The sequence below is a fragment of the Onychomys torridus genome, chromosome 1 (genome assembly GCF_903995425.1).
Source record: "Onychomys torridus chromosome 1, mOncTor1.1, whole genome shotgun sequence".
NCBI classification, from domain to species: Eukaryota; Metazoa; Chordata; class Mammalia; order Rodentia; family Cricetidae; genus Onychomys; species Onychomys torridus.
In genome coordinates, this window is record NC_050443.1 from 165,250,316 (window position 1) to 165,747,621 (window position 497,306).

Here is a 497,306-nt window from a genome sequence, read left to right on the forward strand (position 1 = left end):
TCCTGCAATTCCCCTAACTCAGTTTGGAAGGAGCTTGCAGCCGCCCTTAGGGGGTCGCTGTTTGCCACCCCAACATGCTGGAAATAAATGCTCCTGCTAAATTGCGTACATGACCGTTGGTCTTTCTTGGGGGCTTCTCTCGGACCCTAACAAGTACAACAAATCTCACAAAAGAGATTGGTTGGGAAAAACCCAGGGAGGTTGCCGCCTCTACCGTGGTGAGAAGCAGCAGAGAACTGGGCAGAATACACGGGGTTTCTTTGGGGGAGAGGGGGGCTTCCCAGGATGGCCTGGGACTGAGGGACTGTGTGGCCTGATTTGGGGGCAAGCTCAGGCATTGGTGAGGTTGTTTCTTGTAGGGTGGGGCCTGGTCACTCTGCCACTATAGGAGGGAAAGGAGGGGCAAGGGTGGGTGTGTGCCTCTGGCCACCTGCGTGCCTTGAGAGCTTATAAAATTTACAAAGGGAGATTTCCTTGCCACTTGAGTTGGCATGAATACTCAACACTAATATCCTGGTAAGCCCCACTTCCGAAGTTATTATAAGCAGGGTTTTAATTAAAAGGCTAGTTAGTCATCGATAAAAATTACTATCGATTAAAGTTATTAGTGATGTTGACATTTTTTTTCAATTTAGTAAATTTGAATTTATTTTTCTTTGCACTGTCTGTGTCCTTTGACAATTTTAATGAAATGTCTGTAAGAATTGAAGGAAATCTCTACTTTATTATAGATTTATTTATATAAATTTTATTTATATTTATTTATAGGTCTCATGTATCTCAGTCTGGCTTCAACTTGCCTAATAGCCAAGGATGACCTTGAACTTCTGACCCTTCTGCCCCCATCTAGTTCATGCAGCGCTGTCTGTAACACAGATGAGGGACGTAAGATCCCGGGGTTGACTAATTTTCAGCCTCACCACTGCTTAAATGGCAGAATTAAATGGGTTGGAATCCAGCTTTTCTGACTCTAAACTATAGGTCCACCTAAGTTTTATTCCATCCGCTCCAGGGTGGCTTGCTTAGACCTTGTCTTCCATTCTCATCAACTGAGCATTTTAAATCATTTTGGTAAGCCGCTTGAGCTAAGCGCATGCGGCCCTTCCTCTCGGCAGGATTGGACGCTTTGCATCTCTTTTGGCCCCCGGGGCTCGCCGTCGTCCGGCGGAGGTGTTCGCTGGTTGGGACGATGGCGACTGGGACGCCGGATTCGCAAGCACGATTTGGTCAGTCGGTGAAGGGGCTTCTCACCGAGAAGGTGAACACCTGCGGGACCGACGTGATCGCGCTCACCAAGCAGGTGCTGAAAGGCTCGCGGAGCTCGGAGGTGAGCGGGGCGTGGACCGGGCCCGCGGCCCGCGTCCGCTCCGGGAGGGGCGGCGCATTGCATCCTGGGAGTGTGGGCTGCTGGCCGCGCGGCCGTGGCGTTCTGGTCGCGTCCCTTCAGTTTAGGGTGAGCGGGTAGGGCTGGGAGAGGCGACGTGACGGGAACCCGTGTTCCAGAAGGAGGAGAGGCACAGGCTGAGCCGCCGCTCCTGCCCGGTGCCCGTCTGTTCTCAGTCCCCTTTCGAAACTCGGCTTGCTCTCAACTTCCCAGATTCCTGTCACCCCTTTGCCTGTGGGTTTATTCTTTATATTTCTGACCACGATCTTCATTATTTCTTAGAGTAGCCTTTTTCCATTGCCCTATTCTCCTTCCCCTTCCTCCATGGAATTCTATGAATGGAATGATTTGATGACATGTACACTCTGCATGTTGAAGTAGCTAGCTATTCTAGAGAAAGTGTGTGCCCACACAAAGACATGTGCATGTCCATAGCACTTTTCTTCATGAAACATGCTTGTGGGCAGGTAAACGACATGCGATGACCTCACAATTGCATTGGTATGTATTTACTAAAGGGGAACCAAACGTATGGGGGGGTACCTATATCTGAGCTCTCAGGAGGCTAATGCAAGAGGCTGGAATACATAAGGGACTGTTTAAAAAACTCAAAACTGCCTGGGCAGTGGTGACTAACGGCAGGAAGAAAGGGTTCTAACTGACCCTACTTTGTCCACTCATTCATTCATTCATTCATTCATCCATTCATTCAGCAAATACTAAATGCTTATTAACAGCTGGTACTCCGAACAAAAGTAATAATGGAGCAGGGGGTAGTGGCTCATGCTGAGGCAGGCGGAGTTCAAGACCAGCCCTAGTTCCAGGATGGCCAAGGCTGTTACACAGTGAACCCCTGTCTTGAAAACAAAACAAAACAAACAAAAAAACAAACCAAAAGAAATGAAGCGTGTGTCCATTTTGTTAGATTAAACCATCCATACATAGCTAAGACTTCTAGTTTTGTCTTTCTTAAAATGGAAGCCTAGAATACATATGTAAAACAGAGCTCAGGATCTTTTTAGATTTCCATGAATTTTCCCTGCAGACTGGTTAACTTCTTCTTCCTTAATTTAGTAACACTTGGTCTTCAGCAAGTGGTTACAGTTTCAGCTTAGCTTTCATAGAATAGCAAGCCTCTCTTTTTCCACATACCTGTTTTCCTATGTAGTTGTGGTAACTGAGCAGTATGTTCTCAGGTCTTGGGGTTTGTGTAGGAATGTTCACATTAGTTATGATAACCTGTTGTGTAGCTAGCTTTTACTGACTGGTCCAAAACCAAACAGAAATCCCATCTGTACAAGAAGTATGTGTCCTCACTATGTTACAGAACTGTTGAGTCCCTGACCTGCTGTTCTCTGCTGATGGGCTTTGTGTGGTCCCATCGGACATGCTGTTTTTAGGATTCAGTGTCAGAGAAAGCTTGAAGAATTTAAAGAATTGTTATATTGCGTTTTCCAAATATAAATTATGCAAATCATGGTTTCACCTTGTGACATTGGATCATGGATGCACAGAATTCCTGGGTCAGTTTTGTTGGCAATCATGTTGGCTTTTCTTTTTCATGATTTATAGATTCTGTTTATTTTGTAGGAAATGCATGTGCATGCAAAATATCCCACACATCATGTAATTGCACACACACATTTCCTTCCTAGATAAACAAATTGTTGAAGACATGGTATAAATATGTTTAAACTTCAAAGAAGTGGGTTTTGGGCCAGTGAGGTGGCTCAGCAAGTAAAGGTGCTTGTCACTAAGCTGGCCTGTCTGAGTTCCATCCCAGCCTGGGGCCCATATAGTGGAAGGAGAGAACCAACTTCCAAAAATTATTGTCTAACTTCCACAAATGTGCTATGGCACACATGTCCCTCTCTCCTCTACAGAATAAATAAATACATGCAATTAAACATTTTTAAAGATGACTATAGTAGCACATGCTTTTAATCTCACATTTGGGAAGCAGAAGCAGGCAGATCTCTGTGAATTCAAGGACAGCCTAGTTTACATAGTGAGTTCTTGCCCAGCAAGGACTACATAGCAAGTTCTAGCTTAGACGGGGCTTCATAGTATGACCCTGTACCCCTATTTTTTTAAAAAGATGGATTTATATTTAACTACTAGTGTATATTGAACATCATAAATTTACCTTTACATGGCATTAATTGGATAAGCTAACAGAAATCACTTCGACATTGGTTGCCTCTAGCCTGCTCCTTCTCATTCCTCATCTTTATGTATCTCTTACCTGAGTGTTTTCTTCTGTAGGAGGGTCTGAGTATGACCCCATTAAGCAGTGTGGATTAAATCAAGCTGAAGTTAACCTGGTTTCTGGACAGGATTGACATATAATTTCACAATTCTCCAGCCTTTGTCTTTACTGAATTCCTTCCATAGCATGGATAGCACATTGCCTCTGCCATTTCCTTCATGAGTTTATAATGTGGTTGGGGTATCATAGTGACTTTTTGTTTGTTTGTTTGTTTGTTTGTTTGTTTTGTTTTGTTTTTTGAGACAGGGTTTCTCTGTGTAGCTTTGTGCCTTTCCTGGAACTCACTTGGTAGCCCAGGCTGGCCTCGAACTCACAGAGATCCACCTGCCTCTGCCTCCCGAGTGCTGGGATTACAGGTGTGCGCCACCACCGCCCGGCCCTCAAGTTTGTTTTTAGAGAACCAGAGGTGGTCCAGCCAGAGCAGTCCTGCTGACTTCTGCCAGCATCCGATGAACAGGCTGTCTGGAGAGCTCGGCATTCTGGAGCTCTGATTCTGGAGGAGGCTGTAGGTGTGGAGTCTGTCAGAATGGCCACTGTGCCAGGGAAATGGATTTTCTTTCTCTGTGCTGGGGATTGAACCAGACCTACCAAGCTAAATCACCGTCCATTTTTGTATTTTCTTACTTTGAGACAGGGTCACTAAATTAGCCAACCTTACTTACTCTGTAATCCAGCAGGCCTTCAACTTGCCTCAACTTCCCTAGCATCTGGGATTACAAGCCTACACTGCCAGGCCAGTCTCAGAGTTGGGAATTTTGATCATTACTGGTTTTTTTTTGTCTTCCAGCTGCTGGGTCAGGCAGCTCGAAACATGGTTCTACAGGAAGATGCCATCTTGCACTCAGAAGATGTAAGAAACTTTCTTTCATTGTGTGTGTGTGTGTGTGTGTGTATGTGTGTGTGTGTATGTTATATGGCCATAGGGATAGGGAAGTGGACTATTCTGTTTCTCTCTCTGTTATGCAGAGTTTAAGGAAAATGGCAATAATAACAACACATCTTCAGTACCAGTGAGTATGCCCTAACCGGCAGTCACCAACTGTGGCATCCTCAGCCTCAGCCTGTGGTCATAACTTCCCATGGAGGCGGGGTTGCCGGGGAGGCGGGTAGGGTTGATCGTGGGGAAAGACACCAAGGCTTCAGGGAAAGTTGAGGTGTGGGAGAGTGGGAGCTGGGACCACTTGTTTTGAACCTCCCTGTGTTAACTGGGAGCTCTACAAAGGAAGAACCCATGGGGGCAGAGCTTGCCGGGATCCACGTGCTACCAATGTGTGGCACCTGAGAGACACTTGATCAGTATCTGTCCACTCTGTGCCCAGTGTCTTTCCTCCCCTGGAGATGGAGTGTGATGGTGACTGGTATTCCTATACATAATACAGCAACATAGAAATCGTTTAGGTTTTGAAATACACGGACAGCAGCGCCTTCATTGTAATTTTGATAAAAACTACAACTGAATTTGCCATGTGTTGTAGTTTCTCTTGTCTTGTATTTTCTGTGGTGAAGATGCTTGCATACCCTATTGGGATTGTATGGCTGAGAATTCAAGTCCCGATAGCTAATGTTTTTCAGTGTGTAGATACGTGGTTATTTATCCCCACGTGATTAGTATAATACTAAATTTAACCAGGTGGATTCTGCCTGCCTGTGTGATCTGTCCACAATGACTTCTCTTGGCTCACCGGGTCCCCCTGTTTCTTTCCTTTTTCCCCTCCCCACTTAGGCAAGAAGCTATTCAGAAGAAGTAAGTGACCTCAGAGGTGGTAGGTGGGGCCGACTGGAGCATGCTGGGAGTGGCACCTCAGAGGTGGTGGGTGGGGCCGACTGGAGCATGCTAGGAGTGAACTGCTGGGCCCAGGATCTGTGGAGAACTGGTTGACATGTGCCTTTAAATGACCATGCTCTGGTTAGCCTGTTTAAAATTTGAAGAACACAGTGTATTTTAAAGGTGTGCAGGAACTGGATTCACTGCCTGTTGCGTTCTATAAGTTACAGGGTATAGAGGCCACCTTTAGGAATAGACATCCATTTATATTGGTAATATTCATAAATAGAGCAAACATACCAAAGTTATTAAACAGTCTCATTTTATTAACTGTATTAAGTTTTTGTAAGCTTTTTTCTTTTTGATTTAAGGCCTCTCACCATGTAGCTCAGGCTAACCTGAACTCACAGTCCTGCCTCTGCTTCCTGAGTGGTGCGTTACAGGTGTGTGCCACCATGCCCATCTGTACAAACCCTTCCTCATGGGTTCCTTTTCTCTCACCTTGAGCTGGAGTCTTACTGTGTTTCCATGGTGGCCTCAAACTCGGGTTCAAGTGACCCTCCTCTGCCTTAGCCGCCCAAGTAACTGGGACAGACAGTTGTGCCGCAGTGCCAGACTCAGTTTAAACACTTCTGAGGCCCACGTGGACCGAGGTCAGTTTTGACTTAGGTGTAACAAGAGTGATGTGTTAAAGCATAGATCATACCAAGAAATATCTTTCCTGCTCACTTCAGACAACCCTTTACTCTGTTTGATTTCCAGTGTTGAACAGTCTCCTGACCTGCAGGACCAGCTGAGTCATTTATTGAAGTAGTGTGTCACAAAGCGCTTGACTCCTTTGTCTGAGGAGGAGGAGGCTGTGGGCTTGGATCCATTTTCATCTCCAAAAATTCATCTAGAAAAGATTTGTGAAAAGAAGCCAGGTGACTGAACTTGGAATCACTTCTTTTGGTTTTTTGAGACAAGGTGTCTCTGTATAGCCCCTGCCCATCCTGGAACTCACTCTGTAGCCCAGGCTGGTCTCAGAGATCTGCCTGCCTCTGCCTCCTGAGTGCTGGGATTAAAGGTGTGTACCACCACTGCATGGCCTTGGAATCACTTCTTAAACTAAATTAACCCATATTCTTATCAGATATTTAAGTTGTGTTGAATTTTATATTAAAATAAATAGGTTCAATCATTAGCACTGAAAATAAAAGATAGCTTGTTAAAAGCTGTATTACTGTATTGTTTAACGTGACCCTTAAGCACACTGCTGCTTTTTTTTTTCTTTTTGAGGCAGTGTGCCCTGTGTAGCCTGCTGGATTTGAACTAACAATCCTGCTGCTGCAGCCTCTCAAGTGCTGGGATTACAAATCACTACACCTGGGCACTGAGTAACAGTGTCAGATACTTGGGAGGCTGAGACAGGAGAATCACTTGAGCCTAGGAAGTTGAGACCATTCAGGACAATACAGTCTTCCTGTCTCCAAGAAGGGGCGGAGGGAGGGGCTTCTATTGTGAACTCATGAGACTGATTTGTATTTTAAAAAACGTTTAATCATTCATTCAAGAATTTTTACTTAATGGACACAGAACATGGATAATGGTTGTTGTTTCTTTCTTAGTCACAGCAAATTCTCAAGTGAAAATCAGCCCAACGATGGCCTCTCTGGCCAGCTGCAGCCTCTTGCCTTGACCTTTGTTACTGGCTCCTTTCTTCCTGTGACTCTTGATTAAGTGACCTTGGTTTGTTTTGTAATCATTTATAGCCATTCCATTCCCGTCATATTTGGGAGTAACGTCACACAAGTGGATGTGCTGATAATTAAGTTACCAAATGATCTACATAAAGAGACTCCATCTCAAACAAAACACAAAGTCTAAATACAGAAACCAGAAAGCAGTTACAGCGTCATACTTCAGTGTACTTCAGTCATTAACATATAAGTTAATAAATGTATCACTGACTATGACATGTATAAAATGAATTAGATTTGAAAAGAGTTCTCTCTCGGCCTACTGCTAAAAATTTGGTGAATGTGAAAATGTCTGGCTCCTTATAAGGATATGACATTACAAAACTAATATTTGAAAGACTGTATCCAGATCAATATGAGGAGGGCTCCACAGTGTGCTAAGGGAGCAGCAGTTAACATGGCATTTGCTTGTGGTACCATTTCCCTGCCTTCCACAGCTGCTGAAGAACAGACAGACCCCTTCCATATACTCCAAGCATGTAAAACATGGCCATTCAAAGCTAGTGAGATGGTTCAGAGGTTCAAAACACTTGCTGCTTTTGGAGAGGGCCCAGGTTCAGTTCCCAGCACCCACTTGAGATAGCTCACAACTATCTATAAGTATAGCTCCAAGGTACCTAATGTCCTCTTCTGGACTCCTCAGACACCTGCAGTCACATATACATGCCTGAACACACACAGACATATAGATATACATAATAAAAAGTGAATATTTAAAAAATCATTAAAACAATCTGTTTGCTAAAGAAAATGTGATTTTCATCTAAAAATAAAAAGCAAGATTATGTAACAACATTTATGGATATTGATATTTAAATTTATTTTTTATGTGTATAGATGTCTTGCCTGAATGTATGTCTACATACCACATACCACATATAGTGCCTGAGGAGACCAGAAGTGTTGGATCTCCTGGAGCTGGAGTTACAGACAGTTGTGAGCCATGATGTTCTGGGAATGGAACTCAGGTCCTCTGAAAGATCAGCAAGTGCCCTTAACTGCTGAACCATCTTAGCCCTTGAGGACTCTTACGGAGGCTACTTTTTGTAGCTGGAGTTTTTCTGTTCCTGCCTGGCCCACAGTCAGGACAAATCTCTCTTACCCGCCAGTCTCGCAGCTGCTTAGACCCAACCAAGTAAACACACAGAGACTTATATTACTTATAAACTGTATGGCCATGGCGGGCTTCTTGCTAACTGTTTTTATATCTTAAATTAACCCATTTCTATTAGTCTATCAGTTGCCACATGGTTCATGGCTCACTGGTACCTTACATCTCACTTTTCATGGTGGTAGCTGGCAGCGTCTCTCTGCCTCAGCCTTCCACTTCCTAGAATTCTCCTCTCTGCTTGTCCCGCCTATACTTCCTGCCTGGCTACTGGCCAGTCAGTGTTTTATTTATTAACCAATCAGAGCAACACATCTGACATACAGAACATCCCACAGCAACTTTTGAAAGCTCTACTTTCTTTTTCTAATTACAGAAAAGTTCAGGGTAGCCAGGGCTATGTCGTGAAACATTATCTCAGTTTTTCTCTTCTATTTCTTGGTTGTGTATGGGACGGGACACATGTGGAGGTTAGAGCAGCAACGTAAGAAAATCAGTTCTCTCCTTCCATAACGAGGCTCCTGGTGGACAAACTCAGGTCATCAGCCATGGCTGCAAGGGCCCTTACCTGCTGAGCCATCTTGCCAGACAACAGCTTTGTATCTTGAAACATGGCTCTGGACACTTACCCAAAATCTGCCTTCCTGGTCTGTCCTATACAATTGCTGGCCCAGTAGTTTTCCAAACAAGTGTGTGGCAGTCTTCTCAAGACTACCCTTGGAAATAAGGGAAGAAAACAGGAAGTTTTCTATATATGGTCTTCCTTTTGAATCTTAAAAAATCAAGATGGAAGTGGTAGTGCACACCTGTAATCCTGGCACCTGAGGGCAAGAGGACCTGTAGGTCAAGGCTGGCCTCAGCTACAGTGAGTTTGAGACCAGCCTGGACTAAAGATCCTTTCTCAGTTTTCTACCTCCTTAAAAAATTAATTTTGCTAATGTTTGCTGCAGCTTGCCTAAAGAGCTCAAACAGAACGCCTGCTTTCAGCAGAGATGACACACAGCACAGAAGCTGTGTGTGTGGCGCAGTGGTGGTTCCCTTGCACACATGAGACCCAGGAATCAACCTGAACATTAGGAGACATCCCCAAAGCCAGAATACAACAAACTGGCAGCAGAGGCCTTGACTGATCAGAATGATTGCTGGTCACCATCCGACCCCAAATCAGCCCAGTGTACCAGACACCATGAGCAGAGAGGGGCGGGAGTTAAAGCTTTGAGTGGCTTGCTCCTTGTGGTTCATCTGGGTGTGGTTGTCAAGTGACTCTTGTGGCTAAACCAGTCAGGTAGCAGTAGGAGTGAAGGTGAACACATCCTCTCCCTGAGACATAGCTGTCATCAGAACAAGGAGAAAGTAACTGCTTGGTTCAAAGAGCTCATTTTATGGGGAGAATGTTTTGTTTTTCTGAAAAGTGATGTTCAGTAGAGCTTTGTTACATAAGTGCTAAAAAGTACATGATGCTATTAAAGTGGTCATTTTTTTACACACTCAATAGTTAGAAATGTCCCAATCTAAAAGTATTCCAACAAGGATTGCCTGTGGGTTTGTTAATGATTTATTTTTAAAAAAATATTTACCTTTATATTTTTAAAGAGTCGACCATCCTCCAGGCAGTGTTGTGGTCTGAGGAAACACTTTGGAGTGGTTAATAATTAGCTCTGCAACCTTTCGCAATAACCGAGGAGGGTCGGAGCAGGAGCTCAAGGCAGGAGTTTGAAGTTCAAATCGTGGAAGGACACTGCTTCTTGTCTTCTCTTCTGCTCATGCCCAGCAGGTTTTCTTGAACAACTGCCCAGGGGACGCCCTTAATGATTGATTTTTATTTTATGTGCATTGATGTTTTGCTTACATGTGTATCTGTGAAGGTGTTGGGTCCCCTGGAGTTACAGACTGTTGAGAGCTGCCATGTGTTGCTGGGAAATGAACCCAGGTCCTCTCGAGGAGCAGCCAGTGCTCTTAACCACTGAGCCACCACTCCAGCCCTGAGTTTGTCTTTAAACATTTAAAAGAATTTATTATTATTATTTCTTTTCCAGACAAGAAAAGGTTTCTCTGTGTAGCCTTGGCTGTCCAGGAACTCACTCTGTAGCCCAGGCTCGTCTCGAACTCACAGAGATCCACCTGCCTCTGCCTCCTGAGTGCTGGGACTAAAGGCGTGCGCCACCATGGCCCATCAACTTTACATTTATTTGTGCATGTATGTATACATGCTATGGCCTCCATGTGGCAATCGGAGGACAACCTGCGGGAGTTGGTTCTCATGTGCATTATAGGGATGGAAATGTGGTCCTTAGTCTTGGTGGCAGGCACCCTTAACCCTGAGCCATCTCACTGTCACCCTATTAACTTATTATTTTATACATAATTGTTATATAATAACAATTGACAGCAGGGAATTTGTAAACTTACTAGATGGACTTCAACATTTATTTTTGAAATGACATGGGATTGAAAACAGGAAGATGAATTTCCTAAGAGTCCACTTTCCTATCTAGACATCCTTTCATTTCTCTTGCTACATCGCCTTATCTTGATGCATGGCAATTTTTGATTCAACCACAAAGCAAGTAAGACATACAAACAAATGTAGGGGGATTGAGATGGTGTGTAACACAAATCTTAAAGAGTCTTATTAATAAAAACAAACCTGGGCTGGGTATTGGGGTGAACACTGGAAGATCAGAGAGACAGAACAAGCCACAGCTATCTCACCTTGCCAGTTCCTCAGCTGGTCTTGTTTCCTCAGACTGGAAGCTTCTGAGTCCTCATCCAAATGGATCTCAGCTGAACTGTGCTGCTCAAAGCCTAAAAGCTTAACCAGCCAAATGCTTCTAGTTTCTGGTCCTCATGCCTTATATATCTTTCTGCTTTCTGCCATCACTCCCTGGGATTAAAGGCGTGAGTCACCATGCTTGGCTGTATCCAGTGAGGCCTTGAACTCACAGAGATCCACAGGGATTTCTGTCTCTGGAATGCTGGGATTAAAGGCGTGTGCTACCACTGCCTATCCTCATGTTTAATATTGTGGTTGTCCTGTTCTCTGACCCCAGATAAGTTTATTAGCCTGCACAATTTTTCGGGGAACACAGTACCACAATGGTGTAGCTGTAAAAGCTAAAAGCATTTGCCACACAAGCCTGATGCTGGATCCCTGGAACCCATTGTGGAAGGAGAGAACTAACTTGTGAAAGTCACCTGCCTCCCTCCATACATGGGCTGTGGTGCTCATGCACGCATGCACACACCAAATAATATAAAAAGACTTACAGAAGTAACGGTGGGATGGCTCAGGGGTTAAGAGCACCGACTGCTCTTCCAGAGGTCCCGAGTTCAATTCCCAGCAACCACATGGTAGCTCACAACCATCTGTCATGAGATCTGGCGCCCTCTTCTGTATACATAATAAATAAACAAACAAACAAACAAATAAATAAATCTTTAAAAAAAAGAAGTAGTAATGGTGGGAACAGAAACACTTAAAAAATGCATCCTGCTGGCTAGGTGGCTTAGCAGGTAAAGGCACTTGCTGGCAGGCCCTATGACAGAGTTCTATCCCTGGTGCCCGTGTGGAAGCAGAGAACCAACTTCCTAAAAGCCCCTTGGCTGCACACGTACCAGGGTACCCCCACCCCATAGATACATCAGATGTAATGTAAACAAAAACAGTCTGAGAAGTGGCAGTGCATGGAAATACATACAGACTGGGGAGTTACTGCATTAGTGATTTCCTGCATACAACCGAACAGCACAGCGGCTACAGGGTTCTCCTGTAATACATCCCAGAAAAGGCAAAGCTGCAGGAGGAGAGAACCAAGTCTCTGTGTTTGCCGCGGTGCGGGGTGTGGAAGGAATTTCCTACCAAGGGGCACACATAAGCTTTCTGAACTAGAGAACCACTTTTATCTGTGTGGATGTGTGTGGTGGTGGTTGAGACAGGGTTTCCCTGTGTAGCTCTGGCTGTTCTGGAACTAGCTTTGTAGATCAGGCTGGCCTCAAACTCAGAGATCTGCCAGCTTCTTCCTCCACTCTCTGTCTCTTGAGTGCTGGAATTAAAGACAGAGCACCACGCCTGATACCTGCAAAATTCGGAGAGTTGTGCGCTAAGAAAGGTGAATGTTATAGATGTAAATGTATAGATGACATCTCAATGGACGACTTAATGAACCGGGTGGAGGAAAAGGGATTTCTTTCCGCAAGGAGGAAAATAGATATGGGTGTTCATTTAAGGCACACACAGAATTTAGAAACGGAACTTTGGATCAGTAAAGAAAGATGTTAGCTAATAAAACCATTATACGGGATGCAAGGACTCCAACGTGACAATGAGGCTCAGCAGTGTGTAGGGCTAGGCGGCTGCGGGAGGGTTTTGCACTGCTGCGGGGTTGCGAGTTAGCCAGGAGGCGTGGCTTCGGCGCGCTGCTCCCAAGCAAAGGAAGTAGGTCTAGGAACATGGAGATCGTGAGTCAGTGAGTACCTGTCCCTCCTGCCTTCTGTCCAGTCCCCTTCTGACCTCTGCCTCCCTACAGGCCCACAGCGCCCCCCACCCTGCTCCCACCTCTGGGCAGGGGCTGCCTGTGCGTCTCTAAAGGCCTCAGTTCCCGTCCACTCCGCCCTGTGGGCTGCTGTCCTCCATCGTGCCCGCAGCCGGGTCCCTCTCAGTGTGGTCACCCCGTTTAGCCTCTGTTCTCCCTTTTGTCAGTGGCCGCTCCCCGAGACGCTGAGATCCACAAGGACGTTCAGGTGAGGGTCCAGGCTGGCGTGAGATCGCTGGTCTACTGGAGTCTTGCGGGTATGCAGCTTCTGCTCGCAGAGCGCTCTGTGGGAGAGCAGGCCGGGACGTGGGGTTAGCATTGAGCAAAGGTCGGTGGGCTGGAATTAAGCTGTAATTGTGAGTGTGGCAGAGGCCTCGAGCTCTGCAGGCAACAACTCCAGTCTATTTTCTCCTGGCTTCTCCTCCTTGCCTGTTGAGCCAGAACTACTACGGGAATGTACTGAAGACGTCTGCAGACCTCCAGACTAATGCTTGTGTCACCCCAGTCACTTTGGTCCCCAAGTACATCCGGGAAACTCTGAAGAATGTACATGAGGACGTTACCTCGAGGTAGAGTGTATATGCTGTTTCCAAGAAGCCTCCAGACTGCAATTTTTCCATACTGGTCACTAGGGAATCTAGCCATCTCTGTTGGCCATCCTGCTTCCCATATCTACGTGAAACCCCCAAAGCTGGCCACTGAGCTTCTTGTGCCTCAGCTGAAGACCCCTCAAAGATGCTCTCCATCTCTTCCCATTTTAGGAGACATTCAAGCTCCTTGAACCTTGAGAGACATTCAAGTTTTTAATATATTAGCTCACACTTTCTAAACAGTCATGGCTCCTGATCTTGCCTTTCCCTGGCATTATATTGCCCACCCAGAGAGCAGTTATCAAAGAGGGTACCTTACCTGCCTCTCCATCACCTCAGTGAAGCCCTCCTGGGGTCATGAAGCCTTCTTCCCCCAGCCGATACAGCACCCACTCCCAGTGGCACTCACTGTCAGTCAGCCGGGGGAAAGGTTTTCCATACTGTTGTTTTTACCTTTCAAGTTATAGTGTGTGCACCTGGGAGGCAGAATTCTTTCCTTGTTCAGCAGCCAGTGCCTTAGATGTATTTGTTCAACAAATATTTTAGATGGTTTTCTTGAGTCTTGCCACCTTGCACAGTGCCGGTCCACACGGCTATGGCAGACGTGGTTCCGGTTTAGTGGGAGAGACAAAATAGTAATGTAAGTGGGTGATGGAGGAACAGAGGGAGGAAGTAGAGCTTTACTACTGCAGAACTTGCTAGTCTGCTTTTAAAACACGTCTTTTCCATTTCTCAGGTATTATGGCTGTGGTCTGGTTGTCCCTGAGCTTCTGGAAAACTGCCAGATTTTGGATCTGGGTTGCGGAAGTGGCAGAGACTGCTATGTGCTTAGCCAGCTAGTTGGCGAGAAGGGACATGTCACTGGAATAGACATGACTGAGGTCCAGGTAACGCAGAGATTTGGAGGAAAAGGAGGAGAGGTTTCTCCAGGTCATCTTTGAGGCCTGAAACTGCTACCCGCCTTTCTTCATGGTATTTAAGAAGGCTGGGGGATTGTCGCTGCCTCTCCTGACCTAGAGGTTGAAACTGTGGTCAGTGGCTGTCCTGGAGAAGTCAGTCAGAGGTTTAACCCAGTGGCACTTCCTCTTCTCCTTTCTTTGTCCTTCTAGCCAGGAAGATCTGTCATTGGATAAGGGATTACCTCAGGCGAGACTCACCTAGTTGGGAACTTCTGTCCCAGGCTCTTGCATATCTTACATGGCTCATGAATCTTGTATATCTATCCAAAATAACCCAGGGCAGGGGGAGCATATGGCATTAGTAATAGGACAGTTTATAGGGAAAAAAATATTTACTTTTTAATAGTGTTGATTACCAAATCTGTATTTTTCTTTCCCTAGGTGGAAGTGGCTAAAACCTATCTTGAGTACCACATGGAAAAATTTGGTTTCCAGGCACCCAATGTGACTTTCATTCACGGCTGCATTGAGAAGTTGGCAGAGGCTGGGCTGCAGAAGGAGAGCTACGATATCGTTGTGTAGGGCTACAGCCTTTCCGCTACGAGGAAAGCCCAGCTCAGCCTGAGCAGCACATGCTGCCACTCTTTGAAGAATTCAACTAGGGCTGGAGAGATGGCTCAGTGGTTCAGAGCACTGACTGCTCTTCCAGAGGACCTGGGTTCAATTCCCAGCACCCCCATGGCGGCTGGGATCCCACCCCCTCACATAGACATACCTGCAGAAGAAACAACAATGCACATATAGTAAAAATAAATATTTTTAAAAGTTTAAAAAAGAAAAAGGAATTAACTGAACTTAGCAAGACTTCATAAAGGCAGGAAGCTGTAATGAGCTCTCCTCTATAGTCCACTAGCAACAAAACACAGCTGCCTGAGAGAGAATTTAAAGTTGCCAGGCATGTTTAGCCTCTGGCACAACCATGTGGTCAAGGATAGCTAGGTATAGAACCCAACACTAAAGCAAAAACTTAAACTATTATGGGTTTGGGTTTTTTGTCCCTCAATTGGGCATTTGGTGGTAAGTTAGGAGAAGACAAAGTCATGTTGCAATGTCAACACATCTGCCCACCAACCTAAAGCCAGTGAGCTCCCCAGACCAGCCAGACCACTCACTCTTATCTGGAGTGTAACGGTTGGTGGTGTCCGAAGAACTTTGTTTGGAGCGTTTCCCAATTGTGTGCACATCAGCGTGTACTCACCCAGACTTTGATGATAGAGCCCACTGCACACTTAGGCTGTGTGGTGTACACCATAGAGCCAGCCTGTTGATACCAGGGCCCAACGAACAGAGCAGTCCAGACACAAGAGGTGATGCTATCCAGGGTTGTGGTGGCCGCTCAAGACGTGCGAGGTTGCTATTGAAAGCCTAGCAGACTGTTTTACAGCGTGTTTTCTTATAAGCAGAGTAAATTCACCATAAAATAATGATAAAAGCATTGTAAACAAAGGCCAGGAGCATCATTGTTTGTATGATACAGCAGTACTTTTCTACAGCCGGCAGTCAGTAAGGTGTGGACGCCAGGCGCCAGCCTCCTCACAAACACTTGGCTAATGTACTATATGGCCTTGTTCTGGGTGTTGCTCTACTAGACAATTACAGGCTTTATTGTAATTTTATAAGGCTACCATCATCTATGTGGTATTCTTTTTTGTTCTGTTTGTTTTGAGACAGGGTCTCACTATGTAGTTATGGCTGGACTGGAACTTGCTGTGTAGACCAGGCTGACCTTGAATGCACAGAGATCTGCTTGCCTTTGCTTCCTGATTAAAGGCATGCACCACCACATTTAGCCACGACTGCATTTTTTTTTTTCCTTTTTAGTCAGAGCTGAGGACGGAACCCAGTACCTTGTGCTTGCTAGGCAAGCGCTCTACCACTGAGCTAAATCCCCAACCTTGCATTTTTTTCTCAAGGCAAATTATGGTGTTTTGTGTTTCTCCTTTTCCTGAGTCATTGTTAAATCATGCCCAAGTGACAGGATTGGGCTTTTTTTTTTTTTTATGCTGGGGACTGAACCCTAAAGAAGCATTTAACCATTGAGTTACACACCTAGCCTCAAATGAAAATACTGGGAAAGCTGCCTTAGAGGGATTTGAATACCTGGCATGATAGGCATTGAGTCCTAGTGAACATCAGGTCAAAACAAGAACCACACGTCATATTCCTGCACTTTGTACTCACTATTTGCTTACAGATATGTTTTAAACAACTTGCCTAGCTCCCTTATCTTGGGAAAAGTTGAGTATGGGGAAGAAAGGACAGTCAGGAAAAAGCAGGCAGCTTTGCTGGTAAGATGGAAGCCCCTTCTGGGCCTTCAAGGATTTGAGTCCTTCAACATCTGCTCCTTTTTTTCCCCTTACTGTTTTTTAGATCCAATTGTGTTATCAACCTTGTCCCCGATAAAGGACAAGTGCTTCGGGAGGTGTATCACGTGCTCAAGGTGAGAGCTGAAGGGAAGACATAATCTTTTGACACCAGAGAGGGCTGACAGGACCACATTCTCTTCTGGAACTAAGAATTCAAACTCTTGATTTATGCAGCAAGTTAAGAGGGAGCCAAGTTGGTCATGGTGGAGTTCAAGGCCAACTAATTGAGATGCCATTTCAAAAAACAAACAAAAAACTACACAAAAGTCGGGGTGGGATGGCATGGGGTGAGAGTGATGCCCTAGACAGGGCTTATTTTCCTCTCAGGATGCTGGTCATTGACCGTTAGAACATTGACCTTCTTTCCTGTTGCTCCTGGCTACTATCGATTTTGGCTCTTAGATAACACCTGTGGAGTCACCAGAACCTGTTGACTTACTGAAAAGTTTCTATGAATTTGCCTTTTCTAGAACAGACCCTGTTTCTCAATGATAACTATTTCTGATGCCAAGATATCTTATCTTTGTAAAATCTAAGATGGAAGTTTTATGTGATGCATTTTAAAAAAGGGAAACTTCTAGGAGCTTCCTGCCTATGAAAGGATTTGTTTCTTGGTGCTAGAAAACATAGCATTCTGGGATTTGGAGGGCTGATGGTGTAGTTCAGTGGCAGATGTATGTGTGATTAGCATACACAAGGCTCAATCCCTGCACTCTGAAAATAAATTCTGGGATTTTTGGCTTACGGAGCTATTACATCTCTCAAATAGAAGTATCTATAAAGGGCCCGGGTGGGGGTTCAGTGGTTAAGAGTACTGGCTGCTCTCTCAGAGGACCCAGGTTTGATTCCCAGCACCTACATGGTGGCTTACAACCATCTGTAATTCCAGTTCTAGGGGCTTGATGCCCTCTTCTGACCCCTGAGGGTACCAGGACACAGACATACATGTAGGCAAACACTTACACACCTAAGATAATAAAATCAAAAATTAAAAGTATCTGTGTAGGAATGATCTCACGTTATTTCAAGGATGCCATTTGTATACCATCTCATGGTCTTCACTGAGATCAACTAAGAGAAGCTAAACATTACTATAGAATATAGGCATCCACATTTTTGAAACTAGCTAAATAACACTTTCAATCTCTGCTGACTCCTTTGACCTAGATGTTAAAGATATATAAAAAAAAAATAATGTGTAATAATACCACTAATTTTCCTTCATTCCTTCTTTCCTTTTTTTTTTTTTTTTTTTTTTTTTTTTTTTTTTGTTGTTGTTGTTGTTGGTTGGTTGGTTTGTTTGAGACAGGGTTTCTTTGTGAAAGCTCTGGCTATTCTGGAACTCATGATTTCGACCAGGCTGGCCTCAAACTCAGAAATCCACCTGTCCCTGCTTCCTGAGTGCTGAGATTAAAGGCTGCCTGCCTTCATTACTGTAATTTCCTTCCTCTTTCCCTCTCTCCCTCTCTTCTCTCTCTCTCTGTCTGTCTCTCTCTCTCTATCTCTTTCTGAGACAGGGTTTCTCTGTGCTGTCCTAGATCTCTCTCTGTAGACCAGGCTGGCCTCGAACTCACAGAGATCCACCTGCCTCCGCCTCCCGAGTGCTGGGATTAAAGTTGTGCGCCACCACCGCCTGGCTCAATTACTCTAATTTTCACAGGATAAGACTGTTAATTCTATGGCTGTGTCTGTTTGTTTTCTAGATACCTAGGCCTGTGTTGTTTGGATTCACTAAAGATTTAGGCAACTTGAATGTATTTAGAAGAGACACTCATTTTTTCCCTCCTGTGTTCTTGTTTATTTAAAAACTTTAAAAAAAACTTCAAAAAAAGATTTACTTATTTTATATGCATGAATGTTTTGCCTATATGCATACATGTGCACCACATGTGTGTCTGGTACTCAAAGAGATCAGAACTGGACTTACAGGTGGTTGTGATCAACTGTATGGGTATTGGAAACTGAACTTTGTTCTTCTTATTATTCTTTTTTTAATAGAACAGAATAATGTTTTCATCTGCATGTTTTAAAAAAAGATTTATTTATTATGTATACAATGTTCTGCCTGCATATATGCATGTAGGCCAGAAGAGGGCACCAGATCTCATTATAGGTGGGTGTGAGCCACAATGTGGTTGTCTAGACTTGAACTCAGAACCTCTGGAAGAGCAGCATGAGCCCTTAACCTCTGAGTTATCTTTCCAGCCCCATGAACTTGGTTCTTCTACATCAGATGTGGGTGGTGACCTCTTTGTGGGTTGCATATCAGATATCCTGAAAATCAGATATTTACATTACCATTCATAACAGTAGCAAAATTACAGTTATGAAGTAGCAACCAAGTATTTTATGGTTGGGTCACCACAGCATGAGGAACTGTGTCGCAGCATTAGGAAGGTTGAGAACCACTGTTCTAATCTATTTGAACCCTCACATTTTGTTCTTTTTTAAAGAATCTTCCTGATAAGACAAGTCTTTTATGTTACTTTATTTTGTTATTATTATTTTTGACATGTGGTTTCTTACTGAACCAAGTTGGGTGGAACTGACAGCTGATCAGCTCCAGGGACTTAGCTCTGGGCCCCATCAGAGCTGGGGTTGTAGATGCGAGCCACCCCTGGTTTGGGTGGATGCTGGGGACCAGAACTCAGCAGGTTCTCACACAGTAAGCACTTTGCCCAGCAACCCATCTCTGCAGCCCCTTACACTGTTCCTATGTGTGCAAACAGTGCACACAGATGACACCCTCCCCTCATCCTCTCATGCTTCCCCACTTCTGCTGACCCCCTCCTTTCTGAGTCTTAGAGAGCAACATTATGTTGGATAGGACACTGGAGAGTTAAACACCTCGGGCCTTGTGTGTTGATTTTAATGATGAAGGCAGCTGTTACTTGTTCAAGGGTCAGCTTGGTCAGTATCAGCTCAAATACTGGAATTTTGAAGTTGCTTTCCTAAAAATCAATTGTTTTTGTTATCTGGAATGAATGTAATCTTTAACCTTGCTGGGACGCGTGTTGCTCTTTTTCAGTACGGTGGGGAGCTGTATTTCAGTGACGTCTATGCTAGCCTTGAAGTACCAGAAGACATCCAGTCACACAAGGTTCTATGGGGTATGCATTCTTGCTTTATTTACATCAGCGACTATTGACTAGTGTAGCGCTCCATCCTGCAAGTACACTGGGGTGAGACCTCTGGCTGGGAGAACAAATGGCGTAAGGCCAGAAGGTCCGATTCCTTGTCTACCACCCAGAAACAATAAGGGCCGGTGAGATGGCTCAGTGGGAAAAGGCGCTTGCGGTTCAAGGCTGGCAATCTGAGCTTAATCCCTGGAACGCCTGTAAAGGTGGAAGGAGAGAATGGATTCCACAGAGCTGACCTCTATCCTGCACATGTGCACTGTGGCACAAATGCCCATGTGCCCCCACCACCACCACTATAAATAAACTTTTTTTAAAAAGTGACATAATCTCAGGCAACTTAATTAACCTGTTATTGCTTCTCTAAACTGTAAAATGAAAATAATAACAGACTACTTTAAAAAGCTATTATGAAGAATAAATGAGATAGAGTTATTCCTTTATCGTTACTTAAGAGTCCCTAAAACGTTAAGGTGATAAATGCATGCTCATGATCAGCTTTTGCATTAAGCTGGTGGTGGTGGTACATTCCTGTGACCTCAGCTCTTTGGAGATGAAGCAAGAGGAATAGCGTTCACTCAAGGCTAGCGCAGGCTGCACGATGAGACATAGTCTAAAAAAATATCTCAATTTTAAATAGATCGTGTTAACATTTTTCTTATTATACAGTAATATAAATGAGTAATGTTTAAAGCAGGAAAACAGGGCCTATGAGGTGACTCAATTGGTAAATCACTTTCCTTCCATGCCGGATGAGCTGAATTTGATCCCCAGAACCCATATAAAAAGGTGCATGGAGAGAGTAGATCTCTGATCTCCATATGTGCCCTATGGCATTTGTGCCTCACCCAAGAAGATGTGTGTACACACACAACGCACACACGCGCACGCACACACGGAAGAGATGGCTCAGTAGGTAAAGACACTTAATGGCCAAGTCTGACAGCCTGAGTGTAATTCCTAGAATCCCCATGGTAGAGAGGACTAACTCTGGAGAACTGTCATCTGGCCTCCACATGTGCACTGTGGCATGTACTGTCTCTCATACACACAGAAGACAAACAAACAAACACAGATACATACATTTATACATACATACATACATACATGCATACACATAAGCCAAATATTGTTTTACACCTTTAATTCTCTCACTTGGGAGGCAGAGGCAGGCAGATCTCTATAAGTTCAAGGCCTAGCATACATAGAAAGTTCCAGGCCAGCCAGGGCTACATAGTGAGAGCCTATCTCCAAAAAAAATCAAGGTAGTAAATAAGCAAAATAATTAAAATAAAACATTCTAAAAAATACAAAAAATAAATTTCCTAAGTCCTAACATTTAAAAAAATTTTCTTATGTGGGTATTTTGGACATTTTTAAAAATTTTCTATGTGGGTATTTTGATTGCATGTAGGTCTGGTACCTGTGGAGGCCATATGAGGGTGTCCGATCTTCTAGATCTGGAGTTAGAGACAATTGTGAGCTGCTATGTGGGTTCTGGGAATCAAACCTGGGTCCTCTAGAAGAGCAGCCAGTGGTCTTAACTTCAGAGCTATCTCTCCAGCTCTGGTCTAAACATGTATAAACAATATTATACAGCTGTGTTGTTCAGCTTGAAGTGTTTGTTTACTGGTGACAGTTAAGTGTATCTCCAACTTATTGATGAAACACATAAAACTTGTAGGAGCCGGGAGGTGGCGCACGCCTGTCATCCCAGCGCTCGGGAGGCAGAGGCAGGTGGATCTGTGAGTTCGAGACCAGCCTGGTCTACAGAACTAGTCCAGGACAGGCTCCAAAGCTACAGAGAAACCCTGTCTCAAAAAACAAAAACAACAACAACAACAATAAAAACTTGTATGAATATTTTCGCACTGAAAAAAATCTGTAAAAATGTCTTGTGAACATTGGTAGCAGTTATTGTTCTAGATCATTATGGGATTCATCTGGAGTTAAGAGGCAGAGTTTATGCCATTTTATTCCAGCACCTTTCAGAGTATGGCTTAACACACACAAGTATTGTGATTGTGTCTTAGTAGAACCGACACATCATGACTGTCCTGAAAACGATTCTCAGAGACCATTAGCTAACAAATTCTGGGTTTGGTCATCACTCTCTAGGCCTTGTGAATGCTTCCAGGCCCTACTTCTAGGCCCTGTTTTTTGTTTAAAGTTTACTATAATCATGTTTTTCCTTTTTCAGTTTTTTGAGAGAGATGGGGTTTCTCTGTGTAGTCTTGGATGTCCTGGAACTTGCTTTGTAGACCTGACAGGCCTCGAATTCATAGAGATCTGACTGCCTCTGTTCCCTAGTACTGGGATTAAAGGTGTATACCACCATGCCCAGCTATTATCTTCATTATTACTATTACTTTTTTATTTTGAGACAAGGTCTCATGTAGCCCAGGCTGGCTTTGAACTCTTCACTCTACCTCCCAAGTGCTGGCATTACAGATATATACCACCCCATTTGCTTTTATGCATTTGCTTTTATGTGGTGCTGGAGATGCAATCTAGGACTTGGAGCATGCTAAGTAAGCCCTCTATCAACTAAGCTACATCTGTGGTGATATATTGTATATCAAATAAAGCTTTCCTGAGAATCAGAGGACAACAGAGCCAGCCACTATATTAAACATAGAGGCCAGGCCAGGCAGTGGTGGCACACACCTTAATTTTTTTTTTTTTTTTTTTTTTTTTTTTGGTGGAGCTGAGGATCGAACCCAGGGCCTTGTGCTTGCTAGGCAAGTGCTCTACCACTGAGCTAAATCCCCAACTCCATTTTTTTTTTTTTTTTTGAGACAGGGTTTCTCTATGTAGTTTTGGTGCCTGTCCTGGATCTTGTTGCTCTGTAGACCAGGCTGGCCTCGAACTCACAGAGATCTGCCTGGCTCTGCCTCCGAAGTCTGGGATTAAAGGCGTGCACCTCCCCCAGCTGGCACACACCTTTAATTCCAGCACTCGGAAGGCAGAGATCCATCTGGATCTCTGTGAGTTCAAAGCCACCCTGGACTACATGAGATTGATTCAGTCTAGGAGAGAAACAGCCAGGCAGTGGTGGCACACACTTTTAATCCCAGTACTTAGGAGCCACACACCTTTAATTCCAGCACTTGAGATCTCAAGCCTCTGCTACCAGTATTTGGGAAGCACACACGCCTTTAATCCCACCACTAGGAAGGAAGTGATATGGCTGGGCGGAGAAAGGTACATAAGGCTTGAGGAGACAGGAACTGGGCCCTTTCGGCTGAGGACTCAGAGGCTTTCAGTCAGAGGATTGGTGGAGATAGGATTGCTTCTTCCTTTGTCTCTGATCTTTCAGCATTTACCCCAATATCTGGCTTTGGGTTTTTTTTTTGAGCTGAGGATCGAACCCAGAGCCTCGCGCTTGCTAGGCAATCGCTCTACCACTGAGCTAAATCCCCAACCCTGGCTTTGGGTTTTTATTGTAAGACTATTTAGGAATTTGTGCAACATACGTCCTTTGCTCTTGTGGTTTTGTTTTATTAGGAGTCTTGCACTCACCTGGGGTCATTATCTTCCTCTATCTTCCACATGCTGGGGTTCCAGGTGGGCGCTTCCATGGCCAGTTAGGTCCTATATCTTAATACGATGTCCTAGTTAATTGTACAGCTTATAAATTTCCATAATGCTGCTCTAAGTACTGATTGCTCTGTAATTTTTCTCTGAAGGTGAATGCCTGGGTGGTGCTTTGTACTGGAAGGATCTTGCCATCATTGCCCAAAAAATTGGTTTCTGTCCTCCGCGCTTGGTCTCTGCCAGTCTCATTACAGTTCAAAACAAGGAACTAGAACGTGTTATTGGTAAGAAACCAGAAACAACAGCAGAGACCCTGTGGCTGCTGTGGGGATGGTTTCCGTTCAGTGGTTAGTTCAAGGAGCAATTATTTTTTTAAATGAGCATTAGTGTTTGTCTGCATGTATGTCTGTGTGAGGGCATCAGATCCCCTGGAACTGGAGTTACAGACAGTTGTGAGCTGCCTTGTGGGTGCTGAGAATTGAAACCTGGTCCTCTGGAAGAGCAGTCAGTGCTCTTAATCCCTGAGTCACCTCTCCAGTCCCCTTATTGAGTGATTCTTACCGAGGGAAACTGTGTCATCTGAAAGTGTCCTCTGTCTCCTGAAAATTCCAGCTCCTCCCTCAGAGGGATACTTAATAAAGTATTTTATTTCATGAAATAGACTGAAGTGCCCAGAAAGAGAATTGATGGTGTGCAGTAAAGAAATTCACCTTTACAGTATGCTCCATCCTCATTTGTGGAATGCTGCCGAGGTGCAGGAAGTGAGCCTGTGGGTCTGCTTTCTTTCAGGGGACTGTCGCTTTGTGTCTGCCACGTTTCGGCTCTTCAAACTCCCTAAGACAGAACCAGCTAACAGATGCCGAGTTGTTTACAAAGGAGGAATCACAGGGCATGAAAGAGAACTAATCTTCGATGCAAATTTCACATTCAAGGTAAAAAAGTGCCCATGGGGATGGCAGTATGGCTCAGTGGTAGAGCACTTGCCCGTATGCGCAAGGCCCCGTGTTCCATCCTCAGCTTTTTGGGGTGGGCACGGCTGGTACTGTTATTCCTGCAGCATTCTTTCTATTCTTACCCCTGTGCCTCTCCACCCCCACCCCAGTCACAGCACCTTTCCTCGATCTTCAATTTGACCTTAAATTGCTTCTCATTATTCTGATGTTGGCTGGTTTGTGTGTAATTTTGTTTTTCCCTTAGTCGAAGTCTTCATTTTGCTTACAATAGAGTAATAAACTTTTTATACTTTCTTTTGACCAGTGATTCAAAGGCATAGAAATGAACAGACCCTTTTAATTAGTTTAAAATATTTTAGGTTTATAAGTGCTTCAGGTTTGGAATTCCTAACAAGAACATATCATCTGAATGAATACCCAGTGGTGCACCCTGTGAGAGATGCTGGTATAGAGGGCAGGGATTGTCTTCAGAGCACCTCAGCTCTCGAGAGGAGGGCAGAGACACTCTGCTGTGTATTTCTATGACATCTATTAGATGTCTGGTTGATTTTCCTTCTGTGAGGACTTTGTCAAATGTCCATTACGTGAGGTCTACAGCGTTTGGAATATTTTCTCATTCTGGGCTACATCCTGGCAGGCCACTTTTTAAGATTCTGCACGGCTGTCAGACCCTCCGGATAATTAATGGCATCCCTGCCATTCCAGCGATGCACTCCTATTCCATCTGTTCCTTCAGAAAACTTACTAAGCTCCCCAGAAGGCCCCTGGGGAGCCTTTTTGGGTCCCCTCTGTCTTTTGGCCTCTTTCTCCCTCTGTGCTGTCTCCTGTGCTTCTCCAACCTTCTCGAGCCTTCCTCTCCTTTCTTTAGCCTCGCTTTTCATATTCAATGTTCTGCAGTTTTCTAGGCATCCGCTGAATTTCTTTCAGTCTTCATCATAATCCAGTTTACAGGCAAAGATGAGATGCCAGGCTCTCCTCTCCGGTGCTCTAAGAGTCTGCATGCGTGGCTTTTATTTCAGTGGCTCTGTCATTGTCTTGAATGGAGGCATTTGGCTTTTGTGAGATGATAAGGACGCTGATTTCCTTGACGCACTGAATGACTATCATTTAGGGCCTTGGTGGCGGTGTCTTTCTTTTCATTTACCTCATGGTCCTTGGGTATTTCCATTCCATCTTTCTCTGGAGTTTTCCCTCAAGTTAGGGTCTTACTATATATAGCTCTTGGTGGCCTAGAACTCACTGTGCTGACCAGGCCGCACTTGAACTCAGAAAAAGTCTGTCTGCATCTCTATCCCGAGTGCTGGGATTGAAGGTTTGTGCTGCCACAGCTGCCCTCATCCTTACTTCCTGAGGGTCTTGGCAGCTGGGCCTTCATTTTCAGTTTTTAAATCCCTCTTGTCTCGATGGGCCGGGCCGTATGTCTTTGTTTGGATCCCCTGGAACTAGACCTGCAGGTACTCATGAACCACCTGACTGGGTGCTAGGAACCCAACTCAGGTTGTCTAGAAGAGCAGCAAGCACTCTCCACCACTTTTCAGTTCCACCTCTTATCTAGTATTACCTGTGTGTGTTTATGTGTGTGTACACATGTATGTTTACACATGTGTGGAGGCTGACTTTGTCTTCTTGGTCGTTCTTCATCCTTCTTATTGAGGTTCCTTGAACCTAAAGCTTGCTGATTTGACTAGTCTAGCTACCAGCGTGCTTCAAGGATTTCCTTTTTTTAAAACTCCTGAGACAGGGTTTCTCGGTATAGCCCTGGTTATTCTAGAACTCACTCTATAGACCAGGCTGGCTTTGAACTCAGAGATCCACCTGCCTCTGCTTCTCACGTGCTGGGGTTAAAGGCGTGGGCCACCACTGCCCGGCTGTTTCAGGGATTCCTTTTGTCTAGATTCCAGCAGTAGGGTTCCAGGCAGGCCGCCATGCCCACATGGCATTTATGTGGGTGTTGAAAATTCGAACTCTACTCCTCATGCACACGAGTGCTTTCCCTCCTGGGCCATCTCCACAGCTCCAAGCATCCTTAAACAAAGGAAAAAGACTTACTTCTGTGTGTGTTTTGTCTGCATATGTGTGTGCGCCACGTCAAGCCTAGTGCCCATAAAGGCCAGAAGAGGTCATTTGATCCCCTGGAACTGGAGTTAACGGACGCTTGTAAGCCACCATGTGGGGCCTAGAAACTGAACCTGGGTTCTCTGCAAGAACCGCACCTCAAATATATATGCTCTTACATAAAAAGAAATTCACAGGGCTTGCTGTATGCTGTCTGTCTCGTCAGCAGCCTCGCACTTTGAATTGACTGTGTCTGATCTTTCCTCTTTAGCTTGATTTAACCTTGTGTTATTTTGTTTATTGTGGCCACAGGAGCGATGGGTTGTACTAGATACACAATGTATAGCCTAGGTGTAGACAAGGCTATAACATCTAAGTTGTGTAAGTATAAATTTATGGTGTTTACATAGTGACAAAATAGTGTAATGGCAGGCATACTTCTTTTAAAACACACATACCCCTGATATACATATGTAAATTATGGACATGAGGATTCCTGCCTTAAATATTTCAGCCTGCATCTCATACAAATGAAATATTTTTCTAATTACAATACTATTATCACATCTAAGAACTTGGATAAAGCTTCATTCAGACATTCTATTGAAAGACCAGTGAACATATGGAAAAGCAGTATGGCACAGCAGTGTCATGTAATCAAGCCGTTTGTAAACAGAGGGCTTTATTTTCTCAGTGTAGAAAAGTGCAGTCTTTGGAATCAAACACCCAGGCTCATATTCTAGCTCTGAGAAAAGTAGGATGTTATTGATGCAAAAATGAAGTCCTCACCTCAAAGAGATAAGAGCTGGTTTATTTTGGAATCAAATATGATAACCCTAGTCCAAGGAGCAGAGGTCCAGATTTCCTCAAACAGCACATTACACTATGGGAAAGGTTCCAGAACAAAGACATTGTATATAAAGATGATTTAAATGCCAGTTAAAGCAGATTCATACTTAAAATGTAAGGTTGGCTCTCACACAAGGTCATTCCCAGGTACGCAGCAATTTCAAGGCCAGCATAAAAGATACTGTCCTAAAAGAAAGAAAGAGAGAAAGAGAGAAAGAAAGAAAGAAAGAAAGAGAGAAAAAAGAAAGAAAGAAAGAGAGAAAGAAAGAAAAAGACAGAGAGACAGAGAGGGAGGGAGAGGGAGAGAGGGAAGGAGGAAGGAAGGAGGAAGGAGGAAGGAGGAAGGGGAAGGAGAAGGAGAAGGAGAAGGAAATCGTACTGGAAATGCTGTATTGGGTATAGTGGTACCCGTTTGCAGTCTGAGCATGTGTGAAGTTTTAGGAGGAATTGCAGGTTCAAGGCCAGCTTGGGATACATCATTGGATTTTGTCTTTAAAAATAAAATTTAGTGGGGAGGGGTTGGGCTCTCCTTCAACTTGGTGTGCCAGACTTTGTTGACTACCATGGGAGGCCTTACCCACTCTGAGGAGTGGATGGGGGTAGAGTGGGAGGGAGGTGAGGAGGCGGGAGAAGGGGAGGGAGGGGGAACTGGGGTTGGTATGTAAAATGAAAAAATTTTTTTTAAAGATTTATTTATTTATTATGTGTACAGCATGTATGCCTGCAGGCCAGAAGAGGGCACCAGATCTCATTACAGGTGGTTATGAGCCACCATGTGGTTGCTGGGAATTGAACTCAGGACCTCTGGAAGAGCAGTCAGTGCTCTTAACCTCTGAGCCATCTCTCCAGCCCAAAATGAAAAAAAATTTAATAAATAAATATATTTAAAAAATAAAATAAAATTTAGAAGGGGGATCAGAGAGATGGTCCAGTGCTTGCTATATGACTGTGAGGACCAGAGTTCAGATCCCAGCACCACGTGCCAAGCCAGCTGTCCTGTATACATAGATCATGCCAGCGGAAAGTGAGGCAGATACAGGACGGTTGCTGGGGCTCGCTGGCTGCCAACCCAGCTGAGAAAATGTGAATGCCATGCTCGGGGGAGACTGCCTGAAGGATTAGACAGATAGTAATGGGAGGCATTACCCAGTACTTTCTTCTGACCTCTACCTGTGCTTAGGCAGCATGCCTTCAAACTTGTGACTACATGGATACAAAAATGCTTTTTAAAAAGTTTAAAAATTAAGAAAAGAGAAAATACTTACTGATAACATACATTGCTTTACAGCAGTGGTTCTCAACCTTCCTAACGCTGAGACCCTTTAATACAGTTCATGTTGTGGTGACCCCAATCATAAAATTACTTTGTTGCTACGTCATAACTGTAATTTTGCTACTGTAATGAATCATAATGTAAATATTTGTTTTTTTTCTGATGGTCTTAGGTGACCTCTGTGAAAGGGTCGTTAGACTCCAAAGGGTCATTGTAACCCACATGTTGAGAGACACCGCTTTATATAACTCACTTCCCAAGCATCTTGGGAGTCAGAGAAATATACGTCAGAAACAACTGGTCCAAAGTTCCCATTTAGCTGATGAAGTAAAGTTCAGGGTGAGATGGTTTCCCTAGCTATCTCTGGAAATACATTAAATATTGAAGCAGTGTCACCTAAGAAAAATGACCTGATACTGCTCAGTTGACCATGTGCAATTAGACACGACATTAGTAGAGAGTCTGAAGATGAGAAAGTAGCACATTAGGGGTTGGTGTGGTCCTTTCCCCCGAAATGCCACACTTAGTAAACTCCTGGATATTTTCTAATAAATTCCAAGTGCTGGGCTGACAGGATGGCTCAGCAGGTAAGGGTGCTTGCCTGGAGAAGCCTGGCAACCTGAGTCTGATTCCTGGACTGAGAAGTACTAAAGTGACGCTTTTGACACTCACTTTTTACTGCCCTTTAGGAAGGCGAAGCTGTTGACGTGGATGGAGAGACCGCAGCTGTCCTGAAGAACTCACGCTTTGCTCAAGATTTTCTCTTCACCCCTGTTGGAGCCATGCTGCTGGCCGCCCAGGGCTGTTCTGGATTAGAAACGAAGGTTTGCTTGACTTTCAGTTCCCTACTTCAAACAGGGCCCTTAAGACAGCCACAAACTACAGGCTCTGCTGAGACAATAGTTTTTGCCGCTGGCTACCACAACTAATACATATCAATAATTTGATTCGATTTGACAAATTCTTTTTATTTAAAGATTTATTTTTATTTTATGTGTATGGTGTTTTACCTGCATGTATGTCTGTGTACTGTGAATCCCCTGGAACTGGAGTTACAGACAGTTGTGAGCTGCCATGTGGGTGCTGGGGATCAAAGCTAGATCCTCTGGAAAAGAAGACAGTGCCCTTAACCCCTGAGCCATCTCTCCAACCCCTAAATTCTTTTTCCCCCGTAATTCTTAGCAAGTCAATAATCATCCCTGAGTTTTGGGAATACCTGTGAGTTAACTGAATGGAAGGTATCTGTAAGTCCTCTACAATTGTGTTTGTACGTATACTTTCTGGGAAACTGTTGAAAGGGTCCAGATACAAAGATTCAGAGTTACCACACAAACACCCTGGACCCAGTACCACATATCCATAACTGTGCTGACTAAGAAGAGGGGGAGCATTGCTTGAATCCAGGAGTTCAAAACCAATGTGGGAAACAAAGGAAGACCTTGTCTCAAAAACAAAACAAAACAAACCCTAATGCCAGGTGAACATTATAAACGGCCTATATTTCCTTCTGGTAATTGCCAATGCTAAGATACAATTAAATAATTCTTACCAATTTAACCACTTAGAAACTTAAAAAGAGTTTAAAAACTATTATTATTTGATTTTATTTTGTCTACATGTCTTTCTGTCTGTGCACCACATTTGTGCCTGGAGCCTGCAGAGGCCAGAAGAGGGCATCCAGTTCCCGTGGGACTGGAGTTACAGACAGTTACGAGCTGCCATGTGGGTGCTGGGAATTGAACCTGGGTCCTCTGGAGGTGCGGCCAGTGCTGAGCATCTCTCCAGCACTAAAAATGGTTTTTAACATTTTAAATTAATTAATTAATATGTTTATTGGTTTGTGAGTTTTTAACATTTTTAATTAATTAATTTATATGTGTGTGTGTGTGTTTTGGTGTGCAGAGGTGAGAGGATGGCTTGTGGGAATTGGTTCTCTTTTTCTTTCTTTCTTTTTTTTTTTTTTTTAAGAGCTGAGGATCGAACCCAGGGCCTTGTGCTTGCTAGGCAAGTGCTCTACCACTGAGCTAAATCCCCAACCCCTCTTTTGCTATCACATGGGGTTTAAAGATTTGAACTCAGGTCAACAGCTTTGACAGCGAGTACCTTTACCTGCTGAGCCCTTTCACTGGCTCCCCATTTTACACTGTTTGTTGTTGTTGTTCTCGAGACAGGGTTTCTCTGTGCAGCTTTGGAGCCTGTCCTGGATCTGGCTCTGTAGTCCAGGCTGGCCTCGAACTCACAGAGATCTGTCTGGCTCTGCCTCCCGAGTGCTGGGATTAAAGGCGTGAGCCACCACCGCCCAGCAATTTACGCTTTTGGAAATAATAACTTGGTGGCATTTATTTCACTCACAAGGTCGTACAGCCATCAACACTCTCTGCTTCCAAAACTTTCGCCACTTCACACCCATTGAGCAGCAATTTCCAGCCCCCCTCTCACTGGCTCTCAGCAGTGGCCCATTGGCTTCGACTCCGGTTCTGTCTCTTTTGGACATTTCATACGGCCAAACTCATACACACATGGCCTTCTGTATCCGACTTTTTCCACCTGTCTTTCCAAGGCTGCTTCTCCAATGGGATCGTGCATCAGAGCTTCACTCCTGGGGCAGAGCTAGGGCACATTTGTGTATCTGTCCTCTACCTGATGCGTCGTCTTGCTTCCTGGAGACTATAAATAGTGCTATCAGGAACCTGGATGTGCAAATACTTGCTTGAGTTTCTGCTTTCAAAGAGTTTGCATCTATACCTAGGAACGAAATTGTTTTGTCTTCATTTCTAACTTTTGGTGGCTTTTGATGTTGTTTGTTTCTTTAGTTTTGAGACAGGATCTCACTGTGTAGCCCTGGCCAGCCTGGAACTCAGTATGCAGAGCCTTGAACTCACAGAGATCCACTTGTTCCTGCCTCAAGAGTACTTAGATTAAAAGGAATGTGCTACCACATCTGGGCATATTCCTAGCGTGTAAAGAACCACCAAGCTGTTTCCCACAGTAGCTGTACCACGTTGTATCCCTAGCACTGTCACCGGGACACAGCAGCCCTGTTGCCGGTCACCACATGTGGCAAGAGCAGGGACAATTGGATCTCTATGTTGTGCTTCTGCAGAAGGCAGGTGATCTGAGAAGGCCATGGCCGGATACCCTGAAAACTGCCTGCCCTTATCTACAGCCAGCAGCCTCAGCAGAGCAGGGAGAGCAAAGGCGATCAGCCCTAGCATTCTCTCCCTCTTGTCAGGTGGCCAGCCTTGTCCCTGAGATCTGTGATGTCAGTACCTCCGTCCTTATCATCCCTTAACCTCTTCCCTTGTCCTCGGAACAGCTGGGCCAAGTCTAGGCACTTTCTTCCTTTATTGCCTTGTCTCCTCCAGGGCCATCTGGCCCAGGGAAGTAACTTGGAACAAACAAGCCACTAGCAAGAACGGGTCCATGCACGCTCCTTTCTGTCACACAAGGTACAGATGTGCCCTCAGAATGTAGAATCTAAAGGCGTTCTCTTCCATCTCTCGGGTCCCATTGTGAGTAGTAAGCCCTGTAAGTCTGTACTGATGGACAGTAGCTCTCTGCTGCTGTGCAGCTAGGAGTTGGCATGGCTTCTCACCAGTATGGGAACTTTCCAGAATAAATACATATACACCAGTGCCCACCCTGTGCAACAGCAAGCAGTTGATCAGTATGGGAGCTTTCCAGAATAAATACATATACATCAGTGCCCACCCTGTGCAACAGCAAGCAGTTGATCAGTATGGGAGCTTTCCAGAATAAAGCTGTTATACACCAGTGCCCACCCTGTGCAACAGCAAGCAGTTGTGCTAAGAAAGTTGTGTTTTAAGAAAGGAAAGCTAGGAAAGCTTCCCAGATACTGGAAAGTTCCAGAGCCAGAAGGCAAGAAAAGACAGATGGGAACTGGGAATTGAAGAAATTGGCCTCCTTACATTACATCAGAGATGATTTCATGAATCATCTTAACCTGTTGTTAGGCCTATTTTATTCATTTGGCTTTTTAAATTTTATTTATTCATTTTTTTGAGACACGGTTTCTCTATGTAACAGTCCTGTCCTGGATCTCACTCTGTAGACCAGGCTGGCCTCAAACTCACAGAGACCTGCCTGCCTTTGCCTCTGGAGTGTTGGGATTAAAGGTGTGTACCTGACTTATTCATTAGTTTTTTAGTGTTAGATTTTTTTTTTTTTTTGAGCTGAGGATCGAACCCAGGGCCTTGCACTTGCTAGGCAAATGCTTTACCACTGAGCTAAGTCCCCAACCCTAGATTTTTTTTTAAATTTTATTTTTTTGTGTATGAATGTTTTGCCTGTATGTACGTTTGTGTACCACATATGTGCCTGGTGCCCGCAGAGGTCAGAAGAGGGCATCTGGACCCCTGGGACTAGAGTTAAGATGGTTATGTGGGTGCTGGCAATGGAGCATGGGGGGCAAGTTGTATGGCTTTGATCTGAGTTTCTTTCTAGCTGGGTTGAACCTTTCTCTGTGCTTAGCGCCTGTTTGCATATCTTCTTTGAGGAAATGCCTCATTAAGTCTTGGCCCATTTTTAAATTGTGTTGGTTGTCTGTTACTATTAAGTTGTAAGAGTTCTTTTAAAAAAATGTTTGTATTCTGACTGTTTTGTTTTATGGTGCTGGTGTTAAACCCGGGACCTTACACACTGCAGGCAAGCTCTGACCACTGACCTACACCCCAGACTTGTGCATATGTGTTCTGAATACCAGGCCTTGTCAGATATATAGCTCGCCACTGTCTTGATAGTATCCCTGGTTGCACAAAAGGTCTTCAAGTTTGGTTTTGAGTAACTCATTTGGTTTTTCCTTAGTTGTTGGTACTTCCTGGATCATGTCTAAGAATCTATCGTCAAATCTGTTATAAAGATTCTCTTCCTCTTTTTTTATGGCTTGGCTTTCACATCTTGGAATTTAGTTTAGCATAAATATTGTGATAGGGTGGTGGTATATGTAGCCTGTTGCTTGAGTGGGTTGCCCCGAGGCGCCTTGGAGACAACCTTTTCCCTGTGAAATTCGTGTATTTGATCTTATGACCATTCTGTCAGGGTTGCAGGCAAGGATGCAAGGTGCCTTTAGGAAGTCCTTGAGCACAGTGGGCAAAAGTTTGCTATGGCCAGATCATTACATCCATTTGTGCCAAGCTGCAGAGCATGGAACATGTGATGGAGGTCCTATGAGGGACCAAATTCAAGTTCTCAGACCACCAGAAGATCCATCTCTTAGAGAAGTGGGGCTTTTTCAATTCAATGAGACTGAGTCTGAAAACATGTCTGAAGACTGGCTCATGGCCAACCGCTGCGGGGTCACACATGATTTCCTAGACACCTGTGATGGGCATTCATTTAGGCAGGCTTCCACGGGGCTGTCCTTCCTCAAACATGTTCACTAGTAAATACTGCATTCTAGTCATAAATAAAAAGATTTGTTATTTATTTTATTTTATGTGTATGAGTGTTTTGCCTGCATGTATGAGGTCTGTGCACCACGTGTGTGCCTGGTGCTTATGGTGGTTAGAAGACAGTGTTGCATCCCTTGGAACTGGTGTCACAGATGGTTGGGACCCACCATGTAGGTGCTGAGAACGGAATCTACCTAAAGCAAAAATGTAAAATAGAAGTGTGACACCCCTCTTTTTCTTTTGAGACAGTTTTATGTTGCCCAGATGACATGAACTCCTGACCATCCTGTCTCTATCTCCCAAGTTCTGGATTACAGACATGGACCACCATGCTAGGTTCAAAGTGGCTATTTGTGGTTGGTTGGGGAAGGAGGGGGCCCCCAAGGGCTAAGAAGAGAAAAGTCCAGGAAACAGTCACATGGGCTGGTGGGTGTCTGTGTGTGCACATGTGGGGTGGTCAGTAGCTCCCTGTCTATGGGTACAGACTGACCGCATCTCCCCTTACCTCCTTCTATCCTATCTCATTCTTGCAGCTATTTCCCAGTGACTTAAAGCATCCAATGAAAATGTATATGGCCATACATGGGAGACAAGCCAAAAATATATAAAAGCCTCAACCTTGAAACATTTGGGGACTCTTGTACTTGGATAATAATTCCCTAGAAGCCTGAGGACATAATGAACAATTTTCTGGTAGAAGAAACTTTGGGGTCCTGTTTCTGAACTATAGAGCCCATAACATTTCATTCCAAATATCAGCTAGTCCAAATATCAACTAGTCCAAGTTTTACTTTGTTTATTAAATAACCATCATTTCTTCACTATTTTGAAATGTTGAAAGTTGCTTTGTATCAAATATATATATATATTGAGACAGGGTTTCTCTTTGTAGCCTTGGCAGTCCTGGAAGTTGCTTGGTAGCCCAGGCTGGCCTCGAACTCACATAGATGCACCTGGCTCTGCCTCCCAAGTGCTGGGATTACAGATGTGCGCCACCACTGCCCGGCTTCTTTTCAGAATTCTGTAATTGCTCTCCCATGTACCCTATACTCTGGTCTCAGAAATTATCTTTACCCAAAACTTTCTCCTTTTCTGTTGTTTGTATTTTATTATGGTTTACACAGTGAGCATACACTGGTATACAGGTAGGCCTTGTGGTATTTCCCCGTCACATTCGTTAAGAGAATCCGATACATTAGAGACCTACTGTGAGACCACCGAGTCCTAGTGTGTGAGGACTGATGTGAGACGCTGAGGAGAGCAGACAGATCCAGGTCTACACACAGTACACTTAACTGATGGTCTGCTGACAGAAGTGTGGTCCTAGGCAGCAGCAATATAGGTAGGAGCCTTAAAATGAGGGCCAGAAAGAGGAGTATCTGTGGAAATGCCAGACTGACTTTACTGTAGCTGGGATGTGCCTGTTTTATCTTAGGAGTTTATCAAAGTGGCTGGTGCATCTTGGAGCTGGGCACTGATGCTCTATGCTGCTCTGATGGAGCTGGGCACTGATGCTGTCTATGCTCTGATGGAGCTGGACACTGATGCTCTCTGCTGCTCTGATGGAGCTGGGCACTGATGCTGTCTGCTCTGATGGAGCTGGGCACTGATGCTCCATGCTCTGATGGAGCTGGGCACTGATGCTCTATGCTCTGATGGAGCTGGGCACTGATGCTGTCTATGCTCTGATGGAGCTGGGCACTGATGCTCTATGCTCTGATGGAGCTGGGCTCTGATGCTCTATGCTGCTCTGATGGTTTTCATCTGTTATCATTTTGAAAAGCTGCAGGCAATGCTGATTCTTAGGCTACTTTGGGTTAATAACCATGGTAGTTACAGCTGAAGATGGTTGCAGTCATACCAAGGTCAGTCTTTTTGTTGTTGTTGTTTGAGACAGGATCCACTATGTAGACCCAGGCTGGCCTTGAGCTCCCAGAGATCCACCTGCCTCTGTCCCCTAGTGCTGGGATTAAAGGCAGGTGCCACCACTGCCCGGCTCAGAGACCAATCACAACATTCCTTATAATTCTTTCTATTTCACGTGCCTTCTTCTGCCACAGTACACTCTGATCCTGCAAGGGGTGTTAGTACTGTGCTGGCAGCGTGCTATGAGGCCATTTGTTCGACTTGTAAAGAAAGTCCCCAGCAGCCGTAGGAGCGCTATATGAGAAGAGGCCAGACACCTATGCAAATGACAGTAATGGGGATCAAGACATAATCCACCCTTTCTGTCGGAGTCACTGGAGCAATATTGACAGTTTAGCATCTCTCCTACAAAAGGATAAGAAACTGGCTAGGCATGAATTTAGGTTTGCTAATAGCCCCACTTCCAGGACACACACACACACACACACACACACACACACACACACACACAAACTAGCCAAAAAAACAACTAAAGACTACAATGATGAAAGGAAGCCTGAATGCAAATTTCTAGCCAAATGGAGGCTACAAGGGTCTAATGAGATTAATAAGGACCAAGTTAGAAGAGCTGGAGACACCTAATACTGGAGGAAGAACAGCTAGCCTACCAGGGGAACAAGCCACCTCAAACTACCATATTGTTCCCCATCTCTGCATTTATTTATTATTTATTTAGATCTTTTTTGATGTGGGCTTGCCTTGTAGCCCAATCTTGTCTTGAACTTACCATTCTCCTCCTTCTACTTTACCGGGTGCTGAGGTTACAGGTGTGAGTAATGGATTTAATGCTTACAGTGAATGAAATAGCAGGGCAGTCTGTCTTTGTATTGACTCCATAGAATCTATATGCAGAGCTTGGAAGTGGATGGTCTTTGGGGCAGGACTCAGAGCCCCCAAGTACTCCTAAGGATCAGACATGGCAGTAAGAGGTGTTTTAAATTATTAATGTTCTCTAGGGACTTCAGCTTAAGCCACAGATATGAGCCTCGCAGAGTCTGAACCTGTTGCTTTCACGAACTTTTCTTTCTCCTTTGTAGGCAGGGTTTCCATCTAGACCTCCAATCATCTCTGTCCTGCTAGCCACTCCCCAAATAACCACACAGAGACTTACTATTAATTATAAATGCTTGGTCAATAGTTTAGGCTCGTTTTTAGCTAGCTCTTATAATTTAACTCATTTCTACTAATCTATGTGCTGCCCTGAGGCTCATTTACCTCATGCATGTACTTTCTCCCATCCTGCTCGCTCTGCGTCTCATGGAGTCTCCTCTGACTCCACCCTTCTTCTTCTCAGCATTCTTAGTCTGGTTCTCCCGCCTAACCTTATTCTGCCCAGTCATTGGCCAGTCAGCTCTTTATTAGCCGATAAGAGCAATGCATATTTACAGTACAAAGATTGTTCCACAGCACTCCAGCTGTGTAAGGGTTCTGTGGCAGACAAAAATGTCCCAATGTGTTTGGGTACTACCCTAACAGCATGTCCTGGAGGTGGCTGCTCCTGGAATTGTCAGTCTGGCACAGGTTCTCAAGACTTTGGTGATCTTCCTAAGAGGAAAGACTTGGTGAAGCCCGTAAGGTGATTGTATTGCTTGCTACTGTGCCATCCATGACGTGTGTTCTCTGTATACTGCCTAGTCATGAGCGCACTTGACCGTCAGTCATGCCCACACGCTGGCAACCATACCACCCAGAATTTTGCCCATTGACTGCCCCGATTTTCTCCTGTCTGGAAAGCTAGATGGTGTCAGTGGCAGGTTGTGCTGCAATGTAGACACTTTGGTTTCCAGCCGACCTATCTGCATGCTTCACATTTCCAGTGTAAGTTAAACCCCATCCAGCACTATACCCTGGGGTGGGGAGGCGGCTTTGTAAGTAAGTGGGTTCCATACCTTCCCCTGCCTAGATCTAGTGGGGGGTCTGCCCTCTGACTTTCTAGTAGGCCAGTATGCATGGTGACCAGTGAAGATTGTGTCTGTTCTCTATGTTCGTACATTGTACATGGCGTGAAATTGATGTCTATCCAGTTTCAGCTCCCTCCAGAGCTTAGAGCAAGGTACCACATGTTCTTGCAGGAGAGCCCAGCTCATGCCATCTGTTGTACAGGTGACACCTAGCTGCTTTGGCAAACCTAGTAGAGGAGTGCCCCGAATCTGCACCTTGGCCATCCCTATACATGTCTGTATATCGTTTACCATGCAGGAGGTGTGGGGGCACAGGGGGCACAGGGGGCACAGGAAACTCTCAAGCTTGTGTTTTATCTCCTGCTCTGCCTGGAAACAAATGGGTCTTATCTGATCTGGCTACCCCTAGGAACCTCAAGGGTGGCCTGGGGCCTTGGATCTTGCTGGAGTCAGTGACCTATCTCCTCTGTCAGAAGAGATACACCTTCATCCTGCTGTGTTCTGCAAGAGACTGTAACCTTCCTCTTTTCCCAGGTTACTTTTACAAGAATGGGACCAGATAATATCAGCTTGGAATGGGGCCCTGAGTCACTCCGCTGTCCCGAGAAAGAGCCAAGTGAGGGCACAGAAGCCGCTCAGTCTTGGGAGTCTAGTGCTGTAGGATTGCTGAGAAAGGTTCACACACACTAGGGGGGAATGTGTCTTTTTTCCCTGGGTCCCTGGGTAACATAGGCACCTCAGCATAGATACTAGGTCTTACCTTATTGACTCCCTATACTCCACAGTCATTCTCTAAGTTTTACATGGCTTGTTGGAGACTCTGTGGACAAGCAGTGACATCCCAACCCACTCTGAATCTTTCGTTGTCTCTCTGATCTCAGTATGTCAGTCTGATAGCTTGGTCTTCTTCCTCCCTCCCTTCCTCCCTCCCTTCCTTCCTTTCTTTTTTTTTTTTTTTTTTTTCAAGACAGGGCTTCTCTGTGTAGTTTTGGAGCCTGTCCTGGATCTCACTCTGTAGCCCAGGCTGGCCTCGAATTCACAGAGATCTGCCTGGCTCTGCCTCCCGAGTGCTGGGATTAAAGGCGTGCGCCACCACCGCTCGGCTAGTTCTGCTTTCTGCTTCTCTCCATCTAGGGGCAGATAGGTGAGCAGGTCCCGGTTTGCTTCCCATCCCACTCCCACCTTGGCTTCCCAAATCTTGATTCTGATTCCCCCACAGGACTCCTCATATCTTTCCTAACAAAACAGCCATCTCTTAGTACCCTCCAGAATTGGGGTGCCTCCCAGTAGTCAGTACCGCAGTTCATGGTTCTGTCTTACAAACTTCTGTAGCTGTCCCCAACCCTACAGAACGTTCTTGCTTTGGGGTCGTATACTTTCAGTGCCCACATACCTTTGTCTTTGAGAACCAGTCAGCTCTGTGTGAGCCCCAGTCATTCTCTATAACTCTTGCTATGAGGCACCTCTGACCCTAGTCCTAGCCCCAGGGAGTTGGTGGATCCATCTTGTTTTGCTGTTAATGCTGGATTATAGAACTTGCTCACTTTCCTAGGAAATGCTGTTCCTCTTGTGGAGGTTTACGGTCCTTCCCAAAGCCTCATGAGACTCCAGGAGCTTGTAGGTCTGTCTCCCCAGGAGAGCTGCCCAAAGCAAGTCATATCACATCTGCTTTCTTCTTGTCTCAACCTGCCCTCTATTTCTTTTTCTCACTTTTTTTTTTTTTCTGGAGCTGAGGACCGAACCCAGGGCCTTGCACTTGCTAGGCAAGCGCTCTACCACTGAGCCAAGTCCCCAACCCTTTTTCTCACTTTGATTTGTCCCTTTTCCTATCAGACTTGGTGACAAATCACACGCCATCCTGGCCATCTTGGGACATCCGTCTGTCCCAAGTTGGCAATAGCCTGACCTGTATCAGAAGCATTCTGTAGAATGAGGAGGTGAGGAGAAGGACCATGGTGTTCTCAAGGAGTGTTTTCGACAGCCTGTTTTCTGTTCTGTACATGAACATGCCTTCACAGATCCTGCAATGCTGGGTGTGGGTGGTTTGTTGCTGCTCAGTTCGGGCAGTGTCCTGGGCTTCCTCAGGGCTTCCGGGGTACTTTTGTCCTGGCAGGCCCCCCCACAAATTTGACCATGTCTCTCTCGTGCCCCAGTGATCCAGTCTGAACTGCAATGATTTCTTTGGTTGTGGTGGGCACTATCCAGATGCTGCCTAAGGGCCACATGAATTGACACTGTTATTAATTTTCTCAGCAGAGAAATGTCACAGCCTCCATGTTCCAGGCTCTCACTTTTCAGATTCAATGTGACATGCCTTGTACATCAATACAGTACCGAGTGTGTGGTTCCTTGAGTGGACAGCCTTCCCACACTGGCGCACGCTCTGCCTTTCTGCTGGCCTCTTGACTCCCATAAGGCCAACTAAAAAGGCAAGGCTCATAGGCGAAGAAGAGTCACCAACCTCTATCAGCAGCCTCAGTTTCTCCCTCAAGCCTCTCTTCCCTGGTATTCTAGCCTTCCACGTCCATTCTCACTGCAAGATAACAGCTTGGACCTATTTCTTATCTTACTCTTTGCCTCCGGCCCACCCAGCAGCAAGCTAGGACCTTACTCGGTAGCATGTGTTCCCAGTTTCAGAGTAAGGTTAGAGGCGTAGAAAGAGGTGGACACACACTATATCTCTCAAGTTATCACTCTTCCAGTGTTTGCAGCCAGCCGGGCATCAGGATGAAACAGCTGTGTGACCTAGAGACACAGCCTTGCACTCCCTTGGAGGAGGAGATAGTCAACATTTTTATGGAAAAATTTGATGATAAACCCTGCTGTACTGAGCCTGTAGGAAACTGTATTTGTCCTCCAGCAGCTGCCTGGAGACGTGGATGATGCTGGTTTCTGAATGATGCTCATTTGCTACTGATTGGCTAGTGGAAGACTTGAGACCTCCTCCTCTTCCTCCTCTGTTCCCTCTTCCTCTCTGTATTCTCTCTCTCTCTCTCTCTCTCTCTCTCTCTCTCTCTCTCTCTCTCTCTCTCTCTTCCATGGTTGGGAATTGAACTCATGATGTTGTGCCCACGGGGCAAGCACACTCCCATTGAGCTACCTCTCTAACCCTGTTTCTCTTTTTAAATCCTTGACAAGTAAAGTATAGTTTAGCTATTTCAAAAGTTACATTGTTGCATGTGCCTGGAGTGAGAGACAGAGGCAGGAAGATCAGGAGTTCAAGGCCACCTTCAGCTACATATTCAAGGCCAGCCTGGATTATAGGAGACCTTGTATCAAATCAGAGAGTTACAAGGTTAAGACAAGGCAGCATCTGAAATGATGCAAGCCGGTTTGTGCCGGAATGTCTTGCTGCAGCCAGTAGGAATGGTGGTGAGATCATGAGCAGGTGGAACAACTTAGCAGTGCTAAGATTTATGGGACAGTCACGTGTTCAAGGTGCTGTGTAGTCCTCACAATGACCTTTGTGATGCTCCTCCTACCGATGAAGAAGCTGAGATGCAGGGAGATGAACTTCCTCATTCAAGACCACACAGCTAGAAATTAGAACACACATCTGCTTCTAGAGTGGGCACTTCAGCCAGCGTGCTGCACCCCTGCATCCTTTCTACAGAACCACAGGGGCTTGTTCTGCAAGGGGTGCTTGTTCAGATGCACCCAACTCCCATTTCATTCTAGTCGTTCAGGACCCAGAAACACACATTTGGAAATGATGTTGATATGTTCCTATTAGTAGATAGAACACCGAAAGGGAATAAGGGTATGAAAAATCATTTTTGTGTATGTTTGTGTGGTGTGTGCATATGTGTGCATGTGTGTATATATATGCACACACAGGTGGACATGCATGTGTGTGCGTGTGCAGAGAGTACAGGTAAACATCTGGTATCTGTCTCTATCACTCCCGGCCCTGTTTTTGGGGCACAGGCTCATACACTGAACTTGCAGCTCATTGTTTCAGCTAGACTGGATGACCAGTGAGCTCCAGGGATCCTGTCTCCAACCTGTTCAGTGCTGGAGTTGCAGGCCTGTGCAGCCATGTCTGGCCTTTTATGTAGATGCTAATATTGGAACTTAGGCCCTCATGCTTCTGCGGTGAACACTTTTCCTACTGAGCCTTCTCCTGGCCTCTGGAGATGATTTTTATGAGTCAGAGAGAACAGTGGCTAACTCTACTTACCATGAACCATCAGTGCCCCAAAGGGAAAGGCGTGCCCTGGAGAAGGGCCCCCAGTGCCCCAAAGAGAAAGGTGTGCCATGGAGGTAAGGGCTCAGTGGCAGCAGGAACAGCAGCTCTGCTGTTCTGCTGGATACAAAGCCCAGGTCCAGGATGACCTTTTGACATTAGAAAGGTGGAAATAGGATGGACAGACAGATGGCTCACTAATTAAGAGCACTTGTTTCTTTTGCAGAGGACCTAGGTTTGATTCCTAGCACCCACATGGCAGCTCACAACCTTCTGTGACTCCAGTTCTGGGGGATCTGACTTCTGGCTCCCACAGGCATTGCACACTTGGGGTGCACAGACATCCATTCAAGGAAAACACCCATACTTGTAAAATAAGAATAAGTAAACCCTTAACATAAACGAAAAGTGGAAACTGAGGACAAGCGAGGGTGTGACCACTGTTCGAACGAGGCTGTCAGTCTCTCTAACGGCCTCCGTACATGCTCCTGTTGGGATGCCCATCAGTCATAGCAGAAGTGGGAACTTAGCAGCTTATCTTCCTTAAGGAGGCTTGTTCGTGCCCCTGGTTCCTTATCTTCGGCCCCAGTTGGCTCCTGGTCCGCTGGGGCTACTATAAGAAGCAGCTCATTTGGAGGTAAAAGGAAAAGCTAAAGACAACTGTGTCTCCTTAGAGAACTGTACTCTGTGCTCCAAGGTCAGAGTGACTGTGGATGGCCATCTCTAATCTGGACATCCATGGGTGTACTGGTACCTCCAACTTAACTTCTTGTCTTATGTACATATTTCCGGAGGCTAAGGCATAAGCAGGGAAGTTTTAGCATTTCAGAATTTTAGTTCCAAAGGTAAAAAGGCACACCCTTATGAGAATCTCACAGAGCAGAATCAGTTGGGTGAAATGAACTGCCCTGGCCCAGCAGAAACTACTTTTAAACAGGGTATGGTAGCTTCAACACTTAGGATACTGAGGCAGGAGGATCACCAAGAGTTCCGGGTAAACCTGGGCTACAGTGTAAGCCTGTCTCAACACAACAACGATAAAGCCCCGTTGGGACTGGAGATCTAGTTCAGTTGGTAGAGTGATTGCACACACAGAGCCCTGGGTTCAACCCCAGTACAACGTAAGTTAGTAGTGGCATATGTATGTAATCTCAGTAATCCCTTAGTATCTTAGAGAGTTGGAGGCCAGCCTGAGCTACATTGGAACTCTGTCTCCAAAACAAAAACAAACAGGAATTAATCCCCTCTGCCTTGAACAGTCTTTAGAGTAAAATTTACCCTGGAGGAGTGAATCTGAAAAGGCCATCTTTGGTTCCTTAGTTTGTAGCCCAGGCTGGCCTCCAACTCACTGCCTTAAATAAAGTCCTTATCCTTCTGCAGTCTAAAGACTGTTCAAGGTAGGGGGATTAATTCCTGTTTGGTCCCATTGCTGGAAGCAGGGGTAGAATTATGTGCCACCAGACTTATCTTTAAAGGTCATCTTAATTCTAGAGTGACGGTGCTCCTCCAAGGTCTGGATGGTACTGTAACGTTTTATCTCCCTCCTTGGGAAATCAGCCCAAATCAGACAGAAATATCAGTGTTTGGGTACATCAAAACCGCTTTGTCCTTTCATTCTGGTTTGCCTCTTGACAGGATATAATCAGAGATCCATTCAAGCTTGCAGAGGAATCTGACAAGGTGAAGCCCAGACATGCACGTGACGGCGCGGGAGCCTGCTGCGGCAGAAAGAAACCCTGCTAGATCGAAGGCCAGCACCGAGCTCAGCGGGAGCGGGCGGCGGAAGAACGGCTCACACAGGCTTTTAAACCCGCTCTTCCCCCGTGCAGAGATTACGGGAGGATGGCAAAGGCGCCACAATCTAGATTACTTCGAAGTGTGCGTTTTAGAAGGTATTAATCTGAGGTTCACAGCAAATCACTCGTTTTTCTATTTCACTACTTCAGAGTTCTGGTGCCACCTAGTGGTCAGAAGTAGAGCACTGTGTCAAAAGATTGTCAAGTCAAATTTGGTAGGAATACTCTTCATGTACCTGTCTTCAAACTTTTTTCTTTCTTTCTGTAATTGAATGAAGAATAAAATGAATAATAAATTTGACCTCAGTTCACCCTGATGATTGACATCACAGTGACTCTCCTGGTCTGTCTTAACTGGTGTTTTTTTTTTTTTTTTTTTAAGCAGAACTAAGAGATGTGAATAGGCCTCCTCCTCCTTTATAAAAGGCAATCTGATTAAACTTTTAGGGAAATGCTGCATTTGTTTCTAGGTCTCATATTAAAGAAGTTATGAACATTAAAGGAAGGACCAATGACAGTAAGTTGAAGGGACACAGAAATCTTGGTCCTTCTAATCAGGAGCTGATAATTCAGACTTTCAACAAGCCTGGGGCTGGAGATGGAGCTGGTCAAATCCTTGCCAGGCATGCAGGGAGATCTGGATTTGTTCTCTGGTTTGGGCAACAGGGGAAGAGATGAGGTTAGCATGGTCCATGAAATTTCAATTAGGAATTTAAGAATGTTTAGGCCTATAAAACACTGAGATGAATTCTAAGGGCAGATTCATCTTTTAAAAGAAATCTCACTGGGCAGTGGTGGTACACACCTTTAATCCCAGCACCTGGGAGGCAGAGCGGAGGCAGGTGGATCTCTATGAGTTCAAAGAAAGTCTAGGAAAGTCTCAGAATTCTGAGTGAGTTCAGCTCTTATCCTTGACTTTGACAGACAGTTTCTTTTGCCTCAGTAACCTTGAGTTGGCTCTAGGGTTCCTTATGTGCCCAATTATAACCTCCTGCCGTGTGAGACCAGTGTGGTTGAAGCTCCCTGAGTGCAGGATGGTCCTTCTAGAGGGACACAATAAAGAGAAAAGGTTGCTTAGACCTACCTTTCATCCTTTTCTTTTTCTTTCTTTCTTTCTTTCTTTCTTTCTTTCTTTCTTTCTTTCTTTCTTTTTGTTTATTGAGACAGGGTTTCTCTGTGTAGTTTTGGTGCCTGTCTTGGATCTTGTTCTGTAGACCAGACTGGCTGGCCCTGAACTCACAGAGATCCACCTGGCTCTGCCTCCAAGTGCTGGGATTAAAGGCGTGTGCCACCGCCGTCTGGTTTATTTCTTTATTTTTACTTAAACTAACACATTTGTTGCAGGCTGGGGGTGTCTGAAAGGGCAGCTTCTGCTGGTCTTTTAGCTCCATTGGTTCTTGGTGGCAGACTTGATTGTGACAGCAGAAGTGACGTTACAGGTCCTGAGCATCACACCACCGTTCGCATGTGCAACCACAGTGCCCGACGCCCACTGCCCGTCTCCTCGTCTTGGTCTTGACACAGAAGGAGCCAGTGTACTTGGCATGCTGGTTGATCTCAGTTTTCTTCCCCCGTTCCGAGGGAGGCACCGCAGTGGTCTAATGTTTACTGACGATCTCAGCTTTCTTGGTGTATTTAACCCTGTCACTGTGACCGGGGCCTGAGCCCAGAGAGGTATTAGTTTGTCTAAACTAAGGAGGGGGAGAAATGAACCTTTCATGGGCCATTCTTATGTACTTTTAAGATCTTATGTGTGTGTGTGAGTGTATGCTCTGTGTGTCCAGAGATGGCATCAGATCCCTTGATATGGGTGCTGGAAAGCAAACTTTGCAAGAGCAGCAAGTGCTCTTAACTGCTGAGCCATCTCTCCAGCTCATTATTCTTCATTCAAAAAGGTATTTGTTGGTTTTTGTTTATTTGTATGCATATGTAACGCACTTGTGTGCTTGTGGAAGCCGGAGGAGGGTGCCCTGTTCTATCTCTGTTTTATTCCTTGTGACAGGGTCTCTCACTGAACCCAAAGCTTGCTGTTTCACCAGGCAGCTAGCCAGCGGCAGCAAGCAGCTGGGGCTATAGAAACCTGTGACACTGTGCCCCAGCTTTTATGTGAGTATTAGAGATTCAAACTAGGGTCCTCGTGCTGGGGTGGGTAACAAGTTCTTGACTTACTGAGCCCCAGTCCCAGCCCAGACCAAGAAGAATAAAACAACTCAGTGTGATTCTAAACACTGTGGTCACATGTCTTGACTCATATGAGTAATTAAATGTCTTCAAGTATCCACCACAACTTGGGTTGTAAAAGGGTTCTTTTGTAGATTTTGTTCTAGGATCCAGTAGAGAGCTTTCATTGAACTCTGTGTATGTGGAGGTGTCTTGGGTGTCTGCCTTGGGTATCATTCCTCAGGCACTGTCCAGCTTCATTTCTTTGAGACAGAGTCTCTAACTGATCTGGAGCTTGCTGAGTAAGCTAGACTTGCTAGCTAGTGAGCTCCTGGGATCTGCCTCTCTCTACCTCAGTGCTGAGATTGTAGGCGAAGCCACCATGCCCAGCTTTAACACACACACACACACACACACACACACACACACACACACACACACACACACACACACACACACACACAATTTATTTACTTTATCTGGGTGTCAGAGATCTAACTCAGACCTTCATATTTGTGTGGCAAGCAGTCTACTCACTGAGTTATCTCCCCAGCTCCCAGACTGAACTCATTTGCAAATGTGAAGCTGGAATTATACAACCCTAATGATAACCTGTGACATATCTTTAATTCATTACAAGCAGCAGCCAAGCAGCTTGTGGAGCGTGGCAGGGAGGCTCACAGGAGGACACCGGAGGACTGAGCGAGCTGCTTATGGTAATTTGACATATAGCTCAGAGCCTTACTGTGTCAGGTGACCTGGCCTGGACAGTGTAGCCTCCGTCCCCAGAGTTAACAAGCGTCTCCCACATAGCTCCCTTTGTGAATGTTAAATGAGCTTCCTTTAGAATGCAACACCTCAAATGTCAAGTGCTGGGGAGGGAAGATATGCACAGTAAGCGCAGGATGACTGGTGTGGCTTCTGGGCCTCCCCATTCATCTTTTATTAACTCTCCTTACTTCCTTTTTATCAATTAACCTTATTATTCCTTTCAACTGGATCTACCTACGGAAGCACCATGAAGGAGATATCTTAGATATCTTTATTCGTCCTTTTAAATAATGTAGCAGAAACTCACGGAGTCAATGCCACCTGTTAAAAGTGGTGCTTTTTTTCAAGACAGGGTTTCTTTGTGTAGTTTTGGTGCCTGTCCTGGATCTCACTCTGTAGACCAGGCTGGCCTCGAACTCACAGAGATCTGCCTGCCTTTGCCTCCCAAATGCTGGGATTAAAGGTGTGTGCCACCATCGCCCGGCTTAGAGATTCTTCATTCTGCATGGATCAACCATGCCACATGACCAGAGCATGTCTTTCCCAAGAACCAGCTCCCCTACTTCCCCTTCTCGGTGCTGCCTTTTCAAATTTTGTGGAAGGAAAAGTTGAGTCTGTGAATATGGAAATTATCCGAATGGTGGGTGGGGCTGTACACAGAGATACCCTGTCTCAAATGGGGGCAGATATAACTCAATATATTATGCTATTATGCTTCTTTCCTTCATTTATTTATTTGGTTTTTTGAGACAGGATTTCTTTGTGTAGCTCTGGCCATCCTGGTACTCACTCTGTAGACCAGGTTGGCCTTGAACTCAGAGATCTGCCCGCTTCTGTCTCCAAAGTGCTGGGATTAAAGGCATGCGCCACCATTGCCTGGTTTTGGGGTGATTTTTCAACATTTGTACATTTTTACATGTATGAGTGTTTTGTCAGTGTGTATGCAGAAACACCATGTGTGCCTGGTGTCTGTGGAGGCCAGAAGAGGGCATTGGATCCTCTGGGGCTAGAGTTACTGATGGCTGTGAGCCATCATGTGAGTGCTGGGAACCAAACCTGGGTCCTTTGCAAGTGCTCTAAACCCCCCCCCCCCCGAGTCATCCTTCCAGCCCCCATTTTGTTTTTTGAGACAGGCTATGTGAGATGATCTTCCTGTCTCAGTCTCCCTAGTGTAGGGACTATGGGTATAACACCTCAGCTTAAATATTTTTAAGAGTTAAATGGAATATATCAGGAACCCTGGCCTATGATCAGGAGTCTAGGCAAACCTGGGAGGCTGCATGCTTGTTCTGAAATTCCTAATTCCTATTGGGACTCTGGGGACAGCAGCTTGTGATCAGGTATGGACTTCCTGAATGGAAGCTATGGTGTCCCATCCTAGTCTCTCGGGGACTCTTGTGGCATGCAATACTGATCTTTGTTCCTGTCCTATCTGTGGCTGGAGAAGGGGCATGTTCTAACTGTGAGGGGCAATTTAAAGTAATAGAGCTTTGTACCCTAAAGTGACAGTTTGCTCAAGGATGTGCTAGACATGATGGTGGCCCCTTGAGATTAAAGTAGAGATGGGCTAGAGAGATGGCTTAGCACCAGATTCTCCTCCAGAGGATCTGGGTGAGGTGCTTAGCACCCAAATCAGGTGACTCACAAATGCCTGTAACTCCATTTCCTGGTGATCATATGTCCTCTGGTCTCTGAGGGAACCTGTAAGCATGTGATGCATACAGATTCACACGGGCACACACATATACACACACACTCAAAAAGACTATAATGTGGAGCTGGACGATTCCCATTGCTTAGTAACCCATGTCAAATATCATAGGACAGCACACCACTCACATGTTTGTGACACTGCAGGAATAAGCTAACCTGCCCCTGCCATGGAGCAGTGGAGTATACACAGTTCCATGTAGTACATGACACCTGATAATGGGAATGAATAACTATGCTCCTGGCTTTATTGACCTCACATATATATTTGAAGCAGGCTCTGGCTTTGTGATCCAAGCTGGCCTAGAATTTATCATTCTTTTGTCTCAGCTTCTTGAGTGCCACCATGCCTAGCTTTTTAGTATACTTTTTTGTTGTTATTTTGAGGTGTATTCCTTTTACTTATTAAAAAAAAAAAAAAGCCTACTGGAAGAGAGTATGCTCCATGAGCCTGGTAGAGCCTTACACCTCAAATCTGCCACGAGAGGCCACATGGAGTGACTGACCTGCAGCATCTAGGTCAGTGGAAGTGACTTGACACTTACATAGTGACAAAATTCCCCAGTGACTCATTACTCAGAATGTCTCCACCTCCTTAAGTGACACAGTACTGTATATGAGAAAGTGCTTTGTAAGCTGTGAAGATGGTCCCTGTTCAATGGCAGGAGTTCCTCAAATTTGGACTTGCAGATGCTCAGTCAGTAAAGTGCTTGCCCACAAGTATGAGGACCTGAGTTCAGATCACCAGCACCTCTGTAAAAGTCAGGTGTGGTGGAGCTTGTCAGTAACCCCAGTGCTGGGCATGCAGAGACAGCTGGATCCCTGGAGCTTGTTGGTCAGGCAACCTTGTTGAATTAGTGAGCTTTAGTTTAGTGGAGTGATAGAGGAAAACACCCAGTGTTGACCTCTGGCCTTTAAATGCGTACATATTCCCTAGTCATATGTGCATACCCCTGCATAAATATGTACATCAAATGCATGCACACACATACACACACAGGAATAAACAAAAAGTGGAGTTCCCTAAATTCCTAAACCATTGGCCTTGATGCCACTGTCTTGGTACCCGCCAGTCCAATCTTCTATAAAACAGTTCTTTGAGAACTTCTCATGACTCCCAACTCCTATACAGTAAAACTGCAGCTCTAAAACTTGGTATCCATGACAGACCAACCCCAACAATTCCCAACAATCCCATTGTTCCTTTTCATGGGCTACAGAACTGACTTCCCAACTGTTCTAAAGTTAGTGATGCCTCCCCAGCCTTACCCCTACTTTCCCATTGGCTTTTCATCTTTCTCTCTGTCCCTTCAATAGGTATTTATATTTATGTCACTCCTGCTGTGGGACAGTCTTTCTGCATGCTATGAATATGTGTTGCTCTCATTGGTTGATAAATAAAGCTGTTTTGGCTAGTAGTCAAAATAGAACAATCTAACTGGAGATGAAGAAGGGTGGAGTTGGGGTAGACACGGAGGAAGCAAAACCTGTAGAAAATGAGGTAACAAACCATGAACCATATGGCAAAGCATAGATAAGAAATACGGGCTAATTAAAATGTAAGAGCTAACTAGTAATAAGCATGAGCCATTGGCCAAACATTTATAATTAATATAAGCCTCTGAGTGATTATTTGGAAGTGGCTGTGGGACAGGGTGGGACAGAGAATAGCCTCAGTTTACAACTCCCCTTTTTAATATGGCTATATTTTAAAAATGTACACTCTAACCAGATGTAGTAGCACATGCTTGTAATCCCAGCACTTGGGAGGCTGAGGCAGGAAGACTGAGAGTTTGAAGCCAGCTTGAGGTACATAGTACAACTCCTTCTCAAAACCAAACCATCAAAAAAAGAAGAGGAAGAGAAAGCAAAGGAGGCTGAGGAGGAGAGAGAAGAAGAGAGAGAAAGGAGGAAGGGAGGGAGGAACTTTTTTTCTTTTTTTTGATTTTTTCAAGACAAGGTTTCTCTGTGTAGTCCTGGCTATCCTGGAACTCACTCTGTAGACCAGGCTGGCCTTGAACTCAGCAAGATCCACCTGCCTCTGAGTTCGGGTGCCGGAATTAAAGATATGTGCCACCACTGCCTGGTAAGGAGAATTTTCTAATGAAGTAAATAAAGGTTAATAAATTATAAGGATTGGATCCTGACTCAGTGGATTAGTGTCCTTGTAAGAGAGGGTGCCAGAGAGCTGGCTCCCTCCACAGTGTCAGAGGACGGGTATGTGAGGACTAAGTGTTTCCAAGCTGAGAAGAAAATCTCATCAGAAACCCACCCTGCTTGATCTAGGATATCAAGCCTTCAGGATAGTAAGAAGGTGATTCTCTGTTGGTGAAGCCAGCTAGTCCCTGATACCTAGTTAAGGTATCATATGTACCCTAAGCAAGTGACCCTTTCTTAGAATAACTCTTATGTTACAGATCTAAAACCTGTGTGTGTGTGTGTGTGTGTGTGTGTGTGTGTGTGTGAAAGAGAGAGAGAGAGAGAGAGAGAGAGAGAGAGAGAGAAAGAGAGAGAGAGAACTGTAAAGAGGACAACTTCAGGTGTTTGTTGTTTCTTAGAGGCCATCCACCTGCTCTCTTTATTAATTAATTAATTAATTAATTAATTAATTATTGAGATAAGGCCTATCTATGGCCTGGAACTCACCAAGTAGGCTAGGCTGGCTGGCCAATCAAGTTCCATCCTTCTACCTGTCTTCATCTCTCCAGGGTTGGAGTGGCAAGCACACAACACTATCCCTGGCTTTTAACACGTGGGGTCTAGAGGTTTAGCGTGTGTGTGTGTGTGTGTGTGTGTGTGTGTGTGTGTGTGTGTGTGTTCCTGCTTACAGGGTAAGTCCTTTACTGACTGACCTCTTCCTTCCCTCTTTCTTCTGAGACCAAAATGCTCTTGAATTTGTGATCCTTCTGTCTCAGCTCCCAAGTGCTGAGGTTACAGAGGCCTCTGCTACACCTGATCTAAAATCCCTACTGGTCAAAGAGCAACTTGAAAACCACGATGCTCTCCTCAGCTTTTAAAACAATTTCAAATCTTTTTTTTTTTTTTTTTTTTTTAATGTGTATATGTCTGTGTGAACGTGAGTATCTGCGGAGGTCGGAAGGAGACACTGTGAGTGTCTGTGGAGGTCGGAAGGAGTTGGGTCCCTGGAGCTGAGTTACAGGTAGTTGTGAGCTCCCTATGTGGCTTCTGGGAACTGAATTTGGGATGATTTGGAAGGGCAGTAAGGGCTCTTCAGCCATCTCTCAAGCCTGCCTCAATTTATTTGTATCTTCCTTGTTTTTTGAGACAAGGTCCCTGTTGACTAAACTGGCACTGAACTCTGGGTCCTCCGGCCTCAGCCTCCTTGGTAGCTGGGCATCCTTTAAGATGATGGTCTGTCCTTTATTATGTAGCTATTTGTTGCTAGTTTCCTTACTGGCAAGCTTTTGTTTTTTAATTTGGTAGGGGTAAGATTTGGTAGAGTTTTACCATTAGCCCAGGATGGCCCCAAACTTTCAAACTTGGGATCTTCTTGCCTCAGCCTCCTGAGTGCTAGGATTACAGATGTGTATCAGCATATTCATCTTGGGGCAACTGCCGATTCAATATTGTAGCTCTCCAGTGCCTGGGACTATGCTTAGAACTCATTAGAGAAGCAATAACCACAAACAGGTAGATCTATCAATAAATGAGAAAAAAGAAATGGGGTAATAAATATAACACTTTTAATTTAAAAAATTTAAGAAGCAGGGCCTGAGGAATGTAGTTCAACTGATGGAATGCTTGCCTAGTATACAATACAAGAAGTCCTGGATTTTATCACCAGCAACACGTACATGGGTATGGTTATGCATGCCAGTAATTCCAGCCCTCAGAAGGTAGAGATGTAAAGATTAGGAGTTCAAGGTCATCTTCAGCTACAGAGCAGGTTCAAAAGCAGCCTGAGGTACGCCGAGACCCTGGGGTACATGTCTCAAATGAATAAATACGGAAATAAGAAAATAAAATGGAAGGCCAAGGAGATGGCTTAGTGGGTAAAGTTACTGTGCAAGTACGACACAGTGACACCTATGTCTGTAATCCCAGTGTTTCTCCTAGGACCTGGAAGGTGAAGCCAGGAGAATCCCTGAAGCTCGCACACCAGCTAGCCTGGTGTCTACGGTGGAAAAAACAAGCAAACCAACCAACCCTCAAGAAGCCTTGTCTGAAACAAGGTGGAAAGGTAAGGACTGACACCAGAGGCTGTCATGTGACTGCCACACACGTGGTGGCCTAGACATGCTGACATCCACACACACATACACAGAGACAAAAAGAGATGTAAGGAAGCAAATGATTTGAGAGAGAGAGAAGAAATAAGTTAAACCTTCAGCTTAGTAATCGTTAAAAAGTGCGGGTGCTTTAGAGGAATTGGAGAGAGCAGCGGAATTTTGTGCTTGCATTCTGTGAGCGTTTCTGTCTATGCCTGTGGTGGACTGTCTAGTGTATTTTAGCTTCCTCCTCAGAAAACGGGACTCAAAGCCTGTGGGAGCGGACTTAGCTAGCACGAGAGAAACACGGGTTCCTGCTCTGCTGTCGGGGGCACACAGCTGTGGTTCTCCTGGCGGGCTCAGAGTCATATGGTTAGCCCTGGTTCTTCTTCCGTCCATTCCAACCCTATCTCTTCCCTATCTACCCTCACCCCACTAAATGTAGGCTGGGGAACAAACTCTTGAAGCAGCCCAGGCTGGCCTTGCTATGTAACTGATGATGACCTTGAACTTCTGATCCTTCTGCCTCTATCTTCCAATGTTAGGTCAAGCCTGGCTTTATGGGGTGCTGGGAACTGAACCTAGGGATTCACAGATATTAGGAAAACACCCTACCTCACAACCATCTGTAATAAGATCTGGCTCCCTCTTCTGGCTTACAGGGATACATGCAAACAGAACACTGTATACATGATAAATAAATAAATCTTTAAAAAAAAGGGGGGGGGGCTGGAAAACACCTACCAATTGAGCTACATCCCCACCTCCTGGAAATGTAATTTTAAAAAGTGTTGAGTACTGTTCATCTGCCAAGTCCTTACTGTAGATGGACTCAAACCAGAGTAAGTGGGAGGTAGGAGGAAGGAGAGGGTAGCTGAGGACCAGATTTTAACAAAGAAGTCAGATCCTTTTCAAAGGAGAGATCTTTTCTCACAACTGCCAAAAAGCCACATTTCCCTTTTTCTTCCTAGTAACAAGGCCGGAAAACATCTAGAAGAAGGAGGGAAATGGGAAAGTCCTAAGCAAAAGCCTGCAAGGCCTCTTGAGATAGTAAGTATGTGCAGATTTTATTTTAACTGAGTATTGTCATTAACTTGTGAAAAATTCTCATTTTTGCCTAAAAGGGTCCTGTGTTTTTAAGCAAGTACAGAGTTTTGCTTCTGAGAAATCCCTCTGGGCCAAAAGATTGGATTCTAGGGCAAGTTCATGTAATTCTAGTGTTTTCTTAGTTCGTGGTTTTCCTCTGAAGACTTTGTGTTCTGGTGGCATTCAGATGTCACTCTTGGCTGGAGTGTAGCTTAGCAACAGAGCATATACTTAAATGTTCAGGGCCTTGGGGTCTACCTCCCAACCACCAAATCCCATTTAGAGCATTAACTTTGAATGCTTTTTACAAACCCACAAACTTCAGAACAAAAATATTCTCTATTAATTAGACATTATGTTGACAAAATGTATAGAGAACCATTTTTATTTTTCTTGCATCTTTTAGAAAATCCCATGCCTCAACTTTGGAGAGACATTTGGGTCTGGCTACAGAACCAATTCCCGAAACTGCAGACCTGGGAGTTTTCCTTCTGCACAGAAGGAAATTGAACTGTTATTCTTCTCCCTTATTTTCTAGTGAAGAATTCTGGGAAGGGAAGTTTAGCTAGGGAAGGTGTTTGCAGGGAGGTTTGACTTCACTTGAATGACATATTCAAGGTCAGGCAAAGTCAAAATGAAGCAAGAGTTGGACACTCATGGCCACCCTTTAAGAATCTCAGTCCTTCAGTAGCTTTTTTATGGAGGTAAAATGTGGTCAGAAGTTAGGGGTCTGTGGTGTTGTTTTTCCCTCCAAGTTTCAGAAAAGACACTCTATAGCATCACTGACCTTGCCTTTTACCCCTAGAGTGACAGGTCGGGACACCCCCTATCCCAACTGGAGCTACTTCCAGCACTTTTCTCTAAGGAAAAGCACGTCGCTGGGCTTCGAAAGCCTGCAACCCGAAGGACGGCTCTCACAGAAGGAAAAGCTGCTGGCTCGGCTCTCTACACTCTTTTTTGTGTCTTGAGTATTCACAAGGGGTCCTAGCCTGTGCCCATCACCGAGGACATAAATCACTCAGCAATCCCCCCCTGAGAATCAGAGAGTGTTTTGTTTTGTGGTGTTCTGCTGGGCAGGTCCTTGTCTGTTTTTCTCAAGTCTTGAACTTCTCACTAGCTTGAACTAGCTCACTAGGCTGCTAAGACCACACTTTGCTGGTTGTTGCTTTCTCTGCACGCACAGGAAATGTCTGTAGGTCTGGCAAACACTTCTTCCTCTCTCCACACTCCCATTCCAAACTGTGCATTCAATATTCCAGAACCTTTAACCGCCTTCTCTCTTAGCCTGGAACACACTCGGGGTCACATTTTCTATTAAGTTAAAAATACTCCATTTTCAATCAGCTACCTTAGAAGGACTGTGTTTGTCCTTAACATCCCTACAAATCCCAACTTATAAACTATAATGCCCTCTTTTTTTCCCGTTGTTTCTTTGGTTGTTGTTTGTTTTTTTGAGACAGGGTTTCTCTGTGTAGCCCTGGTTGTCCTGGAACTCACTATGTAGACCAGGCTGGCCTCAAACACAGACACACACACCCCCCCCCACACACAATTGCTGGGACTAAAGGTGCATGCCATCACCACTCAGCTTAAATGCCACTCTTGTAAACACATAAGAAACCTAAGAATCATTTTTTTTTCATCTGAACTAATTTTTTCAGTATAGCAATATGGAAGTAGGAAGTAGGAGAAAAACATCAGAAATCAGGGAGCTAGAACAGTGAAATATTTATTTAAAATAATTAAAGTTCCTTTATTTAACCCCTTTCACATGATGTTGTGACTATGGTTGTCCTAGACTGTGGTGATATAGTCATGCACAATGCAGACACAGTTCTTGAGAAAAGGACAGATTCTTAACCAAATGAATACTTTACCTATAATACTAGTAAGAGATCTTTGCTTTGAAGAAAAATAAAGGAGAGACGAAGTATGGTGGCCTTTGAGCGAAGCCTTGAAAGGGTACTATGTTGGCATCTGGAAGAAGTTGAGTCCCACCCACAGGAAACAGACAGCAAGCACCAAGACCCTGGGGAGAATCCCCCTGCAGTGACTGAGAAATAACCAGGAGAAAGCTTGCCAGGGCAGAGGTAGGGGTGGGGGCAGAGCTTGGGGCACTTTGTCAGCACTCTGGGTACTTGGGCGTTTTCCACAGGGGGCGAGGGTTCAGGGGGAGTGTTCAAACAAGGGAGCAACTGGCTCTCATTTGACAAGTCACTAGCTGCAAGGCCAGGGGAAGGAAGGTAAGGGGACAGGCACAAAAGAGGAGCGGTTGGTAAGGAGCCATTGAAATGAGCCCAGGAATTAATTGTCCTAGGAATTATATATATATATATATATATATGCACTGGGTGGAAAATACTACTGTGATTACAGAATACAAAGTAAGAATGGGAAACATTTTTAAAAAATGCTTAAGTTGTGAGGCAAAAGGTTCAATTTGGCAACCACTGTGCTACAGCATTTATTTTCGATGCAATGGACTCGAGGGTCTTGGTGACCCATGCTCCAGAGTCTATGTCCACCAATACACAGAGTGGCACGCCTTTAGTTCCAGCACTCGGGAGGCAGAGGCAGGTGAATCTCTGAGCCCGGTCTACAGAACGAGTTCCAGGACAGCCAGAGCTACACAGAGAAACCCTGTCTCGAAAAACAAAAACAAACACAAACACAAAACCAAAACCAGCTTTTATGAGCTTTCTCCTCTTCCTATTTCCCAAAATTGCTTGGGGCCTGTGGAAAACAAAACAAAAACAACAACAACAAAAAGCCAACCAGGCCCCATCTCATTGTGTGATTATAGCACGGCTGCATGATTAAAGTTTGGGAAGCTGCCCGCTAACTTCCCCACGCTTTACTTGGGCGCACTTTGGGGAGTTTGCTGAGGTCTAGAAAACATTACAGGACATCCGTGAGGGCCGGCAGGTGGCGCCACGGGATCGTGAGCAGCTGAGGGCACGCAGGCCTGCAGACAGCGGGTCCACAGCGTTGCTAGGGCTACCCTGTCACCTCGAATCTCCCAGGGAGCGATGTGCAGGAGTAGTGGGCTGGGGGCTTGACCAGTATCCCGATTTGATGTAGGTTACACGCACCCTCAGCCGGCTCCAGTCGGCTCTGATGCTCCCAGGGCAGGAGGGCTCAGCCCTTTCTGCACCGACACGGAGCCCTGCGGAGCCCACGAGGCCCCGCAGCGAGGACCCGCCGCCTCGCGCCTCAGGGCAGTACTGCAGGGCTGCCAAGCCACGCGCGCGGGGATCTACTACAGAGACCCCACAGGGAGCGCCGCACCCGCGGACCGCTCCTTTTCATTGGCCGCCTGGAGGAAGACCACGCCCCTTTACCTACAGCGCTCATCTTTGACTGGCTCTTGGGTCCGGGATGGCCACGCCTCCTCCCCTCGCATACACAAGAGTCACGCGCCTTTCAGTTGGAAACTTGGCATGCCGAGGAGGACAGTGGCCCTCGTCTCCCCGCCCACCTCCCGTGCCATTGGTGCGGCACGCCGACTGCGACCACGCCCCCATTCCAGCCCCCTGGCTGGGAAGGCGGGCACCCGCTCTTGATTGGCTGGCCGACCTGCCTCTCGCGGGAGCGGCTAGCGCTCCCCTCCCTCCTCTCCCTCCTCCCGCGAGCCAGGGGTTCCTCAGCTGGCTCGGTCCGAGTCAGTGTCATTCAAAGAGGCGGACTGCTGAGTGCTGGGCGCGGGCGCGCGGTTGCAGTCCTGCTCGGGCGCCGGTGCCTGCGCTCGCGCCGCCGGGTGGGAAGGATGAAGCCTCAGCTGGAGCAGCCACCCTATGATTGGCTGTGGCGCTTGTGAACCCGAAGTAAAGATGGCGGGCGGGCAGGCAGCCGCCGCACTGCCCACTTGGAAGATGGCGGCTCGCCGCAGTCTCAGTGCCCGCGGTCGGGGGGTCCTGCAGGCAGCTGCGGGCCGGCTGCTGCCGCTGCTACTGCTGAGCTGCTGCTGCGGCGCGGGCGGCTGCACAGCGGCCGGCGAGAACGAGGAGACCGTGATCATCGGGCTGCGGCTGGAGGACACGAACGACGTGTCGTTCATGGAAGGGGGTGCGCTGCGGGTGAGCGAGCGGACCCGGGTCAAGCTGCGGGTGTACGGGCAGAACATCAACAACGAGACATGGTCCCGCATCGCCTTCACTGAGCACGAGCGGCGCCGGCACACACCCGGCGAGCGCGGGCTGGGGGGCCCCGCGCCTCCGGAGCCGGACAGCGGCCCCCAGCGCTGCGGCATCCGCACCTCAGACATCATCATCTTGCCGCACATCATTCTCAATCGCCGCACATCGGGCATCATCGAGATCGAGATCAAACCGCTGCGCAAGATGGAGAAGAGCAAGTCTTATTACCTGTGCACGTCTCTCTCCACGCCCGCGCTGGGCGCCGGCGGCTCCGGGTCCACGAGTGGCGCCGTCGGGGGCAAGAGTGGCGCGGGGGTGGCGGGACTCCCGCCTCCCCCATGGGCCGAGACCACCTGGATTTACCACGACGGCGAGGACACCAAGATGATCGTGGGCGAGGAGAAGAAGTTCCTGCTGCCCTTCTGGCTGCAAGTGATTTTCATCTCGCTGCTGCTGTGCCTGTCAGGCATGTTCAGCGGCCTCAACCTGGGGCTCATGGCCCTGGACCCGATGGAGCTGCGCATCGTGCAAAACTGCGGCACGGAGAAAGAGAAGAATTACGCCAAGCGCATCGAGCCGGTGCGCAGGCAGGGCAACTACCTGCTGTGCTCGCTGCTGCTGGGCAACGTGCTGGTCAACACCACGCTCACCATCCTGCTCGACGACATTGCGGGCTCAGGCCTTGTGGCGGTGGTGGTCTCCACCATTGGCATCGTCATCTTCGGGGAAATCGTGCCCCAAGCCATCTGCTCCCGACACGGCCTGGCAGTAGGGGCCAACACCATCTTCCTCACCAAGTTTTTCATGATGATGACCTTCCCTGCTTCTTACCCGGTTAGCAAACTGCTGGACTGCGTCCTGGGCCAGGAGATAGGCACTGTCTATAACCGGGAAAAACTGCTGGAGATGCTCCGCGTCACTGACCCCTATAACGACCTCGTTAAGGAGGAGCTGAACATCATCCAAGGGGCGCTGGAGCTCCGCACCAAGACTGTAGAGGACGTGATGACTCCCCTCCGGGACTGCTTCATGATCACCGGCGAGGCTATCCTGGACTTCAACACCATGTCCGAGATCATGGAGAGTGGCTACACTCGAATCCCAGTGTTCGAAGGAGAGCGTTCCAACATCGTGGACCTGCTCTTCGTCAAAGACTTGGCCTTCGTGGACCCAGATGACTGCACTCCCTTGAAAACCATCACCAGATTTTACAACCACCCCTTGCACTTTGTTTTCAACGACACCAAGTTGGACGCCATGCTGGAAGAATTTAAGAAAGGTGGGAAATTTTGCTCCTTTTTTAAATTGGCTTTTCTCTTTCTGTCTCCATCCTCCTCCCTCCTTGAGTCCTCTACCTCCAGACCAACCCCCCAAGGAGAGTTGACCGGAATCTCTCCTTCCCTTAATTGCGAAGTTGAAAGGGTGGCATGGACTTGGGGACGGATTGAACTAGTAAGCACTTCGAGGTTTAAAAGCCCCAGGCTGTCGTTACTTTTCCCACATCTTCAAAAAATAGGCTTTGTAATTTCAGTGCATGCAACTTGACCCCCTTAGGGCCTCTCTTGAGGGATCTGCTTCATTCATTGTCTGGGTTCCGGATAGGTAGGCTGGGTGAAAGTACAGGCTGGCTCCCGAGATGGAGACATTTGGAAAATACTTCAGCAGCCTTGAAAACCCGAGTGTAATCCTTTTCCTCTTCCTTAGACATCCACGTTGACATTCAAAGATTGCAAGCATATCTTTGGTGGATTTTTGTTCTTGGCTATCTGGCATCCTGCAGGGGAGACTGGGGTCTTTGAGGGTGGAGCAAGGGTAAAGAAAGTACCGTTTAAAACCCCCCTTTATTTGGGTGTGACTTCTCTAGCTGGAAAAGAGGGGTTTGGTTTTGTTTAAAGCAAACTTAGTTATTAACATGTCACTTGGAAAGACTAGAGGTAAGTTAACTTGTGTGCGGCTGGCTCTGTCCTTTCTTCACTGTTTGTGTTTATTGACAGCAGTACAATTTCCTAAAGCAAATGTGGTTTGGTAGAAAGCTTGACCTGTGACAGTGATGTGAACACCATTCTAAATGATGACTTACGTCTTGATGTTTCTTCAGTTTAAAAATGTTCTTTTAATCTCAATCCCTGGATACATTAACATGAAGTACATGTCCAAATCAACTCTCCGGGTTCTAGGGTATTAACGGGGAAGAGGCCCAGGGTCTGGTGTTTGAGCGCTCACAGCACATCATTTCTCGAATTGTAGTGTTGTTTGTCTTGTTTTGTCCTAAATAGGTGAATAGCAACCGGTACTATTATTACTGAGACTTTGAAAGTTTCCAGGAAGAAGCTGGTGTTTTTAAAACCAAGGGATGCTGAGTTTCGTCATTGTTGCTTGGCATGCACCAGCATTGCAATGTGTGTGCAACCTTGCATGACCCGAAAACTAAATTCTTATTCTTTACATGGAATTTTGATCACGAATGGGGTCGCTACCCTGACAAAAGCCATGTGTACCTGGTGACAGCTCACTGGATGAGGTCATTTGAACATACAGTGTGTGTGCTTGTCCTCACTCCCTTTTCTTGGATGAATGGTGTCCTCTCTGGAACAAGACCACACTGCAGTAATTTTCATATAAAAAAAATAGAGCAGAATGTGCTTCGGGGCTTAGTAATTTGCATTTCAAAGCAGGAGGAGAAAAAGAAAATGTCCAGTATCTCTAGCTGCATTTGGGGTACCCATTCCCTGCCAAGCTGTTTATTAGAGCTCGTGCTTTCCTTCACTCTGCAGCACAGGAAGCCGTCTTGAATGCTTTAGGATGCCCCTGAACTCCCAGTGCTGGCACAGTTCTGTCCTTTTGTTGTTGTTGTTGTTGTTTAAAGTTTTTACAAATTACCTTATAGATTTGTAATACTAGACTGAGTCAGGCATGATGATGTGAACCTGTGGTTCCGGCTACATGGGAGGCTGAGGCTGAGGCAGGAGGATTGCTGGAGACTAGAGTTCCACATAGGCCTAGTTCTTTAGACCCAGCCAAACCCGAGCCAACAACCACTGGTTTGCACTGCTGCTAGAGGCTTCTTTACTGCTCTATCTTTTTTCTATTAGATCTCGGTTGTTTACTTCCTACTCCTACTCAAAGCTTAACAATTTTATATTATTTTGAAATTTGTTATTGGTTGGTTGTGCTTGAACCACTTTTCTGTGGCTGATTAAATTTTTTTATTTTAATTTTGGGAGGAGCTGTTTTCCCTCAGAATCGCCTCTTACTGGTCCCCTCTCGTCAGGGTCTGGCTGAGACGTTCCCATGTAACTGACCATCATAACCTCCTGAGTTAGTCTTCGGACTCTTGGGGTCCCAGGTGCTCACCACGCAGCCTGGCTCTCAGTTCCTTTTGAAATGTGTTCTTCAAATGATAGCATTGTTCTAGAATATTAACACCTTGTACTTTACTTTACTTCTTATCCAAGGAGCTGTGCAGTGTTTGGTTAAGAAGTAGAGCAAATGCTGGGCGGCGGTGGCGCACGCCTTTAATCCCAGCACTTGGGAGGCAGAGGCAGGTGAATCTCTGTGAGCTTGAGGCCAGCCTGGTATACAGAGTGAGTTCCAGGAAAGGCACGAAGCTACACAGAGAAACCCTGTCTCAAAAAACCAAAAAAAAAAAAAAAAAAAAAACAAAACAAAAGTAGAGCCAATGGAAGAGACATTCAGTCTAGTTACTGATTCTGAAAAGCAAAGACGGTTGGTGGCAAATTGGAGATTTAAGCCATATTTTTGAAAGGACAGAATGGCTGCTTGATACTTAAACAGTTCCCCTTGGTTTTTTAAATGAATTTGGTCAATTTAACTTTATAGTCACTTACATTAGTTCTGTTTTTTTAATTAAAATTATTTATTTAATTTTATGTGTTTGTGTATGTGTCTGAATGTGTGTATGTGTATATGCAACAAATACTTGCAGAGGTCAGAGCTGTCAGATCCCCTAGAACTGGAGTTGTCAGCCAGCTGCCGTGTGGTTGCTGGGAACCCAACTCAGGTCCTCTGCATGAACAGTACTGCTTGACTACTGAGCCGTCATCTCTTTAGCTGTTTTTTTCTTTTATGAAACCACATTCAACTCTCAAGCTCTCTCTCAAAAAAAAAAAAAAAAAAAAGAAAGAAAGAAAGAAAGAAAGAAAGAGAAAAGAAAAGAAAAAACCCACAGAAATTGAAACAAGGACATTTATATTTTGATAGCAATATATTTTGACAAATTAAAAAATATTTTGTATTGGTTTCACCAATTCACAACACTCCTTTATATTAGAATAATATAAACATTTATATACTATAAATGATGCTATAGTTGGCATACTAACAGAAAGTTGTATTAAATTTACAGGTACTTTTAAAAGCAGGTATTAGTTCTTTTTAATGTATGAGAAATAGTTTACCTGATTCTCTAATTCAGATATAACTGTTTTTCTAATGTATTGGGGATTGAACTCATGGCCTCCATGGTAGGCAAGCCCACTGGTAATAATTAAAATTTTTTAAAGTTTATTTATTTATTTATGTGTGTGTGTGTGTGTGTGTGTGTTGTGTGTGTGTGTGTGTGTGTGTGTAGAGATCAGAGGACAACTTGTGGGAGTTGGTTCTTGTTGGGGAATATTATTGTAAGGTGTGTTACTTTTGTTGATGTTGCATTTGTTTAACTCTGTGAAGCTGTGTTACTGTGCCTGCCTAAGACACCTGGTGATCTAATAGAGAGCTGAACAGCCAATAGCAAGTCAGGAGAAAGAATAGGCGGGGCTGGCAGACAGAAGAAATAGAAGGAGAAAATCTGGGAGGAGGAAAGGAGTGAGAGAAGGAGGAAGACGTAAGAGGCCAGCAACAGAGTAAGAAAGAAAGACATATAGAAGTAGAAAAAGGTAAAGCCTAAAGGTAAAAGGTAGACAGAATAATTTAAAGTTAAGAAAAGCTGGCAAGAAACAAACCAAGCTAAGGCCAGGCATTTATAATTAAGAATAAGCCTCCATGTGTTATTTATTTGGAAGCTGGGTAGTGGGCCTCCAAAAGAGCAAAAACTACCAACAACATTTTGGCGCCCCACATAGGGTGCCAATTGTCCTTTTTTAAAACTGTTGCTGCCTTTCAAGCCATGGCTGTCCTAATCAGCAACTGCAACTCTGCCACTACCAGCAGCAGTTCGGCTGCAAAGGCCAGGCTGAGAGGATTCTGTCCCCTCAGGCATCGACTCTTTCAAAGCTACCAAGGGACCTTAGCTAAATCTCTGTCCCTCTAAAGAACTCAAGATTCAAAGGTTGAGGTGGAATTCTGCTCCTTAGAGAGGCTGAATAGCAGGTCACTCACCTCCTCTCTTTGCTCGATTCTCACAAAAAGCCCTTGTCCTTCTCCTCACCCCCACTTAAAAGCCATTCTCCACCTGGCTTCTCCCTACCACTTCCTGCCAGCTAGTTGCTGACTCAGCCTCCTGACTGCAGGTGAATTTTATTTAATCAAACAAAGGTAACACACCTCACATCATTAAACATGTTCCAGAGCATAAACAAAGTAACACACCTTAAAATAATATTCTACAACAGGTTCTCTCCTTTCATTCCAGAGATCAAACTCAGGGGTCAGGCTTGGCAGCAAGCACCTCACCAGCTCCTTCTATCATTTGTGATAAAAAATGCATGGTGTGGGATGCTCTGAAAACTTTCTCCCTCTTCCTTTCCCCTCATCTCTACTTCTAAAAAACAGAAAGAGAACAAAACAAACACTCCACAATCCCCCTGTAACCTCAAACTGGTTAGATCATTAACCCAAATTTCATTGGAAATTCCCTGCATAATTGAGCTGGTCTCTGTTGAAGCTTTTCTTGTCAATGTTGATAATCAGTCTGGTTTAGTCTTCACCAAGGTGGTTTGGGAATTGGAGAGATGCTCCCTTTATGTAAGCATCTTGAGTGTCTCCTTTCTAGTGGCCAGGACTTTTGGTTTTTCTCGAGACAGGGTTTCTCTGTGTAGTTTTGTGCCTTTCCTGGAACTCACTCTGTAGCCCAGGCTGGCCTCGAACTCACAGAGATCCGCCTGGCTCTGCCTCCGGAGTGCTGGGATTAAAGGCGTGTGCCACCACCACCCCTGCTGTAGCCAGGGTTTTAAAACTCTGTCTGCAGGTAACATGTAGTTTTTGCTTGAGAGAGGAAGGTAGTAATGGTACTAATGTTATAGTTTGATCATCATGGTGGTGATAAAGATGGTTTTGTGCATAGGGCTGAAGGCTTCTGTGGAGAACCCTGTTGAAATCTCATGTCTGAATGCAGTGTTATTGCTCTGTTACCAATGACCACAATTGAGGCTTGGATTGAATGATCTGTTCGAGGTCACATAGTAATTCACTGGTTTGGGGTTTTAACTTATGTCATGTCACATCAGAATTAGCTGTTTTTGTTTTTGTTTGCTTGTTTATTCCATGTGCTGAGCTACACCTCTAGCCCCAGAACTCACTCTGTTAATCATTCTCTTATACTTGTTCCAAATACTGATATTTGCGTTATTTTAAATTTATTTATTTTTATTTTATGTATGAGTATGTATGGGCACTATGCTTATACCTGGTGCCTGTGGAAGTCAGAAGTGGGCATCAGATACCCTAGAAATGGAGTTAAGGATGGTTGTGAACCACCACGTGGGTGCTGGGAACTGAACCTGGATCTTCTACAAGAGCAGCAAGTGCCCCTAAGCCCTGAGCCATCTCTTCAGCCCCCGTATTTCTGTTTTAATGAGTGTGAGATTGATTTGGGCTTTTATCAAAACATTGCCTCAGAGCTTTTTGGGCAATAGGCCTCTACATGTGTTTATATGAAATGTGTTTTTGTTGCTTTTAGAGCCAATGCTTTGGTGATAGTGGGTAGAGAGAGGTTGGTGCCCTCTTTTTAAATATTGTAATATGCCCAAGCTTTTGCTTGTATGACCCTAATACCAAGAAATTGTTTTTTGAGACAGTTACACATGCAGCACTGGGATTCCTTTGTGGCTGTTTCGCAGTGACATTGTACTGCTCTAGTGTGCTGGTTTACAGCTGCTTTATTTGTATTGTTTTGTGTATATGAGTGGTTTGTTGTTGTTGTTGTTTTGTTTTTTGAGACAGGGTTTCTTGTGTAGTTTTGGTGCCTTTCCTGTATATGAGTGTTTTGTCTGCATGTAGGTCTGTGCGCCACATGCATGCCTGGTGCCCACAGAGGTGGTGAGCCACCAGGTGGGTGCTGGGATCTAACCTGGGTCCTTCAAAACAAGTACTCTTAACCATGGAGCCAACCCTCCACCCCTACAACTGTTTTCTAATGGTTAAGTTATATAACCGCATTTCCTTCCCTGTTTCCTTACCTGCTTCCTTACTGTTTGCCTTCTGAGTCACACAATAATTTGTCAACCCAGTTTTCTGTTTCAGCCTTGATTTTCTCTTCATTATTTTTTTTTTTTCCCTAGAGCTGAGGACCGAACCCAGGGCCTTGCACTTGCTAAGCAAGCGCTCTACCACTGAGCTAAATCCCCAACCCCCTCTTCATTTTTGTTGTGGCTACCATATGAATACTTGGTTGCTAATGGCCATCCTTTTCAAGCCCGCTCCTCATAGCTCCACAGGTCATTAGTTTTGTAGTTGCTGATAAATCCACATAAGAAAAGAAGCTCAGTAAGTCACAACAGAAGATAATGAGAACGCAAGAAAACTGTCTAAACCAAACAATGTAGTGGAAAGAAAGACTCAATAAACAGCTGCTTGTTTGGTGTACAGAAAGCATGTCAGGCCTCTCCTTTCCTGTTATCACCTTCTCATGAGAGACTGTGGACTCCACTCACCCAGTTATCTACACCGAGATGACCTGAATAATTAGTAATCAGTTATTGGTTTTTTCCCTTCCTTTTTCCTCTCCTTTGTAACAGTTAAATCCCAGTATTGCAGGACTCATGGTTTATAGCTGTTTAGGACTTACTTGGTGGGGTTCTCATCTGCCTATGATTTAGTTAGAACAGGTGGACATCTAGTTCTCTTCAGAGCAAGGATGCATCTGTAATTTCCACTTAAAACATTGGTGTGGACTGTGGAGGTAGCTCAGTTGCTACAGCGCTCAACTGGCATGTACAAAAACCCTGGTTTCAAACCTAGCACCACGTAAATTGGGCATGGTGGCACATATTTGTCATCTTAGCACTTGGGAGGTGGAGCAGAAGGGTCAGGAGTTCAAGGTCATCCTTAGCTATGACATAGTAAGTTTGAGTCCAATCTGAGGTTTGTGGAACTCTATCTCAAAACAAAAACCCAAAAAACCCCAGTAGGTACATAATTCTCTGTTTCTGTAACTCAGTAAGTCCTTCCCTATGACTATGCTAAGCGCTTAATATGGAAATATTTTTCCCCTCACCAAATTTGATGTTCTGCTTGTCTAGAATGTAGGAGAATGTTTTTAAAAAGGCATGAATGGTATCAAAGGGAGTGGATCTGTATATTTCTACGATCTAATTTTGTGTGTGTGCAGTAGCATACATTAAGCTATCGTAATTTTGCATGCTTTCCTAATGTAACTGAGAAGTGAAAGAGTATAGAACCCGAGTGAGAAAGTGTGCAGCCTGAAGGCTCTCTAGTCCAGTGTTTGCCCATGTTTTCACCAGGTGACAAGACTCATTTGGGTCACTTATAAGATCCTAGGTGTCACGCAGAGACTTCGTGACAGTAGGCTCTGGGGAAAGGCTGTGGGATCCACCATTGTTAAGCTACCCTGAGGATGTTCATAGGGGAAGGCCTCAGTGGCAAACAGTTCCTCAGCGCCTGAACAAGGAAAGTAACCCCTGGAAAGGAGGGACGTGTTTGGGGCCACACCCTACTACCTTGGCACATCCACTGGACCAGAACTCATGCCCCTGACTTCTAGACTGGCATTCTTTCCATGCGAAGGGACCGACCCTCCCTTCCCCAATTCAGAGTTAAAGGTTAGCCACATCACTGAGAAATGGAGTTTTCAGGTTTGCATTGGTTTTTACCTTGCGACTTTGATGTCAGTATTTTAGATATCTCGCGCCCAAACAATCGTCAACTGGCATTTTGTTACGTAGGTGATAGGTCTGATTGTGTAATCGGATTTTATGTTGTGTTTTACTTTAGCTTAGTTGATAATTGAGGTTTTATTATGATCAGAGTGGGAGTGTATTTGGGGATGTGGGTATTGCTTTGTAGATTGCTCAAAGCCTTCAGTTGTTAAATACAAGTACATCTTTTGATTTAGTGACGTATTTTCTCGTTTCTCCTTAGCTGACTTTCCTTTTAGAGTGGTGAATGTTGGTTTGGGTCTGTGGGGTAGCAGTTCTTTGACTCTTTTCTGCCTACAGACATTTCTGTTGAGATGCTCATCAGGGCTGGGGTGTCCCACAGTGGCAGAGCATGTCCCTGAGTGCATTGAAGCTCGCTCTTCTTCATGATTATTGTATGCACTTTACTTCACCCCTTGCCCCCTTTTTTTGAGACAGGGTTTCTCTGTAGCTTAGGAGGCTGTCCTGGAACTTGCTCTGTAGTCCAGGCTGGCCTTGAACTCACAGAGATCTGCCTGCCTCTGCCTCCCGAGTGCTGGGATTAAAGGTGTGCACCACCACTGCCGACTTCCTTTGAATTTTTGAAATGCACAATATAAGCCAAATTCTGATAGAAGAGAAAAGACAGCAGCAGCAGTGAAGGGTAAGGTTTTCAGCTCTCAGCTATTGCTCTGATCTCTTGGCTATTAACTCTGTATTTGGCTCTGTGTTTCTTATTTAACAAGACGGTTACATCTACAGAAATCATCCTTGATTTTTGGAAGTTTTTGTGTAAATAGTGCCTAGCATTGGACGGTGGCTCTGACTGGGTACAGCCTGGATAAATCGGGCAAGGACCTTGTCAGGCCTTTTTTCTTGGGTTTTGTGGGGTTTCCATATAGTGCTGGCCCCTCCCCGCAAAGGGCCTCAGAGTCATTCAGGTCCTGAAACACTCCATACTCTTGTGAGGGCCAGTTAATTTTAATGGTTAGGAAATTTAGGTACAGTTAAAATAGCATTACCCAAGAAACCTCACAGAACACACTGAGGCAACATCATATTTTACGTTTTTATTTGCTGTTGAATTGTTTTAAAATTGTTTTAAATTTATTTTTATTTTATGTTCATTAGTGTTTTGCCTGCATGCATGAGGGTGTCAGATGCCCTGGAACTGGAGTTATAGACAAGCATGAGCTGCCATGTGGGTGCTGGGAATTGAAACTGGAAGGGCAGCCAGTGAGTGCTCTTAACTGCTGAGCCATCTCTTCATCCCCAAATTATTTAAAAATTTTAAGAACAATTAGATGTTTACTATAGTTTTAAATAAAGTAGCATCAATATAAAAATGTTAATATGTAATAAAACAATGTAAAATATGTTTTTATATTGTATATTATTGGTATTGAACTTTAATTCTATTAAGACTTGTTTGGCATAGAAGGAATATTTATCAAACTTAAATACATAGGAAGGGATCACTGAGATTGTCTACAATTGAATTAAATAGACGGAATACTGCCAGTTACTTATTTTTGCTCTTCTTGAGATGGTGTCTTCTGACTATGCAACCCAGGCTGACCTTGAACTTGAAATCCTGCCTTAGCTGCCTCAGTTCTGGGATTATAGATGTGCACCACCATGTCCAGCTGCACACAATTTAGTTTAGTATTTGTTTTCATCCCCCTTTGCTTAGAACACTCAAACAGGAAACTCCAAATGCTATGAGACTGAAGGAGAGCCACCAAGAAGTTCTTTTGTTTGACATCACATGTATTGATAATTCTCGAACATCTACACTGAAGGAAATTCGGGGGTGGCTGGCTTGGGAACAGGGAGGTGGGGGGCTAACAGAAAGTGACCTTTGTAGAATATATGCTGTTAGGCCAGATTAGGTGGAAATGGATAATGGCGGGGTCAACCACTTCCCCTGTTTTGATTTTATTTACTTACCTATTTATTTTCAGACTTGATGTGAGATTTATTAGTAAACATGACTGATGGGGTATACAAGCCATCAGGAGTACAGGGTCTGCCCTTGTCCAGGGCCACAGCTGGGGATGTATTTAACCCTATGTGAGCTGCTTCTCAGCTCCCATGTCCTCAAATTCATCTGTATTTAATAGTGAAGCCCTACTTCTCTGAGCTGTGGATCTTCTGGTGGCCAGGGACCTTGCACTTGGCTTTCCACAGAACCTCAACCACATGTTCCTTACTCCACAGCTTGGTGTAGATGGACCTGATGACCTTGTCAAGTCACATGCCCTGGGGCTTTCCAGTGGCACCCACATACCTGTCTGGAGTCTAGGTTGGGCAGAGCATTGAGGTCAGATACATGCACATCCAGCAGAAAACTCTCCATGGTTCCTTGGGAAACCAGTGCAAGCAACAGGATGCATATCCTACCAAGGAGGCTGCAGTTTGCAGCCTTTGCACACTGTCCCATCCCCCCATGTGAGGAAAGAAACCCTGTTGGCTTAACTGCCTGCAGCCTTTCCCTGTTTCGTATCAGTGCTTCCACGGATCATAAATACTGTACTGACTGGGGTCTTCATCTCTCACACTTGGTGTCTTTGTGCTGATGCACTGTCAGATCTGGCCAGAATGATTTTTTTGACTTTGCATGCTGTTGGAAGGAAGGATGTGCCTGGTTAACATAGTTAAGAAAAGTAGGCTTCCCTTGGATCTGCTTTGGATAGTAACTTGCTTCTTTGATCCTAGTAGAAAATGGAGATAGTTTATAATTCATATAACATGCAGTAAGAACTAATGTGACCCAGGCAGGGTGGTGCACACCTGTAATCCTAGTGCTTGGGAGGCTGAGGCAGGAGGATGGTGATTTCAAAGCCAACTTGGGAAACATAACAAGAACTTGTCTTAGAAAAAGAAAAAAAAATGAAAATAAATACAAACATGTTCCTAACAGAACTTAGAAAGTTAATGCCTAGTTAGTTATTTTTATATTCGAACTACTTTATTGATAATTGCATATAGTGGCAAGAACAGATTAAGGTCATACTACTGTAATAAATTCCAGACACTGGGTAATTTGTACATAAGAGGAACATGTTTTCCCCAGTCTAGAGGCTGGGAAGTTCAAGATTGGGGATTTGGTGCCTAGTAAAGGCTTTCTTACCTTGTCCTCATATGAGAGAAAGTGACAGATCAAAAAGAGCCTTAGGCCGGTTCCCTCCAGCCTGGCGATAAGGGACTGAGTCATTTTTGAGGCCACCCTCATGACCTGGCCTGCCCTGAGGGCCCCAGCTCTTAGTACCCCCATGGTAGGGATTAAGTTTCAACATGAATTTTTCATGGGCCAGTTCACAGTAGCAGTTCTCAGTCCAGACTGGAGATTGACAGTCAGAGGCTTACCATGGTTGTAAATGTTAGAATCTTGTAAGAGACTAATTAGTGTGGTCTCCCCCACCCCCATTGTTTTTTATAAAACAGTTTTTCTTTATTTGTTATCATTACTGGTATGTGCATATGTGTGCCCTGGTGTATGTGGCAGTCAGAAAAGCTGGTCTTCTCCTTCCACCACGTGGGTACTTGGAATTGAAGTGGGATCACTTGGTGGCAAGCCCCTCCATCCACTGGCTGTCTCTCCAGCCCTCTTCAGAGTGGTTGAATTCTGGGCCTGCCCTTTCCCTGTCTGCTGACTTGACAACCTGACTACAATTGATTACGTGTTCTAATTTCTCTGAAGTACAAGTGCGAGGATTACAAGATCACTTTGTAACTATAGACCACAGGAAGGGACAACAAGGATGAAAATGTCTACAGCAAGTTTGCATGGATTTTGAAAGCCCTTGAATGCCCCAGGATTGAATACAAAAGGAAATTCTCAGATTACTCTGATAAAATGGTTTCAGCATTGATTATATCAGAAGTATAAAAACAGTGATGTTAATATAGCAAGTTTTGTGTCACTTAGAGCTGTGTGGTTGTGACACTTTTGAGAGGCATTCAGGACTCCTAAAACTGTCCTTAGGGTTAGCGGTTTCCCCGAAATCTTGATTCAGAGATTCAAGGAAAGAAAAGGGTCGTGTTGGCCTTCACATTCATGTATGTTGTAACATTACCTATGAATGATGAAATAGCACATGAAGATAGAGCACAGAGGAGAACGTTAAGGGAATTAGAGTTGTCAGCTAATTACCATCATTTAATGATAATTTTGAAGGCTGTTTGGGAAATGTAGGGTGATTATTTGTAAGGATTATAGACTTGTAAAACTACTCACATGCCTCGACTAGACGGGAATGTGAAAAAGTACAAGTAGTTGGTGGGTATGGGTGGGGTGACCACAGCTGACCTTTGCAGAAATCAACTTGTTAACTTTGTACAATGATACACTTGGAAAAAATTCAGATCTGCTAAGAACGTTATGTGTCCTGATCTTGGAAAAACTCACCTTTGCTCATGCTAGGAACTCAGTATTACTTCATTTCCCCTGGGAGGATTTTATTGCTGACTCAAATAGTTTTTGTTTTGTTTTGTTTTTTACAAATTTTAAAAATAGGGATGCAGTTTAGCCCCTTAAAGCACATGGGTGGTGAATTTAGTGTATTCTCAAGGTTGTACAACCATGACTACTGTAATGGTTTTCATCCCCCCCCCCAAAAGCCCTTCCACCTGGAAGCAGTCACTCCCCATTTCCTGCTCCCACAGTCTCTGCTCCCTCTATCTGTTTTCTGCCTATCTCTGGGTGATCCTATTCTGGACATTACATCTGGATGAAATGCAGCCTCAGGGCTGGCTCCTTTTTCTCAGCAGAACTGTATTTATGGTTCATAAACAATACAGAGTGAATCAGCACCTCACTCTTTTTGATAGCCAAATATCTCATCTCGAGGATTTTGTTTTGTTGTTTTTTATGTTTTGAGACAGGGTTTCTCTGTGCAGTCTTGGCAGTCCTGGAACTTGCTCTGTAGACCAAGCTGGCCTTGAACTCACAGAGATCCTCCTGCTTCTGCCTTCTGAGGGTTGAGATTAAAGACATGGGTCACCATGGCTCAGTTCATCTCAAGGATTTAACACATCTCGTTCATGCATTTACCTGTGGATAGATATCTGTGTTATTTGCGTTTTTTTGCCTTTTGAATAATGTTGATGTGAATGTTGGTGCACAGGTTTTTGTGTGGAAATAGGTTTTCAGTTCTCTTAGGTAACTATGTAGGAGTCACATGGTTACTCAGCTGTTAACTTTCTGAGAAATTTCTAAGTTCTTTTCCAAAGTGACTGTACCATTTTATATTCTTACCAGCCGTGTATGAGGTTCCAGTTTCTTCCTATACACATACACACATACACACACACACACACACACACACATACTCACACACCCTTTATAGACATGCTAGACAATATTTCTGTGAGATATTTCCTGTGGCTTTGATTTGCATTTTTGCAGTTGTAAAGATGTTGAACATCTCTTCTTGTGTTTATGGCCACCACTGTATGTTGGGGGATGTCTGTATAGTTCCTTTGCCCATTTCTTTATTTATATATTTAAATTGTATGATAATATATGTGTACATCTGTGTGTTGGTGTGTATATGTGAATGCAGGTGCTCACAGGGGTCAGCATCAGACCCCTGGAGCCGCAATAACTGGTATTATGATCTGCTTGACATGGGTGCTGGAAACTGAACTCCAGCCCTCTGCAAGAGCAGTATGTGCTCTTAACTGCTGAGCCATCTCCTTTTGAATTTTAAGAGTTCTTTTTATATGTGGAATGCTAGTCAGTTTTCAGATACATACTGTGTAAATATAATTCCATTCTGTGAGTTGTCTTTTTGCCTTGAAAAGGGAATGTTAGTAAAGCCAATTTGTCATTTTTCTTTGGTCATGTCTAAAGCACAATTGCCAGGTCCACAGTCATGAAGATTTATGCTGTGTCTTTGTCTTAGAGTTTTACAGTTTTAGTTCTTACACTCAGGTACACTCAGGTCTTTAATCCAGTCGGAGCTAATGTACACAGCGTTAGGTAGGGCCCAGTGTCATTCTCTTGAGTGTGACTGTTCAGTTGTCACAGTACATTTGTTGAAGAAGAGCTTCTTTCTCTATTGCATTGTCTTGACATCCTGTCAAAGATCAGTGGGCCATAAAAATGAAGGCTTATTTCTGATCCTTAAATTCCTCTTGATGTTCTTAGGCTGATGCCACACTTTCTTGGTTCATGTAGCTTTGTAATAAGTTTTTAAATTGGGAAGTATGCACTTTTCAGTTTTCATGGATCAACTTGGACATTTCTATAAGTGGTAGGGACTCAGCGCATCTTTAGGTCTCTTTGGAGAGTGTTGTAACATTGATAATAGCAAGTCTTCCATTAGTAGGGTTGTCCTCTTTCTTGGTTAGGTCTTTCTTCTCCTACAGTGCATTGTTGGTAGTTTCCTTTTGTTGAGTTTATTCCTAAGTATTTAATTTGTTTTTTTATACCACAGTAATGGAATTCCTTTATTAATTTTGTTTTCCAATTGTTCATAGCTAATGTATAGAGATACAAGTAGTTTTTGTACATTGATCTTATGTTCTGCAACCTTTGAACTTATTAGATAACAAATGGTTCTTAAAATAGAAAAATGTTTTTAAAAACACATGAACTTTTGAAGCCAGCTTGGTGTACAGAGAAAGTTCTAGGACAGCCAGGGCTACACAGAGAAACCCTGTCTTGAAAAACCAAGAAAAAACCAAAAAACAAAACAATCATATGAACTTCTTGGTCTAGAGATATGGCTCAGTGGTTAAGAGTATTTGCTGTTCTTACAGAGGATCTGGGTTTGGTTCCTAGCTCCTGTTTGGAGGCTCACAGGCTAACTTACTCTAACTCTAGTTCTAAGGCATCTGGTGTTGTCTTCTGGTCTCCTTGGGCACCAGGCATGTATATACATAGATGCAGGCAAACCTTTATACACATAAAAATAAAACCTTTAAAGTATTTTTGAAAGCCAGGTGGTGGTGGTGCACACCTTTAATCCTAGCACTTGGGAGGCAGAGATAGGCAGATCTCTCTGAGTTTGAGGCCAGCCTGGGCTACAAAGGGACTTCCAAGACAGCCAGCACTGTTACACAGAAAAACCTTATCTTGAAAAACCAAAAAAAAAAAAAAAAAAAATTGAAAAACATCTGTATTCCTTGGGATTATTTTATTTACTTGTTTCATTAGATTACAGTAGATTTTGTATTTTTCAGTAAAACTTTAGCCATGGGGGAGCTGGGAATGCTGCATAGGTGCTAGAGTAGTTAACATACATGAAATCTTGGGTTAGCTCTCCAGCAGTGTGTAAAACAGGTGTGGTGGTCATTCCTGTAATTCTGTACTCAGAGGTCCAGGCAAGAGGATCAGAAGTTCAAAGTCATCCGTAGCTTCATAGCAGTTTTGAGGCCAGCATGGGCTATGTGACTGGCTGGAATTTGGATAGTTATTATGGTATTGTAGCAGAGCAGGGGTATGTGATGAGTTCAGAAAGCAATCCAGCTAATATCTAAAGTGTTTGACAGTGCCTTCCTCAGAAGATCACTCCCCAAGGGTTTTCTTTGCAGAGGCTAGAGGAGGCCTGGCTTTTAGTTAGCACCTTCAGAGTACCACCATCAGTTTCCAGATCACTAGAAGAGAATGGATCTCTGCATTCCTGAATGGAATCTAGGCCTCTTGTACACCAGGCCAGTGTTCTCGGAGCTACATCCCAGGCTTCTCTTCCTTCCTTCCTTCCTTCCTTCCCTCCTTCCTTCCTTCCTTCCTTCCTTCCTTCCCTCCCTCCCTCCCTCCCTCCCTCCCTCCCTCCCTCCCTCCCTCCCTCCCTTCATTTTAAATACTGGTGTGTGCAGAGTGGTAATCTGAGAGGATCACTGTTCTCCTTGCAGCTAAGACAGCTGAGGGCATCTTGTGATCTTTACCGGAGTATGCAAAGCCTCAGTTTTTCCGTTTGCCCGTCTGATCCTAAAAGCAATGTGCTGACTGGACTCGGAGCCTCCATAGAGTGGCATTTGGGGTTTAGATAGTCCTGAGACTCAGGCAAGACTCAGGACTATTTGAGTGGCCTTGATGGCTAAAAATTAGAAAGACAGCAAAACGCGCTCTGCCATCTCTTCTAAAGTGCGCTTCCTTTTGTTACTCATGGCTGTCCTTGATTTAAAGCTTGTCAAGAATAACATCTCTGTAGAATTGATTCCTGAGCAGAGACCTCAGCTTCCCATTGCCTCTGCGTTGTATGCTGTCACCATCATTATGGCCTTGAAGACTTAGGGTTCTGAGAAACCAGAGAAATACAGTGAAGCCTCCTGCTCTTTGTGTATATGAAATAAAGGTACTTGGGGCTTAGGGGTTCAATTTGATTTCAAAACATGTTCTCTGATGAGCATGTTCCAGTATTTGGAGTTGTTGGTAGCCTGCGGGAATACAGCTTTTTGATACAATAGCTCTGATGAAATGAGAGATCAGCGAAGGGGTTCAGTTCTAGCTAGATGTGTACTTTAAGCACAAAGCTGCGGTCCTGAAGGAGACAGTTGAGACTCTGGGCACTGGTGCTTCCATGTGTCTGTAGTAATGGCCACTGCAAACCCAATCCAGACTGCCGAAAGGAGACAGAAGAATAAAAGCTGGAACCCTGTACTTGAAGTGTACTTAGAAGTTTCTAGACTGTCTTATGCTGATTACTAAAATAAGAGGACTTTTTAACTTTGGTAAAGATCAGGTATTAGTTTAGTTCTATAAATTTTTTTATTATTTTTTAAAATTTTATAATTTAATTTAATTTTACATATCAGCCACGGATTCCCCTGTCCTCCCTCCTCCTGCTCCCCTCCACCCTCTCCCCAATTCACCCCCCAATCCCATCTCCTCCAGGGCAATCCCCTGGGGATTCAGCTCAGCCTGGTAGATTCAGTCCAGGCAGGTCCAGTCCCCTCCTCCCTTCACCCAGGCTGAGTGTCCCAGCATAGGCCCCAGGCTCCAAAAAGTCAGCTCATACACCAAGGACAGGTCCCAGTCCCACTGCCTGGGGGCCTCCCAAACAGTTCAAGCTAATTGACTGTCTCACTTATCCAGAGGGCGTGATCCAGTTGAGGGCTCCTCAGCTATTGGTTCATAGTTCATTTGTTTCCACTAGTTTGGCTATTTGTCCCTGTGCTTTTTCCAATCATGGTCTCAACATCTCTTGCTCATACAATCCCTCCTCTTTCTCACTGATTGGACTCACACACACACAGACACTGAGAGAAACAATCAGAATGGCTAAGATCAAAAACACTGAAGACAGCTTATGCTGGAGAGGATGTGGAGCAAGGGGAACTCTCCTCCACTGCTGGTGGGAATGCAAGCTTGTACAGCCACTTTGGAAATCAATATGGCGCTTCCTTAGAAAATTGGGAATCAATCTCCCCCAAGACCCAGATGTAGCACTCTTGGGCATATACCCAAGGAATGCTCAATCATACCACAAGGACATTTGCTCAGCTATGTTCATATCAGCATTGTTTGTAATAGCCAGAACCTGGAAACAACCTAGATGCCCTTCCACTGAAGAATGAATAAAGAAAATATGGTACATATACACAATGGAGTACTACTCAACAGAGAAAAACAATGACATCATGAGGTTGGCAGGCAAATGGATGGATCTAGAAAAAATCATCCTGAGTGAGGTAACCCAGACTCAGAAAGACAAACATGGTATGTACTCACTCATAAGTGGATACTAGATATAAAACAAAGATGACTAGACTGCTACTCACAACTCCAGGGAGGCTACCTAGAAAATAGGACCCTAAGAAAGACACAGGGATCACCCAGACAGAGAAATGGATGAGATCTACATGAGCAAACTGGACGTGAGGGTGGGGGGTAATGGAGGGGAAGGGTTGGGGCAAAGTTCTATAAAATTTTTAGTGGCCTCAGATAAACAACGTGACTTTTTTCTGACTCATAAGAAACACTCTAACAATTGCAGTCACACCACGTAAGACATTTTGGTGAGTGTTAAACAACACAGGATGGTGGCCCCATTGGACTATGGTGGAGCAGAAAACCTCCTGTTGCTGCTTAGGCTGTGATGTTGGAGTGCAATGCACTAGTTGTTTGTGGCGATGGTGGAACTGCACTGCCATCCATAGGAAAGTATGGCACATGAAACATATAGTGCCTGTTGATAATGAATGACTATGGCATTGACTTATGTATTTATTATATTTCACTCTTTTATTATATATTATTATATACCACTCATTTAGAGTGTATCCCCCCCCCCCCCCAAGGCAGTGTTTCTCTGTGTAGCCCTGGCTGTTGCAGAACTCAATTTGTAGACCAGGCTGGGCTTGAACTCAGAAGTCTGCCTCTGCTGGGATTAGTGCGTGTGCACCGCTCAGCTACGATAGCGTACTCTTCCTTGGGAAACGAGGTACCATCAAGCCTTCTGCCCTGTGGTCACAGCCACTCTCGGCTCTGATTTCCTCTTTCTCTAGACTGTGGTATGCTTTCTTCGTAACTTTGATCACACTTGTTCTTTGTCAGAGTCACACATGGATACCATCCCGTTGCAGTGGCTGTCGCTCCCACCCTCTTGCTCCCCGCCCTTCTTTCAAGTCCCCTTTTCTCATGTAGGTCTTTTTATTTTATTTTGTGACCCGCTTTTATTATTTTAGCCAGGGCCATCTGTGTGACAGACAATGGGCTTGAAGCTTTTCATTGGAGCCTAGTGTCTTCATCAGTGGCACTCAACTGAACACAATGGTTGTCCTTCCCCAAATCCATCAGCAGCCAATAGTTTAGCAAGGTTTGATTTAATTTTGCTTGTTCATGACCCAAAAAGCAATAGGATATACTCTGTGTGTGTGTGTGTGTGTGTGTGTGTGTGTGTGTGTGTGTGTGTGCATGTGTGTGTACACATACCCTGTTGTGTGCTATTCAGGATGTTTGCATAATGACAAAGTCACCTAAGGATGTGCTTTTTTAGGATCTGTCTCTGTCTTAAACTAACACAAGATGATGACAAATAGACTTTGTGTCTATTCTGTTCACTAACTTCGGGAAAACAAGCATTTTGGAAGAGAAATTGATGTTTGCTTTGCTGACAGACAGCATTGTGTCAAGTGTGTTGCACAAACATTATTTACTCTGTTCCTGGGTATTTAAAAGTGTCTACTGGGTTTGACCTGATTACTGAATGGTGAAGCCCACCAGTTAGTGCAGACCGCTGGCAGCGTCTTTGTGCCTCCCTCTGAAGCAGGGACAGGCTGTAATTTCTCTTGATGCTTGAGGATGTGTAACATGCTGGCGGAAGAACCTTAATTGGTTTAAGCTGGCTTAGCTCCCATTAGCTAAATATCCAACAAGTCAGCGGGGTCATGCTTTCGCTGTGACCTCGGAAGGCCCCTCTCCAAGGTTGATGTTAGAAAAGGTGTGAAGGTTTGCTGTCCTTTTCACAAATGGCAGCAATGTCCCTTTCCTGCAGTCATTCACCCAGCCTGGTAGCTTGAGGCCCTAGCCCTACTGGATGTTATAAATATTTCCCGTCACCCGTTCAAAGGTAAATGGAGGTATTTCTGGCAGAGTTTTGGATTGTGGGCAATCATTACCCATTCTTCCGTTCTTTTTTCACTGCAAGATCTCTTCGGAAAAATAGTGACTTCCTTTCGCTGAATCTTCAGCTTGAGATCTCAGCAGTCTGACTTCAGTCTTAGCCAGTGACGTCACTGACATCTTCCCGGCTGTTGGGCTCCTTGGCTGAGGTTGGCAGTGGCTGAGGACCACTCTCCCTCCAGCCTGCCTCTCACCGAGTGCCTCTGCTGTCCTCTAGCCTCGCTCTCTCTCTTTCCCTCTCCTCCTGAATTTCTCTTCATTTCTAGTCAGCCTTCCTGAGACTTCTGTCTTGAGCTTTCTCCCTCTTCAGAAAGCTTTCTTTGATTCCTTTGTCCATAAGCGTTCTTAGTGTTCTAATAAGAAACTGTGGGTGACACAAAGTTCAGTTGGACCTGTTTCTGTAAAGTGGTATACATATGAATTGGTACTGTTTTTCTCTTTGTGTCTTGTTAGTGATTTGCTTAAAATGCCCCTTCCGGGTTTTGTTTTTGTTTTCATTCCCCCTGCCATCACCTAGACCCTCAGAGTTCTTTTATTTCTGCCTGCTACCTTCTGTATGCTCCACAAGGACGTTTTATTTTCAAATTAAATTAGTGTGGCTTTTTTCCTTCTGTATTATGTTACAAAGGCTTGCAGTGTAGCTTAGGCTGATCTTGAACTAGTGATGTCCTTGCCTCTGTCACCCAAAGGCTAGGATTATAGGTGTGTGTCTATATGCTCAGCTCATTAGTCTGTTTAAAACGAATTAATAAGGCTCGCTCTCTCTCTCTCTCTCTCTCTCTCTCTTCTCTCTCTTCTCTTTCTCTCCCCGCCCCTCCCTCTCTCTCTCCCTCCCTCCCCCTTCACTATTGTATAACTTCTAAGATGGTCTTCTTCACTTTGTTTCATGAAACATACCTTAGCCAGGATGAACATCCTTGAATGTAGTGTTGTACCAGTGAAAATCCTCCTCTCTTTATAGTAATATGACAATATAGTGATATTTTATTTGTACTGAAATGTGATTTTATTTGTATATTAATAAAGTTGCCTTGGGGTCAGAGCAAGCCAGAGCAGAAGCTGGGCAGTGGTGGTGCACGCCTTTAATCCAATCCTAGCACTTGGGAGGCAGAGCTAGGTAGATCTCTGTGTGTTCAAGGATACAGCCAGCATGGCGACACACGCCTTTAATCTCAATACCAGCCATAGAAGACCTGGAGGTCTGTACAGACAGGCAGTAACGAGGAGGTCATGTGGCTGGGTTTACAACCAATGAGAAGGCAGAACAGAAAGTCTATATAAAAGACAGGACACAGGAAGTAGGCCTCTTGTGGAGAGGAACGACAGAGCAGCAGTGAAGGGTAAAGCTCTCAGCTATTGCTCTGACCTCTTGGCTTTTGACTCTGCAATTGGCTCTGTGTTTCTTCTTTAACAAGATGGTGACATCTACATCACAGAACCCTTCTTTTAATCTCAAAACAACCAAGACAGAGAGGAGTAATGCAGAGTTGTGGGCCCATGGGGTGCAGACCCTCTGGCTCCATCTTTCCTTTTGCATCTGACTCATGGCTCCTGCACCTGGGCCCTCCTGCGTTCTGGCCACCACTGCAGATACTCCAGCATGCTCCTGTGGCCTAGTGACCACTGCTCACTTTCCCTGGAATGTCCTTGCCTGCGAGAACATTGTGCCTGTCCCCCTTTCCTAGGTCAGGTTTTATGCAGAGGCCACTTTAATAAGGCTGTGACATTCCCATCTAAAATTCCAGTCCCTTCCCCAAACACTTATCTGTCACTGTCCTTTTTATTTTGTCTCTTTTTCACATGAGGACCTGGCATAAAGGGAAGGAGTTGTCGAGGGAATATTATTGACATGTGGTGTGATTCGAGAGCTCTTTGTAATACCAAGGCTAGTGATATAATCGTCCCAGAAGGTAATGGCCATATGTTTAGGAACCAGAGCCTTTCCCTATTGGCTGCACCCCAGATATCTGTGATCTCAGGAACCAGTTACAACTGAAAACACAGTGTTCATCCAAAAATTTTCTAAAAATTTTAATTATTTAAAAAATTATGGTGAACTATCCATAACATGAAGTTTTCCATTTTAGATGTGCAAGTCAGGAATGTTATGGGCTTTTTACAAGGCTTTTTGAATCGTTCCATGTACCAACTGCAAATCCATTGAATGCTGTGTTGCTGTGCCATGTGATTGCTCCTCACAGCCCCTGAAAACCACTGTTCTACTTTCAGTGGTCTTTGTTTTTGGATTTTTTTTTTTTTTTTTTTTGAGAGAAAGTCTTACTATATAGATTTGGCTAGCCTGGAACTTGCTATGTAGTCCAGGCTAGCCTAGACCCACCTGTCTCTGTCTGGGATTAAATGCATGTTCCCTACACCCAGTCCTACCATCTGTCTCCGACTGTAACCATTCTAGGGATCTTAGAAGTGGCACTATCTAGTATCTGTCCTTCTGTATTTGACTTATTCTACGTGCCTTCATGTCCTTGAAGCTCATCTGTGTTATGGCATGTGTCAAAATTAACTGAATATATTTTGTTTCATGTGTATGACACCTTTGTTGTGTCTGCTTGTCTTTCAATGGACCTCTGCTAAGTACATGAACATGAGTGTTCAAGTATCTGAACCTCTGCTCTCAGCTCTTTGAGATACACATCCAGATGTGACACACACACACACACACACACACACACACACACACACACACACACACACACACACACAGTTTCACCATGTAACTCTGCCTGGCCTGGAACTGGCTATATAGATCAGGCTGGTAATCCCTGTAATCAAACTCAAAGAGATTGAGGACTGAACCCAGGGCCTTGTACTTGCTAGGCAAGTGCTCTACCACTGAGCTAAAATCCCCAACCCTTAAATATATATTTCAAATTGATTAATTTACTATGTGTGAGGCACAAGTGGAGGTCAGTGGACAACTCAAGGGAGTCTATTATTTCTTCTACCCTAAGGATCTTGGGCATCAAATGCAGGATGTCAAGTTTGGCAGCAAGCACCTTTACCCAATGAGCCATCTTGCTGTCCCTGGATTTTTTAGAAAAAGATTTGTTTGTTTATCTATCTATCTATCTATCTATTTATCTATCATCTATTTATTTATTTAATGTGTAAGTGTGTTTACCTTTGTGAGTTTATGTATACCACATGTGTGCAAGAGCCCTTGGAGGCCAGGAGAAGAGGGTAGATCCCTAGGAACTAGAGTTACATGTGGTTGTGAACCTGGGTCCTCTGCAAAAGCATTAGGCACTTTTAGTGGCTGAGCCATATCACCAGCCTCACTAAATATTTTAATAGCTCTGTGTGTGCGTGTGCGCGCATGTGTGAGTGTGCATGTGTGTGCGTGCGTGCGTGCGTGTGTGTGTGGTGTGTGTGTGTGTGTGTGTGTGTGTGTGTGTGTAAAATAGGAACTGGAGAGATGGCTCCGTAGTTGAGAACTTTAGTCTAAAAGTCAGCATTGAAGACTGGTTCAGCATCTCTGAGTTCATATACACGATAGAACAACTTTAGTTAAACTTACAAGACTTTTAAAAGTATGGAAGAATTACTACTTTGAGTGAAAAGAAAAATTTAATTTCAGCTTGTTTTAAAGTTTCCTAAGGCGGCTTGCATCTGTGGTCCCAGCTACTCAGGAGGCCAAAGCACGAGGATTTCTTGAGCTCACTTTGGGCACCAGAGAGAGACCCTGTGTTTTATTAAAGAAGGAGGAGAAGAGGGGTCAGAGTCAGAGTCAGAGAGATGGCTCCGTGGGTAAAAGTGCTTGCTGTCAAGTCTGAAGTCTGAGTTCCATCCCAGGACTTACATGGTGGAAGCAGAGAATTGATTCCTGTAACTTGTTTTTTGGCCTCCACACGTGCACTCCCACAATAAATAAATACATATTTTTAAATGAAAAAAAATTCTAAAATATTCTGAAATGTTACAAACGAGATGGTTGTTTGCTGGCTGGTTCTATGTCATCTTGACACAAGCTGGGGTCATCTGAGAGGAGGAACCTCACTGAGAAAATGTCTTCGTAAGATCAGCTGTAAGGCATTTCCTTAATGAGTGATTGATGGAAGGGCCCAGCCCAACTGTGGGTGGTGCTACCTCCGGGCTGGCAGACCTGGGTTCTGTAAGAGAGCAGGCTGAGCAAGCCATGAGGAGCAAGTCAGTAAGCAGCTCCCCTCCATGGCCTCTGCTTCAGCTCCCACCTTCAGGTTCTTGCCTTGAGTGCATGCCCTGATTTCCCTCAATGATGGAATACTAACTATAAAATGAAAGAATCCCTTTCCTTCCCAAGCTGCTTTTGGTCATGGTCTTTTATTACAGCAATAGACACCTTAACTGTGACAGTCATTAAATTCATTGTATGCTTGTCTGTGCTCCCTAAATTAATCAAGCATTTCTTTGATTATTTGGAAGAAAATTAGTAAATATTTTTAGCATTTCTATCATTTCCTGTGTAGAATCTAGATGCTGCTGAGAAATTTAAAGAGTTTCTCACTCTCTGGCTCCAGCCCCTGCCTTTATCTGCTGGCCAGAGCAGTTACTCCATGCCCGTATGGTACATAAGTGTCAGTACCCACACATCTGGCTGACACCTGCTCATGTTCCTGTCCATCTGAAACTGCTCAGCCTTTAATTTCTTGTTAAAATTTCCTTTTCCCTGTGGCAGCAGAGAAAAACAATGACAGCATGAAATTTGCAGGCAAATGGATGGATCTAGAAAAAAATCATCCTGAGTGAGGTAACCCAAACCCAGAAGGACAAACATAGTATGTACTCACTCATAAGTGTATACTAGATGTAAAGCAAAGAACAATCAGACTGCAACCCACAGAACCAGGGAGGCTATATAGCAAGGGGGACTCTAGGATGACTGTGCCTTATAATAAGTTTTGGATTTACTCAATCACTGGGCAAGCCTCAGTGAAACATTTGACTATTAGGATAAGAATTTGTACTGTATCAAGCTGATAATAGAAAAATAAATAAAATGGAAAAAATTCCTTTTCCCCTGAAATGATCCTGGAACTTAAAACAAAACTTTGTATTTCTTAATTTTCTTCAGTCTTTAAAGTCTTCCTGTTTTCAAAACTATTATATTTACCTGAAAGATTCCTTTGCATTTATTCTCTTATTCTCCTCTGCAACCAAAGTTTAATAATAGAGTGAATTCCTATAAACCATTCACCTAGATTCACCACTTGTTAAGATTTTGTCAGGTGTCTCCATATATGTGTGTGTATGCAAATACATGTATCTTTTTCTTCCAAACCACGGTCATTTAAAAGTAGATTGTAGACATTAGGATACCTAAATACTTTAGCATGTATTTTCAGTAAGTGGAAGGACAGGGCTGACGGCTTAGGCGGTAAGAGCATTTGCTGCCAACAGGGTAGAAGGAGAGAACTGAGTCCTGTGTGTTGTTCTGACATGTACACACACACGCACACACTGAATAAATAAGTGTAAAATAAAAACTTTAAGTCTAAGAGGTTCTCCAGTATTGTTACACAACCAACAAATTTAACATCAATATATGCATATTATCTAATATTCAGCCCATATTCCTTTAATTGTCGTGTCTCTTTGATGGCTTTTGTTTTGTTTTGATTTGTTTGTTTGTTTGTTTGTTTTTGAGACAGGGTTTCTCTGTGTAGTTTTGGAGCCTGTCCTCGATCTCACTCTGTAGACCAGGTTGGTCTTGAACTCACAGAGATCCACCTGGCTCTGCCTCCCCAGTGCTGGGATTAAAGGCGTGCACCACCACCGCTGGCTCTTGGATGGCTTTTTAATCTAGAAAAGTTCCTTGCCTTTTTTTCCTTTTTTTAACTACATTCTTCCCTTTACCTCCCCCCCCCCATCTGTCTGTCTGTCTTGTGGTGGTAGGGGTGGCACTGGCATCCTGATTTGTAGAGTCCAGGCTAGTTAATTTGTATAAGGTTCTGCAGTCTGGAGTTGTGACTGTTTTCTTACGGTTAGAATTAAGGTTTTTTGTTTGTTTGTTTGTTTCTAGGAATACCACATTATACAGTACCTGCTCTCTTAAAAAATTATTACATTTAGTGTGTGTATGTGTGTGCACGCCCATGAATTTGGAGGTCAGGTTCTCTCCCACCATATGGGATTGAACTCAGCTTTGGGGGCAAGTGCCTTTACCTCTCACTAGCCCCTTCTTCCTAAGTCAATAATTTTGGGATGACAGTTTGAGATTGAACACAACCCCACAAACTTTTAGCCAGTGATTTGGGCATCTTTTTCTCTGTAAAAAGTGCCGCTTCGTTAAGTCTTCCTTCTCTGCCCTTATCTAAATGAACTCGGTGGGGAAGGGAGGAAGGAAGAGAATGTGGTGGATGCGATCCATGCATCTCGTTTTCCAGGTGAGCATTCGTGCCCAGGAGGAATTGTGTCCTTAGTGACAAAGTTAGTACTGGGCGCTGTGTTTTCTGATTTTTTGAAGGGGGGGCAGGGGCAGTGTTGGGGATGGAGCCTTGGGCCTTATGTATGGTAGGCAAGTACTCTGCTGCTGAGCTCCATCACCATGCCAGCTGCCTCTTATTGAGGGTAACTTTTCTTCTATCCAGGAGAGCTCAGCGGCTCCCTCCCTAGCCTCACACCTGTGCTTCAGACTCTGGTCACACTGGTGTGGGGTTCCTGGTGCTTCTCTCTCCTGCCTTCTTATGTGCTGTTTTCTCGGCTGCTTACACTCTTCTGTCCTCTTCTTGTTCTTTTTCCTGACTATTACATGAGCTCACAGTGGAAGTCTTTTCCACCAACCTTCGGGCTGAGTTTGTCCCGTCTTTGGTGTGGCAACAGGACCCTGCTCATACCTTAGATAGCACGGTGTAGATCTGTCATTTTTTCCTGTGGGCAACCGTTGTTTTCATTGGTATCCTCTTCTACTGGATTGTCAACTCAGGCAGGAATCTTGTCTAGCTCACCTCAGGGCTTGCCACTGGGGCTTCTTGATAAATGCCTGCTGGATCAGCTCAACCATGCCAGCTCTGTGGTCATCCATTGCTTTCCCAGACTGACAAGGCTGAGTCCCAGGCCTCCGAGTCTTTCCAGGTCTGACAGCTTCCATAGATATCTGGCCCAGAGCACATACAGTAGTGTAGACAATGGCAAACTTTTCTACCTGTTGTGCAAGACCTCAAGGAGCGGAGGGAAAAGTCCTTGTAGTGGTTATGAAAAGCAGGATGAGTTCATTGGTGCTAGAGGGAATATTCCGCAGGGCATTAGCCATGGAGCAGGGAGGTGTCCTCAGGACAGTCCTCAAGGAGGGCAAAGGCTGTGCTGGGGTCAGGGCATCTCAGCAGGAGGGAGCGATACTGCGGCAGGCAGCGTGGGGACTGTGTTAGGGAATCCTTGTTCTCTATGTAATGGGCACATCTGGCCGTCTTTGTATATTGATTGTTGTCCAGAGCTGTTTTGCTTTTCTGGGTATCTGAAAGCATGCAGTGAAACTAGTTGGACATCCGCATTGACAGAGAAGTCTCTTGTAGGCCTAGGCCACTCACTGCAGAAGACTTTCTAAAGCTCTGCATTTGCCATTGTCCTAACAAAAGTATGCTTTTTTAATGTCTGTTCACCCCAGCCTATGCTGCTCCACTGAGCCTGAGTTCTTGCCAGATGTGCTAGATGGGTTAAGTCTTAGGGGAGTGCATTAATAATTGAACACCCAGGAGGCATTGTGGCTTCAGCTCTGCACTTCAGGGTTTTCTGTAGCCTGCAGGACTCACTTAACTACTTTGATTTATAACTGGAGCTGGGACTTTAAGCACTATTGGGAAAGGGTTGGGGACTTTGACATAGTTCTTATTTGCCATATATTTACTTTTTACACAAAGAGAAAAACACTACAACATGCTAATACAGGTACCAACGTGAAGAAAACAGGATTGTCTTCTGAGAAAGAAATGGACATATGTCACATTTAATATATAAAAATCTCTCTTTTTCTTTAAAATACTAGTGAATATATATACATATACACATATGTGCATAAATATGTACACACACACACACACACACACACACACACACACACACACAGACTTCTTCACCAAATGCCAGAACTTTTTGCTCACAGTAAGTGTTGGTAGGGTGGGAAATGTCTCCAAGCACTAAGGAGCTGATTTTCTTTCCTGGCTACTGGCTTGCTCTGCTGCATCTCATAACTCACAGCCATGAGTTCAGTCTATGTTTTGTAATCCCTCCTCTGGCATACATTTTAATCTTTTTCTTACTGCTCCATAGATGCTGTGATCCTTTTATAGTTCCTTGGATTTTAAAATAACTAGAAAGGGCTCAGTTCTATATTTAAAGCCACAGTTCAGGTTGCTGTAGGTTCAGGCAAAGCTGTTGATTTAGAATGCCCTTGTTTCTATGCCTTCGAAAAATGCATCGGTCTCTAGTGTTCTTTCACCAGGATGCTTTTAAATTTTCACCTGAGTTTTAAAAAATGAATGAAAAAAAATCTTATAAAGTAATGAAACACACACACACACACACACACACACACACACACACACACACAGAGCTAAAACCATTGGTTTTTCATAGTTTTCTATGACTCAGCTTCAGAGTCATTTCTTTTTGAAAACAGGTGATTCTTTTTGTTGAGCACAGTTGTTTTCAGGGCACATGTGGTTTGGGGGTAGGATGGGATGATGAGATAGACACTAAGCAAATATCACACAGGTAAACAGCACCTGCGTGGGTGTGCCTTGCAAGCTCTAGTAGGTGAGATGGGGGAAGGGAGGAGGGAAGCAGTATTTGGGTGACTTGGGGTCTGACAGTTAAGTAGGGTGTTAACTAGGGGAGTTAGGGTGTGGGAAATAAACAGTTACAGGGAGATGGGATAAAGTGAGAAGTGTCATTGTATGTGCCAGGAACATTAGTGTGATGGCTGGGCACAGTATTGGGAGGTAGGGTGTGGACATGATCCAGTGTGTCAGGAGAGCTGGGAGGGCTGGAGTAGAGAAGCCTCTTGAGGCAGTGCTAAGGGTCCCAGTATTTCTCCTAAGAGCAGCAAAGAGTTGTTTGGAAGTTTTGGAGGGTCTGTGAACGTGGGATGACTAATTTACCTTTTGGAAAAGTCTATTTTCCTCTTGTGGAAAATCTACTGAAGAGAAGGGATGCAAGAGACAAGTCTGCCGAAGTCAGCCGAGAGCTGTTTTGGCGTGATTTGGAGAGGTGGGCTGACTCTGAACACTGACACAGACCCTCTGCTGATCCCGAACTCTCTAGAACTCGGCTGCAAGAGTTAGTGCTCATGGCACTGGTGTGCAGATGCGGGGCACTGGTGTGCAGATGCGGGGCACTGGTGTGCAGATGCGGGGCACTGGTGTGCAGACACAGGGCACTGGTGTGCAGATGCGGGGCACTGGTATGCAGATGCGGGGCACTGGTGTGCAGACACAGGGCACTGGTGTGCAGATATGTGGAACTAGTGTACAGGTGTATATCATAAGTGTGCAGGTGTATGGCACTAATGTGTGGATATATGACAGTATTGTGCACCTGTATGGCACACCATCTTTCTAGGAGCTAGGGTGTCAGTCTGGAGAACTCAGTTAACTGACTGCTGACTGCCTACCAACTAGAGTGCTCAGCTCTTTGCATTAAAGCTGAACAGAGACAAGCTATGTCCTATCTAACAATGAACATGCCTTATCAGGGTCCTGTAACATGAATTGCTAAATGGTCTTATTAATAAAAACAAAACCTAGAGCCAGATATTGGGGCGAAAGCTGAGGAATAGAACAAGCCACAGCCAACCTCACCTTACCAACTCCTCAGCTGATCCTGTTTCCACGAGTTCTCAGACTGAATGCCTCTGAATCCTCACCCCAAAGTGTCTCAGCTGAACTGCTGCTAAAAGCCTGAAAGCTTAACAGCCTCTAGTTCCTGGTCCTCACGCCTTATATACCTTTCTGCTTCCTGCCATCACTTCCTGGGATTAAAGGCATGTGTTTTTCCCAAGCAAAGACATGAGATCTCAAGTTCTGGGATTAAAGATGTGTGCCACCACTGCCTGACTCTGTTCCCAGTGTGGCCTTGAACTCAGAGATCCAAGTGATAGGACTAAAGGCCTGTGTGCCACCATTTCCTGGCCTCTGTGTCTAATATAGTGGCTGCTCTGTTCTCTGACCCCAGATAAGTTTTATTAATTAGGGTACACAATATATTGGGGGCATTATATCATCACCACAGGCTCCCTAGCTGTCACTTTAGTTACTGATGTCTCCATCCCATTTGTCTGAGGATAGGTCTGTGAGGAAGGTCCCAGTTGACCAGTCTGCTTGTAGTGGTGAAGCTGAGCATATCCTGTCCAGTCAGTGTCTTAGTGCCAGAGGTGCCTGAATTGTGGCCATGTGGAACTCACTGTCTCATAGAGCATACAGTCTGGAGACACTTACAGTGGTGACTTTGGTGGGGAAGGTACCTGCAGGATGCTGGGAGAGTCCTGAGGGAGAGCTTTAGGCTGTCAGTTCTAAGTAGACAGTGGCCATTTCACTCATTATGTGGTGATATTTTATGAATAAGGGGACTATAGATGTTGCTAGGCAAAAGTGTCTAGAATGCACTCAGTTGTTCACTAATCTGGTAGGAGGAAAACAGTAAGGTAAGAATGAAAAATTCATAAGTATCGATGTTTCCAGTTGATAAATCAGCTCAGTTGCCTCAAGCACCGCCTCCCAGAAACCATTTAAACCAGCTCCGCCCTCCTCAGCTGGGTACTTGTCTTTTATGTTAGCACCATGTAATTATTTGGTATGCTATTGATATTTGTCAGAAAGCTAGTGTGTTCTTTTGAAAGCAATTTGGGAAACTCAACTCTAATGCAAAGGAGATGTTTGTTGTTGGTTTTTCCAGCCCAACCAATTATAACTCAGGCATTATATCAGACATGTCACATCTCAGTCCTTTTTTTCACAGAAACTCATTAGAATATACCTTTTAGTGCCGTGTGCTGTGTGCCTTTTCTCTTCTGCAGTATTCTTACCAGTTTTTCTTGGGGCAGTGGCGTTGTTATGCTCTGTAGTTATTTATCCAAACTCCTTATAAATAAATTTTAATATTTTTTTTAATGTTCAATGGGCTCCTTTTCAATAGGCCTCTGGGATTCACTGGTGTATCACTGGGGAACATGAATGCTGGTTACCCAAGGGACCGTGTCTAAAGTGACATAGTATGTGTGGCCTCTGGCAGGAGCCCCTGGGATGTGTTATATAGTCTCTAGTCAGTAGACTGTGACTAAGAGGTCATTCTGCACTTGAACAGGAGCTCTGCTGGAAGTCTGAAGTTTGCCAGTAGGGGCTGGTAATAGGATGGTGATGCCATGGCCAAGTTGGTAGCTATATTACATGGGAACAACTGGAAATTATACTTGGAGCCATTGACTACTGATATCGTGCAAATGAGAAAATACAACGTGGTATGTGTAGAGTTACCCATGTGTCCTGAGGAAATTGGCTGAATTTTAAAATGTCACTCTTCCACCTACCATGTATGGGCTGAGGCATGAGATTTTTCGGTGAAGAATTTTGGGAAATAGAAGCCTACAAAACAATACTGGTTTCAGGTACTGCTTCGATTATCACTTATAACTTTTAACCTGGTGAAAGGGAAGAGTTTTAGGTACTAAGCTCCTTGGATGCATTTTTACCTGCCGTTTCATTTGACTTGACAGAAGTCCCATGACGTGGTCACTGCTAGTCCTGACTGCAGTCAGGAAATCGAAGCTTACAAAGGCCAAGTCACCCACTCGGGGTAACTCAGCATCGAGGTGCATCGTTAGAAATGGCCCTTCTGCAGTTCTGTAGATAAAAGTGTATTATTATTTGTTGTTGATGATGTCAAGATAGGGTCTTACTATGTAGCCCTGGCTGTCCTGGAACTTGCCATGTAGACCAGGCTGGTCTTGAACTCACAGAGCTCTCCTTACCTCTGCCTATGATTGCAGACATGCAGCACACCACCCCCAGTTTAAAACAGAATTTCAGTCATCTTCAGTGAATGTGTTTTTGTAAGTTTGTGGATCCATTAACAAAACCCTGTAAGATAGCAAGGGACCTGATGTGGCTTCCTCCTCAGTTTGTGCAGCAGCACTGTTCCGAGGCCCCTGCTCAGCTGCTGTGTGCGGTGGGCCGCTGCGCTGAGAGACATGTGGATGATGCAGAGACAAGGAAGCTCTGGTGCCCTGTGTGCTCCAGGATCTGGCAGCATGGTCTTCGTTTGTAGGGAGAAAGAGCCTGCCAGTTTTTACTGTCTAAAATGATATTCTGAGACAGAGAACCCTGTGGGGATTATACAGTTTCTGAGGAGGGCCTCGAAGGATGAACAAGGCTTCTGCTGGTGATAAAGCTTCGGTTTCCCTTCTTCTGAAATGAGTGAGCAAAGCCAAAGTAGTGAGAGAATTTGGAGAAGACCAGAAAGCCAGACAAATCTACAAAGGCGAGGTTTTAGTGCTAGGGCCTGTAGTTTGAACTTTGACCTTTGTGATATTTTTCCATTAACACTTGCATGGCACCAGTAGGCAATGACTCCGACTGGATCATGTTCAGTTACATTTTTATAGCATATCAGCAAACAATTGTTTTGAGAATTGTGTGGCTTTTTTTCTCACCAATATTAGTTCTTGCTAGCCTCCTTTGCCTATACATCTACACTAATCAAAGAAACCCATCTTTTTAAGACACTAATTTCTGTGTTGATTTTGGTACAATTTAAGGTGCTACATGGAGCATTATAGGTTGGCTATCCATTATCCAAAATGCTTGGGACCAGAAGGGGTTCAGGTTTTGGAGTTTCTCAGATTTTTGAAATATTTCCATAGATTTTACTGGTTGAGCATTACTGAAATCCAAAAATCCAAACATGAAACTTCACATGTTTTTATTACATTATTTACTTATTTATTAGTTTATTGATTTAGTGGGTGCATGTGTGTGTGCTTGTTTGTGTGTCTCTCTCTGTGTGTAACAATGTTCTGTGAAAATATCTTTATATTGTAGAGTAAGTGTTAAGAGCAAGTAAAATGGGATGAAGACTGAGCAGTACCAAAAGAAGAAACTTTTAAAAGAGGGCTGGAGGTTAAGAGCACTGGTTGCTCTTGCAGAGGACCTGGGTTCGATTCTTAGTACTCACAGGGCAGCTCACACCTGTCTGTAACTCCAGCTCCAGGGAATCCAGCACTTGCCTCTGGCCTCTGTGGGCACCAGGCATGCATGTGGTGCACTTGTACAAGTGCAGCTGAAACACCCATACACATAAAATAAGAAAATGTTTTTTAAAGGAGGGGGAGAGCACGTGTCCCCCCCCCCCGCAGTTGCACCCCCCCACCCCCTCTGGAATGTCAGCAACATTGTGATCCCTTCCCCTTCAACCAGTTATCAGTCCAGACCCAGATAGCCGTCTACTGGAAAGTAGACTCTTTAAGACCGGCTTTCCTCTAGACATCCAATATCGTGTTTGTTCAGTTGGCTTGTCCAAACAATTTTTCTGTGTTTTCACCGGAGCAGTATCAACTTAGCGTGAGGATTGAAGCTGTCCTCCATCTGCTTTATCTGCCGTTCTTAATTAGAACCTGATGACAGAAGTCAACTTTGATTCGAGGCTGATTGTGGCTGGAGAATCTTATTCTTATTGCAGACATTTGTGTTTATTTCTTTTATTTTTTTTTTTAATTATCCAAATGGATTTTGAGCATCTGTGTGGCAGAAATGCAGGGAAAAGAGGTCATTTTTATCAGACATTCTGTGGAGGCTATACTGGATGCTAAGGAGCATATTGAAGTTCCTTTATTCCTTTATGTCATATAGCACACACGAAAAGGTTTAACTACACACGCTTCCAGGGACGCTGACAAGTGTGGGAACTCAGAGGACCAGCTATTTCTGTTCTTGGAGTTGTCTCTTATAAATTCAATAAATAGGCCCTTACTTTACTTTGCTTTCAATGACAGAAAAAGACAAATATTTATCAATCTTTCCTGCAAGTAGTGAATGTCAAACTCCCAATTTTTAAAACAGTATTCTGCAAGTGTTTGTTGAGTCTGCCCCAAGGCCTTTACAGTTTGCCAACTTTAATGAAGGGTAATTTTGTAAGCAACATAATGTTACATTAAAATTACTTGACATAGCCAGTTAATTAGGGCTAATTAGATGTTAATTGAGAAATGACAGTAGTCTTTTGCCAGGTGTCCTGTAATTGGCCATTTGCTGGGGCTAGTTAATTTGACAGACTCAGCCTAGGAGATGTAAACTGGTAGAATTACCAAGTTTGTCTGTAAATAGTTCCGAGCCAGGTTAAGTTGACTTTCTTTTCCATTCTTAGTCTCCCACTTTTTTACATGCCTAGGAGGATTCTTGTTAGATTAAATGAGTTGTTATGTGTTGCCAGGGTTTAGATATGCCGCCTTCAAAGTTCAGGCAATGAAACAGAAAGGTTGGTCCTGAGAATATTAAGAGGTGGTGCCCTTAAGGGGTCATTAGTCACAGGGTTTGCTTGTGGGATGCGGGTTCTTATAAGGGGCCTTCCCCAGCTGCCACCTGTCTGCCCTTCTGCCACGTGAGGCCCAGCCCTCCTCTCTCTGGGATGCATTGACTTCCTCAAAGTGGAGACTGGCTTTTGCTGGATTGGGACCATGCTGCTATCTTGAGCATGGACACCATGGCTTCTAGAACCACGGGTGTAAGTTTTTGTTCTTTCCAAATTGCCAGCTATTCCGTTACAGTAGCACAGACCAAGATGTGTGCAGAGCATCTGATGTGCAGTTCTCAGCTACGGAGGTGTCTGTCCTGCCATGCTCCAGCCCTCCTCCTCCCGCCCACCCCCACGAGCAGCTGTTAAAAAACAAAAGCTGGCCTGGAATAACTGATGGAAGTGGATGCAGAGATCCTCAGCCAGGCCCCAGGTGGAGCCCCAGGTGTCCAATTGTCAAGAAAGAGGAGGGACTGTAAGAGCATGAATTGTTGAATCCAAGATTGGAAAAGCACAGGGACAAATAGCCAAACGAATGGAAGCACATGAATTATGAACCAAGGGCTGTGGAGCCCCCAGCTGGATCAGGCCCTCTGGATAAGTGAGATAATTGAATAGCTTGCACTGTTTGGGAGGCATCCAGGTGGTGGGACCTGGACCTGTCCTTAGTGCATGAGCTGGCTGTCTGGAACCTTGGGCTTACACAGGGACACTTTGCTCAGCCTGAAAAGTGGGGACTGGAGCTGCCTGTACTGAATCTACCAGGTTTAAATGAATCCCCAGGGGAGTCTTGGCCCTGGAGGAGATGGGAATGGAGGGGAGGGTTGGGGGGAAGGTGGAGGCGGGAGGGGGGAGGACAGGGGAACCCATGACTGATGTGTAAAATTAAAACACAAATATAATAATAAAAACAAAACAAAACAAACAAACCAAAAACCAAAAGCACAGCACCTCTTCTTCTTTAGGGTGGCCCTCTTTCTCTTAAGTTGAGCAGGTTTATATATAATAAAATTATAGACATTTTGTATTATCTATTTTTGGAAGTCTAAATCAGAAGAAAGAAGAGTGGTACTCCTGTATTTGTGTGCCCCCCATTTTTTTTTTTTTTTTTGAGACAGGGTTTCTCTGTAGCTTTGGAACCTGTCCTGGATCTCACTTTGTAGACCAGGCTGGCCTCGAACTCACAAAGATCCACCTGCCTCTGCCTCCCAAGTGCTGGGATTACAGGCGTGAGCCACCACCGCCCGGTCCATTGTTTTAATAATACCTGCTGTCCCCCTCAACCGAGTTTGTTAATCTCAGTGTCTGCTTCGTTAGAGATGGCATCAAATTCCCTATAGCATTGGCACAGTTGTCCTGAAGCTTGTTTTCCTAAAGTGACGAGTTGGCAGTTTTATGGCGAGCCTTGATATGTTCTATCTCTGAGTCATTTTTGCTTGAAGATAAATTGCAGTTTTCTTTGAAAATAAGAACAGTAGCTTCCGGGCTGGAGAGATGGTTTAGAGGTTAAGAGCACTGACTGCTCTTCCAGAGGTCCTGAGTTCAATTCCCAGCAACCACGTGGTGGCTCACAACCACTTGTAATGAGACCTGGCGCCCTCTTCTGTATACATAACAAATAAATAAATAAATAAGTAAGTAAGTAAGTAAGTAAGTAAGTAAGTAAGTAAATAAATAAATAAATAAATAATCTTTTATAAAAAAGTAGATTCAATAATCTTTAAAAAAAAAAAAGAACAGTAACTTCCAGGAGTTATTTAAGAAGCAAGAAAGTAATGTCCACAGTTTGAGGGTGCTGAGTTTCTCGAGCATTTCCTAAGCCTGTAGTCTATGCTGTCTCTGTTATGGAAGATCAACAGGTACCACAGTCACAGCAGAAGGCTTCATTCCAAACTGAGTGTCCCCAGAAAGCCTGCTTAGGATAATATTTCTAGGTGGGGGTTTGTGTTAGTTTAAATTAGGAATTGGATTGAAATATGTGGAACTGTATGTTCTCATGTCTCATTAAGTCCCAGCAGCTTAAAGAGTTCTTATTCACATGTCAAATGTTTGTGTTTAGCATTAAAATACGGTATGTGACATCTGTACATGCATGCTTAAATTGAAGGAAACTCCTGGAATTAATAAGCTAAAATGTTTTCTGAAAAATTGTAAGGGAATTAATAATTATTTAGATGAGAGGATGGTAGGGAAGAAGGACTTACATTTTTAAAAATTACATTTCATTTTGTATGTGCATATATGCGTGTGGGTCAAGGACAACTCGAGGCAGCCAGTCTTTCCTGTGGGACCTGGGGATTGAACTTGGGTCTTCAAGCTTCACAGATGCCTCTGTCATCTTGTTGGCCCTGGGAATTTTAAAAGTATGCATTTTTGCCATTGTTCCTATTAACATGGAATTGAATCTTGTTTAAATGGTGCCTTTCTGTATAGTTTTTGTGACTCAGTATTTGTGCTGGCTAGTTTTATGTCAAGTTGACCCAAGGAATAGTTATCTGAGAGGAAGGAACCTTGATTGAGAAAATGCCTCTCTAAGATCGGGCTGTAGGCAAGCCCATAGAGCATTTTCTTAATCAGTGACTGATGTGCAAGGGCCCACCCATTGTGGGTGGTGCCATCCCTGGGCTGGTGACCACAGGTTCTATAAGAAAGCAGGTGGAGCCAAGTCATGAGGAGCAAGCAGCAGTCTGCCTTCAGGTTCCTGTCCTGACTTCCTTTGATGCTGAACAGTGCTGAGGAGGTGTAAGCTCAATAAACCCTCCCAACTTGCTTTTGGTCACTGTTTCATGACAGCGATAGAAACCCTGGTGAAATTTTACAGTATTACAATGGTTTTGCATGTGGGGTGTAGTAAAGAAGAGACTGATAAGGAATTCATCAGACTAATCAGGGTAGGAGGAAAGGAGACCAAAATACCTATACACGCAGTCCTGGACACTTCAGAGCTAGGCACCATTACCTTGAGAGGCCAGGAAGTAGAACCAGCTAGGCCAGGAAGTAGAACCAGCTAGGCCAGGAAGTAGAACCAGCTATGCCCGGGGAGGTTCTAGGAGGTGATTGGCCAAGGAAGTTGTCTTCTCAGAGTGATGAGACAAGGTTCCAGAATCAAGGAAGTGCCTGAAGAATACAGGGAATTGCCCAGCCCTGGAGTCCCCCTCCTCTCTTGAAATTGAAGTGATATTTATGTACCATAAAACCCACCCCTTTCCATTCTCCAATTTATGGTAAATTATAGAGTTGTGCGACTGTGCCACCAACCCTGCATGGGAGCATTTGCTGTGTTCCTGGAAGTCTCTTCTCTTGGTTTATAGCCAAACCGCTTGCATCTCCAGCCCCAAGCAATCATTGGCCAGCTGTTGCTGTAGACTCAGTTAGCTAGAAGCTTCCTGTAAATACAGTCTTTTCTATCTGGCTCTCTGCACTGGGTGCAGCGGTTTGGGGCTAAGGTATGTTTAAGAAGTACCAGTGGTTAGTTATTCCTTTCCCTGGTTAGCTCTGTCCTATAGATCAGGCACTTTCCATTTATTTACCCATTTGCTAGTTGATGGGGTTTGTGTTGGTTCCAGGTTGGGAGCTGTTTTGAAGAATGCTCCTGTGGACATCTGCATTAACGTTGGGGTAGATACGTCTTCTCTCTCTTGGGAAGGTGTCTAGGAGTAAAAGTGTAGGTCTTACAGTATGTCTGTAGTTCAGGTTGTTGGGAAGCAAGCTGTTCTAAGTGGCTGTACCATTTTACAAGCTGGCAGTGCTGCAGAGCTCTGGTTTTTGCTCCCCCTTGCCCACAACTCACTTATTGCCAACTTTTACATTTGACCATTCCGATGGGAGTATAGGGCTGTCGCAGTTTCACTGTCTCTCTGTGACTGGGAACCCCTGCCTGTCCCCAGTCCTGGAGCTTGAATCCAGGGTTTCTTAATGCTAAGCAGGTGCTGTGCCACCAAGCCACACACTCAGCACCTGGGGATCCATTTGAATATTGTAAAATCCTTTTTTTCCCCCTTTGAGCTAGGGTCTCAAGTAGCCCAGACTGGATTCAAACTCACTGTGTAGCCACAGATGACCTTGAGCCCTTTCTCTGACCTCCACCTCCCAAGTGCTGCAATTAGTGTTGTGAGTTTTATGAGCTGTTTCAGAGAAAGCCCCTCTGTAATAGTTACATTGCTGCTGTGGCTGACTAGCGTCAAAGCATTTAAAGTTTTTGTAAAAGTATTCTATTAGACTTTGTTTCCTTATTTTTATACCTTTAAAAAGTTAACTTCCAGTGGAAACTGCCTGAGATCTACCACCTGCTTTTATTTTTCTTAGCTTAAATTTATTTCTAGTTAGCTTACCAACTAATAGACTTTATTATAATGTATTTACTTAGTTATTGAAGCAGGGTCTCAATATGTAACCCTTGCTGGCCTGTAACTTATTGTGTTGACCAGGCTGGGCTTAAATTTGGAGATCCACCTGCCTCTGCCTCTAGAGTGCTGGGATTAAAGGCAGGTGCCACCACTCCTGGATATGACATTTTTACACGTATCAGTGTCCTTTACTCATATTCACATCCTGGCTACCTTTTCCTACTGCTTCATTGTCCAGACCAAGAAGGGCATGGCTGGTTCTTGGTGTTCGCTGCTGTGTTCTTATGCAGATGGAGAGAGTTGGAGAGATGTGGTGTAGTTGGTCAGGAAACTGCTGTGTTTTGTGTCCCCAAAACAACCAAGTGTCTGGTTTGGAGTTGTGTTAAACTCAAGGTTGCTGCAAAGTTTTGTTGATTGTCAGTGACACCTCTGTCTGTGGAACTGAGATGCTAGCCCTGGTTTATTTGGCAACCTTCTGAGTGCCTTAGTGGTAGTGGTTCATCTTGTCATCTTGGACAGATGTGGATAATTTGCTCCTCACTTTTGTGTCTTGAGTATCTCAGCACAAAGAAAGAAAAAGGCCTTTATGGTCCTGAGTGCGCTTCTCTCTGTTTCCCTGTCCAGCTTTATTTCTGTGTGATGCCGGATTAATCTTCCAAATAGTGGGGTGGTTGGTTGGTTGGTTGGTTGGTTGGTTGGTTTTTCGAGACAGGGTTTCTTTGTGTGGCTTTGCACCTTTCCTGGAACTCACTTGGTAGCCCAGGCTGGCCTTGAACTCACAGAGATCCTCCTGCCTCTGCCTCCCAAGTGCTGGAATTAAAGGTGTGCACCACCAGTGCTGGGCCCCAAATAGTGTTTTTGATTAAGTCTCTGTGAGATAACTTTTAAAAATCATTTTAAAGGTTTATTATTTTATTTGGTATGTATGAGTGTTTTGCCTGCATGTATGTTTGTGCATCATGTTCGTGCCTACTTCCCATGGAGATCAGAAGAGGGTGTTGGATCCCCTGGAACTGGAGTTATAGGGCGTTGTGAGCTGCCTCATTATTGTTGCTTTAGAGAAGAACTGAATTCTAGAGGGATATGTGTTCAATGGTTTTCTGACTTGAATAGAGGAGTTGGAATGTGTGGTAGTGTTTGTGGCCTCACACAGAAAGCCTGACTAGGCTTTTACCCTGGCTGCAGGGTGGAGTGTGTGTGTGTGTGTGTGTGTGTGTGTGTGAGAGAGAGAGAGAGAGAGAGAGAGAGAGAGAGAGAGAGATGAAGCTGAGACCTAGAGGGCAGCTCCATGTCTAAACTGGAACTCAGCTGTATTTTGGTCAAACCAAAATGATGGACTAGTTACTATAAAATGAGTTTTAATTAATGGTATGAATGTAGGTTCTATTTTCATCATAGAACCTATTGCATAAGTAAGCACTAGATGCTGCTGCTGGGTATGTGGCTTAGAAGTAGCATTTGGGGGTGTTGGTCCCCAACCAAATGTGAGACATCACTAATGTGTCAACAAAAAAAAGGATATCTCATTGCATCTGGAATTGGAAGGGCCAGTAGTCCTGTGCCTTTCCACACTGAAGTGGAACAGCTGGGGGAGTGGGGCTGCTTCTAGGAGGGTTGCCATGTGTCTGGAGGCAGTGAAAGGACAGAAGCCACCTGGGGGAAAACAAAGTGGCTTGCTGTGGAGAGCCTGGTCGTGAGTGAGGATAGAAGCGAGTCGTCAAGGAAGATTTGTGCCTTGTGGATGGAAGCCACCGTGTGTGTGTGTGTGTGTGTGTGTGTGTGTGTGTGTGTGTGTGTGTGTGTGTGTGTGTGTGTGTGTGTGTGTGTGTGTGTGTGTGTGTATGTGTGTGTGTGTATGTGGGTGTGGGGGTGTGGGGGTGTGTGTTAAGACATAGTTGACCATGGAAGTCTTATGACAGCATGAAAGATGCTAATTCTCTGCCGCTGGAAGTGTGCAGCCCTTAACTAAACACACAATGGGTAGTCATGGGGAGGGGACTAATAACTGTCTATCAAAACTCTTTAGATTGGCTCTCAAATTTTAACACGCTATATTGACAGGGACATGCTGTCTGTCGAGTTTGCCATTGTGCAGCTGAGCCTAGTGTAGATGCGCTTCAGCCGTGCTTGGAGTTGAACTGGACAGATGGGTGATTATGAACTTGCAGTGTTTGCCCCAATGGACTCCGTGAGCTGGAATTAAACAGACAGGCCCTTCACAGAGTGACAGCACAGTGATTGACACATGCAAAAACACAAGCACGTGGAAAACAGGAGGAGCTCTCTGCTAGTCTTCTTGAATTGACTTAACTCTTCAGCACACAAAATCTGAGTGTCTTGTATCAGCACTTTCTGGATCACGTCTGCAAACCACTGCACCAAATGACTAATCTGCAAGGATTCTTTCCAACTGTCAAGGTCTTTGGTATGTCATCTTGTAAGAAATAGCAGGCTGTAGTTTAGGGTTATGGAGTGAGAGAGGCAAAGTACGGCCAGTTAAAATGATGAGAACATCTAGTGGATTATAATTGGTCCCCCTGGAATTTAGCCACTGCTTTGAGGATCATAATTATGACTAAGCTACCAGTTTGCAATATATCTTCACCGTGGGAGAGAAGAGACTCCTGGCATCTCTCCGGAGGCACCCTGGGCCATTTTCAGCCTTAAATTCCACTCCTTTTGAAAGAAGCCCTCTGAAATATTGACATTCTCGAGAGGAGGGAAGTTCAGAATGGTGTACACAGTCATTCGCAGATTGAGGCTTTAGGGGCGGAGAAGGATATTGGAGCAATCTGATCCCCAAATAGGCTAAAACATGCTGCAAAGTCATCAGAAAGACTGTGGATTTAAGGCGGGGCGGGGGAGGGGGGCAAAGTAAAAAGAAGCTTGAGATCAGCGAAAGAACTTTGTAGATCCATGCAGAACTGAAGGTGGGCAGATTCCTACAAACCCTCAAGTGTGCGTTAGGTGCCCACCTTGGGACCCTGCTACAGTGTGGGTTTCAGTGTTAGTGGTGGTGGTTTTCAAGCCCTCTACTGTAAGCTGCAAGGAGGCAGGGACCATGTTCGTCTCTTTGAGTCAGTGTTAGAAGTATACTAAGGATTTATCAAAAAACTAAATGGGAAGCCCTGACCTCCTCTTCCATTGTGTTACTTTTGTGTTTGGGCATTTTGAGATGTTGTTGGGACCCTTATCTTACAACTTGCCAGGGCTATTAATTAAAATTTCACTTAAAACAAAAAACAAAAAACAGGGCTGGAGAGATGGCTCAGAGGTTAAGAGCACTGGCTGCTCTTCCAAAGGTCCTGAGTTCAATTCCCAGCAACCACATAGTGGCTCACAACCATCTATAATGAGATCTGGCACCCTCTTCTGTATACATAATAAATAAATAAATCTTAAAAAAAGAGAAATAGATAGTTTTTTAAAAAACAAAAACAAAAACAAAAAACCAAAAACCAACCAGCCTCATATATGCTCTTGTGTTTCAGATTGGCCTTGAGCTTAGTATGTAGCCGAGGTTGACTGCAAACTCCTGATTCTCCTACCTCTATCTCCAGAATGCTGGGATTCCAGGCATGCACCATCACACGTGGTTTCTGCTGTACTGGGGATTGAATCTGGGGCTTCATGCATCCTAGGCAGTGGTTCTCAACCCTCCTAATGCTGTGACCCCACCCATGAAATCATGTCATAGCTACTTCATGACTGTAATTTTGCTACTGTTATGAACTATGACCCACAGGTTGAGAACCACTAGGCAGGCCCTCTATTGACTGAGCTAAATGTATGCTTTTGATTGGTTGTCTTTGGATTTGGGGTAAAAGGAGGCTCTTGTACTATTCTCCATACTAAGAAGATTAAGAAGCAAGGGCTGTGAACTCCATCCACAGGTCCCCGAGGAGCTGTTCCCATCTGATTAGCATGTAGAGCATCAGATGGCTGAAGTATGCCCAGCTTCCATTAGCTTCTCTCTTGTGGATATTAGTATGTCAACTGGGCATAGTTTGTCCTCAGACTGTAGCTCTGTGGTGGTTTGGTGACTTCCTCTGAGGATCTTTGAGTTTCCTTGTGAAGAATTAAATTAAATTGTGCTCATCTCAGTAATCTTGCAATATTAATACAACTATAACATACATGATTGCAGGCCACAGAGGCTGCCATTTGGGTCAGTGGCAGGCACACTCGTGATTGTTGTGTTAATGAAAATCGGACTTAGTAAGCTGTTGTCTTTGTACCTGAAGACTTACTTCAAAGACAAGTCCAGTGGGGCCTTTACAATCACTGGACTAGAACAGAGTGCTCATGGGAACAGTGACAGCTGTCTGCTTCTGATCTCACTAAGTGGAGTACTGTTCACTTCAGTTTCCCATTTGTGTTTTAAAGGGTCTGGTGTGTTTGCTCGTCTTAACTTTGGGGATTTTCTTTTGCTCCTTACAAAAAAGTTGACTTTGTTGCAGTGGTGACATATGCAACTACTCCCAGCTAGAAGCAGGAGGATCAAGGGTCCAGGCCTCTTTGGCTTTATACTGTGCACTACACCTCACTGAAGCTCATACATAACTCAAGCCTGTGGCTGGAGGTCAGCAGAGTGCATTCTGGAGTCAGTCCTCTCCTCCTACTGCGCTTTTGAGGAGGCATCTCTCTTATTGCTTCCGCCAGTGTGCTGGGGTTACAGATAGTAACACCGCATCTGGCTTTTTGTAATGAAATTTATTTTCTCACCCCCATGTGTGTGATATGTTTATGTGAGTGCATAAGCACACATGCCATGTGTATGGAAGTTAGAGGCCAACTTTGGGAAGGAACTTCTCTCATTCCAACATTCTGGGCATCGAACCAGGTTGTTTGGCTTGTGTGACAAATGCCCCTCCCCTTGGAGCCATCTTGCTGGTTCATGTTTGGTTCCCATCATTGCATTAGTCCTACACACTTTGCCAGAATTCCACGATCAACGTCAGGTTGTGTGTGTTCTCCAGGCTGCTGTTCGGGAAGCAGTTTCTAGAACTGTACCCTGTCTGGCCTCTGCACTGCTCTTGTTGGGATTGTACCATCAGAAGGCCTACTTTTCCGTGGAATCCTTCTGTTTGGAACCCTGTCATTTGTTGCTTCTCTGTTGTTCTTGGATGACATATGCTCCTGTACTTCCTGGAGAAACTGAGCAGAAGGTGTACTTTTTCAAACACTTGTGTGCTGGTCGGTCACCCATCAGACATTGCACTTCCGTATCAGAGAAACCTTGGTTGCACATTATGCGTGTTTATTGGTCACATGTCTGGGGTGGTGAGCTGGGGGCTCTGCTGATCTTGGTTGGAGGGTGGTTGCCTGTTGGTTGATCTAGGATGGGATGACCGAGGTGACCTGGCTTTGCTTTGTCTCAGGGGCAGCCTCATTGTGAGGGTAAAGGGCAAGTGGAAATACATGTTTTTCTTACATTAAACATGCCAGCTACATACTAAGAAACATCCCATTTTGGAACTGTTTTCAACCTATTTGACCACAAATCAATTAGCTGTGCAAATGTACAGGAAAAAGGGAAAACCCACCGGGCGGTGGTGGCGCACGCCTTTAATCCCAGCACTCGGGAGGTAGAGCCAGGCGGATCTCTGTGAGTTCGAGGCCAGCCTGGTCTACCAAGTGAGTTCCAGGAAAGGTGCAAAGCTACACAGAGAAACCCTGTCTTGAAAAACCAAAAAAAAAAAAAAAAAAAGGGAAAACCCTTCAGCGTTGCAGTGTTCTTTATCTGTCCCTGTAGATGCCACCACCCCAGGTCCTTTGCTGTGGCAGGCCTTCCCGAGTCTCAGCTGTTAGCAGCCTGTTGCTCTTCTCTCCTAGTGCACTGGTGGTGGTTGTTTATTGGTCCTTCTCACTAGACTGTGAGTTCACAGAAGACAAGGACCATGTGTGTCCCTGGGGTTAGCCTGAAGCCTGCCATAGTAATCACACAATAAATGCTTGTCACAGGATGACTGTGATGATTCCATCTCCAGAAGATGAAGGATTTTTTATTGGGCTTTGTTTAGCAAGCAAATCCCCGTAAAGATGTGGTGGAGAGGAAAAGCACAGACCACTGCCAGTTTTCAGGAGGGGAGCAGCTCCCCTGAGCTCCGGGAGGCCTGTCTGTGTTCTGCTGCGCTGGTGCCAGTACTAAAGCTTGGGTTAGGAGCTGGTTGTCTGGCTTCAGGGCTTGCTAGCCAGCTGTTTTCATCAGTATATTGATTTTGACTCTGAGACGTTTGAGCAGCTGGAAATAAGAATTCTTGTGTGCGTGAACATTTGTATTCAGAGCTAGATGGTAGCACTTGCAGTGTTTAGGGAATCAGATCACGCTCACTCCTACACTGGAGTATAATTTTGTGACTTGAATTTACGTTCAGTAAATTTATATTACAGAGTAAACCTTGGGATGTATAGAAAATTAACATTAATGAAGTTAATAAATAAGTCTTTAGAAAAACACCAAAAGAAAGAACTGGGATAGAACTAGATTTCTCTCCCTTGTTTAGATTTAATTAATTAATTATTAATTTTGTTTTTTTAAGACAGGGTTTCTCTGTGTAGCCCCAGCTGTCCTGGAACTCATTCTGTAGTCCAGGCTGGCCTCAAACTCAGAGATCTGCCTGCCTCTGCCTCCCAAGCGCATTAAAGGTATGTGCCACCACCACTCAGCTATTATTTATTTTATGTGTGTGAGTGTTTTCCCTGTGTGTATGTCTGTTCTCCACATGTGTACCTGGTTCTTATGGAGATCAGGAGAGGCCTCGGATCCCCAGGAGCTGGAATTACAGATGGTTGTGAGCCTCCATGTGGGTGCTAGGAACCTGTGTAAGGGCAACAGACAGCTCTCCAGCATGGAGGGCCTTCTGAGTCTTCCAGCCAGAGAGCAAACAGGTCCTGCCACCTGTGGGGCCCTCCTGATGGTGGGTACACTCAGGCTCTGAGTATTGGAGGTCAGCCTAGAGACCACAGTCCTTTGTAGATACCTTCTCTCCATGTGTCTTACCGATAGACAGCAGCCTCTCATGGCCTGACACGCCAATGCAGTGTCAGCTCACAGGGAGAACAGGCTTGTCCCGATGGTCACACCAATAAGGTCTCCCAGAGTACAAAGACTAGTGCATTGTTTAGCCTTCAGTATGGGCGGGCTTGGGGCACTTTGTGGACCCCCCTCCCCCACCAGCAGTCAACTCAACTACTGTAGAAGTTAGTGAGAACTCAATTTCAACAACGTAAGCATTGTCCGCAGTGGGTAGAAAGTGATTTGGTAGAAGCTGGTCAAGAAATTAGTGATTTTGTGTAGATATTGAAAGGGGAATAGGGAGCTGGAGAGATGGTTCAGTAGTTAAAGGCACTGACTGCTCTTCCAGAGGTCCTGAGTTCAAATCCCAGCACCCACATCACAGCTCACACCTGTCTGTAACTCCAGTTACATCTAAGAAAGGGGAATAGGGTTGGCTCCATGTATACACAACAAAAAGCTTTTTAAATCCCATGTAAAATGTCTAGTAATTGTAGACAGAGAAAACTATGACCAAACACCTGTCTTAAGCAACTTACGGGAGGAAGACTTGATTTGGGTTCAGAGTTGGAAGGTTTTTATTATCTTGGTGGGAAAGTCATAGCAGGCAGTTTTAGAGCAAGGTTTTGGGAGAATGTGGCCGAGACTGTTCACATGGCAGCGGCCCAGAAGGCACAGCACAGCCGTTAGCAGAGGTGGCTCTAACCTTGAAAGACCTAGTCAGAGAGGTCCACCCCTAAAGGCTGCACGGCCACAACAGTGCCAGCCGGGGGACAAGCATTCAGAGCACAAGCTTGTGGGGGACCTTCAGACCAACCAGCACAGAGCATGAGTATGTGGGATTTCGGGTGAGGTCAGACAGTGACGCAATGAGAGTTAGTGCTAAGGCAGAGTGGACACCTAAGGCAGAGTGGACACCTAAGAGCAGAGTGGACACCTAAGAGCAGAGTGGACACCTAAGAGCAGAGTGGACACCTAAGGCAGAGTGGACACCTAAGGCAGAGTGGACACCTAAGGCAGAGTGGACACCTAAGGCAGAGTGGACACCTAAGGCAGAGTGGACACCTAAGGCAGAGTGGACACCTAAGGCAGAGTGGACACCTAAGGCAGAGTGGACACCTAAGGCAGAGTGGACACCTAAGAGCAGAGTGGACACCTAAGAGCAGAGTGGACACCTAAGAGCAGAGTGGACACCTAAGGCAGAGTGGACACCTAAGAGCAGAGTGGACACCTAAGGCAGAGTGGACACCTAAGAGCAGAGTGGACACCTAAGAGCAGAGTGGACACCTAAGGCAGAGTGGACAGACACCTAAGAGCAGAGTGGACACCTAAGAGCAGAGTGGACACCTAAGGGCAGAGTGGACACCTAAGAGCAGAGTGGACACCTAAGGCAGAGTGGACACCTAAGAGCAGAGTGGACACCTAAGAGCAGAGTGGACACCTAAGAGCAGAGTGGACACCTAAGAGCAGAGTGGACACCTAAGAGCAGAGTGGACACCTAAGGCAGAGTGGACAGACACCTAAGAGCAGAGTGGACACCTAAGGCAGAGTGGACACCTAAGGCAGAGTGGACACCTAAGAGCAGAGTGGACACCTAAGAGCAGAGTGGACACCTAAGAGCAGAGTGGACACCTAAGAGCAGAGTGGACACCTAAGAGCAGAGTGGACACCTAAGAGCAGAGTGGACACCTAAGAGCAGAGTGGACACCTAAGAGCAGAGTGGACACCTAAGAGCAGAGTGGACACCTAAGAGCAGAGTGGACACCTAAGGCAGAGTGGACACCTAAGAGCAGAGTGGACACCTAAGAGCAGAGTGGACACCTAAGGCAGAGTGGACACCTAAGGCAGAGTGGACACCTAAGAGCAGAGTGGACACCTAAGAGCAGAGTGGACACCTAAGAGCAGAGTGGACACCTAAGAGCAGAGTGGACACCTAAGGCAGAGTGGACACCTAAGAGCAGAGTAGACACCTAAGAGCAGAGTGGACACCTAAGAGCAGAGTGGACACCTAAGAGCAGAGTGGACACCTAAGAGCAGAGTGGACACCTAAGAGCAGAGTGGACACCTAAGAGCAGAGTGGACACCTAAGGCAGAGTGGACACCTAAGAGCAGAGTGGACACCTAAGGCAGAGTGGACACCTAAGGGTAGAGTGGACACCTAAGGCAGAGTGGACACCTAAGGCAGAGTGGACACCTAAGGCAGAGTGGTAAGTGTGAAAGTCATGTGTAAAGATGGGAGCAGGAAGTAGACCTGCTGGAAAAGGTTCCAAGGAGAAAATCAGGGTAGTTTAGAGACCCAGTGGCCAGGAGAGGAGTCAGGGTGGCAGAGAGTCCCCAAGGAAGTTGTACATGCAGCTAACCACTGAGAGGCAGCAGGGTTCACAAATGGCCATATAGATACACGATACAACATTCGTTTGTGTGTGTGTTTCATGATGACACCTGTGTTCAGTATGAGCACTTGTACACATAGACAAAAATGGCTTGAGACTTATTCTAAAAACACTCTGGTCTTCTGTACTTAGACTGGATATTTACTTCTGCCTAACCATAATGGATTAACAAAAGCTGTATCTTTTTCTTTTCTTCTTTTTTTTTTTATGTTTTGAGACAGGGTTTCTCTGTGTAGCTTTAGAGCCCATCCTATAACTCACTCTGTAGACCAGGCTGGCCTCGAACTCACAGAGATCCGCCTGCCTCTGCCTCCCAAGTGCTGAGATTAAAGGTGTGCGCCACCACCGCCCGGCTAAAAGCAATATCTTCAAGTGTAGCTGTGCCCACAGGTGTCCCAGCATAGCTGTGAATGTGGCCAATCACACACATCGTAGATGACACCATCATATCACAGTGTCCAAAGGCTGGATATCTCTGCCTAAATCTGGATTTATAGAAAAGTTTGTTTCCATGTAATTAAATTTTTATTATTTTATGTATATATGTATATTTATTTTATATGTATATTTATATCTTTTTATGTATATTTATGTATATATGTATATGTATCTTTCCTGTATGTAGTCTGCATCCCACATTTGAGCAGAGTAGTGCCTGCGGAGGCCAGAAGCCAGAGCTGCATCTCTAGGAACTGGAGTTGCAGACAGTTGTGAGCTGCCGTGTAGGTGCTGGGAATCGAACCTGGATCCTTTGGAAGAGCTGCCAGCTCTTAACCACTGAGCCATCTTTCTAGCCCCCTTCATTTACATATTATTTTGAGAATCTTAAACAAAACATGTGCTTTTCCTTGGAAAAATCTTGTGTGCACACAGAGACATACACATTAGCTACAGTTTAGGGACTAACCAGGTTCTGCAGCACAGGCATCATCTGGTAGACTCAGCTCGTGATTTGTAACTTTACCGAAGTGAATTGGATTAAAACACTCTTTCATAAATGCACTTTTTCTCTTCGCAGTTACTATACTAACTAACTTAAACATTTAGCTAACGTTAAATAAATCCATCCATAATCAGTTTGGAAGCCACGTTGGTGTGTTGGTCAGTGAACTTGATTTCCAGGAATCAAGACTTAGTAACATTGGCCACCAGCTTTCCCCTCAACTGCTCCAGAAGTCACCCGTGAATGGGTATTTTCAAAAGGGAAGGTTTTGAGTTCTAAAGAAAGTAAGCAGATCAGGGTGTGAGCTATAAAATGCAAAGTGAGCACCTAATGCCGACTCTAGGTGTCAGATAACACTGGCTTTGGTAGTAAGATACTGTCTGTTTTTTCTTGTTTTCTTGGCTTCCTGAGTGTACAAGACAGGATACCATGTTCCACTGGGTGGATAGGAGCAAGTCTGCCTTCACTAGCAGCTTCTGCCTATCTAGGTAAGCAGGCTTCTGCTCTCATGCCCTGGCAGGGAGGCCAGGAGGAGCAGGGGAACCTCCCATCACCTTCTTGGCTAGTTCTAAATAGTTCAGATGGCATTGTCTTTGAGCTAGAACTAGTAAAGTCTTGATTACTCTTTGGCAAGGAACTGTGGTCTTTTCTAAACACTTAAATGTGGTTGTCTTTCTTTTTGTCCTTTTTTGGGGGGTGGGGATTGGTGAGGTGGGAGGAGAGAATTACTTCAGTAAATAAAGGGTTTGTTTTTTTTTTTTTTTTTTTTTGGTCTTGCTTTGTAAGTTAGAGAAAATACTTGATTTATATAGGTTCTTGGAGTGAATTATGACTAACTCTGCTTAAACAATAGTTAAGTATTGGGGTTAAAAATTGTTTGGGTGTGTGTGTGCCTCAGTATAATGGGTATATGTATGTGCACCGTATGCATGCAGAAGCCTGTTTGCACTGGAGAAGGGCATCAGATCCCCTGGAGCTAAAGTTACAAGCCATTGAAAGCTGCCATGTGGGTGCTGGAAATTGAGCATGGGTCCTCTGCAACAGCAGTAACTGCTTTTAACCTCTGAGCCATGTCTCCAGTCCAAAGTGTTGCCTTTTAATGTTCTTGTCACCCATTTCATTATAGTTTCTGGTGCTTCATGGTGACTAGTGACCACAGGACCAGTGTCCTTTCATGGACAATCCTGACAGCACCTTCTATTTCCACTAAACTTTCAAGTAGACAGGGCACTTGGCCAGTGCAAGGGATGGGAGAGGACAATTTTGATACAAGTACTTGAGGCTACTTAGAAAAGTTCTTTATTATTATTATTATTGTTGTTGTTATTATTAATTAATTTTTTCTTGAGACAGGGTTTCTCTGTGTAGACCTGGTTGTCTTAGAACTCACTTTATAGACCAGGCCGGCTTTAAATGCAGAGATATGCCCTACCTTTGCCTCCCGATTACTGGGATTTAAGGCATGTGCCACCACTGCATAGCTAGAAAAAGTTCTTAGCTGTTTAGCTGGTGGTATGCTCTTCTGTAGGTAGACGTTTCTGTCCCACAAGCCACTCCTAAGTAACCACACAGAGACTTAATATTAATTATAAATGCTCAGCCAATAGCTCACGCTTGTTACTAGCTAACTCTTACATCTAAATTAACCCATATTTCTTATCTATGCTTTGCCACATGGCTTGCTACCTTTTCCCAGTATAGCATGCCCATCTTGCTTCTCTCTGCATCTGCTGGCAGCTCCTGATTTTGCCCTTCTTCCTCCCAGCATTCTCTCTGTGTCAGGCTATCTCACCCAGTCTCTTCCTGACCAGCTATCAGCCAATCAACTTTTTTTTATTAACAATGAGAACAATACATATTTACAGTGTACAAAGATTATTCCATAGCATTTCTCCCTTTTTGTCCAATTAAAAAGGCAGATTTTAATTTTAACATAGCTGTTTTTGTTGTATATAATTTTACTATCAAGTATGAATCACAGTCATAATATCTAGTCCATTTGCACTTGGCAAAATCAGAGAAAACATTCCATTATCTATCCTATCTTTCTGAGTCAAAAGTTTTATACCTAATTTGGTTTCTACCATAACTAAGGAAAACTGTTAAGTTTTAACTATTTAGTCTTTAACTCCATCAAAGACCCCAGAAAGAAGATGTTACCTAATGATAGAGACATCAGGCTGCCTGGACAGTCACCTAAAGTTCCTCTGCAGTGTTTGGGCATCCAACTCTGGTCTACAGGCCTAGCATATCTGACAGACTTTCCTGTGAAGCAGGGAATTTTGAAGGACTGTCCTATCTTGTCTTGGCAAAATTCATCAGTTGACTTTCTTGTGTCCTGTTGGTCCAGTTTAGATGGTATACTGTCAGCCCAGTGGCTAGATTTTGACATAAAGAAAGCAAACTCCATATAGAGGTTCTTTGATGCCCATCATCTTCCTTTGAAGTAAATTGGTGCTGCCAGGAACAGACGTGTCTCACTGTTATGAAAAGCCTTAGCTTATCAAACACATTAAATGCCATATTCTGTAGGTCTTTAAAGTGTTTGAAGATCATCTATCTATCTAAATATATTGTGTATGACCTTGAAAACATACCTAACATGACTAGAAGTCTGACTATTGTAGATGACTATTAATCTGTATTTCTTAATTATGTATTACATTTTTAAATGAGCTGTACTTTCCCCAACTTTCTTAGAGAGGGTATCATCATGTTTGCTGTCTCAACTCTGGACCCTCTCTCCTTAGCCTCCTGATGTTAGGGTGTAAGCATCTGCCACCACAGATGGCATTGGTAACTCTTAATTTTAAAGTGATGATTGAACTCTGTTATTAGCAAACCATTTTCTCCATAGATTAAAGATAAATTTAACTCAACTTTCCTCTCCCCATGAATGTATAAGTATACTACTGTTATTTCTGCTGTACACACATATTTACTTGTGCATCTATAGCATAATTCCTGAGCAAATGCTGTGGGCAGTTTGTGTCTAAAGCAGATGAAGCTTTTAGAGGGCAGAAATTTCCTTCTTGGGCATTCTTTCTTTGCTCCCAAAGTAAATACATTTGCTAAAGATTGCTCAGGTGCTGTACCTCTTGGGGTGTGGGGGTGGTGCATCAACCTTTTCCTGGGAGCTACAATTCTGCTGAAAGGTTGAGCTGTGTGTGCCTGCCTGCCTGCCTGCCTGCCTGTGAGTGGGAATGTGATTCCATGGCCGTCACCAATTCTGCAGCCTGTCATGTGTGTACCTCAGCCTGTAAAAGCCCTGGGAATTGAGCTTTGGCTCTATCATTCCACAGCTGTGAGTAAATCAAGTTAATCTCTCCCAGCTTTATGTTCCTCCAGAAAATGGGGCCATAATTACAGCTTCACCAGGGTCAGCATGCACCAGGAGGTACATGGGTTCTTGCCTGACAGCATGGGTAGACAGGTGACTTTGTTCTTCTCCCATGGGTCTTTCCGAGCAGAGCCCTTTGGCCAAGAGAGTACCATACCATACAGAGAGTTTCCTCACTCTGTTGTAGTCTCTTGTCCCTGTTGCTCTTATCTTGTAGATCTTGATGCTCAGGAAGCCTTCGTGAAGGAGTGGCTGGTGCATCTCTGCTTTGAGATAGTAGCATTAGGTTTTCTCGGAGTATGGTGTCTGGTACATATCCAGTGTTCCCAGTGCATTATTGATCTGGTTTGGCTGCTGAGTGTTTCCAGACTTCCTTGCATTGCTCTCTGATTTTCTGAATGTGACTTTTCTGGGAAAAAGCTTAACACCTTGGTTTTTAGTTATACATTAGCACGGTTGGTTGATCCCATTTCAATCTTTAATTGTTCAGGCGTTTGGGGGCTGCCATAGCTTTTCTTCAACTTTCTTCCAAAAGAGTTCTGCTACCTGGTAACTCTGGAGTTTCATTTCTTTGTTTTGTCCATTGCATTTGCTTATAGTGAATTCTGCCTCCTATTGCTGTGGTCTGGGTTCCAGAACTGCTCCCTTCCCCACACACCCTGTCCTTAGAGGAGCTTCATCTCTGGGATCCCCATGTTTTCCCTGTCACTCTGAGTTTGAGAATCATGCCCATGTTGGTCCACACTGATGTCATTCCCCACACATCTTGATATAGAGCTAGTTCCTAGGTGCTGTATAGTGCACTCAGGATTCTGCAGGAGCATCAGATGTCATGACTGTGCCCATCTGCCCAAGCAGCAGAAGCTGGCCTTTGATTTCATTCATACCACAGAAATACATGGGATTGGTGGGTCTAACCACACCAAAAATTTTAGCTCTTAGCTGCAGAAAGCTGGGAAATGGAACTTCTGTGTATGTATGTAGGTGTGGGCACATATGTGTGCACAGGCGTACATATGTAGATGTCCATGTGGAAGGTGGGGACAGTCCTGGGTGTTATTCTTCAGGTTCCATCTACTTTAAATTTTTTTTTTTTTTTTTTTTTTTTAATTTTGGGACAGGATCTTTCCCTGGCCTGGAATTCACCACATAGCTAGGCTGGCTGGCCAGCAAGCTCCAGGGATATGAGCGTCTCTGCCTTCACAGTACTGGGATTACAAGTGTGCCACCACATCCACTCAGCCTTCTCCCCACCCCATGGGTCCTGGGACTTGACTTCATATGTTTAAGGCAAGCACCTTATAGACTCAGTTGTCTCCTAGCCCCCAAATACCGCTTTTGACTTCCCAGCCTCTGAAGGGCAGAGCAGGGCTCCCCACACCATGTTTTCTTCCTTATTCTTTGTTTAACTCTCTGTAGTGGGTGAGGATCTCACTTAGCTCTGAAAAGGCTGAGCACACCTGTCTCTGCTTCTCTGGACCCAGATTTCCTCCTTTTTGCTGATGTAACTTAGAGTAGTGTTGAAACTATTTTAATTTACTTTCATTTTGTTTTGTTTTGTTTGAGACAGGGTCTCTTGCCCATCCTGACTTTCAGTTTCTGATCCTCCTGCCTCCTCTTCCCACATGCTGGGATTACAGGCGTGGACTGTCACTTCTGGCTGGCTTCCATACAGACTTACAATTTCAGGGCATGTAGACCATATCCTGTCAGATTTGGATGTCTCTAGTTTGCAACTTCTTCTTCTTCTCCCCCCCCCCCCCCCCAGAGCTGAGGACCGAACCTGGGGCCTTGCACTTGCTAGGCAAGCGCTCTACCACTAAGCTAAATCCCCAACCCTTTTTTTTGTTTTTTTTGAGATAGGGTTTCTCTGTGTAGCTTTGGTGGCTTTCCTGGATCTCACTCTGTAGCCCAGGCTGGCCTCAAACTCACAGAGATCGCCTGGCTCTGCATCCTGAGTGCTGGGATTAAAGGTGTGTGCCACCACTGCCTGGCAGTTTGCAGCTTCTTAATGAACTATATCATTTTCCTTAGCTTGTTAGAAGTGTGTTACACCTGCTGGGTTGGGGAACTGGAGTAATGGTAGTCATTATACTGACTTCAGGTTTTTAGAATATACTTTTGTGTACTGACTCTTTCGGACAGCATGCTCCAGTGATGGACTATAGAAGGAATGTAATTTATTTATTTAACACGCAGTGAAACTGACTTTATTTGCTACACTATGAATGTTTTGGTGGTGTTGTTTTATTTTGTTTGTTAGAGACAGGGTCTCACTATATAGCCCTGGCTGTCCTGGAACTCACTCTGTCGACCAGGTTGTCCTCAGACTCAGAGATCCACCTGCCTCTGCCTCTTGAGTGCTGGGATTAAAGGTATGCAGCACTAGCTTGGCTTTTTTGTACTCGCTAAGTAGCTCTGGATGTCTCAGACTCACAGAGATCTCTGACCACCATGCTGGGCCCGGTCCCCTAGGTTATGAATTAAACAGAGTTACAGATATGACTAATGGCTCTCAAGATCAGGGTACAGATGTTTAGCACTGCCTCTGGCTGTTCCTTGCAGTCAGTTTACCCACTATAGTCTGTTCTGCTTGTATTATAGATTCTCTGTAGATAGTGATGTTCTTCTGCATAGGGACAGTTGGTTTTGTCCTTCCAAGCTGCGTGTTTTTTGTTTTTTGTTTTCTTTTTCTTACTGACTTGGAAGAAATTCTTCAGCAATAAGCAAGAGGTATTGGTGAACACCTTTGCTGTCTTCCCAGTCTTGAGGTGAAGCATTCAGTCACCTGAAATTGGACGTCACTTAGAAGATTTTATCAATATCTGAGGGGCGGGGGAGCAATTTCTTCTCAGTTGGCTACAGCTTTTTTCTTTTTAATGTTAATGTTTGGGATTTGGCCGGCTATTTCAGCATCTATTAATACAATCACGTGGGGTTTCTCTGGACTGTTGACATCATGGGACTCTTGAACAAGACTTGTATTCTTGGGGTCAATTCCACCGAGTCACGGTATGTTGTCTGCACATATTACTACCTTTGTTTGCTAATGCCTGTGTTGAGGTATTGTGTGCACGCATTGATCGGCACGACTAGGCTGTGGTTTTGCTTCCTCATTTTGATCTGCAGTTTTCTTACGTTCTGTCTGGCTAGTATCAGGTTAGTGCTGACCCCACGGGTTGGGAACCTTCTGTTTCCTAGAGAGATTGTTTGATGTTAGTTCTTTAAAAACGTTGGTGAATGGGCATGGTGGCACACGCCTTTAATCGCAGCACTCTGGAGGGAAGCAGGCAGATTTCTGGGTTCCAGGCCAGCCTGTTCTACATACAAGCTTCAGGACAACCTGGGCTACATAGACCCTGTCTGATTAATAAAAAAATTAAAACACTTGGTAAAATTTACCAGTGTAACCATCTGGGCCTGGAACTTTGCCCCCTGAAATGGCATTTAACTTCAGTTAAATTATTATTACTATAGTTCATGTTGCAAATTTCATCCGTCTCAGATGCGTTCTGACACACCCCTTCTTTACACACCAACCACCTGGGCCTGGTGGTTCACACCTGTAATCCCCGCAGAGTAGAGAGAGCTGAGAGTCACTGTAGGTCTGAGGCCTGCCTGGGCAACAAACGCACCAAAATAAAAAAGCCAGAGTCCTTCAAAACAATTGTCTGGCTTGAATTTGTGTGTATAGAATTGTTCGTGTGCCGTCTGTCCTTTCCGGTGTTTGGGATCTGTTGTTACGCCTCCTGTGTTCTTGATAGTATAATTTGTATTATGTCTCTTTTTGTTAGTCTTTCTAGAGACTTTTCAACTTGACATTTTTTAGAGATCCAAAGTTTAGCTTCATTTATTCTTAGCTTTTGAAAAGCAAATCAGAGAGGAAAAAAGAGTAGTTCCTCTACTGTTTTGGGTTCTAATGGGGACACTGCTACTTGTACACTTCTGTGTAGCAAGACTTTCTCTGTCCCGCCAGCTCCCAGGTAGTGACTCGGAGACTTACCATTAATTATGAAAGCTTGGCCTTAGCTTAGGCTTGTCCCACTAGCTCTATAACTTAAATTCACTCATTTATTTTGATCTATGTTCTGTCACGTGGCTCATTACCTCCTCTCTCCATCCTGCTCATGCTGCTTTCTCTGCGCCTGGCTGGTGATGCCACCTTTCTTCCTCTCCGAGTCCTCTCTGTCCGCAGAAAACCCCCCACACCCTCTTCCTGCCTGGCTATTGGCCATGCAGCTCTTTATTAAACCAATCACAGTGACACATCTTCACGCAGTGTGAAGGAATATTCTGCCACCCTTCAGATAGAAGAACAATGGAAGAACAGCCCCCAGGTCGGAATGTTGCCGTCTGACACTCAGCTCTGACAGGAATGTGTGTGGAGCATCACCAACCAGGGTACCACCATCAGTTAAATCCGCCTGACACTCTGGTGACAGAGGGCTCAGCCAGAGGACCCTTGATCCTTTATGCTTATTTCATGTCTCCTCTTTCTTTCCCGGGGCTTTTTAAAAATGATGAGAGTTGATCAAACTTTATTCTGTAATTTACTGTGGTTAAGACTTCTTTGCTTTGTGTAAAGATTGAACATACCAGTTGAAAACCACTTATATTGTTGTATATATATAAATGTTCACTTCAAATGGGGCCTAGGAGCACACACGTGCATACCAGAGAGATACTCAGGAAGCCTACAAGTTCAAGGCCCAGGGCTGCAGCATGAATTGGAGGCAGTGCCATCGACTTAATGAGAACCTGTCTCAAAATTAAAAAATAAAATTGACTACATGTCCTTTCTTACATAGCATTTTCCCAATTGCCTCCTTCCTGAAGTATTTACATTTTTATGTCCTTAATTGCTTTGGTATGCTCTACTGTATTAGAACATAGTCTACCCTCAAATCCCCCCCCCCCAGCTAAGGGCTGAACCCAGGGCCTTATGCTTGCTAGGCAAGCACTCTACCACTGAGCTAAATCCCCAACACCCCCCCCCCCAACTTGCTTCTGTTTCACACTGGCCTGCCTTCTCCACAGCCCCTTTCCAGAGCCATCGTCATGCAGCTTCCAATGGTGGTCTTCCTGGACTGTCTTTTGGCTCCCAGGTCCTCTCCTTTCTTCAGAGACCCTGTGGATTTGATGGAACATAGCCTTAAGGACCACCCTAAGGAAAGATGTAGAGAAAACAGAAAGAATCCTCTCTCCTTTCCTTTCAGCCTGGTCTCACTGTTGAAGACTTGCCAGTGTGTCTTGAGGACTCTTAACTTTGTTGGTGGTTAGAAAGCAGTTGTAGCTGGGAGATAATGTCTCCGGTCCCCATACCACTCTGATGAGTCTCCTTTTCTCATTCTGGAACTCATGATGGCTGTTGGAACTCTGCCATAATTATTGATTCCTGTGTAACAATATACCCCCAAAGTTAGTAGTTTATAAACATCCATTTTGCTGGATGATTGATTCCATGTACTTAAAACAGGGCACCCATAGATGGTTTGTTCCATATCTTGAAGTCTCGGGACTCAGCTAAGAAAACCTGAAGAGCTGGGAGGAGCCAAGCAACTGGGGATGGGATCTGGAGACTTCTTGTTACAAGTGACTGGGCTGGGGGTCTAGAATGCTGGACTCAACCTGTGACTCATCAGGGGACCTCCATGAAGGCTCTGCATATAACTTGGGCACCTACAGCACATTGGTAACTTGGGCATCTACAGCAAATTGGTAACTTGGGCACCTATAGCACATTGGCTGGGGGTGGAGGGTGGGGGGATGCTAGGCAAAGCTTTTGGAGCTTGAACACCCAAAGGTCAGTGGACTGAGAGCCAAGGTGGAGGTGCTGCATCATCGCTGCCATTGTGCTGGCTGCCAGCAAAGCCATTAGGGTGAGCTCAGACTGTAGGGAAGGACTAGACTCTTCTCCATGATGGGGAGAAGCACGCGCTGGTTTGGACCTTGCCTCCTGACACTTTTCCTCTACTGCTGCTGGTGTGCACCTGTGATCTAAGCACCTGGGAGATGAGAGCAGGAGGATCAAGAGTCTGAGATCATCCTTGGCTGCACAGAGAGTTTGAGCTAGCCTCAGCTACATGAGGCCCTCTTTCAAATACCACCCTCCCCCCCAAATTCCACCCCGTTCCCTCAGCATTGGAACACTTAGATTTCATGACCTGTGGAGCAAGTCCCGGTTCCTGAGCAGTTTCTTATCCTGGGGGCCTGCTTGTGGAAGAGGGGAAGGATGTAAACACAGTGTGAACAGATGGATCACTTTAAAAAGATTTATTTTTGTTTTATGTGTATGAGTGTTTGCATGCATGTATGTGTACCATGTAAATACCTGCATATTTAAAATGTATAAGAAACACAGATGCTGAGACACACACATTTGCACACACAGAAAACCAATAAAAACAAATAAGGAAAAGAAGTATCTTAGTCAATGTTCTATTGCTATGAAGGGACACCTTAACCAAAGCAACTCTTATAAAAGAGAACATTTAACTGGGGGCTTGCCTACATACAGTTTTAGAGGTTTAGTCTGTGATCATCATGGTGGAGAGCATGGCGGCCTACAGGCAGACACTGGAACAGTAGCTGAGAGTTACATCCTGATTCAGAAGCAGAGAGAAGGAGAGACACTGGGCCTGGCTTGGGCTTCTGAGACCTCAGGACCCACCTCCAGTGAGTGACACACTTTCCTCTAACAAGGCCACACCTCTTAGTCCTTCTAATCCTACCAAAGAGTTCTACTCCCTGTGACTAAACATTCAAATGTATGAGCCCATGGGGGTCATTCTTACTCAAACCACCATAATAAGCCAAAGATCTGTAAGGTAAAAAACAAAACAAAACAAAACCAAAAAACCACTAGGAGGCAAAAAATACTATTGAATTCATTGTGTGTTGGTCATCTCCTGCTGGGCATGGGACCTACTTTCAAACGTGGTTTGTGTGCCCAATGAGACTGTTAGAGAAAACTAAGTTTTCCTTTGCAAGCCATTATCGGTTGGAGATGGCTTCTGGGCTAGGGATGGGGTGTGTCTGCTTTCCCTGTCAATACTGGGGCTCAGCTGGCTTGACCTGTGTCGGCCCTGAGCATGCTGCCTCAGTCTTTGTGCGCTCAAATGTGCTGTCAGTGTCACTATGTAAATATGCATAAACAAATGTGCTGCCTGGCTTCTTGGTTTCAGTATTTAGAGCATTTGTCTAAAATGTAGAGGCCACATGCTGTAAACTATTTAAATCTGAGGTGTTTGTAAAGTCTATTTTTCAGGAAATGGAGGTTTTGAGCTTAGAAGGTTAAAGGTGTCTGCCGCCGAGCCTGGTAAACCATCATGGTGGAAGGAGAGAACCAACTCCCACACCAAAAATGGCTGCGTTGACCTGGATACACTCCATCGCCACCCTTAGTCCACATTCAGACATTTTCATCTGCTGCTAAAGTCAGGCTGTAAAATCTGTTCTGACGTCACATGATGTTTCCCCTACCCAGGGAGGCAGTTCTAGAAAGTTTTCATGGGCACTTGTATCTCTGTCGGTAAAAGCAGGATTAGCCCTGCAGATTCCCCAAGCCTTGTTTGTGGTTATTCCCATGTAATTAGGACTTGAAGCAGTTGGGTGGCTCAGTGCTCACTCCTTTCATTTGCCAGCCAGTCTCCTGCATCTGGGGCCAGGAAGTCCCTCTGGGCTTTGTTGGAGATGGCAAAGAAAGTTAGAATGGCCTAGCTGACCGCATCACTATGTATAATTGAGTGGCTACTCAATACTTGAAAGATCAGTACTTTTCCACTTTGCTCAGCCATCACATGCGTGGACCGCCATGTGAGGTTGGACTGTAAAGCATTATCTCTGGCTATTGTTCTGTTACAGATCCTTCATGTGTGCATGCTGTCTGAGTTTGTTTAGGTTTGTTAACTTAAGAGACTTGAGAAACATTGGCTTGCCTCCGAGCTGTGTGGTTTTTGACGTTGTTGGTGTGGCTGTAGTAGAGTGAATAATGCATAGCTCTTAAAGGAAAAAACACCCGTACTGGAAAGGAAGCCGTAAAAACTATCCTTGCTTCGAGACACCATGATCTTATATATGGAAAATGCTAAGGACCTGAGTGAAAAATGACTAGAAGGAATAAAGAGTCAGTAGGAAGCAGATACATGAGGAATATGCAGAAATCACTGGTGTTCTTATATTTGCAGTAAACTGTTTGACATTGGAATGAAGACCTTTCTTTAAAATATTTATTTATTCTGTGACAGGTTCATGCATGTACACAGTGCATCTTTATCCCCTCCCAAATCTCTTCTCACTCCCCCGATTCCCACACCAAGTCCCCCTCACACCTTCAAGTCCTTTTTTTTAAAAAGTAATCAGTTGGTGCTGCCAGCATATACATGGGTGTAGGACCTTCCACCATAGCATGAGCCACCTACCTTAAAAAAAATCCCAACCATACACATAAATACATAAAAGTAAGAAAAATACATAAAAGTAAAAACAAAACAAAACTGTCTTTTGGTTAGTGGAATTAAATGTGATTTTTGTTTTCATTAGGTTTCATGGCTTTTTTTGTTTTTTGTTTTGTTTTTGTTTTTTTTAATTAAGTGATAAGCCTATATCCTTGTTCTTGATGAGAGAAACTAGTCATCTACTATATGACCTTTTGGTAGTCACATAGATTGTAATGGAGAGTAACAGTCCCTGCTGTCTTGTGACATTGCACCTGTCTGTCATCTATTGTACAATGTGTCACTTGCATAGGATAATGCTGGCATGAGCAAACTTCATCACACCAATGTAAAAATATATCGTATGCAGTTACTTCACCCGATAATAAGGGACTTACTGGTTCGCGTATTACTTTAAAAAAAAAAAAAGATTTACTTATTATGTATACAGTGTTCTACCTGTATGCCAGAAGAGGGCACCTGATCTCATTATAGATGGTTGTGAGCCACTATGCGGTTGCTGGGAATTGAACTCAGGACCTCTGCAAGAACAGCCAGTGCTTTTAACCTCTGAGCCACCTCTCCAGCCCATCACATATTATTTTTATCATTACAATATATTCCTACTTGCAGGAATTAAACTGTGAACAGTATACCCTGCTGCCCCAGAGTCATAGGTCTTGTGCCAACCATTTGCAGCAAGGCTGTGTAGAAATAAATTAGGAAAGTCAGAAACACCAGATAGAAACTTTAAAAATGTTTTTCTTTTTCATATGCAGTATTTTCAGTGTGAGAAGGTTGTTTCTCTGCTATGAAATAATCCTTTTGTACACTATGAATATGCACTACTCTTATTGGCTAATAAGTGTTGATTGGCCAATAGCCAGGAGGGTGATCAAAGTGAAGACACAGAGAGAGAAGGGTGGAGTCAGGAGTTGAGAAGAGATGAGGAGAAGCCAGGTGAATGCGCCGAGCCAATAAAGATACCAGCACATGGCAGAGTGTAAATAAGGAGTATGGGTAAATTAAAATGTAGGAGCTAGTTAGTAATAAGGCTGAGCTATTGGCTGAGTATCTATAATTAATATAAGCCTCTGTGTGGTAATTTGGAAGTGGCTCTCAGGATGGGAAAACTGCCTACATTTCTCTTTTTTAAAAAATTTTTTAAATTATATTTGTGTTTTAATTTTACACATCAGCCATGGGTTCCCCTGTCCTCCCCCTTCCCCTCTGCCCCCACCTTCTCCCCATCCCCTCCCCTCCATTCCCATCTCCTCCAGGGCCAAGACTCCCCTGGGGATTCATTTAAACCTGGTGGATTCAGTACAGGCAGGTCCAGTCCCCTCCTTCCAGGCTGAGTAAAGTGTCCCTGTGTAAGCCCAAGGTTCCAAACAGCCAGCTTATGCACTAAGGACAGGTCCTGGTCCCACAGCCTGGGTGCCTCCCAAACAGTTCAAGCTATTCAATTGTCTCACTTATCCAAAGGGCCTGATCCAGCTGGGGGCTCCACAGCCCTTGGTTCATAATTCATGTGCTTCCATTCATTTGGCTATTTGTCCCTGTGCTTTTCCAATCTTGGGCTCAACAATTCACGCTCTTGCAGTCCCTCCTCTTTCTCAACAATTGGACTCCTGGAGCTCCACCTGGGGCCTGGCTGAGGATCTCTGCATCCACTTCCATCAGTTATTGGATGAGAGTTCCAGCATGACTGTTAGGGTGTTTGGCCATCTGATCACCAGACTAGGTCAGATCAGGCTTTCTCTCGACCATTGCCAGCAGTCTACAGAGGATGTATCATTGTGGATTTCTGGGGACCTCTCCAGCACTCTGCCTATTCCTGTTCTCATGTGGTCTTCATTTATCATGGTCTGTTATTCCTCATTCTCCCTTTCTGTTCTTGATCCAGCTGGGATCTCCTGCTCCCCTAAGCTTTCTTTCCCTCAAATCTTGCCCTTCATTACTCCCACTGTCGTCCACGTTGTTCATGTAGATCTCATCCATTTCTCTGTCATTGGGCGATCCCTGTGTCTTTCCTGGGGTCCCGTTTTCTAGGTAGCTTCCCTGGAGTTGTGTAGCAGTCTAGTCATCTTTGTTTTAACATTTCTCTTTTTGAGACAGGGTCTCTCACTCTGTAACTTGGGCTGCCTGAGTTAACCAGGCTGGTCTTGAACTTGAAATCTTCCTACCTCTGGTTTTCCAGCAGTAGGAAAATAGTAATGTACCACTATACCTGACTTTGTACAATTTTTTTTGAGAATATAGAAGGATTTATAGTGAAGATTCTTGCCCATTCAGCACTCTAATCCTGGATGAAAACATGTTACTAATTCTTGTACATCCTTAGGAGAGCAATAATGAATTTATATGTAATTACCATTTCCTTTCCTTCATTGTATATGCCATTTCTTAAATTCCTTAATTTGTGTGTGTGTGTGTGTGTGTGTGTGTGTGTGTGTGATATGGGTGTAAATGTGAGAGTACATGAGCTTTGCTGCCCATGTGGAGGTCAGAACAATTTTCAAGAGTCATTCTCGCCTACCTACCACCTTGTCTCTTGTTTCTGCTGCTGAATGTTCTAGGCTGGCTTCCTGTGAGTGTGCAGGAAGTACTGCTCCACCGCCGTGCCGTAGGAGTGCTGGGCTTGGGAGTGTTCCCCCTTGCATCTTGCTTTCTGGATTCTGGGGGTAAAACTCAGGTCCGTGGACTGGTACAGCAGGCACTCTTCCTGGCTGAGCCATCTCCTGGCCCCGTCATTTTCAGAACATAGTTTTAAGTTCTCATAGAAAGTAAAGAGTGTCTTTATAGCATTTTCATGCACATGCCATTGTATTTTGTTCTAATTTGTGCACCTCCCTACTGTTCTTCATGTGTATATAATACATCTCTGTGCCTTCACCACCTCCACACACACAGCTTTTGAGAGAGTTTATTTTCTTATGTGCATTGTTGTTTCGTCTGCATGGATGTCTGTATGAAAGTGTTGGGTCTCCTGTAGCTGGAGCTACTGCAGACAGCTGTGAGCTACTATGCTGGAATTGAACCCCGGTCCTCTGGAAAAGCAACCAGGCTCTTAACTGCTGAGCCATAGAGATAACTGCTTACTGGACTATAAAAGAGCAGCTTCATTTGTATTCTTCATTGTGGCTGCTTAGTGTTTTAGTATGGCTATATTAGCATCAACTTAACTACTCTTGGAATAGTTACATTGTTTCCAAACTACTTATACTATAACAATATAGCAAATAATTTCCTTGTTCAGAAATTCTTTTTATATTTGTGCTATCTGACCTCCACGTGAGTGTCATGACATGCATGTGCTCACTCACATGCACAGTCACACACACACACATACACACTAAAAAGGGACAGTAACAAACCTGTCTGGCTTTTAAAAACTGTGCTGCTGGGGATTGAACCCAGGGCCTTGTACATGCATGACCAGCACTCTATCACTGCTCTATATTCTCTGGCCTCACTTCATATTCTGCCACCTCCTGATAATGACACGTTAAAGATGAACCCTCTAACACATGAACCTTTGTGGAGCATTCCAGATCTAAGCCTATATCAGCAACTTGTTAGATTGAGTCAAATTGCCCTTCAATAATGTTATGGTAACTAGCATTCCCACCAGCAATATATACAAGTTATAATTTCTGAGATATGATTGGTAATCATTTAACCACCATGTCTACATAACCAATGGGCACCATTGTGGACAAGAATAAAGAGTATACTTGTGTCTAAGGTTTATTGTAATTTGGTGATAGAAATCCTGGATATTGTGAAGAAGGAACAGGGAAGCCTGACAATATGCCTTGCCTTAGAATCTTTATATCATTGTGGCGATTTGAATAACAATGCCCCCCATAGGCTCATAGATTTGAATGCTTGGTCACCAGGGAGTGGTACTGTTTGTATGTATTAGGAGGTGTGGCCTTATTGAAAGAAATGTAACACTGGGGGTGGGCTTTGAGGTCTCAAAAGCCCATGCCAGGCCCAGTGTCTCTCTTCCTGCTGGCTATGGATCTGGATGTAGAACTCAGCTTCATGTCTGCCTTCATGCTGCCATGCTCTCTGCCATGAGGACAGTGGACTAAACCTCTGAAACTGTAAGCCAGCCCCAATTAAATGATTTCTTTTATCAGAGTTGCCTTGGTCATGGTGTCTCTTCTCAGCAATAGAACACTGTCCAAGACAGTTGTTGTATCTGAAAAGCTAGTATTTGCTATGCATGTGTAATATGGGGTGGGGGGAGAAGATGATAGGATAGGTAAATGACAATTTAAAACATTCGAAGGGCCAGGTGGTGGTGGCGCATGCCTTTAATCCCAGCACTTGGGAGGCAGAGGCAGGCGGATCTTTGTGAGTTTGAGGCCAGCCTGGTCTACAGAGCGAGATCCAGGAAAGGCGCAAAGCTACACTGTCTCGAAAAACCAAAAAAACAAAAAAACAAAAACAAACCCCCACATTCGAAGGATGACTTGGACTAAAATGTTAGTTTCCTTTTGGAAAGACAAATGAAAATTTAGGAGGGTGAAACAACCAAGTTTATAAAATCATTTGTACCACACGTGAGCTTTCTTATGAAAAGATAGATCATCTTAAGAGTTTTAGAACATAGGGCTACATGGAACATTCAAAAGAACAGGTGGCCACTTATACTGGAGTGAAACCCAGATGGATCATTTGTAGGAGAATATATTACTATTATCCCAATTGGGAAGAATAAAAACTCATTATTCATGAAAGGGAAGAGCGGCAGGTTTGGCTGTAATCCATAAGCTATGTGAAGAGGCAACCACATGTCAGAATCAATATTTGCAAAACAAATGGTAGCACAGAGTCTTTAATTTATAAAGAACTTGTAAATGAAATATCTTTCAAACGCACATCAGGAAAGATCCAAGATATAAATAAAGGAGGAAGCACCAGTGGCTACTAAAGGTGAGACTGTTAAATCTCCTTGATAACTGGAGGCATGCCAGTAAAACAGTATTTCATATTTCATACACCCCTTTAAATGTGAAGATGGGTGAAACTAGCGAGTGTTGAAGTCACAGAAAAATATGCCTGGATTTGTACTTACTCTGCAAAGCAGGTACAAGGCACGTTCAGCTATAGTGACAACTATTTTCAGTGGTCTTCAACAGATTTGTGGTAGGTTTATTTTTGCAATTCTCAATAAATTATTTACTTAGTAAAATAAATTCATCCCAGTTATTTCCTGTATTAGGGAGGAATGTGCTTCTACCATTAGGGCATGAGTGGGACTTAATTTCATATCATTCTAAGCTGTAAATTAGATGGTTATATACTTTTTAATATAAGGTTAAAATGTATAGTTCAAGCTTCAAGTAAGGAATACTTAATACAATTTTTAGTTGATATGGTTTGGTGAACTTGAGATTTTGATTTCTGAATATATGAATGTTCCTTGTGTTTTAAACCAAAGCCTTTTTTAAAAAATTAAGAGGCAGGTAGAGACGCCATCATTAAGAAATAGTCTGGGGCCAGCTGGTGGTGGCACATACCTTTAATTCCAACACTTGGGAGGCAGAAGCAGGTGGATCTCTGAGTATGAGGCCAACTTGGTCTACAGAGTGAGTTCCTGGACAGTCAGGGCTATACAGAGAAATCCTGTTTGGGCTGGGGGGGAGAACCTGGGGGGCTGGAGAGATGGCTCTTACAGAGGACCTAGGTTCAATTCACAACACTCCTGTGGTGGCTGGCTTATGAGTCTCTCAACTCTAGTCCCAGGGTGTCTGTGCCCTCTTTTGGCCTTCAAGGGCATTGCACAGATGTGGTACATAGACATAGAAGCAGGTAAATAAATACTCAGACAGAAAATAAAAATAAGGTGAAAATAAAAATAAAAATAAAATAATCTGGTATAAATGCATCTCTTTAAAGTGAGTGAAACTGAGCATTGGATACTAGGTTTAAATATGAAAATAATTCTTACTACTGAGAATTATAGAATGAACATCTGTAAAGATGAGTGAAATTTCATTGATTGAAACTAAGCTGAGTACCTGGTGTGGTGGAGCATGCTATAGGCCCAGCCTCTCAGGAAGCTGAGGCAGGAAGGTTGCTTGAGCCCAGGAGTTTAGGGCCAGCCTCAGCAACATAGATCTCATCTCAAAATACATTCTGAGTGGGGCAGAGCTCAGTGCAGTGTATGTAGCAGAGTAATCTGTGGGAACTGGCTCCAAGAAAAAATGACATGACATGTATACTTTTTTTAAAACCTTGGATTGGAAAAGAAAAGGCTGGAATTACTCACTGGCAATAAATTTTCAAAGCACTAGAGAATCTTCTAGGAAAGATTCAGTACTTAACTCATAGTTCATTGTGACTGGACAGTTTGAAGGTGCAGTCTGTTGAGAAAAGAAATGTAAGGCCTTTTGGAGAGACAGTTTGCCTTGGCTTTTCTGTCTTCTCTTACTTTTTCTTAGCTACCTTCAAACATCAACCAAGAAGTACAATATGAAACGGAGCCTCTCAAACATGTTTTTCTTTAGTCAAGAGTGGAAGGGGGGTTCAGTGAAAAGCCTCATTAAATGTCTAACTAGAACAGTCAAACGAAGCAATGGTGTTAGGAATCGCCTGAATTCTAATTCTGTTTACTTCTTAGCCATATACTCCTTGTGTGTGTGTGTGTGTGTGTGTGTGTGTGTGTGTGTGTGTGTGTGTGTGTGTGGGCATGTGTGAGAGCATGTAAGAGAGAGGGAGAGAGTTGCTGAGGATAGAACTTTGGACATCAAGCATGATCGGCCTATATAGCTTAGCTATACCCTTTCCCCCTGATTTTATAAAGTATGGAAATTGCAGAACTTTATTTTATATGAAGAAACTATTATGTCTGATTTGTTAGAGTCCTTTGAAGAAAGGAAGAGAAGAGAAACCCAGGAATGTTAGTTACCTTTAAAAATGTCAATATTCTGACTAATAAAATGGGATTAGTGATAGTCTTTTCATGGCAAGGTTCTAGGAATAATTATATGTGTACAGAGCATCCCCAATAATTGTGCATTTTATTACTGTTCTTGCGGTCACCGGAGGGTGAAGGAAGTGGAGCCTGTAGGGACTTCATTGGACTCAGAGGAAAGGCAAAGCCCTGACCTGGTGGGCTGCAGAAAGCACTCTGCTTTGAAAGGTCATTAGAAGGCATGTACCCTGTGCACTCGCTGAGGTGTGACAAGGGGGTGCCAAGAAAAATGGGGTTTGAAGTAACAGCCCCTTTATCCAACCAGAGAGCAGGGCCTGACGCAAGCAGCGCTTTCTAAATGGCCGGGGGTGGAAAAGTGTGCAGGAAAGTTTCCATCTGGAGGCATAATTACCCCGGATGGGACACACTGCTGGGAATTGCAAAAGCAGTGGAAGATAGGAAGGCGGCCTGCAGTGAACGAGTTAAGGCTGTCTCACTTGTTTAGTGCTTGGAAAAAGTTAATTAATTCTGGTGTAAAGTGCATGATGAAATGTATGGGGGGACATCTCAAATTTCATATTAAATCTGTAATTCTAGATCAAGGGTTGAGATTAGATCCACTGTTACCTCAGAAAGCCAACAAATTCCCCGGTGCAAGGTGTCCACTAAGAGCCTGTCCTTATAAAGCCATTGAAGGAGCAGGTTTGGCTGCTGTAAAATTGTGGGGGCTTTTTTCTCTTTCTCTTCTTTTTTTTCTCATTGACCCATGTATCTCCACCTCTGCTGATTATCTTGTTCATTCTCTTTATATATTGTAACTTGAAACCTGTTTTAGTTGAGAGTAGGCTGTTAAATTCAGGCAATACTTTCTGGATAACAGGCAGTATGCTAACTGTTGGGAACACAGGCAAGACATGCTTCTTGTCCTCAAGGTATTTGTAGCCTTGACAGATGGCATGGATCAATAACAATGCTAAAGATAATCATAGGTACCAATCATAGAGCATTTATAATTTTCTCTGTAGCTGACCCGGTGGTTTTTCTATGTACGAACTCAATCAATCCTCATCAGAACTTTGGTGGAGGGGCAGCAGATACTATTATTCTGTATTATAGGTGGTATGATGTTATGAATGTGTATTGTCCTCAAGAATTCTTGGTCCTCACTGGTGGTACTTTCTTGTCCCCTTCTGTCTGTTTCCCAGTGGCCCTGAAGTGAGCAGCCATGCTTCACTACACAGCTCCACTATGATGTTCTGCCTCAGCACAGACCTGAGTTGATAGGGGCAAGCAGCCATAGCAAGAAACCATCAGAGCTGTGAGCCAAAAGAAATGTTTTCAAGGGGTGTGTGTGTGTGCATGTGTGCCTGCATGCCTGCCGAGTGTATGCATGTGTGTGCTTGTCCATGTGATGGCCCTTCCTGTCACTCTCTGCCTATTCCTTTGAGGCAAGGTCTCCCCAAACCTAGGTCTCATGTTTTCTCATGTACATTAAAATGCCACAATGAACCCAGTACTTTGGATATTTAGAAAAATATCAGTGCTTTTTATTCATTTAGGGTCACAGCGTTGTTAAGCTCACCAAGGCGTGAACAATGTTAACATTTAGCACTGGGGCACTGTGCCAGCATTTTGTCTCTAAGTGTTTTTTCAAAGTTCCTGCCTTATTTGTTTTTTAATCTTACTCACTCAACTTTATGAGTACATGTGTCTGTGCACATACATAGGATGAAGTTCCTACCACATGCTAGTCAGTGCTCAGTGAATAGGGTCAAGTCTAACTAAGGTCATGCCTCTTCTTTTGTGGATTCTATTTTTTCTTTTTTTAAAGATTATTTATTTATTTATTTATTTATTTATTTATTTATTTATTTATTTATTATGTATACAGCATTATGACTACAGGCCAGAAGAGGGCACCAGATCTCATTACAGATGGTTGTGAGCCACCATGTGGTTGCTTGGAATTGAATTCAGGACCTCTGGAAGAGCAGTCAGTGCTCTTAACCTCTGAGCCATCTCCCCAGCCCCCTTTGTGTATTCTGTATCGAAGCATAGACCAGACTAAGTAAATGCAGGATACATTGTCATGCTGGGTGTGGTAGTACACATCTTTATTCCCAGCACTCAGGAGGCAGAGGCAAGCAGATCTCTGAGTTTAAGGCCAGCCTGGTCTACGTAGTAAGTTCCAGGTCAGTCAGGGTTATGTAGTGAGACCTTGCCTCACAATCAATCAATCAAACAAACAAACAAATAAATAAATAAATAAATAAGTAAAGTAAGTAAATAAGTAAGTAAGTAAGTAAATAAATAAATAAATAAATAAATAAATAAATAAGTCAGGTACTGTCATGCAGTGTATGTGGCCCAGCAAAAGGCATAAATGGCAGGGGATCAGAGGCGCTCTTCCAGCTAGCATGGTCAGTGAAGGCCTCAGAGAGGATCTTAAGCAGAAACCTGGATGAAGTAGGGGAGTAGAGAAGAGAGATCCACAAATGTGGGACAGGGAGAGCAGAGTATGTTTGTTGTATTTAAGGAACAGCAAGAAGTATCTGCAAATAACTGAGTGAGGCCAGGAGTGGTAGGAGATGGTGTCACCGTGAACAGAGACCAGCGAGCTCTTACCGGTGGTGGTGGTGGTGGTGGTGGTGGTGTGTGCACATCTGTTGTTTGGTTTTTGCAGTACCTGGGATCTATCCATTGACCTTTAGTGTGCTAGATAAATAATCTTTGACATCCAACCATTCCCAGCCTCGTCCCCGGCTGTCACTTGTAGTTCAGGTATTGTGAGGAGATCCTTATAACCACTGAGGGTTTCTGAAAAACCAAGTGGCAAACCTAGTTAGCTTTAGACAGGGTTGTTCCGTTCTCTAGAGAATTCATTGTAGAGAGCAAAAGTGAGGCAGGGGTCAGTGTGTAATCAGCTGTGGTGACTCAGGGAAGGAGTGCTGACTTGGGTCAAGGAAGCAGTGTTGGGGGTGGCAAGAAACAAAATTTTGGGGTTGAAAAAAGAAAAGTTTAAAATGAGATGTAGGTGGGTGAATGTGGGTGCATCTGCCCCCATCTCCAGGAGGAGAGACAGATTTCACACAAAAATAAGGTTTACTATGCATGGTAAAAAGCCTGGTAGAGATGTTCGGCAGGCAGGGGTTAGTTAACTATGAACTTGGGAGAGCATCCTGGATGGTGACATGAACAGAGATGGATCATGAGCAGATAGAAGATCCCAAGGGAGTAAGTGTAATAGGGGAGAGAATCGGAGGAAGGGACGAAGAGAACTCTCCTTTCTGAAGTCGGGTATGAGAAGAACCAGCAAAGGCGACCAAGATAGAGTGGTCAGTAAGGAGAAAAAGACCCTGAGAGTATGACAGAATCAAAGTTGACTTAGAAGACAGCCATGTGAGATGAGGGCAGGGATGGGTCGTGGTGGCCAAGTGAGCGGTCCCTGGAGGTCTTCACCAGTGCTTTCCTTCGGCAGGACTGCGGAGAAGTGGGTGTGGGAGGAGGGCTCTTTGTAGGTTTGGGCTGTGAGAGAAGTGTTAGCAGAGCCAGAGCGAGTTCTGGAGATGGTTCCTGTTTACAAAGAAGGCAGTAGCTTAGTCTCTTTGTACACGTCCTGGAATCACTTGTCTGAAAAACGGCCTCGAGAGGGCGGGTAGCTTGCCCTCTTATCCCTCTGTGGTACTCTCTTGGACTACTGTGCAACCACTAAAAGTCATCGAAAGGGAGCTGGCGTGGTGGTGTGCACACAGTCTCAACTACTAGGAAGGCTGAAGCCAGAAAATCGCTTTGGACCCAGGAAATTGAAGCCCGTCTGTACAACATGGTAAGACACGCATCTCAGAACAAGTCATTATAAGGTTCCATGTTGGCTGATAATGGAAACATTTTTAAGACTTAGAGAAAAAGCATTTTTGTAAGCTGGGCATCAGTGGTGTGTGCCTATTTTCCCACCACTTGAAAGGTAGGGGCAAGCAGACCAGAAGTTCATCCTTGCTTATACAGCAAGTTCTGGGCTAGCCTGGACTGCCTGAGGTTCTGGCTCAATAAGTAAGTAAGGAGAGAGAGAGAGAGAGAGAGAGAGAGAGAGAGAGAGAGAGAGAGAGAGAGAGAATATGAACGAATGAATGCATTATGCATTTTCTCCTTTAAAGCAATCCCTTCTTCTGCATGGGGTGGTCAGTAGTTCTGGACATGCTGGTCACTTTCTCTCTGAGTATTTTCATCTGAGTTCTTTCTTTGAGCATTAGGGTTTTATTAACCCACCCAACACATATCTGACGAGTGTCTTCCATGTAGTGGGAGCTTTTTTAGATATGGAGAAGTAGTCAGCACAGTGACGGGAACTCCTGTCCCCATGGAGTGTCTGTTCTAGAGAGACATGATACAGTAGGATAAAAATAGAAAACATGTACTCTTTCTTAGGAGAGTTGTGGTCCATGGCCCAGATTTATTCTTTCCTAAAATGACTAGAAAACTGCAAAACCTTAAAGCCAGTCTGTACAGACAGGAGACAGCAGGTAGTGTGGGAGAGAAGGCCATCTTGGGAGAAGGTGTTCCCCGCGAGCCGCCAGCCTGCTGCTCAGGTCCTGTGTGGGGAGAGGCAGCTGAGATGTCATGAAGCGGGCAGAGTTGAGGATTCAGGAAGGCCAGCACTGCCAGAGTTCATAGAACACTGGAAGAGAGCTGAGCTCTTGAGACCCTCTGGCTTCTGACTTCTGGCTTCGTAAGGCATGTGTGTGGAGAAGCCACAGGCTGCTGCTGGGGAAGCCAGGAACAGAGCTCACAGTGCTGGGCTTCTGGATGGTGAAGAGATGGGGTTAGCCTTGCTGGCTGCAAGGCAGACAGTGGCAGAGACTGGGTGTGAAGGGGAGGCACAGGAGTGGTCTTGCCAAGTCTGGGCTCCACTGGACTTGGATGATGGATGAGACCTGCAGGGGAGAGTCCTCCTCCACCGTCATCACCCTTGATCTCCGCTACTTGACTGGACTCCCGCTGCTGGGGCAGAGTCCTGCAGGGACTTGACTCATCATTGTTAATCATCTAAGCATCATTGCTGGTGACATCCCTCCTCTAATGGGATTTCTTCTACCCCCGAAGAATGCTGCTCTAATTCATGAGTTCCAAATGGGATCCATGTAAGAAAATAGTCTTGAGCAAAAATGTGAGAAAATGCAACTACTTTTAAGAGTAACTGGTGCACATGTGTGTTAACGTTCATTTCAACCTGAAAAATGTTGTCCCTATCCCCTGAACACTTGACAAAGGCCAAGTTGCAAGTCTTTAAGATTGTCTTCCTGTGCTACTGGAAGTGACCCTCTCTCATGAACTGGCTGCTGGGGTGTGTTGGAACTGGCTTCTGCTGGCCCATCCTTCCTGACTGTTAGTTAGGTGATGTGATAGCTAGGGCTTAGCTATGGTAGGAACATTTACACCATGGCAGTTGTCCTGTGCTACAGACCAAGGCTTTTTCCCTGAGAGCCTGATGGGTCATCAATGCCCAGCACACCACTGTCGGGACTTTTCCCTCTGACTCTTAGTAAACAGACAAGTTAGCCAAAGTATGGAAACACGAAAAATGATATATATCTCAAATAGTACAGTGGGATAAAACAGATTTCCATTTATGTGACAAACTTAAAAGGCTTTGGTTATGAAAATATTAAATATTAAAAAGTGCAAACTTAGTCAACTATATTTTTTTGGTTTTTCGAGACAGGGTTTCTCTGTGTAGCTTTGTGTCTGTCCTGGAACTCGCTTTGGAGACCAGGCTGGCCTTGAACTCACAGAGATCCACCTGCCTCTGCCTCCTGAGCACTGGGATTAAAGGCAGGCGTGCGCCACCACCGCCCAGCAATTTAGTCAAAGTTTGTTTCCAAAAGTTGATCTCATTCAGTGTGTGATTTTTGTTGTTGTTGTTTTAATTTTTAAAAATACTCAGTTATTTATTTTATGTATATGGGTGTTTTGTCTATACACCAGAAGATGGCATCGGATCTATGGGACTTCAGTTATAGACAATTGTGAGCTGACTTTTGGGTGCTGGGAACTGAACCAGGGTCCTCCAGAAGAACATCCACTGCTCTTAACCACTGAGCCATCTCTCCAACCCTGAGGGTTTTTTGGGGGGGTAGAAGGTTTCATATATCCTAGGATGACCTTAACTGGTCCTCCTGCCTCTGTTTCCCAAGAGCTAGGATTACAGGTGTGCACCTGCGGACTTTTTAAGATATCTTTTCAAGTGATAAGTAACACAACCTCTTTCTAGAGCAAGGCATATTCTTCGTAGATTTTCCGTTTTCATAGTTCTTCTATCCCTCACTCTTTGTCTTGTACTTGTGTCCTTCTCCAAGTCTTTGTAGAGGATGTGCCTGTAGAGAAACAACTTCTTACTCTAACGTGTCTGTAACATTACCTGGGAGCAGCGTCAGGTACATGTCGTCGTCATAAGGAGGTGGGGATGGCAAGAATCACCGATGCTGAGAAAGTACTTGGTTTCCTCTAGGGGAGTGCTGTGTGGTCCTCTGCCACCCTAGAGGTGACTAGGTGCTCTGTGGGTGGCTGGATCCCCAGCTGGGCTGTTGCCAGGAAAGGTGGAGAATGTCCTTAATCTACTGGTTGTTTCACAGAAGCAGTTGAGGGTGCCGCTCACAGGAGATGTGAAGCCCTTCCTTCGTCTCTGTTCTAGAATTTAGCCAACTGGACCAGAGTCTTCTGTTTCTTCACAGAAGAGCCATGACAAAGACACAGGTCCTTCATGGCCACCCTCCCCCTGCCTCATCCAGTAAGTGAGAGTAACCACTTCTGGAGGTGAGAAGCGGGGAGACACCCTCCATAGCCCCTGGGGTCCACCTAGCTGCAGAGTTGTGGTGCTGAGAAAATGAACGATTTATGGAGTTGCTAGCCGAGACAGCCTCAGAAACACTTTCCTTGGACTGAAGGAATGCTTGGGTGGTCTCAATGATGGCCTTGGATTGAAGCTTGTCATTTAGATGTCTAAAGAAGCTACTTGAGGCTGAATAATCCAACCCAATGTCATGTTTCTAAAGATACTGGTAAGGTGTCGTGGACATTCGAGGTGACCTTTAGCTTTGGGACCCTGAAAGAGTCTATCAGTATTCTAATCATTCATCATTTGTGGAGCTCTCCTGTGTGCCAGGCACTCTGTCAAATCCTCAGTTTCCAGAGTCAGTGTGGGACTTATCTCCATTCCACAGATGACTGGAGTGAGAGGTCGTGGAGGGTGAATGACTTCTCCGGATCCACACCCAGCCCTGTCTAATTTTCGAGTTTGAGCTTGTCATCATAGATGGTGTTCTCTGGGGGCCTGTCACACAGAGTTGAACTCTAAAAACTGTGACTTTTTTGGTGTGGGATCAGTGACGAACAGCATCCTTGATCTCCTGGATGGTAGCCCAGGAACCAGGGTGATTGTTGTCCTGGTGCCTGCTTCCCTGTGGCTTGTGGAAGGTGGTGGTTTTGAGGGAGGCCAATCATTTTTCAAGGATCTTTATGAAAGCAAATGAATACTGAGTTCTCTTGACCATTCACTTGTTCCTTTGCACATTCATTGGTGAAGTAAATGCACATCTTTCCTATTTCTTGACAGCCTGTCTTATTTGAGTAGTAGAATCTTGAAGTCCAGGCCGAATTCATGTTGTGTATTTAAGAAGACAATGAAATTCTTTGAAGCTATTCTCAGCCTCAACAGGAAGGAGCCCACGGTTTGATTTCTACCTGTTTTCCAAACTGCCTCCATCCGGGGACAGATGCTATTGTAACTTGTCTAGAATTTGGTGCCAGTAGGAGTTAAGATGACAAAACCATACAATTAAATTAGGAAATAAATGCCTGTTTATGTACAAAACCTTAGAGTAGGCAACAATTGGTCAGTCTTCTGGGAAACAGTTGCTAAAATTATCGGCATTGCACTCCAGGAAGAAAAGGTCTGTTCTTATGACAAGGTCTTACAAAAGTGAATGCCACCTTTCCTTTGAAGCTTGATAACACCTTCCATTTCTAGACAATGAATTGAACTAGTCATTCACCATGTATTGAGACAATGTGCCAGGCACTCTACTAGTCTCTGAGATGTGAGCCATGAAAGCGAACCCTGTCCATAGTGTAAATCTCAGAGGCTTGAGAGAGATTCCTCCAGAGGAGAGAGGTGACTGTGCAGGGTAAGAAATGCTGTGGAAAGAAAGCTGCTGCACCCCACTGGTGGTGTGGGTGAGGTTAGGGAGCCACCCAGGAGGACAAGATAGATGAACTGTGTCTTTGAGGAAGACTGAGGTGTAAAGGAGCCAAGGGGAGGCCCAGTTTGAGTTTCGGGAGTTGCCAGAAGTGTGCCTTGGGGTGGAATGAGAAGATTCTAAGACGTGTGGCCAGCGAAGCCTCTTGTTGTGACAGGTGTTGTAGGTCCCATGAGGCACTGGGATCCTGAGTGGAATGGGCAGCCATGGTAGAGTAGCAGGGAATAATAGTTATTCTTCTTTTCAGAAGGATTACTGTGGCAGCGGAGAGATGGCTTTGAGGGGGTGACCTGAAGTTTGAAAGGTTACTCAAAAGGACCGTGGCAACTTAGGGGAGGAGGGTGTGGCGTCTCAGAACCAGAGCAGGCTGCTTCTCAGAAAGGGGACTGTGAAGTCAGATGTACACTGAAGACAGGTACCTTAAATTCAGAACATAGCACAGTGTGTAGGGCAGTAGGTTATAGCAGAATAAAGCCGGTGGGAGGGTGGAATTAAACTGAGTAGCCCCGACTCACACGTGACTCAGAGTGATGGACTGTAAGTGGAGGAATGGATGTGGTAAAGATGGTAGATTTGTTTTGAACATGTTGGGCTTAGGATTCTCATGAGGCAATTAAAGATGGCTGAGCATAAAGATTTTTTTTTCCAATCTATTCATTTTGGGGGTAGGACTTTCCTAGGTAGCCTAGACTGGCCCCAAGTGCTAGGATTATAGGCATAAGCCACCGTGCCTGGCTAGATGGATTGAGTGTAGGGTACATGTATCCCAGGCTGGCCTTGAATTTAATATGTAGCTGAGGATAACCTTGAACTCCTGACCCTCCTGCCTTCATCTGCCGAGTGCTGGAACTACAAGCATGTATCACTGCACCAGGTTTGCAGATGGAATGTTTTTGTGCCTGAAGTTTGGAAATGATGTCCAGATCTCAGAGTTTCTAGTCTGTGCTGTGTCTACCTTATTCAGCTATTTGATTAGTTCATAATCAGAAGCGTATTCACTAGGAAATACAGGGAGCTCACGTGACACTTAGTGACTTGAGCCACTCTAGGGCCTGGGGAAGTGCTCTGGGGAAGTCAGATGTGTTTATGTGGTTGTGTCTTTACAGAACCCAAAAGCCTAGATGCTTTAACAGGTGGTCACCACTGTCCTTCTCACCCTGAGTTTCCCTTTTTGTCCTTTTGTGCGTCTTGAGGGATTTCAGGCATTCTGAGGATCCAGCTATAAGGCAAATTAAGCTGGGGTGCACCTGGGGGCTAAATGCAGTCTGTCCCTGTCTGCAGCCACCCCAGATGTATAGGTGTTGCTAGTCATGTCAGAATAGGAATGACATCTGAAAGTGGGCCTGCCACTGAGCCATCCCACGTGGTGTGTGACATAAAGGAGCAGGACCCGTCTTTGGTTGGAACGTGGGTGTATCCCAGGCCTCTGGTATTGGAATCATTCAAGAAGAAAAGCGAAACAAATGTGAAGCCAAGAAGAAGAAACTTTAACTCGGCTTGAAGTCAGCTCAAACATCAGCCTGACAGAAAGGCGTATGCAGAGCTCTTCCTGTGAAACACAATCCCGGAGAGCTGGGAAGCAAAGTGACAGGCAGAGGAAGACTCCCAAGACAACCGACGGTGCCTTGGTTCCTGGCAACAGGTGTGCAGCTTGCCCGGAGGCTGGCGATGCTCTGGGAACTGCCTCTTCAGTACTGGGTGGGGGCGGGGGGAGTGTTCCTCCCACAGATGTTAGTTCTGCCCTATTTCTGGGCTCAAATGCATAAATGCAGAGATTCAAGAGAAATCCCAAGGCAGGAGGTGGGAGGCACACTGAGCTGTCTGTCACAACTGAGTTGATGTCTACTTGTGGGGTTTGATGAGTGCAGAGCAAGTCCATGCCCAAGTGCAGTGTGTGCAGTGTGCACAGTGTGCGCTGTGTGTGCAGTATGCGCAGTGTGCGCTGTGTGTGCAGTGTGAGCAGTGTGAGCAGTGTGCGCTGTGTGAGCAGTGTGAGCAGTGTGAGCAGTGTGCGCAATGTGCGCAGTGTGAGCAGCCAGGGAGGGGCAGAGCTGAGAGCACTGAAGGGATTCCTTATGGGGCATTACCTGACTCGCCAGGCATGGTGGCACATGTTTGTAATCCCAGCACTTGGGAAGTGGAGGCAGGTGTTCAAGGTTACACAGCAGGTCAGAGACCACTGGACTACCTGTCTCAAGAAGCATTCTTTCCATGACTGACAGGGGATTCGGTTCACAGTGATTCCAGAAAATAAGCTCCTTGTCATTTATGATTGCCTACAATAGTGTATAGAACTGAAATCTCCATGTTCTCCTGGGAATCACAAATGCACTGTATCAGAATCACTCTGAAGGACACAACTTGTCAATTTAAATCAGAATGTCATTGTTTTTTCTATAGTTTTTCTAAGGATGTACAAATAATACAGATGGGATCATCCTCTGAATAGTGTAGATTTTTCTTATTGCATGTAGAGAGTTTCCATAGCCACTTATTGTTTACTGTTTTGCTCTTTAAGAGTTAAAGCTCTCCCATTATGTAAGTCTGGCCTACATTTAGGCCAGGCTTCTATTGATGAACATGTAGGTGGTTTTTTTAAATAAAATTTTGAGAACACATAACATATAATTTCCCCTTCCCTTTCCTCCCCCTAAGCCTTTTCATGCACCTCTCCCCACTCCTTTCAAATCCATAGCCTCTATTCCTTTAATTGTCATTACATGTGTTGTGTACCTGTATGTGTGTGCGTGTGTACATGTATGCACATTAAATACAACCTGTTCAATCTGTACAATGTTGCTTGTACGTATGTGTTTTCAGGGCTGACAGTTTGGTGTTGCATAACCAACTGGTGTTCTTCCATAGGGAAGACTGCTTCTCCCACTATTAGAATTCCTTAGTTCCTGTAGTTCTCTGTCTAGGGTTGGGGCCTTGTGACCTTTCCCTCTTGTGCTAGCATGTCTCTTGGTGGCATCCAAGTTCAGATCATGTTAAGCCAAGCATGTTGGTGAGACTTCCTGGTCTGACATTTCTAGAGACATAGTCTCACAGCAGACATGGTCCTCTGACTCATGCAGGCTTGCCCGCCCTCTTCCTCACTGATCCCGAGCCTTAGGTGCAGGGTTGTGTGGAGATGCTCGGTTGAGACTGGGCTCCACAACTCTGCATTTTGAACTGTCATGGTTTCTGTAATGGTCTCCATCTGTTGCAAAGAGAAGTTTCCTTGGTGAGGGGTGAAGACTATACTCTAGGTTGTCTTCTGACCTCAACATATATACTGTAGCATGCACTCATGCACATGAACACACACACAGGCACATATGACACGTAAGCAAAGATTTAATTTTTTTAAAAATGGAGTTGGCTGAGGAAATGGCTCAGCTGGCAAAAGTACTTCCATTCACCTGACAGCCTGGGGAGGACAGTCTGAGGAGGACGGCCTGGGACTGAGAGAGCTGACTCCTACTGTGGCAGAACTGAGAAAATCCACTTGGAACAGGAAAGGTTTTCTGTGGTTCCTGGTTTAGGGTCTCAGCCTGGGGTTACTTGGCTCTTGCCTCTGTGCTTCTAGAACATAGCTCACCTCATTATCAACAGGAAGCACAGAGAGCAAGAGGAAAGGGGTAAGGATGAGATGTCGTTTAAGGAGTACAAACTCTTGGGGTTGGGAATATGCCAGTGGTTAAGAGTGCTTTCTGTTCATTCAGAGGACCTGAATTTGATTTCCAGCACTTACATTGGGTAGCTCAAGACCACATGTAACTCCAGCTCCAAGGACTCTGACCCACTTTCCTGGCTTCAAGGAAACTTGAATACATAGGGAATTTCAGGCCAGCCAGAGTTACACATGAGAACCCATCTGTGTGTGTGTGTGTGTGTGTGTGTGTGTGTGTGTGTGTGTGTGTGTGTGTGTGTGTACTCTTTAAGTAGGATCCATGTCCTGTTTCCATCAATTCTCAATAACTCATCAAAATTGTGGACTCACTAGTGGATTGGCCCATCAGTGAGATCACCATGCTCATGACCCAGTCACTTCCCCAAAGCCTGTCTCTGCATATTGCTGCAGCAGGGGCCACACCTTCAACACACAACCTTTTAGGGACATTTCAGATCCCAACAATTATTTTAGGTGCATTTTAAGAGATAGTGGAGGAAAAATGGGCAGGATGGGGGGACGGGGGGGACGGGATGGTAAAGAGTAGAAAACGTTAAGTTTTAAAAGTCATCAGCTTACATTTTTTTCTCTTCTGTAACGATGAAGTGTTTGGTGTTTCTGGGGACAGGAAACAGAAGAGTAGAATGCCAGGATTTATTTTAATCACACAATGAAGGAAATCTTGAAGTGTCTTTATGCTCTGTGGTTTTCAGGTGTCAAAAGAGGTGGCTACCCTGGATAAGAATTTGAACTTGAGATTTTCTTCCAAGTCCTGTGCTCAGTGACGTTTTCAAATCCGCTGATAGCTCTTTTCCTTTGTACTATACAACTGTAAACAACAGCACATTATGTAATAGACAATAACAGCACATTAATGTGTAATAGACAAATAGTTTCAGCATTGCTGCAAACTACATTCACCTAGAAGGACTTCTTAAAAAGGGAAGACTCCAGTCAGGAAAGTGCTGGGCTTGTAGGTAAACACAAGTGCTGCTGGATTTTTGTGTGGGTGCTGGGGTTCCAAAGTCAGGTCGTCATACTTGGTGACAAACCCTCTTACACAGTAAGACATTTTCCCAGCCCGATAAGATTTTTCTTATAATAAAACTCACACTTAATTTCTCCTTTGAGCAGATTTTGTTGTTGTTGTTGTTGGTGGTGGTGGTGGTTTTATTTTTCTTTTTTCCTGTGCCAAGGATCATGCCAGTGTCTGGCATGTACAGGCAAGTGCCATACCACTAAGCTGGGGGTGACCCTCCCTGTTAAACCAATTTAAAAAGAAATAATGACTTCCTTTCCTAAAATTTCCACTCTTAGGCACATGTATGGTACAGTTTGATATAAAGTATTCTTTTGGTTTTTATTTAAGCTCATTGAACCTAGGACCTCATGTATACTAGGCAAGCACACTACTACTTAGCCACAGTCCCAGCCCTGGGGTACAGTATTTGTGAGCATAGTGTCTATGCTTAGCTCATTTTGATCCACTGTGAATTATCACAGAAAAATCCATTTTTATGCATGACGGCATAATTGCATGTCTTACTTTTACTGTAGAAATCACCCAAAAGGTGAGGTTAGCTGATATAAAAATGTGTAGCTTACAAAGTTCTAAATGATTGTCACCCTGCAAATGAAAACTCAAGGCAGTATTGAGAGGCATAAGATGGAAGCCAGCAGAAGTTTGTTCTTTCTGAATAGCAGCTATTAGCTGTGCTGGCCTGTCACTGGCCTGTAGGACACTTAGCTAACTAGTGTACCCAGTTCTCATCCATCACCTTGACCAGAGCTATGAGTCTACAGGAAAGATGGAAATAGACTCCTCGGCTTTAAAATGAGCCATCAGTTCTATAGAAGAGGCACCTGTCTCTTGGGAAAGATGAGAAGGCTCCCATCACCCCAGCCCAAGGGCCATCTTTTGTCTTTAGCCATATTTTCCATTGCTGATCATTTACTAGGAAAACATTCCAGTGCGTGCTACAGACCACCAAAAAAGATGAAGTGGAGATGCCCGACATGCCTCACTATTTATAAGAACATATTTCCTCAAAAGATGGGAAAATCCAAGTCTCTAAATACTCAGAGAGAGGGGAAAATAATGGAAAAACTCTTCAGTCTCTGTCCTAGTGGTTCATGAGACCTTCTCACAAATCATTTGGGTGGACCATCAAGCGAGTCACATAATGACTGGAATTTTCTATTAATTCCTCCACTTTGGCTCTGGCCACAAGACTGAAGAACAAGCAAGACAGAGACTGAGCTGCTGGTGGTTTGGGAATGTGAGCCCATCTCTGGTTCATGGTCGGAGCTCTACCGAGAGGGAGGCTAAAGGCTGACACTAATGGAATAGTAGTGAGCGACATGGCCGCTTGTCTTTGGAACGTAACTACAGTGTTAACCGCTAGGTTAACCTTTTGTTCTAAAAGGTGGTGGTGGTTGAAACTAGTTCTGTCTCCTGTCTCCACCCGGAAGTTCACTGAGCGGCTTGTCTCACGTGGCCCTCACACATTCACTTGTCTGTACGGGTGACCTGTGGTCCATTGTCTTGGCTTTGGACATGAGTACTTAGGCTAAATCTGCTTTGACTTTTGACATCTGCTTGCTCCATCTCTGTGGTGCACACCCCAAATCTATCTATCAATCAAGGTTAAGCCAGAGAAATGGAACCAGCAAGAGATGCACGGGCACCACAATAGAGCCAACCCCATTGGCGGAGGCGTGGGTGAGTAATGGAAGAACTGTCCCCATTACTCATCTGTCATGTGGCGGCATGGGCCTGGGAGAGATGCTCCCCCCGACACACACACACACTCCCATCAATGCCTGAGGTAGGTGGGAGAGCTGGCCCTGAGGTCATTAGAGCCAGAGAGACGTCTCTGCCCCTCATTCAGCTGCAGCACTTGGGAGAGTGGCCCTACACCTGCCTGGGCAACACAGTAGAGCTGGCCCTGAAGGTGTAGATGTGAGAGATCCTACCCTGAGGCCATGAAAGCAGGAGAACTGGCCCCGCCCCCTTGCTCATTGCAGCAAGGGATCCACCTCATCTGTGATCTACTGGAGCACTCTACAACACAGGACAACAGCAGGATAATCAAGTGGCATTCCAGTGAGGGCCCAGCATCAATGGTGTAGCAGAAGCCAGAGGCCTCGAACCAGACCAATGACTCTTGGCAGTGAACACTTGCAAATAAAGATATGTGGACAAAGGAGTTTAACTGTGTGACTCACTGTGTCACACTGAAGCTTCCATGATGAGATTGAGTTTTCCTTTTGTTTTTTTTCCCTAGCTTTTAAGACCTTCTGTCTGATTGAACCAGGTCCACCCAAGATACTCTCTTAAAATCTGTACAGCAGGGTCTTAGATTGACATCTGCAAAGCCCTTCACAGCATCACCTAGGTTGGTGTTTAGATGATTTGCTGGGGGCCCTTAAATTTATCTCACCGGGAGAAGCCATGGAGAAGCTGTCTGGAAAATTAATGCTGGCACAGAAGTGCCTCTGCAGACACTGCGGGATCAAGGCTCAGGACTCTGCTGCTCTCTAAAGCATCTTTCTAAACGTGGTGCTATACCACTTCTGTGTGCTTCAGCTAGGGAACAGGATTGCCTAATCTTGTCCTGTTCTGGGGTTTTTCATAAGTTGCATGTAGACAGGTACATCTGCAATTCCAGATACTCAGAAAGCTGAGGGGACTAACTTGGGCAACATAATGAAACCCCAGTTCAAAAATAAGGTTCAAATGTCACAAATTCTTTTGATTAAAAGATGTCCTATTGATAACCTTTTTTTTTTTTTCTTAAAAGCTGAAGGTTAAAAGCCACTGCCAATAGATGCTAAGTGTTTATTTCATCAAAGAAAATGTTACATTTCTCTTGGAGCCAGACATGATGGCATACACCTGTAGTCATAGCACTGGGGAGACCGAGGAAGAAGGATTAGCATGAGTTTGGGGCCAACCTGAGTCACAATGTGAGACTGTTTCAAAACAACAAAGGCAAAGGCAAAATGCACTGGAGGGATTCCTGTGACCAGCATGTTCTGCAGGGGACCCTGCTGGCATCCTGATTATTATGTCCTCCTAGTGTTGCAATATCTTATGACTAGAGAAAAAGGGTTAAGTCACATGGGACCATGAACAAAAGTATAGGGAATTTTATTTCTCATAACTGTTTGTGAATATGCGGTTATCTTGAAATTAAAGATTTATTGAAATGTTGCAAAGTCTGGGGTGAAGCACAGTTGATAGAATGCTTGTCTAGCATACATGACACCCTGGGTTTGATCCCCAGCATGACTAAGACCAGACATGCTGGCGCATGCCTGTAACCCTTGGATGGGAAGCAGGAGTTCAAGGTTGTCCTTGGCTGTATGGAGAAGTCAAGGCTAGCCTGGGGTAAATGAGAGTTAGTCTTCAAAAGAAGAAAATTCTATCAAAATATGAACACTGACTTTCTAGCTTTTCTTTAAAAAAAAAATTCGTATTTTTCTTGCTGGGTATGGTAGCAAGAAATCCCAGCACTTAAGAGATGGAGGTGGGAAGGCCAAGAGTTTAAGGTCATCCTTGGTTATTGTGGTTTGAGAGAAAATGGTCCCCAGAGAGAGTGGCACTTTTAGGAGGTGTGGCCTTGTTGGAGAAAGTGTGTCACTGTGGAGGCAACCTTTGAGGTCTCATATATGCTCAAGCCATGCCCAGTGGGACAATTCATTTCCTGTTGTCTTTGGCTTATGATGTAGAATTCTGCAGCACCATGTCTGCCTGCAGGCCACCATACTCCTAGATGCCATGCTCCTTGCCAGAATGATAATTGACTGAGTCTCTGAAACTGTAAGCTGTCACCTCAATTAAATGTTTTCCTTTATAAGAGTTGCCATGGCCATGGTGTCTCTTCACAACAATAAATACCCTAACTAAGACAGTTATATATCAAATTCGGGGTTAGCCTGTACTATATGAGACCTTGTCTCTTAAAAAACTTTGTGTTTTCTTGAGGAGCTAGACATCTACCTATAGCTAGCCCTGTAAACCAAGTCTGTCAGGCAAAATGAAAGGAATATATGTAAAAGGAAGCCCCAGACGATAGTCAGGCCCCTCCAGTACTCACTCATTTGCCCTGCTATCTTTGTTTGTTTGTTTGTTTGTTTTGTTTTTGAGACAGGGTTTCTCTCTGTAGCTTTGCGCCTTTCCTGGAATTCGCTTTGTAGACCAGGCTGGCCTCGAACTCACAGAGATCCACCTGCCTCTGCCTCCCGAGTGCCACCACCGCCCGGCCGGCCTGCTATCTTTGACAGCATACTTGTTTCTGATCTGTACCATCACTTCAACTTTGATTAAAGTTTTCTTGCAGCTTTGTACATCTGGATACACTTATTTCAATTATTTGAGTAAGACACATGAACCTAGAAACATAGAGCAATAACATGGCACACAACTGTCATCCCAGGGCTCGGAAGGTACAGACAGGAGGGTCAGGAATTCAGGGTCATCCTTGGCAACATAGTAAGTGTGAGGGTAGGTAGAGTTATGATTCTATGTCAAAATGGCTCCCCTCAAAACAACTGTTCAAGAGATCTAAGTAAATTTGTAATTTGTAGAGTTACTGACACACTGAGTATTGCATGCGTGTATGTGTGCCAGGCAGTATGTGAGATTCTGGTGTATTTCAGGGACAGTCCTAGGAAAATGCTGACATCCTTGCTGGAGTAGCACCTCCCCCAAATCTCTGCTGATAGAATTGTGACCTTTGCTAACCATGCATCTTAGTTTTTCTCAACGTACAATACTGATGATCTTACTATGTAGAGCTTTTTGTGGAGAAGTGAAATTCAACTATGCATTTTGAGAACATTTTTCAAAATCTACAAACAATTCTTTTAAATGTTGTCTTACCAGGCATCTCAGGCCTGGGGGTGGAGTTCCATGGCAGAGTACTTGCTCGGCGTGAGTGAGCCTGGTTCCAGCCCTGGCACCACACATTCACGGAAAAGATTCAGATTGAATGGCATTTCCCATTTCCCCAGTAATTTTAGGGCCATAGATTCTAGGCTGAAGAATGAAGGAGGAGTTCATCTCCACTTCAGGGTTAAGAAATAGGTTCTTAGGGAAAGTGGATGAACTTTGAGACCATTGGAGAGGCTGCTCAAGGCAGCAGTGTGGGGGAGCGAGGTCGCTGGCAAGGAGGCCAAGACCTTCAACTTCACCTAAGACTGCTCCGCCACTGGGGGAAGAGGCTTCTCGACTGTTTCTCTTTGCTTTTTTTCTCTGTCTGTTTTCTCAGAAGGTGCTAGAGATTCAATTCAGAGTGTGCACTGCTGATGAGGCCCAGCCTCTGCCTCCAAACACGTACGTGTATCCCACAGGGCATGATCACCCAGTCAGTAGCCACTGCCCTGACCTCAGGGTTGCTCCAGCAGCTAAAGAGTAGGAGTAAGCCAACCATTGAAAACCCAACCACCCTACCCCTGCATTAGTATAATTCAGATTTTGAACAACGGCATGGGCTTATCGAGAGGTAATATCTGCATCACATAAACATCTCCTCAGGCTCAGGCCACACTGGGTGTACGTCACTTCGGCTTGTGTGGAGGCCCCGCCCCATGAGAGGCCCACGCCACTTACTCATCAGCCTTTGGGATTTTTGGAAATAGTAATGCTTTTGGTAAAGGGGACTTTTGTGTCCTAGAATAGCGGCAGCTATCATCATTTAGACCCAGTGACTTCTATATACAGCAAGTGCTTCTATATATACACACGCACGCATTGTTTATGGAGCACTATTTTAAGATCTGTGTCACATTTTTCTGGTTACTTTATGGTGGGAAAATTCAGTTGGAAAAAATGTAGTTAGCCTAGTGGGGACAGTTAGGTAAAATAAGCCCTTAAGAGAAAAACAAAACAAAACATGAAGTTTGCTGTTTTCTTTTTACTTCGGGCTTTGAGGAGTACAGAAATAGTTAGGTGCTAACTCCCTAAATGAAATCCAGTCATGTTACTTCTCCTTTGGCAAGCTAAGCCCCTGTAGCTCTTACTGCAATATCAGATCAATCACCATAGCAGACAGTAGATCCACACGCATGTAAGCATGCATCTGTGTATTGCTAGAAAAATCCATGAAAAAGTTGCTTTTCATATGAGTTGTGTGACCTGTAAGGAAGGTTTCCTCTGGGTTTCTGTTTCTGTTGTTTGAGGGGGAAATGGGTGAGCAAAGGGCCCATTTCTATCTCCTATCAAGAACGACACCTCTTGAGAGCCAAGGCATCCCAGAGCCCAGGTGGCTGTGGTGGGACAAGCTTTTATGAAGGAGGCAACGAGTGAGGAGTTGGAGTCCTGTGATTGCTGGCCTCTTCTCTCCTGTCGTGTGCAGAGAATGAACTGTAGGTGAGGTCAATGGTTCTCAACCTGTGGGTTACCACCCTCTGGGTCCTTTCACGGGGATCACCTGAGACCATTTGCATCATGATCACAACAGCAAAATGACAGTTATGAAGCAGGAACAAAAATAATTTTATGGTTTGGAGTGACCACAGCAGGAAAACCTGTGTTGAAGGGTCGCAGCCTCGGGGAGGTTGAGAACCACTGGGCTAGGTGCTGTAGGAGAATGGTGGGAAGTGAGGACCTAGCACAGGAGAAGAAAAGGACCTCAGTGTAAGGTGGAGCGGGACAGGTGCTTTGGGAGAATTTAGACAATTCGGTCTCAGAGTTGAGAATTGCAAGTTTCCACCTGAGGGGAAATGGAAAAGCTGCCTAGAACACTTCGTACCGTTGGTAAAGTTATAAGTTAAGGGAGGTGTTAAGGTATTAAGAGCCCAGGAAGGCTCAAACACTGGTCTCTATCAAGAGCCTACCTTTCTGAGGTGTCATGTGTGATGGGAGACGATGCTTACCTCCCTGCCCACCGATTCGGTGCTATTCTGAACTGGTACTGTCTGTATGGAAACCGCTGTGTCTTCACCACCCAAGTGTCAGTGGGCCTCCTACCGAGCCTGCCTTCCCACCCAGGAGTGGAGCCCACTGACTCAGCCAGCAGCTATGAATTCTCTGTGGCCCTGTTAAGGCTACTGTGAAACTTTCCCATCAGTCAGTGCGGCATCCACCCCGTCTGCCACCTCTTTCCTGCATTTGGAGTTAGAGTTGTGAGTTGTAACTGGTACGTGCTGTCTTCTGACCCACACTCCGGAGACCTCTGTCTCTGGGATCATCTTCCCTCTATCAGTGGTTGTGCCAGGAACCTAGGGTGTTGTTCCTTGTGTGGCTGGCCCCCTGTCCCTTGTATTGCCCCTGTCCCTTGGAGACTTCTACCCTCCAGCTGCTCATTTTAGGTCCCTTTGATGTGAACCTTGGTGTTTTTAGCTGCTCCAGAGATGTTCCAGGTTGTCTGGCCTTGAGGTCAAGTTGGGGTGACTGGTACAGGGTTGCTCCCTGAATGGCCCGGCCCTGCTTTTCGACATGGCAGTTTCTGTCAGTAGTAATGATCCCATTGCTGAATCCTGTGGTCATTGCACTATGGAAAACTATACACCCCTCATAGTCTTCCATGGTGTCTGCCACTCTTTTGTGACAGGTCCTGGTGTTCTCTAGATGTTCCCTACCTCTTGACGTGGGAGACTCTTTGGACGTCCCTCTCTTCTTCGTATTGGTTTTTCTGGGCCTGACACAAGCCAGTGGTATCCTGCAAAGCCTTGAGTGGGTCTCTACCCAGCTCCACTTGGCCCATTTTATTTAGGCTGTCACTGGGAGGCTGCCAGCCTTTCCTTCGAATTCTCTGAGTCTCCACCTGACTTGTCTTTGGGCAGAACCTGGACAGGACCCTACAACCCTCCCCCATTACATTCAGGGAACTGGTGAGCTTCTGTTAAAATGGCAGTCAACAGGTTGGTTCTGAGCTGACCCTGAAGTAGTGGGTCAGGAGGTGTGGGGGCCATCAGAGAACTGAAAATGAAATTTCTTTCTTTCTTTCTTTTTTTTTTTTTTTTTTTTTAACTGAGGATCAAACCCAGGGCCTTGCGCTTGCTAGGTAAGCGCTCCTACCACTGAGCTAAATCTCCAACCCAAAATTATTTCTTTTTAATGATCCTTAAATTTTTTTGTTTGTTTGTTTGTTTTGGTTTTGGTTTTTTGAGACAGGGTTTCTCTGTGTAGCCCTGGCTGTCCTGGAACTCACTCTGTAGCCCAGGCTGGGCTTGAACTCACAGAGATCCACCTGACTCTGCCTTCCGAGTGCTGGGATTAAAGTTGTGTGCCACCGCCACCCGGCTTCCAGCTACTTATTGTTATAGTAGTAATACACACACAGTAGAAACCAAAAAGACAAATACACAATACATTAAAAAAAATTACGTTGGGCAGCAGTGGTACACGCCTTTAATCCCAGCACTCAGGAGGCAGAGGCAGGTGTATCTCTGTGAGTTCAAGGCCAGCCTGGTCTACAGAGTGAGATCCAGGACAGGCACCAAAACTTACATGGAGAAACCCTGTCTCAAAAAACAAAACAAAACAAACAAACAAACAACAAAAAAAAAACAACCAGAAAAAAATTACGGGCTGGAGAGATGGCTCAGCAGTTAAGAACACTGACTGCTCTTCCAGAGGTCCTGAGTTCAATTCCCAGCACCCACATGGTGGCTCATAACCATCTGTAATAAGATCTGGCTCCCTCTTCAGTATACATAATAAATAAATAAATCTTTAAAAAAATTACATTTGTGTGTGTGTGTGTGTGTGTGTGTGTGTGTGTGTGTGCATGCAAGTGATGTAGCGCAAATGTGGAGGTTAGAGGACAGCTTGTGTGTATTGGTTCTTCGCTTCTCCTGTGTGAGTCTAGGGACCAAACCCAGGTTTTTAGGCTTGGCCACATGTGCCTCCTCCCCCGCATGTCTGCACCCTTAAATTCATGAATACATCGTGAAGGCTGAAGATGTTGAGCAAAGGGAGGGGGTGCTGCTGCAGTCAGTCAAGTCTCTGGCCATTCTGTGAACAGTCGAAAAGAATATCCACCCAAGCCTGCACCTGCCGTTACCACCAACCTGTCCACACCACCATTCTCTCTCTCTCAGAATATGAAGTGTCTTCCTCTCTGGCCTCGCTGCTTCCACCCTGCCCTATGCTCTTTTTCACCAGCTGCTCAGGATTGTCAACACAGCAGCCAGGATGAACTCTTAAAATGCCACATAGGTCACACCTCTGTTCTGCTCAGAACCTTCCAGTGACTCGCCATCCCAGAGTAAACGCTAGCTTTTCTCACCTCTGCTTCCAGATACCTGACAAAATACAACTTAGGAAGAAGGCTTTGCTTTGGTTCATGGTTTGAGGGTCCCTCCTGTCAGGGAAGGCATGCCAGTGGAGTGTGAGGTGGCAGGTCACACTGTGTTTACATTGCAGACATAGAGCAATGAGTGCTGGTAATCCGCATACACATCCCCCCCCCCCCCCCCACACACACACACACACACTCTCCAGCTGGTGGAATGGTCCTCCCTCCATCAGTGAAACCTCTCTGGAAACTGTCACAGACAAGCCTATGTGATTGGCGGGGGGGGGGGGGCAGGGGGTGGTTCAAGACAGGGTTTCCTCTGTGTAACAGCCCTGGCTGTGTTGGAACTTTGTAGACCAGGCTGGCCTTGAACTCACAAGAGGTCCACCTGCCTCTGCCTCCCAAGGGCTGGGACTAAAGGTGTGCACCACCACCTCCTGACTGGTGTATCTAGGTGATTCTAAGTCAGTCCAGTGGACTGTGAAGGTAGCCATCTGACTTTTTCATGGACTGCGTTGCCCCAGCTCTGCCCATTAACTCCTTCCTCTGCTGGTTCTGTTCCAACCACGCTGGCCTTGTCTCTGTTCCTTCAGTACGTGAAGTATTCCTCTGTCAGGGACTCTGCCGTTCCTCTTCCCACAGACTACCCAGCATGTCTACTTCCTCCAGTCATGCCATATTAAGTGTGACCCCCCACCTTTTCCCTCCTCACAGCACGGCAAGCACAATCCCTTGTGCCTTTCTGTCTGTTTCCCTTAGTGTCTGCCTTCCTGCTAGAATGTTCCTTGACAGCCAAAGCTTTGTTCTGTTTCCTGTGGAGTGAGCTTGGGCATTTAGTACACATCTGTTGAATGAATAAGTGAACTCATGTGACTGTTGAGTTCTTGATACTTACAGAGTGAGGATTTTATGACCTACGTGTGATGTTCTAGGCAGATCTCACCTAATCACTCCGTTCATTTAAGTCGGATTAAACCCAATTCTCATGACATTTAAAGTGTGTTGGCTTCCTTCCTTGACCAACACGGTCTAGTCATTAAATTGTGTCTCCCATCTCAGGTTAGTAGTGATTTGGGGCCAGAGCTCAGGCTTGGCGAACACTCATTTCTCTCTCCATGAGTACCATGGAGCAGCCTCTTGGGAGCTCTACTGATTCCTGTTTATTGAGTTCCTACTGTAGCTTTGTTAGGAGGCCTGCCAAGCATTTCATTTGCTCTGTCCTTCGTGGGTGAGGGAGTGACGTCCCTCTCGAAGTGCCCCCTGGAGCTGCGCAGCGCAGCAGTAATGGCGAACCTGACATGCCAGCTTGTTTCTCTTTACAGGATTGCCTATTTCTTTACTTCCTGCCCTGAGTCATGTCTGAAGACTCCACAGGCTCCCCTCGCCTTGTGCTCACATCATTAGGTCTTTTGACTACTGGATGTCACTTTTTATTAGCACAGCTGTGTGTGCTTGTTCTTAATTTGGTTTCTTCATCCACCCCCTTGGCTCTCCTCCCCAGCTGTTTCAGTTTGTCTGATGCTGAACTTCCCGTCACTTCCTGCCAGCAAGGAAGGCGAGCAAAGGCGCCTGTCTTTTCATCAGGCGGTGACACACACTCTTTTCAGCCTGATCCTGTTGGGTATTGAGATCAGCTGATAATCAAAACACAGATGGTATCTGACGCTGAATATTTGAGCCCAACTGTTGTGGGATATTTGTGCACTGTGAAGATGTATTGCTGTGATTGGTTTAATAGAGAACTGAATGGCAATAGCTAGGCAGGAGGTATAGGCAGAACTTCCGGCAGAGAGAGGAAGTAGGAGGAGATAATGGAGGTACAGGAGAGAGGCCAATGAGACTGGGAGGGAGTCGGACATACAGAATGAAAGAAAGGTAAAAAGCCACATGGTAAAATGTAGGTTAATAAAAGCAGGTTATTTTAAGTTATAAGAGCTAGTGGGACAAGCCCACACTAAGGCTGAGCTTTCATAATTAGTAAGTCTCCATGTCATTATTTGGGAGCTCGCTGGCGAGCCAGAGAAAGATTCTTACACCTGGCCGCATGCTGAAGTAGTGACCCCTTAGCATTCTGGCCTGGCCTACCAGCCGCAGAGAAGACACAAATAAGGAACTCTGACACACAGGGCATGGAGAAACTTGACCTTCACTCTACTCTGCATGTGTTACCTGGTCTAGCTCACAGTCAAGACTTGGTTCTTAAGTGCCACCTGTGCAGGGCTTTGCCTTGAGTACACGCAGTAGGAGACCACCTGGCTGATGACTTACATAATCATGTCACAGTTTGGAACCCAGCAGAGGTAGAGCCAGAGCCCTGCACCCTAAAATTAGATTTTTCTCTTTTGCCCTACTTTGTGGTCCCATTTAAGGACCCAACTAGGAAGCCAGAGGTTACAGGTTTAAATACAGAAGAGTTAAAAGTCACTAATACTGTAACACCTTATAGCTGGGCCAAAGAACGCCCTTTCCAAGCCTCATGCTGGTGATAGGGTTTCATGTAGCTCAGGCTAGCCTGAGGCTCTCTGTGTAACAGAGGATGGTCTTGAACTTGTGACCATCTTGCCTCCACCTCCTGAGTGTTGGGACTATGGTGTGTACCACCACATTCTGTTCTGTGTTGTGTCAGAGTCTGAAGCTGGGGCCCCTGTGTGCCAGTCAGGCATTCTACCAACTAAGCCTTATCCCTGGCCCCGTGCTTTGCTTTATAAATCATTCAAAGTCTTGGCATTTTCTGATACATAAAATTACACATTTTGTTGACGTCTGTATTTTTTATTTTTTTGCTTATTGTGGAGGGGACATTGAGTATATGTCAGGATTGGTGGTGAGTGCCTTTCCCCACTGAGCCTGCTCACCTGCCCTGTACTTTTGTTCTTTAGAAGTGAGAACCGATCCATGTTTAATCTTTTTCTCATGTTTGGGTTATTACTTTTTGAGACATGGTCCCATGTGGTTGAAGCTGGTGAAGAACTTGACCTCAGCTCCCTAGCCTCTCGCCTCCGCCTCCAGGTGCTGGCCTCAGAGCCTTGAACCACCGCACATCCAGTTTGCAGACCTTTATGTGCCTCTAAATGGCTTTTCTGCTTTCCATTCAACTTTCCATCCAACCGTGCAGCCAAGAGAGTTCCTATTCTGGCTGAGACAGGAGGATTGCTGTGAGTTTGAAGCCGGTCTTTGCTGTGGAAGGAGACCCTCTCTCAGATCAAAAGATAAAGTTCACTTTTACCATTTTCTTTCTGAGAAAGTTGTTTGCATTTTTCTTTTATCTCCAGGTGAAGCCTAAAGACTCAGGTTCCTACAGTGAGTGGCTAGTGGGGCAGGTGCCTGGAATCATGGTCCCCAGAGGCACCCCCAAACATCCCCTTGAGCTGCACACCAGGAAGTGGGTTCAGGAAATAGGAATTCCAGAACCAAGAGAATGTGGCTCTGGGGCAGTGCAAAAGCTTCAAGTTAGAGGTGAGGGTATGAGTGGTTGTCAGGGGCTTGGAGGAAAGCTTCATTTCAGTCCAAGAAGCCTAATTCACAAAAATGGCTTCCCCCAGAGTAAGGCCCTTCACAGATCTGTGGTGCTTTGGAGCTGGTATTTCAAGTATGTCCATATGCATGTAAACGAGTCGCTCCGAGACAATCTGATTATGCAGTAGTTACTTTGGTGAGCGAAGCGCCTCAGTGGAATGGAAACTTCATTTTGAGTCTAATATTAGACCTTGCTTTGGAAAATTCCTTTTAAATGATCACAAGCTGGGAATAGCAAAAGAATTTAACTTTCTCGACAGACAGCATTCACCAAGAATTTTTAACTGCTTATGCTGGGTCCTTGGGAAGGCAGATGTGAGAAACCCACTGCCCTAATGGCTAGGCCAGAGCAGACTTGACTTCCTGTATGGTTTGTATCTGTGGCTCCTAAGTTTCCCCCAAGTCTCCTTTGCTCAAAATATTTCTGTCCTTTGAATGTGAGCTTGCTAGGGATGAAAACTATTAGGATACCTAATTGTTGAACAACCCACATTTCTAGACTTGCAAACATTGTCACCTCAGTGGCAATTAGCAGGATAGAAGCATAGATTTGTGGGTGCAGCAGGGCCAGCCATCCTGCAGAACCAGGGCCACTTCTGAGTACTAGGAGCCTGAGCCAGCTAGTCTCCTGAGAATATTTGAAGTTTGGCTGGCCGGTTTAGTTTAGCTGAACTTGCCCACTTCAGGTTACCTAGCCTTATATTTAAAGCACTCCTTGTATGCCCTGTCATTTTTTAAAAGTTATACGAATATTAACTGATTTTGAAGTTTCTGTATCATATTTCTATTCACTTCCTTTATAGTTTTATTTTAGATGCTTTGAGAAAACCAATACTATGTTTGAGAGATGTCTTTTTGTGTTTTAAAAGACTATTCTGAAATTGAAACCTGTCTCGAAATCACTGTATATATTTAACTTAGATTCTCTTCTTCCCGTTAAGCTGGTTATAAGTTGTTGGTACCTTAGACCAATATGAGTTACCATAACAATGAGTTACTCCTTATTGATCACGCCGTGAACTGTGGGCACCTCTCTGTTGGGTATCAGCCTTCCTACCAACCTAGTGCAGGAGCGGTTACCACAGCCTGTTTTTTGAGATAAGGAGACTGGAGCTCAGAAATCCTCCTGTTTGGTGATCAACTCCTGATGCTGGAGTGGGGGCAGGCAGTTGCTAGAGTTCACAACCAAGACTGTTCAACTCGGGAGCCCAATTCTTCCTTGACCCTCATGCATCCCCTAACGCAGCAACACAGAGCATTGTCACATGGTCCTTTTAATTTGTTAAATTTAACAGATCTTTTAGATTCATAAAAATTATTGACAGGGCCAGAGAGATGACTCAGCAGCTAAAGGCACTTGCTGGAAAGCCTGCCTTCCTGAGGGCAGTTCCCGGAACCCACCTGAAGGTAGAACCTGACCTCATTCCACAAAGGTTGTTTCCTGACCCCCACAGAGCACACACACAATAATGACTAACTAAAAAAAAAACCCATTAAACTTCTGTTATATGGATTACAACTTTTGATATTTACTGTATATGAATTGAAAACCATGAAACTTAAAACATATTTTCCTATCAAGCCATTTTAAAGGCCGGTTGTGTGTTGACTAAATAGCATTTTTATTCCATCTAGCTGTTTTCAAAAACAGAAAGCCGCGTGTAGATGTTCTTACGTCTGTGTTGTCCTGGATCTGTGGCAGCTGGACTCACACCCACTCCTGCCTTCACTCTGCAGTGTGGGTTTGTTGGAGCAGATGAGCAAAGCCTGTCCTCACAGGCAGACACTGGAAAAGGGAGGTTTATACTGTCCTGACATCTGACATTACCCCCAGCTCCCCTTTGTTGAATGGTGTGTGTGAGTGCAGTACTACTTGTTAGTGTAAGACTGTGGATTCGCCCGTGTGGAGGCCAGAGGTAGACTTTAGGTCTCTTTCTTCGGTCATTTACGTTTTATTTTTTGAGACAGTCTCATGGTCCTGAAGCTCATCAGTTCAGCCAGACAAGTAGGCTAATGAGTGCCACAGGTCTGCCTGTCTGTGCTGCCCCCAAACTGGTGTTGCTGACATGTGCACTGTGCTTGGCTTTTGACATGGGTTCTGGAGATCCACACTCTGGGCCTGGTGCTTGTGAGGTAAGCCCTTCATTCCCTAGCCCAGGAGATATTTTGTTTCTTTTCTTTTGAGACAAGGTCTCTTTGTACAGCCTTAGCTGCCCTAAAACTTGCTGTGTGGACCAGACTGGCCTTAAACTCACAAAGATCCACCCGAGTGCTGGGATTAAAGGTGTGTGCACCACACCCCACCCAGTAGAAGTTTATTACAGGTTGTCTACACTGTAGACTGAAGTCCTGCCGATGGGCGTTGGGGACTCAATCCTGAAAACACTCTTTTACTTGAAATCTTTGCAGAAGAACTTTGAGGAATATAATGTATGAGTAATACCCCTCTGCAGCCTATCCACACAGAACCATGTTCTCTCCTTCCTTGGGAGGTAGCAGAGGGTTGGTGACTGGAAGGGACCTGAGCAGCACACCTCAAGATGATCAAAGTCATGAAACACAGACTAAGCAGCTGCTGTAGGCCATAGGAGACTGGGGAGACATGCAGCTGGACAGTGGGGTGCTGGACAAGGAAGCAGGAAAAAATGTTTTTTGGAAAAATCAGTGAAGTCCAAACAAAGTGTCTGGAGTTGAGACTAATGTATCGATGGCATGACACTTTGACAGTGTCATGACAATGAAAGGTGTAATGATGGAGTCCCTGGTGAAGATGCTTTCCTTTTTTGGTTTTGGTTTGTTTAAATTTTATTTGTTACTTGCATATGTGTGCAGGGAAAAAGCACAGGTGTGTATATGCAAAGGTGCATGTGTGGAGGTCAGAGAACAACTTTTTGGGGTTTTTTGTTTTTGTTTGTTTGCTTGTTTGTTTTGTTTTTGTTTTTGTTTCGAGACAGGGATTCTTTGTGTAGCTTTGTGTCTTTCCTGGATCTCACTCTGTAGTCCAGGCTGGCCTCGAACTCACAGAGATGCTCCTGCCTCTGCCTCCCGAGTGCTGGGATTAAAGGCGTGCGCCACCACCGCCCGGCTGCCAGTTTTCTTTCTACCACAGGATCCAGGGATCAAACTTAGGTTATCTGCTCCATCTGTTTGGCAAACTTCTGTAGCTGCTGAGCTAGGTCGCTGGCCCTTAGGTTGCTTTTTTCTTTTTTCTTTGAAACACTGTCTCTGTAGCCTAGGCTAGCCTAGAACTTTTGAAACACTGTCTCTGTAGCCTAGGCTGGCCTGGAACACATGGCATTCTACCTGCCTTGGTCCCTACTCACCTGTTCATGTTTCTTTTTAAAGTCTGCTGTGGGGATGGGAAGATGATGGTTCAATAGTTAAGAGCACATGATGTTCTTCCAGAGGATTCTAGTTCAGTTCCCAGCACCCTTGTTGGGCTGCACAGACCGCCTGTAAGTCTAGTTCTAGGGGTTTGGATGACTCCTTCTGGCCTCCACAGGCACCTACCTGCACCCACATGCATAGGCCCACTTAAAAACATACTCATATACAAATGATTTAAAATAAATAATAAAAAAAAAACTTTTTAAAAGGCCCATACTCGGGATTATTTTATCCATGCATAATTCTCACATTATTGCCATAGTTGAAAAAATTAGCAGGGCTGGAGAGACGGTTCAGCAGTTAAGAGCACTGGCTGCTCTTCCAGAGGACCTACCTGGGGTCATTCAATTTCTATGTTGGTGGCTTACAACACCAGTCCCAGAGGTCCAGCATTCCTTATCTGACCTGCATGGGTACCAGGCATATATGTGGTACACAGACATACATGTAGGCAAAACTTCCAGCACATAAAATAAAAACATAAGTCTCAAAAGAATTTGCTCACTCAATTTTGTAGCTCTTTAAAAGGTGGAGGCACCAGAATGCTCACTATTTTAATGGTTGCATTCATTACTATGACCACCCATCTCTTCAAAGAAGCCGTTACTGAGGGCTGGGAAATGGCTTGCTGTGAACTGATGAAGCCCTGAGCTTGGATCCTCCAGCACTCAGAAGAAGCGGGGCATGGCAGCACATGCCTGTAAGGCCAGCCCTGCTCTGAGGGCTGACAGGCCGGCAGTCCAGCCAGTCGGTGACCTTTAGGTCCAGTGAGACGCCTTGTCTCAAACAGTAGGAGAGTATCAATGGAGAAGGCACACTTGGCCTCCACAGGCACACTCATGTCTCTCGTGTACACACACACACACACACACACACACACACACACACACATATATACTCATTGCACACAAAAGCCTTTACTAAGAATGTATCAGAACCATGATATTGGAGTGAGTTCCTTAGAATTATAATTTTCTACTGAAATTACAATCTTTTTCTTTATTTTTAAATATTTATTTATTATGTATACAGTGTTCTGCCTGCATGCCAGAAGAGGGCACCAGATCTCATTACAGATGGTTGTGAGCCACCATGTGGTTGCTGAGAATTCAGGACCTCTGGAAGAACAGCCAGTGCTCTTAACTGCTGAGCTGTCTCTCCAGCCCGAAATTACAATTTTTTAATCATTAACATCAAATTCTGCCCATGTTTTTGACAAAATAAGCTCACTTGTTGATTCCCGTCCAAATGTCTGTCTACCAGATACCCATGTCTAAACCACGCTTTGTCATGTGGTCATTCTGTTTTGTGACATCAGCTTGGCCTGGGTGGATGTATGCTCATTGGTAAAGTCTTCACCTGGCATATCTGAGGTTCTAGGTTCCTTTCCCAGGGCCATAAAAAGTAAAGGGTGTTGAAGGCAACTCACAGCCAGGCCACATAAGTGTCTTTTTCTCAAGACAACCATTGTTACATTAGACTGTGTTGTGTGTCTCAGGTCATCAAGTGGAATGTTTAAAGATGCCCATTTGGTGTAAGGATCTAATTGTATTACTATAGTGAAGATGTTCTTAGAGACGGGGGCTCTCCCTTCCTACTGTGGGTATGTGCTGGTGGGTAGTGATGACTGCTGTTTATTTCCAGGATGGCATTCTGGGACAATCAAGGGATCTTTGCACTGTGGTCCAGGATCAGCACAGTGGAGAAGGCCAGTAACATTTTAGGACTTGGGGGGACATGGCACTGCCTCAAAGGTCTTGGACTTCCCTGGAGATCTGTGGAGTTCTCTCTCCTTTTGAGAGAACTGTTAATGTCTCACGGAGGAAAGAGCCGAATGCCATGTCCATTAAGAAGTAAAGAGCTAGGTACAGGGCAGCCTGTGGACAATGGTGCTCCTCAGTATCCCTGCCTTAATGGCTCAGGAAGCCTCATCATTTGGTTGTGGAATTGTTAACACTTAAAAATGCTGAAACATAGACTTTAATGACTCACTATCTAATTTTGCTGAAAAAAAAAAAATGCTGCCTGTGCTGTCGAAGATTGCTTTATCAGTAAAGTGCTTTGCTACACAAATGTCTGAGTTTGAATCCCCAGCACCCATGTAAAAAAGCAAGGCAGGAGGGCCAGGGAGATGGCTCAGTAGACAGTGTTTGCCACATAATCATGAAGACTAAAGTTCAGATCCTCAACGCTTGTATAAAAGTTGGGCAGGTATGGTGGCCTCCAGAGGCAGAGACAGGACCCTGGGGTAGATTAGCCAGTTTCTGTGAGCTCTAGGTTTAGTGAGAGACCTTGCCACAAAAGTGAAGAGTGATGGAGGAGGCTACCTAATGTCAGCTTCAGGGCTTCACATGCAAGTGAAAGATAATGCCAGGTACAGCAATGTGTGCTTTTTAACCCTAGTACTGGGAAGGTGGAGACAGGAGGAAGGATCCAGGGCTCCTCACTGGCCCGCCATCCTGGAGAATCAGCTAGAGCCTGTCTCAAAAATAATGTGGAGAGTGATTAGGCGGGCCAAAGCTTGACCTGGCAGAGTGATAGAAGGAACAAGGCCCAGTTTGCCCCCCATACAGAAAGAGAGAAGAAGCATCTGTGGCTGTTCATAAGGCACCTAAGGAGCCTGCTAGGAGCCTGGGAAATGACCTCTGCCTTTGTCTTCTGTCTCTGAAGGTAAATCTCACCTGGCCATTGTGCAGCGTGTGAACAATGAGGGTGAAGGGGACCCGTTTTATGAAGTCCTGGGGATTGTCACCTTGGAAGACGTGATTGAAGAAATCATCAAGTCTGAGATCTTGGATGAGACAGACCTGTACAGTAAGTACCAGTGTCTGTGTGTGTCCAGACCTTTGCTGCTGCCCAGCCTGCCATGTAAACACTGCTCCCCGGTGTTGGGCTCTCTGCTATAATCACACGGTGTGTGTGCAGGCTCTGTGCTGCCTCGCAGGGCTGCCTGGTGCCTTACCGAAGCAGAAGAAGAGGCAGATTCAGTGACGTTGAGTCCAGCTGCTCTAACATAGGCAGCTTCTCTTGGCCATGAGTCCACACCCAAGACAGGAAACTCTGCTCTCGGTTTTTCAGTTTTACACCCTTCTGTGCTGGTTTATGCTACACAGCTAGGCAAAGTGTTTTCAAATAAGTTTGTTTCCCCTTGAGTTTATAATTCACATATTTAACAAGAGAATTTGTTTAGTGAAATTGATAGGTGACAGCTGATTACATTTCCTTGTTCCAGAACCTATGGGTCAGGGGTAGATGAACTGAGCAAGGATAGTTGAAATGCCGGGTGTGCACAGTAAGAATAGCAGAGCTGTGGAGATGCTCAGGTGGCAGGATGTTTGGGTTCCTAGTATCCACATGAAAGCTGGGGGTGGTGTTGTGTGACAGTGATTCCAGTGCTGGGAGGCAGAGATTCGAAAATAGTGTTGGGGGTGGGGGGCGTTGTGACTCCTCAGGCCAGTTGGTGAGCTCTAGGCTCAACAAGATATCCTTTCCCAGATAACAAACAAAGAAAGAGATAGATAAAGAAATGAAGTAGGTAGGCAGCAATAGACGAGCACATTCAAATGTTGACCTCTGCCCTCCACAGATGCATGAACAGGTACATAATTCACCATGCGCACAGAGAATGTAGTTCTCTTGTCTGCCTCACGGCCTTCTTTTGAAGGGCAGATGGGAATGGTGAGTATTTAGATCAGGCAGTCCCAGGCTCAGTGAACTTGCCCCCTGAGTACTGGACCTGCAGCTTGTTTCATTGGCGTGCACCACCCACTCCCTGCACCAGGGAGCTTCGGCTTCTACCCTCAGCCCCACCTTGTCATGTGAGGATCTTTCTTTTTAAAATTTGTTTATTTTGTGCATGGGTATTTTGCCTGCATACATGCATCACATGAGTGTAGTATCCGAGAGTGCCAGAAGAGGGTAGTAGATCCTCTGGGACTGGAGTTACAGGTGGTTGTGAGCTGCCATGTGGGTGCTGGGAATTAAACCTGGGTCCTCTGGAAGAGCAGCCACTGAACCACTGAAGCATCTCTCCAGCCCCATATGAAGCTCTTTGAAAAGTTAATCATGCCAAGGAGGCCAAGGCTCCTGGGAGTTGGGCGGGAACAGAGCCTCTGAACTCTGTTAATCCTCTCAGCTTTGAAACAGAGCCCCTGGGACTTGGGCTATCCCAGTGCCCTGTGGCATTCCAGGAAGAGCTTGCCTTGTTCAGAAGGAGAGTGATTTTATCCAGTCTTTTGTTTGTTTGTTTGTTTATTTGTTTGTTTGTTTGGAGCTGAGGACCCAACCCAGGGCCTTGCACTTTCTAGGCAAGCACTCTACCAATGAACTAAATCCCTAACCCCTTTATCCAGTCTTTTTACAAGGGAATGTTATATATTTTAAAATCTCCAGTTTTGTAGCACCCAACGAAAGAAAAACTTCTAAATTGCCAAGAATTATCTTTAAAAAGGGTGTCCTTGTTTACCTTACATCTGTATACATTCTTGGCTGTTTTATGCTTTTTACATTTGGAAGGTAGTCAGATAAAGCAAGAAATCTTCGGAGTCTGTTTAAAGGGCAAAGAATTTATTAAGGGGAAAAACTCACTGTACAGAACAGATTTGACACAGGTTCTGGAATGCTGTTCCAGCTGCCTGGATCAGTACCGAATTCAAGTCCACGAGGGAGCAAAGAGAGTGATACCTATGTGTGTCTCAGGTCTTAAGGGTCCTAAGAGGCCAGGCCCCAGGGGCATGTACTTCAAGGTCATAGGCAGGTGGAGCAGTTCCTGCTGCATCTCTGGGGGTGGTGCTTCAAGGTCATAGACAGAACAGCTCCCCACTACAGTCGGAGGCTTCCTAGTAGAGAATGTTGTTTGACATGCTCTTCCCATCCTTTTATGATCCTGTCCGATGTAGTGAGCCCCCATGTGCAGTGCATTTGTGGAGGTAAGCAGAGAGCCTGGGTGTGGAGTGCCTTTCTCCCCCTGCCTTATGGGGGTTCCAAGCTCAGACTCTGGTTACTTCCCCACTGAGCCATGTCCCCAGTCCCTCTTCATTCAGATGGAATCTATGCCTGTCTGTTTCTGTTTTCCCTGGGGTAGCACTTGCCACTGGGGGGACAATATAAATGTTTATGAAATCTTAAATACTTTTTTATGGAAATGTTACTAAATGTTACTAAACCCCCAGTGAGGGGATTCAGTTCATGGTGAAGTGTTGCATGGCGTGACCTCTTGGTGCGAAATGCTGAACTTGTGACTTCCGGGTTATCTCAATCTAGGTGAGAAGTCAGCCATGATTACAGCTAGTTGCCATCAGAGAACTTATTTACGTTTCATATTGACTTACAGGTTCCGATTTTCAAAATACTTGGGAGAGACGTGTAGAAGTCTCACAGAAGGCCTAGTCACTGACATTTGAGCCTGGACAAGAGACAGTAATTCAGACCCTGAGGGCAGAGACAGCACTGGGTCCTAGTCCTTAGTTTCTTTTTCTTTCTTTCTTTCTTTTGAGGTTGTAATGTTTGAGATGGAGTTTCACATGTAGCCTAGGCTAGCCATGTCATTCACCTTCCTCAGCCTTCTAGGTTCTGGAATTACAAGTCTACACCACTGTACACAGCTGGGGTCACGTTGGGTTTTTCTTCATCAGCACTTTATGTTAAAAAATGGCTTTGGAGGCGATCCCTTCTAGATCAAGGTTGGCAAACCATAGCCAGGGGTGTTTGCCACCTGACGTCATGTGTCCTAACAAGGCAAGAATGGCTTTTCATGATGTTTAATGACTGAGAAAAATCAACAGAATAATTACTTTGTGACATGTAGAACTGAAACAAAAAGTGAAGTTTCCACAAAGCATGGCTGTCTGGAGTCGGCAACGAAAGCCGGACTGAGGACTTCCTTGGCCTCTTCCAGAGGATGCTGGTTCATTCCTCCAGGATCGCCCCATGTTTGCCTGACCTTGACCATCTGATAGTCTGGGCAGGAATGAAGCCTGGAGGATGAGCAGGGAATTCCCGGAAGGAGCCTGGTTCTGGAGGAATCTCCTTTGTCTGTCACCTGAGGCCAGAGGCCCTCTAGGAGGCACAGACAGCTTCCTCGGGTGGAGCCTGTGGCTGTTCCTCCCCTGCAGTGGTTGGGAGCACTTGAGGTGGTCTGCTGCTCTGTGATTCTGTATGCTCCTTGAGGGGTTGCATCCTGTCTGTGGGGCTCTCTAAGACAGTTTCCTGCTGTGGCTTACTGCCCACGAGGAGCGGCTGTGCTCCCAGCCCAGTCCACCGTCCCTGGAGAGGTCAAACCGGTGTTTCGTCCATGAAGAGCCTGATCTGTTTTCTTTCTTTCAACCCCTCAGCTGATAACAGAACAAAAAAGAAGGTGGCCCACCGTGAGAGAAAGCAAGACTTCTCTGCCTTTAAGCAGACAGACAGCGAGATGAAGGTTAAAATATCACCGCAGCTTCTCCTGGCCATGCACCGTTTCCTAGCAACAGGCAAGTGTGCTTATCACAGTGTGAAATCTGCAGGCCCTGGAGCCTTCCTCACCATGCTGACTGGGGGGCTGGGGGTGGAGGCTGGGAAATGGGGTGACAAGTAATGCCACTTTGTGTTTTGTTTTTTGTTTTTGTTCTGTTTTGTTCTCTTTAAATTCTCTCCTCTCCTGTGTTCAGTGTCGGCATGAACCCTCTGAGACATTTACCAGGGGTGGACCAGTAACTTAAAATTGGTCTGAAAGGTAAGGATGAATGTCAGTGCCACACTGCATGTGTACGGTAGGCCAGGTCATCTACTTCCAGCTAAGCCCATTGGGAGCCAGCTGGTGGTGTAGGCTGACAGTGCAAGCCAGGCACCACCTCGTTTGATTGGACAGTTGAGTAATTCTCTCTTCAGCTTGCCTTGGAAGAACACTTGGACACCAGTGGTAATGCAGGTGCTAAACCTCACAAAGAAGAAAAGCAGACATGCAGAATTAAATCCTTATCTTTTGCGGTTTTGATGAAATGAAAGATTATATGAGTTTGGCCTGGATTTCTTGGTGGCTTCTTCAAGTCAGATTGTTAACTTGGGCCCTATCCAGAGGCAAATGCTCACATGGTTAAAGCCACCAGCCCAGCCAGCACTGACTACTTCCAAGTGGTCATGGTTGAAAGACCTAAGAGACTGACCAATCCCCTCACATCCCCAAGTGGCCCTCTAAGATGAAGGGTGAGCTCTGTTGGCCAGGGGAAGTGGGAGAAAAATCTGGAAGCTCCAAGAGGCTTGCAGAAGATACCTGTTTCCAAGATGGGCCAGTAGGTTTCAACCACATACAATGTGTTTATACAAGTGCCCTGAAAGGTCAGCAGGAACACGTTGTAGACTATCACCTACTGTCAGGTCCATGGATGTGCTCACTGTTCACATTTATGACATGGGAAAATATCCATGACTTCCTGGATATCGGAGTATGTGTATACCAAGACCACACTGTGGTTCTGTGTGTACTCATACACACAAGTACACAGGCACACATGCCTAGGCAAAGCACTGGAAAGAAATACTCACCAAATTGTTTCTGAATGACTCTAAGCAGTCAGCTTACAGATGATTTTTATTTTCTTTATTTTTCTGTATTTTCCAAATGCCCTGCAATGTACTGTCTTACTATGAAAAAGTCACAGATGTGAATCCAGAATTTGTAGCTTTTGTATATAACATCTAATTAAAAAATAAGTTAGACAATATTTTGCTATTATTCTCTTCCTGTTCTGGTACTGTTGTTGCTCATTGTGGAAGAACCACACTTACAACTCAGTGGTACCCTACTCTACCTCTGAGAGACCATGAAGTCCACATTTACAATGGCACCTGGGAGTCAGCAGCTTTGAGTTTTCTGTTACTTGAAACGAAGTGACTGTCTTTGTCAGTGCTGACTACCATTTCCTTCTTCATTGGCAAGTCGGAGTGCATGTTGATGTGTGCACGGCCTTGCTTTTATTCTGAATTTCTCCCTGAGTGGTCCCTGGAATTCCTCAGGAGAGCATTGTGGGAGAGCAGGAGGTGGAGCCCGGTCAATGCACAGGCACTAACCACCCCCCACCCCCCCCCCCCAGTGGTTCCTCCCTTGGCTGTGGGCAAACGGTCATGCTGTTGTGGCTTGTGTTGAAGGGTGTCCTGGACTCAAGCAGGGAGTCTGCTGATGGTGGGTTTTCATTTCCATCAATCAGAGGTACAGGGCACTCATTTGAGACAGAAACCAAGGGCAGGCTGAACAGGAAAGATTGAAAAGGACCAGACATGTGTATGCCACTCTTGTGATTTCTCCAGGTAATCTGACCCCAGGGGGTCACAAACGGAAGTCTGGTTCATCTGTGTGCATCCTTGTGTTCTGAGCTCCTCAGTCACCCTTCTTTGAAGTGTAATGTCAAGCTGTGTTTATGTCTCTAGAAGTAGAAGCATTTAGCCCATCCCAGATGTCAGAGAAGATCCTCCTCAGGCTGCTAAAGCACCCCAATGTCATCCAGGAGCTGAAGTATGATGAGAAGAAGAAGAAAGCCCCTGAGAGCTTCCTCTACCAGAGAAACAAACCTGTAGACTACTTCGTCCTCATTCTGCAGGTCAGGAGTCAACGACGCTCGCTCACCCTCACTGAGCGCCCGTCTTCTCTGCTCTGAGGAGGCCTGCTGTAGGCAAGGGGCTTTGCCTACTTAACTTACGTATGTGTGTTTATAGGGGGCCTTGGATCTCTGCTTGCATAGCTGGGTGATGATTCTGATATGAGGCAGGGCCACTCATTTCGTGTCTAATAACACAAGGTGCTTCATGCTTTGCTGCTGAGCCAAGCCAAGTGAAGACTGCCATTACTGACTTCTGAAGTGTTGGTAATGTGCCTGTCCCTGGCCAGATCTTGGTGGGCATTTGAAATGTATTGTTCTGGGTTCCTTGGATTCCCTTTCTGGCCTCTTTTCTTTTGTGCATTCTCTTCAGGACGTGGTCTTTTATAGTGACCAAGACACTGTCTTCTGTTATCACCATATCTTAATATCTGTCCTAGTAACACCATGAACCTCATCCATTTATTGTTTATGATGCTGGTTCCTAACCAGACTGTTTGCTAGGAGCTGATGGAATAATGATGATCCCCTAAAGTCGTGGTGACCAACGCCTTCTCACTAATGTGACACACACACCCCCAAATGTGGTGGGAAGGCCATTGCTCCCAGCCCATTTGGAGGACTTGTGATATTTCAGTGCCTATGGCAGACACTGCCTTGGCCATCCTGAGTAAAACCCTAATTCAGGAACTTCTGTGCCTCTGCAGGAGAAGTCACTTTTTCATGAAGCCTAGGCTCCTTAGTGTCTAGGACACTAACTGTTAAGCGGCCTCAGTTTTGTAGGTGCTTCCTGCATGCAGGCATCGGAAGAGCATAATTAGTACTTGGCAGACCCTAAAATTTACATGAGTCGAGCAAGACCTCAGTTATTTCAGTGGGCGAAGTTGCTCTCTTCTGTGTAGACGTCAGGAACTCAGGCAGGTGTGTGGTCACGTGACTCTGCTTGTGTCTGGAAACGGGACAGGAAGAAAGACCCCTAGGATATTTGCTTACAGCCACTGCCTCAGAGGCTGTCTCAGAAACCTTTCCAAGCAATCCCAGCAACTCGGGAGGCAGAGGCAGGCGGATCTCTGTGAGTTCGAGGCTAGCCTGGGCTACAGAGCAAAATCCTGGACAGGCATCAAAACTACACAGAGAAACCCTGTCTCGAAAAACAAACAACAACAAAAAACCCACCTTTCAAAGATTTATTTTTGTTTTGTGTTTTGCCTTTATGTATATCTGTGTACCGCATGTGTGCCTGATGCCCACAGAAGCCAAAAGAAGGCATCATCAGATCTCTTGGAACTGGAGTAACAGAGCTTGTGAACTACCATGTAGGTGCTGGGAATTGAACTCAGGTCCTCTGAAAGAGCAGTATCTGCTCTTAACCACTGAGTCATCTTTCCAGATCCAGTTAGTATTTCTTAAAGATTTTAAAAAATGTATGTGTTTGTTTCAGTTCTTTAAAAAATTACTGTTGCCCGGCAGTGGTGGCACATACTTCTAATCCCAGCATTCAGGAGGCAGAGGCAGGCAGATCTCTGAGTTCGAGGCTAGCCTGGTCTACAGAGTGATTTCCAGGTCAGCTAGGGCTATACAGGGAAATCCTGTCTCAATCCCCACCCCACCCCCAGAGAAATGATTGTGTATGTGTACATTAGTGATGAGGGAGGGGCTTGTGTGGAGGTCGAGTATAACTTTTGGAGAAGGTCTTCCTTCCATTTTTACATGAGTTCCAAGGGATTGAACTCAGGTAACCAGACTTACTCAGCAAGTGCCTTTACACACTGACTCATCTCGTAAGCCCCAAACCATGAATTATTAAAATAAGCTTTATAGGAATTTAGGGGCTGGAGAGATGACTCAGTGGTTTCAAACACTTGCCGCTGGTTCAGTTCCCAGCACCCACATAGTGGCTCCCAAACATTTGTAATTCCAGTTCCTGGGGATTCAGTGCCTTCTTCTGATCTCTTCAGGCATTAGGCATGCATGTGGTGGTACATGCATGTTCACAGAGACAAAACATTCATATACATAAAATAAGTACATCTTTTAAAATTTTTATGGAGGATCTGGGGATGTGGCTCAGTGGCTAGAGTGTACAAGACCCTGAGTTTAATCCCCAGCAGCACATAAACCAGGCGTGGTGGCATATAAATGTCAGCAGCAGGGAGGTGGGGCAAAGGGCAGCAAGTTAAAGGTCATCCTGAGTCACATAGCAAGTTGAAGACCAACCTGGAATGCAGGAGATCCTGTCTCAAACAAATAGATACATAAATATTTTTTGGAAAAGAGATATTATAGTCCCTTTTTATTTATAAGAAAGTCATTTAGAACATGTTTGATTGGTCATTTAGACACATCTATCTGTCTGAATACAGCTGCATGTTAGAGACTGTGGCTTGTTGAGCTGATGTCATGGGTTTTATAAGTAGCATGTGTGGTTGATAAACAGGCCTATGGGGGTACTTAAGTTGCAGACATTGGCAAAAGCCGTGTTCTTGCAAACTAGCCAATTATCCGAGGTACCAGAGAGTAAGAGGACAAAATATCGTGCCACCCTCGGTCAATCTGGCATAGCAGTCTTCTTTTGCCAAGAAAATTCCACCCTAAAATACTGCCACCCTGCACAATTCATGCCAGGTTATGGAGCATGCTCTCTGCATTTCATGCAGCCAGAGGAAAGCAGCAGCGCCTTCCTTCTCTGCTTGCCTGGGTGCAGCGAGATTTTCTTCTGCAACTCCAGAAAAACTCCTTAAGTAATTGTTTTGGAAACTAGAATTACATTGTAGAAACGTATCATTTTAATATTATTTGGAACAGGCTTTTGTGTAGCCTAGGTTGGCTTCAGACTTCCTATGTAACTGAAGGTGACCTTGACCTTTTTTCCAATGTGTATACGGTATGCACATTTTCGCATGTGTTTGGGCATATGTACACATGTTAATGTGCTTGTAGAGGCCCCAGGTTCATATTGGGGATCATCTTCTATTGCTCTTCTACCTTATTCATTGAAGCAGGGACTCTTGCACATATGGCTAGTCTTGCTGGCCAGCTGGCTTCCTTCTGAAGCTAGAATTAGAGGTGAGCCACTACACCCAGCTGGCATAGATGTGGGTTTCTGGGGTCTTTATGGTTGGCATGAAGTGTTCAACTTTCAAGGTGTCTCCCACCCTGAGCTTGTGTAGGCAGATGTTTCTCTCCTGCCCGCCAGCTCCCGAATAACTGACACAGAGGCTTAATATTACTTATAAATTATCGGCCAATAGCTCAGGCTTGTTACTAGCTAACTCTTACACTTGAATTAACCCATATTTCCTATCTATGCTTTGTGATTCATGGCTTGTTAACTTCATTTTTCTACATGTCCTACTTCCTTAGCAGCTGGCTGGCATCTCCTGACTCTGCCCTTCTTCCTCCCAGAGTCCTCTGTGTCTGGCTGTCCCACTTATACTTCTTGCCTGGCTATCGGCCTGTCAGCTTTTTATTAACCAGTGAGAGTAATACATATTCACAGTGTACAGGAGGATTATTCCACAGCAAACTTGAACTTCTGATCCTTTTGTCTTTGCAGTCCTGGGATGATATGTTTATGTCACCGTACCTGGTTCACATGGTTCTGAAGCCAAACCCAGGGCTTGGTGCATGCTTGGCAAGCACTCTGCCAACTGAACTGCTTCTCTTTGCCCATCATTTAAATTTTTTAGTTTAAGTCCCATATTAAATGAAGTTCAGCTTATTCAAAGAAATGATTTAAGTGAACCTAATTAAAGAATATTTTGTCACATATAACAAAATATAAGCTATATATGAATAAAAACAAAACTTCAAGTTTTATTTTAAAAAGTAGACTTTTAAAATGTAAATGTATTTTAATAAATGAGATGAAAATAGCATGATACCACAATGAAATATGTATTGGTTCTTCATGTTTTAAATAACTTCTGGAAACATGTATCTAAAAGTAGGAATGTGGCAGGGGCCATAGCTCACTAGGTAGAGTACTTGCCTAGTGAGTGAGGACCTGAGTGCCTCCTCAGAACCCAAGAAAAGAGTTGAGCACATGGCGATGAGTCTGTAATCCCAGCACTGGAGAGGTGGACACAGCTGGGTCCAGACAGCCTAGTCTAATCTGTGAGCCCCAGACCAATGAGAGACCTCATCTAAAACACAAGCGGGGGTGGGGGGGGGGACGGGGGACGACATAGCTTAAAGCACATACATAAAGGACATAACACATACATGTGTGCATGCCATGGTGAGCATATAGACGTCAGAAGATAGCCCGTGGGGGTCTGTTCTCTTCTTCCACCATGTTGGTTTCAGAATCCAACTATAGTCCTTGGGAGTGATGGCAGGTGCCTTTACCTCTGAGCTATTTTTCAGGCCCCCAAGGCATAATTACAATGGCAGTGTTTTCCCACCAGCATACTAAGAACACTTGGACAGTAATTTAAAATTATATAACCAGTAAAATAAAATTAAGATTTAGAGATAGTCAAACATAAAAGCCAGAGAAATACTCTTTTTGGAGGGATAGTTTTGCTTTTCTGGGATAGGATATTATATTCTGTCAGGCTGGCCTCATACTTGCTGTGTAGGCGAGGATGACCTTGAACTCTTAACCCTCCTGTCTTTACCACTCAAGTACTGGGAATACAGACGTGAACAATGAATGCAGTTTATATGTGGTTCATAAAAAGGAGTGGTACTGTGTCCCAGTGTTTATTACAGTAAATATAAAAATACAAGTTTCATAAAACTACCTAGGTTGATCATGATGAAATTAGGAATGTTTACACAGTGGTGTGCTGGGGGTGTACCCCATTGCGGGAGTGATTGCCTTCCTGCAACCTAGCACCGTAAATGAGTGTGGTGCACACCTGTAATGTCGGCACTGAGGAGACAGAGGCAGGAGTCCCAGGGCATCCTGGGCTACACATTGAGTTTGAGGCCAGCCTGAACCATGTGAGCCCCTGCCTCTTTAAAAGACAGAAAAGTCCTTGAAATATGTAATTAAGCTTTTAGTTTCCAACTTGAAGTAGCATTATATACCTTAGTGTATACAGTTATGTAATAAATACATAATTGGAAAGATCAGTGAATATGATATATTCTCGTTTGTGTAGAAGAAAATAAAATTTCACTGTTCCACAGAAACTTACACAGAGCTCTGGGGATCCACCGCTGTACTGTGGCTACAGATGTTTACAGCTGCCCCTGGCTTTTATTGGGTTTAGGGATCAAATCCAGGTCCACAGGCTGGCATGCACTTTATCCACTGAGCCATTTTCCCAGCTTCTTTCTTTATTTTTTATTACAAGTTGTTGTCTGAAATTATTTGTACAGACTGATGGCTCTCAGAACATTTCTGTTTGTGACTGTGTATGTTTTGACCATTTCCATCTTCAGGGAATCCTCTCCAGCCTCTCCTACCCCTCTGTTCTCCTCTTTTCATATTGTGTGTTGTTTGCTTTTGCATATGAGAGGAAACACTTCCCCCAAATAACTACATACATAATGCAATTTTTTGTTTCGTTTTTCAAGACAGAGTGTCTCTGTGTAGCCTTGGCTGTCCTGGAACTTACTCTGTAGACCAGGCTGACCTTGAACTCAGAGATCCGTGTGTCTCTATCTCCTGCATGCTGGGATTAAAGGCATGTGCCACCACTGCCCAGCAACTAATGTAATTTTTAAAATAAAGAACAAATGATAAATAGACAGAAAAGGTGCTTATAAACAGACTATATTCCCTAAATTAACAGTCTCATATATAAACCATTGTTTTCCAGTACTATCCATGAAAACATACAGCAAATCCATTATAAAGAGTAGAAATTGCCCACATGACTAGGAGCTGGTCAAGTTTGAGATGACAGCATGAGAGAGCATTATGTAGAGAAGTGGGAAGTAAGTTCGAGCTGGAGAGCTGGCTCAGCAGTTAGAGCACCCAGGTTTGGCTCAACACCCGCATGGTAGCTCACAAACACCCATAATCCAGTTCCAGGGGATCCAGCGCCCTCTTCTGGCCTCTGTGGGCATGCACGTGGTGCACATACAGGCAGACTATCCATGCACATAACAGAAATAAATCTAACAAGTTGATTGTGTATGCACAGTAATTGTAACTGCTAGACATGTTTTTCCTTCTCGAAGGCAAGATGTGCTATATCACTGTCATTTACCGTTGGCGTTTTGTAGTAAAGTGCCGTTGGCCCTCTGAGGAGTGCACTGCCTTTCCCAGCACTTGTGGGGCGTGGCCAGTCTCAAGCCGTGCACAGAAGGCCCAGCCCTTTGCCAGTCTTTGCTGGGTGTTCAGTGGACAAGAACTTTCCCTGGCATTAATCTTCTTGCTCATTTCATGTGCTCTCTTTTTTTTTCTTTTTCAACTGTCCCATTCATACTTTTTCAAAAGCTTCTGGTACAGATTTCAAAGACACTTTTGCTCTAAAATAGGTTTACTCTTTTTCAGATTAGTATTTAGTACTAAGTGTGTGATCAGCTCCACTTGTCCAGTATGGTGGCCTGCTTTGCCTTAAGCACACCTGAGCCTCTGGTCCTGGGTGACTGACCTCTCTAGTCCTTGGCTGCGTTTGAGCGACCCTGAATGTTTGTTCGCACAGTACATGCTGCTGTTTAACCTGCAGTGGCCTGCCTGAACTGTCCCTGTGAGGTCCCTCCCTCCCATTCTCTCCTGCTCAGGCTCAGACTCCTGGGCCTGGATCGTGCAGACCCCCATGTGCTTCATGTCTGACACGCTCCCTACAGGTGCAGAAGGGAGGCCTAGCCACTGCCATTTGAGCCATGCAGCTTGGCACCACTGTGGTGTAAGCACCCAGGCTAAGGGTCCAAGAGAGGATGAAGATGTGTATAAACTAATATTTGGCCACCAATGTTGTAAAAGTATATATTATGAAGTGAGCTTGCAGAATTCCAAGCTTCCATGTGCAGCCACCAGATAGAAAGCCATGAACAGAGAGCATGCAAGTTCCAGAGTCACACAAGGAACACACAGCATCTCTGAGTGACATGGCCAAGAAACACCCCGTGTTTGTGCTCTTAGCAAGTTACCCTTGCTTTCTTTCCATTGCACTCCCCCTTTTCCCTTTCACAAGATCTCATACAGCCCAAGCTGGCCTTGAACATGTTACATAGTTGATTATGACTGTGAACGGCCTATGCCTCCTAAGTGCTGGGTTTACAGGCATGTGCCAGGCTTTCTGAGAATCAAACTCAGGGCTTTGTACACATCAGACAAGCAACCTACCAGCTGAATTACATCCTTTCTGATGGCGGGCCCCACCGGTCGTTTTGTGTTGGCAACCTAAACCGGACGGGCATAGCAAGCATCTAGCCTGGAAGTGAGGCGGAGGTCTTCAGCCAGCCTCAATCGGCCACACTAACCACCCAAGGTTATCTACCATGTGGGTTACTGGGCCATGCGGACCTGGGTAGTGTCACAACTGACTATGTGGCCGCTAATACTTCATGCAGGAAGGTGGTGGTGGGGGATCCTGTGCCTGAATTCGTGCTCAGACAGCCATCCTTACTTGACACTATTACACCTCCTCCCAGAGCCTTTTAAAAACTATTAAGAATTGTTTTTAGACAGGGCCTTGCTATGTAGCCCTGGCTGACCTTGAACTTGTGATCTGGAGTATTTGGATTATAGTGATATGCTACCATATCTGGCTAGGCCTCCTTCCCAACCTGTCAGCTACAAACATCCCTGGCTCCCTGAGAAAGCCTGGAGTCCATCATGTCCTGTCCTGATTTTTTTTTTTAATTTTATAGAATAAGTTTATGAATATTTCAAAAGTAAAGTCAATAATGTAGGTCCTTTTCCTTGTGGAAAAGTTGTATGCAAAGACACCTACTTGATTCTAAGCCATTTCCTGTAGGATGGCTCTGATCTCATACTACTGTGGTTATTTGAAATGATCTTTTTGAAACTACTGACAGTTAAATGAGCAGATGTCCTTAAACCTGTCTGTCAGAAAAGCTTTCCTCTTCGGAGGGTGGCCTGAGCTGGGGAGGGTGGCCTGGACCGGGGAGGGTGGCCTGGGTGGGGCAGGTTTAAACTCTAGCACATGGAGAATTGTCAGCTCCTGGGGCCATAGGAATCCTGTAAATTGTTGTGATTTTGATTGTTTTAGATTTATTATTTTATGTGTATGAGTGCTTTGCCTACATTAGATTTATTTTATGTGTATGAGTGCTTTGCCTGCGTGCCTCCCTGTGCAGTGTGTGTGTGCTCGGTGCCCTTGGAGGTCAGAAGGGGGCATCAGATGCCCTGACACTGGAGTTATACATAATGATGAGCTGCCTTGTCGGGGCTGGGAAACAAACCTGGGTCCTCTGCAAGAGCTTCAAATGCTCCAAACTGCTGACCTGTCGTCTGTAGACCTCTGTTGTGTTTTTATTTTCATCTGTTACTTTCTTTTTGTTTGTCTGTTTGTTTGAGACAGTGTTTCTCTGTGTAGCCCTGGAACTCACTTGGTAGCCCAGGCTGGCCTTGAACTCACAGAGGTCCGCCTGCCTCTGCCTCCGGAGTGCTGGGATTAAAGGTGTGTGCCACCACTGCCCAGCCTCATGTGTTACGTTCTATAACTTGGGCACTATTTGTTTTTTCTGCCCAAACGGTGCCGCAGCATGTGTTGGGGATCAGAACACACCCCACAGGAGTCAGTTCTCACCCTCCATTGTGGATCCTGGGGATCAAACTTGGGTGGTCAGGCGTGGCCACAGCCACCTTTACCTACTGAGCCATCTTGCCAGCCCCATTTTCTTTTTATGTATTTATTTGTTGGGAATTTCAGTGTACGCACTGTATTTTAGTTATGCTCACACACTCCTGACTCCTCCAGAGTCCCATCTCCCACTTTCTATCGTACTTTTTAATCTGTTGTAATTTTGTAAGTGGCCCCTGAACACGGCTGTGACATTGTCACCAGTAGGAGGAAAGATGGGACAAGATTGGTTACAGGACATTTTTCACAGAGCAATTCATGTTCAGTTTGAAGGCATGTTTGTTGAAACTACATTTTCTAAAGTGGAGGGGCAGTTAAAATTGTGGTCTTTTCTGAAACAATGGTAACAATAGATAAAGAAATAAAAATGTGGTGGCTCTTATCTGCTGCCAGTTCTCAGAGCCCGAACACATGGGCATGTGGAGCCACTGGCCTAGCATGATCACAGTAGCTGATGGTTGAGACTTCGGCATCCAAGAGGGGAGTAGGTAGCAGGCCCTACCCTGCCTGCCCTGAGGATTTAGGGGATGGCTGTGGTCTCCACTGTGGGTATGGAATCTCTGTAGCCATCCTTGATTAGTAAGGAGATGACCCAACCCCGTGCCTTTGTGGTAGTATTGGAGACCAGAAAACAATTTCCAGATCTGGGGCTATTGCCCACAAACAGCCAGTACATGAGACTCCAAACCTCACATGTTCCTGAAGTTACCTGAAGAGATTCGGTTTCTCCTACACCTCATACTGATGAGCCCAGAACACCTGGAAGTGGGAACTGGGGCCGGCCTTTGGACCCTGTTCTTTTGAAGTTACCAAGTGAAGCTCCCAGTCAGCACAGGGTCCTGTCAGTCTCTACCTCCTTCCTGAGAAGCTGGCCCCGGGCTTGTTTCCAGTAGGGGGACTACTACCCTTTTGGTTCCAATGGTTGATCACAAAATGGGAACTCATATCCACTTGCAGAGACACAGAACACACAGACTGTGTGGTTTGTGAAGCAACCCAGAAGCCCTGGAGGAAGAAGTCTGTGAGGCTTTGGTTTGACTCTGTGCAGTTCAGTAGAGGTGTGAGCTGCAGCATCCCTGAGCAGTTCAGTAGAGGTGTGTGTGTCTCACCATCCCTGAGTAGTTCAGTAGAGGTGTGTGTGTGTCACCATCCCTGAGCAGTTCAGTAGAGGTGTGTGTGTGTGTGTGTCACCATCCTGAGTAGTTCAGTAGAGGTGTGTGTGTGTGTGTGTGTGTGTGTCACCATCCTGAGTAGTTCAGTAGAGGTGTGTGTGTGTGTGTCACCATCCCTGAGTAGTTCAGTAGAGGTGTGAGGTGCAGCATCCCTGAGTAGTTCATTAGAGGTGTGTGTCACCATCCTGAGTAGTTCAGTAGAGGTGTGTGTGTGTCACCATCCCTGAGTAGTTCAGTAGAGGTGTGTGTGTGTCACCATCCTGAGTAGTTCAGTAGAGGTGTGTGTGTGTCACCATCCTGAGTAGTTCAGTAGAGGTGTGTGTGTATGTCACCATCCCTGAGTAGTTCAGTAGAGGTGTGTGTCACCATCCTGAGTAGTTCAGTAGAGGTGTGTGTCACCATCCTGAGTAGTTCAGTAGAGGTGTGTGTGTCACCATCCTGAGTAGTTCAGTAGAGGTGTGTGTCACCATCCCTGAGTAGTTCAGTAGAGGTGTGTGTGTGTCACCATCCTGAGCAGTTCAGTAGAGGTGTGTGTGTGTCACCATCCCTGAGTAGTGTGCACCAGTGCTATGCAAACCAAGGCTCTTCGGGATAACAGTCATGGTGCCTATGTCTCTGAGTGCTCCCAGCTTCACTTTCTCTAAATTCATCTCTGTCCCTGTGGTCACCTCCTTCTCTTTCTCTTGGAAGGGTTACCCTTCAAAGAACCTGCCCTGGCACCCACTGTGCCTAGCACCCTATTCTCTCCGCATCTTTTCCACACCAACTTTGAAATAGCCCCTGTGGCTTTTCTCAGTACAGACACACTAATGTGGACTGGGCTATCTTCCTGAACCCCTGTTCCTCTGCAAAAGCTGCCCTCAGCCTCGTCCCAGGAGCTCTGTGGTCTTGCCTGTCTGAGCAGGCTTGGAAGCCTGGCTGCTGTCACCTGCCTTAGACCTTCCTTCATACTATGGCTCAGCCAGATCTGCTATCCTTAGGCTTCCTGCAGAAAGCATGTCTTCATGCTAGATCAGGAAGTACATGTGTCTCTCGGAACTTTGCTTGTGTGTGTATGCGCTTGTGCGTATGTGCATGCATGTGCTTATGGGCATGCATGCATGGTGGTGCATGTGGAGGCCAGAGATAGTTTCCATTATTGCATTCCATCGTATCTTTTGAGGCAGGATCTCTCACTGAACCCAGAGCTCATTGATTGGCTAAAATGATTGGCCAGGGAGCTCCAAAGATGCACCTCTGTCAATCCCCACCAAGCACTAGGGTTTCAGATGTGATTGGCGCTTGTCTCTTACATGGTTGCTAGAGATCCAAACTTAGGTCCTCATGCTTGTTTGGCAAGCATTTTACCAACTAAGCCATCTCTTCAGCCCCCACTTCCGGGAGTATTTTCCAGCTAGGGTCTGCTCTGTAGCCCAGCTTGGCCTAGAACTTTGGCTGCGTAGACCTACCAAGCTAGCTTCGAACTTAAACCCTCCTGCCTCTGCCTCTTGAGTGCTAGGCCTGGTCATGACTCTACATTTTTGTCTCTTCTTCAGGGTGTGTTTATTTGAGGCCTTCTGTAACTAATTTTCTGGGCGGTGCCCCCCCCCCCCTAACCCCCCCCCCCCCACCCCCCGCTGGACTATAGTCAGGGAATGAGAGCTGGCTCCTCAGGGCTCATGGCACCTCCTTGCAGGCCTAGCTGCATGGCTGGGAAGCTTTTACACTTTGCAGATTGATTTGAAATTATGGGTTAAAGGGCTGAGCACCGCTGGGCAGTGGAGTACTTGCCTGGCATGCACAAGGGGCAGGGTTGGAGCTGCAGGCACCTCACCAACAAAAATGATCTGGATTTGAAGTTCCTTCCTTATGCCAAGAGTTGGTTGGCACTGGGTGAGCTAGGGTTTCCATGGGGTGAAGGGAACCTAAAGAGAGGCATGGGTGGGTTTCTGGAGATGTGCGCTGCAAAAGGAGGGTCTCCCCAAATCCAGAATTTAATGCACTCTAGTAGGAAGTAGGTGTTGAGAGCTTGTTCCGTTTCCTGCCTTTCCCAGCTCCGCCTTCCCAGTTTGTAAGAGGGACCAGCCGTGTCTGCCTCCTAGCGCTGCCCTGAGCATTAGTGAGTTAGAAAATGTGGTGCAGTGTTAGCTCGTGCCTGCTGCCTCCTCTTCCTCCCTCCTCCTCTCCCCCTCCTCCCTCTCTTTTGACAATCTCATATAGTCCAGGAGGGTCTTGGATTCCTCATCCCCTGCCTTGACTTTCCAAGTCCTGGGATTACAGGCATGTGCCACCATGCCTGGTTTAATGGTTCCTCTTTAGCAAGTGGTAGCTTGCTGGCTTGTCCCTTGCACAGGATGTTCTGGGGTGGTAATATGGGTGATGTGAACACGCTGCTCTAGCCCTTTGCTGGGAAATATTTCTGTAGCCTGGAACAGGCTGCTGAGCACCTCTGAAGGCTGATGGTCACCCCTAAGGCTGCAAGGATGGGAAAGGTGATGGAGGAGGAGAGGCTCAGGCATGCTAGAGCACGCAGAGTGGCAGCTCAGAGGAGTTTCTTCTGATCGAGGGAGACTTCCTCAGGCTTCTTTCCCCAGCAGTGCCCTCAGGGAGCCTGGCAAGGTGTCTGCTCGGATGCCCAGAGCCATGGGCTTGGGGAAGAAAACAGGTCCCTGGAACCAGTTCATACTTCTCTGTTCCATGGACACATAGCATGCTGACCCTTGACCCTGCTGCTCCCCAGCTCCAGCTCCTCCTGGAGCAGCCAGGAGAGTCTCCTCAGCATTGTCTCCCCAGTTCTTTGTGTTCCTGAGGCCCTTGAAGAGCTGGGGACATGGGGGAAACGTTAGGTGGGTGCACAGATACTGGCCTTTTTCCTGTCACCTCTAGACGTTCAGTCAAATCGGTTTTCTAGTTGGAAGGAGTATTATACCTCCCCTTTATTTTCCAAAGCCTGTCTTCTGGGGATTGTGGGAGAGGGGTTTGGGTAAACCCGGGAAGAACTAGCTTTATGTGCCAATCGAACTGAAAGCCCCCCTTTCTTCCCACAGGGGAAAGTGGAAGTGGAAGCTGGGAAGGAAGGCATGAAGTTTGAAGCAAGTGCTTTCTCATACTATGGTGTGATGGCCCTCACGGCCTCTCCAGGTGAGTGCCTCCAGCCTCCCAGCACAGGACACCCCGCATCAATCCCCCCGGCGCCCCCTGACCTGGCTTACTTTAACTTCTCACTGATGAGCATCCTAGAGACAGAAGCCGCCCACACCTCAAGTACATACCTTCGTAGGTTTCCACCTACACCAAACAGCTCTGCAGACCCTCCTGTGTCACGGTCCCCGCTTCCTCTCCGAACTTTGTATAAATGGACCTACAGGGAATGTAGCAGGTTGGGTGTGGTGCCCCGGGCCAGTGCCGCGGCCATCTGTGCCCTGTGGCTGCACTTCACCCCTCCTCCCGCGTGAACGAACATGGAGCACCACACTTAGCTCTCCCGCTGCCAGTCAGTGCCAGGGCAGTGTGGCACCACTTACCTTACTGTTGTGACAAAATCCCTGGCGAAGGCCGCTTCCGGAAGGAAGGTTTGTACCAGGTGATGGTATCTGGTGGTGGTTGGAGACCGTCATCGTGGCCAGGGGACTACAGTGGCGGGACCCTGAGGCAGCCTGTGGTGGTTCCACCGGAAGCAGAAAGGGGTGAACACTGTGCCCAGCCCACTCTTGTTCAGTCCAGGGCCCCAGCCTGTGGATGGCATCCCCACACTCTTCTCATCCAGCCGCACCTCCCTGGAAATACCCTCATAGAGGTACCAGAAGTGTGTTTCCATGGTGATTGTAAACCCAGGGAGTTGACACTTAGATTAGCCATCACAGGCTGTTACCTGTGAAAACGCCATGTCTTCTGGTGGGTGTGCACGCTTGGTTCTGTTGAGTTGCTGGTCAGCTCTAGTACTTCCTAGAAGTCTAGTACTTCCCACAGTGTTCTCCTGCCTGGCGTGGGAAGTGTCCCTATCTCCACCCAAAGTCTGAGCTGTGCATCATAGCTGCTCTGGGGGATTTTCCACGGCATCTTCCTGAGGATGAAGGAGTTGACTGTTTATCTAGAGAGTGGGCTGTTTTGGGTGGGTGGGTATGCCATGGGGAATTGAGCACATTCTCTGAGATTATGAGGTACCTGAAAGGTAACCTGTTCCAGCAGGGGTGTCTGCACCCAACTCTGCCTTGCTCCCAACCCCTGGGGCTCTAGCTGTTCCATGGCTTGCCTTCTCTGGCAAGGAGCAGGTTGGGCAGGTAAACGGAGGTGCTGGAGTGCCACCTTGTGGCCAAAATATAAAGAACATTCTGTACCAGGAAACCTTCACAAAGCCCAAAGCTAACCCTAACCCACCTTAAAGGAAGACTGTCAACTGAAACAAAAATAAACAGAAATCTTAACAGGGATGGGGAATGGGGACCTTCAGGCAAGTTTATCTTTGTGACACTGGTCTTCCCCTACTGTCCCACCCAGCAGTGGGACAGACATGAGGATGTTACCATGAGGAACTGTCAAGATTCCTCACTGTCCTGGGCAGGTGTCACAGTCCCAAGGGCACACTGCCCCCATTGCCACCACGTATGAATGTAGGTGGTCTTTGTTGTAAACTGGAGGTGGCCTTCATTTCCTCTGCTTGGGGACACTGGAGAGGGCTCTGTGACTGCGCATGGAAAGACCTGGGTCACAGCCCAAGATGCAGGTTGTATGACATTGAGAAAAGAGAGAGAGAGAGCTGAATGGGGCGCTGTGTATACAGTGTGTTGTGACCCTAAAATAGAAAGTATCCCAGGAGGTAGAGGCTGGAGGATTGCTGCAAGTTCAGGGTCAGTGTTGTCTACTTTGTGAGCTTTAAACCAGCTGGGTCTGCAGAGCAAGCCCTTGTCTCACGTGTCAGAACAAACGACAAGAAACACAACAAAACCACAGGAGGAAATATTGCATCCTGAAAGGTGTTTTCGTTGTCTCGGGACTGCGTACCTCGTTAGCCCAGGTTAGCAGACCCATACCTACAAGGTAGCTCTAAAAAGAAATGAGCAGCACATCTTTGCTGGTTGCTGGTTATTTAAACCCCAACACTAGCCCAGCACACATTGAACCGTAGTATAAGGAAAACCCCACTGAGAAAGTCAGCAAAAAGGCTGGGGTGGGGGCCACGTCTCTAGAGTCAGCATGAGGGACAGGAGGTGGGAGGGCCAGGAGTTTTAGGCTAGCCTGAGCTATGCAGTGAGTTTGAGGCCAGCCCTAGACTACAGGACACCTTTCAAACCAATCTAAACAATAACAATGAAAGCCTGCAGAGAGATGACTCCTCACCAGAAAGCCCTCATCTCAAAGGCTGCGGTTTACTGACCCTCGTGACTACGGCCTGGGGGCCATGTATTCACTGAGATGTACCATCAGCACAGCTGTTGCCACATTAGGACCTGCCTGTGTCTGTTCACATTAGCTGTGGGCCTGGAGAAGTGGCGTCAGCAGGTAAAGGTGTTTGCCGCCAAGCCTCCGACATGAGTTCAAGTCCTGGGATTCACATGGTGGAAAGAAAGAACCCACAAGCTTCCCTCTGTTCTCCATATATGTGCCATGGCACCTGCACACACACGAAAAGTCACCTGTTCTCCAGGAAAACAGGAGCAGAAAGATGTGGGTTCAAGGCCAGCCTGGCCTGCGTAGCAAATTCCAGGCCAGCCAGGGCTACCTGTTAAGACCTTGCCCAAAACAAAGAGGTAAAATGAAGCCAGCAATCTGGGCAAAGCCTACAGTCCTTGGTTCTCAGGACATGTGGGAAGGCATGCCCCCAGACCCCATGGCTTGCCCTTGGAGATTTCCCTGTGGGGGGCTAGTCTCCCATCTAAGAGAGGCAGTCTGAGCATGGCCTTCTACACATTTGCCTCTGTTTTGAAATCCTCAATCATCCCAAGCAATTCAAAACATCAGGCCAAGATTATGAAACCAAGACAGCAGTGAGTTGGGCACTAAGGGCTTGCTAGGTTGCATGGTGAGCGCTGGAATGTGGCTTCGGCCTGTTTGTAGAGCCCACACCATGCGCCGCCAGCTGTATGTGGCTAATTGTGAATTGGGCCTTGAGAAAAGCTTTTGGGGGGCTGTGGACCCCATTTGGGTATTGGGGGTTCAAGAACTTTCCAGAAAAGAGCACAGAGTGAGACAGGTGGTACACCCCCTGCCTTGCTCTTCTGGAACGTCGTTTGTGTCCTTCTGTCAGTAACACGTAACACCGCGTGGGCTCTGCCACTCTGGCCGCAGTGTTAGCGAGACATTGTCTGTCCCGTCCCTTGGATGTGACGATCTCTCTGACCCGATACCATCTCACCCTGCTTTTCTCCGTTTCAGTTCCTTTGTCCCTGTCTCGGACCTTTGTCGTCAGCAGGACAGAGGTGTTAGCGGCAGGCTCTCCAGGTAATTCTGCATGCTTCCTTTTCATAACCCCTGGGAAAGCCTGGCCACCAGGGCTGCACACTCTATTTCCACAACGCTGTTCCTGTTTCCTGCCAGCCCTAAAACTCGAAGGTTGCTGACTAAGAGGGAGCTGTCCAGGAAAACATAAGCCACAGAGGGCTTGGAAAGGAACTCTGGCCTAGGAACTGTGGGGACCAGGGATAGGAAGTGTCACTGTGGTGCCTGGCCAGTACTTAGTGCCTGTCCTGCCTGCACTGGCCTGGAACACCCAGGTCTGCCCACAGTCTTCCTCCATCTCCAGCATATTATAGGATATGGAGTCTGCAGAGACCTGAGGGTCTAACCCAAGTCTAGATTGTTCTCATTTCTCAGAGAATCCGTTTGGACAAAATCTTGGGGAGTATGGACTTTTCTTGGCAAGTGAGAAAAGGACTTGGCTCATCCTGATTTAGGACACTCTTTCCCTGTAAGCTGGCTGGTACATGTCTGCCTTCCTCAGGCAGATGGGCCTGCTGCTTTGGGGGTCTCACTTTGGGTTAGGAATTAGTGCCTTGCACATTCCTAACCAGCTGTGGATTATCTCCCCGCAGGAGATTGTGGCCATGCCTAACATGCCCAGCCACTAAAAAGAAAAATTAATCTTTCTTTAATTAAAATTGCTTAGCCTTCATTGAGTTTGTTGTGGTGCACCTGTAATGCCAGCACACAGAAGTCTGAGGCAGGAGAGTCAAGGGTTTAAGACCAGCATGAGCTACATAAATAGGAAGACCGTGTCTCAAAGAAAGAAAGATTGTTGAACATCTGTGTTGGTTAATGCAACTTTTCTGTATCGCTTTTTCCCCATGGTTTTGTAATTTTTAACCTGATGAAATTTACATACAGTCCCAACTTCAGTCAAACTATAATTCTGGTGCTTGAGGAGGCAGTGCTTATCTTAGAAGGAAATTAGTTAACATTCCCTTTGGTCTGCTGTCAGCCAGGTGCGGTGGGCCACACGCCTCATCTGTGTTCAGAAGGCTGAAGCACACAGATTGCCACATTTCAAAGGCCAGCCTGGGCTACACAGTGAGTTTGTAGTCAGAATGACTTCAGAGTAAAACTCTGGCTTCCAAAAACCCAAAATAGGGCTTCAGAGATAGCTCAGTTGCTGAGGAGTTTGCTGTAAGAAAATGAAGACCAGATTTCCAGCTCCCACAGGCCAAGCCTAGTCTGTTTAATCCCAACACTGGGGAGGTGGACACAGCAGGACCCCCGGGCTCACTGGCCAGCCGGCTGAGCCAAATCAGTGAGTCCCAGGTCCCAGTGAGTGACACTATCTAAAAAAAAGTGGACAGCACCTGAGGGACACCCAAGGTTGACCCCTGGCCTCCACACACACATATACACACCATACATGAGGACACATCCCCTCAAACGCACGCACGCACGCACTCTTTGGTCTTAGAGTTTGACATCAGATATTCTGAGCATAAGAATTCCTAGAGTTAGCTGACTCAGGCCAGCCAACAGCGTCCCCATGTGCACTCACAAGCATTTGTGCTTTTCTCCCATTTTATTTGCTCACGTTTCCTGTTTGTTTAAAAAGTTGCAGGGATACTGAAGTTGATGACTCTTGGCCAAAGCCCGTTAACATTTGAATTTTACTTTCTCTGTAGAATTTGAGTTTGCTTTGCTTTGCCTGCTCCATCTGGTCAGGAATAAACAGCCCTGCCTTGAAGGTCCTGGCCACAGGCCTGCTGACATTTATCAGAGCTACCTCATGAGTGGCCGTTACACCAACCAGTGCTATCTAGCCCCTTCCAGAAGGTGCCTATGGTTGCAAAGAAGGCATGTTTCATTATTGTGTCTGCTAGTTTGCTGCCTAAAGAAAGGATTTCTGGGTAGGATGGATAAAATAAACTGAATCAAACGGCCAGAAAAACAAAGTAAACTGTGTTGGAAGCATTTATTCGCTTGTTTGGTTTTCAGATAGGGTCTTAGTCCTGGATGCCCTGGAACTCACTATGTGGACCAGGGAGACCTCAAACTCACAGGAATCCACCTGCCTCTACCTTCTGAGTGCTAGGACTAAAAGGGATACGCAACCATGCCCAGCTTGAAAAGGTCTTGATTTTGTTTTTGTTTTGTCTTGGTTTTGGGATGAGGTCTCTTGTAGCCCAGGCTAGCCTCAGACTTGAAATTGCTATATAACTGAGGATGGCCTTGAACTCAGGATCTCCCTGTCTTTATCTCCCAAGTGCCCCCATGCCCAGATAAAATTGAAGTCTTATGTATATTACTGTCATAAAACCTTGACATATAACCCCAACTTGGGTGGAGCAGGTGCTCCTGCCCCTCTCCATGCGTTCGGCTCTCCTGAGCCTCACTGTCGCCCAGTTTGAATTGCTGCTCTAGCATTGCAGAACAGGGCTTGTGGTGTGGAATGCACACATGGACCAATTTACATGAGGACATGTAGCCCTTTATCTCAAGGATTTCAGATAAAGGGTGCCAATTTGTGTTATTCCTTTTTTTAAATTAAGCAAATTTATTGGAGGCGACCTTGTGGCACAGAAGGACGTTTCAATAGATCAAAGCCCAGTATGAACTTGGGGAAAGTGGTAGAGGCAGCATTTCACCCCCCCTGGCCCATGAGGGTGGGTGACTATTCATTAGTCATGAGAATTCTTTCTTCTGTTAGGGAGTAGAAAATCAGCCCCCCCAATCTCACCATATCTACTAGGCTGTGTTCCGAACCCGAGTCCACTTGAAGCCTCGGGTCTCAGAGCAGTTGAGGCATGCTCTTTATGGCCCCAGACCGACAGAGCTGAAGCAAAGCTTTCAGTGAACGTCCCATCTTCAGTGTGCATCAAAACAGTGTTCGAATGCCTGCTTTCAAGCCAAGGAGACTCAGGGTTTAGAAACACTGGGGGAAAGGAGAGGGTTTAATTCATAAACACGAAAGAAACAAAACATCCCGGCCTCAGTCTAGAATTACCAAGAAAATACTGAGGACAAGAAATAGAAACTTCTGTCGACCAATTCTGCCCTCAGCTGCCCAAAACCACAGCATGCAAACCCAGCTAACAATGCCAACTCGGAAAGCCTATATTTCTAGTCTGTCCCTACTAAATAAGTTCAAAATATTGCATTACATTTTCTCCATTTGTGCCTTTTGGTCCATGTCCATTTGAGTAACTTTCATAGTCCTCATTTTGGGCATTGTTTGATCATGTGACTGCCATGGTGAAAGGAAGACCATGTGGGGACAGGTGAAGTCAGGACAGCTCATACACATCACAGAAACATAGAGCTTTGAAGACAAGATGGAGACACCACAGATTCTGCTTTGAACCAGGGTTCAGCAGACACCATTGATGTAGATTGCTGGTAATGACTGCTGAGAGTCAGTTAACACATGGTCCAAAGTGACTGGGTTTACTGAGCCCAAGATGTTTATGATACCTCTCCCTGCCCATGCAGTATAAAATTCCTCTCTGTGGGGTCAGAGAGATGGCTGAATATTTAAGAGCATTTGCTGCTCTTGCAGAGGACCTGAGTTTGGTTCCCAGCACACACACACACACCTTGTGCATGGTTCACAATTGCCTATAACTCTGGCTGCAGGGATCTGAGGTAAACGCATGCTGGGTGTAGTTGCTGTTGAGTGCATTGTTCCTGGTCTCCATGGCACCAGCTGCATCTCCATCCACTAGTTCCTTGTGGGCGTCCCTGCTGCTCATCCCTGGAGACCTTTAATCTTTTTCATTGTGAAACATTATGTTTTGTTGTTTATCTTCCAAATAAGCTCATACTGATAAAAAGGAGAGCCACACCCCCTTAAGTGCCTCTACAAAGCTAAGGTGTGACTGTGCAGTTCTGTAGCTGGTAACTGGACCAGGGAGACACCGTAGCGATGGAAGGAACAGGAAAGGAGAACAGGCCTGAAAACAGTAAGGCACATAGCCAATAACCAAGGTTACTTTCTTAAGACTCAGCTTACAGAAGAACAACTGGTATTGTGAAAACCAGCTGTGCAGGGTAGAGATCAGTTAATAACACAAGTCAGGAACATGTTCTAGAAATGGAGGTAACTGAAATTCTGACCGCAGTTGAACAGAACAGTCCCAGGTGGCTAGCTGAGGCGCCAGCTGAGGTTGGAAGCCTCCATCTGGAAATGGGGGTGGGAAACTTGCAGAAATGCTACTCTGCACACAAGCCAGGTATCAGTGTTTGGCAAGTATTGGAAAGTCTCTCACAGAAGTTTCAGCTGCATGTGCTTCCAATTCCCCAGCAAAAGCGGCTCAGGAAACCCAGACACAGAGTTCACGCAGCCATCTAACACCTTGACGTAGTGACGTGCACCCTCCAGAGTCATTGCTGCTATTAGCCCATGTCCTGGTGCGACTACACGCTGGCACAGTCTCCAATGTAGGCATCAGAAGAGCCGCCGCCACCTCTTCTGTGACTTTGCTTTTTGTATTTTTTCTTTAGTTCTCTTAATAAGCTACTATTCCTCCTGCTTGACAAAGCTGCATCCCTGAACACAGCACTCTAGCAACCATAGTCTCTAAACCTTTAGTTTGTGCCCAAGAGATGGTTCAGTGAGGAACGACCTCTGATGCTGAGCCTGATGCCTGGGACAACATGGAAAGGAACAAACGTCCTTCACAGCGTGTCCCCTGACAGCCTACTCCAAATCAAAGGATGTATGTTTGTTTGTTTGTTTTTTAAAGATTTATTTATTTATTATGTATATATACAGAAGAGGGCACCAGATCTCATCACAGATGGTTGTGAGCCATCATGTGGGTGCTGGGACTTGAACTCAGGACCTCTGAAAGAGCAGTCAGTGCTCTTAACCTCTGAGCCATCTCTCCAGCCCCCAGGATGTTTGTTTTTTAACTCAAACACTTGTCTTCTGGGTGGAAGGAAGAAGTGTGTGACATTTAGAATAAGCAAGGAGGTCACAGATTTTCCTGGCCTGGAGACTTTTACAGGCCTGGCTTTAGCTTACTTCAAAGATGGCATATGAAAATTCTGGTTCTGAGCCAGGTGGTGGTGGCACATGCCTTTAATCCCAGCACTTGGGAGGCAAAGACAAAATGATCTCTGAGTTCAAGGCCAGCCTGTTCTACAGAGTGAGTTCTAGGACAGCCAGAGCTACACAGAGAAACTCCGTCTTGAAAAACAAAAAGGAAAATTGTGTTTCTGGAGAGATGAGCATGTTCTATCCAGTTTCATCCCACTCATTGATTAGCCACAGGGATGTGGACGGACCCCATGTCAAGTCACAGATTCCACTCTGACGAGTGACCGCATTGTAGCTTGTCTTCTAGGCACCAGTGGGCCAGGGCTGCTGGGTCAGGCTCACTCACAAGAAATCCCAGGTTAGATCTGGCCAACTGACTGTCCCACTCTCTGAGAAATCTAAACTATACAAGTAGCAACAGTCAGAATTCAGATGGCCTATATGGCATGATGCTCTATTTGGGACAGTGCATTTGGAGGCTATTCCTGAAAGTTCCAGGGTGGACACCACTGTAGAGAAGGCTTCGTTAAATTCTTAGAATTGAAAGTAACTGTGAGGGCCGGGCAGTGATGGCACACTCCTTTAATTCCAGCACTAGGAAGGCAGAGGTAGGCAGATCTCTGTGAGTTCAAGGCCAGCCTGGTCTACAGAGCAAATTCCAGGTCAGCCAGGGCTGCGCAGGGGTCTGCAACTGTGACCTGAGACCCCCAGTCATCCCTATCGAGCCCGACAGGAGAAGCAGTGCTCTCAGCGAGGGTGGTCAGGACCAGAATGAAATGCATCGTGGAGGCAAACACGCCCTCGCTGAGTGGACAAGCCGTGTGTCTTTGGTCATACTTATGACTGAATACCGCGAGTCCTTCAGATGGTCATCCCACTGAGATCTTGGAATAGTTCGAGGATCCCCGGATCCTGCTTAGGTCAGAGCATTGTCTGCAGGACAGACTCCCAGCAGCTTCTTGAGAAAACTGCAGTTTCCACCAGAGGAGCAAACAACCAACAACCACAGAGATCCAGTTAACTCTCTGCCTGATGCCTCAACCCTGCCCTGTCACCAGAGTCCAGCTCTCCCCTCTTCTTACAATAATTCTGTAATGACTTTTAAAATGATTAAACTTTGCTGGAGACACCTTGTGAGCAAGAGTTGAATGTGAGTCTGCTGGAAACGGAGGCAGGTAGAGTTGTTTCTCAAGGCCTGCTGCCTTCGTGTTGAGGAGGATTTAGCCAGTGTCACTGGCCGCATGGTGGGAGATTATTGCTGTTGCTGTTAAGATTTTAATACTGTCTGTGAGATGCTGAGCACTGTATTACAGCCATGAGGTATGTTCCCAGACAATCGTGTCAGGCCCATGGCCCTCTGTAGAAGAGGTACAGAGAAATGGCCACCCATTCTCCAGGCTGAGCCACGATCACAGGCAAAGCAAGGGGTCCACGCTCACACATAACCAGGCAGCAGTGCACACTAACAGGGAGCCCAGAAGAATCCAGACCGTGCCTTCCACCTGGAGGTCTGGCTAAGAAGCAGTGAGCCTGCCAGGTACTTTGCCTTTAATACCCTGAAACCGTAGAAGTGAGCTCTGTTTCAAAAATACATGTGGGAACATGTGATTGTAGCTGAAACCCAGAGGTACAGCCACAGAATTCCTTGTTCAAAGGAACTTAAAGGTCGTGACAGGTGATGTCATCATTGTGTGGTAAGGCTTGGTCCTGAGGCAGGAGCATGGTGGCGAGGTCTGGGAGAAGCTAACAGGAAAGAACAGACATGTCTGTGTGGTACATTCATCTGGTGCTCACTGGATGTCATGCTGTTCTCAGCACTTTATATCTCCCTTTGACCCCTCAGACCTATGAGCTGGGGAGCACTGTGCACATTTTACAGATAAGGATTTTGAAGCTTAGCGGAGTTGGGTTGCCTGTTCAAAGTTCTCTGCCAAGTCTGGTGACTACGATGCCATTCTCTCAGGAGGTGGAAGGGGCAGTAGGGGGCGCTGCTGAGTCAACCGCAGTGGGAGCCAGAGCTGTGAGCTGTGACAGGAAAACAGGATGGTAGATTCAGAGCCCGTGGCCTGGGAGTCCTGGTGTACTGACGGTCCCTGTCCTGAGGGGACGTTTACCAAATGGAGTTGGTGATGAGGGTGGTCTGAGGGGTTGGTACCGCTGTGAGGGGAGGGAAGGCTCTGGGGAACGCAGTGCTTTGGGTTCTTCAGGGCCCTTGCAAGTTCCTCAGTGGCACTGCGTAAGCCTGTCACTTGAGGTAGGAGGTAGACTGTGACCATGGTGAGAGACTTTCCCACAGTTGAGGGGCAGACTAGCCACAGGCTGGCTCTTCTGTGGGGGCATCTGTTAAGGACATTGGACCATAGGTAAGTGGGTCTCCTCTACTCCTGTGGCATTCTGTGATTCAGAGTACTAGAGTCGCCTCCAGCAGAGGAAAAGCAGCCTCCTTGGCCTGTGAAGTGAGGGGTGTTTGTTTATTTACTTACTTAGGTTTTTTGAGACAGGGTTCTCTTGTAACCCCAGCTGCCCTGGAACTTCCTCTGTAGACAAGGCTGGCCTCAAACTCAAAGATGCATCTACTCTGTCCTTGAGTGCCGGGATTAAAGGCATGTGCCACCACATACAGCTAGAGTTTTATTTTTAACACAATTCATCTCTAAAGCTCCAGGGGATGGGGGGCTGGAGAGATGGCTCTGGTTAAGGGCACTTGTTGCTTTTCCAGAGGACCTAGGTTCAATTCTTTGTACCACATGGCAACTAAAAATTGTACCTTCAGTTCTGGGGGATCCAACCTCCTCTGGCCTCCATGGGCACTGTGTGTGGTGCACAGACTTGCACATTTAAAAAAAAAAAACCTATGAGGAATGTTCTCTGACCGCAGGAACACTTAGGTCTCCTGCTTCCCCCCCCCCCCCCCCCCCCCCCCCGGCTCTCTGAACACTTGCTCCAAAGAGCTCACTCCTGGAACCCTTAGCACCAAGGCACCTTTCACAGGGTTGCCGTCACCTCCAGGCATCCTTGAGCTGGCTGGTGGCAAAAAGGCAAAGAGACATACAGAGGGACTTTGAAAATTAGTTTTGGTTTCTAGAAAAATAATGAAGAGCCTTTTTGGCTCTTGTCTCGGGCAGCTTCCATGTCCTGGACCTTGTCCCGGCCCCACCTGTGCATCTAGTGATGTTCCCCTGTAAGACGGGTTCTCCTCCCATGAGCCTCTGCCTTTCTACCCAGACTGGGTCTGTCACAGCTGAGACCCATGTTGCCTGCGGGAGAGACATGGTGTGTGCCTGTGTAATCACTGTTCACTTGGAGTAGTCACTCCCCATTGGCTTTATCCACAGTGCTTTCAAAGTTGTCTCTTCTCCCTTTTCTAGGTGAAAATAAGTCACCTCCTCGCCCCTGTGGCCTGAACCACTCAGATTCTCTCAGTCGAAGCGACCGGATTGATGCCATGACACCAACCTTGGGGAGCAGCAACAATCAGCTCAATTCCTCATTCCTCCAGGTCTACATCCCGGATTACTCAGTCCGAGCCCTCTCTGACCTACAGTTCGTCAAGGTGAGTGGGGGAGGGCTGGCTGCTAGGTATCACTTCCCTCCCGGCTTGTCCACTCCCCACAGGCTTCCCTTTTGCTGTCAGAGCACCCCACCTCCCTCTTCTGGGCCAAGCACACAGGCAGAAAAACACATTGATCCCAGTTCCATGCTGTGAGCAGCCGCGAGCAGCCACAGCAGATGTGGTCTTGGCGGGGGACAGGAACTGGAGATGAGGGAAAAGAGCGGTTCTCAGAACTCTCTGGAGCCTGTAGCTGCTGACTCTGGTTGGCCTGGAAAGCACTGAGGCTGCCGTCTGCCCTGGAGACATGTTCTTCTCTTAGTCTGAAATAGACATCTTTTGGAGACCAACGCGGCTTTAATTATGGCAGTTGCTGTCCACTTCTCTGGTCTCTGAACACACGGGCCGAAGGCAGCAATGGTTCTAGTGCGGAGAACTGACTGGATGGCTGGAGCCAGCCTGAACTTCTGAGCTGCCCAGTTTCTACTCAAGGATGATTTCCTCCCAGAGCTCTGGGCCTTTGGGGGTGTTCAGTGTGTGTTTGGGGGCGTTAAGTGTGTGATGCAGAGAACCTAAAAGTCAGTACTGTCTCCATCTGTTTTCTGTGTCCTCTTCCGGCCCCCAGATCTCCAGACAGCAGTACCAAAACGCCTTGATGGCATCCCGGATGGACAAAACCCCTCAGTCTTCAGACAGTGAAAACACTAAAATCGAATTGACTCTTACGGAGCTTCATGATGGGTTGCCAGACGAGACGGCCAACTTACTCAATGAACAGAACTGTGTGTCGCACAACAAGGCCAACCACAGCCTGCACAGTGAAGGCGCCATTTAGGGCTGCTCAGGCCTCCTCGTCCGGCCTCCTGGCCTGTCTGACCATGACTTCCCACAGTGTGAGCTTGTCTGCCATGCTGCGTCCTACAGCATTGAGACCAAAGACTTTGTCCCTTTCCCTGGAGGCCGCAGAGGACAGCAAGCTGAGGACGGCATGGGGCAGGGTGGAGACCAGACTCGCGACGTCGTCGACAGCTGGGGCATGGCTTTCAAGAATTCGGAGACAGACTTCTTCCGCCCAAATAGAATCATGTTTATTTTTTCAGTACCTTTTATCATTTCTTTCCTCCCTCAATTTGCATGAATTTAAAAATTGTTTCGTTTATTTTTTTCAAAAGATCATGTTTTTGTTTTTAAGTGTCTTTTGCAGAGTTTTAAGTTGGTCTGTCTGAACTAACTCTGCTGTGATCCCATGATGTAACCCTAACAGGATGGACTTGCCTGAGTGGCCTTCCTCGGCTGTCCCCAGGAAGGATACCTTTCCTCTGTGTGCCGGTGGGTGTCACTGTCGAACTCGATGGATGAATGACGAAAACCATGTCACTGAGGAACGTGCCAAGTCTGTCGTCACTGTGGGTGTTGGCAGCAGCTGCAGACGCCCCTCTACACATAGTGTTGTTTCGAAAATGTTTAACTGTGTCCCTTTCCCTCAGGAAGGGTTAACGTTTGTTTGGGAATGTGATTTTGCTCCCACCCTAAGGAATTTTTATCACCAAAATGAATGTTAATGAATTTTAAACCCATGGTTTATCATTGGCAAGAGGCAAGTTGACTTCATCCACATTCCTGTAACCTGGGGTGGTCTGGGGCATCAGCTGAGCCACCCTGCACCTTCTGGGCCCTCACTCTTGCTAACCCAAGCTGCTGCTCCAGGTGCCAAATGGAAACCTTCCATGGGGCTTCTGAATGAACATGTGGCGTGCAGCTCCATGAGTGCCTCTTCCCACCAGGATTTGTGTGTTATCAGAATGAGGTGGGGTGGGGTGGCCTATGTACTTGGGCATTTCTAGACCCATGTTTTTAGTGGAAGGACAAGGGATAGCTTGTCCCGGCCCTCCTTCCAGAGCCAAGTGCCCCCTCCCATCTTGTCCCTGAGCTGTAGGGCCCACAAGTGGCAGTGGCCCTGCTCACAGGTGCCTCCTGCTTCACATGTGGCCAGTGCCAGAGAGGCTGCCCGTACAGCAGTTTGACCCCAAATGGATTTAGAAACCAAATGTGTGTTTTGACTGTCTCATGTGTGTGTCTGTCTTATTTTAATACCAAATTTACCATGTGTTGTGAAATTCATGCCAGCGGGTACTGTTTGGGTGACTGAATCCTTAACTAGCTTGTTTGTTTGAAGTGGTTACCTGTTTTTGCTGGCAACACTCATACACTGAAATGAACTCCTGACCATAGTGTTCAATAGGATTCTTACTACCCAGGTCACTGCTGGAGAAGAGAGCCTTCCTGTGCCCGGGCTTCCTGCCCAGGGAACCCTAAGGCTCGACATCAGCCGCCTCCCTCAGGTAGGAGGTCTGTGAACCCCAGGTTGGGCTCTGGGAGGGTGACATGTTGGGTTGGTCTCCTGGTAGATAGTTGGTGACTCTGGAAACGTGTGTGTGTGTGTGTGTGTGTGTGTGTGTGTGTGTGTGTGTGTGTGTGCGCGTGTGTGCGCGCGCGCTAGGAATGGACCCAGAGCACCCTACTGCACCTGGGTTTGGGCCTCTGGTGCCATGTCCACTATCAGTGTTAACTCTGGGTAGTGGTCCTGGAGTGTTCTCAGAAGGTACTGTGCCTGACAGAGAAGGGCTGGCTTCACTTAGTGGAGGGTCACAGAGAGAGAGGCCTACTCCTGGTACCTAGCCTGTTACATTGGGATGGAGTTCCTACCATATGGATCCTTATACTGTGAGTACCGTCTTTTCAAACGCATCCATTTACCAAGGAGCATAATGGAGTATAATGTGTGCAGATGTTAACTTTCAGTTGGGCTAGGGCCGGGGCCTCTCCAACAAGCTTCCACCTGGGCACCTCCCTGAGGCCTGAGGAGCCAGGAGCCCAGCAAGGCTATCATGGTGAGTGCTTCACTCTGCCAGCCTCAGGCACTGTGCACACCTGCCTCAGGCAGCCTTGCTGCTGGAAGGGGCCTCTGGGAGAGAAGCATGCTTGGTCCCTTTTCAAGCTTTGCTGTTTGTAGATCCTAGAGATGTGTGGAGAGTGTCAGTCACCGCCTAGTGTGGCCGCTAACTGCAGTCTCTTACAAAGGAGCTGGGGAGTGGGGTTCTCAAAGATTGAGATTGCAGCCAGCCAGCTTTGCGTGCATGTCCTGTTAATGATCTAATTACCTTCGAGTACTCAGTTCTAAAAACCAGGAATTCAGAATAGTTCCTACCTTGATCCCGAGTGCACCAAGGTGAACTGGCTATGGTTGAGTTGCTCTGCGGAGTCCTTAACCTTCAAACAGGGCTTGCGTCTGAGTGACCAGTTCTTCAGCTCTCCCCTTTCCCAGACTCCTTAGCCAGCTGAAGGAAAGGCACTGGCTCTCTGCCCCTCTGGGCCAGCAGCATCGTCTTGGCTAGGAAGGGCACATAGCACCTGTGGCCTGACCCCATGAGCTTCCACAAGAAAGACTGGCAGGCAATGGAATGGCCACGCACAGGGCTCCTTCCTTGTAGGTCTGGCCTGTAGTCCTCCCAGGCTGCTGCACCATCAAACATGGAGGGAGGAGGGGTAAGGCAGGCAGGCCAGACTCGGGTTGCTGTGGGTCTCCTCCCTGCCCCACAGTGGTGTCTAGAGCCGCTGCTGCCAGCCAGAGGACAGGGCAGCCTTGTGTGCAGCTGTGGCCAGGACATTCACTGTAAATGAGGGTTCTTCCTCTGCTGCTCACTGTCCATCAGGCAGGCCCCAACTCTGGTAACTCAACTCTTGGGAAAACAGAATCCTGAAATTTCTCCATGAGTACTGGGGTGCTAGTCTACTAGATTAAACTTTGGTTCTTAATTTGAAGGTGCCTCCTCTTTCAAACTCTCTATGGGCGTGGTTGACCTCGCATGAAGGGAGCTGAGCCACACACCACTTTCTCATGTCATTCCAGGAAATGTGTGCAGGTGTTCGGGGCAGAACTTCACACTGACAGGAACACTGTCAGAAGTCACCTTGCCATCCCCAGCTCTGTACAGCTGAAGGACTAGCTTTTCCAAGTCTAGGAAAACATGGCAGGTCCAAACGCATTTCCCTTAAGAAATGAAGCAACAGCACTTGAAGTTAAACAGGGACCACGGACTTCTGCCCCCAAGTTACTTGGGTTAAGGAGCAAGCCAAGTAGGTGCTGAGTGACTGAGCCTGTGTCCTGGCTAGTTAAACCACACGCAGGCACCTGTCCTTCTCTGAAGGCTGCCAGGGATCCGTGCCAGTCCCTGTGCCTGGAGCAGGGGATGAGGTCTCCCAGGGGTGAGCAGGCAGGTTAACTGGTGCAGCGGACACACCTTGCTCCCTGGACTAAAGAGCAGGCCTGAGAGGGCTGACTTCTTACAACGCACCGTGTAGCCTAAACTCCATGGGAGCTTGGCATAACTCCCTCCTTGCTCTGACCCAAGATGTGCTTTTCTTGTGAGGTGGCTGGTCGAGGCACTGGAAGTACCAGTGTGCCCTTTCTTACTGGGGGATCAGGCTGTTTGCTCCCATTCTGGGCCTAAGCTTGTGGTGCTTGTGTGCTCAAGGACAACTGGGTAAGTTGTAGGCTAGCCCAGAATTAGGAGGAATGTAGAGATGTAGAGGGGAGTGATTGGGGGGGGGGTGGGATTTGGAGTTTTCCTCATACAAATTTATCAATGAGCAACCTACTCAGTGGATTTTTATACCTCAGGGCCATTTACTTTTGTGTTTGAGTGGCTGATGGGAAAGATGAACTCACTGGGGTTCGCTTGCTTCTATGTGAGGGATGAGTAGTGTTAGAAGGCTGAGCCTGCTGTTAGCTGGTCTCAAGCCTGGGATGAGCAGGCCTTCCTCCAGCAGAGTCGACGATATTTCACCGATTTTCCTTCTGGGGAGTCCTATTTCCCTTCCCCCAGGCCCACCCCAGTCAGGCAGAGAGAACAGCAAGCAGCTGGGGACCTTTGTTTCTTGGTTCCCTGTGACTGACATAGCAATCCTTTTAAACTAGAGCCATTGAGACATCTCAACTGTGATTGTTTTAAATGCCTTTTGATGGGGAATGCCAGGCGGTACTTGAAGCAATATCAAAATGGCAGGAGTCAGGTTCCAGGTGTTTGTATGTACACAGCTGTTAACACATGCAGCAGGAGAGCTGTGGGTCAACAATGACTTCAGATAAGGATGGCTCAGGTACTGTCTGGCCTCATTTGGAAAGGCAACAGATTCTCATGTTGCTCACATCTGATCCACATGGATTTGCTTAGGGGGTTGGATTCTTCCTGAATCACCCTGAAGAGAACTATCAGAGGGGCCTAACATACCTGAGTGCCTGCTCTTCCCCGAGACTCAGGTTTCTTACATACAAACAGCTGGGTCCCAGGCCCCTAGAACAGAGGAAGTAGGGAAGAGCGAGTCTTTGGACTCATTCCCTAGACAGCCCCTGCCTAGCTTCTGATTCACTACTATCCATGTCTGGTCTACTGTGAAGTCTACCAATCCATTGACTTATTTTTGCAGTCCTTTAAATCCACAAATGTATATGCTTTATTTTATATTATTTATTATGTACATATGTCTCTTCTGTTAGTATATCATCTATGACTAAGACACTGTTTTGAAGCCCCTCATCCATGGAGCCTAGGGTTCTGTGGTCCCTTATTGGGTGAGAGGATAGTGGTATTTTTTTTTTTTTTAAAGGAAAAAAAAAAAACTGTATTGCTGCTCTTCCTCCAAGCTTCTTTCATTGCCCTACCCCCAACTCATTCCTGATGGCCAGTATTTGAGAGGTAGGTGGCAGCAATTTTCTCAAGTCTTCATGAGTTACTGCAGAAGTGGCCCTGTGTGGTGGTAGCATGTGGCTCCTTCCTCATCACTACCCAAGCCAGATCAGTTTCCTGGTCCCTAAATGATGGCCTCTACTTCTCACCTACCATTGCAGAACCTATCTATCATGGAAGCAGCCTGCCTGTCTAGGCTCTAAACATGCCTCTTCCTGGTGTCATGGCCCAGTTACCAACATTGCCTTGGGCCTAAAGCAAGCCCTGCTTTGCCTGGTGTTTCTACCCTCCTTAGCTGTACCTGCTGTATCATGGTGTCCATGTCGTGCATTTGAGCATAAATGGGAAGCTGAACCAGCACAGGCGGCACAAGCTGACTGTCACTATGGATGCGTTTATAACTCAAATGTTGTAGATTTACAATACCTATTTATTTTGTACCAATTTATTTGTAAATCTTGTGATTGTTTTTAAAAGGTTTTGTTTATTTCTATTATTCTATTTAGATAAATGATTTTCTGTTCACCCTTCTAGCAGATGTGTGTTCCCTCTTTCCTCTATGTAACACCAACCATTTTGTTTTGTTCAGCCTTGGTCCCCTCCCCAATCACATGGCTTCACTAGTAGGAAAGCCTGGACTGGATCACTTCAGGGCATCTCCCTTGGACAGACACTGCAAAGTCTGAAATACAAGTTGAGTGCCTCCAAGTTGCAGCCTGGTACAGCTGGTTCTGGGAGTGTTCTCCTTCCAAGGAGCAAGGTCTGCCCCATCAGCCACCCCCTGGAAAAAGGTAGAAGTAGCCACCCAGCTTGCTGCAGATCCTAGCCACCCTACTGACACCCAGCAGCTAGGCGCATGGAAGAGCTAGGTTGTCCTTGGAAATGGCCTCTCAACTGGCTCTAAAGATGAGAACTGCTATGTAGGCCCTCTAATCAGAGAGGATGGGTGGCTCATGGGTGTGTGACCCTCAAGTGACACAAGGTATGGGAGGCGTATCAGATGCACTTCAAGAATGGCCCTCGACTTTTGCTGTCACCGCAGACCTCTTCCTTTGGTCTCTCTCTACTGTTGACAAGACCCACACCACCTTCTGGCTGAAGTTCAAGGTGCTTGGTGACCCACTATTTGGCTGCCACTTTGTTTTTGTTTTGATTTTCTGTATTTCCCATTCCAAACAAGCCCATGCTCTGAGAATCAAGCCTCAAGTGGCCCCTCAAGAGTCCCTAATGTGCCTGATCATGACGGTCAGTTGTAACACGTGTCCTGTGTGAGAACATTTCAGAGGAGTACTCACAAGACCGACTTTAAACCTCTCTCTGACCATGAACATTTCCTGAAGGGGAAAGAATGCACCTGTGGCCCAGAATCTGGCTCCTTTTCCCTAGACTCAGCACAAAGTAGTAGCGAAGGAAGATGGCCACTGCACACTCCCCGCCGGCTGCCTGCTGTGGGTGGATTTTCATCAGCTGAGTGCTGAGATGGGTGGAAACGCCCAAGGAGAGGCAGTTGTGTGGCGACCCTGTGCAGCCCCATCATGCCCGTGCCAGTTCCTTTCTGAGCTTCACTGGGCTCAGAGCTTCCAGGAAACAGGTAACCAGCAGGAGGGAGACACTGGAGAAGTGGCGGTGCTAACTTCCCTGAGCCTGGCACTGACCTCTGGCAACTTCACTTTTTGCTTTTTTGTGGTACCCAGGGCCCTTGACATGCAAGGCAAGTGTCCTACCACTGGGCTACATCCCCACCTATGTTTACATATCCTGAAGACAATGAAATCTAATGAGACATACTCCTCACTAGAGCCTAAAAAGTTCTCTCTATTGGACTGCTGACAGGCTCTTTTGCTATGGGATTGTCGTTTTCCTCCGAGGCCTCACATCTGGACTCGTATTTCTAGGTACAAATGATTGGGAAGCCCTAGGATAAAGGAATTGTTATGTGGCCCTTGTCATCTGTCCTGGCAGGTGACCAGATGAGGGACACGTTTCTGGAGAAGGGATGCTGGGCTTTGGTGAAAGGCTTCCCGCTGTTGTGTTAGTGATTCTGAGGGCTGAAAAGCCAGGGCACACCAGGCAGGTGCTGAGACTCAGCCATTTCTCCTTGGAAATGAAGAACCCCACACCCACAAGTCCAAAGTTAACTCTACCGAGAACCTCTCAGTAAGGAATGGCCATTTATTACAATGTTCAATGCTGGGAAGATGTGCTTGGCAAACTCTGAGGAACTTGAGACTTGAAGGACTGTCACTGTCTCCATGGGGACAACATGTTCATGGCACACAGCTCATTACCTCCGTCTAGTCTCCCATGTCATCTACAGCTCCTTGGGAAGAGTTTGGTGCGAAACAGCTCCCTGTTCGTCTGTTTGGGACCCTTACCCTGTGTGAAGAAACATCAAGTGGCCAGGCTCAAAACTGGGAATTTCAAGTTGGAAAATCCTGACTTAGACATGTCGTGTACAAGTATGCATGTCTGTGATGGTGCTCAGACTTAAGTCAGATGTGATTTGATGTTGTGGCTCTAAGAGGAACTTCATGCATCATTTTAGTGGGGATGTGTGCTGAGAAATGTGTCATTAGGCAACCTCATGGGAACAGCATAGCATGTACTTTCACAAGCCTGACAGTTACATCAGCATATAAACTTACGGGGCCACTGTGATAGCCATGGTCTGTTGTTGACTGACATGCTGGGGTGGCATGTGGCTACATCTTATTTCTTGCAATTACAGTGTTTTCTCAGACGTCTTCATCACACTGTTGTTGCCATATGTTGAGAAACCAGGGAAAGTGAGGAGGAAAAAAACTGACTTTTGTAAATGAATATTCTTTCTAAATGATCTGCTTTCTGCTATTTCTGGACAGCAGTGGGGTAGTAAAGTTTTATTTTCCTGTTAGTGGAGGTGTGTGGCAGTGTGGCTCTGCAGTCTCCAGGCTCTGTTTTTTGGCTGTTGTACATGTGTATGTCATTTATGGGCCTCACTATCAGGGCACACTTTTGTTTCATCTTTGATAAGGATTGTAGCCTCAGGCATCCTCAGATGTATGGTGAGAAATTGTTCCCTCTGAGGAAAAGCTGTAACAAGAAGGAACGCCATGAGAAACTGGGTACTGAGGCCCTAACTCTCAAGCCTCACAGGAACAGGGCTGCTGACGGGATGGCGATGACTTCTGCATGTCATTTTCCCACCATCAGAAAGAGGTTAAATAGTTTCCATAACATGGAATGTGAGCCAAGTTCCTGTCCTAATACAGACTTAAACATGCAGTTGTTTATCTCAGGCTATTCGTGGTGAATAAGCAGAGTATTTTAAAATGCCCAAGAAGCCTCGGAAAAATTGCAGGACTTTAAAGTTCTTAAACAAGTAAGTGCAATTTAGAAATATCTAAACATAGGCAAGCTACTTTTAAATCTGAGATGTAACTACATAAAGCTTTTGTAAGTAGCTTTCTAAAGACAATGTGACTTAGGGTTTTGTAGCTCAGTTATTCTGTTTAAAACAAAATTTAAAAAGCATCTTGGAGTAGCTTGAAGGGGGTGGTGATGGCTCACTTTATCTCAGCAGAGCTATGCTTACGGCAGAAGAAAATCTTGGCCATAAAACAAACACTGAACTTTCTCTGCTTCAAATGGATTCTAAGACGCTCATGGAGAAGTGTGTATGGTCAACTCTCTAGCTATGGGACCCTGCACAGGAGACACCGAGATAGTGCCACAGGCCTGGAGTTCAGTCTAGCACTGAAGAAGGGACTTTTGAATTCTGATGTTCTATAAAGCCTGAAAATGAAGGAGTGTGTACAAAATCCCTTAAAAAGGTTCTCAAGAAAGATGGAAAGTCTGCCATTGTTGTGATCTAAATTATTCAGGTTTAAGAAAACAATGAAGCTGGGCAGTGGTGGCACACACCTTTAATCCCAGGCAGAGGCAGGCGGATCTCTGAGTTCGAGGCCAGCCTGGTCTACAGAGTGAGCTCCAGGACAGCCAGAGCTTTCACATTTTATATTTTGAAATGTCAGTCACCTGCCATGCAGACTGCCAGCACATATTGAGCAGGGGATCATCTACTGCTCCCTCGTGGAGCCCTAGCTCGTTAGCAGCCCCCTCTGATGATCCTGAGGAAACTGTGCACTCTCCATGCAGTGTCCCCAAGTCATCTGGAGCCAACTGTTAGAGAAATACAACACAAAGTAGAGAAGGCAGAGCACAGCAGTGTCCACCTCAGCTCTGAAGGGAACGAAGGAGTGTACGCACTGCTATCAGCAAGGTGGCTGTAGCTGTCACGTGCCACAGAGATGATCTGGGCCTGAGAAGACTTAACACTGTAACATCAGCCTGAATGAGAACAGTTAGTAACTAGCATGGCTATCAGAGTCTCTACATTTTAAAAACAGATCTAACTGTCCACTTTCCAGAGATACCAGGCAGATGCGTGTTACTTAGTATGACTTACTCTAAAGCCACAGCTAGTGGAGTTGTGCAGGCCTTGGCTAAGTTGCTGAGCTGTGTTCCATACCTCTCAAATGATTACTTTAAAACAAGCCAGCTGTGGTAGAACACGCCTTTATCCCAGCACCCAGGAGGCAGAGGCAGACACATCTCTGTGAGTTCAAGGCCAGTCTTTCTACATAAGGGTTCCAGGACAGCCAGGACTATATAGGTAAACTTGGTCTTTAAAAAAAAAAAAAAAAAGCCAAAAACCTTGGTGAAAAAATCTTTATACCTATGAAACACATGTTCTTTAACTAAAAGTAATACAGATATAGTTAGCAATTTTGAGAATGTCATTTCCCTTAGCCAACCCTAAAGCCACCTGAGGCCCAACAACGGCTGTGGCAGTTGTCCCTCACACGGGCAGATGTCAGCATTAGACATACACTTCCCTGAGCTCTAGAGCAGCCAGTACCCTAGTGACCAGGGCCAAGGATGGAAGAAAAGAGCTGAGAGTTAAAAGCAGACTCTATAAAACCCTTCCAAGTGTGGGCACCTCCCTGCACTGGCAGGGTAGTCATGTGCCTTCATATTCACAGGCTCTTGCTGTATTCCGAGCAGGAAGTCATTTCCCGCACGCAGGATTCTCCAGGGAACAGATTCTGACTGTACCTTTGCTATAGCGCCCCTTCCGATCTGTGTGGGCGGGAGCAGGGCACTCCTGCAGCCCATGCTGATGGCGGCAGAGCTGCCAAAAGCAGCAGCTGCTGTTCTCTGGGAACCTTTCTGTCCTCACCTACATTCCCCAAAAGGATTGTTTTTACCTAACAAAAAGCATTGTGCTACCAATCTTTAAAAATGTAGCAAGGAGGACTTGTCTCAAATTCAACCCTCCAGTCTAGTCGAGAACCACTTTCCAGACAGAAACCCACAAAGGCACCACACAGCAGCAGCCTGGCCAGGGCCACAGAAGAAACCCAGAAGCTGACGGAAGGAAACTTGACCTGACAGAGGACTACACTTGATAATGAACACAAGGTATCTCTCCACTGATGGACAGCACTGTATAACACTGGAAAAGTGGGGTTTGTAGGAATGCGGCACTGAGGCTCACCTTTTCCCACCAGGCTCCCGGCTCTGCAACCCTTTCCTACCCCTAGTGTATGCAGATGACACACCGATGAGGAAGACACTATCACAACCACAGGGGTGCCATCTGCATGCAGCTCCACCTGACTTTGGACCTGTTCTTCCTACAGTTCTGCACAATCTGCAGGAGTACAGATACACAAAACTGAAGTGAGTAGCTATGATTAGAATTATTTAAAGCCTTCAGAAACTTTCCAAATGTACTTTGATGAGGTCCTCCCACCCTCCCTAATAGAATCCAAACAAGGCCACCCTTGTCCCGTGCGTGAGTCCTGCCAGACTTGTGGACTGGTGCTAAGGCTTTCAGTTTGCCTCCTTATTCTTCCTCTTCCTCCTCCTCTTCATCATCATCTTCATCATGGCAGTGTGTAATCTCCTGGGGAGCCAGTGGAAAGAGGTTGGGGGGCTTAATCTCACTAATGGACCTTGTAAGCTGGTGTCGCTTGTAGTCGGTGTCTTTGAAATCCACGGACGTGCGGTTCCGGGTGGCGAGAGGAGATTCCATCTCATTGATATCCACATGTGTGTGCTCCACTGTTGACTCATGAGGCATCTAGAACAAAGCAAAGGCTCAGGCACAGCAAAGACAAGTGCCACCCGAATCCTAACTTTGTGCGTCTCCAGTGTCTGTAAGAGTGATATCTACAACAGCAGGGGCAGAAGCACCTAAGCTGCCTGGGTTGTTTCCTACAGATGAGAACGAATAAAACAGAAAAATCTTACTTTCTATTTTTATACTCCCTAAACCGGTCCTGAAACAGAGCAGTTTCGGGACGACATATGAAAACATTTCTTTCAGTCAGTACTAACAAAGGAGTCTCTCAATGTAGTCCTAACTCAAGACCGCTCGCTTCACCTTCCAGCACTGAGACTACAAGCATGCACCACCACACCTGGCTCTTTTTTAAACACAGGTCTCCTGGGGTTGAAGATGGCCTTGAACTCCCAATCTTCCTGCCTATATCTCCCACTAAAGCTGAGATTATAGGTGTAAGCCAACACACCCTACTTGGAGGAGGCAAGTCTTCCCTGTACCGTGTGACTTCAGAGAGTTTCTATCTTGGTCTGTTTCCTTACTAACCACATAAGGCATGCAGTTCTCACACAAATGTCTCTGTGTCACTGCACAGCACTGTTGCAGCTGGGACCTGTGACAGCAGCTTCACTCACCAGGACATGGGCAGCTCTGAAGAGGTAGCTGAAGGGGTAGTACAGCAGGTTGATGAAAGACGCCGCGTAGAGATCAGCATACCGCATCACCTGACTGGCAAAGAGTGTCTGCCGGGAGCCACTGCGGAACAGGCTTCCCATCATCCCATAGCACATGTCCATGTCATGAGTTACTTTCTAAAAAAAAAAAAAAAACTAGTTCTCAGCTTATTCAACTATTTGTTACCAGCTACACACAAGTCCCTGCATAAATCAGAAACGTGGAAATGATTTAGACAACTGATTTTCCACATTTTATCCCAAATCCCATCTGGATACCTTAATCCGTCTCTGGATGGAACTAATGTCTGGACGCTCATTGCTACTGCTGTCGAGGTGCCTGGGGACAAAAAGAAGCACGGTGAAACTCTCTAAAGGAACACACTGTATTCCTATGTCATTTGTTCTCGAAAAGGCAGGTGGGCTTCAGAACTGAGAAACTTACTTGTAGAGTTCAGCCAAGAAAATATCCAAGCTCTGAAGTTCTTCAAAAAGTGCTAGTTAAAGTTTGGGAAAGAAAGGAAAACGTTTTACATAAATCAAGCAAAAGCCCCTGGCTTTTAAGTGACTCTTCTTCAGATATGACAGAGACCACAGCCTGGACTTAACATGGGAGGCAGGCGTTATCAATCACCTGTGTCTCCTTGGAAGCTTGCTGACACCCACGTGGATGCTGCCAGCAGCAGACTACCACGGTCCCCTTTTCAACCGTCTCCCTACCTGAGAGCCACTGACCGCAACTCCCCCTTTCAGGCACGTCTGACCTGGGCCTTCCGAAGTACTAACTTCTCCTTTGTGGGCAGGCACCAAAGCAACTATTGATAGTTTGACTTGTAAAAAAACGTAGGTATTTGTGTGTGGATGTGTGGGCTTGCACGTGCCACAGTGTGTGAGAGAGACAGTTCTCACCATGTGGATTCTGGGAACTGAGCTCAGGGGAAGCTCAGCAGCAAGGACCTCCACCCACTGAGACATCCAGCCAGCCCCATTTTTAGAAAGCAGGACAAAGACTCATGTGACTTGTACAGCGTGGCAGAGCAAGCAGGACTCCTAAAACCTCACAGGAGGGAAGCTCAAACTGTGTGTACAACTGGGCAGCAACAGTCGGCATCAACTGTGTGCTTCTGAGTTCCCCAGAGAACCAGGCCCTGGCTTATCTACTACACAGAACATGGTTTCTTCCATCATCTCAACGGTCAAGAAGAGTCATTCAAATTAGGTTCTGTCACCGAGAAGACAGCCTTCGTTTCTACTTTACTTGTATGTGTACTACATCAACTGAGACTCACCAGCTTGGAGACAGATCTTACTGTTATTCCCATTTTCCTTTGTGAGAAAATAAGGCTTAAGGTCCACACAGGTTTTGAGTAGAGGAGCCAGTTCCCATCAATGTAGGCCAAAGTGGCAGAGTTGGTAACTATTACCATAGTGAGGGTGATACACTAGGACATACAGATGGAGAACTTGCATATCCAACCTTTATGTAGCTACCTGTAGCCCAACTGAAAAGGTGTGCACCATACTGCACACTGTGTGGCTCAGTTTAAGAATGGAATTTGGCTTCCGTCTTCATGAATAGCGGTGATTAGCATTCAGAGCCATTACTGCCCCAGAATCACAGCCCAGGAGTGTCAGAGAGACTGAGACTACTGGATGTGGTTGGAGAAACATGGACTGCAGACCAAAGTGGAGTCGCAGTTCATAAACTCTTATGCACACATATATACATGAGCAAGATGTGTACGTGTGTATACACAAATTCTAGAGTTGTGTGGAATGACAGACTATATTAATTGCAAGGGGTGTCCACTTGATGTCTTGTATACAAAGTGATGGTTTATCTAAGAGAACTGAGTCAAAGTTGTCATGTAAGATAGACACTAGTTGTGGCAAAGATTTGAAAGTATAAGAGTGACAGTTCCTTACAACTCTTGTCAGTCCAGACATGGAGCTCTTGTGCAAGCTCAGGAATCACCAAGAAAGTTCTCCACCCCTGCCGTTTCTTTGACTTCAAAATGTCTCCAAAAATGTGATCTCCAATGTACAAAATGTCTTTCCCCTTGGCTCCCAACAGGTCACAGATTGTATCAGAGGAACCTAAAAGGATTGAATGAGAAAAAACGTTTCCATATTAAAGCATTCCGAGCAGCACACTATATACTACAGAAATTATTTATGGGAAAGAGGAGCCTTTCTTAGAGACAAAAGTTCACTATTCTTTGTACAGCCTAGTCAAGGCTTTAAGCCCTCCTCTGCGGACCAGAGTTCTCAGTAAAAAGTCTAGTCAGGCAGTGGTGGCACACAACCTTAATCCCAGCACTTGGGAGACAGAGGCAGGTGGATCTCTGAGTTCAAGGCCAACATGGTCTACAAAGTAGGTTTCAGGACAGCCAAGACTACACAGAGAAACCCTGTCTTGAAAAGACAACAAAGTATAAGAAGAACACCATTAAAATACCACAGCTGGGCTGGAGAGAGAGTCCAGTGGTACAGTGGTTGTTTAGCATGTAAGAGGCCTAGGTCAATCCTCAGAACCACCAAAGGTATCATAACCATTTTCCATCACAGATCTCTCATTAAGTTGGCTTTATTCAACTATTTCTGACTCTTGACATTAAATGCATCCACATGGGCTTCTTGAAAGTCCTTTGAGCAGAAAGACACTCAAATACTTCCAGAACACCGCAACAAGCCCGCAAAGGAGGACAGAAGGATCTTCTTCCTCAGTAACAATAAAACCCAACCCCTTGACTTTGATCAGCAGGGGACTGTTGACTCTCAGAAGATGACTTTTCTGGTCCTGAAGAACTACGTGGCACTATGTTCAAAGACCACGGAACTGTCCACAGTCAAGTCTTAAGGAGCACGTTAGTGAAGACAGCACTCACTGTGCAGACGTGTCTAGACACAGGGAAACCTACAGCTCACCTCCTGAGTAGACGATGCCGTGCTGCAGGGGGCCTGTATAGGTACCAATTTTCAGTTTTCCAGTTTTCTGAGTAAAGAGAATAAAAACTGTGAAATGCTCTGTCATTTGATCACACTGTCTACCCATGTTGCTACTTGACCCAGGCACTGGGTTAATTAGCACTTTGTTGGGATACTTCAGTTAAGATCAAAACATCTAACTTTAAGAAGAGAAATTATGGCCATTAAGATAAGGAGAGGGAAGCAGGCAAAGAGAGAACACAAAGGTTAGTGTCTTAGAACATATCACCTCAACTTACAGTATCCACCTGACGTAGTACTGTGCCTTCTCCAAAAAAGAGCGGTTTCCGTGCATCCACTAAAATCAGATCAAAGTAAGACTGCCATGGCCGATGGGAGCTCCCAGGCTGGGGACAGAGTCAACCAGAGTCAGCCGTCACCGCACACCAAATCTTCATCTCACTCACACACAGGCATTTAAAAATAATTAAGCTTTTTCAAAACTGACAAGTATAAACAATAAATAGCTTTGATAAACAACAGTTTAAATTATTCTCTGGAGTATAGTAACTTATTTCCTAGTACTTTCAAACACAAAATATGAAAAAAAAACTAGGCAGAGACAAGCTACAATTCAAGGGACAGAGTAAGAGGGTCCCGTCAGCATCAGAATTAAAATACAGGAAGCAGCACTGGGAAAAATCCCACTGCTGTTAGAACACTGGCTCTGGGTAGCCATGGCTTCAGCACATTGCAAAGAAGACACTGTGTTAACACTGTGTTCTGAAATGGTGTTAGCCAGCATGAAGAGCACCACACACTGTAATTTTGGCATTTACTGAAGCTTATTTATGAAGTCTAGGCTTAAAATTCTCAAGTGTGCGATAAAGTTGCAATGTTTGTTCTTTTAGCCTGAGCATAGTCCTACTACAGAAAGACTTCTCAAGACCCAGGTGAACTGCCTTCTTGGGCTAACACTCATCAGTAACTAATCTAGAAATTGCCAAGAACATTCACATTGAAATTCTCTTTCTGTTTAACTAGTATCACCCTCAATCTACAATTCTACACAACACAAACAACAATTCTGCTTAAGAACTTATTTTGATACTATTCATACAGACCACATAAATGTTCATTTTATTTCTAGCTAATAAATATTCAGATTACCAGAGATTTTTAATTCTGATAGCCCCGGATTACTTCCTTTAATGCTGATTAATGGGCCGTCTAAGACTAGGACTTTTCTAGGTGGATCCTGGCCATTTCCTTCCTTTTCTAAAATATTCTAAAATGATTAAACGTATTCATTATTGGTTAACAAAGTACATATTAAATTACTGTAATACCTTGGGTCCATGTGGGAAATCAAACAGGTAAGTCATGATTTTCTGGGGGGAAAAAGAAAGGTCCATATATGACTTTTGAACAAGATGTATACAAGCTTTTTTTTTTTCAACATAAGATTCACCACATTCTTGTTTTCTCTATAGCTTATGAAATCATGGCAGGGGAAGTTAAAAACTGATAATTCATCAGTCAAAAAGGTGGCTGGCTTCTCAGGAAGAATCTGAACTTCTAGGTACTTATGCATGTAGTCCCTCAGATGCCCCTCTCCAGTTCTCCTGGAAAACATGTAGAGGTAAGGAACACTGAAGAAAGGGCTCAGAGAAAACCAATGACTCACATGAGATACTACACTGCTACTTCACTAGCAGACAACTGGGTTAGGGCAAAACTTCTTGCTAGAATACTAACCTATAACTGCATCAGCAAAAGTAAGGTGTTTAAATTTGGTCTGTGTGGTTTTTTTCCTGTATCCTTTAGTTATAAATTTTTTTAATTATTAAAAATAAGAGATGGTAAATTTTGATATCTAAGATTCAAAACCTTGTCATATCACCTCTCACTACAGGACTACCAATATCAAGGGGTATAATGGAAAGGGTGTGATTTCTCAGATCTAGATAAATAATGTTCTAAAAAGGCAGAGAAGCCATTCTATCAGCACAAATGTATTAAATAACTCTCCAAATTAAAATCTTTAAATAGCCACCATGAAAGTAAACAATGAATGCTTAGGAAATTACAGGACTTGCAGCATGTCCTGACCCCACATACTCAGAAGCCCCAGTGGCGTCTCAGTTCTTTAGGTCAATGCCCTTTCCTGTGTAAGCAAAGGAAGGTTTTAAGTACTTACATCTGTGTATTTATAGTCACTGTTAGTGGCAAGAAACACTTTCCCTACTTCCTTCATCCGGCTCAGAAGCAATGGCAATTTCCCCTGAAACGGTGACAAGACACTTCAGTGTTGTGTGTTTACAGTTTAGTCAGACTGGGAGTCTGCTCAAATATAAATAGCGTAATAAGTCTTTTAAGGATTAGTTGGTTCATTTCAGAATCCTGTGTTTAAAAGGCCACATTATTAGGTTTTTAAAGTATTACTATATATAGTATATACTTTACATAGCTCATAGTAAGTACATGGTCACTAACAATAGATCTTTACCATCCTCACATCTGCTTCTGGGAAGTTTAAATTACTGTGATACCTCAAGTATAGGATTTAAGTATACTAAAGATCAGAAGTTGATTTTAAACTGTACCAAAATTCTATACAGAGATTATGAGATATTCCACTGCACACACTGTGGCTTTAGAAAGCACTTTGCAGAATAAAGTGATGGGTGCAGGTGCTACCTAGAAACACCCACACGCAACTGAAGACATGAGCGAAGTGTAACAACTGATGTGCCTAGCAATAAAACACCCCTTCCCCCTTTCACAAACTGTTCGACTGTTCAGTGTTCCTTCCTGAAGCAATAAGGGAACGAGAGGTTGACACAGGGGACAGGACAGGGACACAAACCCTGAGACATTATCACTGCATTCTGCTCAACTCTATAGGAAAGTAAGTTATTGCATCTTGGGACTCTGTATGTGTATAGATGGGGTTTTTTTCTTAATTAATTTTTAATTATGTATCTGTGTATGGTAGCTGCCAGAGGCATCAGGTCTACCAGGAGCTGGAGTTGCAGGCAGTTGTGAGTCATGTGATATGGGTGCTACGACTTGAACTCAGGTCTTCTGAAAGAACAGAAAATGCTCTTAACCACTGAGCTAACTCTCCAGCCTATGGGTAAAAAATTAAAAGAAAAAAAAAAAAAAACAACAGTTCTGGGGCTCATACCTAAGACCTTGCACACACTAGTGCTCTACCACTGAGCTACACAACTAGTCCATTACTTTGTTTTAAACAATTTTAGCCTCACAGAAAAGTTGTGATTACACACACACACACACACACACACACCATGCATTCCTTATAGTAACATTAACACTGTAACATAATTATAAAAAATTTAAAAACATTAGTGAAATGCTATGAACTAGAGCTATTTTCAAAGTATCCACTAATCTCTAATGTCTCTTAAATCTGTGCTTTGCTAACAGGGTAAAAACACTTTAAGTAACAAGTCATGACCATGAATGTTTTTAATGGATCAATTGCAGTGCTTAAGATCTGAGTGTGAGTCTTGGCTAACTATTTACTAACTCTGTGGCCTTCCACATGGTGTTTAAGTATTTCTTTATTCCAAAGTGTCTGCATCTATAAAAGAAGTAACAACAGAGTCTAACATATAGTTCTATAAGGACTAGATAGTATAAAGCATCAATCACACCATGGCGACATGCACACAGTGATCCTCAAGCTGCTATCATTAGAGCTAAAAGCACAACTAAACACTGTGTCTTCTTGCTTCTCCACAAATGGAAATTAGTAAAACTACACACTGGTAGAGATCTTTGTGATTCTGCTACACAGATACATAGTACACATATACCATGCTACAAGTATCTTTCCTTGTCTACCTCACACAGACTACGCATCACTCACTTCACCCTGCAGATTTATTCCCCCTCAGTACTCACATCTTTGACTACATACTTCTCAAGATTCTCAACTGTCTTTTCCTTAAGGGAGCCCTGGAAGAAAGGAAAAGAACTAAGAAAAGAGGTTTCATTTACTTAAAAACAAAAAACAAAAAAAAGGGAGCGGGGTAAGTTCTTGCTCTGTAGCCCAAGCTGGTCTTGGACTCATGACCTCCTGTCCCAGCCTCCCAAGTGCTGAGATTACAGATGTAAGATATCATGCCCACCTCACAAACTGAGGTTCTTTCTCTGAAACAAAGCCTCATTTTGTAATCCAGGCTGACCTTGAACTTGTACAGTGTCTGGATTGTGGGTGTGCCACCACACCCAACCTATGAATCTGTTTTTAACTTTCACTAGAAAACTTGTGCTCACTATCAAACAAACAAATCTGTGTTCATCACAGTGAAAACTTAAAGGACAAAAAAAGACTTCAAATATAAAATTATTCATATTTTAAATTAGAAATTAAGAGATATTTCCTAGTATAGTTTATAGTAAATATCAACCAAGTACTAACTAGCTGATGTTATTAGGCAAGTAGGAGTTATTTGGACAACATTTAAATGAGCTGTCATCCACAAAAGACGTAACTATAATTTCATATACTAAAAGCCTTCTAAATAAGTTTCAGAAATTCAAACAATAAAATCTAGAGCTGAGCCTCAGGACTGAGAAAGACTGTCAGCACGGTCAGACCAGAGTAGGAGGCAAACCTCTCTGAACCCCTTTTTAAGATTTTAAGAATAATTTATTTCTCTGTTAATGTGCATGAGTGTTTGGCCTGCATGCATGTCTGTGCACCACATGAGTGCTGGGTGCCTGGAGAGACCAGAAGAGGGCATCAGATCCCCTGGCACTGGAGTTACAAATGGTTGTGAGCGGCCATGTGGTGCTGGGAACTGAACTGGGGTCCTCTGCAAGAGCAGCCAGTGCTCCTAACTTCTAAACCATCTCTCCAGCCCCTCTCCACTTTCTTTTTAAAAAGGAGGAACATTCTGTTCTATTTCTGCTTAAAGTTTGTATCAGACCATAAATTTGTGCCAGAGAAAGGCACGTAAGGCAGCAGCTTCTAAGTACCTTGTAATGGACCCAGTCAACTGCATCCCTCACATCTTGGAACATGCTCCGGTAGGACATAAAGAGGTCCCCATCTTTAAATCCTGTGTCACAACTACAGAAAAATGAAAAGAACATGACAGGGAATCCAAAAGAGAGTAAATGCAATGAGTGTCCAAACTGACCAAGGGACCAACAAAGGTTCCACATCACATGGTACAGGCGGTGTGGTTAACTAGGAACTGCCCCTAATCAAAATCCATCTGAGCATTATAAATGCCCAGAGTATTGTACAGACGGAATAGAATAATTGTGAGCAAATACGAGGGAACAGAAAAATATACTGGATGGAAACTAAAAGGCCACGGTCCCCAAATATTGGTAAGTTTGTCACTTATGAACAGGATCTCACTGAGCAGACATTTAGAACAGAGGTTCTTCTACCCCAATCTTTCTGGCATTGTCCCCAGGTACAAAGATGCTGTTCACTTCTATCTGTGACTCAGTTTTCCACCAAGTTTAGTGCTCTGAGTGGGTGGCCTCAGGGAAGAAGTTAGCAAACTCTAGCACAGAAGGCTGTTGTTCCACATCAAGCAATGGCAACATAACTCCCCCAAAAGGAAACGCTAACCTGTGCAAGACTTAGTCAAAACTCTGCTTTAAGAAAAATAAACAGTATTCATTCCTTGATGAAATCTTGCTGGGCCTGGGAATGAAACTAAATGCCCATCCCTGAATGGCTCCTGGGTAGCTGCTGTGAAATGAGTTGGGGGTTTTAGTGTAACTCTGCTTGGACAGATAATCACCACACAAACCTCCCACTCAGTTGTCACAATTAGCACCTCTGCTGGCCGTCTTCACTCCCAGGAGAAGCCAATCAGAAGTGGTCCCTTCCAAACATGGCTGCAGCACACTGGCAAGAAGAGGGGCCGTGTGGGAGGTGAGAGCCTGCATGGAGCTGCTGCTGCTGTCCATCTCTCAGGCTGGCAATGTAGCATCTCTCACTAGCACTAAATTCACTTTAGAAAAGCAGAAAAGACCTACAATGGCCAGTTCTCTAAAACCCTGTTCATTAATTTAAAATCAACTGGATAAAGAAAATTGTAGTATAAACATACCTGGTATATCTTGGACAATTAGTAAAAAAATCTACTAGGCAGGCCAACAGGTAGGTCTCTGAAAAATGAAGAACGGATATTAATAAGCTATAAGTAAATAATCAAGTTGATTTAATTAGCTCCCTTGAGTAACAACAAGTGTCCTGGGTGGAAGGACAGCATGTAGAGTAAGCAGAGAGTGCTCTACCTGGAAGATTGAACAGTGTGTTCAGAATGTAAAACCGTTCGGTGTCATCTCGTTGGATAAATTTATTTGGATACTGCTCTCTAGTTTCTGGTCTGCAAGACAATTTTAAGAATTAATTGACATACAAAAAATTAACATGTTAATGCTAGGAAATAGTCATTATTCAAATTTTTATTAAAACATTTTGATGGCTATGTGCAAGAGTGTTCAGATATTAAATCTGTGCAGCTATGAAGATGACCAGGCTCAGGGGAGCCCTTAAAGAGCCAGCCCTCTTCACAGACAACACTCAGGTTCTCACTGTGCCAGGGGAGGCACATCAAGAACATACAACCCAACTACTGCAATAAAGCTGTGAGGAACTGTAAGACTAAAGGGAAACTATCCAACTTAAGGTTTAAGGACAACCACTCCTAACAGCTCCTAACAACAGGCTCACCCTGGACTCCCAGGACCGACAGCCTGGTCAACACAGGAGCTCCAGGCCATGCAGCGCGCCACAGTGAAACCCTGTCTCAGAATAAGTAAGTCAATAAATGAAATAAAGAAATAAATAGATTTAAAGTAGCAGGAAGTGAAATGTGGAGAGAGTGGCAAGGAAGATCCAGAAAGGATCCGTGTAGGGGTATACTGACTTCTGTGCCAACACTTAGTGGACATCGAATGGAGTTTAGAACAAAAAGCATGTTTTCCTTAGCCCATCTGAGCTGTATTTTTCTCTGTTCCTCTTTACTGAAAGCAGGCCAGCTTCTGAACTGACCTACTTAGCTTGCAAGGCCCAGTTCATATCAGTAAAGTGCTTGTCACCCAAACATGAGAAACTTGTGTTAAGAACCGAATACCCACGTAAATGCCAAGCATTGCGGTATGTGCATGTAACCCTAACAACAAGGAAAGAAGGGTAGAGACAGAGGCTACTCATTCCAGACAGAACAGTGAGCTCCAGAGACACTCTACCTCACAAAATAAGATGGAGTGACTGAGAAAGACACCCGCCACCAACCACTGGCCTGCATGCACATACATATCCCGCCAAAGAAGCTTGGAGAGTGAAATGAAACTCTAGATAAAGGAAGGCATTAATAAAAAGAATCCAAGAGTAAAAAGTCTAAACTACATAAAACATACTTCTCATGGTAAAAGAAAACCAAGTTTAAAGCTTATACTTCGTGACACAAATGACAAGGCCGCATGGGCACGCTCTCCCCCAGCCTCACCCCCACTGCTCTTCAGAACCACTTCCTCCACATCTGTCCCCTTCCCTGAGACCTTGTCCTCTTGACTCTAAGGACTGTATCATGCTAAGCTTGAATGGATCTGCATTACTCACAAATTACTTATTTCAGAAATACTATCAGAAGTATTTCCAAAGGAGCGGCTTTGAATTTTATAGGGGAACATAGCAGGTTGATGGATCTTGTTATTGGTTTGAGATAATGTCTTATGTAGCCAAAACTGGCCTATGTAGCCATGGCTGCTTGAACCCCTAATCCTCCTGCTATGATTACAGATGTGGACCACTACGCCTAGCTTAGGCTTGAACATCTTGAATTAGTAAGTTTGGTCATAAAACAAATTTATTCATTTTTTTCCCTTCTACCTTCTTTTCAATTAACAACCACAGCAATGAAATACTTTTCAAACGAATAACAATGACAGTGTCTGACCATGAATGAGCTTCATGTCACCATTTTCCTTCTGAATCCTGCTTCCTTAGACAAAGTCACCCTTTAAAGCGACAGAAGGTCCACACACAGCCCTCCTGGCCTGCTCAGAGAGGTCAGGGGGAATGTGACTATCACTTCACTCTCACAAGCACACTGAGACATCGTGGAGCCTGTGTCATGTGATAAAGCTTGTTGACCAGCACTGTATCAGGTGCTCCAACTCTAAGTGGGACCAGCTATGACTTCAAATCAGAGGATGTTCTGACACAATTTCAGTTATTTATGCCTCTTACAAGAGAAAGTATTTGCCAAAAACATTGTCTTTTTAATTATCCCAATATGACTGATGACTTTACCACTTTACCATTAAGAATAAGTAATTCAGAAAAATTACACGGAAGCATAATGTTTTCATTTCAAGTTGCAGCTATGACTCTAATACAGTTTCAAATTGTAATATATATATATATATATATATATATATATATATATATATATATATATATATATAAAAATATATATAATTTTTTTCTTTTTTTTGTGGAGCTGAGGATTGAACCCAGGGCCTAGTGCTTGGTAGGCAAGCATTCTACCACTGAGCTAAATCCCCAACCCCGTTTTTAAAAACTATATATATATATATATATATATATATATATATATATATATATATATATACACACACATACATACACACACATGAATGTTCCACCTGCATGTACATATGTACATGCATCATGTGTATGCTGGGTGCCTGTGGAAGCCAAAGAAGGGCATCAGAACCCTTGGACCTGGAGTTACAAACGGTTGTGAACCATAGTGTGGGAGCTGGAAACTGAACCCAGATCTTTTGCAAGTGCAGCAAGTGCCCTTACTCACTGAACCTTCTCTCCACCCCCAAACTGTGTTTTGTTTTATTTTTATTTTTTATTTTTTTGAGACAGGTCTCTCTATTATGTAGCCCTGGCTGTCCTGGAACTCATTCTATAGACCAGGCTGGCCTCCAACTCACAGAGGCCCATGCCCATCTGCCTCTGACTCCTGATTGCTGGGATTAAAGGTGTGCAGCACCACCACCTGGCAACTGTGGTTTATTTTAAATAAAAAACTTGGGATGTTTCACCAAAAAAAAAAAAAAAACCCAGAAAACAAAAACAAACAAACAAAAAAATCATAAGTAGATACTATGTTTCTTACTAGGGAAGAAACTCCCAAATTAGTAGGCCAGTGGAAATATTATAAAACCATGTCTATTTAAACCATGTTGGTTTAAAATGAGTACCCTTCCTCTTCTCACTTTGCCTTCTTCTTCCTTTTGTGGATCAAACTCAGACATCCTTACATTCTGAGTAAATGCTCTACAATCCAATTGTCCTCTACCACCCCATTTTCCTATCTTTACTTATGTATTTATTTATTTATTTACTCTTTTGAGAGAGGGTTTCTCTGCATAGCCCAGGCTGTCCTGGAATTCACTATGTCTGGCTCCCTTTGTCTCACAGTGCTGACATTTAAAGCATACACCACCACACCCAGCCTTTCTCCCCATCTTTTCTGATTCCTGAAATGGGTCTTGTTATATTACCCAGGCACTGGCATAGACTGAATTCAAGAATCCTATCTCAGCTTTCAGAGTAGTTAGTGCCATGGGCAAGTGTTCTTGTGCCCAGCACTACCTTGTATTTAGGGTCTCTTGTATTCCTTTTCTTTTCTTTCCTTTGTTTTTTAGCTGAGGATCGAACCCAGGGCCTTGCATTTGCTAGGCAAGCGCTCTACCACTGAGCTAAATCCCCAACCCAGTCTCTTGTATTTTTAACCCTGTGTTTTAAAATGTTTTCATTATATAAATGTCTGGAGATATTCATTCAAAGATTAAAATGTACTAGCTAATTAAAATCTCAGTTATTTAAATTGTTCAAAAAACTTCAAATGACTTTTATATGAATATCTCTTCTCTATTAAAAAGGAAAAATGAAAATCTTAGAACTTGGGCTGGAGAGATGGCTCAGTAGTTAAGAGCACTGGCTGTTCTTCCAGAGGACCTGGGTTCAATTCCTAGCACCCACATGGCAGCTCACGACTGTCTGTAACTCCAGTTCCAGGGGATCTGACACCCTCATGCAGGCAAAACACCAATGCACATAAATTAAAAAAAAAAATCTTAGAACTTGATGAAGTATGTGCCTGTAAGATGGATTGCTAAGTGGTCTTATTAATAAGAAACCCAGAGCCAAATACTGGGGTTAAAACTGAGAGATCAGAGGAATAGGACAAGTCATAGCCAACCTTATCTCATTGACACCTCGGTCTCCAAAAGGAGCTACGTCTTGCATACCCATGCCTATATGCCTTTCTGTTCTGCATCTCACTTCCTCTCTCCACCCAGCTACATCACTTCCTGTCTGTCTGTACAGACCTCCAGACCTTTATGATTAACTAGTGCAGGGATTAAAGACTTGTGCCACCATGCCTGGCTCTGTTCCCAGTGTGGCCTTGAACTCACAGAGATCCGGATCTTGAATGCGAGGATTAAAGGTGTGTATGCTACCGTTGTCTGGTCTCTATGTCTAATCTAGTGGCTATTCTGTTCTCTGACCCCAGATAGGTTTTATTGGGGGATACAACATATCATCACATGTGCCAAGGGGCATAAGGACCTAAAATCAAGTCTGAGAGCCTACATATTAAAACAAAGGGTACAGAGGCACATACCTGCAATCCCAGCTCTGGGATGGTAGACACTGCTAAATTCTCAGGCTCCATGACCAGCTATCCTAGCCTACTTGCCCCAAACCCTGAGACGCTGTCTCAAAGAACAAGGTAGAAAGGGCCTAATGTAAGAACTTACTGAGCAAACCTACTACTACATTCAACCCTTGGAAGGAACCGACAGTGGAAGGGAAGAACTAACTTCTAAAAGTTGTCCTACTAACTGTGACATGTGTGCACACTCACACATACATGCATACATTAATAATAAAGTAAGATGGACAATTCCTGGTGAACAACACTCTAGGTTGTCCTAGAGCACACGTGTGTAATACATGCACACACACACACACACACACACACACACACACACACACACTAAAAAGAGGCTAAGGGTTCTTAGTACTTACCCTCTTATGAAGTTAAATCCATGTGCACAAACCAAGAGGTTTCCATAGGCATCAACTTTCAAAAGATTTCCATAGAGTGTGTCAAAGACAAGTCCTCTACATAAAAATGAAGACAGTGATAGTGCAAGGTGATACATGCAGCAATCTTATGCACTCAATCACCACACAAGAATTTCAGTTATGTCCTCCAAACAAAATAACCATATATGTTAAGTGAAAGAATGTATTTAAAAAGATACATCACATTACTGGAGACACAACACAGCTCAGTTGTACTACATAGGCAAGTGTACATCCCTCCCAGCACTTGTAGAGGCAGATGGACGGTCAGAGGGAGATGGATCCCAGAGCAACTGATACTTCCTCCACATGTGTAATAATCACAACTGTTTTGTGTAAGGGTTCAATCAAACAAGCGTAACTACACTTCTCTTAAGACAGCTGCTATGTCTCTACAATAGTCCTTGAATTTCTTGGGACATTGACCTGCTTGCATGTCCCTGTACTGAATGTTGCACATTGGGCAACTGTGATGATATTTCAAACAAATGTCTTTCATAATCTTAACTCCTCCTATCAAAGCCAGAAAAGCAGAGTGCCAAAAGGTTCTTCCTATCAAGTTAAATGCATTAGCAGAACATACAGCTGCACTCCAGAAGTCAAGAGGGCAGACAGGACACCTGTAGTCATCTTCAGCCATAACAGCCCCTTTCTTACCCATTAGTGGGGCATCAGGAGCACAAGGGGCTGAGGGTCTGATGCAGGAGGAGCGAGTCTGAGGCCAGCCTAGGATACAAACATGTTGAGAGAGAAGAGGGAGAAGGAGGAGTACGGGATGAGGAAAAGAGGGGAGGGGAAGGGAAGAGAGGAGGGAGGAAGGAGGGCAGAGAAAGAAGAGAGAACACAGAAGAGATAGGTGTGTGATGACTGATCAAATGCATGAAAAGTTCTGGCAATTTTTAAATCAATTACTTATTGTTGCAGGGACAGGGATAAGTTTGGAATTCATAATTTTGGGACAGGGGAAGTAATTCTTAATCCAAAATATCTTGAAAATTTACCTGGTAGGGAATGTAGAATCATATGCAAAACTGAGCAGCTCCTGAGGATAGCCAATGGAAACTAGTCTCTCCACAGTAAGCTCAAAGCCAAGGGATTCGTACTCCGGAGATTTGTACACTGCACCAAGAGGAGGAGGTTCATTAGTCAGCAAATGAACAAATGAACTTGTCTCTCTACTCTCCCAACTCCTCTTTCCTTCTCCCTCAGCTTTTCTGAAGTATACCCAGTAATTAAGGAAATTCAACCATTAGCAGAAACAGGTTCTATCAGAACAGTTATAACGTGCTGTAAACATTTCCCTGTATCTACTCTTTGACTCCCACAATTTAGTGCTGGGGGGACCTAACTGTACACAGCTATGACATTAACTATGGGACTGATAAATAGCAAACTAGGTAAGAGAGGTGTATATTTGTTGAAGGCGCTAACTATAACTGATGCAGCAATATTCAGAACGAGCTTTTCCCCCTTATCTTTATACTTTAATTTTAGCTTGTTCTGGTAGTTGCTCTGTGGTCTTCTAATCAGTATCTGTGCTCTACCTGCCAAATGTTATCAGCCCAAACAACTGTTAGGCTTAACACTGCTGCAACCTTCAAAACTGTACTTGACAAGTATCATTGCAAACAAACCATAAGAAAACATACCTAAGACAATGAGGAAAATCTAGTTTGTGAACCAGAAATTAGACATTAAATTTTACTCATCAGACATGTTGAGTGACCATGTTACTATGGTCACAGCAGGCAGATAATGCAAGTGTGTGTGTAAAGTTACTTATTTCTCCTAACCTGCTTCAGAAACATACTGTTTATTACAAGCCAAATAACATGTGTTTTGGGCCATGGGGTTTCCTTTTACTATGTCTACAATTTTACACGATGGAAAAACTTGAATGTTATTACTGCAGCTCAACAATAAAATGTGACTCCTTCAAATATGCTTTTTCCAAATCAAATACCTAGGTTAGCAACCTTTCTCATCTCTAGGAACAGGTAAATTGCACTATAAATACCAATAAAATAAAAGACTTGTTATTTCCTAAATGCCAGCTAAGACAAAGATATCCACCCAGTTGTTAGTCTTAAAAAACTAGTCCCAACTATTGTTACTATATTGTTATGTTAAGCCCATATTCACACCGGATTGTGCCATATGTAAACTGGTACTGTTAGGTCTGAAATCTAACTGCTAACTGAGGTGCCTATAACAGGTCAAAGTGGACTCTGGTGGCCAGTCTCCCTCAGTCCCCCACTGCTACAGAGTCCTCCTGGCTGGCATACCCCACCCCCTACCCTGAACTCTCCAGCCCAGGGACTAAGTTAGCCCCTTCCCCAGCTGCTCTTCTCCATACACTATATAACACAGCCATTTTGGCTACTCCAACTTTTTTTTTTTTCCCCCCTTTTGGTCTCTGGTCTTCTGGTCTCCTAGCCTCCTTTCTCTTCCTCTCCCTTCTCATCACATGGCCTGAACCAGCTGACTGCTCATGTTCACTCTAGACTCTTCCTGTGCTCCCCCTGTATCTATGATAAACCTTCACCTCAATCCCGTAGGAGCAGCCATGTCCTTTTATTTCTTTTTTTCATTCAGATACTAACACTTTAAAGAGCAAAACTCTGGGTTGGGGATTTAGCTCAGTGGTAGAGCGCTTGCCTAGCAAGCACAAGGCCCTGGGTTCGATCCTCAGCTCAAAAACAAAAAGAGTAAAACTCATCTTTCTTCTTGCAAAAATGATCTTTTAGAGAGCATTTTCTGGAAATACATAAAAGAAACTAATATCGGTTGTCTCCAAAGCCAGGAACTGAATGGCTAAGACAAGAAAGGCAGGAAATATCCACATGCCTCTGTACCTTTAAAACACACGGTATAATGGTCTATTCTTCTATTTTCAACGGTCAAATGGAAAAACAGTTTTAAAGCTGGCCTTTCAAAATCCTTTGGTACACTTTGCCGTGCTACAAGATGCTACAAACTCTGAGGAGATTGCTGCGCTGTGCTCGTCAGAGCCACACAGGCAGCCTGTGCCACTGCAGCCCCAGAGGGAAGAATGATGGAATGCTAACACTAACTCTGGACAGTTTTAAAAGCAGCTAGACCTCTTTCCTCTCGTAATGTCTACCTTATTCTCCCTCTACTATGCCCCTCAAAGCCTTCAATGTATAATTCCAGATCTGAATGATGTACCCCGGAGCTAAGGAAGTACTACATGTTCACATGTATCACAGAATAAGAGCTGGTGACCAGTAAGGCCTGGTGCTTCTGATGCTGACTGATTAACACAGAGAAAAACAACAGCAAAACCCAGCATTTCTCACCTGTCTTCCCCAGCCGTGATGGCACCCCAAATCACTTTGCCATTCTAATGAAAATCTTACTTACTTCAAAAACTATTTAAGGAAACAAAATTCCAGTACAGCTGACCTTTTGTCTTCTAGGATTTGGCCCATGTGAAATATTTTTCAATTATTAATATTTCAAGAAGGATGATTTGCTGAATATGCCATCAAATTAAAGATTAAAACTAAACTTTATTATTTCCCCACTCTCCCAAACTCATCCCTAAACTGACAGTTTTCTGTGGTCAGTGAGTTATGATGGATTAATTTGTCACTGAAAATTATGTCCATGAGATAATTTGAACTGAAGGTCAAATTAATTTAACATTTTAATTTTTGTTATTAAATTTTTTAAATTAAAATGTAATTATATAATTTCCCCTACCTGTCCTCCCTCCAAACTCTCCATGTTTCCTCCCCACCTCCTCCAAAACTGATGGCCTCTTTACTTTTGTTGTTGCATATATATATATATATATATATACACACAAATACAGAAATACATAAATTCAACCTACTGAGTCTGTTCAGTACGGCTTGTGTGAATATGATTTCAAGGCTGATACTTTCTTTGTATTGGATAATCATTTAGGGGGCTACCCCTGGGAGAGGGTAATTCTCTACCAGGAGTCATTAGCTGCCTGTAGTTCTTTGTCTTAAGGTGGGGCCGTAATGTATCCCCCCGCTGGCTGACCTGAGCTGGAATTCAGGTGCACCAGGTCTGAGAAACTCTGTGTTGGCGTCTGTATCTATTGCTATGAACGTCTAGATTCTGCAGGCCGCCAAAATGTACGCCTGGATGCTAGAGCATGCTCTACTCTTCTAATTTCTCCCAACTGGGCCAGAACAGACAGGCCGCCTAGTCTCGGGCAGAAATGGATTCATCAGAGTCAAGCTCCTCTCTAACAAGACTGACTATTCACCAAGCTCTGTGTTAATCAGCAAGACAGGCAAGCTACTGACATCTCCTCACAAGCTTCTTGGGTCATCACTTCAGAGTGCATACTCCCAGGTCACTACTCATCTGCAGAGAGCTCCCTAACACAGGCCCAGCTGTAGAAGCACAACTGTAATGCAGAGTAGGGCTTTAGAGGGTCTTCTAAGTGCCCCTTGGGAGTAAACTCATATATTCTGATCTGGTTGCAAAATGTCCTGAAGCATATGCAGTGCTACCTTCCTCTAAAGATAAAGAAGCACTCAAGGCAGAGGCAGGCACACCTCCATGAGTTCAAGGCTAGCCTGCTCTACATAGTAAGCTCTAGGTCACCCGAGGCTGCTTAATGAGACCCTGTCTCAAAAAAAAAAAAAAAAAAAAAAAAAAAGGTTAAAAAAGTAATTAAAAAAAAAAAAAAAAAAACCCAATGCATCCCCCCAATCCACCAGCAGGCCCTTTAAACTGGCCACAGATACCTGCAGAGACCAATCTATCCCCTCAGACTGCGCAGTTCTATCTACGCCTTCCCATAGCTGCAAAAGGTCTAACTTCAGCGTAATGATCTCACATTAACTGCTCACTTATTCTCTGAGGAAATTCTGTGGCCTAGCCCAATTTACCCAAAATCTGAAAGCAGAAAGAAACTGTTTTAAGGGCCAGAGTTCAAAAGAAACAGGAAAAACAAAACAAACAAACAAACAACCCCCCCTTCAGCCACTAGGACAGCACACAGTGTTCTCAGGTTATGTAACAAGATTATAAAGAGAACAGGCAAAGCTTTGAAAGTTGAAGCTGCTGAGCGCATTTAAAGATATTCTTCACTCAATAATCTGCAAGGAAAAACAGCTCTTCAAAAATATCTGCACGCTGTGGGGATGAAGCTGTGGTCTGCGGAGTAGGAGCTGTTCACCCAACCAAAGCAGAGTTGATGTCAGTGGACGATGCTCCTTGACTAAGCAAAGTTTCTGCCAGGAGTTTGGAATGCTTATGCATCTTTTACCACCGTCACCAACACACACTGTGTAGTAGCTTACAGATTTCAGAAAAATAAAGGGCAGACCTCTGTAGAGAGGTTCTAGCCCAGCGGGGGACTGCTGCCAAAAGGAGAACTCACATGAGGCAGACGCAGGTAGTATGTGCCACTCCAGTCTTGAAGGAGTTACACTGGCTCTCCTGTTAAAAACAAAACAAAGCAACACAACAAAACAAAACAAAAACAAAAGCTGGTTTTAAAACTGTTGTGAGGAGCTGGAATGGAGAGACAACATTTGGAAATTGGTATTTATAGGAGTTACCACTGCCCTCCAATCTAGAATCCTCCAACCATCACTAAAATGAACTCTAATTGGCTATAAGAAAAACACAGCGTTGAAAATAAGAGTAAGTATTGTGTATTATTTCTTTCTGTGGCACCCTGAGTTAGGAACAACTCCTGATAATAAAATTTTAAGCCAAAACAGTCTTTTTGTTGTTGTTGTTTTTCTTTTGGCTTTTAGAGACAGGATTTCTTTGTAACAGTTCTAGCTGTCCAGGAACTAGCTCTGTAGACCAGGCTGACTTTGAACTCCCAGAGATCCGTCTGCCTCTGCCTTCTGAGTGCTGGGATTAAAGGGTGTACTCCACCACCGCTCAGCCTCATTTTCTTTAGCAGCTTTCAAGTTACTATTATAGAAACTGACCGATAAATGGTACTTAAATTGGACTACATCACATAAGACTACTTTAAGTAAAGTAAACAAAAACCAAAACAACCCCATCTTGCTTTCAAGTACCCACTTATGCTGAATCTCCCTGTACCAATCATCTACCTTTCAACACCTAACTCTGTCCTCTGGATACGCACCACATTAACTGCATGCTGCTAAAAATCTAACAATGTCTACATCTGGAATAAAAGAAAAATTTTAAAAACTTTTCATTTTGTCAATGTGTATTTTCTGCTCAGTAAGCAGAATTATAATACTGGATTTCATGGTTAAACAAACATCCCAAAAGAACTGAGTTGAGTACACATGTGTATATCCTTATGTCTCACTTTTATGGGTAGTCCTTGTCCCCAGACTCCTCTAAGTCCTGGGTTGTAGGTTTTTGTTTGCTTTTTATGTAAAAAGGAGATGGTAATCATAGGAATAGCATAAATGATTGAACGTAGTACCTAAAAATACTAAAGACTTTGCAACTAGGAGAAACCATTACTACCAGACAATATGAAATGCAATAATGCAGCCTGACCACCCAAGAAGAGTCATTTGCCTTTAGACTGTACGTGAAATCAACATTAACATTCTTTCTATTTAGTTATTAGGTTATATGGCATCAGTCCTCTGTAATTATAACTAGAAAACACACTGACGAGCGTTTCTGAAAGAGGAAATGTCCACATAGGCAGTTCTCAGAGGACCTTTTCTACTATACAGGACTACCCAAGCAACTGTTGTAGTTGTTGTAACCCAGTAACAGACACAGGCAACAATTTTTCTCTAACCCCAGAAATTACAAGCAATCTAAAAAGTTGGAAGTTTCTTTAAACTACTTCAGTTTCAATTTGCATATAAAAATAAAGAAGCTAGATACCATGGGACACATTTAGTAATCCAACCTACTAAATATGTAAGTAAATAAGTGGGCTTTAAAATACTGCCAATATTTCCGTTCTTGAAAATCAAAATTAAATGGTAATTAAGGGACTTATTTGCCTAAAAGTACCAAGCCAGGGAGCAGGGGAAATGGTCCAGCAATTAAAAGCACTTCTTGCTCTTCCAGAGAGCCCTAAGTTGAGGTCCTGGTACCCACATCACCGTAACTCTAGCTCCAGGACCTCCAACACCTCTTCCCCTTCCCCTCTGTTTCCCATATAAGAAGCATTCACACAGGCACATGCATACATATTTTAAAATGTATTAAGCCAGACACGATGTCACATACATGTACTGGTAGTACGTGAGAAGCTGAAGCAGGACTGTCTTAAGTTCAAAGCCAGCCAAGTCTATACAGTGAGCACTGGCCAGGTAGGGATACTAATAAAACTTTAACAAACATAAGGCACGCAAGCAAGCAAACATACAAACAGGAGTTTAAAAGAACGCTTATTTTAAAAAAAAAGGAAAAAGAATAACTTAAGGTTTTTTTTTTCCTCAGAGAATCTACACAAGTCTCAGGACGTTGTATCTTCAGTACTGTTTTTAATTGATATTTTTCAAATCAATGCATTTTTTCCAAAAACAAATAGCCTTTAGTCTGAAGGCACTCACAGCTCATGCTATACTACAAGGATACACATACAGGTGTTTTTAAGTTTCAGAAGATAACATGTCTTTAAAAGTATAGACAGGGCAGAAAAGAAGTCAATTAACTCATTAACTCAGCCCAGGAAACTGTCCCTTTAAAACTACATATCCTTCAGGCTGGTGAAGGTAACTGATTCTGACATAGCTCACCTGACAACATCCCTGACATTCAGACTCGGCTAACATCTCCCCACCTCTGTCACAGGAAGAGAATGAACATGAGCCTGTGAAGTGATGGGGTGGGCGTGTCTTGCCTGGATGAAGAAGTGCTAGTCAGCTAGTGCTGACTTGTTTGAGAGAACAAAAAGCGGCTACTGCCAACTTAGCTTTCAAATCTCTCATCTTTCAGTTTTAAAACATAACCCAATTAAACACACATTCTTTGAGCCAGCCTGTGGTCTGCCAGCTGAAGCAGGTCCATGCAGTATAATGTGCTAGCTTATATTTGAGGTGACAGCTTCTAAGCATAGCTTTTGACCATCTGCAGTTGTATAACTGGATGTGAGGCTAGAAAAACTTGGCAACACTAAAGGTTTCTGAATTCACAATGATCAAATGTCAATCGAAAGTCAACTGTGATGCACCTGAGGTATATTAGTCAGTGGCCACCCATACTGCATAAGAAGACTTCACCACATACGTGTTCTAAACACATGGCATGTGCACTTTCCATGTGCATGCTGTTACACCACACAGCACACTGCTATGAGACTATATACACTTTAAGTTCGTGTTTTTACTGTACACACAAAGTTTTCTGTTCTTTTAGAAATTTTAACTATAGAAATAAAGACTTTTTTTTTTTTTTTAATTTTCTGGAGCTGAGGACAGAACCCAGGGCCTTATGCTTGCTAGGTAAGCACTCTACCACTGAGCTAAATCCCCAACCCCAAAATAAAGACTTTTAATATGTTCCTACCATAGTTTCTCAGCATGTACATATCGAATGTTCGATGGCTTTAGTTAGAATTTTTATTTTAAAATTCTTTTGCTGACTTGATCTTAAAATGTTATTTTGACTTGAGATTAGGACAGACTTTCCAACAATTTCTGAAACTGTCCTAAACATACTTCTGCCACTTTGTACTATGTACTTATGTGAAGCAGTGTTCTCAGCATTGATGATTATTAAATCAAAATATCCATCAATATGAAAAACACTGAATATGCTCTACATATTACAGTGTTAAATATTCAGCCAAGGCAAATAGGGTATATGCTTTTAACCCCAATACCAAGAATGCAGAGGCAGGCAGATCTCTGAGTTTCAAGGCTAGCCTGGTCTATATAAGAGGTTCCAGGCCAGCAAGGGCTACAGTGTGAGACCACCTCAAACAAACAAATACATAATGAATGAATGAATGAATATTCAGCCACATCTCTCTTACAAGCAATACAAATTTGCCTGCCTTCAATAAATTTATACAAATAAGTATTTTAAAATCATTTTCATTACTTATTGTCAGTAAATTATTTGTATCCCAATATTTGAGATCTATGTATCCAATATCATGTTTAAAACTCTCAGGTACAAAGGAGAAGTGAATAAAAAATTTAAGAAGTACTGATTCCATCAAGTAATCCTATTTTTTGAAATGTTTTTATTATCTCCTTCAAAGAGTCTTAAGTAAATAAAACTCAGGTACTTAAGCTGAAAATACAGATGGAAGTAAGTTCACTCTTCAGAAACCACAAAGTATCCTGGAAGTTTTAGAAATAAACGGGTGCGGTCATTGCAATACAGTAACAATCATTTTCCTCTAACCCTGATCCCTCCATGAGGCTGTGGGCACAACATTCTGAGTGACAGAGGAGCCTGCTGTTTCAAGACCGGGCGGAGGCAGGGGACCAGAAGTTCAAGGTCATCCATCCTTGGCCACATAAGGAGTTTGAGGCTGGCTGTGGAAGAGACCCCATCACTGTCTCCTCACAACAACAACAAAGTTTAGAAATACTAAAATTTATGTATTAATACCAGAAAGGGGAGAAAAGCACTGTGACTTGAGACATCTGTAGGGCAGCATGCCGCCTCTCCTTCTGATTGTTTTCCTCTCAACTGCCGTGAGTCTGGTGAGGATAGACAATTGCTGACAGAAACATGATGGGTGCCCTGGACTCCAGTCCAAGTAAACAAGCATGAAAAAATGTTCATTAAATGTCAAGAAAGTTGAGTCCATTCCAGTAACAATAAAATGAAATCAGAGTGTATCTAGTTTGTATTTATTAGAGGCTAATGATCAACAGTCCTGAGATGCTTCGGCTAGCAGCAGGATTATCAGGGGTTGGCTTTTCTTAATTTCTTCCCTGGTACTCTTTAATAGCTTTATTTTGATGCTTTTACAGTACTTAGGTTTGAGATAATTGGATTTCATCCATAGCAACTTACTGATACAGGCATATAAATAGACAAGGGCAGTAGCTCAAATATATTTTCTACGTGTGGTGGTCTGAATAAGAATGGACCCATAGGCTCATATATTTGAATGCTTAGTCTCTAGGGAGCAACACTGTTTGAAAGGATTAAAAGCACTAGGGGTGTGGCCTTGTTGGAGTAGGTGTGGCCTTACTGAAGAAGTGTGTCACTGGGGGTGGACTTTGAAGTTTCGAAAGCCTATGCCAGGCCCAGGTGCTCACTGGCTCTCTCTCCCCATCCCTCCCTCTTCTCTCTCTCTGCCTATGGATCAAGATGTAGCTCTCAGCTACTGTTCCACTGTCTGCCTGTAGGCTGCCATGCTCCTCATCATGATGATAACGGACCAAACCTCTGAAACTGTAAGCAAGTCTACAATTAAATGCTTTCTTTCATAAGACTTGCCTTGGTCACTATGTCTCTTCACAGTAATAAAACAATGACTAAGACACTAGTCTCTCCCGGAGATTTTTTTTTAATTGAGAAAATGCACACAATTTTATGTTAGTTCTTAAACTACTTGAACTAAGGTATATAGTGAGACACTTCATTAAAGATTATTTCTAAGTAGAAATTGATTAGTCAACATTCTAGCATGTAGAAGGTGGGCTCACTAGCCCCCAACCTGTGAAGCTACTGACAGTTAATGGTTTCTGGATAGGGAGAGTCAATTTTCTTTAATAGTGTGGCCCTTGACAGGTCAACCACACTCTAGTAGATGGCTTCATACTTATGACTATGAGGGCAGCACAGACTGGACTCACTGGGCTATTTTTTTTTTTTTATAAAGAAGTAGGAAGGTGAATGTTGGAGATAAAGCTAGAAGAGTTAAGAGAAGTTGTGGGGTGGGTATGATCAAAATACAGTATATTAAATTCCCAAAGAATTAATAAATGTGTGTATCTTAAAGGAAGTTAAACTATTTGGGCTGACTACTCCCCACAGACCCATAAACTAACAAAGCCCCCATAATAGTTAGGAGAAACCTCCTTTTAAATAAATGGTTGGTCGGAGTAGTCCAAATGATTCTCAAAGCAATAGAGAGTATTAATGCCTTGCTTGCCTCTCAGGGGTTGAGGGTGGGCCCTATTGCTGAAGACATTGAACATGTAAAATACAAGACTCTGGGCTGGAGAGGTGGCTCAGAGGTTAAGAGCACTGACTGCTCTTCCAGAGGTTCTGAGTTCAATTCCCAGCAACCACACGGTGGCTCACAACCATCTGTAATAAGGTCTGGTGCCCTCTTCTGGTCATACATGCTGTATACATATTGAAATAAATAAATCTTAAAAAAACAAAAACAAAAAACAAGACTCAAATTCAAGCTGGATCTGATATGAAAACCTCTTTTGTCACAAGCTACCAAAGGAGAGAAGCAACTGAACAGTCCTACCCAGTGGCCACACCCGTGAGCTCTGGCAATTAGCAGCGTGACTAGGTATCTGCCAAGTGCAGCCTCTGTCACGCATGTGTCAGGGGTAACCAGATGCTGTCTAACTGGATGTAAGGCCCATTCAACACTAGGAAAATCACAAGCCATCTTCCCAGGGCTGGTGAAGTCATCAACATCAGAAAAGGCTCTGATACCACCACTTTGCTAGACCAGCATAAATTCCTTACTATACTCTAAAGGTGAGCCTTATACCTAGAGCCAAGTATAGCTGCCACCCCTCATCAAAGAAGCTTCTCTTTACAGCAAATGGAGACCATCACAGGAAAACCCCAACGAGACAATGCAGAGATCAACAGATCATGAGGAGTCCAGCCCCAAAGAATACATCTACATCACAGCTTCTGTGTCTATATCTCATCAAACATAGAGGAAGAGGGAGCAGAAGACTTTTAAGAGCCGGAAGACCAGGAAGTCTACAGTCAGTCTCTTCTAGAAATGGCTGCATAAACAAACCTGGAACAGCGGCAGTATCAGTGAGTATCTTAACAAGGAAGTGGGAATTTCTGTGGGGTCTACCCTAGACCAAGAACTACAGGCGACTAATGACTGCTGGGGAAGGAGAATTAGCTTCAGGCGTCCAACGCAGAGTCATCAGCCCTAAAACCATACACTCAACAACACAGACAGGCTTAGCAGGCTGTATTTATGTATCTGTGCACACACAGACACACACATGTGTATACTGTATTTAATGATAATAAAGGAAAAAGAGTCAATCAACTTGAAAATGAGGGTGACACACGGGGAGTGGGGGAAGGTGAGGGTTGAGGTAGCTGGGAAGAGCTGGAGGGGGAAAGTTATGTAATTCTATTTCAATTAAAATCATTTTTTAAAAATGTGCTAGGACTAAATGGGACTAAAAATAAGCTAAGTGATAGAACACTTAACTAACACAAATATATCCCTGGGTGTGTACACACACACACACACACACACACACACACACACACACACACACACACGTAAGTGCAAGGAAAAGACAAACCACCAACACTAGCTACATTCTAAGGAAAGGACTATAATTCAAAGGTGGGGAAAGAGCATTCTTGTTCCAAGCAAGATTTTCATTTGGAGACCCTAAATCAAAACCTAGAAAACAGGAGGTTGATGGTTTGTTGTTTGCTGTTCAGGTTTCTGTTTTGTTTTGCATCTCTTATTGATATCTAGAGACTGCTGGACAATTTTCATTGTCTTGAAATTTTAGACCACATGAAAAATGGAAACCGATCTAGGTTTAAATTCTCTCTATGAGTTTTAAAAGTCAGTGCCAACCAAGTGTGGTGGCACAAGTTTATAATCCCAACACTTAGGAGGCTAATGCAGGGTCTCATCTTCTGTGGAAACAATAGCATCCACATCCCACAGCCGCTTGGTCCCAAGCAAACACACAGAGGCTTATTATTATTTACAAACTATATGTCCTATGGGTCAGGCTTCTTGTTAGCTAGCTCTTATAAATTAACTCAACCCATTTCTATTAATCTATTTGTTGCCATGTGACTGTGGCCATGGCGTTATCAATCTGCTGGCATCTTATTGCTCCTTGAGTGGTGGGCTGGTGTCTCCCTACTCTACTTTCTCCTTTAATGATCTCTCTTGGATTGTCCTGCCTGGCTCCATCCTGCCTTGCCATAGGCCAATGCAGCTTTATTTATTAGTCAATGGGGGTAACACATATTCCCAGGGTACAGAAAGACAGCACTCTCAGGTCCTCAGGCTTGCACTGAGACCACTATACTGACCTAAGCCATCCACACAGTGGTTCCTTTAATGGAGGGGTTTTGTTGTGGTGCTTTGATTTGTTTTAATAATTCATATAGTAACATAAAGGATTTGTCTTATCAGAAAAATTCTAAAATAAGAACAAAATATGAGGGTTCAAACAGACTAGATCAGTGGTTCTCAACCTTCCTAATGCTGCAACCCTTAATATTGTTCCTCCTGTTGTGCTGACCCCCAACCATAAAATTTCATTGCTACTTCATAACTGTAATTTTGCTACTGTTATGAACTGTAATGTTAATATCTGCTATGCTGCCCCCAATGGAGTTATGACCCACAGGTTAACAAAGAATCACTTGACTAGAGAACAGACTAGAACACATGCATTCAAAGTTAGTATTTATTTAGCAGGTACCATATAACACATTTTATACTAAATATAAATATAGAAAAGGAAAACCCTTGCCCTTGAGACACTTACAAGCCAATAAATATACAGATTATCCAAAGCTACAACTAAGATTGGTCTGGTAGCACTTGTAATCCCAGCACTCAGGAGGCAGAGGCAGAGGCAGGGGGTTTGCAACAAGTCCAAGTCCAGCTCCAACTGCACACAAAGCTGCAGGCTAATGACTTCTCAGTGTACTAAGTTCTAGGATACACAGGAAGACCCTGTCTTAAAAGCATACAAACAAACAAGCCCTGCAACTATATTACAAAATGCTCTGGGGAGGAGGATATGCTAGGGTGACTCAGAGGTTACAGAGGGTAAGAGCACTTGCTGCTCTTCCAGAGGGACCGAGTTTGATTTCTAGCAGCCACATCAAAGCTCACAACAGTCTATTAACTCTTGTTCCAGGCAATCCAATTCCCTCCTCTGGCCTCCCTGTACACCAGGCACACATGTACAGAGACATACATGCAGGCAAAAACACCCATAAACATAAGCAAAATTTTTAATGCCGTGAGGGAATTTACCAGGTGTCAGAACCATACAAAAAATGATTCATAAAGAATATAGATTCACACCAAGTAGGCCAGCCCTGAGAGGGCTGAGGAAAGATAAATTCAAGGCCAGCCAGGCCAGATAGCAAGACCCATCCTGTCATACACACATATATACATACTAAAAGTATTTACCCAAACACTCAAATTTTAAAGACAAACACAAACAAACACATACCTCTTTTATTTTATCACTGTATTTCACGGAACAATTTTCTAATGAAAAGTCTTCTAACTTCAAATATGTGCGTTTTTGTTTTGCTTTTATGTGTATTAACAGTGTCAAAAGTTACTCAGTTACTTTTAATGACAATCATTCAGGGAAGCAACTTTTACATTTTAAAGTTTTGTATATTTAACTTTTTTTAAAAGAGGGATCTCATAGGACTACCCCTGCCTGTGATGGTCTCAAACTTCTGGATTCAACAAATCCTTCAGCCTTGGCTTCCTTAGTGCTGAGGCTCCAAGAGCACACTGCCACATCTAAAGACAATTTTTTAAAAGAAAATTTGGAAGATTTTTTTCTCTGAATATCATAACTATACCTGTAAGTGTTAGGCACATAAAGGTACTCAACCTGATCTCTCAAACCTACTACTTTTTTTTGTTTTTTGGTTTTTTGAGATAGGGTTTCTCTGTGTAGTTTTGGTGCCTGTCCTAGATCTTGCTCTGTAGACCAGGCTGGCCTCGGACTCACAGAGATCCACCTGGTTCTGCTTCCTGAGTGCTAAGATTAAAGGTGTGCACCACCACCACCCGGCACCAGGTCACTTTTTAAGTTAAAGGATATCCTGACAAGCTGTCAATATTTTAAATTCTGAGGAGATATAACATTTCAACTATATCTCAGAGACAGAAGGGAAGAAAGGACACAATGTTAGTTAGTCTTTAAGGAGACTGTAACACTGAGCAAGGCTCATTCAACCATTTTGATGGGAAATGAACACACATCCTATCTGTCTAAGAATAAACTACTCATGGGCTAGAGAAATGGACAAATGGGTAAGAGTGTGCACTGCTCTTTGTAAGGACCTGAATTCAGTTTCCACCACCCAAAGCAGGAAGGGGGCTCACAACCACAGTAACTCCAGGCCTAGGTCATCTGATGACCTCTTCTGGCCTTGGTGGTCACCTGCTTCCATGTGCATCCCACCCCAAACACATATACGTACTTTTAACTAAAACTAAAACAAATCTTCTCTTTAAAAAAGAGCAAACCTGAAGCTGGAGTCTTGCAGCATTTGCCCACAATGACCCAGGCGCTAGGTCTGATCACTAGCACCACAATCAAACCCACATGGAAATGGAGTTTTTAAAAACTGTTGCTGGGTGTGGTGATGCATGCTTACAACCCCCACTCTGATCCGTAATAGTAAAATATTTAAAACTTTAATAAATAACTTTATGGCAGAGTGAGGAACCCCAAAATTTATCTTTAAAGCTGGGCAATGACACAAGCCTTTAATCCCAGCACTTGGAAGCTGATGCAAAAGATCCATGCAAGTTCCAGGCCAGCCTGCATGAGTTCCAGGCCAGATTGGAGTATAGTGTAATACTTGTCTCAAACATTTTTTCTACTTTTGAAGAACAGCTTAAAAGAATAAGAGCCAAAAAATGCCCAGATACACACATTAATGTGCTCATTAACCTATAATTTTACCAAAAAGTTGTTTTTTTTTTTTTTTTTTTTTTTTTTTTTTTTTTTACGAGTTTTAAAGTAACATTAGGACTTTTTCTAACTATCTATATAAGCTCAGGAACCGACTTTCAAGAATACTGGGTAACTTCAGTGTTCACGTATCTCAATGGAAAGACAATCTGACAAATAAATCATTACATGAACAAGTGATTACTGAACTGCCCATGGACCCACTATGTTGTACCAAAACCAGCAATTCTTAAAAAATCAAAAATTAGTACTCACCAGCAAGGGTATAATCCATATCAAAACCAAAACACTTTATTTTTTCCATGGCTAAACTTCGGTTCACAAACACCCTATGCAAGAGAATAAGAAAATTGCATCTGGATTAACACTGAAGTTCAATGAAGTTATTTTCTGCTGACTTGACACTATGGTATGGACTTAAGGGCTTTAACATGGTGACTTGATGTTACATATACACAGTGACTACTGGTGTCTGACAACTTAAACATACCCTATGATTAGTTCCCTCCTCTCTCCTCTGCCCCTCTAGTACACCAGACCTTTCCCCGTGCTCACAGTGAACATACAGATCCTAGACAAATGCCTCCTAGGTAACTGGAGTTACAGATCCCACTCCCAACCACTAGTTTACTCTCTATATCATCTATTTGCATATTTTTCTTCAATTTCACATGTAAGTGATAATCATGCAGTATTTCTACCTGTATTTGGTGTATTCACTCAGCACAGTGTCATTGACGTTCATCTAGGAAGCTGCACACAGTAGAATCTCCTTTTCAAAGCTAAATAATATGTGTATACAGAGTTCATATTCACCCTACATCTATGGATGAATACTGTGGTTGTTTGAATACTGTGGTTGTTTCTCTATCTTGATTATTTGAATAATGATGCAATGAACACTGGAGGGCATCTTTACAGGGTAGGTGATCTCATTTTCTTTAAGGTACCACTGGTTTATAAGGTACTTGGATTACTTTAATTTCTTTGGGAAACTTAGTGCTATTTTCCACTGTGGATATAACAACTTATGCAACACCCTTGTATGTCTAATTAATTTGAACCTTCTTGTTTAGATGATCTGTGATTTTGAATACTTTTTCATGTATCTGTTGGCAATTTATGTATCTTCCTGAGAGAAAAGTCTATTCAGGTTCTTTGCCTATTTTTCAACTGGGTTTTCTTTTCTGCTATTTATCTGTTTCCATTTAGATAAAAGGGGTAGGAGGAGATTTCTAACAGTATGGCCCAGCGGTGAGGCAGGCCCAGCGGTAAGGCAGGCCCAGTGGTCAAGTAATCAAAAGGTCTTAGAGTAGCACTGGAGCCCAGGAATTCAAAGCCAGACTGGAAAACATAACAAAAAATAAATAGCTGGATATACTGATGCATTCCTGTAACCCCAGGAGGGCAGAGTCTAAGGCAATCACATATTCCTGGCTAACCTGAGCTACATATAGACCCTGTCTCAAAAACAACAACAACAACAACAACAAAACCAACAAAAAACAAAAACCGAAAGCCCAAGTAAATAAACAAATAAAAAGAAAGTAAGCCATGTGTGAAGGAGCATTTAGAAGTCTGAGGCAGGCCAATCTCAAGTTCAAGTCAGTCTGGGATATATGGTGTCACCCTGTCTAAAATTAAAACAAAACAAAAATCCTCCAAGCACAACAACCTGGGTTCAATCCCCAGCAGTACATAAAACCAGGCATGATAGCACACACCTGTAATCCCAGGTGGAAGCAGGATAAGCAGAAGTTTAAGGTCATTCTCAACTATGTAATGAGTTCAAGGCCAGCCTAGACTACATATGACTACGTCTCAAACACACAAACACACACACACACACACACACACACACACACTTTCAAAGACTTCTTCACAAACATATTCTTTGTTACAAATTATAGTAAAATGGACAGCTTTAAAGAAGGACAAGTTTTCAAAGATTTGCTTAAAATAATTCAATTGAAGACTTAAATGCAAAACTGTATTTTCCTGAAAAACATGAAAATCATTTGCATCTCATGGACATAACTGCTACCACACATAAGTTAGTTTAATAAATCTGTTAATTTCTGACAGAAGTGTTACATAAAAAACTTAGACTTTCCCTAAGAAAATCTAGTATCTTTGGGGGGTGGTAGCAGGTATGTTGGCAATGCTCTTAAACCCAGAAGAGGCAGGCAGATCTCTGTGAGTTTGAGGCCAGACTGATCTACACAGTTCCAGGTCAGCCAAGGCTACACAAAGAAACTGTCTTTGAAAAAAGGAAAAACAAAAACAAAAACAAAAACAAAAACAAACAAACAAACAAAAAAAACATCTGGTTTTTGAAAAAATCACTTTTTATTTCATTTTGACTTAAGTACGGTAATGGAAGAAAAAGAATATGGACAGCTGAAAGAAAAAAGAACCAGAGGAGAAATGATACCTAGCCAAACCTCCTTTTTGTTAGTTTCTTATTTTATTATTTTAAAGAGCTAGAAAAGCAAACGCAGGGCTTCCTCATCACACACTCTATCACAGAGCTACAAACTTAAAACAACACAAGTCTGTAACCAGGCACCACAGTGATCCTCCCAGGTTTTACCTTGCCTTTTCACGCTAACAAAATCTACTTCATTACTAACAATCCCCAGCTAAATGAATCCTTTTGAAACCAACAGAGGTTTCAATGGTTGTATCTCTGAAAACTCAAAGCTATACTAATGCTAGGGCTTTTCAGATAGGCTCAAGCCTGGCAAAGGGCCAACTGTATAAACCTTTGCTCAGAGCCTTAACAGCTGACATGCCTAAAATATCCCAAGGATACAGGCAGGAGTGAACTGAGGAAGACTTTTTTCACATTCTACATTCTAAGAAAGAGGTAGAGAACCACGGAATTTTTAAAAGTCATTTCAGTTTTGATGGAAGAAGATGTTAGCTGGTTTTAGAGTCAGCTGAAGCAGCAGGGGAGACTGCTAATGCAGAAAGGTAGAAACATCTCAAGCGAAGTTCCTTTCATGGTCAGAAAAGAGGCTGCACATGCTTGTCATGGAAATCGACCATAGCACACGTGTTCTCAAAAGCCAGCAAGAGCAGCGCATCCTTGTTAACCTCTAGGAATAACATACTTCAGGAATATGAAAATCTGTTTTTGCCAAAATAATCATTGCTAAATATCCATCAAGTTGTATTTCTCATTCCTCTTTGGCTTAACTAATTACATTACCTACTCAACCAACACATGTCTCATTTTGTGACACAGATCATGGAAATTGTCTTTTGAGAGTAGTCAGAGCTACAAAAGTTAAATGTTCTTAACATGAGGAAATGTGATCTGGCAGGTGGGCAGAAGCACCTGCTCAAAGCCTAACCACCTGAGCTCAGTCTTAGGACCATCAAAGAAGAGAACGCTCTGTTGTCCTCTGGCTTCTCCAAGTGCCTGCAGTGGCATGCATTCCCACACATACACACATCTGCACAGACATGTACACACAACACAGTAATAAAACATTTTAATTAAGAAGTAATACTTTGCTTGGCAGTGGTGGCACACGCCTTTAACCCCAGCACTTGGAAGGCAGAGGCAGGTGGATCTCTACGAGTTCAAGGCCAGTGTGGTCTACAGTGAGAACCAGGAAAGGTGCAAAGCTACACAGAGAAACCCTGTCTCGAAAAACCAAAAAAGAAGTAATACCTTTTATGAAAAATCATCCAAAACAAGTACTCTAATTCACAGAACCTCTTCCTAGCCCCTCCTCATTTCTATTTCATCTTGATGTGAAAACCTCACAAGGACTCTCATCTTTCCCTAGCTTACTATGTGAAACATGGCAGGGAGGAGCGATACAGGAGATCCAATCTGCTGTGGGAGCAAAGCTTGTAACCACCAAAGGAACCGATGTGCCATAGAGTACGAAGCCAAATTACAGGTACTGTGCATAGACGGTAAGGTTTACAAAGACAATAATCCCTCAACTGCTGAAAGAGAAGCCTTCACTCTGGCACAGGAGAAACCTTAAAGCTTCCTAGCGTGTCTCAGGAGAATCAACAGACACTTATCTCTCAGCCTGAAACCAATGACATTCTCCACTGAGTTTATAACTAGACAAAGTGTAAGATGCTGTGCCAACTATAAGGTATTGATGAAAAGACTAGCTCACTGACCCACGTATTTCAAAACAAATAGATTAATCAAAATTTTCTATGAGTCCCAAGACCTTTCTACAGATCTACCAATGCCAGTCTACTATGTTCTTTTTACTAAATTATTAACTAGTAGAATAATTCTACCTATGTTCAAGAGCATGAACATATCTGTAAAAATTAAAAGCAAGCTTTAAAATATATAATTACCACCCCAAAACTTATGACTAAACTAAGCATCCAATCATAAAGCATAACTATCAGCCAGAAAGTCCCACAGATAAGCCACCTGTGAGTTGAAGATCTGAGCATTAACAGGAGAAACAATCTCTGGGAGATATACAGGAACACTATAAAACCTAACACAGACCTCAATTAAAACATGTTTAGCAGTATTCACTATCATATCCCACTGCAGAAAAAAAAAAAAAACTTCAAGAAATTCCATTCAAATACAGATATTAACTGCAAGAAATAAAATCATTACTATAATGTACTTTATGAATAGGGATCTAAGACTCTCAGACTTAACATAAACATGCAACTTACTATATTTGAAATTCTGTAAACAGCAAGCTCTACTGGTTTGGGTTTGACTACAATTGAAAGCAGAATTACCTCATCTGTCACTGGTTGCCGTTTTGCAAACCGAAACTATCTGGGTAAAGTAGTTCCTGAAGTCACATAACAAAATTCTTCTTAAAATCCCTAATAGAATTCTTTATGGTGTGTGACTTTAACCTAACTTCAAGAAGACTGTTTAGTCTGAACCAGGCCCGGCAACAGCGTGGATCTTCTGAGACAGTGTGGGAGAAAACACCTCTGTGTCTAATTTAACTTGTCATTGGATATCACTGTTGCTCCACACAAATCCATTTGGAACAGAATCTCTCTGGCAATGGTGAACTTTATCTGTAACTCCTCCCTTTGCTTAGGAGTCACAGTTTCCTGGCCAGGTGCCCGCTGACAGTTACTGCAACAACGAACGAGAGGAAAGACTCAACTGTGAATGTTCTTGGACATCTGTTTTCACTGTGAGCAGCTGCCATTGTGCATTCAAACTACAAGCCAAGGAAAGATTCCAAGTGCATCTGAGTGGGCAAATTCAAAGTATGAACTATAATAAATTGGTGTCATAGCTGCAATTTCAGCACTTAGGAGGCTGAGGCAAGAACTGCCACAGATTTGAAGTCAGCCTGAGCTACAGAATGAGACAAATAAAAAGAGAAAAAGCAAAGAAAAATGCTCTCAGTGTAGTTTTTATGAAACAATTTAGCAGCTTTTTTCAGATCCGTTCTTGCTTCTGCCACAGCATTTTTCCACACTCAAGCATCAAGCCACATCCACATGACCCATGTGCCTTTGTTTACATTCCCAATGTCTTTAGAATCCAGGTCTTTCACTCCAGTCCTGCTGCCAACGATTTACCAAGGTCATAATTCTCCAGAAAACATCTCTCACTGTTTTGTCCTCACACTGATGCTAACTACTCTGAAACAGGGCTGCTTGAAATGTTGTCCATAAACCAATGCTCATCTATAAATATTTCACTAATCTGTGACGATACAGAAATTCCAATTACTTAGAAACTTTTACAGCAATCTAACAGTAAATATTTTTAATGAACGTAGCAATAAAAAGTGCCTATAATACCAGCACTTTTGAACAACCGAGGCTAACCTGAGCTACAAGTGAGAGCCTCTCAAAAAAAGTTTTCTCTGTGTAATTTGTTTTTACTAATTTATAAATATTACCAATTGGAACTAGAATGGAAAATGTTAAAAGCTAGTCCTCTCAGGATAGCCTGAGAAGTATGGTTCTAAAGCCCAGTTCTAACATGGTACTCTCTCTAAAGTGTCTTAGTCAATGCGCAAAACCATCCAACTAATAAATTACCAGTTTTTTAATTTTCAAGGAGTTGAAACCTTTTATTATTTTGTTAAAATCAGTTTGAGCTCGTATTATCCATACCATGAACCCTTTTCTGTTATTAGTTATTACTTTGTTAAGCAAACTGTTGGCTATTTCCTAAATATGCCATGTTATTAATTATAACTGTCTGTTTCTGTTATAATTCAAGTTCCTGCATCTCAAATGCTTTCATTGAAAAAAAAAACATTTGGGGGGGTCTCATAGACGGCTCAACAGTTAAGAGTACATGTTACTCTTCCAGAACCACAAGATCTAAGTTCAGTCCCTAGTACCTATATCAGATGGCTATAACCATTCTAACTGCAGCTCCAGGGAATCTGTCATGCCTTCTTCTGGTCTCCATTAGCACCTAAACACATATGGCAGGCATATAGACACACACACACACACACACACACACACACACACACACACTCATGAAAAAAGAAAGGAAGGAAGGAAGGAAGGAAGAAAGGAAGGGAGGGAGGGAGGAAGGAAGGAAGATAGATAGATGTGCAGCTTTTTTTTTTCTTTTTAAAGGAAGAATATCCTAGGGTGGGGTAGAGCACCTGCATAGCTGGGGGAAGTATGAACATGGCAATATTCCAGCTGTGCCACAAACAATAATGCTCAGATTACTTCTCTGGCTCAACCATAAGTGTTTCATTTTGGCAACTATCTATTTTGATATACACATACAATATGCAAGTAATTATCTTACCATTTGCTTGATTATAATTTGGAGACCAGGATTTATAGCCTTCCTAATACCAAGCAGATAAAATAGCTTCAACTGAAATGTAAATTAGAAACAGTAACAGTGTTTGGCAGAGCTTGTAGAGAGGACACAATGAGGAGTTCCTGCTAATGGGTACAGAATTTCTTGTGGGAAAAATAAAGTGTCCTAAAATTAAAGAGCTGAAGATACTACCACTTGGTTGAGCCTAGCAAGCACAAGACCCTGGGTTCAATCCCTAGCAAAATGAATGACAAGAAAGAAAGATAAGTAAGAGAGGTAAAAGGGAAGAGGAGAGAGAGAAGGGGAGGGGAAGGGAGAAAAGAGGAAGGTAGTTATATAATCAGTGTTATTAGTTGCACAACTTTGCATATACTAAAGCCACTGAATTTCAGGCTCTTGCCAGAAAATAAAATGGTGTATTTACTGTACTCGAAACCAATGTCAGATTTTCAACATTCTCTAAGAAATTACAGATAAGACCTTTATGCTGCTGGAAAGCAAACTAAGGCTTTGTGCAGGCTGTAAACAATCCACCACTGAGCTTCACTCCTACCCCTAAGTAGATTCTTCAAAGTTGCTTTATTTGTTTCATGTTGGTTGCAAAGGTTAACCTGTCTGCTCAGTGGTGGTAAGAAATAAAGGGTAGGACCTTTAGAATCTAGGGTAAACAGAGACTCACTCCAAAAGGTCTACTTACAAGCAGTGCCTAGCAAGCTCTTGGAGATCATGAAATCTTTCTACTCATTCAGTGAAGTTATGAAGTCCAAAGAATGTGGTGATATTTTATTTGTGCTCTAACAAATAAAGTTTGCCTGGGGAATTAGAGAACAAAGCCAGCCACTATATTTGTTTTGGTTTTGTTTGTTTGTTTTTCTTTCTGGAGCTGAAGATGGAACCCAGGGCCTTGCGCTTGCCAACCCAAGATTAATTTCTTTCTATTTATTATGTATGGTGTTCTGCCTGCAGGTATCCCTGCAAGCCAGAAGAGGGCACCAGCTCTTATTACAGATGGTTGTGAGCCACCATGCGGTTGCTGGGACTTGAACTCAGGACCTCTGGAAGAGCAGCAGCCAGTGCTCTTAACCTCTGAGCCATCTCTCCAGCCCGCCAGCCACTATATTAAACACAGAGGTCAGGCAATAGTAGCACATGCCTTTAATCCTAGCATTCTGGGAGGAAGAAATTCATCTGGATCTCGAGTTCAAGGCCACACTGGGAACAGAGGCAGGCATGGTGGCACATGCCTTTAATCCCAGTTCACCACAGAGGTCTGAAGGTCTGTACAGACAGGAAGTGATAAAGCTGGGCAGAAAGAGGAAGTGGATATAGCTGGGCAGAGACAGGAAGTAAGATGGCAGGGCACAGAAAAGTATATAGGCATGAGTATACAGGAATTAGCTCTCTTGGGCTGAGGACTTCCTAGAGACAAGAATTTGTGGCTGGCTTGTTCTATTCCTCTGATCTTTCAGCTTTCACCCCAATTATCTGGCTCCAGGTTTTCTATTAATAAGACCATTTAGCAATTCGGAAGACAATGACAAATACACACAATTTTGTAACAGTTTCAGGTAGCCTAATAACTACAGACCTTAGACAAGATTTTGTTCCAAGCCAGAGATGTGCACAGGTGGAGAGGATGTGGAGGAAAGTGCTGATTAAAAAGCTACATTCGATTCAGATTCTAAGATTCTTGTGCAACTATATTAGAAATGCAAAAGAAAAGCCATGGTGTATCACTCCTTTAATCCCTGCACTGGGGAGGCAGAGGCAGGTGAATCTCTGTGGGTTTGAGGCCAGCCTGGGTTACAGAGTGAGTTCCAGGAAAGACTCCAAAGCTACACAGAGAAACCCTGTCTTGAAAAAACAAAAAACAGAAATAGAAAAGAATCTGTAACCTAGCGAGGTCTGGCAACGTTTGTGTTCCTTGTTTGCCAGTCCAATAGTGCTTCCATGACATCCCCATCCAGCGTAACCTTAGAATCCATCCTTCATTCAATAAATCATCTCCCCAAATCCTCCTCTAACAAATAATCCTTCCTCCATGTACTAAGGAAATTAAAAATAAAGATCACTATAGGCACCCAAGTGCAGTCCTAACTTCACCTTAAAAATAAACTGGCATTTTTACTGTCCCTCACTGTCCCTGGGATGGCTGGCCCTGCCCCTCGATGGGACACTGCAGCAAGAGGGCTGGCCCCCACACTCAGGAGAGATGGCATGGGAAAGCTGGCTCCCCCCCTTGCCTGAGGGGGGCTGTCCCCAGGCCCAGATAAACTAGCACAGCTACTACCCAGACCCACATCCTGGGCCTTTGATTGGCTCATCCTAACATCTACCACATCAATGGCCTGCAGAAGTGTGTGAAGGGACTGGGAAGAGAAGTTTCAGTGAAGGTCCTGTGATGATGATGTACTAGGGGCCAGAGTGGTGAGGTGACTCACACCTTTAATCAAAGATTAAATCATAGATCTCTGTGAGTTTAAGGCCCGTCTGGTCTACATAGCTGGTTCCAGGACAGCCAGGCATACACAGTGACCCTGTCTTAAAAAAAAAAAAAAAAAAAAAAACTGAAACAGAAACCCAAACCTGAAGTTTAAATATATAGATATATACTAGAAATCATACAGTACTAATTTTTAGTTTTCAGATAAAACTAGTTTGTTTTAACACTGTCTCTAAGGAACATTCTTTTTTTTTTTTTTTTGAGCTGAGGACTGAACCCAGGCCTTGCACTTGCTAGGCAAGTGCTCTACCACTAAGCTAAATCCCCAACCCAGGAACATTCTTTAAAAAAGGCATATATTTTGCTTACTAGATTATTCCAAGAAAACAGCAATTTGTGCTTTCATTCTAAATAAATGCCTTACATCTTTTTTGTTTGTTTTGTCTTGATTTTCAAGACAGAATTTTACACTGTAGCCCCAGCTGTCCTGGAACTCCTTCTGTAGCCCAGGCTGGTCTTGAACTCAGAGATCCACCTTCCTCTGCCTCCTGAGTGCTGGGATTAAAGACATGTGCCACCACTGCCCGACAGCCTTGCATCATCTTTAAGGTGCCTTATACTTAGCACAGGAGGCAGTGCCTCAGTCTCCTAAAACGTTCTAGAGAAAAGCCAATGCTGAGGCAAGAGCAGAGCAAAGTTAAGATGATCCAGATGGACACTATCACTATTCTTAAACAACCACACTACACACAAGTTAGAAGGGGAGGGCGGGGCCAAGAAAAGTCAGAGCTTTACCAGGAGACTCTACAAGATCCAGGCATGGCAGCACACATCTTTAGTCCCAGCTCTCGGGAGGCAGAGACAGGTGGATCTCTGTGAGTTTAAGGCCAGCCTGATCTACAGACTCAGTTCCAGGACATCCAGAGCTACACAGAAACCCTGTCTTGGGGAGGAAAAAGCCTACAAGAGCTGAAGATAATGTATGTTTATTATCTTTCCACCAAAGGTTTCAAAAGTACACCTTAAAAAGATTAATTTTAAATAGTGAGGGGAAGAGCCAGTAGGATGGCTCAGTAGGTAAAGGGGGTCTGCCAACAAGCTTGAGGACCTGAGTTCGATCCCCAGGATCCACATGGGAGGAGCAAATCAACTCTCACAAGTTGTCATGTGACCTCCATGTGCACACCATGGCACAATTGCATGCATAGATGAGCACCCCAAAATTAAATAAATAAATGTATAAACATTGTTGGGGGTTATAATGTCTGTACACTTGTCTAGCATGCACAAAATCCTAGGTTCTATGAGGGAGGGAGAGCACTCTAGAGCTTTAAGGTAGAATCTACCCATTTTAAAAAAAAAAAAAAAAATCAGCTGGTAAAGAAGCTGAGGCAGGATTGCTTGGGCCAAAAGTCAAGAACAGCCTTGGCAATACCATTTCAGGGGGGGAAAAAAAGGAAAGAAAGAAAACTCAACTGTATTACCTACAAAGTTGGTAAGTTTTGACTGCTGTATACAATTATACAACAACTACCACTATTTCCTTCAATCCAAAATATACATGTGCTTTCATAATACTCTCCCCAACTCCTGACCCTAAATTACCACACAGATCACTGCTTTTTTTTCCTCCCCACATGTAAGGAGGTTTGTGGTGAGGTTTGGGGAGGTGTCATGGTGTCATTCCTCAGGAGCCATCCACCTGAAGTTGTGGGTTTGATTTTATGTTTATGTGTGTAGTATATGTACACATTTGTGTGTGCATGGGAGGTGCATGCTTGGAAATTGATATTAGATGTCTTCCTCAACTGTTACCTGTTGTGGAATATTAGTTTAAAACGTGTTATGTTTGTTTATACTGTGGAATATTTGTTTAATGAGGCAAAGATGTGTTGCATTCTTTTATGTTGCATTTGTTTAACTCTGTGAAGCTGGGTTACTTTGCCTGACTAAAACACCTGATTGGTAAATAATTAATAAAGAGCTTAACAGCCAATAGCTATGCAGAAGAGAGAAACAGGCAGGGGTGCCAGGCAAAGAGAATAAATAGGAGAAAAATCTAGGGAAGGAAGAGGATGAGGAGCAAGAAAAGGAGGAGAGGAGGATGCCAGGGGCCAGCCACCCAGCCAGCCACAAGTAAGGAGGAGAGAAAGTAAAAAGCCCAGAGGCAAATGTAGTAAAGAGACACAAGACAATTTAAGTTAGAAAAGATGGCTACAGACAAGCTAAGCTAAAGTAAGCTATTCATAAATAAGAACAAGTCTCCATGTATCTATTTGGGAGATGAGTGGCGGGCACCCAAAAAGCTTAAAAAACAACAACAACAACAAACTAACTACAGTTCTCCACCTAATATGTTGAGACATGGTCTCTCACTGAGGCTGTAGCACAACTTGGCTAGCCAATGAGCTCAAGGGAACTCCCTGTCTCTACCGCCATTTCCACCAGTTGTTGAGATTACAGATAAACACTACCACTGCCTGCCTTTCACATGGACGCTGGGACGCAAACTCAAGTCCCCATGCCTGCACAACCAACACTTTACTATCATCTGTATTTAGCATCACAGTATTCAAGTAAATTGAATCATATATGGAGCTGTGTGTCTGGCTTCTTTTACATAGCATAGCACTTCTGACATTCATCCCTGCTGTTGCATATATCATAATTACTTCTTTTATTCATAAGTATTCCACTATATAGATATAACACGATCTGTTTATCCACTCTGTCAAATTTGGGTTGTTACCAGGTTGGGACTATTCTAAATAATGCTGTAATGAAGCATCATCATCATCATATATAAATAAATCTCCATGAACATATACTTTTTTGTTTGTTTGTTTTTCAAGACAGGGTTTCTCTGTGTAGCCCTGACTTTCTCAGAACTCGCTCTGTAGACCAGGCTAGCCTTGAACTCATAGAAATCCACCTGCCTCTACCTCCTGAGTATGCACTAGCACTGCCCGGCTCTACTTTCATTTTTCTTGGGCAAATATCTAAAAATGGAATTAGTAGGATGATCTGGTATCTTTAACTTCAATTCTCTCCTCAGCATGCGTGAGAGCACAGTTGCTGTACACTGTCAGTCTAGTGACTGTGGTGTCAGGGCTGGAAAACAGAGCCTCACACATGCTAGCTAGCCAAGCATTCGGCCATTTAGTCACACCCGATGCACACATACCCCTACAGGTATTTTTAGCTATTCCAATGTGTGTGCAATGGCATCTCATTGTGGTTTCAACCTACAGTTCTCTAATTAGTTAGTAAGCATTTTTCAAGTGCTTTTTGGCATTTTTTGCTTTTTTTTCCCCATTCAGGTGGTTTTTTCCATTTTTAAGATACATTAACTGTCTTATATGTAGTAAGAGTTTTTCATATATTTTGGATATAGGTTTATGAGAACACACAAAATTATAGATACAAATATGAGAATTTTTTCTCAGTCTGTGGCTCTCCTTTTTGTTTTCTTAGTAGTATCTTTCAAAAAGCAAGTTTGCTTGTTTTGATGAAGCTGAATTTATTTATTTAGTGTTTTATATGTTTTAAGTAAAATAATCTTTTCCTTATTCAAGGTGACAAACATGTAGCTGGATCTATAATCCATTTTCCATTATTTTTATTTTTCTATGTGTGTGTAGTTTGTTTAAAAAGTAACAATTAAGGCTGAGGATGTGGCTCAGTTGGTAGAGAGCTTACCCAGCATGCATGGAACCCTGGGTTTGATCCCCAGCACTGCATAAACTGGGTGCAGTGGTTGCATGACTGTCATCCCAGCACTTGGGAGGTAGAAGCAGGAGGGTCAGAAGTTAAGTTATCCCCGCTACCTAACAATACCTAACCTGAAATACATGGGACTATGAAAAAACAAACAAAACAGGAACCATCCAAACCAAACTAGCGTCTCACTAAAATCCCTGGATTTGCTGCTCAAAACCATAGGGTCTATCAATTTCCTATTTGATCCTGTGATCTTTGCATCTGTCTTTATACTAATATCAAATTGTCTCAATAACCATGGGTTTACACAGGCTCAAACATTCATCCCACAAGGGGACACAATATGTGAGCATCAGTAAGTTTACACAAACATAGATGGCATAGGCCAATCATTCCACAATGCCTCCATGTAATCAAGAGGGGCAGTAAACATAAAGTTGCTAATAAACTAACACGGCCTTATTTTTTTTTTTTATAGAAAACTTACTGTGTGTGTGTGTAGCAGCTGAATGGGGGGGGGCGGTGCACCAGCTCACAAATAATGACGCAGTGACTTAAAATTTTAATTATGAAAGCTCAGCCTTAACTTAGGCTTGTCCCACTAGCTCTTAAAACTTAAAATAACCATATTTTTTATTAATCTAACTTATACCACATGGCCTTTGCCTCTCTCCCATTCTATGTGTCCAACACATCTCTGTGGCATCTAGATTCACCTCTTCTTACTCTCTTTCTACCCGAAGTCCTACCTATACTCCCTGTAGCTAATGACCGTTCAGCTCTTTATTACACCGATCACAATACATCTTCACACAGTGTACAAATACCCCACAACAGTGTGTTTAAGTGTACCTTTGTGTGTGCATTCAATTCTGCATGTGCCCATGGTCATATGAAGGCCAGAAGACAACTCTGGGTGTAATCATTTTTTCTTTTTCTTTTCTTTTCAAGAGAAGGTCTCTCACTACTTAGGAACTCTCCATTACTGGCAGGCTGGCTGGCCAGTGAGCCCCCAGACACACCTGTCTCTGCTCTCAAGGCTGGGATTACAACTGAGCACTGCTGCTAGCTACTGTTTGGGTCTTGTTTTTTTCCCACAGGTTCTGAAGACCAAACTCTGGTCCTCTGCTTCTCCAGCCCAAACATTTTTATCAGCAGAAATACACTCTAAAATAATTTGTTAAGTATAATGTAATAAATCCATAAAGTATTAACATGATTATTTATAATTAAGGACTATATACTGTACATAATTATACGGGCTTTACTTTCTATGGCTGGCAGCAGAATTGATCTGTTTACTCCATCATACCATGAAAACACAAATAATGCATGTACACTGACCTTATGTCACCAAGAAACAGGAAGTTTTCACCTCCATTATAATCTTATGGGGTCACTAACAGATACATGGTCTGTTTCTATGAAACATCATTTTGTGGCACATAAAGTATTTCACAAAGTAACAAACTGCTGAACATTAATGATAGAAATAGTTGACTATAAGGATTCTAACCAAGTCAGGCTAGTGCACACAATCCCAATACTTGGAAAGTAGAGGCCAGAGGAGTTCATGTAGCCTCAGGTGTAAAATGAGTTACAGTTCAGCCTGGGCTACATGAAACCTCACTTACAAAAAAAAAAAAAAAAAGAAAAGAAAAAAAACTCCAAAGCACAAAATTTACCCACTTATTTCTAAAAATAGCAACAGCTATTAAAGCTAATTGATTTTATTAACAAAACCCACATTCATTAAAGTGATTATCCCATCAGCCAAGATAGACAAATCTACAAAGACATCGTACTCCTTTATGGCGTTCTTCTGTCTAAACTCAACTTTAACTTTCTCTAACTACATATCTCTAACATCCTGTTTACCAGACGGGAAAATAAACCATAATTACCTGCCCCAAATTTTAACTCCATCTAGAAATATAGTTCATCCTAAATCTACAAATAAATTTTCTAAATAACTGTATACTCAGGACTGGCAACTGGGCCAACATCTGTGATAATCCCTATTATAAAAATGCTTCTGCAATTTTTAACAGCACTGGAAGTAAAGAAACATCAAAGTCTAAAGAAATAGTCCTTTTTTCTAACTTCCTTTTTTTTTTTTTTTTTTAAGGGGACTGATTCTTTTTTTTTTTTTTTTTAAAGATTTATTTATTATGTATACAGAAGAGGGCACCAGATCTCATTAAAGATGGTTGTGAGCCACCATGTGGGTGCTGGGAACTGAACTCAGGACCTCTGGAAGAGCAGTTAGTTGGTGCTCTTTACCACTGAGCAATCCCTCCAGCCCCCTTTTATCTAACTTTCACACTTGAAAGAAAACCCTCAAATTCAAGTGATGTCATAAAACATCAAAACATAACACAGAATTATTTACACCCTGGTTCTTCTCTTTATTCAGTAATGAAGTTTAGGAACAGAAGTAAAATTTCAGAGAGAGAGAAAGAGAATTAGTAGTGGTAAAGTAGATCAATTAATTTTACTTTGCCCATAATAAACACTGATTCACTTTAAATAAACCATAAATACATGACCCTAGAACCACTTCAAAAGTCCAAACACCACAAGAAAGGCTAGAAATGAGACAACCAACAGTTCTGGTAACTAACTTGTCACTCATTATAAAGGTAACAAAAGGAGAATCAATAACTCAAGACACTGAAACATCTGAGAAAATAATACAAAAATGAAAATTAACACAGTATTTTATATTACAAATCAAAGAAGAACAGGGATTTGATTACATCTGAAGTTATTTTTGCCTCCACTGTCCAGAAACAGAATCAGAAGCTGCTTTTCCATCTTTCACCCCATTTTCTAAAGGTACAATTTATTTTTAAATGCCTTTATATTTTTAAACTTCACTCAATTCTTTGTAGGCCACTACTTCTTGCTTCTAATCTTTATAAACATTCTAACAAAAACAAAAATGAGCTCTATAGGAAGAAAAGCAGGGTACTTAACATTGTCTTTCAAAACAGCCTAGTATCTTTACAATAGTTATATATTAACACGCTATAAGCTTTGGTTGAATTTTGATTAATCTGCCCCCACCTCCAAACATTGCTTATTAATCTTAATTTACTCAGATAACAATCCTTCACAGAGAAAACTCAGAGAAAGTAGAGTAAGCACACTTACCCTTCCTTAGACATTCTCAAAGACTACTTCCTCTGGATAAGAATTCAGGATCAACAAACAAGCTCCACTGATCTCTTGAGAACTGTAGCTTATTTGTTAAAGCTGAGAACACAGGCCCTGAGAGGCCCAACCAATCCAGGCACAAAGCCACTAGGCTGTATCTCAGGGACCAATATCCTCAGCTTTAAAACTTAAAACCTACTAAGAGGTTGGGGGTAGAGGCCAGGAAAAAGGACTGCTAGCCTGGAATGTCTAACACTGGCCAGTTAAAGAAGAAGACAACCCAAATGCAAGGTTCTGTAGGAGGCAGGAATTGTTACTGGCAAACACAGAAAAAGCAAATTTACCCCCTAAAGAGGCCCTCCAACAGTACACAAACAATGTGAGTTTCACAGAATGGAGCAGCCCTAGCTGGTCAAAATCATTCCCATTCACTCAGAACAGGAAAGACCAGATAAATAATTTAGTTTTAATGAACAGTTCAACTACTTTCCCCTTAGAAAAGAAACCAGGTAAGCTACAAGAAGGAATTACTTAGGTGCTGGACCATATTATAGGGGAAATTATGGTATTTTCCTACCACCCTTCCCCCCTCTGATTTTATTAACTGTTTTAAAGGAAATACCTATATTCAAAAGTATATCATTTACCCAAAATATTCAGCTCATATGAAAACATACTTATAAATTTTTTATATAAAGGGCAAATCCTGAATTCTAAAAGTTGATGACAAATCTCAGATCAAGCTAAGATTTGAAAGAAAAATATTTGCAACATTCCTGCCTCCAGACAAATATAATATATAGGGTTTACGCAAGAGGGGAAGAAATAAGTAAATCAGAGCTCGGTCTAGTGGCAGAAGCCTATAATCTCAATTACTTAGGAAGCTGAGGTGGAGGATCCAAAGTTCAAAGCCTGCTTGGGACACAGAGTGAGTTCAAGGTCAGTCTGGACAACTTAGTGAAACTTTGTCTGTAAATAAAAACATAAAAACAGGGTTAGGTGTAGGCAGAGGTTTCTCTGTTCTGCCAGCAAATCCCAAAAACCCAGCAGTGATTACTTTAAAAGCCTCTTCGGGACTGGGTGGGACAGAAAAGCCTCCAATTACAGTTAAGGACAGGCACGGTGGCACACACCTTAGTGCCAGCACTCAAGAGACAAAAACAGGCAGACCTCTGTGAATTCTGGGGCAGCAAGGCTACAAGGTGGTGAGACAAAGAAAAGAAAGAAAGAAAGAAAAAGAGAGAGAGAGAGAGAGAGAGAGAGAGAGAGATTTTGCCTATGCATGAGACGCCATGTTCAATCCCTAATAAAAAAGAAAGAGAAACAACAACAAAAGGAAAGAAAAGAAAAAAAAAAAGACAAAGAGGAACACTGAGATGGAAAGTAAATCCTTTAATTTAAACTAAACATAAAGAATACATGTTCTGGGCTGGGAAGATAGCTTGGCTGATAGAGTGCTTGCCTAGCACACAATGCCCTGGGTTCACTTGCCAGCACTGCATAACTAAGCATGTTGGTATGTTACAATCCGGCATCCAAGAAATGGGGACAGGATACAAGAGTTCATACACCTTGGCTACATGACCCTGTCTCAAAAAAGACAAGAAGAGCGGGTGAGATGACTCAGTGGCTAAAACTGTTCGCCATGCAAGCCTGAAGCCTGAGCTCAATTCCTTGACCCAGATATAGGCGGAAGGAGAGAAGTGACTCTATAGTTATCTTCTGACCTCCACATGCTCTCTGTGTCACACGTGAGTATACATACACATACATACATACATACATACATACATACACACACACACACACACACACACACACACACACACACTTTAAAAAAATTTGGGGGTTGGGGATTTAGCTCAGTGGTAGAGCACTTGCCTAGCAAGCACAAGGTCCTGGGTTCAATCCTCAGCTCCAAAAAAAAAAAAAATCTTTAGGGGGGCTGGAGAGATGGCTCAGAGGTTAAGAGCACTGACTGCTCTTCCAGAGGTCCTGAGTTCAATTCCCAGCAACCACATGGTGGCTCACAACCATCTGTAACGAGATCTGGTGCCCTCTTCTGGCCTGCAGTCATACATGCTGTATACCTAATAAATAAATAAAATCTTTAAAAATAAATAAATCTTAAAAAAAAATCTTTAGGGGATTTAGTTCAGTGGTAGAGCTCTTGCCTAGCAAGTGCAAGGCCCTGGGTTCAGTCCTCAGCTCCAAAAAAAAAAAAAAAACTTAAAAAAAAAAAGAGCATAAAAATGTAAGGCATAGTATAAACATAGCACTTGGGGGCTTGAGGCAAGACTACTGCTAGTTTGGAGCCAACCTGGGCTACAGAGTGAGAACCTATCTAAGTCTTCTTTTGTTTTATTTTGTTTGAAGCAAGGTCTCACATAATTTCAGTTAGCTTTGATCTCACTATGTAGGTGAGGGTGGACTTGAACTCTGCCTCTATTCTCAAGTACTAAGATAATAGGCTTGTGCTTCCATATCAAATGAGAACCTATCTTCACAAAAAATAAACAAACAAACAAAAAAAACATGTAAAGATAACCAACTAACCTCATAAGAAAAATAAAAACTGGAAACCACAAGATACACACACTAAGATGGCTATTCTAATCAAGACAACGACTGTGTAAGGATGCAGAGAAACTGAAATGCTCACATACTAAAGCTAGCACTGTAAAATGATACATTAGCATGAACAATTTACCAATAACTTAGGCATAGTTATCATATAACCAAGCAAGTTATATTCCTAGATACATGACCAAAACAAATGTTCATATAAAACTTTACACAAATGTTCATAACACCACATTTTAATTTTAGGTGTCTATTGCTGTAATCAAACATCAACAAAAGCAACTTGGGGAGGAAAGCATTTACTTGGCTTCCCAATTACAGTTTCATCACTGAAGGAACCGAGAGGTAGGAACTGCTGTGGAATAATCCTATACACTGTGAAGATGTCTTGCTCTCATTGTTAATAAAAAGCTGATTGGCCGGTAGCCAGGCAGGAAGTATAGGTGGGACACCCAAACTAAGGACTGAGAAGAAAGAGGGGCAGAGTTGAGAGCTGCCAGCAGATGCAGAGGGAAGTAAGATGGGTACCAGGTCACCCAGGAAAGCGTAGGTAAGAAATATTGGTTAATTTAAGAGTTAGCTAGTAACAAGCCTAAACTGTACAGAAAGGTGCATTTTACCTTTTCATAGTAATCTTCCACAAACAATATGAAAAAGGTAACACACAACAGGCAACGATCTACAAATTACAAATCAGTATGAGAAAAATCACACACAATTGGGAAACACTTGGAGAAGTCACAAAAAGTGAATCTCTAAACAGCCAGTTAACATTTGAAGAGTTGTTCATCCTAATTATTCACCAGGAAAATACAAACTAAAACCAGAATGTTGCATTACATATATACCGTAATAACTTTTAAATTGAGTATACACTTCAAAAGATTAATATTAAAACAGTTGGGAAGCTCTCAGATAGTGTTAAGTGGATCTATCAAGAAAGGTAACTGCTTGGTACAACTTGCATATTATCAAGAACAACTTGGGATACATTGGATATATTATTGTCACTGGTTTTTGTTTTGAGATAACTGCAGATTCAATGCAATAACAAGAAACAACAGGAAGGCCGGGCAGTGGTGACGCACACTTTTAATCCCAGCACTCGGGAGGTAGAGACAGGTGGAGCTCAGTGAGTTCCAGGCTGAAGTGTTTGAAGTACAATTGTGAAGACCCCAGAAAGCATTAAATGCCGAGTGGGCGTGGCAGCCTGCCTGTGATTCCAGCTTCCAAAAGCAGAGACAGGAATCCCCAGAGAGACAAGCCACATCTCCAAACTCTAGGCTTGACTGAGAGAGACCCTGTCTCAGTGAATAAGGTAGAAAGAGTGATCCAAGGTAATTCCCTTGAGGTCAAAGAAAGCAATGTAAACATTTTTAAGTCTCCCAGTACTAACGTGCTAAGACAGGTACTAAGAACTATTTTATGAATGCCAACAAATTCATTTTTATTCCTTACATTTGTAATTAATTTGAGAAGAAATTATTATTCAATAGCTTTAAAATAAAGACTGGCAAGGCTTTGGAGATTTAAATTCAATTTAAGCAATAATTTCAGGGCACTGGAAAGAGAGCTCAGTGGTTAAGAGTATAAATCACTCTTGTAGGAACCTATGGAGAGTAACAGCTCAATCACCTGTGTAAACACACACACACACACACACACACACACACACACACACTCTCTCTCTCTCTCTCTCTCTCTCTCTCTCTCTCAATCTTAAAGGAAAATTAGAAGGCCAGCCATGGTAGTGCACACCTTTAATCCCAGCACTGGAGAAAGAGGCCGGAATTTCAGTGAGTTTGAGGCTAGGTCTACACAGGAAGTTCTAAGACAACTAGGGTTATATAGTGAGACCCTATCTCCCAAATAATATTAGATAATTAGATAATTCAGATAAATATGTGAAACATCTCTAAATATTTTTAAAGACAAAAAAATTCAATTTTTTTTCTTTTGAGACAAAAGTTCATTTCTGGAGCTAAGGCTGGCCTAGAATTCACAATGTAGCCAAGGCTAGCCTCAAACTCCTGGCAATTAATTCTTCCTGCTTTAGACTCTTGAATGCTTGAATTACAGATGCAAGCCATCACACCAGGCTACACTATTTTTTTAAAGTAAGCCAAATGACTGCTTAACTACACATTCACAAGTTCAATTAGCAAATTTCACTTCAACATAATAAAAAAAAAACCCACTAAACTCATATCTATGTTCACAAAGAAAAAGTCAATTCCCTATAATGAAAAACTTTGCTTTTATTATAATTATCAGAGCTTCAAAATGGTAAATCCAAATACCTGATTTCAGCATCATAGGCACAGTCAACATGAAGACTTGATGAAAAAACAAATGGTTCCATTCTGGATTTGATGACTATAAATTCTGAGCTGTACTAAACACTATTAGCGTCTAGATGTTTAGACAAACTAAGAAATGCCTTTCTGGTGTGCTTCTCTCAGGTCACTAGGCAATCCAAGCATCTTGGATAACCTTCTGACTACAGCATAACATGTTCCAATGAAGGGTTTGGCCAGATGATTATCTTCCAATCAGAAACTGAGCAATCATAACAAGGAAATGAAGACAGAACAACAGTCACACATCCTGAAGGACAGTTTCCTAATGATACACCATCATCATTTCTATGCTGATATGCAGAACACTGCCACAAAGCACACAACAGTAATAATGAGGATGATGAAGCAAGGCAGTGTGCTGGGCATTTACTTAACCAAAAGCATTTCGCTTCTGCAGATAGAGATACAGCTCAGTGGATAAGAACACTTGCTGAGCTAACATAAAGACCCAATTTCACATCCCTAGTACCCACATAAAAATCTAGGCATGGCTAAGTGCACCTGTAACCTCAGCACTGAGGGAGGGAGACAGGAGGATCACTGGGGCTGGCTGCAGGTTCAGTTAGGGCCTGACTTCAAGAGTAAAAACAGAATGGTGAAACACACACACACCATCATCATCTTCTAGCCTCCACGCATACACCATACACACTTGCATATACACATGAGAATATTTAGCTTCTTCTAAAAGAAAAATTTCAAATATTACATACAATATAGTTTTTGAGAATCATTATTATAGACTGCCTACTTAAACCAATGGCAAAAAAAATCAACTCAAATAAATATCTTTAATAAAGTTTCAGAAACAATACAAATTGACTTAACTAAAAACAAAACAAACAACTCTCTAGTGCTAGACATACAGCACAGGTGGCAGAGGGCTTGTACAGCATGCAAAGTCTAGGTTTGAGGCCCAGCACTGCATAAAACTGGGCATAGGGGCACAGACTTGCAATTTCAGCACTTAAGAGATAGAGACAGGAGGCTCAGGAAGCTCACTGTTATTTCAGCTATACAGCAGGTTTGGAGCCAGCTTAGGATACACAGACCTGCTCAAAACACACACACAAAGAAAGAGAGGAGAAGGGGAAGGAGAGGTGGGGAGGAGGGAGGGGAGGGGAGGAAGAGGAAAACTAAATGGTTTCCATTTGTTGTGTGGCAATATCCTCCAAGATACACTTCTATGTGGGAGGGAAACTTGGTAAAGTACAGGATGTTCTAAAGATAGGTAAACTAGTCAATCCCAAAGGGAAGCTAGTTAGGCTCAGAGAGTAGGTAACTCAAAAGCTTCAGGAAGTCCCTGAAACTTACCACCAAGCATATATAAGCAGTAAGGACTGGTGGGAGACACTTTTGGACGAGTGAAGCTGCCTATGACAGGTTCAGATAGGCTGAGGCACCTGAAAGAAGCAGACAAACTCAACTGCCTAAAACACGCTCAAGCCAGCCAAGCAACAGAGGCTCAGACTACCTCAGCAGTCTCAGAAAGACATTCTCCAGCCTTCCAAGTTGCCTATGCACTATACAGTGAGCTCTAGACTCCCAGCTTTCAAGAGCCATTATCCATGTTGGGGTGGGCTTCTGGAAAGAGAACTGTCTGAGTCACTTCTGTAGGAACGCCAATAAAACCCACTGGCTCACCATGTTGGACTTTGGAGGTTCCCTACATGGGATGGAGATGTTTGTTGATGTCTCCCCAGGAATAGTGTCATAGTGTCACACACCACTATCACTTTTTTTCTTTTCTTTTTCTTTTTTTTTTTTTTTTTGGTTTTTCAAGTCTGTAGCTTTGGAGCCTGTCCTGGACTAGCTCTGTAGACCAGGCTGGCCTTGAACTCACAGAGATCCACCTGCCTCTGCTTCCCGAGTGCTGGGATTACAGGTGTGCACCACCAACACCCAGCTGTTTTTGTTTTTTAAATGTTTGGTTATTTGAGAAGGTCTCATGTAGCCTATGCTGGCCTCAAACTGACCTAGGCAAAACTAACTTTGAACTCCTAATCTTCTTGCCTCAGACCCCCAAATGCCATGTGTGACACCATGCTGGGCCAATTTAATTTTGGGGGTGTGGGGTTGGGGGAAGATTTGAAACAAGGTCTCATGTCTCAAACTTTTCATCAACAAAGAAAACATTGTTTGAAAGATTAGCTCAAGATATCTATTTTACAACATGGTAACAATAGTTAATAATAAAATATTGTATAACCAAAAATAATTGAGAAATCTTTTTTGCTTTTTCATTTTTTTTCTTTTGGGTTGGGTGATGTTATTTGAGACAGGGTCTCATATAGCCCAGGTTAGCCTTGAACTCATTATGTAGCCAAAATTGACCTTAACTTTCGACCCTCTTTTCTTAGCCTCTACCCACTGCTGGCTTACTAAGAAACTTTAAGTGTTCTCACCACAAAATAGTTAATTAATGGTGTATCTGTGTGTGGAGGTGTGCATGCATGCACATGTGCACATGCACATCCATAAAAATGTATGTTCACCTGTGTAGACATGTATACACAGCTATAGGCATGTGAGCACTGATAAAGGCCAGAGGTTCACTTCAGATGTTATCCTCAGGTATCATCCACTATGTTTTTTGAGACAGGGTCTCATCAACCTAAAGCTCACCAAGAAGGCTAGACTGGCTAGCCAGAGAGTTCTAGTAATCCACCTGTATTCACCTCCCCAGCATTGGGATTATAATATGAGCCACAAGGCCTGGGCTTTGTTTTTGTTTTTTAACTTTTATTTTATGTGCATTGGTATTTTGCCTGTGTATGTCTGTGTGAAGGAGTTAGGTCCCCTAGAACTGGAGTTACAGACAGTGATGAGCTGCCATTTGAGTGCTGGAATTGAACCCAGGTCCTCTGGAAGAGCAGTCAGCCACTCTCAACTGCTGAGCCATCTCTCTAGCCCAAGGCCTTGTTTTTTTCCACATGGGTTCTGAAAAATCAACTCAGGTCCTTATGTCTGCATAGCAAACACCTCACCAACTGGGTTATCTCCTCAGCCCTAAGTTAATGTACGTTAGTTTTATTTAGCTAGTCTATATACCTACTTTAAAATATGAGGTTGGGGATTTGCTAAGTGGTAGAGCGCTTGCCTAGCAAGAGCAAGGCCCTGAGTTCCAACCTCAGCTCAAATAAACAAACAAACAAATAAATAAATAAATAAACAAACAAATAAATACATAAATAGAATATGATGTTTGAAATAACATAATCTTTTGCCAATTTTAGAAACAGATACATAATTCTTTAAAAGCAAATACTTGCAAGAGTACAAAAAAACCCAGTTTTTTTAATTACTGAAAAGTATTTTATTAGGACAGAGTGATATGTCTCAGTATTTAAGAGTCCTGGGTTTGAGCTCCAGCAGAGTATTTACCTAGCATATAGGATCACATCACATTACACTACTACAGCACCACACAAAACCAACACAACAGACAAAGTTTGAAAATGGATTAAACTAGGCTTTCTGCAATACACCTATAATCCCAGCAATCACAAGTACAAGGCAGGAAGGTTATGAACTCATTCCCAGTATGACCCATAGAGTGAGACCTAGTTTGAAAAAAAAATTATAACCTTTGAAAGATGCTTTTATTATTATTTCCATTGTTTCATACCACTCCTACCTTATGAAAAATGTAGGGTGTGGAACCTGTCTAAATTATTACAGGAAATACCATTCTAAATGAGTCAGAAATATATCTGAGCTATGGCATACTGAGTGCAATTAGGATGCTTACCAGATGATGTTTGCTAGAAATGTTAATGTTTATCTCTCTCCACGGTATAAGTTTAGCCCTGTCTCCCTTACTGAGAACACTGCATCTAAATGTATCCTCTAGAGGAGGGGTTCTCAACCTAGGGGTTATGACCCCTTAGGGGGTCGCATATCCAATAACTCTACACATCAGATATTTACATTACAATTCATATCAGTAGCAAAATTACAGTTATGAAGTAAAAATGAAATAATTTTATGGTTGGGGTCACCATATGAGGAACTGTATTAAAGAGTCACAGCATTAGGAAGGTTGAGAACCTCTGCTCTAGAGCCTCGAGACTAACCAACTAATTGAACTTAAATACATATAGAGATCAACACCTACAGGGGATGGAGAAGTGGCTCAGAGGTTAAGAGCACTGGCTGTTCTTCTAGAGGTCCTGAGTTCAATTCCCAGCAACCACACAGTGGCTCACAACCATCTGTAATGAGATCTGATTCCTTCTTCTAGTATGGATGAAAACAAAGTACTCATATACATATAATAAATAATTTTTTTTTAAAAAAAGAGAACACCTGCATTCATTAGAGTATTTGTGCTACACTTTACTTCACTCAAGATGGGGTCTCATGTAGCCTAAGATGGCCTCGAACTTGCTATATAGCTGAGGAAAATGTTGAACTTACTCTCCTGTCTTTGCCTCAGAGTACTGCGCCACCATGCCATTTGTGCTGTGCTAGGGACCAAACCCAGGACTCTGTGCCGCTAGGCAAACACTCTGTCAACCAAGCTATATCCACAGCCCCATGTTTTCTTTACACATATAAACATAACGTTTTTAAAGCCCAAGAGATGGCTTCTTGGATAAAAATGCTTGCTGCACAAGTCTTAATAACCCGAGTTCAATCTCTGGAAACCACAGTAGAAAGTTATCTTGTGACCACCATACATGAAAGCCCACACTCACACATGCATATCACATACACTCAACAATAAACATTTAAAATTTTTAAGGGGCTAGAGAGATGGCCCAGCGGTTGGGAGCACTGGCTGCTCTTCCAGAGGACCTGGGTTCAATTCCCAGCACCCACATGGCAGCTCACAACTGTCTGTAACTCCAGTTCTAGGGGATCTCACACCTTCGCATCAATGCACATGAAATAAAGTTTAAAAAAAATTTAAATTAAAAAAACATTTAAAAGTTTTAAAATTCTGTGCTATACTTGAATTCCTATAGCATATACCAACACACCACACAGAAAGGAAAGTCATCAATACCTACTATGTAATTTGGAGACTTGACAGGAACCAGAGATTTTTTTTCACTTTTCTAGGGCTTAAGGAACAATAGTCTGATACCCACAAATGCTACACAGTGACCTATCATTAGTAAAATGTCATCAGCTTACATTAAAAACAAACTACTAAGCAGGCTACATGTCCATTCCTTAAATCTATTCTTTTCTATATAGAAAGGCAAGATATCAGATACTAGATAACATTCTTTTAATAAACACTACAAAATAGTTATTCTGTATTTTGTGTTTTTATCTTTATTTTAAGACAAGGACTTGGGCTTGAGGATTTATTTAGCTTAGTGGTAAAGCACTTGCCTAACTAGCACAAGGCCCTGGGTTTGGTCCTCAGCTAAAAAAAAAAAAAAAAAAAAAAAAGACAAGAACTCAGGTAGCCCAGGCTGGCCTTAAACTCATGATCCTCCTGTTTCTACTCCCAAGTGCTGAGATTACAAGTGTGCACTACCACACCAGGGTTAAGTAAACACAATTTTAAATTCTGTTTAAAAATTACAGCTAGGGGCTAGAGAGATGGCTCAACAGTTAAGAGCCCTGTCTGCTCTTACAGAGGACCTGGGTTCAATTCCTAGACTCACAGCTGTCTCTAACTCCAGTTCTAGAGGATCCAACACCCTTACACAGGCATGCATACAGGCAAAACACCTGCTCATAAAAAAATAAAAATAAATGTTTAAGAGATTTTTAATTTTAGATTTATAATTTAAAAAGATTGTCGGGCGGTGGTGGCGCAGGCCTTTAATCCCAGCACTCGGGAAGCAGAGGCAGGAGGATCTCTGTGAGTTTGAGGCCAACCTGGACTAGAGTGAGTACAAGGCGCAAAGCTACACAGAGAAACCCTGTCTCGAAAAACAAACAAAAAACAAAACAACAAAAAAAGATTATAATCAATTTATGGTAAATAACAGTTAAGAATTTTTTTAAAGAATTTAAATTCTGTTACATTCTATTAAAATTTCAGTTAAATTCATCCTCAGAGGGTAACAGCACTTGCTATGAAAGTCTGGTGACCTGAGTTCAATCCCAGAAGCCATATAAAGATGGGAGGAAAGAGAGAACAGATGTCACAGAGCTGTCCTCTAACTTCTACATGTGCATGCGTGAGCACGTACACACACATACACAAACACATCATCATAAATAAGCTTAAAAAATAATGTCAATTTTAGCAAAGCATGATGGTATGTGCCTACTGTCCCGGCTACTTGGAAGGCTGAGAATGGAGGAAGACTTGAGCCTATGTATTCAAGGTCAGCCTGGGAATCACAGCAAGACCCCATCTTTTAAAAATAAAGAAACCTAGATAGAGTGGGGTATATCTACAATCACAGCACCTGGCAAGCTGAGGCAGGGGGATTGACACGAGTTCAATGCCAGCCTGGGCTATGTGAAACTACCAAAAAGAAAGCAGGGAAAAAAAAATTTCAATCCAATTAACTAGGTGCAATTTTCTAGCAGATAAAGACTTTGTTCAGGAATTTTACTAGTAGCTATAAACAGCATATGGTGTGCTATAGGTAAAAACTTGAATGTCACTAGATTTGAACCACTAGCTATATGCTCAGTGATAAATTACTTAACATCTCTGTATATGAATTCCATCGAGTGAAGCCTAAGAGTAGAAAGTATAGACTTCCTAGAGGTGTTCTGAGGATGAAGCTGTCTTACCGGTGATAGGCTTCTCGCCGATACTTTTTCAAGGCATGTTTATCCATGTTAGCAGGCACATCTGCTGCATTCTGTAATCGATCACTCCAGGAGGTTGTCATTTTATTTGAATGATGAATTCTAGAAGAGAAAATCAACAGTTTAGTAGTTTGATATTGGCACTGGTATACTAACATGCCATTTAAAAAATATTTTTTAAAAAACTGTAGCTAGGGCTGGAGAGATGGCTCAGCCGTTAAAGGCTAGGCTCACAACCAAAAATATAAAAACTGTAGCTATACACCTTTTGCCGGGTTGGTGGTGCACACCTTTAATCCCAGCACTCAGGAGGCAGAGACAGGAGGATTTCTGTGAGTTTAAACCCAGACTTGTCTATAGAGAGAGTTCCAGGATAGCCAGGGCTGCACAGAGAAACCCTGTATCAAAAAAGAAAAAAGAAGTACAATTTCATCACATTAGAAAACACATGCATCAGGAACAGAGTAGAGAGCTGTGTGTCTTTGCACTAAGTATGTTGACAAAGAGGCTATTCTCAGATTTCACTTTCTTGAAGTTTTCTTGTTCATTATTCAGTTTTGTTTTTACTGCTGCTAGAGATCAAACCCAAAGCTTCACACAACAAAGCATGTATTCTAAAACTGGGTTATACTCTTATGAAAATACCAATGTTTGTGAAAACATCTAGAACAAACATCCTAATATTTCCTTCATGAATCAGTACAGCTGTGTATCTCCCACTCAGAGATCAGGCCAATAAACATTCCTTCACTGAGGGAAGACTTGGGGGCTTGCATGAAATCACCACTCCTCAAGATTATATACAAGATTATGTAAGGGGTGAGCTGCGTCAGTGGCACAAATTTTTGTTGAGTAGTCCATACTATACCTAGAACTTCCCAATGGTATAGCTGCCTGAGAGTCTCTCATGAGACCAGACAGATCACAGGTCCTAGGAGAGAACACACTATTATTCTGCTAAATGAACATCGTGTCAAGCCAACACATAGTGACTTACTGCTATACTCAGATTAGTGCATCTCAACCCTGATCAGAGAAACAACTTCTTGCAGTAGCTGGACATTAACATAGACCCAACATGTGCCAAAGTACAAATAAGAGACTGCAAAGTGCTCAGCCCTGTATGAGACATCTGTGTCGCAATCCTCCTCCCAAGGCTCAGAGAAGAGGGGGTGGAAATACTGTAAGAATCAGAGCCAGTGGGTAATAAAAGTCACATTTTCTGAACACAGCAAGATAGCTACACATACGGACTCAAAGAGGTTGTGAGAGAATACCCAAGACCTACCCAAGCGGGGCTGGAGAGATGGCTCAGAGGTTAAGAGCAGTGGCTGTTCTTCCAGAGGTCCTGAGTTCAATTCCCAGCAACCACATGGTGGCTCACAACCATCTATGAGATCTGGTACCCTCTTCTGGCCTGCAGGCATACATGCAGGCAGAACACTGTATACATAAATAAATCTTAAAAAAAAAAAAAAAAAAAAAAAAGACCTATCTAAGCTTAAGCCAGATGTAATCCCAACATGAAGGAGGAAAATGGGTATGAAGTTCCATCTAATAACTTCTAGAAAAGGGAGAGTCACTTTTATATAAAAGAGTGGCCTTATTGCTGGTCAGTGCTGGCACATGCCTTTAATCCCAGCATTTGGGAGGCAGAGGCAGGTAGATCTCTATAAGGCCAGTCTGATCTACAAAGTCAGTTCCAGGACTTTCTGTATGCTTGAATATGTGTTGCTCCCATTGGCTAATAAATAAATCTGTTTTGGTCTATGGCAAGGCAGCTTAGAGGCAGGCAGGAAATCCAAGCAAAGATATGGAGAAAAGAAAGAAGAGTAGGGAGAGATGCCTAGCCACCACCCAAGAAGCAGCAAGATGCCAGCAGACTAGTACGCCATGGCTATGTGACAAAACACAGATTAATAGAAATCGGTTAATTTAAGATGAAAGAGCTAGCTAGCAAGAAGCCTGTCACAGGCCATAGGGTTGTAAATAGTATTAAGCCTCTGAGTGATTGTTTTATAAGCAGCTGCAGGACCATGGGGCTGGGCGGGACCAGAGAAACATACCACTACACAGGACAGTCAAGGCTATACAGAGAGACCCTGTCTTGGAAAAAACAAAACAAAAAAGAGGGTAACCTTAAGTAGGTGGACCATTCTATAGTGGATAGCCCACACCCAAAAGCATATAGACAGCACAAATTGGACCTGATGGACTTAAAGAGGACACAAAGTTGGGTAGGTAGGGATAAAGTAAGGCAGCTGTACATGGTGGATCTGGAGGAGTTGAGAGAAGGGGTGTGATTAAGAACAAAATATACTGTATGAGATTCTGAAAGAATCAGAGTGTGTGTGTGTGTGTGTGTGTGTGTGTGAGAGAGAGAGAGAGAGAGAGAGAGAGTGTGTGTGTGTGTGTGTGTGTGTGAGAGAGAGAGAGAGAGAGTGTGTGTGTGTGTGTGTGTGTGTGTGTGAGAGAGAGAGAGAGAGAGTGTGTGTGTGTGTGTGTGAGAGAGAGAGAGAGAGAGAGAGAGAGTGTGTGTGTGTGTGTGTGTGAGAGAGAGAGAGAGAGAGAGTGTGTGTGTGTGTGTGTGTGTGTGTGAGAGAGAGAGAGAGAGAGAGAGAGAGAGAGAGAGAGAGAGAGAGTGTGTGTGTGTGTGTGTGTGTGTGTTTCAAGGCAGGGTTTCTCTGTGTAGCTCTGGCTGTCCTGGAACTTGCTCTGTTGACCAGGCTGCACTCGAACTCAGAGATCCACCTGCCTTTGTCTCCTGAATGCATGCTGGAATTAAAGGTGTGCACCACCACCATCTGACAATAAAAAATATTATTTAAAATATTAAGACTGGCAAATTAAATGTTGGAAATAAAGAAACTATTAATTCTAATACAATGCTGAGGAGAATAAAAATACCACAAACTCTGGAAAACAATTTATCATTGTTCTAAAAAATTAAACATGTATCTACCATGTCTTAGCCTTTCTACTAGGTATCCAAGTAAAAGTAAAATATATATCCATATAAAACTTATATATGAATATTCTTAGGAGTTTTATAAACCAAAAACTAGTAACAACCCAAATATCTACCAACATTATGGATAGTGATATGTCTATATACTACAATACTACTGTGCAATAAAAATAAGTGAACTAATTATACACAAAACATTCAAATGCAAGATAATGCCGAGGGTAAAGAGAAAAAGACTGCATGTTGCTCATCAGGTTAAGGTCCTTGCCACCAAACCTGGTGACCTGAGGTCAAATCCCAGGACCCACGTGGGTAGGGGGGTGGGGAATTGATTTCTACAAACTGTCCTTTGACCTCCACATACTCACCCTGGCATGTGCAGCCACACACACATAAATAAATAAAATTGCAATAAAAAATGTAAGGCTGCATGCTATATAATTACATTTATATGAAATACTAGAAAATGTTCACTAACCTATAGTGAAGAAGGTGTGACCCAGGGTTTCAGAAGGTAAAGCAGTATTAATACACCACTAACCCCAGGACTCAGCAGGATAAGGAACAAGAGTCTGACCTCAGCTACAGAACCAGACCCTGACTCAAAGAACAGAAAACAGAAAGGGGTCCAAGGAAACTTCCTGTGAGCAGATGTATGTTTATTATCTTGGTTGGATAATGGTTCCAGAGATTATACATATCAAAAATTATACCCTAGCCAGGCATGGTGGTACACACCTGTTACCTCAGCACTTGGAAAATAGAGGCAGGAGGATCAGGAGTTCAAGACCAGCTTCAGCTACACAGTGAGTTCCAGGCCAGCCTGAGTTATACAAAACATTGTCTCAAAACAAAATTATGCTGGGCGGTGGCGGAGCACACCTTTAATCCCAGCACTCGGGAGGCAGAGCCAGGCAGATCTCTGTGAGTTTGAGGCCAGCCTGGTCTACAGAGTGAGATCCTGGACGGGCACCAAAACTACACAGAGAAACCATCTCAAAAAAAAAAAAAATTAAAAAAAAAATTATATATATATATATATATATATATATATATATATATATATATATATGCTCTAAGTATGTGTTTACCATATACCAATTGTATTGTCACCCTTTTTTAAAAATCCTTATTTTATAGATATAGATGTTTTGCCTGCATGTGTCTTTATTCACAATAAACTTCTATGATTTAAAAATTGAATCATTTTAAGTAATGCTGAAATCATATTCCACTCCATTCCACTCAATGTAAATAATCCTTTTGTCCAGTGTATCCACACTGTATTCTCTCTATACCCACTAGTCAGTTATTAAGTACCAGATCTACTATGCAAGCACAGCAGTGCCTGTGTGCACACAACCCCTATTTTACTTAACAATGACTACAAAAGTAAAGAATGGCAATACTGGTAGTAATCCAGATATCTCAATAAGAATCTGTCAAATGCTTCTTTTAAATGCAAGGAAGAGAAATCTCAACGTACAGACAAATAGGGAAAATCCTGTACTAAAGTATCTAGGATCTACAGTAAGAATAAATCCTCTTTGTGAGATTGTAAAGAAGAGCATTCACACTGTGTATCTGAAGATTACAGACAGTGATAAGTGCGTAGCTAAGACAGGTAAAAAGGCAGAGCCTAGTGGAGTGGGACACGTCTGTATCTCGGGAAGCTAAGGCAAAAGGATTGCTGAGGTTTACGTCAGCATGGGCTACAGAATGAGTCCAAAGTCAGCCTGGAATACATAGCACAGGCCTGTCTCAAAAAGCCAAAGATGGCTGGTGAAATGGCTCCATCAATTAACGGGCTTGCCACCACACTGAACAACCTGAATTCTATTTCTGGGACCCACATGATGAAAGACAGAATTGTCCCCCTGAAAGTTGACTTGCCCTCCACAAATGTATGGTGTCAGATGCATGCCCACACATACACATACATGTGCACACACAAGCACATACATACAGAGCGAACCAAAAAAATCCAACTTAAAAATTAAACATGCAGGGCTGGAGAGATAGCTCAGAGGCTAAGAGCACTGACTGCTCTTCCAGAAATCCCGAGTTTAATTCCCAGCAACCACATGGTGGCTCACAACCATCTATAGTGGGCGTCTGGTGCCCTCTTCTGGCATAAAGGTGTACAGGCAGATAGAGGACTCCTACACATAAAATAAAATCTAAAAATAATTAAAGGTACATAATAAATGAGCAAAAAATTTAAAACTACAACAAAAAAAAATTTTTTTTGAGCTGAAGATTGAACCCAGGGCCTTGCGCTTGCAGGGCAAGCGCTCTACCACTGAGCTAAATCCCCAACCCCAAAAAATATTTTTCAAGTCAGAGAAAAAGAATATATATTCACACAGGGTTAAATGTTCAGCTCAGTGAAAGAATGAATGCACACTTAGCAAGTGCAAGACTCTCTAAGTTCAATCCCCAGGGGTAAAACATAGGGAAAACTAGAAAGGCACTAAATGTATGAATGAATGTATAAGAAAACATAATACATACAAAGTCCATTACCATCTAGGCATTCACTTGGAGTCTCTAAATGTGCCTCCACCCCTGAGAAAATGGAAAACTACAAATAATGACAATAAAATTGAAAACAATGATTCTTTATCATCTGGCACACAGAAAGAGAGTTCAAGGAAGTATGCAAGCATTTTGTCACCTGTACAGAGTGTTAGGTTTTTATTTTTTGATTACTTTTGCTTTGTTTTGGGTTTTGGTTTTTTGAGGCAGGGATTCTCTGTGTAGCAGTCCTGGCTGGCCTGGAACTCACTCTGTAGACCAGGCTGGCCTGGAACTCAGAGATTGGCCGACCTCTGCCTCCAGAGTGCTCGGATTAAAGGCATGCACCACTACTACTACCACTTATCAGTTGCTATTATATCTTACCCCAACAACAAAACGTCCAAACCAAAAGACCCTCTACTAAACCTAACACTCGACGGGTGATAATGGTACATGCCTTTAGTCCCAGCCCTTGAGAGGCAGAGGCAAGCAAATCTCTGTAAGTTCGAGGACAGCCTGGTCTACAGAGTGAGTTTCAGGACAGCCAGGGCTACACAGAGACATATAATATATATTACATAACAGAATAATTCTGTGCTATGTCATTAAATATGTTTGCAAAATAGTTTTACCTTAACAATAACAAATGAATTTGTAATCATTTAAAATGTTACTTCATACTTTAAAAATATTTCATAGGCCAAAAATATACAGTGCCCCTTTGTGACTACCATCACCCTTCACCAAAGAATGGAAGCATAGTGCTAGAGCAGCTAGAAATAATAAATTACAAACAAACAAACAAACAAACAAAAACAGGGAACAAATAAAACCTGACATATCAGGCTAAGCCTGGCTATCAGTCTGTAATTAAAATACTTCCCAATAAAAAACTGATATTCTAGCTGGACATGGTGGTACATGTCCATAAATGCTAGCCTTTAGCTTGAAGGAGGCGCTTTTCCAGTTCCAACTAGTCTTGGTTATACAAGATCCTGTCTACCAAAAATTTAAAATTAAATGCTGATGGTCTGCAGAAGTTTTCCTGTGTCCAATAAAAACAGCTGCTGCTGGGTGGGAGTGGGCAGGACGGAGACATTTCAGCCTACAATGGTCAATACATAGGAAGATCGCTTTTTGTTGCTCTGATGTTAATGTTAGGTAGGAACTCTTTATATAACCCAGGCTGATCTTGAATTTGTAATCATCTTTCCTCGACTTTTGAATGTACATAACAGTATACCCAAGAAACACGTTATTTAAAACTACAATCAGAGCAAATCTAACCTTTAATTAGATATGACCTAAGAAAACCTTGAACCTACCCATAAAATGTCAAGAAAAATCCAATAATTATGATATCCTATTATATTCTTCAAGTCCAAAATCAAAGTTTATAAAAATCAAGACTTATTTTCATAATTAAACATTAAAACAAAATATCATACTTCCAGAGTTTATTTTAACAAAGGTTCTTTGACCATGCTATTATTTTAATTGTTCTAGAACATGTCAGTTAGAAAGAAGTAAGAATTTTAACAGTATGCAGTATAAACTTACCAAGCAAAGTGTTTAACACAGCAGTGTTAGTCAATTACTTTTCAATGAAGTATGTCAACACAGACAACAGGGTCAGAATAATTAGTAAATATGAACAGTCACTGTTTTACATTAAAATTTATTTTTGGAGAGCTGGAGAGATGGCTTAGTGGTTAAGAGAAATTGTAACTCTTGCAGAGGACCCAGGTTCAATTTCCAGTCTCCCACATGATAGTTGTCAACCACCCATAACCCCAGTCTAGAGAATTCAATATCTCTCTTGACCTCTTTAGGCACCACACTCATATGTAGTACACATACATTCATGCATACAAAAATGAATAAATATAATAAAAATTTAATTTTAAAAAACTTTATTTTGAAGCTGGGAAGTTGGTAGCACATATCTTTGATCACAGTATTCAGGAGGCAGAGGCAGGCAGATCTCTGTGAGTTCAAGGCCAGCCTGGTCTACAGAGCAAGTTCCAAGACAGCCAAGGCTACACACAGAAACCCAGTCTCAAAAAAACCAAAAAAACAAAAACAAAAACAAAAACAAAAACCAACTTTATTTTGTATTAGAAACAAAAACTTGGAATTTACCAGTTTTTATAATCAACCACCTCCATTCTGAAAACACTGCTCTGAAACAAAAAAATGAGAAGGGTAATTCTAAATAATCTTCTCATCAAGTCCAGAGCTTATTTTGCTCTTAATACCTCTTTTATTTACATACATTAAAGTTTATATACTACCTATATAAAGCAGGTAATTTTATGGAAAATGAAGTTAATGCTATACTCTCCACTTATATGCCTGTATTGTACTGAGCAGCTGCATTTTACGCAGCCCTTGATTAATGCTAACCTTTGATAGATGACCAAGTAAAAGCCAAGAAAGCAAAGTGCTTACCCAGCTGATTTTATCATTATATTGTGCTTATGAGTCTCCCTTAATGTATCTGCAAATCAACTTATTTATAATACATTCCTGTAGCTAGAAGTTTTCCTGGGTGCTGCAGGTACTAGGTCCCAAATAAACACACAGAGTCTTATATTAATTACCAACTGTTTGGTCTATGGCTCAGGCTTACTGCTAGCTAGCTCTGATATCTTAAATTAATCCATTTCTATTCATCTATGTTTTGACACATGGCCGTGGCATTAATTACTGGTCTGCTGGCATCTTGTTCCTTGGGCAGTTGGATGGCATCTACCCTGACTCCACCATTCTTCTCCTTGTCTCTCTGCTTGGATTTCCCACCTGGCTCTTATCCTGTCTTACCACAGGCCAAAGCAGCTTTATTTATCAACCAATGGGAGCAACATATATTCACAGCATACAGAAAGACCATCCCACAGCACATTCCCTTAAAAACAAGAAAAATAACGGGGTTGGGGATTTAGCTCAGTGGTAGAGCACTTGCCTAGCAAGCACAAGGCCCTGGGTTCGATCCTCAGCTCAAAAAAAAAAAAAAAAAAAAAGATTACTTTAAAAAAAGGGGGGCTGGAGGGCTGGAGAGATGGAGAGATGGCTCAGAGTTAATAAGAGCACTGACTGCTCTTCCTGAGGTCCCGAGTTCAATTCCCAGCAACCACATGGTGGCTCACAACCATCTACAATGAGAGTTCTGGTGCCCTCTTCTGGCCTGTAGGCTGAACACTCACTGTATACATAATAAGTAAATCTTTTGTAAAAAGAAAAAGAAAAGGATGTAAATTTTCCTTCATTCGTTTACAAATACTGAAAAACTTATTATCTGTAATTAAAAATGTCACCTATGACTTAAAGAACACTTTGAAATAGTGTTATAACTTTTTAAAAATATACTATAGCTTTTTCTTTGTTCTTAGAGTCTCTCTTAGTGTCCTTGCTGGTCTCAAACTCTGATCTGAACTTCCTGCTTCAGCCTAGAGCCTAAACTGGATGGACATGAGCATCTTCCCCTCACCCTTGGAACTGAACCTTAGGCCATACCTATGCCAGGCATCACTCAACCCCAGACCTCTTTACTTTTGACTTGGCTGGGATCCCCTTGCCCCAGCTTCCCCATAAGGATTCAATACTAAACTGGCTAAGCTTATTGATTTTAAGGTATGTTACAGCCTTTGTTCCTTCTTATCACAAAACATATAGAAGGAAATATACATTTAAAGTACGTTAAGATGAAAGAATGCCAATTTTGCAGGAAAAAAAACTTCTAAAAACTGTTGTATCAAAACTAAATCTTTAAATCTTTCAATTTTGAATCTTTCAAATGCTCGTGTCAAGTGGTATGGTGGATCAAACCTATAATCTGAGAATTTGGGTTAAGAATAGCATTATATCTGAAAATTGGAGGCCAACTTGGGTTACATAGTGAGTTCCAAACCAGGCCAGGCAACAGAATGAGACCTTACTTCAAAAAGCGGGATTAAGGCTGACAAGATGGCTCAATGGGTTAAAGGCATTTGGAAAACAAGCCTGGTAACTTGAATTCGATTCCCAGAACCCACATAAAAGTGGAAGAGGCCTGGCTGTAAAGCTGTTCTCTGACCACCACATCTGTGTCATGGTATGTAGACCCACACACATCATGCACGTGAACACATAATTTACTATTATTATATTCTATGTGTGGGGCTATATGGACTGCATGTGTGTTTATGTACCACAGACATGTCTGGTGCCCTCATAAGCCAGAAGAGGGTATCGGGTTTCCTGGACTGTGTTACAGACAATAGTAAACCACCATGTGGGAACTAGGATCAAACCTATATTCTCTGGAAGAGCAGCCAGTGCTCTGAACTGCTAAGCCATCTCTCCAGCCCCTCATAATTTCTTAAAAAGCATGATTAACAGAGTGGGACCAGAGGCAGCACCCTGGAAAGCCCTTGTCTGGAACACTTATGGCCCTGTGTTCAATTCCAACATCATAAAAAATGAACTTAAAAAATTTTTCAAATTGTAATTAAGTCATGACCGGCAGCTTTTTGCACCCCCATGCCTTTTTTTTTCCCTTTTTCTTTTCAGTGTTGGGGATTGAACCTTGGACCTGGGGTATGCTATGCAAAGTACTCTACCACTAACATTCTTTCATTCATTTCATTTTTTTAATCCATAGATATTCGTATCATTTGCCTCAAACTGTACATTAAATTGCTGTCAAAGCTAACATTCAAGTTTTTTTTATCACAGGGGCTGGTGAGATGGCTCAGTGGTTAAGAGCACTTGCTGCTCTTAACTACAGTTCTCAGTTCCCACACCAGGCAGCTCTCCCCAACCTGTACTCTACTTTAAGGGACGTGACGCCCTCTTCAACTGTACATACAACACACAAACATACAGACACGCACAGATTCACACTTTTTTTTTAAAGAGTCTGCACACCAAAAAGATGGTTAACAAATTCCAAAAAGGGGGGTAGGGTGGGAACACTACTCATATTTTTGCATATAACACTTCCAAATGCTAAGTATGCCTTTGATCAGTCTCTCGGTGCCTGTCTCTTTTTCTTTTAACTCTAAGCCCTATAATGTTGAAACTCTATTTTCAGCACTATCCCAAGCTTCATGCACAGTAAACTTAATACTTAGACAGAAATACATGCACTCCTCCCATATACAGGCATGGTAGTTCACACCCGTAACACCAGCATTTGGGAGACTGAGGCAGGAAGATTGATTGCCAAAGTTCAAGAACAGCCATAAGCTACATAGTGAATTCCAGATAGCTTGATCTACAGTGGAAGATCTTGTTTCTAACAGCTGTCTCAACACACACACACACACACACACACACACACACACACACACACACACAAAATGCACACATGCAAATAAGTGAAGTAAATGAACTGCTAAACCTCTACATTTCAAGCTCTGTGTTTCAAAAACTAATTTGTGTACAAGCCCAAAAATACTGCCCAAGTTCCTTTTAATGCTCTAAATGAACTGTAAAACTCTTACCCTTGGTTCACAAATGTGTACGAATCCTGGCTTGATTAATGTAATAATATTTTGCTAACCTTTCAACATCAGGCTTTAGAACAAAAGAGTCCTTGTTCTCTGGTGGAAAAATAACAAAGCTGTGAGGACTGTGTCAAGTAAGAAATGCAGTACCTGTTGCCTTGACAATTTGTTTCTCTGTTTCAAGCAACAGCCTTCTCCTATCTGTACTCTGAAATTCTAGTTTGAAACACAAATTTAGCTGGGTATATTGGCCTGTAGTAATGGCAAGAAGATAGGGAATTCAAGGCCAACCACAGATTCATAGCAAGTTTGAGGCCAGCCTGGAATACATGAGACTCTGTCTCCAAAAAAGGAGAAGTGTAAGGTGTGAAGAACAGTGGCTGACATGCAGATGTGCTTAATTTATAATGCTTAAACCTACAGTGTTTTAATACATAGGGCCTCTGCACAGGGCACTTCATGCTTAGAAAAATGTACAGCTAATTTCTACTTTCAGGCCCAAAACTTCACAATCCCCATCACATGCCAAAGGTTCTCACCATATTATAAATTTCCTAAGTCAATTTAAGTATATTAAATTTAATCTACTATTCATAGACAGAACTATTTCAAGAATTCATTCATAAAATCTACCTCAAAAGGAAACCAGAGGCAGGAAGATAGCTCAGTCAATAGTGCTTGCCTCCAGAGCACGACCTGAGTTGGATTATTAGAGCCCACCGGACAGAGCCCAACAAGAAACCCTGTTTCAAAGGAGGTAGATAGCATTTCTGAAAATAACACCCTAACTTGTCTTCTGACCTCCACAAGTTCATACATGCACAAAAATAAATATAAATATAATATATATAACAAACACAAAACAAAAAATAAAATAGGACTGGGGTGCAGGTCAGTTAGAAGAATGATTGTCTAGCAAGCATGAGGCCTTGGGTTCTAACCCCAGCACCACATAAATTGGGTGTGGTGATGTATGCCTTCAATCAGCACTCAGGGTGGAAGCATGTTTAGGAAATCAAGGTCCTCTTCAGCTACATAGGGAGTTCCCAGCCAACCTGGACTGCATGAAATCTTGTCAAAATAAGTAAGTAAATGGTGTATAAGTCAATGGTAGAGCATGTGTTCACTTCCCATGCACAACCTGGGAAGTTCAGTCTCCAACACTGCAAAATAAAATATAAATAATAATAATAATAATAATAATAATAATAATAATAATAATAAAAAATTGGGGACTGAGGATGCAGAGTTAGTAGAGTGCTTGCTTGCAAGCACAGAAGCCCTGTGTCCAATGAACCATACCAGGCATAGTGGTGCAGCCGATAATCCCACCACTCAGAGGCAGAGGCAAGAAATTTTAGGTCATCCTCAGCTATGTAGAGTTTGAAGATAGCCTGGGTTAGATGAGACCCTGTCTCAATATAATATTAATAAGATAAAGAAAAATAAACCAAAACTTTCACATCCACATTCTGCATGTTGAGATTATAATGAAACCCACCTTGTCTCTACTAGCTTACCGTGATTTTATGGCAAACACAGCGGTGGGAAGAGAATGTACAAAACAGATGCCGCTTGAGCACCATTTTAAAGACAGATAACGCAGAAAAAGGACAGCATTGCCTATAAATTTAAGAGAGGAAAATTGACAAAACTTTTTAAAAAACAACCAAGAGGAAAAAACACAGTCCATAACTATATTAACATTTCATTTATTCCAAACACAATACATTTAACCTAAATCTAAACATATGAAGATTACTGAACAAATCCAAACTAAAAGATATTCAACAAAACTAAGCTATACTCAAAATATATCAACATCAAGAAAACAATCAAAATGCTAGAGAGCTGTACCTCGAAAGTAAATAAAGGGGGGCTCAGTGGTAGAGTCTAAAGCCCTAGGTTCAATTCGGGGGAGCAGGCAAGTAGACAGACACACAAACACACACACACAAAGGGTACGAAGAACAATTAATTACTAAATCCTGGACTAGGAGCCAAATGCTTGTTTGTTTTTTTCAGGTCCTGTTTAGGCAGCCATATTGTTGAGTGTTCAGCTTTCCTGTCACATATAAAAGACACTGTCTCACAGCAAACATCATGGTTCTTTGGCTCTTAGAATTCCCTCTTCTTCCAAAATGTTCTCTGAGCCTTAGGTGTAGGGCTGTGTTGTAGCTCTGTCAGTTGGCTGTACACCCTCAGTAGGTTTCCTGCATTTTGACCAGTGTCTGTGGCTTTCTGTAATGGTTGTTTTCCTTGAGGAGGGTGAGAGCTATGCTTACAAGTGTTTAGAATGCAGTTAGAAATTAGTGTTTAGGGAAGTGGCAGTCGTAGGTTCTCCTCTAGGTCCCTTGTTCTCACCAGCTAAAACTTGCCAGCTAGGACTATAGTGTCAAGAATGAATTCCCTCCTGTTGAGTGGCCAGAAGTCCAACTAGATAGCTGTTGCTTATTCCCAGGATATAAGTGCTGCTAGTACATCTTTAGGGATATCTTGCCATTTTGGTCATCGTTGTGGTTCCTAGGCACTACAGCTTGTTAGGACTGTTGATTGCTTTTCTCTTGGCAGCTTACATTATGTCTTCAGCTACTCCGAGAGCTAGTCCTTGGGAAGGAGACTGATAGGTCATTTCCATCTCAATTCTTCCAAGTCCTCTATCTGAAGTACGTGGTGTCTTCAGCAATAGGGTCTTACTTCAGTTTTTGGGAGGCTATCAAGGGCCTTGACAATAGCTTACTTTATTCTTGCGGTCTCTTGGGGCTTCCCTGACAACTTTGAGATTTATTTATGTATTTTATGTATAGGAGTGTTCTACTTGTACATACACCTGCATGCCAGAAGAGGGCATCAGATCCTATTGTAGATGGCTGTGAGCCACCATGTGGTTGCTGGGAATTGAACTCAGGACCTCTGGAAGAGCAGCCAGTCCTCTTAACTGCTGAGTCATCTCTCCAGCCCTATCCCTGACAACTTTAAAGGAAGTTGCCTATACCTGGTACTGGGGTTTTGTTAGCTAGTCTATGGCTTTTAGGGGGAAATACATGAGGCAAGCGCTCTACCACTGAGCTAAATTCCCAACCCGGAAATACATGTTTTTAAGCTCCTTGTTTTGCTTTGCTGGAACATCTAAAAAACTCAACCCAAACCAGTAAATAAATAAATGGTTCTCTTTTTTCACTCTGCTGCAGCTGCAAAGAATCCAAACTCTTTACATCTTGTAAAGAGCTTACCAGAACATTCTGGCTTTATCGCATACTACTGCCCTTAAAATATATAAGGCTGTGTCTCCTGGCTGAAAGTACTGTTTTTACTACTCACATGTCACTTAACATATGCCTTGTGATAGTTAATGTTTCCTGTTAGTAGATGTTGTCATAAAAGCTAAGAACATCACAGCAACAAAAATTTACAGAAAGCATGTGTGCCAGGCAGGCGCTGCCGACTACCATGCATATAAAAGCCTGCTACAAAGCATCCACTAAGAAAAATTAGATGAGGTCCCTAGAAATGTAGACAGCCCAGGAGCAGTATGCACACACCAAGCATCACTAAATAAATTTGAGATCATCCATGGTGGCTCATTTTACAATCCACGCCTTTGAGAAGCTTATACAGGTCAACTATTGCTAGTCTGAGTCCAGCCCAGGCTACAAAGTGAGACCTTGTCTCAAAAAGCTAGAAACAAACACGTTAAACATAAATACCATGGTAAGATTCAAGCAGGCTGTTTTTCGTTTTGCTTCCACTGCTTTAAGCCTTTTGGGAAGAGGGAAGCAGTAACACACAACCCTCGTTTTCAAGCCCAGGCAAGCATGGCAGCTCACGCCTAGAACCCCAGCACTTTGGAGAGTGGAAGTAGAAGGATCCCAAATTGGAGGCCAGCCTAAACTACACAGCCAATTCAAGGTGCATGGATGAGTCCTGGACCAAGAAAAGAGGGGAACAAGATGAGCAACTTAATGAGGCTCTACCTCAAAGTAAAATAAAAATGGACTGGGATGTAGTTCAATAGTAGACTGCTAGGCCTAGCCTAAGCTTAGCCTCCAGTTCAGTTCCCAGGGAAGAAATCTTAGACACTTTTTAAAAAATTATTTTTGGGCCGGGCAGTGGTGGTGCATGCCTTTAACCCCAGCACTAGGGAGGCAGATGGATCTTTGTGAGATCGAGGCGAGCCTAGTCTACAGAGCGAGATCCATTAAAGGAGCAAAGCTACACAGAGAAACCCTGTCTCCAAAAAAAAAAAAAAAAAGAAATGAAAAGAAATTATTTTTGGGTTTTATTGTTGTTGTTGTTTGAGACAGGGTCTCTAGCAGCCCTGGCTGTCCTGAACTAGCTATGTAGACTAGGCTGGCCTTGAACACAGAGATCCACCTGCCTCTGCCTCTCCAGTGTATCACCACACCAAACTGAGAGCCTACAGTTTAGACACAGGCCAAGGAGTGTGTGCTCCAGTGCTCTGAGGGCTGAAGCAGGATTTTTAGGATAACCTGGAATGCACAGCAAGACCCTGTTTCACCAAAACCCCAAATAAAACCCAGCTTTTTCTAAATACCGTATTTCATGCACTACTTTCCACATACAACAGAATGTCCTGTCACATAAAGGAAGACTCCTCCTAACAGTCACCGTAAGAACGAAAACCTGGCTTTCTTCAGGAAGATGTGTGTCATCTAGTAAGGCCAGCAGGCACTCTAAGTATCTGTATTAATCTTGAAGTTATAAACTTCTAGCTGACTGTACATGTTCATATAACAGAACCTTGAAGGACATCATCTTATTTTACAGATTAGCTGGTTCTAAATTCCAGGTTGAGAATAATGCAGTAATCCTGTATTTGGTTCTTGCTTTCGTTGAGCTTTATGGTAAAAGTGAAGCAATAAAACTATTTTTCAAGCCCAGGCATGGTGGAACAAGCCTGTTAACGCCTGCACTTAGGGAAGCTGAGAGAGAAAGATCCCAAGTTCGAAGCCACTAGGGGACACAGCTGGTTTAAGGCCCACAGAATAGGCTCATGCTATAATGGAAATGCTCTTCGAAAGTATGTGTGGTAGCATCAATCCAAATATCAACGGCCCAGCATAATCACTTTGCCACTGCAAGGCACCCTCAAAGCGTTTATTTCAATTTCTAACTAGATGGCTTCTTGAACTGAACCTCCAAGCCCTGATGTCTTCATTTGGATAAATTCTTAAGTATCGGTGGACTATGCTAAGGCGACTGCAGGACAGACCTGAAGTCTCTCCTGTAGCCACTACGTCTACCGTAAACGGCACTGTTTTATCATCTTCACAGCCGGCTAAAGGAATCTGCATCCCTTATGAAAAAAATTAAGTCTATGGTCATTATGAAACAATGTGCGGATGGGCGTGCGCAGGGACGTGGCGGAGCCCACGCAACCGTGCTTAGTGACTAGTCATTTCAGAGCGCTGTACTGGAGCACAGCCCTCAACCACCCAGGCTGCTGAACAACTCCGACACAAACCTTCACCTACTGCTTTGAAAAGCCGCGGCCGGGCAAAGCCAACCGCCCAAAACGTAATTCTTACAACAGGCCCCACGTCGGCATATCGCCCTGCAGGGCTTCGGGGGCCCCAAGAAAGGGGGACAGACTGTCCCCAAACGTCTTTTGGGGGCGACTTGCGGGCTTTCCAGGAAGCGCCGCACACCACAAACCCTGCCAGGCTCGCAGCCCCCGGGAGAAGCCCCGCGCCCGCCCCACGAGAACTGAGGCGGGGCTGCCCGCGGAGCAGACGGGGTGGACCGAGAGCCGCGTCCGCCCGCTCCGCGAGGAAGGCGGGGTCCCAGCGAGCCGACGCTGGAGAAACAATGGCGCGAGCGTGACGTGGGCCGGGGGCGTCGCCGCCGCGCGGGGAAGGGGCTGCGGCGGGGCGGGGGCGGCCCGGGCCAGGGGCGTGCGCCACCCCGGAGTGCCCAGGCCGGGCGCGCGAGCGGATCCGGGCCCGGGTAGGGGGCCCTGAGGAAAGGGACGCCCCGGGCGGGCGGCAGGGGCCGCGGGGTCGCGCGCTCAGCCGCGCGTCCTCCCCAGCCCGCCGCTCGCCGCTCGCCCGCTCCAATCCCCCTCCCGCCCGCCGCGGGTGCCGCCGCACTCACCGGCCCCGCCGCACCGCAGCAATCCTAGCGCGCAACTGCCGCAGCGGCCTCGGCGCGCGCCCTCGCCGCCCCCGCCGCCCCGGCACCGCCCCCCCCCCCCCCCCCCGCTCGCGCCCGGCCAGGGACCGGCGCTCTGTTCCGTACTTGGGCTCTGCCGCAAAAACCTGCCGCGGAGATGCTCTCCGGAGGGTGGACCTGCCTCAGCCCCTCACAGGGCTCGAGGAACTTCCAAGCACAGAAGCCCCGTGCTTCTGAGCTCTGGGGGTGATGCACGTAAAGAACGCAACCATTTCCTTTGGAGACCCGCCGCTTGGCGTTTTGCCTGCGCCCTTCAGCTGAGGGCTGGCTACTCCGCCCCCACCTGAGGTGACCCCGCCTACTCTGCGGGAGGCTTTTCCCTAAGGTGAAAGGAAGTGTCCCTCTCTGGTTCCAGCTGCCCGGTCTTGTAGACAAACGAACCTGAGGGCCTCCCTGGCCGGGCCCTCTCTGGAGACCCTTGAACTCAACTTGGTGGTAACCAAAAGGACCAGCTTTGGGATTTATCAGAATGAGTTCAAATCCTAGTTTCACTACTTACCAACTGAGTGAACTTGACCGAGGATTTGACCAAATGTGACTACACACAATTAACTCATTGGTTACTATACTGATAGAATGAAATAATATACGACTCCAGAATGAAATAATACACGATCCCAGGCTTAGTTCTGGCTCATGGCGAACAAAGAGTAGTAGTTGTACAGACACCCATCACTGCACTTCGCCACGAGAAGAGCCATCAAAGTCAGAAAGCCCACTACGTCCAGAACATTAAATTCTTTAGTTTCCATCTCAAAAACCAAGTTCTAGCCCTGGAGGCCTTTGAGAACAAAATGACCTCAAGGCTCGGGGAGCCTGTACTTTGCCCAAAGGCTTCTCTGAGTTGGAGATACTTGATCTCTTCCATTGTTTTTTTTTTATTTTTCCTCTATCCAAATTCTGAGGATCTCTTTCTCCTCAGGCACTTGGCTGATTTGATTGTGAGACCTTTAAACGGTATCGTCCAAGACTACGCCGAGCTTCTATAACACATAATCAGGACTATGGCTTCCACTTTGTAACAGAGCCTTGTGTGTGTGCAGTAAAGTCTTGGTGCATACTGAGTGTGTGGTGGCTTGGCTAAAGTCCTAGTACTGGAGAGATGGACCAGGCGTGCGGACTGCTGGAGCTCATTATGATGCTAACCTAAGCAACATAAAGAAAGAAAGAAAAAAGAAGAGGGACAAAGGAAGCAAAGGGGCCAGAGGGAAAAGCGAGGAAAGCAAGGAGGGAAGAGAAGAAAAGGAAAGAAAGAGATGTTCTTGGCAGACACACTTCTGACTCATATTAAACTTGCAGTCAGCTTGAACAGCCAAGTCCTGTTAGCAAGGGCTCCACTACTTCAGCTTCAGCTACCCCCTCCTGGGTTTTCCACACTGGACTAGGTCAACTGAGGATAAACCCTGGGCCTTTCACCTACTAGGCTTTTCAAAGTGGAAAATGTTATAAAGCAGTTTGCAGTTAGTTTAACACCACCTTTTAAACAAGTATATATTTTCATAAAGCTTGGTTTTATAGGTGTGGGGTGGTGGCACACACCTAAGGCAGAGGCAGGTGGATCTCTGAATACAAGGCAAGCCTGCTATACAGAGCAAGTTCTGGACCAACCAGGACTACAAAATAAGCCTGTCTCAAAACAAATAAGTAAAAAATGTCCGGTTTTGTGGCTAAAGGCTAGTACTTAGCTATCTACACGTGTAATGTGATCAGGAGACGAGAGGAAGAGAGTACACACAAAAGACTACAAAGAAGTCTGTAACAACTAGGTATGTTAACAATGGTTTTCCTTCCTGACAAGAGTTTAGGTGTTCTTTTAAAGTATTATTATTTTTCCTTTTTCTGTTTGTTTATTGGAATCTTTAACACAGGTTAGACTCAAACTCATGGGAACCTTCCTGCTTCAGCTGGAATTATAAGCATAAGCCACCATGTTTGGCTTTTCTTTATACTTCATGAATTTTTCTACATTGTGTTACTTTTCTAATAAAGAACTCTAGAAGGCTGAGGTGATATTACTGCTAAAGCATGAGGACCTGAGTTCGGCTCTCCAGCACCCACATAAAGCCAGACTGGCTGTGTGTGCCTATAATCCCAAGGCCAAGAGGTGGAAACAAGACAATGCCCTGGGCTCCCTACTAGCCAGTCTACCAATATGTTAGGCCAGGTTCAGTGAGAGACCCTATCTCAAAATATTTGGTGGGAGGGGCTAAAGAGACGGCTCAGCAGTTAGAGCACTGAGTGCCCTTCCAGTTACAGCTGTAAGTCCAGTTTCAGGGGATTTGACGTACCCTTCCAGCCTCCACTGTCATCGTGTACATGTGGTACAAGGCAAAACATCCATACACATTTAAGAAACTTTCTTTTAATTGGTGGAAGACCTGGAGAGATGGTTCATCAGAAGAGTACTTGCTACTCTTCTAGAGGACCCAGGTTTGGTTCTCAGGATCTACATGGCAGCTGCATACAGGTTAATACATTTTCTTTTTTAGTTATGTAAACACTCACACATTTACACAAAATCACATGTGCGTAATGGATGTGCACACACACACAGAGAGAGGTCTGCACACCTATACACTTACATACACACACACAGAGAGAGGTCTGCACACCTATACACTTACATACACACACACAGGTCTATACACCCACACACTTAAACATACATATGTTGTTGCATATATAAGTACTTGAATACTGTGTGTATATACTAGAAAATATAAAGTGTGTGTGTGTGTGTGTGTGTGTGTGTGTGTAAAATTTTGGTTTTTCAAGACAGGGTTTCTCTGCAGCCCTGGCTGTCCTGGAACACACTCTGTAGACCAGGTTGGCCTTGAACTGAGAGATTTGCCTGCCTCTGCCTCCTGAGTGTTGAGATCAAAGGAATGCTTCTACACTGCCTGGCTATAAAGTATATTTTATATTAAAAGTATATAAAATTGGCCAGGAAGGGCCATGCCTAGTGGCACATGCCTTTAATCCAGCTCTTGGGAGGCAGAGGCAGATGTATCTCTGAGTTTAAGGCCAGCCTGATCTACAGAGCCAGTTCCAGGACATCCAGGGCTACACAGAGAAACCCTGTCTTGAAAATACAAAACCATAACAAACAAACAAAAAATGTATAAATTGTAGTGGCTGGAGAGATGGCTCAGTGATTAAGTGCACTGAATTCTCTTCCAGAGGACCCAGGTTTGAATCCCAGTACCCACATGGCTGGTCACAACCATCTCCAGTTCCAGGAGATCCAATTCCCTCTTTTCCTAGGACACACTTGCAATATACAAACATACATGCAGGTAAAATACCCTTACATATAAAAAATAATTAAAATAATTTTTAAATTAAAATATGTAAAATATAAATATGTTTAGAGTCAGCCTCAATGCTTACTGAAGGGGTATAACTAAATAAAATGTGTAATATTCATATAAAGGTATTCTGTGGAGAATTTAAAAGAGATCTTGATCTGTATGTACTAACATAAAGGAAAACATTTAGTTGGGGCTGGCAAACAGTTCAGAGGTTTAGCCCATTATCATCATGGTGGGAAGCATGGCAGTATGCAGGCAGATATGGTGCTGGAGAGGTTCTATATCTAGATCAGCAGGCAGCAAGGAGAGAGAGAGAGTGAGCCACTGGGTCTGGCTTGAACTTCTGAAACCTCAAAGCTCACCCTGAGTGACACATTTCCTCCAACAAGGCCGCACCTACTCTAACAAGGCCGCATGTCCTAATCCTTTCAAATAATGTCAGTCCCTAAGAGCTATGGGCCATTTTCGTTTCAACCACCACAGAATCTGATCAGCACCGTTTTAACACCAAGTGCGGTAACCTCGACCCATCCAAACTGTGAGCAGCAGCAGCCACAGTTCATTTGGCAGTTTTCCTGCTTCTTGCCAGAACGTTCTTCCAAAAGTATATCACGTACTGACCTTGTGACTAACTAATCCTGATCAATACAGGTGTGAATGCTTGCTTTCACAGAATCTGCTGTCAATCTGGAAGATGAACCTGAAATACGTAAATAAGGCTGAATGAAGACAGCTCAGTTGGTAAAGTGTTACCTAGTACGCACAAATCTCCAGCACCATACAAAACTGGGCAGGACCAGCTTGCTGCCAACCCTGACAACCTGGTGGAAGGAGAGAACCAACTACACAAAGCTGTCATCAGAACTCCACGTTCATATAAACAAATAAATACTAAATGTTCAGGGGTATGCTTGGTGGTGCACACCTGTAATCTTAGCACTCAAGAGGTGGAACAGGAACATCAGAAGTTCAAAGCCATTCTCAACTACAAATCTAGCATGTGCAAAGCCCTAGGTTGAATCCTCCATACTATAATACAACAACAAAAGTATCAAAAAACAAAAACAAAAACACAAAACTAGTCCCAGAAGGAGGCAAATCCACACACCATTGATGACCTGGAGCCCTCCCTTCAGTACACCGGAGAAGAACTCAAAGGATAAGACAGAGGAGTGGCTGGAATAAGACCCACAATTTAAATGTTATTCACCGGCCAATTATCTCATGAAGTTACAAAAGTAACTCATTTGAATCAGGTCAAAATCTGTTGGAAGCTTCCACTGGTATTTACAACTGTTAGCAAAATTATTTATTTCTTGAACATTCACAAGCAGAAGACTCTAGAATTCATTCGAATTTAACTTCTACCCGCAGTTTGTCTCAGAGCTGCTACCCCACTGTTGGGGAGATGAGCTATTTGAGTAAAGCCTGAAGAAAGGTCAATACCAGGTCTCAAATATTAGGCCTATGCCAGATTAATGACCCCAACGTGCTTCAGGATTGCAGAGAGATGGATTATTTTATTTGCTTACTTATTTTGTAGGACTGTGAGTTGAATTAAGGGTCTAGTGCATGCTAGGCAAGCATTCTACTACTGATCAATATCCTCACCCTAGAAAGTCACCCTCTTGAGACAGGGTTTCTATAAGTTACCCAAGCTGGTATTGAGTCTGCTCTCTTCCTGTCTTAGCCTTCCAAGTGGCTGGGAATAAAGAGCCATGCCACAAGACCCAGGAGGATTCCTGAAGACGCAGGAGAACCAGAATGAGACACATAGTCTGTCAGGAGCATGCTGAGGCAAGAGAACTGCTGTGAGTGCAAGGCCAGCTTGGGCAACGTAAAGGGAAGACTGTCTCAAAACCCAAAGCTGGCAAGGAGCTATCCCATCATCCCCATGCTATAAGCAGCACAACCAAAAGTGGGAGTGTTAATACGTGTGGATAAGTCTGAATCCTTACAAACTGGGGTGGGAATGTGAAAAGATAACAAACTACAATGCAAAACAGATCAGCAGGGTTGTTGTTTTTAAGTTAAACATGGAATTACCTAGGATCTAGTAATCCCACTTCCAGGTAGAGAGTCAACTGTCCATTAACATAAGAATGGATTAAAAAAACGGTATAGACATACAACTTTTCAACTTTTGATACCTGCTACAAACTGGATGATAAATTGAGTGTGGTGGCACACGCCTACAACCCTGGTACCTGGGAGATGGGAACAGGGGGCCAAGCATCCTTAGCCTGACAGTATACTCGAGGCATGTATGAGATGCTGTCTGAAGAAAATAAAAATTTTTTAAAAATTGAGCCGGGTATGCTAGCACAAGCTTATAATTACAGCATTTGGGAAGCTGAGGAGATTGTAGGTTCAAGGCCAGCCTGTGATATACAGTTACATCGTCTCAGAAAAACAAAAACAACAACAACAAAAAAAAACAAGTAAGTTTTGATAGGCCTTATATGGACCTAAAAATATCACACTAAGGGAAAGACACAGACACAAAAGGTCAAATGTTACATTGAGGCAAGACAAGAAAATGACAAGAAAAGTTAGGGGACATGAGGAAGGAAAGAAGTCTTTACTCCAGAACTTTCCAAGACCTTCTTGTTCTGAGACAGGACCTTATGCTGGTGAGATGGCTAAGTTATTAAGAGTGCATGCCATACTTCCAGAGGACCCAGGTTTGATCCCAGAAGCCACATGGCTGCTCACCATTGTATTGCCAGTTCCAGGGGACCTGACAACATCTTCTGGGCTCCAAAGATCACCAGGCACACATATGGTACACAGGTATACAGGCAAGTGAACACTCATAAATATAGAATAAAAACACATCTTTTTAAAACAAATTTCACGAATGCAGGCTGGCCTTGAACTACTTACCTATGCAGTCAAGGATGATCATCCTGCCTCCATCACCCCAGTGCTGAGATTATAGGCATGTGACATCATGACTAGTTATGTAAGTACTAAAGATGGAACCCAGGACATTGTGGGTGCAAGGCAGGCACTTTACCAACTGAGTAACATCTCCAGCCCCTGAGAAAATTCTTCAACGTTAAAAAAAAAAAAAAAATTTTGAAAAAAAAAAAAAAAAAGCGGCACACACCTTTAATCCCAGCACTCAGGAGGCAGAGCCAGGCGGATCTCTGTGAGTTCGAGGCCAGCCTGGTCTACAGAGCAAGATCCAGGAGGCACCAAAACTACACAGAGAAACCCTGATAAGTAAGTAGGTAGGTAGATAGACAGACAGACAGACAGACAGGCAGGCAGACAGAGGTGGTGGCATTCACCTACAATCCTGGAACTTGGGAGACAAAGGCAGAGATCGCTGCTGTAAGTTTGAGGCCAGCTTGTGCTATGTTGAGAGTTCACAGTAAATGCTGTCTCAAAACCAAGACAAAAGGCTAAAGCAAATAAAGCTTCTCACCTGTTTTTACTTCATTTTTAAATGTTGCCTAGTAGTTAAGTGATTACGTATTTATTTTGTATTTATGTTTGTGGGGACACATGTGCCCCCAAGAGAGCCTGAACTTGGGTCATCAGGCTTGGCGGTAAGCCCCTTTACAAGCTGAGCCATTTCAATGGCCCAAAAGTTAATTTTTTAAATGCAGTTGTTACTTATATATTTGAAGCAACATAACCACATACACCATAAAATCACATGTTTAGCTACTGTCAAAACACAGATTCTGGCTGGGCGGTGGTGGCGCACGCCTGTAATCCCAGCACTCGGGAGGCAGAGGCTGGTGGATCTCTGTGAGTTTGAGGCCAGCCTGGTCTACAGAGCTAGTACAGGACAGGCTCCAAAGCTACAGAGAAACCTTGTCTCAAAAAAACAAAACAAAAAAACAAAAACAAAAACAAAAAAACAAAACAAAAAAAACCCCACAGATTCAACTCTCCCTGTATCCTGTTCCTGAGAGTCTCTTCCTAAGTCTCTAAGTTTAAATCTGAAGCTTGTACCTACATGCTATCAAGGACATCTTTATCTACATATTGAATTCAAGGCTAGCCTGAGCTATAAGAGATTCAGTTTCAAAACACAAAACCAAAAAGAATTAACTTTCAAAGAAGGAATCAAATACACATAGAATGTACAGAATGTATCTCACCATGCTCACCCACAGCACCCTGTCCCGAAGTTCCTGCCATGTTTTCTCTATGAAGAGCTTCCACTTTCTTGGCTCCCATCCAATCAAGCACAACTCCCCACTTTCTTTCTTTTTTGTGTTGTTTCCTGAGACAGGGTTTTGCTCTACAGCCTCAGATGACCTGAAACTCACTGTGTAGCCTGGGTTAGCCTCAATCTCACAGCAATCCTCCTGCCTTGGCCTCTGGAGTACTGGAATTATCAGCATGAGGCACCAGGCCCTCCTACCCTTACTTTTTTTTCCCATGTCAGATGTACTTCCTTTCTCTCCCTTAACTTGCCACAGGTACAACAAAAAAAGTATTTACATGTCTTTAGTACCTTCCCTTTAATACCCTCTAATTCAAGCAAGGAGAATTTCCATTTTATCTTACCAACTAAGAGATACAAAACTCTTAACCTAGGGTCTGACATATTAGAGACTACATATATAAGTATGTATATATGAATGTGTTTATATATATGCACGTTAAAATTTATCTTATGTATATAAATGTTTTTGCCTTCATGCATGGATGCACACCACATGTGTGCTTGGTGTATCTCCTGGAACTGGGGTTAGAGATGGTTGTGAATCCTGGAAATGTGGGTCCTGGAACTAAAACCTGGGTCCTCTGCAAAAGCAACAGGTGCTCTTAACCACTGAGCCATCTCTTCAGTCTTGAATCTTTTATTTTTGAGACAACATCTCACATATACTTGCCCTCAAACTCACTATATAGCTGAGAGTTACCTTAAACTTCCCATCTTTCTCCGTCTCCTGAATGTGCACATACATTTTAAATCAACTGATTAATAACTAAATTTATACTGACCTTTTGAGAATATTTTAATGCCTGTTGATTTTATATGCACACATACACTTTGTGTATATACATGTGTGGGGGCAAAACATTTACATAAGGTAAATAAATCTAAAACAATTAACGTGCATATATGCATGTATACACACATACACACATATCCTTTCTATCCTTCCTCTCTTTTAAATAAGGATCCTAAGTTAGTTTTAATTTCAATATGGCATATCCAAGTGTCAAATAAAAAGGGAGTCAGCTGGGCATGGTGGCACAAATTTTTAATCCCAACATAGAGTATGTGTGTGTGTTTTTCTAGGTTTTGAATCTGGGGTCTTGTTTAGGTAAACACAATGAACTACATTACTAGATGAATGCTCTATATTTCATTGAGTTATTAGGGGCTGGGGAAAAGGAAGCAAACCATATCTTCCATTTTTTTTTTAAAGATTTTGTTTTGTTTTTTCGAGACAGGGTTTCTCTGTGTAGTTTTGGTACCTGTCCTGGAACTCACTCTAGCCCAAGCTGGCCTTGAACTCACAAAGATCCACCTGGCTCTGCCTCCTGAGTGCTGGGATTAAAGGTGTGTGCCACTACCACCTGGTTTAAGATTTGTTTTATTTTTTTAAATTATGCATATGTCTGCATCTCTATGTATGAGTATGTGTATTGTGAGTGCATGTGCCTAAGGAAGCCAGAAGAAGGCATCATATTCCCTGGAGCTGGAGTTATAAGCAACTGTGAGCTGCCTGGTGTGGGCACTGGAAACTGAACTCAAGTCCTCTGGAAGAGCAGCGAGTACTCTTAACTGCTAAACTGCCTCTCCTGCCCAGCTTTCATTATTATATTCCTGCTTTTGAAGACATGAGCTCTCTTCCTCAGAAATCTGAATGCAAGAATAGTACAAGTTTTTAGTAATAAATGACATATCACCAACCTTCTGACTTGCTTACATAAATACTCACTTAAATAAGTGCCCTATGTTAGTTTTAATGGTCAACTTGGTATATCCTAGTGTTGTATAAAAAGGGAGTCTCAGCTGGGCATGGTGGTGCACAACTTTAATCCCAGCACTTGGGAGGCAGAAGCAGGAGGATCTCTGTGAGTTTGAGTCCATCCTGGTCTATACAACAAGTTCCAGGACAGCCAGGGTTATGTAGAGAGACCTTGTTTCAAAACAACAAAAAAGGGAGTGGTCCTCAATTGAGGGATTGCCTGGATCTGTCTTATCCAACCATAAACACATATTTAACTGAAGCTGTGGGCCTTTCAAATCTCCTTTCTTTGTTTAAGCTGATTAACCCAAAATTAGGGGAAGGGAACCCATCCCATGTCACTAAAAACACTGCCTGGTGCCCTTGGAGGCCAGAAGAGAGCATTGGATGGCCCAGAGCTGGAGGCTGTGTAGGTAGGTGTTGGGAACCAAACCCAGGTCCTTTAACCCGGGACCTGTGGAAGAGCAGCCAGTGCTCATACCTGCTGAGCCATCTCTCCAGCCCTGTCTGTTAGATCTTTAATTAGTGGAGAAAACAAACCCATCAAGCCCCAGACAGCAGCAAAGCCGGAACAGTAAGCGACAAGTTGCTGGACTTTTCACTGTGAGATCAGAACCAGCAGGCCTCCTGCAAAGCACCTCAGCCTGCATAGGCTCTGTGATTGGTCGCTTATTTGGCACCCATACTGGAACAAAAGTCTGAGACATGCTAGAAGTAGAGAGCATGTGCCCATGTATTTGGAAGCCAATTTGATGACAAATACGGGTAATTTTAGGCTTTCTATTATTAGTCAGTGAAAGCATTTCCTCAATGATTTCATTTCCCAACTAGCCGTTTCGCTTCAACAACAGTAAACAATTTTCTGGCTGGCTAACAGGAAGCTAAACAAACATAATTATTTTGGAGACAAGAAATGCAAATAATAGATTTAATGAATTTGTTTTCTGGACACAGACATTTGTGGGAAGTGAAAGGTGTGACAATATGGGGTAGGGGAGCTTGCTCATCACAGCTTTCCTGTAAACAAGCTTTATCCCACCCACGATCCACTCTCTCAGCCCACAAACCATATCCTTCTCTTTGCTTTTAACTTTTTTACATTTGTACATATGAACCAGAGAGTACAAGGCAAACTCATGACCACAGATGTTAGGAAATTTGATCATACATAACAGGAAATCCGGTTTAAAAAGGCTTACACCACACACTGAGGAATGGTAGCCATTGGGGCGGATGAGAAGTCATCAACATTGCCAGTAAGGACCAAGTTTCACCTCTCTAAAGACTGATGGGTATGTAGCACCCATCCCCAAACAAACAAATAACAAATACCAGGCCTTTGGAAGGAGGACAGTGGCTCTAGTTCAAATCAGTGAGCCAGGATCTGTGACAGAGACTCCACCTCCTTTAGCGGCTCTCAGTCTCCTTGCATATGCTTACCTGGTAACATTGTTTCCCTAGTTTGCTTCAGGGTCGCTCTCAAACAAACTACAGTTAGCTGAAGGTTTTCTGGAGTTCTAGAATTACAGGCATGGGCCACCACACCTGGTACCTAGAGAGAGAGAGAGAGAGAGAGAGAGAGAGAGAGAGAGAGAGAGAGAGAGAGAGAGAGAGAGAGAGAGAGTGAGAGAGAGAGAGAGAGAGAGAGAGAGGGTGTAAAACAGACAGGCCTGGTACCGAGAGAGAGAGAGAGAGAGAGAGAGAGAGAGAGAGAGAGAGAGAGAGAGAGAGAGAGAGAGAGAAACAGACAGGCCGTGTGTGTGTGTGTGTGTGTGTGTGTGTGTGTGTGTGTGTGTGTGTGTGTGTGTGTGTGTGTAACAGACAGGCCATGTGAAGACCAGCAATTAAGGACATCTGAGGTCCTTCACCAGGACCTGGGGCTCACTGATTCAGCTAGACTGAATGGCCAGTGAGCCCAGAGTCTGTCTTCACTGCTCCAGCACCAGAATTACAAGAGTAAACCACTGTGCCAGGCTTTTGACAAGAGAGCTGGAGATTTAACTCTTATGTTTATGCTCCCACAGCAAGCACCTTACTGACTGAGCTACAGCTTTAGGCCCTGGAAGTTTTCTAAAAGGTAGGTTCTAGGCTCTGTGCCACCTTCTGCCAGTTTAAAAATAAAAAATCTCTGGCCTGAGTCCTAGGAATTCAAAGTTTAAATCACAGTGGCGATCAGGAGTTCAAGGCCAGCCTGGAGTAAATCTGGAACTCAAGGATAGCCTGGGCTAGATGAGACTCTATATTAAAAAACAAAACAAAACAAAACAAAACAGAAGATTTAAACAAATACCCAGGTGATTACGAGGCAGGTGGTCCATCCATGTGTTCTCTGACATTAACTATACACCTAATGCCTGCTGGTGACTGAAATCAATGTTGCCATGGTAGCAGCCAATCTGCACTATTCTAGGCTGCCTGCTGCCCAGGCAACAGCTGACTCTGTGGGCTTCTTTGTTTGATAGCTCAAGGGGACATTTTGAACAACAATCTCCTGAATATTTATTGCAAAAAGTACAGAACGGATCCAAAGCAACCGACAATGGCTGAGGGTCCAGGGGTCATAAATCCGTTACCACCTTCAGGGTCTCTAACCAGCTCCCTCACTTTTCTTTTTACACGTGGCAGATGTCAGTCCCCAGCACTTAGCATGAATAGGATGCAGTCTCCAGTGCACACCCATGGCTCTCCCACTGTAATAAGAGTCCTGTGTGGGCAAGGAGTGCATTCCTGTAACCCTGCACTCCGAGGACGGGCAGGCACTGAGGCAGAAGGATCACCTCATGTTCAAGGCTAACCTGAGCTACACAATAAGCTCAAAGCCAGCCTATTCTATACACTGACACCCTGTCTCAAGAAAAAAAAAAAACAATACAACACACACACACACACACACACACACACACACACACACACACACGCACGCGTGCGCGCGCGCGCGCGCGCGCGCGCTTGCACACATGCCAAAAGCCACCTCTGTCATCAGCAGCAGGCAAGGACTAGAATTTGCTAATGCCTCTGGGCAGCATGAGGGGGCCACCCTTGGAGACCCTGGGCCTCTATGAAGGTACAGCTTAGTTCCTGACATATTGCCACAAAAAAAGAAATCCAGAGTGAGTCAAAGTGGACCAAGGTTGGTGAAGTCATTACACAGGAAAACAAGACACACTTAGAGTGAAGTGGAGGCGTGAGGAGAAGTTAATAGCTACTGAAGTGCACAGTAGTAGCTATTAAGTATGTGATGGGGGTTGAAGCTACTTAGTCAGCAACTGAGTTTAGATAGTTGGCAAAATGTGTGCTTTTTCTTATCCCGTCCTTGAAGACTTTTGTTAGATACACTGTGCAGGCCTGAAGCTGGGGAAGGGTGTGCTGGCAGAGATAAAACATTGATCACATGGATCTTTGTGACATACATAGGTCACAGGAGGATGTGCTTAAGACCTAATCATTAGCCATTGTGTGTGTTTGTGTGTGTGTGTGTGCATATGCATGTGCACATGTGTGTTCATGCATGGAGACCAGAGATCAATGTCTAGTATCTTCCTCAGTCACTCTCCACTTTACTTTTTGAAACAGATTCATTGAGTCTGGAGCTTATCAGTTTGGCTAGACTAACTGGCCAGCACACTCCAGAGATGCTCCTGCCTGTCCTACAGCCCTGGGATGACAGGCACACACCATCGCACCTGACTTTTATGTGGATGCTGGGGTTGAACCTGAGTCTTCACATTGCACAGCAAGACTGAGCTGTAGTCCTGTCATTTTTAAAATGGGACATTTTTATTAATTCTTTGAGAACTTCACACATGCATACTACATCATTTGACCATATTCTCTCCCCACCCATCCCAGATCTACTCCCCAGCCTCCCAACCCTCCTGTCTTCATCTCCTGCTTCTCTTAGATAACCCTCTGAGTCTGATTTGGGCTGCCTAGATACTCATGAGTGTGTGGCCACACTCCTAAAGAACACTAGCTCTCTCCCCTCCCTGTGGCCATCAACTCTCAGTAGCTCCTCACCTAGGGTGGGGGCTCATGAGCCCCTCTACCCTCCATGTTGTCAGCCATTTTTAACTATCTCACTGGTGGTGTTTCCCAAATGGAAGACTACAGTTCTTTGTGTAAGTGGTCGCTCACTTATGTGTAAAGCTCCTGGATGTCAGCCAGTGAGACGGGAATCAGAACCAGGAGGGAGGACTTTCCTTTCTCACGTGCCTCTATTTCCTAACTAGATGTCTTGCTTGACTCCCAGGCCTAAGATAAATCAATCTTTATGCTGGATTGACAGCTCAGTGGTTAAGGGTACTTACTGCTCTTGCAGAGGCCCTAGGTTCAGTTCCCAGCACCCTCATGGTGACTTACAGCTGCCTGTAACTTCAGTTCCAGGGGATCCAATGCCCTCTTCCGACCTTCACAGGCTCCTGCACACACATGGTGCACATACATACATACACTCAGGCACACACACATACATACATATAAAATAAAATTTTTCAGAAAGTAAATACGGTTTCAAATTAGTGGCCAGTAGTTGAGGGTTTTTTTTAAGACTTTATTTTTAATTATGTGTATATGTGTATGTATCTGAGTGAAGGTATATGCAGTTATCCATAGAGGCCACAGGTATTGTTCCCCTAGAGCTAAAGTTACAGGCCATTGTTTGTCACTTGACATGGGTGCTGGGAACAAAATCTAGGTCCTCTGTAAAAGCAATATGTACTCTTAATAGCTGAGCCATCTCTCCAGGCCTAATAATTGAGTTTATTACTTTTACTTTCACTGAGCCCAAAATAATTCTTTCCAATTAATTCTTTAGTTCAGATATTAGCCAGCTAAAGGGAATTTATGTTAAGAGGACAGGTTAAGAGCTGTTTTAACAGATATGGGAAGTGAAATAAGTCAATTCCTAGGACTTGGGACTATGTCACAGTTATAGGGAGTGGGGGCATGGGCATGGTAGTGCAGACCTGTAATCCCAGCACTGGGAGGTGGGGGAGCGGGTGCACGAAGATCAGGAATTCCAGGCCAGCTTGGACTACATGAGATCTATTGTCAAGAAACAAAAGCCTGGCAAAGAAGTAGGCAGCAGATGAAACTGACTGAGCTAATCTGTGTGTACATATGTGCACATACATGTTACATGTATATATGTGTGTGTATGTGTGTGTAATTAACTACACTTGAGGTTGTGTTTGAGAAAAAAATCTTGGTTGTTTTAAATGTTGTCTTTTGCTGGAGCTAGAGGGAGAGCTCAGCAATTAAGAGTGTTTGCTGCTATTGTAGAGGACCCAAGTTTGTTTCCCAACACCCAAGTCGGATGGCCTATAACTGCATTAACTCCAGCACTACGGGGATCTGACGTCCTCTTCTGGCCTCTGCATAACTGTGCACATGTGGCATGCACACACAGAGACAAACATTCAAATAAAAATAAAAAATAAACCTTAAAAAAAGTTTTTGGCTCAGGTCAAGCCAGTGGCTGGATGGTATTAGAAAATCTGTTATAATGCTGCAGAAATCAACAACCTGGAGTTAATGTGAGGTCACATAACCTACGAAACTGAAGATGTGAAAGAAGCCGTAAGAAGGCTTCCCGAGAACCTTTATAATGACAGAATAGTTCACATTAAGAGACCCTGGACCTGACCATCAGGCATCAGCTCTTGCCTAAGGAAAAGTAGTCGAGATATGAGGAGATAAGCCCTACCTTGAACCATATCTGAAGATGTTATTCAGGCAAGAAAAGTGAGAGACCAATGGGCTCAGAATTGATCCTGTAGCTGAAATCTGTGGATGTGCCTGGTCTTGTGTTTATAAAGTTGCTTCAACCCAAATCATAATTTAAGAATGATTTGCTCTGCAGCTGTCTCACCCTAAATAAATGTCTATTGTAATCATAAAAAATTTTTTAAAAAATGTTTTGGAAACTACTAGCCCAAGCTATAATTTCTCAGGTTCCACATTCTAAGGACCTGTTAACCTTATACGAAGTTGACTGTTTTTGCTGCTGATGGTTTTTATGACTCTGCCAAAGGGCTATCTATCTGCTCTGACTTCCCAGGAGTGTTGTGGAAACACCTCACAAGGGGATCACTGACAGCAGCTCAGCAGGGATCAGGCAGCTTGTTCAGAAGTGTTCCACAGGCACTTCTGGCTGTGGTATCAAAGGATAAAAATAGATCATTACATGCCAGTAAGCCCAAGTTGCTTTTTAACCAGGCATACTGATATGGGGATTAAGAGCATGGATTCCAAAGCTAACCCCTCTTGGCTTCAATTCCTTGCTCTGTTGCTAACTGCTTTGACCTTGGGCAAGTTTCTTAATGTTCTCATGTCTCAGTGTTTTCATCATTAAAATGGAAATAACAAATAAAAACAAATTATTGTTTGTTTGAGATAACGCCTTTGTTATGTTGCTTAAGCTGATCTTGAACACTGGGACTCCAACTGTCTCAGCCTCCCAAGTAGCTGGGCCTCCAGGTGCACATCACTATGCCTGGTGGTTTGTTTTTATTTATTTGTGTGTTTGCGTGGTGGTAATGAGTGGAGACTGAACTCAGATCTCACACAGCACTAGACAATGGTTCTGTCACTAACAACAGCTCCTTTCTTCCTACATGAATTTAGGGGTAGCAAAGCCCTCAGCACCCTGCTCTTTTGCTGTTAAACCTGCTGTCACTGCTGTGGCCTCCACTACCCTGAGGTTATTTCTGACACTTCAAAGTAATGAGTGGCTAACTGACATGGGATTTCCTGGGCTGTGGGATGACTCATCCCTAACAGGCTTGAGGGCCAGCCGGCCCAAACCAGTAAAAAGATACTTTCTGAAGCCGGTAGGTGGTGGCGCCTGCCTTTAATTCCAGCACTCAGGAGGCAGAGCCAGGCAGATCTCTGTGAGTTCGAGGCCAGCCTGGGCTACCAAATGAGTTCCAGGAAAGGCACAAAGCTTTTATGTGCCGGGGGGGGGGGGGGGGGGGGGGGGGGGGGGGGGGACGACTTTCTGAGAGCCAACCTGGGTCTGCCTAAGGGCCTTAGCAACAGCAGCTGAAACATGATCTGGAGATGACCTGGACCAATGAGAGGCAGCCACGTCACACCAGCAGATGCATATTCATCAGACCTCCCCCCAGGGTGGGGTGGAGGGTATATAAGGCTTGCCTCTTCCTGAATAAACTGAGCTTCTTGTTTCAACATCCTCTTGAGTGTGTGTTGTGTTGTTGACTCTGCACCTACTTGGCCCCCACCCCCCAAAGGGTACAGCAGCACATGACCCTGCCACATTACCCTGCCACATTGGGCCAGAAACATTTATAGAGAATTTTGTTGTTTGTTTGTGTTTGTTAGTTTTTTGTTTGGGTTTTTTTGGTTTTTTTGTTGTTGTTTTTTTGTTTTTTAGCTGGGGATCGAACCCAGGGCCTTGCGCACAGTACTCTACCACTGAGCTAAATCCCCAACCTGTGTTTGTTAGTTTTTAAGACAGGATTTTACTATGTAGTCTTGGCTGGCCTGAAGCTCTCTATGTAGACCAGGATGGCCTCAAACTCACAGAGATTTGCCTCCCAGAGAGTGAGAGATACAGTATTCGGAGGTGATATTGTGTTCCCCAATATATTGTTCACCCTAATACACTTATCTGGGGTCAGAGAACAGAACAGCTGCTAGATAGACATAGAGGTCAGAAAATGGTGGCGCACACGCCTTTAATCCTAGCATTCTGGAGGCAGAGATCCATCCCGATCTCTGTGAGTTCAAAGCCACACTGGAAACAGCCAGGCATGGTGACTCACGTCTTTAATCCCAGGAAGTGAGGGCAGAAAGCAGAAAGATAGATAAGGCTGAGGACCAGGAACTAGCCTGGTGAAGCTTTTAGGCTTTTAGCAGCAGTTCAGCAGAGATTCATTCTGGATGAGGACTCAGAGCTTCCAGTCTGAGGAAACAGGATCGGCTGAGGAACTGGTGAGGTGAGGTAGCTGTGGCTTGTTCTGCTTCTCTGATCTTCCAGCATTCACCCCAATACCTGGCACTGGGTTTGTTTTTATTAATAAGACCTGTTAAGGTCTGTGCTACAGTTGTGACCCACATGAGATCGAAAGGTTTTGTAATTTTTCCCTATAGCAGTGCTTCTCAACCTGTGGGCTGCAACATTCGGCAAACCCCTCTCTCCAATTACATTAAGATTCATAACAGTAGCAAAATTACAGTTGTGAAGTAGCAACGACAATAACTTTATGGTTGTGGTCACCACGGCATGAGAACTGTGTTAAATGGTCCCAGCATTAGGAAGGGTGAGATCCACTGCTCTACAGAATAGGATAGATCCATTTTAGAACCTTGACTCCAAATCCAAGGAAGACTGTCAGCAATCTGCTGTGCAGAACTCTGAGTCTGTTACTGGTGGTCAGTGTCTAGCCTGGAGGTGTCCAGGCTCTTGGTATCATGTTCAGGAAGTCCAAACAAAGACCCACATTGTTGCAGAGCGGCAGGGCACCTTCACTGGAACGCTGAGCAGTGACACAGAGCAGCCATGCTGTCCAGGGTGACGGTGTGAATACAAGCTCAGGCCGGGCCACTGTGATGGCGCAGAAGACACAGCTGCGTGTGAGCAAGTCTTGCTGCATGATTTGAGCTCCTGAGCCACATGAAGATCAAAGGAGAGGACTGAGTCAGGCTGCCCTCTGTTTGACACGTCAAAGCTGTCCTCTGACCTCTGCTCCATGCATTCCAGCCCACACCTACCACAACACACTCAATAACAGTAATTAATTAAAAATCTTAGAAGAATAGTGCTTGAGGGCTCTAGTAATTGTTTGGGAGTCTTCCTTTTACAGGGTTTAAGGGAAAAGGGGGTTTGTTACTAAGGAGAATAATCAGAGTGGTTTTCTGTTTTGATTGCCAGGCTTGGGCTACAGATTCCTTCCCAGGATGCCTCTGATTTTACTAATATGTCCATCCAATTATGCACAGGTATAAACTGGTAAATAGAGGTTATAACTAAAAGTCCATTCAGAGGAAAGTTTGCCTTACTGAGCATGCAGCCGAAACCAGTCTAGGCCAGATCAGCCCATTCATTCCCACAGTTTGATAAAGAAATTATTCCATTTTTTTTTCTAGAATGGGCATTGTTAGAGTGTATGCACAGCTCAAACCAAGGGGGTCCCAGGTTGCTAAGCTATTTCCTTTGCTTACATGCCTACTGATCCTGCTTCTGTCATACCCTAATTTTTGGAAAGATTCTTAACAATTTAGAGACTTAATTCATCTATTTGTTTTCTTCTCATTATGTCTGTCTGTCTATCTATCTAGAGAGGGATCCATCTATCTATCTGGAGAGAGATCTATCGCTTTCTATCTATCTATCTATCTATCTATCTTTCTATCTATCAGGAGAGGGATATCTATCCTTCCATCTATCTATCTATCTATCCATCTATCTATCTATCCATCCATCCATCTATCTATCTATCCATCTATCTATCCATCCATCCATCCATCCATCCATCTATCTATCTATCCATCTATCCATCCATCCATCCATCTATCTGGAGAGAGTGTGCCCTGGTGTGTATACGGAGATCAACTTTCAGGAGTCACTTCTTCCCTTTTTCCACCATGTGGGTCCCAGGAAGCAAATCAGACCATCTGACCTGGCAAGTGCCTTGACTCAGTGAACTGCCTCACTGGCCCTTTTTCTGTTTGCTTGCTTGCTTGCTTTACAGACCCTTTCCTTCAACCTGACTGGAACTCCAGGACATCAAAGCTTAGAACAGCAGAGGAAGGGAGAAGACAGGTTTTTCTCTTCCCCAGAAACAGGGTCCTCCAGGTCTCTCTCTCCTCATTGAAGTCAGCTGCTAGATTTAAACATTCATACCTACTCTTGGAACTCCAGCTCAGTGAGCCTGATCAGCAATGCTTCCAGCTGAACCAACAGCAGGTGATACCAGACGGTCTGGAGACATTCCACTCCCCAGCCTCCTGGGAATCCTGGCAGCTAGAATTTCTCCTGTCTCAGATCAGGAAGAAACCTTAGATCAGTGGTTTTGAGTTCTGACTGAGCACTGGAATCCCCAGGGTAGCTTTTAAGACACACCTATGCTCAGGCCTCACTCAAGTAAACTACAGTCTTTGAACTGTGTCAGCGAGGCTCTCTGATGTTTGTGTGGTGGAGAATGGAACCTTAGGCCTCGCACATGCTAAGAACAATCATACTCCATCACCAAACCAACTACATACCTTACACATTCGTACTTGGGTGGCGGGGTGGGGGTGGGGGGGTGTTTGTTTTTTATGGTAGTTGTTTGGTCGGTTTGTTTTTGTTTTGTTTTATTTTGAGGCACAATTTCATATAGCATAGGCTGACTTCAACCTTGAAATATAACTAAGAATGACTTTAAACTATTGATCCTCCTGTCTCCACCTCTGGAGTGCTGAGTTAACAGGCATGTACTTCTGTTGGGAAAGAATATTTTCTATTTTCTGTGTTACATAAAGACATGCGCGAACAAGGTGAAAGTAACCTGGTAAGGCAATTTCTTTTGGCACAAAGTGTGTGGCATGACCCAAATCAGGGGAGCAAGCACACTGAGGCCAGAAGTTCACTTAGTTTTCATTCTAACGAAACTGGTGGCTATGCCTCAGGCACTGGTGGGGCTTCACTATACAATTCTGTTCTCTTGAGAAACTGTTTCAAATTCACCATAATAAAGGCTGGGATAGAGAGTGTATGTAATTCAGCGGTAGAATGCTTCCCTAGCATGCCTCAGGTTCTAGGTTCAATCCCTCATAACACACACGTGCACACACACAACACACACAGAGAGAAAGAGAGACAGAGAGAGAAAGACAGAGAAACACACAGAAAGAGACAGAAACAAAGAGAGAGAGAGAGAGACAGACAGACAGACAAATACAGACACATGCATTCAAGCACACAGTAAACACAATAAAAGAGGCTGACTACAGCAGTTTTTTCTTCTGGCATTGCCCTTGCCTGCTGCACTCTTGTAGTGTTCCAAGTCAACCTTTCTACTGTGTTCTGGCAGATGAATTCTTTTACTACCTGTTAACTCCTGGCCATCTTCTGGTGTTCTGTACAGGGCCTAGGGACCAGCAACTCTTCACTTCCATTTTTTTTTTTTCAGTCTCAAGACCTTTGGTGAGTTGTACAGGCACAGAGATGGCTGAAGGTTGGTGGCCAGGGTCACTCAGCAGACTCTGTTTTAGTGGGTGCTCACCACCAGCCTTGGAGGTAAAAAACACAATCTCCCCTGGAGACTTTTCTTTCTACCCTAGCACCCTCAGAGGTCTCTCTTGAGGATGGCTGATAGGGAGTGTAACTTCTGAAGAAGACAACTCTCCAGTGCAATCCAAAGCTCTCCTGGTCCTTGTGGACAAGTCCTACAGTTTCAGGGGTGAGGACTGTCTCTTTCACAGGCCTCTCAGTGGAATAAGGCCTGCTCCTCCGGGAACTGAAGGTCCTGGTCAAGGACTCAAGTGAGGCTTGGAGGCTTGAGGCAGGCGGCCCGAGAACTTGTCAGAGGGAGAAAGGAGCGTTCTCTTCCTCCTGTGTTCTTTCCGGTTCCCAATGCAGAACAAGCAGCAATGACTTCTGGGGGAAGCTGCATATTATGGCAGAGACTTCTCTGAGTTCTATACTTCCTCTTCCCCTTCTCTTCCTGTCAGCCCTCTTGAGATGACTTCATTCTTCTGAGGACTTCCCTGTGGCATCAGAGTTCAACAGTTCTACCACCAGATGGTACTTCAGCAACCTCTACCATCAAAAGGCCCATTTCCTGGGCTGGACATGGTGACACATGACTATAATCCTAGCACTTGGGAGGTAGCATGAGGAGGATTAGGAATTCAAGACCAGCTTCAGTTATAGTGAGACTAAGGCCAGTGTGGGCTATGTGAGACCCTGTCTCAAAACAAAACAATGAACAATAAAGAAGACTCATTTCCCTTAAGCCCTCTGGGTCAGGCGATGGGAACCTTCTACCCAAAGCAGTCCTAAGGATGCTTTTCTTTCCGTGACATCCCATAGAGGCCCTGTCCGGCCCAAGTCACACCTGCCTGGTCTGAGTCAGTGCTACCCAGTTTAAAGAAGATACTGCAGGAAAACCTGACTCCCCAAGATTACTGGGTCTGCTGCTCTCTAGAGCAGTAGTGTGTGTGTGTGTGTGTGTGTGTGTGTGTGTGTGCGCGCGCGTTGGTGGTAAAGAGAAAGCTGACAGGAAGAAATGCATCTCTACCAAGCAGTCTCTCCGAATCGAGCAGCATCCCTGATGATACCACAGGAGAAACAGTGGTTTCCTCCCAGGCAAACCACAATGTGCAGGGGAACAGTTCGACTGCTCATGGATGCTACCCAGAGGACTCCGTATTTGCCACAGAGACACTTGCTCATCCATGTTCACGGCTGCTCTATTCTCAATAGCTAGAAAATGGAATCGGTCCCGACATCCATAAACTGATGAACAGATAACATGGTACATATACACATGGGATTTTTTTATTGAGCTGTAAGGAAAAATGAAATTATGACATTTTTAGGTCAATGGATGAAACTGGAAAATTTTATACCACCTGAGGTAACTGAAGCCCAGACAGACAAATACCACATGTGCTCCTCATATGTAGATCCTAGCTTCGAATTTCTAGTTGAGTGTGTCTCATGCCTGTAGAAGGCAGAAAAGCAGAAAGGCTGGGGAGGAAGGATGGGTTAAGAGAAGGAGGACAGCAGGAGAGGATGAGAAGGGTTGAGCAAGGAGGGGGTTAGGGGCTTAACCAAACTCAAGAAGAATGAAAAAATCAGATGGAAACCTAATATCTAGTAACTCAATTTAAAGTGTAATTGAAGGGCTGGAGAGATGGCTCAGCAGTCAAGAAAACCTGCTGCTCTTCCAGAGAGCTTGAGTTTGGATCCCAGCACCCATGTCAGGCAGCTCACAGCTGCCTTAGGACTCGCTGAACCCGTGGGGAAAGGACAGGGTTGAGACGAGTCAGCAGCAAACAGAGCTTTCTGTTTTGATGAACGATGCTGTGAGAGGACCGTCCAAGACTGGCTTACAGCTGCAGGAAGATACCGTGTCGAGGTGAGAGAACCTTGACTGTGTCTATGGACAGTCAGGAGAAGGCCAGGAAGAGGAAAGGGAGAGCCGGGAGGCGGTGGGCACACACCCTTAATCCCAGCACTCGGGAGGCAGAGCCAGGCGGATCTCTGTGAGTTCGAGGCCAGCCTGGGCTACAGAGCGAGTTCCAGGAAAGGCGCAAAGCTGCACAGAGAAACCCTGTCTTGAAAAACCAAATGGAAAGAAGGAGGAGGAGGATGGGGAGGAGGAGGAGAATGGGGAGGAGGAGGAGGAGGAGGAGGAGGAGGAGGAGGAGGAGGAGGAGGAGGAGGAGGAGGAGGAGGAGGAGGAGAAGAAGAAGAAGAAGAAGAAGAAGAAGAAGAAGAAGAAGAAGAAGAAGAAGAAGAAGAAGAAGAAGAAGAAGAAGAAGAAGAAGAAGAAGAAGAAAGGGAGACAATGATGGTGGTGCAGAGAACCACAATAATGGTGGTACAGAAAACCAAGGTACCCAAGTGAGGGTAGGTGTTCAGATGGGAGGAAGACATGGAAGAAGAAAGGAAAAATGTGTGCATGCATGTGTATGCATGTTTCTGTATGAAGGTGCATGCACATGTATATGCACAAACATGTGCATGCTGGAAGGCAACCTCAGGTGTTACCCACAGGAATGCCATCTGCCTTCTTGGCTGGGAGTGTTGTGGCCGAGTTGAGAGACCCCCCAAGCAAGACCACCACAGAGCCAATATCCGATGCAAAACACACAGGGGTTTACTGATTACAAACAAGTTCGGGCTTGGTCTGAGTCCAACACCCGACACAGCAGGCGGAGGAGGACTGCCCTGAGCTCTTAGGGTGAGGGTTGTTTTGTTTTTGTTTTTGAAGAAAAAAAATGCAAGTAGAATGATACAAGCCTTGGCATCATATGATTGGGTGAGGGTGTGTAACCTTTGAATTTACTGGTTGGGGGTTACAGTTATCATTTTTGGGCAGGCCTGGACAAGTCCCAGGCTCTGTCCTTGAGCTGCCATGGGGGCTGGCTGGCCTCTCACATTCACATTGATCCATGCATGTAGCTCTAAGTTGGTGAGGGGTCCCAGACAGTAAACAACCGGCTGAACCTTGAGCAGTCAGAGTACATGCAGAAAGGAGCTACTGCAAGGACTATGTCACGGCCCTCCCAGAAACTGCCTGCTCAAGTCTCAGGAAACTAAATTTGAGGCCTGATCTCTGAGAGAAGACTGACAGCCTGTTATGGCATCTGCTTGGTTCTTTCAGGAGCTCATCAGTTAGACTAAAAAGCCCCAGAGATCTTCCTATCTCTGCCTTTTCCGTGCTGGGATTACAAGGGCACACCATCATGACCCAAATTTTTAAATAGGTTCTGGGAATTGAACTCAGATCAGGTGCAAGCTCTTTACCGACTGACCCTTCTCCAAAGCCCAAAGCCATTCATTTTCGTGTAAGTACTGCACATAACCCACTGCGCCACTGGAGCTCTGGCCCTTCATTTTCAAGAAGAGATGTAGGCAGTCATGCCAGGAACAGGGCGGCTTGGGTATTGGGGAAGTAAGCAAGCTAATGGCAGGAAGTTCTGGCCAGAAACCAGTAGGCTGGCATTTCTGAGCTATAGCGTCATGACAAGGTCCAAGGCGTGCCTGGCTGAGGTGGTAATCACATCGTTACAGTTAGAAGGTGGAGAATTCTGAAGTGACCCAGGTATGGTAGCTCCACATCAATCTCAACACGAAGCAGCTAAAGCAGGAGGATTAGTGTGAGGGTGGCCATAGTGGGATATGCAGCGAGCTACACATGACCCTGCTTTAAAAAAGATAATAACAAAGAATCTGAAATAAATGGTTCTCAGGAATCACATCATGGGTGAAAATAACGTCTGGTAAGTTGTGTCCTCAGAAGGATGAAGAAAAGGCCCAAGTAAGGCAGTCCACTGGGGTGTGGCCATTCATGAATCAGGAAAGCTGTGATCTTGCTTGAACAAGCAGTCCTTACACTGCAGTCTTTACAAGAATCGGTATATCTGTCCAAATGCAGATTCTCAGGGCCCACCAGCAGCTGTGGTCTGAGGCTGAGGAGCTACATTTTAAATTCATGAATTCTGGGCTCCAGAAATCATGTCCTTAATGACTCTGAAGAAGGTGGCTCCCAGGCCACACAGAAAAGCCTGGGTAACAGGGAGCAGGATGAGAGGAAGAACCATGAGTTGGCAGAAATTCTGATCAGCTCTAGATCGTGCTAAGGAATCTGGAGCTCAATTTACAAGCATCCTTTGGGAATGAAAACACTAAAGAAATGGGTTTTAGAAATCCAAGCTAAAGGTGGTATTGCCACACCCAGATGAGACTCACGGGGTCTCCCAGGGAAAGTCATTGTTCAGAAATCAGACTGCAACAAGGTTCTGCATTTATTACCCACCTCGGCCCTCCTGGACTCCTAGGAAACAATCCTTCTGAGCAGATAAATAATGTGGTCTCTAACAACCACACAAAAGACCTGCGCAGAAGCCAGGTTGGGGGACACTGCCTGAGTCATCCTTCACAGGAACCAGCTTTTCCGAGGCCCTGGGGTTTTCTTCAGTCTGTGGTTAAACTCCCCTCTGTCTCCGGGCAGAAGGAGAAAGATAAATATTAACAAAAGGCACAGCTATGGCAGGGTGCCCAGGCCCTGCTCTCCCATCTGTCCCCTTGCCCCCTGTCCCAGAGGCTGGAGCCAACTGCAGAGCTCCCAGCTCCATGATCTGCTTGGCTGCCCCTGCAGGAAAAGGGTAGAGGTGAGCATTTCTCTCAAGAGCCCTGAATGGCAACCTGCCATTCACCGATCTGGGACGGGCCTTTATAGATGGCTACAGTGATGATGCATAGTCACCCCTGGGACCTAGTGGACTCAACTAGTCAAGTACTGACCTATATGATCTCCATATCAGTCAACACCAAGGTCCATGGTCCTTTCATTCTGTTGCACTCTACAGTGAGTTAACCAGTAGCCAGCTAAACACAGGTCACATCAGAGTTATTGGGTGGAAGGGTAGGATAATTAGAAACCAAGTGATAAAATTATTTGTTAAATGAGAATAATAATGCCTACCTCAATACTTTGCTATTAAATTAAAGAGATATTAAAGAAAGGAGCATAAAATAAATAAGCTCACTAGTGGGGTTTTTGTTTGTTTGTTTGTTTTGTTTTTTTGGTTTTTTTTTTCCCTTTGGTTTTTCGAGACAGGGTTTCTCTGTAGCTTTGGAGGCTGTCCTGGAACTTGCTCTGTAGACCAGGCTGGCCTCGAACTCACAGAGATCCTCCTGCCTCTGCCTCCCGAGTGCTGGGATTAAAGGCGTGCACCACCACTGCCCGGCTTGTTTTTTTTTTTTTTTTAAAGACATCTTCCAGGATGGGGAGAGGGCTTAGTGGGTAAAGTGTTTGCTGCACAAGCCTAAGAACCTGGATTTGGATCCCCAGAGCCTACCATAAAGGCAAATGCTGTAGTGTAGCATTCCTACAACACGATGGGAAGCAGAGAATTCCCAGAAGCTCGGGGCCACCTAGCCTGGTATATGCACCAAGGAACAAGAGACTCCATTTCAAACAAGATGGTAAGCAAGGACCAACATCCAAAGTTATTTCTGATCTCTACATGTGCTCCATGGCAGGTGTATGCTCACACTCACAGACATAAAGACACACATGCATCAAGATTTTAAAAAGAAAGTGGGGCATGTATCTCATATGTGTCATCCCAGCACTCAAGAGGCATAAGCAGGTGGATCTCTGTGAGTTCAATGCCATCTAGTCAGCATAGCAAGTTGTAGGCCAATCAGTGCTCCATAGTCAGATCCCATCTCAAAAATTAAAACATAAATAAATAGATTTAAAAATTGGACAATACACTTCAACTCCTCAGCATTAGATCTTCCAAGTGTCTCACCCTGACACTCACCACACAAGGTGGAGCTGTTATTAATATGTCACTGCAACCTTCATTAAAAGTGCCCCACAAACTAAGGTCTGTGGTATGGCTTTCAACTCCTGCTTACTGCAGCTCTTGGCTCAAAAGAATCTACAAAACCAGTCGGGCAAGGCACAAGCTGTTGGTCCACACTGCCCCCTTGTGGTATTGGCCTACTATACAGCGACTCGGGCCACCAGAGTTTGTCAGGGCTGGCTTGCTAACTCTTAAGAGAATGCTAAATTCCTTGCCCCAAGGAGAGCCCAGGCTCACCCCCAGCCTAGGCCAGCCTGCTCTCTGCTGCTCACATCTTCAGCAAACAGGTTCAGTCCTGACTCTTCCAGAACCTGAATCTCATCAGCCAGGATCTCCCCAGACTTCAATGTCTCTGTTACTGGGTTAGTAGCTTGTATGTGTTTTTCCTAAACTATAGGGTTTTTTAAATATAATTTCCTGGTTTTACAAAAACTGTTTAAACAGTCTTCAGAGCCTGAGCTGACCTGTGGATGTTCTTAAGAGCTACACTTTCTGGGTGTTTAACAGGGGCCAGCTTTGGGGCTGGGCACTTGAACGCACATGCCCTCAACTACTTTTCATTACCATTCTAATGCAGGTATACTACAAATTTGATACGACCTCAATTTATAGCTTGGAACTGAGAAAGACTTAAAAAAAAACAAAAAACAAAGAAACAACAACAACAACAAAAAAAACCTGCGCTTGGAGAGCGAAGTACTAGGTTGTTCTTAATGAAGAAATAGAAAGATAAGCCTTTGAGTCAGCCCAGACTGCCTGCCTTTCCAAGAAATGCTTTAAAAGCTTCAAGTCATTAATCACAAATTCCTAGAGGTAGAATAACAGCCTAATTAACTTCTTCAAAAATAAATGGATCCCAGCACTCGGGAGGCAGAGGCAGGCAGATCTCTGTGAGTTCGAGGCCAGCCTGGGTTACAGAGTGAGTTCCAGGAAAGGCACCAAAGCTACACAGAGAAACCCTGTCTCAAAAAACCAAAATAAATAAATAAATAAATAAATAATGAAAAAAAAATGTAGTCTGTAAATTCAAGGCCAGCCTGGTCTACAGAGCAAGTTCTATAATAGCCAGGGCTACACAGAGAAACCTTGTCTTTTTGCTGAAGGTAGTGGCGCACGCCTTTAATCCCAGCACTCGGGAGGCAGAGGCAGGCGGATCTCTGTGAAATTGAGGCTAGCCTGGTCTACACAGCGAGTTCCAGGCCAGGCACCAAAACTACACAGAGAAACCCTTTCTCAAAAAACTAAAATACGGGGTTGGGGATTTAGCTCAGTGGTAGAGTGCTTGCCTAGCAAGCACAAGGCCCTGGGTTCAATCCTCAGCTCAAAGAAAAAAAAAATACATAAATAAAATAAAATAAATTTATGTGAGGATAGAGAGATGGCTCAGAGGTTAAGAGCACTTGTTGGTCTTACAGGAGACATGGATTCGGTTACCAGCATGTTGTGGCTCACTAACATCCTTAACTCTAGTTAACCCTCTTCTAACCTCCCAGCATCAAATACTTGTGCGGTGGGGCCAACACATACATGGGACAAAACACTCATACATATAAAACAAAATAAACAAACATTTGAAAAATTAAATAAATGTATGAGCTCAGTGGACAAGGTAGTACACATCTGTAACCTCAGCATTCAGAGGGTGGAAGCAGGAAGACTGGAGCTCAAGGCCATCCTCAGCCACGTATTAAGTTAGGGGCCAGCTTGGGCTACAGGAAGTCCTGTCTCAAAACTTAAAAAGAAAATGTATGTGAACACTAGAAAATGTAAGTCACTAGTTATTCACTGCAGAACACGGAGCACTTGTGCAGCCACCAGTGAAGTGTGAGAGGGTGGGTCAGGGTGGACCACAGTGCTGGGTGGGAAGTGGGCGAGCTCCCTGTGAATGAACTCAGATCCAGAGAGCTGCAGAGAGACTCCGGTGAGGGATGGAGCGGACTACTCATGTTTGGGTTCCTATTTTCCTCTGGCCTAGTCTTGGTCTCCAAAGAAACTGGAAAGGAATTATGAGGGAAGATATTAAGCAGTGGTTAGTTTCTCAGAAGACCACTTTTAATTTACGCAACCAGCATAACCTGAATTGACCTGAAACCATCCTGGGACACAGGAGATCACTTCTAAAATACAGCAAACTTGACCACACACGTGGAAGTTTAGCAAAGAGTCTGGGGTCATTTTCGCCTCACCTGGAGTTGTCTAGCAGCCTGGTTCCTCAATCCAAAGGAGCTGGTTTCACTTCACGTGCTTTAAGGACAGGGAAAGACACATTTCTGTTCATTAGAGAACACGTGTTTGGGTCTGACATGTGGGTCTTTGTGCCTGATGGAGGACACAGAAAAGACTGCATCTCCCAAGCCACATGCGCAGCTGCTGAAGACTCTCCCTGAATGGGATGTATGAAGTCTGGAAGCCCAACACTTGGGCAGTGGAGGGTAGAGTTCAAGGCCAGCCTCAGCTCCATTGTGAGACCAACCTACATAAGACCCTGTTGAGAGGGGATGGGGCAGGGGAGAGAGGAGGAAGAGGAAGAAAGAAATGAAGGAAGGAAGGAAAGAAGGAAGAAAGGAGAAAGTGCCCCATCATCCAACCCTGCCCCTGCTGAGGGGCCTTCCTGCTCTGAGCTCCACTAATGTTCCACACTGGACTCTTGTAAAATGTTAGAGGGACCAGCCTTAATATTACACATCCCAGGGGCTCAGGAGAGAACTATGAACAGCAAGGACTGTTTTCGGGAAATAGAATCTTAGCACACCGAGCTCTATAGTCCACTTACTTTAATTCCTCTGGCATAACATCCTCTTTACACAGCTTCAGTTCTGTTCTTGGGCCTAGCTCCTTTCTTGTCTGATCTCTCTGTATTTATCTACTGCGCCCTCTAAGTTCTATCTTAATTCTCTCGTCTCAATTCTGCCTTATCTAGGTCCTTATCATCTTGTTCTTACTCAGCTAGTACTTCCCCATCTGACTCTTCCTCATCTTCCATCTCGTCCACGCGTTCTCTCTGGTCAAAATCCTCCATTCTCCATCTCTAAGTTCTCCACTCCCCCTAAGTCTCCCAGGAATCCAGTTATAAACCCAAGCAATAGCAATCCCCTGGTGGAGCAAGGTCACCAGGCTTGAATTCTACGGGGTCATAAAGGCAGGTAAGAATTTTCCTCAGGCAGTGACCACCAGGCTTTCTTTTACAATCCAGAACAGGAGTGGTGAAAGAGAAGGTCACCTGAGTGCCAGTGATGGTTAGTATATGAGAAAGGGGATCTGTGTGCTCAGTCCACATTCCAGAAGTGGTTAGGTAAGAAGTTAGGGGTCTATTAGTAAGGCTGTAAAAGAAAGGAAGGTCTCACTCTAAATTGCATAAGAAATAAAGCTATCCACCTGACCTAGGAGACAGGTGTAATTTCATATGGCCTTGGATGCTTGATAGACATTTTAGATAAATACATTGTTTGGAGTTCTTGGGAGCGTGCAAGAAAATCATTTTAGGAAGCAGCTTTTATATATATATATATATATATATATAAAATATATATATTAGTTAGAGTTTTCCTGCCTGGCCCACAGTCCGGACAAATCTCTCTCACCTGCCAGGCCCATTGACACTCAGACCCAACCAAGTAAACACACAGAAACTTATATTGCTTACAAACTGTATGGCCATGGCAGACTTCTTGTTATCTACTTCTTTTATCTTAAATTAACCCATTTCTGTTAGTCTATACTTTGCCACATGGCTTGTAGCTTACCAGTGTCTTTACATGTTGCTTCTCATGGCAGAGGCTGGCAGTGTCTCCCTCCTCAGCCTTCCTGTTCCCAGCCTTCTCCTCTTCCTTGTCTCGCCTACCCTATCCTTCCTGCCTGGCTACTGGCCAATCAGCATTTATTTATTTTAACCAATCGGAGCAACACATTTGACATACAGAACATCCCACAGTGTGTGTGTGTGTGTGTGTGTGTGTGTGTGTGTGTGTGTGTGTGTGTGTGTAAAAGCTAAAATATCACCAAGACTTCTTAAGCCATGGCTTGACCTTTGGAGAAGTCCGTGACTTTTCCAAGTAGCAGCTTTTGTGATAGTAGCTGAGTTCCATTATGTTTTCCTGCAGCTTGCAGCACTGGACGCCCCCAGTCACCTTCACAGGTTTGGCCATTGTTTCTTGGGTTGAGAGTGATGGGTGACTGAGAGATTTCCAGTCTTAGCACATTTTCAGCTAGAACTCTCCACTTGACCACCAGCACTACCACCCACCATCACCACCACCCACCAGAGTCACCAGGTGTTAACTATTCCTCCCTTCAGTGGGTTTTCTTTGCCCATTTCCTGCCAGTGTACACTATTCAGGAAACAAAGACTCTCAAATGAGAGGTGAGGATGCCGGGCAGTGGTGGCGCACACCTTTAATCCCAGCACTTGGGAGGCAGAGGCAGGTGGATCTCTGTTGAGTTCGAGGTCAGCCTGGTCTACAGAGTGAGTTCCAGGACAGGCTCCAAAGCTACACAGAGAAACCCTGTCTCGAAAAAAACCAAAAAAAAAAAAAAAAAAAAAAAAAAGAGAGAGGGGGGTGAGGAATGTCTCATCTCTACCATGACTCCATGACATTTATTTTGCCCAAATTTCCCCACCTTCTGTACTGCACTACCACCAAGTTGCAAAAGGATTCCATTTCACAACCCTGCTATAAAGCAATGAGTACCTTCTTGCCTCATATTCAAGCAATATGATAGGTGGGGCAACCCAGGGCTAAATGCGATACACCGAAAACCTTGTTCAATTGGACTTGCCTTGCTTCCAGTTACAGAAGTGATAGAAGGCAACTGTTCTTTTATTGAGATAGGGTCTTGTATAGCCGAGGCTGGCCTCATACTGACTATGTAGCCAAGGCTGGACTTGAACTCCTGATCATCCTTGTATTTACCTTCCAAGTGCCACCATGAAGGTGTGGACTCAGATTTTTTTTCTGCCTTATATGCAACTAGACAAAATCTTTTTCCCCCCTTCTTTTTATTGAAAATGGATTCTTTTCTCATACAATATATCTTGATTAAAGTTTCTCTTCCCTCTACTCCTCCCATCAGGATCCGCTCCCTTTCTGTCTCTCATTAGAAAAAAATTTCTAAGAGATAACAACAAAACTTAACAAAATGTGATATAATAAGATAAAACAAAAACCATCATATCAAAATTGGTCAAGGCAAACCAACAGAAGGAAAAGAGCCCCAAGAGCAGGCACAAGAATCAGAGACCCACTTACTCACACACTCAGGAGTCAGCCCCATAAAAATACTATAGTGAAAGCTTGAATATTCATGCAGAGGACTCGGTCAGACCAGCGTAGGCCCTGCACGCTGCTTCAGTCTCTGTGATTCATAAGAGCCTTGCTCAGTTGACTTAGAGCCCTGTTCTGTGTTCTCCATCCCCTCTGTTCTTACAGTCCTTCTGTCTCCTCCTCCACCGGTTCCCTCAGCTGAGGGGAGGGGTTTGCTGGAGACATCCCAGTAAGAGCTGTGTGCTCCAAGATGTTCTCTCTGTCTCTGTCTCTGTCTCTCTCTCTCTCTCTCTCTCTCTCTCTCTCTCTCTCACACACACACACACATCTGGCTCTGCATCTCTGTATTTGTTTCCATTTGCTACAGGAGTTAGCTTCTCTATGATGAACAAGGCACTGATGTATGAGCATATCAGAACATCATTAGGAATCATTTTATCTCTACTTTTTTCTTTTTAAGTTCAGTAATATTTGGTATTACCCTAGGTCTCCAAGCAGTGTCAAGTATGGGTTCTATCTCATAGAGAGGTACCAAATTTTATAAAGTCTACTTCACACAGTCTAAACAGACACTCCAGAAACTATTCTGAATTCCACTGCAAGAACTCTACCCCTGCTTTCAAAACCATTGTGGATTATGATGAAGGTCAGCATGGAGGTTGCTCATTAGTCTTTGGAAGACAACTGGCTTCTGGTTGTAGCTTCCTTTCTAAACCACAGAGCACTCCCTGCTGTAAACTCAAGCCTGATGGTGTGGTTCAGGGAAGAGGCAGAGAGGCTAGTTCCTTCCGTGAGGTCATTGCACCAGCAGCAGGTCTACCTGAAGAGGGTCCCAGCTCCTTCTCCCCGTGGAAATAAACAATGAGGTCCACAGTAGAGATGAACTCAGCAAGAAGGAAGAATTTCTCCCAGGCAGAACGTCTACACCCTGAGTGTCAGAAATTATAAAAGGGAGTAGGTTTGACAAAAGGCGCTAACACCAGCCTAGTCTCTACGGTGGTTCAGGCCCAGCCCAGGCTCTACAGTGAGAGCCTGTCTCAAAAAAAAAAAAAAAAGAAAGAAAGAAAGGAGTTGACACGAAACTTCCATTTATTAGAAGAGCCGCGTAACCATGGGCAGTCATGATGGGATCTTGAAGTAAGAGAACGGTAGACAAGATAGTAGCCAGGGACAGCAAGATGGAGGCCCTGAAGTGAGAGGCAGTTTTGGAGAGCAAATGGATTTTCTAACTCTTCAAGGTTTTTAGGGGTGAGAAAGCTCCATGCCATGTGGCCTAGCCTGGCTTAGGTGTCACAGGCAGGAAGGCACCGTATGGAGCCATAATTCAAGTCTGCCTTGATCTGAGGCAGCACTGGGGTGGGGACTGAGCCTGTTTGTAGCAGGTAAAGATGAAAGAAAACATTTGTTAGCATATTGTTGCCAAAAATATGGACCAGGACTACAGAGATCCCAGATGGTTTGACTCATAAAGCAGCAAGTCCTTAGTCTAACAATGGGAAATACACATCTTGTTATAACAGACAAGTCACAGAGTTCAGCCAATCAGAAAGGTACCAAGCACAATGATTAGTTTTGAGAAAACTCACTATGGAACCCTAGTTCCACTTAGATCCAGAATTGTGCTGATCTTTTCTCACAGTCCTCTCCAAACACAGTCAAAGATGTAAGCCTAGAGAGCCATCACTACCACAGAAATCATCAGCCTAGAGAGCCATCACTACCACAGAGATCATCAAGGTGAAAATGGCCAGAATAAGTCACTGGATGGCCGATTGTACGGCACCTGTAACAATGGCCACTGTCCAGGTGAACACGATCACCACAGGCAATGGTCAGTTGTTCATTCATGTGTAGAGCTACATACAGAAGACCAGAATGTGCCCCTCTATTTCAAGAACCTGGAAGCTGGCCAGCCATAGTGGGGCACACCTTTAATCTCAGCACCTGGGAGGCAGAGGCAGACAGATCTCTAAGCTCAAAGCCAGGTTGGTGTATATAATGAGTTTCAGGCCAACTAGGACATAGTGAGATTCTGTCTAAAAAATATTTTAAAAAATCAAAATTTAAATCCAAACATAAATACTCAGTAAGTCTGCCAGTTACCTGCAGGTTGGTGCGAATAAGCCCTGGTGGGGTGACTGTGTGCTCTCAGGCAGTCTCCAAGTACTGGGTCTTCCTTATGTTGAGAGAAATAGGCCAACCTCATGAAAAAATCTGTAGCAGCCAGACTGGTATTAAATAATAAACAGAAAACGGATGCTGCAATTGGTAACCAGTGATTGGCCAACGTGATGAAGACATGCGCAGTGACTCTGAGCCCCATCACTAGCTTGCTGACTGTGTCCCATTCTGTGGAAAGATACTCTCCACTAAGGTTATAAGAGAGGGTAATGAGGGGCTGGAGAGATGGCTCAGCAGTTATGAGCACTGGCTGCTCTTCCAGAGGACTGGGGTTAATTTTCAGCACCCACATGGCAGTTCTACCTGTCTGTAACTCCAGTTCCAGGGCTTCTGACACCCTCACACAAGACATACAGGCAAAACACCAATGAACATGAAATAAGAGTAAATTACAAAAAAAAGCAAGTCAGAGGACAACTTTCAGGAGTGGATTCTGACATTCCCCTACAGAAGCCCTGAGATTCAGTCCTGACTGAAAGCACAGGGTTGGAAACAGAGGCAGCTGCCATGACGGGACTGACTGTAGACTGCCAGGCACAGGAGGCGACGCTGGTGCTGATAACCAGATGACCCTTGCCTCCTGCACCCCTTCCCATTTCATGTGCAGAGCTTCCCATGGTGCCTCTGAGCCGGACAGCTTGCAGGGTTCCAGTGAGTTGCTGTACATTACATCACATTTTCTTTCCTCCTCCTCCCCCCCCCCCTTCCCCTCCCCCTCCCCCTCCTCCTTTTTTCAGATGTCCTTCACAAATCAAAGAGGTGCCCTCCTATTTCCACCTCGGTGTTTTTATTATGAAAAGGTGCTAGATTCTATAAAAGTGTCTACTGAAATGATCAGCTGTGTCTTTTATTTAGTTGGTGTATTGCGTTGGTTGATGTACCACTAAATTAATGGGCTAAGTCCCATTTGGTCGCTATATACAGTTCTCCTAGCAGGCTGATTGATTTACCTTGCTAGTATTGAAGAGTTTTGCATCTGCATGCAGAATGGACAGTCAGTCTGCAGCTTTCTCTGAGAGATATCTTTGTCTGACTCATTATATTGAATACTTGCCTCATATAATAAGAACGTGTTCTCTCTTCTGTTTTCTTTCCAAGAGCCTTAAGATACTGTTGATTTTCCTTTAATCACTTATAGAATTCACCAATCAATAATATGTTCCTCATATTTTCTTTTCTGGAAGGTCCTTGATTATTGATGAAACTCATTGCTTAGTATACACATATTTAGATTTTCTAGTTTTTCATAAGTCAGTTTAAAACTTAAGAGGTGGTGACTTTTTTTATGTTTGTTGTACAAAGTGGTGGCCTTTGTACTGAGATTATGTATGCATGTATGAATACATGTTCAGGTGTGTACCTGTGTGTACAAATGCATGTGTGTGAGTTGGAATATGATTTGCTAATCAGTATACCCTGTGCTCTGAACGTCTTCCTGTTACTGCAGACTTGGCAAGAGAACTGAAAATAGACGATCAGTCTTAGAGAAACAATCCTATTCAGAAACTCAGTAGGCAGCTGATATAAGCTGAGCATATTCTAAGCAACTCCAACTATGCATGACCATATGGCAATAGTATGTATAATCTAAAAATATGTGCAGAAATACCTCTGTAAGACATATCAGCTCAGATTTGATGTCTTTGCTCCCTGATTTGTGAAGCCCCAGAAGCAGGTCAAGGCCACAGGACTAAAGAACAATCCACAGCCTGATAATGGCATGGGGCAGCTGTTGTATAGAGATGAAGTTAATCACTGTCTGTTACACCTGCCTGCCATGAACTTTTCTCAGAGGGGCAGGTCTTTACCATGAGTACCCAGGATCAATAGTGTGTGATTTCCTACACAGAAGAGCCAAAGGCCAGCTAACTGCCACATAAACAGGTAGCTTTTTGGGTAAGTGACATGAAATGACTGGATATTAACAAGGGTCAATCAAAACATAGAACCAAAATCTTTTGCAGGTTGTCTGTTGGCCCAAAGAAAGAAAGACAGCCTATCACTGAAATGACAGAAACACAGAATTAGTAAAAGGTTGCTGGAGGTTGCTTCTTATACGGCATGAAGCTGCTGGTTACAAGCGCCAGATCACACAGAAGGCTGTCACCAGGCAGACCATTATGTTGACACAATGGCAAATACCAGAGACAACAACCCCATTACCACTAAGAGAACAATGAGATACTTTGATCCCTGGCCCCATGGCATGTGGCTATCAGTGAGCTTCTAGGCATGAGATTCTCCATTTGGAAAGGTTGCTTACAATAACTCCCATCCCTTCTGGTGACCTGAAAGAATCCCCCTCCTTTGTAATCACAATACCACCCTATTAGGACCCAAAGAGAAATGACGTTCTCACACATGCTACAATAGGGATGGTCCTTAGGTTGTTTAAATGGGAATGGCCCCATGAGGCTCTTATCTTTGAATACTTGGTCTCCAGTTGGTGAAACTGTTGGGAAGGATTAGGAGGTGTGGCCTAGATGGAGGGGGCGTATCACTGGGGCAAGCTTCAAGGTTTCAAAAGACTTGTACCATTCCCAGCATGTTCTCCCCCCCCCCCCCCCCACTCCAGCTTTTGGATCAAGCTCTCAGTTGTTCCTGTCACCATGCCTGAACTCTCGGCCTCTGCAGCTGTAAGCCCAGTTAGATGTTTTCTTTTCCAAGTTACCTTGGTCATGTGTTTTGTCACAGCAGCAGAGAAGGAACTAAGGGAGACCTTTAATAAGTCATTGTAAGTGAAGAGTCAGACACAAAAGGACAAATATTATATTATATGATTCTACACATAGGAGAGAGATGCTAACAGTCAAATTCATGGATCTGGAAAGTAGAACTTTCCAGGAGGTGGAGACACAAAGAATGAAGAAGTACTGCTTAGTGAGTAAAAAGTATCTGGGAAGACCGAGAAGCTTTAGAAACAGTGGTGGTGCCCATACAATGCTGCGGGTCAACCAATGCCACTGACTGGCACACTTAGAATGGCTGATTTACAAACTTTACCATACACAACAAGTTCCAACTATGGTCATCGTGTTCAGAAAGAAACCCTGTTTGGAGTTAGAGACCCACCATTTTCTAGCTGTGCCACATTGGACATGTCACCAAACTTCTCACTGTTTATTAATTGTAAAATTGAGGACAATAAAACTCTTTCTTTGTTGTGGTAAAGACAAACACAAAATATTACACAAACTGCCATTTAAAAACATGTTTCCTGGCTTCTGGATAAGATGGTAGGCGCTGTGAGAGCCAATAAAGCAGAGGAAAGCCTACCCCAGGAAAAGCACACAGCCCTCACCGGCCTTGAACCCAGTTGTGAGCTTTGTGGGGCAGGAATTATTGTGGCAAGCAGGTAAGAGGTGGAAAAAAGCCCCACTTTGTCCCACTATGTGACTTAGAGGGAAGCAGACCAGGCACCATCTTGGAACAGAACCTGTTCTTAAATTTGAGCCCCCTGGGGACCTGAGAACAGGGAGAAATCATGTATCAGAGGTATCAGTGTGAATGCCACAGCTCCTGGACACCGAACCCCGGGAGGCAGTGCTGAACCAGAGGACCAGACACGCTGAAGGGGACGAGGCAGGAGGCCTGACTCAGGCTGGCAGAGCAGGGAAAGGCCTCGCCCTCAGTGGAGCAGTTTTACCACTTGGCATCAGCCCTGGGGTGCGACGCTACTCATTCTCATCTTCAGGTGGCTGATCCTCTGGCACTACCTGTCCTTCCAAGAGTGTCCTTGATACCCACAGTTACATCCCCAGCAGGCCCCCCACCCATCTCAATGCTGTGGTTGGCGCCCACACTTCCAGACCCCTCCACCCCCAGCAGTGCATTAGCTACTCCAGGAGGTATAATCTGAGGAGTGCCACAATGGTGAGGCAATCTGCTCATCTCACAGACTGCAAAACTAAGTAAAGACCAGAAGAAAACTGCCACAGCAGACCAATTCTGATGGACACCAGACACCTGTACAATACAGACTCAGCAAGAGCAGAAACAACTGCAGAGACCAGGAATCCATAGCTCCCAATGGCTCTCCCTACCTTTGTGCATGTAACTGCCAGCCTCTGTCTCAGAAACATCAAATTTCAGGATGGGGGGGGGGGGCTGTTCCAACACACCTGTATTTTTTTACAACTCTGGTGTTTACGCCCACCTTTTTTCTTCTTAATATAATATTAGTATTGTTTCTACTTAAATTTTTTCTGGTTTAAAAAAATTATTATTGTTGATAGCAGGGCACCTGAGTGCCTGCAGCATGTGGAGGTCAGAGAACAGCTTTATGAAGTTGGTTCTCCTCTACCTTTACAGGGGCTCCAGGATCAAACTCAGGTCATCAGGCTTAGGCAGCAAGCATGTTACCCACTGACCCATCTTGCCAATGTTTTTATTATTACCTCCATATATCCTTAAGTTCTGTTGACGGTTTAAAATTTTTCCGCACTGTTTTTTGTGTTTTGAAGGGAAGATTAAACAATACTTTCACATTACTTACAACATGTGTGGAGCTCGGAGGACAACTTGCTGCAGCAGACTCTCTTCCTATAGGTGAGGAGTCAAATTCAGATGGGCAGGCCTGGCGATTCACCTAAAGACAACTACCTGCCTTCACCTATTAAGCTATCTTTTTTTTTAAGATTTATTTATTTATTATATATACAGTGTTCTGTTTGCATATATCCCTGCACACCAGAAGAGGGCGCCAGATCTCATTACAGATGGTTGTGAGCCACCATGTGGTTGTGGGAACTGAACTCAGGACCTCTGGAAGAGCAGCTAGTGTCCTTAACTGCTGAGCCATCTCTCCAGTCGTTTTTCCTGTCTTAAAAAAAAAACAAGGGGTTGGGGATTTAGCTCAGTGGTAGAGCGCTTGCCTAGCAAGCGCAAGGCCCTGGTTAGATCCTCAGCTCAAAAAAAAAAAAAAAAAAAAAAAATTGTTCCTAAGGCCGGGTAGTGGTGGCGCACGCTTTCAATCCCAGCACTCGGGAGGCAGAGCCAGGAGGATCTCTGTGAGTTGGAGGCCAGCCTGGGCTACAGAGTGAGTTCCAGGAAAGGCACAAAGCTACACAGAGAAACCCTGTCTCAAAAAACCAAAAAAAATAAAAATAAAAAATAATAATAATAATAATAAAATAAAAATAAAAATAAATTAAATTAAAGTTATGCTGGGTGGTAGTGGTGCACACCTTTATTCCCAGGAGGCAGAGGCAGAGGCAGATGGATCTCTGTGAGTTCAAGGCCAACTTGGTCTACAGAGTGAGTTCCAGGACAGCCAGGAAAATGTTATTTCGGAAAACAAAACAAAAACAAACAAAAAGGCTCAGAGGTTAAGAGCATTTGCTGCTGTCCAGAGGACCAGAGTTTGGTTCCTAGCTTCCATGTTAGGTGGCTCACAGCCACCTATAGTCAAGCTCCAGGGGATCTGATGCTCTCTCCTGGACCCTCAAGCCATCCAAATACATGTGACATACATGCACATAGACACAGACATATACACATCAATAAACCAAATCTCTTACGAAAAAATTAAATTTTATTATTATTAGTGTATCTCGTGTGTGTGTGTGTGTGTGTGTGTGTGTGTGTGTGTGTGTTCAAACACATGTACATGTGTGTCACAGTACACGCACACAAGTCTTTTCTGCTGTGTATTCTAAGGCTCAAATTCAGGCCATCATGCTTGAGAAGCAATTGCTCTCAGCCTCCAAGCCGTGCTGCAGCCTTTTACTTTTCTTTTCTCTAATCTTGCTTTTCCTCTGGGCTTTTCTCGATGATTAGAAACAGAAATAGGGACAGATAGCTTATTAAGAAAGAGTCCAGAAGAGGTTACTGGACTACCTGGACCGGGAGTTATATGCAGCTATACAGTTATATTCAGGTGAGTCGCCTGACATGGGTGCTGGGAATCAAATTCTGGTCTTCTAGAAGAACAGGAAGTGCTCTTAGCTGCTGAGCCATCCCTCCAGTCTCCTCAATGTTAACCTTGATACTTCATCTCAGTTCCTGCTCTACCACAGAACCACCATAATACCAAGCTATGATGCTCTGAGCTAAAGTCAGCTTAGCACGGATAGCTGCAAATCTATGCACATTGCTACTATTCAATCACAGCCAGGAAATGGAACCAACCTAGATGCTCACTAATAGATGAACAGATGAGAAAATGTGGTATGCATCAACAATAGAACATTATTCATCCATAGAGAAAAATGAAATTATGACAAACAGGAGAATGGATGCAACCAGAGATTATTATGTTTAGCAAAATAAGCCAGATTCAGAAAGAAAATACCACCTTTTGGAGCTGGAGAGATTGCTCAGTGGTTCAAAACATGTATTGTTCTTGCAGAGGACCTGAGTGCAATTCCCATCACCCACATCAGGCAGCTCACAACTGCTTGTAACCCCAGCTGCAAGGGGTGTGTCTAATCTCAGGCACATGCACAGCTACAGACATACACACATGTATACATATATAATAATGGTAATAAAGAAAATACCACCTTTTTCTCATATACCCAATCTAATTTTAAAATTAACATATTGTATGTGGTAGTTTGAATACTACCATAGAGAATGGCATTATAAGAAGGTGTGGCTTTGTTGGAGTGGGTATAGCCCTGTTGGAGGAAGTATGTCACTGTATGGGTGAGCTTTGAGGTTTCCTATGCTCAGGATGTTGCCTCAGTTGACTTCTGGTTGCCCACAAGATGTAGGACTCTCAGCTTCAGCACCACATACCACATTGGCCTACATGCTGCCATATCCCATCACGATGGTAATGGACTGAACCTATGACACTGTAAGCCACCACCCAATTAAATGTTTTCTAAGAGTTACCGTGGTCATGGCGTCCCTTCACCGCAATAGAAACCCTAACTAACACAGTCTGTCATAAAACTAGAAAGGGGATCATGAGAGAGGGGGAAGGGAGCTTAAGAGGAGAAAAGGAGACAATGGAATGTCAGCAGAGGGGGCTGTGAAGGAGGGAGGGAGCCAGCGTGGGGGCGTGGGACACAGAACAGAAACAGGAAACTAAAACCGAGCACAATGACATATATGCAGGGAAATGTCTCAATAAATCCATTACTTTGTATGCTAACAAATAGTTTAAAAAGGAAAGTAGGGAGAAAAGGCCCAGCGGACAGCTAAGCAGGTTAAGGCGCTTGCCACCAAGCCTGACAACCCGAGTTCAAACACCACAACCTCCATCGTATAAGGAGAAAATCAGTCTCCTCAAACCGTCCTCTGATTCTACACACTCTCTGTGGCAATATACACACTCACACACACAATTCTTTTAATTAAAAAATAAAAGAAAGCAAGTGTTTTGGTTTCTTCTCCTTGTTTTGATTAAACACTCCGACAGAGGCGACTTGAGGCAGCCAGACCTCGGCTCATCTGCTCACATCACATGCAGTCAGAAAGCAGAACATGCTGAGTGCACGTGTCCTGTTGCCCAGCTCCTTCTCCACTTACGTGGTCCAGTTGGTTGTGTGCAGAGAGGTTCATCCCCCAAGTGACTCTAGATTCTGTCGAGTTGACAATGGACACCAACTGTCACAAGTCTCATGCCTCTGAGGATGAAGAGACAGGAGATCTCTCATATCAGGAAAGCGTAAGATACCGTCAAGTATATTTGCACACATCTGTAATTACAGCATTTCGAAGGCCAAGGCAGGAGAGCTGCCATGAGATCAAAGCCTGAGTGGGCAATACAGTGGGTACCAGTCCAGCTTGGGCTACACAGTGAGACCTATCCTCAAAAAAAAAAGAAAAAAGAAAAAAAATCCAAAAAACAAAGACTGCCAGACAGGGTGACACACAACTGTAACTCCACCACTTTGTAGGCAGGCTTCGAATCTGAGGCCAGCCTGATCTACACACGTACACCCAAATAATAATTTAAAGTGCTAGGTGTATCCTTTAACTTTGGGTTCAGGACATACTGTATGAAAGGTGTAAAACTCCTCACTCCGCCGCCAGAGGTCCCAAACTCCCCACATCAATGCTGACATTTCCTCTCTAGTTTTCTGTGCCTACCCTCATGCAGTGCTGTTCCATCCTCTATTTCATGGAAGCTACTAGTCCAGGACTGTTTTCTATTCAAACCAGACTTCTGTTTTACATTTGTTCATTCTGTGGAGGGTGGGATGCACATATACACCAGAGAGCACATGTGGAGGTCATGTGCTCTCCCCTCCCAAGTTAGTTTTGGTCATGGTGTTTTTATCACAATAGAAACCATAATTAGGGCACTGCTGAAGTATAAACACAGAAGCTTTTGCTTCAATTTTACTTTTAGATAATAATGGCTGGGGCTTGGAGAGATAACTTACTGGTTAAGAGCACTGGCTGCTCTTCCAGAGGACCCAAGTTCAATTTCCAGTACCCACATGGAAGCTCATAACTCTAGTTCCAGGGGATCCGATGGCCTCTGGGCACTACGTAATGATGCAGACAAGCTATCTGTGGTGATATTGTGTTCCCCCAAATACTGTGCACCCTAATAAACTTATCTGGAGTCAGAGAACAGAACAGCCACTAGATACAGAGGCTAGAAAATGGTGGCACTCACACCTTTAATCCTAGCATTCCAGAGGCAGAAATCCCTCTGGATCTCTGTGAGTTCAAGGCCACATTGGAAACAGCCAGGCATGGTGACACACGCCTTTAATCCCATGAAGTGAGCCTTCAATCCCAGGGAGTGATGGCAGAAAGCAGAAAGATATATAAGGTGTGAAGACCAGAAACTAGAAGCTTTTGGCTGGTTAAGCATTCAGGCTTTTGAGCAGCAGTTCAGCTGAGAGCCATTGGGATGAGGACACAGAAGCTTCCAGTCTGAGGAAACAGGATCAGCAGAGGAACTTTCGAGGTGAGGAAGCTGTGGCTTGTTCTGTGTCTCTGATCTTCCAGCATTCACCCCAATAACTGGCCTCAGGTTTGATTTTATTAATAAGACCTTTTAAGATTCCTGCTACAGATATCCAAACACATAAGTATTTTTTCTGTAATCTCAAAAAACGATGGTTAACAAGGAATCTCAAACACCCTATGAAAAAGCATGTAACAATTCTATATGTGGAAAGGCTACACATCAAACAACACAACTGTATAAACACAAGTTTGTGAGAAAAACTGCAACAATATTGATAAACTAGTCCATCAAATGAGTTAACCAAAAGACTGGTGCAGATAGAGGGCTTTCTTTCTTGTTAGGGAAAACAAAATAAAACCAAAACCTAGACACCACAGAAGACCAGCAAGAGAGCCAACAACTTCTATCATGTGGCTTCCATCATCAAGTTTGGTGACAGGCCTCTACTGGCTGGGCCACCTTATCGGCCTCACATTTTTTTTTTTTTTTTTTAACCTCCCAGAATGCAACTGCATTCATTCTGAAAGATTTTCTTTTCCAGCAACAAGCTGGAAACTCTGAGCACAGGGAAATCTGAGGACAGGTAAGTCCTCAGATCTTTGGTTTCTTCCCCAGTTAATCAGTTCACAACCCTGAACCATCACGATGGGAACTCCTTCTCTAAGAATCAGCAAAAAATCTTCCCAATTCAGTCTGATTGCAACTCTGTGACATCTAAAAACCAGGCACCCACCACAGGGATGACTATCAAATGTGTGACTCCATCAGGAGAGGAAGGAGGGGGAGGAAGAGAAGCAGGGAGAGAGGAGGCAGCCGCCCACAGCAGGAAGTTTGGAGCTGTCCGAGGTACTGAAGAGAAACTGAACCATGCCGGTGTCCTTTGCCTCCCTAATCCCAGGGCTCAGAAACTCAGGTGCAGTGTGGCCTCGGGTTTAAAAGCAGGTAAATGAAGAGACAATTCTATAAGGCAGAGAGGGGAGAAAGGGCCAGCCTGGGCTACAGAGCGAGATCCAGGACAGGCACCAAAGCTACACAGAGAAACCCTGTCTCGAAAAACGAACAAACAAAAAAGAAAGAAAGAAAAAGAAACCCCCCTACATTTATGTACACATTTTTATGTGAACACAGGTTCATTTTCTAGGCTAACCACCAAGGCGTCTCTGGAGCAGCTGGACAATTTTGGATTTCCACCTGTTTTGAAGATTCTGCTGTGGTAGGTATGGAACATTACATCATTTTAATTTTACTTTGCATTTCCCTAAGAGCTAGTGAACCTGTTTCCATGTACCCATTTACCACTTGAATGTTCCCTTTGGTAGAAATATCTGTTCAGGACCTTTTCCTACTTTGTATTTGGAACATCTTTTTTTATTGCTATATTTAGAGAGTTCTTTATATATCCTAGATACAAATCTCTGTGACTTGTAAATATTTTCTCCCAGTCTATGGCTTGTCTTTTCATTTTTCTAACAGAGCCTTTTATAGAAAGCAAAAGGCTTTTAATTTCGATGAAGTCAAATTTATTGACTTTTTTTCTTTCTGGATCTCATTCTTGGCGTCAGGCCAAAGACTTTCACAAGCACTTGTACTTTTTTTTTTTTTCCTTTCATTACACAGAGGGTGATATAGACATAGAGTGGATATAAGGAGCCTGTCTTAGGGTTTCTTTTTCTTTTCTTTTCAAGACAGGGTTTCTCTGTAGCTTTGGAGCCTGTCCTAGAATTCACTTTGTAGCCCAGGCTGGCCTCGAACTCACAGAGATCCACCTGCCTCTGCCTCCTGAGTGCTGGGATTAAAGGCGTGTGACACCGCCCACCCTTAGAGTTTCTATTGATGTGAAGACACACCATGGCCACGGCAAATCTTATAAAGGAAAACATTTAATTGGAGCTGGTTTCCAGTTTCAAAGGTTTAGTCCACTGACATCATGGTGGGACATGGCAGTGTGCAGGCAGACGTGGTGCTGGAGAAGGAGCTGTGAGTTCTACATCTTGATCAGCAGGCAGCAGAAGCGAGCATATGAGACCTTAAAGCCCCGCACTGACACACTTCCTCCAACAAGGCCACACCCACTCCAATAAGGCCACACCTCCTAACAGTGCCACTCCCTATGGACCTATGGGGGCCATTTTCTTTCCAACCACCACAGAACCCTTGGCTCATGTTAGAATAATCACAGCAGAGGATGATAAGTAAACATGAGTCATGGGAGTGCTGCGAAGGCTGTGCAGATAGAGGAGGAAAGGGAAGAGGAGAGTTCGTAGGTAGGACAGAACATTTTACACTGTAGATACCAAGGAAGGCTTCATGGGAGAAATAACATTTGAGTCTTAAGGATCCCGAGAGCTGGATGAATAAGAACAAAGTATGACATATGTATATTAAAGTGCCATAAGGAAAGGCCAGGGACATGGCCTAGCAGGTAAAGGGGCTAGACTCACAGTCTGAAAACCCAATTTCAATCCCTAAAACCCATGTTAAAAGCTGGGTGTGGCTGGCATGGTGGCGTATACCTTTAGTCCCAGCACTCAGAGTCAGAAAGGGAAGATCTCTGTGAGTTTAAGGCCAGCCTGGTCTATATACTGAGTTCCAGGATAGCCAGAATAACATGGTGAGACTCCACCTCAAACACACACACACACACACACACACACACTCCCGTACAGGGAGATGGGAGATAGAACAATTGCTCAGCAGCTTATTGATAAGCAGCCCAACATAAGCACTACAATGGCAAAAGCAGGAGAAAGATCCTGCCTTAATAAGAGGGACGGTGGACGCCAGCTTCTGAAAATTGTCCTCCTGCCTTCATAGATGCTCCATGGCACACACACACCCACACACCCACATACATATACACATACACACCCACACACTCACACACATATACACATGCAAACCCTAAATGAATAATTTTTTTAAATGCCATAATGAGCCAGGCAGCACTGGGAAGCTGAGGCAGGAGGAATACACCATCTCAAAGTATAAGTATTGGGTAGGGGAAACGCCACAATAAAACCCATAACTTGTATGTTAAGCTTAAGATTAATTTAAAGGAGCTGGGAGTGTAGGGAGTTAGAACATTTGCTTAGCCCTGATTCTCCAGCCCCGCATGAACTGGTGATGGTGGCACACACCTATAACTCCAGGACTTGCAAAGAATCAGGAGGATCAGAAGTTCAGGGTCCTTCTGAACACTATACAATATGGTTGAAACCAGCCTGGACTATAATAGACCCTGTCTCAAAAAATTATTTTTAGCTGGGAGGTGGTGGTGGCACATGACTTTAATCCCAGCACTCAGAAGGCAGAGGCAGGTGGATCTCTTTGAGTTCAAGGCGAGCCTAGTCTACAGAGCAAGATCCAGGAGAGCCAAGCTACACGGAGAAACACTGTCTTGAAAAACTAAATAATAATGATGATGATGATGATGATGATGATGATGATGATAATGGGATGGTTTGAAAGGAAATGGCCCACAAAGGGAGTGGCACTATTGGGAGGTGTGGCCTTGTTGGAGTAGGTGTGGTCTTATTGGAGAAAGTGTGTCACTGTGTTAGCGGGCTTTGAGGACTCATATATGCTTAAGCCATGCCCAGGGAGACTGATCACTTCCTGTTGCCTGTGAGCCAAGGTGTAAGAACTCTCAGCTCCTTCTCCAGCACCATATCTACCTTCATGCTGCCTTGCTCCCCATGATGATAATGGACTAAACCTCTAAACTCTAAGCAAGCCACCACAATTAAATATTTTCCTTTATAAGAGTTGGTACGGTCATTGTGACTCTTCATAGCAATTGAAACCGTACCTAAGGCAGAAGTTGGTACCAGGGACTAGAGAATCACTGTGATAGGGCAGACCATGTTTTTGTCTAAAGTAATATGGACTTTGATACTTTGAGTTAGGAAAGCAATGGAATGCTTTAAGAACTGTTTAATGGGCCATACTAGTAGAAGCGTGGAAGACAATGGTGCTGAGAATGAGTTGAACTTCAGGGGACTGGCTCAAGAGGTTTCAGAGAAGAATTTTAGCATGTTACCTAAAGAAAGTTTTGTGATATTTTGGGTGAAGAATGTGGCTGTTTTTTGCCCTTGTCCAAAGAGTCTGCCTGAGGCTAAAGTTAAGAGTTTTGGATTAACAGTGTTGGCAGAGAAAATCTCAAAACATCCTCGTATAGACTCTGTCATGTGGAGTGTAACTCTAATGAAGATTTATAATGAAAAGGAGCAAGCTGAACAGGGTAAATTACAAAACGTAAAATTTAAGGAGAAAAGGAGCACCAGGAAGTGGAATGGAGCTAAGTCCTGTGTTCAAGAAGATAAACAGATTAAGATATGGAATAAAGGGAGTGGTGACCTCAGGGCAAGACCCCACCCAGCTAAGTTTCCACCTTGTGAAAAGGAATTAGAGAAAAGCTTAGAGCTAGCTGTGGTGGTGCACATCTTTAACCCCAGCACTCCAGAGGCAGAGGCTGGTGGATCTCTGAGTTTGACGCCAACCTGGTCTACAGATTGAGTTCCAGGGCAGTGAAGCTTAGGCAGTGAAGGAAACCATGAAAAACAGAAAGATGATGAAGATATAGTTGAGTGAGGGGGCCATATACAGCCCCAGCAAACAGCAGAACTGGCAGCTTCAGCCACATGGTTCTGGCTTTAGTGCCAAAGATAGAAGAAAGGGGCTGTGGAATCTCCCTCCACGACTAAGGAAAGTCACTGAGGCCAGGCGTGTGTCAAGGGTGTCCCTGAACGGAAGCCTAGAAAGCTCACTGTGTAAAACTGTGACGTTAAAGTCTGGATTGCCTTGGAGACCCCAAGATCTTAAAGATGCCAGAATCATGGGATACCTACCAATGAAGGCTGCCAATGGAGTGGGACCAGACCGAGGGAAAGAAGTGTGTTGCAGTCAACAAAGCCGAAAGGAGCTAGAGATATGAAGAGTGTTTTCACATTGGACACCAAGATGCAGAGTTTGGAGTTTGCCCAGCTGGTTTTTGGTCTTGTTTTGGTCTGTCCAGTATTTCATTATGATCCCTTCCCTATGTTTTGAAATGGTAATGTATGTCCTGTGCTATTATACATTGGAAATATGTGATCTGCTTTTTTATGTATGTATTTGTTTGTTTGTTTGTTTGTTTATTTTGTGGAGCTGAGGATCGAACCCAGGGCCTTGTGCTTGCTAGCCAAGCACTCTACCACTGAGCTAAATCCCCAACCCTTATTTTTATTTTATAATGGATTGCAGTTAAGAGACTGCATGAATCTCAAAAGAGACTTTGAACTTTGGACTTTTAAACATTGTTGAAACTGTGATAGACTATGGGGACTTTTGAAGTTGGACTGAATGCCTTTTTGCATTATGATATGGCTACAAGCCTTTGGGGTCCAGGGAGTGGAATGTGGTGGTTTGAAAGAAAATGACCCCCAAAGGGAATGGCACTATTAGGAGGTGTGGCCTTGTAAAAGTAGGTGTGGTCTTATTGGAGGAAGTGTCTCTGGAGGCAGGCTTTGAGGTCTCATATATGCTCAAGCCATGGCTAGTGAGACAGACCACTTCCTGTTGCCTGTGAGTCAAGATGTAGGACTCTCAGCTTCCTCTCCAGCACCATGTCAGCCTGCACGCCACCATGCTTCCATCACCATCCCACCATGATGATAATGGACAAACCTCTTAATTGTAAGCAAGCCACCACAATTGAACTTTTTTTAAATAAGGATTGCTGTGGTTGTGGTATTTCTTCACAGCAACTGAAACCCTAAGACTAACAATAATAATAATATAATAAAACTAATTTAAAAAATAGTTTCATCTACTCTTTCTGTACTACAGATAGCTTGATTGATGAGTCAACCATCCATGGCTACCACTTACACTAAGATTATAACTTTTTTTTAACTTTCTGCACAAGAAGAATAAAAAGCTTTGTAAATAAAATCTTACATTAAAAAAATGTTTTTCAGCTGGGCATGGTGGCACATGCCTTTATCCTAGCACTTGGAAGGCACAGGTGTTAGGATCCTGCTCTCACTCTTCCGGGTCTTACATTATCAGTGGGGCAGGGCGACTGTGTACCGCTTTAAAAAGCCACACAGACCCCCTCGTTCTCTCTCTGCACTCCCCTTCTCTTTTCTGTTTCCTCTCTGCTCTGCTCCCTCCATCTTTCTGTCTCTCCAGGACTGGGTTCTTTCTAATAAAGCTCTTTCTAACTCTGGTAGTCGTAGCCGTGGCTCGTAACTTCTCCGCAGTGCCCGCCATTTATCCTTTCAACAGGCAGGCAGATTTCTCTGAGTTCAAAACCAGCCTGGTCTACAGAGTGAGTTCCAAGACAGCCAGGACTACATAGAGAGTTGCTATCTCAAAATAAACAATAACAAGCAAAAAAAAAAAAAAAGTATTACAATCACTGACAGCAAGAGCATGGGAAGAAATTCCAGGAACAGAGAATCATATAAACTGAGGGACTGAGATAGTGTGACCCGGAGTGAGATTATTTACTTGTTTGTTTGTTTGTTTATGGTTGTTTGAGACAAGGTTTTGATACATAGACAAGGCTGACCTTGAACCTGCCACATAACTCAGGCTCACTGCACTCAGAATCCTCTAGCCTTAGTCTCCTATGTGTTGGGATCACAGGCATACACCACCATGCTTTGCTTATACATTTTTTTAAAGATTTATTTATTATGTACATAGAAGAGGGTGTCAGACCTCATTACAGATGGTTGTGAGCCACCATGTGGGTGCTGGGAATTGAACTCAGGACCTCTGGAGGAACAGTCAGTGCTCTTAACCTCTGAGCCATCTCTCCAGCCCCCCCCCCCTTATTTACATTTTTTAAAAGGTTCTCACTGTGTCACTCAGGCTAGCTCTGACTCTAAACCCCAGTGAGTCCTCTGCCTCAGCCTCCAGAACAGCTGAGAATCCAGGGATGTTCTATAGCAACCTACGAAAGCTCACTCCAGGTAAACAGTGACCCGCAACATTCATGAGGCACTAGATACTAAAAGGCCATTGGAAAACAGAAATGTAGAGTTACAACTCATCATCACAGGTGAGGCCATGGTTACATCCTCCCCAACCTCACCCCACCCCTACACGCCTGCTCCAGTGCCTGGCATACAGTAAACACTCAGTGACTATCTGCTGAATGAATGGAGTTGAAACTTCTGATCTCAGTGCTTACTGAACAATCACACAACAACAGGCCTTGAGATAGCCACCTGGTACATATAATCTCAACTAAACTACACAGTAACCTCTTGAGAGGTAAGTGAAGACCCACCGAGTGGGTCTTGGATGAAGCCCAAGGATCTGATATTAAGTTTTTAGGTAATTCTGAAGATCAGCCAAGTTTGGAGATGATTCACATGGACAGTTTTACAGATGAATAAGCTAAAGTTTAGCAAAAAGCAGTAATATGCTCAAGGTCACATGGCTAGGAAGAACCATGACACAAAACATCTTTGCCAAAGGTCTACCCGACTCTGGGAAACCTACTATGTGAAAAACAGAGCTCATGGGGAAGAACAGGCGTCTGAGGACTGAAGGCAAGGGGAACAGTCAGTAAGCCAAAAGTGGCAGAGACTGGAGGATGTGGCATGAGAGAGAAGTGGGGATGCTGACCCACAGCTCCATGGGCCTGAGTGCTGACAGGAAGGGGAAGACACAGTCCTGGCACAGCCAGGGTACTCCCTCAGGAATCTGGCCAGCTGGAAGGAAGTATGGATGGAGGTGCAGCCAAGATAACTCCCTGGAGGATAGTTCTGTGTTAACATCATTAAAGCCAAGCCTTTGGGCTACAGTGGGATGCCCAGAATGGGAGGCAAGTTTAAGCAAGTTGATAAAGTGCAGATCGGAGCCCACCCTTAACTTCTCAAGTGCACTGCCCATTTGCCAGGCTTTAAGTCTTCTGCTTCACTTTTCTCCTGTTCTATGTACATCTGTGTTTGGGGTCCTGCTCTTATTGAAGGATGGGAAGGAAAAGTGGAATTCCACCCCGAACATGAGACAATTCTAGCAGTCTCAAGAAGCATGAAGGAAGCTCTATGTCTCCCCTCTCTGCAGTCGTGCACGCCAGGCTGGCACCATAATTAGGGCTGTCTGTATCCTCTCCCAAAGAGCATTCGAGAAGCCTGTGCAAAATGTGATGGTTTCCTACAATCTTCAAATCCTGCTCATGCCATCTGTTGTGGATGTGAAGTACTATCCCACCCGGGGGGGGGGGAAAAATGGTGATGATGCTGGAGAGATGGCTCAGTAGTTAAGGGCACTGGCTGCTCTTCCAGAGGACCCAGGTTCAATTCCAGCACCCACCTGGTGGCCCACAACTGTCTAGAACTCCAGTTCCAGAGAATCTGACACCCTCTTCTGGCCTCCGAGGGTACCAGGAAGATTAGTGGTGCACATGCATACTCATACATAATTTTTTTTAATGCTGATGACAAGGAACTCCTTATCCAGAGGCAGATTGAAAGCACAACCACGTGCATCGAGTCAACCTTCCACCACCAGGAGAGGTAGGTGCTGTTACTCTCTCACAGTAAGTGACAGAGAGTCACAATTCAAACCCATTACCTCTGACTCTGAGTCCAGCGTTCTTCGTATTATAAACCTGATCATTTGTTACTGGCCAAGATTCACTGAAGCCCACTTAGCCTATCCTGCCTGTAACAGTGACAAGAGTTTGGACGCACTACGAGGAATTATGTATTGAGGAAAGAATGTAAGCTTATAGGTGACCTTGGGCAAGGTGCTGCTCCTGAGCCTCTGTGTCTTATCCGTAAGACAGGAATGACAGCCATCTTGAAAAAATGGCCAGAGGCAGGAACACTACACACAGTGCTGGTGCAATGACTGACAGAAGTAATTCTTCCCCGGGGCTAGCACTCTTCCAGCATCCACCTCCCAGCGCCTTCGGAGCCCAAAAGACCCCATGGATTGTTTTTAGCTCAGGCCTTTATGTGAAAGATAAGGAAACAGGTCAGCTGTGGCATAAAGCCTGGGGATGTGTTCTAAAGTCTCATAAAATTCTTTTTCTCTTACCTTAGAGTCCTTAAGGAACAACTAACACACATCCCCCCCCCACAAAGTGAAACAAAACTTGTCTAGAATGCAAAGATCAAAAAAAGGCAGAAAGCACCGGGCGGTGGTGGCGCACGCCTTCAATCCCAGCACTCAGGAGGCAGAGGCAGGCGGATCTTTGTGAGTTCAAAGCCAGCCTGGGCTACAGAGCAAGTTCCAGGAAAGGACAAACCTACACAGAGAAACCCTGTCTCGAAAAACCAAAAAAAAAAAAAAAAAAAAGCCAGAAAGAGGCAGTTGTGGTGGCTCTGCCATGCAGAGGCAGAAGGATTGTTGGGAGTTTCATAGACTGGAGAGTGAGCACCAGACCGACTGGAGGAGCAGGATGAGAAAGCTGTCTCAAAACAAACAAAAGTTTGGAATTCTGAACTGCAAAGCAAAAGCCTTTACATTTCCCTGAGCGGCTGCACAGTAAACCCAGACAATCTATCCTTGTCTTTCAGACTCTTTGTCCTACTGTGTGGTGAGGGGCCCATTTCAGTCAGTGGTGCTCTTCTGCCTCATTCTTGGAATTGAATCTTTGGTTCAAAGATGGATCCCCACAAAAAATGTCTCTCCTGTCTAATTCAGAATTTAGAATCTCAAATGCGTACAGGGCCAGAGAGATGAAGAATGGGTTAAGAAATGTGACCCTGAACAGTGATGGGGACTGTGGGAAACAGGTCACTCAGGAAAAGGCCACCTCACTTCCACACACTACAGTCATCCTAGCTCCTATTTTCAAAAGAGTGGCAGGGTGCAGCCATCAAAAAGTCAAAGTCAATCCAGCTTCGTTTTAGATAAAACCTCATGGCTAAAAACCCATTTGTGAAACATTTTCAAATCTAATGTATTTTTTTGGTTTTTGTTTAAACCAAAGCCTGTATCCTCCTTTCTACCAGTCTGCAGTCTTGGCATATGCCATCGTTAGAGACCTATAGATGAACCCTGCTAATTCTCAGAGCTTTGTCCTTTTCCAGGCCTGGCCCCTTCCCTCTCTGTAGCCCTTCGCATCCTCAGAAACTCGGGCTCATGTTCTTCACCGATGACCCCAGCATCTCAAGCTTTCTGCGAATCCTGCCACCTCCTGGGGCTGCGGGGCTGAGGGATGCTCTCGGAAGGGGACCCACTTTCCTGCTGAGAAGCAGGAGACCCCTAAGACGGGAGATAAAGAAAAGGATGCCCGCTCTCCCGGGAGGTGGGGGGGAGCACTACAAAAAACAACAGGGCCTCACCCTTGAGAACTCTGGGGTGCTGATGAGAATAGAGGACACCTTTCAGACCACCTGCTCTCCATGAGGGATAAAGGGAAGGACACGCTATGAAGCCACCAGAGCGCCGAGTGCTCTCTGGCTGGGAAGTCCAGGTTGTTTGGGCACCCTCGTCCCCTCCGGTCTTTCCCAAGGCAGATTCTTGGGGCACAGGCACTGCGGACAGGGAGGGGCTCGCACGCCCAGGTCGGTGGCGCGCAGCTGCGGTGGCACTGCGCTTCCCCGCCCCCACAGGCCCCCCTTTCCCTCCCCGCTAGATCGGGAGATGAAGCTCCGCCCCTTGCGCGTCGCCCCAGCCCCGCGCCTTAAAAGCCCCGCACACCGCCCCGCCGCGCCCAGCCCTGCCGCACCTTCGCGTCCTCGCTAGGTCTCGCCGCAGCCGTGCGCCCGGCCCCGACCCCGGCACCATGAGCTTCGGATCAGAGCACTACTTGTGCTCCTCCTCCTCCTACCGCAAGGTGTTCGGGGACGGCTCGCGCCTGTCCACGCGCCTCTCCGGGCCCGGAGGCTCGGGAAGCTTCCGCTCCCAGTCGCTATCCCGCAGCAATGTGGCCTCCACGGCCGCCTGCTCCTCGGCCTCGTCTCTCGGCCTGGGCCTGGCCTACCGCCGGCTGCCCGCGTCCGACGGACTAGACCTGAGCCAGGCGGCGGCGCGCACCAACGAGTACAAGATCATCCGCACTAACGAGAAGGAGCAGCTGCAGGGCCTCAACGACCGCTTCGCCGTGTTCATCGAGAAGGTGCACCAGCTGGAGACGCAGAACCGCGCACTCGAGGCCGAGCTGGCGGCGCTGCGCCAGCGCCACGCCGAGCCGTCGCGCGTCGGCGAGCTCTTCCAGCGCGAGCTGCGCGACCTGCGCGCGCAGCTGGAGGAGGCGAGCTCGGCGCGCGCGCAGGCCCTGCTGGAGCGGGACGGGCTGGCCGAGGAGGTGCAGCGGCTGCGGGCGCGCTGCGAGGAGGAGAGCCGCGGGCGCGAAGGCGCCGAGCGCGCCCTGAAGGCGCAGCAGCGCGACGTGGACGGCGCCACTCTGGCCCGCCTGGACCTGGAGAAGAAGGTGGAGTCGCTGCTCGACGAGCTGGCCTTCGTGCGCCAGGTGCACGACGAGGAGGTGGCCGAGCTCCTGGCCACGCTGCAGGCGTCTTCGCAGGCTGCCGCCGAGGTGGACGTGGCTGTGGCTAAGCCAGACCTGAGTTCGGCGCTGAGGGAGATCCGCGCCCAGTATGAGTCTCTGGCCGCTAAGAACCTGCAGTCTGCCGAGGAGTGGTACAAGTCCAAGTTCGCTAACCTGAACGAGCAGGCGGCGCGCAGCACCGAAGCCATCCGAGCCAGCCGAGAGGAGATCCACGAGTACCGGCGCCAGCTCCAGGCACGTACCATTGAGATAGAGGGCCTGCGCGGGGCCAATGAGTCCCTGGAGAGGCAGATCTTGGAACTGGAGGAGCGGCACAGCGCTGAGGTGGCCGGCTACCAGGTAAGGGCTGGGATGCTGCGTAGGACAGAGTGCCCTGTCCTTTTCCGCGCATAGCTGCACTCCCGGTAAAATGGGGACCTAAGGAAACCAGGAGAGGAGAAGGAAGGAGAGAGGAGTGTTGGCTGGAGGTATTAGCAAACAAACAAAAAAATCACGGCCCCCCGCGTGCAGCCTCAAATGTGAACTGCATGTGCCCTGGAAGCCCTTTCAACCGCTTCATGTCTCCACACTCTATTTTGGGTGATGGGGGAGTTTTAGGGACCGAACCCAAGTCTTCATGCATATGCTAGGCGTATGCTGTAACACCAAACTACAATCCCCACCCTACTCCCTCGACTGATCTCTTCTAACAAAGAAGTCTTCAATTTTGGGGGAAGTCCAAAGCATCTAACCGTGCCTTCCTGTCACCAAGAGTATAAACACACTAGCAAGAACAGTCCCAACCCCTCTGACGAGCCCAGAGGGAGCAGGTGACAGCCTCCGTGTGGTCCAGTCCTTAAGTATCTGGTTTAGTTGGCTTTGAAAGGACTTTTCTGAGCCTTAGAATTTATATTTATAGAGTATGGTGGGAATTGGGCTCATTTTCTTGAGTTTTGCTCTAAAAGGAGTGAAAGCTGGCATAATTAAGCTAGTGACAACTGTCTTGCCCCACCCTTACCGCCCCCCCAAACCCGCGACGCGCACACACACACACGCATGCACGCGCGCGGTTCCCTGGTCCAGCTATTGACAGTTCCGCGTTGAGACTGGCTGGGCGCTGTCCGCGGTGCTGATCTCAAGTTCCTCTGCTTCATTGTTTCCAAACTGTCCCAGTTAGGAATCTCTGGGCCGCAAGGCAATTAACTGCTTCTATTTATTTATTTGTTTGTTTATTTATTTATTTTAGTTCTATAGTACAATCAGTCTTGGCTTCCTAAAGCCAAAGTTCATCTTGTCGACAGCATCAATTTTCACCTCCATGGATGGCTTAGCACTTAAAAAAACCATTTAATCTGCTCCACAGCTGTGCGGTCTCATTTGAAAGGTCCCATTACCTTAATATTTCTTCAGCTTAAGTGCATGTGGCAAATTACAGAGATGGTTTCTTTGTTATAGGCGACATTTTTTTTTCATCTTTCCCTGCTCTGTAAGCTCTTTGAAGGTAACGATTGGCTCTTCCTTCCCAACAAAGGCCACCGTGACCTCAGATTCACCACACTGGACATTTGGGGCTTGTGACTACAAAGGGCACATACAAAGAAGACAGGACGAATGAAAATGTAGAAAAATTCAAATTACATGGTTTAAGTACAAGGAACAATAAAAGCTCTTTTGAATAGAATGTCTATAATTCAGAAATTTCAAATTATTTTAGCTGGATTGAATTTTACATTTGATAAATTAATGTGTTGGGGGACATTACTAAAAATAGAACCAGAAAATGGCATAATATTTCAAAAGTGCAATTTTAGTCAGGAGCTAGAGAATTTATTGATATGCAGGTATTTACTGTCCATTGTGAATGACTCCCTTTCATAAAGGCTTTGAAAAAGGCCTGTTTGAAACACGTTTGGTTAGTCTGGTATTACATTATTATTCAAATAAATATTCTCTTTTTGCTACAAAATCTGTAAGTTGAACTCTTCAGTATGTCCAAAGCCCTGAATGATCCAAATCAATCACACTTAATTAAGATTTATTCTCTTCCAGAAACCTCAAATGTTGAATTAGGTAGTCTTCTTGAGGACTAGCCCAGTATTTCTACACAAAGGGTAACTTACTCCCAAACTGCCGGCTGACTTGGGCTTTGCTCTGCCCTCTTTTTGCCGGGTCTAAGAGGTCGTGACAATGCTGTCTGGCTTGTTAGCTCTAAATACAGGCTTCCTGTGTTAGACAACAGCAGGGTCTCCAGACATGGTGGAGGAAACAGAAGGTGAGAGAGCCTGCAGGCCCTGAGCGCTGGCCCATCAGCATTAGCCTCAGCGGACCTGCGGAGGGAGCGGAGGAAGCGGAGGAGGAGGCCAGATAACAGAAAGCTATTTCCTGCCCCTTGGGACCTAATGCTGGGGTGGGGCTCACGGCTTGGCCTGCAGACACTTGGGCCTGCCGCCCCTGCTTTCTTCCCTGGTCGAGGTGGAAGGCCTCCTCACCGTGAAACCATTGTCTTCTTGCCCGATACCCAGCGTCCCCTTTCACTGCAGTAGTGGTGGGGAGGTGGTCTTTCCCTTCTGGTGCAGAGACTCACAGTGAGCACATTTTTCCTATGCAAGCTTTCAGCCCTCTCAAAGACAAGAGAAAATGCTGATTAAAGTCATTTTCCTGGCCCCAGAGAGCTGAGAGCCCCTTTGAAGACAGACCGCTTGATAGACTTTCAAAAGGACAAAGAGTGACTCAGGGTGGCACCGTGAGCACTCAGAACGGGGCTGCTGTCGTGCAGGCCAGAGGCAGCCATGCTTCGCCTAGAGGGGCAAGGCATTCCTCTCAGTTCTGACAGAGGACTTTCTGGCCCCCACATAGATGGGGCACTACCGTTAGACTGTCAGACCATCTCAGAGGGAACTGAATTTCAGACCTGTGCTGTGGAGTGTCTTAGAAAGCCAAAGCTTTCCTTGAAAGACCTTGGTGGGCAGTCAAGATCACTGCTGGTTAATGCTCTCCAGGGAGGTATGCCAAGGCTACCCTCTTCTCCAGTATGAGCTTGGAGCCCAGCCTAATTAAATAGAAAGCAGGGTCTGGCCCTCGGGAGACGGAAGCAGCAGTGGTTACATAGAAATGTATAGCCTGATAGATCCATTTCTGAAATTAGGATTCAAAGGGGGAGGGGAAATCTTTTTTTTAAAGCTGTTCCATCTGATCTCACCCCATCCCCCATCTCATCCTATACTGTCACCTTGGCCACCACAATAGCTTCTTAATAGGGACAGATTTAAATCAGTGACCTAAACTCCATGGCACACCCAGACCACAGAGCAGCTTTTTAAAAGAGAGATTCTCTGACCACTCCTGAAGAAATGGATTTTGTATTTCTTAGGTAGGGCCAGGAACATGCTTTTTATTCCGTTTTGTAAGACGGGGTTTCCCTGTGTAGCCTAAACTGGGATTGAATTTAAAGTCTGTTCGGTAGGCACACCCCACCACACCCTGCTAGAAATGTGCATTTTCAATGAAAGTGTTATATCGTTTGTTGTTTGTTCTGAGACTGACCGTGGAGTGTATTGACCTAAACCACATTTTCTCATAAAATATGATGGCAGAGGGTGATGGGGGACAAGGATAAAGCAAAGATAGGAGTGAGAACAAGGACGTGGGTTCCCATGAGTAACCACACATTAAAACCTCCTCCCCATGTAACTGATTATGCACAGCACTAGTTCTGTGTGCCTGCACTCGGCTTGCCTGGCTGAGGTCTCCCCTTTCCACCCCAAAGTAAGGAAATGGGCACATGGTTTTTCTTTTTCTTCACTGCAGATGCTAGTGTGACCATGCTTTGTCTTCTTCCCAACCTGCCTCCTTCCAGCCCTGGCCCAGATGCTTAGCTGCTCCAGGAGAGACCCCAGCTGGAGCAGGGAGTGCCTCCTCTCTCCTGTTCTTCAAGCTAAGCCAGCAGCAGCTGCATGGTTGGGGGAGGGGGCAGACTGCAGCGTTCTGCTCACATTTCCCGCTGGAGGCCATCTTTGGAGGCCTTGTGAAGGGCAGCCAGACAGTCCAGTGCGGGGAGGAGGGTACAAACAAAGAGACTGGGGCTTGGGGAGCCATCAGCAGCCAGCACTTCAGTCAGCTCCTTCTGGAAGGAGCTGGGTTACACTTTTGTCCACTCTGATCCATAAAGTTGCCATGTGAGATGTATAACATGCAAGAAACCCTCACCTATCTAGAACTTGGCTCCCCAGCAGCCTCTTGTTCCAAAAACAAATGATCAAATCAACCTGCTGATGAGGCGAACATCTACCCCACTGATGCCCTCAGCCTAACTACCCTTAACATGGCTCTCAAAAGAAATGATTCCTCATTTGGGTTTCGAGTCTGAGGAAGGATAAAGATGGGAGATCACTAGAGTCAGGCGCTGTCAAGGATGCCTAGCACCCATCAGAACACTTTCCAGGACAAAGAAAAGCAATAAACTGCAACATCAAGACAAACATGGCTGTTGGAACCATCAGGGTAGAGGAAATAAACACCCCAAATACATCTAAAAGATAACAGACATGAAATCATAGAAAAATTACATCATTTTTACAGCCTTGATTGCTGAGAAAGACTGTATTGGTTTCATGTCCTAATAATAAATGGTATTTGCCACTTTAAAATGGTTTGATATAAATTATCATGTTGAAGGATCTTTGAAAGATAGCTCAGCAGTAAAGGCACTTAGCACCAAGCCTGACTGCCTGGGTTGATACCTAGACTCTAAGTTTATCCCTAAGACCTACCTGGCAGGAAGACAGAACCAACTCCTAAAAGTTGTCCTCTGGTTCCACATATCTCTGGTGACACATACATGCCCACACACATAAATAAGTCAATAAATAAATAAATGTACAAAAATTCAAGCTTGTCATTTTTCAAAAAGCTAGTGCTTTGAGGACTATGCAACCATCTATCCAATATTAAATTTGTGTTATATATAGGGCCAAAGAGATGGCTCAGTGGTTGAAGAGTGTGTACTGCTCATTTGGAGGACCCTCAGTTCCCAGCAACTACATCAGGCGGCTCACAACTGCTTATAGCTATAGCTCCAGAATATCTCTTACCTCTATGGGTACCTATAGCCACATTCACAGACATATAAACATACATACATATACATACACAGTCAAGGAATCCGTGAAATCATGTGTCCCTCGGTAAAAGTTCCCAACCCTCAGTATGCATTCAAATTTCCCAAGGATCTTTAAGTGGGAAATGCAAATGCTGTGTCCCTACCCCAGAGCAAATGAAACAGAACCTAGGCTAGACACAGATTGCTGTGCAGGTTTTCTATCAGTTCCTTACATGATTTTAATGTGTAGTCAGTGTTGCAATCCTGTCTTGTAGAAATTTCAGTGAATGTTTGCTACTTTGGTCTAAATACTTTGGATATGTACTTTCCAGGACAGCATTGGGCAGCTGGAGAATGACCTGAGGAACACCAAGAGTGAGATGGCTCGCCACCTTCGGGAATACCAGGACTTGCTCAATGTCAAGATGGCCCTTGACATTGAGATAGCGGCTTACAGGTACACAAAAGGGCATGTTCATGTTTACCCTAGCAAAGCACATGCTTGTCAGGGGCAATGTTCCTACAGAAGTGGTTCCATGTGGTCTGTTTCTGACCAGTGAGGGAGGATGGAGAAAGCATCACTATTCAGTCCAGATAAGCAGACCCTTCAGTCCCTCTACTTGAACATATCCTAACTTCACCTTGCTAGTCCCAGAGTATTCTACATACCTCTGCTGGGCCCTTAAAAGGTAACACAGGCTTCGAGAGGTCAAAATGAACGTCTGTCAGACCCTAAGTGTAAAATAGGGGTTAGAATTTGTCATGGTGGCACACACCTTTAATCCAAGCACTAGGGAGGCAGAGGCAGGCGGATCTTTGTGAGTTCGAGGCCAGCCTGGTCTACCAAGTGAGTTCCAGGAAAGGCGCAAAGCTACACAGAGAAACCCTGTCTCAAAAAACAAAAACAAAAAAAAACCCAAAACAATGAAAATAGGGGTTGGGGCTGGAAAGATGGCTTAGTGGCGAAGAGCACATACTGCTCTTACAGAGGTCCTGAGTTTGATTCTCAGCACCCACATCAGGTGGCTCACAACTGCCTATAACTTGCTTCAGGGGAATCCGATGCCTCTGGCCTCCCCCAGGCATTTGCGCGCGCCTCGTCAGGTATCTGCATCTGTGGGCACATACCTCCTAACACACACACACACACACACACACACACACACACACACACACACACTACACATCATTAAAAGTAATAAAAATATAGCCAGGCGGTGGGGGCGCACGCCTTTAATCCCAGCATTCTAGAGGCAGAGGCAGGTGGATCTCTGTGAGTTTGAGGCTAGCCTGGTCTACAGTGCAAGTTCTAGGACAGCCAGAGCTACACAGAGAAACCCTGTCTTGAAAAAAACAAACTAAAACCAAAACAAACAAACAAAAAAGTGAATTAAACAGAAAGTGATTATTTATTTATATTACTTATTATACAGGTGCAGTTTTTTGATATACTATAACTTACTCAAAGTCATGAAGAAATGATAACCCTCAGATTCAACCTCAGATCAGTGTGGACTTTTTTCTTTGTTTTGTTTTTTAAGACAAAGTTTCTCTGTGTAACAGTCCTGGCTGTCCTGGAACTCACTCTGTAGACCAGGCTGGCCTCAAACTCACAGAGATCTACCTGTCTCTGCCTAAATGCTGGGATTAAAGGCGTGCCTAACCACCACCCAGCAGTATGGACATTTTTTTATATGAAACATTTCATGAATTTGTATGGTATCTTTGTGCTAGGGCCATGGTAGCATTCTCTTTATCATTCCAATTTTAGTATATGTGCTACTGAAGCCAACACATTTTTTTTCTCCTTTCCACTATGTATAGCACCTACTTCAAGATGAGGCCCACCCCAACAGTATTTAATAGTATCCTGAGTTGATTTTTAGAAAAAGAATAGTTAAGAAGTATTAAAGTTCAAAGTCAGACGTGGTGGTACACACCTGTAATCCCAGGTGAAGGTAAGACAGTAAGGAGTTAAAGGCCAGTCTCAGCTGCGTACCAAGGCCAACCAGGGCTCTATGTGATCCTATCTCCAAAAACAAGAACAAATAAAGAGCAACAGCAAACCCTACTGGAGTTATGAAAAACAAGACAACAGAGCCATCGGTTCTGGTATTGTTTAGTCTGGGCTGAGTAGAGACTGGTGCCTGAAGCTGTGCCTGAGTGACTGCTTCTTCATTCCCTTCCTACCTTCCTTCCATACATGGGGAGGGCACAGACCGCAAGTGTGGGCTGGACTAGGCAGTGAGTTTCCTGCTCCTCTCGGGACTTCTCACTTCCTTACCCCTCTACAGTTAAGGTGTTAATTAGGGAAATTACTTCTCTCCAGAGCTTTGTAGACTCTAATTGCCAAAAATGGGTGTCTAATGTAGCCGAGGGATAGGTTTCCTTTGGCAGTACTTTAAACAACATTGGTATTGGAGGGGGCAGAAAGAGAGAGAATCCATACATGTGCATACTAATCTCAAGCTCCATGCACTATTACTAGCCTCAGGCTCATGGAGAAACTGCAGTGTTCTTTGGAGTCTCTAACTAAAAAAGGACTGGAGGGTTAAGTTCTGTAAACAAATTCGTAGCCTGACTCCTGAGAGCTTCTCTCTGTTGAACTTACAGGAAACTGCTGGAAGGTGAAGAGACGCGGTTTAGCACCAGTGCGTTGAGCATTTCAGGGCTGAATCCACTTCCCAATCCAAGTTATCTGCTCCCTCCCAGAATCCTTAGTTCTGCAACCCCCAAAGCCTCATCCACTGGGCTGTCACTTAAAAAGGAGGAGGAAGAGGAGGAAGAAGGGGCTTCTACGGACGCCTCTAAGAAAACATCCAAGATAGCGGAAAGTTTTGAAGAAACATTGGAGGAAACGGTAATATCTACAAAGAAAACCGAGAAGTCAAATATAGAGGAAAGCACCATTTTGAGCCAAAAAATGTAATCCCGTTGCTTAAAAAAAGAAGTTAATGCCTAAGAGGGAATGCACTTGACTTATTCTACTGCTTACTTCCAAACCACACCACCTATCACCGCTATAGAATGTCTCTAAGGCTTCAATGTCATATTTAATACTGAATCCTTACTTTCTCCAGTAGGAAAGGCACCCATAGATGGGGCAAACTGCATTCCTGGAGCAGTAAGAGGAGTTCTCTAAGAACACGCTTTCTCACCCACAGCTCGGGCTTCATAGTGACAGGTGACTCAGGTGCAGAGGAAGGTGCTAATTCTGGTCATCACTCGCTGTGAGCTGAAGTTAACGCCTATGTTTATCCACTATACCCCACCAGTACCCAGCTATAGATTCTTCCTGTAGATGCCTAAAAACATGGTCACTGCCGAGGACAAACCAGTGGTCCAGACACCATTACCCCATTCCACTCTGATAGAGCTCAGTCACAAAGGATAGATGTTTCTCTCACGGGCATATTTCTTCCTCTCCTCTCAAACCCTTATTTCCTTTTCTCCCACCCAAGAGGAGGGAAGACAGGCTAGTGTAGTATTTCCTCCCAAACAGAACTTCCTCCCTTTAACACTCTTTGCTCGGTGGGTAAGATTAGATGCATGCTGCCCATTTCTGTGATTTGTGTAATGACTTATCCCTGCCCATTATGCCCTTTCACATCTGTAGCTTAAAAAGAAGATAATAATGGCAGCAATTCACTTTAAGGATTTTCCTAAAAAATAAAAGAGATCTCTAGATTTTAGGCTTTCAGCTTGTCCAAATCCACTTAATTAGAAGGAAAAAAAATGACCTTAAATGATGTAGCTTTTCACTTTAACTTTAGAAGCACAGTGATAGTTATCCTGCGCTGTGGTTAAGCCAACCTTAGACTTAGTAACGTAAATACAGGAAGTGAGTATGTCTCTGAATGGAAAGACCAAGGTCTCCTCTGTGTTGGTTTCTGTATAGTGGTATAGAATTAGCTTTTTCATACCCTCGCCCTAGAATCTGTAGTCTCCTTCCCATTATCTAGGTTCTCAAGAGGCCTTGCTTTTTAAGAGTGCTATGTATAGGATATTTTATCACCAGACACAATGCTACTGCCCAAAAATGAAAAAAATAAACACTTCTGGTCAATCAACACCACCAGCAAATATTTAAAAAAAAAAAAAAATCTCTTCTCTCAGAGCCTTTCCCCAACAGTGTTGCATTGCCGCAGTTGGTGGGTGTCAGTTCCAAGGAAAGGCAGAAACATTCAGAGTTCACAAGGGTAATGCATGCTCCTCTGCCATCCAAGGAGGCAGGCTGGAAAGTCAGCTCCTCGTGCACCCAACTGCAGCATCCACACGTCCTGTCTGCCTCGTGTGCCAAATTTGATGCAGGATTTGCCCTGTCTCTGCTCACTTCCACCAGAGCTACAGAACTGTCTGCTCTGTCCCCACCCACGTCATCGCAAGCTGTGCTGATAAGGACATGATGCTTCTACTGAGCTCCCATTCTAGCACGTGCTCCAATAGTTCAAGGACCTGAAAAGACACTCTCCTTTCTCTGACCCATCCCTGTTGACCTCCCCCCTCCACTTACTGTAAGACATTAGTTAATAAAAGAAATTAAAAGTCATTAATCCTACCAACATGGTTTGTGTTCTGTGGCTTCTATTGGTTCCCTGAGGAAAACATCATTTACTCACAGGTTTCCTGGCCCTGACTACTTTTTTATATTGTTTTTGATGACTTGCCACTAATCACCTGGGCCCAGAGTGAAGGACAGACAGTACCTACATTCTACAAGGTGAGCATAATGGTGAATGCCTGGAATAACAGCACTCAGGAGGCTGAGGTAGGAGAAGTGTGTGTCTGAGGTCAGCCTAGGCTACATCCTGATACCCTGTCTCAAAAACAAGAAAAGAAGGCTGGGGAGATAGCTTGGTTGGCCAAAGTATTTGCCTTTCAAGCATGAGGACCAGAGTCTGCTCCCAGAATCCCTATATTTAAAAAAAAAAAAAAAAAAAAAGTCCAGGCATTGGTGGCCCACATCTTTTTTGTTTGTTTGTTTTGTTTTTTGAGAAAGGGTTTCTCTGTGCAGCTTTGCGCCTGTCCTGGAACTCACTCTGTAGCCCAGGCTGGTCTCAAACTCACAGAGATCTGAGTGCTGGGACTAAAGGTGTGCGCCACCACCGCCCGAAAGCTGCCACAATCTTGCCATCTCTGCCTCCCCGCACTGGGGTTACAGACATGCCACCAAACCTGGCTTTTCTTACATGGGTGCTTGGGTCCTCATATTTGAGTAGCAAACGCTTTCCCCACTGAGCCAGTTCTTCCAACCCTCTCTGCATCTTAAGACATTTATCTGTTAATGCCTACTTAGTGTCGTAAATGTCAAATACCCTACTGGACAGTAAACAGAATCATCTCATTAACTCTCTCTCACACACACTTTAGGGATTGTGCTAGTACATCCATTTTATGTGCCAGGTAGTAGGGCTTCACAGTGGCAGATTTCAGCCCGGATCCTTGTAGAATGTCACACAGTAAGTGGTTGAGCTGAGATTTGGGTCTTCCTATCCCACTCTATAATGCTGGCTTCTCTTCCCAGTGAGCATGGTGGCACAAGCCTACAACTCCAGAGCTTACGAGGCAGCGGCAGTTCTGCCAAAGAGAGTAGAAATCTTTTTAAAGCTTCTTTTTCTCTGCAAGTTTCACAGAAGCTTCCCCTGCCCAGAAACCTTGGCAGTACCGAGTCCCATGGGCAAGCCGATATGTGTGCAGACTTACTCAGCTTCTGCCTTCCTGCAGGGCTGCCAGGCAGTGCAAGCAAGCTCAAAACAGGTACTGGGTCCAGTGTGGTGGCACATCCCTGCAGTTCCAGCAGATGTAGATGTGGAAGGATCAGGAGTGATTGTCTTAGTTGATGTTCCATTACTGTGAAGAGACACTATAACCAAGGCAACTCTTAAAAAAGAAAGCTCTTAAAGGCTGGCTTTCAGTTTCACAGGTTTAGTCCGTTATCAACTCATGGTGGGAAGCATGGCGATACAGGTTGCTGGAGAAGTAGCTGAGAACTCTATCCTGATCCAAAGACTAAGGGGGACTCCGGGCTTGGCATGGGCTTTTGAAACCTCAAAGTACACCCTCAGTGATACACTTCTTCCAATAAGGCCACACCTCCTAATCCTTTCTAATAGTGCCACTCCCTGGTGAACAAGGATTCAAATCTTGAGCCTATGGGGCCCATTCTTATTCAAACCACCACAGCTACTTAGCAAGCTTGAGGCCATCCTGGGCTACATAAGACCCCATCTCAACAACAACAATAAAAAATAAACAAAAAACTTGGCTCTAATCTAGGCATGGGTGGTATATACTTATAATCCCATCATTTGGGAGGCTGAGGGTGGAAGATTTCAAGTTCAAAGCCAGACTGAGCTACACAGACAAATCTTATCTCAAATTTTTAAAAATTAAAAAAAAAAAAGCAGTACTGAGAACAAATCAGGGCTCTGGACCCATTTGACCATGGATGACTTCTTTTCCTACTAAAACACTAGATAGCTGTGGATGGGATTTCCCTACTAAAGCTAAAGTGAGGACAAGCAGGATTGCTTACAGCTTTGCAAAAGGAATGTTACCTTTCCAACACCCGCCCAGAGGAAAGAAGGGTTACAAAATAGACACATTTTCAAGGGATAATAAATCCAGACTGCTTATCTATTGTACTGTCCTAGCCAAAGTGGGTATAAGAGCTAAGCAATTATCTGGAAGCAGAGTTCAAATTAGCTCCAAAATTAGTCACAAATAGTCACGGGGATAAAGTTCTAGATGTTACCAGTGAGCTCAAGCAGAAGGCTGGAACCACTGCTCCTGGCTTTCAAGGCAATCACAAAACAGTGTTTAAAAAAAAAAAAAAAATCCACTGGAGAGGTAGGATGTGGCTCAGGGGAAGAGCACTTGCTGAAAATGCATAAGGCTCTGAAGAAAGGAAGAAAGGAGGGAGGGAAGAAGGAGGGAGGGAGGGATCAACTGGAACAGAGAATAGATGGGTAGCTTCCAGGGTGAGAGAGAGAACAATAGAGAGTAACTAGTCAGTTGCTACAGGGTTTCATTTGGGAGGAAAATGTTTTGAAATTAGGGAGGAAGCAGCTGCACTTTTGGATTTTTAAGTCAGGGTCCCCTATGGAGTACAAGCAGCCTCAAGTTCAGACTCCTTCTGCCTCAAACTTCCCTAGTACTGGAATTATGGGCATGTACCACCACATCTAGCTTCTGAATCATTTACTCTAAAATGATTTAAGCCAGGCATGGTGGTAGCACACGCCTTTAATCCCTGCACTCGGGAGGCAGAGCAGGCAAATCTCTGAGTTTGAGGCCAGTCTGATCCACAGGTCTGTCTCAAGTAAATAAATAAAATTATCTATTGTATTTTTATGTATGGAGGAGGAGGCTGATGTGCGTGTGTGCACGTGTGTGCACGAGCACACATGTACAGGCCTGAGTTTGATGTCAGGTGACTTCTTTGATGTGTCTCACCTTATATATTGAGACAAAACTCTCACTGAACCCAGAGCTCATTGCTGTGGTTGATCAAACCAGCCAACTTGCTCCAGGTCCCTGTCTCTGCCTCCTATGTGCTGATCACAAGCAAGTCATCTCCTGACTCAGATTTTTATTTAGGTTCCAGGGCATAGAACAAGCACCCGCTGGCGCATGCCTTTAATCCCAGCACTCGGGAGGCAGAGCCAGGTGGATCTCTGTGAGTTTGAGGCCAGCCTGGTCTACGGAGTGAGATCCAGGACAGGCACCAAAACTACACAGGGAAACCCTGTCTTGAAAAATCAAAAAAAAAAAAAAAAAAAAAAAAGAAAAAAGAAAAAAGAAAAAAACAAGCACCTGCAAGCCAACTCCCCAGCCCTAAAAAGATTGCTTTTTGTGTTATGCAAATTTAAACTCAATTCTAAAAAACGCACTGATAGGGAATTTATGAAATTATCAGAAAAAAAAAGTCATGGAAGCCTAGTGGACTTTCTGCTCCAGACACTTATATACAGCCACCTTCCCCTGAGCCTACCCCAGGTAGAAGGAATCCCTTCATGATAGCAGAAAGCAGACCCAATAAGTGTATTGATTTTAAAGGAAAATCTGGAGAAAAAGCCAGCAGTCACCCTGGATGTAATCGAAGAAAACATACTGGGCAATGTTGCTTACTTCTGAGCTCCCACCCCTGCTTTCGACTGTCACTTTCATTATAATATCAGACATCGACAAGGTCCTGAGAAAACATCTAACTGCAAGATCACACCCTTTTTTTCTCCTAACCAAATAAGCCTGTACACCTGAAAGCAAATAGTCATTTAAAATGAAAATAACTGACAGGTGGAACTCACAAGCCATTAAAACAGACACACAAGTAAAATATGTTCAGAGAACCTGCCATACTGCCTTTGCAATGTTTTCTAATTTGATACACATATTAGATTGATGCCATCATGCATTTTGCAGTTTCCAAATATCTCACATGGATATGCCATTAAATAGGGGAAATGCTACTCAACCCAGCCGAACAAAGGACTGTTTTTATTACGTTACTATGCTCTGCTGCATCCCTTAGAAGACAAAGAGAATAATTGCTACAGAGATCAAAGGGCTTCTCTCCTCCTTTATCGATCTCCTAGAAGATAATTTGATTGCTCCTGCATTTAGTGCTCAAATCTTCCAAGCTTCCTAGGCTGAGGTAGAGACTACTAAGATTTATAAGATTTATAAATCCTTTCTCACAAAACACACACACACACACACACACACACACACACACACACACACAGAGTGGGATTATATTAAACAGTAAGTCATGCTGCAGATTTTCGAACATTTATGCTTCTGCAGGGCCTCAGTGATTACTCATAGTTTTGGATACAAAGGAAAAAAAAATGAAGCTTGATCATGGAGGACTCTCTCATCTCTCCCCACTGAAATGTCACTGAAGCAACCAGATGGCCACTAGCTTCCCTGATGAAGCAGGTGGCCTCCGTGCAATGTCTGTGACATTTCATCCCAGCTCTCTAATGAGCTGTTTTAGGGTGCCCAGCAGAGTGTAACCCAGATCACAGAATAAAGGCTAGAAATTAACACATCTAGTCTGTTGCTAGTAACTGCACAGGGCAAACACCAAAGGAATGTTTTGTTGCTGTTTGCTGGTTTGTTTAAGAACCTACATCTGCCGGGCGGTGGTGGCACACGCCTTCAATCCCAGCACTCGGGAGGCAGAGCCAGGCAGATCTCTGAGAGTTTGAGGCCAGCCTGGGCTACCAAGTGAGTTCCAGGACAGGCTCCAAAGCTACACAGAGAAACCCTGTCTTGAAAAACCAAAAAAAAAGAAAAAAAAAGAACCTACATCTGGGAGCTGAAGACATGACTCAGCAGTTATGAGCACTTGCTGCTCTTTTGCACGGGATACAAATTAAGTTCCCAGCACCTATTAAAAAAAAAAAAAAATGGTGCACAACCATCCAGTTCCGGGGGAATCTGATGCCCCTATGGGCACCTGCACGCACAATCATACACAGAAACCCTCACACTCATACACATGTACACGATTACAAAGTAAATCTTTTTTTCTTTTTACCGAGACAGGGTTTCTCTGTGTAGCCATGGAACGAACTCTGTAGACCTGTCTGGCCTTGAACTTAGAGATCAGCCTGCCTCTGCCTCATGAGTGCTGTGATTAAAGACATATACCACAAAAAAGAAATCTTTTTTTAAAAAATAGCCTACATCTGACTTTTCCCCCTTCTTCTCCCAGACAAGACACCATGGCTGGAACTTCCTATTTAGCCCAGGTTAGCCTCAAATTCAGATTCTTGGCCCCACTTGCCACATGCTGGGATTATAAGACTATGCCACTAGGTCTGGTTTAGGTCTATTTTGCCCAGGCTGGTGCTCAAATCATGGGTCTTTTGATTCTTCTGCTTCAGATGCCCAAGTAACTGGGACAACAGGCTGAGCCACCAGCAGCGCATATTAAAACAAATTTACCTCATGTAGACTCATCTGTTGTGTAAATTAATGAAGAGGAAATGGACTGCCCATCTTTGACTTCTGGACAAAAGGACTCCTACATGATATAAAAAATTCCTAGCCAGATGTGATGGTACACGCCCTTAATCCCAGCAGCCAGGAGGCAGAATTAAGTAGATCTCTGTTCACCGTCAGCCTGGCTACACAGCAAGGTCCACACCAGCCAGAGCTGCAAGACAGACAACCTCTTTCAGGGCCAATCAAGCTTTAGCCCAATAAAAGCAGTTTTTCTGGCACCTGAGATTGTTCAATGGGACACTAGTCCAAAGATAAGCCCAAGAATCAAGATTAGAGTCATAATGGAAGCAGAATGCAGGAGAGCCTGAGCTGCTTTTCCCCAGGCTGTATTTTCACCCCTCTCCTGCTTGGTGGCAAATCTAGGTAAAGCAAGAAAGAAAAAGTAAATGGTTCTGTATCAATCTCATATTAATGGATAGACCCCCTTATTCATTAGGAAGGAACTGACTCAACAGGCATTGCGGTATACATCTGCTGTCTTAGTACTTGGGAGACTGAAGTGGGACTGTGAGTTTGTGCATAGGCTACAGTGACAGCCTCCTCAGAAAAAAAGGAGGTAGGACTGCCATTTATCTAAGTGCTTGGCAGACTTTCAGGAGATCAATATGGCATTTCATTTATGGAAAGACTATTAAATCTCTGTAGGAAATTAATTCAGATTTCTCCAGTCTAGTTTTGAAGAGAAGCCAACAATCACATTCATTTGTACATCACTACATAAAAAGTGAGAACCTTCTCCTTCTTTGAGACAGGGTATCATGTATCCTGGGCTGACGTCTAACCCTGTCTCAAAATAGTGGAGGGAGGGCTGGTGAGATGGCGCAGTGGGTAAAGATGCACGCTGTGCCACCCTGAGCATCAGCGTTTTTTGGATCCCAACACTCTTAACAATCCAAACGTCTAGCAAATGCTTGTAACTTCACCCTCTTCTGGCTCCCATGCATGCACAGGAGCATGCACCTGCATACAAAAGCACACACATACTTTTAGGGCGTTTTGTGTCATTTTGGGGTTTTGTTTTGTTTTTGAGATAAGGTCTATGTAGCCCCTGGCTGTCCTGGAAGTTGCTATGTAGACCAGGCTGGCCCCGAACTCACAGAGATCCTCTCTCCACCACCCAAGTGCTGGCTGGCTTCTATCTCTACTTTAATATCAGGATTTCAGGGGTTAGGCATATGAGTCAGCAGGTGCTTGCCATATAAGCATGAGAATCTGAGTTCCATCCCCAGCACCCACATAAAGACCTAGACATGGTGGTATGTGCTCAGTAGGGAGAGACAGGAGGATCTCTGGGGGCTGCTGGCCGGCCAGCCACCCTGTCCAAATCATTGAGTCCTAGGTAACAGATGAGAGACCCTAATCTTAAAAAAAAAAAAAAAAAAAAAAAAAGGAGACAATTCCTGGGGCCCACCTGAGTGACTTCTGACCTAAACCCCCACACCCAGATCAAAATTTATTTTTATTATCTGTGTAGATATGTATGGGAGCACCCCTCAGCAAACATGTGGAGGTCAGAACTATTTGTAGGTGCTGGCTCTCTCCTACCACTGAGTTACTGAACTCAAGTCAGACTTAGCAGCAGGTTACATTATCCACTGAGCCATCTCTCTCTCTGACCCACAAACCAGGATTTCTAGTATGTGATATTACACAATAAAGGGTTAATTCATCAGGCTTTAATTACCTGTGTACACCTGAGATTTGGGGCCATAGCATGAAGTTTATGCTATCAATGTAACTTGCTCGTGGGCAGGTTCTGGGGTCTGAGTAGCTAGTCACCAGAATCACAAATGCACTAGTGCCTACTTAACCCCCAGTAAAACTAGGACTACTACAGTGAACTTGACAAAACAACATCACATTCATTTCTGGGAAGTAAACACTCACTGTGCCTGCACAACAGCTGGAATACGTCAACCAGAAACTTGTGACTGGTTTTCCTTAACTCCAGGAGATGTGCCTTGCTGATTTAATTTGCATCCTCTAGCTTTGATAACTCTATGAATAAAAGCTTTCTAGTTCCTGCAAGCCCTGCCAGTGACTCCCCAAACTTGAGGATGGCCTTGGTAATCCCTAAATAGATGCTGGTGTCAGTTAAAGTGGCAATGAATTCTATATTGTCTATTGTCACAGTAGCTTAGCATAACACAGCAGCATCTAGTGTAAAGATGCTGATTAAATACCTATTTATGGCAGTTTAACTTTAATTTAGACACTCCGTCTTTTGAAGTGTTTTGTTTTGTTTTTAAAAATCCAGTGAAGGGCTGCTGAGATGGCTCAGTGGGTAAAGGTGCTGCCATCAAGCCTTGACTACCTGAGTTTGAACCCCAGACCCTACATGGTGGATCGAGAGAAATGATTCTTTTGTTTTCCTCCCACAATACTACGGCACACGCACGCACACACAATAAAAAATAAAGAGAAAATGTTAACACACTTCAAAATTGGCTAAAATAAATTTTTATTAAATCAGAAGAGATTTATGCACAATTCATAAACTTTACAAAACAATTGCCAATGTAAGTCTAATTTTGTAAGTTTCTGTACAGATTGGAAATTTTGCTGTGAAATAAGTCTACAAAATATTTCTCTTAGAAAGCATCAGGATGCTAATTTTAGGCAAAATAATGTTTAAAATTAAGTCTTCGTGAAAGCAAGGTTCTCAAAGACCCTCATTCTTTATCCCAGTGGTGAGAAAACAAACATTAAACACAGAACCAGTTAAGCTGAGTGACCAAGGAAACAATAAGGACTCTGTAAACTTCTGGTAATTCACCTGAAATTGTCTGCTACCTTTAGAACAGTGCCATTACAAGTGACATTATCAACAGTCACACTGTGACGCCTGCTCCATGGCGCTGATATATGCAAATAAACCATCACAAAGAAGCACCTTGTAATAAGGGGTGTTAAGAGCCATATCTAACAGGAGAGTCTCTCCACAGTGGAGAGATCCTTGCTTTAGTAGGATCACTTTTTTTAAAGCTTAGAATAGGACAGGATCATGTAAATGGCCAGTAGTTCTGGTGCCGAGTGCACCCTGCGGTTAACGGACTGGCTTTGAATTCAAAGCAGAGCTGTTCAGCAAGGACTCTTGCCCAGCCCACACAGCCTGGAGAATCCTAGCTGCCAGATGACCAACCTACCTCAAAGATGGGAAGCAACCAGCATCTTCCTCGTATTTGTAATCACAAGGAATTTTAAAATTCAGTGTTTTCAGTTTTTTTCCCCTGAGTTTTGAGTGCTTTTTACATAGTCTCTAGTGTAGCAAATACATTCTATTGTTTCAAGTTGTACACACAATGCTAGGGTTCTGGTGCGGAAAACAGAGGCTAGCTCTTAACAGCATGAAGTAGTGGTGGCTACATGTTTCTTGAGATTCTTTGGTGCAATGCAGACCTGCAGAAGCAAGCCTCCTTACTGTGTTTCCTTTCTCACATACCCTGTGTCTTCAAGTTATTTTCAGAGGAGAAACCACAAGACCGTAATGAAGAACAAGCAGACCATCCTGCAAAGGGGAAAAGGGACTATTCAGTTCTTTGAAAACTAGTTATGTACAATATGAGCAAACCAAAACCAGCTTATTTTTCATAATCTAACAGTAACGAGAAATTCTTTAATGTTAAAAAAAGTACAAGATAAATATAACTGCTTATTTACTGGCATCACCAAAAACTCACTACCGATATATCTTGTTTTTGGAGATAGAGTCTTGCCATATGGCCCAGGCCAGCCTTATTCTCTGAATAATTGCTAGGAATACAGGCCTGCACCACCATGCCTCCCTTTTTCTTAAGACTTAGACGAAAAGGTGTGTCAAATCTCCTGGAGCTGGAGTTGGCAGGAAGTTGTGAGATGCCCGACATGGGTGCAAGGAACCAAACTCTACAGGAGCAGTATATGCTCCTAACTGCTGAGTCATCTCTCCAGACTCTTGGTCCCTTTTAAAAATGGGTGTCACTGTGTTGCCCAGCTTGGCCAAGGATTTCTGGGCTGAAACAATTCCTTTGCCCCAACCTCCTGAGCAGCTCAGGTGATCTACCCCAAACAACTCTACAGGAGGTAAGGTGTTGTTTTAAGGAGAGGTTCTTGGAGCTGGAGAGATGGCTTTGCAGTGAAGAGTGTTTACTGCTCTTGCAGAGGAGCCAGGTTGGGCTCCCAGCACCCACATGGCGGCTCACACCATCTATTAACTCCAGCTCCAGAGGATGACGCTCTTTTGCCTCCTGCACTTAGGAGGTGCACATAAACACATACAGGCATGCTCTTCCTTACTCAAGAATACACGAATACACACACACACACACACACACACACACAATCTCTCTCAAAGACACACAAGTTAAAAACAAAACAAAACAAAAAACACTTAAACCTAAAAGGGTAACTTAGGCTGGCCTGGAACTAAGTTTTTACTTTTTTTTTTTTTTGAGCTGAGGATCGAACCCAGGGCCTATGTGCTTGCTAGGCAAGCGCTCTACCACTGAGCTAAATCCCCAACCCCAACTTTTTACTTTTCTAACCCTACTCCCAAGAGCTGAGGACTGCAGGCATGTACTACCATATCCAGTAGCCATCTTTTTTTGGGATAATGTCTCACTATATAGCCCCGGCTGACCTGGAACTCAGAGTTCCTGCCTCTGCCTTCTGAGTGCTGAGGCTAAGGTGTGCACCAACAGGCCCAATTGTGTTTTGAGAGAAGGTTTAAGGGTCTAACTATGCAGCCCAGGTTAGCCTGAATTCCAGAAAGGAACTGACCTTTCCAAGTGCTCTCGTTTCAGGTGTGAACCATTCTTCCCGGCTCTGTCTCTCGTCTTGGGAAAAGGTCTTACTACTATGCTCACACTAAGAATGCACTGAGTAAGTAATCCAACCTCAGAAGGCACTACTACTTTGTTTTTGTTTGTTTAGTTGGTTTTCAACACAGGATTCTCTGTGTAACAGCTCTGACTGTCCTGGAACTCACTTTGTAAATCAGGTTGGCCTTGAACTCACAGAGATCTGTCTGCCTCTGCTTCCTGAATGCTAGGGCACTACTACCTTTTAGTTACTAGAATACTAGCTAAAACAGTCTCATGAAAATGTGTTGTAGAATATTATCTCAAGGTGTGTTACTTTTGTTTATGTTCTGGAACGTTTGTTTAATGATGCAACGCGTTTGATTAAATAAATTCACCTGCTGTCAGGAGGCTGAGTCAGCAACTAGCTGACAGGAAGTGTAGGGAGGAGCCATGTGGAGAAGGGTTTTTAAAGAGGGTCAAGGAGAAGGGCTTTTTGGAGGATAAAAGCATGGAGAGGGAGTGAGTTACTTGCTATTCAGCCTCGCTGAAGAGCAGAATTCCACTTTAACCTTTGAATCTTGAGTTTTGTTTGTTTTTTAAGATGTATTTATTTATTATGTACACAGTATTCTGTCTGCATGTGTCCCTACATGCCAGAGGAAGGCACCAGATCTCATTACAAGTGGTTGTGAGCCACCATGTGGTTGCTGGGAATTGAACTCAGGACCTCTGGAAGAACAGTCGGTGTTCTTGACCTCTGAGCCATCTCTCCAGCCCAAACTTGAGTTCTTTAGAGGAACAGAGCTTTAGTTAAGTTCCCTCATAGCTTTTCCAGAGTTGGATCTGGAGAGAACAGAGTCCCTCTGGCTATGGCCCTTACGGCCTAACCACTGCTGGTGGCGGGTGTTGCAGTTGCTGAATCAGACAGCTGTGGCTTAAAAGGCAGAAACCATTTTAAAAAAAGGACAACAGAAATGTGCCAAGGACTTGCTGTGAGGGACACAAAAAAGGTCACTGGCACACAAGCTCCGCAGTCCAATCTTGCTCTTATACTTTCCTTTTTTGCTAAGATTTCTGTATATGTTGGTTTGAATGGGAATGGCCCCTGAAGACTCGGGTTTGAGTATTTGGTCCCCAGTTGGTGGAGGTGTGTTAGTCAGGGAGGGCTTCGAGGTTTCCAAAGACTTGTGCCATTCCCAGTGTGTTCTCCTCCCTCCAACCTGTCTTCAAGATGTGACCTTAGTTAGCTACTCCTGCTGCTATAACCTTTGCTCCATCATCACAGACTTTAATGCTCTGAACTATATGCCCAACTAAAAACACTTTTTTCTGGAAGCTGCATTTGGTCATGGTGTTTTATCACGTCATAAAAACTAACTAAGGCACCTGTGAGTTGCCAGCTTGGTCTACAGAGTGAGTTCCAGGACATCCAGGGCTACATAGAGAAACCCTGTCTCAAAAAACAACAAAATGATGATGATGATGATGATGATATAAAAGAAAGAAAATTAACTAATACACCATAGCTTTATTTCTTCATTTCTCATCCATTACTCAACCCACTGCAACCTGGCTTCTGTTCCTGGCAACTCTAGCAAAGACACCAGGATTTTTGAAAGGGATTTACAAACTGAAATGCTCACAAAGGGCAAGAGAGTAACATAAATGAATACGTATCAGGCATGTGAGATAGTAAGGAATGACAGACATCAAGGATAAATCATATCATGTTTGGTCCATGAACCATCATGGACCAACTACTCTAAATTAACATGATAAAAGTGAACATCCTTTTAACACAAAGATTCCATTACCAGATTTATATACATACAAATCATACTTTTGCATTTTACCGTCATAGTTCAGAAACGAAAAGTATCATTTTTCAGAACAATATATTGATATGCAGATATAAAACAAAGTGTAGCATACAAGCTATTTCAAGATCTCAAAATTACTTCAGTGCACATATTCTATAAAATAATTGCTTGTAATTTAAATGTAATCTAGATGTCTATATTTTCTATGAATATGTATATGTAGGCATCACTTAAATTTATATTTTCTATTCATATCTCTATCATAGTCTTAACTTTATGCCAGTTTATGGTTTGTCCTTCACACGTTCAAATGTTAAAGTTTAAATCCCAGTGTAAAGTGTTGAAAATATGGAGCTTAGGGGAAGGTAATTAGATCAGGGGTCTCCACTTTCATAAATGTATTAATACACATCAAAGGAATTGGTCAGGTCTCTTGAGACTGTATTACAGCCCTGAGCGTCTCAAATAGCTCAGGAGGCCACAAACTAGCTTTGTAGCCAAGGATGGCCTTAGACCCTGAGCCTCCTGCTTCCACCTACCAAGTGACGGTATGTGTCACCACCACATCCAGCAAACATGGCTGTTATAAAGCAATTTCAGCTGTCTCCACTAGCACTCTTGAATAATAAATCATATTGTCACTTTCATTTTGCTCAGAACTCCCCAATAGTTTCTTGCCACACTCAATTAAAATTCAAAGGTTTTTTGAATCTTTTAATGAATCTTTGGTTTTGTTTGACACAGAGCCTTAATATGTAGCCCAAGGACCTCTGTAAGAGCAGGCAATACTCTTAATCCCTGAGCCATGCCTTCAGCTCTACCAACACAGAACTTCATCATTCATTAAATAGTAAATCTGTTCAGCATAGGCCTGATAAAGTCCAAAACCTACCTGCATTGCTGAATCACCTATTGCACGGCGGATTTCCCGTAGGGTTTGGTACCGTTCCAATAAGTGATCACCGCAGATGATATCTACCTACAGAAAAACAATGGGCTATCAGACCACTTTCATGCTTCAAAACACATGAGGGGAAGATTATTAGCATGTCTACTTCAAGATTATATTTAACTATTTTATAGTAGACATTTTAAAAAATGAGTGTTGGCCGGGTGGTGGTGGCACATGCCTTTAATCCCAGCACTCGGGAAGCAGGGCCAGGTGGCTCTGCAAGTTCAAGGCCAGCCTGGTCTACAGAGCAAGATCCAGGATAGGCACCAAAACTACACAGAGAAACCCTGTCTCGGAAAAAACAAAGCAAAACAAAACAAAACAAAACAAACAAACAAAAAACAACCAGATTTGTGTATGAACCTGTGTGCCACAGTGAATGTGTGGAGGTCAAAGGACAACTATACACAGTAAGTTTTCTCCTTCTGCCATTATGTTAGTTCCAGGGATTGGATTCAGGGGACCAGACTTGCAATCCAAGTATCTTTACTTGCTAAGCCATCTCTCTGTCCCAAACTCACAGTTTATACATCAATCAATAGGTACTGAGCCCTGCCAAGAGAGTAGACATTTTAAGTGTCTCATTATCTTTTAAAAAGCATAGTAGAAGCCGGGCGGTGGTGTCGCACGCCTTCAATCCCAGCACTCGGGAGGCAGAGCCAGGTGGATCTCTGTGACTTCGAGGCCAGCCTGGGCTACAGAGTGAGTTCCAGGAAAGGCGCAAAGCTACACAGAGAAACCCTGTCTCGAAAAACCAAAAAAAAAAAAAAAAAAAAAAAGGCATAGTAGACTGGCCCAATGGTCAAGAGGATTTGCTGCTCTTCCAGAGGACCAAGGTTTGATACCCAGCACCCACACTGTGGCTCATCAACAATCTGAAGGGAGTGGCACTATTAGTATTAGGAGGTGTGGCCTTATTGAAGTAGGTGTATCCTTGTGGAAGGAAGTATATCACTGTGGGTGTGGCTTTGAGGTCTCTTTGGCTCAAGCTTCCCTCAGTGTGACTTTCAACCATTTCCTGTTGCCTGCAAGATGTAGGAGGACTCTCAGCTACTCTGACAGTGCCATGTCTGCCTGCATGTTGTCATGCTCCCCCACCATGATGATAATGGACTGAACCTTTGAAACTGTAAGCGAGTTACCCCAAATAAATGTTTTCCTTATATGAGCTGCTGTGGTTATGGTGTCTCTTCACAGCAACAGAAACTCCAAGACTCCAAGGGATCCAACACCTTCTTCTGGCCTCTGTAGGCACTGTACAAATGTGGCTCACAGATAAACATGGGGGCAAGAACATCCATACGCATAAAATTAAAATGGTTAAAAAAATTTTTGAGTGGGTATGGTGGTCCAGGTCTTTAATCCCAACACTTGGGAGGCAGAGGCACTTGAGAGGCAGAGGCAGATAGATCTCTGAGTTTGAGGTCAGCCTGGTCTATAGAATGAGTTCCAAGACAGTCAGAGCTATTACATAGAGAAACCCTGTCTCAAACATACACCCCAAAAAAGAAAAAATAAATAAAAGAATGTGAAAAGATGCTATGTTAGCTCAATTTAGCCATTTCACAATGTATGCAATTCAAAACATTCCTGTACATGTTACACAAATACATAATTTTTTTATCAATAATAATAAATTGGGGGTCCGAGAGATGGCTCAGTGGCTAAGAGCACTTGCTACTGTTATAAAGAACTGGGGTTCAAATCCCAGCATCCACAAGGAAGCTCACAACAGTCTGTAACTCCAATTCTCAGGGATCCATTGCCTTTTTTTTTTTTTTTTTAATAAAAGATTTATTTATTTATTATGTACACAGAAGAGGGTGCCAGATCTCATTACAGATGGCTGTGAACAACCATGTGGGTGCTAGAAATTGAACTTAGGACCTCTGGAAGAACAGTTGGTGCTCTTAACCTCTGAGCCATCTCTCCAGCCAACAATGCCCTTTTTTGGCCTCTGAGAGCACCAAGCAAACACACAGTACACATATAATACATACAGATAAGCAAAATACTCTTAAAGAAAAAAAAATCTAAAATATTGGTCAAGAAGCTGGGCATGGTGGTGCATGTTTTTAATCCCAGAACTTGGGAAGCAGAGGCAGGCAGATCTCAGCCTGATCTATGAGTCCCAGAACAGCCAGGGCTATAGAGAAACCCTGTCTCCAAAAACCACAAATAAATAAATAAATAGGCTAGGAAAATGACTTAGTAGATAAAAGTTTTTGCTGAGAAAGCAAGCCTGACAACCTAAGTTTGATCCCTAGATCCCACAGTGGAGTTAGGGAACCAAGTCTCAAAGATTCCCCCTGACCACTACAACATGTGTGCTATGGCATGTGCACAGGTGCACACACAGAGTAACAGAGTAAAACAGTAAAATTAAAAATAAACAAAGAGGGAAGCCGCCGGGAGACGGTGGCGCACGCCTTCAATCCCAGCACTCGGGAGGCAGAGGCAGGCGGATCTTTGTGAGTTCGAGGCCAGCCAGGGCTACCAAGCAAGATCCAGGAAAGGCGCAAAGCTACACAGAGAAACCTTGTCTCGAAAACCCAAAAACAAACAAACAAAAAAACAAAGAGGGAAGCCTTTAAAGCCAACCTCAAGCTTTGGAGATGGGAACTGTATTTTATTTTTTCATACATAGGAATTGTGGAAAGCATGGCAGTACATACCCACAATTCTAGGACTTAGAAAGTAGAGGTAGCCGGGCAGTGGTGGCGCACACCTTTAATCCCAGCACTTGGGAGGCAGAGCCAGGTGAATCCCTGTGAATTCGAGGCCAGCCTGGTCTACAGAGTGAGACCCAGGACAGGCATCAAAACTACACAAAGAAACCCTGTCTTGAAAAAACAAAACAAAGATAGAGGCAGGAGGAGCTGAAACTCAAGCCAACCTTGGCTCCTTTACAAGTTTGAGAATGAACAGCTTGAGCTACAGGAGACCCTGTCCCAAAACAACAAAAATTAAATAAATAGGAATTGAACTCTGATCAAAATTTAGTCACAGAAGGAACAATAGATATCCTAGAACCTGCCCATCTGGATATCATTTCCTAGTTATAGTATCTGATCAAGTCACCACGGTGTGTAATAAATAGTTTCAAGTTGATTTTGTTATATAAAACAGTCTCAGTGATGGTCTGGGAGGGAGGGAGGGGGGGGTAGAGAGACAGAGACAGAGAGACAGAGACAGGCCCACTGATAGATATATTAGTACTAAAAACGGCATAATTTCAGTCATTAACACATAGATGATTCAGTCAATAATATGCAGCATATTTAGATACAAATATTCTATCAAACTATGCATGATAGTTAAACTTGATGAATGAAAAGCAAAGCTATATAAAGGTAATTTTCAGTTGATCCCTAACTAGAATTTTGGGGATACTTTTTTGGTTTTTCAAGATAGGGTTTCTCTGTGTAGCTTTGCACCTTTCCTGGAACTCACTTGGTAGCTCAGGCTGGCCTCAAACTCACAGAGATTCGCCTGGCTCTGGCTCTGCCTCCCGAGTGCTGGGATTAAAGGGGTATTGTTTTGTTTTGTTTTTCAAGACAAGGTTTCTCTGTGTAGCTTTGCGCCTTTCCTGGACCTTGCTCTGTAGACCAGGCTGGCCTCGAACTCACAAAGATCCGCCTGCCTCTGCCTCCTGAGTACTAGGATTGAAGGCGTGGGCCACCAACACCCGCTAAAATGGTACTTTTCAATCCTTAATAAGCTAACAGGGTCTATATCAAGTATCTCAGTTTTCTAGGTGCTTGAGTTTCTTGCAAGTATAACAGGGAAACTCAAGCAGAAACTAAGTAAAGTCTTGTTCTATTACCAATTGCAAAAGAGCTGGAATTGAGGCCCCAGAAATCTGGTAGTATTTCCTCCATCTGTAGTTTTTCCAAAAATCAAGAGATGGTCATCAGCCGGGTGTTGGTGGCACATGCCTTCAATCCCAGCACTTGGGAGGCAGAGGCAGGTGGATCTTTGTGAGTTCGAGGCCAGCCTGGTCTACCAAGCGAGATCCAGGAAAGGCGAGAAAAGCTACACAGAGAAACCCTGTCTTGAAAAAAAAAAAAAAAAAAAAGAGAGAGAGATGGTTATCAATGGCAATAAGAAGTAGAGAGTGTGATAGCTAATCTTTGCTGTCAATCTGACCACATTTGGAATCAACTAACACCCAAGCAGCTGGGCATATCCGTGAAGAGTTTTCTTTGTTTTGTCTTTCCAGACAGGGTCTCTGCATAACAGTTCTGGCTGTCCTGGGATTCAATTTGCAGACCAAGCTGATCTTGAACTCAAGAGATCTGCCTGCTTCTACCTCCTGAGTGCTGTGATTAAAGGCATGCGCCACCACCGACCAGTTGTGAAGAATTTTCTTAAACAGATCATTTGAGGTATCTGGGCTACACCTTCTGGTGGCAGCCTACCTCACTAGCAAGTTCATCCATCCTGTTGCTGAGGCATTCCTTCACCGGTATTAGTACAGACTGAAGAGCAGCTGTCTTAGCCTCATGGACTGAGCAACTACCAGATTCTTGACTTTTGCATCAGGAGACAGCCATTGTTGGACTAGTTGGACCACAGCCTGTAAACCATTCTAACAAATCTCTCTTGAATACATATACACACGTACACATATATGTATATATATTATGTAGATATTTAATACAAATATTGTATTGATATTCTTTCTATCAGTTTTGTTTCTCTGGAGAACTATGACTAATACAGAGGGTAAATCAGATGTAATTTTTGGAGATGGGAATCACAACTTATCAATATGCATTAAAAGCCACAGAGTCGCCGTGTGGTGGTGGCGCACACCTGTAATCCTAGCATTTGGGAGGCGGAGGCAGAGACAGGCAGATCTCTCAGTTCGAGGCCAGCCTGGGCTACAGAGCTAATCCAGGACAGGCTCCAAAGCTACAGAGAAATGCTGTCTGGAAAAACCAAAAAAAAAAAAAAAAAAAAAAAAAAGGTCATAGTATCTACATCATAAAAAAAAGCCACTACATGATTCTAGAGAAAATTCTTCATATGTCAAAGGTAGTCTTGCAACCTCACCTTTCCTTTTACATACATGTACTGTACCTGACAAGCTGGATCAAGACCCATTTTTCTTCTAAGAAATTTCTCTACATGCCCAATAGTTGCTTCTCCTGAAACACGCACAAACTTCTTTTCCAACGGCTACAAAAACAGGTAAGACTTTTCAGATTATTGAAATATATATATATATATATATATATATATATATATAAAATTATAAACTTTAAAACAAATTTTAAAGCAAAGATTCAGTAGGCTATTAAAAGAAAAACTGCTATAAATTTGAGTCAATTTGTAGTCGAAGAAAAAATAGAAATTCTGCAAATCTTTTAAATATGCCAACAAAATTTTTAATAGAAAAACTTATTGGTTTACTTTAAAAGTGCATGTAAAACAACAAAGTCGGGTACAATGCTACATGCTTGAAATCCAAACACTTGAGAGGTAGAAGCAGGATTGTAAGTTCAAGATCAGCCTGAGCTATGGTTGGCATCCTGTTGCAAATATACATACATACATACATACATATATACATACATACATACGGAAGACAAAACAACAATCCAGGCATTGCAGCTCCTCCAATTACTTGGGAGAAGATAACACAAGAGGATCACTTGAGTATTAACCTCACAGCAAAGTAGTACATGCCTGGAGTTCCAGCTACTGGAGAGCTAAGGCAGGGGGTTTACTTGAGGCTAAGAACTGAGACAGCCTGGATAACATAGTGAGAAAACATTTTTTTTTTAAAAGTAAGGCATGGTGGCTCTCACCTGTAATCCCAGTACACTAGAAGCTGAGGCAGGAAAACTGCCATGAGCTAATGACAACCTAAGCTACAGGCCTATCTAAAAAAAAAAGTTTCTTTTTAAAATTAAAACGAGAAGAAATCTCTAGACACAGGTGGCTGGAGTTACAGGCAGTTGTGAACCACTCAGTGTGGGTGTTGGGAACCACACTTAGCTCCTCTGCAAGAGTAGTATAGACCCTTAACTGCTGAGCCATCTCTCCTGCCCCCTGCTGCAATCTTTTACAATATCATATTCCAGATTCCTCAAAGGCATCTGAAAATCTCCAGTAAAAGGGCAGTCACCTTAGATTCTAGGTACAGCAGAGCCTCACAGACAGATCACCCCGTTGTGAGAACATCTTTAGCCTGGAACAATCACCTCAAGAGAACTGAACTGTCCCCTCAAACAATAAGAACTTCTCTGAACCAGCTTCAAGAGTCAGAACTAAGATAATGAACTATCAGACCACAATTTGATCAGAACTTAATTGTATATACTTGTTGCCTCTTGTCTCAATTCTTCTATTTACACCTAAAGTTGCCAGGCATGATGACTCCCATACATAAGCCTGGCACTCAAGAGACTGAGGCAAGCAGACTGCCATGAATTCAAGGCCAGAATGGGCTACATGAGTTCCAGGTTAATCTGGGCTATGAAATGAGAATTTGTCTCAAAAACACAAAACAACCACCACAAAAAGCTAAGCCAGTGATCTGAAGACAAATGAGTCACCAAACTTCTTTATCTGTTCCTTTTCCTAATGTGGCAATACTGATTAAACTTTCTAATGCTTTTCTTCAGTACTTTTTTTTTTCTCCAGACAGGGTCTCATGCTATCCAGGGTTGCCTTGAACTTGATATGTATCTCACAAGTGCTGGGATCACAGGTATAGGCACTACACTTAGTTTATAGAGTGCTGGGGACTTAACCCCAGGCTTCACACATACTAGGCAAGTAAGTACTGTATCGACTGGAACTATATCCCTAGACCAAACTACTCATCATCTCTTCAAATGTCACAACAGGATGGGTATCTGAGCCTTGTGTGTTGGGACTCATACAGCCATGGGTTTCCCCTTAAAACCCTAGTATATAGATGCCACAAACAAACAAAACAACCCTGCCATTTCTTAATAAATTAACAGAGTCTAAATCACAGAGATACATCATAGATTTCTAGGTGTCTCCAGCTAGCTATATATCTCAACAACTGACAAAGTAATATGATACAAAGTAGTTTATTCTTACCTCAAATCTCAGTGAATGCTTGAAGTGACAAGTTAAGGCAGGTTAACTTCAGCCAAAAATGTTAAATATAAAAATTTAAATTCATGTTCAACTCTAAGCACCAACTACACAAAGCACTTTGGATTTTGTTTGTTTGTTTTCAGTCTTACTGTAGCAGCCCAGGGTGGCTTTAAACTTTGGATCCTCTGCTGCAGCCTCCAGAGTGGTAGGAAACAAGCTTATACCACACCTGACTCTTAGAATGTTTTTAAATCACCACATTAAAGTTGGGCCTGGTAGTACGTGTTTGTAATCCTAGCACTTGGAAGGTAGAGGCAAGATAATTAGGAGTTCAAATCCATCTTTGGCTGTATAACAAGTTTAAGGCCAGCATGGGCTACATAAGACCTGTCTCAAAACCTAAAAAATAATAAATTACCAATCAACATGGCATTTGGTTTTGTAAATTATTTACTTATTTTCCTTATATTACATTCTGAATCAGTAACAAATCCCTGCTTGATGTCTCTTACTCTGAGAAACTTATATAGCATTACTGTTGAAATTCAATAACTTACTTATCAAACATTTTAATTGAAGATAAGCTCTACTTGGTTGCTAGTCTGACTCAGAATTTATATCTATAGCATCCTCTTATAAAGTAAACAAAAAATGAAATACCTTAAAATGTCCTGTGTCTTCATTAGCACTGAAAAATAAAGGAAAAGTTAATCAATATTTAATACTTTAAATTACTTGCTTAATCATAAAACAAAAGAAACTTAACAAACAATATAAACATTTCATAGGCAGCAATTCATTCAACTTGGAAAAAAACTTTTTGGTGTTTTTTTGTTGTTGTTTTTTGAGACAGGGTTTCTCTGTGTGGCCCCGGCTGTCCTGGAACTCACTCTGTAGACCAGGCTGGCATTAAACTCAAAGATCCGCCTGGCTCTGCCTCCTGAGTGCTGGGATTAAGGGCGTGCTTACATCTTTGCAGTTATGGTGACGCCCATGTGGAGGTCAGAAGACAATCTGCAGCGGTCAGTTCTCCCCGTCCGTCCTGAGAGTTCTTGGGATCTAACTCAGACGGACAGGCTTGACCACAAGTGACTTTCCCTGGAAGCAGTCTCAGTGGCCTCATTTTTAAATTATGTTTGAGACAGGAGTCAATAGCTCAAGCTGGCCTAGAACTCATTATGTAGTTGAGGTTGATTTTGAATTCCTGACTCTCCTGCTTCCACCTCCTGAACACTGGGGTTTTATGGCTGTGTGCTACCACACCCAGCTTGTGTGCACACGCAAACACACTTCTTATTTTGAGGGGGAGGTTGAGACCTAGTCTCTGGATAGTCTGGCTGTCCTGGACTTGAGATGTAGACCAGGCTGGCCTCAAACTCACAGAGATCTGCCTGTCTCTGCCTCCCAAGAGCTATGATCAAAGGCATGCACATTACTACAAACGGCCTTACTTTACTTTTAAAACATGGTTACCTAAATCTTTAGGAAGAAATATAATTGTGACTTCTGCCACCTAGTGGTAAAACGGCAGTTTAATACAGTATTTTAAACTTTCCAAACTTCATTTCCCGAGGTGGGGGGGTATCACTATGTAGCCCTAGATGGCCTGTATGTAACTCAGAGATCCGCCCGCCTCTGCCTCCCAAGTGCTGGGATTAAAGGCGTGTGCCACCTTGCCCAGTCTAATTAAAAAAAAAAAAAAAAAAATTAACTGATCAATAACTTCAGCAACCAAATGAAAAACTGCAAAGGAATGAATGATAACTGTTCTTCAGAAAGTCGTTATGAAGGAAGGAACAAGCAGTCATACATATGGTCAGGGCTTCTTGATTATAAACAAAAATAGTAGTTTTGTTTCTTGCTTGGTTTTGATCTATTGGTTTTGGTCAGGTTTTCCTTTTGGGGAGATGGGGAATAAAAGCAGGCAGAGTCTTGCTATACAGCTCAGGCTAGCCTTGAATGCAGTAATCCTCTCCTCCTTCATGCTGAGATCTTGTGTGCTACTAAGAGATAAGGATACCAGTGGTTACTGTGTTACTTTTTAAACATTTTTCTGAGTCTTAAATATTTCATAATTCATTATTTCATAAGTGATGGGATTTATTTTGGGCTTGTTTGTTTGTTTAAGTGAAGCCTGGTAGCACAGGCTTGTAGTCTTAGTACTTGGGAAACCCTCAGTCATGAGGATCTAGAATTTAGGGTCAGCTATCTACAAAAAGAATTCCAAACAAAGGCAGAAGAATTGGGTCAGCCTGGTCTACAGAGTGAGTTCCAGGATAGAGATATATAGAGAAACCCTGTCTCAAAACAAAAACAACAACAAAATTATGGAAATTATGGGCTAAATAAGGAAACTGTCTCAAGAAGAAAATTGACTACATTAAAGTTAAATGGCAATTTTCTTTCTTTAAAGTAAAGAATCATTTGGGATTGGAGATCTCAGCAGTTAAAAGTACTTGCTGCTCTTGTAGAGGTCCTGGGTTTGGTTCCCAGCACCCACATAACAGGTCACACTCCAGTTTCAAGAGAACCAACACTTTTCTCTGATCTCCCTGGGTACCAGGCATTTACATGGTACATGTAAATAACATACATGCAAGCAAAACATTCATACACATAAATCTAAAAATGAAAGATTTATTTAATGTGTGTGTCCTGAGTGTATACCACACGCCTACAGGAGCCTGAGAAGGCCAGAAGAGAGTGTCAAATGTTACAGGATATTTGATGACACCATGAATTCCGAGACTGTGTTATTTACTGGAAAAACTTATTTGTAGTTGTGGTGTGGCTCAGTCCTATTACACATCTTTAATCTAAGACCTTTCTGTTTGAATATTGTAAACAGGACTAAATAAAGTCAACCACAGGTCAAAGAGGCAGAGCAAGCAACCAGCTGACAGGAAGTGAACGTAAGATTAATAAGAAAAAAACAAAGAGTAAGAGGGAGTCAGGAGGACAGATAGAGAGAAAGAGAAGAGAGGGACACTGAGTTTGAGATGGCATAGGAGAAGAGAGAGGTTTCTGGGATGACAGCGGAAGAGGAAGGTCAGCTGGGTTCTTTCTCTGCCTCTTTGAGTGAGCAGGCTTTCCCCCCAAGTCTTTATTGGTAAAATTGAACAATTTGAGATTTTGTTAAAAACAACACAGATCCTCTCAAACTGGAGTTACAGACAGCTGTGAGCCATGTGACATGATTGGGACCTGTCCTCAGCAAGAACAGCAAATGCCCTTAACCACTGAGCCCCCAATTGTAATTCACAAGTCAAGTATGGTGGTGTACAAACTGCAAACCAAACAGCAGAGGATGAGACAAGAGGACTGCCTTGAATTCAAAGCTAGTCTAGGCTACAGTATAAAACCTTGCTTCAAAATGCTGAAAATAAGCAAACAGTAGATTGTTTAGGTTACTCACCCAATGAACTCAAGTAATAAAGACATATCAAGTTCAGGTGGAATACGGAACACTGACTCTAGGACTTTCTTAGTTTTTCCTTTGCTTGAAGGGACTGGCTGTGGAACAGCTATTTGAGACAGAAACAAAGAAGCTGATGTAGCATTAAAATTTTAACAAATTGAGACTTTTAAAAGATGGATCACATATTACACTATGTTGACCAAATTATAAAGACTTGATCAAATTTCCTTTTCCTTAATAACATCAGTTAATCTGTCAAAAACCAATGATTTTAAGGTGGGAAAAATGGCTCAGTTGGTAAAGGTGCTTGTTGCCAAGCCTCTGGGTCTGACCCCTAAGACTCACATGGTGAGGTGCTGACTTCTGTAAGTGGATATCATGCAGTGCAAACACGTGTACATACATATACATGCTTGCACACATACTCATACATGCACATTCTCTCTCTAAATAAATATAGTTGTAAAAAAAAATACAAAGAAAAGAAAAACAATAAAATTATCTGTAAGCTCAGGGACCATTCCACCATGGGATGCAGACATGTGACTGATTTATCAGGGCCACAGAGAGTTCATTAAAACAGGAACAACACTTATAGGTAGCTACAAATATCATGTACAATACTCATGCTTAGAACATTACACGCACTCTCATTTAATCCTTATAATGTACTACATCTACACTTAAAAAAAAAAACCTGATAACCATTTGCCTAAGGTCACCAAGTAACAGAAGAATCAGGATTTAAGCCCAAATTTACCTGACTTCCATAGTTACTAACATCATAAAAGTTACTATTGTTGTTGAAAGTGCTGGTATTGGCCGGGTGGTGGTGGTGGTGGTGCACACCATTAATCCCAGCACTCAGGAGGCAGAGCCAGGCGGATTTCTGTGAGTTCGAGGCCAGCCTGGTCTACAGAGCAAGATACAGGAAAGGCACAAAGCTACACAGGGAAACCCTGTCTCGAAAAAAAAAAAAAAAAAAAAAAAATGCTGGTATTAATCAATGTGTTTAATGAAGTATCATATTCATCCTTATTTTATAGATGTTTGTTACTGATATTATTTCCTAAAATCACCTAACCTAATAAAGTGGCAGTTCTAGGAACAAACCCATAAAATCTAGCTCCTGAGTCTGTTTGTGATTCTCCCCCCCCCCTTTTTGATTTATTTATTTTTTTTAAAAAGTGTCTCACTGGTGGTGGTGGTGGTAGTGCACCACCTTTAATCCCAGCACTGGGAGGCAGAGGCAGGCGGATCTCTGTGAGTTCGAGGCCAGCCTGGTCTACAGAGTGAGTTCCAGGACAGCCAGGACTACACAGAGGAATCCTGTCTCAGAAAAACAAAGTGTCTCATTAGGTAGCCCAGGCTGGCCTCAAACTCATAGCAATCCTCCTGACTCAATCTCCTGAGTGCTGAGATTACAGCATGCACCACTACACCAAATCCTCGCAATTCTTACAGACTGTTAGGTTAGACTGCAACATTACCTTCAATATATTTCTCTTTGATGATGTAACTTTTTTTTTTCCAAAAAGCACTTGTGATGGTTAGTATGAATTTTCACAATCTAAAATCACCTGGGACAAGTCTTAATGAGGAATTGTATCAGGCTGGCCTTTGAGCATGCCTGTGAGGAATTTTTTAATTATGTTAATCTATCTGGGAAGACCCAACCTAAAAGTGGGCAGTGCCATCCCCTGGGTTTGAGTCTTGGACTGTATATAAGAAAGTGAGCTGAGCAGTAGGCCTGTGTGCATGCATGAATTTCTCTCTGCTCGGTGTGAGCACGTTGTGACTAACAGCTCCCAGTTCTTGCTCCATTTCCCTGCAATGATGTGATGCAGCCTGGAACTGTGAGCTGAACTAAACCTCTTCTCCCAGGTCTGTTGTATCACATAACAGAAAGGACAGCACCCCAAGGACACAGTTTAACTCTTCAGTCTATGACTACATTACAATACACATCCAAACTTACCAGGTTTAGGTACTTCTAGACCTCTTTCTTTATAGAAATCATGCATCTGTTTTTTTTCTCCTAAAAAAATGATAAAACACAGACTAAATTACATGTCAAATGTAACCAGCAGAGTTAGAGACTTTGGGATTCATAACTATGTAATAACAGAGACTTACTTTCCTCTAGATTGATCACTAATTTGTATACTATGTCTTGTAATTGTCGGTCCAACCTAATAAAAGAAAGGATAGACAGTATCTCAGCATTCAGAAAAACAAATTTGGGTACAGAGTCAATTCGCTATTTTCCCTCAGGAGCAGACATCTTTTTTTAAAAAAATTATTTTATTTTTTGGCTTTTCAAGACAAAGTTTTTCTGTGCTGAGATTAAAGGTATGTACCACCACACATGGCTAGGAGAAGATCTTAATTCAGAATGACGCAGTACTCACAGTGCCTAAAGTATACTTCATCTCAGAAAACCCAGGAAGTAAATGTAATTTTAAGTATTCAATAGATCTGTTCCTTGGTCTTGTGCACTCAGTAAGAATATGAGCTTGAGGACAGAGACTACATTTTTAAAAATTATTTATTTTTATTTTATGTATATTGGTGTTTTTTTGTTTGTTTGTTTTTTGTTTTTTCCGAGACAGGGTTTCTCTATGAAGTTTTGATGCCTGTCCTGGATCTCGCTCTATAGACCAGGCTGGCCTGGAACTCAGAGATCCACCTGGCTCTGTCTCCCGAGTGCTGGGATTAAAGGCGCGTGCCACCACCGCCCGGTGTATTGGTGTTTTACATGTGTCTGTGGGTACTGGTAATTCAACCTGGGTCCTCTGTAAGAATCATCTCTCCAGCACTATCACCACCCACCCTTTTATCAGAGACTCATTTTAACTGTTGTATACCATCTCATCAGGAGAAATGGTTAAGAAAACAGGCTGCTCTTTCAGAGGACCCAGGCTCTATTCCCAGAACCCACATGGCAGCTCATAACCATCTGTAATTCCAGTTCCAGGAGATCCAATGCTCTTTTCTGACCTCTGAGGGCTCCAAGTACACATAAAAAAAAAGTTACTGAAGCCAGGCGCAGTGGCATATACTCCTTTACACCTGGGAGGCGGCAGAGGCAAGAAGATATGAGTTTGAAGCTAACCTGGTCCACAAATTGAGTTCCAGGACAGCCATAGCTGCACAGAGAAACCGTGTCTCAAACTCCCCCCTCTTCTCCAAGGAAACGCACTGAAATGAGAACTCAGTTAACATGCTATGGCAGTCTAAAGTTCTACTACTAAGGCTAGTTGTTTCAGGGGTTCTCAACCATCTAGATGCTGCGGAGGAAATGACAGGCTGAAAGCATCTCTGCCCTGACTTGAAGGGTTAGGTTGAATACCCCACATCCCTGCATTTGGTCTCATTTCTTCCCTTTCCTTTTACTAACTCACACACTCTTGAGCAGACATCACAGAGCCTGGGATACAGTAAGTGCTCTACACACTGCTTATGCAGTTCCCTTTCTTCTAATTTATTCCCAACTACACAATGTCAAGATTTCAGAAAAAACACTTAAAATAATTATTTTAAAGGTGAAGACATTTTAAATGCATATATTCTTACCTTATGTTATAAAGAGGCTGCGTCTGGTGGACAACTATGTTGCATTTTGGGCATCTGTTGCTATAGTAAAAATGTCTTACAATGCAGCTTTTACAAACTATTGGAAGAGAAAAATGTTTAATTTAGGATGCTTTAAAGACATTTCAAATTTTAAAAATACTTTTCAGAAATGTGAACTATATGCTTACAGGTATGAAGACATTCTGTAATGGTAGTTGCATCTATTAAGTAACCTTTGCAAATGGAACACATGATGTATGGGGTCAGTTCAGCAAGGTTAATCAGGCGCTGTAAATGCAATGGTAACAGTTTTAGAATTCAAGCCTTTGCCTTCTCAAATCCATAAACCAGCTGGGTGAGGTAATCTTGTGTTATAGTCCCCCATACTCAAGTCAGCTGAGACAGAGGCACATTTGAGGCCAGGAGTTCAAGTCCAGTCCAGAGCAACACTACAAGGCCTCATTTCAAAACAATTTAAGCCATAATCTCAACATTTCATTATAAGCAATGTAATTTAATTGCACCTCCAAACCTTCCAAATACTCAATAAAGCACTGTTTCTCAGAGATCCCAATTATCTGGCATATACTTTACACTGATAGGGAAGGGCATCTGTTCTTTTGTTGTTTTACAAAAAGCCCCTAGACCAGCCCGGGCTCCCCACGTTACCAAGGACGACCCTGAACTTGCAGCCTCCGCTTCCTGAATGCTGGGAACAACGATATTACAGGCGTCCACTACATCGAGTAGCGTAAGCGGTGCTGAGAATCCAGCTCAGAGCCTCCTGCAGGCCAGGGAAACGCTACCAACGGAGCTACAGTAACCCGTCCCCGAGATGCCTTTCTTTACACATTAGTTACAAAAACGGCAAACTACACCTCCGCGGAACAAAAACCCTCTCGACACCATGCAGAAAAGGGCTACGTCCCCGTCCGACTAGCAGATTCGAGCGGGCTGGGCTCCCGGTACCCTAGACGTCTAACCCTCTGCCTCACGCAGACTTCGTTACAGAATAAAGAAGCCGGACCCAGCGTGCCCTAGGTGATCTGCAGGGACTTGGCAAAGTAAATCAAGCTGGAGAGCGGCCACGCCTGGGTGGGCGGGGATGGAGGTCCACACTAGTGCCGCGACAACGGCAGGTCTGCGCCCCGCTCGGTCGGCAAGGGTAGTTATACCTCGTCCTCGTCCTCGGACTCCGGCCGCCCCGACTCCAGCCGCAGCGAGAAGTGGCTCATCTCTTCCTCCTCCTCCTCTTCCTCCTCCATCTCCTCGTCTTCCTCCAACTCCTCGTCGTAGTCCTCGAAGCGCCCTCTCAAGCGGCCCAGGCTGCGCTCGGGCACCAGCTCCGGGGGCCGAGAGCGGGAGCAGCCGGGAGCGCCCGCCTCGGGCAGGGGCGCCGGGCCCTCCTCACCGGCCGCGGGGGCCGGGGTCAGGGCGGGCGGAGAGATGGGAGGCGGCGGGGGCGGCATGGCAGAGGCTCGCTTGGCCTCGGAGGCGCGAGAGTTTTCCGTGGCGTCCGTCTCAGCCTCCTCCATGGCGGGGGTCGGAAACCAGGCGCGGTGAGCGCGAGGCGAGGCGGACGGACGGCTAGCGCGCGAGTAGAGCACGAGCACTAACCCCCACCCCCACACCCCTTTTCGGTCCAGTGCGCAGGCGCAGGCGCTCTGCAGGGGCTTCTGGGAAATGTGGTTTACCTAGAGACTGCCTAGGTGAGGGGGAGCTGCTCAGGTGGGGGCGGGGCTTGCGGGCCGCGCCTTAAAGGAAGCTCACCCAATTTTTCAGGTCTGAGGCTTGCCTTGCACTAGTCAAAAAGACTAAAATGATACAGTATTTTACTCACATCAGCTTATTCATTGAGATTTGAACTCTAGACGCCTTGTGGTGTTGAATTAGGAATGATGATTTCATTTTGAGTAGTAATTACGTGTTTCCTTCCGTGGCTAATGGCATCTATCCAAGCTAAGTTTCAAAAAACAAACAAAACAAAAGTTAAGATGGCTCAGCAGAGTAAAGGAATTTGCCGCCAAGCATAATTACCTGAGTTCAATACCCAGTATTCACGTGATAGGAGAGAACCGACTCCCAAAAGTTGTTCTGGAACTGCCGCTTGTGCTCAAGGCTCGTGTGTGCCAACACCACAAAAATAAATAATAATAGTAAAAACAAACATCCATTGTAGAAGTTTATAAGAACCATTCCAAATCCAGTTAAAGGCAGTGGATCAATATGAAAAAGAAAATGGCTGGAGCGAAGATAATAATAGCTCAAAGGTAGAGTGCTTGCCTACCCCATGTGAGGCCATGCTTCATCTCTAGCAACCCCCCCCCACAAAAAAACAAAAACCTGACCCAGATTAGTCAAAAAGATTTCTGGGAAAAAGTTGGAGGACAGCTTTGATAAGAATAGCCACATAAGCCAACTGTGAAGACACCTTTATTAATTGCAGCGCTCAGGAGGCCGGGATAGGGAATTTGAGAGCCACCTGGGCAGCATTTCAACAACCCTATCTCAAAAGCGGAGAAAAGGTGACTGTCTCAAGACCGTACCATTAAAGGCTGTGTGCCACTCTCCTTGGACTTTTGAACACTATTGGGACTATGAAGACATGGAGGCGTCTTGGGCTGGAGAGATGGCTCAGTTGTTAAGCACTTTGCTGCTCTTACAGAGGACCCTGCTTTGGTCTAGCACCCACATGGCTGCTCACAACCATCTACAACTCTAGTTCCAGAGGATCTGATGCCCTCTTCTGTCCTCCCTGGGCACCAGGCATGCACATGGTGCACATACATATATGCAGGGAAAACATGCCTAAATATAAAAAATAAAAATAAATAAAATATTTTTTAAAATATTTGGAGGCTTCCTAAAATTGGACTAAACACACTTTTCATATGAGGTAGCCCAAGAACCTAGAGGCAGAATGTTATTGTTTGAATATGTAAGGTCCCTCTGCAAGTTTGGGTTTGAATACTTGGTCCCCGATTGGTGGTCCTATTTTAGGAGTTAGGAACCTTTGGGTTGTGAGGCCTAGCTAGTGGGTTGGTTACTGGAGGCAAGTTTGAAAGATATTCACTTCTGGTTCTGGTTTGAGTTCTCTGCTTCCTGGAACATGAGGAGTTAGGTTACACACTCTTGATACCACAGAGATGCTTCACCATAAACTACAGAAATCTTGAAGCCATGAGTCAAAGTAAATCCTTTCTTCTTTAAAAAAAAAAAAAGCAAACAAAATTTTAAAAATTGCCACATAGATCAATTGGAATAAAACTGAGAAGTCTCAATTTAAGTCATGAGAATCCTTGACAAGGGTGCCAAGATAATTCAGAGGGGAAGAAGCCTTTTCTTTTTGAGACAGGGTTTCTCTGTGTAGCTTTGCACCTTTCCTGGAACTCACTTTGGAGACCAGGCTGGCCTTGAACTCACAGAGATCTGCCTGGCTCTGTCTCCCAAGTGCTGGGATTAAAGGCATGTGCCACCACTGCCCGGCTCTTTTCAGCTTTTATGACATTTATTGTGTCTATGTGTATGTGCACAGGCACACATGAACAAAGGTGGAGGAAAGCATGATGGAGCTGCTTTTCTCGTTCAAATGTGGGTCCCAGGGACAGAACTCAGGTTATCAGGCTTGGCAGCCAGCACCTTTATCTTCTGAGCTACCTCACTAGCCCTGTTGTTTGTTTGTTTGTTTCTGTTTTTTTTCGAGGCAGTGTTTCTCTGCTGGCTCTGGCTATTCTAGAACTCACTCTGTAGATCAGGCTAGCCTCAAAGTCGGAGACCTGGCTGCCTTTGAATGCTGGGGTTAAAGGTGCATGTCACCACATGCAGCCTCTGCTTTGTTTTTCTGAGGTGTGATCTTCCTCTGTAGCCCATGTCGACCTGGAACTCACTGTGTAGCACTGAACCACAGTGACGGTCTTGCCCAGCGCCTCAAGTGCTGGAATCACAGGTGTGAACTGCCTTGCTGTTCCTGTCTCTAGAATGTCAAAAAGAAGCGTGGCATCTCAAGTCGCCGAGGTAGACAGACTTTTTCACGGAAATACTGAGGAGCAATGGTTAGTCATCTAGTGAGAAAAGTTTAAAAGCAGACGAAGTTGCTTATTCTTTTCTATCTTCAAGGAAATCTAGAACTATGACTGACTCTTGGTAAAGCCCTGGAGCTGTGGTCATCTTAGTGTTTATTTTCTGTCAATGATTGATGATTTTGGTGTGTGTACCTGGGGCAATGGACCATAATGTGCCAGGTTGTCACATCGCTTTGTACAAACAACAGGATTTATGACATACCTGCATCTGGCTTCATTGTTGGAGGACTGACTTTTGAGACACAGTTGTGACTGGCTATATAGCAAGATAGCCATTGTTTTTTGTTTGTTTCTATGGGTTTTTTGTTTTGTTTTGTTTTGTTTTTTGAGACATGTACTTGCTATTCAGCCTTGGCTGGCTGGGAATTCACTATGTAGACCAGGCTGGCCTCACACTCATAGAGATTCATTTGTCTCTGCCTCCCCAGCACTGGGATTAAAGGCATGCACCACAGCTGGCCCTCACCTGCTACTGAATCTTATATGTATTTTCAGAGGATTACTAGGCTTTTAGAAGCTGTGCGACTTCTGGAATACTTTTTCCAACTTTATTATTATTAGCATTATTATTGTGTGTGTGTGCATGAGTGCATGATGTATGGGTGTGTGTGTTAGGGGGTGCATTTACCACAGAGTGTGTGAGAGGACAACTCTATAGTTAGTTCTCTCCTTCTCCACCCTCAGGAGGGTCCCGAGGGTCAGAGTCAGATCATCTTCCAATTAGCTCCATATACTACTTGTAATATGGACTGTAATTTGTTAGTGTATAAGCTAGAATGTAGGCAGTTTACTGCAGAGCAGAGCACACTCCAAAGAGTTGTCCTGGGTAGATTTTTTTTTTTTTTTTTTGTCAACGTGACACAAGGAGATGTCCAAAGAGGAAACTTTGTTAGACTGGTCCTCAGGCAAGTCTGTGGGAACTTGACTAATGACTGATGTAGGAGGGCTAATGTACTACACACAGTGCCACTCCTGGGAGACTGAGCAAGCCATGAGGAGCGAGCCAATAAGGGACACACTCACACCTCCATGGGCTCTCAGCTCCTGCTCCCAGGTTCCTGGTTTGAGTTCTCACCCTGACTCCCTCCATGATGGACTATAAACTATAAGTTGACATAAACCTTTGGTGCTGGTGTTTTATCCCAGAAATGAAGAGCAAGCTAATATAAGGAGTGAAGATGGACAGTGACCATTGTGTAGATATACATGTCAAACAGTCTTTATACTATTTCTTTTTAGACAACTTGTTTTTATTATTTTAAATTATGTATATATGTGTGTATGTATCTGCATGTGAGTATGTACATGTGACCACAGGTACTCTAGGAGGCTGGAGGTCTTGGATCTTCTGAAGCTAGTGTTACAGACAGTTGTGAGCCAACATTGGTCCTGGGAACCAAACTCAGGTCCTCTGGAAGAGCAGTAGATGTTCTCAACCAAAGAGCCATCTCTCTAGCTTCCAGCTTTATACAACTTTAAAATTTTCTTTTAAAACAAGCAGCTTTTCCTCGAGGGCTTTTTTTTTTTTTTTTTGTCCAGATGATTGACAGGCCCTTTTGGATAGACTCTTCTGAGAGGAGACAGGGGCCACTTTCTTTGTTTATAGGGTTAGAGATCAACTCAGAGCTCCACGCACATTAGACAAGCATTCTACCACTCAGCTACACTCATCACTATATCACTCAAAACTTAGTAATAAAGAGCAACATGAAAAGGGTCTCCCCAAGAGCCAGGCGGATCTCTGTGAGTTCGAGGCCAGCCTGGGCTACCAAGTGAGTTCCAGGAAAGGCGCAAATCCTGTCTTGAAAAACAAAACAAAACAAACAAACAAACAAACAAAAAAGAAAGAAAGAAAGAAAAGGGTCTCTCTAAAAATACAACGACTTTTAAATTCTCTAACTTTGCAAGGAATATAAATCAGAACGGGCATTGAGCAGCTGGTGTAATGGCTTACAGTGAAGATGCTGGCAGTCCCTTTAATCTGGGTTTGCTCCCCAGGACCCATGAGGTAGACAGAGATAACTAGTGTCCCCAGATTATCCTTTGACCTCAAGATATGTGCTGTGGCACCCATGTCCTTACACTCACAAACAAACAAATTTAAATAAAAAGACAATGAGACTGAGTTGTGGTCAAAATGGTAAAACACTTCATCCTGTTTTTACAGTGGAATTCAGATAAAAACTCTAGAATCATAATGACTTCTGAGGCCTCTAGAATATAAATATTAACAGCCAACTTGACAAAGGAAACAAGAACTCAGCTTTTTCGTTGTTTTTGTTTGGGTTTTGTTTTATTTTACTTTTGAGATAGCATCTTACCATATAGCCCTGGTTGTCCTGGAAATTGCTATATAGAGCAGGCTAGCCTCAAACTCAGAGATCTATCAGCTTCCAGAGTGCTGTTATTAAAAGTATGTATCACCACACCTGGCTAGAATTCATAGTTTTTTGTTTGTTTCTTTCTTTTTGGGTTTTTTTGTTTTGTTTATTGAGACAGGGTTTCTCTGATGTATTAGCCTTTTCTGTCCTGGAACTCACTCTATAGACCAGGCCAGCCTCAAACTCACAGAAGATCCACCTGCCTCTGCCTCCTAAGTGCTGGAATTAAAGGTGTGGGCCCTGGGATTTTGTTTGTTTCTTTTGTTGTTATTGTTTTGAGCCAGAGTCTCAAATAGCCTAGGATGGTTTCTGATTCTTTAAGTATCAGTAGCCCAGGATATCTTGAACTCCTAATTCTCCTTCCTCTACTTCCCAACTGCAGAGATTACAGAAATGTGCCACCATGCCTACCTCCAGAATTCAGTGTCTGACTCTTTTAACCATTACTGAGGCTCCCTGCTGGTGTCCCTGGGCCTGAACTCCAAACAAGCTAAGGCCTAGCCTGTATCATGGTACACAGAACTCCTTTACTAAGGTCTGAGGAAGTTGGCCCTGGTAGTGAAGACCTATAATCCTAGCCAGTCAAGAAGCTGAGGCAGGAGGGTCAAAAGCTAAGGCCCATCTGGAGTACAAGAGCCAGCTGGGAAAATCTGGCTGCACCCTGACTCAAAATAAAAATTAAATAGGAGAGCAGGGTAAAGGGAAGGCTGGTGGTACACACTTTTAATCCCATCACTGGGGTGGGGGGTGGGGGGCAGGCACATCTGAGTTCAAGGCCAGCCTGGTCTACAGAACTAGACCCAGGATGGCCAAAGCTACTCAGAGAAATGCTGTCTTGGAAAAAAAAAAACAACAAAAAACAAAAAGACAAAAAAAAAAATTAAAGAAGAGGGGCTAGCAAGATGAATCAGTGGGTAAGGACACTTGTTGTGCAAGCCTGGGTGACCTGAGTTCAATTCCTGAAACCTCTGTAAAGGCAGAAGGAAAGAATGGACTACACAAAGTGGTCTTCTGGTCTCTGCACATGTGCTGTGTACACTCTTGTCCCATTATACACACTATAATAAAAAAAATTTAATTTTTTTTTTCCTTGAGACAGATTCTCACTGTATAGCTCTGGCTATCCTGGAATTTACTATGTAGACCAGGCTGGCCTTGAACTCCCAGAAATCCACCTACATCTGACTACTTAGTGCTGGTATTAAAGGCATGTGCCACTATACCCAGCAATTATTTTAGGTTTTATGTATGTACTTTTATGTGTATGAATGTTTTGCCTGTGTATATAAGTGAACTACATCTATGCCTGATACCCATTGAGGTCAGGAGGGTGTCAGATCCCCTGGAACTAGAGTTACAGATGGTTGTGAGCCACCATGTGGGTGCTGGAAATTGAATCTGGGTCTTCTGCAAGAGCAGCAAATGCTCTTAATTGCTAGTGCATCTCTCTAGCCCTCCAAAAATTGACTTTAACAAAAATTTTAAAAAGGGGCTGGCAGAAATGATTCATTCAGTAAAATGCTTGTCATATGAGCATGGATACCTGAGTTTGGTTTTCAGTTCCCAAATGAAATGCCAGGTGTGGAAGCACACACTTGTAATCCCAGTAGGGCAAAGGGAGGGAGGAAGATCTCAGAATCTTGCTGCCAACAAGCCTAGCCAAATTGGTGAGTCCCAGGTTCCTTGAGAGACACTGTCTTGCTGGATGTGGTGAGATGCACACCTATAATTCCAACACTTGGGAGGCAGAGGCAGATGGATCTCTGTGTTTGAGGCCAGCCTGGTCTACAAGCAAGTTCCAGTGTTGTGGAATATGTGCTTAACTATGTAAAGATGTGTTGCATTTGTTTATGTTGTGCGTGGATTATTTATTTAATTATGTAAAGATGTGTTGCTGCTTTACCTTGCCTGTCTAAGGCACCTGATTGGTTTAATAAAAAGCTGACCAGCCAATAGCAAGGGAGGAGGTATAGGTGGGACTTCCAGACAAGGAGAGTAAGTAGAAGAAGGAATTTAGGCTGGGGAAGGAAAAAAGAAAAAGAGACGTGCTCGCTTCAGCAGCACATATACTAAATTTGGAACGATACAGAGAAGATGAGCATGGCCCCTGCACAAGGATGACACACAAATTTGTGAAGCGGTCCATATTTTTTATCTATGAAACTCAATAAATATAAAGTTAAAATTTCTAAAAATAAAAAAAAGAAGAAGAAGAAAAAGAAAAAGAGACACCAAGGAGATGCCAGGGTCCAGCCAGCCAGACCCAGAGGAAGCAGGAAAGTAGGACATACAGAAGGAAAGACAGGTAAAAGCCCTGAGGCAAAAATGTAGATGAATAGAAACAGGTTAAATTAAGTTAAAAGAGCTAGTGGGATAAGCCCAAGCTAAGGTTGAGCATTCATAATTAATAATAAGTCTCCGTGTCTTTATTTGGGAGCTGATTGTTGACCTACATTCGAGGACGGCCAGAGCAATGTAACAGAGAGGCCCTGTTTCCAAGAAAACAAAACAAAGAGAGACAAAGAGTCCCAGTCTCAAAAAGTAAGGTGGAGAGAAAGTGGGGACAATAGTAAACATCCACCCCTCTCTTCTGTATGCACACACATGTAGTGTCCCTGCATGCACATTTGAATATACATGTGAACATGTACACACACAGAGACCACCACCAAGAAATAAAGGCTGAGCAAGCGGCTCAGTGGTAAAGTAGTCTCCTGGCATGTGCAAGGCCTAGGTACTGAAAAGGAAAAAAAAATGTTAGAGAGGCAAGAAGAGGGCTCCCGTAAGAGAGCAGGGAGAAGATTCCAAGTTCTCATTGGGTTGTTTTTCCACTCTTACCCACACCAAGCCACAAGCAAATCCACAGTGGCAATGGAGGGCAGGGGAGCAGGAACTAGACATGCATCTCAAGCTCCTGGAGGAACATGTGCCTATCTGGCAGGAAGAACTATGGTTTTAAGAAGAAAGGGAGCCGGGCGGTGGTAGCGCACACCTTTAATCCCAGCACTCAGGAGGCCAAGGCAGGTAGATCTCTCTGAGTTCGAGGCCAGCCTGGTCTACACAAAGAGTTCCAGGCTGGGCTCCAAAGCTACACAGAGAAACCCTGTCTCGAAAAACAAAAAACAAAACAACAACAACAACAACAAAAAAAAAAAAAAAAGGAAAAGAAAAGAAAGCAAGCAAAAAAGAGTGGAGGATTTTTGTTTTCATAGAGAGCTAGGCAGGGGCTGGAGAGATGGCATTTGCCATTCTTCCTTAGAAGGGTTCCATTACCCACATAGAGGCTCATAACCATCTGTAACTCCAGGTCCAGGGGATCCAATGCTCAATTTTGGCCTCCAAGGGCATCACGGACATACATTCAGGCAAAACACTTATATACCTCAACAGTCATTAACTGTTAACTGTGTATAAGTTCTCAGGGAAGTGGGGGCAATGATCCCCCATACCTCCCATGATAAGGTGTTGAGAGGCTGTTTCCTGTCTGTCTTGTGTAGTTATTCATAGCTGTTGTGAGCTCAAGAGTGTACTATGCCATACCCAGCAGTCTGCATAGCCCCTTTTGAGCTGAGGGCTAAGGAGCAGGGGAGGAAGCCTCCAAACCAGTTGTAGCTAGATTACTCTACGTCCTGAGACTAAGGCATGTGGAGTCTTCAGCGAGAGGGTTTTACCTCTAGCTCTGGTGGGCAGCCAACTGAAGTAACAGTTGCTCAGACTGTTTTAGGACCTTCAAGAGTTTTAGTCTTCTTGGATCTTTTCTGGCTTCCCTCAGCCTTTGCACCCAGGTCCCTTGCTTTTACCAACTAGCAAGGTAAAGGTGATTTTTAAATGGAGTGTGTGGTCAGCAAAAGTTACAATGTAGCGGGAAACAGATATGATAATACACATGTGTAGGATTGGCTACCCTACACTCACACATGAAGAGGGCACAGAAATGGGCAGAACTGTAGAAACAGCAGAAATCCTGTGTGTTCCTTTGTGTGCGTGACAGCTACTCAAAGTGGCAGAGTTGTGCTTCCAAGGGGACCACGCTTGAGAAAAGCTTTTCATGCCTGACTCCCATCTTCCTCTGGGAAGACATTTAGGGACAGACTACACAAAGATTTCTGAATTATGCACATCTTCCTTCATGTACAGAATCCAGTGAATGTATGCTGGTGTGTGCATGGGGAGAATTAACCAAAGAATCTGAAAATTCACAGAGAAATATAATGAAATACAGATAGAAATTCAACTCCAACTGAAGCAAAACAAAAACAAAACTAAACTAGATGCATCAGAATAAATGTGTCAGATAGAAAAATGATCTAAATAAGATAACCTGTACCAGGGCCACAGACCTTAACACAACTGACTCCATGGTGGAAGTAACCATTCAGGCCATAACTCAGCTCATAGACAGCACCACCTGCCAAAATGAAAACAAAGACCTAACTCATCAAAGTCCACAGTTGTGGACAAGTCTCTATGTGTACTAACCTTGCTTTCTGGCTTCCATAGCTCTGCTTCTGGCCAACTGTCCTTGTTAACTGAAGTATGTCAACCCAGGACATGGTTTTTATGCTTAAAAGATCACTGTGAGAAAGGCTTAGTGCTACACTGGAATCCTGAGCACCCAGTGTAGTCAGTGGCTAGCTAATAGATTTTCTTTCTTTTTTTTTTTTTTTTTTTTTATTTTTTCTTTTTTTTTGCCAGAGCTGAGGACTGAACCCAGGGCCTTGCACTTGCTAGGCAAGCGCTCTACCACTGAGCTAAATCCCCAACCCTGCTAATAGATTTTCTATTGGCTTATATCCATGTCCTAGCAGTCTTCTCCTGGTGGGTACCCCACTAAGAAACCCATATTCTTTTTGTTGTTGTTGTTATTGCTTTTTGTTTCTTGAGACAGGGTTTCTCTGAGTAGCCCTGGTGGTCCTGGAACTACCTCTGGAGACCAGGCTGGCCTCAAACTCAGAGATCTACCTGCCTGTGCCTCCTGAGTGCTGGCATTAAAGGCGTGCGCAGCTACTACTGCCTGTTTTTTTTTAATATTAGTATTTATTTTTCATTTTTATTTTATGTGCATTGGTGTTTTGCTTGTTGAATCCCTTGGAACTGGAGTTACAGCCTGTTGTGAGTTGTCATGTGGGTGCTGGGAATTGAACCTGGGTCCTCAGGAAGAGCAGCTGAGCCATCTCTTCAGTCCCAAACTCATATTCTTAAAGAGAACAGTTCACGGGTTTGGAGATTTAGCTCAGTGATAGAGCACTTGCCTAGTAAGTGCAAAGCCCTGGGTTCGGTCCTCAGCTCTGGAAAAAAAAAAAAAGAGAGAACAGTTCACAGCTAGGCATGGCGGTATCCATCTTTAATCCCAGCACTCAGGAGGCAGAGACAGGTGGATCTCTGTGAGTCCGAGGCCAGCCTGGTCTATGTAGTGAGTTCCAGGACAGCTAGGGCTGTTATAGAGAGAAACCTTGTCTCTGAAAACAACAACAACCAAAAAGTTCATATTGGCTGAGAGTAGTGGTATATGTCTGTAATAACTCTAAGAGCTAGAGAGGCTGAGGTAGGAAGATGGTTAAGTCACAATCCCGCTTGAGCTACACAGTGAGATGTGTCTGTAATAACTCTAAGAGCTAGAGAGGCTGAGATAGGAAGATGGTTAAGTCACAAGCCAGCCTGAGCTACACAGTGAGATATGTCTGTAATAACTCTAAGAACTAGAGAGGCTGAGATAGGAAGATGGTTAAGTCACAATCCCGCTTGAGCTACACAGTGAGATGCCATCAAAAACAAAAACCCAGAACTGTTCATAATTGTTACATCAGGGTCTTGCTAACTTGGCAACACCAACATTTTTGGGTTGGATAGTTCTAGGCCATGAAAAAAGTGCTTGTGAGGAAGTGGTGTCCTGTGCATTTAGTATGTTTAACAGCACTGCTGAACTGTATGTGCTAGATGCCAAAAACTTTTTCGAAATTGTCTGTACACATTGTCAAATATCTAGAAAGAGAATAAAATCATTTAGTTGGGTTATAGGAGGCAGGATAAATAACCAAATCAAATATTATGAAAAATACAATGGCTGAAGAAAATAACTCAATAAATGTAGCAATTGCCGAGCAGTGGTGACAATTTAATCCTTAAATCCCAGCACTCTGGAGGCAGAGGCAGTAGATCTCTGAATTTAAGGTCAGCCTGGTCTACAGAGTGAGTTCCAGGACAGCCAGGCCTACACAGAGAAACCCTGTCTCACCACCCCCCCAAGACCAAAATACATAAGTAAATATATATATATATATATATATATATATATATATATATATATATATATATATATATATATATATGCCTCAAAGACAAAACTATCCATTGATATGTTCATAGGAAGAGATGCTAGAAGGGGTAACAGTGGAAAGAAAGAAATATTTTCAGACATGCTTACTAAATATGAAGACCTACAGGAAAAAAAAAAGACTGAAACAGTGATGAATGAAGTGAAAGAAAATCAAAGAGAAAGAGTGGGTACCCTACAAAGATCCAAACTGACAGCAGACTCTCTGAAGAGAAGGACTCTGGGAGTAGGGATCAGAAAGGAAGAAGACAGAAACAAGACAGTGCAAGTGTGTCTGTCTCCTAGCCATTCAGTGAGTTTATTTCTTTTGGTGGAATAGCAATCACTGTACTTAAAGTCATTAACTGCAGCAAAAGTACAACCTAGAAACTCTGGGATTTCAGAGAGCCCCCCATAGAGGGGGCAAAGATGGCCACACTTGTGTGATCTCCTCCCAATTAAGGACTGCTACTGTAGCTCAGCAGTAGAGCACATACCTAGTATTCAAGAGGTGGGGCCATGGTTCAATTCCCAGTACAGCCCCAAACAACAACAAAATGGTGACAATGGATAATTAATACACAGCATAAGCATTTCAGTCACACAAAATTAAATTTAAAAACTTTTTAGCTGGATGCAATGGCACACAGCTATAATACCAACACTTGTATAGTGAGGGCAGGAGTTGTCTACACTGTTCAAGGTGAGCCTGAGTGCATGAAGACCCTGTCTTAAAACATTTTCTTTAAAAAAAAAAAAAAAAATTTTTTTTTTTTTTTGCCATGCAGGGCGCACGCCTTTAATCCCAGCCACTGGGAGGCAGAGCCAGGTGGATCTCTGAGTTCGAGGCCAGTCTGGTCTACAGAGTGAGATCCAGGAAAGGCGCAAAACTACACAGAGAAACCCCGTCTCGAAAAAACAAAAGATAAATAAATAAATAAATATATCTATATATATATAGATATATATATTTTTTTTTAAGAGAAATGATTTATTTGGTAACAAGGAATGAAAAGAAATCCTTAATTTTTCTTTCTCTTTAAATTTGTAATTCTTTTTGTTAGTGTTTTTGTTGTTGTTGTTGTTGTTTTTGAGACAAGATCTCCCTGTGTAATCCTGGCTGATCTAGAACTTGCTTTGGCAACCATATGCCCTCGATCTGCAGCGGTCATCATGTCCCTGCCTTCGGCTTAAATTTATGTTTAAAAACTACATCCGGCTTAAAGGCTTTTTATTACAATATAACATATACTGTAACGTTCACAAAGCGAGATTTTTTTTTTTACAAGAAAGAAAACTGAAATAAAAAGTAACCACAGTTCAGCTCCCAATATTAGAAAATCTTACCAGTAACTCAGAAACTTCCTTCTTATAAACAGTATGTGCTTTTGAATTAAATACCTGGGCTTGAATCTTGACAGTCTCCCTTCGTGTGTGATTTTAGCTCGGCATTTAACCTTTTTGGGTTTTGGTTTAGGAGGGATTAGCACCTCCTAAAATCGCTGAATTAAAAGAACTCGTATAATGTAAAACGTCTATTTCAATGCCTGACTAAAGTCTGCCTGCAATAAACGGTAATTATCAGACATATGTAATAGAGACGGTAACCAACTCCCACTTCCTGCGTGCCTTCCACTCAGTTTTGAAAGTTGCTCGAGCTCATTCCTTTTTCTCCATGCTAGCTCCGCCTCCTGCCGTAAACGGTCTGCCCCAGATGTCGTGAAACGCTCTACCCCGCCCTCCATGTGGCGAAAACGCAGTCACGCTTGACGGCGCGAGGTGGCTCAGCCGCAAGATGGCGGCGCTGGCGGAGGAGCAGACGGAGGTGGCGGTCAAGCTAGAGCCTGAGGGACCGCCGACGCTGCTACCTCCGCAGGCTGGCGACGGCGCAGGCGAGGGTAGTGGTGGCACTCCCAACAACGGCCCCAACGGCGGCGGCGGGAATGTGGCGGCGGTGGCGACGGCGGCCGGCGGGGATGGCGGGACCCCAAAGCCCGTGGTGGCTGTCTCTGCCGCTGCCCCGGCGGGGGCGGCCCCGGTGCCCGCCGCTCCCACGGAGGCCGGCGCTCCCCACGACCGACAGACTCTTCTGGCTGTGCTGCAGTTCCTACGGCAGAGCAACCTCCGCGAGGCCGAAGAGGCACTGCGCCGCGAGGCCCGGCTGCTGGAGGAGGCAGTGGCGGGCTCCGGAGCTCCGGGAGAGTTGGACGGGGCCGGCGCGGAGGCGGCTAGCGCGCTTCTCAGCCGGGTCACCGCTTCAGCCCCCGGCTCTGCGGCCCCTGAGCCTCCGGGCAGCGGCGCTTCGGTGGCCACAGTGTTCTCAGGTTCATCCTCAGGTCCTGTGGCTCCAGGAAAAGGTGAATCGCGGGGTCCCGGGAAAGGAGCGCCGGCATGAAGGGGAGCTAGCCGGGAAGGCAAGGGCTGGCAGGCCTGCACCTCTGCGGGCTTGTTTTGAATTTCCTGGGCCCGCCTCTAGGGCCACATGCCCGCCCCTTTCTCTACGGCGCCGGCTGCGCAGTCAAACCCTCTTCTGAGCTGTCAGTTCCAGCCAGAGGCTGAGCAGAGCTGTGGAGCCGAGGGGAGGTGCCGGGAATCCCCGCTTGACAGAAGTGGGGTACCTTAGGGTTTCGGTGTTTTTACTCTTATTTAAATTCATGAACCTTGGTTGGGTTCGCGTAAACACTAATATAGTACTGTTACACTACCATATACTGCAAGTACTTTCTATATCTTGATTTTTCATAGTTCCATAGTTCTCATCTCTCACTTTGAGACAAGAAAAGGGACTTGTTGAGCAAAGCCGGAAGGCTTGCTTTGGACCACACATCCAGAATGATGGTAGTCAGTATTTCTCAGAAAGTGGGCTAAGTGGTGTTAAGTGTTTTGGAGAATGCAAATTCTTGAGCATCACTTCAGGTGTAAACTGTCTAGGTGTGGAGTCTGGGAATCTGCCATATGGGCTTCAAGTAGGGTTAATACAAGGCTAAGATGTAATGTGTAAAATGCCTCGTACTGAAAAAATTTAGTTCCTGAACCCAGTCCTGACAGTTCATCTCCACCTTTCTCCCAGAAACTGCTGTCACAAAATCCATACTCAAAACACACTCTTACCGTATGGTTCATCAGGTGAAGGCACCAGCCTGACCACCTGAGTTGGATTCACCGAACCCACATGGTGGAAGGAGAGACTCAGCTACCTAAAAGTTGTCTTCTGCACACATCGAATTTAAAAAATTTAAACTCACACCTAGTATAAGTTCTCAAAGGAGATCAGTAGATACTGAATTAAGTTATGCTGTTTAGTGATTCTAGACAAGTTCATCTGTATCTCTGAGAGCATTGCCAGGTATGAAGTTTGAACACATGGCACTATAGTTTATGTATATAAATAGAAATGTGTCAGTGTTTATAACGCCAGCACTTGGGATGCTGAGGCAGAAGAATTCCGGTGAGATTAAAACCAACCTACACTTAAGTACAGTTATGGGGGAAGGGAGTGATAAGTAAAAAAAATGTGTGAACTGAGAAGGAGGATATTTTCTGTATGCTACATTTTGTGAATGTATTGTAACATAAATTATTTTGTTATTACATTATTTTTCTAATATTTCTACATGTCCAGAAACTTGACTTATTTTTTAGATCATACTCGAGAAACCGAGGAGAAAAAGAGGCCGTGAGAGTGACTACAAAATTATAACTTTAATTAGAATTTTCGCAGTAAAGAGTGTGTATACCCACCAAAAAACTCCTAAAAGTGTACAGCACTATAGTTGTATTTTACTAAAATTTCCAACATCCAAACTCTGATTTGATTGAAAAAAGCATTATTGTTTGGTATTGCTATCTTACAAATAAATACTAAGCTTTGCTACCTTGAAATGATTGGTTATAGAAATTGCTTTAAGCATATACAATTGAGTTGTAGTCTTTTATATTCTGGATGTCCCCTCTTTTCCTTGAAATGCTGATATTTTATATGAGGTAATTGACGTTTGAATATGAAGGTATCACAGGATTAGATCTATTACAGGAGTGATATCCAAAGCACTTGAGTGTGGTGTGTGCCATTTGCACAGAGAAGATTAACATAACTTTTTTGCTTTGCACCTTTATTTATTTATTTGGTGGTGTTGGGGGTTGAACCTAGGGCTTTGTGCATGCTAGACAAGTCCAAGTCCTATTCCCTTAGCCCCAGTACCAAACCTACATGTACACTTTGTCTTTAAAATAGGGCAGTTCCAGGAAAAGTATTGACTATTCTTGTTACTGATTTTAAAATGTAAGATAACAAAAAAAAAAAAAAAGTGAGTCAGATAGTGGTGGCCCATCCTTTTAATCCCAGCACTCATGAGGCAGAGGCATGAGGATCTGTGTGAGTTCGAGGCCAGCTTGGTCTACAGAGTGAGTTCCAGGACAGGCTTCAAAGCTACACAGAGAAACCCTGTCTCAAACAAACAAACATACAAAAACAAACAAACAAAAGTTTAAAATGTGAGATATAGTTAAACTGAAGGGCTTTTGGCTTAGGTAACTAAAGATATGCTAAATCCCATTAAAGGGTTATATGATTGTGGGCTAGCAAGATGGCTCAGCATGACAAACTTAGGTGGATCCCTAAAGCCTCCATTATGGAAGGAGAGAACCTCTGAGCTCCACTTGAGCACATGGCTTGCCTCCCCCAACCCCCATACACAGTTTCACACATGTCTACAAAATAAACAGATATAATGCAAAGTTTGTAAAAAGATACATGATTGTGCTGGGGGAGAGAGATTGAGAGGAATGGGACAAACTTGAAAATAGTTCTCCTCGGAACCTCAGCAAACCCCCCATGTTCACTTGTTGCATTTTAAAGTTCATTGTCTTAAAAGTTGCCATTTATTTCTTAAACAGTTGGAAGTGTAGCTGTGGAAGACCAGCCAGATGTCAGTGCTGTCTTGTCGGCCTACAACCAACAGGGAGACCCTACAATGTATGAAGAATACTACAGTGGACTGAAACACTTCATTGAATGTTCTCTGGACTGCCATCGAGCAGAACTATCCCAACTCTTTTATCCTCTGTTTGTACACATGTACTTGGAGCTAGTTTATAATCAACATGAAAATGAAGCAAAATCATTCTTTGAGAAGTATGTGAATTTTAACATCTTTTATTTATCTATATATGTATGTATACACACACGTCTGTAATCACACAAATGTAAGACTGTAAAGCAGAAGGTACTTTGTGAAGGAGAGGTACCTTGGGCAATATGAACCTAACAGGGGTAGGGGGGTTGATCTCCAGAGGAAGCCAGGCTTGAAGTAAGGTCTGAAGAAGGGCTAGGAATTAGCCAGATGAAGAGAAGACCATATCTGGAAGGGGTGTGTGTGTGTGTGTGTGTGTGTGTGTGTGTGTGTGTGGTGGTGGTGGTGGTGGTGGTGGTGGTGGGGTGATCATAGTAGTTACAGAGGCTAAAAGAAACTCAGTTGCTGGAGCAACATTAGCTGGGAGGTTGGTTGGGACCTGAAACAACAGGCAGGTTCTTGCACTGTGTTCAGGGTCTTTGTCACAGGAATAATAGGGATTTGTATTGGATGAGATTAGATTTGTTTGGAAGTCACTGAAAACTTGATATAAATAAAACTTTATTCTAAGAGCAATAGGAAACCGTGTTAGAATTATATTAGACTTAAAATGACCAACACCCCAAACAACAGAGGCTTACATACAGTGAAAGTTTGGTTTTCTCGTAAGGGTAGGAAGTTTGAGGCTAATAGGTGAATTCTGGATCACCAGGACTGTGGCCTTCCTCAGCCTATCGTTCTTGTCATGTAGTTTCCACTGTGTGACACGAGATGATCCTCTAGTGGTAAGCAATCTTAGCAGTATTCTAGCCAGCAAGGAGGGCACACATTCCTGGAAGATGCACATACTACTTTTCCTAACTTTCCAGTTAGTGACCGACCATCCCTGGCTACAAATGTAGGGAATACGGCCTTCCCTTAGGTGTCTTCTCCCAGCTAATAGGTGTTTTATTATGGAGGAAGAAAGGAAAAAATGAGCATTGGACAGTGAGGCATCTCTGCTCTATACATCATTAGAGGATCATTTCATAAATTGCATTTATTGTTCTTTCTTTTTTTAAACTTTATTTTATGTGCATTGGTGTGAAGATGTCATATCCCCTGGAACTGTTTTTACAGACAGCTATGAGCTGCCATGTAGGTAGGCAATGGGAACTGAATCCCGGGTCACTCAGGAAGAGCAGCCAGTGCTCTAAACCGTTGAACCATCTCTCCAGCCCCTTGTTGTTCTTTTCTTAAGACGGCATGTTACCTCATAGTTCTACGTGGCCTGGAACTTACTTTGTAGCCCAGACTGGCCTCAGACTGGCCAGATCTGCTTGCTTATCCCTTCTGAGTGCCAGGCCTATAGGCATGTCCGCCACCTCAGACTGAGTACGCCTCTTAATGGAGGTGGTCCTCCTCTTTCGCTTTGACCATCTGCAAATGTGTCAGGGCATTTTTGTTTGTTATAATAACTAACTGGTAGGGAGGAGGGAAGAAGGATAGTTATTACAGGATGTATAGATAGTTCTACTTAGCTGAGAATTGTCCTGCCTAATATATTTATTAGTAGCATCCCTGTTGTGAAACAAGAATCTGCTAATGCAGGTGAAAAGTAGGTTAATTCAACACTTGATGGGTTGGATGTGAGACAAAGTCTTATTGATAATTCAGGTTTCTGGTCAGTCATCTGGATAAGGATGCCTTTACTGACAGACCCCTAGAAGAGGACATGATTTGTCAAGTAGGGGGACTGACCTTTAGTTCTAAATTCAGATGTGCTTGTGACCAATTTAAGAACTGGTTAAGAACCAATAACCTTACGCAGCATGGTGGTACATGTCTTTAATCCTGATACAAAAGGAGGCAGAGGCAGGTGCATCTCTGAGTTCGAGGCCAGCCTGGACTCAAAGTGTTCCAGGACAGCCAGGACTGTTACAGAGAGAAAAATCCTTGTCTCAGAAAAAAACAAAACTTGGATTTCTAATTGAAAGTGCTTTAAAGCATCTGTACTGTAACTCAGCCCCTCCTCCCCCAGCTGACAACAAAATTTCTATTCTAGAAGCTAATTTCCTTTGCAGTCATGTTATCTTGCTTTTTCAGTCTCCCTGAGATAGCCATCTTCCTATGTAGGAAGATGGGCTATCCGAGGTTCTCTGTTCCCATTACAGACAGTCTGCTAGGATCCTATCCATGCCCAAATGAGGGTAAAACAAGCCAAGACTTGTAAAAACAAAAGTATATTTAAACTTATAAGTTATAACCAAGGTCAAAAACTTTATTTAATTGCCTTGGGAACAGTGAAATTATGAAAGTGCTTATTGTTCGGTACCATTATTTGTTCTTTAATTTATCAATATTAAAATATTGATGTTTATTAGGTGGTGGTGGTGCATGCCTTTAATCCCAGCACTTAAGAGCCAGAGCCAGGCATATCTCTGTGAGTTCAAGATCAGCCCGGTCTATGGAGAGAGATCCAGGATAGGTACCAAAACTACACAGAGAAACTATGTCTTGAAAAACTTTAAAAAAAAAAAAAAAGATGTTTAATATGTCTTAACATAGGATGTAATTGAAATGTTTAGGCTTCTGAGAATCCATGTACTGGTTATTTCTGAGGCTGTGATAAGTACACTGAAGGCATATTATTTTCTACTTCTGTTTTTGTGTTTAAAATGTTCTATAATAAAATGTTTTAAAGAGTGAGGTTTTAAAAAAGCACAAAATTCAGTAAAGAAAGGGTTCTGGCATTTTTATGTATTGCCAAAGATGGTTTTCAGAAGAAATACATGCTAGTGGTAGGTCTGACGTTTGACTCAAATGTTTCATTCACTCTGCTTTGTTTCAAAACTTTCTCTTGAAATGTTCATGATACATTCAAGAAATTGGTCATTTTAAGGGTGAGTTTAGAAACTGAATTATAATCATTTTGAAATGTATTAGTGATCCTACAGCCTAGGTCAGGGTTATTTATATAGTTACATTGTTATAATATAAATATATACTTATAATTATATATTAATTATAGATTATTCTGGGATGATTTATACATTTATGAGGGAGAAACATTATCTTAATGGCACACTAAAAAATAACTTTTTAAAATCACTAAAACAGGTTCCATGGAGATCAGGAATGTTATTACCAGGATGACCTACGAGTATTATCTAGTCTTACCAAAAAGGAGCACATGAAAGGGAATGAAACCATGCTGGACTTTCGAACAAGTAAATTTGTTCTTCGTATTTCCCGTGACTCGTACCAACTCTTGAAGCGGCATCTTCAGGAGAAACAGAACAATCAGATATGGAACATAGTTCAGGAGCACCTCTACATTGACATCTTTGATGGGATGCCTCGTAGTAAGCAGCAGATAGATGCCATGGTGGGAAGTCTTGCAGGAGAGGCTAAACGAGAAGCTAACAAGTCAAAGGTATGGGAGTAAATCTAAGAGCTAGTTCACGTAGACTGAAGATCACAGGTTTTCCATTACATAATTTATACCTTAGGAATAACCTTACACTTTTTAAAATGTGTTGTTCCAAGGATTACTAGTCTATGTGAGAGTTTGGGAATGGTTGCATGTAACAGAACCCAACTTCAGCAGCTGAGACAAGAGTTTTTTTGCAGGGGTGGGGATGGGGTGGGGGTGGCATAATAGTTCTAAAGCGTTCGTGTATGCACACACACACACATTCACAAATGGCTGCGATAGCATTGCAGCTGAATCCAGGGACAGGTAGAGAGCACAACAAAAGGTCTGCCAAGTCTGTTTAAAATCAGGATGACAGGTGGGCTTGTTTGCCGTTTTGTTGTATTAATTAATTAATTAATTTGGTTTTTTATTTTAATTTTGGTTTTTTGAGACAGGGTTTTTCTGTGTGTAGCCCTGACTGTCCTGGAACTTGTTATGTAGACCACTCTGCTGTTGAACTCACAGAGATCCACCTGCCTCAGCCTCCAAAGTGCTGGGATTAAAAGCATATGCCACCACACCCAGCTTGACTTTTTATTTCTATCTAAAACTATTTGTAGTATACTTCTATCAATATGTCTTGGTTAGAATTATGTTAGAGCTGCAAGAGAGCCTAAAAAGAGAAATGATTTAACCAAACACATTGAAGAAAAGTTAATTTAAAAAACATTGATTCTTTTGACTTGCAGGTATTTTTTGGTTTACTAAAAGAACCAGAAATTGAGGTGCCTCTGGATGATGAGGATGAAGAAGGAGAGAATGAAGAAGGAAAACCTAAAAAGAAGAAGCCTAAAAAGGATAGTATTGGATCTAAAAGCAAAAAACAGGACCCCAATGCCCCCCCTCAAAACAGGTGGGGAAGAAACTTATATGGGGATGAAAGCTATTACGGAGGGCTGAGTGTATTACTCTCCAAAGAGCGATCCTAGCCTGTTTTCTCTTACAGGATCCCTCTTCCTGAGTGGAAAGACTCAGACAGACTGGACAAAATAATGAATATGAAAGAAACCACCAAACGTGTGCGCCTTGGGCCCGACTGCTTACCCTCCATTTGTTTTTATACATTCCTTAATGCTTACCAGGTCAGTAAAATGATTGGATAATTCCTTCCAGAAGAGTTGGATAAACTGGTGAGAGAAAGCAACCAAAGTGGAATTTTATTATTTAAACTCTTGGCATTATTTAATTTAAGAACAAAGAGGGCTGGAGAGATGGCTCAGAAGTTAAGAGCACTGGCTGTTCTTCCAGAGGTCCTGAGTTCAATTCCCAGCACCCACATGGTGGCTCACAACCATCTGTGATGAGATCTAGTGCCCTCTTCTGGCCGGCAGGCATACATGCAGACAGAACACTGTATACATAATAAATAAATAAATTTAAAAAAAAAAAATAGGTTTAAAGAATGGGTTCAGGCCCGACTAAGAATTGTAGAGTCGGGTGGATTTCTATGAGTTCAGGGGCAGCGTGGTCTACAAGTTCCAGGACAGCCAGGGCTACAAAATAGAGAGATCCTGTCTTAAAAAAAAAAAAAAAAAAGAAAAAAGAAAGGACACTGGTCAGAATGATGTCTGAGTTTAAAAGCCTTCAGCAGCTTGTGAGAGTCAGAATCCTGCTTATACTTGACCCTTGATGATTGACTGAAGTTCTAACCTTTGAGGAAGCTCATCTGGTTCACCTTTTGAACTTGGTTTAAGTTTTAATATAAAGTTGGCATTTTTAATTAATTCTAAATGGTTTTGTTGACTTATAATAGACTATTGAGGATACATCTAGTAAAGTAAAAAATTATTTACATTTACTTCTTTTTATGAACGCCAAATATTGTGCAAACAGCGAGTGACAACATGCTCTTCATGTTTACGCTTTCAGACAGTGGATTTATTGGAGAATGTTGTAGTTGGAATTTCCTTTGGGCTGCCAACCAGCTCCCAAATAAAGACACGGAGACTCATTATTCATTATGAATGCTTGGCCTTAGCTTAGGCTTGTCCCACTAGCTCTTTTAATTTAACCTGTTTCTATTCATCTACATTTTGCCTAGGGGCTTTTTTTTTTTTTACCTCTTTTTCATTCTGTATGCCCTACTTTCCTGCTTCCTCTTGTCTGGCCATTTCCCTGGCATCTTCCCCTTACCCCCTCCTATTTACTCTCCCTGCCTGGAAGTCCTGCCTATACCTCCTCCTTTGCTATTGGCTGTTCAGCTTTTTATTAGACAAACCAGCTTTTTTATAGATACCTTAGGCAGGCAAGGTAAAACAGCAACACATCTTTACATAATTAAACAAATATTCCACAACATAAAAAATTCAACATATCTTTACATAGTTAAGCAGATATTCTGCAACAGAATTTAATTTAGATATTCATTAGTTCTATGTACTTTTTTTGAGAACTTCATCCATGAACACTACACTACCTGCCCCTCCATCTCTCCCTCAACTCCTCCTGTGTCCCCCACATAATGGTCTCTTCTTAATTATTATTCATGTATATACATATATGTATGTATGTGTATATGTATGTATGTGTGTATGTATGTATGTATGTATGTATGTATATATATATAAAATATATATACAGGTGTTCATTTAACCTTGCTTGTATGTTCATGTATTCAGACACCAATTGTTTTTCTTATTGTCAGGGCCTCACTGCAGTGGATGTAACTGATGACTCCAGTCTGATTGCTGGAGGTTTTGCAGATTCAACTGTCAGAGTGTGGTCTGTGACACCTAAGAAGCTTCGTAGTGTCAAACAAGCATCAGGTAACTGAGATGACTTACTGGTGTAAACTTGAAATTAGTCTATTCCAATTTGATTCCATGGAATGTAGACAGGAAGTTGTGATCTTTGCAAGGGAAACATTCTCAGCTGTCCCTGGTGGTATAGGCCTGTGATTATAATCTACGTAGGAGGATGAAACAGGAGGATTGAGAATTCAAGAACTGGGCAGGTGAGATGGCTCATCAGGATAAGGCACTTGCTGCTGAGCCTGATGACCTGAGTTTGATTCCTGGAACCCACACGTGGGAGAGAACTGTCTCCCAAAAGTTGTCCTCTGACCTGTGTGCACCCACATAGTCATATCCACTAAATAATTTAAAATAAAGAGTGAGTTCAAGGACTGCCTGGACTGCAGAGCAAATTCAAGCCCAGCCTGCAAAACTTAAGATACTCACGGTCTTAAAACAAACACCAAACCAAGATGACATTTCCAATAATGAAAGAGCCATGGAGGTGACAATGATTTATCAGTTGGCCCTCAGTTGTCTCATGTGTGGAATGAAGGAATTTGGTCAGACAACCCTTTTTTGTGGGGGTGGAGGATGGGAGGTTTTAAGACAGGGTTTCTCTGTGTAACAGCCCCAGATGTCCTGGAACTCACTCTGTAGACCAGGCTGGCCTTGAACTAAGAGATCTGCCTGTCTCTGCCTCCTGGAGTGCTGAGATTAAAGATGTGGGCTACCACGGCCAGACTTTAAGATTTGTTTTTATTATTTTAAGCATATAAATGTTTTGTCTGAATGTAGGTTGTGTACCACCTGTGTGCCTGGTGCTTGAGGAGGTGATGAACCTCCAAGGTGATGAACCTCCATGTGAGTGCTGGGAATCAAACCTGAGTCTTTTGCAAAACAAGAAATGCTCTTATTCACTGAGCCAACTAACTCTCCAGTCCTTGTCAAATAACTCTGTAAAGTTAAAACTAATATCTGATGATTATTTGCCTGTAAATTTTAAGAAAACCTTAGTGAAGGCTGGGAGGGCCCTGCAAGTTTTCCTCTGACATTCGTGTGTGGTGTGTGGTGTGTGGTGTGTGGTGTGTGGTGTGTGTGTGTGTGTGTGTGTTCCATGCTTCAAATCCACATTGATATACCCAAGTGCTGAGGCAAATGGATCACCCTAAGTTCAAAGCAGACTGAGCTACATAGTGCAGGCTGGATAGATGAGGACTCAGCGGTTAAAAGCACTGACTTGTTGCAGAGGACCTGGGTTAGATTCCCACCACCTCGGTGACTCACAACGAGGCACCACTCCAGTTCCAGGGCCTCAACACATGCATGTGGTACATTCATCTACATGCAGGCAAAACAAAAACAAAAAGCCAAACCTCTAATAAGGTCAGGATTTGGAAAGCATTTTGCTGCTATTTTTCCTTAACAATACATTTAAATTGTTGTCGGATTTTTACAAAATGTACCATAGTAGGCAAACTAAAGAATCAGTCCTGGTTCTCATACTGAGTACTGTGTGGTCTGGCAGATTATTAACTGTTTGAAGGCTCATTTTATTCTGTACAAGGGACTGTATCACTGACTTTAAGAGGCCTTAGCAGAGTGGTGATTGGTGCATAGGAAGAAATGCTGAAATGTTAGTTCTGAGCTATGATGGGATTGCCTTAAAGTATTTTAATGAATGAACCTAAAATAATATTTCTGGACCTTTTTAGATCTTAGTCTTATAGACAAAGAATCAGATGATGTCTTAGAAAGAATCATGGATGAGAAAACTGCAAGTGAGTTGAAGATTTTGTATGGTCACAGTGGGCCTGTCTATGGAGCCAGCTTCAGTCCGGATAGGTAAAATACAAACAAAATTAAATACTGATAAACAGTATTGAGATTTAAATTAACTGCTGGAAATAAAATGCAAATGCCTAGACACTTTTTAGAGAAACATCATGATTGCCTGTAGTTCAGTATCTTTTAGAATCTTATCATTTGCTAATTTATCTTGGGGTACTGGTATATAAAATAGCAACTAAGTATATACTAAATTTACAGAATCAAGATGCATATTCAGGGCTCACTGGTTTCAAACTTTAGCTTTATCTTTGAATAACCCTGTAATAGGGGTTGAATTCCTTGAGTTCTTGGATTGTTCTTGTGACACTTTGTAAAATGTAACACAAACTCCTCATACTGAGGCACTCGCTTTCTGTGATGGAAAGAGTGAAGAGAGCTGGGTGTGGTGGGAGTGATGTAATCCCAGCTTCTCTGGAGGCTGGGGGCGAGGACTGTGGTTCAGGGTCAGCTGGGCAGCATAGCCAGACCATGTTTTGAAAAAACAGAACCTGTGTTTAGGTATTTTTTGATTTCCATTTCTAACTTACTGCAAAAATGACTGGGAGGGAGGATTTTCATCCATACTATCATCTGTATTCTACTTGGATAGACAGTAGTTTTCAACCACCCAAATTTTCATTGCATTTGTGAGAATTAAAAATACATATATATTTAATAGGATTTAGCCAGATGGTACATTTTACTTGAAGAAAATATCTGATTTCAGTGAAAACAGTTGGCTTTTATATTAGCATTCTGCATGTGAGTAGAGTCCGGGATGAGTGCTAGGCATGAGCTACACCCCACTCCTTTTTTTTTAAATATAGCCCATGCAGATTGGAAATAGCATCCAAAATTGATATATCTCATTTCTCAGACTGTCTCGGTAACTATACTTTTTTTTATTCTCAATATTACTCTTTTGGTGTTTTGAAACAGGGTCTCATGCTATTGCCTAGACTGGCCTTGAATTTGCAGCATACCTCCTGCCTCAATCTCCCAAATTCTGAGATTACACATGAACCATCACACTATTTACTATTTTTTCTTTTCTAAAGTACTGTGACCCCCTCCCCATAGTTGCTATAGTTTTTGTTTTGTTTTTTTAAATAATTAGCTTTATACAGTAGGTGTTTAGGATATAGTATAACAGCATTTCACTTAACAGTTTAGCTCTTGGTGTCTACAGCGAGTTCTAAGTATAAATAAAGAGGTGGGGATGAGATGGCTCAGTGGGTAAAGTGCTTGTCATGCAAGTGTGAAGACCAGATTTTGGATCCCCAGCACCCACATAAATGCTGGACTGGCATGGCAGCCCTCCTGTAATCCCAGTATTCTGGAGCTGGAGATGGGATCTCTGGAGAAAACTGACAAGCTCTGGGTTCATCTGGGAGATTGCTCAAGGAAGACACCTGAATATGCCCATGCATACCTCATACCACACACACAGGTGAGGGGCTAAGGATGTATAGCTCAGTGGTAGAATTCCTGCCTGTCATGTGCAAGACCCTAGGTTCAGTCCTCAGCACTATGTGCGCATTTCCACGTGCATGTGTGTGCACATACACTGAGATATACCTGGGTGTATGCCATTTGCTAAAATGTGAGAATGAGAACGTTGGACAGGTAAGCACGTTACTCTGGAAATCAAACATATCACCTCCTCTCTTCAGGAACTATCTGCTCTCCTCTTCAGAGGACGGAACTGTTAGACTCTGGAGCCTTCAGACGTTTACTTGCTTGGTGGGATATAAAGGACACAACTACCCGGTGTGGGACACACAATTTTCTCCTTATGGATATTATTTTGTGTCAGGAGGCCATGACCGAGTAGCTCGGTAAGAACACTGTGATCTAATGGGGTTTACTCACTGGACATTAACTGCTTCTTGTTGGGAATACAAAGTCCAGGAAATCTCATTTTCATGCTATTTGGGATTAACTTTTTGAGAAGATAAGTATTTACAGCTGTAGTTTGAAATGAATGTGAAGAGAATATTACCCATTATGTGTATACCATGGGTTCTGCTTTAATGTATGTAATATAAAACATGTTCCCCACATGTCAGAGCACCTTTAATGCCTCCTGTTATCCCTAAGTTCCCATTGGTGCAATTCTTTTAATTATTAATTAATTATTATTATTATTTTGGTTTTTTTTTTTTTTGAGACAAGGTTTTCTCTCTGTAGCTTTGCGCCTTTCCTGGATCTCGCTCTGTTGACCAGGTTGGCCTCGAACTCACAAAGATCTGCCTGCCTTTGCCTCCCCAGTGCTGGGATTAAAGGTGTGCGCCACTACCCTGGCTCCATTGACATAATTCTACGTGGTTGTCCAAACTACAGGAAAATGGTTTTCTGTGCATTAGGAGTGGAAGGAAGGTGGGTATACAAAGAATCATAGAATTTACATTGCCAGCTGGAGAGATGGCTGAGAGGTTTAGAGCACTGGCTGCTCTTCCAGAGGACCCAGGTTCAATTCCTAGCACCTAAATGGCAGCTCATACCTGTCTGTCACTCCAGTTTCAGGGGATCAGACACCCTCAGAGTCATGCATGTAGGCAAAACACCAATGCACATAAAATAGAAATAAATTATTTAAACACTCGGGAGGCAGGGCAGATCTCTGTGAGTTTGAGGCCAACCTGGTCTATAGAGTGAGTTCTAAGACAGCCAGGACTAAACAGAGAAACTCTGTCTTGAAAAACCAAAAACAAAAACAAACAAAAAACAATTTCCATGCCAGTATTCCTAGCGCTCTAGAGAGCAAGGCATGGTGGCACATGCCTTTAGTCGTAGCACTTGGAAGGCTAAGGTACAGGGGATCTGTGAGTTCAAGATCGCCCTGATCTGCATATCGAATTCCAGGACAGCCAAGGCTACATAGTGAGGCCCTGTCTCAAACAAAATAAAACACAAAAAACAAACCCAAACATACCAGCACTCTGTAATGTGGAGACAGGACAATGAGTTCAAAGCAGCTTGGGCTATGTGAAACCTTGTCTCAAACAAACAAACCCAAAATGTTAGGCCCAGTCTTTCTGTTATCTTCAGTTAGATGGCAAGGAGGAATCACTTCGAATTGACTTTCACCTGGATATAATTCCTATTTTAGGTTAAACTTTATTACAATTAATTGCTATTATTTCTTATTTTCCATTAACTTAACAAAGGCTTTGGGCTACAGATCACTATCAGCCTTTAAGGATATTTGCTGGCCATCTCGCCGACGTGAATTGCACTAGATTTCATCCAAATTCCAACTATGTTGCTACGGGCTCTGCAGACAGAACTGTGAGGCTCTGGGATGTCCTCAATGGTAACTGTGTAAGGATCTTCACTGGACACAAGGTATCTTACTTGTTCAGTATTCCAACACACAGATGCTTTGGAAGTCAAAACATTTAACAAGTAGCATACATACTTTTAAAGTAACAGTCGTGTCACTCACTAAACTACAGTTCTGTCTTGGCCTTATCAGATGTACTTAACCCTATTTTGCTCTTTTCTAGGGACCAATTCATTCCTTGACATTTTCTCCCAATGGGAGATTCCTGGCTACAGGAGCGACAGATGGCAGAGTCCTTCTTTGGGATATTGGACATGGCTTAATGGTTGGAGAACTAAAAGGCCACACCGATACAGTGTGTTCACTTAGGTTTAGTAGAGATGGTGAAATTTTGGCATCAGGTAAATTTTAATGGCTTTGGGGTAAAGGTTTAGTTTTCATTAAAAAAAAAAAAAATACAAGGCAAACACAAAGTGTAAATGGAAAATGTCAAATTCTAGATGTGACAGATATACACTAACATTTTCTTTGGCTTTTTTAGGTTCAATGGATAATACAGTCCGGTTATGGGATGCCATCAAAGCATTTGAAGATTTAGAGACTGATGACTTTACTACAGCCACTGGGCATATAAATCTACCTGAGAATTCCCAGGAGTTATTATTGGGTACATACATGACCAAATCAACACCAGTTGTACACCTACATTTTACTCGGAGAAACTTGGTTCTAGCTGCAGGGGCTTACAGTCCGCAATAAAGCAGCGGTGTCAAAGACTTTGGAAGCTACTGTTTGGAAAAGGGAGACTAAAAGCAAATACCTCAGTGATTAGTATTTAAGCTACAAAGAATGTTTTTGTCTACATGGATCTGGGAGTATGCTGCTTGGAAAATCTGAACAGGACAGTTCCACGTTTCTATAGCAACCACATTTAACTAATTTCCGTTAGTTGAATAAGAGGTATTATGTTCATGGAGGGGACATTTATGGTGCTTTGGATTGTGTGGAAACTATGCATTTTTCTGTTCAAATGCTATTTTAATTTATTATGTTTAGAACGGAAATCAACTTGATTTAAACTATTCTGCTTCAAGATTCAAATTAAGAAATATAGTACCATCTTGAGTAGCTAAAGAATTCTATGAGCATGTGTGTGTCTGCTGTAAAATGAAGTTACTGTAAGGCACGCAAGCATTGTGTTAAACGACCCACTAACATGCTTTCCTTCACCATGACTAGTGGAATGTATGTAACTGGGTAGGGACTATAGTTCCTAAGATCTACAAGTACCGACATCCACTGACATCTCAATTCCTACCTTGTAAGTTCTGAGTGCAAACACTCTACAAACCAGGTGAAAAGATTTAGATCCCATACTCTACTTCAACTGACATGGCTACATACAACCTAGTACACTTGAAGTCAGACAGACATTTCAGTTGCTTACCTCCAGTACTGAGCCTTGCTTTGGAAAACTAAGAGATTTAGACCAAGTCACTGCCAGTTTTTGCCTTTGTTGCATTTTGTACAGTTTTATATTTTTGATATATTGTAAATAAAGACAACCAGCTTTTCCAGGTTCATAATTTATTGTACAAATTGAGTATTACATGATGAGTTGACATCAGCTTCTTCAGGCATGGGACTAACAGATGAGGTCAGACATTTCAGAATCCTATAAAAAAGCAAAAACAGTCTGACACAAATGTGTTCCATGTTCCACTCTATTTTCATGACAATCAATTATCACAAATCCCCCAAATAAAATGTAAATTCACCAGATTCTCAAGAGTCAGAAGGGCAATTATATAAATAGGTACGATACATGTCTGTTACTTAGTTTTCAAGATACAGTTTTGATGGGGACACTACCACCTCCCCAAAGTTAGGAATAACTTCAAGCAGAAAACTGGGCAAAGTACCCAAAAGGAACAGGCATGGACTGGACTACACAGTCCCCTAAGTTTAATGGATTTAAGATGAGGAAAGTTCTTAAGAGCAGAACAAAAGTAAGTGAAGACAGAATTAGATACTCTCTAGCCTTCTGGCTTTCTGAACAGTTGCTGTCAACACCACATGTACTGACTTCTGGATAGATCAAAGGAGGCTGTAAGAAAATCTTAAAGGGGCTTACTGGGGGGGGGGGGCAGTATTCATGAAAATATAAAGCTACCAAAACCCAGCAAATATTTGCAATTTCATATGCTAATGTTGGTCTGGGTGGGCTGTCACTCAGGCAGAGCAGCTTAGCATCTGCCAAGGCCCTGGGTTGGTCCCCAGCACCATAAGTTTCACTTGTATTCCTTTTTTCTTTTTTAAAGACTTTATTTTTAGTTATGTGTGTTCTGTTTATGGATCAGAGTCCAGAAAAGGGCTTTAGCCTGGAGTCACAGAGTTGTGAGCCACCTGGCACAATGCCAAGTCCTCTGTTCTTACAATTCTTGCAGAGCCTTAACCACTGAGCCCCTCTCCAGGCTGCCCTGGGCATGGTAGCACATGCCTGAAATCCCAAAACTCAGCAGATTGAAGAGGAACTGCCACAACTGTGAAACCATCTGAGCTATAAGCAAGACTGTCTCAACACCTAAACAAACCCGACCGAAACTCAATTACATAAGACGCTTATAGTTGAGCTGGGGAGACCATGAAAGACCCAAATTTGATCCCAAGAATTTATGCTAAACAAAAATAAAGCCAACTGCAGTGGTGCGTTTGTGACTCTAGCACTCTTATGTAGAGATTGGGGGGAGGGGCAGGTTAATCAGCTTGTAAGTGTACACGCCAGCTAGCTGGGAATGCACAGTGCAGCAGGCAGCAGAAATGAGAGACCTGCCTCAACAAGGTAGAGAGAACCAGCTCCCCAGAGTGGTCCTCATACTTCCACATCAGTGTCATGACATGTGAGTGTGCAAGGGCATAAGCTCCCAAAAGTAAAATATACAGGTCATCTAACTGTGCTAAGGGACAGATGACGAGAGAGAAAAAAATACTTCAACAAAACTAAGAGAATTTTTTAACATACCAATTTAGTAAAAATCATAGACTACATTGGCTGAGGTAAAAGACAAACCCTCTTACAAAGCTAAGTGTCCCATAATTCTGTGGGAAAGCACTTAAGCCTGAGGAAACATGGACAACAACCCAAGCTCAAAACCATATTGTTGTAATACCTTTCTTTCTTTTTCTTTTTTTTTTTTTTTTGGTTTTTCGAGACAGGATTTCTCTGTGTAGTTTTAGTGCCATTCTGGATCTCGCTCTGTAAACCAGGCTGGCCTCAAACTCACAGAGATCCTCCTGGCTCTACCTCCCCACTGCTGGGATTAAAGGCGTGTCACCACTGCCCATGCTTTTCTTTGTTGTGATTTTTGTTTTTGAGTCAGAGCAGACTCAAACTCACAGTGATCCTTCTGCTTCACCCTCCCTAGTGTTGCAGGGATTACAGGTATGAGACACTACACCAATTCCTTGTTTTCCTTCTCGGAACAGTTTTGAGACCATGTCTTGCTATGTAGCACAAGCTGTTCTTGAACTTGCAATCCTGTCCCTGTCTCCCACTGTTAAGCTTACAGGTGTACATTATACCCAGTGTCTGCTTTCAGGTATGCAATAATTTTCAGAGTGCCAATAGTTTATTTTTTATAAGTCAAGAAAACACCTTAACACCAAATGGCTAAGTTATAAACTTAAGTGGTAATTTCTTACCATTTATGTTGCCTTCACAGCTGGGTTTTTTTTAGGCCTTAACTTGAAGTATAAGACCAACAAAGCAATGCTTCCATATGTGGCCAGTACACACTGAGAAAAAAAGAAAGATGTAAATGAAAGTTGTCACATCTCTATTATTCTAAGATATAAATGCTTAAAGATGTAATTAATACTTACATTCATTCTACCTGTGAGAGTGTAAGAGTTGAAGTACTTTTTAATACCAGTGAACTGGAATTGGCCATCACTTTCTGGACCAGCCATGACTTCTATCTTTAAAAAAAAAAAGTAACAATATTGATCTAGGTGCAATTTACTGGGAAATAAAATTCTTTCAGTTTTGAAGCCTACATCATCTCTGTGGTTCCACTGACACTGCAGTAGTGGAGCTGGTGGGGAAAGCCTAGCTTAGCTGGTAAGGACTGTCAGTAGACCTTTACCCACTGCTCTTCTAAATACTCCAGAACAGTTAAGCACTCAGCATAGGAAGAGAAAAGAATTGTCATTAGCTCTGTCCTCTGACTCAGTACAGCTTAATGTTCGCTATCCATCCAGTGTTACAGCAAACACTGCATTAAATCACTTTTACGACCAGCTGAAAGCTGGAGCTTGTCATGCTTTTCATGCTTGTCATGATAGTAAACACCAACTGAACAGAGAGAGTAACATGTTCTCCCAGTTTTTCTTACTATAAATCACTTTAGGGCTTCCATGGGAGACAGAGCATTTACTGATGATGCTCTATCAGTCACCCCTTATATCCAAACAGATAAAAGGAATTGAGTGTAAACAATGGAGCCAAAAACTCCTAAAGAAAACTGGTTAATATTTTACTTGTCTTTGGAAAGAGAAATATAAAGGAAAGGAAGTATAAAATGGAGAGTCAGCCTCACAAAGAAATATAAAATCAGCCTGGTGTGGCACAGGCCTTTAATACCAGCACTAGGGAGGCTGAGACAGGCTGATTTCTGTGAGTTTCAGGTCAGCCTCATCTATATGGCAACTTCCAGGCCAGGTGGGCTAAACAGGAGGCCCTGTCTCTCAAAAAGAAAAAAAAGAAAGAAATGTAAAACAAAACCAATATTTAACTATCAAACTAGCATAGATAACTTACAATCAGCAGTATTAAAATTGGGGTTTAACACTTTGTGCACTGTAAGCTAGAACAACATACATTACTCTAAATTGAATTACATCTAGCTGGCTCATTTCCTCTCCAAGAATTTACCTTTTCAGAAATATCACAAGGTAGAAATATATGGTCCACAAATCGTCATTGAACACTGTCCACGAGAGTGGAGAGAGCAGAAATAATTCAGCACGGACTGATAAATGACAGCTGCTATTGAGGAAACTGTGTACAGATCTGTGTGCCACGGAAGCAGGCTCCAAGTGATGGTGAATATTAAAAATCAATTCTACTTCTGGGTATTACAGGGCATATCAATGGCATTCAAAGTCTGGTTCCTAGACAGGCAGCATGAGACCCAGCAGAGCCTCAGGCCCTACCATAGACATCTGAAATGAATTTGAAACCTTGTTTCAATTATCTGTCTTATAAGACCTCCATGTAATTTTAACACACACACACAGACAGAAAAATGTTTAATGCTTAATAATCATATGAGGAAAACCCCTGGAGAACATCTAGCTTTTCTTTCTTTCTTTTTCCTTTTTTAAATTTTTTTGAGGCAGGAATTCTCTGTGTAGCCCTGGCTGTTCTGGAACTTACTCTGTAGACCAGACTGGCCTTGAACTTAGAGATCCACTTGCCTCTGCTTCCCGAGTGGAGTGCTGAGATTAAAGGCTTGTGCCACCACCCGGCTTTTTTTTTTTTTTTTTTTTTTTAATGTGAGAAACTGCATTAACAACAAAGTGACAATGTACTAGTGAGATGTGGAAAGAGGATCCTTACACACTGCTGGCAGCAATGTGAACTGGTACAGCCACTATGGACATCGGTGTGGAGGAGTCTCCAAAAATTAAAAACAGAACTACCACACAACCCAGTTATTCCACTTAAGATATACTTGAAAGATTAAGTCAACACACTGCAAAGATACTTTCATATCCATGTTTACTGCTAGACTATTCACCATAGCTAAAAATTGAACCAGCCTAGATGTCTATCAACAGATGAGTAGATAAGGAATATGTGGCACATATATAGTGTAATTTTATTCAGCCATGAAGAAAAATCAAATTATGCATGAAGGAGAATGGATACAAGAAATCCAATGTCTTCTTTTGTACATAGACCCTAGATTTAAATATATACACATATATGTATATATACATCTGTGTTAAGTCACAAAACTAGAAAGGGGACCCCGACAAAGGAGGAAGAGATCTTAAGGGTGTGGGGAGAGGGAGGTAAACAGAAGCAATTTAATACATGTGAAAGGAGATGGGGGCACTATTTGGCTGGAAGTAGGGGACCATAAAAAGTCAGATGCGGTGGATGGAGGGGACAGTGAGGGAAAAGGATGAAAAATACAGTAAAATGACAAATTATTTGCTAACTTAAACAGCAGACACAAATTCAGAACGCCACAGCAGAATTCAAAACCATTCAAAGCTTTGTAGGTATGACTGCCTGTCTACTCCGACCAAACCGCAGATCCTAGTGACAACTTGGACTAGCTGTTCCAGGTCCAGGCAAGACTGGTAGACTGGCTGGCTCAGATGAGGTGGAAGTAGGAGAGAACAGGAAGGGTGTTGTTGCTAGGGAAACTGGCGTCCCTTTGTTTACCATTTAAAGGGAAGCACTCATGCTCCCATTTAAAGGGAAGCACTCATGCTCAAAGATTTCCCAACAAATTTTCAGACCTTAATTTTGAACATTTTCAGAATGTCTACTGGGGCAGTGAAGGAAATCTAAACTTCTCTGGGTCCATTTCACAGACCTTGGTCAATCTAGCCAAAGCAGGAAAATCACCATTAAAAAACAAACAAACAAAAATGCTCCATGTTTGTCAAGTTTCTCTATTAAACCTACTAAAGCATTCTTTTTAAAGTTATGAAGCAGGTTCTCCTGAGAAGCCTTACAGAAACTCATGAACTGGCAACCTCTGTTATGTGCATAATTGGGCAATAGTGAGGCGCTTTAAGTTCCATTCTGCAGGTATTCCAAAGACAACTAATTCTGACTTCAGAACAAAGAAATGGCATAAGAACTGGGGTCTTAAACGAGGACACACCAGAAACTTAGATGGAGGAAGAGCAGCGATGTTGCTGGTGAGATAACAATGGTATTATTTGATTTTTCAAGGCCTGGTTTCTCTGTGTAACCTGGCTGCCCTGGTTAGGACATGCTCTGTAGATCAGGCTGGCCTTGAACTCAGAGATCCGCCTACCTCTGCCTCTTGAGTGCTGGGATTAAAGGTGTGCGCCAGCACTCCACTGGCAAACAATGGTTATATTAAGGCTTAAAGCATATAGGTCTGCACCTTACAACAAACCACATATTGTTTTAGGGCAATGACCAGGAACCTTTTTGTTAACACTACCCTTTATGGGATATTTTTATTTTTTAAAAGACAGGGTCTCAATATGTATCGACAGATGGCTTGAACTTAATACATAGACCAGGATGGCCTGGAACTCAGAGATTTGACTGCCAGCTTTGGGACTAAAGGCATAAGCCATTCATACCTGGCAACAAGGAATAAATGAACTAAAATGTGCTCTCCTTGAAATCACATGCAAGTTTAGAGACACACAATGGTGAAAAGATCACCTAAGACTAATATTTGTGAACCTGTAATTTAATTTTTTTTTCATTTAATATTGTTAAACAGCAGCCCATTAGAAAGTCTAAGCAGGGGGCTGGAGAGATGGCTCAGAGGTTAAGAGGTTAAGGCTGCTCTTCCAGAGGTCCTGAGTTCAATTCCCAGCAACTAAATGGTGGCTTACAACCATCTATAATGAGATCTGATGCCCTCTTCTGGTGTGCAGGCAAACATGGAGACAGAACACTGTATACTAATAAATTAAAAAAAAGTCTAAGCAGATAGGTTTTGCTTCTGTTTCTAAATAACCCAACAATCACTCTTAAAAACAACCAGTCTCTCCATGCCTCTCTCCCCGTGAAATGGGTGTTTCATTAAAGGTTCCTGTATATAGCTACTCTCCTGTCTTACAAACACCTACCTAGAGTAGTGAGATCACCAGGTAGAAGTAAAAGGAAAGACGACTCAAAGGCGCCCAGGGACCACAAGCAACAGCTTTTTGTTGAAGCCCTTCCAGTGATTCCTAATGCTGCGACCTTTTAATGTAGCTCCTCCTGTTGTGGTGATCCCCAATTATACAATTATTTTCGTTGCTACTCCATAACTGTAATTTCGTTAGTTTTGAATCATAATGTAAATATTTTTGGAGATAAAAATCCTGTCAAATGGGTCGAGACCCATAGGTTGAGACCGTGTCTGGAATACAGACTCGACTCTAACCCGTTTATGGCGGAACCGCAAGGGCCACCCCGCGTTTACTCTGGCTTTGACAAAGGCTGCCGCGCAGTTAAGGAAAAGCTAGCTTCCTGATCGCAGCCCAGAGGAAAGAAATAGTTATGGCCACCCAGGCCAAGACACATGGATTCTGCCAGAGATGGGATGAGAAGCCACAGTTAGCGCCCAACACCGTCCGGATGACCTTGGGGAGCTCCCCCTCGACGGGCCTCACCCCAATCCACATGGAAAACGGAACACAGGGCTCTCTGAGAACCGTGCGAGCCTTGGGGCACACGAACCTCGCGGTGCTGAGACTCCCCAGATGCACCTCAAGGCCCGACCCTCATTTTCTCCAGCGTCTTTCCCATTCCCCACCGGGCCCTCCCCGCAAAGCGAAGACTTCTCCCTGCGGCGAGGCGGGGACAACAGCCAGATTCTAGTCGGCCCTGCGAAGCCCAGTCACCCGTCCGAGCCGCCGAGAGCCCTTTCTCACCCACCTTCGCCCAAATCACAAATTCCGCGGCTGATGTCCTTCAACAAACCCAGCTACCAGCTCGGCCCGACCGGAAGACACCTCCTCCCTCCCCTGCGACGGCCAGGCCGCGGCGACTGGCCCTCTACGTTGATTGGCTATAACGAAAAGTCCCGCCCTCCTACTTCCTGTCTCAGCCAGCGCCCGACTGGACGTCGTAACGGAAGTACAACTGATCCTGCCTACGGCTGTGGAAGAGAAGCGTGGGGCTGTTGGCGTAGTGCTCTGCGCGTGCGATTGCTTCGAACCGATCTGTGAGGTAGGCAGTCGCGGGAGCCGTGGGGTTGGTGACCCGGGAGCTTAGGCGTGGAGGGAGGAGACCTCATGGCTCCTACCTCGGCTTCCTGGCCCGGGTCTCCGGCCTTCCTGCCAAGCACCCTTGAGCCGGCGTGGGTGGTCTGTCCGCCCAAGCCCCTCTTTGCGTTAGCAGTTCCTGTACAGGCTGCTCACTTCAGGTACCCTTAGCGTTCATACACGGGGTCGCCAGACTCTGCGCCTCAGTCTCAGCAGGTCTAAAATGGGAATGAAGAGTTGGATTCCCAGCAAAGTAGACCTCGTGAGCTATACTATTTTGTGAAGCGTGCACCCATACAGACCAAATCCTTAATTTCTTCTCGGTCTTCACTTCTTTCAGCCTTACGCTATTACTAAGTTTTTATTCCCAGGTATCCCAGAACCAACCAACCTGTCTTGTGTCTTCATTTATACCTTCTGGTTTCCCTGATGTACATCATTTAAATCCTTACACTCGGTGTTTTTTTTTTTTTTTTTTTTTGGTTTTTTTTAACCCAGGACCTTGTGCTTGCTAGGCAAGTGCTCTACCACTGAGCTAAATCCCCAGCCCCTTACACTCAGTTTTTAAAACTTGCCTTTCACTTCTTTTTTCTGTCCAATCTGTAGACTGAAGAATGTTGTTCATTATTCTGTCACTGCACCAAGTCTTTGAAATACCATGTCAACACAAACTACTTATTTTAAACTATCTTCCACCGAGGAGCCCAAATTGTTTCTAAAATGCAACTTGTTATTATGCTTTATTTTCCCCGTGGTTTACTTGAATATTCAGTTTTTAAAGAAAAGCCTTCAAACAATTGTTTGATAGTCAAATGGCTTATATTTTGAAAAATAGGCTTTTCTTGTTTCTGTGTTTTTTCCACATTTTCTACCTATCATATTCCTATTTTTTATTACTAGTTTTTTTTGTTGTTGTTTTTTTGTTTTTGTTTTTGTTTTTTGTTTTTGAGACAAGGACTCATTATGTAGATCTGGCTGTCCTGGAATTCACAGAGATAGGCCTGCCTCAGCTTCCCCAGTGCTAGAGTTAGAGACGTGAACCACCAGACCTGGCTTCCTACTTATTTAACATTCAGCTCAAAAGCCTCTTTCTTATGAAGCTTGTCACCTTTACTGAATCCTGTCACTTTTTTGTTTATGCTTTATAATTTGATTTGTATTTTAAATTACTTACATATTGTTTTCTAAGTAGTGCATGTTTGGACTTAAGGATTTATGTATTATGTGTTTATGTATACACACACCCCTGACATAATTACAATAATTAATACTAAATGAAGGTTTTCTTCATTGAGTTTTTCCTGGAAGACAGTGCATAGTGTATCGTTTATGGTTTTGAGGCATATAGTGTTGGAAAGACATGGACTAACAAGAGCCTGGCATATCAACTGTTTATAACATACTCTTGAATCTTTTTTTTTTTTTTTTTTTTTTTTGGTTTTTCGAGACAGGGTTTTTTGCGCCTTTTCCTGGAACTCACTTGGTAGCCCAGGCTAGCCTAGAACTCACAGAGATCCTGCTGGCTCTGCCTTGCGAGTGCTGGGATTACAGGCGTGCGCCACCACCGCCCGGCTTTGAATCTTGTTTAGTGCATTGCTAGAAGGTTCTCTTGCCCATTAGTCACATCTTTTATGACACCTGCTACAGCTCTCCATTATTCTTTCCATCAGCTTTGGGAGACCCAAACATGGCAAACCTGGAAGAAAGCTTCCCCCGAGGGGGCACAAGAAAAAGCCACAAAGCAGAGAAACCTTCCCAGCATGCAGTTGAACCAGACAACTTATTTGATGTAAGTGGTATGCTGCTTTGGAGGGGCCTGACACTTTGTAGCATCTTCGGGAAGATTGAGCCGCATTTGCAGCAGATGTTTTCCAGTTTGTTTCTCTTTGATGTCACTTTTAGAAATTGAACTTGTAGGGCTGGAGGATGGCTCAGAGGTTAAGAGCACTGACTGCTCTTCCAGAGGTCCTGAGTTCAATTCCCAGCAACCACATGGTAGCTCACAACCATCTGTAATGAGATCTGGCGCCCTCTTCTGTGTACATAATAAATAGATTAAAAAAAAATTGAACTTGTTAAAGAGTCTATCACCTCAGGCTTCTTTGAAAGCATGACATTTAGTATTTGATGTTGAAATGCTTTTATGACTTGTCCTTAAGGAGTCTGTGCTAGTGATTAAGGATGGAAAAAGGTATTTGATACTGGATTTTGTTTTGTTATGGTGCTGGGATCGAGCCTAGGACCTTGTGCATGTTGGGCAAGTCATCTACTCCTGAGCTCCTTTGCCCCAGTTCTAGTCATTGTACATATATTTAAAAGGAGTGTAGTAAGTAGAGTTTACATTAGAATCCGTCTCATAGAGTGCTTTGTGCTCTAGATGCTACAGAGAAGGAAGCCACCATTTGGGTGTGTGGCCTTAGGTTGGTATTACAGAATCTCTCCGTGTATATTTTTGAGTAGAAGTCATGGTTTCATGCTGAGGACTGAGATTCAGGGAAATTATGTATTTTGTTGAAATCAAACAAAGAGCTTTACAGTTTGAACTAAGCCTCTCCACTCCATTTGTATGCACTGTGATACATGGCTTCTCAAGCTGGGGAACCTCGGTGTCTACTCCGCCCACCAGAGGAAGAATGCAGGACAAAATTGGGAAGATGGAAGAGGCTTCTCAGACACTGGGCAAGGGAATGTTGGTGCCTGGATACTAGGCTTGGGACTGCAGCAGAAATTAAGACAACACAGGGAAGTGGCCTAGGGAAGTAAAATAACAGAGCGCAGGCCCCCAAACGTGTGGTGACGGTTAAGATCACTGCTTCTTACCCTTTTGCATCTTAATGGGTCTTTTACCCCCTTTAGATTTCCACAGAAGAAGAATCCACTAAAAGGAAGAAGAGCCAGAAAGGGCCTGCAAAAACAAAGAAACTGAAAACAGGAAAGAGAGAAGCCAGCAAATCTGGGAGAGAGAAATTTGAAATCCTCAGCGTTGGGGTTCGGAAAACTGTTGTTTTTAACATACTCCCTGTTTACGTCTGTGTGCTCGTCCCTCTGTTCCCTCATTCTTTGCTCGTGTACATACGTGCACACAATTATGTGTTTTCTGTATGTATCTGTAGAGGCGTGTGCAAATTATGAGAAATGAGCTTCTTATTTCCTTAGGTTGCTAACTAGTGCCTGGTGCCTTTTTTTCTTTTCTTGGTTTTTTGTTTGTTTTGGTTTGGTTTGGTTTTTTGATTTTTTCGAGACAGAGTTTCTCTGTGTAGCTTTGGTGCCTATCCTGGAACTCACCCTGTAGCCCAGGCTGGCCTCAAACTCACAGAGATCTGCCTGCCTCTGCCTCCCGAGTGCTGGGATTTAAAAGTGTGCACCACCACCGCCCAGCTTTTATTTGGGGTTTTTTGAGATAAGGTCTTATGTTTCCCAGGGTCCCTATGTAGCCAAGGCACCTCCCACATACAGGGATTTCAGGTCTGTGCTGCTGTGTGTTGACAGCCTGCCTCCCGTCTGTCCCTCTGTCCCCATTTTCTGTCTCCCTGAGTTTGAGCCTCAGTATCACATAAACCAGATGTGGTGAGCATGCTTGTCATCCTAGCACTTAGGAGCTGGGGTTAGGAGGATCAGCTTTGGGTCATCCTTAGCTGTGATTGCCAGGCTAGTCTGAGGTGCACAAGACGCTATCTCATGAGATCATGGAAATGATTAAAGATAAGCCTGGATTGCTTATATTTTAGTAGAAGTTAGAACTGGAAATCGGATCACACTATGTAGCCATTGGCTAGCCTAGAATTCGTGATGCAGACCAAGCTGACCTACTAAAAGAGATCTTCCTCCTCTGTCTCCTGAGTACTAGGATTAAAGGTGTGCCTAACCATACCTGGCCTCTGCTTTTTGTAGATGTAAAATTACCTCAGATAAATAGTGTGGTTTACAATTGTTAAAATTATGTTATTCCCCACTTCCACCCTCCAGTATATGTTCATTTTAAACTAGGAAAATAGTCAAATTATTCTGAGGGTAATTATTCAGCTTGCAGAAATATTTTTGTTTTCTATTACGATATTTTAAAAAATTGTTTAACTTGGTGATACTTTAGAAAACTAGAGATTTCATGTAAAAATGATTCTGGTAAGGGACACGCACACTCCTGGCTGCCATTGCTTCAGTGGTCTGTTTCCTTCATCATACTGTCTTCCAGGTGTTTGGAATGAGTTTGCTAGGGTATGGTAGAGTATGAAGGCCCCTCCCCCAGTCCAGCACTGTAACCCTGTTTCTGATCAAAACCTTTCATGGTGTTCAGCCAGATAGCTAATAAGCCTGGATCTGTACACTGCATGTATTTTCCTTTCATTTCTAAAATTCCTCTAGTATTGGTGTTGGGACAAAAAGCCAAAGTCCCCCTAACTGCCATCATTGTTGTCTGCCTTACTGTATATAATTACTATATGTTTTCTTTTCTAGTCCCTATGTGAGGGAATGCGGATTTTGGGTTGTGTAAAAGAGGTGAATGAGCTGGAACTGGTGATCAGTCTTCCCAACGGCCTCCAAGGCTTTGTGCAAGTGACTGAAATCTGTGATGCCTACACCCAGAAGTTGAATGAGCAGGTGGCACAGGAAGAACCTCTGGAGGTAGGGGTGTCTGGATGAAACTTGCCCTGGGATTAGAATAGAAATGCTAAGAGAAGAAAATGTGAGTGCCTTGAAAGCCATTGGTTCTTTTAATCTTTCATATTTGTGCGGGTGTGCACAGCACACATGGAGGTCAGAGGACAGCCTGTGAGATTCTAATCTCTCCTTCCACCATGTGGGTTTCTGGGAGCCAACACAGCTCCTCAGGCTGTTCAACAAGCAACCTTACCTGCTGAACCGTCTTGCTGGCCCTGGATGTATATTTTTTAAACAAGACAGGGGTTTTTGACTTAGTCTAGGGAACCTAGAACATTTCTATAAGGGAAGACCATTGGAGATCTGAAAGATGAAGGTTTCCCAGATACAGAAAGAAGGGGATTTTTTTTTTTAAAGATTTATTTGTTTATTATGTATACAGAAGAGGGCGCCAGCTCTCATTACAGATGGTTGTGAGCCACCATGTGGGTGCTGGGAATTGAACTCAGGACCTCTGGAAGAGCTGTTGGTGCACTTAACCTCTAAGCCATCTCTCCAGCCTGAAATAAGGGAATTTAAGCAAGTCAGACTGTAGCAGAGAAGGCAAGTGCTATTAGCATAGGAAGAGAAGAGGGAGATCAGTGTAGGATGAATCTGGGCAGCTGTGGAGAAGCAGGATTACACATGGCTTTACAGACTATATTAAGGATATGTTTTAGATGTTGCATCAAAAGGGAGTTTGTGAAATGTTCTCATTGGAATGGGTGTCCTGTAGACAGCATAGCAATTAAGCTAAAATGGCATTAGCAATTGCCTAGATCAGTTAGGAGGCTATTGCTATTAAGCCAGGCACTAAGATAATACAGCTTAGGACCAGGATTTAGCAAGGAATGATAGATTTGACATGGATAGTGAGGCAGAGGTACTGGGGACTAGTTGTAAGTTTCCATTGTGTATGGTTTGATTTGGGAGATGGTTATTCTTTGACTACTATGTTGAATTTGAGGTACACTTGAGATATCCAGGGGCCAGGTGATTGCTGAGTCCAAGAAAGTCTGGTCTGGAAACAAATGTGTGGGACTTGTGTAGGTGATGATGAAAGGGAAGACGTTACTTACAGGGATCAAATTAGGACGAGAAGAGCCTGAAAGACTGAGTCTAGAGTGAATGCTGACTTGAAGAAAGTTGGTGTCAGAAGCAGCGGGAGGGCCCGAGGGATAGAATGAGAAACATTAAATGTTCACATGAGAAACAAGAGGCCTAACTCAGTATTAAGGGATGTGCCTTCAGCATGTGTGAGGCCATAGGTTCAAATCCAGTACCAATAAATAAATGTCATATAAGAGAAGGACTAAGCTGGGCGGTGGTGAATCCCAGCACTCGGGAGGCAGAGGCAGGCGGATCTCTGAGTTCGAGGCCAGCCTGGTCTGTCTACAGAGTGAGGTCCAGGACAGGCACCAAAACTACACAGAGAAACCCTGTCTCAAAAGACCAGAGAGAGGGAGAGAGGGCGAGAGAGACAGAGAAAGAGAGAGAGACAGAGAGGGAGAGAGGGAGAGGGGGGGAGGGAGGGAGGATTACAAAATGGAGTCAAGTCTCATGGAGTTTACTGCCTTAGCGGCTTAAGTAGATGGAGGAGGACAGGAAGAGTTTTGCAGGCGCTGAAGAGGAAATGAAATAGAGACATTGTGTCCAGACAGCTCGTGATGATTCATTGGCATCTGCCTATTTTATGGAAGTACATGAAGGCTATATGCCTAAATTCGATCAAGATGGTGACTTAGCTATAGATTCTTCCATGTGACTAAGCTTACTCTTCATTTACCAGTTGGGTTCTGTAGGGGTTTGAGCATGAGGAGGCCCTGAGCTGAGGCTGGTTCAAAGGAAATTATCTATCTATCTATCTATCTATCTATCTATCTATCTACATACGTATACACACACACACACACACACACACACACATGTATGTATGTATGTATGTATGTATGTATGTATGTATGTATGTATATTAGGTCTTCCGTATTAACCGTTATGCAGGACCTACTCCGCTTGCCTGACCTTTTCTCACCTGGAATGTTGGTGAGATGTGTGGTGAGCAGCCTGGACATCACAGAGACCGGCAAGAAGAGTGTCAAGCTTTCTGTGAACCCCAAACATGTCAACAAAGTGCTGAGTGCTGAGGCCCTGAGGCCTGGGATGGTATGTATCTGATGTCACAGGAAGGAGGAGCATGTTGTACCCTGTGTTGTGCTCTTCCTGGAGCTGTTAGGTACTTGGGGAACCTAACTTGAAGACCTGAACCTAATTCTGTTACTGTGGAGGGCGGAAAGAGAAGTTGAGGTGGCTTTGGTGCCACAGTCAAGTGCCTGCAGAGAGCCTTCATGGAGGCTGGGAGGTGGGGAAAGGGTTCCTCGTGGTGCCATACCCACCAGTTCTTCACAGAGTAGGTCTTTCCAGAACCCCGCCTTGTGATGTCAAGGACCACTCAGTGAACCCAAGCAAAGGGCAGACAGCAACCAGCCTACCAGCTGTCTCAGTGTCCAACTCTGGAGATACAGGTGAACTTAGTTCAGGCTACGTCCTCCAAATCCACTAGGGAGAATAGAGAGGCCGCATACAGATGTTCTGGTGATTAAAGGTCAGCTGTATCTCCAAGGGTTTGGTTAAAAGCTATGGGGTTCACTGGGCAGTGGTGGCACACACCTGTAATCCCAGCACTCAGGAGGCAGAGGCAGGTGGATCTCTGTGAGTTCGAGGCCAACCTGGTCTACAGAGCTAGTCTAGGACAGGCTCCAAAGCTACAGAGAAACCCTGTCTCAAAAAACAAACAAACAAAAAAAGCAATGGGGTTCAAGGAAGGCCTGGCAAACTTACTAGGATTTAGTTTGGTACCAGGAGAATGAAAGTACGCTGTCTTGCAGCAAGTTGACAGTTACCAGGCCTACTCCGTGGTTGCTCTTTTTGGCACTTCATCTTGTGCAGTTCCCACAGCAGCTGTGGGCGGCAGTAGACAGTCTCCCCTTCTCCATTTGAGATCTTAGTGACTTCGCAGAGACCAGCTAAGGTCAAAGCTGCATTGCTTCTCATGAAATGTACAAGAGGTTGGCAAGCTACTTTCTCAAGAGTTTAGAAAAGAACGAATGGAAGGTAAAGGATGGTTCCGCATCTCTTGCTAGTCCTGGCTCGGGTGCCAGCGGAACTCACTGCTTTTTGCATCATTTCTGTTTTTTAAACACTATCCTTGTGTTGTTGCATACATTTATATAACACTCCCCACTTTCTGGAGACAAAAATCCTTTAAACCCCATGGGAAAATTGATCTCTTCTCGTCTGTTCTCAGGTAGGGAGTTGTGATCTCAAGGTTGAATGTGATTCGTGAGGAGTTTGTTTGTAGCGTTCATGTTTGAATGGTAGTGGAATTTGTGGGTGTCCTGTTTGCTTTTGACCTGAAACTTCTGTTTCCCTCCTTCCAGCTGCTGACGGGCACAGTGTCAAGCCTGGAAGACCATGGCTACCTAGTGGACATTGGTGTTGGTGGGACCAGAGCTTTTCTGTCACTGCAGAAAGCCCAAGAATACATCCGACAGAAGAACAAAGGTGAGGGCAAGCAGAGATAGAGGCTGGTATGTGGGGATGAGCTCCAGCATGTGGGATTATGTTTAAATGTTTATATTTCATTACCGCTTTGATTAGTAGCAGGACAGAGTGGTGAGCCTGAAGTCTGGTTGGCTTTGGAGAAATCAGTAATTAATACCAGCTGGTAGGAAGGAAATGCATGGAGGGTCAGAGAGTGACAAGTCTCTCTATGGTCCAGTGGACTGGCTTCAGTATCCTACATCTGAGATTCTACGAGCTTGTCCCCCAGAACCTGTGATTTGCACTCCCGGCTTATTTGGCACATTTTTGTGAGATAGTTGAATTCTAGAGCAGTTAGGTTAACATCCTACCCTCTCACGGCTGAAGAGCATCAGATGCTCATTGGGTGGGTGGGCTGTGGAACCTTCCAGCTTAGCTTGGGCCCATAGTTAAGGGCCTTTCTCATAAAGGTATATTTTCCTTTTGGGTGCTGGGGTTGGGTTTACAGGTGCTAAGCTCAAAATCGGCCAGTATCTGACCTGTCTGGTTGAAGAGGTGAAAAGCAATGGAGGAGTCGTGGGTCTCTCTATAGAGCACTCGGAGATTTCTTCTGCCGTTGCGACTGAGGAGCAAAGCTGGAGCCTGAATAACTTGCTGCCAGGGCTGGTGGTCAAAGCCCAGGTGCAGAAGGTAAGCTGTCCGTTATTACCTTTTCAAAACATGAATGACAAAAGATTGAGTTGCCGGGCAGTGGTGGTGCTTGCCTTAATCTCAGCACTCAAGAGGCAAGTGAGCTCTGTGAGTTCAAGGCTACCCTGGTTTACAGAGAGTTCCAGAATAGCCAGGGCTACACAGAGAAACCCTGCCTCAAACTGCCTCCCCAAAAGATTTATTTTACTTGTAATTCACCTCCCCAAACAATTCATTTTATTTGTAATTATGTGTGTGGGGGTGTGGGTCTGTGTGTTTGGTTTGTGTCAGGGCCATTCAAGTTACAGGTGGTTGTCAGCTGCCTGATGTGGGTTCTGGGAACGAAACTCTGGTCCTTGGCAGAGTAGTACACACTTTTGACCACTGAGCTATCTTCCCAAGACCTTGTAAAACGTAATTTTTTAATAAAGTTTTAATATATATACTAATAAAGCTGCTGCCAGATAGGGTACCCAGTAGATCTTTCTGGTCATTGAGTCCTTGGAATGTTTTCCAATGCTATATGTTGATATGATAGTATTTTGGACAGACTGTTTTCATTTGTTTGTTTGTTTGTTTGTTTAGACTATGTAGTTCTGGCTAGCCTGGAACTAGCTATGTAGACACCAGGCTGGCCTCAAACCCAGATCTGCCTACCTCTCTCTTCTGAGTGCTGGGTTAAAAAGAGTGTGGCACTATGCCCACGCTAGACAACTACTATTCAACCAAATTTCATCTGATTTTTTTTTTTTTTTTTTTTTTTTTTTTGTAAAATGAAAATTTTTCTTTTAAGATTACATTTATGGAGTTAGAGAGATGGGTCAGCAGTTGAGAACATTTAATTGCTATAGTAAAGGTCCTGGGTTCAGTTCCTAGCACCCATATTTATTGGTGAAATTATTTAGGCCACTCCATGTAGTTAAAAGGGAGGTTTATTTTGTGGGGTAACTTACAATGAAGGGGTAGGTTGCAGGGTCTGGCAAAGGTATAGTGCAGTCCGGCAGTGTTCTCTGGAGAACTCTGCTCGGTCTCCCTCCAGCGTCCAGGGTCCCGGAACCAAGCGCGCAACCTCCTTTCGCTCCTCCCTCTTCCGTTTCCTTCTCTGCCCTCCTTGTGGGTGTGACCATTACCGAAGCCTCAATGGGGGTTGGAACTTCCAGGCCAATGCTGGGATGGCTATCCACTACATCTCCCCCTTTTGTCTAAATAAGAAAGTTCTAACCTAATACAAGACTATATACAAAGAAATGGTTATCAAATATTGTCCAGGAGTAATGAGGGATAATGACCTAGATAAGTTGGAATTACAATAAGTGCAAACAATGTCAAGCAAAAAACACATACTAAAATCCAGGGAAGTCTAGAGCGTGGGTAGGTGGCATGTTACAAAGATCATTCCAAAAGGTGTCCTATCCTAAAGAACCTGAGTCTAATACATAATATATTCTATCTAAGATATTATAATGTATATATACTAAGTTGTAACTATAACTGCTAATCTCCAACCTCATCAAAGACCCGAGAAGGATTATAATAATACCTGAGAAATGGGAGAAGGACACAAGCAACTTTCGGGAGTCTTGCAAGAGTAGACAGAAACAGCTAGCAGCCTGGACAGTCACCTAATGTTTCTCAGCATCCTTGGTGCATTCAAATTGGCTACAGGCCTAGAGTATCTGACAGACCATTTTCAGAAGCAGGAATTCTGAAAGACCATCTTACCCTGTCTTGGCAAAGTACAGTGGTTGCTTTCCTTGTGTCCTGCTTGTCCAGAAAGGACAGCATTTGTACTGTCAGCAGTTGAGGCAAGGGCAGTTCTTTGCCAGTAGGCCATTTTGTGCCAAGAAGACAAACTTCCAAATGGAAATGTCTTAGAAGCCCAACATTCTCTCAGGATCAAATTGGTGCTGCCAGGAGCGATCGTGTCTCACGTCAACAGAATTCTAAGTTATTTAAATGCCATATTCTCTAGGTCCATGAAGTGTTTGAAGATTACCTGTCCATCTGACCTATGTATTTATAAATCTGGATAACCTAACTAACATAATTATAGAAATGACAAGCATAGGTGACAATAACTCTATAAGTCTTATCTACCTAAAGAACCTAAGGACTAAGGCTTCCTATAAATAAGGCAAACAGTCTGTAAGCAAATGTACAGTAAAAGGACAATGACTTTAAATTGTGACAATACACAAAATATCTTTAACAGAGGTAGGAATGTATAGTGCAGTATGCAATATGATAATAATCCTAAATATATATCAGTATACAGAATATCTTAAATAGAAGTAGAACATACATACAGTATGACAGATATAAATTTACATTTGTATCAATATACAAATATTTCAAATAAGAGTAAAAATATGTGTACAATATAACAAACATAGTTCTGTATTTGTATCAATATACAAATTATCTTAAATAGGAATATAAAGGGTTTATGTTTGTATCAACATATAAGAATTCATAACAGTGCAAAGGCTGCTATATTACTAAATTTGTTTACTAATGTATATGGTAATCTACCATAAGATCTTATAACTATCCATTCCATTTCTTCTTTTCCTTTTTTTTTTTTTGAAACATATTTTCTTTCCTTAAGGAGAGTACTGAGTTTAACAGTTTCTTCCACCCCCAACCTAGAACCATTATCCATAACCCTGAGAAATATGAAACCTTAGGGATAAGGGGCGTCGTTTTCTTAGAATTGCTTCCTGCTGTTTAGGGGCGATGGTATCTCTGTTGGGTATTGTGAGAAAGCTCAGATAGTTAAATCTCAGTTAGACTAACTGTAGATTCTGCAGCAACTCTCAGAGTAATGGGTAAGATTGTCTGAAATTCTGGAAGAAGTATAGTATTATGATGATTACCATGGCATCATTCTGGATTGGGTAGAGTTGTTGTTGGGGCCCCATCTTCCTTCTGGAGACTTAAGAGATTGCTATTGGAAAAAACTTATTTTTTATCAGAATGGAAGGTTTAGATTTAAAGATGTCATGACATGTAAGAAAGGATTCCAAGAAATCAAGAATAAGCATGGAGAGAATTAGAATCTTGAAGATAATGGTCCCTTATAATTGGTTTCCTTCTGTCTCACACCAGAGGGCTCTTCTGATATGGGACTGAAGAATCTCTCAACCTTTTCTTTTATCAATATGCTTGGGTTTAGAGAAGGAGTGAGCCAATTCCATCTCCAAAGCCAGCTTGGTTTATAATTAAATTGGAAACACAACTATTCTAGATTGATAGAGATATAGATGTTAGACTGTGATATCTTACCCTGTGTAGATTGGTACCAATAGATTCTTTCTTTCTGCTGTAAACATCCAGATATCCAAGGCCTTATGATTTCTGGAAGATGGGTATTTCCATTATCCTATAAAGACAAAAACAGAACCCTACCCCAACCTTTGATTGTTAAATTTTTCTTACAACCTGAAGAGATGTCACATTGGTGGATGAAACTGTCCTGGAACTCAATTCTGTAGACCAGGCTAGCCTAGAACTCAGAGATCTGTCTGCCTCTGCCTCCCAAGTGCGGGATTAAAGGCGTGCGCCACCGTGCCTGGCCGTAGCCACGGTATTTAATGGACACTCCAGATCTAAAGTCAGATGGAGGCAAGTCTGGTGATGGGTCTCTAGAACTGCAGCTCTTCAGAGACAGGTGGAATTGGGGCCACATAGTGAGTCTTGTCTCAAAAAAGAGTTGGTTAAGCTGCTCCGATGGCCCAGTGGGTGAAAGCACTGTTGCCTAGTCTGATGGCTAGAGGTCCTCCCAGGACCCACATGGTGGAGGGCGAGCGCCAGTTCCTGCAGGCTGTCCTCTCGGGTGCCCTTGGGTACTGTGCTGTGTGCTCATTCACACACAGAGTAAGTAAAATAAGTAAATACAAAACTTTAAGTTGATTTCACAAAGCCAAGTGATATTTAAAAGCTCACAGGAAGAGCTGAGCCATCTCTCCTAATAGTAGCTTCTGCTGGTATCTCCTGAGTCACCAATTTGAAGCATTTTTTTCTCTCATTTGGGTGTTGGTGAGGGAACTGTGCATGCATTTGTTTATTGTTTCAAGAAGCAGCCTCTTAGTGGATGTCAAGTGACATCCCATGGTGATTTTAATTGACATTTTCCCAACAATTAAGTGATTCTCTCCCATCTTCGTGATGATGATGTACTTATTGGCTGTTTGTATAGCTTCTTTGGAGAAAGATCTATTCAAAGATGCTTTACTTTTGTTTGTTTTTTGAGACAGGGTTTCTCTGTGTAGCTTTGTGCCTTTCCTGAAACTCACTTTGTAGATGAGGCTGGCCTTGAACTCACAGAGATCTGCCTGGCTCTGCCTCCCGAGTGCTGGGATTAAAGGTGTGCGATGCTTTACTTTTTAAAATTAAATGATTGGTATTTGTAAGGGCTAGCCATGGGGAGAGAAATGTGTAACTGTGGGCATTGTGGGACCCAGTGTTTGCCATGAAGTATCTCTCATATTCCACTTCATCATTTTTTTTTTCATAACTTGTTATGTTTACTTCTAGGTAACTCAGTTTGGACTCCAGCTAAACTTCCTTACATTCTTCACGGGCCTGGTTGACTTCATGCATCTGGAGCCCAAGAAAATTGGAGCATATTCTTCAAAGCAAACAGTAAGAAACATTCCCCATAGCTTTTCTTGAGTCTTGGTTCCTAGCTGTGTCTCAGTCAGCTGTCTGGTGTCCTCTCTAGCTTCAGAGGAGGTCCTAGGACTTGATGTGCATAGTAGGCAATGAAGCACGGGAAATGGTTAAAGGAGCTTTGGAAGGGACACAAGAAGTGACCAGTGGCCAGACCAAGATTAGAGAAGGAACAGCTACAGAGGGTAGCGTTTGCCTTTTGCTCTAAAGGAAGACTAGTTAGTATAGAGCACAGGCTGTGCAAGTAGGAAAATGTGATTAACAGTTTCTGAAGCCAGGTTCAGTGGCTCATGCCTGTATTGCAGCACTCAGGAGACAGAGGCAGGCTGATCACCACAAGTTTCAGGTCAACTTGGTCAAGTTCCAGGCCAGCCAGAACACACAGACCCCACACTCCACACTCCCCATCACCACCCTGAGAAGAAAGGTCTGTGAGAGCTCTGTGTTAACTTGTGTTCGAGCACCTACTTAACATTGCTGAGGCCCTGGTTTTGATTTTCCAGCACTCGCCACCCCCATATTCCAGGGTTTTTAAAAGACTTGTTTTTAATTATGTGTGAGGGTTGTTTGTGCACATGACTGCAAGTGCCTTCAGAGGCCAGAGGCATTTGGTGGCCTGCAGCTGGAGTTACAGATGCTTATAAGCCAGGAGCTGAACTTGGGTCCTTTGCAAATGCTGTACATGTTCTCCAGCCCTACCCAATCCCTCTGCCATTTTTTCCCTGTGATTCTGTAAGTAGTATAGATTTTTTTAAATTATGTTTTAATTCTTTGTATATGAGGGAAAGTGAGTGTGCCACAGCACTTGTGTAGTGGGCAGAGGACAGCTTAGGCAGACTCGGTTCTCTTTCTACCATTTGGGAGCTGGGGATCAAATTCAGGCTGTCCGGCTTGGAGACAGATAGCTTTACCCACTGACATCCACTGAGCCATCAGCTCTGTTTGTTGGACAGAGTCTTGTAGCCCAGGCTAGCCTCCAATTTGCCGTGTAGCTGAGATGTCCTTGGATTTCTGATCTTCCTGTTTCTACATCCAGAATGTTGACATTATAGTCATGTGCTACTATACCCAGCTTAGATCTAATCTCTAAAATGTACCAAAATAAAAAGTATACTTGATTTAAATACTGATTTTATAATCAAATTGTCCTAGTAATCCTTGTGGGTTTTCTGCAGTTACCTAAGTGTTAAAATGTTCTACAATGAGCGGGGCAGTGGTGGCTCACGTTTTTAAGCCCAGTACTCTGGAGGTAGAAGCAGATCTCTGAGTTCACAGCCAGTCTACAGACTGAGTTCTGGGATAGCTAGGGCTACACAGAGAAACCCTGTCTCAAAAAACAAAACAAAACAAAACCCTCTATGATGAACATGGGTATTTTAGATGTTATTTAGAATTTTTTTAATTCTCAAATGATTCAGTTTCACTTTTAATATAGTATTATATTCTTTTTTTTTTTTTTTGGTTTTTCGAGACAATGTTTCTCTGTATAGCTTTGGAGCCTGTCCTGGATCTCACTTTGTAGACCAGGCTGGCCTTGAACTCACAAAGATCCACCTGGCTCTGCCTCCCGAGTGCTAGGATTAAAGGCGTGTGCCACCACCGCCTGGCTAAAAATTTTTTTGTGGGGGCGGGGGGAGCTGAGGATTGAACCCAGGGCCTTGCACTTGCTAGGCAAGTGCTCTATCACTGAGCTAAATCCCCAACCCCAAAATAGTATTACATTCTTATGTATCTCATAGAGAAAAATGTTTTAAGAGAAATTAGATCTTCCTCCTAATTTCAGCCAATACTGTTGACGTCAAAGTGAACTTTCTAGTGCTATTTTACAATAGTTAATGTTTGTGTGAAGGAAGAGTTGACACCTCCCTCTTCCTCCAAGACGGGGTTTCTCTGTGTATAACCGCCCTGGCTGTCTCAGAACTCACTCTGTAGCCCAGACTGGCCTCAGACTTACAGATATCCACCTGTCTCTGCCTCCCTAGTGCTGGGATTAAAGGCTGTGTCATCACTGTCTGGACAGTCTGCACGTTTTAACTTTGTTAGTCAGGTGTATATCTGAGGCTTTTCAGACAGGCCTTCACTGTGGTGGTACAGGCATGATGAATTTGGTACTGAGTCAGACACAGTCCCTCTGGGACACTCTGACTTCTCCACACACTGATTACGTGGGCTGACATCTGTACTTCCTGAAGATTTTAGTACTTGCCCGGTTAGCACATGGACAGTCGTGGCCCTTTAGAAGGTCTGCTCTCAGCTCTATTATGTGATCACCTCCTGCTCATTTTGCTCTTTTGTCCAGGTAAAAGCCTGCATCCTCTGCATCCACCCTCGGACTAGAGTTGTACGATTGAGCCTGCGTCCCATCTTCCTGCAGCCTGGGCGTCCACTCACCCGGATCTCTTACCAGCAGCTAGGGGCTGTGCTGGATAATGTTCCTCTTCAGGGTTTTTTTGAGAAGGCTGGGGCTACCTTCAGGCTGAAGGATGGGGTCCTGGCCTATGCCCGGGTGAGGAGGCTTCTTTATTTGGTCACAGATCTTATCACTGGAAGGACTTTAGGGACGATGGGTCCTTTTCTACTTCCTTCACCCCTTGATATCTTGTTCTTGATAGTCTCCAATGTGAAAGGCTGTCTCTAAGGTCTGAACAGTGACATTTTGTTGTTTCAGAATGCTTAGCAGCACTTGCTATGTATGAAACCTGGCCAGTGGGAAGAACAGGAATGAAATAGGATCCAGACCAAGGCTCAGCAAAGCCTTTTGTTGTTGTTGTTGTTAAGATTTTAAAAATTTCTAATTCTGTGTATATGGGTGGCCTCGTGCCTATGGGGACAGTGGCCATGGAGGCCAGAACAGGATGTCAGTTCCTCCGGTGCTCAAGTTACAGGAGGTTGTGAGCCACCCATCGTGAGTGCAAGGGCAGTGCATACTCTATACTCAGCCACTCCTCCAGGCCAGCAGAGCCTTTGTTAAAGGGCGAGGTGGAGAGTATTTTAAGTTTCAGGGCTGTATAATCTGTGTCCCAGCAACTCAGCTTTGTTGTATGAAAGCAGCCGCAGCAGCATAAAACTGAACAGGCTTGACCACGGTCCAGGAAGATCTCCATTTGTAAAAGTAGGCACTGGCAGATGAGCATAGTTTATTGACACATGATCTGGGCTGTTCTTCATGAGATTCTATGATAGTAAAGGGTGAGGATTGTTTTAACAAAGTACTATTTAAATTTTTTTTTTTTTTTTTTTTGGTCTGGAGCAGAGGACCGAACCCAGGGCCTTGTGCTTGCTACACAAGCACTCTACCACTGAGCTAAATCCCCAACCCTTAAAAAATATTTTTAAGTTTTGGGTATTGTGCTTGCATGTATATTTGTAGATCTATTGAGACTGGACTCACAGGTGGTTGTGAGCCACCATGTGGGTGCTGGGAATTGAACCTGGGTCCTCTAAAAGAGCAGCTGATGCTTTTAGCCACTGAGCCGTCTCTCCATCTCACAAAGTACTATTTTTATAGTGGATGATAAATGTGTTGTCATCTCAGTGTGCTTTGAACTCTGACTGCCTCAGAGCTGTTTCTGACTTATCTTCACTCATTTGGTATTCTGTAGCTCAGCCATCTCTCTGATTCTAAGAAAACCTTCAATGCTGAGGCCTTCAAACCAGGGAGCACTCACAAGTGTAGGATTATTGACTACAGCCAAATGGATGAGCTGGCCTTGCTCTCTCTGCGGAAGTAAGTGCCATTAGCAGCACACGGGGAGGTGTGCTCCTGTGTGTGCATTTTCACTTCCTTCTGGTCTCGCTGGACGAGGGTGTCTTTTCTTGTTGGCATGATTGTGGAGGTCCTAAATTTTAGGCCACCCCTCTTTAGACTGTAATTGTATATTTTTCTTTCGTTCTAGATCTGTTATTGCAGCTCCGTTTCTTAGATATCATGACATCAAAACAGGAACAGTGATAAAGGTAAGAACTCAAGCGTGTATGTAGATCCCTCTCCATCATCAAGCATCTTTATTTACACGGTAACTGTCAGCTCGGTAGTCCTCTTAGTAATACATTGAGTCATGTTTCTCCTGTCTACAAACTGAAATTTCTGTATCTTCCCTTGAGTGACTAATTAATTTCAAAGTAAAGTCTTCTTACTAACCCCACCCAATTAGATGGAGACCGTTGGTCACAAGTCCTGGGGTTGGGATTTGGTGGCAGCTGTCAGAGCAGATAGTCAGTTGTGTGATGTTAGTGAGGACCTGGCTCCAGTTCTCATTCCTCCAGCATATAGCATGAATGGAGCAGTTCCTTTTTAGGTGGAGTTCATTCCTTAAGAGACAGAGTCCCTGGGGCTGGAGAGATGGCTCAGAGGTTAAGAACACTGGCTGTTCTTCCAGAGGTCCTGAGTTCAATTCCCAGCACCTATATGGTGGCTCACAACCATCTGTAATGAGATCTGGCTCCCCCTTCTGGCCTGCAGGCATATATGCAAACAGAACACTGTATACATAATAAATAAATAAATAAATAAATCTTTAAAAAAAAAAAGAGACAGAGTCCCCTCTCAGGGAGTGTTCCTGCACAGAACACAGGACTTACATGCTCAGCCAGGAAAGCTGAGGTTTCCTACGTAGGCCTGGCTGAGTCCGGGTTGAGGGGTCAGGATTGGCTTACCTACATGAGCTTTGGAAGGTGGGCACGGAGACAGACATGACAGCTCTGGTAAGAGAAAGTACTGCCCTGGGATCTCATGATGTCTTCTTGTCAACCCCATAGGGTACCGTGCTGGCTATAAAGCCATTTGGGATACTGGTGAAGGTGGGTGAGCAAATGCGAGGCCTGGTCCCTTCCATGCACCTGGCTGACATTGTGATGAGGAATCCAGAGAAGAAGTACCACCTTGGGGATGAGGTCAAGTGCCGGGTGAGCTCCCTGAAGCAGTCCGTGTTGGGTTAGGGTTAGAGGGGAAGAGAGTGGTTCTGAGCTGAAGTTTCTGCCTTTGTCTGTGAAATGAGTGTGTAATGTCTGCAGGGTATCCTTTACTGAACATTGGGAAAAGAAAAGTGAGTCCCTGGCTTGTTTAGTATGGTGTGAGTTAAGATATGCATACAGAAGAAAGGGCAAGCTAGTTGTGTGGTCTTTTGTCACATGGTCTGGTGCAGGCTGTATGCTGTGGTCAGAGCTCAGAAAGAAGAGAGGTGGGATTCAGCATAGAATCCTGTTATCAATAGCCTCTACCATACACCATATATCTTGTGTCTTATCAAGTCACTGTGTTGTCCAAGTGTGCCAATGAAAGGGTGGGAAAGTCAAGTATCTGTCCAAAGTCCCACAACTAATAAATGGCAGAACCAGTTTTCAGAGTTAGCTCAGTATGATAATAGTGCCCTCTGGACTTCTGACCGTGGTGGAACTTGAACTAAATGGACAAGGTTTGGAAGGTTGTGGAAGAGCAAGGGATATGTTCAGTGTAAGAAATATCATAGCAAAACCCATTATTATGTATAATTAATATATACTAGTCAAAACTGTGTTTAAAACAATAGCCCAGACCCTGGGAGGTAGCTCGGTGGGTAAAGGTGCTTGCTGCAACCTGACAATCTGAGTTGGATTCCTAGGTCCCACATAATGGTGGAAGAGAACCACCCTCTGACCTCTGCACATATGTACCATGGCACATGCATACCTCCCACTTACCCCCTACAACATACATGCACCATGGCATGTGCATCCCTCCTCCCCCACATACAAGCACACATGTATGCCCTTCAACACAGTGAATAAGCAACTAAAAAAATGACAGCCCAGACTGCCACAAAAACATAAGAGGGTTCTACAGATACCTAAATCCCTGAAACTTGTTATAAAAAGTGTGATGCTATACAGTCCAGCATAGAGCCTGTTGTGTTTGGGCGGTGGGAGTTCCTGGTTCTGTTCTTGTGTTGGTACTGATAGTTGAACCCAGTGCCTCCTGTGCGCTAAGCATGCTGTTCCACTTAAGTACACTGCTGGCTTTAGCCAAGGTTGTTGTTTTTTTTGTTTTGTTTTATTTTGTTTTCCAAGGCAGGGTTTCTCTCTGTAGTTTTGGTACCTGTCCTGGATTTCACTCTGTAGACCAGGCTGGCCTCGAACTCACAGAGATCTGCCTGGCTCTGCTGCCTGGCTGAGCCAAGTTTTCTTATGTCTCCTATATTTCATTATTATTGACGCAGAAAGGGCAGTAATTGCACATTGGTGCAAATTTTTATGTAGTGAGGCTGAGGGATTAAAAACAGTTTTCTCTCATTTGGTGGTGGTGCACACCTTTTAATTCCAGCACTTAGGAGACTGAGGCAGGTGGATCTCTGTGAGTTTGAGGCCAGCCTGAATTACAGAGTGAGTTCCAGGACAGCTAGGACTGTTTCCACAGAGAAACCCTTCTCATTAAAAAAAAAGAAAGAAAGAAAAGAAAGAAATGGGTTTCTCTGCCCTCCGCGTAATTGGATTGCTCAGTCTTAGATTATAACTAATAAATAATAAATACCACTACAAGGTAGCAAGGTAGGCATAAGGTGTGCCATTGTAAGTCTCTGAAACCCCAGGCTAGTGCTGCTGTAAGAGAACAATCACACTGTGGCTGGGAAAGGGTTGCCAACACAGCAGCTTGTGAGAGGAAGTCCATTTGAAATAGAGATTTCTACGCTTTAGGTGGCCATCCTGCGGGAAACAAACGCCTACAGCTGAGATTATTAGAGGTGAAAGGTGGTTGGTTCTTGGAGAATGATCTATGGCCTTTGGGTTCATGGGATAGCAGACCAGTCAGTGGTTTTCTTGGTAACAAACAACTTGTTAATAGCCTCTATCTTCTCCCTAGGTTTTGCTCTGTGACCCTGAAGCCAAGAAGCTGTTAATGACCCTGAAGAAAACACTTATTACATCCAAACTCCCTGCCATTACGTGCTATGAGGATGCCAAGCCTGGCCTGCAGACGCATGGTGTTATCATGAGGGTCAAGGCCTATGGCTGCATTGTAAAGTTCTACAACAGTGTGCAGGGGCTGGTGCCCAAGCATGAGCTCAGTGACCAGCATATCGCTGACCCTGAGAAGGTCTTCTATCCTGGCCAGGTAACCCTTTCCTATACAGGTCTCCTATCCTTAGTGACGCCATGAACACAGGTTTACAGGACAGTGGCAGATGACTGCCTTTTAAAAGGAAGAGAAAGGGAGCACAGATAAGGTGGGCCTGAGCCAGTTAAAACGGGGAGGGCAATAACCCAGAGGCACTCCCTGGAATCTAAGGACCCAGGCCCACTGCCTGCAAGAAATGCCTCATAACCTATAATGAACCAGAGGTCCACCTTAGACTCACCAGAGGAGGAGTGTTGAAAAGCTTATGGGTTTGAGCTTCTCGTAAAGAACTTCTTAAAACTTAGAGGCTTCTAACTTGAAGTTATTTATGTCTTTGTTTAGAGGGTTGCTATATGGGACTTTTAATGTAGTCTCTATCATCTTTTCCCTGCCTTTGGATCTCACCTAAGATCCGTGCAGTACTCATGAGGGCACTTTGCTCCAGGCTCTGAAGGCCAGACCTGCTGCTGCAGATGGCGGCCAGATCCGTGTGATTTCTCACCAGGTGGTAAAGGTGGCAGTGTTGAACTGTGAGCCTTCCAAGGAGAGGATGCTCCTGTCCTTCAAACTGTTGAGTGATTCAGAGCCAGAGAATGAGAGTGTCGAAACCAGTCAGAAGAAAGGAAGAGCCGTTGACGTTGGGCAGGTACCTGACAAGTGATTGTGTCGTATGGCGACAGCGGTACTGGAGAAGTACTAGAGCCTGTGGAGGAAAAGAGAGGTGGCTCTGTGAGATTGGGGGGGGGGGGGGGGCTTTGTCCTGCCTGCCATAGCAAATGGAGGCTTGCTTGAAAGAAAAGTTATGTTATGGCATGGCTTTGCTGGTCTCTTCTCCAATTGCTAAGGCCAGCCCTCCGTTTCCTCTTGCTTCCAGGAATCAGCTGAGAAACTGGCAGGGGGAACCCCAGAGGAATCCTAGTGTGGGGTATAGGTGGAGATGTGGGGTCTAGAGGAAAATGCCCTTGATTTAACCCCTTGGTGACCTCTGACATTGGATCCGGTACCTCTGAGCTCTTTGCTCAGGGCTGACACTGATTTTTACCTTCTGATTCTGAGCAGTTGGTGGATGTAAAGGTTTTGGAGAAGACCAAAGATGGACTGGAGGTGGCCATCCTTCCCCACAACATCCCTGCTTTCCTCCCCACCCCTCACCTGTCAGACCATGTTGCCAACGGCCCACTGTTGCATCACTGGCTCCAGGCAGGTGACACCCTTCACCGAGTGCTGTGTCTGAGCCAGGGTGAGAAACCTATTGTATCCTTGACTGGTATCGGGGCAGTGGAAGGCAGTGGGTGCTTGGATGGGAAATTCTAGACCAGGACTAGGAGGAAAAAATCAACTATTTGAGCTTAAAAATGCTTCCATAAGATCGAATTGATGACCAGACGTGGGACTAGAAAGTGGAAACAGGCCCAGGAAGAGCTGCCATGAGCTGGGTGGGGTTGAGGTGGTTAACCAGAGAGGTTGTCCCTGTTGGAGTCTAGGGCTCAGAGTGGTTCCCTGAGTGCTACTCGTAGGTATATTTCAAAACAACACTACGTTTTCTTTCCTAAACAAAGTCCTTAGGGCAGCAGGGTAGAATGGGGTTCATTGGCAGGACAGGGCAGTGGTTAACCCAGCTGTTGGACTGTGAACCTGCTGGCGGACCGTTAGGACTCTGGAGAGGAGTTAGCAGGAAGAACTGAAATTGATTGTCAGCGTCATGGGAGGAACATCAGTAGCTCCTGAAGGGCAGCCCCACTGGAGCCGCTACCCCAGCATGAGGTAATGCTTAAGAACAGCCTCTCCCAAGCTCTAGTGTGATGCCCCTGTGTGGTTCTTGACCTGGAGCGACCCATGGTAGTAGCAAGGTCAGTGAACTAGGAGGAAGAAATGGAGCAACAGCTACGTCATTTGTCTTTCTGGAACATTCCTTAATGAAGTTCCACTAGCTTCTTTGCAGGAAGCCAGCTTTGGTCTCCACAGTAGAAGGTGGCCAGGACCCCAAGAGCCTCTCAGAAGTTCAGCCTGGAATGCTGCTCATGGGCTTTGTGAAGAGCATCAAGGACTACGGTGTGTTCGTGCAGTTCCCTTCGGGTCTTAATGGACTGGCCCCTAAAGCTGTAAGTTCAGTTCTATGCACAAGGGCCTTTGGGGAGAGAGCTCAGGCTCATAGACCTGCTGAGCTGAGAGCAGCAGAGGACTTCAGTATTTTAAGGGGCCAAGGGGGATCACTTTAGGTGTGAATGCCCTGGAGACACTGGGAAAGGGTTGAATGCAGCTGACGTGCTGATCCTGCTGCCTGCCCTGTATCCTCTTTCCCACAGCAGTATTGGTGACGGTGGCTTTGTTAAGAGGACGGACTCGTGTTTGTAGCGTGTTCAGACTAAATTTTCCTGATTAGCCCAGTGTAGTTTTTTGAACCTCCTGTGGTTTTTAAGGTGTGAAGGCACCAAAATATCCTTGGAATTACTTTTTTCTCCTCTGCGCTTTTGAATTACAAGCTTTTCAGATGGGAAAAGATCCTAACATTTCCTTAAGTGGAGCTTTCATGTCTGCTGTGTACACTGAGTCCTGCAGGACATAGACACATGATGACAACATTGAGCAAGCAGCACAGGGCTGACTTGTTGTGGAATGTCTAACTAGGCAAAGATTGTTGCATTTTCATTAATTAAATAAAATTTACCTGAGTTCAGAGAGACAGGCTTAGCAGCTAGTTGACAGGAAGTAGCAGGGAGGAGCTTAGAGTGGGTTTTTAGTGAGGTGGTGTGGAAGGAGAGGAGCTTCCGGGAATGGCGGTAAAGAGAACGTTTAGCCAGCTGCTACTCTAACTCTGAGATAGCAGGTTTTCACCCGAGCCTTTGAGTCCAGAGTTTTATTAGAACGAAAGAGATTTAGTTAAAGCTTCCTAAACCACAGCAACAGCCATTGTCTGGGGGCAGAATCCCCCCAGGAATCACCCACCCCGCTGCTAGTAGTTTAAAGCACAGACACTGTCATTGGGCGCCAAAGGCAGCAGGCTTTTTTAGGCTGCCAGCTCCCAAACCATGACATAGAGACTTATTATTAATTATGAATGCTGGGCCTTAGTTTAGGCTTGTTTCTACTAGCTAGCTTTTTTTAACTTAACCCATTTCTACTAATCTATGTGCTGCCCCGAGGCTCATTTATCTCATCTGTGTACAATCCATTCTGCTTTCCTGCTTCATCCGTATCTGGCTGGCCGGCCTCCTTTTTCTCTCCTCCTGCCAGCCCTGTCTATCCCTCCTCTGCCTACCTATGGGCCATTCAGCTTCTTATTAGACCAGTCAGATGCCTTAGGCCAGCAAGGTGAAACAGCAACACATCTATACATAGTTAAACAAATGCAGCATACCTTTACATAGTTAGTGATTCTGCAACACAAACAAATGTAACACATCTTTACTTAGTTAAACAAATATTCTATTCCACAACATTGTCCTTATCCTGGACTACCTTAATGGACAGCTACTTTCTTTTTCTCATTTTTTATCAACTGTTCAGATCATGAGTGACAAGTTTGTAACCACTCCAAGTGACCACTTCGTGGTGGGTCAGACGGTCGTTGCTAAGGTGACCAATGTGGACGAGGAGAAGCAAAGGATGCTGCTGTCTCTGCGGCTGTCAGACTGCAGTCTGGGGGATTCGGCCAGCACCAGCTTCCTCCTCCTGTGCCAGTGCCTGGAAGAGCTGCAGGGTGTTCGCAGCCTCATGAGCAACCAAGGTGGGGCATGTGTAGTGGAGGCAGGAAGCAGAGGATGAGGCAAACGGGAGAGTGTGCTTTCATTGTACCTGTGTTAGGGTGACTTGGGGGCTTTCTACATAAAACAAACAAAACAAACTGATGCAGTTTGATGCGGGGATCAAGTCTATATGGCCAGTTTGGCCCTAGACTATGGGTCTCAGTGACCCTTGTACCTGAGTCTCCCCAGTAGCGTGGGGCTGTAGTTGCATGCCACCTTAGCAAGCATTTTTCTTTCTCCCGTTCCTTTCTGTTCCTCTCTTTTCTTTTGTGTTACTAGATACTGCACCAACCTAGGACCTCAAGCATACTAGGCAAGTGCTTTACTGCTGACCTGTGTTCTCCATCTAAGCTTTCTTAAATAGTATATGTTTATAAAGTAATCATTATGTGTTGATGAAATGAATACCCATCTACTACCCAGATTAAGATGAAGATCTGCCTGAATGCTTGCTGGGCAGTGGTGGCACATACCTTTAATCTCAGCACCTGGAGGCAGAGACTGGCAGATCTTTGAGTTTGAGGTCAACCTGGTCTACAGAGTGAGTTCAGGACAGCCAGAGCTACACAGGAAAACCCTGTCCCAAAAAAACAAACAGAAATTATGTTTATTTGTGTGTGCACCTGAGAGAATGTGAGTATGCCATAGCATGTATGCATGTATAGGTCAGAGAACATTCCATGGGAATTTGTTCTTTCCTTCCACCATGTGGGTCACAGGGATTGAACTCAGGTCCTCAGGCTTGACAGCAGGAGCCCACTGAGCCAACCTACTGGCCTGACACTAGAAAATTTTGTTTTTGTGCTAGATTTGTTTTGTTGAGACGGGTCTCACTGTGTAGCCCTGGTTAGCCTGGAACTTACTATGTGTAGACCAGGCTGTCCTCAAAATCACAGAGGTCTGTCTCTGCCTCCCACATTTGGTCTGACACTGGGTGGTTTGCAGGAAGTGAATTCACTCTTTCAGTGTTGAGTGTTTCTCTGCTCCATGATGCCAGCACATTTCCAGAGGAAAGGTGCTGAGAGTGTCCTTCTCTAAGTCCCTGCTTTCTGTGGGACTCTGGCAGACTCTGTGTTGATCCAGACACTGGCTGAGATGACCCCAGGGATGGTCCTTGATGTCGTGGTACAAGAGGTGTTGGAAGATGATTCAGTGGTGTTCAGTGGGGGTCCTGTGCCTGACCTGATCTTGAAAGCCAGCAGATACCATCAGGCAGGTGAGTTTGCTCATCATGGGTTGTTGGGAGACCCTGTGCTTAATTGCTCCCACTGCTGGATACAGAATTTCCGAGGTCGCATAGTGGATGAGTGGATTGAGTTGAAGCGAACTTACTTACCCTATGTGCGTGAAAAGTAAGACTAGTTATGTCAGGATAAATGTTTAAGTATGCATCTTGTTAGGACTAGTGTCAGTGCTCAACTTAACAGGATGTAGAATTACCTAGGTTGGCCTCTGGGCTGTGTTAATTGCAATAGAGCAGTCTGGACTGAGTTCCTGGGCTAAGTAAAGAAAGGGAGCTGAATAGCAGCATGCGTTCTTTGCTTTCTGCTTTTTGATTGGTGCAATATGATCAGTGTTTCCAATTCCTGCTGACCTTACTTCTCCACCATGGTGGGCTGCACCTTGAACTGTGAGCCAGAATTCACCTTGTCTCCCATAAGCTGCTTTATTAAGGGGTTTTATTACAGCAACAGGAGACTAAGACAGAAGAGCCTTTTTGTGTTTGGATAAAGTTGTGATTTTATGTTACTAATTGCGTAAGTTAAGACCTACCCCAGCCCTAGCTAGGTGTGGTAGACCGACCACGTTGGTTTCCCTAACTGTGGGCCATCTTTGCCCTTTGGACTGAGGGTCCAGGAGAGATACCTTCCCTTCCCCTTTCCACAAGCCTGATCGTGCTGTGTTTGGTTCTCTACTGCAGGGCAGAAGGTGGAGTCTGGGCAGAAGAGGAGGGTTGTAGTCCTGCATGTGGACATGCTGAAGTTGGAGGTCCATGTTTCCCTTCACCAGGATTTGGTGAATAGGAAAGCTAGAAAGGTAAGCTTATTAGTTTCCATCTTTTTGACTTTGTATCTTGACTTCCACACTACACTCACATCTCAGGGAGCTTGTAGTTAGATTGACTGTGTGCCTGGTTCTGTCGAAGACATTTTCCATTTTTACCTCTAAGATTTTTAATTTATTCATTAGGTATACAGCATGTATGACTGCAGGCCAGAAGAGGGCACTAGATCTCATTACAGATGGTTGTGAGCCACCATGTGGTTGCTGGGAATTGAACTCAGGACCTCTGGAAGAGCAGTCAATGCTCTTAACCTCTGAGCCATCTCTCCAGCCCCCAGTTTTACCTCTTATCCTGGGGTAACTAATAGGACAGATTTTCATGCTTGCTAGGGTGACAAATTTTTTTTGTTGTTGTTGTTTATTTTTTTTTTGGAGCTGAGGATCGAACTCTGGGCCTTGTGCTTGCTAGGCAAGCACTCTACCACTGAGCTAAATCCCCAACCCCGAGTGACAAATTTTATGATTCCATCTTTAGGGCCAGTTGGGTACTGTAATGAGTGAGTAGGACATACTCGCTATGATTAGGGAGGGTTAGCGCTCGGACCAGACAGACTGGCAGGTGTGCCTGACCCACACAAGCCAGACTGTTTGTCTCCATCCAGTTGTTTTTAGAGGACTGCCTGGGTCTAATGTTGCTAAATGTACATTGTCTTCCAACCCCACGCCAACCCCTGCCTACCTCTTTGAGTTTTTGAGACAAGCTGGCTTTGAACTCAGTCCTGCTGTGACCTCTCAAGTGCTAATTTTATTATAGGTACCACCATGCCTTTGACTTTTAAGGCAGAATTTAAATTTTATTTGAAATAAATGTTGAAAATGTTGTGAACTAACTTAAAAAAAGAAGTCATTCGATACAAACAAATCAGGTCTGGGCATTTCTTATGTCCAGGTAGCATGTCTGTGCTCTTTCCTGAGTGCCTCTGTACCCTTTTCTGATGTAAGTAAGAGCTGGGTTTGGAAATACGCTCCTTTAGTCCCCCTAGATCTCTGAGTTTGAGACCAGCCTGGTCTTCAATGAAAGTTTCAGGACAGCTAGGGCTACACAGAAACCATGTCTTGAAAAACCAAAAAACACAAAGAGTGAGTTTAAGAAAAATATCAAAATCTGTAAAAATTTTCTCTGGGTAAGAATGTACAGGTTGATTATTGCTTATTCAAAACGAAATGCTTGGGACCAAAAGTGTTTCAAATTTTTAGGCTTTTGTTTTAGTTATTTGAACCAAATTTTCCCTCTGTTACACGGGCTGATTTCCATTTCCTGAGTGCTGAAATTACAGGTGTATACCAGCATGCTAGATAACTTCAGACTCTTGAATTTTAGAATATTTACATAGACATCACTCGTTTAATATTCCTTTAAAGATATCTGAAACCTGAAATGCCTAACATGTAAAACTTCTGAAGTCTCATCTGCTAATAACTCTCAGAAGCGTGGATTTGGGGTTTTAGATTTTTCAATTAGATATGTTCAGCCCAAGCATTTTTTTGTTGCTGGTTTGTTTTGTTTTAAAAGAGTTTCTCAAATGTAGAAACTGGCCTAGGAAACACTAAGTGGCCCTTGAACTATCAGTGATTGTCTTACCTCAGCCTCCAGCTGCTGGCATTACAGGTATGTGCCAACGTGCCAGCAGTCTCTCTTGGTGTATGGTGAGGCCCTACCATCTTACCATCTAAGTAAAGCTGAGGCTCAGAAGAGCATGAACACAGTGGGATTGTGGGGCAAGCAGAGTGGAGTGCTTGGAACACAATGAGGTCCCATTAAAGATTCCTGCATCAATGATGTAACAAGTGCCGTGGGACTGTGGCAGGACCAGTCTGAAGACCCCTGGTGGTCTCCTAGCTGTGCATCGGATTCACCAGAATAACTCCCAGAGTTGCAATTCAGTAGTTCTAGGATGGGACATAGGAATTTACATTCAAAACAAATGAAAGCCAGGCCTGATATCATACCTCTATAATCCCAGCACTTGGGTAGCTGAGGCATGAATATTTGAGTTCTAGGACACTGTGGACTACATAGCAAAACCTTGTCTAAAAGAAAAGAGCCAGTGCGAGGGGATGCTGGGGATGCTAGGAGCCGATTATTCAGGGAGAGGAAACTATGTCTGTAGAGGGAAAGCTAGTTGCTTACAAGCCAGTCTCTTGGGTATCGGGGCTTCTTCACACACTGCCATGTGGAGCCATGCATAAAGTAACCATACTGTGTGAAAAATGAATATAACTCTTCCCCTTTCCAGCTGAGGAAAAGCAGTAGACACCAAGGCATTGTACAGCACCTGGAGGAGACCTTTGGCGTGGCCTCCTTGATGGAGACTGGCCACCTTGTAGCTTTCTCCCTGACTTCTCACCTCAACGACACTTTCCACTTTGACTCTGAGAAGCTGCAAGTGGGACAGGGTGTCTGCCTTACCCTCAAGACCACGGAACCTGGAGTGACCGGTCTGATTTTGGCTGTGGAAGGGCCAGCTTCTAAGAGGACCAGGAGACCAGCTCGGAGGGATTCAGAGATGGTTGATGACAAAGAGGAGGAAGAGGACACAGATTTGATTGTGAGGACTAAAAGGAAGCATGGCCTGGCTATTGGGGACAAAGTCACTGGGACCGTTAAGTCTGTGAAGGCCACGCATGTCGTCGTGATGCTAGAAGATGGCGTCATTGGCTGTATCCACGCCTCCCGCATTCTAGACGATGTTCCAGTGGGCATGTCTCCTACAACCACACTAAAAGTTGGAGAGAAAGTCACTGCACGAGTGATCGGTGGGCGAGATGTGAAGACCTCCAGGTACGAGGGCTGGGGAGATTGGGCCGACTTTGCGGGGAGTGGCAGTTAGAGGAGGAAGAGCATAGGCAGGTGTTAAAAAGTTGCATTAAATATTTTTTCTCAGTTAACTAGAAGGCAATCACTCAGAGTCCTTTAGCATATTGTTTTTAAAAATAGAATGTAGTGGTTAAAGGGTGGATTTAAAGTTAGACCTGGCTTTGAATTTCAGATTAACTGCCGAGTTATTTCCGTAATTTGTAAAGTGAGAACAATGGGCTCGTCTGCCTGTGGAAGCCACTGGGCAAAGAGAGCATGTGTGCTGCCTGCTCAGTAGGTGGCTTCCTCAGCTCTTACTTAGTGTCTGTCTTCAGTCTGTAGTCCATCCTCCAGGGCACATCTTTTATGATTTGTGTGTGCTTGCACATGTGCGTTCACAGGCACGTACATAGTATAGCCTGTGTGTGGCGGTTAGAAGACAGCTTTCAGGAATCAGCTCTCTGCTGCCACCTTGAGGGACTTGAGGACTGACCTAAGGTGGTTGGGCCTGCACACAAGCCGTAAATCTTGCTGTGTGGTTTCATAGTAGAGTTTCTTGCTGTACGAGAAAAGAAGGGGTTCAAAGCCTGGCCTATGGTTGGCATGCTAATTTCAAGAACTAAGCGTTGGCTCTTCAGAGACTCAGACATCCTCTCTAGACCTCTAGAATGAAACAGGAAGTTCTGTCAGTCAAGTCTGACAGGCTCTGTTGTCATAGCCCTGAAAGCTCTTCAGCAAGGCCTTTGTTAGCCTAGTGCAGGATTGTGAGGGAGGGAAGTGCTGGTGGTCAGCTTGGGTTAGGGTGGGGCAGGCACAAACACCCTGATCGGGGGTCATTGTGTTAGCAGAGGGTAAGGAGTGATTTGATTTCTTTCTCATTCTCTAGGTTTCTCCCAGTAAGTCACCCCAGATTTGTTCTGACCATCCTGGAGCTGAGCGTTCGGCCAAGGTGAGGGAAACCCTGGCAGTGGCCTCATGGGCAGAGACCCTGAGTTCGTCCTAATCCACTGAGTCTGTGTCTAGAGGGAACTGCTCATCTACCTTTTCCTACCGGGAGACTGCGAACTTAGCAGAGCATGCCTACGGTTCCAGCTCAGCATCTGGTCAAGGAGTGCCACATGGAAAGACTAGGCTTCACTTGTGTGTTTTTAAAGAACAGAATTCTTGACTACATGTTTTTGTTTGAGCATGCTGAGGGTGGCAACTAAGGCCTCATGTTACCACACAGTTGCGTTAGAGGTATAAAAACTAAAGTGGGCATCGAGCAGTGGTTCTCAGCCTGTGGGTCGTGACCCCAGGAAGTGTCAAACAACCCTTTCATAGGGGTTGCCTAAGACCATTGGAAAACACAGATATATACATTATGATTCATAACAGTAGCAAAAATACACTTATGAAGTAGCAATGAAATAATTTTATGGTTTGGAGTCACCACAACATGGCAGGGGCTCAGCATTAGGAAGGTTGAGAACCACTGGCATAATCCTAGCCCTTGGGAGGCTACGGCAGGAGGATGGTCCTAAATTCAAGGCCAGGCTAGGCCGCGGAGTCAGAGCCTGTCTCACAAAGCAGAGTAGAATTTCAGCTTTGCTTTCAGGTTTGCTGGGCGGTGTCCTAACAAAAAGAACATTTCTGCTCTGGACCCCAGGTTTTAGAACTCAGCAGTTCCCGAAATAAGCACTGTAGCCAAGGATACTTACTCTGTCAACTCAGGCAACTTCACTGCTTGGTGACAGAAAGCTGGAGTGTTAGGTCATCTGGTGAGTTCTGTAAGTGACATCGTGTAAGAGACTCCAGGGCTGGACTGTGGTCCCTGTGGTGGTGACTCCTCTTTTTGACCTGCGGGCCTGATCATTTCTGCTTCCTATAAAAGACCTCAACCTTTTGGGGTTTATGGACCATCAGTAAATGATACTGAAGACATGTGCCCACAGGAATGCCATGTAGGGTCACCTGGGAGCCAACAAGTTGTCGGTCTTGCATCAAGGGATGTTACAAAAAGGCTTTTAGAATAACTTCTGAGAAATAGGGTGTGCTCGGAGGCTTGAAGGACCAGAGTATTTCTAGGAAGGCTTGTGCCTGAGGAAGGGGGTGATTTCTGGGACATTGAGTTTCATTTGCTGACCATGTTTTTGAAACATCAAATCATCCCATTCATTTTTAGATAATAGTATATTTAGTGCACTGACCACATATCTTTGTTTACTCTGGTGTACTTAGTTTTACAGATTTCTTTATTGTATCTTCTTACACAGTCTTTGTTGTGCAGAATGAAAAGCCTTCACCGTGCTGGTGGCTTTAGTGCAGTGTCTTTCCCTTTGGACTGTGATGTCATAGTTTTTAGTTAGCAACTTTTAATTATGGTCAAGGTCAAGTCCTTTATTTGGACTAAGGGTAAAGATCTCACGCTCTGGATACTGCCATGGATAAGTCAGTAACTGTGAGAAGAGGCTGCAGTCCTTCGAACTGAACCTGGGCTCTCTGCAAGAATAAGTGCCCCTAACCACTGAGCCATCCCTCCAGCTCCTAATGTTTATGTTTGAAAATTAGTATTTAGAAGTCAGAATGAGAAACATTTGAATGATTCTGTATCCACTTACTCAGTGGCGTGATACTTCCTTCATTAAAATTTTATTTTTGAAGAGGTCCATCTCCAGTTGATAATAGAAGGCAGTAGAGGTCACTAAGACCCCGGTCATTCTTGGTTCTTGCTTTAGTGCTTCAGGAACACATGCAGGACTAGGACCTTAAGGTGTTCCTTTCTCTCAGTAGTAGTTGTTCAGAATGAGTTAGTGCAGCTTATCGTTCAAGTGTAAAATGCTTTGAAGTGTGTGTGTGTGTGTGTGTGTGTGTGTGTGTGTGTGTGTGTGTGTGTTGAGACAGGGTTTCTCTGTAGCCCTGGCTGTCCTGGAACTCATTCTATAGACCAGGCTGGCCTCGAAATCAATGAGTTCTGCCTGCCTCTTCCTCCAAAGTGGAGGCATGTGTCTCCACACCACAATAAACTTTCTGTTTCCTTTTATCAGTGCACTTCCTGCCCTCTACGAGCTTTCGGTGTGCATCAGGACTGACTGGGCTTAAAAAAAAAAAAAAATTGTTGCATTTGAAAAAAAGGTTTTTGAATGGATGGTTGTTGCTCAGTGCTAGAGTGCTTACCTGGGATGTGCAAGGGCCTAGACTTCATCCCCAGCACTCTGAAAAGAATTTTTTTTGGTAGATCTGCCCGCTTAGGATCAGTTTAAATGATAATAATTTATCCTGTGAAAGTGCCAAACCATACTCATTCTCAAAATGACAGTTTACATTTAAGGTTGTTTCTGATCCTCCTAAAAATTACAGAAAAATTCTTACAATGCCTCAGTCAACAACTCTGGACTCACCACTGTGTTCACGTGTCTTTGGGTGGAACTGCTGAGTCAGAATGCATATGCACTCACAGCTTCTCTAGTGAGGAACATTTCTACATTCTCTAGCACATAGGGCCATATTTGCATTGTTGCCGCCATTACTGTCCTATTATATGGATGAGCCTCGTCTTGTTTTAGAAATTATCTGAGTGGGTAAGTGGGGTTAGCCATTCTTCCTCCCTTTTTTTGTTGTTTGTTTAGCAATGTGTGGATTGACAACTTTCAGATCACATGCCCTTACGTGTCTGAAAATAAGTTGATAATGGTAGCTTAGCAGAGGTCGGAGAACTGGTTTGGAGTTAAGCTCTGACTTCAGCTCCTAGCTCAGCAGCAAAGAGTAGAGTTGCTCTCCACACTGCCTAATTCACATGAGATTGTGGTCAAATTCAGTGAGTTGAGGGTTTTTTTGGGGGGCTGGGGGGCGGTTTGAGACAGGGCTCATCTATATAGCCCTAACTATCCTGGAACTTGCTCTGTAGACCAGGCTGGCCTTGAACTCACAAAGATCCACTTGCCTCTGCCTCCCAAGTGCTGGGATCAAAGGTGGTGTGCCAACACCGCCTGGTAATAAAGTTTTAGTCATTAAGTTTATGAAAGACTCACGAGCTAGTTCACCACTGGTTTATACATAGATTGATGACTTGGAAAAGAGATAATTAGTTCCGGGTTGGCTATTGAGAAGTCTCCTTTAAGGGGGGAGTTGTCCATGAGAGTAATAGCAGAGTGCTGTACGGACATCTGGTCATTTGAGGTAGGGTCTTTCGAGCTAGACTCTACCCAGCGGCTGGCTCACTCTGTCCTTTGCCTTTTTGCAGTGAGTTGAAGAAGGATAGCTACAGTGTGCTTAATACTCACTCTGTGAACCCCGTGGAGAAGACTGAGCAGTACCAGGCCGGCCAGACCGTGACTTGCTTCTTCAAGAAGGTGAGTAGTTGCTGCCCTCGCTGCAGGGCTGACTTTCCTCCAGAGCAGCGTGGGTCAGACTGGAGTGAGACTCACTGGCTTTCCTGGTAGTCCTTACTCCCATGTAGGCTGAGGGTGATGATACATGGCCTCTGCCCCTAAAAGCCTGTCTCTAGGTGGCACCAAAATAAAGGAGTGGTGGTAGGGAGCAGATGCACCTCTACCGGTCTCCCTTCTGTGTGTGTCCTGGCTCTGGTCCCTGTCTGTCCAACCTTGAAGAAACGCCTGTTCAACTTAAAGATTGAACTGAGTGAGAGGACCAAGAATGTAATGCAGAGGGCTACAGAGATGGCGCCGCAGTTAAGAGCATTTGCTGCTCTTCCAGAGGACCCAGCTGTCATTCCCAACTCCCACCTGGTGGCTTACAGTTCTCTGCTAACTCCAGTTCTGGGTGTCTAGGGGTCCAACATCCTCTTCTGACCTCCCTGGGCACCAGGCATGCACATGCTACACTTACATATATGCAGGAAAAACACTCAAGACATAAAATAAAAATAAACAAATCCTTTAAAACTACGTAATATGGAGGAAAAGGTTGAAAGGACCAAAATTTTAAAAGAACATCAGAAAGGCAGCATGCAGGATAAACGCAGACAATGCCAGAAGAACCAAGCAGTGGATTGGTTGCAAATGAACAGACAGGTTGGTGTGGCTGTCAGAGTCCAATCTTCAGTAACAATAGCAAAGTGACCAAGTTGATGGCCTGTGTGGTTAAGTGGATTGATGTTAACACAATCTGGAGATCTCTCCTTTTATGGATGGACAAATTACAGCACAGTTTAAACAGTAGCTGGCCATCTGCAGCTGTCTAGTGGAAGACGTCATGAGCAGCACCAGAGCTGATACTGCCCAGAACCAAGTGGACATGTTGCTCCAGGATATGGCAGGCCTTGACCCCAGTGTAGAGCTGCTGCAGGGCCAGACCACTCCATGGGCACAGTGTGGCCTTGGCTGAGCAGGATGAGCTGTTCAGAGACTGGCTCACCTTTGGTACTAAGTCTAATTGGTACAAGCACTCTGGGGCTTCCCTTTGACATACACGCTGTGTGCTGTGATGCTCTCCACTCTACTTCAGCTCTCTAGCTTTCCAGATTCATTAAGAAAGGCCAGTCTTCTCCACTGTTTGGAGTTGTTTGTTTATTGACAGGATCCTACTGTTCAGTGTTGGCTGATCTAGAACTCACTACATAGGCCAGGCTGGCCTTGAATTCATAGAGATCTGCCTGCTTCTCCTAGAGCACCACCACACCTAGCATGAAGTCTCTTCATTGTTGCCAGAGTCTCTTCCATAATCATCTTTCTGAGCATTTCACTAATGTTTGGTCCCTCTAGTCACCCCCTGCCTGTAGACATTCATAATCCCGCAGATGACTTAGCGCAGCATAGACGGTTGCTTGTGATATTTTCATACACTTTGTATCCCATCTAGTCACCGTGACAGCATCCTTGTTCTTCCTCCTGTCAGTGCCCTGCCGGCTCCTGTACCTCGTTTGCCTGTTTTCCTTCTGCCCAGTCCTTTTAAGGGTCAGCCTCTCCCACCCTCCCTGATTGTTGGTAGCAGTATATTCCCGTGCACACTGCTTATAGCTCTAGTTATTTGCATGCACGTTGAATTGCTTCTTAGAGGGTAACCATGAAGGCGAAGCTTGGCTTTTATTTACACTATGACAAGCCGTTTTATACCATGGCTTCTCGGTACATGTTTTCTTTTATTGCCTTGAATGTTGAGGTTTAAGACAGGATGTGGTAGTGAGAAATGAAAATCTAAATTGATTTAGGAAGAAAATATTGGCTAATTGTCAGAGAACACAGCCAAGTGTAGAGAACTTGGTGGGATTGGTCCATATGTGTGCAGATGTCTTCAGCATGTTTGTTTGTTTTTTATCTCAGCTGAAGCACCAGGAAGGACTCATTTTCTGCTGGGCTAGCCAAGCTAGACTCTGGTTGAAGCCCATGAGATGTGGAGGTGGTCAGGATGGATTCCTGTCCCTTGGGAAAATGTGGGGTTTAGATCTTTTCAAGCTTGCATTCTTAAGTGTATTTTACTGGTAGGGGTGGCCCAGGATGCTCTAAATCTGCCCTTCCTCCCACAGTACAATGCGATTAAGAAGTGGCTGGAAGTGGAGGTTGCACCAGACATCCGAGGGAGAATTCCTTTGTTGCTCACCTCCCTCAGCTTCAAGGTCAGTGTCTGGGTAATCCTTGGGGAAAAAAAACTCAAAGAGTTTCTCTGGGGAACAAAGAGCCCTGAGCCAGTGTGGTGGTTTGGGAGGTATTTGCTATAGAGACTTAAATGTTATGTTTTTGGATATGTGACAGACCTTTATGGGACCATCAGAAGAATTTTTTTTTTTAATCCTTTCAGGTTCTGAAACACCCAGACAAGAAGTTCCATATTGGACAGGCCCTGAGGGCCACTGTGGTCAACTCAAATGTCCCCAAGGCTTTCTTGTGCCTGTCACTCATAGGTGTGGAAAGAAGCGGTGCCTAGATGGAGAGGGGCTTGCTGGAGGGGCTGAGGAGGGTCTTTAGTCCCTGTCTGGTTAAAGGAAACCCTTTAGTGTTGGGAAGCCAGTGAGAGCTTCCTGGGAGCAGGTAGTTTGGTTTTGTCTGGGCTTGGTTCTCTGGTTTGTGTGACTCCATCACTCTCCTGAGTCTCCTTTTATTAAACTTGGTTTCCTTAGGTTCTTTAGAAGGATTATCTGTCACATGGCTGTGAGGTTCATGGCTTCAAGTTAGGCATGGACTCCTCAGGGTGGGCGCCTCAAGTCTACCTGGCCTCCACCTCCTCTGGGCTAGTGGGCTGTAGTAGGCCAGACTGCCAGCTGCATTCTCGTTTTCTTTGCCCACCAGGTCCTTACAGACTTGAACAAGGGGAAATAGTCATGGGCCGAGTGTTAAGTGTGGTACCCAACAAGGGACTGACCGTCTCCTTCCCCTTGGGGAAGATAGGGAAAGTCAGTTTATTTCATGTGAGTGACTCCTACTCCGAGGCACTCCTGGAGGACTTCTTTCCCCAGAAGATTGTCAGGTAAGCCATAGAGTTCTTCTTCTTTTGACTATGTATGAAATTGGTGGGGTTTCTTTTTAGTTGATATGTGTGGTATGTATGTATGTGTTATTTTAGTTCCCTCATCCCCCAGAAAAGTTTAACAAGTTTACTTACAGTTGATACTGAGATGAACTGCCAAAACTTTTTCACTGGAGCGTCCTTTGTGTATTAAAAATTCTCACGAGATGAAAATGGAAGAGCTGCTAATGTCTTATTTCTGTCCCTTGCAATCACATACTTAGATCCTATTGACTCTATGGGGGGAAATAATCACTGACACTTACAGCTGCTGATACCAGGTAGAGAGGAAAACAAAATTGAAAGAGAAATGTTGCCATACACCACAGCACATGTGCAGGTCAGAGGACCGTTTTTGTGAGTGTTAGTTCTCTACTTCCATAGGGTTAGGTTTGGTGGGCAAATACTTTTACCCCTAGACCACTGCACCTCTTTGGCCCCTAGAGTGGATTCTTAAGCATGGTCTTCATGCATGCAAAGTGCTAACTAGGTATCTTTTGACATAATTATGTGTTCTGTGTGGATAGTGCACAAGTTGCCATCTTCAGAAAGGCCCATCAGGTAGGCCTCACTTGCCTCCTCAAAGTAGTAGTGCTCTGGGAACACAGATCTCTTTAGAAGTCCTGAGCAGTTTCTCCTGCAGACTCTGCAAGTGGAGTCTGTGAGTAAAGAAATTAAGTGGACTTCAGGTAGTGTGTAATGTCACATAGCCGATCTGCTGTTTCTGTGATGATGTGGTTTCTTCACTCTGCCGGTAGAGGGTGCACTCTTGTAAGCACCTTTAGTAGCTAGTTTCCTGTGTGTGTGTGTGGATTTGCCAGCAGTCAGCTTTATTTACAGGAGTCACGGCATAGAGACCTCCATACTTACGCACCCTCTCCTTGAGCCAGAGCCCCAAGAGCCAGGAGTGGCATTAACTAGAGAGCGGCTGTGGTACAGCTGAGAACGTGATTAGTTTAGACTTGTTTATTAGCATACAAAACTATGGATATCTTTATGGCATTTTCACACTTAAGATCATTGTAGCTTGCTGAGATCCATCCTTGCCATTCCCTTTCTTCATCACTCCTGGCTGGTCTACTTCTTCCCTAGATAGTCTCCCTTCTGCTTCTATGTCATGGGCGGGGGGCACAGGTAAATCTTGATTCTGCATATAAGAAAACATAGTTACCCCCATTACCCTTTTTCTCTTCTTTCTTTCTATCTATCTATCTGTCTATCTATCTATCTATCTATCTATCTATCTACTTACTTATTTGCTTATCTTATGTGCATGGGTGTTTTCCCTGCATGCATATCTGTGAACGGCACGTGTGCCTGGTGCCCACAGAGGCCAGAAGGACCTCTGCAAGAGCAGCTAGTGCTCATAATCGCTGATCCATCTCTCCAGCCATCTTACTATTATTTTCTTCTTCTTACCCCTGTAGTCTCTTCCACTTGTGTGTGTGTTCCATGTGAAGGAAGTGTGACCCTGTCTTTCTGAGTCGGGTTTATCATGATGAACTCCAGTTTCACCCATTTTCCTACAAATGATGTAATTGTATTCTTTATAATTAAACAAGAATATGCACTGTGAGCGTATATAACATTTTCTTTATCCCTTTCCCTGCTGAGGAGCATCTAAGCTGAAACCTGATTTTTCTGGAAAGAAAACCTCAAATATAGAGAGTATAAGCGTCTCTCTTCCCCCACCTGCTTGTGCCTTCCTTCTACCTTGACTTCTCATCTCCCCAGAATTGAACTTCATTTAGTAATGGAACTTCATTTCATATATTATTGCACCTTGCTTTTTTCTCAGAGCAGTTTATTATGAATTCCTCCTTCATGTTAATACCTTGTTCTTCACCTTATTTTTAGTACTTATTTGTATTACACTGCTATTATCTAAACTTACCTAACCAATTCTTATTGATAGATAGTAATGTTGAAGTGCCTGTCTTTGTACACATTTGGATGATAGTACAACTTTGAAATACATTTATAGAAGTAAATTTAATGGACCAGTTGTTATACATTTTGCAAAACTGCCCTTCACTTATAGCCCCTAACAGAAATACAGTGTGACTGCTCCCTTCTGCCTCCTGGATGGTAGAATTATAGGCATGTAATTCCCAGTTATAAGACTGGATTTATTTGTTTTGTTTTATATGTATGAGGCCTAAGTGTACGTATGTGTACCATAGGCATCGCTGGTGCCCACAGCAGCTACAAGAGGATATTGGATTCCCTGGAACTGGAGCTCCACCAAGTGGGTGCTAGGGGTCGAATCCAGGTTCTCTGAAGGAGGAGCCAGTAATCTTAACCATTGAGCCTTTTCTCGAGGCCAGACTAGATCTTTCTTTTTTTTTAATTAATTAATTAAATTTATTCATTTATTTTACATCTTGACTGCAGTTTCCTCTCCCTCCTCTCCTGCCATTCCCTACTCCCACTTCCCCCAGACTAGATAGTCTTAATTTTTATTTTACATATTTGATTTTAATTTACATTTTTTGTCTTTGTAAGTTTTTTTTTTTTTGTGTGTGTGTGTGTGTGTGTGTGTGTGTGTGTGTGTGTGTGTGTAGCCCAGGGCAAGCACTCTACCACTGAGCTAAATCCCCAACCCCTTAATTTACATTTTTTAGGTAGGCTTTAAAAATTACTTTTTTTATGTATGTAAATCACCATTGCATGCAGTGCCTGTAGAGGCCAGAAGAGGGCATTGAATTTGGAACTGGAGTGACACCCAGTTATGAATTGCCATCTGGGTGCTAGGACCCAAACGTGGGTTCTCTGCCAGAACAGCCAGTACTCTTACCACTGAGTCATCTCTAACCTGCTAAGTTGCATTTCTTTCCTTTTTTTTTTTTTGTTTTTTGGTTTTTGTTTTTTGTTTTGTCGAGATAGGTTTTCTCTGTGTAGCTTTGCGTCTTTCCTGGAACTCACTTGGTAGCCCAGGCTGGCCTTGAATTTACAGAGATCCGCCTGGCTCTGCCTCCCGAGTGCTGGGATTAAAGGTGTGCGCCACCACTGCCTGGCTCAAGACTATTTTTGTAGCCTGAGAAAATTGGCCTTGAAGAGCCAGATTTCAAGGTATTTATTCTACTACAAGCCAAGACGAAGTTGGCTCATGGTAGGATGCCTACCTCTGGGAGACAGACTAGAAAACAGTCACGGCCCACTCCTATCTCAAATGTCCCAGCTACTGACATCTGCCTAAAGTTGTCAACTACTAAACAGGACAAAAATACCCAGAGCCTGGCAGGAGAAAAATTCCTCACTGAGTCCCTGAGACACACAGATCATCTCTGGCTTGTCTCCTAAAGCTTACAAAATGAGGGTGTGGTTTTTAGCAACATAGTCATTTTGAATACTTTTTATGATAGCCAGACCTGTGAGTAGCATGCAATTAGAATTCCCTTCATCTGTCAGATGTGGGTAGTCAATCATTTGCCTGAAGGCTCCTTCCAGCTCCGAGATCTCTGATGCTAATGAAAAGTAGACATTTATTGTGGGAACCTTTACATGATCTGTTCTACCTCTAATCCTCTGTTTTACTTTGTGATAAGACTATGATTTAGTTTTACCTGGGCTACTTTGGGAACTAGTGAGAGTCAACCCTGCTTTCCCTCTTCAAGTCTCTCTGCTCAGATCTAACATGGCTGCTCTGCTGTTCTGTGCCTTCACTCAGTTGTCCCTTGGTCATGTTTTTCTGTGTTCTTGCTGTCTCTTGGTGGTCATAGTTAATTAATGTGGGAGCCGGGTGGTGGCGGTGGCAGCAGCAGCACACCCACTTGGGAGGCAGAGGCAGGCCAATCTCTTGAGTTCGAGGCTAGGCTGGTCTACAGAGCTGGTTCCAGGACAGCCAAGGCTACACAGAGAAACAAACCCGTCTCAAAAAACAAAAACAAAAGAATATGAGGGTGGTCTCATCTTTTAAGTACAAATATTTCTCAACTTCTGACAGATTATGTGCCAAAAAAGATACCAAAAGCTGAGAATGCGAGAGTATCCTACTGCGTATTACCAACCTGGCAAAGAATGGAATTATTAAAGATTTATTTTAATTTTAATTTTATGTCTGTGAGTGTCTCCAGAAGTATTGATGGGTGATGTGTCCTCCGCTTCTACCCATTCCAGATGTTATGTCCTGTCCACAGAAGACCGTGTGTTGGCTTTGTCGTTAAGATCGTCCAGGTGACTGTTGGTGTTGGGATGGAAAGGGAGAAAAAACAACCCAGAAGACTCAGGGTGGATCACGTTTCCCTGTGATAGAACTCTGAGCTTCCGCCTTCTCTGCCCAAGGGTGAGGGGGTGGCATTCGGGTTGTTAGACAATTCCAGGCTCTTGTCTCACAAGGAGTGGTTCACATCTCTAAATGTGGGTGTCCAAGGTAACAAGATGGTACTGGTGAGGGGAGATGTCTGACCCTTCACAGTTGGGGGTGAGTATGAGATCGAGAGGGTTGGCCAGCATTCCATTTATTCCGTGGCTAGAAATGGGTGTTGCTTAAGTCAGGCTTTCTTTAAACTTGGCCTCTCTCAGGCTTGTTTCTGCATAGCCAGCTGTCAGACACATATCCCTGGCCTGGCAGGACTACAGGAGTGAGCAGCTGGGCTCTGGATTGCAGTCCTGTAGGTGCAGAGGCAGAGGCAGACACAGTATAACTGCAGGTGTACTGGGGGTAGCAGTGGTTAAAGGTGTGTCAATGTAAGCCTTGTATTCCTTTAGGACAAACAGAGAGACAAAAAGTAAAATCCAAGATCCAGAGATTAACTCCATCCAGGACATCAAGGAAGGGCAGCTGCTGAGGGGCTATGTGAAATCTGTCCTGTCCGACAGTGTGCTTGTAAGGTGAGTGACATCCAGAGGCCGCTTGCCTGGGCTGCCCTCTTGGCCTGGAGCCTGTTGCCTCCTCCCCAGTCAATGTTGATAAGAATGTAGAGGAGAACTTGTATATTATCAGTTTGTAAAATTGCAAGTTTAAATACTTATTTTTACCTTATGTATATCATGTGTATGTATGTGAAATGTGTTCCTGGTGCTCTGGTGTGTGCAGAGCCCAGAAGAGGGCATCAGATCCCGTGGAACTGGAGTTACAGATGGCTGGAGCCACTGTAGAGGTGCTGGGAGCCACACATGGAGCCATCTCTCCAGTCTCAAAATTTTTAAATACTTTTTTTTCAAGTTCTGGATTTCCTCTGATTTTAGTGTTTGATCATGAATCTTTGTTGTTTTTATTTATTTATCTGTTTGTTTGTTTGTTTATGTTGGAGAACAAGGTCTTGCTATGTAGCTCTGGCTGTCCTGTATATAGAACACTCTATAGACCAGGTTGGCCTCGAACTCACAGAGATTCACCTGCCTCTGTCTCCTGAGTGCTGTAAGATTAAAGATGTGTGCCGCCACCGCCTGGCTTTGAGATTCTTACTGTGATCACATCATGTTCCTAAGCACCAACACCGTACATTCCTGCTCCCTGTCTCCTCTCTTCTCTCTGCTTAGCAGTTTGTGATTTAGACATGATGGTGCTGTAGTGGATAAAAGAACCTGGGGCACTGACTGTGGTGGTGCATGGCTTTAATCACAGTGCTCTTGCGGCAGAGGCAGGAGAATCTCTGAGTTCAGGGTTAGCCTGGCCTACATAGAGAGTTCCAGGCCAGCTAAGGCTACATAGCTCAGTGATGGGGCCCTTGCCTAGCTTGCCTGGGATGGATTTTCAGTACCTCAGACAAAATCTGCATTCATAGCTTGATTATACATGATAATTTTTTCCAGTTTCCAAAACCAGCTTTATCCTCCTGGGTGCCATGACCAGTCTCATTTACCCTGCCACATAGTTGGGACTGTGTTGTATTTATACCCACAGTGCTCCTGTCTGTCTCCTTTCAGCCTTGGGCCTTCAGTTGTGGGTTTGGCCCGGTACTCACATGTGTCTCCATGTAGCCCACCCAAGAAAGACCTTTATGACCGTTACCTCCCCAAGGGAAAGCTGATCACTGCCAAGATCCTGCGGTAGGTGTCTTCTCTCCCTGCTGCCTCTGCCCCTTTGTTTGGTGTGAACTTGACCCCTTTCTCTGAGAGCCCTGGGAGGAGATGTTTGAGGTAGTCAGAACATAACGGCGTGGGTAGTGGTGCATGTAGTACCTCAGCCCCAGCCTTAGCCCTGCAGTAGAAGTGGCCTCTCTCTGTTGTTATGATGAAGCAGGTCCATCATAGATGCTCTGACTTTTCCCACTGAGCAGATGAAATGTGTAAACCCTCCCTGAGAATGCTGGGCATTCCAAGGCAGATGGGGCAGGGCCAGCCCTGACTGATAAGGCCAGCCTGGACTGGCTGTGGTGCCCGTCACCTCCTGTCCTTACTTCCTGCCCTTACTCTCTTCCTGCACTAGTGTGAACCCCGAGAAGAGCTGGGTAGAGCTGTCACTCCTTCCCAGCGACACTGGGGAGCCGGACGTGTTTTCTGCCTGCCCAGAACCACCTCTTCTGAACCCAGAGGAGAGGAAAGAAGGGGCTGAGGAGAGGGACCTAAAAGGAGAAGAGAAAAAGAGCCAGAAAAGGAAGGAGAAGAACCAGCAGGGGCAGGAGGAGGCGGGGTTGTCCAGCCAGGGGAAGATAGAGCCCCAGAAGTTGCAGAGGAGCAGGCGGGGCAAGCGGGAGCGCCAGGAGCCTGCAAGTGAGCAGGTAAGTACTGGGAGGGCCATGCCTCGCCTCACCCAACCTTCTCTCAGAGTGAGGGTGATGAGAAACCTCCTATTCCTACACTGTCACCATTTCAGGAAAGAGTGAACAAGAGGCCGAAGAAGTCTGGGGCAGCAGAAGAGGACGACAGTGGCGTGGAAGTATATTACCGGGAGGGAGAGGAGACGGAGCAGCCGGGGCCGCTGCCCATGGTAAGGGTCACTACCGAATGGAGGGAAGGCTTTCCTTTCGGGGGAGGAGCTCCTGCCTTCTTCCTGAAGAGTTAGCTGGGCTGTGCCAGCCCCTTCCGCATCCCTCATCTTCTGTAAGACTGGGCGATGGGGAGACCTCAGCCAGTCTAGCTCCTTGGCTGGGTCTGTTAACGCTAATAACATGTTTATCATGAACTGAGGGAAGAAGTGGGCAGATGAAGAGAAGGCATGTATGAGCCCACGCTCCTCACGGTGCTGCTTGAGGAGAGAGGCTGTGAAGTCTCAGCCATGGGGCAGGGCTTCCTCGCTATGTCGGCCTGTGCTACCGTCAGGATTTCTGTTCCAGATCTGCTACTGAGCACATACGTGTGTACCTACGTGTGTGTGTGTGTGTGTGTGTGTGTGTGTGTGTGTGTGTGTGTGTGTGCGCGTGCGTGTTCACATTTTATAAACTCATTGTTAAGTCATTGGTTTAGAAAGAACATTTTTAAGTCACTGTTGTCCCCTCAGGAGACTGAGGCTGAGGGGCGCCTTTGGGGCAGTAGGCAGGAGACAGAGGACAGTCCCTTCATGTTCTGTGATCCTGCAGGGACAGCAGACAAAGCCCGCGGAGGTGCCCCGGCTGCAGCTCTCTTCAGGCTTCACTTGGGACGTGGGGCTCGACTCTCTGACTCCAGCCTTGCCACTCCGAGGAGAGAGCTCAGACAGCGAGGAGGAAGAGGAGCCACGCCATGCCAAGGTGCTGAATCTCTAAGGCTTAGCTTCTCCCGCAGAGACCCCCTGCCCCCAGCTCCTAGGCCCTTTTCTGGCTTGGTTTCTTCCTGGTAGGGTTCGTGGACTGTCCTGTGAACCCATGGCTTCTGCCTCGGGTCTCCCCCGGGCTTGAAGGACAGCTGACCCCCTGTTCTTCCTTCCATGCAGAAGAAGAAGGGCAAGAAGGAGAGGGAGGTGGAGAAGCAGAAGGCGGAGAAGGAGCTGTCGCGTATCGAGGAGGCTCTCATGGACCCCGGGCGGCAGCCTGAGTCTGCGGATGACTTTGACCGCCTGGTGCTGAGCTCTCCCAACAGCTCCATCCTGTGGCTGCAGTACATGGCTTTCCACCTGCAGGCCACCGAGATTGAGAAGGCCCGAGCTGTAGCCGAGAGGGCCCTGAAGACCATCTCCTTCAGGTCTGGGCTTAGGCTCTTCACTTTGTTTTGGCTTACAGTTTGCCACCATGGTTCATTCTTCCTGGCTGGGCCAGCAGCAGCCCATGGTCTTTCAGGCTCATCTTGTAAGTAAGTGTAGCCATCCGAAACAGATCACTCATTTATATTTTATGGGCCTCTTCGATGAAATCACTATGGCAACATGTACTAGTCTCTGTGTGCTAGCACGGTTCCTAGTTAAAACATGCAGAGCAGGGAGAGCTCACACACACTTGGGTGTAAACCTGTTCTCGGCAGAGCGGAGGTCGCTCTCTGAAGTCAGCCTGCTGTAGAGGTGACAGTTTTATGCTTTGCTCCCTTCACTGGGGGAGAGAATCAGACCCAAGATTCTGTTCCAGTTTGTAATCTGGAGGCTTCCTTCCCAGGAATGGAGGGAGAGATCAGGGAGGCCCAGGTCCCCTTACAGTGGGCTGCAGTGGAGATGTTGGAGTATCTGCCTTACAGGGGGACTTGAGGACATAGTTGTTGCCTGGGAGAGAAATAGTTCTGGGCGTCCAATGCTGAGTTGATGGGACTCATGTTCTATCCACTCCACCTCCAGAGAGGAACAGGAAAAGCTGAACGTGTGGGTGGCACTGCTGAACCTAGAAAACATGTACGGCTCTCAGGAGTCCCTGACGAAGGTCTTTGAGCGCGCTGTGCAGTACAGTGAGCCTCTCAAGGTTTTCCTGCACCTGGCTGACATCTACACCAAGTCAGAGAAGTTCAAGGTAGGCTGGAAGGCTCTTGAACAGGCCCAGCTCAGCCCTGTGTGAGCACTCCCCCCCTGGATTCCCTGTGCTGTCCCATTCCAGCCTCATAGGCCCTCCCTTCCCTCTGCGTACCCTTGCCATTCTCACCCTGTCTTTGTCCAGACCTCCTTCCCTGGAGGGGTTACTAGGGAGGCTCCTCCCTCCCACCTCCTCACCTTCCTTATTGCCCCTCTGAAGTGCCACACTCTCCTTCTTTACTGTGTCTTTCCCATAGGAAGCTGGTGAGCTGTACAACCGGATGCTGAAGCGTTTCCGGCAGGAGAAGGCTGTCTGGCTCAAATATGGTGCTTTTGTTTTGGGGAGGAGTCAGGCTGGGGCCAGTCACCGTGTGCTGCAGCGAGCCCTGGAGTGCCTGCCCACCAAGGAGCGTGAGTGCTCTTCCCCAATTCCTGAACACACACAGGCCTGATACCTGGAAGTGGCAGTTGGTGTCTTGTAAAGGATAGAGTGGCTCCTGACTTGGGAAAGCTAATGATGTGCTCACGGATGGTGATGTGTGCATGTCAGATGCTGGATCTCAAAGGATAGAGGAGCAAAACCAATCGGCACCGATTCTGTTGTCCATGGGCCTAAGATGAGGGTATCTGCAAGTCTTGTGTGTATATTTGGCTTCAAACCCACAGTATCCTTTTGGGGGTTTGTCTCTCTTACCATGCTAGATCTTGGCCCTAGAGCAATGAATTGGACTAACCCTATCTATCCCTTGTAGCATATCCCTGTAGCATAGTGTGCTGTGGTGAGGGGTCTCTGGAATTGTCTTGCCTCTAACCTGTCCTTTCTCCACAGATGTGGACGTGCTTGCCAAGTTTGCCCAGCTAGAGTTCCAGCTCGGGGATGCAGAGCGGGCAAAAGCCATTTTTGAAAACACACTGAGCACCTACCCAAAACGCACAGATGTCTGGTCAGTTTACATCGACATGACCATCAAGCATGGCAGCCAGAAGGAAGTCAGGTGAGGGGACAACAGGCTGACTCTTGGTGGGGTCGGGTAGGAGGGGGCTTTGACATTATTAATGTTTAGCTGACTCGATACCAAAAAACCGCTTTGACATGGTTCCCTGGTCCACTTGATTTCTCCTTTCCAATCTTTGTGTATCTGAACCCTCTGCTGGGGGGTGGCCTGGGAACTGGGAGACTTGGGATCCCACATGATTCACATTGTGCCTGCCTCTCATCAATGGAACCTTCATGGCAGGCTCTCACTTTTGTCCCCCATAACCCCTGCAGGGCAAGGACGGTGGAGGTGGGTAGATGGGGCAGGTCCAGAAGGAGCAAGTGCCCGATTACCTACCCTTCTGGGGTTGAAGTTTGGCTTTGCCATTGTGTGTCCCCATCCCAGTAGCTCTGTTCTTCACTGTGTAACTTCAGGCAGGTTAAATCTTTGGTCTCTGACAGGAGTTCATACTGAGGGTAAGAAATGGGGTCTTGGATGTCATAGGGACCTAGTGCCTGAGAGCAAGTCGGGGAGCGCTAGCTAGGAGTCATGTGGTAGGAACCCTGCAGGAATTGCTTCCCTACTCTTCCTCCTAGGGACATCTTTGAACGAGTCATTCATCTGAGCCTGGCCCCTAAGAGGATGAAGTTCTTCTTCAAGCGCTACCTGGACTACGAGAAGCAGCATGGCACTGAGAAGGACGTGCAGGCTGTCAAGGCGAAGGCCCTGGAGTATGTGGAGGCCAAGAGCTCAGTGCTGGAGGACTAGGAGCCCCAGGCTCCGCTGGACACTAGCAGCAGGCACTGGACGTTTAGGAAGCGGCTGCCTGAGGACATTAAGTGCTGCTTTTTCTGCAGCGTGCCTGGGACAATATTTTTGAGACAGGATCTTCACTTTCTGGTCCTGGCTGGCCTGGAATCTGCTATGCAGACCTGGCCAGCCTTGAACTCAGAAATCCACTGCCTCTGCCTCCCAAGTGCTGGGATTAAAGGTGTGTACTATCACTTCTTGCTTTAAAAAATATGTATATCTATTTTTTTAAATTTAGGGTGTCACAGATTGAGCTGAGGCCTTACACTTGCTAAGCAAGTGTTCTTCCACTAACCCCCAGCCCTCGAGGTTTAACGCTCTTGTCTGTGTAACACATTATGTGTCCTCCTTTCCTGAGGTCGCTCCGTTTTCAGGCAGCAATCTCTTGGGCTTCCAGAAAAAAACAAAAAACAAAAAAAACCCACAACATTCCTTTCAGGAGACTTCGCTGCCATCTAAGAACAGAAAGGCAAAGCCAGTGTCTTCATGGTCAGGATCCCACTTTGTCCCTTGGCAAGCTCTCAGTCCATACCCACAGGGTGCAGGGAGGACATTGTCTCCGGGTCAGCCCGTACCATCTGCCCTGTTGTGGAGGCTGGGAGACTAACAGGAGGGCAGAGGAAGAATCCAGAAACATGGGAAACTGAAGCTGCTAAGGAAAGCTGAAAGTTTTGATTAAAATGCCTGGTCTCCACCCTCTCCCAAGGCCCAGTGACCCACCTCAAGTCTGCCACAGCCCAGCAGTCGGTGCTAGCACAGACCCTACTACAGGTTGTTGGCGTCTTTTTTTCCCCTTCAGCCTAAGGGAATTAAAAGCTTTCTCTGCCAGCCCAAATTGTTCTCTGAGTTTTCTGTGGGAAATGGCTGGGATGATGTTAGGAAGCAGGAAAGAGACAAGGCAGGGCATGAGCTTTTGAGTACGCAGCTAGACGATGCAGGGCTGAGAGGGAGGAAGAGCTGAAGCCCACTGGTTCTTGGGGTTTATTTAGTACAAGCCCTGCCCATGGTAGGACTTCTGGTGTGATCTTTTCAACTTACCTGCCCCCTGCAAAAGGCCAGGCTGCCTCTGACCAGACTGAGTCAGGTACCTGGATCAAAGGCCAGGAGACTCAGCCCTTGGATAGACCGTTGACTTGCCTTCCCCTGCTGCCACTTCTGTGGTCCACTTACTCCTGTCCTGTCGCCTCTCACGGTGGGCTGTATGCCCTTGTCAACTGCACAAACACCAGGTTAGCCTTTTAAAGTGAGAAAAGCTTTATCAAAAAGTTTAAATATATAAAATTAGGCCAGAGGTATACAATGAAGGCAGCTTCCTTAGCTGTACACCAAGGAGCTGGGCGTCCCTATGCAATTAGACAGAAGTTAACTGCACAAAGTGTACTATACAACAGCGAGTCCCCAGTGGGTTGTACTGGCACCAGGCCCCACCAGCTGAGGCTTCTCAGCTTGCAGGCCCACCAAAGATGGCCCATGTCATAGTTAAGGACCAGCTCTGGGAAAGTCTATAGTTGTGACTTGGGCGTTGGTGGCCATGGGAGATGATTTCAGCAGGTCTGAGAAGTCAAACCCTCACCCCCAGTCTCTGGACCATGTGGTCCACAAGATCCTTGCAAACTACTAGTTGTTTTATGCCCCCTTGGTCTATGCCCAGGACACTGTAGTTAACAGGAAAATCTGATGCTGAGGTGAGCATGCCATGCGGGTTTGGTTGGGACTTAAGTAGTGCCGAAGAGCAAAGAAGCAGGCCCTAGGCGGTGAGCAGGGCCATCTCCACGTTGTCAGGAGCTGTGCCGTTACCTGTCAGGCCCTGGGCCCACTTGTGTAAGCGACTATAGAGTGGGAGGCCCTGGTTCTCACGGTACAAGTATACCCCAGTGATAGCGTTCCACTGTGGTCGTGGCTGTGTGCCTTCCACTGGGAACTTGGCAACCAGCTCTTCATCATCCTTGTTGAGGGCCACAAAGCCAAAGAAACGGCGCACGTTGTTGGCGGCCAGCACCCTTGAGTGTACCTCCACTGTGCGCTGGAACAGCTGGTCCTCATTGGTGCGGTACTGCGCCCAGTAGGCCTCCTGGCGGTAGCTGAGCGGGGAGCAGTAGTGCTTGAGGCACTTGGTCAGGAACACCAGGATGGCCACCACGCCGATGAGCAGCCATCCAAAGAGCTGTCCAGAGAACAAGCAGAGCTCAGGGAGGGGCTGACCTGGACTCTGCCTGTGGACAGGGGGCAGAGGGGCGGGGGGTGTGGAGACACGTGGAAAAGGAACTGATACTGCTCTGTGGCAAGCAGACTTCCTCTTCTCTATTCTTACTCCCTTCAACCCACACACTCTCCCGTGCCTAGGCTGTGCCTTCTGCCTTCTTTATTCTTCAGCCCCAAGGGTGCATTATCACCACGCTCCACCAAAACCCAGCTCAGGAGCTGGAGTGGAGCTTAGTGACAGAGCACATGTTAAGCATGTGAGGCTCCCGACCACAAAAAACCAGTTCAAACTGTGGGTCAGCTCAGATGACTTCAGAGGCTTCAATCTTACACAACGTCAATATCTGCCTGGCCTGTGTGCTTACTTCATGCTAGGAAGATGGAAGTCTGTCGAGGGCAAGGACCTGTGGGTTAGTGACCAGGATTTCTGTATTTACCATTTTCCATCTCTGATGCTGACTTTAGCTCCGTTTCTCTGCTTCCTCCCTGCCCCCACCCCAAGACAGGGTCTCCTGTAGTCCAAGTTGGCCTTAAGTACTCAGTGTAGCTGAGGATGGTCTTGAGTTTCTGATGCTTTTGCCTCCACCTCCTGAGTGCTAAGGTTACAGGCATGTACCACATCTAGTTTATGTGGTGCTTGGGATAAAACCCAGGACCTGATGTGTGTGCTATGCATGCGTTCTACTGAGCTACATCTTAGCCCCCACCTCTTCCCCTTATGTTGCTAATGTTTAAAGAATTATTTTAGGTTTTGTGTGTTGGGGTGTGTGTATGTACATGTGTCAGGGGAAATGTACATGTGTCAGGGGATATGTATATGTGTCGGGGGGATATTTTTTGTGAATGCAGAGTCCAGAAGAGGGTATCATATTCCCTGGAGCTAGAATTACAAGTAGTTGTGAGCTGCCTAACATGAGTGCTGGGAACTGAACCCAGGTCTTCTGTAGAGCAATACTCTCAGTCTTTACCCGGCCATTTCTCCAGCCCTCCTCCTTTTCATGGAAACAATAGTCCAAACTGGCCCTTAATTTACTATGTAGCTAAAAATGACCCTGAACTCCAGACGCTCCTATGTTTACCTCCCTAGTAATGGATTACAGCAAGATCCAACACAGGCAGCTAGCTCAGGTTTTTTCCCTCTCCTTCCCCGCTCCCTGCTTCCCCCCCCCTCTTCCCCCCTCCCTGCTTCCCCCCTCCCTCCCTCCCTCCCTTCTCTCTCTTTCTTTGTCTCTCTCTCTCTCCTTTCCTTTCTTCCTTTCTTTTTTAATGTATATGAGTGTTTTTGCCTGCACATAAGCCTAAGCCTATACACTATAGGTGTGCCTAGTGCCCTCAGAGGCCATTGAATCTCCTGGAACTGGAATTGCAGATGGTTGTTTGGTTTCTGGGAACTGAACCCAGGTCCTCTGGAAGAGCAGCCAGTGCTCTTAATTGCTAAGCCATCTCTCTAGCCCCCGCCCATTCTTTTGACCCTTTCCCCCTTGACCAACCTCCAAGCAGGATGCAGGGAAGGCTGTAGCTGGCCCAAGCAGCAGCCACCTGCCTCTTTCTGACCTGCCCCAAGAGTAAGCCTGACTGGGCTGGGACAGGAATGTGGTCATCCCTGGAGTCAACCTGGTTCCACTATCAACTCGAAGCCCACAGCAGATATTTCTGAGGTGGCCTGCAGGGGTCAATGCCCAGTCAAGCTAGAGTAAAGATAATCTCAGCAGGTAGATTGGGAATGGTCCTGTGGTGTTACAGGATATGGGATGCTTTCTCTGGTATTCCAGGTGGTGTCCCCTTAGTGCTTAAAACTGTCTCTAAGGGCTGAAGTAGAGTTAGTGGCAGAGTACATGCTTGGTACTCATGTGGACTTGGATTCAATCCCAAGCACCCAAAGGCAAATCAGAGACACACGTACCTGTGATGAACTGACCCTGTCCCACAGAACACTCAGCCACGGTTAACCTGCCCTGAGGCCTGACTCGGTCATCTAGTGCTTCCCTGGAGGCTTGCTCATTTTCACCCTGGACCGTCCTATTGTGTACTGGCCCACCAGCTACCACTTTGGGAGGGCAGGAAGAAGGCTGCCCTTCACACAGCCCCTTACCTGGGACTCATACTTGAGCCTACGGCTGACCTCTTCCCGGAAGCCTGACAGGTTGGCAGGCCCCTCTCCACAAGGGAACCTGGCTAGGATCTCCGAGGCATGAGCTGAGGGGAAGCCTTCATCCCCAGCCGTGAGCGAGGACGGGTCCACAAACTCACTGAGAGCACAGACGTAGGCCTCCCCTCGGAGCAGGGAGATGACAGACCAGGTGACAGGAGCCACAGCTGCACGGCCCAGGATGGAGCTCAGGAGGAGGAAGTTGGGGGCCGCTGAGCAGTTCTTGGCCCTCCGATACTGGCACTCAGCAACTAGGTTCCAAGTGTGGTTGTTGAGGATGACTCCAATCAGGAAGAGCGCCAGTGCAGGTACGCCGATGGCTGTCAGCCCGTACAGGTAGTTCCGGGCAGGTGAGCAGGGACAGTGGAAGGCCACCACAGAGAACAGCTCCTGACTGCCCACCGTGCCCAGGGCCACCAAGCCATTGAAAATCATCACATCCTTGCTCTTGAAGAAGAGAGACAGGAAGCGGAAGTTCTCTGCGATCAAGGCCGCCATGGTGACAAGTGAGCTAGGGATGGAGGGCTTAAGAGATGTGCAGAAGATGATGGTGGGATGGGTGGCTTCTGGGGAGACTGGGAAGGAGCGCAGGCAGGAGGGCTTCGGACGGCAGAGCAAGACTATGCCATTGTATCACCTACAGTGGCTGAACTGGTGCTTCCTGTGAAACACAGATGAGTGATAAATGTGTGCCTCTGAACGCAGGCTGAGGGCGCTGCTGTGGTCAAGCAGGTGAGATGGGAGGGAGCTTAGGTGGTAGCCATGGTTGCTAAAGTTCCTGCTAGGTGCCAGATGCTCTCAGTTGACGTTGCCTATCCTCATGAGTCTTTGCACAGTATCCATGGCAACCCCCCCCCCCCCGCATCCTTGTCCATTGCCCCCCCCCCACACACACACCTCAAGCACAGAAAAGGATGAGGCTTCCTGAGGATGAGCCAGCCCTTGGCCGGGGCCACATGTAAATAAATGGCAGGCCTCCAAGTTCAAGATCAGGTCTGCCTGCTTCGACTATTTTAAGATAGCCTCTTTTGCCACTACCCTCGTCCCATCAGGATCAAGAATGACATTAGGTGATAGAGGATGATTTCTCTCTGGAATTCCAGGAGGTACAAAGATGCTAAGGATTTGGGATAATGGGTATCAAAGCTGCAAGGGCTGTCCTAGTGGACAAAGGACAGAGCCAGGGTCTGGTGGGGACCCAGGTCCTCTGGGTCAGGGCAAGCTTGACACTAGATTCCAGCATCCTTGGGTGCATAACACCTTTTCATTTTGGAGACCTCAGAGTCTCAACACACTTCATGTCTCCAGACCTCTGTACTCAACTGTGGAAAGGGTAAGTCATTCTGGTCCCTGACCCCTTCTGGGGATGTTAGGGGACAATAAATGATGCCTGATAGTAGTTCAGCATCCCAAACTCTTACCCTGTCATGTCTACGAGTTGAGGATGATTCTCCTGATGGCAAAGGTTAGAAAATGAAGACTTGAGGAGGACACGGCATCTTGCCTGAGGCCAGGCAAATCTGGAGGGGCCAGGCAAGGCTTTGACCATGACTTGAGAATACTTAGGAAGTGGACAAAATAAGTCTGAGCTAAGATAGTCCCCATTTTCACAACCTCCTTCAGACCTTGCTCCCCTCAAACTTCCCCTATCCAGCATCCTGTGGAAGCTCTGCTCCAAGAAGCCTAGGCTGGAGACCTTCTGCACCTGCCAGCCACAGCAGCCTTAGTGGGGTTTAGGCCCACTGTACCTGTCAGCCTCCCCTGAATCAGTGACTGCAGCAGAGCTGGCATCCTGCCAGAAATGGCCTTGGCCTCAGGCTCTTTGGAAGTTTAGCCCTAATTTTTTTCCCAGGCTCCACCCACACACCCAGAGAGACAGGCAGGGTGTGGCTCCATGTCCATCCTCTTCAGGGGAATGAAAAAAAAAAAAAACTTCCCAAGCCAAAAGAAGCCTGGAAGAAGAGAGAGGGGTGAGCTGTGAAGAGAGCTAGGGAGGCTGTGCCGGCTCTCTCTGTTTCATATTCACATCCCTTTTCCTGTTGAAGCCTCTGCCAAGGATGCCAGATGGACACAGGCAAGGCCATGTGGTCATGTGGGCTCCAGGAGGAGGGAATGTCTGACTCCCCAGCTCAGAGCCCAGAGTTCCTGAATAATCTCACAAGGAAGGGACTTCGTCCTGTTGCTGGAGATAAACAGGCTAGAGGCAACCCCATCCCTCCCTTTCTCCTTTCCTGACACCCAGTTAGCTCGGTTTAGTGGCCCTAGGCTCTTAAACCCACCCAGTGTTAACGTAAAAGATGGCGTGGGTAATGGGCAGAGGCTGGACTAGGCCATCTTCTGAGATTATTATGCCGGGGCCTCTTCCCAAGGACAGGAGCCAGGCAGCTAGGGGAGGGAGCGGGAGAAACACTTATGCTCTGAGTGAGGGACCTATACCAGGGGTTCCCTCTCCAGACAATCCCTGGAGGCTGCCTGGGACCAACCTGCCAGCTCCTTGATACCTGCACACCCCAGGAAGGGGCCCCTCCTTACCTGGGGCTGGCTGCAGGCACCCGTGGCCTTGGCTTCCTGGGCTGGCCTCTCGACAGCAGCGTGGACACGGCAGACCCTGGACAGACTCAGGGCTGCAATGCAAAGTGGCCTCACAGCGGGGGGGTCACTGGCGTCTCTGCTTTTGCGTTTGAAAGCAACAGGGCTTTGGGCCCCGGTTACAAACTTAACTCCAGGCGTCTATAGATGAAGTGCAGGCATCTGCGGACAAATTTAACTCCAGAAAAAAGAGAGAAAGAAACAGTGGCATGGAACTTTCTCGCCAGCGAATGGAAAAACAGCCTCCCGGCGCCAGGCAGAGGAGGGCGGGCTGCTGAGGGCGGCGCGAGGCAGAAACAGAGGAAGTAGAGGAGCAGTCTGGGCCGCTGTGTCCTGTCCCAGCCCGCCTCTGCCTCTGGGCCCCGCTGTGGCTGGCCCTACTGGCCCTGCCTCGACTCTACCCTGTGCACCCCTCGGGGCCATCTGGGAAGGTCTAGGCAGGAGCCAGGCGGGGCCATCCAGGAGATCTTGCCCAGGCTTGCCCTCCAGGCCAGTTTAAAGAACAGCCCCCGTGCTTGACACCCACCTGGCAGAAACTTGTGGGAGTCAAGGAAGAGGTAGGTATTCAGGATTGATGGTGATGTTACAGAATACAAAAAGACAAGACCCGGATCCCCTCTGCCCTCCTCTCTCTGAGAGTCCTGGCTTTGTCTCCCAGCCATCCCCAGAAGAGGCTAACATCGACCAGAGTTCAGCTAACTCCAAGGCACTGTCTCCACTCTCTGAATGGCTGATAACTGAATCGGGGAATCTGGGGATCCTCTGGGCTCCTAGGGCAGAGGCTGGTCAGAGGTAAAAATTAAAGGGAAGCAGCTTTCTAAGCTGCCCTGTCTGTCCCTAGAGGGGTCATGAGCTATCTCTGGAAGCTCACAAGCAAGGACGGAAGAGTCATGAGTCAGGTATGCTGACAGGTTCAAGATGAACCCAGCAGCTCCTAGGACTGGGAGAGCTAACCCTAGGGCCATCAGCTCTCCAGGGCTGTGACTGTGAAACCCACACTGAGTGGCAAGCTGAAGCCCCAAGTCTGGCTTGTCTGTGTGGCAGGAATGAATGGAGAGGAATCTTTATCTTTGCCTTTCCACATGCTCGTTATAGACCGGGGGACTTGCCATAGCTCCTACCACTCTGGTGTTGGACCCCCAGGTCTCACCAAAGCTTTCCCTCACATTGGCTTCCCCAACCACTTTCTAGCATCCTGTCCCTAGCAGAAGCCCCCCCCCCCACACACACACATCTGGTCCCTTCATTCAAGGCTGGAGTCAAGTTCTGCGGCCTCTCTGCCACCCGGGTTCCACCTGAGAGTGGAGATGGTTGGTCGATGAGGGAATATGAGAATATGAAGGTCAAAGTGAGCTCTGCGATGGGCAGGGCTGAGGACAGAAAGATGGGACCAGGAGACGAGAAGCCCACCTGTACCTGTTTCCCCTGCTTGGACAAGATTCCTGTCCCTTGGGTGGGGTCAGCGGAGGGGAACGCAAGCAACCCAGGGCTCGGAGGTGAACAAGCACATTAACCACACTGGTCCAGGGGTCTACTATGTGCCGTGTGAGTTTGCACACGGTGAACCCGTGCAGCAGATGGCCTTCTCCCTGTTGCCCAGTGAGGAAACAAAACCCAGAAAATGAGGCACTTGGCCCAGGGATGCACTTTGCAAATGGTAGAACCAGCATCTAACCCAGTTTTATCCACTCTGGTCTTTACGTCCCCCTCCTTGGCTACACCTCATCTTCACCACACCTCAGGGCAAGCTCCTCAGGGAGCCTTTGAGAAAGTAAGAGTCAATCAGCTTCCATTTCTAGCTCTCAAGCCCCACGGATGGTCTGCTTCCCTAAGACCGTGTGTGAGAATATTAGTTTGGTACTTGGTGTGAGGTAAACCTGGAGTCTGTCTCAAAAGTTGCCCAAGTGGCCTCCGCGACGCACACCTTGGCCTCTTTCATGTGGTCCTAGGTCTTGGCATGTTGTCATGTGTCACTCAGGTGTGTCACACCAGCTGAAACCCACTCCATCTTACCCAGAAACTGGTAAAGATTGTGAGAGGGATGGTTGCCCTCGGATCCTTGAGCATGAGCATGAGAAGTCTAGAGCAAGAGGACATGTTGGGGTGTGGGCTTTGGAAGGCTAAGTGGAGACAGCGAGGCAGGGATGGAAGTAACAACATCCCAGTGAGGCTGGGGAAGAGACTCCAGTACCAGTCCTGCTCCCACAGCCAGATCTGAACACTTGTAACACTGCAATGGCAGGAAACGAGGCACAGGATGACACTGTTCCCAGGCCACCCAGGGCAGCATGATAGCTAAAGAGGTAAGGTCCTTCAGCTCCAAATTTCCTTTTTCACACTAGCAGGTAGCTGTGCCTCAGAATTGTTTTTCTGTCTACTTTGAGAGGCAAAGGGCTGGGGGTTCAGATCTCTTCTCCTGCCTCCACAGCCAGCTACAGCTCACACTTTGCTGAAGTAGGTGGCCACTTCCCTGCGTGGAGGCCGGGGCTCGCTCCCAGCCCAGCCATTGCTCATCAGTGGTGCCTCCTGGCCCAGCCGCAGCGGCGGTTTGCTTTTGTGCCAGCTCGTGAGTAGCCTGTTCATGGTGCCTTGGTCAGTGATACCACGCAGCTTTTCCCTCTCTTCCTCTGTCCTGTCAGAGCGACTCTGAGCAGCCTCCATGGCTGTGGCTGTGGCTGTGACTGTGGCCGTGGCCAGCACTCCATGGGTGTGACCCAGTTCCAGGTCATGGTTCATGGCTTCAAAGAACTGCTGGATACATACCTTAGCAAAGGCCTTGGCATGCTCTGTGCATGTCTCATCAAAGAGCTTACGCTCAATGTCAATGTAGTGGGACCAGTACTTGCTCTTGAGAAAGGCAGCTTGCGTGAAGCAGGGCCGCACAGAGCGCACCAGGAATGCCAGCAATGTTGTCAGCAGCACAAAGGACCAGCCCAGTGCCTGTGGGGAGAGGAGGATGTCAGCAGACCTACCTGCCCAGACCCCCGAAGGACTTATTAGGGCCTCCACAGAGAAGAGCAGCCATGAACCAAGTGACGCCACCTCTTGGCCTCTATCTCCCCATGTGTAAAATGGTCACATTCTGGGAGTGTAGACCATGCTGCTGTGGCAGGGCACTCAGTGGACAGCTGTTAATGCTGCACCCCAGAGTGAGGCCTCCTGGGTATGAATCCTGTCTCCACTTGATCTTTCTGTGTCTCCGTTTCTCTGCCTACAAGATGGGGCTCCTGGCAATAGCACGTACCTCACAGGGCTCTTCTGAGAACCAAGTGATATAAGACAGCTCGTACATAGTGCTCTCAGTTAGACATCATCGTGATGCCTCTTCCTTCAGAAGGTCTTTCCTCACCTCCCTGGGCCTAGTGGCTTTCTTCCTCCAAGCTCTGGGCTTTTCCTCTGCCTTCTGGAAGTGACACTATCTCTAAGTGAACACTCCCTCCACCGGGCTGAGCTGGACTCTCAAGGAATTCCAGAGACACCCTGGGCAGTCCTCGACCTCCACTGAAAAGCATGGGACACATGCTCTGACCGTAGTTCACCACAGGGCACAGAGCAGGACACCCTTCCCTGTCTTGTACTGGGGGTCAGACCCCCATCTGCACAGAGAAGAGTTGGGAAAAGTCAAGCAAGTGGGGGTGGGGGTGCTGTTAGTGATGCCCAGTGGCTGCCATGGGGGCTGGTGGGAAAATCCAGAACATAGTACTCAGTCAGCCTCCCATGTTGCTCACTAAGCCCTTGTGGTTACAGAGGGCTTGGGTTTTCTCATGTTCCAAGTGAAGCTGGGAATCTGATTATTTTCTCTGACAATTTCTAGATAAAGTCAATGCAAAAGTGACTTCAGAATGCAGTCTCTGCAAGTCATGGGGACTTGTCTACAAGTCAGGCTACCCGTGGCCTCTGGGGGACCTCCCAAGCTTACACAGTGTGCTAGTTTAAAGGTCAAGGGACATGGCAGCTGCTCCAGGGCCTGAGGCCTAGGGTGGTGGGATGAGGATCCACAGACGAGGAGGTGAAGAGCTTGGCTTAAACACTCACAGTTAGAGACTCTTGAGGCCGTCAGGGTGGTGACAGGGCCTGTACAGGGAAAAGGCCCCCCTCCCAGGGGTGGGGGAGCCAGGGCCTGCACTGGCCAGAGTAGAGTGTGCCTGCTTCTCTAGCCCCACCGGGGCAGACACTGCCTCCCACCGTCTCCCCATCACACAGTTCACTAACCCAGGACACGAAGCCCAGACGGTCCTTTAAGTCTGATCCCAACCATCCACCCCCCTCACCCATGTGCTCCTGTTCAAGATACCCAGACCCTCAGCTTCCATTCCGGGAGCAGGGAGGCACCAGCTGGGGGCATTTGCCAGGGAAATGTACCCAAATGGCTTAGCCTCCCACTGGCCTCACTACTGCCTGGGCCTGGGAGAGGAAATGAATGCAAATTCTCTCAGCTTCTCAGCTCTGAGCTCAGAAGAGGAGGTGGAAAACACACTCTCCAGGTAACCCTGTCTGAGAAAAGACATGGGCTCTGCCTTGAGTCTCAGCTGGGAATACTTCTCTCTACCCACAGCCACCTGAGGGAAAATCCCACTTTGAGAAGGGACTGTCCCAGAGAGACCCAGCCCCCTCACCTGAGAGATGCAGCGCAAATACCGCACAGCCACCTCTCGGGCCAGCAGCCAGTTCCCATCATAGATCTCAGGGCAGGGCACCCGAGCCAGTAGGTGAGCCAGTTCTGCAGCATGCAGGCCAGGCACCAGGCTGCCATTGCCTAGTGTGGCCACCGGCACTGCTGTGCAGAAGGCACAGAGGAAGCACTTGCCATCCAGCAGTGTGACAGCCACCCAGACGACAGGTGCAATGAGAGCTCGCTGAGCCATGGAACAGAACATGTAGCGGAGCACAGCTGGGTCCTTGGCCCGACGGCCCGCGGGGCGCTTCCACTCCTCAGCCAGCATGGATATGTTGTTGTTCATGACGAGGCCAAGCAGGAAGAGCACCAGGGGAGGCGTCAGCAGTATGCCCATGCTGTAGGCCATGTTGTAGCCCGGCAAGCAGGGGCAGTTGAAGTCAAAGGCAGAATACATCTGGGCACTGGCCAGCGCCATGATGCCACAGATGCCGTTCATGAAGGACTCTTGGTTGGACTGCAAAAACTGGAAGATCATCCGAAACTTGTCCATTGTGTCCTGGGAGGGTCTTCCCCGCTCACTGTAGCTTCCCAGACAGCTCCGGCAAGCCTCCCTGCCCACTGGGCAGCCACCTCATGACTGGGATCCTGGCTGGGCTAGTGGAGATCAGGGCAGTTGGTGAGGTCACTCTGACTCCGAGGAGCCTTCTACACAGGCGCTGGCAGAGAGGTGGCAGCTTGACCAATCCTGTGGGTACAGCCAGGACTGTATCCCTCCCTCCGGCTCTCCTTCCCTTCTCCCCGGCTGCCTGCAGCCTAGAGAGCCACAAAGCCACACCCGCGAGGACCAGTTTTCTTTGGGTGTGGGAGGGAGGAGGAGACTGGACTTTGAGGGGCTACTGGACTCTGGGCAAGTGTGTCATCTCTCCTGGGTTCTCTCCACAATGCCAGGACCCCAGGAGCTCTTCCATCAGTTGAGACAATGATAGTAGATGATGTGGAAAAATGACGGTGGTGGTAGAGGCCGTGGCAGGCAGTGGGGGTTGGATATTACTCAGAGTGGGAGTGGCAGGTGAGTGTGGCATACCGTAAAAGTACCTGGACTTGGTGGATTTTCTTTTCTTTTCTTTCTTTTTTGAGACAAGGCCCCTGACTTGTTATGTAGCTGAGGAAGATCCAGACTTCCCAGTCCTCTTGTCCCCTGGGTTCTGAGATCACAGGCTTGTGCCATCACAACTGGTATTGGCTTTGGGGTTGGATTGAACAGGTTGCCTAAATTAGGGTTTTGGCCTGTTTCCTGTGGGTGTGTCTGTGTTTGAGAGTAATGAGTGGCAAACCATTTCCAGGCTCCTTCTACTTCTGCTCCCCTAGACCCACAGGTGATGGGGTCTCATGATCACAGCCCTCTCTATAGAGTCACCCAAGGGAAAACTCCCTTTGATCCTGTAGCTCTCAGACAGGTGTGTCAGATCTGGATCCAACCGGATGAGTTCTCATCTGGGGCAAGGAGAGACGGAGGAGGACATCAGAAAGGACATCTCCTTGTGTTTCTGACCATGATGCGTTCAGTGTGGCCTCTGTCTGTGTACGGAAGTGTATATGTGACCACATTAGTGGGCTTCTGTCTGTGTACGGAAGTGTGCATGTGACCACATTAGTGGGCTTCTGTCTGTGTACAGAAGTGTGCATGTGACCACATTAGTGGGCCCCTGTCTGTGTGCAGAAGTGTGCATGTGACCACATTAGTGGGCCTCTGTCTGTATACAGAAGTGTGCATGTGACCACATTAGTGGGCTTCTGTCTGTATGCAGAAGTGTGCATGTGACCACATTAGTGGGCCTCTGTCTGTATACAGAAGTGTGCATGTGACCACATTAGTGGGTTTCTGTCTGTGTGCAGAAGTGTGCATGTGACCACATTAGTGGGCCTCTGTCTGTGTACAGAAGTGTGCATGTGATCACATTAGTGGTCTTGTGACCTGCTGTGACCTCAGCTGACTTGGGTGCACCTTGTATGCATTATGTAACCCTCGTACAGTCCTGGGGGATAGGATTTCTATCACTCTATGGAACTGAGGCCTGAGGTCAGAGCGTCTAACTTATTAGCTAAAGGTCACCCAGGCCATCGGAGGAGCCCAGGTTGGCACTTGTGGGTGGGAGTGCAGGGTGAGGAAGGGAAAAGGAAGGTCTTTGTTTGCTTTTTGTTATTGTTTTAACTTATCTTCTGGTTGGGTCAAGTTTGTCTATCGAGTGGGAAGGCTACTGTGTCATAAATAGGACTAGGGGAAGACCATAAGGCTAGGTGTCCCCAACACAACTGGAGTCCCTAGGTTGGTGACCCCTGAAGATTCTCTTTAGGGACTCCTCCAGAAGTCATGCACCAGAGTGGAGTGGCATGAGGGGGACCCAGCAGAGAAGGTGTTTCTCCCTGGATGTCTACTGCAATGATAGGCATGGAAGAGGAGGTCTCGGCTGCTTCCAGGGCTTGACATGCCCCCAGGATGGGGATGGGGTGGGCCTGGATGGCTCATGAAACCAAAGGAGGTTTCCAGCACCACGTGGACTCTGTCTTGTGTGCAGGTATTGGACACAGCTGCCTGTCTGTAGTAATGATGTGTCAAGAACCACAGTGGTTGAGAGGTACCTGTGGCAGCCATGTGCATGGCCTGCAAATTCTACCTGCAATGTTAGTTGAAAAGTCTTGATGTACCACAGTCACCCGTGGGTCTTACACGACTCTGTGAGGATTGCTGCTGCAGCCTCTCTTCCTCCAAGGTCTACACTTTAGCTCCCAGCCTCCCTTTAATCCTCAAACAGGACAACTCCTCCCATCTGAGAGTCTGTGCAAGCACTCTCCGTGTTGCAGGGATGCTTCTGTTCTTCTTGGCAGACATTCCCGTTCATCTTTAAAACACATAATTTATTTATTTATCTTATGTATATGGGTGCTTGTCTGCATTTGTGTCTGTGTACCACATGTGTGCCTACTGTCCTCAGATGTCTTAAGATCGGGTTACAGATGGTTGTGACCTGCCAGGTGGGTGCTGAGAACTGAACTCAGGTCCTCTGGAAGAGCAGGAAGTGCTCTTCATTGCTGAGCCATCTCTCCAGCCCCTCCTATTCATCTTTTGTTCTGTTTTGTTTTTAGAGACAAGATTTCACTGTGTAGTTCTGACTGTCCTGGAACTATGTAGCCCAGGCTGGCCTCGAACTCAGAGATCTGCCTGCCTCTGCCTGTGAGTGCAGGGACCAACGGTGTGCGTCACCACCACCCGGCTTTCTTCCTAATCATCTTTAAGAGGCACTTTTTTTCTTTTGAGACAGGGTCTCCCTATGTAGCCCTGGCTGACCTTAAATTCCCTATGTAGACCAGGCTGTCCTTGAACTCACAGAGATCAACCTGCCTCAGCCTCCAAAGTTCCAGAATTAAAGGCACATGCCACCATTGTTGGCCTTTAAAATTCTCTTTAATGTTGTCCCCTCCCTTTTATTTATTTATTCATTCATTTTTTTTTTTTTTTTTTGAGACAGGGCATTACTGGTCTTGAACTCACCATCCTCCCACCTTCTAAGTCTGGGATTACAGGAATGAGTCCCAGGCCTGATAATGGTCCCTCTTTAGAGTGGTCTTTCTGAGCTCTCAGCTTAGATCACTGTCTCTCTGTCTCTCCGTGTTTCTATCTCTTTGTCTCTGTCTCTCTCTTTCTGTGTGTGTGTGTGTGTGTGTGTGTGTGTGCATGTGTGTGTTGTATGCACAAATGACTCTATCCATGCCTGTGAGTACAGAGGTGGAGGTCGGAACAGGTCTTGCTGGGTGTCCTCCTTTGTTACTCCCTTTGTTGGCTGGAGACAGATTCTCTTGCTGAGCTAGACACTCACCCTCTAAGCTAGGCTGGCCAGCCAATGAACTCTCAGGATCTGCCTATCTTTGCCTTCCATAGTTCCTGGCGTGCATACCCATGCTGGACCTTACATGGGTGCTGGGGATTTGAACTCAGGTCCTCATGCTGGCAGAGCAAGTTCTCTGACTCACTGAGCTATCTCCTCAGCCCCCTTATTTCAAACTTAACTATGCTGAGAGGATGTTTGTTTAATATCTGGGCCTCCCCCTGGACTACAAAGGCTGAAGTTCTGCATCTATTTTGTTTGTTTATGTGTATGAGCATTTTGTCTACATGTATGCATGTGGACCACATGAGTGCCTGGTGCCCCGAGAAGAGGGCATTGGATTCTCTGGAACTGCAGGCACAGATTACAAACAGCTGTGAGTGGCCATGTAGGTGCTGGGAATCAAACCCAGGTCTTCTGCAAGATCAGCCCGTGCTCTTAACTGCTCAGCCATAATTCCAGCCCCCTTGTTCGAACATACTATTCTATTTCCAATACTGAGAACACTGTACCTGGTCCATAGATGCTCAGTTAATAAGTGCTGAGTAAATACCTGAGTGGGTGATCAAAGGAAAGAATAAATTTGAGGGGAGGTGAGAATTCAGCCCAAACAGGAGGCCTTCCTTGATGGTTTTTGGTTTCCCTTCAGAGGGAGGATCTGGGAGAATAGAGGGCTAAGGGCCTGGTGGGTGTTCAAAGCTCACTGTCAAGGCAGTTGCTGCTGGCAGAAAACCCAATGCCACCTCTGTTCTGCTCACACCTGTCTGTAGGTGAACTTTTCTGTCCCACCAGTCAGTTCTGTTCCCACCAGCCACTCGCCAAATAACCATTCAGAGTCTTATTATTAACTATGAATGTTCAGCTGATAGCTCAGGCTTGTCTCCAGCCAGGTCTTACAACTTAAATTAACCCATTTCTATTCATCTATGTGCTGCCTGAGGCTCGTGTACTCATCTATAAACTTCCCATGTTGCTTCTGCTTCTTACTTATGATTCCTCAGACTCCGCTCTTCTTCCCAGCATTCTCTCTGCCCTGAAAATCCTGCCAAGCCATTGGTCAATCAGCTTTTTATTAACAGTGAGAGCAACACACCTTCACAGTGTACAGAAGGACTGACTATTCCACAGCACCTGTCACTCCAGACTATTTCCCACTGGTTGTCCTTGACCTTCAGGGACATGCATCCCCAATCCTTACTCTCATCTCTCCTAAAAGAGCCCTTGAAGCTAGGAAGAGGAGAGGTTGGGTGCAGTTGGGTGCACAGCGAAGTGCCTTCGTTTTCTATGAGATCCTCCAAAGTGGAAGCATTTAATATGGATATGATTCCCCTGCTTCCCCTGTGGTCCTCGGTCCCAGAATCTTTCCCCACAGAGGGATGGGAATGGTCATCCCTGTATCAGCACCACAGACTGGAACAGCATCCAAGCCTCTAACCGTCCTTTATAATTCTGGAAGGGACAGTTGCCTGGGGATTCATATGGCTCCTACAGAAGCCCCCTTGAAGTCCCGTGTCCTGGCCTGTCTCTGCACTCTCTGCTTCCTGATTGCTCCTTTTCCTCTTTAGCTGACCCTCGTCCTTACCCTAAACACCACCTGGCCCCACTCTTGCCTTTCTCTCGTCAGCCCTATCCATTCCTGTAGCCTTCAGCATCCCTTCACCCAGACAAATCCCAAGTAACATCTCCTGCTTGACCTTCCACTGAGCGAGCACTTGCTTGGCTCCCTCAGTTTCTTGTACATAGTACAAAGTATTAAGTACTCCCTGGAGGTGCCCACATCCCCTCACATCAGGAATAGATGTGGGGACTTCGAGTGTCCAGGCTGCATCAGATGAAGACATCTCCAGACAAAGCTGGTGCTTTCAGGACCTATCTGCCTTGCTCAGTTGGATATTGTGTCTCCCTTGTGTATAGGACAGGCTCAGGGGGCTGCAAACCAGGATTGGCTGAGACTTAAGGAATGTGTCTTGGCCTCCAAGATAGCTACTGTCCTTGAAAGGCAGGGTCTTTAGGAGCCAAGTGATCCTGTTACCTGTGTCCCTCATTCTTAGTTCGGGTGGTACCTGTAGCTCAAGATGTCTCACACTTGCAAGGATGTGAGCAATAGGGAGTGTGGGTGGATGATGGCAGAGAGGTTTAGGGTCTGCAGCTGTATCAACTGGGGCCTTAGAGGGTGAGAGGTGCCTCTCATGGTAAGGCAGGAGGATCCGGAGAAGGTGTCACTGGGCTCAGGCTCAGGGACCATCACTTGATGGACTTCCAGGCTCTAACCAATGTCCTTTACTTCTCTCAGGTTGTCCTGGTGCCTGTTAGGTTGTGAGTTCACTCATCATGCCCCTACCTTCCACTCCAGCCCATAATATTCAGGAAGGGAGGACAGTGTCCCTCTTGCCCTTGTACCTTGAGCCCCCAGCACTGCATGAGCATCTGCCTCATGAGAAAATGCAACAGGCACAGACTTTTGCCAACTCCATGCTGTTTCCTCTTCATTTTGCTTTCCAAATGTCAAAAACGTCCTATCCCTTAAGACCCAATCACACGATATTGCCACTGTCCCTCAGTCTAGGGCTTTGTCGTCCCTCAGTCTAGGGCTTTGTCGTCCCCCCAAAGCTTCCGGGCACATGGCTTGCCTCTGTTATGTCGCACTGTTTGCTTTAGATCATCAACATTTTTGTACCCATCTCTGTCCCCTTAAACAGTGATCACCCATAAAGCGTCTCTTCCATATTTCCTGTTACAGTGCTGTATGCAGCAGGTGCTCTATAAATGCTCAGTGTAGGAAGGAAGGAGTGACAATTACAGTTGGTGGTTTTTTAATAGCTCCCATGTTGCTTCCTCAGAGAACCCAAGGCAGCCCTCTCCCAATCTCCTTTCCCAGGGTAGGAGCTCACCCACACATGCTGGGCTATCATCAAGTTCTCTCTCTCCTCTCTCCCACAGTCCCTGATAACAATTTGCCTAAATCATGTCCTGCACCCCATGCTACTGCAGACATTTGCATGGCCTGACCGCAGTCAGGAAGTCGGGGGAAGCTGAGCTGCAGGGATTTTCTGGTCTCACTGGGTTCCTTAGCAAAAGCCCAGGGGAGTAGAAACGGTTTAATGGAGGGACCCAGGTTCCAGGGGGTCATCAGGGGCACTTACAACTGCCCAGGGCCCCAAGGAAGTAGCAGAGACTGCAGTAAACCTGGCAGGCTTTGCCTTTGGGCACAAGTGAGTCATCAGAGTCAGGCAGAAGCTCAGAGGAACTCACGGGCTTGATGTTTCCCCAGCTCTTCCTGTTAGGGCTGCCAGACAGCAAGTGTGACTTTTCTCGCAGTGACTTTTCTCGCAGTGACCTCTAACTGTTCCTAAGCTAGACCCCACCTGGTTCTGGAGACACCCTTACCAGGCTGTGCACCTCTGGCTGGGGATGCTGTCAGGACTCCCCGGGGAAGGGGCCACCCGGGAAGGGGAAGATGCTAACTCCTGATTCACCAGGTTGTCAGCAGAAAGGTGAGGAGGCAGCCTGCCAGCTAGAGGCAGAAGTCCGGGCTTAAAAGAGCCTGGACCCAGCTTAGCTGTGGCCAGCTACAAACAGAACTGATGGGAACTGAGGGCTATGCAGGTCACCCCTTCTTGACTTCACAGAAAAACATGTTCCACAGGAAAATATAAACTATTTTTAAGCAAAGTTGCTTTCTTATTTCTTTTGTAAGAATTTTTTAAAACAGTTATTTGTGTGTTGGGAGAGTGATGTTTGCTTGCCATGTGGGTGCATGTGGGGCTCAGAGGACGATTTCGAGAGTTGCCTCTCCGCTTCTATTATGTGGGCCCTGGGGGCTGAATTCAGGTCTTTAGGGTGGCACTGGTGCCTTTCTCTCAGAACTATTTCATGAGCCCTATTTACTTATTTTTGAGACATAATTATTTTTCTGTAGCCCAGGCTGGCCTTGAATTCAATTTGTATCTGAGGATGGCCTCAAACATCTGATGTTCCTGCCTCCACCTCCTGAGTACTGGATACAAGTGTGCACATCATGCCCAGTTTATACAGTGCTAAGGACTGAACCCCCATTCATGCTGGGCAAACAGTCTACCAACTGAGCTATATCCTCAGTCTGGAAAATAGGAAGTATCTGGAATGGCTGTTAAGAGTCAGTGCCCAGGGCTTTCATGAGAAATGTCCCGAGCAGAGCTTGCTAGGACCTTCTATGAGAACCCTGGTAGCAGCAGTGGGAAACCCAACAAGGGCATTGAAAGACAGTCAAAAGACCTACAGCGTAAACTGATGCCATAGCTCAGAATAGAACCCGGCCAGGTGTCCTGGGAGTCAATGCCAACTCCTTCCTACTCTGGTGACCTTGGGCAACTTCAACACCTTTTTGGTTCAGTTTCTTTTTTAGTGATCTAATAATGTGCTTTAGTTGGCAAAGTACTTGGTTAGCATGCACCAAGACCTGAGTCCCATCCCCAGCACTGCATAAACTGTGCATGAAGGTGCACATTTGCAATGCCAGAACTGTGCATGAAGGTGCACATTTGCAATGCCAGAACTCAGGAAGTGGAGGCAGGAAGTCAGGAGGTCAAGGTCATCTTCAGCTAGACAGAAAGTTGGAGGGCAGCTAAGTTTCATGGGTCTCTCTCTCTCTCTCTCTCTCTCTCTCTCTCTCTCTCTCTCTCTCTCTCTCTCTCACACACACACACACACACACACACACACACACACACACACACACACCACAGAGTCTTTGTCTCTGGGGTGTGCTGGCACACTTGTAATCCCTGAAAGCTCTTGATCAGCTAAGGCTATAAACTAAGGCTTTAAAGGGGAGTGGGGTGGGGCTAGAGAGATGGATCAGTGGTTAAGAGTCCATACTGTACTTGCAGAGGACCCAAGCTTGGCTTCCCAATACTCATATCAGATAGTTCACAACTGCCTGTAACTCCAGCTCCAGGGGAACCAGCACCTCTGGCCTCTGTGGGCACCAGCACTCACATGCACATACCCACCCAGCTCCATATACATAAAATAAAATAAATTTGTTAAATGAGATGGCTCAGGGATAAAGGCACTTGTTGACAAGCCTGATGCCCTGAGTTTGATCTCTGAGATGGACTTGGTAGAAGGAGAGAGCTTGCTCTTACAGGTTGTCCTCTGATCTCTATACGTGTACACACACACACACACACACACACACACACACACACACACGCACACACACACAATAAACAAACAAATAAACGTAATTTAAATTTAAAGGGGGCACTAATGATCATACCTTATTCACCAGGTTACATGAAGATTGAATGACTGAATATCAAGCATGCGACACTTTATGATTTTTTTAAAATTTGGAATCAATGTCTAAGACCCATATCCACAACGATTTATTCAGACTGTGACTACTCAAAGTTTGGCCCACTGACCAGAAGAACCAGTATTGTGTTGGGGATCGTTAGAAATGAGATTCTGGAAAGCAGGGAGTAGAGGTTCCCACCTGTAATCCTGACACTAAGGGAGCCCGAGGCTAGCCATGCAGCCCAGGCCTGGAGTTCAAGGCCTTCTTTGTCTAGACAGCTGAGGTGTGACTCTTCCTCAAAAGGAGGGGGGGACATGGAAAGAGGAGAAGAAGGGAGAACGGGAAGAAAAGAGAGGAAAGGAGGGAAGGAGGGAGGGAGGAAGGATAGATTCAGGGATTCAGTCCTGGGTGTGCTGAATCAGAATCTGAACTTGGTGGTGCCCAGAGGGAATGATATCCATAGAAGAAGACATACCCAGAAACTAGGCACATACTGGGCTATTTGGGAAGGAGGTCAACAGGGAAGGCCAGCTTCCAGACCCGTGTCAGTATGGACATTTGACATGGGAAAACTGCTGCTGTTGGAGCCTACCAAGATCCCTAAACATCGACCTGGTGGCACAGCTTGGTACCGGGAGCAGTTATGGGGGCCCGGTGGTTGAGGCCAGGCCCCCAGATCCTGGAGGATGCTGTGAGGTCAAGGGGCGGCTTGCTGGAGTACCAGGTACTTAGGAGGTGATCTACCTGCTCCCGGCTGGAGATCGCTCGTAGGTGGGCCTTCCCGCTTCCACCATCCAGGTCCTCAGAGGGCTCTGGGGGTTCCTGTGAGTCTGGGATTCCACCTGCTGGGTCCCTACGTAACCCCAGAGCCTGCAGCTCGCTCTGCATGCTCGCAAAGAAGTGCAGCACGCAGCGGTGCGCGAAGTCCCGCGCATGCTCACAGCATGTCTCATCGAAGAGCTTCTGTTCCAGGTCCACATAGTTGCTCCAGTATCTGCGTTGGAGGAAGACTGTCTGGTCGAAGCAGGGCCTCAGGCAGCGGGCTAGGAAGGCTACCACTATCAGCAGCAAGGTAATACTCCAGCCGATGGCCTGGAGTATGAGAAGGCTTTTGTGAGATGCAGTGGGGCTCTAGTGCTGTACACTGTGTGCGCTGCAAGGCCTCTCCCTTTCTCTCTAGCCTTTATCACATCTATACATTTTCCCATTCAGTCACCATCCCGCCACCGACCCTCCGGATTCATCCATCTAACCATCTCTCCACCCAGTCACCCAATCACCCTTCCTCTTAGCCATCCACCTATCCTCCCATCCATTCATGCCTCCTCCTCCTCCTCTTCTTCTTTTTCTTCTTCTTCTTCTTCTTCTTCTTCTTCTTCTTCTTCTTCTTCTTCTTCTTCTTCTTCTTCTCCTCCTCCTCTTTCTCCTTCTCCTTCTTCTTCTTCTTCTTTCTGTTTATGGCCCATTCCCCTGCATATCAATCACTTTATCTTTTTACCCATTCTCTTGTATATTTCCCATCCATCCTCACAACTATGCTATATTTTGTGAGGCATTAAGCAGGGACTAGGGACAAGGGGACAGTGTTCTAGGCCACTGGCGAGGGAAACCAGAAGTCATTCTCTAATGCTGGAGCTCACACCTGCCCGACGCCTCCCCTTTCAAAGCTGCAGTCTTTCCCGGGCCCACAAACATGAAAATCCTTGTCACTTGTAGATGGAGTGACTCACCCTTTAGAGTTTCCTTATTTGGTCACACACAGGCTCCCTCACCAAACAAGTTGAGTATTTTATGTATGAGAATCAGAGAAAACGAAAAACCTTGATAAGCCAGGTACAACTGATAACTTAGAACTTAAGATGCAAACCTGGATCTGACTTCGAACTCCACGTATTTTCTACTGAACTTGGGAGAGCCTAGAGTGCTGCACATACTGAGTGCTGGTCCTCTCACCATACCTCAGGCCTGCGTTTCCTCTGAGCGTAAATGCTCCCTTCACTCCAGAATATAGGGCTCTCTGGGGTTGTGGAGACACTCCATGTGTAATGCGCTCGTAAATGCTCTGTGATGGACACAGGCTAACCCAGGCTTGGGTGGTGGAATTGGCAGCCTGTGTGGAGGTGGGGCTCTGGATGTTCCCGTTTAGTAGAGAGGCTACCCAGCAAGAATCCCAACAGCTGGTGAGGCTCTCCCTTGTAAGGAGAGAGAAGGACCAATGACATGTGTATCCAGAAGCTGGCCCTACCTGTTATGTGACTTGGGCCTCGTGAACTAAATACTCTCAGAACCTCCATTGCCTCATCTGAGACATGGGATGCTAACAACTGCCTTCATCCCAAAGGTTTGTTCTGAGAAGTAAACAAACTGATGCACAGAAAATACTTAACACAGAGCCTGATGTGGAAGCATTCAATAAATGGCAGTTGGCTCAGCGGTTAAGAGTACTGACTGCTCTTCCAAAGGTCCTGAGTTCAATACCCAGCAACCACATGGTGGCTCACAACCATCTGTAATGAGATCTGGTGCCCTCTTCTGGCCTGCAGCCATATATCCAGGCAGGACACTGTATACATAATAAATAAATAAATCTTTTTTTTTTAAAAAATGGCAGTTATATTATTTTCAACTAGTTAGGTTCTGGGCTGGGAGGCAGGTGTTACAGTCCATCACCAGTACCGCCATCTAGCTCCTGTGACTTTCAGGAGGGTAGACACCTGGTATGTGTTCTGGGTAAGTTGATGTGGCAGTTTGAATGTGATTGGCCACCATAAGCTCATAGGGAGTGGTACTATTAGTTGGTGTGGTCTTGTTGGAGGAAATGTGTCACTGTGGAAGAGGGCTTTGAGGTCTCATATATGCTTAAGATATCATCACCCAGTGTCTCAGACGACCACTTCCTGTTGCCTGCAAGATGTAGGACTCTCAGCTGCTTCTCCAGCACCATGTCTGCCTACATGCTGCCTTGCTTCCCGCCATGATGATAATGGACTGAACCCCTGAACTGTGAACGAGCTGCCTCAATTAAATGTTTTCATTTATAAGGGTTGCCGTGGTCAAGGTGTATCTTCACAGTAATAGAAATCCTAAGACAGATGGCCCAGTGCTCATCTCTCAAGGGTAGTGGTCCCAATCCCCCTACATCTCCTGTCCTTTGTTATGGCTCCAGCAGTGAGGAGCATCCTCAGAAAGTCATGTAGACCCAGCTCAGCGCTAACTCCAAAGCAACTTAGGGTATCTGTCTTAGGGTAACTATTGCTGTAATGAAACACTGTGACCAAAGCAACTTGGGGAGGAAATGATTTGGCTTATACTTCCATCACTGAGGAAGTCAGGACAGGAACTCACTCAAACAGGGCAGGAACCTGGAGGCAGGAGCTGATGCAGAGGTCATGGAGGGGTTCTGTTTACTGGCCTGTTCCTTATAGCTAGCTCAGCCTGCTTTTTTATAGAACCCAGGATCACCAGGCCAGGGGTGGCACCACCCACAATGGATTGGGCCCTCCCCCATCAATCATTGATTAAGAAAATGTCCTACAGGCTTGCCTACAGTACATCTTATGACGGTGTTTTCTTAATTGAGATTCCTCCCTTTCAGTTGGCTCTAGCTTGTGTCAAATTGACATAGAACTAGCCAGCACAATATCTACGGGGGATCAAAGTCTGGGCAGGACCCTACTTACCTGTGATAGGCACCGCAGGTATCGAGACACAGCCTTGCGTGCAGGGCTGTCTTTAACCATCACATCCTCCTTGCAGGGCACCTTGGCTAGGAAGAGCTGTACCTGGCTGGGGGTCATGTTGGCAAAATCCAGAAACTTCTCAGGGTCAACAGAGTTGCTGAAGGCACACACGAAACACTTCCCATCAAGGAGGGCCAGCAGGATCCAGAGCAGGGGTGCTGCCAGAGCTCGCTGCAGCACAGAGGAGCACATGTACCTGACAGCAAAGAGAGGAGGTTCAAAGGGCAGCCAGCCTGCAGCTAGAGGCAGTGAGAACTGGCTTGCAGTGTGGCCACTTCCTTAGCTGGGACAGCTGGGTTAGGGTCTCTCTCTCATAGTCTCCCTCCCCTCCCCCACACCTCTCTGCATGGCCTTACAGATATAGTTTGGCCTTAAACTCTCTGTGTAGTAGATGAGGACGACCTTTAGCTCCTGATCCTTCTGCCTTCTCCTCTTCCTGAGTTCTGGGATTACGGGAGTGTGCCGTCCCATCTGGTGGACGCAGTGCTGGGGTCCACCCCCAAGCCTTGGTGCATTCTAGACCTTGATGCCAACTGATCTACATCTTCAGCCCTTGGCCAAGGTTCTCAGTGTCTATGTGTCAAAGATTCATCCTCTGGGCAGCAGGTCTGCTGAAGGGGCAGACCCAGGGCTGAGGAAAGTGAACCTAGGAATGCCTTACTTGCGAAGCTCTCAGCAGAGTGGATCTTGGCCCCAGCTGATGGGCATTAGGAACTGCTCACTAAACCTTACCAGCTGATGTGTATCCAGGTGCCAGCCCGGGGGACACATGGCTACAACAGGCTAGGTGCTTGTCTTAGGAAGATCCCAACAAAGGAAATACAGCCTTTAAACAAACCATTGCCTTTTGCTGCATGCACCAAACAAGCAAAACACCTACTGCACACCCAACGGGACAGATGTGACCCAGGCAATTCTTGGAAACCCTGAATCATTCTTATGGTTACAGTAGTGGCCAGGGGAAGGTGAAACGTGACAGGTACGAAAATACATATTTGTAGGGCCACTTGCTAAGGTTGATGACCTGCGTTCAATCCCCAGAACCCATATAGTAGAAGGAGAGAACTGACTCCTAAATACTGTCCTCTGACCTACATACACACAGAGAGACAGACAAACAGACAGACAGACAGACAGACACACACACACACACACACACACACACATTTCCAGATGGGAACTGGAAAATGAGGACAACATCCTTAGCTGTCACTCACTAGCTGGGGCAAGGGGAAGTGTACCTGATAACATCCACTGCCCTGGGTAGCAGAGAGGTGTGCAGGCCCTACCTGATGATGCCCAGATCCTTCTTCCGGCGGCCTGCTGGCCGGCGCCATTCCTCCACCATCACCACAGATTGTCTGTTGACCAAGAGACCACAGAGGAAGAGGGCCAGAGGGGGTGCGAGCAGCAGGCCCAGGCCATAGAGGGCGTTGTAGCGTGCTAGGCAGGGGCAGTTGAAGTCGAAGGAGGAGTACATCTTGACTGTGATGGCAGCCAGCAGAAGGCAAATGCCGTTCATCACTGACTCCGAGCTGGACTGAAGGTGCTGGAAGAACATTCGGAACCTATCCATGACTGCGGCTGCGTGGATGCAGCTGGGTGGGATACTGAGGCTCGGTCACTTAGTGATGGGCCTGGGGGCCCCAGAGGGTGTCTCTCTTCTTCTTAGGCCCACAGTGGACAAAAGAAAAGGCTGCCTGCCACCTCAAGCCTATTCTCCAAGCTGTAATGGAGACTAAAGGTAGAGGCTGGCTTTCTCTAAAGACATCTCTCTCCAGGTGTCTGCCACTCCCTCCTCTGTGGGGTGTGCCACTCTGTGCCCAGCCAGACCAAAGCATTAGGCAAATGGACCCTGCCTTCCCTGACTCCCTCCACAGCCCCTGTGCCTGTCTTTGGGTTTGTCTACTCAGACAGTGCATGGGGCTCCCTGGGAACAGTCAAATTCTGGGTGTGGTGAGAGAAAGCATAGATGGAACAAGGCTGTACTTTCTGATGAGGCCACAACCTGAGGGCCCAGCCCAGGACACTCCCTGTGTGCTTTCCACTGGGTGGGGTGGGGGGGGGGGGTGGGGTGGGGTGTCAACTCCCCCCCAGAGGCCTCCTAGAAGAGGAAGAACATGGAGTCCCACCTCAGGGTTTGCTTTGAGAAGGGCTGTGGGAGGCAAAGGCCTTCCAGTAGAGGGTGCTGCGTAAGCAGAGCCAGGATGAACCACACGGTTTGCTAGTTTGGCTTCTGTTGTGATAAAACACTCCAACGAATAGCAGCTCGGGGAAGGACAGGGTTTATTTCAGCTTACAGGTTACAGTCCATCCTCGAGGAAAAGCCAGGGTAGGAGCTCACGAGAGAACCTGAAGGCAGGCCTGCTTGCTATTCTACACAGCCTGACTTCTGACCAAGGAACTCACTCCATAACTAAGGAAGTCCTGGGTCACAGAGGTTTATGTTTAGCTAATTTTCTTTCTCTCTCTCTCTCTCTCTCTCTCTTTTTCTTTTTCTTTTTCCCGAGACAGAGTTTCTCTGTGTAGCTTTGGAGCCTGTCCTGGAACTCCTTCTGTAGACCAGGCTGGCCTCAAACTCACAGAGATCTTCCTGCTTCTACCTCCTGGGTGCTGGGATTAAAGGCGTGTGCCACCACCGCCCGGTTTAACTAACTTTCTTATACCACCACAGTGGCTTATGGATGTTTGTCATCATTTGGGGTGGTTGGTACAGTTTTATTGGTCATGGTCAGAGAGGAAACTAAGCAAAAGAGATTGAATTCTAAGATCTTGTTCTAAAAGGAAAGGGGGGTATATAGGAATAATAGGATAAAAGGGTAGATTATTGAATCTACTTTGAAATTAAAAGAGCAACTACTAGTCTCAAATATTTTACATAAATATTAAAATGACAAACATTTTTATGAAGTAGGAATTTTGAAGGACTGTCCGACTTTGTCTTGGTAAAGTTCAGCAGTCACTTTATTTTGTGTCCTGCTCATCCAATTTGGACAGCATTCTGTCAGCAGTTGAGAGAAGGGCAGTTTCTTGCCCAGACGGCTAGCTTTGACCAAAGCAAACTCCCTATGGAGGTTCTTCAATGTCCATCATCCTTTTTTTAAGTAAAGTGGTGCTGCCAGGAGCAGATGTGTCTCACTGCCATGTAAAGCCTTATGTTATTAAAACATCTCAAATGCCATATTCTGTAGGTCTCTGAAATCTGTCTATCTAAAATATATCTGTTGGATCCTGAAAACATACCCAACATGACTACAAGTTTGATGTATTTATTTGTTTGTTTGTTGTTTGTTTGTTTCTTTATTTTGTTTTTCGAGACAGGGTTTCTCTGTAGCTTTGAGGCCTGTCCTGAACTAGCTCTGTAGACCAGGCTGGCCTCAAATTCACAGAGATCTACCTGCTTCTGCCTTCTGAGTGCTGGGATTACAGGCATGCGCCACCACCTCCCGGCTAAGTTTAATTATTATAGATGACTAACTACTAACTTGTATTTCTTAATTATACATTACATTTTTAATAAGCTGCATAGGTATAATACCTTAAACAAGAGTAGGAATAAATAAATATATACATAATAAAAATAACCTTAAATTTGTATCACTATGCAAAAATCTATACCAATGTAAAATATTTGAGTTGCTCTCTTAATTTAAAAGTAGATTCAATAATCTACCCTTTTATCCTAGTATTCCTATATACCCCCCTTTCCTTTTAGAACAAGATCTTAGAATTCAATCTCTTTTGCTTATCTTCCTCTCTGACCATGACCAATAAAACTGTACCAACCACCCTAAATGATGACAAACATCCATAAGCCACTGTGGTGATATTTTCTTTGTGTCCCCCAATAAAGCTTATCTGAGGATCAGAGGGAAAAGCCAGCCACTACTTTAAACACACAAGTCAGGCAACGGTAGCACATGCCTTTAATCCTAGCATCTGGATCTCTGTGAGTTCAAGGCCACACTGGGAACAGAACCAGGTATGCTGGCACACACCTTTAATCCCAGCACTAACCATAGAGGTCTGGAGGTCTGTATAGACAGACAGGAAGTGATGTAGCTGGACAGAGAAAGGAAGTAAGGGGGCAGGGACAGAAAGGTATATAGGTATGGGTATACAGGAAGTAGATCTCTTTTTGCCTGAGAATTTCTAGCAGTAAGAAGATGGCTGGCTTCTTTCTGCTTCCCTGATCTTTCAATTTTTTTGTTTTTGTTTTTGTTTTTTTGAGCTGAAGATCAAACCCAGGGCTTTGGGCTTGCTAGGCAAGTGCTCTACCACTGAGCTAAATCCCCAACCCTGATCTTTCAATTTTCACCCCAATATCTGGCTTTGGGTTTTTCATTAATAAGACTGTTTACCAATTCATCTTCCAATCCACTGAGTGACCACCCCACCTTTTGAGAATTTAGGTGTTATGTTCTTAAAGTTACTTCCTGATGTCTGGGGATGATGTCATCTTTGGGGGATCCTGAAAAAATTTGGATAATGATCAAATAATGGGAGAGTTAGTTGTATTATTTTTTGTTTAGTCTTTGTGTGATAGGGAAAATGTAGAGTTTATCTGAAGTCCTGGCTGGAGTAGTCTGTGGAGCTGGACCATCTCAGCTAGCTTTGAAGCTGTTCTGGATACAGAATTTTGAGGAAAACTGCAGCAGAGGTATTCTGAGAGGCTGGATCATCTGGGCCACTCGTCTTCTTTGGTGTCTGGTCCTTTTGTTTTGAAAATACACAAACTTTTTAAAAATTAATTTATTTTTATTTTATGTGCCTTCGTGTTTTGCTATGGGTGTCAGGTCCCCTGGAACTGGAGTTACAGACAGTTGTGAGCTGTCATGTGGGTACTGGGAATTGAACCTGGGTCCATCTGGAAGAGCAGTCAGTGCTCTTAACCATTGAGCCATCTCTCCAGTCCCCAAACACACAAACTTTTAAAGGTAACATACATATCTGTATTAAGATAAGTATGGGATGTGCACTGTGTACAAGTCAGCTAAAGATGATTATTTGTTTTATGTTTGAGCAGGTAAAAGGCATCTGTCAACTTTATAGTCTGTTTGGACTGTATAACCAAACCTCTATCTATGTCATATGGAAGGATGGCATGTAATAATAAGTCATGAGGATTCCATAGCTAACAAGATTTACTAAGCCTCATCCAGTCTCACAGATGTTCCCATGTAAAGGGATAAACATACATGTCACCTGTCCTGTAGTTTTTCCTGTTTTTTTCCCTCATGTTTGTAGCCAAGATCTTCAGGAGGTCTCCCCTGTTCAAATCTGATCTTTATTAAGTTTGAAGGAATCCATAGTTTTTCATTTCCTGTGGAAACAAAAGCCCAACCTCTCCCCCAATGCATCACATTTCCTGACTTCCATTCTGGAGCCAAGACATCTCTAAAGTATATAGGCTGGTTTAATTCAGCAGTCCCTTTTATAATCCAGTGTCTCTCAGAAGCTGCCATTTTCTGTTCATTGGCATTTTAAAAACTCTAAAAAAGCACCATAAAAGTTTCAAACTCCCTGTGTTATAATATTTTTCATCCCTATGTGGCTTATTTTTTAAAAATGTCGCTTTATTCTCTCTTTAAAGATTTTGTAATTTTTAAACTATTTTTATGACTGTCTATATCCATTTTCTTTCTTTCTTTCTTTCTTTTTTTTTTTTTTTTTTTTTTTTTTTTAGCACCTAAGCACCTTTTTAAGTATATTGTACCTTTTTCTAGGGGTGTGTGTGTGTGTCTGGACCTGGGTTTTTGTGTGTCTGTAGCCACACACTTGTAGCCTTTCCTAGATGTGGGGTGGATCTTCCAACCAGGCCAAACACATCCAGCACCAGGACCTGGTTGCATTTGCTTCTGTTAGCATCTATGTCACTGTTGAGCACAGAGTCAGTGAAAACCAAAGTTTGCTCTCATGTCACTGATGCTCTGGTCTCTTTAATTCATCTCTGGCTTTGTCCTCATTCTTCCTGAAGCTTGGCTGGTACTCACCTTCTCATCTAGTCCCAGGAAGCTATGAATGGGTTATAGGTTCTGCCTTGGTTTCTCTCCATCTCTGCCTCTCTCCCTTTGTCTTTCTCAGTCACTTATTCTTTCTTTCCATCTTCCCAACTGTGCTGTGTGTAGATGCACCTCTCTCTGATCTTTGTGCTTCTCTCCCTGTCTCTCCCTTTCTGGGTATTAATGCCTCCTTGTATTGCTCCCTGCTAGCATCCTTGACAGCCTGGCCTGTTGTATGAGGGGATCTCACAGATCTGCAAAATTCTGTGTCAGTCATTTGAGCCTATAGTTTAAGACAGACTATCTTAAATATGTCCTACAAATTTAATAGCTATTCACATACTAACACAACAAAATCTGGGTCTCATTTATTAACTGTTGCTATTGTTTCTGCTTCTTATAGGTGTTTTGCCTGTACACATTTGTATATTTATACAGAGGCCAGAAGAGGGTTTGGATCACAGTTGTTTGCTGCTGCTGCTGCTGTGTGTACGGGGAACCAAACCCCGGCCCCCTGCAAGAGCAGTAAGTGCTCTTAACTGCTGAGCCTTCACCTCTTCAGGCCCCACTTTGGCTTCTCTAAGACTGGGTCTCATTGGTGGTCCAGGATGGCCTGAAATCCACAGCAGACCTCTTTCTTCACCTCTTGAGTGCTGGGATCACAGGCCTGCACTACCATGCCTAGTTATGATTATTTTTCACAAGATGCTTATTAGTCCTGTCTCTCTGAGACAGAACTAGCTATTGAGGGAAAGGGCCAGGTGAGGCCTTAGAGGCCAGCAAGGGTGACATTGAATAAAGGGCTGGTGTTTGGGGTCAGACCGGAGGAACATGTCTTCTAAAGTAACCTAGGGCAACTTCTACTGCATTAAAAAAAAAAAATAGACACATGCCCACACACAAACATGTACATAGTATGCACCCCCACACAATAATTGTTTATTTCTTTAAAAGTGCATGCTATGTCAGACATGTGGATGTGAGAGAACAATGTCTGTTAGTTGATTCTCTCCTTCAACTGTGGGTTCCAGGGGCTGAACTCAGGTCGTCAGACTTACACCACAAACATCTTTAGACACTTAGCTATGTTGCTAGCCCAACATATATATTTTCCAGTGGAAAGTAACTTCAGGAAGCCTGTGTGTCATACTTGAGGTCACAGCCTGGCGGGATGGACCTAGACAGGGAGCTGGGAACCTCCTATGCCTTTCACCTTGCTTACTTGTTAGATTGTGATCAGAAAAAGATATCATCCTGGCTCAAGGTCTGGGGTATCAAGAAGTCCCAGCACTCAGGAGGCAGAGGCAGGCGGATCTCTGTGAGTTCAAGGCCAGCCTGGTCTACAGAGTGAGTTCCAAACAGGACTACAACTGTTTCTAAACACACACACACACACACACACACACACACACACACACAAAAAAAAAAAAAAAAAAATTTAAAAAATAAAAATAAATAAAAAGAAGAGGAGAAAGAGGACTGGGTTGGAGGGTGACGAGCATCCTTGTGAATTCTAGTCTGCAGAGTGGGTGTTCTCAGTACCCCAGCAGCCTCTGTCTAGCCTAGGAACTCCCTAGGAAAGGATGAACTATATTCCAGGACAGTTTGGGGAAAGCTGGGCCAAGGTCTATCTTAGACTGAGAGGTGGGGCAGCTCCAGGTCAGCTCAGGGGACCCCACAGCACAGTGGCAGGCCATATGGTTGTGCCCACGTCCTTGTTAGGTATTTACTGGGAAATACTTCAGCAAAGAAGAAGGTTAGAAGGGATGCCCATTACAAGTTAGCGAGACAATAATCTCTGAGGGTGAGGGGTGGCTGTAAACTTAAAAAAAAAATATCTGTTTTCAAATCTGAGGTCGTAGTGCACACCTTTAATCCCAACACTTAGGAGGCAGAGGCAGGTGGATCTCTGTGAGTTTGAGGCCAGCCTGGTCTGCATAGCAACCAGGTCAGCCAGAGCTACATAATGAGAGACTCTGTATCAAAATAAATAAATAAATGTAAAAAAAGTAAAATAAGTTAAACAAATCTGTGTTTTCAGAATGACGATTTTTAAAAGTTCCCAATACAACTGTAAAATATATTTATTGGGAAAACTCACTTGAGGGATAAGATAAAGTGCTGATCCCATTTTGTGGGCTGAAGCCTGGGTCTGCCCATCTTCTTCAAGGTGAGAACAGGGAGGAAGAGGAGAAAGTGTGGGAGGTGAGTAATGTCCAGAGCTGACGTAGGGCTCTGTCTGAAACCAGATCTCAAGCCCTGCCCCATGCCAGGGCTCTGCAGCTATGCCCCGTGTCCCCTCCCTCCCCTTTCCCCCCACCCCTTCTTCCTTCATTCTTTCTTCCCTCCCTTCTTTCCTCACCCTTTCTTTCATGAGTTCTTACTACATTGCTCAGGCTGCCTCGGCCTTCTCAGTAGCTGGGACTGTAGTCAATATACCCACCTCTAATTCTTGGAAGAGTCTTTGAAAATGTTTTTCTAATGATTTTATTTTTATTTGTGTTGGGGGAGGGTGTATGTGGACACCTGCGGGCCCACATTCCCCGGAGCTAGATTGCAGGTGATTCCCAGACATTTGACGTGGAAAGCAGACTGCCTCCAGAGCAGAAAGAAATCTTTATCTGCTGAGCCGTCTCTCTAGTGCCTAAGGGAAAACCTTAAAGGTCACATTTTCGTTTTAAAGATGGTTAGAAAGTCTTCTAAGCATTTGTGAGCACATATTAACTTGCAGTTGGAAGATGCTTGTAGAATGTATTGTTGGTTTCTATCTTTGGTATTTCTTGAGCTGGAATCTTGCAGATATATTCTTGGAGTTCTTCTAGATTTTTTTTTCTTTTAAAGGGACTTGAGGGCCTAGAGAGATGGCTCCGTGGTTAAGCGCACATACTGCTCTTGCAGAGGACCCAAGTTTGGTATCCAGAAACCACACTGAGGGCCTCACAATTTCTTGTAAGTCCAGACCCAACATCTCCTCTGGGCTTTGTGGGCAATGCATTCACATGTACACACACACACACTCACACAGTTGAAAATAAAAGTAAAGGACTTGATATTTTTGAGACAAGTTAGCTTCATCATTCCTGGAGCCCCTGCTGTTATTTATATATTTATCTCTTAATTTGCTTTTGAGACAAGGTCTCATGATGTAACATAAGGTGGAACCCACGATCCTTCTGCCTCAACCTCCTGAGTTCTGGGATTATAGACACATGCCATCCTGCTAGGCCTGGAGTTCTTATTACTAAGGGCCTGTTAGGAATGGCTGCCTCCATCTGATCCAGGTGTGGTGGCAAACTCCATAACTGAGACACTTGGGAAGCAGATACAGGAGGATTGCCACAATTTGGAGATGGGTCTGGTCTGCATAGCACGTTCCAGGCCCAAGTTTGATACGTTGTATCAACCAAAACCTAAACCAAAACAAAGTAAAAACAACTCAGTGTGCATGTGTGCATAGTGTCTATTCAGAAATACCTGTGGTCATGTCATTACTCAGTGTAGAACAGCACTCTCCCAAGGTTTCCTTATAATCTTTCTTCCAAAGGAAAGGCGTTGAACGAGTGCCCCACTTTTCTCTCAGGACCGGAGGGTTACTGTTTCCTTCTCGTGGCTAGGAGAGGAGCAGGGCTCTCTGTATCTCCAGGTGACCTGATTCTCTGCTACCTTGGAGTCACAGAGACTGTACAGAGCCATGCTGAGCCAGGATCCAGACGATGGCAATGAAGGAGACTACCTAACCAGCAGCGCAGGACCAGCGGGCTGACCAGGTGGGATCAACTTGAATGAATCCTCATTTCATTCCTTTTTATAGGGTCCTACTATGTCATCCAGGCCAGCCTGGGATTTGCTGTGCGCCTCCTCTCAAGTGCTGGGACTATAGACACATGTCACCACACTCAAACCCCCATTCTTCATCCCAAAATAAGTTCCATATCTCAAAGTTGTAAACATGCAATTAAAATGATAGCATTGGACAAGAAGATATAGGTCAATGTCCTACCCACCAGGGCCTAGGCCTCCGTGAGCAGTACTCAGGAGCTTCTGAGAAGGGCAAGAAGAGTTCCCGAGAACTAGAAACTTGTGGCTGGGTGTGGTGGTGAATGCCTATAACCCCGGTATTCCGGAGACAGAGACAGGAGGCTTATCCATTCAAGGTCAGCCAGGTTGAAGAACCAGTTTCAGAACAACCTGTGCCACACTGTGAGACAGTGTCTCCAATAAACCTTAAAAAAAGAAGAAACAAAATAAACAACAGAAAATTATGTGAGCAAAAACACCAATAAGCCAAGTTAAAAAAAAAAAAAAGACTGAGAAAAGGTATTTGCCACACACACCACGCAAAGGCTTGTGTGTATTAACTGGAGCAAGGTTCCTTTGAGTTGTTACAAAAGAAGTGAAAAATGGACAGTGTGTAGCAGGAATACTTAATGGTACTTATTAAGAAAATCAAACCTGAGGCCAGTTATTGGGGTGAATGCTGGAAGATCAGAGAAGCAGAACAAGCCACAGCTACCTCACCTCGCCAGTTCCTCAGGTGATCCTGTTTCCTCAGACTGGAAGCCTCTGGGTCCTCATCCGAATGGGTCTCAGCTGAACTGTGCTGCTCCAAAGCCTGAATGCTTAACCAACCAAATGCTTCTAGTTTCTGGTCTTCACGCCTTATATATCTTTCTACTTTGTGCGGTCACTCCCTGGGATTAAAGGCGTGTGTCTCCATGCTGGCTGTATCCTTGAACACACAGAGATCCACCTAGCTTTGCCTCCAAAGGCTTGGGATTAAAGGCATGCACCACCACCGCCCAGCTTCTGCTATGGCTTGTTCTGACCCATTTTCTAGCCACCATTTTTGGCTCTGTATCTAGTGGCTGTCTGTTCTCTGACCCCAGATAAATTTATTAGGGTGCACAGTTTTGGGGAACACAATACCACTACACAGTGACTGTAGCTCAGGTGCCAGAGTGCTTGCCCAGCACCCACAAAACCCTGCGTTTGATCCCTAGGGCCACATAAGCTGAATGTGCTGGCACACGCCTGTAACCTCAGCACTTGAGAGATGAAGGTAAGAGGATCAGATGTTCAAGGTTAAGTCCAGCCTGGGCTACATGAGTCCCTGTCTGAAATTCAAACAAATGAACAAATGCAAACCAAGGATCTGGATTGGCTAGTCCCAGAAACTGAAAGACAAATGCCCAAACCTTGTGAGTCCTCATTCACAATGAAGTTTGTGCCTTTGAAAACTTACCGAATAGTTAGAAACAAACATGTTGATAATACTCAGTGTCAGCAAGGCATACAGGAATAGTCACTTTCATACATAAATGTTGGAAGGTACATATGGAGGGCTCTGTAGGAGAGTTTGGCAGTATAATTAAATACAAGTGTGCAGATTGTGGGCCTTAAGATGAAGCCCTAGCGGACTACTTGGCTTATATGTCTTTTTGTTTTTTGCTGTCGGTCTGCAGCAAACGGTTTGAGACAGTGCATCCCTACACCGATTTTCTGGCACCATTGCCACAGCATAGGGGATTGTTTTAAATCCATGCCAGGACGTCTTAGGCATGCGATGGTTGGTCCGTGACTCCAGACGAGGTTCTGCTTGCGCAGTCTTCATTCGAACAGGAATCTGGAGCGTTTGAATTACCGTGTTGGGTCATTCTGATTTGCAACAATTCCCATGTCCACACCTCCACCTTCCCTTTTCCCTTCGTGACTTCTTGACTGGCCCGGCATCGATCTTCCCTAAGAGCCGCAGTTATGGGCTTCACTCTCACTTTGAGCAAGCATATCGGCAGATGTCGTCGTCATCCTGGTCCATGAGCCGGCTGTTTTGTTGCGATGGCGCTGGCCATGCTGGTTCTGACTATCACAAGTATTTACTATTATTAGGCGCATCAGTCTGTTTTTTCGCACAGGGGGGGATGCACTACAGACCGATTCTTCGCGTGCAAGTGCAAGGTTGTCGGCTATGAAAGCCTTTTGGCGGTTACGGTAAGGGGCTAAGAGCTAGACTTTGGTTCATGCCACTGTTTTCGAGTGGCTTTGTTTACTTGACCTGTCATCCGTCTCTGCTTTCTGGAGGCGCTTTTTAGAGAAGGGACGCTGATTGTCGGTCCTCTTGCCGGTGACTGTTTTGTTTCTGTGGAAATATTCTACGTAGACGTTGTTATTTGGTGTAGGAGGTACTTATTTTGGCAATTTTATATGCTTTTGTTCTTTGGTTTGGTAATTTTTCGCATCTGTTTCTTCGGCCTTCATCACCTTTAGTATGTTTGTCTACCACACTTGTTTTTACACTCTTTTTTTCTTTGCCCTTCCTACACACCCTCTCCGTGTATTGTGTCTGGGTATTTATATAGAGCATGAAGCCTTTATAATTACACGTCTGGTGATTCTTTGTATGGTTGTTGTGGTATGTGTTTTCCATTATATTTACTACAGGTCTTAGCTTTTTTAATGAATGTTTTTTCTTTATAACTTTTATTTGTTTTATTGTTGGTGTGTTGGTATGTTTGTTATTGTTGTTGTTTTACCCATAGTTAGCATATTACTTAGCTTGTTATTTTTTGCACATTTTTGGAGGTTTCTTAAGAGTATATTTTTATTTGTTTGTGGAAGTTCGCTGAGTTCTTGTTGAGTTTGACTTTCTTCTGTTGTTGATTAATATCACTCTTAGTTACTCTTCATAAAACGCATACATCATGACCAAGCCAATAGGGTCTTTTAGTTTTGTTGGGTTAGGGGTCGCATCAAGTCTTTTTTCTCTTAGCTAGATCGGGAGCTTAAGCAGAAACCCCTGGGGCAGGAACTGCAAACAGGGATCGACAGAAGAAGGCCGCCCACGGCTTACATTCCAGGGCTTTTGCACAGCCTGCTTGCCTGTCTAACAACCCAGGACCAGCTCCACCTGCCAGGTGGCACGCAACTCACATGTAGGATTGACGCTTTTTTCCCGCTATTCATATCATCTCGATACTCAAAAGTTATGCCACCAAAAGACACGGCAGACTTTGGCCAATTGATTGGATGATCTTATTGTCTTTACTTACTTTAGAGTGTTTCCGCTGATCTTGTCTTTTCACTTCTTGGGGCTTATTTTGTGTCAGTAGCAAAAACTCCATGCACAATAATTTGAGTCCTTTTTGTCAAGTTTGTACGACACATAACATAATCACTATAAACCTATACCTTGTTCTTGTTTCTTGAATGATTGTGTTACCTCTAAAGATCTCACAGTCGGATGTGATAGGAAAGACGAAACACTATTGAATTATTGTAAGCCAGCGCCCAGTTTTAAAACTGTCTTTGTTTCCGTTATGTACAGAGTTTTTTGTTGTTCCTGAGATCGGTCTGTCCAATTCAGCAACAGTTAAACCCCATACAGTATGGTTATTTACAGTCGCTGGTTTAGTGTGGTAGGGTAGTTTTTTGGATCGTCTGGTTGGCTGCTGGTCTGTGTTTGTGCTCGGTAGCGATCGGTACTGGGATGGAGCTGGTTTCTGCGGGGCACAGTAATCCGTTGCGGACCAACGTGCGCGACGGAACTCACTGTTGTTTCCTTTCCCCCGTGCCTTTCCCTCTCCTTCTTGCGTCTGCCTTCCGTGTCCCTTACTCCTTTCCAATTCCTTTTTACTTGCCTTGCCTCCTGTCGTATGGTCTGTGTTTGCTTTTTCTCTGATGCTTATTGACATGAACTGGTTTTCTGCCTATGACATCACTTGTCTTCCTCACGTCTCTCGAGTTTCGCTTTTTTTTCTCTTCGTTTTTGGGTTGGTTTTGGTTGTTCCGTTCTTCCTTGGGTGGCGTGCTATGCGCAGACCATCTCTTGGGCATCTCCTGTATTCTGCTTCCCATGTCTCAGTTATGAGTTTGCCACCCACTGCAGATAAAGGCAAGCAACTTCTAAGCAGGCCCCAGTTAAATGTTTCCTTTGTAAATTGTGCATGAGATCTTGTGCCTAAAATCCTTCTCCTTCCTTCCTTCTTCTTCTTCCTTTTCCTTCCTTCCTTCCTTCCTTCCTTCCTTTTCTTTCTTTCTTCTCTTTCTTTCTTTCTTTCTTTCTTTCTTTCTTTCTTTCTTTCTTTCTTTCTTTCTTCTTTTTCTTTCCAAGATCGGGTTTCTCCGTGTAGCTTTGGAGCCTGTCCTGGAACTTGATCTGTAGACCAGGATGGTCTCGAAATCACAGAGATCCGCCTGCCTCTGCCTCCCGAGTGCTGCGATCAAAGATGAGCACCACCATGCCCAACCTCCTTTTATCCTCTTGCTGATACAGATTCACGAGATGACAGCCATCTCCAGCTAGTCCAGTGGAAAGTGAGTGTTGGTGTGTTTGTGGAGAGGCTGGACTGAGAAGGAGGAGTCCCAGCTCTAAGGATAACAGTCGGCTCGGAGGCCAAGCCAAGGAGCATGGCCATGCTGGACACACACAGATGTCCACCCTGGATAACTAGAGGCAGTTAGGTGTGTGCCAGAGTGCTCTGAAGAGGGCCATGGCTTTGCTGAGGCTTAGGATTGCTTGTGGGTGGTTTGTCCTTCTTTGGTCAGTTGCCACAGTAGAGAGGAATCCTCTGTGAGAATGAAAGAGGAGAAAGAGACCTTGGCGAAGCAAGTACAATGGGAAGGTGGACATTCTCGGTGGCTATCGTGAGGCCCATTTCTTCAGTGGAATTTCCTTTATGGGGAAGGAGTTAATGCAAGCTACAGGACATACATTGTCCTTCCAAAAGGATCAATTGTGCTGGTGAGTTTTTGCTAACTTGACACAAATAAGTCACCCCAGGAGAGGGAACCTCTGTTGAGAATTGGTCTCCATCAGATTGGCCTTGTCTGCGTGTCTTTGGGGCATCTTCTTGATGAATGATTGGTGTGGGAAGGTCAATCCTACTGTGGTTGGTGCCATCCTGGGCAGGTGGCAGCTGGTCCTGGGTTGTAGAAGCAAGCAGGCTGTGCAAGCCCTGGAAAGTAAGCCAGTGGGCGGCCTTCTTCTGTGATCCCTGTTTCAGTTTCTGCCCCCAGGTTCATGCTTTAGCTCCCCGAGGTGACAGGGAACAGACCCTTTCTTGTCAGAGTTGTACCACCACTGCCCAGCCTCAGTGGTTCAGTGGTTAACTTGCTGTTCTTGCAGAGGACCTGGGTTTGGTTCTCACAACCACATCAGAAAGTTTACGACTGCCTGTAACTCTGGTTCCAGTGGGTCTGATGTCCTCTTCTGGCCTCCATGTATACCTCACAGGCATGGGACACACACTCAGGCCTACACATGCACATAAAATAAACATAAACAACACAGCCGACTTGATTGACACAGTAAAAGACCCAGGCAGTGGTGGTGCAACCTTTAATCCCAGCACTTGGGAGGCAGAGGCAGGTGGACCTCTGAGTTGAGGTCAGCAGGAAAGAAAAAGAGATCCCACAACATGAGGAACTGTATTAAAGAGCTGCAGCCTTGGGAAGGTCAGAACCACTGCTTTAAGGTGTTTTCATTGGCCTGAGGCGTGCTCCCTCAAAAGTTAGCAAGGCATGAAGAAGAGTCCCATGATGCTCTACTGCGCCCTAGTGGTGGATAGAGACAATTTGACAGGAAGGGAGGAGGGAGGACTCCTTGGAGAGCCTTTGCGCAGATCCCTCTTGAGCAGCAGTGCCTGCTGGGCGAAGCCCCTCTCCACTGGGTGTTAGGACGAAGTGCTTTTTGTGTGATTTAACACGAGCAGTGTGACCAGAGAGGCGCCACCGGACTCCCATTTATCTTTCGATATTTGCCATGAAAGGGCTTTATAGCTTATGCAGTCCTATTTATCATGCTTTCCCTTTATGAGTCCCTGGTCTTTGTAACGTTCTTGGAAGGCTTTCTTGCCAAGTACAGGCCATGTAAATTATCCACATAAGAATGGGATGCTTGGGTGTTGTACTCATTTTAACCACCTTCCTTAGATTTCACTGTTCTCTGTCTCTAGTTTGTGTTCATTAGCAGCTGGCTGTTCCCTGGCTAGAGAACCTGGGGAGCGAGGGACTCTCAAGACAGAAGGAAAAAGCTGGTTCCTGAACACAGTGAAGGTATTGTTCTTGCAATAGGTGTCTCTTTCATGCTGGAGGTATGAAGGGATTCTAGTCTGGCACAGGTACCGTACTGCAGAGATCTGAACTCAGACCTCCTAGGTTGTAAGCACTTCACTATCAGCTTCTAGGCAACATCCCTAAGCCTCGAGCTTCTCCTTTGTCAATGGGAAGAATAGTTAACCCCAACAACTGTGCGCAACTCCCTCGCTTGATTCCAGCGAATAACCCAGGTAGTGCGGGACTTAGAGGATAGAAGAAGTAATGCTTTACAAATGTCACTTACACTGAAGAGACGGCTCAGTAATTAGGACCCAGGTTAGAGTTCCAGCACCCATATGGTTGCCCACAACCCTCCGTTACTCCAGTTCTGGAAGATCTGATGCCCTCTTCTGGCTTCTGCAGGTACTGCATGCACCTGGTACATGAGCACACATGTAAGCAAAACACCCATATACATAACATTTTTTTCACATAGAGTTCCACTTGCTGTAATTATCTGAGCCATCAGCCTGGGAAGGACCAATGGGCGCTTGGAATTGAGGTAATTACCCAAGTTTCTTGGGTGGCATTTATTTTTTTTTCCTGCTGCTTGGAGGAGGCTCCTCTTATGCACTGAGCTGTGACAGGGAGACTGGACTCAAGCCTGGGGTTTTATCTATGGGCCCCCAAACCCAGTACTTAGACCAGTGGGACTTGTAGGGTCTGCTTATGACTTGCAGGGAAAATTGATGACTCCAAATTATAAAAGAACTTCAAAATCAAAAATCAAGAAATGTTGGCATGAATGTTTCCAAAACTTGACATTATGTCAACTTCACTAATCATTAAAAGTAGTACTCATAAATATTTCATTATTCTTGAAGACTATGGTTTTTTTTTTTTAACTCCCCAGTTGGCAAGAAATCCAACACATGCATGATTGCTCAGAAATAAAATTAGTTGTACATTCAGTGACTTCCCTGTAGTCCTTTGAGTCCAAAAGCCACATTTGTAAATTCCTTTCAAAATGTGTAGGGTGACAAAATGTCATTTCATGTGAGGTGTGGTATATTTTATTCTTTAAAAAAAAAAAAAGATTCATTTGCCAGGTGGTGGTGGCACACATCTTTAATCCTGGGAGGCAAAGGCAGGTGGATCTTTGAGTTTAAGGCCAGCCTGGTCTACAAAGCAAGTTCAAGGACAGCCAGAGCTACACAGAGAAACCCTGTCTCAAAAAACAAAAAGGAAAAAAGAAAAAAAAAAGAAAGAAAAGATTTTACTTGTGTATGTGTATGTGTCTGTATGTGCATGTGTAAATGTGTATATAGGTGCCTGATGAGGCTAGAAGAAGACCCCTGGAGTTGGAGTTACAGGCCATTGTGAGCTGCCTGATGTGGGTACTGGGTATCATCGGTCTTTTGGTCCTCTAAGAGAGCAACAAGTGACCGCTCACTGAGCCATCTCTCCAGTCCCCAGGAACGGTATATTTTAGTACATTTGAACTGATGGAGTTGGACCCAAAGACAAGATTATGGGGCTCCATGAATATTCCGACTACTGCTTTTTGACTCAATATTGCCTGGAGAAGTCAAGTCCCGGGAGAGACTGTGGCCGCTCATCCCAGCACAGCTGTTCTTCCCAGGTGGCCTTGCTGAGATGACGGCCTGCACCAGCCTGACTTGCCATGTGGTACCCAGTGTCCCCAGGGAAGCCCGCAGGTCTGTTTTAAATCTCATCCTCCCCACCAGAACATGTAGCCATAGGTAGCTGGTCCCTAAGGTGTGACAGGGCGTGACCTGTGCCATGTTCTGCTGAGTCGGTGCACCCCCTTCAAGCCCCTGTGGATGATCCTGATACACACATGAGTTTCAAACTATTGCTCACAAGGAACCTGTATCTTGCTCAGTGCCAGGCATACAGTTAGTGTACAGTATAGTTAGAGTGTATTACATGTCTGTGTGCATGCAGGTGCACATGTGTGGGTGTGTGTACAGGTCAGAGGACAGGGTCTCTCATTGAGCCTCAGGCTTAAACTTTTGGCTAGACTATACCTAGTGGCTCTCCTTTGGAAAAAACTGATTTCCCCTTACCCAGAAGGCATCAGTTGCAAATAGCTTCTTGGTTAGGAGTGGGGCCAATATCTACTTCCTCTTCCCTTTGCCAGAGGGTTGTCTAGTTTGAACCTGTGAAGGTCCTTGTCCTTGTTGTCACAGACTCTGAGTTGGAACATGTACGATTCCTGTTGTGTCTGGAAGATGCTCTTTCCTTGGCGTCATCCCCCACCTCTGGCTCTTATAATTTTTCTGCCTTTCCTGCAGAGATCCTTGGGTTTGAGGAGAGGAGAGGGGATAGCAGAGTCACTGAGTATATCAGCCATACTTCAGGCCATGGCCCACGCCCAGAAGTAAATGGCCAATAGACAATGGAGTCCATGGTCTTGTGTGGCCTTAGTTTTGTTATTTTTTGTCATATATATATATATATATATATATATATATATATATATATATATATAACACACACATACACACACACATATATAGTTTATTTGCATTGATTTTCATTTTGTTTTGAGAATGAAGTTCAGTGAGCAAACATGTGGGGAGGGGCTGACAGGAGTTGGGGGAGGGGAAATGATCAAAATACATTGTATGAAAAATATTTTTAAATTAAGTAAAAAAAAAAAAAATGGCTAGACTAGCGGGCCAGCTGTGGAGGCCCACAGAGGTTTCCTAGTGAGATCTGAGCTTGCTTCACCCAGCAGGGCTGCATTAGAGGATTGCATAGACCACGTGCATGGTTACCAAGTAATTGGAAGGGTCTGCACTTGTCTGTGCTAGGGGAAGTCTTTTGCTCCACCCCTTGGCATTCCTATAAATAGCCCTTTAGCGGAGACAGAGGGGCCGTGGATAGTGATCCAGGCCCTCCCAAAGCTGACCTGTGTTTCTGTCTTGCTCCCCATCTAATATTTCTTATTCCTCTCAAGAGTACCCTGGGAAAAAATGGGAAAATGTGGGAACTGGCCTCCACAGGCAGCAAAGCCCCCAGGATCGTCCTGTTTCTGCCTCATGCCCAGGTTGTTTTTATTTTGTTTGGTTTTTACATGAACTCAGTTCCTCATGCTCATGTTGCAAGCACTTTACCGATTGAAGCATCTCCCCAGATCTACTAATCGTTCAGTAGATGGGTGGTGTGCAGTGGGTGAAGCACAGCCTCTGGAATAAAGCAGCGTGGGTTCTCAAGTTCAGAGGAAGCCCAGCCCAGCTTGGATGGACTCCATTCGTTTGCCTGGTGGACTGTCCGTGGCTAGCTCTGGACTCAGCATCTCAGAGAGCAGGGAAGGAAGAAAAGCGGACTCTTGGCCACATAGCCTGCAAGTTTATCAACACGGCTGATAAAGGACTCCAGTCTTTGAATTCAGCCAAGTAGGCACAGAGAAGAGTAAGACAGAGGGAGGAGAGTAAGTGGGACAGAGAGGGTGGGGAGAAGATGGAAGGAGAGGGAGAGACCAGGAGAGTGACAGAGTAAAGAACAGCAGGGATGGGAAAGGAGTTTCCCAGAGCTGCTGCTATTGATGAAGGCCTGTTCTCTCCCTTGTCCTATTAGCTGGCGTGAGCACTCACAGACACACAGACACACAGACACACACAGACGGACACACACACACAGACATGGACACACAGACACACACACACAGACACACACAGATGGACACACAGACACACACAGACACCGACACACAGACACACACACACACACAGACACGGACACACAGACACACACACACACACAGACACGGACACACAGACGGACACACAGACAGACAGACACACACACACACACACACACACACACACACACACACACACACACACAGATCTGCACTGTTGGGAGAGGGGCTGCCACGGAGAGCGCCACCTTGTGGTACTCATAGCGTCATTGAAGGCACCCAAACTGACTTCGTCTAGCCCGATCTCCCTACAGGTCTCTTCTCCCTCCTTCTTCCAGGATCAGGCTGAGCTGCCTCCTTGTGGTCTGCAAGCTGCCTCGGTGGAGGGAGGGCTTAGAAGTGTCCAGGGGAAGGAAGGTGGCTGGGTGCTCCGTGATTCTTTGAGTTGTTTACCCAGAGCCTAGGACAACTTGGAGGGGTACACCCCTCTGGGTCGCGTTTCAGCCACACTCTCCTTCGTTAGGTCCCTGCCTGGCTAAAGACCTACTGTATCCAACTGACGTTTATCTGAACTCCCCAGAAAGACCAAAATAAGGAGAGCTCAAGGGGGTGACACGGAGGGTCCTACCGAGACGTGTGCAGGGTGCGGCAGCTCGGCACGGCCCCTGCATGGCCCTTCACGTTCACCCCATCTAGCCCTGTCATCCTCCTATGATTTTTTTTTT

At 44.6% G+C, this 497,306-nt stretch overlaps 12 protein-coding genes and 3 non-coding genes across 34 annotated transcripts; 7 read left to right on the top strand and 8 right to left on the bottom strand.

Annotated features, from left to right (window-relative positions):
- Positions 1 to 1,116: 1,116 nt before the first annotated feature.
- Borcs7 (BLOC-1 related complex subunit 7) lies at positions 1,117 to 6,411 on the top strand. 4 transcript variants are annotated; one of them, XM_036195230.1, is made up of 6 exons: positions 1,117 to 1,327; positions 4,441 to 4,503; positions 4,620 to 4,663; positions 5,377 to 5,397; positions 5,926 to 6,071; positions 6,181 to 6,411. In XM_036195230.1, exons 1-6 carry the CDS (start codon positions 1,190 to 1,192, stop codon positions 6,213 to 6,215), a joined length of 447 nt encoding a protein of 148 aa, XP_036051123.1. In that variant the 5' UTR covers positions 1,117 to 1,189; the 3' UTR covers positions 6,216 to 6,411. The 4 variants fall into 4 exon arrangements, with proteins under 4 accessions (XP_036051123.1, XP_036051129.1, XP_036051134.1 ...); XM_036195241.1 differs by lacking the exon at positions 1,117 to 1,327 and adding an exon at positions 1,408 to 1,885; XM_036195236.1 differs by lacking the exon at positions 5,926 to 6,071 and having other exon boundaries at positions 1,124 to 1,327.
- A 5,881-nt stretch (positions 6,412 to 12,292) lies between these two features.
- On the top strand, positions 12,293 to 44,065 carry As3mt (arsenite methyltransferase). The gene is made up of 11 exons (XM_036171658.1): positions 12,293 to 12,731; positions 12,965 to 13,005; positions 13,239 to 13,366; positions 14,124 to 14,274; positions 14,728 to 14,864; positions 16,717 to 16,786; positions 19,741 to 19,822; positions 23,539 to 23,670; positions 24,176 to 24,318; positions 29,206 to 29,340; positions 43,576 to 44,065. Coding segments are annotated over exons 1-11 (1,128 nt in total). The 5' UTR covers positions 12,293 to 12,730; the 3' UTR covers positions 43,684 to 44,065.
- Positions 44,066 to 57,263: 13,198 nt separating this feature from the next.
- On the top strand, positions 57,264 to 197,509 carry Cnnm2 (cyclin and CBS domain divalent metal cation transport mediator 2). The gene is made up of 8 exons (XM_036171671.1): positions 57,264 to 59,107; positions 158,059 to 158,202; positions 161,721 to 161,858; positions 163,792 to 163,961; positions 176,889 to 176,982; positions 180,214 to 180,279; positions 188,659 to 188,843; positions 189,466 to 197,509. Exons 1-8 carry the CDS (start codon positions 57,487 to 57,489, stop codon positions 189,673 to 189,675), a joined length of 2,628 nt encoding a protein of 875 aa, XP_036027564.1. The 5' UTR covers positions 57,264 to 57,486; the 3' UTR covers positions 189,676 to 197,509.
- LOC118576913 lies at positions 69,208 to 69,348 on the bottom strand. The gene has a single exon (XR_004944108.1). It is a non-coding gene; the product is annotated as a small nucleolar RNA SNORA70 (small nucleolar RNA).
- Positions 197,510 to 199,283: 1,774 nt separating the features above from the next.
- Nt5c2 (5'-nucleotidase, cytosolic II) lies at positions 199,284 to 329,998 on the bottom strand. Of its 14 annotated transcripts, none has more exons than XM_036171718.1 (20): positions 329,522 to 329,998; positions 259,023 to 259,142; positions 231,518 to 231,591; positions 220,831 to 220,889; positions 216,443 to 216,560; positions 215,382 to 215,477; positions 210,596 to 210,687; positions 210,409 to 210,466; positions 210,106 to 210,309; positions 209,312 to 209,405; positions 208,232 to 208,285; positions 206,499 to 206,582; positions 205,648 to 205,689; positions 204,598 to 204,705; positions 204,299 to 204,365; positions 203,297 to 203,467; positions 201,816 to 201,867; positions 201,650 to 201,710; positions 201,332 to 201,508; positions 199,284 to 200,714 (listed from the first exon to the last, which is right to left on the bottom strand). In XM_036171718.1, the coding sequence occupies exons 10-20, from the start codon at positions 209,369 to 209,371 to the stop codon at positions 200,478 to 200,480; spliced, it is 1,113 nt and encodes a 370-aa protein (XP_036027611.1). In that variant the 5' UTR covers positions 209,372 to 209,405; positions 210,106 to 210,309; positions 210,409 to 210,466; positions 210,596 to 210,687; positions 215,382 to 215,477; positions 216,443 to 216,560; positions 220,831 to 220,889; positions 231,518 to 231,591; positions 259,023 to 259,142; positions 329,522 to 329,998; the 3' UTR covers positions 199,284 to 200,477. The 14 variants fall into 14 exon arrangements, with proteins under 14 accessions (XP_036027611.1, XP_036027667.1, XP_036027639.1 ...); XM_036171774.1 differs by lacking the exon at positions 329,522 to 329,998 and adding an exon at positions 276,132 to 276,168 and having other exon boundaries at positions 210,133 to 210,309; XM_036171746.1 differs by lacking the exon at positions 329,522 to 329,998 and adding an exon at positions 276,132 to 276,168.
- Positions 329,469 to 339,945, top strand: Ina (internexin neuronal intermediate filament protein alpha). The gene is made up of 3 exons (XM_036171810.1): positions 329,469 to 330,643; positions 335,714 to 335,838; positions 337,995 to 339,945. The coding sequence occupies exons 1-3, from the start codon at positions 329,579 to 329,581 to the stop codon at positions 338,308 to 338,310; spliced, it is 1,506 nt and encodes a 501-aa protein (XP_036027703.1). The 5' UTR covers positions 329,469 to 329,578; the 3' UTR covers positions 338,311 to 339,945.
- Positions 337,070 to 337,176, bottom strand: LOC118576844. The gene has a single exon (XR_004944048.1). It is a non-coding gene; the product is annotated as a U6 spliceosomal RNA (small nuclear RNA).
- A 7,897-nt stretch (positions 339,946 to 347,842) lies between the features above and the next one.
- On the bottom strand, positions 347,843 to 368,640 carry Pcgf6 (polycomb group ring finger 6). Of its 3 annotated transcripts, XM_036174742.1 has the most exons (11): positions 368,204 to 368,640; positions 367,217 to 367,316; positions 367,029 to 367,125; positions 365,589 to 365,644; positions 365,431 to 365,490; positions 363,450 to 363,558; positions 360,695 to 360,722; positions 360,035 to 360,052; positions 358,037 to 358,135; positions 352,892 to 352,978; positions 347,843 to 348,906 (listed from the first exon to the last, which is right to left on the bottom strand). In XM_036174742.1, the coding sequence occupies exons 1-11, from the start codon at positions 368,561 to 368,563 to the stop codon at positions 348,850 to 348,852; spliced, it is 1,071 nt and encodes a 356-aa protein (XP_036030635.1). In that variant the 5' UTR covers positions 368,564 to 368,640; the 3' UTR covers positions 347,843 to 348,849. The 3 variants fall into 3 exon arrangements, with proteins under 3 accessions (XP_036030635.1, XP_036030644.1, XP_036030652.1); XM_036174751.1 differs by lacking the exon at positions 360,035 to 360,052; XM_036174759.1 differs by lacking the exon at positions 347,843 to 348,906 and having other exon boundaries at positions 352,915 to 352,978; positions 358,026 to 358,135.
- Positions 368,641 to 375,536: 6,896 nt separating this feature from the next.
- LOC118576787 lies at positions 375,537 to 375,643 on the top strand. Its single transcript, XR_004943998.1, has one exon. It is a non-coding gene; the product is annotated as a U6 spliceosomal RNA (small nuclear RNA).
- A 5,922-nt stretch (positions 375,644 to 381,565) lies between these two features.
- On the top strand, positions 381,566 to 398,476 carry Taf5 (TATA-box binding protein associated factor 5). Its single transcript, XM_036171823.1, has 11 exons — positions 381,566 to 382,161; positions 384,701 to 384,938; positions 387,976 to 388,291; positions 389,023 to 389,186; positions 389,280 to 389,415; positions 390,978 to 391,098; positions 392,781 to 392,910; positions 394,569 to 394,733; positions 396,066 to 396,243; positions 396,405 to 396,582; positions 396,723 to 398,476. The coding sequence occupies exons 1-11, from the start codon at positions 381,600 to 381,602 to the stop codon at positions 396,938 to 396,940; spliced, it is 2,406 nt and encodes an 801-aa protein (XP_036027716.1). The 5' UTR covers positions 381,566 to 381,599; the 3' UTR covers positions 396,941 to 398,476.
- On the bottom strand, positions 397,752 to 404,940 carry Atp5md (ATP synthase membrane subunit DAPIT). Of its 2 annotated transcripts, none has more exons than XM_036171846.1 (4): positions 404,832 to 404,940; positions 400,064 to 400,155; positions 399,884 to 399,976; positions 397,752 to 397,856 (listed from the first exon to the last, which is right to left on the bottom strand). In XM_036171846.1, exons 2-3 carry the CDS (start codon positions 400,148 to 400,150, stop codon positions 399,887 to 399,889), a joined length of 177 nt encoding a protein of 58 aa, XP_036027739.1. In that variant the 5' UTR covers positions 400,151 to 400,155; positions 404,832 to 404,940; the 3' UTR covers positions 397,752 to 397,856; positions 399,884 to 399,886. The 2 variants fall into 2 exon arrangements, with proteins under 2 accessions (XP_036027739.1, XP_036027730.1); XM_036171837.1 differs by having other exon boundaries at positions 400,064 to 400,159; positions 404,832 to 404,938.
- An 83-nt stretch (positions 404,941 to 405,023) lies between these two features.
- Positions 405,024 to 452,521, top strand: Pdcd11 (programmed cell death 11). Its single transcript, XM_036171859.1, has 36 exons — positions 405,024 to 405,125; positions 406,831 to 406,949; positions 408,017 to 408,148; positions 409,616 to 409,783; positions 411,800 to 411,961; positions 413,236 to 413,359; positions 413,847 to 414,028; positions 418,565 to 418,672; positions 420,999 to 421,205; positions 422,302 to 422,426; positions 422,596 to 422,656; positions 423,458 to 423,604; positions 425,535 to 425,786; positions 426,295 to 426,435; positions 426,849 to 427,043; positions 427,721 to 427,891; positions 429,297 to 429,516; positions 430,602 to 430,751; positions 431,457 to 431,572; positions 433,837 to 434,381; positions 435,283 to 435,345; positions 438,619 to 438,727; positions 440,860 to 440,949; positions 441,132 to 441,234; positions 441,620 to 441,797; positions 445,956 to 446,012; positions 446,547 to 446,669; positions 447,708 to 447,830; positions 448,210 to 448,501; positions 448,597 to 448,710; positions 449,300 to 449,449; positions 449,632 to 449,879; positions 450,460 to 450,628; positions 450,885 to 451,038; positions 451,457 to 451,622; positions 452,201 to 452,521. Exons 2-36 carry the CDS (start codon positions 406,848 to 406,850, stop codon positions 452,370 to 452,372), a joined length of 5,619 nt encoding a protein of 1,872 aa, XP_036027752.1. The 5' UTR covers positions 405,024 to 405,125; positions 406,831 to 406,847; the 3' UTR covers positions 452,373 to 452,521.
- A 1,152-nt stretch (positions 452,522 to 453,673) lies between these two features.
- On the bottom strand, positions 453,674 to 459,610 carry Calhm2 (calcium homeostasis modulator family member 2). Its single transcript, XM_036200381.1, has 3 exons — positions 459,298 to 459,610; positions 456,709 to 457,426; positions 453,674 to 454,578 (listed from the first exon to the last, which is right to left on the bottom strand). The coding sequence occupies exons 2-3, from the start codon at positions 457,261 to 457,263 to the stop codon at positions 454,162 to 454,164; spliced, it is 972 nt and encodes a 323-aa protein (XP_036056274.1). The 5' UTR covers positions 457,264 to 457,426; positions 459,298 to 459,610; the 3' UTR covers positions 453,674 to 454,161.
- Positions 459,611 to 461,793: 2,183 nt separating this feature from the next.
- On the bottom strand, positions 461,794 to 464,522 carry Calhm1 (calcium homeostasis modulator 1). The gene is made up of 2 exons (XM_036183839.1): positions 463,971 to 464,522; positions 461,794 to 462,294 (listed from the first exon to the last, which is right to left on the bottom strand). Exons 1-2 carry the CDS (start codon positions 464,520 to 464,522, stop codon positions 461,794 to 461,796), a joined length of 1,053 nt encoding a protein of 350 aa, XP_036039732.1.
- A 9,215-nt stretch (positions 464,523 to 473,737) lies between these two features.
- On the bottom strand, positions 473,738 to 478,453 carry Calhm3 (calcium homeostasis modulator 3). Its single transcript, XM_036185049.1, has 3 exons — positions 478,167 to 478,453; positions 476,818 to 477,073; positions 473,738 to 474,229 (listed from the first exon to the last, which is right to left on the bottom strand). The coding sequence occupies exons 1-3, from the start codon at positions 478,451 to 478,453 to the stop codon at positions 473,738 to 473,740; spliced, it is 1,035 nt and encodes a 344-aa protein (XP_036040942.1).
- Between the last annotated feature and the right edge of the window lie 18,853 nt (positions 478,454 to 497,306).

Excerpts from the sequence above, each read along its gene's own strand:
- Borcs7 (XM_036195230.1), top strand. The coding sequence starts at position 1,190 with ATGGCGACTGGGACGCCGGATTCGCAAGCACGATTTGGTCAGTCGGTG. Across the intron at positions 4,664-5,376 it reads ACAACACATCTTCAGTACCA|GCAAGAAGCTATTCAGAAGA; the intron begins GTGAGTATGCCC and ends CTCCCCACTTAG. Across the intron at positions 6,072-6,180 it reads TGAGGCCCACGTGGACCGAG|TGTTGAACAGTCTCCTGACC; the intron begins GTCAGTTTTGAC and ends TTTGATTTCCAG.
- As3mt (XM_036171658.1), top strand. Across the intron at positions 13,367-14,123 it reads CATGAGGACGTTACCTCGAG|GTATTATGGCTGTGGTCTGG; the intron begins GTAGAGTGTATA and ends TCCATTTCTCAG. Across the intron at positions 24,319-29,205 it reads ATGCAAATTTCACATTCAAG|GAAGGCGAAGCTGTTGACGT; the intron begins GTAAAAAAGTGC and ends ACTGCCCTTTAG.
- Cnnm2 (XM_036171671.1), top strand. The coding sequence starts at position 57,487 with ATGATTGGCTGTGGCGCTTGTGAACCCGAAGTAAAGATGGCGGGCGGG. Across the intron at positions 59,108-158,058 it reads GCTGGAAGAATTTAAGAAAG|GTAAATCTCACCTGGCCATT; the intron begins GTGGGAAATTTT and ends CTGTCTCTGAAG. Across the intron at positions 163,962-176,888 it reads ACTTCGTCCTCATTCTGCAG|GGGAAAGTGGAAGTGGAAGC; the intron begins GTCAGGAGTCAA and ends TTCTTCCCACAG.
- Ina (XM_036171810.1), top strand. The coding sequence starts at position 329,579 with ATGAGCTTCGGATCAGAGCACTACTTGTGCTCCTCCTCCTCCTACCGC. Across the intron at positions 330,644-335,713 it reads CTGAGGTGGCCGGCTACCAG|GACAGCATTGGGCAGCTGGA; the intron begins GTAAGGGCTGGG and ends TGTACTTTCCAG. Across the intron at positions 335,839-337,994 it reads ATTGAGATAGCGGCTTACAG|GAAACTGCTGGAAGGTGAAG; the intron begins GTACACAAAAGG and ends TTGAACTTACAG.
- Nt5c2 (XM_036171682.1), bottom strand. The coding sequence starts at position 329,580 with ATGGTGCCGGGGTCGGGGCCGGGCGCACGGCTGCGGCGAGACCTAGCG. Across the intron at positions 231,592-259,022 it reads CGGCGAGAAGCCTATCACCG|GGTGTTTGTGAACCGAAGTT; the intron begins GTAAGACAGCTT and ends TCTCTTGCATAG. Across the intron at positions 210,688-215,381 it reads GGATTTAACTTCATAAGAGG|ACCAGAAACTAGAGAGCAGT; the intron begins GTAAGTACTAAG and ends ATTGTCTTGCAG.
- Pcgf6 (XM_036174742.1), bottom strand. The coding sequence starts at position 368,563 with ATGGAGGAGGCTGAGACGGACGCCACGGAAAACTCTCGCGCCTCCGAG. Across the intron at positions 352,979-358,036 it reads GTCTTGATCCAGCTTGTCAG|GTAGATATCATCTGCGGTGA; the intron begins GTACAGTACATG and ends GTTTTTCTGTAG. Across the intron at positions 348,907-352,891 it reads TAGGTGATTCAGCAATGCAG|GATGGTCTGCTTGTTCTTCA; the intron begins GTAGGTTTTGGA and ends TCCCCTTTGCAG.
- Taf5 (XM_036171823.1), top strand. The coding sequence starts at position 381,600 with ATGGCGGCGCTGGCGGAGGAGCAGACGGAGGTGGCGGTCAAGCTAGAG. Across the intron at positions 384,939-387,975 it reads GCAAAATCATTCTTTGAGAA|GTTCCATGGAGATCAGGAAT; the intron begins GTATGTGAATTT and ends TCACTAAAACAG. Across the intron at positions 396,583-396,722 it reads TGGTGAAATTTTGGCATCAG|GTTCAATGGATAATACAGTC; the intron begins GTAAATTTTAAT and ends TGGCTTTTTTAG.
- Atp5md (XM_036171846.1), bottom strand. The coding sequence starts at position 400,150 with ATGGCTGGTCCAGAAAGTGATGGCCAATTCCAGTTCACTGGTATTAAA. Across the intron at positions 399,977-400,063 it reads CTCTCACAGGTAGAATGAAT|TGTGTACTGGCCACATATGG; the intron begins GTAAGTATTAAT and ends TTTTTTTCTCAG.
- Pdcd11 (XM_036171859.1), top strand. The coding sequence starts at position 406,848 with ATGGCAAACCTGGAAGAAAGCTTCCCCCGAGGGGGCACAAGAAAAAGC. Across the intron at positions 422,427-422,595 it reads GCCTTGCTCTCTCTGCGGAA|ATCTGTTATTGCAGCTCCGT; the intron begins GTAAGTGCCATT and ends CTTTCGTTCTAG. Across the intron at positions 427,044-427,720 it reads GCCAGGGTGAGAAACCTATT|CTTCTTTGCAGGAAGCCAGC; the intron begins GTATCCTTGACT and ends AAGTTCCACTAG.
- Calhm2 (XM_036200381.1), bottom strand. The coding sequence starts at position 457,263 with ATGGCGGCCTTGATCGCAGAGAACTTCCGCTTCCTGTCTCTCTTCTTC. Across the intron at positions 454,579-456,708 it reads GGCTCAAGTATGAGTCCCAG|CTCTTTGGATGGCTGCTCAT; the intron begins GTAAGGGGCTGT and ends TTCTCTGGACAG.
- Calhm1 (XM_036183839.1), bottom strand. The coding sequence starts at position 464,522 with ATGGACAAGTTTCGGATGATCTTCCAGTTTTTGCAGTCCAACCAAGAG. Across the intron at positions 462,295-463,970 it reads ATTTGCGCTGCATCTCTCAG|GCACTGGGCTGGTCCTTTGT; the intron begins GTGAGGGGGCTG and ends CTCTCCCCACAG.
- Calhm3 (XM_036185049.1), bottom strand. The coding sequence starts at position 478,453 with ATGGATAGGTTCCGAATGTTCTTCCAGCACCTTCAGTCCAGCTCGGAG. Across the intron at positions 477,074-478,166 it reads AAGGATCTGGGCATCATCAG|GTACATGTGCTCCTCTGTGC; the intron begins GTAGGGCCTGCA and ends CTTTGCTGTCAG. Across the intron at positions 474,230-476,817 it reads ACCTGCGGTGCCTATCACAG|GCCATCGGCTGGAGTATTAC; the intron begins GTAAGTAGGGTC and ends CTCATACTCCAG.